Genomic DNA, 576,716 nt, shown 5'->3' on the forward strand with positions numbered 1-576,716 from the left:
TCCTCTTCCTGTTGCAGATATCCTGGTATCTTCTCCTTGCATCTTCACATGGCACAGAGGTTGAGCTGGCTCTCTGGATTCTTCTTCATAGAGCATTAATGCCATTCTTGAAGGCTCTGGCTTCTGACCTAAGTACCTCCCAGAGACCTCACCCACCCCCAAATGCCATCCCATTGGGGATTAGAATTCAACATATGAATCTTGGAGTGTAGCTCAGTGGCCAAGCATTTACCTAGTGTGTGTGAGGCCTTGGGTTCTATTTCCAACACTTTGAAAAAAATTAAAATTTAAATTTAAAAACGCAGAGGTGGGTTCATGTCAACACATGAATTTTAAGGGAACACATTCAGTGCCTAACACATATGTGCCCCTTTGTTCTCAGGTGTTTTTCTAGGCTATTTACTCAGCATTTTGCATTGTCCTGGTTACTAATAAAATTAAACATTTCTTCTTTGCAATTTTTATTCTTATGTGTTGCTTGCCAACATTCTTTATCCAATTTTCCACTGTTTTAGTATTTTTTTTCTTATATTTTATTTTTTTATAAAAATCTTGATATACCTGGCTATCAATTCTTTGGTTATTATATATGTCAACAATACCTTCTTTTAGACTGTTGCTTCTCTTTTAACCTATTTTAAGAATATTTTTCAATATTTAGGAAATCATTAAGTTTCATGGTCAAATTTATCAATTTTTTCTTTAAGACTTCTGAGTTTTTGTCTTACTTAAGAAGGGCCTATATCAATAATGTCTTTTTTTTTTTTTTGTACTGGGAATTGAACTCAGGGGCACTCAACCACTGAGCCGCATCCCCAGCCCTTTTTAATATTTATTTAGAGACAGGGTCTTGCTAAATTGCCTAGGGCCTTGCTAAGTTGCTGAGGCCGGCTTTGAACTCACAATCCTCCTGCCTCAGCCTCCCAAGCCACTGGGATTACAGGCGTGCGCTACCACACACCCAGTTGCTTTTTGCTTTTTAATAATCCAGAATATACCTTTGAGGATGATGAAAAGTGGGTATCTATTTTCTTTCTCTAATGAATAAATAATTTGTTGGATAAGCCATTCCTTTTCAACCATTTGAAATCTTATTTTTATTTATTGGGGGGGGGCAGGGAGCATGGGGGACTGAGCCCCATCCCCAGCCCTGTTTTGATTTTATTTAGAGACAGGGTCTCACTGAGTTGCTTAGTGCCTCATCATTGCTGAGGCTGGCTTTGAGCTCAAGATCCTCCTGCCTCAGCTTCCTGAGCTGCTGTGATGACAGTTGTGCAGCACAGCGCCCAGCAATATCTTGCTTTTATAATACACTAACTGTCCACACCTATCTGAGCATTTCCTTAATACATTTTGCTATCTTAACATGGGAGCCACATTTTGCCAAGTTTCAGCTTTTGAGGATGCTCTCCTGGAGCTTCGCAGGGGATGGAGAGGAATTTCTACACACATCACCAAGACGATGACTTATTTTGCCCACGTTGGCTCAGACGCCTCCTCGGGAACTCTGACTCCCAGCCTTCCTTGTTGAGTGAGGCCGTGGAGGGCTCGTGCTCACCTAGAGGAGCCGCGGGAGGCTTTCCCACTTGCTCTTTAAGAATAAACAGTAACACTTATCAACAATCGCAGAGAAAGAAAACTCCGAATTTGATCCCGGCCGGGGTCTACTTCTCCAACCCTCAAGATCCCTCCTAGGATCTGTCTCTCCCCAGGATAATGAGGACAGGAGGGTCCATTTGCCTCTGGGCTGACCCTGCATTGAGTGTGAAAACACGTGGCTTGTCCCCCACGAGGCCTCTGCAGGACAACCCCTCCACGGCCCTACAGGAGTCATTCCAGAGCCTCTGGGGATGTGGTGATAAAGGCTCACGGGCGCTGCTATGGCCTTGCTAGCTTTAGAAGGTGCCCAGTCAGTCTCGGAACCATCAAATTTTGTATCCTGAACGGAAACAAGAAATACAAAGTCCAGTCTCACCTGGATCACAGCGCTTTTAGATATATTTGGGCTGGATTTTGTTATATTTTTTTTGTTTGTTTCTGAGGCTGCTTCCAGCTCCAGACAGTGAGCTCCTTCAAGGCAGAGACAGTGTCTTCCACCTCTTTGATCTCCTCCTCCCACGCGGAGCCCAGTATGAAGCAGTGAGACCTTTACAGTGGCCTGCACCCAAGTGGCTGGTCCTGTCACCAGTGCCAACATCGCCCTAATTACATAAAGCTATTTTTTAAGCCCCTATCGCTCATCACCCCGCCATCTCCACTTGCTCCTTGGCCTCCCCGGGAGGCCGTTGTGTCATTTCTCTGTCTCCATATGGCTCCATTGTCGGTGTGACCCCCGCCCGGCTCCATTAGCGTCTTTTCCATGAAGTCAGATAACTGCACGGGGCGAGGGGCTCTTCTCCGCTTGATCAGCGAGCCCCCGAGCCGACAGCTGAACCATTGACTTAATTGGCATGAAATAACGAAGCCATCTGCTCCTCCGTGGAGTTGATCTTTTAAGTGTTACCCTCCTATCTGCTCTGAAATTTCTTGGCCACTTGGAAAGACCATGGATGTCAGATGGTAGGTCACATTAAAAAAAAAAAAAAAATAGTTGCTGTGAGGCAGAGAGCAAGGGTTTAAGGGAAGTTGAAGAATGGGATGGTGCTTTTGGTAAACTGCCTTTTCTTTCTTCTTAGCACTTATTGGTACCTGCTGTGTTGCCTGTTAATCTGCTCATCTGTGTCTCTCTCTCGAGAGGCTAAGCACCCATTGGGAAAAGACTTGGTTTCTTATGCTTCCTGTTGAGACCCAGCGCCTAGAATATGGGACCTACCTCCATGTGGCTGCCAATGAGGTCTGATTGTGCAGGGACTTCGATTTGGTGTTGCAAGTGGTCCTCTGGGCATGCCCGGTACATGGAAAGAGGAGGCGGAGGTTAACACAGGGAGGGATCTAAAGATCAATCTGAAAAGCTTCCCCCTGTAATAAATTTGATTTGAATGTAGGATGGACTTGATATTCAAAGGGCCTCATCCAGAGAAGCAGGGAGGGAGAGGTGGCCCCTCGGGGGGGATGCGCGGTGTCAGTTTGATGAGATGGACCTTGGGAACTTGTTTACTTTTTTTGAACCTAGGAGTCCTCATGATAGTACTTATCCCTTTCAACTTATAAAAATTAAAGAGACAATGCCTATTAAATAATAGCCAACACTTATAACACTGACCACATGGCAGATCATCTCTTAAGTATTCTGGAGATACTGATTCATGGCAACTCTTGGGATAGGGAACCATTATTATTCCCCGTCTGGATAAGCTGGAGATGATAAAGCTGCCCCACCAGGCTGTGGATGTCGGCAACAGCTCACCCCGGAAGCATGTCATGAGGGGCCCTGCTCCAGCCAGGGGGCTGCAACCAGTCTTGTTTTTAATGCAATGTCCTGGGAGCTGGTGAACCCCAAACCTCCCTCTCTATACCCTCCTTTCTCTCGGCTTCCGGTTCACCCAAATATTCTCAGATTTTCACTCTAATTTTCCCCTGCGGCTTTGTCCTGGAGCATTGAAGGACTTCTGATACCTTGGTAGTTCCCTTTAAACCCTGTCCCCATTGTGGAGACAGGCTGTCTGCCAACTGTCTGCCCAAACACAGGGCCTAGGCCTTCGTTCTTGCAACTTACTTACTACCCTGTCTGACCCTCCCCACCATCCCCATTGTCGAGAGGAGTGGAGCGAGGTCGGGCGGCCTGGATCGACACACTGGTTATCTACCCTTACACACCTGGCCTTTCATGCACTCCGGAGCCAGCCTTGGTTGGGATCCCAGCACCACGCTTCCCAGTTGGAAGGACTTGGCACCTTTCTCCTGATCACGGATGGGCCGGCGAGGCTGGAGGAGGCAGTATGCCCAACCTCTCTCTTACAGCTATACCTTACCCTTCCTGTCTGGGCCTTCCAAGTTCCAAACCCTTCTCCTCTATTGGGTCAGAACGGTGGGTAAAACCTTCTCTGGGGGACAAAGGACTCCAACAGCATCCATGATTTTGAGACTGTTTTCGTCAGGTTTTTTTTTTTTTCCTGCAAAGACCAAAAGACCTGACAAGAACAATTAGAGAAGGAAAAGTGTATTTGGGGGCTCTCAGTTTCAGGGGTCTCAGTCCATAGACAGCTGACTCCATTGGTCTGGATCTGAGAGGACAGGGTGGTGGGTGAGTGGGTCAGAGGAAAGCAGCTCAAGACCTGGCCCCCAGGAACCAGAGACAGAGAGAGCTCTGCTCAACAAGAACAAAATAGAAAACCCCAAACGTATGTCCCCAGGGGCCCACCTCCTCCAGCCGTGCCCTACCTGCCTACAGTTACCACCAAGTTAGTCCCTGTCGGGGATCAATGCACTGATCAGGTGAAACCTCTTACAGCCCCATCACTTCATCTGTACATTTTCTTGCATTTTGGGGGAACACCTCCTCTTGAAACCACAGCAGAGGGCAAAGGTGTTCCAGGAGCAAGGGAGAGTCTAGACTACGCAGAACAGAATATTTCATGCAGGGAAATGAAAAATAGAAAAAAAAAATATAAATTTTAAGAATTTCTGTGTAGGGGACATCTCTGCAGTGCTCTCTTTATGTGCAGTGGGCTAAGCACAGGACACATGTCATCATGTTATGACCTTTGGTCTCCTCACAAACCCTGCAAGGTAGGTTCTTTTAAACCCATTTACAGATGGAGAAACTGAGGCACAAGAGGATGAGTCGGGCCAGGGCGTCACAACACAGAAGGTGAGGTCAGTGTTGGGAACAGCTCGACACCCTGGGAACTTGCTTTCCTGGTCCTCAAGTCTTTGAAAAGTGTCCCAGGCTCAGCTTCTGGAAGCGGCAGCTCCTCCCTCCTTCTGTCCCCCTCCTCTTCTGTCTTTGCATTCCTCATTTTCAATGATGCCCCTTCCCTTTGGGACATCATTTTGGTTTTCTGACCATCTCCATCTGTCTCACGTTTTATTCCTTCATTCAAGTAGTTATTCAGATTCCACCTTGTGGCCAGGCACCGTGCTGGGCCCCCAAGACCCTGTCTTCCTGGAGGTCACGTTTTAATTGAGGTGGGGAGACAATGGACATATCAGCTTTTGCATGCTCTAATAAGCACCATCAAGGAGACAGGGCCGGCTGATGCAGGAGGTACCCGGGCCACCAGGGCAATGTCTTAGAGGAGGGACACAGGTGCTCAGATTCGAGCGATGAGAAGCAACAGGCGACTCAAAACAGAAGGGCAAAGAATTCCAAGTGGAGGGACTAGCAAGTGCGAGGCAATAGAGGTAGGAATGACCTTGCCATGCTCCAGACACGGAGAGTGGGGAGCACTGGGAGGGGGGCGGGAGTGGGGAGATGTGCAGAGCTTTCTATTACTTACCTACCAGAACATTCCAGAAGTTACAGGTCTGACTTTCCCTTTCCAGACTTGGTTTGTGCCATGTCTTTAACTCCTGGAGATCAATGACTGGAACCTGGTGGGAGGAACCACTGGACCCCAGGAGAACTCCAGGTTCAGCAACTTCCTCCAGTTGATCTCATTTCTCACAGAAGACTCCTTTGAAAAGGTGAGTTAACTCCTCTGCTCGGGAGTGAGAAGTGACTTCTGTTCAGGCCTCCCTCCAGGAAGGAAGCTACCTATGGTGGCTTCCGGAATCCTGGCCGGATTGGAGTTAGTCTGAACAGGTGGGCAGAGAACTGGACATTAGCTGGCTGATATTCCACATGGGAAACTTGTAATCAATAAACATCACTGGGCTGGGGATATAGCGCAGTTGGTAGAGTACTTGCCTCAAATGCACAAGGTCCTGGGTTCAATCCCCATCACCACCAAAATAAAAAAAACAAATGTCACCCACCCTGTGGCTTTTGATCTCTGGAGGCCTCTCTGACTCGAATCTGCTTGTCCTTTGTCTTTCCCGCATCCTTCTACTCAACCACCGAGAGTCAGACTCCTTGGGAGCCCAAATGGGTGGGTTTTAAAGAAGATGCTCTATGTAAGGAAATACATAGAGGGTACTAAAGAGATGTGGCCTTCAATCTGATCATGCTACAAACATGTACAGAGCATGCTAAGGAGATCCTAGATGCAACTCAACTGTTTTAGGAGGCAAATCTGTCCCTTGATTTAGGACCTAGGCTCTGATTCAAGGATATCCTCAGTGTGTACTTTCTACATATTTAGACACAAGAATGGTTGAATTGTGTCCAGTCTCTCTTCGGAGTGTTCTTTCTACAGATTTATCCACTAGAAGAGCTTTAGAATAACAGAATTTAATCAATCTACTTATCTGTGATGGTTTGGAGGTGAGGTGTTCCCCCCCCACAAAAGCACACATTTGAGACAGTGCAAGAAGGTTCAGAGGAGAAATGATTGAGTCGCAAGAGTCTGAACCCAGTCAGGGATTTAATCCCCTGATAGCCATTAACTGAGTGGTAACTGCAGGCAGGTGGGTGTGGCTGGAGGAGGCGGGGCCTTGGGGGCGTGGCTTTGAGGTATATATTTGTATTCAGCACGTGGAGTCTCTTTCTGCTTCCTGATCACCATGGGAGCTGCTTCCCTGGGCCCCACTCTTCCACCATGATGTCCTGCGTCACCTGGAGCCCCAAGGAATGGAGCAGGCTTTCTGTGGACTGAGACCTCTGAATCTGCGAGCCCTCCAATGAGCATTTCTTCCTTTAAAAATTGTTCTGGTCAGGTACTTTAGTCACAGCCATGAAATAGCTAAGACATTATCTATCTGGATATATGGATATGGATATGCAGATTATCTAAGATACATGGTGAGATCTATGTGACTTCGCATATGTATGTGTGTGTGACAGAGAGAGAGAGAGAGAGAGAGAGAGAGAGAGAGAGAGAGCCAAGTGGACCCAATTCAACCCTTCTAGCCATGCAAAGAGCTGCAGAGAGGCCACGCGAAGATGCTTGCTCCTAGTCAACCGTTCTAGTGAGCAACATGCATGAGAGCCCACCCCAGATCCTGAATCCCCTCCAGCTACCCTGCGGTAACGTGCGTTCAGGGCACACAGCTGTATATTTGCTCTGGCACTTTCTCCAATCTGACTTGGCACAGCAGCCTCCGAGGTCTTTGATGATGAGAATCTGACTGCACTAGGGATCCGAGGCTAAGAAACCTGAACTTGGATGCTCGCTTGGGGTGCTGACGGGCAATGGCAGCTTTCTTTGCCTGGGAAGCTGGAGGGCAGCTGGTCGGGGGAGCACTGGAGTTCAGGTAAAACTCCTCTTGTGCGGGCGGCAGAGACATCATCATTGTCTGACAGTCTGAAGATCCTGTCTAGCGCCACTCATCGGGTTTCCTGCTTGCTTAAAGCCTTTCACTCTTGGGTTCTTCCTCTTGCACAATTTAAATCTCTCTCCTTTCACACTTGGCTCCGCAAAACCTGGCTCCTTCTCTGTGCTCACTAAGTTCCAGCCACACCAGCCGCCCTTTTCTTGTTAACATCATGCTCCTTTCTGCCTCTGGGCCTTTGCACATGTTGTTTCCTTTGCTGGGAGTACATCCCAGCTGTTATTTAAATTTTATTCTCCCTTCAGACATCAACTCAAATGTCACTTCTTGCCGTCTTTTCCCTGAAAGAAGAGTTTCTTTAAGGAAAGATTCCTCATAGGCACCCGTTAGCCTTTCTGTGCTGGACTCTCGTGGATTTATTTATATCATTCTCCTGTTTGTTTGCTCATGATCTGCCTTCCCCACCGGCATGCAGTCTCCAGGAAGGCAGTAACCACGCAGTCTCTTTTCTTTCTTTATTATTGTATCCTCAGTGTTAAACGTAGGAGCCGGAATCCCTCAGGTACTCATTAGATATTTGCAGAATGTATGAATGAGCCCTTAGAATGTGGCCATTCAAGTTGGAACTATCCACCTGTGAAATTGGGGGGGGGTCTCAGTCCAACTCCATTCATTTCCCGGCCCCTAGTAGGGGCTCTGTAAATACTGCTGACCACCTGACAGATATGGAAAGAGGGAATGAGGGATGTTTCCAAGCAGGCTCGCTGCCCTTGGTCTCTCCTGTCCAGCGTATCAACTCAGCCATGGGCACCCCTCAAACGTCTGCACCCACCTGCACCCTGGGGTCATCTGAGATGCTCTCCAAATTCTGCCTCCAAAACCCACTTGCTCTGGGTCGCTTCCTCTCTGTGGCTGATGATCTGCATTTGTTCCTACCCCTTCTCTGTACGCGTGGTGGACTGAACAATTCCATGTCCTGTCCCGAAACACAGTCCAATTCTCCTCTGGGACTCTGATATTTTTTTTTGGGGGGGGGGTCTGTCCTGGAAGCCTTGGATTGGTCCCACTTTCTCCCAAGCTCAATTGCTCTTTAGAGACCACAGTCCTGACCACAGCCGTTGGGTCCCACTAAAGGTGGGGACATGGGATAGCCATTCACCACTCTGTTATTGCTCGTTAGGACAATTAACTGGTCACCCATTAACTTATAAAACCAGAAAACAGAGTGGCCTGCATTTTAACTACCCAGCCGTCCAGGCTCCAGAGCCAGACCTCTTTGCCTGACCAGATGGGCCATCTGTGGATCAGTTACATTGGCCACTGGCCACTCCATCCTCCTGTTTTATCATCCTGTGAGTGGCCAAGTGTGGTGCTGGCCTCGTTTCCTAGCAGGTCTTGGCTGTGGGAAGAATTGTGAAGGACCAGGGATAGCAGCGGTGTTGGCATCTTGGGCCCTGGGACAGGTCCCGCCACCCCAAAGAGCCGCTTGGCGATTTCCTCCTAGGACATGAGCTACTGGCCCGATAGGCTTTGGGTCTGTGCAAAATCATTCCGAGACTTTTGGGGAAATCACCTCTGCTTCTCAAAGACCATATCCTAGTTTTCCAGTTTGGGCAAAAATACACGGAAGAATCTGATATGAACTTCTTGAGACTTCTACCTTGGCTAAAGATGAGGACCAGCTGGGAAGTTTTAAAAATCCTAGTGCCTAGCTCCATCTTAGAACAATTAAGAGAGACTCCAGGTTTGTGTGTGTGTGTGTGTGTGTGTGTGTGTGTGTGTGTGAGTGTGTGTGTGTGTAACACACACCCACGATTGAACTCAGGGGCCTATTTTATTTAGAGACAGGGTCTCACTGAATTGCTAAGTGCCTTGCCATTGCTGAGACTGGCTTTGAACTCGCAATCCTCCTGCCTCAGCCTCCCAAGTCGCTGGGATGACAGGTGTGTGCCACCGCATTGCACCTGGCCCAGGCATCCGTATTTTTAAAAGCTCCTCAAGTGCTTTTAGAATCACTGATCTAGGACGGTGCTTCTTCAAAGCGAACGTGCATAAGAGTCACCCATAGGACACGTTTGACTGCAGAACCCCAAACCCCAGCTCCAGGAACTGCAACTCAGCCTTTCTTGAGTTGGGGCCTAAGAAAAGGCATTTCCAACAGGCTCCTGGCTGATGCTGTTGTTGCCTAGCAACAAACCACACAGCGAGAACCTCTGTTCTAGAGCTTCGGTACCAGGTGTGTAGACCACCATGCGGCAGCCTAGGTGCCATTCAGGAGCTTGCTAGAAATTAAAAAATCCCAAGTCCATCCCAAAAGGGTCAGAGGAGGACCCATATTTTAAAGGGGCCCTAAGTGATTTGTATGGACACTAAGAATTGAGGAGCATTAAACACACAGGAGGTACAAACTGCAGTACCAGAGCCAAATTAGCCTGCAGGTTGGTGTTTTCTGGCTTGCACTGCAGTGTATTGAAATCTAGAATTCATTGGCAATGCTAAAAAATGAGAACTTGGCTTATCTTCAAAAGTCGGCACCCCTAGCCACACTGGGTCTCCACTCGAACATGATAACAGTGTTCCAGAGACGGAGTAGACATGTTCCAAGCTGCAGCAGAAATGATCGCATTCCCCAATGAGGGCTTCAGAGCTCAGCGTGCAGCTCCCAGCCCCACCCTTGTTCCTGTCCCCCAGCAGAGCATCCCAGCTCCCAAGCATTCTACCTGGAGACCGTCCATTGTCTCTCTTTGTACCTCACTCTGTTCATCTATGAAATGGCTTGGTAGCACCTACCTAGGGTTTTGATAAAGATCAAATGGGGGTGGAGATCATGTAAGCCCTGTACCTCTCTTTCACACACGAAAAGTTCAGGGTTCTCAAAGTATGGTCCTTAGACCATCAGCATTAACATAACCTGAAAACCTGAAGATGCACATGTGGCTGAAATTTTGCAGGTGAGCGAGACCTAGAAGAGGGCTGAGTGTGTATAGGGTGGAGCTACCACGTCCCTTTTCTCTGTCGTGGCTACACCTGCTCCCGAGGACTCTTCTCTGTTCCCCTGCTGGGACAGAATCCCCGTAGTTCGTCTCAGTTCCAACACACTTGGTGTCTGAGCTGCGCCTTCTCAGGCTCAGACAGACTATGGTCACTTTCCTCAGATGGTCCCCATCCAGACCACGCCCACTCTGCCTCGGTTTACCCAGCAGGCCTTTAGAGTTCTGAAGGGGAAGATCCCCAGCCAAAGCTTTTGCCGTCGGCCTGTACTGACTCTGGGCTCCCCCTTCTTGCCTGGGATCCTCTCCAGCTTCATCACGGCCACTGAATTTGGGCATCTTCAGATGATGGTGTCTCTTAATTGATGCCCCAAATCGCTGGGGCCTTTGGGGCCGTGGGTACCGGGTGCAGCTCATCATCCTGCGATGGTCCAACTCTACATCGAGGTCATTTTCTTGACGTCTGTCCACACTGGCTGAATTTCCAGAGCCCAGGATACTTAAGACTGAGACCCCCCCCCTGAGTTATGCAGAAAAGAATTGGGGTCCCATGCCACTCAGGGGAGGACACTGAGGTGCCTGCGTGACATCCTTAAGGCCGGAGAAGTTACTGTAGGCAAAGTTTCACCCCAGAAATGTGCGGTATCTCGAGTGGGAACAGAGCATGCATTGAAACAGTGGTTAAGAGGAAAGTAGAAGACAAAATATTTTCCTAAAAGTGTGGACGGATCTGTACAGGGAGAGATTGCAGAGGGGTCCCCTAGGAACTCTTGCTCTGACGGTTTTTCAAGGGTGACTCAGCAAGAATGACTCACTCATCTGGGATCAATTAGGTGTTAACACCGTGGAAAACAAGGTCAGACTCTGTGATTTTTTTAGAACTGCTTCTAAGCCGAGGAATTAGCCCATAACAATGATAACAATGATAGCTGTTCTCCCTTGAATGACAGGCACTATTTCGGGTTGTGTCTATGCATTGTCTCAGGGTCAGCACATTTTCGCTGTAAAGGGCCAGATAGTAAATATTTTAGGTTTTTGTGGGCTGCAGCACCTCCAGCCGCAGCCCAAGAGCAGCCACAGATAAGACACAAACAAATGGACGCCTGCGTTCCAATAAAATGTTACTTGTAAAAAGAAAAAGGGCAGTCGGCTGGGTTTGGTACATAAGCAGTGTTTTCCGACTCCTCTTGCATTATCACATTGACCTTCGTGATACCGTGAAGTAGGTACTTTGATGATTCCCTGTGTTACAGAAAAGGCCACTGTATATTGGAGAGATGGAGCCATTGGCTTGAGATCCAGAGATTCCAGGTCAGGGTTTCCTACTATCAAGGGGAACCCCCTGTCCTAAGAGGAGTGTCCTCATTTTGGGGTCCCTGTGTCAGACTTAATTCTTCAGCTTTTTAATAATTATGGGGCAGCTGCAGGTACAAGGCATCTGCTTGATTTTTTCACAGGTATCATCTCATTTAACGGACAGGAGAGCTGTGGAGGTAGGTGCTGTGAACCCTGGTGAGGGCGAAGGTTCCCAGAGCATGAGGAGGGTGCTCAAGGTCCAGCTGAACTGAGAAGATGAGCAGGGGTCAGACTCAAGGACCTCTGGATCTACGTTTAGAAATTTGTGCTAATTTCTTCTCCAGACCATCTTGCCTTCAGATTTAAAAAGTCTTTGACAACTTGTCAAAGTGATACATGTTTATTGCAGAGGAATTGGAACAATCATAAAAATAAAGACAATAACATAATCCACCACCCCAAAATAGACTCCACTGCTAACCAGACACTTTTCTCCCATCTTGATACATGACTCTTTTCCATGTACAATTATATAACAAGTGAAATGTTTTATAAGTTTGTTATTTACACTTGAGCATGCATTTTCTTATGTGATAAGATTTTAATAAAAGCACAATTTTAATGAATGTGTATTTTCCATCACATGATGGGACATGATTTTAACAATTTAGATACTTTCCATTTTTTTTTACTATACAACTGCTTTAGTTACATTATATTCACAAAGAATTTAAGAAATAACAAACGTATTTTCAATTGTATATTCAACGTATACAATGTGAGGATTTGACAAATGTATGTATTGTTTAATCCTTCATACAATTAACACATTCATCACCACCCATAGTTACCATTGTGTGTGTGTGTGTGTGTGTGTGTGTGTGTCTAGGGAAGTAACACTCATTCATAAAAACAAAGAGTAGAACTAAAGTTGAGGACTGAGGGGTGGTGAAAATTTGAAAATGTTTCCAAAGGGTGCAAATAGTCAGGTATAATATAAAAAAGTTCTGGAATCTAATATATAGCATGGTAACTATTATTCATAAAATTGTGTTTTTTCCTTGAAAATTGGTTACATTCTTATATATATAAATCTTTAAATCTCCAGTCATTTTCCTATCACAAATTCCCAGAAGCAGTTTCAATGATTTTAATATTGATCCAAAGGGTTTTAGTTATTTTTAAAGTTTTTTTTAATGCACAATTCCAGATTGGATTTTTTAGAAATTTGTGCTCATCGTCATTTCTCTTGATAGGTCAGATTTGCCTTACTCCAAATCAACAATCAATATTTAAAAAATTTATTTACAATTTTATTAGTAACATATTACAATTTTACACTGTCTTTTATTGATAAGCAATAAGGTTTTATGGTTTTCTTGTTGATTTGTCAGAGCTCTTTATATTTTAAGGACATTAATGGTTCTTTTCCTGTTAAATATATAACTTACAAATTTTATTTGAATCAGCAGAAAGGTACTTACTTGAAATCTTATCTCTAACAATATGCATTCATCACATTCAATAAACTAAGCAGCAAGAGTGATAGAAATAAGTATTCTTTGTCCTTTATCACAACTTTTACTTCTATGAGTAGAATTTGCCAGGTGACTAAAATTCACAGAGTTTAGCAGCTTCCCCTAGATCTCTGGAGCAGACTACACACTTGAGTGTTTAACTTTGCATATGTGAAATTCAGGGTTAAAAATCGACCTACATAGGAGGCATCACATGACACAGAAAGGAGTTTATTTGGACTGATGATTAGCACCAAGAAAAGGGCTGCTTTTTCTCTGTGGACAAAGCCATTAGTTCACCCTTCTTTCAGGTAAATACAAGGAGACAAACAAAACAATCATATAAAAAAGACTTTACTGAGAAGGCAACTTAATTGAAGACTGGTAGAAACCCCATTTTCAATTTTTTCAGTAAATTTTAGAGAGAAGTGAAATATTACACGGCCTGACATCCCCCACCCCCAATCCTCAAGCCTCTTTTGTTGTGAGGAGAAATAATCCTTTGTATAAGGCAAGTCTCTTATTTGGGGATAATAAAATTTCTTTCTATGTGCTGGCATGGGCTAGGGTAATGAGGTTCAATCTTGGTACTATTGATATTCTGGATCAGATAATTATGTGTTTTGGGGACTAAAGAATGGATTATTGAATGAGTGACCCAATCATTGTATTTAAATATTGGAAGAATTATGATTGGAAAAAATTGCTCTTATTTCCCCCTTTTGTCCATGGGGATAAAGTAATTACAGAGAAAAATATATTGGAATCTGCGCAGGAAGTCTGCGTTACAATGTATCCTCTGCAAAGGTGGGATGCTCTCCCTGCAGATTGGTGAGCTCTCATCCATGGAGACGCAGCATTCAAGAGACTGGATGCCTCTAGGCAGGGTGCTAGGCATCCTGTACAAGACACTCATACCGAAGACGGAGGACTCAAAGTTGCAGAGTATCTTCTGCCTGGCAGGAGTCTGTATATCTGGGCTTTTGTTGTATTTCTTTTTACATATTTCATATTCAAATAGTATTTCCACATGAGGAACTTGTTTCTCTTACAACAGAAGGCAAACTTTTCTAGAGTGTTCAAAAAACCATCACATGTGTCTCAAAAACTAGCTTCTCGGAGCCTCTGGAGAGAGAGACAAAGATACATTGAAGAATTGAAGTTAGAGGGTCTCCTGTCGAACTGAGCTCCAGTTCCAAGGTCCTCAGATGGAAGAGTCTTTGTGCTCTCTCTACCATGTGGCTGAAAGCAAGTAATCCAGTCAATTCAGCAGGGAGGGTGCAGCAGAGGTTTGTGTGTCTGTGTGGGCGCATGCGCGCACACACACACACACACACACACACAACACACACACACTCACACGCTCAGATATCGCACTCTGGGGCAGATTCCAGTTTCCACAGTGGGCGGAGATTTCATACCAATCTGAACTGAGCTCTGGTTTTCTGAAGCCTTGAACCTGCAGCGGGGCTGGTCCCTTCTCTTCTTCTCACTAGAAGCTAGAGGTCAACAGAAGGCCAGGGCCAGCAGGAGCCTTTTCCACCAAAGGACATGGATCTGCAGAGGACAGAAGTCAGCAAGAGACGAGGCAGGGCCCGCAGGAGTCTTGGGCTGGCAGGAGCCAGGGTCAGCAGGAGCCATGAGTCAACAGACGTCAGGAGTCTGCAGGAGCTGAGTCAGCAGGAGCCGTGGGTCAGGAGGAAACCACGAGTGGGCAGAAACTGAGGGGCCTCAGAGGCCACAAGAGACCGTGTTCAGCAGGATCTTTTGTTCTGCAGGACCTTGGGTTAGCAGGCCTAAGAACCACTGTCCATAGGAAACATAGGAGACTCCCCCCCCACCGCCCAGCACGTGATGGGACCAGGGGACAAAGGACACACAAAAAAGATGGCAGTACCAGACTGGGAGGTGGCCGTGGCCATTGGGTTGTGGAAGCCACAATTGCGCAAAAGTGACAAAATAAACCAGAGGCTGGGAGAGAACACTTAGTAATAATGGCATCGGCCAAGCACGTAGGATAAGGAGGTCCCCATCCTGACAGGGCGGGGAGCGAGGTGCTCCTGAGATGGGGTGAAGTACCTGGTGTTTAGAAGAGTGCCGAATCACAGTGACCTTGTTCTTGAAGAACATTCTAGTCTCTGTGAGAGCTGGCCGTTTGGCACCTGAGAGTCTCATCTTTTCTAACTTCCCAGATATCCTCCTCATAAACCACTACTATGGTACCATCTTTTTCTTTAGCGGGGATGCCTACAGGAAAGTTTTCAGACATAGTATTCAAGCTTGATAGGTTCTGGACACTACATGACGTTATCCCTTCATTATTTTTTCAAAAATAATTTCTAATTTGTTCCCAGACACCTTCTAACTAAAATTCTCACAAAATATATTCTTAGAGGTACAGAGATTTCAGAGGGAACTGAGAACTACTAGGTTTTCTACCCATCAGGAGAGATGTCCATTACACAAAGTTCAGATAAGCAGATTAGGGCCAGGTCTGCCCCGCTGACCAGCAGACCCACCTGGAGCTCAGGCCCTGGCCTAGGACTGCCCCCGCCACCCCCCGCAGGAGCCCAGGTTCATGTTAGGCCCAGTCCCCCACCGGGCAGTAGACCCCTCCGGAGCTCAGGCCCAGCACCAGCCCCTGGGCCCACCTGGGAGCCCAGGCCTAGCCCACCTCCATCTCGGGACTCTGCAGCCATCAGCATAGCCCTCCCCACACAGTAGCCTCCACCTTGGGACAAGAGACAAGGCCTAGAAGCAGCTGCATCTCAGGAGAGGCATCCCCAGACCAGTGTCAGGTCCACCCTTGCAGCCCCATCTCTGAAAGTGATGGCATCCATCTTGGGACACCCCCACTGCTATCCCGAGTCACCTTAACTATGGCGCCCTCACCTTTAGTCACAGTAGCTTCCATCACAGGGACACCGGCAGGGTCAGGAAGCCTGACACCAAGGTGAGGTGCAGATAATCTGCCTGGATACTGGAAGATTATAGGGTAGAGATTGTAACACCTCAGTTCTGCACTGCAAGATAGGAGGACACACCGACAACATGAAAAGTGCCCCAAACCCACCAGGATACTACCATAATAGAACCCATGGACGAAATGTCAGAGAAGGAGTTCAGAAGGTTCATAATTAAAATGATCTGTGCATTAAAGACAGACCTACATGAGAAAATGCAGGCAAAAATTGATCACTCCAACAAAAAGATAAGAGAGCAAATATAGGTAACAAAAGATTACTTCAAGAAAGAGATAGAGACTCTGTAAAAAAAAAAACCCAATCAGAAATCCTCGAAATGAAGGAAACAATAAACTGAATAAAAAACTCAATAGAAAGCATCACCAACAGACTAGATGGCTTGGAAGACAGAATGTCAGATAATGAAGACAAAGTGTACCATCTTGAAAATAAAGTTGACCACACGGTGAAGATGGTAAGAAACCATGAGCAGAATATCCAAGAATTATGGGACAGCATCAAAAGACCAAATCTAAGAATCGTTGGGATAGAGGAAGGCACAGAGATTCAAACCCAAGGAATGCACAATCTCCTCAAGGAAGAATATCAGAAAATTTCCCAAACATGAAGAACTAATTGGAAAGTCAAATACAAGAGGCTTACAGGATACCAAGTGTACAAAATTACAGCAGATCCACACCAAGCCACATTGTAATGAAAAATGCCTAGCATACAGAATAAGGATAGAATCTTGAAGGCTGCAAGAGTCAGGCATCAGATCACATATAGGGGGAGACCCATGCATATCGCAGCAGATCTTTCAAGCCAGACCCTCAACGCCAGGAGATCCTGGAACAACCTATACCAAGCTCTGAAAGGAAATGGATGCCAACCAAGAATCTTCTATCCAGCAAAATTAAGCTTCAAATTTGATGACGAAATAAAAACCTTCCATGATAAACAAAAGTCAAAAGAATTTACAGTGAGAAAGCCCACACTACAGAGCATCCTCAGCAAAATATTCCAGGTGGAAGAAATGAAAAACAACAATGAAAATCAGCCAAGGGAGTACCTACACTAAAGGAAAATCCAATCAAAGGAGAAACCAAGTCAAGTTTAAAACCAAAAATGAAACCAAAATGACAGGAAACACAAATCATATTTCAATAATAACCCTGCATGTGAATGGCCTAAACTCATCAATTAAAAGACACAGACTGACAGATTGGATTTTTTTTTTTTTAAAAAAAGACCCAATAATATGCTACCTGCAAAAGACTCATCTCACAGGAAAAGACATCCACAGACTGAAGGTGAAAGGGTGGGAAAAATCATACCACTCACACGGGCCACGTAAACAAGCAGGGGTTTCCATCCTCCTATGAGATAAAGCCGACTTTGAACAGAACTAGAGAAAAGGGGTGAAGAAGGACGTTTCATTCTGCTTAAGGGGACAAAACATAACAATCAACAAAACATGACAATCATAAATATCTATACCCCAAACAATGGGGCATCGAGGTATGTCAAACAAACTCTTCTCAAATACAAGAACCAAATAGACCACAACACAAGAATACAGGGTGACTTCATCTCTCCCACCACACATTCCCAGACAGCATGAATATATGGCTGAACTAACATTAATGCACGTCACCATTTTATCAATTACATAATAAAACAAAATTATCAAGTATCCAAATATTAAGTTACACAGCTCACAAGGCATATAAAATAGATGTCTGCTCAATTCATCAGGAAAAACCTGCCTTTTTCTCTTTTCTTTGCAAGAGGTTGGGAATAAAAGAAAAAAAATCACATTTCAAACAAAAAATTGGTAAGCAACTTCTGGTAATTATGAAAAATTTTACAAGAATTTCAGGAATTTTATGATTAAGAATTGTTTTAACTACAATAAGAGCATCTCTATCTTTTAAAAAATAGTTACTAAATTAAAGAGCATATATTCCAGAGGTTCTGCATGAGACAAAAGCAACATTTTACTAAAAATATTTAATATCCCCCTCTATTTCTTTTATTCAGGTCCTCCCTGTTAAGTTGCATCTCAAATTGCAAACATTGAATTAACTGTTTTTTTTTTTTTTTTTGCTCTGGAGACTTAAAGACATGTGCTTCTATAAAAATTTAGGTTTTCAAAATGGAGGTTTCCCATAACAGCCAAAAATAAGACTTAAAAAAAGACATTAAATAATTGCCTTAAGACTTGGTAAAAGTTAAAGAAAAAACAAACAAACAACAAAACCAAACCTCAAACAAACAAAACCCCAAAACCCCAATAGGTAACAGCAAACCTGATGTGTACCGGTGTGACTGTGGGAGATGCAAACATAAAACTGAGCAGGCGAATAATCCTACAGGCCCTAGAATGTTTGAAATGACTGAAGGAATGAATCACATAAGGTCTAGAGGGTTCTTAGTTCCTGGAATTTTGGTTTTGTACGATTCTAAAAATATACAAGTATTGTGCTGGGTTATTTTGGCACCTAATCTTTCTAAATTTCTTATGTAAGATTCTGGCGTGGAGACAGGTTTAAAGACATTAACTCAATACGGCATGATTTCAGGAAAGGTCAACTGGTACAAATGATAAGCACATTTTAAATGGTGAACAGCAAGAATCTTTTGCTAAGTGTCCAAACAGGTTGATCATAACCCAGACACAGAGGTTGAAATTCTGTCAAGCTTGTGGCCTGGTAAAACGGCCAGACTTATTCACCCGGCCAACACGCTGTCTGACATGTACTACAAATTAGGTACCGTCTTAAGTTTCACTTCCAAGGCAATAGCATCAGGTTCCCCAGGTTTATTGAAGGCGACAGTTGTTCCTATGACCATTGGAGTCTTGGAAACACAGCTGCATGTTAGGACGGTACTTCTCCAAGTACAAAGGTTGCTTGCTATTAACACACTGCCTTTGTCTTATGAATTGCACTGCATCTCCATATTTCATTCCGCCTTCAGTCAATGTCAAGGCAACAAGCACTGGAGCTCTCCCAAGGCCTGCAACACAATGAGCAGCAATACAACCACCAGGTTCTTCACGAAACTTAATTTTTACAAGACTTAACCAGTCATCGACAATTTGGTTGGACGGTGGTGCACCATCATCAAAAGGCCAATCAAGAACACGGAGGCCTTCATTCTCCACAAGAGTCGTATCGTAAGTTGCTTCACATACTCTTCCTATTGTGCTAACACCATACTTCTTAAGTTCCTCTATACATTTGTAGAAGGTTGCATTGGTTGGATTGTGGGTAATAAGGAATCTCATGTTCTTGTCCATGACTTCCAACAGGAGCAGGGCGGTTCATTCGAGCCATGTTCATTTCGTTAAAAAAAAATATCATTAAGGTTATGAAAGAATTTAAAAATTGATTATAGAAATGATGCAAAGTAACGGAAGTCTACCTCATAGACTGCACTTGATATTCTCGGTGCTTTGAGTATGAAGTTGGGAGTAACGGGAAATGAAGTGAACCTCCTAACAAGAAGCAGCGATTCTTCAATCCAGTAGAAAAGAAGTGCCCTGAGGTTTACCCCATTCAGGTCAGAACGCTTGTAAAATGCTCGGTGGATTTTCAATTCTATTCGTCTGTGTCCAGGTTAACCACTCTTATGGGGGCTTCTTGGTGGAGTAGTAGTGAATTTCTACCGTTCACTTGTCTGCATAGAGATCGGGCTGCGCCTGGCAGTAATCTCCACTGCCCTTAGAGACTCCATAAATGTGTGACCAAGAACACCACAGAACTGAGGAATATGTTTCTTCATTGAAGATTGTGGCCTAGTCACACAGCCGGTCCCGACGTGGTGAAATGAGATGGACATCATCACCCTAGGTACATGTATGATTGCACATACGGAGGGATGCTACGTCATGTACAACCAAAGAAATGAGAAGTTGTGCTGCAAGTGTGTACAATGAATCAAAATGCATTCTGCTGTCATATATACCTAATTTAATTAATTAATTAATTTTTTAAAAATTCAGATAAATGCTTGATTATGTAGAGCAAGAGGCCACAGGAGATTAATACTTGCCATCCCAACTACACACCTCTATAATCTAAGTCAGAACTCTTTGAGGTTACAAGGGAAAGAAACCAATCCAAACTTACTTGTCGGTAGAAATAAGGGCATGCAAACAGAAAGTGTAGAAAGAAGTGTGGTTTCAGGTGTGGCTGGATCCAGGGGATTGATGATGTGATCAAGATGTACACACCTATTTTGTTTATGTTGTTGATTTCTTTTTAGATACACATGACAGTAGAGTATATTTTGACCTATCATACATACATGGAGTATAACTTCCCATTCTTGTGGTTGAACATGATGTGGAGTTACACTGGTTCTATATTTACATATGAATATAGAAAAGTAATATCTGATTCATTCCACTGTCTTTCCTATTCCCATGCTCCCTCCCTTCCTTTCATTCCCCTTTGTCTAATCCAATGAACTTTTTATACTTTCCTTTTTGTAGTTGTGTGTGCACATCCACATATTAGAATATTTGGCTTTGGGTTTTTTAAGACAGAGCATGATAATCTCCAGTTCCATCCATTTACTAGCAAATGCCATAAATTTATTCTTTTCTTTATGGCTAAGTAATATTCCATGGTGTACATATAAATACCACATTTGCTTTATCCACTCATCTGTTGAAGGACACCGAGGTTGGCTCCACAGTTTAGCTATTGTGAATGGAGCAGCTGTAAACATTGATGTGGCTGTGTCCCTGTGGTTTGCTGATTTCAAGTCCTTTGGGTATATGCCAAGGAGTGGGATAGCTGGGTCAAATGGTGATTCCATTCCAAGTTTTCTGAGGAATCTCCATCCTGCAGTGCCACCAGCAATGTACGAGGGAACATTTTCCCCCACATTTCACCAACAATTATTGTTGCTTGTGTTCCGATAATTGCCATTCTGACGGGAGTGAGTTCAGATCTCATGAACACACCTATCCTTTACCCTCACCTCTGCTCTGGTGATTGACAGCTCTGAAGTGGATGGTCAGGTCAGGCCCATGTCTCGTGTGCCCCCTGGATGCAGATAAAGCCGGAAATACCACCCCTCCACCTGCTCCAACTTGGGGAGAGTCGTGGTTTAGAATGGGGATGGAGTTGGCAGATCCAAACAGATGCTCACAAGACCCACTTTGTGGACCCGGGGGGCTTCAGGACCATGCCAAACACATATACGTTGCTTTTGAAAGTCTTTGGAACTGAGTGGACATCCTGATTTCTAACTTCCGTTTCCTGTATCTTCTGGAATCTGGACTGTAATTTCCAATGCTTCAAAGTTACAGGCTGGTCCCACACCTGGAGTCCACAGAGAGAGTCTCCTGGGACAGTCACAGGAGCAATGCTTGAGGGCTCCTTGTAAGTTCCATTCTTAATAACGGCCCAATAGCCGTCTCTTTTGTGGGGTCAGGTGGACAACTTGCCAGCCTAGGTGGACGTGTGTCCCGATCTGGAGGTTTCTGTGAGAGCAGCAGGGGTCTGCTCAGGTGCAGCACACAGCTGGCCCCTTGGGACAGCAGAGGAGGTGAGCCCGTGTGGATTTCCTCCAGGCTCCTGTCACATCTCCCTGAGCAGAAACAGCTGTGCCCAGATGCCCGGGGGATTTCAAGTCATCCCTGCCCAGACGTGTTCCTCTCCTGCATAAAAACCTGTTTCCAGAATCCCCTCTGCGCCTGGAGGCGCACTCCTTCCTCTGTGCGGGAAGCCAGCGAAGTGTTCCCCAGGGGAGTGTTGGAATGGGCCCTGAGTGCCCAGGCGCCTGGGGTCAGAGCTACGATGGAGAGGATTCTGTCCCCTGCACCAGCTTCCACCAGGCGCCCTGGGGAGCCGTCGGTGTGAACTCCAGACTGCGATGGTCAGGAAACCGCTTTCCACTGCAAACTCGATTCTCTTTTTCCTCGTGGCCTCTCTTTGGCAGTAAAAATCACTCGGGTCTTCCACAGGCTGCTCAGAATCTGCCTCCCTTTCCCTCCACAGAGCCGGTCTTTCAGGGGACTCAGTGTGTCCTCGTGGACCATGTGATCTGATGGGGGACACGGAGGTCCGAGGAAGCCACAATGAGGCTGTTTCCAAAAGTTCCAAAGCATTCAGAACGCTGGAGAGCCTCAGGGAAGGAGCATTTATCCAGGGAATCCAGGAAACGTAGCAAGAGAAGAAATAGTCAAACTAAGTCCTTAAAGAACAGGAGTGAGGCTGGGCTTGGTGGCTCATGCCTATAATCCCAGCGGCTCCGGAGGCTGAGGCAGGAGGATTGGAAATTCAAGGCCAACCTCAGCATGTTAATAAGGCCCTCAGCAACATAGTGAGACCCTATCTCCAAATAAAAAAAGTAAAAAATAAAAAGGGCTGGGGATGTGGCTCAGTAATTAAGTGTCCCTGGCTCAATACCTGGTACAAAAAAAAAAAAAAAAAAAAAAAAAAAAGAAAAGAAAAGAAAAGAAAAGAAAACAGGAGTTTGCCAAGTGGAGGTTAAAATGGGAAATTTTTTGTAGGAAGAGTGGTACCAGGGATTGAACTCAGGGTCACTCAACCACTGAGCCACATCCCCAGCCCTATTTTGTGTTTTATTTAGAGACAGGGTCTCACTGAGTTGCTTAGCGCCTTGCTTTTGCTGAGGCTGGCTTTGAACTTGTGATTCTCCTGCCTCAGCCTCCGAGCCACTGGGATGACAATCGTGAGCCACCATGCCCAGATAGTGGGAGATTTTTTAAAAGTAAGCATGTTGGACGTTCACTGTGCCCTAGGTGCTGTGCATATGTTCACATGTACCGTGTGCATGACTTGCACAATATCACATGTATTAAGTCATTTAACCCTCCCCAAAACCAAATGGAGTGCAATATCACCCCCATTTTATAGGCAAGAAGACTGAGGCCCAAAGAGCTGGTTATTTGCCAAGGTCACATTGCACACAAGCGTGTGACAGGCCTGGAGCTGCAACCTGGCCATTTTGACTCCAGAGCCTGTGTTCTTAAACCTCTTCGCAATCAGACCCTAGAACCAAAGGTGAGAAGGCACCCGGGGGCTTAAACCCACCTCCCAATGCTCCAACATTGCTTCCTGCTACAGGCTCATTTCCCTCTCCCAGACTATGGGATGGATATAGTGACTTGCTTCCAACGACTAGAATAAGGTAGAGGTGGCAGCGTTAGGCTTGGAAGACTGTATGGCTTCTGCTTCATCCTCCCTCTCTTGGATCACTTACCTTGAGCAGGGCCAGCCACCATGTTGCAAGGACACTCAGGGAGCCCTGTGCAGAGGTCCCATGGGTGGAATCTCCCAGCCAGCAAGGAGCTGAGGCCTCCCGCCCACAGCCACACAGTGCCTTTAGCAGCAGATGGACCCATCTCCGCCCAGCCTCATGGGGATGCAGCCTCACCAACCTTTCAACCGCATCCCTGCAGAACCTCTCAAATAAACCACTGCAGATTCTGACCCATGGGTACCATGAAAAACAAACGTGTGTCATTCAAAACCACTAAATTTGGAGGTGATTTGCTGCACAGCAACAGAGAGCTCACATAGGCCTGTGAAGGCTGGTGTCTCCTGTATGCACCTGCAGCTGGAGTTCTGAGGCTGAAGCTCAGACGTTATGGAGAATTAACAAAGTGAAGAGAGGCTCGCAAGAGAGATCAGACAGCGCGACTGCCACTCTGCCTGCTCAAGTTCACAGGGCCCCCTGACCCAGAGCACCTCTCTGGCTCTCCAATCCCCACCCCTCCCAGACCCAGCCTGAAAAGGCCGTCATTTCTATAACTTCTTCTTCCCACTACTCTATTGCTTTCCTGTCATTATTCCATGTTGTGCACCCATTGGTGGCTGTGCCTTTCTTCCTGACTACAGCAAGCTCGGGGAACGCTGGCCTCTCATTTTAATCATCTCGGTCCCGCACACAATCCTTTGGCCACCGCAGGAGTCCTGTAAATATTTGGGGGGATGAATGCTACCCGCTCGGAAACCTCGTGCCTGCTGGCCTGGCCTGATTCCATTTCAGCCCGCGTGCTGTTTTGTTGTTTTTGGTCTGCAGAATAATGTCCATGAGAAGGATGGTTTGAGACCCAAGAGGCAAATTAGATTAAAGTTCCAGTAGATGTGCTGGACACTTTTTAACAGAGTGGCGTGAGGTGATTAACTCCTACACAGTCTCAGGAGCGATGCGTAAGAGAACTCTCATGGTGGGCCGATGGAAACAGCTGGTGTGTGCCTATTCCTGGGTGTAAGGAAGGCTGGCCACCAAAGGGCACACACATCAAGCTCCAATTCCCCCATAGCCTTGGAATTGAGTCTCCTTTGCTGCCTTGTTTGCTACTATTTGCTCAGTTTCTATGCAGAGAATATGCTGGGTATGTGTTGGTTGAGAGAAAGGATGTGCTGGGGTAGGTCACAACTAATATTCATGACATTCAAGTTCTCTAGGCCCATCCTGCAGATAGGAGGATGTTTATGAATAGACAAGGACTCCATCCAGTCACAGGAGGCCAAGGCAGGTATGTCGTAGCACAAGCAAGAGGTCAAGTGTATCCAAGTCCTAGGAAACCCAAGGCAGGGGCTGAGGGAAATAAAGAACAAATAAGAGAAAAATCCAGCCATCGGTGGGTGGAGCGATTTTTCATTGCTGTAACCAAAAACATCCGAGAAGGGACAACTTAGTGGAAGAAAAGTGCATTTTGGCTCATGATTTCAGATGTCCTACTCCCTAGTTGGCCTGCTCCTTGATGCTGGGCTCGAGGTGAGGTGGATCACCATGGCAGAAGGACCTGGTAGAAGAAAACTGCTTAGTTCTCTCTGGAGGAAGCAGAGTGAAAGGGGATTGGGTCATAGAAAAGATAAACCCTTCCTGGGCCCTGCCCCACCTGCCTACAGTTACCACTCGGTCTATTTAAATGATCAATCCGGCAAATTGATTAACCCACTGATTAGGTTACGTCTCTCATAATGTAACCGTTGACCTCTGAACATTCTTGCATTAACACAGGAGCTTTTGGGGAGGCCCCTCATATCCAAACCCTAACATTGCACCCCTAGTTCCTAGAAGCTCATCTCACAATGCAAAATGCATTTATTCCATCTCCCTGTAGTCTCAATAGTTCCAGCAGTGCCCCAAAGTCCAGGTCCAAAGTCTCCTATGATATTCAAGACAAACTTGGCTGTGAGCCCCTGTAAAGATCAGGAGCAAGTTATATACATATCCAATAGACGATGGCTCAGAGTGAATATTTTATTATGGTTTAGGTGTAAGGGGTTCCCCAAAACTCATGTGTGAGACCATGCAAGAAGGTTTAGAAGTGAAATGATTGGTTTAGTGACCTCGTCACCCAATCCTTGAATTAATCCCTGATAGGCATTAACTGAGTGGTAACTGCAGGCAAGTAGGTATGGCTGCAGGGGGGTCTCTGGGCACGAGGCCTTTGGGGTACATATTTTGTGCTTGTGGAGTTGAGCTCTCTCTCTGCTTCTTGGTGTGATGTCTGGAGCTGCTTCCAGCCACCACATTCCTCTGCCATCATGTTCTGCTTCACCTTGATCCCTGAGGAAGGGAGTCGGCCATCTATGGACTGAGACTTCTGAGCCTCCCTCAATAAACTTTTCATTCCCCTAAAATTATTCTTGTCAAGTCTTTTGGTCACAGTAGCAGCAAAAACACATTTCTATTACCAAAGTAAGAAGTAAGGGCACAAAAGAAAGGATGGGAGAAAAACAAGAGTGAAATGAAACCCAGAGGAGCAAACTAGTCCTGTAGCTCCATGTCTGGCATCTGAGGCACGTAGTGGCAGATGTGATCTCCAAAGGACTGGGGCAGCCTTACCCCTGTGCATCCTAACCTGGGAGTTATGACTGTATGTCCCTGAAATTCATTGCAATGAGCACCTAAAATCCACATATATAAATATTTATTTACCTATAAATATGGACACACACACACACACACACACACACACATGCACACTAAGCACTCTATCAGAATGAAAAGCATTACGTGTCTTGGACATAAATCCCACAGATTCTCATGAATGCCGATGCGATCAATACCTTATAAGCTGTAATCTCTTTAACAACCATACCTTCCTCGGCCCCAATTTTATTCTATACCTTTCTGGCCAAACTGCAAGTTCTTCAAAAATTTCCTCTCTCTTTTTTTTTTTTCTCTCCTGATTCTCATAATAAATCCCGCTAAAAGCTGCTGTCAACATCTATGATACCACCTGAAATCTCAGCTCACTTGAAATTTCCTCCACCCGTTTAGTTCCATCAATTTCAAATTTCAGCCCCACAGTCTCAGGACATGGGAAAATTGTAGGTAAACTCTTTGCCAGATTGTAACACGAATGGCCTCCAGTCCAGTTTCCCACAGAGCCCTCCTTCCCGTCTGGAATCTTACCAACCCAGTCTTTACCGTCTACATGTCTGTTGGCGTTGCAATCTTCTGAGGTCCCACCAGAGTCACCCAAGAAGCCCCACTTACAACATTCGAAGGCTTCTCCCCCTCTGTGTTTCAAGAGTTTTTCAAACTTCTCCCACAAACAAGAAGTCCCCAAGTTCCTGAACCATGTAATCGAGTTAGACAGGATAATGATACCACTTCTTGGCTCCGGTGTCTGTGTTAGTCATCTTTTCTGTTTGTGTGACCAAAATATATGACAAAAAAAAACAACTTAAGAGGGGAAGAGTCCATTTCACCAAAATGAACTCTTTACAGTTTCAGAGATTTAAAGCCATGGTTGACCCACTTGATCACTCTGGGCCCAAGGCAAGGCAGAGCATCATGGCAGAAAGACATGGTAGGAGAAAGCTACTGGTTGGTTCATGGAGGTTTGCAAGTAAAGGAAAGGAGCAGGGGTCACAGAGAAGATTAACCACTCCTGGGCATGGTCCCACTGACCTACCTCCTCCAATCATGTCCCCCCTGCCTACTACTACCACATAGTTAATCCATTCAAATTATTAACCCATCAAATGGATGATGCACCCATTAGGTTACAGCTTCCATGATCTGATCATTTCACTTCTGAACATCCCTGCATTGACCCAGGAGTTTTTGGGGGGATACCTCATGTCCAAGACATAACAGGGGACATCTCTTATTTGGACTCGTAACTCTTTTCTCATTATTATTTTAATAATAGTTCCCTGAGTTTCATTGGAAAAACAAACTTTTGCTCATTATTATTTGTCTCTGTAGTTTGAATGGAGCTACTTTTCTCCTTCTAGATCCTGGCCCAGAACTTACTGATAGACCCACTGTATACTCCTGGCAATATGATTGGTTCTGAAATGGGCAAGTGACCCAGTCAGACCCAGGAAGAATCAATAACCAAGGGCTCACCCAGGGCACAGAAAATATCCGGCTCCAGGAAGCGAGACTGAGTTGGTTCCCAGGGGTTGCTAAAGATGAGGATTCGAATGTTCTTCTGAACACTGGACTGGACACCTGAAGGATTTTGGTATCCGTAACTGAGCATGTTAGGAGGCCAGGGAGTATTGTCATAAACCACTGTGATCGATGGATACCTTCAGTTCTATTAAAGGTGCCAATAAATGAAGAGTCCATATTGACAAAAATTGTGAGCCGAGATTTGAGCTCCAATCAGCTCAGAGTTCAAGTAGGTACATCCACAGATACGTGAAGCAGGAGAAGTCAGGCTCAGCATCTCATACACTGGGTCAGAATGTAGGATCAAAAACTTGGTCCAGGCAGTTGGAAGGATTTAACAGGGAACGCAGGCTGGTGATCCATGGCTCCAATATCCAAGACCACGGCCAACACAGATGCCACTCAGGCAATCTCCTTGAATTTTTTACTGAAAAACATGGTTCTGGGTGTCCAATCTGCTTATGCAGAAGACAAGTGGCCAGTCACAGGTGGGATGTAAGGAAAATACCCCGAATTCCTGATCCACCCACCATGATAACATGTAGCAATTGCAGGGAGAAAATGATAGATTCTCATCAGGCTGTGTGATACAGTAGGAGAAGGCAATATATAATTCACAAAACTCCAATAATTCACCCAATCGGTTGATGTGAGGATTAAATAATGCATTCAATGTGTTAACTGTCAGACTGTTATTTTTTTTATTACTAATGCATTTGTGTATCTTTTCATGTTTGATCATTTATGTATCTTCATAGGTAAATATTTTTCTGTTCATGTCTTGACACTTTGGGAGAGGCAATATCCTTTTATATTTATTTGTCAGATCACTGTACACATTAAAAGCGTTTGTATTTTGCAAATTTTTTGAAATATCTTTCATGCAGACTTTGGATCCTGTAACTTTTGTGACTTCATTAAAAAAAAAAAAAGGTTTTCCCCTTTACACACTCAACTATGTAAGTCAAACATTTTTCTAAATAATTGAGCAACAATCTCCAAATCATTATCCCTATAAATGTGAAAGGCCAATTTTGACATATTCTAAATTTGTTAGATTTTTATCTTTCTTTCTTCCTTTTTTTTTTTAGATACTGGGGATTGAACTCAGGGATGCTTAACCACTGAGTCACATCCCCAGCTCTTTTTATATTTTTATTTAGAGACATGGTTTTGTTAAGTTGCTTAGGACCTTGCTAATTTGCTGAGGCTGGCTTTGAACTTGTGATCCTCCTACCTCAGCCTCCTAGGCCACTGGAAGTACAAGCATTTACCACAATGCCAGCCATCTTTGATGTATTTCTGAACAGTCTAGTCTGTTCCACTGAAATATGTGTTCCTTGTATCATCATTTTTCTGTTTTAATCCTTATAGCTTTATGAGACATATTAATATTCATTGAATTCTCATGGTTCTTTTTACACCTCAAAATTATCTTCCCTATTTCTGGTACGATATTATTCTAGATGAGAATTAGACAGTTATTGTCAAGATCCAAAGAAATCCTTTTGGGACTAAGATTCTAGGTAATTGGAGATAACATACTGAAACATTTTATTCATGATTTTGGTAGTTTTTTCCCCCTCATTTATCTTACCCTTAGGATATGTCTTGGTAAAATCATATAACAACATTTATACAGAAATAGTATAATTCTTGTTCAGTTATTTGTCATTATATGTTATATTTCTTAAGAATGGAAGTTTTCAAACAACTCAGTTTCTCACCAGTCATTCCTGGTACTGCGAACCTCATTAAAGAATAATTGTTGATGATGAGAAAGCTCGGTGGACAGATAATTAGAGAGAGAGAGAGAGAGAAAAAAAAAAAAAACAACTGACTACCCGCAGTTCATTTGTGAAGTTGATCATCTTACCAAAAAAATGAAACAAAGAAAAACTATTACCACCGTTTTCCCCTTCAGCAACAATATATTAGCAACGTAAATATAGAAGCATAATTAATGAAATTTATATTTATTTATTGACCTGCTTTATAAATAACTATATCACTTTTAGAGTCTGTAGGTGTCGCTCAGTGGTACAGCATTTGCACCGGGCCCTGGGTTCATCCCCAGCAATGAAAGGGAGAAGAGAAGGAGAAGAGAAAGAGAAGGAGAAGGAGAGGGAGAAGGAGGAATCGCTTTTATTTTTCTGCTTTCTTGTTAGTTAGGGTGGCCATGCATCTCAGTACAGTTTACTACCTACCCCCATCACACCCCTGCAACCTCTGTAGCTTCTTTATTTCAAAAGCAGCTGTCCTGATTCCAGACGTGAGTCAGAAGGGAGAACAGGGGAGTACCACCCGCCCTCAGGTGCAGCTGCTTTGCTGTTCTGTTTGGCCCAGTGCAAGCTCAGGCACAGCCACGTTGACCTCCTGGTTGAATCAGAGCCCTGGGAACTCTAGACATGGACTCCAGGATCATCCGCATTCAGCTTGCATCTCGTTGCTGTTTTGAAAATATGAATTCCCATCGAAAGACGTAATGCTTTCACCAGGGACTGCCTCGGGTACTTCACCAGAAAATCAGTGATGAGAACCCAGAAATGTCAGAAGTGGAAGAACCTTCCAGATGCATCCTAACCTGTGAGTTATGACTACCTAGGTCCCTGAAATTCATTGCAATGAGCTCCTGGAATCCATATGTATAAACATTTATATATATATATATATATATAGCCACACACATACACACACACACACACACACACACACACACACGCACACACGCACACATGCACATACACCAAACACTCTATGCAAAATAAAAAGTTTGTGTGTCTGGGACATGAACTTCACAAATCCACATGAATTCCGATGTGATCAGTAACTTACAAGTGGATCTGAAAGTACCTCCCAAATTCACGGTAGCCTTCATTCATTCTGCATTTGTTCAACAAATACCCCTTTTTCCTTGACCCCTCAGGTCCCTGAGCACACCACATCCGTTGCAACTTCTCAGGGGAAACCAATTTATTTTCTTGAACTTCTGTACCTCAGGGGGTAGAAGGTATGGATGCTGTGGTCCTTGTGAACTCTCTCCGCACTTTGAGACCATTGCTTCACCACATTAGAAAGGACAAAGAGAGAAAACAAAACCAAAAGCTGTTACTGTGAATCTCAAGCTGTTCAACTCGATCATCTTATTTCATCTTGTCACTTTTATCTAAGGATATTCTGAAACTTTTTCTTTATATCACTCTTGTATACGTGGTCCCTTTCCACCCCCAGTGGATGCCATCATCTGGGCTGGCCTTGATGGCCAGCCAGTCATCCTCTATGATGTACCTCCAGTTGACAGTTTTCTTATCTCTAATAACTTTATCCTCCACTCCAGCTCAGCCACCTGCACCTGTCACCAGGCTCTGCCACTCCAAACCACTAGTTCAAGCCTGCACACCTGCTGTGCTTCCAATGTAATTGCTCAAATATTTTTGTTACTATTTGTTCTTTTCTTTCAGTATTGCCGGTTCAATGATTCTTGTCTCCCTCAGGACCCATTCAAAAGAAAGATACTTATTTGAACTAAGGAATTTCATATTAAAAAGTAACCCACCTGTCATCCCAATGACTGAGGAGGCTGAGGCAGGAGGATTGCAAGTTCAAGGCCAGCCTTACAACTTAGCAAGGTACTGTCTCAAGAAAAAAAAAAAAGTCTAGGGATATGGGTCAGTCATTAAGCAGTTAAGTGCCCTGGGTTCAGTTCTCCATTCTGTAATTTTGCTATCTTTCCATTTATGAGATCCTTATCTTAGATTTTCCATAAATTTTAATTTCATTCACTCTTTTTTGGAAAACTTTTACATTCTGAAAAACTGTTCAGCTATTTTAGATCCAAGTTTGGCAACTTATCTTTAAAGTTAAACATATACTGATCATAGGACGAGCAAACCCACTCCTGAGTATTTATTTACACAAGACCTAGGGAAAACTCTGGTTAAAAAAAAAAATTCTACAGGTGAATATGTACCATAGCTCTATTTATAACCACCAAAGCCTGGAAAAAAAATACAGATGCCTTTTATCTGGTAAATGGATAAAGAAACTGTGTCGAATCCATGGGATGGAACCATTGATACACATAACGATCCAGGTGAATCAAGAAGGCGTTATGCCAAGTGAAGTAAGAGAAGCTCAAAACGTGACATGCCACAGGGCTCAGTGTATGTGGCATGTTGGAAAAGCCACCAGTATAGAGGACAGATCAGTAGTTGACATCAAAAATCCTCTTTGAATTTAAGTGGATAAGCTTTTTCCATCTTAAAAGACAAAACAACCTCTCAAAAACAAAAGGTCCTTCTCTCCCCTGCAAAAGATCGCAGGTTTTGCTCTTGCATTTGCAGGCATTTTGTAAAAACAGTCATCTAGACGCATTTCCTCGACAACCTCTCCTGTTCACTCTGCGACTGACCTTGTCCCTTCTTTTGCATGATGCAATGCAACGGGCAGGTCTATGTGCTCCTCTTTCTCAGTCTTGCTCGGTTGCATGCCCAAAGAGTGCAATCTTCTCTCTTCTTGAGTTCAGAGCTAGTCTCCTAGATGCACAGTGCAGAGGCAAACACTGGCCGTGGGCTTGCCCTACAATTGCTCCAGATTCTAGCACCGAGCATGCCACACATGAGGAAAGAACATTTCTGGAAAGGAGCTTTGGAACAGGAAACTAGGAAAGGTGGTGCTATCCCAAGCCTTCAGAGAAAGTCAGTATTTCTCCGTAAAGACTGTACCGCCATGCATCCCCAACTGTTGGAAAAATAAGACAAAGACGAATTGCAATTGTACCAGAGCTTACCAGTGCCTCTTACTTATTTAATGTTTGCTTCTCTAAAGAATTCCCCGCTTTTACAGCACCTTGAGGGAGACACCTTCCCCTCCCTGGCGTGGGTTCGGATTCTGAATTGACTGCAGATTCCGAGTGCAGCCTGTTTGATTGATTGGTGCTGATCAGCAGGCAGCAGCATTACTAATTATCCTCAGGACGGAATACAGTTGAAGAGTCATTAAGGACTCTCTAAATTTGGAAAGCATCCACTGCCAAACAAAAGGACTCTTCTGGCTGCAGCCAGGAGGAGAATGCACAGTCAGGCCCCCGGGGCCCTCTTTGACTCAACTTGGGCTTCATTTAATGTCCTAGCAACTCTGCTAATGCAGGTCATACCCCTAATTTTGCCCAGTGACAGAGATGAAGCCCTATTCCGCTGAAATGCCAACACTTCATTTTTTTTTTTTTACTCTTTCTTTAATAAGAATTTGGTAAGCTTTCCTTTTGTGTAGAGCACAGGGATTGTATAGGAGAAGTAGATGGAATTGGCTTAATTGCAAGACACCATCTGATTTAAAGGACACAAGATAGTTCCCCCGTCAGCCTGTTTCTGATGGCTAACGTCCCACTGTTGAATACACAGAACGTTCATGGTGAAATTAAGGCATCGTCACCTAATAAAAAAAAAAAAACTGGGTGGGAGGGGGAAAGACATTGAACTTGACATCCTAACTCAGATCGTGTACACAAAGTCGTAAGTTCAGTGGCTGCAGCATACAGAGCCCTCGATAAACGAGAGCTATTATTTCTATTACTAATAATTGCTGGAGCATTCACTAAGCAAATCTTGGTTGAGCATCCAGTTGGTGTCAGGATACGGTTGTAGATGTCCAGTATATGGAGATGAATTGCTGTAATTCCTGCTCTCAAGAAGCTCAGGTGAACCGGGCAATAAAGCACTTAGCTAAATAATTAGAATCCCACATAATCCGTGCTAGCTGCAATAGAGATATCGATCTCTGTGTGAGACTGGAGAAGCACACAGGTAGCTTTGTGCAGGACAGGGAGCCCTGTACAAGAAAGGTGTGTCGGAAAGGACCTTTAGGGTTTTGCCAGGTGAGGAATGGGGCTGCGGGCACCTCTGGGCAGATGAGAGGCTTGGAAAAGTCAAGATAACCTCACAATGACAACAGAATAACAAGAGAACAATAATTAGTCCACTGGGCTCAGCTCATAAATTTCATGGTGAAGTGTAGAAGAAAAATGAGTTGAAGGCAGGTACAGTGGCACAGGCCTTCAACTAATCCCAGTGGCTCAGGAGGCTGAGTCAGGAGGATCTCAAGTTCAAAGCCAGCCTCAGCAACGGCAAGGTATTTATCAACTCAGCGAGACCCTGTCTCTAAATAAAGATACAAAATAGGGCTGGGGGTGTGGCTCAGGGGTTGAGTGCCCCTGAGTTAAAAAATCCCCAGGAATAAAAAAAAAATGTAAAATGAGTGGAAAAGCATTTTGAAGGATAGAAGGCCACGCCTAGGTAAAGGGACCTAATCCTACAAGAAATACAGTACCAAATACACAATGCAATTTATTGTTTAGAAAGACACACCCAGGGACAGTGAAGGCCATGAATTGGTAGGTATGGCCCCCGGTTTCCATCTGGTCTTCTATCTTTTTATTGTATTTCACCTGAACTATGAATCTTTTTTTTTTTTTTTTTTTTTGCAATTTGGAATAATTGAAATTTGATCACAAGAGGAAGAATATTTTTGTGGCACATGAAAAATCACATGAAATTCAGCTTTTATGCTTTCTGTATGCCCGTTTTGGTGCTACAAAGAGCAGAGCTAAGGGGCTACCATTTAGAGACCGTCTCAAACATTTAGTCTCTCTCTGCCCTTTAAAGAGAGAGTTTGCCAGTTGAAGGATATAGATTAGAGCAGAGAGAAAACAGTAGGTAAGAGGGTCACTCACCTGCGTTTCTCAAGCCCAGGTAACATGCGGATGCCTTTAGGAAACTTCCCCCAAGCTCTGAGATCACTTCAATTATTTTATGCAAATAGAAGTTAAATATTTACAAATAGATGATGTTGCCCCCAAATCCTGTATTCTCTTAGCTCTGGACTTTAAAAAATGCAGAAATTAAATACCAAATAAAACTTCAAGACCAATCAATTTTACATTAACATCCTGACTTCAGGGTAGGGGACAAGAATCTCTCTCTGTAGCAGCCACATCCCTGTTTCTGGTCCAGGGCTCGTCACTAGATCCATCTGAGTATGTGTGCTACCACCATATTTTGGGTGATGACTTAATTCTAGCACAGCCTTCTTGGGCATAAATGCTTTTATACCATCATTCTTGTAGAACACAGGTCAGCAAAATTATCTGTAAAGGGCCAGATAATAAATAGAATAGGTTTTGCGGGTTCTTGTAACTACGCTGCCATGGTAGCCCCAATACCCCCAGATAGTGTGTGTGTATGTATGTATGTATATATATATATATATACATACATATATATATGTATATATATGTGTGTGTGTGTGTGTGTATATATATATATATATATATATATATATATATAAATATATATGGGCATAGTTGTGTTCCAATAAAACTTTATTGGGAAAAGAAAAAACAGTGAGCCAGAGTTGCCCTGAAGGTTGGCATCTGCAAATGATTGTTCTGGATCATGAACTTGTCCACCAGGAAAATCAGGCAATTGACCTGATTTTCTGGTCAGTGGTGGCTATTTATTTAACAAAGTAAACATGGGGGATTGTGGAACTAGGAGGGGTTAACTATAAGCTTTATTTACAAAGTTTTATTTATAAGAACAGGCAATAGACAGGATTTGGTCCATAATCCAAAGTCTAGTGACCCTGGATATAAAACAGGGTGAGATTACCACTGAGCAACTGTTTCATACGGGCTCACACTAAGAACGATCATTTCACCAGTTTCCCCTGGCCCAAGATGGGGTTCCCACCCACAGTTCCTCAACTTTAAGAGACTAAGAGACACTGATGGATGAAATCCATTTGGTGGCTGATGGGATGTCTTGAAAGCCCGGGTAGCTATAATTTCTTGCCTTAGCCACCAGAGTCTAAAACGAACAAAACCCAAGCACCTCTGGCATTATATTTCCTAAACCCTAAAAATGCAGCGAGTAAGGAGATTTGGAAATAGGCCTTTGCCTTTGATCCCTAACTTTCTCTCCACACTGCAGAGCATTTGGGATCAGAGTTTTGATTCTTCTTTATGAGGCCCTTCTATATATAGAATCATATCCTCCCTTTCTCTTGCAGCCAAACACACAGGAGAATTAACTTTATTATTATATTTTAATTTTAGACAAAGAACACCTTTTGAAACAAAGGGCCAGAAAATAATTTGATGAGCAACAATTTCATTTAACAGAGCATTGCAAGGAAAGAGAACGATACCACACATTTTCTAGTACTTGGATCTCTCTCCCAAGTCTGCAAGTTCAGCAAAAGGGGAGGAAAGTCAGATTGTGGGGTGCGCGCTCGCGCGTGCGCGCGTGCGTGTGTGTGCATGTGCACACGTATGTGAACTCCTCATCCTCATGAATGGATGGGTGGCTACTTACTAGATAGTTGAGGAGAGTCATTTCTCCAGTGGGGTTTTGAATATATTTATTTTTTCCCAGTGTTCCTGGACAAATTGCCTTCCATTATCCATAACGCAACTTAGATGTGCAGGGCTCTAAAGCACTGGTAAGCCAGGATGGAAGAGAAGGGGGGGTCCTTCCCTTCCTCGCTTCCAAATAGATGGCACCAATGCAGGATCACCCAAAAGAGGTGCTTTAACTCAGTGCTTCCTGGGTACTGAATACTATGCTAAGTACCCTACATAGGATTTTAATAATAATGAGAAAATCCTATTTCATAGATATTGTTATCTTCACCTACTTCACAGATAAGAAAATTGAGGCTCACAGAGTGAAGTCACTTGCCCAAGGACCAGCAGTTGTTAAGGGGCAGAGTCAGCTTTGGATCTCCTGTGCGTTAGTCTCTGAGCTTCTACTGCCTCCTACAGATACCAGAACAGACCATTCGCTAAAGCTCTGTTTGGCCACAAAATGGCGAGAGCTCTGGCCAAGGCTCCGGGATCCTGGGGGAGGCAAGGGGAACCGTGTTAGGGAGCAAATAGATTAAGGCACATGGCTCACAGCTAAGACGGAAGCAAAGCTTCCAGATCCCCAATCTAGTGGTGGGTTTGGCTGAAGATCCCATTTTATACAGACCTGCACAATTTGGGAAGGAGAAGAAAATCAGTCATTCTTTTCTTCCAGAGATCTCCATGATTAATCCTTTCACCTCATCTTTCGTTCATACCTTATCTTCACCACGAAAGCAGGCACCATGTTTAAATTAAAAGAGAAGACTGGCCAGGCACGGTGGTGCACACCTGTCATCCCTGCAGCTTGGGAGGCTGAGGCAGGAGGATCTCGAGTTCAAAGCCAGCCTCAGCAACTTAGCGAGGCCCTAAGGAACTCAGTGAGACCCTGTCTCTAAATAAAATACCAAATAGGGCTGGGGATGGGGCTCAGTGGTTGAGTGCTCCTGAGTTCAATCCCCGCCCCTCAAAAAAAAAAAAAATGGACTGAACCATTTTGGCAGCCAATCCTGATCCTACCATTCTGCTTCTGTGCCCAGGGAGAGCATCCTTCTATTTAGGAATGCAGAGGCGTCTGATAGTAAGCTCTCACCTGTCTGGACACCTGACTGAGGTCTCCGTGGGACTGTGCACTTGAACCTGGATTAAGCCGACATGTTGAATAAACTTTCATCTTTGGGCTGCGGTGCTCATCTTCATTCCCGTCCTCTGCTCTCCTGACACGGGCAGCTCAAGAAAGAGAATTTAGTGCACCGAGCAAATATTCCCTACATCTCAACGGCAGGCAGAACAAACTCTGTGATCTGAGTTGGAAACGCTTTAAAAAAAAAAATTCATGGGAGTGTCTTTGGGTCTGAATTAACATAATTATAAAATTTACAGGCAACCGGTGTGCTTTTCATAAGGCTTCTATAACAGATGTGTCAAATGTCTGGTTTTGAAAGGACTTCATAATTCAGTGACAATTTCCTTTGGGTTAAATATCGGAGTCTGAGGGCTGGGGGAGCAAGAGCAACACATTTCTTGACGTGCCTTCTGAATGCAGGATGGAAGCCATCTGTAACCCAGTCTTTCTGGTTTTCTCTTCCTCATTATCCTGAGTTCTACCCTCCTATTAGGCTGAGGCTGAGGAACAGGCCTCTTCTTTAAAGGTTGCAACTGACTTTGGAATTCTGCCTTGAGCATGCTCAGGGGTCCTCATTTGCACTCTGGGGATGGAAAGGATGAGGTACCCACATTTTGGGGGGCAGGTACTGGAGACTGAACTCAGGGGCACTCAACCACCGAGCCCCACCCCCCAGCCCTACTTTGTAGTTTATTTAGAAACAGGGTCTCATTAAATTGCTTAGGGCCTTGCTCAGTTACTGAGGCTGGCTTTGAACTCGCGATCCTCCTGCCTCAGCCTCCCGAGCTGCTGGGATGACAGGCATGCACCTCCGCGCCCAGCCCGATTTTTTTTTTTTTCCCAAAAATCTGGAGCTCTGATTTGACAGTCAATGCCAAAGAACAAATTTGGTCATTTGTTGATGCATGTATTCCTTTCCTGTGCACATTACCACCCCACTGGTTTCCAAAGCCTGAAAATTCTAAGCTCATCCTTGATTATTCTTCCAGCCTCATCACTGGCCTTGGCTGTCAGGCATCATCTAGGTCTGTCCATCTACCCCTGAACATTTCTTTAATGCACCCATTTTTCTCCATCCTCTGCCTTTGCCCCTCTGAGGGGTCTTTTATAAGTCCTGTCAACAGGGTGACTGATCCACCAAGGTTTTCCTGGGACAGTTTTGGCTTTTAAAGTCCAAGCCCCACATCCCAGATCCACCTCCCCTCAGTCCTGATCAGACAGGAACTGTGGGTCACCCCACTTGCTGGCCTTTGAGGTCTCTGCTTCATTGTTTGCTCCAACCCTAACGCCCTCCTAGTTACTTGAACTTGACCGTCTTCTTTTCTGCCTCAAGACCTACACACAGGCTTTTTTTTTCCTACCTGAATCACTTTTCGGGGCACTCTTCACTTGGCAGATTCTTTCTACAGATTTTGAACTTAAATATCACATTTCCAAGCCAGGCTCTGTGGCGCACGCCTGTCAACCCAGCAGCTCTGGAGGCTGAGGCAGGAGGATCGCGAGTTCAAAGCCAGCCTCAGCAACCTAGTGAGGCCCTAAGCAACTGAGCAAGAGCCTGTCTCTAAATAAAATATAATCCCTTCTTCCTTCCATCCCTCTCTGGTTTTCCCTCCTCCCTGTTCTTTCTCTGAAGGAAGAAACTCTTGGAATTATTTGTCAATTCTACATATTTCTTTTTGTAATTTCTAAACCAACAATTTCTGCCTTTGTCAGTATCATTATTTCCATCATGTTGGGTTTTATTATTATTATTTTTGAGCTTTCAGGCTCTGATTGATTGATTGATTGATATTTCTGGGAATTGAACCCAGGGGCACTCTACCTCAGAGCAACATCCTCATCCCTTTTTATTTCTGTTTGACAGAGTGTTGTGCTAAGTTGCGCAGGCTGGCTCAGGCCCCCGAGTTGCTGGGTTTATAGGTGCATGTCACCGTATGGCTCTCGGGCTCATCTACCACCTCTCTTTCTTCCTACCTGGCTCAGCTGTATTGAATCTGTACTTTTTCTGAAGAGTCTGAGCTGTTTTAACTTCAACACTCTTAATGCACATGTTGTTTTCTCTATGTGATGCATCCTTCTTCCACTAATTGTTTTAGTTCACTTTCTCATTGCTGGGACCAGAAGTCCTGATCGGAACAATGCAGAGGAGAAGAAGTTTATTTCGACTCACAGTTTCTGAGGTCCACGGTGGGCCAACTCCATAGCTCTGGGCCTGAGTGAGGCAGAACCGCATGGCAGAAGGACATGGTGGAGGGACGGAGCTCAGGACATGACAACAGGAAGCAGAGAGAGAACTCGCTTACCGGGCACAACATATAAATCCCAAAGGCACACTCCGCAGTGTCCCACCTCCACCAGCCACCCGACACCTGTCTACAGTTATCACCCAGTTAGTCCTCTCAGTGGATTAATCCTCCGATTAGGTCACACCTCTCATAATCTCATCATTGCACCTCTGAAAATTCTTGCACTGCCTCACACATGAGCTCATAACTAAACCATAACACTTAATAAATATTAGTGATACCTTCCCACCTTGTCTGCTGAGCCGCTGATTCTCTGAGATCTGGCTCAGCCATACCTTTCTACAGTACTCTCCTGTCCCCACCCCTGGTGAATGAATCCATTCCTCCCGCCTGTGACTGACCTGGAGTAGAACTCCATTATAATAGCCCACGCCTCCTTCCCCGCTGAACTCCACACACAGTGTCTAACCCCTGATCTATTTCTCAGGAGGTTTCTAGGTTGGAGAGAAGGGGGACAGGTCATTAGTATGACCCTTAAAAGTGTTATCCCCCAATAAATAAGGAAACCCTCTATATAAAATAAGCAGAATAAATCAGAAACCAGACAAGGAGAGGAGTATATATATAAAAAAAATTCTGGGTCATGGACATGGTGCATTTCCAACCTTATTTGATAATGAAAGCCAATGGAAATTTCTCTTCTAGAAGCCGGAGGGAAAGAAGTTGAAGACAAATGCAAAAGCAAACTTGACATAGATACGAAGAGGTTTTGAGAAAACTCATATTAGATGGACTTGTTCCCCATAAAATACGATATTGAAGGTCTGGGATCGGGTCTCCTCCAAAGCTTATGTAGAAACTTAATTTGAAATTCCCATGTTAATGGTATTTGGAGGCTGGGCCTTTGGGAGGTAATTACAATTAGATGATGTTGTGAAGGTGGAAACCCTCATGATTGCATTCGTGGCTTTAAAAGAAGAACGATCTGCGTTAGTCAGCTTGCTTTTTCCTGCCGTGGGACAATCTGCATCACCTCAGGACTCTAGCAGCCAGAGGATGCTCACCAGACGTTGAACGGATGCCAAAACCAAGCTTTGGGACTTCCAAGTCTCCAGAACCATGATCCAAATGAACTTCTGTTCTTGATAAATCACCCAGTCTGTGGTGTTCAGTTATAGGAACAGAACACGGATGAAGAAAAATACGTTGATGATTGGGGGGTGGGTGGATATAGATCTTGATAAGAGTGGACCATGGGATATAAAAAAATACAACTAAAGGATTTCCAACCCCTTCCCTCTCTATCAAATTCAATGCCAGGGACTCTTCAAGTATTATAAGCTGCACTGAACAAATAAGGCTCGTCGACAGAGAAAATGCCCATTTATTGAGGAACAGCTCTGCATATTTATAGAGCTGGGGGTGGTTTGACAGTTATGACAGTTTAATGGTTGAAGGGTTTGACAGTTGACATGGGGTGCTTTCTGATTGGTGGGTAAGGATCATGTGAGCCAGCAGGGCTAGTCTGATTGGTGGGTAAGGATCATGTGAGCCAGCAGGGCTAGTCTGATTGGTGGGTAAGGATCATGTGAGCCAGCAGGGCTAGTCTGATTGGTGGGTAAGGATCATGTGAGTCAGCAGGGCTAGTCTGATTGGTGGGTAAGGATCATGTGAGCCAGCAGGGCTAGTCTGATTGGTGGGTAAGGATCATGTGAGCCAGCAGGGCTAGTCTGATTGGTGGGTAAGGATCATGTGAGCCAGCAGGGCTAGTCTGATTGGTGGGTAAGGATCATGTGAGCCAGCAGGGCTCACCATTGGAAGGCTCTTCTTGGGGGATGGGGAAGTTAGTCTTTGGAGCCGGGCAACTCCCAACAGGCCATGTGTAACTTCTCCACTAGTCAGGTTGGCCCTGACCTCTAGGGCTGTCATGGTTCATTTGTTGATGGAGCATGTCTCAGAGTGACTGTCACAGCCTGCGGACAACCTTTTGCAGAAGTGGCAGGGACACTTCCCTTGTCTTTTATTGGTGCTATTTAAACATGGGCTTCTATCCTCTTGTTTGGAATACCGAGGGATATAGAAATAGAATCCATCAATAGGAAAATGGACAAGGAAACGAATAGACAGGATCAAAATGCTGCCCGTGTACCATGTTCATTTTCAACTTGATTAGATAATGCCAGTGGAAATTTCTTTTCTTGAGAAGGAGGAAAAAATTCACAATTGTGAATTTGACGTAGATAAGAGAGGTTTTGAGCAAACACGCGCTGAACGCACTTGGTCCCCACAAAATATGATTTTGAAGGAATTTCACAGGACTCTACAAGGCAAATGAGAATGATTTCTAAACACGCGGGGCTTTAGGCTGCAGATTGCAGACACGTTTTCCCTTCCTGGTGGCATCTCTCTGTCCTTGCTGGGAGGAAACACAGATATCGGGGTGGCTGTCTTGAAAACAAGAGAAGAGTCAAAATCGTCCATCTCACGTGCTTCACATGATAAAGAAAAATCAGCACAAGCTGGTGGAGAGGGAGATGTGGGTCGCAGAGCCCAAGGAGAGGGTTTTCCTGAAGGGGGCTCAGTGCGATGCTCTTGGAGGAAGAGACGTTCAGAGGAACGCGAAGGTACAAGGTGTGGCCAGAGCTGTGAGTGACTCCAGTGACATGGGGGTAGTGGTCACGTCTGATGAGAAGGTCAAGGAGCCACAGCCAGAAGGTGGTGAGTGGTGGTGGCCCTGAGGAGGGTGGCAGGAGAAGAGGTAAGATGGGGGAAAGACCCAGGGACCAAAGCCCAAGGTTTCCAACTTCGGCAACTAAGATGATGATGTGGTGCTACAGAAAAGAAAGAGACCTAAGGAAAAGCAAACCCTCCCTGTGACTAAGGGATTGGGAGGAAGCAGCCTGCCTGAGACCGTGAAGAAATGACTTCTCAACATGCACATAGGGACCTTGGGAGAAAAAAAAAGGGGGAGGATGACCATTGTGGCCACCTTAAAATTTATTTATTTGAACACAAGTCCAAGCTCCAGCTTCTTCACTAAGACTATACCCTAGTGTCTCCTTTCCCTTAATTGTGTATTTGGAACATCAATTCCTAAGGCAGCCACCATGGTGCCAGAGCTTTGGTGTTAGGTACTGTCTTCATGTATTTTCTGTTACTATGATGGAATGCCTGAGGCTGGAACTTGATAAAGAAAAAAAAATGTTAACCTAGTCCACAGTTCTGCAGGTTCAGGGGCATGGTGCTGGCATCAGCGGGGCTCTGCTAAGGGCTTAGTGTTGGATGGCATCATGGCAGAGGGAGAGATGACGTAAATCCAGAGTCTGGGGAGAGGCCAGTCTTTTCTTATAAGCGCTTTCTAATGAGAACTTTCCCGTGTCCATGAGAACCACATTGGTTCCTTCCAAGGGCAGTACCCTCGGTGGCCTCCACCTCTGAACCTTACCACACTGGGAACCAAGCTCCCAACATGTGAATTTTTAAAGGACATGCCCACGCCATACCTGAGCTATAGCTGGTCCCTTCCATCCATCCCTGCCATTGCTTTCTTCCACCTCTGCACTTCCATGAGCAGAACCCACAGCTGGGGAGATGCTAAATGCCTCCATGTGAGCGGCTGTCCCCGTGGGCAGCTGCTGGACCCCGGTGCTGGTGGTCAGCTCCCTCAACGCGCGTGTTCCAACTTGAAAACATGCATGAGTTGAGTTCCTGCCTCCCTGTAATTTCACAAAGGTTTCATCTCAGAGTCACTTTCAAGTAGTCCAAATGGTAAATACCGAATGTGTAATGGAATAGAGAAGCGACAGGGACCGGTGTTTAAAAATATTTGCACAGGAGCTAATTTCTCAGCCACCCGGTGGGTCTCACGCCTTCACTTAGTGGCTCTCTAGAGGCTTCAAATACAAATTCATTCGATTTTATTTCTTTGTGCTCTAACTCTCCCCCACCCCAGGGGGCTAACTTTGGGGGAGAAGATACTAAATCATGGCTTTGAACTTTGAACCCTTTGGGAAACAAACTCTCTCCAGAATCCCACCCTTCACCAAATTAGTTTTACCACAGGGAAAGCACCTATCTGAGATTGATGTGTTGCTTCTCAGAGATTAGCACTGAGTAGTATTTCTATTGGATTTGAGATTAAATGATTTTATGAAAGCTTCTAAAAAAAAAATAATCCTTTTCTCAGGTCAGACAGAGAGCACCTCTTCAGAAATGCCAGCTCAGCCCCAGGGCGGAAGGCGCTTATTTCTCAAGTCTCTTATTTCCTTTCCCACATCCATCTCCCAAGGGAGCAGCTCTCCTGGGCTTTTAGACAGGGCTACGGTGTGGTCAGATCCCAGAGGCCTCCTCCACCTCCAACGTGCATCTCCACCACAGGGGCAGAGAGACCAGAGGCGGGTTTGGAGAGCAAAGTCGCTCTTCATTACAGGAATAAATAGAGGAAAGGAATCAGACATCGTCAGTGTCTCGGTCAGGGTGCCAGGGCCTGGGAGAGAGACCTGTTGGAGGAGGATTTGTTGGAGGAGCACTTACCTGGAGAGGGGAGGGGAGGGAACCCGGATGAGAGGAGAGACACACTCCGCCACGGTGTGGCCTTGGCTGGAGACTCACTTCACCCTGGTGCCCAGGGCCACTGACCCAGCTGAAGCGAGGCGGCCAGCCTGATGTACTTGTCTCTGACATTGTCACTGACCTCCCCTGTGGCTGGGAGGACCCTTCCAGGTATGGCAAGTCCAGTTATCAACAGCACTCACAGTGACTGAGGAATGACGTGCCTCCACCGTCAGGGGCTGGGCACCAGCAGCATCCACTCAGCCAGCGGAAGGAAGAGAGGGTTAGAGAAGCAGCCAGAGGCCTCTGAGCAAGCAGCCTAGAGGCGGAGACCACACGATGAACGTCAGGATTTATAAGATGCTCCGAGGAGAGACAGGGAGCACAGTGTCCCAGGCAAAGGGGACAGAACATCAGTGCGTCCCACCCTCCCAGGCCCAGGATTGAAGGCTGCGGGTGCCTCGGCACTACCCCAAAGCCACAGCCAGACAGGGGAAGGGTTTGGTGCTTCTGAGGTTCCACAAGGCTCGGACTGATTTGTGGGAGGAAATATCATGAGCGCGTAGTGGATCCTGGAAATTGCTAATATTGCTTTTAAGGGCTCCAGCCTCCGTCCAAAAGGATACTTCTCTGCTTTAGGGGGATGAGTGACGTGTCTTGTCCTGGAAATTTGATGGATTACCTTCTGCATTGGTCAGATTTTTATTGCTGGTACGAAAATACCTTTCAAGAACTTAGAGGAGAAAAGCTTTATTTTGAGTTCAAGGTGGAAGTGGTTGTGGTGTTCGTGAATGGCCGACTCCATTGCTCTGGGCTGGACAGCCTGGTGGGAAAACATGGCAAAGGGAAGATGCTCAGTTCATGGTAGCTGGGGTGAGAAAGAGTGAGGGTCAAGGAGTTGGGGACAGAATCCAATCCCCAGGGGCACATCCCCAGCGAGCTCCTTCCTCCAGTCAAGCCTCACCTGCCTGCATTTACCACCCAGGAATCCATTCAAATGATTAAGGCATCAAATAGATCAATCCACTGATTAGGTTACAGGTCTGTCACCCAATAATTTCACCTCTGGACATTCCTGCATCATGGAACGTGAGCTTTTCAGGGTCTACCTCACATTTACATCATAACCCCTACCCAGACCCCATCCTTACCCTGGAAGGTCAAAGATTGTCTATGATCACCAGGGTACCATGATCCATCCTGCCCAGGTATGACATCCTATCTGCCACCCCCATATTGACTTATGGCACCCCAAATCCCATGAAGATAGATGAGTATAGAGGTATAGAGGGAGACCTAGGTAGCAGATGTCGGTGAGCCTTTAGACAGAAAGAAAAATGAAAGAGTTAACTTTTTTTTTTTTTTGCATGATGACAAAATATTAAAAGCCACAAATAACGGGTTAACTCTCCTTTGAAATTTAAGGAACTGAGAAGAATGAACCCCTGTCCCTCCTCCGTGGTGTCCCAGAGTGGGGGAATTTCGACAAGACTTCCTCAATACCGTTGACACCCGCAAGGCAGGAGGTGGGGACATGGGCCTCTGTCCTGATTACAGATATAAAAAAAAACACTCCCTAAATATTTATTGGATAGTAAGTCAATATCCTATGGAGGCCTCAGCTCTTACCAGACACCATAAAGACAAGTTGTAAAAGGGAAGAAATGAAGAGAACACGGGGCAGGCTCACAGAAGGAAGAAAAATGATAAATCAAGATGAGCTTAGAGCCACCAATTTTGAAATGAGATAAAGAGAATTTCAATTAAAGATGGTGAATTGAGGACAGGCATAAACCAAGTTCTTTAAAAATGCAAAGAAAAAAAGTAGAGCCTGCTATATTTTTAAAAGAAAGAATCCATAAAAAATGCTAGGAAACTAGAAAGGCAGGCATCTGGAGAAGGACATTTTGAAGAAATCCTAGAATACAGAAACAGATGGGTTCTGATCGATGAAGAAAGTGGATCATGGAAAGCAGGAGCCCAACATGCTGGTGGGGAGAGGAATGCTTCTCAAGGAGTCCTTTAAAAAAAAAAAAAAAACTCTGAGCTCCCCACCCACAACTAGAAAGGACAGGAAAGATGGTACGGATCGGAGGTGGGATGCCTCTCAGAGGCTCATGTGTGGAAGGCTTGAAGACCTGGTCCCCAGTTCAGAGGGGGGCCCTTCAGGAAATGATCGGATCATGGCCGTGTTGGCCTTATGAATGGATTAACCCACTGATGGATTCGTAATCTGAAGGGACCATAGGAAGTGGTGGCAGCCAGAGGAGTGGGGATCTGGTTGAGGGAGTGCATCTTCAGGGACATGCCAATGGGGACTCCATCTTGTTCCTGTCCCTTCCCTCTCTCTCTCCTTCCCAGTGGCCATGAGCCAAGCTGCGCTCCTCCACCACACCCTACCCTTCCGCCATGATGTTCTGCCCTGACCTAGGTCCAAAGCAATGAAGCCAGGCAACCCTGGACTGAAGTCTCTGAAACCCTGAGTTCAGATATGTCTTTTCTCCTCTAAGTTGTTTTTCTTGGGTATTTTGTCACAGAGATGTAAAGCTGACGGACACAGACGAGATGTGGTATAAGCACAAAGGTAATTCATAAGTGAATCATAGTCTGAGTCCTTCCACATGGACTATGTGGCCCAAGTCCTTCTGTTTACTCTTTCCACACCCCTTCCTTCTGTCCCCTGGGTGCCTTTGCATTTGATGTTCTTTCTGTCTGGAACAATCTATCCCTAGATCCTTAGACACGGTTGGCTCTTCCTCGTCATCCAAACAGTAGCTCAAGCTAGACCTACTCAAAGAAGTCTGATCATAATATCTAAATTAGATCTCCACACTTGCCAGGGAAGCTGTCACCTGACCCTGCTCCTTTCCTTCACAGAATGTTATGAGTCTCTGAAACTATCTCACCTGTTGATTTCTTTTTAATCTAAGGACAAAGGCCTTATCTGCTTTATTCACTGTAGTAGCCACAATATCTGCAACATGAATGCAAGTTGGTGTTTGTATCAGTCAACTTTCGCCGTGTAACAAACAACCCCAAAACACAGTGGCCTCATAGAACTCTTTGGTTAGCACTGATTGTGTCTGCTCATTTGTATCTGCATGAGCTCCGCTGATCTCTGCTGGGCTCTTCCAAGCATCCACCACCAGCCTGTGTGTGGCCTGGCTGTTGAATAAGCGGCATAATGTTTTTTCCCACATTCTAAGTGTCCAGAACCCTGCTCATGAGAACAATAGAAAATTTCATCATCCAGTCATGAGAATTTCATCATCCAGCAGGGCTGGGCTTCTTTATGGGGTTTTGGAGTTCCCAGAGCATTGGGAGAAAGCAAACCCCTTTCTGTAAGTGACCTGGGGGACCGTGTTTCAAGTTACTTTTCTGCAGTCCCATTGAACAAAGCAAATCACATAGCCAAGCCCAAATTTTAGTAGATAGAGAAATAGACCCCAGCTCTCGCTCCAAGGAGCTCCAAAGTCACCTTACAAAGAGGTATGGATATAGAGATGGGCAAAATTTGTAGGCAGTTTGTGCTTTTATCTTACTCAATTTAACATGTTGAATATATTTGACTCAAGGACTGAGAGACGCATGACCTGGTTGGACTCCATCACTTTTCCTGCAAAAGTTATATAGCAGGTAACAGAGGGTTTTGGCCCCACATTAAAGATCCAAGCTGTACAGTCTAAACAAAATGACCTAGCTACATGAAGATACCTCCTCATTTGAGGGTAAGTCTATGAATGAGAAGGAAAACAGAGTTTGAGGAAACTGGGATACATAGGGACTTCTAATAAAACAGGAAGGGGAGGGCAGGTTTGCTGAAGAAGGGTCCATCCAGCACCGGGGATGTAGCTTTGAGTCAGAGCACTTGCCTCGCAGGGGTAAGGCTCTAGGTTTGACCACCAGCATCACCCAAAGTAAAGAAGAAATGGAAGACACGCAAGTCGCCAACTGTGAAGTTCTTCTGTCCTCACTCCAGCCACTAGCCCAGTGGTCCCAAGAGCTGTCTGGGTGATCCACACAAATGCAAGTGAAACTCGCATCATTTAAAGCCTAGACCTGTCTCCAGAAATGAACCCACCTCCAAGGATCAACAAACCCTAGGAAAAGAAATCAGATACACGAGAAGCATGAAGATTAACAAGATAATTGTGCTTCCAAGAAATGAAGATGGTTCAGAAAATAAAACAATGAAACAATTAATGAAGGACTTTGGTGAGATTGGAAAAGATAGAGCATACCTAATTCAAAGCAGGTTGCTGTGGCCCACATCGAGTGAAAGGAGGACCATAAGAGTACCTGGCAATTTAAAATATTTTGTGTGCTAAAGCAAAAATTCAGCCGACAGATTCGAAACTGCCATGCTGACGATCTGGGGATAAAGTCAACAGACTCACACAGAACCGAACCAAAGGCCAAGCAAACAGATAAACAAAAACCCCAAAGTTAGGCAGCAAAGGTGTTTGCCATTTCTCTTACTGGAGATTCTAGAGGCAGAGAAGACAGTCAATAAAAAGGAGGAAAATTTAATGATCTATTAGAAGATAATTTCCCTGAGGCAGAGGCAAAACTACTTAGTTTGAAAAGAACTCCAAAGAAAATCTGCTAACATTAAAAAAAAAAAAATCTCCTACCTAGAGAAACCGCAGAGCTTCAAGGAGAAAGAATCATCAAAAACTTCTATTTCAATGACACAAGAGTCAGTCTTAATTCTCGTTAGCAGTCCTGGATTCTAGAAGGTGGCAAAAATAATACCTTCAAACTCATGAGAGGATATAATTTTGAACTTAGAATTCAATACTCAAACTCCAAAAAAGCAATTAGAGACATATTCCAAAATTTACGATTCGGAAAGTTTATCATTTAAAGACCTCTCTCTCTCTCTCTCTCTCTCTCTCTCTCTCTCTCTCTCTCACCCACACACACACACACACACACACACACACACACCCCAAAACAAAACGGAACAAGAAACTTCAAGGAGATGCACCAGCAAAACAAAACAAAAACTACACACAAAAGCAAAAACCAACATTTAAAAGAGAAATAAAAGAAAATAGTGGTCGAATATCATCCAAAAGAAGCAAAGAAAGTTCAATAGACTTTAAAACAGGAAATATTTAAAACCTAGGGGTTTGAGAAATTCTCTTTGAAGCATAGTGCCTACAATGATACTAAATGAGATTCTTTCGATGGATCCATTCACAGCACTTGATACTTCATGAGCAATATTTAGGTAGCTACAATATTCAAATTATTATTTTTTCCCACTGGTTTTCAATTTTTACTATTAATGCATAGATAAACACAAAGCACATCAACAGAAAAGAATGTAAATTTAAGAACTTGTCAATATAAAAGTAGGAGAACTAAAAAAACCTCAACATGGAGAAGAAGCTGGTGGTCACAGAAAGGTGTTAAGTTTTTCTGGGATAGCAGAAAGTCAGTAGACGTTGTCCAAAGTAGAAAGTCCATTCTCCATCAGAGAGTTCTCCCACACTGGTTATCACCTGGTCAGTTTCTTACTTTGATCATCAGTGAGGTCATGTTTCCCTGGAAATTTTTGATGTTTGTGGGTGTGTGACATCATCTGGACATTGAAGGATTACTTACTTCTGTCTTTGTTTGAGCCTGTTTTTGCAGAAGTGCTAAGCAGGCTGATTATTTCCTCTGAAACTTCAGTCATTTCCACTCTTTCAGCACTAGAGAGTGCCCTCAATCCAGGTTTGCTGCAAGTCTGTTGTTGGTGTATTGTTACTGTTTCAGCACTAGAGGTTGATCCAAGCCCAGGTTTGACTCAAATCTGCAGATGTGTTCAGTTTGACTGGGTAAGACCTAAAGAAGTTAGTGTGCCCCACAAACTACTCCCTGGAGCCAAGGTAGGCCCAGATCCCTTGTCCACTGCACGATTCTGTCCTGCTGAGCAGGAGTACCACGAAAGGACTAGTTCCAGATACCTATGCCATGCTTGTGGCTACCAGATCTGCCAAGTCATGTCACACACTAAGTCTACAGCCTGCCTTGACCTGACAGCAGTCCTGGATTAGGAGCAAGAGCTACACTGCTACAGACTTCCTGGCCTAAGGGCACTGCAACTAGCCACAGGTGATGCCTGTCAGAATAGAGGTTGGATAGACTGGGGCTACAAATCTTTCTCTGGCATGAGGACTATTCTAATGGTTCCATCTTCAAGGAAGGAGGCAGTTCCTTGGCCACCAAGGCTGACCATAAATGGAGTTGCATCTGAGTCCCACAAATGCAAGTGGGGAGGGTGCCCCACAAGATACAGGGCAAAACTTGAGTCTGGGCCTCTGGTGCACAGGTGTCTGCCTTATGCCAAGGCAGATTGGTTGATAGGCCCTGTCTGCAAACTCTGGCCTGGGTAGAGAGGGTCTTCATTTTTTGCCTGATGCTGGGGGCTTTTCACCACAGGCTTAGGACTGAGCACCAAGGTAAATTCTAACGCTCACTTTTATGACTTTCATGCCCTGCTCTGCACTGGGTGGAGTCTTGCTCCCTGCTCTGCTGTTCAAGCTTGGGTGGGGGGTGGTAGAGGCAACCACCAGTCTGGCTCATGCAGTGGTGGATGTTCACCCTGTGGGTGCTGGCCTAGGAGTAGAGGTCCCGGGGTTCTTCCCAACACTGGGTTTCACTCTTCCCAGCACTTGGTACTTGATGATAAGTCCAAGGCATGGACTTAATTCCTTCTCCCTCCTCCCCCCCAGATGGATGAGGCCATATCTCTTTATACTATGCTGCTTGGGAGAGGCGTGACACCTTCTTCAATGCATTTTTTTATTATTATACTAAATCCAGGTACTACTGCCTCTCACCTGGCTCCCTTGGCTGTTGTGAAGATAGTTTGGTGCCTGAATAGCCTTTCAATTTGGGGTGCGTGGGGCGATGATCACCGAATCATCTTGTTCAATGCCATGTGCTCCATCTCCTCGAAAGTTGGTAAATTAAAAAAGAAAAGAAATATGAGAATATATTTAAAGTTATCATGGTAACCACCAAGAGAATGAAAAACGCAAACCGTTCAATTAGTTGTCGGCAGGAAGCCGGCCTGTTGGAGGAAGACGGAAGGTGGGGTAGTGAGATTTCCATTCTGCACCTTTCTTTATGAGTGATTTCTCCTTTTATTTTCCACTCTATGCAAGTATTACTTTGATCCAAAGTTATTTAAGGCGATAGAAACCAAACTGGATAAACAAAGCTTACAGATCGTAGAGTTGAATAAAAATTGAGTTGGGAAGAGTGTTGTAAGGCTTCAAATAACAGGTTCAAACCAAACTGATAAAAGTTTAAAACAAAATTAATGAGCAGCTCGAAGAAGCATGAAATTAATAACAAATACTTTTAAATGAGGAGTTAAAAATCTTGAAGGTGGAGAGTTTTAAAAAATATGTACACATAAGTCAGGGCTGGTGGCATGCGTGTTTATAATCCTAGTGACTTGGAACCTGAGGCAGGAAGATCACAAGTTCGGGACCACCCTCAGCAACATAGGGAGACCCTTTCTAGAAATGAAAGAAAAAAAAAAGTCTGGGGATATAACTCAGTGATAGGGCACCCTGGGTTGTGAAGATAGTTTGGTGCCTGAATAGCCTTTCAAACTGGGGTGTGTGAAGCCATGATCACCAAATCATCTTGTTCAATGCCATGTGCTCTATCTCCTCCAAAGTTGGTAAATAATAAAAAAGTACCAAATAAATAAAGTAATAAAGCAATTAAACAAATAAAGTGAAATAGACAGATAAATGAAATTTAAAATGAAAATCTGAAAGTGATTACGGTTTCAAAAGAAGTAAAAAAAACGTAAGGTAAAAATTAAATATGTAGAAGCGGAGTTAAATTAGGCAACCCAAAATTAAAAACTAGCTTGATTCAAGTGAAAAAGTAGGAAAACTAGCATTAAGGCTGTAAGGACAATTTATTTTTCTCCCCCCAGAGGGAAATATGAAGTAGAACAGTTAAATACATTGAGAAAAGGAAGAAATCTAAATGGTTGAAATATTTGAAATAAATATCCCCGATTCATTCATTTTCATCATTTCAAAGACGACTTTACTGAACGTGCTTAGTCCTGGTGTAGATATGAAGATGCATAAGACTTGCTAATTGTGCCAAATAAGTCAAGTGGAGTAGAAGAAAGAAACACAGACACCCAGAAGGAAAATATAGCAGGTTAGGTTATGATGAAGCTTTGCACCATGTTCTATGGGGCCACACAGAGAAGGGTGTAATTAATTTTGCTTGGGCATCTGGGAATACTGCAAAGAGGTGATACTTTTTCTCCTGGACTTCGAAATAGGTCATTCCCACTGAGTTAGGAGAGCCAGGGTTCTCAGGCAGAGAGAACAGGAGAAAGAGGTCTGAAATTACCTGGCAGGTTTAGAGAAAGAGATCACCAGTCTAGGTTGGTGGGAGTTTGATATTTGGCAAGAAGTGAACATGGAGTCAGAAAGATAGGTTAGTGCCCCGTTACAGAGAGTTCCTATGGCATTCTGAGAGGTTTTTAATCTTACATTATAAACAGTTGGAAACCCTTGAAGGATTTTATGGCCCGGAATGACATAATCAGAGCCTACTTCACTTTGAGTCACGATGACAGAAAGCTAGTGCCTGCTGATTAGGCATTCCCTACGTAAATATAAAAAAATCAAGGGACATGGAGAATTTTGACATCACTAGGAACTAGGAAGAACCTTCATGAGTTAATGCTTTGAAGTCTGAAGTTGTAATGGTGGTACCCTAAGTGGGAAAATTGTTTCAAAAATCTGACAAGCTGATCCTTTGTTCCCACTGAGAAAAGAATTTCAAATATTCTCCAGTATGGGGAACTTTTAACTAGGACAGTCAAACCCTTATACTGCCCTCACTGAGCATCAGTTGTGATCTTCAATCTCCATTTGGAAGGAAATGAACAGAAAAACCTGTAGGAGTGGTATACCATAGAGAAGGCAGAAATAGCCTGTCCAGGAATAACTTCTAAATAGTGTAGAAAGACAATCAGGTAGTGATAGTAAGATGTCCATCCCTCTTTAGAACAACAGATTATTCTTTTAAAATAAGTTGAATTTTTAAAGTAAAAATTTTAATGATAATTGGCTAAATGAGAAGGTTTAATAATATTCTTCGTTTCAGTAGTAGTCTCCCTGCAGAAACGTCAATGTGATCCATTAATCACCCGTGAAGGTGTCTTCGTAAGAACTAAGGAAGCCAGGTGACAGATTACACTACTTGATGGTGGAACAAAAAGGAGAAATGCATTAAACAAGAAGGACAGGTTTAGATTTCACGCATCACCCCTCTCTCCAGCCCCAAGCAGCACAGCGCAGAGAGAAATAATCTGCTTGGGCCAAAGAGAAGGAAGTGAGCCCAGAATTTTGCATAGGACCCCAACACTGAGACCAGCAAAGCAAAATCCAACACCCATAGACCTCAGAGCTCCATATTTCAGGTTTATCCCATGTAGTGAACCTTTAGACTTATCCTGGCACCAGCTGGGAGCACAGAGCCCTGGACTGAAACCTTGTGTGGTAGGTACAGTCTCTCCCCTGCACCATGACTGGGTGACTCCAGACCCTGGACAATGCTGAACAGAAAGCAGCCCTAGTAACTTGGGGCTTCTGACCTGGTCCAGCACTGTATTCATTATAGCAGGCCTTGGATTTCTAGTGTACTTAGGCTACCGCTGCTGGGTGTCTGGCATACCCAGCACTGTGTCCATCTCAGGGATTTCCTAGAAAAATCCAATCCAAGAAGATTATTTCTTGAATTGCATAGACACTTCTGCATGACCACAGAGATTAAGAACAATCGAGGAGTGCTAGGGATGTGGCTCAGGAGTGTAGCACTTGACAGGGATGTGTGAGGCTCTGACCTTGATAACTGGTACTGCAAAAGGAGGGAATGAAAGGAGGAAGGAAGGAAGGAAGGGAGGGAGGGAGGAAAGGAGGGAGGGAGAAAAGGAGGAAAGGAGGGAGGGAGGGAGAGAGGGAGAATGCATTAAGGAAACACGACATCACCAAATGAACAAAAGAGTTCCAATCACTGATGTCAAGGAAATGAAAATGTATGAACTTCATGATAAAGAACTCAAGATACATGTTTTAAGGAAGCTCTGTGAATTTCAAGAAAACCCATAAGAACGATTTTAAAAAGTAAGGAAAATGATAAGTGAGAAGAACGAGAACTTTGAGTTGCATGGTTTTTATTCTCCTCCTCTTCTTCCTCCTCCTCCTCTTCCTCCTTCAAACAGAAATCCCGAAGCTGAGAATTAGGCATATTGAATGTAAGACTAATGAATGAAATGAAAATCAGAAGAGAACGTATCAACCTCAGACTTGATCCAGCAGAAGAAAGAGCCTACGAATTTGAAGACGGGTTATCATTTCAAAACATATACTCAGAGGAGAAAAAAAAAAGAATGAAAACAAGTGAAGAGCTGGGCACAGTGGTGTGTGCCTACAGTCCCAGTGACTTGGGAGGCTGAGGCAGGACAGTCCTAAGTTAGGGCCAGTCTCAGCAACTTAGGGAGAGCCTGTCTCAAATCAAAAAAAAAAAAAAATTTAAAGGGGCTGAGAGAGGAGCTCAGGGGTAGAGTTCCCTGAGCTATTGAGCTATTTCCTCAGTAGCTCACGCCCAACACACACACACACACACACACACACACACACACAAAGTAAGGGCACAAGACAAACTGTAAAAACTCAACAACACAGGATCCTGAAAGCAGTAGGAGAAAGGAAACAAATAACATACAAGGGAGTCTCAACATGGCTGGAAACAGACTTCTCAGCAGGAACTCTGAAGAACAGAAGAGAAAGGAATGATGCATTCAAAATTCTGGAAGAAACCCCGCCCCCTAATACTGTATCCAGCAAAGCTGTTCTTCAAAATGATGAAAAGAGAAAGACTTTCCCAGACAGACAAAAGCTGAGGGAATTTATCAACATGAGAACTGTTTTATAAGAAATACTAGGAGGAATTCTTAGGATTAAAGAAAAGAGTAGGAAGCTGGGTGGGGTGGCCCATGCCTGTCATCCCAGTGGCTCTAGTGGCTGAGGTCAGAGGATCACAAGTTCAAAGCCAGCCTCAGCAACTCAGTGAGGACCTAAGCAACTCAGTGAGACCCTGTCTTTAAATAAAATACAAAACAAGGGCTGGGGATGTAGCTTAGTGGTTAAGCACCCTGCATTCCATCTCTGGTACCAATAAATAAATAAACACACAAACAAATAAATGAAATTAAAAAATAAAAGGATGCTAATGAATAATAAGACTACATCAAAAATATAAAACTGATAAAAGTAAGTATGCAGTTAAAGGTATGTGCAAAATAACAACATGTAAATAAGTACATCAAAATTCAAAATGTGGAAGAATAAATGGAGTCAAGCATGCAGTTTATTTGTACAATACAGGCTAAGTTGCCATTAGATCAAAATAGCTTGTTACGAGTGTAAGATTATCTTTGTAAGCCTCATGGGAATCACAAAGCAAATCCTATCATAGATACACAGAAAAGAAAAATCTAGAAATCAAAACATGTAACTAGAGAAAATCACCCACAAAGGAAGAAAGCAAGCAAGAAAGAAAAGAACAATGTATTTACAAAACAGCTAGTAAATAATTAAAAAAATTCAAGGTAGTAAGTCCTTATCTATCAAAAATTACATTTAATTGAATTGACTGAATTTCCCAACTGAAGACATATAGTGACTGAATGGAGAGAAAAAAAGGAAAGACCCAACTGTGTGCTGTCTAGAGGAAACTCACTTCACCAGCAGAGGCACAGAATGAAAGTGAAGGAACAAGATAATCTATGCAGCTGGGAAACCAAAAAAAAAAAAAAAAAAAAAAAAGCATAATTAGCTATATTTACATCAGATAAACAGACTTTAAGTCAAAAACTATAAAGACAGACAAAGAAAGTCATTATATGATAACATCAAGATATCAATTCACAAAAGATTTAATAATCATAAATATACATGCACACAACATTGAAGCACCTAAATAAATAAAGCAACTTTAGCAGATGTAAAAAGGGATAGATTCCAATATGATAGTAGTTTGGGACTTCAACACTGCACTCTGAGCACTGGGCAGATCATCCAGGCAGAAAAATATCAAAGAGATGTGGAAACGGCCCGCTAAAACAACTGAACGATAGGACATTCTTTCCAACAACTGCCAAATACCCCCTCTTTCCAACTGCACAAGGATCGTTCTCCAGGATAAATTATATATAAGGCCTCAAAACAAGTGCTATCAAGTAAGAAGATTGAAATCATATCAAACATCGTTTCTGGCTATAATGGTATAAAATTAAAATCAATGAAGAGGAGGAACTTTGGAAAATTCACAAATAACAAGGAGATCAAACAACATACTCCTGAACAGTCAGTACATCTACAAAGAAAAATAATTTTTTAAAATTTTGGTACCAAGGATTAAACCCAGGGACACTTAACCACTAAGCCACATCCTCAGCTCCCCACTCCTTTCTGTTAAGACAGGGTGTTGCTAAGTTACTTAAGGCCTCACTAAATTGCTGAGGCTGACTTTGAACTTGGGATCCTCCTCTCTTGGCCTCCCGAGTTGATTGGATCGCACAGGTATGCACCACCATGCTCAGCTTCTATAAAGAAAAATTTAAAAAATCATGAGATAAATAAACATGAAAATACAACACACCTATGCAATTCATAGTTATAAGAGTAAAGTTGATTTGCAGGCCAGTATCTAAAAAGAAGGTAGATCTCAAATAAACCGACTAACAATGTACCTTAAAGAATTAAGTAAACAAGAGCAAAGCTGACAGTTAACCAAAAGAAGAAATCATAAAGATCAGAGCCTCAAAACTGAAACAAAGCCAAGAAGAACCATAGAAAAGATAGATGAAATTAAGAGTTGGTGTTCTATTGCATTTGGTTTTATTTTAAGACCAAGTGCAATTCCTGCCTCAGCCTCCCAAGTAGCTGGAACTACAGGGGCATGCCACCATACCCAGCTCAGGAGCTGGTGTTTTACAAACATAAACAAAACAAAATTGACAATTGTTTAGCTAGACTTTAAAAAAAAAAGGCGAGTGAGAAGACTCAGGCAAAAAATACAAAGGAAAATAAGAATCTATTATGAAAAATTATATGCCTATGAATAAGCCTAGAAGAAATGGATAAGTTCCTTGATGCACACAACCTACCAAGACTGTGTTATTAAAAAAAATTAGAAAATCTTAACAGAATAATCATGAGTCAGGAGAATTAAATCAAAAATAAAAAGTCTAGGGACAAAGAAAAGCCCAGGACTGGAAGGTGTCCCTGCTGACTTTATCAAACACTTAAAAAAGAAATGACGCCAATTCTTCTCACACGCTGCCAAAAAAACGGAAGAGGAAAGAATTCTTCCAAACTAATTTGATCCAGTATTATCACCCTGACACCACAACTGGAGAAAGAGCCTACAGAGGAGAATCACAGGACGATATCTTTGATGAGCAGAGATACAAAAATTCTCTATCAAATACTAGCAAAGTGAATTTAACAGAATATTCAAACATCGTTCACGATGATCAAGAGGGAGTCCCGCAAGCCAGGTGTGGTGACTCAGGAGGCTGAGACAGGAGGACCACAAGTTTGAGGCCAGTAACTTAGTGTGAGCCTAAGCAACTTAGTGTGACCCTGTCCCCAAAATTTTAAAAAAATAAGTAAATAAAAAATAAAAAGGGGTAGGGATGTAGCTCAGTCATAAAGTGTGAGAAACACACTCACCTGTCCAAGTCCAAAGAATGAAGTAAGAGATACAAGGAACAGCAAAAAGCGAGGCTTTTCTTTAATGATGGTCTTGCAAGACCCAGGTGCCTGGGTTCAGGGACCCCTAGATTGGATACAACCAGGTGCTTGGTTTAGAGCACAACCCTTCCCTGGTTCCTCATTGGCTGAGTACTGTGGGGTGCACAGTCTTTCAGAACATCCCCTAGATTTTACTGCCTCGGATTGGGTTACTTAAAGAAATACACTTTTAGTTGTCCTCACCTCCCTTTATTCTCTTGTAGCAAGAAGGTCCCCTTGATTGAGTGCCTCTTGGCAAATACTCAGTTTATCTCTGTTGGTCAAGAGGGCCTCCTCCTCCTCACCTCCTGTTTATCAAGGAACTGTAGATTTTTACCTTCTTGTGTTAATTACTTACAACTTTTCATTCTGCCCTTCCCTCCAGCTTCCTTTCTTACATCCCAAGTCATTTTATTTTATTTTATTTATTTCCAGGTTTTTGATACCTGGAATTGAACTCAGGGGCACTCGACCACTGAGCTGCATTCTCAACCCTATTTTGCAACTCAGGGTCTCACTGAGTTGCTTAGCACCTCCCTTTTGCTGAGGCTGGCTTTGAATTCTCCATCCTCCTGCCTCAGCCTTCCAAGCCACTGGGATGACAGGCCTGCACCACCACTGTGGGCTTTCCATTTTATGTTTTAAAGCTAAAATACTGTATTCTGAAAATGGACCCCTAGACCTTTTATTTCTCACAAAAGCACCACTGGGTTCCATCCCCAGTACCAATAAAGAAGAAAATAAGAAAAGAGGGATTAATTCCAGCAATGCAAGGATGGTTCAACCCATGCAAATCAATAAACCAATAATCAGTGTACATTGCATTCACAGAATGAAGGACAAAAACCATAGGATCTCTTTCAACAGATGCAGGAAAAGCATTTGACAAAATTCAACATCCTTTTATGATAAAAGTGCTCAATGAATTAGATATAGAAGCAGCCTCCTTAGCCACACAATAGAGGCCAGGAAAAACCAACAACTCACATCATACTCAAGAGCCAAAAGTTGAAAGAGTCTCCTCCAAGGTCAGTAACAAGTCAGGATACTCACTGCCACCAAACCATCCAACACAGCACTTCAGGTCCTGGGTGGGGCTCTGATATATGGATAGATGGGTGAATGGATGCACAGATGAGAAGATAAAATAATGGAAAGAAAGACAGATAGATGAAAATAAAATGTTCTTCCTTCAAAAAAAAAAGGTACTTGTTAAATGTGGAGGGAATGGTGCAATCAGAAAATCAGTATTTTGAAATTATTAGTGCCTTGTTCAGACAATAATTGTCCATGGAAAAAATACCAGGAGATGGAAATGTGAAGAGGAAGAGGCTATTGGCATGTGTTTTAAGCGTCTACCTTCAGATAATTTATTGTCACAAGAGGATGATAGTAATTACACAGAGACCTCTTTATCAGATGAATAAAGTTAAAATCAGCAAGGAAGGGACAGATGGACAATCATCTGTAACTGTCTGAGAAGATCACAACCCCATTTTTATGATATTTCACCTAGGAATATGTAACACGAATCAAATCATGAGGAAATATTAGGCCACCCCAATCTCGGGATGATTTATGTATGTGCCATGTTTCACCAAAATGTCTGGCATAACAAAGAAAGGTTAAGGACTGCAGCTAGGCACAGGTGTGCATGCCTACAAATCCAGCGAGTCAGGAGGCTGAGGCTGGAGGATCACAAATTTGAGGCCAGCCTGGGCAACGGAGTGAGGCTGTGTCTCAAAATTTAAAAAAATAGAAAGGATGGATATTGTTTTAGTCGTTTTTTTCCCCTCCCCTATTGGTGTGATCAAAAGACCTGACAGGAACAATTTTAGAGACTGAGAAGTTTATTTGGTGCTCATGGTTTCTGAGGTCTTGGTCCACAGATGGCTGATTCCATCTGGGCCTGAGGGGAGGCAGAACATCATGTCAGTGGAAAGCAGCTCAGGACATCGCAATCAAGAAACAGAGCAAGAACTCCACTCACCAGGGACAAGATATAAACCCCAAAGGCTGCCCTTAGTGACCTACTTCCTCTGTGCACACCCTACCTGTCTACAGTTACCACCTAATTTATCTCTATCAGTGGATTAATGTACTGCTAAGATTAAGGCTCTCATAACCCAATCATTACAACTCTGAATTTTCTTTTATAATGTCATACATAAGTTTTTTGGGGACACCTCACATCTAAACCATAACATGGATGTAGCTCAGTAGTAGAGAGTCCCTGGATTCAATTCCCAGTCTCTGTCTCTGTCTCTCTGTCTCTCTATCTCTCTCTCTCTCACTTATACACACACGAAAGAAAGAAAGAAAGAAAGAAAGAAAGAAAGAAAGAAAGAAAGAAAGAAAATAGAAAGAACTGCTTCAGTATTTAAAAAGACTGTAAAGAGTTATAACAGTTGAATATAACACACGCTTCTGAACTAGTGGCAGATAATGGTGTAAAAGCCATCATGGGTTGGCAAAATCAGAACTAGGCAGTAGATAGAACTGTTCTATCCATGTGAAAGAAAATGCTTAAACGTAGTAACCCTACTGTAGTGAGATAAGAAAATACCCTTGTGTTTTGAAAATACTCCAGAAAGCATTAGAGGGCAAATGGGCATCATGTACGCAAACTGCTCCAATATCAGAAAGAGCGAGAAAAAAAAGCAGCCGTCAGGGAGAGAACGAGGTCGTGAATGTGGCATAACCCGGTGTTAAGAATTGGTGAAACCAATTTGAAGGTATTGGGGAGTTTTAGACATTTATCTTGCAAATGTTCTGCAAAATTTAATATTGGCCTAAAATAGGAAAATCGAAAATAACTGTGGGTGAAAGCATCAATTAGCACACACTTTGATTTTTTCAAATGATGAAATGCATGTGCCACTTGACATGACGATTCTAGCCCTTGTGTATATACAGATGGACACCCCATGCATATTCCTGTAAACACACACACACACACACACACACACACACACACAGACACACACAATGGGAAATAACCTACACATCCACCAGTAGAGGAATTGTTTTAATATCTTGTTGTAGATGTTTATGCAATACCCTGAGGCCACTAAAAGGAATTGAATAAATAGCCGGGACTCAGAAAATGATACCTCAGAGTTCATCACTTGGGCGCGCTGAGTACTTTGACCTGAAGCACACTGGAATGGACCTAAGAAGCAGCCTCCTGCTCAAGGTCTCTCTTCCCTTCTGCTCCCCCTGCCTGCTTCTCCCCAGTTTCTTCCCCTGAAGCACAGGGAAGGGTCTTCTCTGAGGTTTCCTTACCTGAGTTAGAGAAGGTCTTCCAGGAGGATGCAATTGTCCAGAGCAGCCAGGCCCCAGGATCTCATCAAAGGCAGAAGATTAACTCCCAGGAAAGCAGATTCCTCCACCCGCTATTACCACCTATTCTTCTGCCATCTGCTACCCAGGAGACTTTATCTACATAATAAAATGGCCTTCATTTCCTTCCTTGCACCAGCTCTCCCCAGAAACCCCAACCCTCCATTTCTTTCTCTGGCTGAAGAATCTGTTCTTTTCCCTAGTTTAGGATGCTATATAAAAAACTTCAGCCACCTGGCCCCTCTTAGAGTCTCAGGCTTTGTGTGGCTCCTGTGCTTTGCTCGTGCCTGTAATACATTGGAAGGTCTTTTCTTTGGCCATCAGTTTGTCTGTTGTTTTATTTACTTATTTGCTAATTTATCTTTTGGGGTGGTGGAGATGGACCCCAGGGCCTCCTTGCATGATAGGCAAGTACTCTAGCTCAGCCGTGCCCCAGCCTCTGCTAATGTACTCCACAAACTCAAATTATCGAAACTTCAAAGAGAGAAAATGAACGGATAGGAAAAGTCTCCTAAATCTTTGTGACAAAGTTGGTAACTAATATTCTTTATTATATAAAGTCGGTAACTAATATTATTTGTTATATAATTCAATTTTATTTATAACATGGGGGGGGGGGAAGAGGCTAATCCCTAGCGAATGGCTAACAATGGTTACTTAGGAGAAGTGGATATTTGGGGACAGATTAGCTTCTGAAAGAGTGTTTGTCAACCTATAAGTTTTTAGGTCCAAAGTAACAGAGACAGATTTAAACTCGGTCCCCATTGCATTTCTGCCTAACAGGAACGTGAATCAATTTCTCTTGAAGCTTGAAAAGCAAAAGCATATTCTCCTCCTCCTTACACATATATTTTGCAGTAGATTTATTTTCTCCAAATAGATAAATTTTGTGTTCCTCGGGAATCTGTTCAGGGAAGTATTTCTCTCTTCTTGCATAATCTCAGCTAGTGTCAGACATTATTCTTCAGCAGTTGGAAGTGTACCTGTTCTAGTTTGGCATCCTCATTGATGGGGGTGCTGATTCAGATGCCCCTTAAACCCTGGTGGGACCCATGTGGCGGACATCGGAGCCAACAGCAGGCTTCTACCACCTAATTCCTCTCTAAATCCTCTGTATCATTTAACACCAGGTGGATGGATGGGTGTCTGACTTTGACGTTGATCTTATTGCAGGAGACTTCAAAGTTATTTTTCCTACGTGGAGATACTTTTCCTCCCTTCTTGATGAATGCGTTTGATTCCCCGAGCATGATTCTCTTCTTATCCTGGCCCTGTTCATTCTTTCTTTAAAATCACTCACCAGTTCCCATGACTCAAGCCGTGTCAAATGTCGCGCTCCAGATTCTCTCACATTTCATGATTATAAATCTCATTTGTTTCCCTTTTACTCAGATGCCCTTTCTAAGTCCCTTTTTCAATATCCTCACTGCCTTGTCCCCATCAGATACCAGGGTGTCAATAATATTTGTGAAATATCTAAACACCAAGCACCAGCGTGGCGGATACTCTGTAGAAGGGGCTGTGGGAGGCAGATCTGGGCAGATCTGGGCCACGTTATTCGTCAGCCGCAGACTTCATATGCTTTCACTGTGAAAAGTAGCTTTCATTACATATATGAGGATTTGTAAATTCAATATTTGTTAATAGAGGAGCTTCCAATTATGTCTGTGCTCTTCGATTTATTTTTGGTTTAACTTATGAGTATGTATTCATATTTTATTTTGTAATTGCAAAAAAAACCCAGAAAACAATAAAAAAAGGAAGATGTCTTATAATTGTGGTATTTACTAGCAGAACAGAATTGCATTTCTGCCCGTGTTTATTTCTTTATGAAAAATGTTTTTCGTTTATTTGTTAGCTTGTTTTGATCTAATAATCATGGTTGTAGAGACCTTTGTGCCCAGAAAAAAAACAATAGACTCTGGTCTTTTGTGTAAAAGCATGATATTAAATTAGGGTCCCTGCCAAATTCAGGTCCCAGTTAGAAACCCTTACACTGTAGAAAAATATATTCCAGAAAAACAGAGTCAAATCAAAAAATACCTCAAGTATAGGGAATGTAAAAGAACTGGAAGAGAATGAGCAGCAGAACACATTTGATATAGCATGACTCAAGAATAAATGATTACATAAATTTAGGTGGAAAACACACACAAATACAAAAGACACTCTTCCCGATGAAGACAACATATGCTATTAAAATATGGATTCAGAACAATCAATCTAGAATTTCAAAGCGTATACCAAAGATGGGTGAGGGAACGTTTGAGAGGAGAGGAGAGTCAAAGATAGACAATTTAGTTAATAGGGGAGGCGTGATGGACAGGTTCATGTGTTAACTTGACTTGGCTATGAGGTGCCCAGATATTTGGTGAAACTTTGTTCTGGATGGTTTGGGAGGGTGTTAGCCGTCTCATGCATGAGATTAATGTTTGAGTTGGTGGATCAAGTAAAGCAGATTGTCCTTTCTAATGTGCATGTTTTTTGCCCAAACCGTTGGAATTCTGCATAGAGTGAAAAAGTCTGACCTTCCCTCCAAGGAGGGGGAATCTTGCCTGTCTTCAGACTGGAACGGAAACATTAGTTTCCTGTGTCCTCTGCCTTTGGAGTGGGACTGGAACTATGTCACCAGCTTTCATCAGCTTTCCCAGATCTGCAGCTTGCCCATCACAGATCGGGAGACTTGCCAGCTTCCATGATCACAAGATCCACTCCTCCCCCTTTTTTTTGTGGTGCTGGGGATTGAACCCAGAGCTTTGTGTATGCAAGGCAAGCACTCTACCAACTGAGCTATGTCCTCAGCCTGTCTGTGCATCTTCTTTCTCCTTGTGCAGGTTGGTTGCAGACAAAGACAACGACCTTGGAGATGGAAGGTTCTGAGAAGCTGATAGCCGTCTACCAACAGTAAAACCCACTATGGTCCAGAAGGTATCACAGAGTAACTTCTATTGTATGTCAATCATTTTTTTTTTTTTTTTGGCGGCGTAGGGGGGATCTGCTCATTATTTTCTTAACTTACATAGAAATATTTCAAACATAGGAGACATCTATAACATAACCTATATTTTGGGTTCCAATATCCAGAGTTACAGATGGGAGCTCTTCCCTGTTTGCTTCACATGTATTAGTTTGCTAAAGCTGCTGTAACAAAAGGCATCACTGGGTGGCTTAAACAACAGAAATGTGTTCCTCACAACCCTGGAGGGCAGAAGTCGGAGATCAGGTGTTGGCAGGATTGGTTTCTTTTTGAGGTCTCCTTCTTTGGATTGTGGGTGGTTATCTTTCCTGTGTCTCTGCATGGTCTCCCCTCTGTGTGTCTGTCCTGGTTTCCTTTTCTTATAAGGGCACCAACATATTGGATTAGGACCCACCCATATGATCTCCTTTTCCCTTAATTATCTCTTTAAAGATCCTGTCTCCAAATATGGTCATATTCTGAAGTACAGGGGATCAGTATATAAATTGGGGCATGGGCAGGTGATACAGTTCAACTGATTAAAGTTTTCTTGAACCAAACTGCTGCTGTAAAAACTCAAATTAGCTTTTCCATCCCATTCTCCCTCATCATAGGTCTCAATGTCCTACACTTACGATGACACATTCCAAGATTATATGTGTGCATATCATCATTATTCAAAGATTAAATTTTTACACTTTTTATTTTTGCTACTGGGGATTGAACCTGGGACGCTTTGCCACAGGGCTACACTCCTAGACCTTTTTATTTTTTATTTTAAGGCAGGGTCTCCTTAAGTTGCTTAGGGCCTCTCTACATGGCTGAGGCTGGCCTTGAACTTGTGATCCTCCTGTGTCAGCCTCCTGAGTTGCTGGTGTTATAGGTATGCATCACCAGGCTAGTTTTTTAAAAATGCATTTAAAAAGTTATATAAATGGCATGATACTGCATATATCCTTCTTAGATTGACTCTTACTAAACCACAGTAGCTCTTGAGTATCCACATTAACAGGTGTAGAGCTACTTTGTTCTCATTAATTGCAATATAATATCCCAGCATATGAATAATAATATCCATTGTTATTTCACAATAATTCATTCTCTTACTAATGGAACAGGTTGTTGCCTTCTTTAAAAGCTTTTTATTTTAATTTTTTTGGTGACCTTGGACATTGAACCCAGGGCCTTGTGCATGTTTGGCAAGCACCCTAACTACTGAGCTACATCCCCAGCCCAGATGGGCTATATCTTTTAAAATTTTTCTCTTAATGTTTGCAGTGCCTGGATCAAACCCAGGGGCTCACACATACTAGGCAAGTGCTCTACCACTGAGCTAAGTACCCCCCTCAGCCCTGCCCTCCCTCTTTATACTATGCCCTCCCCCCAAAAAAAAAGAAAAACAAAAAAACACTTTACACATCTCTTGTGTTTACAAGTGAGATTTTTTTAGTGCAGATACCAGGAAGTGGTATTTGGTCGCATGACCACACATTTTTACGTCTACCTATATCGTCATTTTTCACCAATGTAGTTGTAGCAATTTACATTCCCATCAGCAGTGTGTGCTAGCCCTTTTCCCTACATCTTTGCTAAAGTTTGGAGCATTTCAGATCTCAGATTTTCACATTCGAGGTGTTCAACTGGTAAAGTCTATGTAATCGTTGCAAAATGCAAAAAAAAAAAAAAATAGACAAAAACCTCTGAAAACCGAAACACTACTTGTCCCAAGCATTTTGGATAAGGTCTATGCAACCTGTGTAAGTTGTTCACTTTACACCGTAGGCATGACGGGGAACATCACTCGTGTATCTGTGTTTTAATTTCCACTGTTCCCATCAATAGTGAGACTGTATTCTCCTTTGTGGTGGACTCCCTCCTTTTCTTTCTTTTCCTAGTGACTTTTTCAAATTATTGATTGTCATTTCATATATATCTATAAATCTATATTCTGAATGGTAAGTTTTATCTTAGCCTACTTGGTCATTTCATGCTCTTTATGGTCATCTTGGTGTTTAAAAAAAAAAGATATAAATCATAGCCAAATGCAGTGGCACACATCTGTCATCCCAGGAGGCTGAGGAAGGAGGATCTCAAGTTTGAGGCCAGCCTGGGCAATTTAATGAGATGCTAAACAATTTAGGGAGACCCTGTCTCATATTAAAAACTAAGAAGGACTGGGGATGTAGCTCAGTGGAAGAGCACCCCTGGGTTTAATCCCCAGTACAAAAAAAAAAAAGAAAGAAAAAGAAATACAAACTGTAGACATGTTGGTCAATCTTTTCCTCTGTGCATTTAGTCAATGATATGTTTTTCTTCCCAGATGTTATAGAAATAATATCCTGTGTTTTCTTATGAAATACAGAAAAAATTTCTTTTCATTTTCAGGTCTGTAGTCTGTCTACACCTGTTCTGTGCATCGAGACAGGAGGGAACTGTTTTTTTCCTTTTTGCCTATGGATAACCCATGATTTATTAAACAGCCCTTCTTTCTATCACTTAAGATGGAGCTCAGAGCAGATAGTTATATTTATTTCTACTTGAAATATTTCTTCTTGGGAGCTTCATCTTCGTTTAATATCAACAAACCCGAGCTCCTTGATTAGTTCAGGAGGTTGTAAATTCAGCTTTCTTTATCAGAATATGAATTTACATTGTCACACCTGAATACATAAAATACCTTTTGGAGTCCATTTTCACATTTTCCTTTCCTTTCTTAAAGGGAGACTCATTTTTCCGATTGCACTTTTCTTTTCTCCTTCTCCAAGGAGGGGTTACTATCACTTTGCTTCCGTGTGAAATTTAGAATCAACTTTTCAAATTATCTACCCTCCATACCTACATACGACCCTGTTGGAAGTTTGCTTGAAATTACTTGGAATTCAGTGATTAATGATGACAATTTTATAATATTGAATCTTCAATCCATGGACTGATTCTGGATTTTCCCGAGAGTCTTACAAGGTGATTACCTCTATTGACATCTCCTTGACTTCAGACTTCTGGTCTCCATCACTAAGAGGGGACACGTTTATGTTGATGTGAGCAGGTTGTGGCACATTGTTATGGCCCTAGGAAATGAACACAGTACCCTCCCCAAAACTGTATAATGTTTTAAAAGACTTGCTTGGATTTATTAAGTTTATTCCTACGTAATTTTTGCAATACATTGTAGCTCTGAATAGGGTCTTCTTTAAAATCACATCATTGTTATCCTGACTGTAAACAGGAATACTATTACACTTTGTAATTTGAATGTTATTCAGTAACTTTGTCAAGCTCTTTAGTCGGTAGGTTTTTCTTTGCCAACAAATCTGCAGGTTGTAAATAGTAATAATATTTCCACCCCCCAACTCTGATGTCTTTTTTTTTTCTTTCTCTTTGCATTAACTGGGAATGCCATACAAGGCTGAATACAAACTGCAATGGAAAGCATTATGTATTATCTTGTTTTATATCGTTCCTGTACTTCTAGGAACTATGTGCCCCCCTTTGCCTCCAGGGGCTTGCTACTACTGAGCCACATCCCCAGCCCTTTTTATTTCCTATTATTTTGAAACAGGGTCTTGTTAATTTGCTTCAAGTCTTAATAAGATGCTGAGGCTGGCCTCAAATGTGTGATCCTCCTGCCCCTTGCCTCCCAAGAGGCTGGGATTACAGGTGTACATCACCATGCTAGGGGAGGACCCAGTTTTAATATTTATTCTTGTTTCATTATAATATTTTCTATATGTTTTTGGAAATTTTTCCCTTTTCTCTTTAGAAAGTTACTAGCATTTTGGGTTGCATGCTATATTATCTATGGATGGAGTAAGTGATATACCACACACACTAAAAAATCATCTTGCTTTACCTGGCTTAATCCAGTCTTTCCTTTGCATAAGGAAAAGAAATGTCCCTTCCTCTGTGAAGCATCCTGTCATGCCGGTTTGCAAGGTTGGGTGTGCCCACAATATGCTTCTAGGATACCCTGTATTCTTAGTGCCTTTCTCATTTTATACAACTTGGCTTGTTTAATTGTTTCTGCCTTTGTGAGAACAGGGACCCTGTTGTTGGTCTCACTAATTCATCCTCCAGGTGTAATTCAGGACAAGAAATACACTGGCTTAAAAATAACAGTTAAAAAATGAATAAATGGCCCGGTAAGGTGCCGCATGCCTATAGTCCCAGTGTCTTGGGGACTTGACAGGAGGATCACGAGTTCAAAGCCAGCCTCAGCAAAACCAAGGCACTACGCAACTCAGTGAGACTCTGTCTCTAAATAAAATACAAAATAGGGCTGGGGATATTGTTCAGTGGTTGAGTGCAACTGAGTTCAATCCGTGGTACCCCCCTCCCCCCAAAAAAAGAGTAAATAAATGAATGAAAATCAAAAGGAACAAGAAATTTTATAAGAGTAAACAAAGAAGAATTAGATATCAAAACACTAACCCAGAGGCAGGTTTGTGCAGGGCTGCTGTCAATGCAATTGCTGGAATCCAATAAGAGGTATAAAAGATTTGAATGAATGGAGGTTTGCTTTGTACACTTGTGGATGGGAAAATTCCAACATGACGGATTCAAAATATAATATTAGAGTTTCAAGATGTTGAGAAATAACTAGTGCTAGGGAAATAAAGAAAAAAAAAGTTAGAGCCTTGTGTAAAACTATGTACGCAAATGATTTTCAGATGCTTTAAACAGTTTTACCTAGAGAAATAAACCAAAAATGTACTAGAAGAAAATACAGATAGAACTTCAGGGGATGTCTTTTTTATTCCCCCCAAAGTAAAATCCATGAAGCATATAACTGAGAGATTGACTCAAAATAATGAAAAATACTGATAGTCCAACCCGATGAAACAGTTTAGAGGAAACGCAAATTGGTAACTCAGTAATTGGAAGATATATGAGAGAGGGAAAAAGACTGGTGATATTCCAAATCAATGAAAGGCTTTAAATGAATCAATAAGAAATGGCAACAAAGCAATTAAAAACTTATAAAAATTTGAATAAACAAGGGTTTTTGTAGCCAAATATAATAGGCTGGAAGTCTGATTTTGGGGTGCTAACAGGGTTAGGTTCTGGGGAAGACCATCTGCTTGGCTTGTAGACAGCTATGGTTTCCTTGTGTTTTTACAAGGAAAACAAGAGAAGGAGAGGAATAAGGAGAGAATAATATTAAGATCTTCCTCTTCCAATAAGGAAAAAATCCCACTGGATAAGATTTCAGCTGGAAAAACCACATTGACCCCTGTATACCTCCTAAAGCCCCACCCTCCAGATGCATTACATTAAAGATCAGAGTTTCCATATGTGAACTTGGTGGGAAGGGGAACACAGTGTGATCCACGGCAATAAATAAATACCAAATAAGTATAAACAAATGCTTTTATCCCTTTCATCCTCCGGAGTTGCTGACCCTTCCTTATTTTCTAGCTTGAGTTAAACCCACAGCTCATTTGCTTTACATTTTTATCCTTTCTAGATAAGCATGTTCACATCCATAATCTTTCTCATATGTATTGCTTAATTCTATCTTCCGCGTTTTGTGGTATGGTGCTTTTAGTCCAAGTAATTCCTGATTTTTCCGTATAAGCTCCTTTTCAAGGTGATACGTTCATGGTTATGATTACTATGTTAAGTATTTCACCCCTTTTGGAAGAACGCAATGTTCTTCTCTGTTGCTACGTTGGTTTTGTTTGGAAGTTTATCTAGTTTACCTCAGATTTGTTGAGGTTTACGTTTTTACATACAGGTAAAAGACAAGCTGGGAAAACTTTTTTTTTTTTAAATTAATGGGGTTTCTAATGTGTCATTTACTCACTTTCATGAAAGAAATTCTAGTATGGGAGGAGTGAAGTCATTTTGATGAATAGCAAAAGAAATTAACATGATTTTTTTCTTTCTTGTTTTTTTTTTTTTTTTTTTTCTTTTTGTACCAGGGATTGAACCCACGGGTGCTTAACCACTAAACAACCCAGCCCTTTTTATTTTTATATTTTAAGACGGGATCTTGCTAAGTTGCTCAGGACCTCGCTAAATTGCTGAGGCTGACTTTGAACTTGCAATCCTCCTGCCTCAGCCTCCTGAGCCACTGGGATTACAGGTATACATCACCGCACCTGGCAACATGGTATTATGTTTTAATGAGCTGGATAGTTTAGGTTGTGCTATGATAACAAAGCCCCATCCTTGGTGCTGAAAACAGCATAGGTTTATTTCTTTTCATCTGTACAGCGTTGAGGCCTGGATCTATAGTATCTTTCTTCAGTGAGGAGCTCTGAGCCCACGGAGGCTGAGGGAGATGGCACCGCTTTCTTCTACAATTGCCAGACTGGAAAAGAGACCAGGGCAAATCTCCTGCTATCTCCCAAAGACAAACTTCCCTTCTGCTCCTGTTTCATTAACCAAAGCATCCCTAACGGGAAGGGACCTGGAAAGTGTCTCCTTCCCAGGATCCTGCAGGAAGACTGGACCATTCTAGCCACCACACACTCTCCCTGTCTATCCCCAAACCTGTTTTTGTCTTTTGTTCATTGATTTTTTTAAATCCCTTTTTGTTATGTGAGTCATAAATCCTTCCTAGCCTTAAAAAAACACACACACACACACACAAAAAAAAAAAAAAAAAACAGGAAAAACAAGACTAAAGTTAGCCAGAGTTCGTTTCTACTGCATAACAAATACCCCAGAAGGCCTCGGACCTGGCTTTACATGCGCTGTGAACCGGACAGATTGGGAAAGTGAACTTCAGCATACACATCCTGATTTTGAAGCAAGGACACACGAATTTTTTTTTTTTTCTTTTTCAGGGACAACATTTTAATCGGAAGAGAAATAGGACATGCTCTGAGCCAATATCTAGACCCAAATCATTATTGGTAGCCACCACATGTCAGGCAGAGAGCCAGGTGGTTTTGCATATGTTGGCTAATTCAATTTAATTCTTTATAAACACAACGTCAGGTGAATCTTATTAGTCATAATTTATAGATGCAGAAACTGAGGCTCAGAGAGGCAAAATGACCTACCTCAAAAACCATTAGCTAACAAATGACAGCTCTGTTTGGACAGTATCATCTGATAATGCAGAAGGATACCAGAATAATGCAATGTGATGTTAGGCATGTTCTGTTTGGTTTGGCAAAACTCTGTGCTTCAAGAGAGGTGAAAGGGGACCTTGAGAACCAAGGTGACAGGTGGGAATTGATGAGGTAGGCAGTGAGTCAGCAAGGGGATATTTTCATTAAAAAAATAAATAAATAAAAAGAGCTGGGGATGGGTTGAGGCTGTAGCTTAGTGATGGGGCGCTTGTCTAGCATGCATGAGGCCCTGGGTTCCATCCTCAGCGCCACACAGACATTCCTCCCAAACGGTGATCTGCTATTGTTGCCAAGGCTGACTAGAAAGGAGGCCCACCGGAGGCCAGGAGCCCAGAAGAACACTGTGAAAATGAGGGGCTGAATGAGCATGCATACTGGCCGTGGAACCGTCAACAGTATTCTAGCATCTCTAGACCCACTGCGGATACAGCTGGAGATCACCCTACACGCACAGCTCCTACTTTAATTGTTGGTTTCTCAAAGACTTGCTCTTAGAAAGCACCTCCATTAGCTGTCATCCCAGCTTGGGAGGCTGCGGCAGGAGGATCGCAAGTTCAAAGCCAGCCTCAGCAATTTAGTGAGGCCCTAAGCAATTTAGCAAGACCCTGTCTCAAAGTAAAAAAGGGCTGGGGGTCTTGGGCTGTAGCTCAGTGATGGAGCGCTTGTCTAGCATGTGGGAGGCCCTGGATTCGATCCTCAGCACCACACAAAAATAAATAAACAAAGATATTGTGTCCAACCACAACTAAAAAAAAAAATATTAATAAAAGGAGGGAGGACTGGGAATGTGGCTCAGTGGTTAAGCACCCTTGGGTTCACAGTAGCAAACCAAACCAACCAAAAAAAAATTCCATTAAAAACAACAACAACAACAACAACAAGAAAACAACAACAAAATATAGCCAATTGTCTAAGTGTGCAATGGGCAAAACTCTTCAAAAAAACAAAAACAAAACCAAAAAACCCTGTCCTCTGCCTGATCACTTATGTGGCCCCCTTATCTTATCAACAGAACTGCATTCTTTCAAGACTGTGGCTATAGGGGATGACAGAGAGAAGGAAGGGAGAGATCTCCTTACTACCAGAGTTCAGGCAAGGGACATAAATGTGCAGGTCCATATGCTCCTGCTAAAGGCTCATCTGCATCTCACCTCTGGCTGAAGTTGGGAATAGGCTGATTTTCCAATAGAAACTTCAGATTTTTTTTTTTAAAGGGAAATCCTGCAATTTTAAACAATTGCAGCTTGTAGCTTGTTTACGTTTTTTAATATCACTCTCAGTTTGCCACCTCTGGGTTAGATTTTAACGCCATGTTATCGAAACCTTTCCAACCATTTCATCCAAACCTTTCCAAATTTGGGAATGCACTTATTTCTCAAAACTGAACTCAGAACAGGTTGGTTTCAGATGGTTGAAAGAGTGGACTCAGAAATGTGAACATGAGGGCCTGGGCCAGGGGGCTGGGCACCCTGGAGGCTGAGTCTTGAAAGGGAGATGGGCCAATGCAGCAGAAGCCTCAGCTTCCTGGCTGGCCACTCTGGGGCCGCTCTGGGAGTGGAAGGAGTGCCCGCCAAAGCCTGGGCTCCTTGCAACTTCAGTTGGCCCCTTCCCATTGACATTACAGTAATACAGTTGTGCCGTGTTTGAAAAAGCATCCCTAGTTACAAGGAATGATTTACAGGACACCAGACTCTGCATTTCAGAGGTCTCCTGTGTACCATAAAAAATATATTATAAAGGAATAATCTTTATCTAAACTAAAGCTGCAGTGAAGGAAACTCATGTCCAGCTGAGAGCAGCAGTGAGCTTTTGTTCACTCAGGGAAAAGTCCGTGTTCTTCATCTTATTTGATTAACATTTTTTTCCCCTCTTTGGCACTAGGTATTTTGTTAATATTTAGACATTATATACATTTTCTTTCAGCTGTTGTTCCTATTATGTGATCAAACAAAACAGGGGAAGTCAGCCACATCAGCAGAAGAGGGGAAAGCAGATCTGCCAGGCACCCAGCTGGGGCTAGCAGGGGAGAAGGGGCTGAATAGAGCCGGCCCCAGGAGGAGACTGGCCAGGCTGTTGTGCAGGGCCAGCCCTGTTCCCAGGAAGCAGAGGTGGCTACAGAGACTCGGTTGATTGCTTTGCCTCCTCCTTTCAATCCCACCCTGCCATTTCCCTCACTTTCCTGAGCAAAGGCCACAGCAGAGTCTACTTTGGACACTTCTAGAGCCTTCTGATGTTTATCATTCGGCCCTATCCAAGAGAGGGAAGTGAGGGATGGAAATCTCTTAAGAGACATTACATTTTTAAAAAAATGTAATTCGACCATACACAGACCCTCTGCAACCCACCTTGTCTCCGCTTATTAGACGTTTGGAGAGAGGGACTCTCATTTTATTTCAGTCCAGGCAAACCCGAACTTCTTTAGTGGCCAATGCCTTCCAAAGGGCACAGGTATGTGCACCTGTGGTTAAGGGTGTCCCAGAGGGGGTGGCCTCATCTTTTGTAAAAAAGCACGGTCACTTAGTGATGGGACAGAGGCAAGAGCTCTGAGGTTGGGAAACGTGGGGGTTTGTGTCAAAGCTCCACCCATCATAAGCTCCAAGAAAAGATGGGGAGACTGGACAGATGGAATTTGGGATGGGGAAACTGTTGGGGAGAAGGGATTCCTCCTGATCCAAGGCAGGTCGACCCCAGGGTGAGAGAAGGGAGGGTCAGGGATGGGCTGAGTTTACTTGGAGTCCCAGGGTACAAACGAAGGGAGAGCTCCCCACTCGCTGGCCCCCCGCTGGCTCCCCAGTGCGCGGCACCGGCTACTGGCTCTGAGCTCCAATTCCTTAAAAGTGTTGGGAGAGGGCTGAAGTGCAGCACGGCTTCTCAGACTCCCAAGGGAGGGGACGCACCCGCGGTGGGGCGGGGAACACCCAGGGCAGAGTGTCTGGCGGCGGCGGTGGGGGTACGATCCCGGCTCTCCCGGGTGCCCCAGCCCTAGCGCACGCCTCCGCTCCCGCGCCCCCCTTCGCAGGCGCGCGCCAGGCGCACCCCCCTTCCCTCGGCGGCGCCGGGCGCGCGCGCGGCCCCCTCCTCCTCCCCTCCGCGCCTCTCCTCTCTCCCGGCAGAAAGTTAGCAGCGGGGAAGGAACTCGGGGCTGCAACAGCGCGCGGCGGCGGCGGCAGGGACTGAAGCAGGAGCCGCGGCGGAGCGGGGGAAGCGGGGGCGCTGCAGACGGAGCAGGTGCAGCCGGCGGGTCCGCGCGCCCCCCTCGGTCCCCTTGCCAGAGGCTGAGGGGGGGTGGTGGGGGGCCACCCGGACTCCGCGGGCAGAGTGGGGAGGGGGGCCATGCGGCCGGGCTTCCCCCCGGCGCAGCGGGACAGCGGCCAGGGCCGGGGGCGCAGCGGCGTCGCTTCATGCAGCCGGGGCGGCTGGGCAGCGGCGGCGGCGGCGGCGGGGGCGGCGGCTGAAACCATGTCCGGGCAGCGCCGGGGGCTGCCGCCGCCGCCGCCGCCGCGAGCCGGGAGCCGCGATGGCCCCGTGGCCCGCACCTCCTCCGCCTCCGCCTCCGCCTCCACCTCTGGCCGCGCCGCCGCCGCCCGGCGCCTCTGCTAAGGGGCCGCCGGCGCGCAAGCTGCTTTTCATGTGCACCTTGTCCCTGTCTGTCACCTACCTGTGCTACAGTCTCCTGGGCGGCTCGGGCTCCCTGCAGTTCCCCCTGGCGCTGCAGGAGCCGCCGGGCGCCGCCGCCGAGCCCCCGCCGAGCCCGCCACCACCCTCTCTGCTGCCTCCCCCCGTGCGCCTCGGCGCCCCCTCGCAGCCGCCCGCGCCGCCGCCGCCGGACAACGCGAGCCGCGGGGAGCCGCCCGAACCCCCGGAGCAGCCCGCCGCCCCCGGGGCCGACGGCTGGGGGCTGGCGAGCGGCGGCGGAGGCGCCCGGGACGCCTGGCTCCGGACTCCGCTGGCCCCCAGCGAGATGATCACGGCGCAGAGCGCGCTGCTGGAAAGGGAAGCGCAGGAGTCCAGCACCACCGACGAGGAGCTGGCAGGCCGGAGAGCGGCCAACGGGAGCAGCGAGAGGGGCGGCGTCGTCAGCACCCCCGACTACGGGGAGAAGAAGCTGCCCCAGGCGCTGATCATCGGGGTCAAGAAAGGAGGGACCCGCGCGCTGCTAGAGGCGATCCGAGTACACCCGGACGTGCGGGCGGTGGGCGTAGAGCCGCACTTCTTCGACAGGAACTACGAAAAGGGGCTGGAGTGGTACAGGTAGGACCCCTCGGGATGGGAGGGAACCCTGGGGAGACCGGGAGGGGAAGCCGCCGCTTTCCATGCCCTTCCAGATCCAGGAACAGTCCCGGGAGTCCTCTGTCCCTGCGCTGGGGCTCTGGGAGTCGTGGCGGGGTTGCTCAGGGGGAGCTGCTGGACTCAGAGGGCTGGACTCCAGCTTCAGATCACTTTATTTTAGGGCTAGGGGACGTGTCATCCCGGCCTTGCCTGGGGCTTCCCATCTAAAGGGGCGCTTTCTCCATCTACCCAGCTCCAAGCCTGGGGATCCCCGGTCCTCCTGCCTGCGGGGTGTTTCCCAACCCAGGCTTTTGCAGGGCTCTGGGATTCTATGGGGGGGGGGGACGCTGGAGGAACGAGACAGGATAACTAAATTGACGAAGGGGCTTTGAGATCCCCCGGAATCAATCACAATCGCCCTCAAACGCATCTGCGTGGCTGGAATCCAACTTTAGTATTTTAAGGTCAGAGCAAAAATGCACAAGAAAGCCGGTTAAAAAGATGATGCTGGCGCTTTGGCTTTCTAGTAAAGACAGGGTGTTTCCCTCCTCCATAACTTTCTGCCCCCCTCGGCTGAATGAACATGGAGTTGCTTTTGCATCAGGAGCCTAAGTGCCTAAATGGTAGTTGGTTCCCTAAGAATGTTTATACCCTGCACTGATGCCCCTTCGAATCTGCAATTCCTTCAGCCAAAATTGGAGGTTGTGAGATGCTCTTGTGAGATGTTCATGGCCCTTCTTTCCCACCGTTTGCTGGTGGTGTGAGTAAGGCAGTATCGAAAGTTAAGTGCAGGTGAAATAAATTAATAATCCACCAATCTTGCCAGCAATAACATTTGCAACAACACTGTGCAAATACTCCAAATGCAATCCTCCCCCCCGACACACACACCCTTTCCCCTTTTCCTCTGTTTCATGTCTTTCTGGAGAACCCATCTGGATGGCCAGACCCACCGCAATTGCATTTCAATAAATAATTGCAATTGTCAAAACAGAAACATGGCCTTTGTCAGCTAAAGTGATGTTATCATCTTAACAGAGCCAATAGGTAAAATTGTTTCCTGACAGATCGCCTTCCTGTTGAAGAGATGTGCTCTCTAGGTTTAAATTACAGCCTGGGAAAGTTTTAGAAATAACTTAACTTTAAAAATACATAATCAATGTGTGTATTGTGATTGATTTCTTCCACTTTCAAAAATATGTCTGGTGTTGTAAAAGCTTCAGAGAAGAACACTTAGGCATAAGCATTCTAGCACATTATCCCGAAACAGCAAATGTGTCTGTTAATGTCTTGTCTGTTTCAACAGCGAGAACTAATTGCAATATTTTAGGAGGCTTCAAACAGCCCCTTCCTATCAAAACATAAAACAGCAAATGCTTAATTTAACTGGAAAATCAGTATTTATAACATCACAAGCCATGGCTTTCAGTTTGTGATTATAATTTAAAAGGTGTCGGGATGACTAATGCAACAACAGCAAAATAAAGACGGGGTACGACGTCTCCGGAGGGTTTGATTGCCTAACTGTTGGTCCTGGGGATGTTCTGGTTTCTTTCTGTGGGGTGGCTTTCCCCTGGTGAGGGTTACTGTGAGTTTTGATTTCTAGTTCTAATTTTAAAGCTGTGTGTCTTGTGAGAAGTGTCAGATGTCCTTTGAGGAAGGCATAAAGATCAAATCTTTCCAACATGTGTTTGGGTTGCTTTTTGACAGCTGGAAAGAGAGTACGGGGTGTTTCCTTCAGATGACTTCAAGTTGACCAGGGGTGCTGGGTGGGGTGCCATGGTGGGGTCTGGGTAATTTTTTGAATCAAGGGAAAGCAGATGCCAGACAGCCCTATATTCCTTTGGGTACATAGACTTGAAGGTACATAAACTATCTCGCTGTCACACTGCAGCTACCGAAGATATTCCAGCACTGTGGTGTGCCAAGCCTCCTGTTCCCTGCCAATGCTGGTGATCTTTGGGGTTCAGTGTCACTATTTGGTGGCCATGCATAGAATGGTTAACCTCAAGAGGTGCTGAGAGGAGTGAGGTACGCTTGGTCCTCACTTGAGGGGACCATGGGACATCTCTGTGCCTTGCATTGCTCACCCAGCATCTAGCCCATGACAGAGCCTCATCATGCTGGGTGGTCCTGATTGGGAGTGCGGGAGAAGATCCTCTCAAGAGCAACTTTCCTGCCCATACTTGTCTATCCGACATAGAGGGAACCATTCCTCACTCAAGCTGGCTGGTGTGCACGCTCCTGGGCTCGCTCCTAGAAGTAGCATGTGCTGGCCCCGGCCTGGAACAGGCAGATGACAGTGCTGTCAGGGAATTTGTAAGACTTCTCATTAGTTCCTGGTCTCCTGGCCTCTCTGATCCCTCTTTCCCCTGGAGGAGGAGCGGATGGACAAACAACCACACTATCTTGTAGAATCGGAAGTGGTAGCATGGATTCAGACCAATAACAAATACCTCACTGTTCCAGTCTTGAGTCTTTGAAAATGATGCCCTTCCATGGCAAAATCCCTTCCTGTACATACCAGGTGAGCTACCTGGACTCTATTTGTCCGATGAGAGATCCAGAGGTTAATTTATGCTTTTGATTTCCCCCGATTTATGTATTGACTTCTTATTATTTTTAATGGGTCTCTGGTAGCCGACTGATCCTGCACGCGGTTATGGTTTTTTTTTTTTTTTTTTTCTTGTTCGTAGCCAGAGCCAAGAAGAAACTGGGGCGGCTGTCACTTCTGCCGTCTTGGGGTTTCCTGATACTCCACTAATCAGCCTGAGCCGTTTTATTTCCTTCCCGTCACTCCAGTCATCTCTCAATCCGGGTTTTGCTTTGCTCCTAGGCTGTTGATCTAATGTGATGTAAAAACACATTTGAGATTAGAACATGTGCGTTCGGTTCTCAGGGCAACATTGACTAATGGATTAGGTGGTGTGTGGTGAGGCTTCGCAGAAGCCGGCCTCCCTCGGAATATGGACACGGACCAGTGATTAATAAGTTGGGGAAGATTCAGCCCACCACTCATCCCTTCCCGTCTTTCCGTGGGATCTGGTACAAGTTGTCTGGGCAGAGATCTTGAACTATTGCAAGGGACGGGACCTGGGGGAAGGTCCCTGGCTGCCACTGCATGACTCACCAAGGTGACAAAGCAACATGACTGGTGTCTTCTCCTGTGGTTTACATGATGAACTGTTCTCCAGGGGACCCCTTGGGAAGAGGTCCCCCATTTACTTTCACTCTCCCCAGTTCATATACAGGTCCATGGGCTGGGAGAACTCACTCAGGGCAATCTCTCCAAAGCCACACTCCTGCTGCCCCATCCTGGGGGAGGTGGACAGTGACAGCAGCGTTATTTGCACACGCTACCCAGAGAGAGAATGAAGGACAGAATCGCTCTGGCATTGACAGAAGTGCCAGCCAGTGTGGTGGCTTGCGCTTTGTACACGTGTTTTCACATTTAAGTGTCGCGGTGGTGCTGTGAGCTAAATAGCAGCATCTCTGTTTTATGGGCGAGATTTTCCATTATTCCAGGGGAGGGTGAATGACTGTTTCAGGGTCGCAGACTGGCCAACTCCTGGGCGGAGGTTTGAACCCACATCTGTCCATTTCACCGTGCTTTGTGTTTGTGGCTCCGTCACGCAGCAAGTGCTAGGCAGGTCATGTACGGTTTTCGTTCTTCCATTCAACAAATATTGAGTGGATGCTGACCGGGCACCCAGCACTGTCTTTGGAACCGAGGGTCAAGTGGAAAATAAGACAGATCAAGCTCCTGTTCTCCTGGAACTGGTCCCTAGAGTCAGAGAAACAACAAAGAAACAAGGCAAATGATTCGGAGAAAAAAAATCTGGTTGGGATAAAGGCTACGGAGACCAGCTAGAGTCAGCGGAGGCTCGGAGTGCCTTTGTCTGGTGGGGTAGCTACTGTCCACCTCTGGCCACTGACCACAAGAAATACCCAAATTGAAATAGACTGTAGGTGTAAAATACACAGAGTGCCAAATGGCTCATTAGGGATTTTATGCTGAGTACATGTGGAGATTGCAACATTCTTATTCACTTAAATATATTGTTAATTCCATGTCTTTACTTTGTAAATGTGGCTACTTGAAATTTTACAAGTAGACTCATGATTCGCATTGTATTTCTATTGGGCAGTGCTTGTGTAGGTAGTGCTTTTTAAATTTTAAGAATATATGAATCACCTGGGGAATCTTGCTAACATGCTGATCCTGATTCTGCCACTCTGAGCAGGGCCTGAGATTTTCTTTGCAATTCAGAAATGCTTCCAGAGGCTGTTGATAGCGGGGGCCTCACTTTGAGGTGCAAGGAGCCTAGAGAATAATTGACGGGTGAGGATGTGGGCATGTGTATGTGTGCTATTTTAACTAGTCCGATTGGGAAAATATCTCTCTGTGGAGGTGATGCAGATGAGCTGAAAGAGTAACACCCTCCCATGTAAAGAGGTTGGAGAGGTTTCCAAGTAAAGGAAACAGCAGATGCCAAGGTCCTGGGGTGGAAAAAGCTTTGTGGCCCTGCCGAGTGTTGATTCAATATTGGAAAAACACTGTAGGGGGATGAAATTGGGTTCAGAGCTGGCTATTTGGGTGATCTTGGTTGGATAACTTAGCTTCAGTGGTTTATCTGAGAGTAATTTCAGAACAAATGAAATAATAAAAGTGAATGTATTTAGAGACAAAAGAGTATCCTGGAGCCCAAATCCAAGTAGACCTGACCACGGGTGTTCCTGTTTCTCAGACGATTGCCTTGCATTTTATTACTGATATGTCGACTTATGGTTCGGGGAAAGCTCACCCATGACTGGCTTTGGGCCTGCATCTGCTTAATCTTTCCAACTCAGAGCCGCAGACTCAGACGCCTTTGGGGCCCCTGCAGATCAATGAATGAGGCAAGCAGACTCAAGTGGGTAGGAACTGGAGGTCTCCAGTGGTGACGAAGGGGCAGCTGCTGCCCTGTTCCAGCTGCCCTGTGCCACCAGCGAAGGAAGCATCCGGGTGATCGGATCTTCCACTGGGTAGGAGAAGGCTGGAAAGCTGGGTTGGGTGTGCGATCTTCTGACTCTCAGTGTTGGTCACAGATTTCTTCAAAGCTCTATGTGGGCCAATACCACGGGACAAACAAGACCCATCTGTGGGCTGGATGTGGCCAGCTGGCCACCAGTTGGTGACCTCTGGTTTAAACTCATTTCGGAGACTAACTGGCACGCTCACACCCTCTGCGGTGGCCAGAACTGTGGCTTATTTTGTGCTATTTTGGTTGAGGTTTTTTTTTTTTTTCCTCCTTTTGCAGATTTTTGCAACAGCATGTGGGAAATACCTCCCAGATCTATTACAATAACAACAAAAAGAAATTGACACAAACAGGAACACCAGGCAGAGGGAAAAAAAAAAAACTGCACACGTAAATCTGTAAATCTCCCTTTTGTTCCCAATTAGCATTTCCCCGAAGGGAGGAAACTTCTTGATTTTTCACTCATTCATCAGAAGCACCTATAATCGATCTGTATAGAGAACTTGGACTTGTAAGAGAGATTCTGGTCAGGCTGAAGAAGACCTGACAGGTGCAAACATTGGATTTGGGGCTTTGCTTTGTTCTGTTGGATGTCGGCTTATGTCAATCTCTGCTGCTGGGGTGGGGGGGGGAGGCCATATCTCCATAGGGTTCATTCATTCACTGAAATTCTTTGATTCTGACTTCTGTTAGACCCTTCTGAGAGCGGACTTTAGTAGAACAGAAGCAACATGATTGGAGCATGTTTTGCAGGTCGGAGTCAGAATCCACTGCAAGTGCAATGTGTGACCTCGGATAAGTGAATATTACCAAGCCTCAACTTCTCCGTCTGCAGGATGGGCTCCATAGCACCTGCTCCCAGAGGATTTTGTCAGGATGAGATGACACCATGTGTAGACTTTGTGACAGAGCACATTTCTCCTTCTTTCTCTCTCTCTTCTCCATTTTCCCCCTTATTTTTTCCCCCTTCTTTTATCCTGCCCATTAGTATGGAGGGCCCTAAAGAGAAAGCTGTAATGGATTTTTCATTTCAATATAGTCTTTTATTTCAAGATGGTCTCTGAAGGAGGGATTTTAAGTCCTGAAGCTGCTCTTAAATAGCTCTCCAGAGGATGATCAAAACCGGATTCCAGGTTTTAATCTATTGTCACTGGAACGAAAGCGGGAGAAGAGTCTGGCTTCCCCAGGTAACCGCAGCCCGAGTTCTCCACCCAGGGAGCATGGGGGTGGGGTGGAGCCAGGCTCCCTGCGCTGCAGGCTGCCACCGTCCTGAGCCTCCACTGGGAACAGATGCCACTTGCTCCAGATGGACCCAGAGGCACTTAGAACGACGCCAGGGACATGCTTCCTGCCTTCCGTTTTTTTCTGCAGAACTGAAAGCTTTGAAAGGATGCAGCCTGGCTCAGGAGGACCCTGTCACGTCCCCTGTCCTGAGATTTGGGGGTGGCTGGCCCTGGCCCACGCCTGTCATCCTAAAGTGTTTTATTTATTTTCTTGTTTTTGTGATTCAGGCCAGGCAATTTTTACTTTTAAATCGAGCCAGTGGAGAGGCGTCGAGACTTGAGGTGATTGCCCGACGCGTACATTCGAAAGTTTCAGAGGTTTGGGTTTTGCATAATGGATGATCTCTCTGGAAAGGATTGAACCACCACCCTGGCAATCTGGCAATCCACCATCTCTGGGTTCTGTTGGTTTCTGTGGTTGAACAAGCTACTCTATAACTGTCTTGGGAATTTCAGTGTGAAATTATAATTCACCGAGGGAGGTTTTCAGCTGATCTTGCCATTAATTAAAAGCAGGAGTTTTTTTTTTTTTTAAACACTCACTAGTTAGGATTGCCTTCCTTTAAAAAATTATTTTTAACCTTTACTTTAGAAGACACAGAGAGTATTTAGAGGGAAACAAAAACAACATGTGAATTGGGCAATATTTTCTTTGTTTGCAAATAATAGAAATCCAACTTAAGTGATTATAAAAAAAGAGACACTTTGTTGGCTTACATGATTGAGAAGTTTGGGGTAACAGCTTCAGGAAAAGCTGGATCTAGGGGCTCCAATGATGTCACTAGGCCTCTGTCTTTTTTCTTTCTTTGCCATGTCTGTCTTCTCAGATGGGCTGTCTTTAACATATTTTAGTCAAAATGTTAAGTAACAACCCTAGACAAACATATTTTATGTTGATCAATCCTTTTATAAATTATTTTTAGAGCTTCTGAATGAAATTCCTGGAGATGCCTTCAGTCTAGATTGGGATGTGTGTCCATTCCTGAAGCAATACCTGTGTAGTACTCTGATTAGTCCTGGATGATGGAGCCATCCTTTGACTTGGGGTAGGGGTGGAAGCAGAGAAGCAGGGTTGATCCCGTTGAAACCACAGGGAATGGTTGCCCCATAGTTTCAAAGATTCCATTGCTACAAAAAACAGAGAGAGGCCATTAAACATAAAGATCCACTGTTGGACAGAAGTTGGGTCTCTCTAATCTAGCATTTTAACTGGGAAGAGGTACAAAGGGTTCATTTGGGGAGTTCAGTGTACTTGTTATTCAGTTATCCATTCATGTATTCATTAAACATATATTGTCAACTGTGCTACATGCTGGGTTCAAACACAAGCCACATATGCCCAGTGACTGGAAAGAGCTCATAAAGTGGGGGGGAAACAGACATGTATGTGATTACCCTATGAAGTAACATAAATCTGGACAAAGTAGGATTTGTCCCCAGAATGGAAGGATGGTTCAATCTCGGGAAATTTAATAACGAATGTGATTCATTGCAAATTTCAACAAATGACAAATAGCCTGTGATGTATTTTAAGGACACTAAAAATATATTGGATAAGGATAAATAGCCATTCCTACTTTTTGGAGCAGACTACTAATAAAACAGGATCGTACCTAGAGCCAGCTCTGTCATATGTGGTACAATCCTGGAATGTTCCCATTCAATCCAGAACAAGATAAAAAAGGAGTGTTAACATCACTGTTATTTACATCATTCAGGAATTAATAGATAATTCAGTTAGAAAAAGAAGGGGGGGAAAGGAGGTAGAATTACCACTATTTGAAGGTGGTAATGCCACCACCTTTGGAAAATCTGAGACCCAATCTCTCCATGAATTGAATTCATTAAGGTGATTGATAAGGAAATGCCTGGGATTTCATATTTGCCCATGCCAACCATTTTGAAAATAGAATAGGAGAAAAAATTATTTTTACAGAACCAAAGAAAGAAACAAAATGAGTAGGAAGAAATTTAGCAACAAAATTATAAGGGACGTGGAACTACAAAGTTTTAATACTATCCTTAGAGGCACCAAAGAAGGCAGGATTAAATGGGAAGGCGGAGACCTTCTCCAGGACAGCATTTCTTTCTTTTCTTTCCTTTTCTCTGACCCTTCACTTCCTCATTTTTATTTGCTTACTTCTTTGCTGCCTACATTGAGGTTCAGGTGTATTTTTGAGAGTGATGGGAAAAATGAATACGACCAAAGTATTGTAGTCCACAAGTCGAATTTCCTTACCTTCTGCATCTTATTTGATGGAGGGAAGGATGGTAAGACAATTATAAACAGTGTTCTGATTCCCTGCTGGGGGTGGTGGTGACTGCCTTTGTGCTAACCCTGTCCAAGGTGCTGATTCATAGTTGAACTGGTGTGAGTTCCCATAAGCAGAGGCGCACATGTTGATCCAAAGTAAAACTCAGATCCGGGACAAATGGCTGTTATTTTAGGATGGACAGGAGTGAAGGCTTGGCTCTGAAGACCAGTCACTGATGTAAATCAGCGGTGGGGGACACATGCTGCACTCCCATGCATCAGGTTCTGCCAGATTTGTACAGTCTCTGCAAGACCCTTGCAAGGCAGGGATGGTTGCTTTGCAGATGAGGAAACCGAGGCTCTGGGAGGTGAAGCAACTTGCCCAGAGTGTGGTGAGTGCCCTTAGAGCTCTTTCCCACTGGGAGTGTCTTCCACCATCGTGGGAGTAAATAGCACACGTTAGCATTTTCTTGATTTGACCTCTCTGGGTGCAGCTGGACTGGCTACCTTCAGAGCAGGCTCACTCAGGGGTCTGGCCCTAACAACACACTGGAACTAGCTCTCATGCTGTTCTGGGAGGATGCCAGTCTTATTCCAAGCACCTGTTTCTTCCTTTTGGGATCCTCTGTCTCCTGATCCCCAAACTGCTGATGTCTCCTTGCCTGTAGATAATGGCTCAAATTTTAGCTCCTCAGAAAGACCCTTCCTGGGAGAATAGAGGAAAGGGACCAGGGAAAGGGGAAATACTGGGGAATGACGTTGGCTACATTATATTGTCATATTGTTTGCATGTGTGAATATGTAACGGCAAGTCCCACCATTAGGTCCAACTATAATACACTAATAAAAAAATAAACCCCTTCCTGCTGACCTAATTTCAATATCTGAAACTTGCTCTGCTTGTTCATTCTCTTCTGACCAAAGATTGCTCTCCAAAGTCATCCCAGTGACTTATCTCCTCCTCACCCAGAGGCACAAATGCAAGAAAGCAAAGATCTTATCCCTTTTGGCCCTTGCCAGTTCCCAAAACAGTACCTGGCACACAGTAGGCACTCAATACATGGTGATTTATTAATCACCAATTATGATTGAGTGAGTTAGTGAGTGAAAAGAAGGGCCATCCGTATGCAGTGCTCCAGGCTTCTAAGAACAGAGAACATACATGCATCTTGCAAACTTTAGCTAAGAATTTTCTAAGCTCTTTTGCATATTAATTTTGCAAGATTATTTCAAGTGCAAATAAGAGAAACCCATTCCATCAAACCACCTTAGACGGTGCCCAAGATACACATTACCCCATTGACTCCTCTCCTTCCCAGTGTGAAGTAGAGACTTTTATCCCAGGATTATAGATAGACTTCCGGAGGGCAAGTGACATTCCCGAGGTCACACAGCAGGTTGTATCTTTCCCCAGTGACACATGGTTTTTGGTTTCAGGCCTCTTTTGTAGCAGCTTTAGGAGAAGAACATGAATTGTTCTTGATAGATCATCATGCTCCAAGGTTGTTGGGATTATGTTTTGTCTAAGTGCATTCTCAAAAGTACATCGTTGCTGTTTAATAATGAGGCAGTGACATAGAGGCAACACAATGTTTTTATGTGACCTTCTTTAACATGGGTCCACCTTTTCCTCTGCCTATGAGTTAAAATTTCATGGCTAGAGCTTCGGAAGTCTCTGGAGCTCAGGAAATATTCAAGTCAAACCCCTATCATACACACTTTTCTGTCATAGGGAAATTGAACTACTTGGAACCATGTGACATCTGGAAAAAAGAAGCCCAACCTTAGCTGGGCACAGCAGTACACGCCTGTAATCCCAGCAGCTTGAGAGGCTGAGGCAGGGCTATTGCAAGTTCAAAGCCAGCCTTAGCAACTTAGTGAGATCCTGTCTTTAAAAACGAATATAAATAAGGGCTGGGATGTGGCTCAGTAGTTAAGAATTCCTGGTACCAAAACCAAAAAAAAAAAAAAAAAAAAAACAACTCCTGCAATCAGAAGTAAAGGATTTGAGTCTGAGTTCTGCATCTACCTTGATTTGCAGGCATAGACCAGTATTTAGCCTTTGAGCCTTTGTTGTCTCATCTCTAAAATGGGAATAACCACCTCTCCTCACTCCGCAGTGATTTTGCACAAGGGAATGATGATTCTGTGCTGGGAGCTACCTTGTCTCAATCCGTCAGTTGTTATTAATCCATGCACGTTTTCACGAATTCCTCCAGATAATTGGTTTTCTGGGATGCTGCACTCCAGGGAGTACCTGAAATACAGGACAAGCACTCTTATCATAAAGTTAGATTAAGAGGTTTAATTTACAGAAACTATTATATAGCACGGATATCAAATGTTCTTAGGGCAGACTGCATAAAGTTCTGGAGAATTCTTGGACAACTTCAATCTGCATAACTCTTTCTCCCAAATCATAGCCATCAGTGGGTCTTTCTTTTATACTGAAACAATGTAAAAATTAATGGGGCACAGCTTGCTTCCTGGGACTTCCCTGCAGTGGAGGAGCTTTGGAAGGGTCCGGAAGACTCTCTCACCTTTTCTCCATTGGCCCATCTTCTCTTTCTCCTGCATGTCCTGGTGGTATTCCTTGGTTGATGCATTAACTTCCCGCCTTCCTGTTGCCCAACTTGCTTTCTAACCCTCTGTGATAGGCAGAATAATCCCTGAAATGTCTACATCCTCATCTCTGGGACCTGTGAATATGTCGGATTATGTGCTGAAGGGGAATTAGATTGCAGATGGAATTAAAGTTGTTAAATGCTCAACGGTTGACTTTAAAATAAAAGGTTGCCCTAGATTATATGATTGAGCCCAACATAACCAAAAAGAACCTTCTAAATGAAACAGGAGGTGGAGAGAGAACCAGATGAATGGCAGCCTGAGAAGGACTCCATTGACTTGCTGGATTTGAACATAGAAGAAGAAGGGGCCATGAACCAAGGAATGTGGGGAATTCCTAGAAACTAAAGAAAAGGCAAGGCGATGTATTCCTGCCTTGTGCCCCCAGAAGGAATTCAAGCCTCATTTTTATCTACTGAGACCCATTTTAGGCTTCTACGATCCACAACTGTATGATGATAACCTTTATATGAAGCCACTAAACTTGTAGTCTTTTGTTATAGCAGCCAGGGGAAACTAATACACTCTAGTAGATGTAGTAGATGTCTCTAGTAGTCACCATCTTGATTCTTTTCTTTTATTTTTTTTCTGTTTTCTGGAAAGTATCACTTGCAAGGCTTCTAGGTGTCTTTCCAAACAGTGGAGCATTGTGTGAACATCTTCTGTTTGCAGATGGAAATGGTCCCAGTGACTCACATAACATGGAAGTTTATTTCTCTCCTACATAATGGAGAGTGGTGTTCAAAGTATGTAGCAATCAATCTTGCTTGGCCACCAGCCACGCGGAGGCACCACACGCTGGAAACAGAGGTTAGGTGTATGGTGTGTATGTTTGCATCCCAGCCCTGCAAGCTCAAGCCAGCCAATGCAGACTGAGGGTGCAGCTTTGCTCCATGAGATCATTCCAACCTCAAGCTTCTTGCTCCACTGCCCCCGAGACAGCTTGTTAGAAATGCAGGATCTCAGATTCATCCCAAACTTTCTGCAGCAGAATTTGCATTTTAGGGAGATTCACAGTTACTTATTATTCACAAAGCATGAGAAACACTGCCTTAGAGTGGGACTTTTCAACCTTAGCCCTATTGACATTTTGAATGGGCCAGAAAAGTGTGGTGAGGAACTGCCCTGCATATGGTAGGGTATTTACTGGCCTCTCTGGCTTCTACTTAGTATCTGCTAGTAGCACCTCCCTTCAGTTTTTATAGAAAAAAATTGTCTGGACATTGCCTCTTGACTCCTGGAGGGCCAGCATTGGCGCTAGTTGAGAATTCTTACCTTGTAGAGTTTTGATCTTTTGCATAATCAGAGCTGGGAGTTGGCTTCCTCTACAGTCCAGGGCTGAAGTCCCAGTTTCCTCTTCGGCAAGGGAGGCAGAAGTTAGGCCTAGAACTTCCACTCACACTCTGCGGGTGAGACGCAGTTGCTCAGACACTCCTGTCTGAAGAGGGGTCGGGGAAGGTGCTGAGTGGTTCTCCACCTAAGAAGCAGGGAAGACTGGGCCTGGGGACAGCTGGCTGTCTCTGCCACAGGAGCTAACACACGAATATGGTCATAGTACATATCTTTTTATTCTCTTCCATCAAGAAGTATATCCAGTGGAAGGAGGAAATCAATTGAACATAAATAAATTGAAATAAATAAGTATTTTTTTTTCATATGGAACACATAACTATTTCAGGAGATCACAGGAAATTTTAGAAGCGCACGTAAAATGTATCTGATTTGCCAATACTATATTTTGATATTAAGAGTTTGATGTTTTCTCAACTCTAGTCATGAGTATTAATCTTGTAGTTTTTATTTTCCATGAAGGTATACATATCCACCTGCTGCATATTATTATTATTATTATTAGTTTCTCTTTTGGATCTTTGCCTTCTCTGTGCCAGTAGCTTTTTATTGATTATATAAAAGCTCAAAAAAATTCTGTAGATTTGCCTATACTGATGTTTTAATGAAAAATGGTAATTTAAAAAAAATTTGTAAAGACTATATAATTACCGTGCATGTGTTTGATGAGGTGTATGTGTTTGTATATGTGTTTAAGTGTGCACATATGTGTGTGTATTAACGTGCATGTGTAGATATCCAGATACATCTATATATTTAATCGGTAAATCTGTCTACTATTTGGAATCTGGGTACCATCCCATCCCTTGTCCAGGCTACTGAGATAGACTGGCATTCCTCTCTGCTGTCTGCTATTCACATAGCAACCAGAGAGTGATCTTTTGAGAACCCACAGTAGAGCGCATCACTTTCTTGACTTTAACTTTCTACCAGTTCTAGAAAATTATTCTAGAAAAAAATTCTAAGTCCCATTCATACTCTGTAAGACCCTATGGGATCTAACCCATCTCAACCTCTGCAATTACATTCATTTGCCCTCTTCTCTGCTTGAGCTGCACTAGCCTCCTTATTATATCTGAGAAACTAAAGGTGGCCCTGCCTCAAGATATTTGCATTTGCTCCTCCCTCTACCAGGGACCTTTTTCTTTCCCAAATAGATAATTGCTTGGCTTCCATCTTTCCTTCACTTGCATCTGCTCCACCTTTTCTTGTACTACCTGGTCTCACCTTGTGCACCGCTAGTGATAGGAGCACCATTCACTGGGAAATATTGGTAAATACAGTGTTGCCATTGATACACACCCACATTCCATAGTTACCCAGCTCTACCCCGGTTTCCTGGTGCAACAATTTCCTGGTTCTTAGTTCCACCATTCTGGAGAGAGGGTCTGGTATTGATCTGATGCCATAAAATGACCTTAATGTTGCGGGGGTCAATTTAGAAGTCTCTTTGTTCTCCGCTATCCCTGCTATTTCAGTACACTGCCACCAGGTGGTGGTCGTGGGACACAGGTTGAGTCCAAAGCCAGACATTGCCTGAAATCCGGGGGTGGGGTGTGGGTGGGGTGTGGTTGTGAGTGGGATTAACTCTGGGTATTCTGTCCCCAAATCGTGAAATGAGCGACATTCTCAAAGGTTCACTTTCAGGAAACAGTAAATATCCAAACAGATCCATAGAGCCCTGTTTAAAGCAAACTTAAATACAGTGGGAATCTTGTTTATGTCTACTCCCCTCTGAGCCAATTTCTTTATTTGTGTCAGATACAGAAAGAATATTGCCAGGTAGCATTTTTATTCCATTTTAGTACTAAAGGAACATGGACAAACAATCAGCATATGATACAATAAATATGTGTTAAGGTACTTGATACAGAAAATATCCTAACCAGCACACCCCATGACCTTGCCCAGAACCATTCATTTCCTCACTGAGCCCACAGCAGTGAGTTGACTTTGCACTTGCTGCTTCTCATTCACTTATGCATCGTGGGATTGCGCTCCTGGGTTTTCTTGGGATGGTACCTACCCCTTTCCAGTTTTTCCCATCTCTCACCCACCAGGAGGAGGAACCTGGCTCCATATGTTAGAGCACCTTCCAAGAAAGTTGTTCCCACAGTTCAGCACATAGGTTCAGATTCAGAGTCTTTTTGTCGAGGATGCTTTAGGTTAAAACACGCAGAAACCCCAGGCAGAATCTGAATCAAGCATGGAAACCAAAAGGGAATTTCAAGGCTCATGTGAGAAGTCCCAGGTGGGGGGGTGGGGACTTTATTTATTTATTTATTTATTTTTAAAATTTGATTTCAATAGGGCTTCATGGCACCAGATTTCTGCTTTTGGGTTCTCCTGCTGAGAGTTCGGCTGCCATTCTCAACACTTCTCCCCGGTGGCTGTAATGCCGGGTGCCATACTGCTTCTCTTTTTCCCCAGGTGCAGTTGGAAGAGGCCGCCATCTTTGCCCCAGAAGCCTTTGCGGCTGAGGCCTCCTGTTAGCTGATTGGTTCTCAGGGGTCGTGCGTGTTAGCTGATTGGTTCTCAGGGGTCGTGAGTGTTAGCTGATTGGTTCTCAGGGGTCGTGCCCCGCTGTCCGTCAACTGTCCCTGTTGCCGGGGATACGGGAGGCTGAGGCACCGCCTATCTGGAGCCTAGGCAGGAGTTAGTTTTTTTCTGGAGGCACAGAGGATGGGATATGGTGCATTTTCCCCGGAGCAAAACCAGGATATGGTTATCAACGAAAAGAAACGGATGCTGATGCCAAAACAACAGATGTCTATTTCGAAACTTCTGCTTACATGCGATCTTGAAACTGAAAGGCAACCAGGAGTAAATCAGACCCTCAATTCCGCGGCTCTCAGGCGGACGCAGAGCCTGGGTTCCCTTCTGGGACCTTTTTTTTTTTTTTTTTTTTTTTTAACTAATGTGGGCACAAACAGAGCAGCTCCCAAATCTCTCTGTTTCTCCTAGCTCACCGCTTGAAGATCTTGCATCTCTCCTTTCACCCTGAAAGGAAGAAAGGAAGGAAGAGAGAGAGAGAGAGAGAGAGGGAAGAAGGCCCCCAGAACACAGACCTGCCCAGTCTCCGTACCTAAGATGTTAAATCCTGGGGGGAAAAAAAAAAAAAAAACAAAATCTAAGTAACTTGCCCCTCAGAAATCACTAATTATTTATTGAGAATATTTTCTATTTCTATCGCTTCCTTAGCAACCCTTAGCAGCTGCCTGGGAAAATTGAAAGGGATTGTATATCTTAACCAGAGAATTCTTCAAATAGCAAGTAAAAACCGTTTCATCACATTTAGTCTTCCTGCCCGGATTCACTTCAAGTAGAGAGGGAGAAATGATTTGGCATTTGATCAGTCTTAATATAACAACTAGATAGCCCGGAATTTCTAGAACAGCCTTGATTCTTTGCCATTTTATTCTTTTCACTTAAGGTAAGGCCTACAATATAAAATTAAATGTCAATTTTTTTTTTAATGCTTTGGTGAGACATTTTAATGAAAGCAAATTCCTAGGTTTTTTTTTTTTGGGGGGGGTGGTGGTGTGGGGGTTTGTCTTGTCAAATCAAGTGGCTTGAGATTTTGTAAAAAGATATACCTTGTGTGTGGGAGGGATTGTCATTAACATGCAAGAATGTTTTCTTCCTCAGATTGAGTGTATGTGTGTGTGTACATTTTTCAGTGTTTCCAAGGATTTCTAAACGTTTTTCAGTAGGGCTTTCTTGGGAAGCGTGTAGACCTTGTTCTTCTCAAGACCTGGGGCCCTGTATTAGGTCCAGGCCAACTTCCTCGATGACCCTTCAGCTTCCTGATGGCTCCTGGGTTTCCGCCTCCATTTTTCCCTCTGCCATTTTGACCATGATGACTTTTGTCTTAGCGTCCTTCCCATAGCCCTGGCTGTGGAGTGACAGCATGGCTCTGTCCTCCTTTCCCCCAGGTTGGAGGAACCAGGGATAGCCACAGAAATACTTACTATTGGTCATCTGGTGTCTGCTAGATCCACATACTGGAGTGCCTGTCTTCAGAAAGAGGTTTCCCTTCCCAATTTCTTGTGATTTTATTAAGAGTCTGCAGAAAAAGTTTCGTTTTATTTCAGAGCAAGGCAAAAGTTTGAAACGAATTAGAAAGAAAGTTTAACTTCTGTGATTTCTATTTTCCAGCAACGGTGCTTTTACATATACATTTTTTCTTTTCTTTTCTTTGGCACCTGGGATTGAACCCAGGGGTGCTTTCCCACTGAGTCATATCCCCAGCCCTTTTTAAAATATTTTATTTAGAGACAGGGCTTCACTAAGTTGCTTAGGGCCTTGCTAAGTTACTGAGGCTGGTTTTGAACTTGCCATCCTCCTGCCTCAGCCTCCTGAGCCACTGGGATTACAGGCGTGCACCTCCACACCTGGCTCATATCATGCATTTCTTAATAATGACAGTTGACTTCCGAGGAGAGCTTATGGGATGGACAGAAAACCCTGGGACATTCCTTCTTTATCTTAGTCGACCTTCCCAGCAACCCTTGTTGAGTTCGGGTATTGTATTTTATGAGAAAACTGAGACATGAGGAGGTAAGAATGGTACCCTAAGATACACCCACAGATGCCTGGTCCTGCAACCCAGATTTGAACATAGGCATTCAGGGTGCATTAGCTGAGGCTGCTTGCTTCTCCCAGAGAGAAGGTGCTAGAATGTTCTTCCATCCACAGATCCTACTTGAAAGTAGGACCATTTATTTTTTCAGAGTCTACCTATCTGCAGAGAGACCTGCGGTTCTGCGGAAACCACTTCCACAGCCAACTGCAACCTGTCTCCCTCTTGAGAGAGTAGTTTCCGGTACTGCCTTTCTGGGCCATTTGGGACATAGGCCTGCATCCTCTCTGCTTGAGTGATTGTTGGCCATGTCCACCTGCTGTAGTGTGGTTTAAAGGTCTCGACGCTTCCAGGAACTTCAGAGGGAGAGAGAGAGGTATTGATTTTCCTGACCCTGTTGTGAGTTGCTCGTTTCCGAGACCCGGGGACTTGGCCTTCCTCTTCCCTGTATGGGATAACTGAGGGGTGAGACTTGGCCCAGGTTGTACATTCTGTAAAAAGAGAGTTGGAGGGAGGGGAGGGGAGGAATACATCTCTTCCACCCAGGCTCTTTTAAGTCAGTGTGAGGGATGGAAACAGCTCTCCCCTGTCACCCTGTGTGGGAGCACTCTGACCCTGCTTGGTGAACGATGGCTTGTTAGGGAAAGGCTGGTGGCAGTGTCACCCAGTGTTCTGCATCGTGACATGCTGACATAATGGCCCGGTTCTTATTCCACAGTGAAGAGTATTTTGTAGCTCCCGAGATCCCTGTGGACAATTGCCCTTGGAAAAGTGTTTTCACAAGTTGGTATTTTGGCTGGAATTTTAGTGATACCTTCACTCCCCTGTCAATGAAGCTCTATGACATGAATGTGCCACAGACTGAATAGGACAGAGGCCAAGCTCCGAAACCTGGCTTCTTCCAGGGCCTGACTTTATCTCTTGCCCTGCTTGATGGTGACACCTGCAGGGCTTCTTCCTGTCTGCCCGGGGGGGGGGGGGGGGGGGGCGGGGGGGGGAGGTTGCGGCTCTCTTCCCCATGTCTCTACCTGCTGATCCTCCTGGGCCTTCTCCTTCCTTGCACAGGTAGAAAAGCTCTAGTGCTGTGGATGGAGGGCTTGTTCTGCCCACCAAGAATTTTTCTATACATTACCTCCCCAAACAGAGGTCCTTATGACATCTCCATGAAAGGGAGGCTATTCTTAATCTCTCCCATTACCCAGAAGGAATCCAGAGTAGAAAACAGTTACCTTGCCCAAGGTCAGCCTGCCCAGGGAGCAAGCCCCAGTCTGAATCTATGGAAGTCCCGCTGTGGAATTCTGTGTTATCACAGAAGTCACGTGTGGCTCTTCCTGCCTGCCTTGCACTTAGTAGATCGCTGAGATTTGGTAGATCTTACTGAGGTTATTATCATTTAAATAATATACAATTATTAAAGCCATGGTGGAGCATACCTGTCATCCCAGCGGCTCAGGAGGCTGAGGCAGGAGGATCTCGAGTTGAGGTCAAAGCCAGTCTCAGCCAAAGCAAGGCCCTAAGCAACTCAGTGAGGCCCTGTCTCTAAATAAAATACAAAATAGGGCTGGGGATGTGGCTCGGTGGTTGAGTGCCCCTGAGTTCAATCTCTAGTACCCTCCCTCCCAATAAATAAATAAATAAATAAATAAATAAATAAAACACAGTTAGTGAAGACCATAGGAAATAAAAATCCCAACAAAGATATCTATTCCTAATGATTTAGTGTGTATTCTTCCATGAATTTTTAGTACGTGTAAAATAGACATAAACGATTTCTTTCCCAATTGCATATTTTTTAAAATAAATATTTTTCCCACCTGAACGTATAGCATGAACATCTTCCTGTGTCAAAATATACTTCTCTCAAATAGCTTTAACACTTTTATGATTACAAAAAAAATAATGGATACATTTGTCGAGCCATCTCTTAACAAAGCTGAGAAAAATATATAAACAATGGACTAACATTTTGAGGAGAAAGAGCCCTCAAACTTAGAGCCTGACTGTAGACTACTTACAGACACAAATTGCAGGTGTAAACAAAACAAAACAAAACAAAACAAAAGAAACACCGAAATACCACAATAGGAAAAAACGACAACAACCAAAACCAACAATGGCAAGCGTATTCGAAGGCACTGTGGGTACACCTGAATAATACTGGGTTGGCAAAATCCTTTAAAATCAAGAGTAAAAAAAGAAATGAACCCAGCCTCCATAAAGGGAGAGATTGATGGATTTGCACATGAAAAAAATATATAATTCTTTTGTATGAGAAAAGAATCACCCCACAGAGTTTGTTAGTTTGCAGGGCTGTCATAACAAAATACCACAAACCGAGTAGCTTAAACCACGGAAAGGTTTTTCCCACGGTTCTGGAGGCTGGAAGTCCAGGATCAGGGTGTCAGGAGGGTGGTTTCTCCTGAGGCCTCCCTTCTGGACTTGAGATGGCCTCTTCTCCCCTTGCTTGTCTCTTTGTTCCTGATCTTAATCTCTCTCTCTCTCTCTCTCCAAAACTGGAATGATTGCTTATGAGTTGACAGTAAGAAGTGGAGCGGTCACCTAGACTGCACCAGTGTGTCCACTCTCAAATTCAAGCTGCGTGGGAAGCTCACGTGTCAGTGGCTACTGTGGGGTTGAGGCCCCTAACAGGAGCCTAAAGGCTGTCAGTGATCCACCCAGCCTGGGGGAGTCTGAGCTCCTGTTAGGACTTACCTGCCTGAGGCTCAAGATTCCCCTGCCCACCTGACGGAAGGATTTATTTGCATCTTATTCACCTTTTCTTTAAGCTTCTTTCTTGCTAATCCTCCTTCTGGTTGACATATGCATCCCCTGGTCATGTTCCTGTGTGACATTAAGTCTTACCCAGGTGTGTGAGTGGGGACCTCCGTACCTAATGTCCTCTTGTATGAGGATCCTGGTCAAGATTGGATTAGGGCTCCTTCATTTGTCCTCATTTTAACCATATTACTTCTTTAAAACTCCTGACTCCGAATGCAGCTGTATTCTCAGGTACTGGGTGAGGACTTTAATGGGTGATTTTTTTTGGGGGGGGGAGAGTGTGTGTACAGCTAACCCATAACATCCCCCAAAGCCAGGTGAGGAGTCTTGGAGGTCACATTTGCAGAGATGGATCTGAGGACTCCTTCCTTCTCCCTTGCCTTGCATGGGTGACCCTGCCACCTCTGCTGTCCCCCTTCCTCCTGAGCTGCTAGGGCTAGGTGATATCTCTTCTCACAAGCCATATTCGGTTGGTCTCTTGAGCTACGTGACTGTTTCCAGGCAAGCTACCAGCCAGCCCTCACCTCAGGTTTAGAATGTCCTTGTGGGAACCCAGGAGGAGTTGGAGTTCAAGTTTAATTCCTAGAGGCCAATCTGAACAGCAGCAACAAGCCCGTTGTTGTGAAAATAGCAGGAGCTCGTTGTAAAATGGGGAAAACCCACCCCAAAGCTTAACCGATGGATGCAATTAAGGAGAAACCCTTCTCTCTCTGCACGGCTCATAGCCTGCTTCCTGCACCGCTGACTTTGTTCCCCAGAGGGGGGCTGCTGCTCAGATCCTGCTGGGCCTCCTCCCCAGAGTGATTAACATGGCAGATTAAGACTTGGAGATGGATGGCATAAGAGAGCACTGATGAGCCCTTCTGAATGGCTGAGACCACTGGTCAGCACCTTCACACGCCGTCTCCCGGTCAACACCTCCAAGCTGGTGAGCAGAGTGCATCCTTTGAGGAACCTTGGAGAGGGTCCTGTTATTACCCCATTTTACAGATGAAGACATTCCATATGAGACCTGCTGTGTATCTTGCCCACGGTCACAGAGCTGGGATATAACTGGAATCAGATGCATCAACTTCATTTTGGGGGGAGGTAGGTAGTGGGAATTGAACTCAGGGGCACACGGCCACTGAGCCCCATCCCCAGCCCTATTTTGTATTTTATTTAGAGACAGGGTCTCACTGAGTTGCTCAGCACCTTGCTTTTGCTGAGGCTGGCTTTGAACCGGCCATCCTCCTGCCTCAGCCTCCAGAGCCGCTAGGATAGACCCATGCACGTCAGAGCCTACATTTCTTCTTTGCTTGAGTTGCTTTGGTGGTTTGTTTACTTGTTTGTTTTCCTGATCATTAGATTGTGAAATTTTGCTGCGATTCCCTATAGAGAGCGAGTTCATTATGTGATGAGGGCTACGTTATATTTTCCCAGAGGGATTTTGCAGGCTTGGACAGGACTGGTCTCTCCTGATGGCTACCTCTGTGGTGTCCATCTGTTGATTTTACAAACCAGGCTGCAGAGGGGGCCCTCATGCCCTGGGATGCATCTCTGTGCAGAAAACAGAAGGAATGTGTGCTTCTAAGTTTTTGATCCGTTTTGCCAAGTTCTCGGAGGGCAAGCTTATTTCTGAGTTCTTGGGAGAGACCTCCGTGTCATCCCCAAGTAATGATATAGATTTGGGAGAACTCATTTTTTTGCGCCCCAGGCACCTCCCGACCTCTGATAAAAGCTTTTAATAATCAGGATGGAGTCTCCATGTACAATTACCATGAGATGAAAGAACATACGTGGCTGCAGTGTGGGCCTTGCTCTCGACTGCTCCTGTTAGTTTCTATTATCAAAATAATACTGCTCCTTTCACTTCTGCATGAAAGGGGAGAAAAGTAAATACTTCCCTTCTCCCTTTGAACTGCCGCAGAATCATTTTTCTATGACTTGAGAATTCACAGGGAGGCCAAAGATTCCTTTTTTTAAGCTTTTCACAAGTGAATTTAAGCGGAGTGACAGGATGGCTGTAGTTCTGAAGCAAGAACAGATTCCTAAGGTGTGGCTTGTGACGGATGGGGAAGCCCTCCGTGCGTCGTCGAGGGGCACAGCCTTTGCATCCTCTGCCCTGGAGAGGGGTTGTGCAGGCAGAGCGCTGCTCCGGGGCTCCCTGGGAAACCCAGTGTGGCTCTGTCAGCACCAGCAGCAATCCTCCAGAGAGCAGATTCCAAGACAGGCATGTGTGTGTGTGTGACCATGGCAAGGGACCTCTGCAGGCTTCTCTGCCACCATTTCGAGGACCGAAGTCAAGGGGAACTTGAGCAAGACGGTAGCTGCACAACATCCTGGGGCCCTGGAGTATGCACGCTCATTTGGTGCAGAGGTGGTGGGACGCTTCACTTAGATTCAACAGATACACAGACGTGCCCGTCACTGTGACAACAGGAGATGCTGTAGCTGCTGTGTCTGCAGCCTCACGTGCCCAGAGAATCTGTTATGGAGACGCCCCTTGACATCAAATGCCCTGTGTGCACGTAAGCGTTCTCCTCCCCTGTCTTGCTGGGACAGACGCTGCCATGTGCCTCTCATCTTTTTTTTTTTTTTTTAATATTTGGTTGGGCACATGAGAATCTGGAGTAATGATGACATCTCCCAGTCTTCTGTCTGCTGGGTGTGGTGAATGAGGGTAAGTGTGGACCAGTGGGATTCGGGAACAGGTGCTGTGTGGATCTTCCTGGAAATGTCCTTATGAGGAAGCGCTTTCCTTGGCTGCCGCGGAGGATGGAGAGAGGATGTTGAAGCTTGAACGGTCTCCAGTCCCTCTGCAGAGGAAGCCACATGGTGGAAACCGAAACAGCGGGGCAGCAGGGTACCAAGAGCCCAAAGGGAACCCTCTGCGTCAGGCAGAAACACGTTTCCGTGTTACTTGAGCCATATGACTTTGGGGTTTCGTTTGCTCTAATTGTCCTGGACGCAACCACCTTGTATGCTCTAGGCATCGTGTGGATTGTAATCCGAGATCAACTCCGGGAACCCTCCTAAGGACCTTTCTTGTCATCCACATTGTACAGATGAGGAAACTGAGACGGAAAGAAAGGGAACTGCAGGTGACCTGTTCATCGTGACACAAAACAGCCCAAGAGAGGGGGCATTGCGTCTGACCTGGATTCGATCTGCTTGAGTCCAGAATCGGTGCTTTTGATTTCTGCACATCTGTATCTCAGTCCGGGTGGATGGCTTCTCAGGTGCCAGGTGCTGTGCACGCTGCGAGAAAGGCAGAGGGAAGCGAAATCAGTGGATCTATGCTCTTGACGGATTTGCCTTCCGGGGGGATGAAAGAAGTAATCAGTTGAGGAAAAGTGAAAATTACAGGCATAATGAGTAGTAGTCAGGAGGAATCCTAACCAGGTCTGTAGGAGAATACTAAAAGCATGCAATTTGAGCATCAGTAGTAAGAGATCTATCCTATTGGAAGGTCTGAGGAGACTCCTTTGAGTATGGGACCTTTTTCTGGGGGCGGGGAGACACCTAGGGATTGAACCCAGAGACACGTTACCACTGAGCCATATCCCCAGCTTTTCTCTTTTTATATTTTGAGACAGGGTCTTGCAAAGGTGCTTAGGGGCCCACTAAGTTGCTGAGGCTGGCCTTGAACTTGTGGATCCTCCTGCCTTGGCCTCCTAAGTCTCTGGGATTACAGGCGTGTGCCACTGCACCCATCTGAATGAATGGCATTTGAGATGGTGTCTGAAGGAGGAGTTGGAGGTGAAGGGCTCTGTTCGTGTGTGTGTGTGTGTGTGTGTGTGTGTGTGTGAGAGAGAGAGAGAGAGAGAGAGTGTGTGGCAGAGGAAGAATCCTGTGCAAAGACCTCTGGTGTGAAGATGAATTGTATGTTGGAAACACTCAAAGGTCAGGGTCCTGGAGCTCAGCGAGAGAGGAGGCGTTCCTCAGATGAAGCTAGAGAGACAGGCAGCCATTTGTGGGCCATGTCGCAAATTTGGGGATTTGTCCTAGGAGAGGTGAGAGCCGTCTAGCGGTTTTAGCAGATGGGTGACGTGGTCAGGTGTACACTTTGGAGGGATCAGCCTGGTTGCTGCCTAGGGTAGGGATTGGAGAGACAGGAGGAAGTGCTTGTTGGAGAATCTTCCCGTGGTCCAGGGAAAGTTTCTGGAAGCTGATACTAGAGAGAGGGCTGTGCAGAGGAAACGAAGAGGGTGACTTTGAATGACCTCTGAGATGTAAAATTGAAGGGTGTGGGGTTGGCTTGCCTTCAGGAGGGGTGAGCAGGAACTCCTGCTTTTCTGGCTAGAGCATCTGCATGGGAGAAAGATGATGTCATTCCCTAACACGGAGGACCTCACAAGCAGAGCTGGCCTGGGGTAGGCAGTGGACATTTGCTCTGCTAACCAGCACACCCTGCACCCTCTCCCTTTGTGGAAGAGTTCATCGAGTCCTATGGAGTTGGGCTGGATTGTCCTGCAGAGAACCCTGGGGACCTGCCAAAGCTCACTGTGTCACAGCATGAAGGGGGCAGGCATCCGCCCAGAGTGCCCATGACATTCCTGCACAGGACATTCCTTTTTAGGGACTTATGCAGAGAATTAGACAGGATAAGCAGAGAGGAGAGCTGGAGGGAGAGGGAGAGACCTCTTGCTGTTGGCCCTCCTGAATTCAGGCATGCCCACCCACGTCCAGCTCCGTTAAAGTTCTACTTCCTCAAGCCGGGGTATTGTCTCACATGCCTTAAACCAGTTTGAAGTGGGTTTCTGGTCTCTCTACCTAAGGGTTCCTCATTAGTCAAGCAGATTATAGGTTCCCTTCAAAGTTGCTGGGTTCCAGGTGGCTTCTGAGACCTTTGCCTCTGGTGTCTAACAGGCAGCTGGTTGTGTGGATCTGGGCATCCAGGGGAGGTCGGGGCAGGAGATGTAAACTTGTGAATGTTCAGCAGAAAGGCAACAAAGTCACGGTCAAGGTTATTTTCCCACAGGGAGCCAGTCTGAGATGGTAAGAGAAGAGGGTTTAGGATGGAGCTTTGAAATGGGAGCACATAGAAAGATGAAGCTGTAAAGGAAATAAAAACGTAGGAGGAAAATGAGGAAAAGTGCATTTTTTCACTCAACCACGTTTTAGAAGGAGAGAGTGGACAAGCCACCGTGCCGTGCTGTCACCAGACGATCATCTCAACTGAAGTCAAAAGAATGTCCGTTTGATGTAGATAGAGCTTGAGGAAGAGTTGACTTTTTAAATGTGCCTTAGCATCCTGAGACCTGGGAGATGCAGCCCCAACAGGAAAGACCCAGTAAAGGTTCAGAAAGACAGGAACAGGTCAGCGTGGAGGTTCCATTCTCCGGAAAGCGGGTCGTGACTGTAACTAAGATGGAGGGTGGCCCATGCTTCAGGGGGTGTTGTCGCTGATGCCCGGGAGATGGTCATGAGCTGCGTGACACTTGTCCCCCTGTGAAACTCACAGTCCAGGTGAGAAGACAGATAAACAGATGGCAAGCACAATTTGGGTTAATAAACGCAGAATATGTCATTATAGATACTTTTGGCTGTGAACAAGACAGAATCTAATGGACAGTGACTTGGGACATTTAGATTTCACTCAGCAAGAAATCAGATAGCTGGCCCTGACAAGGAACCAGCAGGTCACTAGCACGGGAAGGACCCAGGCTGTTACAGGCTTGCCTTCTGCTGCGGCCATTGGCTGGCTGTTGGACTGTGACTCACAGCGTGGTCTCCAGGTGGCAGCTGCGGCTCTGGGCACCGGATCCTCTCCTAAGAGTATGCACAGAGGGCCGGGGCTGTGGCTCAGTGGTTGAGCACTTGCCTCGCATGCGTGAGGCACTGGGTTCGATCCTCGGCACCACATACAAAAAACAAATAAATAAAATATATTGTGTCCATCTACAACTAAAAAAGTAGTTTTTTAAAAAAAATATGAGAAGAAAGAAAAGTAGCAATAAGGCTTTTTTCTTAGTTAGTTCTTGAATATATCGGAAAGAAAAATTCCTTCCAGAAGATCCCAGGGTATTTCCTTGACATCCCACCGGCCGCATCTTGGCCACATTCGTTTGTCACATTTGGCAAAGGAGAAGAGAATGTCTCACGCCACCACGAGTCCACGAGTCATCTTGTAGGGCTGAGCACACTGTCAGCCCAAACAAAAGGTGACTTCTGTTAGCAAGCACTGAAGGGGAATGCTGGTTTGGTAGGCGAGTAAGAGTGTCTGCCACAATGTCTCAAAGGAGGTGACGCTTACACTGAGTAGCAGGGAACCATATGGATTTTTTATTTAGACCAAAAGAGGGTCGTGAGGGAAGGGTATCAAGGAATAAGGAACCGCATGTGCAAAGGCTTGGAGGGGAAAGAGGATGGAGCGTACATCTCTGTGTTAGTCAGCTTTCCATAGCTATGACAAAATACCTGAGGAAATCAGCTTAAAGGAGAAAAGATTTGGCTCTATTCTTAGTATCACTTTCAAGGACACATCCTGAATGACCTAACATCCACTCCGAGACCCTGCATCTTAAAGGTCCCCCCACCTCCCAATAACATCACAGGCTGGGGACGAAGCCTTCACCATCTGGGTCAAGACCCAAATTACAGCAGGGGCGGTGACACCAGTCTAACCTGGGGGGTTCCCAGGCCCCACTCATCTATTCTGTCTTGAGGGTCGCCTTGGAGAACCTAGTCTTTCTTGTCTCCTAACTTTATTTTTTTTTCTTGACAGCACACGCCTGTGCAACAGTGAAATACCTTTCTTTAACCCACAGTGATGTTTTTCTCCAAGTGCATTCAAGCGGATCCACATGCCCAGCTTGCCCGACTCAGCAGGAACGCATTTGGGCACCCACACCTCGTGGGCTGGCCCCATGGACCACCGTGCTGCAAGCCCGAGCCCAACATTGCATTGAGGTACCCAGGACCCTTGAGAGGCCGCTGCTCTTCCCACTTTGCCATGACGTCTGTCAAATCACCCCTGACGTTCCGGGCAGCGCATCACCAGGACCTGCTGCTGCCCAGCTGCAGAGTGGACGGAGGAGGAGGAGGAGGGGACGGGATCCGGCGGAGGCCCGGGGCGAGGGCGTTTGTCCGGTGGCCTCTCTTTCTGAAGTGCATTCGGTGTGTTCTGTCTTACAATTCAGACGCGCTCTGAGGCTGGGAAGGTTCTCTCTTCTTGGACGGGACTCATCAGCTGGAAGGAGGCAGAGACAGGGCCAGGAGACATATAGGTGTGCATTTGCCACCAGGCTTCTTGAGTGCACCCAGTTTTATTCCATTCTAAAAAGAAGATGGTGGTTCTTTGTGGTCCGCGCCACGCTCTGGCCGTGTGTGACCTGTTCCGGAATCTCGGCTTGGTTAGATGTCTGCCTGGGGGACTCCGTGGGGAGGGAGTGATGTCAACCTGCTTTACTGGAGAAAAGCTCCCTGACTCCATCCTAAAATGAGCCCGCTCCTCCCTCCACCTTTCAATGCAGATTTTTCTCCTTACAACCAACAGGTCTCTGCCAGACCTCAGAGGGTGTGAAACCCACCCAGAGGGGTCCTTTTGCCCAGACTCCGCGGTGACAGGGTTGTCCTGTCTCACACAGGTGTCAGGTAGCCCTGCCCTCGCTTGCCCGTCCTGAATTAAAGCTGTTTTACTTGTGTATGTCCGATCCACCCAGGGCCCGGATAACCCTCGTGTTCTTTTTCTCTTGCTCTGTCTTTCAGCTCATGAGAAATGGAGCTGCCCGGTGGGAAATTACCTTGGTCTCTTAGACAATTCGAGGCAAGGGCATACAGGGAGCGAGCGACTTGGGGAAGGTCACAGTGTATTACAGGCTATCTCAAGTGGCTCTGGGGAGGAGGAATGGGCTTTAGGCTGCCTTAGAAATATGGGGTGATCAGGCTGGGGGGACCTGGGGGAGGACTGCATGGCTCTCGGTGTTGGATCCACAGCCGGCTGGCTGCATGGCCTCAGATTTTTACCCGCTGGGTGTGGGGCTCGGTTCCCTCCTCTTACGAGAGGGTGTCAATGTGCACGCTTTATAAGCAGCTGGGGAGACTAAATGAGATCCCACAAGCAATGGTTTGGAAAATAAATGCAAAGTCCAAGATGCAGACATTTAAAAAATGAGAAGCAGGTTATCTACAGACATATAGAATAATATAGAATACAGACAAATTGATTCAGGTGCCCTTGGTAGTTATTTTTTTTTTTTTTTTAAATTTAAACTAGCCATGTTCCTTAAGCATGTCTGTATCTTTTCTTCAATCCTCATTGGATTCCAAATAAGGAACCACAGTCATCTAATCGTGGATGGTTATTTGACAAACTGTCTGCCCTCTCCAGTCCTGTGTGAGGTGTAAGAATACATGAATAAATCACAAGTCCCGGAAAAGTGGAGTACATGTGACCTGTGACCAGTACCTCCTCTGACAGTCACATGCGATTCATGAAGACGTCTGAGTGTGGGCCTACCTTCTTTCTCTCTCTCCAGTTCTCTCTCTCTCTCTCTCTCTCTCTCTCTCTCTCTCTCTCTCTCTCTCTCTTCGTGCCAGGGATGGAAACTAAGGGGGCTTAGGTTCAACCACTGAGCTGCCTCCCCAGTGCCTGTTTTTAAATTTATTTATTTTTCCACTTCAAAATGGCCTCATTAGGTTGCTTACAGCCTTATTAAGTGGCTGAGGCTGGCCTTGAACCTGTGATCCTCCTGCCTCAGCCTCCTGAGCCGCTGGGATTATAGGCGTGTGCTACCATGTCTGGCTTGGCTCCACCTTTTCATAGCAGCATGCAAAAAGGTGGCTGTGTCCACCCGTCCAAGACCCCTTTTCATCTTCTCCTCCCCAACACACAACCACCGCGAAGCTCACATGCCTCTCCTCCTCGGCCCAGCGTGGTTCACTTCTGTGGAGCCCCATTTCCCTCTATTTCCTTCTGCAGGGCTCTCTGCGTGGCCCTGGGCAGGTGGGTGAACCCTTTCCACCCACCATTTCCCGGGGCAGGTGTTCCCTTCCACTCAGCCTTAATGAATCACCTGCGGAGCAGGAGTCTGGGCGCTCCCCCACACACACACACACGACTTCTCAACAGGGTACACACATTTTGAGGCCAGGGTCCGGTCGGCAGCAGAGGGAGATGTGGAAAGCAGAGCCGAGGACTGAAGCCAGCAGAACGCCAGCTCCTTGTTCACTGCAATCCCAGCAGCCACTGCCCCCCTCCCCGGACCCCCTGGAAAAGGAAACCCAACAGAGCCACTAACGGTTGTGTCTCCCTGTGACATTCAACCCAACTCTTTTTTAAAAAAAATAACTGTTCCCCTAACATTGACATCGTCCTCTGAGCCTCGAGTGGACGAGGCTCATCAAAAGGTCACTTGGTCACTTCAGGGGCCGATGAATGAAAGCACCGACTCAGGGAGGGGCATTGAAGAATCTGGTGACTTCTGAAGGCTCTTTGGTGGCTGAAACCCTAGTCAGTGGGCGGAAGCTTCTCAAGGCTTCTTTTTCCTCTCTCTGCTCTGTTTCCTGATCATTTATTCTGCTGCCCTTGATCATTCTTTGGAGCCCTCCACGGGCTTGAAAATAGCACCCCCCCCGCCCCCCGCTTATTTGAACAGGTTCACATCATAATCGACAATTATAGGAAATTTAGAAAACACCAAAAGTACCTAGAGAAGAATTGGATTCTCCTGTCATCCTCAGGATGCTTCTTTCTGGGCCCATAGAGGCAGACAGATATGTGATTATTGGAATTATACTGTATTTTTTTTAAAACTGAAATTATATTTCCTTCCTTCCTTCCCTTTCTTTTCCCTGCAGGGCTGGGACTTGAACCCAGGACCTCGCATCGGCTAGACAAGTGCTCTACCACTGAGGTGCACCCCAACTCCTCTTTTCTCTCCTTCATCACATGAATTTTATTGGCTGTAGAGTGTGGGGCGTGTGGTGTGGGTGGATTCCAGTGTATTTCACGGGTGCTTTCCCGGGGGGACATTAGGATCACCTTCAGCGTTTCCCTAGTGTGAAAGCATCACTGTGAAATGAACGGGTACAGAACACACTGACCCACACATGCGCGTGTGGGTGTGTGTATGCACACACACGACTCTCATAGGACAGATCCCTGGGCACTGGTCACAGGGTTCAAGGGTGAGCATTTGGAATGGCTCAAAGGCTTTTGCTCCACACCCCTACTTCTCTTCCAGGAGGGCTGATAGAAATATTTAGGGTTTTGCCGGCCGTGTCTCGGGATGCCTGGTTCTCCCCGCCCTCCCAGGGAAAAGCTGTGCTCTTGGAGTTCCACTCGGCTTCTCAGTTGCTGAGGACATTGGTGACATTCCTCAGGAACCAGAGGAGAGATGTTTCCGGCAGTGATTGGGGTGACCCGTGACTGGGACTGCCCTGGTGCCTAATTGTGTCGTGTTCCTATCCTGGGCCACCTGCTCTGCGGTGACGTCGAGCATCTGCATTTCTAATTCACCATGCTTTATAGACCCTCGGCATTTTCCGCTCTTGGTGGCCAGGATTCGCTGATGGTCTCAGAGGCAGGGTGGGTTCAGGAGGGAAGGAGGGCAGTTTCCAAGACAGAGCTCATTTCCAGCTCCTCTCGCCACAGGTCTGCCTGGATTTGTTATTTGATGTCTCTACCTGTGAACTTGAAGCACCGTCTCCACCAGAACAGGGGTGGATTTGCATTTAGAGCAACTGTCAATCTATGTTCAGTTTGCAAAACCTTAGCTGCTTAACACACACACACACAAAAAAAGGACATGCATGAGTTTCATTTTATTTTTAATGGCAAAAACGGGAGACCACAAGTGTTCGTCTCTGCTAACCGCTTAAATAAATTATGGCATGTCCACTGGAGGGGTGTGAGGCAGCATGGTGTGTACGGTAGACAGTCTTTAAGATCTATTGTTTATGAGAAAGACAGGAAGAAGAGTGGTGTGCAGGATAAATTCTTTATACCATGAACCTTTTTAAATAAAACCTTTGCTTGTATTATTGCAATTACAAATATTGGAAAAAATAAAGGTTAGTGAGTATCTATATATTTTGGAAAACTGTCAATCAAGAAAAAAATATTCACTTGTCTACTATTGACACTGTGTGGTTCCCAGTTAAGAATTTGGGTGCTGGGGGCTGGCTGCAGTGTTGCATGCCTTAATCCCAGTGGCCTGGGAGGCTGAGACAGAAGGATCTCAAGTTTGAGGCTAGCCTGAGCAACACAGTGAAACCCTGTCTCAAAACAAAAATAAGTAAGTGAATAAAAAGGGAGAACTTGGGTGCTGGGGGCGTAGCTCAGTGGTAGAGTGGGTGCTTTGCATACCCAAGGTCCTGGGTTTGATCCTTGGCACTAAAATGACAAAAGAAAATTTTGACCTGAGATCTCACAGGGTGGAAGGAACCGTGGGACTCAAATAGACACTTGGAAAAAGTTGACTGCACCTCCCTGCATGGGAGCCCCGCTTCCACCTGCTTCTGCCCCTGGACACCCAGAGAGAACTGGATCCTTCAGTGGGACTCAGTGCATTCTAGAGGGAGTCGGTGCGGTCCTGGGTGATGCCAGCCGGGCCCCCCCATGGTTGGAATTATGATCTGTTCCTTTGATGTAGTGGACCTGGTGGAAGTACTGGGGGACGGGGCGTGGAGGGAGTAGGTCTGGTTTAGCAGAGACTCGGCCAACTTACCACCTGGGGTTCATCCTTCTCTTCTGATGGTATTTTCAGTAGTTCAATGTTTAAATTTTTTTTACAAATTACTTTTTTGGTAATTTTAAAATGTTTTCATTAGTGCATTATAGTCATACATAACGTGGGGGGCATTTTGACATGATCATACCTGCACATTTGCTCCATTTCTTCCCTATTACTTCCTCGTTCTCTCCTTTCCTCCGCCGCCCCCCCCCCCCCCCGTTTTCCCTTCTCTACTGGTCTTCCTTAGATTTATTTATATTATTTTCAATTAGTGCTTTGGAGAGATACATAAGGGTGAAATTCACTGTGGTATATCCATATGTGTACATACATAGCATAATATGGTTGATTTCTTTCCTCTGTTCCTCCCTTTTCCCATCCCTCCTCCCTTCCCTTCAGTCCTCTTTCTCTACTCCATGGATCTCCCTTCTGTATTCAAGTTTTGAAGTCATTCTGACCTAGGTTCAAATCTCACATCTGCTAATTCCTAGCTGTGTGACCTTGGCCTAGTGGCTTGCCTTCTCTGTGATCTACTTTTTTGACCTTGCAAAATGGAAAGTATAATACTTCCATCCTAGGGCTGTTGATTGGATTAAATGGAATCAATCGAAGCGCCTGGCTCAAGGTCAGCTCCGTGGTAGGTACGGAATCACTAACGATGTTTGGGAAAGAGAAAACTTTGGTATGGAGAGTGTTCGTGGGAATTGAAGGAGGCGTGCGGGCCGAACAGGACCAGAAGGGGCAGAGCATGTGTAACCTCAGGAGGAAAGAATCAGGATCTCTGGTGTTGGTTCCCTGGGTCTTCTGTGTCTCAGGGAGGACATTTTAGTAACATCCTTCAAAACCCTCAGTCGTATGAAGTCGGAGTTTCAGTAACGAAGCGTCGGAGGACCTGGGGCCACACTCCCGAGCCGGGCTGGGAGCAGCAAACCCAGGAACCCAGAAAGTAGCCCCTGCTTGGGAATTGCCTGAAAAAAGAATGAAACACGGTGCTTAGAAGGTGACCCCTGACTGACACCGTGGGAAAATGCTTGGGCTTCCTGGTTTGGGCTACAACATGGAACCATTTGCACATGGAACCTTCTAGAACCTCAGCCTTGCTCTCCGTGCCACGGTGCACCCACAGCATCCAGGTTTGGGGGACACAGAAAGCCTGCCGTTGACCGGGCTTCCCTCCTGGTGGCACCTAGAGGCCCACCCTCTTTTGACCAAGTGCAGTTAGGTGCAGGCTCCCTCTGAGCAGCTGGGAAGCCGCGGAGAGGAAGCTACTTCCAGAATTTCCATCCCAAGGACTCACTTCCAAGTGCACATTAGCGATGGCTTCCTTGTCTGGCCGGAGACCCGGATCCTCTGATTTCCCACTCTTTTCCTCCTGCTTCTCGTTGCCATGGGGACTTCTTTTCCCTGACTTATTACCTCTTACACTTCAGCAAGAATCTTATTGCTCCGGGACCGTCGGTCTCCTGTGAGACATCGTTCACCGTTCGTGATGTCACCCACAGAGGTAATTTCTTTCAAATGATTTTTGCTCCAAGTGGTTTTCGATGAATCGAGCAGGAGGAGGCTGCGAAGGGAGCCCCGGGTTTCCTAGCATCGGGCCCAAGGATGACGGAGGAGCGTCCAATGTGGATGGTCACAACGGTGCCGGGGGCCCCCTGCGTAGACGGCAAACTGTTTTGTTCTCTTGTTGGACCACGACAAGGAAAATCTAAGAACGAGAATGAGGCATTATTTAATGCTACAATTTCCAGGTGACTTTTGGAAGTTTTATTGGGTTTCTGAAGCTGGACGTCTTCCTCATAAAGGAATCCTTGTGACTTGCTGGAGGTGAATGTCAGTTGTACCTGCGAGATGGTCACACCCAGCCATCTCAGTGACATTGGGACAGAGTGTTAAATTATGCCCCATCTGTTTCCTGGGCAGCCTCCAATTTTCTGTCTATTTTTTGTGGACTTCATGGTCTTGGATTCTTGGAGTCTTCTTCCCCGTTGCTGCATTGAGCCCCAACATGGAAAGGTTTGGTACTAGGACAGTTTCCTGGATTGTTTTCTTCTTGTTCATTTCCTTCTACTTTTGTTATTTTTTTGGAACTAGAGATTAAACCTACGGATGCTCTACCATGGAGCCATATCCCAGACTTTTTTATTTTTCATTTGGAGACATGGTTGTGCCAAGTTGCTGAGGCCAGCCTCCAACTTCGTGATCCTCCTGCCGCAGCCTCCTGAACCCACCTCGGATTACAGGTGTGCACCACCAAGCCCGGCCCTTCTTTCTTCCCTTTTTTTCCCCCTACCTTTCTCCCTTCTTGCCTGGATTCGGGGTCTTCAAGACCACCTTTGAAGTCTGTGATGTGATAGGACTCAGAAAAGCTCTCCCAATCACAGTTCAGGTTTATCACAGTGAAAGAAAACACATTAAACCCAGCAAAGGAAAAAACACGTAGGGAAGGGTCCTGGAGATTCCAGGTGCTCTATCGCAGTGGTGTCTAGGGGACGGGGTTGATTCCCTCCGACAGCATTTAGTAAATATTGCCAACCAGGGAAGCCCCAGCTGGGGCTTGTCCTGCAGGAATTGTATTGGGGATCAGTCACCTAGACATGGAGCGTCTACGTGACTGACCTTCGTCCCTGGGTCTCTAGCCTTTTGCCTTCTGAGGTCAAACTGATGTGATGTGGTCCAGGACCCAGATCAGCAAAACCAGATGTTCCCCGCAGGCCACATCGTTAGCAGGCACTGTCTGGTGTGGCTCAAGGTCTTAGGTCCACGGAGACACACTCTTACCCGGTGGGGTACTCCAGGGGCCCAGAGGTTATCCTTCTAGGGTGTGGCCAGGGTCAGTCCTTTCCTTGGAACGTGCAAGGTTCAGGCACCCCAAGCCTACCGGGGAGTCCATTGGTGCCCAGCGCCACAGGAACACAGACTCCGGGTTGGACGGGGGTGGGGGGGGGCAGGTGCTGGGAAACAAAAGCCATTCCTGTCGTATGTGCCACCGTGAAGACTCATCAGAGGCCAGGAGAGGATCTGCTGAATTTCGGTGGACTCCACCTTGGGAGGGTGTACCTTCTCATAACACAAGCGGTGGTTTAATCTCGGGCCGCAGCGCCACTGGGTCCCGCCTCATCCGAGATGGTGGGAGAAGCATGGCTAACCCTGTGGAGGGGTGGCGAGAGGTGGCCTGACGGTCAGTTCAGTCAAAGCCACCAGATGGGGCTTCCCATGCTGGAGACTCATGTCACATCCCTTTCTTAACTCCCTCCAGTACTGAGGATGACACCCAGGACCCTGGGCACGCCAGCCAAGGGCTCTACCAGGAGCTGCACCCGCAACCCTCCAACAGATATTCTAACAAACATTTCAAGGGTTTCTTCTTCCTTTCCTCTTTCTCTCACCCTCTTTGCTCCCACCCCCCAAAAACCTGGGCACCAGAAATGGCTACGTGGGTGGTCCTTTCACAGTGACTCTGGGTGACCTTCCGTGGGCATCCTGGGTGTCCCAAAGGATGGTCAAAGTCTGGGTGGCCCTGGGGAGATCTCCGTACCCCAAAGAAACCTTCAGGAGTGGCTTTTGGCTGTAATCGTCCTGTGCAGTGTCCACTGATGGGACAGCTGTATTTCAGCACTGGAAGGGGGGCCATGGAGCTTTGTGGGAGGAGGCAGATGGTGTTGAGATGGCCCCAAGGCCCACGCGCTGAAGGCTTGGTCCCCAATGCAGCAATGTTCAGCAATGTTGGGGGAGTGATTGGATCCTGATGGCTCTGATCGGTCCGTGGAAGGGGTCATGATTTGAGGAGCTATCGGCAGTGACGGGAACTCAGGAGGTGGGGTGTCACTGAAGAGGGGGTCCCGGGGAGGAGAGCCAGTGGGGGCTGATCTTGTCCCTGGACTCTTCCCTTCTCCAGGGAGGTGGGTGACTCTGGCTGCCATGCCCTCTTCCCCAGGGGACCTCACCCCAGGTCAGAGACAGCGACGCCAGCCCCCCGGGGGACCGGCACCTCTGAAACCATGAGCCCAAAGCGCGGGAGGCCCACGGCTCTGTGCCCAGCCAGGAGCAAGCAGGCGCCAGGGTTCTCGGCTGTAGTGATCATAGCAGGAACCCAGCCCGGTCCCGCAGAGCATCTTATGGCCACTCTGTAGACAGATGATTGAAAGGTGCTGGCCCGGGTGGACCACCTCTGAGCTCCATCCCATGCAGGGGATTTCTAGAGCCTTCTGCCTCAGCCTCCCCGTCCTTCAGGTGGGGGAAACAGAAACAGAGGAAGATGCCTTCTAGGGACCATCCGGATGCAAACCTGTGCATCTCGTCCTCTAAACAGGGGACCAGCAGAGTGACTATGCAAGATGGGCTTTTTGTACCTTTGGTCATTGTTTTCTTGAGTAATTTTTTGGGGGGTGTACCAGGGATTGAACCCAGGGGCACATGACCACTGAGCCACATCCCAGCCCTGTTTTGTATTTTATTTGGAGACAGGGTCTCACTGAGTTGCTTAGGGCCTTGCTTTTGCTGAGGCTGGCTTTGAACTCGCGATCCTCCTGCCTCAGCCTCCCGAGCCTCTGGGATGACCGGCGTGTGCGAAACCATGCCCATGTCCATGCCCAGCTTTCTGAGTCATCTTGACTCTTTTCCTTTCTTCTGGGTGAATTGGATTTGTTAGTCTCCTCTTGGTCAAAGGTGGCAGGAGCTCCCTGGGAGCCAACTGCTGGCCAGGAGACCCCTGTGCACAGGCTGACACTGGACAGCCATTAGGCTGGTCATGAGACACCCTGTTTTGGTGAGTGAGACGCTACAGAGGCCTCAGTTCTCTTGGTTCAGAGAGAAGGATCAAGGGCGCCTAAATCTAGGACATGTCCCAGGGTTAAAGATCGGGGTGTAGAAAACAGCAAATCCGAGTCTCTTGGAGGTTTGGATTGTGCTTCCCCCGCGCCCCCATGTCCTGTCCCAGGATGTGAAATCACTTCCTATTTCTGGATCTCAGTTTTCCCATTTGAAGTCGGGGATTCGGGCGTGTGGGGTTATCAGCCTGGGTGTGAGTGGGGTTGGGTTCTTCAGCTCCGTGGTGGTGAATACTGGCTGCGGGCAGGTCCCCGAGGTCCCACCCCAGCTTGGCTGCTGTGTGACCTTGGAGAAATCACTCCCCTCTTTGTGCCTCAGTTTCCTCTTTTAAAAAAGATACGGATTCCGAGTGTCTATCTACCGGAAGTCCTTGGAGGACTGAATGGACTACATTAACGTATCGTGTTAAAGCGCTCCCGGGCACCTGTGTTGAGTGCTACATAAATGATCCATCATCTTAGTAAACGGGGTGATTGAGTTCTTCTACCTAGAAATCTGCACTCTTTAAAGATTTTTTTTTAAGTAGATGGCTTTCTTGATCGCTCTCTATAGATATCCATGTTCTAAAGGAAAGACACAGGGTCCGTCTGGTCACCAAAGGTAGCTGACACCTGGCCTCAGAGTAGAGACCTCCTTGGGAAGGGGTGGCTGGAGGATGGGAGGCTTTGGGCCTCGTCCGGACGGACAGCCTTTCCTCTTTTGGGCCCAAGTACCGTGTGTGTTCCGTCTTGCTAGAGCATTTTTTGCAAGAAATGCCAGAAATCTGAACTTTCAGATGAAATCTGCCCATTTTTGTACATCGTCACCAACACATAGAAAGTCACAGAATGTGACAAGTGCACCCATCTGTGCAGGTGTCCCAGCTTTGCTCTCAGGGCTCAGAGGCCCCCTCCTCCTATGCTAGTAAGAGGCCCCAGAGGGCCCAGAATGAATGGAAGCAGGTACACGTGCAGCAGAACTAGGACCAGAAGACAGGCCTCCCGCTCCCACCTCCCGAGCCTCTACCATCAGCCATGTAGCTCATAAATATTTATGACCTGCTCCTGTCCCAGTGCTGTGAGGTGCGAGTGTTTCACAGGGCCCGGGAAAAAACTAATTTCTCCCTTTTAAAAAAGGACTTATGCCTGTATATGCCTGTAATCCCAGTGACTCGGGAGGCTGAGGTAGGAGGATCACAATTTTGAGGCCAGCCTCAGTAACTGAGCAAGGCCCTGAGCAACTTAGTGAGACCCCGTCTCCAAATAAATAAATTGAAAAAAAGGTGGGGAGAGGGCAGCTGGGGATGTGGCTTAGGGGATGTGGCTTAGGATAAAAATAGAGCTACAGATAAAAGGTTCAATTCTGGGCACGAAAAAAAAAAGTTGGGGGGACTTAAGGTCCAGTGGGACAAGACCATAGTTGAGCCAACAACACCAGGCCTCTTTGAGGTCCCCAGGAGGCTGCCTGCTGGTGTGATGAACTGTGTGACGTGGACAAGATGAGTGAGTGAATCAGGTGCCCAATCTACTGGGTCACCATTAGGTCTCAGTTTACTTTTAAATGACCCACCTATAGCAGATGTGTCCCAAGAGGAGTGTTGGGAGGCAAAGGGAGGGTCCCAGGCTTTGCTCTGGTGTGATGAGGGTCCAAAGACCGCTGTGGCTCAGGGATTTTCGTGCCTCTCACGTCACCTCCCAGGGGACACGGATGCTGGACCCTGGGACGGCTTGTACCATCCTGTAGCGCTCTCGACATGGAGTGTGTCTTGTGGATTCTGAAGCAGGCTTTGGCTTTGGCACGTAACCAACTCCCAAAACTATTTCAGAGCGAGTCACTTCCTGTGACCCTGCGTTGGAGAGCCTGCCCCCACCCCCGACCCCTGCTCACTCACAGAAGAACTGAGTTCAGGGCTGGGGTAGGAGGCCGACGTGGTCTTCCTACGTGTAGGCTGTCGACACTGCAGGGCAGAGTAGTTCATGGTGTGTGCATCAGTCGGGACTGTGCCTGTTTCAGGGGAAGTCACCCTTCCCCACCAAAGAATCAGATGGCTCCACTAACTGAAAAAAATCTAGCCTCATCCAGGGGATTCAGGCAATGCTGGATCCAGGGACTCAAAACCATCAGGGGTCGAAGTTTTTCCAGTTTGCCGCTCTGCTCTGTATCATCTTTGCCCTTAGGTGGTCCTTCCGTACACGGGGGCTCCCAGTAGGTCCCGGGTTACTTGTAAATGGCCCTTGGATAGCAAAAGAAAATGACTTGCTTTTCCAATAAGTTCAGAAAAGTTCTAAGGCGGATTGGTTTGGCCCAGATTTGGCTACCTGCCCGTTCCTGAGCCGATCACGGTGAGCCTGATGACTAGACCTGGGTCTCCTGCCATCGCTGGGGATAGCATGGGGCCACTCTGCCTTCTCCAAGCGAGAGGGTCTGGAGATGTCTCCCAAAGTAGAATTGGGGTACTAACTACTGAAGGGGAAAGAACGGCAGAGGTTGGACCCAGTGGGCCACGTCCTTTGTCTAAGGTCTCGTAACAGCTTAATTTATGAAATCCTGAAGTTCCACCTAACTTAGCACGGCTTCTCGTGAATCCCCCTCCACATACCCAAACTGGGTTTTCACCTCCTAACGCGAGTCTCCTCAAACGGCCTTCCCAGGTTGTCGGAGCAGAGGATAAAAGGCTATTTTCCGGGGCCATGCTGGGAGGAGAAGCTAATTGGCTTCATGACCCCAAACCAGGAACAAGTTTTGGAGGCTAGGACCACTCCATGTCATCCTGTCCCTGCATCACGGCCTTGAGCCTTCAAGATCAGACGTGGTTCATTGGAAGGGAGAAGACACTGTGTGCCCCACGAAGTCCCTTCTTCACATCTGCGAGGTGGAGTTCATAATTCGGATTTGGAGCGTGCGACTGTGAAGATCACGTGCCACGGAGCACACGGGACGTTCCTGGCCCTCGCGGGGTGCTCAGTGAGTGTTCTCGGGTTTCCTGGACTCTGTAAGATGCGCTCTGATTCAGGCGATGGCTAAGAATAGAACATTGCTGATGAAACCAGGACACCCCTCTTGCATTGAAAGAGCATCTGTATCCTTAGACATTTGTCTTCCGTCACTCTTGTATATTCATATGTCAGGAAAAAGGACTTGCTCCAAGCATATCTAAAATTTCTGAAGCCTGACCCTTTTGGACCCTTCCCGGGGGTCCCAGTGTCCCCGTCCACCCCATGGTATTGTCCCTTGTCCTGTGAAGGCTGCTGCTCTTGCAGAGTGATCCTGGATTGTCCCTGGACTTTGCTTTCCAAGCTTGCTGCTGGTTTGGACGCCCGTCTCCAAGTCCCCTGCAGGGTGGTAGCCCTTCATGGCGGCAGCCCAGCCCGTGTGACTGCGAGGCACATTCTGAGTGCAGCTGGATTCGAATAGGAAAACAGCATACATTTTAGGACGGATGAAATATGGCAGTTTGATCTCTGCCTTCGTCCTTCTTTTCTGATAGCGGCACCTGGGTAGCAAAACTGCCCTCACTGTGTCCCATGTCCCGACATGGTGAAGAAGCTGTGTGGGTGACTTGGTTCTGTCTCCTACATGGGGTCCCCCCGAGTGATGGCATGGAGACTCAGGGCACCACAGCCCGGTGTGGGGGCCAGTGAGCTCAGCTCTAGCCTCTTAGATATCAGGCAGGTAGGGTGAAGGGCTGCAAAAATGTCCTCTGGTTGGGCACAGTGGTGCGGACCTGTCATCCCAGGGGCTCAGGAGGCTGAGGCAGGAGGATCACGAGTTCAAAGCCAGCCTCAACAATAGTGAGGTGCTAAGCATCTCAGTGAGACCCTGTCTCTAAATGAAATGCAAAATAGGGCTGGGATAGGGCTCAGTGATTGAGTGCCCCTGAGTAAAATTCCCAGTACACCCCTCCCCCTACCCACAAAATATGTCCTTTGATTTCCCAGGACAGGTGCCCCCAGTGAAAACCACCCCACTCCAGGTGACGAGAAAACCTGCGCCTCAGAGGCTCTTCCCCTGGGCTTTCCAGCCTGTGTCTCCCTTGTCACTCATTCACGGTGTGCCCAGCATCCTGTGTGTGTGTCAGGAGGCTGCAGCTTGCTCCCTCTGGCCCAAGCCACTGTCACCCACTTAGTTAATGCTCCTTGTAGCCCGCGTCTCTGCCTGGTATCAGCATGCCGGCTTATCTGCTTGCTTCATTACTTTTGGGTCCTTTTACCAGTGTGGCTCCTGGAGAGCGAGGACCTGGATTGTCGGGTTCCCTTTTGTATCCTCAGCTGCCAGGATGGAGCTTTGCACTCAGTAAATGTGTGCTGCAGGAGGGAATGGATGCAGGCTTAGACTTGTCTGCTAATTATCAAGTGTCCACTTAGGTAGGTAGGTAGTATCGGGTACTTACTTTCCCTCTCCTTGTTTTTAAAATATATATGTCACTATTTAAAAAAACAATATATATATATATATATATATATATATATATATATATATATATATATGTATGTATACACACATACATATATATAACACTTAAAAGCAAAGCAAAGTTCCAAAGCCTGGCCCTTGGTCATCGGCTGTCATCGTGACTCTGTGCTCCTGTTGTCTGAAGAGTAGTGACACTGTTGGTCTGAGTCGAGGTGAATTGGGCGGGTGATGTCTTCAGCCGACTGTTCCTGAGGTGCTTTGCAGAGACACCCTGCAGGTCTTGGTCTATTTGCGATGGTGTGGCAGGGGGTGATGATGATAAGGGTGACTGCGAGATGCTCGTTCCGCTGAAGCTCTGTTTGAGATTCCGAGTTGGGTCCACAGGTCTTTTGGGCACAAGGAGGAAAATTCTGTTGCAGCCCGTTGCCATTTCTCTGTGGACCAAGGATTTAAAGACACAGCACCTGCTTCCTCCAGACAGGTAGAGCCGGGACCAGAAGAGCCTGCTTGGCCCGTGATCACCCTTGACGCCAGGGCCACCGTCCGGCCAGTTTCTTTCACCCACGTATTTGCCACCTCTGAAAGGCTTGGGTAGGCTGAACCCCAAAGACCTGCGGAGCTGCAGGTGTTTTACTGGCCCCATTGACAGGTGGTGAGTTAACTGGGTCAGGGTGAGACGGGTAGCAGCCGATCCAGGAGGAACAACCAGGAATTCTGGCCGGAGCCTCCTTCACGGAGAGGAGTCTCTCTGACTCTGTGGTGGCTGACTCACACCAGGCAAAGTTAAAAAATACCAAAACGAGGAGCACCCCGTCCACGCCTTGTTCCCTCTCGCTGATCCCAACAACTTACAAGGGCACAACTTTGAATACTCATGACTCAGGTGAGGGAACGGAGGCTCAGAGGGGCGGTCTGAGTGGCTCAAGGTAAGATGGGACTCATATTCCTCCTGCCCTCCAGAACCCATGCTCCTCTTCTTTTTTGGTACTGGGGATTGAACCCCAGGGTGCTTAACCACTGAGCCACATCCCCAGCTCTTTTTGTATTTTATTGAGAGTCAGGGTCTCACTGAGTTGCTTAGGGCCTCACCAAGTGGCTGAGGCTGGCTTTGAACTCCTGATCCTTCCATCTGAGCCTCCCGAGCTCCTGAGATTACAGATGTTGCACCGGGCTCAAAACTCACGTCCTTAATACATGGGACTCTCCCACCCCCTATTATTTCTTTTTCAATGTGTTTTAAGATCCTTGGGGGGAAAAGTATGTAAATAAACAGAGTCAAAAGATATACAAGAGTTTCTCATTCGGGGGCCTATTGTTTTCAGTTCCTGCCTAGAATCTATCACTATTACATTTTTGATTATACCACACTGTTGTGTGTGTGTGATGTGTGTGTGTGTGTGTATTTTTCTTTTGCAAAAAGTACTTGAGTTGAAGGGATTTCTATTTTCGAATCATTTGTCTTCTTTCTTTCCCGTGTAGGACTTTAGCAAATGTTGCAAAATTCATTATACACAGACACGTTTTTGCCCCATTTTGCATCTGAAAATCAGAGACGGATCATAAATTGTTTCTTTTTTTTATTGCTTTAAATGATGTACTCCTCAGTCTTTTTCCCTTTTTTTTTTTTTTAAAAAGGGAGTGCATTTACCTTGCCAAGATTTGATTTTAAATACCAGTGCCGCATTTCCGTAAAGGATGCTTTTGGGGTTAAAAAACAACAACAACAAAAAAACAACTTGGGGTGGGGAAAGGGAAGATCTGATTGGCAGGATGCTCTGTAGCAGAACAAAGTACTTGTAGGGTCATGTTTCCTCATTGAACTTGCTTGAACTTCAGATTTGGTCAATTTTAAGAACAGAGGGAGGCTGGGCATATAGCTCAGTTGGCAGAGTGCTTGCCTCCCATGCACAAGGCCCTGGATTCAATCCCCAGAACCCCTCTCCCCACCAAAAAAATAGAGGGAGGGTTTTATATCATCTCTGAAAGGCTAGTAGAGAATTCTCTGAAGTTTATCCACCCCATTGTCTCTGTCATTGTATTTAATTGATTCCAGTGAATTCAGTGAGGTTTGTTTGTGTCCTGAACATGCCTGACCTGGACCAAGCCCTCCACGTGGAGGACTCATGTCCCTTGTTCTCTGTGCTATAAAGAAGCAGCATGGCCATATGCTCTCAGAAGCACAGCCATGACCCAGGGACATTTGCTCTCAAATGCAAGTGACAAAGGCCAACTGAAAAGAGAATTTGCCTCCATAGCTGGAAACCCCCAGGAGTCCGTGTGGATATCCAGCAGCTGGATCCAGAAGTGCTAATGCCTCTCCCCCTTGGCCAAGCCAAAGCTTAGCTGGACTTCTGACCCTGTTGGCTTCGTTCTCCGACGAGCTTTCCCCTCTGTGTGGCCATCTCACTCACTCATGAACCCAAGTAGCAAAGAGAAACTCCGTCCTAATGATTTCACCAAAAGTCTCGGCGTGAGTTCTCATGGCACCCACCTGGGTCAGGTGCCCACCCCACACCAGCCGTGGTGATCGGGAGGATGGACTGTGGTTGTTGGCCAGGTCTGGGGCATGGACAGCCTGGGATTCAAGGCAGCATCCTCAAGGTGCCAGGACCACGTGACAGAGAGGCCTGTCCCCCGGGGAAGACAGGGACACGGGGGGAAGAAGAATGGCAACTGGGTTCTGAGCAAGCAAAAGCATCCGAGGTCTCTAAGACTCCCCCCCCTAAATTTGCACTAAACTTATTTTTTTTAGCACACATTAAAACATAAAAATTGTGCATCTGCTTGTCAATCTTTTGAGCGTTGTCTTCTGTAGCCTTGAGCTGTTTCTAGGCCGGCTGCTACCTGCTCATGATTTCACTCTCGGGGAGCCCTGTGGGGTTCATGGTTCAGGCCTGAGCGTCTCCCGAGCTCCTTCTCTTTCCTCCCTTGTCAAGTGTGAATGCCCTGTGACCTCAGATGTCACACACCCAAGGGTTGGATGCCAGGTCTTCATCTCCAGCCTCCACCATCCTGATAAACGTGTGTCTCTAGTTTCCCCTGAGCCCCTTGGACTCAGGGCTGGTCCACTCACACCTAAGAGGACAGGTCCCAGACCCATCCCATCAACGGCTCCACAAACAGAACCCCGCTGAGTTTCCCAAGAGCCTCAGAGCATGGATGGTGTCATGACAGCCAAGCCAAACTAGGACGTTAACTAGGACCGTGCTGCAGGAGCGGAGCATTTATGGGAGTCTGGCTGCTCCAGCAAGGATGAGTCTCCCTCGATCGTCACAACCCTTGGTGATGCACGGACACCCAGGGCCAGGATGCCTATCTTTGGCTTTATTTGGGTGACCTTGGGCAAGTTATTGAACCTTTTTTTTTCTCCCTTCAGTTTGCTCGTCCATAAAAACAGAGCTGATGAGCTGGGTGTGGTGGTCACGCTTATAATCCCGGAGTCTCAGGAGGCTGAGGCAGGAGGATCTTGAGCTCAAAGCAAAAAACGAGGTGCTGAGCAACTCAGTGAGACCCTGTCTCTAAATAAATATGAAAGAGGGCTGGGGATGTGGCTCAGTGGTCGAGTGCCCCTGAGTTCTATCCCCAGTACCAAAAAAAAAAAAAAAGAAAGAAAGAAAAGAAAAAAGAGATAATAATAGTACCTACTTCAGAGAGTTGTATGAATCAAACCAATTATACATACAAAGCACTCAGCACAGTGCTACCATATAATCACTTCAAAATATTAGGAATTAATTTTGGGAGTATGTCGAGGTGTAAATCGATGACTCAATCGGCGTATCTGGGAATTTAGTGTTTTGCAAGGTGCAATGTATTCTTCATGCACATGCTTTAACTGACCCCTCAATCCCCACATCCTGTCCCCTTTGCTCCTTCAGTCTTGTTGCTCTAGAAGGTGTTGGTTTCCAAATCCTTCCCATCCTCTCTGCCACCCACCTCTAGGTTTCCTTCTCCGGTTTAAATAGCCTCACGTCTTCAGATGCCCTTTCCTAAGAGCTCCACCATCCCATGTGCCACCACCTCAATTTCATTCTCATTCTTCTTCAAATGAGCATTTAGAAGTGAATTCAGTCTTCCAGCTGTTGTCTAAGACCTCTGTTCAAAAACTCATCCTCTCTGCTCTTTATACTCTACCTTTATTAATATCACCCTGTATTGAATTAGTTTTTAAAAATTAGTTACATCACAAGGTTGACTGACATGGAATTTTGGAGTCAATGGAGATGCTTGAGAGACAGAACTTTTAAGTTTGTAATAATTTTGAGTCAGATGTGTGTGTGTGTGTGTTCTGGTCATATATTGTAATGGGTCTAGTGATATGCCTGAAGTTTGACTCTGTCTTTAAACATACTGGATAACTAAACTAGTTTGGTGCAAATGCAAAATTAATAAATCACATGTATGATAATTAGAACAAGTTCAGCTTAGTGTGTAGCAGAAATATCCCAAGTGATAATAAGGGCTCTATCACTAACAATGAAAGAGAGATACCAGAGAGTTGGCCACCTGCAGTCTTGGCTACACATTTGTTGAGGCCAATATTTTGAACAGGATCAAGGATTGGTTCAGGTATCACCAGGAACCTTCTCAGGTATGACTTTGAGTCAATGCTCAACCCATCAACATTTCTGGAGGGGGTTGGTCTCAGACTATTCCTGTCCTATTTGTCAGAGATGTTTATCAAAGATGCAGAATCCTAGGCATGTCCTGTATTCCAGACACATTAAATCTTTTACTACTCCCCTTTAATTCAATTTCACTTCAATTTCTAATTTACATTCGATAATATTCACAATATTGTATGTTTAAGTTGGTAGGTTTTGATGAATATTTCCAGTTATGTCTCTATCATAACTACCAAGGTATAGAATATTTTAATCACCCTCCAAAGTACCATTTGTGTCCTTTTGGGGTCCTCTCCCCCTCTCTGGTCCTTAGAAATATACTTTGTATCAGTTTATTTTTATCTTATCCAGTGTTTTCCATAAAAGAATCATAGTATGTTATCTTCTGGATACCATTATAGCCTGAAATTCATATATATATATATATATATGAATATGAATATAGATATATTATTTTGCTACAAACATATGTATACATAGATATGTTTGTAGCAAAATAATCTCTGACTTGTTCTGACATTGTTTCACCTGTGTTTAATTTCTTCCTAGGGCCTCTATAGTATCATGGGGGTAATTTGTCAGCTATCATGTACTGCAAATACTGAAACTGCATACCCCATACACAGCCCTTCTCCTTCATTTCTACTTGATGAAGTCATCATCCAGTCCTGAGTAGAGGCTCTGCTTTCCTTGGAAATCCTTTCATCTTCCCCATTGTGTACCAGGTGCTGGTGCCATATGCCGCCATTGTTCCACGGGCTTCCCCATCGATTCCCAGCTTATTCTAAGTCTGCTCCATTACACCATGTGCCTCTTACAGTCCTACCTGTTTGGCTCATCATCAAATCTTCAGTGCTTAAATGATTGCCCTTGAAAAAATATTGTCAGGTGAATTCATTGAGTACAGAAATAGGGCTGAAGGGGTAGGATGTTATACAAGAGGCTACAGGTCAGCCAGGGAAAATCATTGAGTGGTGGGCAGAGGTTGTCAACTGGGTCTTGAAGGAATTTGCTGGACAAGGAGTGGGATCAGACCACCCTGGTGGAGCAACCAGTATGCACAAAGGCCGGGCCATGTGAGGGGGTCAGAGCTGTCTGGAGAAAAGTGTTGCAAGCCATCAGAACATAAGGTAAGTAGCAAGCAAGGAGGGATCAAGCTGTGAGCCCAAGTTGATGTTAATCATCACAGTTAATTAGAGAAAAATGAGAGAATTTTGATGGTTGGCATGGAGAAATAGCGTGTTCGTTATTCCTGGATGCTGGTGATTACTCTTCTTTCCATTTCTGGTCATCAGAGGATGTGGACAGGACAGCCGCATAGTCTTTTGAGCTGTTTTCGGAGGGCAGCAAGATGGCACGCATTCAGCACCACAGGGTGTGGACAGCGCCCAGGGCAAAGCTGAGCCTTTGCTATTTTCTATGGGGCCAGCTGTTTGGTTTGTCTCCATGCAGGGCAGGGCACAGGACTGCACAGGACTCCCACCCTGTGGTGGCAGAGCATTTGTATTTCGGAATCAAGAAGTAGGAGCCACCTCACTCCACGTGGCTGTGCCTAGCCTTGGCATTTCGTCCTTGTTCAATCCTCATGGCTCTTAGCAGGCACTGAAGCACAGGGAGAAGAGAGAAGGGGCAGTTCCAGGGACTCAAACTTGGGTCTTCCTGGCTCTGACATCTGTGCATTCAGCCACCGCCCTCGGCTTCCCGTGGAAGTCTCCAGCACCCCGCAGATAGGTGCCCAAGCACAGCTAATGCCTCAGCAGAGAGCTGGCACCGCAGACAGCTCAAGAGTTGGAAGAGTGTTTAGAGCCGTCTCAGCCATGCTGGGAGCTGGGGAGGGAGGGAGGGCTCTTCCTAGCTCGCCCCCTGCCGAGTTTGAACGGGTGCTCTCTGCTCTGCGGCTCAGCTGCTGAGCAGGTGTGCCCATTTGAAATTTGCAAGCATCTGCACCTGTGAAAGGGGAGCTAGTGGAATTGAGGCTGTAAGTTCCTGTCTCACACTGAGGAGCCTTTGAAGCTCCACATGTTGTTGACATTGGTGGTGTTGGGGTCATCAGACTCATATCCTTTATAATTACCCTTCTGCAGGGCTTGTCCGGCCCCCTGGGGCATCTCAGAGTCTGTGGGAGAGACAAGTCAGACTCTCCCCAGTTCTGCTAGCTCCTGGCTGCGCTTGGGTGGGCCTGGTCACAAGTGGCACCAGCATTTCTGTCTTAATGGTTGCATGCTGTTCCCTTCCCAATTTTAAAATGAGCCCATACTGTGCCCCATTAGTTGAAATTGACATGATGGTTGTTTTCAGTGCCATTTCCTTAAAGAACTCAGGCTCACCGTGCCGCCGCCGTCGCTAGCTTCCCCTCTCTGATAAGTGGAATGAAGAACCCCTGGAAAGAGGAGTGGGGGCTCTTCAGGAGCTGCAGAGCCCAGCACCTGCCTTCCCACGCCCGCCCCCTCGGCTCAGAGAGCATCATGCATTATACAAACATTAAGGATTCCTCTCTCCTTGCAGAATCTCCGGGAAATCTCCGCATCAGAAGGCTTCACGATAAAAATGCATGAAGCCAGATCCTTATTGGTAAACTTACAATCCAGCTGAGATACTGTACATGATAATGCAATTTTCTATGCAAAAAAGGGTTTCTCTCCATCCAAATATTATTCCACATCATTATTCATTCTGGAGAAGTGATTGCTGTCCTAGGTTAACTGATTGAACTTTGGGAACCAAAGCTTCAAGCTTATCTTATGGGCTATTCTCTGACTTCTTATAAATTGCCATTCGATTGGTAGGAATGAATAAATGTACACTCCATTAGGAAATATTAAAGTTTTTATACTGGTTTAGAATAAAAACAGGATTAAAGGAAGCATTTCTAAGATTCAGTACAGCGTGAAATTGAAATCTTTTTGGCATGTGAAATATACAATATGAATATTCTTCCTGTTTTCTGATAGCCGGGGGATTAAGAAGAGTGGACAGAACATTCCAGAATTCACCTGTAGATGCTAAAACCGGAGAGGCAGAAAAACTCATTTCGACATTTACTAATTCTATGCCTATTAATTATCAGTTTCTTAAACAGCAGTGATGAACATTTCTTAAGCTCAAATATGTGTCAGGCATGGTCTTATGTGCTTGTTCATTTATAGACTGATTTTTTTAAAACTGATTAGGAAGCTGGAACAACAATGACTTGGTTTCAAGTTCATGTTCTGGCCAGGCGTGGTGGCCTTCAGTTGTAATTGCTGCAGCTCAGGAGGCTGAGGCAGGAGGGTTGCAAGTTCGAGGCCATCTGTGGCAACTTAGCAACTAAAGCCTTAAGCAACTTAGCAAGACCCTGTCTCTTAAAAAAAGAAAAAAAACGAAATTCACATCTGGCTCTTACGATGTGCATTTAGGCAGATTACTTCTCTCTCTATGCCTCAGTTTCCCACTTGTGAAATTCATAATTTAATAATGGATTAGACTATGTATTGTGTGTCATGAGAATCTCTGCAGCATGAGAATCTCTAAGAAGATGTTGGTTGGTCGGTTGTTGCTATGATTATTTCATTTTGGTGTTTTGTCAAAGAGCTCTGTGAGGTAGATGTCAGTCTTAGCCCCAGCCTCCAGATGCTGCAACTAAGGGTCATTATGTAGAAATGGATGATTCACTAAAGAAGCAGTGTGTGGCCCGGTGCAGTGGGGCATGCCTGTCATCCCAGCGGCTCGGGAGGCTGAGGCAGGAGGATCTTCAGTTCAAAGCCAGCCTCAGCAAAAGTGAGGCACTAAGCAACTCAATGAGACCCTGTCTCCAAATAAAATACAAAATAGGGCTGAGGGTGTGGCTCAGTGGTCGAGTGACCCTGAGTTCAGTTCTCAATGCCTCCCCACCCCCATTCCCCCCCAAAAGAAGCAGTGTGTGTTTAGGACACATACAACTGGGTGGCTATTGTGTTGTACAGCTAGTGCTTCTACAAAGTGGCTTCTATTTTATTAGAGTCATACCTCCCATGGGGTGGGGGCTGTGCACAGCAAGGTGGGCTTCTCTCCACCCCATGGTTCTGTGGCCTCAGATTGAAGAACCCAAATGGCTGGGATGCCCGGGAATCCTCTGGAGGCTTCCTAATGCAGACGGCTTAGCCCTGCCTGGGCTGGTGGGTTGGACGCCTGCATGGAGTCCCCCAGGTGGCGAGGGTGGGTGTCCTCCCAGCCTGCTGCCCCCACAGCAGACGTCTCACACTGCACCTCTGAACCCCAAAGATGAGCGTCCCGGTGACCAAGATAGAAGCTGCACCCTTGCTGACGACCTCGCCTTGGCGATCACATTCTGTCATTTATATTCCAGGGGACAAAGCCGTCCCCAGCCCAGCTGGATTCAAGGGAAGGGGACACAGATCCATCTTCCATGGAAGAGAAGCCTTTGCCGCTATGATGTGTCACCACCCTGTGGACTGTTGAGCCTAGACGCGGTCTCTGGGACAGCTGTGACTCCCTCTAGCACCACAGGGTCTTGCAAAGCTCAGGGGCCACTTGTGATGCTTTCTCTGCATCCGGGAGCCCAACCCTGTCCAGTGTCGCCATCTTGGAAGCTGTTTCATTCTTCCCCCTCCTGGGAATGTTGGGGTTCCACTCAGCTGCCCGTGTGTGTGTGTGTGTGTGTGACCCTCCTCTGTCTCTCCATCACTCCATCATCTCCTTCCCCTTCTTCACCATGGATTCCATTAAGTTCCCTTTCGTGCCTTCGCCATAAAACACTTCCTCCTGCAGCATTCGAATGAGTGCCTCTCGTTGTTATTTCACTTAGGTTGTTGTTATGTTGGAAAACTTGAGGGCAGGGCAGGCAGGAGGAGAGGAAGGTTAATTTGCAGGGAGTCCCCGTCCTGTGTTTGCAGGGAGGAAGAGGAGCACTGCCCAAAGAGGAGCCTGGAAGTGGCCCCCGGATGGACTCGGGGATACACGAAGACTCGATGCAGGATGCTCCATAGGGCACCGCAGTGGGGTCTGTCGTGCTGAGACCCATGACATGGCAGGAAAGGGCAGCTGTATGGGTCCTGGTCAAAGCCGGATCTGCAAGGGCCAATGGCCACCATGGCTTTGTCCATTTTAAAAGAGAGATTTCCCCTGGAGGGATGCGGGTGGATGTACACGTGTGTGTGTGCTCATGTATGTGTGTGTGTGTGTGTGTGTCTTCATTTGCTTTTCTCCGTCCCCACCCCCCGTCCCCACCCCCCATTATGGAAATGCTCTTTCTCTGTGTCCATCACTGAGAGAATGCAGTAGGTGGCAGAGACGGCGCTCGGGATCCTTGTAATTTGAGTCACAGAATGTCAGAGGACGTTCTGCCAAGCAAGGAATTAAGGTCTGGGAGTGCCGGAGTGACACTGATTATGTAGGAATGACATATAAATAATTACAAAGCACTCGGGGGTTTTTGTTAGTAATCTGTGTTTAGAGTCCCCTTTCAGGAGTGGGAAATGTCATCAGGTAGCTGCACTGGATGCCGGCTTCCTGCTGTGCAGCCCCGGAATCCTATTTGCTGTGATGCTGGGGAGCCTTGTGGTGGGCGTGGGGGGTGGGGGGTGAGACTGGCGGGGCGTAAGCAGGACTGGATTTAAATCTAATGGCCTCTCATGTCTCCCTCTGCTATTTGGCTTGCACCCAGTGGTGGTAGTTGAGGGAAACGGGGATTAGGCTGTTGGCTGGAGGTAGGGGGAGAAGAGGCAGGTATCGCTGTAGTGGGTAGTGATCCCAGACCCTGATGGATGAAAGGAAGTCCCAAAGTCGTTAGGCATCAGATTGGTTAAAGGAAAAAAAAAATGGCCTTCCCACTGTGTTGCTGTGACTAGTCAGTTTTAAATCTGCCCTCCTGCTTCCGTTTTCTTTTCTAAGATTAAATCTGGCACTGTCTCAAAGCCGGCGAGGTGGGGGATGACTCAGACCAGCTTTGGAAATATAGGTGGAGGCTGGAAGGGAGCAGGAGCTTCCTGCTCATTGATTCTATGAATAAATATGTCACCGAAAGAGGAGTTTCCTGGAAGACGTTTGGGGTCACAGTCACTAATGACGCCCACTCATTATCCAATCAAGGTGCTGGGCTCTTCTGTAGCCTGGCTCAACCATCATTCTAGGTAGTGCTCAATTGCAAATGGCGGGCCAAATGGGCCAATGGAAAATCATGATTAATAACCCAGGCACATAAAATGGAAATGCTTTTTTTTTTTGGGTGGGGGTGGTGGCATGCAGATATGTGTAGTTGGACAAGAAAGGCCATTTGACTCATGAAAAATGAGATCTGAGAGTTGGGGAAGGTGGAGGGAAAAGTTTAGTCATTCATCACATTGGTCCTAATGAGAGGAGGTGAACGTGAGAGAAGGACTTGTCTGAATGGATTATAGGCAAATTTAAAAGAAGGAGGAGAAAAACCAACAAAGGGCATAGCCCGCTTGGGAATTGTGCTCCTTAAAAATCCTTCATCAATCCCTACAATCAATTGTGCATTTCCTCAACAGCCCCGTGAAACACGGCTCTCCCTCCACCGTCTCAGATGAACCACCAACTGCGAACCATACATTAAATGAAGTATTGAGTATTTGTCTTCCAAAAATACACTGGGCTGTTGTTGATTCCCCAGCAGGTCTGGTGGGACGCATCCCGGTGCCATCTTGCTAAATACATACTGTACCTTAATATCCTCGCCAGCCAGGCTCCAAGTGCCTGGCGTAGGAAGCAGCTGTGCGGAGGGGGCCCGCCATCACAGAGAGACTTTTTTCTCATAAACGGTTTAATTGTTTGTTTCTGGAAACAATTAGACCGACGGAATTATAGAGCGAGTGTCGTGTTGCAGCCGGCAATCCTCTTTATGTTCCTCTTAGTGAAATACCATGTTGACATATGTTGGGCCCACAGAGAATTCCGCTCACCCTGCAGGGACACGGCTCAACCGAGAAGTCCCCCTGGAGGAGGGCACTGCCCAGAGGAAGTCATCTGTGAACAGGAGCCGCCTGGGTGTGCTTGCCCCTGAGGAGACGGGTACTGGGTAGGTATGGCCAACCCCCTTCCCCTCGGCTACAGTGGGGGTCAACCTGAATATTTCTTCAAAGCTGATTGAGTAGCATCCTGCGCGGTGCAGCGGCGGCTCATGGCCCGTATCTGGACCAGGATGCGGAGGCTTATGCAGCCTCCATGGGGACAGTGACTTGGGAGGGAGTCAGGGGTGTCGATGCCCTGGCTGTCCAGATCAGGTCTCACAACATGGGTGGCGGATGGGCCCAGTGGCCTCTCCACTCCCCGGTGATGGCGCATTTCAGCTGGGCGTTTAGTGTGTGGGTGACCCTGGGCTACGTGGGTTGCATGCTTGGTGATCTCAGTTAATCCTCAAAAGCACTTTGTGGGTTTGCGTGGCTGTTATTATTTTCGTTTGGGATGAAGAAAGTGAGGCTTTAGCCAAGTTCAGTGGTTTTTTTTTTTTTCCAAGGTCACGTAGGGGTGACAAGTAATGAGTCCTGGTCTCAGTCTCAGGGCTGTCTGGTTCTCAATGCCAGGGGCTAGGCAGTGGTGGGCCATAGAGGGAATTCTGATAGGGAAAGGAGATTTCTCTTCCTTTTACACCACAAAGGGCTGTGAAGGTACCAAATAGCAGCTCCCTAGTGGAGACAGGTGGGAGAAGGAGAATAAACAGGTAGACAGAAATAGGCGAGGATCACCGGCAAGCACACGGCGGCATCCTGGTTGGCTGGTGGTGGTCCTTAGTTTGCAGGGGTTGAGATGGCTGAGACTGGCTTCCTGAGGAAGTCTCATCGGAGTTCAAGCCCGAATCCTGAGAAGGCGCCAGTCTTGGGAGGAGGGAGGGAAAGGACAAGTTTAAAGTCCCCAGGAAAGGACTTAGACCTGGAATGTCTGGGCTGGTTCTTGGAAGTTGTACTTCAGACCTTGGCAAGGAGTCTCCGGTCTCACCGTTGGTCATCTATTCATCTATGCATAGATCCATCCATCCATCCACCCATCCACCCACCCATCCACCTCCAAAGCCATCCATTCGTCTATCCATTCATCCATTTATTCATCCATCCACCCACCCACCCACTAGTCCATATATCCATTCATTCACTAACCCACCCACCAGCCAGTCCATCTACCCTCCAGTCTGTCTGTCCATTCATCCTTCCATTCCCTCCCACAGTTCATTCACCTATTCATTTATCCAACAACCCACTAATTTATCTGTCCAGCTATTTACCTACTCATCCATCAGCTAATATATCACCCACCTACCAGTCTGTCAATCTATCCATCCATCCATCTATCCATCCATCCATCCATCCATCCATCCATCCATCCATCCATCCATCCATCCATCCATTCATCCATTCATCCATCCATCTATCCATCCATTCATCCATCCATCCATCCATTTATTCATCCATCCACCCACCCACCCACTAGTCCATATATCCATTCATTCACTAACCCACCCACCAGCCAGTCCATCTACCCTCCAGTCTGTCCGTCCATTCATCCTTCTATTCCCTCCCACAGTTCATTCACCTATTCATTTATCCAACCATCCACTAATTTATCTGTCCATCTATTTACCTACTCACCCATCAGCTAATATATCACCCACCTACCGGTCTGTCAATCTATCCATCCATCCATCCATCCATCCATCCATCCATCCATCCATCCATCCATTTATTCATCCATCTACCCACCCACCCACTAATCCATATATCCATTCATTCACTAACCCACCCACCAGCCAGTCCACCCACCCACTAGTCTGTCTATCCATTCATTCTTTCATTCCCCTGACAATCCATTCATCTATTCATTTATCCATCCATTCACTAATTCATCTATTCATCTACGTATTCACCCACCAGCCAATACATCCATCCACCTACCAGTCTGTCCGTCCGTCCATCCATCCATCCATCCATCCATCCTTCCATCCTTCCACCCATGCATCCATCCATCCACAAGCTCACATGCAAACCCCATTGCTATCACGGGAGTCACAGAGATCAATGAAGCACAGCTATTGCTCTTAAGAAGCTTGAATCCTATTAAAAGAGAAATGGATAGAAACGGTTCACACAGTGTCGCACTCGGGGGAGTCAAGGAGCCTGAGAGGAAAGCAGGGCAGGCATCCTGGAGGAGGTGGCGTTTGAGGCACGCCTTGGAGGAAGAGAAAGAAGGGGACGCAGACGTCCAGGGACCTGGGTCTGAAGATGGTGGTGTGGGAAGGGCCGTGCTGGAGGGTGAGGATGGAGCCCCCCATAGACCTTCCCATCCTGGGTCCGAGTTCAAGGTCTTCACAGGGAAGTCAAAGCCTATGTCTGGCGGGAAGGTGCGCTTTGCTCAGCCTGGGCTGGGGTTTGAGAAGGAGGCATCCGTTTCCTAAATTCTTTTCCCCTTATTCACAAAATCCAGATTCCTGGCTTCTCTTAGAAAAGCCAGGAGGTTTGGCCCCCCTGAGCCCACGTTCCTGTGAGGTGGCGGTGGGCTGAGAGCTGCCAGGGGTGGCCTGTCCACTCTGGGCCAACTTCCCCAGCTGCCTCGCCGGCCGTGAAGCCCACTGGCTCTTCTCCTGTCACCATGCTTACGCAAAGCAGACAGGACAACACTTCCTTCCCTCGTCTCTCTATCAAAACCAGAGGGAGGTCTGTCTGCTGCAGGAAGAGGGAGGCAGAAAACATGCGTCTCTGTGGGCCTCTAGAACATTCCTGCCTCTTTACCACGCAAGCCCAGTGTGTGCACGTGGGGAGGGCGAAGCCCTGGGAGGTGGCTTTGCAGACACACACACCCGGCCGGCTCCATTCCTGTTTGGCCTCCAAAGACGTTTGGATCTCCGACCCCCAGAGCAGGAGTGAAGAATTCTGGGGGCATTTTTAAGCAGCCTGGTGACATAGGAGTGACACAGGGCTGGTGATTTGGTGAAACCAGTCAGGTGACCGAGGGCTGTGACGGATGATCACAGTTTGCAGGGGAGACCTGGGTGCTGGGCATGTCCAGAGGCAGAAACCCCAAGGGAGCTTGTCGGGGGTGGGGTGCCCCATCTGGATTGAGGCAAGATGGTGGCCCAAGGAGACGGGGGCGAGGGCAGGAGCAGAGCCACAGAGGGGACCGTTCTCCCCCTTGTCTGGATCTCGGTCTCGCTTCACCCCAGGAAGACCCCACGCTCTGAGGAAGTTTCCAGGTCTTCGAATCCAGTACCAGCCTCAAAAGCCTCCCAGTGGAGGCTGAGGCATCTGCAGCCTCCTGACACCTACAGTATACCCTCGCGGTGCGACGGCTTTGTGGGTAAAAATGAATCCTGTGTGAATTGGATGTCACCACGTGCTGGTGCAGAAAGATGAGTAAAGACAAAGCATTACGGTGGAGTGGAAGCCACTGTTAAAAACAAAAAGAAAAGAGAGAGCTAACAGCACAACAGCAAAGGAGCCAAACTGCTTTGAAGCTTCACCTCTTTCCGGCAGCGGATGGCGAACGCCCGAGAAACTTCCTGCTTCACTGAAGCAAACTGTGTTACAGTAGCTCCCTTCAGCTCTCCAGTTCTGAGAATATTTTCTCTCTTTAATAAGATCAAGAGAAAGCTGAAGGCAGGGACCTAGCCATCAGTTTCCTAGATTATTTTAATAATCCTTTGTTTGTAGCTTAATAAAATCAGTTTCCCATACCTGCTGGACTGCCTTGTGAGGTGGAGTCGGTTGTGCACTGCACAACTCTAAGAGACCACTGTTCAGGTGGATCCCAGTGTTCATAGTCCTCTCTAGGTTGTTGCCCCATTCAACCTACATAACTGTGCTTATTGTCTGCATCAGATTAAATGCCATCACCACACTCTTTTGATTACTGTAACTTTGTAGTGTATTTTGAAATTGGCAAATAGGAGTTTTCCGACATTGTTCTCGTATAACTTTTTCAAACAGGCGTTTCAGTCTTAGCTGTCATAGTCCTAGGCTATATGACCTTGGGCAAGTTATGTAACTACTTTGAGCCCTATGATTCTTATCCTTATTTTATATATATATATATATATATATATATATATATATATATATATATATATATCATGTAGCGGTGTGTACATCCACAGCAACTGATGTAGAACATAAATATTAATGTCAAAGTGGGTGCCGTGGTGCATACCTATAATCCCAGGGACTCAAGAGGCCAAGGCAGGAGGATTGCAAATTTGAGGTCAGCCTCTGCAACTTAGTGGGACTCTAAGCAACTTAGGGACACCTTGTTTCAAAATAAAAAAATAAAAAGGGCTGGGGATGGGGCTCAGTGGTTAAGCGCCCCTGGGTTCCATCCCCAGTACACCCCCCCACACACAAAAAAAGGATTAACTTAAAAGCAGGTTTTAGGTAACAATCAAAACTAGAAAAGACAGAAGGAAGAGATCCCGGAGGGCCACCTGGGGCCAAGTGAGAGTTTCATGCTAGTGGAGGTGGAAATGGACACCTGCTCACCCCTCCCTGGGTGACTGGTCATTGCACAGCGCGGATTTGTTTTTACCGAAATGTGAAAGGGCTTGGGCTGAAATCATCGCAGCCCTTCTCCAGAGCTCGCTGCCTCTGTGGACAGACGAATGGCACACACGTGGGTGAGATGACAGCGAAGCGGCCCTGATTCACACTTCCCTCTGGGTGGTGAGGCTGGAGAGCTGTCTGCAGACCCCTGTACTTTAAAGACGCCTCCTTGCCCTGGAGTCACACTTCCCTTCCTGGGTGGCTCACTCCCGGCTCAGGAGGTCCATCCTGCACCAGGACTTTTGGTGGGGACAGTCACAAGAAGCAACGGGACCTGTGCATGAGCTTTCGTCTTGGCCACAGGGAATCCCCAGTATGTTGATGGCTGCTGGGGTGACCTGAGCGGACAGAGGGGGAGTGGTATTTCCCTTTGTCCCCTGCTCTGTGTCTTTAAAACCTGGTTCGCTGATGAGACTCATCTGCAGCCGGGGCTCTGGGGCCGTTCCTCCTGAGTCCCAAAGCATCTTCGCACCTCCCACCCGAGTGACTTTGAGAAGACTCACCCTCTCGGTGCAATTCATTTCATCATCTGTGAAATGGAGGGATAATCACAGCACATCGCTCATGGAATCTTTTGCGCACGTTAAGTGAGTTAATGTGTGTGGTATCATCCTGGGAGGAGAGCATGGCACACAGGGGTGTTCCTCAAATGCAGTGTCAATCCCTTGGTGCCAAGGCTGGTGTGTAATAATGGCTCAGTGGATGCGTATTCTAACTCAAGGAGTGACATATTCCACTTCTGAGGGTTTTAGATACGATTCCTTCCACGGAGCTTTCTTCCCCCCTCTGTGGAGGACCCTGGAGGAGATCCCGGGGTCCGACACATAGTAGGTGTTCAATTAATCAATGCTACATAAGCATGGGCCAATGGAGTACTGAAAAGACTAGAATGTGGAACTGGAGATTGTGAGGTTTTGCTAGAGCAGATGGGCCCTGCTGGAAAGCAAATTCAGTTTTTAATAACTTTTCATTTTCTTTATTAATTTCATTACTTTATTCTATTGCCTTCTTGTACTTAATAATGTACTTTGATTCTCTGCCTAGCAATAACCATTGTGTGCTCTCATGACATCCTGTTCATATGATCTGGAATTCCCACTGCTCTGGGCAGGAGCCCCGTTCAGGGGAGTGTCCTGCCCTGCAGCTGTCCTCCCTGGGGGCTGCAGGGGACTGTCCAGTGCAGGTGTCTTTGGGGTGGGGGGGGCTGCTAGAGGACTCAGGTCTTTGGAGGTCAAGGACTGAGGCTCTCTGGCTCCTGTGGAATTCCCAGCCTTCATCATGCAACCTCAGAGAATCACAATAAAGGTCTCCTATGGATTCAACTCCTGAGTTGGGTCCCTGAATGGAAAGTCACTTTTATCCCGTAGGGAGACGTTACCTGCTAGGGGCACCCGATTCCTCCATGCTTCTTCCCCACCTCTCTCCCGAGCGACTGGAATAACTTGGAGCATCTCAGTGAGTCACAGGAAGATGCTTCTGCCCCCCCCCCCAGGGGATAAGTGGAGATGCGACCTCCGGGTTCAGTTTCCTCGGATTCTCTCCACCTTGGAAGGTGAGGCAGAAGACAGAAATTTGGACGAGGGCCAGCACTTCCTTGGTCTTTATTTCTCATTTCAGCACCGCCTTTGATCTCATCATTGTATCTTCTAGGTCAATACCACTGTGGATCGCACCATCGATCCTCTTCTTAGTTATTTCTAATTGGTTACAAGTGTTAATCAGGTCCTGCCTAACAGACTGCGTCTGTCATCAATACCTGTGCGCACATGGCCACTGCCCCGTGCATTTAACCCCTTCTGGAGGCTGGGGTGTGACGAAGCTGGGAGCTGGAGCGAGAGGAGGCAGGTGGGCCGGGAGGACGGGAAGCGGTTTCCCGGGCGTGTGGATGTGGACACTGTTGCTACCTGAGATGGAGAGATGGCTGAAGGTGGGGTGCGTGGCAGAGCGGGGACTTGAGCCCTCTGGGTGATGGCACGAGTCTGTAGGGCATCCTTGGCCAATTCCACACACGGGTGCCATGCTGTAGGCGTGATCTGAGCGTGTGCTCCAGGGCTCACGTGTTGGAGCTTGGTCTTCAAGTGGGCGATGTGTGAGGTGCGGGACCTTTAAAAGGCGGGGCCTGGTGAGAGTGGGGGGCGGTGCTCTGCTCCCCAGGAACTGAAGGCTGTTATAGAGGACAGAGCCCTGCTCCTTCCCTCTCCCTGGCTCCCTGCTCCACCACGTCGTCTCTCCCTCTCATACACTGACTCTCTTTCCTGCCATGATGCCATCCACCAGGATGTGATGCAGGCAGGAGGGCCCTCCCCAGAGCCAGCACCCGGCTCTTGAGCCTCCAGAATTGTGAGCTGAATAACCTTCTTTTGAATCAAGTATCTAGCCTCGGGTATTGTGTTACAGTAACAGTTCGTGGACAAAGACACTGGGTTACTTACACAGCAAGAAATTCATTTTCCACAGTTCAGGGGGCTACAAGACCAAAATCCGGGGACGTGGAAGACTAGCTCCTTCTGAGGTCTCAGTGGTCATCGGCTTCCAAATGACCACCTTCTTGTTGTGTGGTCATGCAGTTGGCCACTGGTCTTTTATGTATGTCTGACCTTCTCTTAGAAGGATGCCAACCAGTTTACAGAATCGGGGACTACCCTCATGACCCCACGTTACCAGAATCAACTCTTTAAATGTCCTCGCTCCAGATACTGAGGGTTGGGACTTCAATTTATGAATCATTTTTTTTTGGGGGGAGGGGTATAATTTGACCTGTAACACTGACCGTCCCAAAGAGAGCTTCAATAATCCAAGGAAGCAGGAGAGGGCTGTGGAGGGGGGGTGCCGAGCTGGGGACAAGGAATGAGGCTCTGGTCAGAACTCGGAGAGCTGTGTGGCAAATGACAAAGGCCAGGCCAGGCAGGGGAGCAGTGACTGCTGCCTGCCCAGGTGGATGAGTGCAGGCTGATCCCCACCTGGGACCCCAAGGTCAAAAAAGAGCCAGACTGGACCAGGTGCTGACCTGGGATGAGAGGCAGTTCCTGAGGACCCCAGGCCCAGTCAGGACCCACCTGATGGGGTCGCCTCAGCCATCGCCTGCTCTCCATTACCAGCCAGGTCCACGTCCACGGGCCAGTACCCAGCCACCGTCTAACTCAGTGGTGTGGACCCTGCTCTGCTCCACAGAACTGTGTAGGAAGATGGTCGTGTTTGCCACAAGTCCCGTGGTGGCTGCCACCTTGGGCTGGTTGTCCTGAACAGTGCCACCTTGACTGGTGTTGACGGGTAGATCCACCAGAGAGGAGCTGGCCTCTCCATCAACCAGGGCTGGGCCCTGAGCCTTTCCGGAAGTTAAACGTGTTGAATGGAGCAATTGGTCCACGCTGGTTGGACCTGGAGACCGAACTGAGCAACTGAAGGGAACCAGCTCTTGGGAATGGGCCTCCCACTTGCGCCCCCTTCTGGACAAGGGCCAGAGCGTGCACAGGCTCATGCATTCAGCAGTCGTGGTCCTGGGGGAGAGGGAGGGGGCTTGCCCCGCACCTCCATGGAGCATCAACCTGGTCCATGGTATTGTGTGACAGCCACCCAGACTAGGACACCCAGGCGCTTGGAAGAGGCAGGTTTAGAACTCAGGTCCGAGAGACTCTGGAGTCGAAGCTCATAAGCCCAGTGATCTTTGGAAGCTCTCCCTAGAGAGAGGGTGCATGTGAGGGGTGTGGGCTGGATAACTCCATGAAGAGCAAAGCAAGAATGAAGCCATCTTGCTTTGGAGACACTGTCACAAGAGAAACTCCTGGGAGGGGGGATGCTGGGGCAGAGGTCCCAGAGGCCAGCAGGGAAGGTGATTATGAGCAAGCTGAGCCCATCCAGCCAGTGATGGACCTGCTTGCTCAGCACCTGGACATGGAATGCATGTTGGAGAAGAGAGATGAAAGGCAAGGGCTCAGGAAGCAGGAGCTGGCCTCACCCGCCTGCCTGTGACCCCTCTCCATGCCCCTGTCCCCCCAGAAGTGGCAGCCTTTCCACCTGGGACCAGGCACACATTTCAGTAGCAAGCTGCCCACCCCAGGCCAGGCGGCGTGAGGTCCAGGAGATCCGGTGGAGACCCTCAGGTCTGTGGGAGAAGCTCACCTCGGGGGAAAGTTGCAGCAACTTTTCATTCCAAAGGCTGGATTTGCTTTCTGCTCTCCCGCTTCTGCAGGATGGAAGGCAGCCCAGGTGACAGAAAATGCCACCTGATGGCTGTCTCCCACCTCCTCCCGGCGGCTGCAACCTGATGATGAGAAGGAGCTTTGCAGAAGGAAACACAGGGAAGCCCTCGGGTGCCAGAGTGGACGCCTCTCCCACGTCTAGGCAGCGTGGGGTCATTCATGCATTTACCCCCAATACTCCGAGCATCAGGAATCGTGTTGGATGCTGAGATGTAAGCCCAGGCAGAGTAGTTGACGGTCAGTCACGCATGCGCGGGAGCGGGAGGCGCTTGGAGAACACTCATGCTCCTGTGCGCACACGGGACGCGGTGGTCCTGAGAGAGAGATGGAGAATTTCAGGCCGGGAAAGACACGTGTGTAGTGATCGTAAGGGCACCACGGGGAGGCAGAAGGGCCCGGAACCTAAAAGGGGAAGGAGCAAGACTTGGGGCCCAGGGAGGAGGGACATCCGAATGGAGACAGCCTGACAAGTCAGGGCACGTCTATGGATCACAGGGGGCGCTGAGCTCAGGCGTGAGACACTGACCATTTTTTAAGCCAGGGAAAGACTTGGTCTGATGCGGATTTCTAGAAAAATCGCTCTAGCTGTGGGATTGGACGTAGGGCAAGAAAGGATGCATAGAGAGCAGCTACCTTAGGTGAGTTAGGGAGACAAAAGCAAGAGTGGAGTGAAGGAGGCGAATTCCAGAGAACCAGCAGGGGCTAAGGGACGTGCGCATGCGTGCACAAGAGAAGACCGCATCTGGGCTGACCTGTGGCTTAGGCGACCTGGTAGAAGGTGGTCCCCATCAGGGATGCAGGGAACACAGAAGGAGGAGCAGGTGTGTCGGGGGAAGATGGTGGATTCTGCCTGGGATGGGTCACGATATCGCAAGGAGGTCTGCGGCCGTCAGTCGGTCTGCACCGGGGCAGGTTTGCAGAGCTGCAGAGGACAAGAAGGGAGGAAGGGCACATGGGAATCTCCAGGAGGCTGGCACTGTCACTCAGGTCTTCTGACTGGGCACTTATAATCCAACCCCACAGGATCACACTCAGCCAGGAAGTGTCCAAGCCGAGATTTGAACCGCACCATGCGTGCGTGTGTGCATGCGTGCGTGCGTGCGTGCATGCGTGCGTGCGTGCGTGTGTGCATGCATAAGTGCATGCGTGCTTGTGTGTGTGTCCATGAGCGTTTCCCCCATAGACAGTGCCATCGTCACTCTTCCCGTGCCAACAAGTGTTTGAAAATATCACAGTTGTCTTTGCCATCTTGGCACGTTTCACTGGCTTCGTTGTACAGGACATCCAGCCTCCACGGCCCCTAGAATAGGGACTGCGCATCGATACCAGACCTGGGGATTCAGATCGCCGCTGGCTTGTTGGAGAGGAAAACCAAGACAGGCCAGGGGACAGGGGCGAGGACGCTAGATGGAGAAGGTCCCTTTTGCAGCCTGCTAGATGGGCAGCCACCGTGGCCGTGAACATGGGTCTGGGTGAAATCACTTTTCTCCTGGAGGGCAAGAGATCAGAAAATCATTCCACTCGGGGCTGTGTGCCCATGAACGCGCTGCAGTATTGTCTGAGATAAGAGTAACCTTGTGAGGTTTTTTTTTCTTCTTTTTTCTCCTGATCTGGTCATCTGTCTCCTATTTGAGGGGAGGAGAAGCTTAGACCTAAGAGAAATTGCTTAAGGGGAGGAAAGAGAGGAAAAGGAAATAAATAAACAGCTGAGGCTGGCAGCGTAGCATGATTTGGAGTTCTCCTAGCCATCGAAGCGTGGGAGAGTGGAGTTTTTTTGGGGGGTGAAACATTTTGTAAAATAGCAGAGAGCGCATCACAGCCCCGGGGTTTCCAGAGGCCATAACCTTATTAAAAGTGATGTTTTGATCCTTGGAGGCAGACCCTTTTGTGTGTGTGTGTTTGTGGGTGAAAAGGAAACGAATCCTGGCGTAAAATTCCGTTCCACTGAGTTTGTTCTGAAAGCCGCTCCTGCTCCGTGGGTCAGGCCATTAGGAGAATCCAGAGACACTGGCCAGGAGCCAATTGTAGGGGCTTTGGATTGTCAAAACCCAGTCACGAGGAGCTGGTCGCAGCCTGTCTTTGTGGAAGCCGAGGCAGGGCTTGAGAATGTCGATTTCCTGAGTGTCCCTGAAAACTAACTAAATAAATAAAGGCCAGCTCAGACTGCTTTAGAGTGAGATAAGAGCCCAAGGGTACAGATTTGAAATGGGATCTGAACACAAGAGGGGCTGGGGACAAGACCTAGGGGTTGATGCCATCCTTCTTTGAGTAGGGATTCAGAACACAACCTCAGCTCTGGGCTGTGACGGTCTTCATGGCCCTTTTAGGCTCTCGGGGCTCCTGGTGGCATCTCTTAGTGAATTTGCTCCCAATTGGTCCAACGGGAACCTCCCCTTCTGCGGGACTGAGTGCAGCGCCCCCTGGTGGGCAGACCCCTTGCAACAGACCTCAAGGTCAAGGACGGCCAGGGATGGAGGTCTCTCCCCTGGGTAGGTACCACACCCGGGTCCAAGCAGAGGCCAACCCAGAGAGGTCACGTACCTTTGCCAAGCAGGGGCGGGGGGGCGCTGGGAGAGGGCTGGAGACAGCCGGACCTTGGCTGGAGCCCAAAGCGGGGTTAGCCGTCTGGTTACTGGTTGGCGAGTTCACCCACCAGGGTGCTTAGAGGGGGTTCCAGGAAGAGCACCGTGCGCTCAGTAGAGATTCAACAGTCCCAGCCTGATGTGAGACCCTGGGGAGCTCCCTGAGCCCTTGCTCTCAGGGATGTGGGAGCGGCTCTGAGCTTGACCCCCACCCAAGCAGGTCTGCGTGCTCTTGGAAAGACGCAGGCACCCACCAGAGGCTCCACCAGAGGCTCCATCTCTCCGGCTGTGCCTGGGCTTGCCACGATGTCCCCTCCCAGGGTAGTGAGGACCAAGTGAGATGAAGGGGCCACCCCTGCTCCCGGTCCCCTGCAGAACGGGGTCCCGGTCACCTTCCATTGAAACACAGGCCACCATTCAGGGAGAATAAATCAGAGAAGGCGCGCATCCCCCAGGGGCCAGGGTGGAGCATGAACCTTCTGCAGAGGGAGGCCGACAGACCTCGGCCAACCTCCCTAGGCTGAAATGCAGCTAAAAGATGGAGATGGTGTTAGCTGGTGACAGCTCTGTCCCTCTGCTTTGCCTATCCACTTCGTCCTGGGTCACTTTCTAACCTATCACTTGGCTTATCCATCAGTCATCGATGCACATACATTGTTTGTGGAATTAAAAAATGTTTATCAAATACCAAATATGTACCAGATACGGATAAAAAACACTGGAGATTTAGTGATTAAAAAAAAAACCAAACAAACAAAACCCAAACATCCTGATGTCACAAAGCTTATATTTTGGGGTCAGGGGACAAAAGACAATAAATGCAAAGTCGCTGTAGACGGTGGCGGTCGACGGAGCTTCCGCCAGGCACTGTCTCGTCTTCTCCTGGTGAGAAGTGAGTGGGTCTGGCTGTCCCCAGCTGAAAGGTACAGGAAGTCTCTGAGGAGGGGGTTGATTTCATGTCCCGCCCCTGTTCCACTTTCCCGTAGTGTGACTTCCCGGGAGGAGGAGGAAATGCCAAGAGGCAGAACCCAAAGGAGGAGTTTTAAGATCAACCTTAAGACGCTTGGCGAGCTGCAAGGTTGGACGAGGAGCTCCCTCAACTCCTCCTGTGTCCCTTGCTGGTTTTAAGTTCCCAGGGCGCACCTCCTCGGGCTGGTCCCGGTCCTACCTGGGCTCCTTGTGTTGCCAGGAGAATCTAAATATCCCGGGGAAGGCAAGGCCGGTGCCTCCCACTGGGTCCCATCCCGGAAAGTCTGGCCTCCCGCTGGGGGTTTTGCAAAACTAGCATTCTAGAAGCTTCTCCGTTCTGTTTAGATTTAGTGCTGGGGCTGCGGTACAGACACCAGGGGGCGAGCAGGGGTCCCAGTGGGTCAAGGGAGCCCAGGGGGAAGACTGGTGACCCTGGGTGAATATGTCCCCTTATGGGTATGGCAGAAACTCAGTTCCCTTGGGGAGCCAGGGCCTTGGATATTGTCAGAGCTTCTCATTTTTAAAAACAAACATAGACCCGGTATTTATGTAGAACCTCTTGATTTTAGATTTTAGCCCAGATTCAACAAAACGAAACATCTGGAGTGGGGACCAAGCCAACACAGCTGCAGGCGGGTTTAGAGGGAAGGCTGTTTCTGATCTCGGGGTTATGGTAATTGCTGGTTTGGGGACAGTGAAGGCTGTTCTCTTCTAAGCACCTACTGTGTGCACTGCCTGGAGCATTGTGGGGCTCCACTGCATACTTCCCAATGGGAAGGGAAATTCCGAGAGATTGAGTCATGCACCCAGGGACACCCAGCTAGTAAGTGATGAAGCTGCTCTCAGAGTCCCCGATGGGTTCTTCTCTGTCTCTGATGGCACCGAGCACTTTAGGGTGTTCACCTTGTGCAGATCCCTGGCACTGAGCTGCCGCGTGGAACCACGCAGAAACAGAGCCATAGCTTTTCCTGGTGGAACTCATGGTGGGGATTAGAAATTCAGCACTTGTGTTGGGTGTGGTGGCTCACACCTGTAATCCCAGCCATTCGGGAGGCTGATGCAGGAGGATTGCAAGTTTGAGGCCAGCCTCAGCAGTTTAGACAGACCCTGTCTCAAAATAAAAAAATAAAAGGGACTTGGGATCTGGGTCCATGGTAGAGCATCCCTGGGTCCAATCCCCGGTTCTGAAGCTCAGCCTCCCGTCATACGGGGGAAGCCCAGGCAGCTGCAGGGATGCGCTGGACGGATGTCACATATCTGGGGGGCAGCAAGACCCAGAACGAGGTCTTCAGGGACGGAGGCCATGCTCTCGGCGACCCCCACCGTCTGCCCTTCTTGTCTGGCTGTTTAGCCACATGTGCATGCCCGAGACTGCACAGGTGTGGTCACACTGTGTGCAGACACAGGCGCGTGCACACAGGTCCTCGGGGGCGTGCGTCCTGTTGGTGTCTTATTTATTTTCAAAATTGTCACAGTTTTGCTGTGTCCTTGAACGTGGTGCGTCTCATGGGGAAAATCAGATTGTCCAGAGGCCCTGGGAGGGCAGCTGCGTTCCATCTCCCGCTCTCCTCCCGACTGTCCGTCTGTGCCCCTCTGTGTGTGTCCGTCTGTCCCTCTCCCTCTCCCCTCTGTCTGTCTCTCTTCCTCCCTCTCTCCCCCTCCACTCTGACCCCCCCAGGGGACCCTCCTTATCTGCTGTGGAAAGAACTGGAGGCCTCTCCCTGGGGGACTGTCTTACCTGTGGGGTGGCGGGGTCCTTGAAGCAGGGCGCACAGGGTGGGCGTCTCCTGGAACGCGCAGCTGACCTGGCTGTCTGTCCCCTGGCTGCCGGCTCCCACCCCCGTGTGTAGTAGGTGCTCAGGAAATCGCTCTAGGGAGTGCATCTCTGGGTTGCTGGCCGGGCTCAGCTGGCACAAGAGGAGGCTCGTGTTTATGGATGGCTCCTCCTCTCCCTGTTGCTCATTCTCTTCTGCAGTCTGTGGAAGAAAGAAGCAGAATCATGTTCTGGTCAAAGGGTAAACACACGGGTAATAAGTTTTTTTTTGTTTTGTTTTTTGTTTTCCCCTTTAAGCTCTGCGGGCTCCGTGGTCTGTGTCACGGCTACTTATTTACAGAACAAGGCAGCAGGCTGGACTTGGCACACGGTCTATGGCTCACTGACCCTTATTGTACTCGAGGCAAGTACTAGAAGAAGGTTTTCGGGTTTCTCTTATCACATCAAGATCCGCTAAGTTGCCTCAGCCACCATCTTAAATTGGGTGTCGAAGGAAGTCCTACCTGTTTGATGTCATCTGTAGTGTCACCCTGAACTCATCATTGCTAGCCCATTTAGATGTCTTACTGGTAAATCGTGGCAGAAGGGACCTTAGTTTTGGAGTCAGTTGTATCTGGTTAGAATCTTGCAATGAGCTGTGTGATCTTGGGTAAGATACTGAGCTTCTCTGGTCTATTTTTTAAAAATACAGTTTATTTTTTTCCACAATTCTTGGGTTGCCTATTTACCTGAAAAAAAAATTTAATGGCCGGATCCAGTGTCTCAGGTCCACAAGCAGAACTGAACGAATATTCATTATTTTGCCTTCTCGCAGGCTTTTTCTTGGGCATCTCAACCTTTCCACGGAAACACGGGAATATCAACTGCAAAAGTCAGTGGGGCCCAGGGAGGGGGCCCCCGCGTCTGCAGGACTCCAGAAAGGGACTTTGGAAAGTGAGAGACATTTAGCGTCTGAGGAATCCGTGGCTTCCAAGTGTCTCACCATTCTTTTGGGGAGAGAGCGCGAGAAGAATCTGACATTTCCTTTTTCACACCTGTAATGTTACCCGTCTCACGCAGGCGCGGGCATCAAAGGTGGCTGTGACGCAAGGGGACAGGGAGATGGCAGTTGCAGGCGGGCGCTGCGCAGGCCGTGCGGGGAGGTGGCACGGGCCTCTGGGAGGCAGGCGGGTTCCAAACTGAGGTGCCCTCGGGGATCCCAGGCAGGGGCCTGAGGCCAGGTGTGGATGGAGATGCCGACCTGGGAGGAGCCGGCCTGGGGTCCCCCCAGCTCCCTGCATGACACTCTCGGCTTCTTGTGTGTGGCACAGGGCCACTAAATGTCCCCTGAGTCGCTGCTGTCAGATTCCTCATCTGCCCACCCTTCCCAGGTTTTGTTCCCAGACAAGATCTCTGCAGAGTGTTCCAGAACCCCTCTGTTCAGTGCAGGCTGCGTTCACAGTTCTGGGTTCCAGGAAATCCATGTTGGCACCCCTCAGCTCCGGTGACCTTTCCTTTTTTTTGGCGGGGGGGGGTGCTGGGGCTTGAATCCAGTGGTGCTTTACCACTGAGCCGCATCCTCAGTTCTTTTTATTTTATCTTATTTTTTATTTTGAGACAGGGTCTTATTCAGTGGCCGAGGCTTGGCCTCCATCTTTCGGTCCTCCTGCCTTAGCCTCCTGAGTGGCTGGGATTACTGGCGTGCACCTCGGCACCTGGCTCCTGTGATCTTTTCTATCCTAACCTCCCCCTGAGAGTGAGGTCTGCCCTGACCAGGCACCCCACCAGGTAGATGAAGTGCTCCCTCCTGTCTGTCCCCACAGCCCTTTGTTCTTGAACAAGGCATAAAATATCGTAAAACATAAGATTCCCCTTCCCTGGGCGTTTGCCTCCCTGGTGGATGAAGCGCTCCTTGAAGACGGTCATTTCACTGGATGGTCCTCTCGTCCGCTGTTTTTCATGGGCCTGTTTTGACTGGGACTCGGCACAGGAGGTCCGGGTGGGATTCTCCACTTGTGAGGTCCAATCAGCCCAAAGCTTTGGATTTGGGTCATTTGGGGTTTTGGGTTGGGGACGCTCAACCTGTAAAAGGAAAGCATCTCCCCGGTGTAGGGGGCCTCTCTTGGCCAGCACCTCGGACCCCCGGCCTCATCTCTGTGGGGGACTCTAGTCCACTGGCCTCTCCTGGGCTCTGGCTTCCCCACGTGGGAGAGCCACCGCCCCTGCCCGGCTGCCCTGAGCCCGTCACCCTTCCTGTCCTGGGTTCTCTGCCCCGATCTCCTTTCCCACTCAGGAAGGGGAAGGTCTCCTTCTGTTAAACCCTGTCGGACTGCCGGCCGGGGTGGAACCTTCTTGATTGCTACGCTGGTTGACCAATTATCATCCCATCCTACAGATGAGCTAGGCTCAGGGAGGTTAAGAGGCTTGGCCAAAGTCACACAGGAAGTTGGAGTTTGGGCAGGATCCCAGCCCCAGTGGCCCTCATCTGAAAGCCCACACTCACCCCTTTGTTCATTTAATTCGTTCGATCTCCCAGCCAACCAACCAACCCACCCTGATCCCCCGCCTGCACTAACTCTGCTGAACCCTGGGAATCCCCACCATCTAACCTCACAAGCGTCCCTGGAGAGAGAAGCTATGGCCTGCTGCAAACCACTCCTTGGCCATGGTGAAGCAGATCCTCTCTTTCTGGAGCTTCTGGGGCCATTCAGATCCTGATGGATCCTCAGAGATGAAGTCAAATTCCTTTTTTCCAGCAAGCCCACTTGTCTTCCATTCGCTCGACGGAGTCCGGCGGCAGGGGAAGCAGGAGGTAGGGCAGGAATAACAGCACCTGCTGTGGTTGCCAAGGGGCGATCTGTGCGCGGCGCCTGCTGGGCATCAGGGTGAGCTGTGGTTCACTGGCTTCGGGTGCTAAAGGAGGCGCGTTGCTTCGCTCTCCTTCCGAGGTCCCGGTTGGTCATTGCTCTGTGTCTTAACGTGAGCGTCGAGGGTGTCCTAGGAGGCGAGTGGGCGCAGGGTGAAGCCGTTGTTGCTCATTCACGACTTGATTCCCGTCCCCGTGGCCCATGCATGAGCTCTCCGGGGAGCAAGTCCTGGGCGTCCAGCTCCTGGGACATGCCCTCTGGTCCTGCTCTTTCTCTTCTTTCTTGGTACCAGGGATTGATTGAACTCAGGGGCACTTGACCCCTGAGCCCAATCCCCAGCCCTTTTTATATTTCATTTAGAGACAAGGTCTCACTTAGTTGCTTATTAAGACCTTGCTAAGTTGCTGAGGCTGGCCTCCCACTTGCAATCCTCTTGCCTCAGCCTCTGGGATCTCTCTCTCTCTCTACCTGTGTTTCTGCACCTGTAAAGTTGTGTCCAGCATCATTTGAGCCAATGCGTGTACATCACAGGGGTCGCCCTCCATAAATGACCATGGGGGATAGTTTCTCTTTTATCCTTTAACTCCATTCCCCAGAAGCAACAGAACTAAGAATTGGCACGGTAGCTTGAAATCCCAGTGTGTTCTCCAACTCGCTTGTTTCTCCACTCAGTTTCTCCCACCTACAAAGAGAGGACGATAACAGTGCCACTTCACAGGGTGCCTGTGACGTTGACATGCTGCTTGGCCAGTGTTGAGCACAGACCTCAGCCCTCAGTCCAGTCCAATGGATATACTTCCTCTTACCTGTGGCTACAAACCTTAAAACATTTCACCATCCTGTCAAATGACTATGATTTGTCTGATGTCATCCCAAAGTAACCTTTTTTTGCCGTCTGGGTGAGCCGATATTTTGTCAGGCATTTGGGAACAGTACCTAACCCCAGACAGCTGAGGGGAGGGAAGCCGATCTCCACTCCTGTTTCCAGAGGTTTAGTTCTTGGAAGATGAAGAAGCTTGCTCTGGGCCCAAGGTGCCATTTTCAATCCCCCCCCACCCCGGGTGTCTGGGGCTGGCTGCAGACAGGGCAGCGTGTCGTCATGAAAAGGAGACGGCTGTCTTCTCTCTGTCCCCTGGCTCATCTTCTTGGCCATAAGTTCTGGCCAAGAAGGAGAGCCCCAGGTTAACTTACCTGGAACCGTCCTGGGCAGGGGGGCTCATCCCTTTTTGGAACTGGCAGTTGTTGGGCGCAAGCTCTTTGCTGAGGGTGCCCCTGGAGATCCCCGTGCCCAGCAGCACCCTGAGTCCCTCGAGTCTCTCCGGCAGTCTCTTGGTGGCGGCGAATGACATTTTTCATTTCTCCATGGCCACCTCTGCTTCCTCCTCAGCCCTCAGGGAAGCAGGATCCCACACCCTCCTCTTTCTACCGAGGTCCTGTTTTCATTCCCCGTCTTCCTCTTGGACAGAACCTTGTGTCGCCGCATACCTGGTTGTCATCTCCGAGGACCTACAGGAGCTTCTCCACAAACTCATCTCATCTTTACCTGCTGCTGTGTGATGAGATGGGTCCTTGGCACTCAACAGAGGCACCGTCTGAATCCTGAGCCTCCATGTCCCTTATCCAAGACCCCACAGCCAGCAAGGGACGAAGGAAGAGGGGGGATCTTAATCCAGTGGCCTGACCCCAAATCCAAGGTCTTGACCATTCCCACTCCAGCGAACGTACAGTGTTATTGTTTTAGTGTTTGAGGAAAGATTGTTTAAAGATGATGTACAGGTCCTTCTCATCTCTTTTGGGTAGTTGTGTGAGGTTAACCGATTTCTACTCATTTTTTTTTTGGTACTGGGGATTGAACTCAGGGACACTCAACCACTGAGCCCCATCCCAGCCCTATTTTGTATTTTACTTAGAGACAGGGTCTCCCTGAGTTGCTTAGTGCCTCACTTTACTGAGGTTGGCTTTGAACTCATGATCCTCCTGCCTCAGCCTCCCCAGCCGCTGGGATGACAGGCGTGCACCACCGCGCCTGGCTCTGCTCATTCTTTCTACAGCATTTACCTCCTGTTTTATTTCTCGGCCCCACCCCCTGCAAAATTTAACTCTGCAGAAAAGCAAAAGCAAATTCAGCCACCAAACAACGCCCCCCACCCCACCCCAGTGGATTTTGCGGTGTCTGTCATTCAAGGCATGCAAGCCAGCCCCACGGGCTCTGGGGAGCACGCACGGGCCCTGGGGAGCATGCAGTCATCTCTGCCTTTTCTGTGCTAATTCTCTCCGGCTCATGCTTGGATTTTCTCCACCGTCCGATTTAAACTGCATGGTTTGGAATTCAATTTCTAAGAAAAACACATTGCGCTTGATCAGGTTACGCTGTCTACCCTCTGTCTCTGTTGAGCCACGTCTCCGCTTCTTTGGGGATTATTTTGGAGCCAACCTGAAGGAGGGCGTGCGTGATTAGTGAAAGTCAAGTGTCCCTTGCAGCGGCCAAGGGGGGCCCTCCTGCCTTCATGCAAACACAGGCCGAGCCGCAGCCAGATACTGAAACGCTGGGTTGTTTTTGCTAATTTTCTGACCTCATTTAAAATTAATGAAATTTTATTAAATTCAAAGATCCAAATAGATTAAAATAAAATGGATTCATCTTTTTGTTGTTGTTGTTGTTGTTGTTCCAAACGTGGGCCTAGGAAATCCCACTCCTGGTCTTTATTGGCTTAATAGTTTAAAAATAGTCTTCAGAGATTTGGTTTCTCTTGGTGATGGTTTGTCTATTTTGGTGGCTTTGGGGGTCTCTCCTCAAATGCTTTTGATTGCTATCAGTTTTTTTCTTTTTCCTCTGCTTAACACAAATAAAACTGAATCCACTCCTCAATTTGGATGCCTTCTTTGGGGAAAAAAAAAATAATAAAGCAAAGGATTGGGAGCTATCAAGGCAATCTGCCTTCTTATATTGGGGGAATCTCGTTCTTTTGTTTTCCTTCCCCCCTCTTTCTTTACATGCGTAGATTTACAGATATCTTCAGACGTCACTGCGTGTGAAAGGCTTCTTATCCATCTTCCGCCGTTTCTTTTCCACTCATCTCATAATCCCTCTAGCCCACCACTGCCTGTATTTATAGATCGCCGGCCGCCCCACCCTCCAGCCTCCTAATATTTCCCAGGATGGTTCTGTTTTTCCAAGCTGCTGCCAATTGCCCATATTTCTCGGATTTTTGCAATTAGCACCATGGGGGGTTGGCATCCCTGCCCTCTGTTTCAACATCGGCTCTTTCGATGTCACTTGTCACTGAAAATCACTTTTCCAGCTTCCCACCAGAGCTTTGATAATCAGGCCAATTCTAGATTTTTTTTTTTCCTGCTGGTGGTGTAATGACAATCTCCTGATTTCTAGTCCCCGGGTCCATTTCAAAGCTCCAACCACTTCCTGGGGAGAAATTTCTTATGTCAAAGCAGTGAGCAGGGAGACAGTAAAAAATATATATATATATATGATTAATAGAGAATTGGTGGTAATTCAGACATGGAGCTTAATTTTTTCCTATACTTGGAAAAAAAGATATTTATCAACTTTCTTTTTATTTTTGGCTAGGGTAAAGTATACATAATATGAAATTGACCATTTTAGTCGTTTCTAGGGGTGCTGTTCACAAGGTTAACTACATTCGCAAGGTGGTACCATGAGCACTCTCCAAGATCAGAATTGACGGAGAGATTTTGAAACACTTGGATGACCAGATTCGTTAAACACTGAGAGAGAGAGAGAGAGAGAGAGAGAGAGAGAAAATGAATATATCTTTATTTATTTATTTGGTACCAAGGATTAGGTCTAGGGGCACTTAACCACTGAGCCACATCCCCAGACCTTTTTTTTTTTTTTTTGTATTTTATTAGAGACAGGGTCTCACTGAGTTGCTTATGGCTTTGCTAAGTTGCAGAGGCTGGCTTTGAATTTGTGATACTCCTGCCTCAGCCTCCCCTGCCGCTGAAATTGCAGGCTTATGGCTTTCTAATTTGTTGCTTGAGACGCCTCCCTCATCCATTCATTTGTTCATTCATACAATGTATAGCTATTGAATAAAAAGGTTCGGGATAGTTTTAGGTAAAGAGGGTCCTAATGTTAATTTATAGTCTACTAAGTCGGCTGGAGTATGTCTTATTTGACATTTACTATTTGACTATGTAACATTTATTTATTGTACATATGTGCACGTGTTCTTCTTTTTTTGATCAAAATAAATCACCTCAAATAAAGCCAGTATCCTTCTCCCTTCACCTATTTCTGATCTCCATTCCAGCCTTCTTCTCAGACTCCATCCCAAGACTGTATTTGGGTCTGGAATGTTCCGGAAAGCCCAGGTGCTGGAGACTTGGTCCCCAATGCAGCAGTGCCCAGAGATGGCACTTCTGGGAAGTGATTGGATCATGAAGACACTGATCTCATCAGTGGATTGATCCATTTGATGGTTTAATAGCTTTTCTGCACTACTGGGAGGAGGTGGGGACTGTAAGCAGTTGGAACGTGGTTGGAGGAAGGAGGTCCCTGGGGGCATGACCTTAGATAGGGACAATATCTTGTCCCTAGCCCCTTCTTCTGTCTCCCTCTGCTTCCTGGCCACCATGAAGCTGACCAGTTGCCTCTGCCCGTCCGCCATGATGCTCTGCCCACCCTCAGGCCCAGAACAGAGAAATCGGCCAGCCCTGGACGCAGAGCTCTGAAATGTGAGCAAAAAATACGTCTTTCCTCCTTTTAGTTGTTTATGCCAGGAATCTGTGTCAGTTGTTTATGTTGCAGTGACAGAAAACTGACTCATACAGGGGACATCATCACAGTAGACTGTGACACAGGTTCAGGGCTGTTTAAATATTAATGGTATTATGTTGTACATAGCACTGCATAATCCGAGCAGTTTGCTTTAAAAAAAAAAAAAAACTCAATGGAATTTCCTGAAAATCAATCCATTTTGTTCGATTCAAGTCTCCCAACAAATGTTGGTTGGGTCTGCACCACGTGGCAGGAACCTTGAATTAGGTCCCTTGGCCTCTCTCTGCACCATTTAACCGTAAGGCATCGCTGGGAGGGGAAAGGATTCGGACACCAGGCTGGATTTGGGTGTCAGAAAACGGAGAGGGAGTTCCAGGGTCCCTGCAAGGCCACACACCGCTGAGTGGGTGGTATGTGGCGGGGAGCAGAGTCAAGATTCTCACTGAGCTCCCCGACTTGGAAGAAGGTGCCGCTTCCCTTCTGGGTGCTGTTGCATTCCGGAATTTCACGCAGAAAGTGTTTTGTTTCTATTTAGTCGAAATAAATGACCCATCATTCCTGTCGGGACCCTTGAAAGCTGTGCTGAGTGGTCAGAGGAGAGGCGGGTGGCACTAGGAGAGGAGTCGGGCCTGGTCTGACGTCCCTGGGGAGAGGGTCAGGGGCGAGGGGACAGGGAGCTGAGCAGGTGTATCAGGGAGGCCACAGCAGTTTTCCAGTGAGGTTCCAAATGCCCGAAGCACAGAGGAGGAGAGAGTGTGGGGTGGACAGGAGGCGGGAGGTGCCGGCCAGGGCGGGCAGGGGAGTGTCCACACCGGGGGTAAAGGCACTTGTGATCTTTGAATAAATGCTGGTGGCCTGCACCAGGCTGCTGATGGGGGGAAGCAGACATAGACACATGCTTTGATGTCATGGTTGGTAAAGAGAGAGGACCAACTGGTCTTAGAGATGGACTGACTGTGGGCATGCAGGGCAGGAGGGACAATGGGAGTGATTCCTGAAGAATGTCTCGTGGAGTTTTGGCTTGAGAAGCTGAGTGTGCAAGTTGGGGACATCCTGTCCTCCACTGAGCTGGGGGAGGATGGAAGAAATGACCAGGCTTGGGGGGAAAGGTCAGGAAATGGGGATGACCGTGCAGGGTGGGAAGCGGAATAGATGCTTTTCCAAGGATCTTTGACTTTGCAGGCTGTGAGTGCGGAAGCGCTTAGGAACATATCCGGCATGGCTGGAGCCCACACTCTGAAACGTAGGCATCTGGAAGTCACCCCTCGAGCCTCAGTGTCCCCCTGGGTGAAATGAATAGCATGAGTCCCTGCCTTAAGTGGTCCACAGGATGCAATTTTAAAAAACGTGCATGTAACCCTCATTCTGGAGTCGTGCACGTAGTAGGTACTTTATCTGTTCCCATTCTTATTCTAAAATGATTCAAAACTAAAATTCTGAAGTCCCTCTGTGCAACAAGGGAGACAACCCTACTTTTACGCTGTACCCCCAGTGAAATCTCCTTTTTGACTTCACAATGGATCCCTCTGAACAATGGGAATCTTACACCCCTTAAAGAACCGTTTATGACAAATACATCAGACAAACAGTAGCCTTTGAAAGCAGGTTGTCTGGAAATCTACAACCAAGAGTTGTAAAAGATCGCTGGTGTCTGTTTTTAAATTAATTGTCCCCCTTTCTTTAATAATTCAGATCGAAAATCTCCATCATATTATTTTTTAAAAAATCCACACACCCCTCTAATTTCAGAGGGTGGTGTCTGCCTTCCGAGTGACCAGCTGGGCTCTGTAAGGGGGCTGCTTTCAGCAGAGTGAATGGGAAAATTGACTTATATGAACACCAGATTCTCTTAGGAGGACCCCAAGCTTCTGACATGCATCAAGAAGTAGCTGCCAAATGATTCTATTCTCCGTACCTGCTAAATTAGAAGCAATTCAAATATTGCTGGTTGAAGTTGAGACTTCAAGGCTGTTAAAAATGTCACATTAAATGTGAGCGTTACCAGTAGGAAAGGGTAATTTTCCTTCTAAGAGATTGCATAGGCAAAGCCATCCGATTTCCCCGAGTATAATATAGTTTCACTAAATAAATATATGCCAGAGCTTCTGTGCCTTATCTCTGTTTGAAAGAAATATCTTTCCTAAGAAGAAAAACACTGAGTATTTGGAGAATGGATGTTCGCGTGGTATGTCCCTGTGTCTCAGATGGAAAATATGAGATTGTCATGTACAAAGTCAGGCCCCGAGGAAGTGGCTGTGTCCAGAACTTTATTTATCTTGTAGATGTATTTGGGATGCCTGGGGATTTAAAATATATATATATACACACAGTTAAATGGAGCTTAGTAGTAGCTGTCCCTAGATGGATGAGGCTTGAGTCCATTTGTACCCTTGTCTTAATGTGGGTCACTTCTCGGATCTCTCTGACTTCTGGGGAAATTTTGAACTTGTAACCCCTTCTCTAAATCTGCTATTTTTAAAACAAGAGATATGCTGTCCCTTAGGAGTCCCTGTGGGTGATCTTGGGTTATTGCAGAATAATAGGGTGCCTTTTCTTGGAGTATCGGTTTTATGTGACAGTTTGGAAGAATTTTTTTTTTCCTTTCCATCAAGACAAGCAAAATATTACGGAGTCGATCAGAAAATGTACCCGGTTTCCCATTTTTTAACCCAAGATAGGAAACTTAAAAAAACATCAAGTTTGCTGGTGCAGGGGCTGCCCCCCCCCCATGGATGCGGTTCTTTCTTCTTAGGCCACAGTGATGCTTAACTGGAGAAGTTTGGGATGTGGCGTCAAAGCCAGAAGTGGCCCTGGAAATGAGGAGTCAGAGCTCTTGGTTGGAGGGAGCTGTGATGGAAACCCAATTTACTGCCTCAAACCAAAAAGGGGATTTAGGGATCCCCAAAAATGGAAAAGTCCAAGATCAGATGGGTTCATGTTCAGGTTCTCTTGAGAACATCATCACAGCCTGGTACATCTCCATGAATGATCTGCCTATCACCTGGGTGTGTGTGCACCTGTATGCACCTGTCACCATCATTGCCATCTCTCCTTCCCTGTAATTTTGACTGATTCTCAGGCAGGGATGGCTCACTGGGACAAAAGCCAGGATGATAGTCACTACCTAGTTATCTAGTCTGTTAGTCTCCGCAGCAAAGGTTTGATATTCTTGTCAGATAGATTCCACCAAAGAGCTGTCCTAAAATGGTCTGTGTTTGCATCACCTGCTCATTTCTTAACCAATCACGGATGTGACCAGGAGTTGAAATACCCTGGCCAGGCCTGGGTCCTGTAGGGCTGGAGGCTGGGGTTAATTCTGCCTGGACTTCCTGGTCTCAGAGTGGGTGATGGGTGTTTTCAAACAAGAAGAAGGAGGAAACAGTAACTACAAAAGTCTTGATTTCTCATTCTACTGATTGAAGGACCCAGGTACGATGAGATTTCTCTTTGTTCTCTCTCTTTGGTCTCCTAAAAACATCATTATAAACAGAACTGAGCAGCAGCGTGTGGTGGTGCATGCCTGTAATCCCAGCTGCTCAGGGGGCTGAAACAGGAGGATCACATGTTCAAAGCCAGCCTCCGCAACTTAGGGAGGTCCTAAGCAACAAAGCGAGACACTGTCTCAAAAAATAAAAGCTGGGGATGTGGCTCAGTGGTTTAGCACCCTTGGGTCAATCCCTGGTACCAAAAAAAACAAACAAGAAAAAACAGAATGGAATTTTTGTAAGTTATTTTAGTTTAATGGAAATATATACAGGAATGTGCACAAATCCTAAGGGTGCAGCTTGATGAATTGACAAAGTGAACAGATCCATCTGATCCTACAGCCCGCTCCAAGAAATAGCACACTGTCCACGGTCCCCACCTGTGTCTCTCATGGTCATGGCCTTCCAATCATTAGGACTATCCTGACTTCTATTTGTTTCCCTAGTTTTTATTTTTGAGTGAGATGAGTGAATACAGGTTTTTAACTTTCCTTCTTTTCTAATAGGTGCATTTAAGGCTATACCTTTCCCTCCAAATGCGGCTTTAGGTTGAAGTCTAATCCAAAGGATAGCATGTTTTTGTATCCATTGGAGTAACTTGAAACTTTTGTGTATTTTATCATTGCCAAGTGCAGCATTCTGTATATTTTCAATTAAAAAAGTATTGTTTACCTTGTTAAGATTTAAAAAATCCTTTCTGATGTTCTGTTCTGCTTATTTTACCATTTACTGTGAGCTAATGGTGAGTTTATTAAAACTCTTTTATTATGTTGGTGCATTTATTTCTTTTTTTATTTATGTCATTTTTAGGTTTATGTATTTGATGGTATTAGTTGCTGATGAATTTAGAATATTTATATTTTTCAGGCGATTGATGGTTTTAACAGTATGGGATGATATTTTTCATCTTTAGTTTTGTTTCTTGCCTTAAAAGCTACCTTGCTCTTTGGTCATATAGCTCCGTCAACTTTCCTTTGGTTAGTTTTTGCATGATATAGCTCCCCAACCCCTTTCTATCAACTTTCATTTGTTCTTACATTTCAGTGGTGTCTTTCATAAAAGCAGCATATGATATTTAGTTTTAATTTAGTCAGATACTTTTATTTGGTGCATTTAGACTATATTTAATTTACTGTTGTTGGATTTTTTAAAAAGTATTTTTAGTTGTTCCATAATAATTCTACATGTTTATGGGGTACAGTGTAACATTTCAGTGCGTGGATATAATGTGCAATGATCACAACAGGATAATCCATGTGTCAATCATCTTAAACCTTTGCCATTTCTTAGAGTGGGGAATATTCAAAATCCTCTTCACCAGCTATTTTGAAACAGATAACTAATTGCTATCAACCATAATTACCCTACTGAGCTTTAGAAGCTATTTCTCTTGCTCAAGTGCACCCTATGTCCTTTAACCATCTTCTCCCAACCCGCCCACATCCTTCCCCATCCCTCTCAGCAACTATTCTGCTCTCTAATGACGTCAGCTCTGTCACCTTCCACATATAAATGAGAACACGAGGCATTTGTCTTTCTGGAATCATTATGATTAAACATCAATTTTTTTCAATATTGCCCCATAGTTTTTTATTCCTCTCCCATCTCTAATTTTGCTTCCTCTTTGGCAAATTAAATGTTTCATTTTTTTCCTCTTCAGGAAGTTGGTGGATTTTGTAGGTTCTTCCTGGGGAATCAACACTCAGGTCTTTGAATGACCGTAGCCCAATGTTAACCAATTCACCAACAAGACTAGGGGTATGGAACATTTTAGCCTCTATGACCCCTTCTAGATTTCTGTGTTGCTGTTGTTTTGCATTTTGATTCTACTTATATTTTGCATGCTACAAAACATTAGGCTTCTTTATAAAGTCAATATGTCATTATATTGATTCCCATCTTTAACCTTTTTTTTAAAAAAATACCTTTCTGCATTTTCTATTTCTTTCTGGGATCATTTTCTTTTTTCTAAGGAACTCTGTGGCATTCCTTTGTACTGGTCTTCTGGCAGTAGATTATCTCAGGTTTTAGCTGCTTAAAAATGTCTTTTTTTTTAAAAAAAAATCACACTTATTAGTGAAGAATGTTTTCTCTGAGGATATAATGGTGGGTTGGTGAGTCTTATTTTTTCTTTCACTTTAAAAATGTCATTCCATTGTGCTGAGCTCCCCTTTACTGTGGAAAGGTCGGCTGTCAGTCTAACTTTTGCTCCTACCCAGGGTTGTCTCTCCATCCTCGATGCTTTGAAACATTCCCCTGTTTCCTTCATTTCCCACAGCTTATCTCTGAGATCCTGAGGCGTCACCGTTTCCTGTGTACCTTCTTGAGGATTGGATCACTTCTTTAATATATGCCTTGATGCTCTTTTCCCTCAGTAGAAAATTCAGAGCTATTATTTATTCAAGTGTCGATCAATCTGGTTTTATTCTCTTTGTTTTTTTTCTCTTCTGAGGTTCAAATTCCATAGATGGCAAACCTTTATGTAGGGTCCTATATCTCTCTTTCACATTCTTTTTTGGAAAAATGTTTGTATTTGTGCATTATTAGTTATATACAACGTTGGGTGTCTTTGGACACTCATGCATGCATGGAATTTAATTTGCTCCAATTCGGTCCCCAGAACTGCCTCTTCTCCTCCCCTCCTCCCTCAACCATTCTCCTGCCTTTACTCTACAGGTCCACCTTCATTTATTCTATGTTTTGCTGACGTTGGTGCCTTATTATAGATGGACATGAAGATGGAGTTCACAGTGATGGAATCATATCTGCACAGAACCTGATTCTGTCCATTTCTCTGCCCTGCTCCCTCCTCCTCAGTACCCATCTCCTACTCCACTGACCTCCCCTGTATTTTTGTGGGACCTAGAAGAATTTCTATTTCATTCTTTGTTGGTTCCTTGGAATCATCCAGGTTTGCATCTGTGTTTTGTTTTGTTTTGGACTTTTGAATACAAGGGCTTCAAGTGTGGGTCTCGTAAGGCCACGGAGGGAGTCACTAGTGCTTGGGTTTTGGTTTTCATTTTGTTCTCTTTTCTGTTGAGACACACATTTGGCTATGCCTGGTCATTTCAGTTGGCTGTTGGATGTCATGCAGGTCATACCGTTGAGCCTCTGGGTGATGGTCTCACCCTCTGGTGTGAATCTGCCCTTCCCCATGGTGGGCAGCAGGGGCTCAGACCATCCCATGTCATCGTGGGTAGAGCAGATGCAGGACTGGCTGCATCCCTTCCTGTGGTTACCCCTGCCTGCCATTCATCTCTAGTCCTAGGACATCACCTCCCAGGTGGCTCAATTGACAGCCCACGCGATTTCCTACAACTCCTTCCCTTGGACAATCTTCAAATATAATTTTTCATCCTTCCATCCCTGTGAGACCACCCAACTCCTCCTTCCTTTGTATCCCTTTCCATTTGGTTTCTTAGCCTCCTGCTTTGTGACACTTCAAAGATGGATACCTCAAGAGGAAAACTGGCTTGAATCTTGGTTTGGCTTCCCTCTTCGTTTCTTCTGTCTCAAATATTTCCTCCTCAAGTTCTGGCTAACTTGGCAGCCCTGAACCCTGGTTTATTTGATCCCCAGCCTTGTGCAATTCATGGTCTATGTCTCTGATAGTTTATGTCCCTCATAGTCATTGCCCCCTGATTATCTTTTTAGCCTCTTAGCCTGTGCCAATCATTGACATATGTTGTGGAAAATATCAGTGGACCCAGAATTGGACGGATCTCAGAGAATGTCCCTTCTTTCTGGGGTCTGGCTTTTTAAATCCTGGCTGCCGCAGAAAGTACTGGCTGGTTTCGGAAAGATGCATTTTGGTATATTATGGGCTTGTGCCCTTTGTTTGGGTGGGAGTGTTGGTCCTCTGCAAGGTATTTAGGTTTGATGTCATATTCAGCTTTTCTGTCTTCAGGTCTAAAGTGCTTGTTGATTCCAGCTTACTGTTGTCCATTGAACAACTAATTATGGCACCACAAAAAAAAAATAAGTTGTTGCAAACGATGCTTATTTAACATTTTGGAGATTATACCTGTTGTTTCTATGGGTTACCATTTTCTGATCTCCCTGCAACCCTATATAATTAGAATCATCCTCCTGGTTGTATAAATGAGGGAAGAGATCTTTCAGGAGTGTGTAAATATGTTGTTCCAGATCAAACAAGCAAAAAGGGCCACAGTTTGGACTCTAGGAAAGGGAAATTTTCAACTTGATATTACTTTTATTCAAAAACGATTCTAAATGTGGAAGCAACCCTAAATACCTACATGTATTTGTATCCTTTATCTTAATCAGTTCAAGATGGTGATTATGTATTTGATCTCTAATGTTAAGAGAGCAGAATTCAAGCAAAATAGTCCATTGAATGATGATAAGGGCCTTGGCAAGTTACTCCCCCTTTTAATTTTAATTTTTTTTTTTTTGGTACTGGGAATTGAAGCCAGGGGCACTTAACCACTGAGCCACATCCCCAGCCCATTTTTATGTTTTATTTAGAGACAGGGACACATTAAGTTGCTTAGGGCCTCGAGAAATTACTGAGACTGGCCTTGAACTTTTGATCCTCCTGCCTCAGCCTCCCGAGCGACTGGGATTACAGGCGTGAGCCACCATGCCCGTAACTGGTGCAGGTTACCTTTTAAATCTGTTTTCTCATCTGTAAGATATGGAAAATAAATGATCAGGTTAGTAATGGCCAAATCATTAATGCATGTGAGGAGCTTAGAACATTGCATGCCACCATCAAGGGCTCATGTCAGTTACTATATTTAGCAATGATATTCTTGTTGTTATTGTTGTTCCTGATGCCTCTTGATGACTCCCAACACTCCTGGTCTTTCTTATTTTTTTTTTCCTAAGGTTTCCCCTCTAAGAATCATTTCTTAGGTTTTCAGAGATTGGAAAGTCCTGCTCATTAACCATTTAGGAAGCAGACACTTGCATTTTATTGGCAATGACAACTGTGCCTTGTTACCAGTGGCCAGAACTATGAATAGTAGCTAAAATCCTGGATTCTTGGAAAGCAGTGTTATTCACACTGTAAGTTTCTGTATGCAAGACTCCGGAAGTCAGGAGCCTGGGGGATACTGACTGGATTGAGAGATGTTCTATTTCATCATCTTTGGGCTGCTGTCTAAAGGTGTGCTTCACTTCCTGCTCCAAAGCAGCCTTTCTCTACCCTGTTATCACAGGAATTGCAGAGGCCGTGTGGTATGCTGGAAGAAAGGAGGCGGGGTTTTTGCAGGGGGTATCGGGAATTGAACTTAGAGGCACTGGATCACTAAGCCACATCCCTAGCCCTGTTTTGTATTTTATTTAGAGACAGGGTCTCACTGAGTTGCTTAGTGCCTCTCTTTTTGCTGAGGCTGGCTTTGAACTTGCAATCCTCCTGCCTCAGCCTTCCGAGCTACTGGGATGACTGGCGTGCCTCACCGTGCCAGGCAGAAAGGAGATTTTTGATAGAAATGCATGGTGAGCTTGGGAGGAAGGAAGGGTTGAGAAAATCAGCCTACCTCTTTATTCCAAGAAAGAGACCAATGATTCAAACCATCAAAAAAAAAAAAAAAAAAAAAAAAAAAGAAGTAAACAGTATTCTTAATTCCAAAGAGGAAGATGCACCCAGGCTAGCTTTGCTTTGTCTGATATGCAAAGAGTAGTCACATAGCTTCTAGGAGGAACTGGCCTTTGATGTTAGGTGGGTCTGCACATGTGAATGCTGGGATATCAGTCAGTTTATGCTAAGGTATGCTGCAGTAACAAATTACTCCAAAGCCTCTGGCTTGCAACTCTAAAGGTTCATTTGTCACCCACGTTTCATATCCATTTTAGGTCAACCATAATTATCCTACACAATTTATTTACTTGGACCCAGGCCAATAGAACTTTCTGTATCTGGAGCATTTAACAATTTTATGGCAGAGAAGAAAGAGAGCATAGCTGAATACAACAGATATCAATGTCTCTTAAAGCTTCCAATTAAAAGTGTTTATGCAGAACCTTCTTTTTATTATTTCACCGTTTAAAGAAAGTCACTTGGACAAACCTGGTGTTTGTTTGGTGGAGTACCGTCACCATCAGGAGCTGTAGTGACTGCTTTTGAGCAATGATATCAACCGCAAGGATAAATTCATTCTTAAAGAGATCGGATGCCCTGGGATGGTGTGACTGAGGAACATCGTGATTTTAGTCAGCTTTTGAGAAGCTGTGACTACAGTACCTAACAAGAACAACTTAGAGGAGGAGAAGCTCATTTGGGCTCAGAGGTTCATTCCATAGATGGCCAACTCCATTGCTCTGGGTCCAAGGTACAGCAGCACATCTTGGCAGAGGAGCACGGTGCAGGAAAGCTGTTCTGCTCCCTGTGGGGTCAGGAAGCAAGGTTGGGGCAGAAGGAGCTGCAGGGCAGATGCATCCTTCCAGGACACACCCCAGTGACCCACTTCCTCCAGCCACACCCCACCTGCCTGCAGTTACCACCCAGTCAGCCCATCTAAGCTACAGTGGACTGATTAGGTCAGCTCTCATAATCTGATCATCTCACCTCTGAGAAGTCCTGTATTAACAGGTGCTTTTGGGGGACCCCTCATATCCAGACCACAGCAAATGCTGTCCAGAAAGATTGTACCAAAATTATTTCTGCTCCCTGGATGTAACAGTTCCTGTCCCCTCACACCCTGGCTGAAGGCAAACTATTTTCTTAATTTTTATTTCTTTTTTTTAATATATTTGCGATGTTGGGATTATAAAGCCTGCACTGTTCTTTAATTTTAACTCCTTTGTTATCTTTGATGCTGTGCATTTAAATGTTTATTTATTTTTCCCTTCTGGGCCTGTTGGTTGTCTATTTTTCATTCTTTCTGGTTTTAGAAAGCCTCGATATTTAATCATAAATATTCAGCCTTTACAAGAGAGGTTATAAATATTTTTACAATCTACCATATAATTTTGTTTGCCTTTTTTTTGATGTAGGGAAAAATTTAATTCACTTTATATTTTATGTCTGTGTCTTTCTCACATGTTACTTTCCTCCTTTGATTTATTTTATTTTGTTTTGTTTTTTTTTTTGCTCTAGACAAGACTTTTTCTATCTGTTATCATTTATTCATTCATGTATTCAACAAATGTATTTTTTTTTTTGTTCTGTTACCACTTGCTAGACACATTTTCAGGCCCTGGGATCCACCATTCAAAAAATCCTGCCCCACGGAGCCTGCATGCTAGTGTTGAGAGACAGACAGTAAACATAATGATTAATAAAGAATTGATACCATATTTTAGCAGCTAATGAGTGCTCGAGAGAAAAACAAGGGACGATAGGAATGTTTACTTTCATGCTCCTCCTTCTCCTTTCCTGATTTCATTTTTCAATTTTGCATTCGTTGACAAAATATCTTGGCATCAGACCTGACGTGTGGTTGAAACCTTTCTTTCATCTAAATTTATTTATTTATTTTTTTGAATATGTTGTTCTCTTCCTGTGTCTCGGAAACACCCGTTTTAGGGCCCACTAAATACTTAATATATTTAGATCTGTTTTCCTTGTTTATATTCTAGTCATCACATTGATCTGCCTCTGTGAGGTCTCAGCATACGCAAGCCAATACGACAACAGTTTTTTTTAATTGTTCTTTTATATTATATTTTATTCTGTAATACTTTGGCTTCTCCCTCTTTATCCTTCTTTTTCAATATTTTCAAGCTATCCCGGTCTGCTTAGATATGCAGATGAATTTTAGAATCCTGTTGTGGAGTTCCACAGAAAATCACTTTGGAATTTTATTTAATAGTTTTAAATTTGTAGATTAATGCCTGAGGACTTAAAATCAATACCGTATTGAGTTGTCCCATCCAGGGACATGGCTTGTATAACAATGTGCTCTGTTGTATTTGTATTCCCCAACAAAATGCGGTGAAGATTTTTTTTTTTTTTCCATCTGGGGTGTGTGCATTACCTCCCAAGTTATCGCCAGATGTTTCTGCTGACACCTCTGGATGTGCATTCGACCCGTGCCCTGCAGGCTCAATAACATCAAGCAAGTTATGATTGACGCCTCCATTTTCCCCTCTGCAGAATTCACAGAAGATGATATCTGCTTTGTAGGTATAGAATGAGACTTAAATGTGATAATGCTACTTGTGGGCACATTAATATGAATATATTTTATATTCCATCGATTCTGAATTCTGGATGATTTCTTGTTTATTCTTTCCATGACCAACATCAACATAGAAGGTCTAAAACCCATTATAAAAGCCATTTATCTCTTTTTTTTTTCCTTCTTCTTTTTTCTTTTTCCCATGGTTGGAGATGAAACCCAGGGCCTTCTGCATCCTAGGCAAATGCTTTATCACCGAGCTAGCAATTTCTTTAATTAGTTTTATCTTTTTCCGTTCTTTTTCTTTGTGCATCCAGAAAGAGCTTCTTATATATTTGTTGTGCTCAAAAAAAAAAAAAAAAAAAAAGGTGATGAGATTTCTCGTATTGCCAGTTCCGTTCTTTACCCCCTTTTAATGTTTTAATCCTGTAAATCACTTTTTTTCCCTTGCCTCAAATTAATTTCTTAACTCTATCGACAATTCTCTTCTCTCCCTCGGTAAATTGCCTCTGTGTTTCCTCTGATTTTACAGAGTTGGTGTGTTCGATGATTTCCTTGAGAGTGGAAAGCAGATGGTGTCTGAAATTTCCCGAGCAATTTTTTTTTTCTCGAAAATATGATCCTCCTCGGCTTGTTGCGTGTCATGTCTAAAACCTTCCTCAAAGTTACCTTTGCTTTTCATAAGCCTCTCCGGTGGGTGGAGGTCATGTTCGTTCTCAATTTATCCTTGAACGTGAACAGGCACATGCCACCTTGCTGTTTACCCTCACTTGGCCTGTGCTGTTCCCCTGGGTGCCATTGGGGATCCTGATCTTTGATCTTGTGAAGACTGTGGTCTGATGGCGTGAGATAATGTCTTGGGCGACCTTGGCATTGGCGAAGGCTTGATATTGGCACTTACTAATGGTTGGTGACGATTACTACTAGAGCTGCATTCTGTGGAGCAGGGGAGGAGGGTGAGAAGGTTGGTATTGGCAGGCCAAGGACACTGTGACCTCAGGAGGGTGTGAGGGGGACCAGGACCAGGGTAGATCCATCGGCTCTTTCTCCAGGTTTGTTGAAGCTCTGCAGGATCTGCCTGTCGGGTGGTATATTTTTAACGTAAATGAGATGACTAAATCATGGCCCGTTTTTAAATGTTTTTATTAGCGCATTATAGTGATACATAATCGCGTATGGGAGGAGGGACGGGAAAGGGGGAAGAAATGGGGAAAGAATTTCACAAAACTACATTCTGTGTTTGTATAAATATATCACAGAGCCTTCCACCTTTATGCATATCTATAAAGCACCAATTAAGGAGACAATAAATACACAGAAGGGAGACCTGTGGAGTGGAGGAGAGGAAGAGGACCAGGCAGAGGGAGGAGGGGAGGGGAGGAGGCAGCTCTGGGGACTGGAATGGAGCAAATTACATTCCATGCATGTAGCTGGTGACAATCATGGCCCGCGTTGGGTGCGACTGGCTGCTAAACTGGGACTGCGCCTGACTCCAGCCTCTTATCTTTGCTCCCCCTAAGAAGGGATTTTTCGGGATTCTGTTGATGTGCCACAGATTGCCTCTTGATACCATTGCTTTCCAGATAAGGAAGCTGTCCACAGTCATTTACTCTCAGGTAGCTAATCGGCATCTGGCGACGGGTCGGTGGTACCCTCTGCTGGATTCAGCACCTGCGCAGAGTTCCCCTATTTCGATTTCGTCTGGTCAGTTTGTCTGTATGTGAGAGTGCTCATGTGTTCGTTTGTCCCCACGGAGGCAGGACACAAGGCAGCCCTCATATTTCCCCCGAGGGTCCCCTACCCATGAAATGCTGCTGCGGGGGAGGGGGGTAAAACTTGCATCCCAGAACTCCATGTCACCTGTACATAATTGCACCACCGAAGTTCTCATACTCCACTTTATATTTATTTAAATGTCGTCTAAATGAGCTTCTGTCCCCTTCTAAAGAAAGGAGGATGCTCTCACTTATTATTTTAATTTGAACTTTAATTTTTGTGGGGTACTAGGGATTGAACTCAGGGGCACTTGACTGCGGAGCCCCATCCCCAGCCCTATTTTGTATTTTATGCAGAGACAGGGTCTCACTGAGTTGCTGAGGGCCTCCCTGTTGCTGAGGCTGGCTCTGAATTCGAGATCTTCCTGCCTCAGCCTCCCGAGCTGCTAGGATTACACGTATGCACCACTCTGCCCAGTCTGACATGGGCTTTTTAAACTTGTCCTAACTACCAGAATTCACCCAAGTCATTGTATATATAAGTAAGTTATTTCTTTTTTATTGTGAAATAGTATTCTGTGGATAGATATAGCCCAATTCATTGAACTATTCACCTGTTGAACGACTCTTCGTGTTCACGAGCAGGTTTTGTGTGAACGGAAGTTTCCGCTGCTCTGGGTTCAATGTCCAAGAGCATAATTGCTGGGCCCAATAGAAATTGCCTATTGAGGTGTCTAAGAAATGGTAAATTGTTCTCCTGGATGGTGATACCATTGACCTTCTCAGTAATGTCTGAGCCATCTGGGTTCTCTGCAAACACACCAGTATTGGAATCATCTCTTTTTAATTTTAGCCATTGAGATTGCTGTGTGGGGCATCTTACTCTGACTTTGACTTGCATTTCCCTAGGGACTGAAGATGTGAATGTCTCTTCGGGAACCCATTTGCCATTTGTATACCTGGTTCAGAGTGTTCATGTCTTGTACACCTTTTCTATTTGGATTGCTTGAATTAGTGTTGAATTTTAAGTGTCTTCCATGTTAGAAGTTCATTCTTTATTTGAGATGTGATTTACAAATGCTTTCTTAAAAGTCCTTAGTTTGCAGCATGCCTTTTTATCCTCTTCAGAGCATTTACTGCAGAGCAAAAGATTTTGATTTCAGTGACATAAAGTTCATCCAAATTTTCTTTTAGGGAATCCTGCCATTGATGTGAAATCTAAGAATTCTTTGCCTAGTCTAGACCTCAAAGACGGTCTCCTATTTTTATCCTGAAAGTGTTATTATGTCATGTTATGTGTGCATGTTCATGATCCATTTTAAGTTTCCCCCGAGGTTTGAGATTTGTCTATAATCATTTTACTGCTTGTGCAATTTTTCCAGTTGTTCCAGCATCATTTGTTGAAAAGGGTACCGTACCTCCTTTGAATTATTTTTTTTTATGATTTTGTCAAAAACCAGATGGACATATTTATATGGGGCTATTCCTAGGTTCTGTTTTTCTGTTCTATTGATTTATGGGTCTCTGCTTTTGCTGATATTACACTCTCTTCTCTGCCGTAGATTTATAGGAAGCCTTACGTGAGTGATTCTCTCACTTAATTTTTCGTTTTTCAAGCTTGTTTTAAATATTATAGGAGCTGTGCCTCTTTTATGAATTTTATAATACGTTTGTCTGCTTCTACAAAAACCTTATGTGGATTTTGATAGGAATACATTACATCCATGGATCACTTTGTGGAGACTTGACATTTTTGCTGTATCAATCAGGTCTTTCAGTTCTTGAACACAGGATGTCCCTCCATTTATTTAGCTCTTCTTTGATTCCTTTTATTAACATTTTGTGATTTTTCTACATACAGATCTTGTACTTGTCTTTTTATGCTTGTGACTAAATATTTTATTTCTTTAAAGCAGTTGTAAATTCTTGGGTTATTAATGTTGGTTTCTTCATGTGCATTGTTAGTATGTAGACATGGATTTTTGTAAGTTGATATTGTATCCTGCACCTTGATGGACACACTTATTAGCTTTAGAAGTATTTTATGGGCTCGAAATCTGTCAACATGCATGTCATTTGTAAATAAGCATAGTTTTATTTTTCCTTTCCAGTTCATATAGTTTTTATTTATTTTCCCTGTCTTATTGCAATGGCTAGAATTTCTAGTACCATATTGAATCAGAACAGTGAAAGTGGAAGTCCCTGCCTTATTTTTGATATTCATGAGAAAGCAATCTTTAACCATTAAGTATGATGGTGGCTATAATTTTTTTTGTAGGTGATCTTTATCAGACTTGGTTGCCTTTCTTTCCTAACTTGTTTTAAGTTATTGTCATTAATTATGTTGGATTTTGTCACATGGTTTTGATAAATCATTTGTTTTCTTTGTTCACTTGTGGATATATGGTGGATTACATTGATTGTTTTTTTTTTTAAATCAGTCTTGCATACCTGGAATACAGCCCACTTCATTATGATGTAAAATTCTTACATTGTTAAATTTGCTGATGTTTTGTTAAAGAATTTTGCATCTATTATCTGAGATAGCACTCTGAATTTTATTTTTTATTATGTCTTCATTTTTTTTGCATCAGAATAATACTGGTCTCATACAATGATTTGAGAAATGGCTCCTCTTCTTATATTTTTTGATGTTCAGTTGATGCTTATTTTTGTTGAAATGTTTGGTAATATTGTCCAGTGAAACCATCTGGATCTAGAGATTTCTCTTTGGGAGAATGTTGAAAGTAGGAATTCAAGTTTTTTTGTTGTTTATAGGACTATTTGAATTTTCTTTTTTTTAATGTTTGAGTGTTAGTTTGCAGAATTTGAGGAATTGGGCCATCTCTTGTAAATTGTTGACTTTATCCATAGCATTTCTTTACTATCCTTTTAATGACCCTGGGATGTATAATGATAGTCTCTGTTTCATTCTTGAGACTGGTGACTTGTGTCTCTTTTATTTTTGTCAATTTTGCCAGAATTTTATCAAATTTATTGATTTTCCTCCCAAAGAATCAGCTTTCTGTTTCATTGATTTTCTCTATTTTTCCCTATTTCCAGTTTTATTGATTTCTGCTTTTTATTTTATCTTCTGCTTACTTTGTGTGCAATTCTCCTCTTCTTTTTCTAGTCTACTGGGGTGGAAACTTGCATTATTGATTTGAGATTGTTCCTCTATTTAAAAGTAGGAATTTAACGCTGTCAATTTCCCTGTGAGCACTGCTTTGGCTGCATCTGACATATTTTGAGATGTCATAACTTTCATTTTTATTTAGCGTTATATGTTTATAATTTCCTTTGAGACTTTCTGTTGGACCCATGAATTATTGAGAAGCGTGATGTTTAATTTTCAAGTGTTCAGAGGTTTTCCTTTTGCCTTTCTGCCATTGATTTTTGGTTTGGCTCCATTGTGGTTAAATGATTTGTACGATTTTAATTCTTTTAAATTTGTTGAAGTTTATTTTATCTCCCAGGGGATCATCTGTCTTGATGAATGAAAGAAAACAGATGCAGCTATTTGGGGTGAGGTGTTCTATACATTCCAGCCAGCTCCTGGGGCTGATTGGGTTGTCCATATCTTCTAGATCTTTGCTGGTTTTCTGCCTAGTAGTTCTGGTACTTTTCTCAGTGTAGGGTGTGGATACCCCAAGCCTACGTTGTGATCTTATTTCTCTCTTTTTAGCATTATCAGTTTTGCCTCAGTCTTTTCAGGCTCTGTTGTTTGGTGAGTACACATGTAGAATCATTCTTTTACTCATTTTTATATTTCTAATACAGTGCCTTGCATATAATATAGACTTTCAGCAAATATTCCCCGAATGACTTAGCAAGTTAAAATTAAATAAGTACATAAGCGAAAGATAGAAAATATTTCACTTTCCCAAGCTGTGCTTTTCCCCTGGTTGTATAAATTATGCATCATATAGTTTTCAATTAAATTTTCTTAGTTCCTCATTTATGGTACTTTTTTTTTTTTCTCCTGCATTGATTTGAATGTTTTTAAGTAAGAGAAAGAGCCAAACTTGGTAGGAAGTGGATGGATTTTCTAGAGAGATTTTTTTTTTAATTTTAAATATAAGCTCTGTGACCAAACAGATAATTTAGCCTCTTTAATTTCCAGTTTCTGAGTTTGGAAAATGAAAACCATGGTGTCCTATTAATTAAGAAACCGTCGGAGGCAAGGGACAGAGCGGCTGGCTTATGGAGCAATAAAAATTGGTGGATTTAACCGAAAGTTCTAGAAGTAACTGATTACAGGTGTGCCTTGGTCTAGTCCGGAGGTTCCTTTCACTGTCAGGGAATGCAGCTGTTTTTCTTTGTGTCTGAAGTTCTCCTGTCCCCTCAATGCCAGATTTGCTTTCAGAGTGGCTTTTCCCTTGGCACCAAAAGGACTTCCATCATTCCAGACCCCGTAGGTGGTCCCTTTTTTCCCCACCACAGTTTACAGCAGAGTGAACTTCTTTGCCAGGAGCACCCAGGCATGTTCTGGCTTGTCATTGGTTCTTCACGGAGTCACATGCTCTTTCCTGAACCAATCAATCACCATCAAGAAGAAGGCACAGCCATGAATGGTGTCACTTCCCCTGAAACCACTTGGCAGAGTGTGTGTGTGTGTGTGTGTGTGTGTGTGTGTGTGTGTGTTGGGGGAATGGATTCAGAGGAGGGCGACATCACACGGTCAGAAATACGGTACAGATGGCATCTTGGTGGCTACCTGTCAGATAACTCTTGATCTCATGATGATGGTGCTTCTTTGTGGAGTTCAGTGATATGGGTAACTCTGTCCAGGGGATTCTCGAGAGGGTTCTGCAACGCTGTGGGGATGCTTGCAAGGCAAATTGAGTTGTTAACGAGTTTTAATTAAACGTGACAGTAACTTAGGTCACCCAGGGACATCTCACTCCCCCGAACTCTCTGGCTGAATTCCAGCCTCCTCCGGACAGTTCTCTGAGTAGCCTCCAGTGGGAGATTCCTAACCCAGGAATCCGACCCCATCCTTCCCTCACTCAAGAGCCTCAGGTGGCTCCCATGGGCTACCTCAGAGCCCTTCAGGTTTTATATTCCATAGGAATCTCACATAGGGGCATTGTCAAGGGATAAATCTTGGTTCCCTCATTTCTGGCCAACTCCCAGGTGAGGCTGAAATTGCTGCTCTGAGGATCACACTCCTAGAAGCTGGGTCCTCAGGACAAGGAACAAATCCTCGAGGTGGCGAAGACCCTCCATAATGGGACTCTGCCTGCGCCCACAGCCTCATCTCCCGTGGTGTCTCCTCCCCGACCACACACCGCAGCCATGGCCCCCGACTGGTGCATCCCATTGAAGTCTTTGTGTATCTTTCTGTTGCCTAGAAATTCTGTCTCCTTTGCCATCATCCTTTCCAGGTTTCACTGTGGCCTAACATACTTGCCCAAGTTAAGAGTTTGAATTGTCAGTTCCCATAGCAAAAATTCTTTTTGCTTGTCCCCTCTTGTAGAGAGATTATTTCTGTGGTAACAGAAAGAGCTACCTTAACTATAAATAGAATATATTTATATAAATATTATTATGTACAATACATTATATATTAATAGGTTTTATATATATAAATAAGCAATATATATAAATATTATATATATATATATATATATATATATATATATGCAACAGAAACCTACCTTATCACTTGTTAGATATTGTTAAGGACTTCCCAGGCTTTGTTCCACTTGACTGCATTTAAGGCTCAGGTCTACCCTGTGAGATAGGTGTTTCTTAATGCATTAATTAAGATTCCAGTTTGCAAGGGGCTGAGCCCAGAGATTCAATCCAGCTGACCTTTTAAGAAGGGAGTTTTGTTCATTCATGTAACTGAAAACCTCTGGAATAGGGACGGTTCCAGGAGCCACAGACTAGATCAGTTTGTACTCATGGCACATTTATTTGACAAAGCGCTCATGTCTAGAATGCAGAAAAAAAAATGGCCTGCATCTCTACAATCCAGAGACACAAACATTAGCACGGGCAGAAGGCCCGAATGGACTTTTTATTAAAAGAGGTCTACATGGAGCTTGTAAGCGGATGAAAAGGATGTTTAATATCACTGGTCATGAAGGCAATGCAAATTAAACCCACCGTGAGATGCTATTCCCTCTGCGTTTTAAAATGGCAAAAACCAACCAACCAACAAAACAAAACAAAAATGTGTCGAGGAAAGGCCAGGGATACGGAGCAAGCGGCCGGAACGTGACATTATTGCTGGAGGGAAATGTCAAGTGGTACAACCACTTTGAAGAACTGTGGCTTCGCTTCTTACAAAGCTCTACATCCATTTATCCAATGGCCCAGAAATTCCACTCGTAAATATTTTGCCCAAGAAAAAAGTGTCACTGTGTGTCCATAAAAGGAATTACACACAAATGCTCACAGCAGCTTTGTTCGCAATAGTCAAACCTGGAAACAGCCCAGGACATCCACGCTCAGGTGAAGGGCTAATAAGTCTGGTGTTTGTCCAGACAAGGGGGTCTTACTCAACAAAATCAAACACAACAGTGAAAAGAGGAAGGATTTCCAACAACTGATAAACGCAACGTCATTCTGTGGCTCCGAACATCAGTCATCCACAAGAAGATTTTTTTTTTAATGTTGTAGTATTTATTTATGGCAATGGAAGTCAGAAGTAGCTGCTTTCAGTGGGCAGGGGGTTGATCTGGAAGGGACATAAAGGGAATTTCTGAGGTCACAGACCTGTTCTCTATTTTGGGTTCATTGAAGGTGACAGAAGGACATGGCTGTCAAAACTCAACAAACTCAACTCTGAAGAACTGTTTCTTTTATTGTATGAAAATTACACATCATTAAAAGTAATTAATGGAATACAGTGGGAAATTCAACCAGAAAGAGAAAGAAAGGCTTGTGGGACAGGTGGAAATGGATAATGATCACCTCTGTCTTCAGTCCAACTTTGCAGTAGAAAAGACACAGGTCTGATCGACTTGCACAAGATCCCCTAGCTGGATGGGACCTGGCAGGTACACAGTAACCAGGATGTTACCCCATCTTTTGGGCACCTGGCATGAGACCTGCCTATGGGGGGAAGACAGTGAATGGTTCTAGAGTGAATGCAAGAACTTTCGGTGAGTACTGATGTATCTTACCTTGCCCAGATAATGGAGCCACAGATACCCAACTTTGTGTTCCATCCGGGCTCCCAACCTCCTGAACTGTGTGCCTTTAGCCATTGGAGGGACTTACAGAGTCTGTTGTGGCTGTTCAACTCGGCTTGAAAAGCAGCCACTGACAATATGCACGTGAACGGGTGTGTCTGACTTCCAGCACAATCTTACCGGAAGGTTCAGGGTGAGGGTCGGTGGTAGAGCACTTGCCTAGCATGGGTGAGGCCCTGGGTTTCATCCTCAGCACTATAAAAAGTTATTTCTAGAAACAGGCAGCAGGCCAGAGTTGTCCCCTCCTGTACTCAAGGATTAGGTAACAGAATGGATGGCATCCAGAAGAGACCGCGTCTTCACAGAGCAGTTAAGAGCTTGAGCTATGTATATTTGCCTTTTTCTTTCAATAAAAATAGGGTCATATTTTACAATCTGTTCTGTACAGGATTTTCTTTTTATTTATCAGCATGTTGAGGACATATTTTAGGTAAATAGCTGTATTTATGTGGTTTCATTTTTTACTGCTCTCCCGGTTAATTCATTACATCCTGATGAACCATTGTTTTCTTAGCGGAAGCTTCTGTTGTCGGAGATACAGAGCCAGTTTTGCTTGTTGTGGTTCCCAGGGACATATCTGTGATGTCATTGACTGCAGGACCACGTGGCCTAGGAGTTACCAGGTACTCTTCAGCCCGTGCTTGGCTCTGGGTCCTAAAACTCTCTCCTTGATTCTTATGGTCATCTGGGGGGAAGTCAGAACAGACCAGAATTCTTCCATCACGTGAGGATATAGGCACCAGGCACCATGTATAAACCCTGGAGAGGTCCTCACCAGACTCTGAATCAACTGGCATTTGGGTCTTGGATTTCCCAGCCTCTAGAATCAGGAGAAATAAATTTCTGTTGTTCACAAGCTACTTTGTTTATATATATTTTTGCAGCCTGAAGAGATCAACAGGTTATGTCTGAAGTTTCACCAGGGTGGCAAAAGGTGGTGTGTGGTTTTTTTTTTTTTGAAATTAATAAGCCATTTATTTTCTGACTGTCCAAGGAGAAAACATCCTCACCTCCCACGAGAGATGCTGGTTTGGTATCATGAGACAGGAGCAAATGGTGTTGCTCTGAAGACCCTAGATAAAGAAGTGGGAAAGTCCAACCAGGGGTAGTGGCACACACCTGTAATCCCAGCGACTTGGGAGGCTGAGGCAGGAGGATTCACAAGTTCAAAGCCAGCCTCAGCAATGTCGCGAGGCCCTTAAGCAACTTGGCGAGACCCTGTCTCCAAATAAAAAAAAAAAATAAAAAAGGGCTGGGGATGTGGCTCAGTGGTTAAATACCCCTTCTGCATATCTGCATTTCATCCCCATGCAAAAAGGGCCTTCCTGTCATCTTTGATCGCCCACTTTAGTCTCAATTTCTCTCTTTTCTTTTCTGCTTTGTTCTTTCACATCCAGACAGTCACGGTGTTCCTGAGGACAGAAGGGACAGGTTCAGAGAGAGAGAGGGAATCTCTCTTTGAAGTGATTGAGCTTAAACTTCCTGTGAAACGTTAATTCCAAAGAATTTTCCCAGGGTGTGGACTTTCCAGGTATGAAGACTGACATCCCTCCACATTTTATAGAGCCTCTATGCAATTCAGAGAAACTGGGGCAGAAGAAAAGAACTCAGAAAAATTTGGCCAGAGATTCCCCGATTCCTTTGCTCTTGGCTGGATGGACCATCATCTCCTTCCCAGGACTGTTTGACTGGAAAACATGGTGGGGCTGATCCATTGGTAGGAACCTCAGAATCTGCAACCCTTGAAGGGTGGAAAAACCCCCAGGTGATGTCTGCAGCCACAGAGGGTTAATTGCACGCAGCCCTACGCGGGGTGCCTTGACGTGTTTTGGTCTGCAGAGACGATGCATGGATGTTCGAAGAGATCACAGATTTCCTCCCTGGAAGTCTTGTGTCCATTCTCTCCCAATTCAGTGAAACTGTCAGAGTCACCTCTGCAGAAATGCATGGCTCCTCCGTTCTGGGCTGGTGGTTCTGCGGTCATCAATCCCCAGAAGTCAGTGACCACTCACAGAACAGTGGTGCTGGATGCCATTTCAAATGAGACCCATGCTCCTGGGGATGCTCTGGAGGGAAGTGATTTGTCATTCGGAAGACAAAGACTCTTCAATAACAGGGAGGTGTTTTGCAGACACACCGTGGGTGTTTGCCTGGGAAACAGACAGAGCCCAGGGATTCGCTTCATTGCTGTGTCTGATGCTGGCCTGGAGTTCCGTGGAAGTGCCAGGGGTTTAAAATATTTTCCACGGAGCGTTCAGATCCTTAGGAATGAACAGCTCCTCCCATGACAGCAGCTTCTGACGATTTTCATGTCACATGTGGAGAGAGGGAAGGTCAAGGTTCTTGAGTTTGGCAGATTGGCTGCTGCTCACTGTCCCACTGTGTCCTGTGTCTTAGGAGTTGAACATGCACATACCTGGGCAAGGGCTCTGGATACATTTGGGATCAGATGCCTGTTCTGCTGCTTAGCAGCTGAAGGAACTTTGGCACATTCGGAAACGCCTTTGACCTTGTTCTTTTATTGTGTGACATCGATTTCTTTTTATAGCTAATATTTTATTCACTTGCTTGCCTGACAGTGGTCCTTAGAATCAATTCCAATGGCATGGAATTCCTGAATAAAGAATTTTTTCATGTTTTAGGGTTTGGATACATTGGTTCATTCCGCCAGGTCCTCCACCCCCAAAAGTTTCTACCACGGTATAGATGAACCAGGGGATGTTGAAAGAGATTCTAATTTCATTTTCTTCTATGAAAGTACAGGTTACAGTTGTTTTCGTATCTTCTTCAAAGATAAGTGGAAAATGTTTATTATTAACAGTTGCACCTTTGCAATTTTAGTGATGCCAAATCTGTTGTTACTTATCTGATTATGAAGTTTGTATTTTTAAGGCATCGGTAGCTCAATTCATTTCTTTTGCTCATTTTTCCCCTCAATGTATTTTCCTCTTATTGCTTTATAAGAACTCTTTACCTATTAACACTCCTGTCTCTATAGCTGTTTAATAAATTGCAGATTTTCCTCAACAAATCATTTTCACTTTAAAGTTATTAGTTAGGTGTTTCGATTTTCAGATGATCAAAAAATCTTGTCCATATGCTTTCTTTCTTTGTAATTGCTCTAGAAAGCTCTTCGTTTCTTGGCAGTCACAGGCGAGGAGCTTTGCATATTTGAGATTTCCTCTCTAGTTTTCTACTTTGATATATCGGATACCTCATAACCTGGATTTCTAGATCTACCTTTTTCTGTTTTTTTTTTTTTTCCTTCACCTGTGTTTCTGGTATGTCTAGGTTCAGTCTTTTTCTTGAACCTTCTGTAGGTCAGAAGAGACTATTCTAGGAAAGCCCCATATCTTAGTCTGTCCATGCTGCTATAACAAAATACCGTAGAATAGACGAGGAAATAAACAGCAGAAATTTACTTCTCACCGTCTGGAGGCTAGGAAGGACCAGATCAAGGCGTCCACAGACTTGGTGCCTGACAAAGTCTTCCTCCTCACAGAGAGCTACCTTCTCATCGTAACCTCACATAGTGGAAGGGGTCAGGGGTCTCTCTCTGTCCTCTTTGATTAAGACACTAATTCCATTCATGGGGGATCCACTCTGATGATATAAGTGCCTCCCAAGATCCCACCTCTTAACACCATCACCTTAGAGTGAGGGTTTCAACACAGGTGTGGGGGGTGGGTTTGCAAAACCCTTCAGGCAACATCGAGGACCCAGCTGTTCTTTGAATTTTTTTTCCTCGGAGTGGCCTTTTGCCCTTCTTATGATTAAAAAACCACCCTGGTTGTGATAACCCAGAACACAGACATTACCATGTGTCTTGGGATGGGGGATGGAGAGGACCCAATGTCACCCCCTGCTGAGACGCACTGGATCACAGAAAGCCCAGATCTTTCTAGATCCTGATTTTCAGCACTTGATCCTCCATATGGTGGGGTGTGGGCAGGTGCCCGCCGTTCCTCTAGGGTGGCTTTCACTAGCAGCATTCTGCTTTCCCAGGAAGGGACTTGCCTTCAGACCCCAGTTTCTTCTTTACAATTACTGACATCTTTCCTCACCTGGGGTTTTGCTTTCATTGGTTTTAGGCCCCCAAGATTTCAGTTCCAGTTATTCATAGTCATATGCATTCTGAAAATATTGAATCAAAAATCTCAGAAATAAACAAAATATGGGAAGTTGTAAGTGGTGGACCACGCTGAGCAGCATGATGAAATGTTTTGCCCCCTGGCTCCATCCCACCACTCTTTATCCAGAGTGTCCATGCTGTATATGCTACCTGCCCATTCATCACTAAGTAGCCCTCTTGGTTATTAGAGAGACTTCCTTATGACCACAGTGTTTGTCTTGTGGTAACCCATAAGGTTAAGAAGGTTAATAAGATCAACCTTAATATGACCCCAAAGAACAAAAGCCTCAGTGTTGGTGATTTTATTATACTCTGTTTATCATGATAGTTCTATTTTTATTATTGTTGTTGTTAATTTCTTACTAGGGCTAATTTATAAATCAAACTTTATGACAGGTATGCATGTTTGTATAGGAAATAAAACATAGGAGAAACAGCAGAAGCTTCAGATTTTGTGTTTTCTTTAGATTAGGGAATATTTGTGACACCTTGGAATCCAAGTCTAGACATGGAATTCATTTGTGTCTTACATAGACCTTAGACAACCACATAATCTGAAGGTAATTTTATGCACCATTTTTTAATAATTTCATGCATGAGGCAGTTCCATGGTGTGAAATTTTTCATTCATGGCATTGTGTTGGTACTAAAAAAAAAAAAAAAATCTCAGATTTTGGAGCATTTCAGATTTTGGATAGGGAGGCTTTGGATTTTTAGGTAGGGATGTTTATTCTATCTGTATAAGATTTGGTGCTGCCCATGGTGTGGGGCATCCACTTTGGGTCTTGGGATTATTCCCTTAGATGAAGGATGCAGTTCTGTCTCTGCCGCGTTTAGGAAGAGTTCCTAGAACTGTGGGCCAAAGGGCCATAATCCTGCCATTCCCAGGAAGGAATTTGTTTAGCTTTGGAGATGAGTTCTGTTCAGAGGGACTCTTACACTTGCCTGAAAAAAGAGAAGGACATAGGTTTTTCCCCGGCTGAGTACAGCAAAATGACGAAGGGGTGGGGTGGCAAGGAGATTGCCAGGGACCCGAGGTACCTGGGAGGGTAACGGACACCTGGGAATGGGGCGGGCACTAAGAGAAAGAGAAGGCAGCATAGGAGCCAGTGACCCCGTGTCTTGGCGAGGTCCAAGGAGGGAGCGGTTGAATCGGGACCGGAGCCTGTGGCTCAGGAACAAGGTGACCCCCTTAGTGATTCCACTTCCTCTCCGGCTGCCTAATTCCCGTGAGTGGGGTTTATCGCTTCATAAAACGGAGACATGCTTGCCCTTTTCAAGCCTTCCAGAAGGTGCTGTCTTTAAGACAGTGATGATCCCCAGCATTATCGCCAGCCCCGGTGGAAAGGCCCATTCCCTAGAGTGACTTTATTTGTGAGTAACGGAAGATCACTCAAGCTAGGTTGGGGGAGAAAAAAAGGAAACAGGACTCTGGGATAAGGATTCAGAGACGGACAGCGGAACTTCCTAAGAGAGAGAGGCGGATTCTCAGGGGGTCAGAAACCAGAAATCGAAAACCCAGCGGGAACAAGTTTACGGGGACCAAGAATCAGGAAGCCTCGGGGCTCCAGGGTAGTTAAGATCGACTCCCCATTTGACTTGGAGTCCATGGGTCCTCCTGGGTGTCACCCACTAGAGAGCCACGTACTTCTACAAAGTGGGTTTCTCCTGTCTCCAGCAAGTGGCGTGCAGCCCCACCTCCTGCAGGATCAGTCCCGGAGCTTGCATGACCTGCCCTGAAGCCATAAGCAGCGTGACCATCACTGGTACCTGGATTCCACCTGTCCGGGTGTCTGACAGATGCTGACGCCATTCAGGTGGGATCAGAGGTGGCTACGACACTCGCTGACAGATTGGGATGGACGTAGTGGCCCAGGTCCCTCTGAAGGTCTTTCCATCTTTTAAACTTACTAGTAATTATGAGTGTAATAAACTTAAAAATGTGGTCCTCACCAAGAGAGCAAGCTTCTGGTTTCTAATTTGGTGGCACTCAGGCATTCACCAAAGGAACTGGTTGGAGAAAAAAATACTGAAAAATCGGTTCTCAGAAGAATAATCATGGAGCAGAAGCCCGGGTTTAGAGCAGCTGTGTGACTAGTTGACCTTTAAACTTGGACAAACAATGAACCTCCCGGAGCATCGGTTTAATCCATCCTGAAAGTGGATCCTAGGAATCGTAGTGCAAGATTGATGTGAAAAACAAAACGCATTTGAAAGTACTGATTGGCGTTTTTAAGACAGACCATGGATTTTCTCACTCCTTTTTTGTGGGGGGTATTGAACTCAGGGGCACTTGACCACTGAGCCCCATCCCCAGCCCTATTTTATATTTTATTGAGAAACAGGGTCTCACTGAATTGCTTAGGGCCTCGCTTTGGCTGAGGCTGGCTTTGAACTCGCGATCCTCCTGCCTCAGCCTCCCAAGCCGCCATCACTCCCTTTTGCTGGAGTTCTGCATAAAGACCAAGGAGGGACAGACGGAGCGATCACGCCATCTCCATGACTGACCAGGGGCATGTGGGGAATATGTGGCTTGGAGTGAGACATGGGTCTCCTGGCTGAATCACCGTCCCAGGGACTTACCCCCCCCCTCCCCCAGACACAGGTGATGCTTCTCAGGGATAAGCCTTCTTTCTTGGGGACTTATGTGATAAGACATCACTGCAGGAAGGGACAGAGCTCTCCTGCACCCTGCGGGCAGCTTGCTTCTTGGAGGAGAAAGGACATTTTCCTTGAATGGGACAATCAGGAAAATCACTCCGTTTCCCTTAGGGCAGGTGAGCGAAGGGGCAGAGAGAGGCCAGGAGTATCCAGCGTACCCTCGGGGAGCCTTCTCCACCGTGGAGGGGAGACTGAGTTGAGATACTCTGTTAGCCCTGTGCGTTCCTAGAAGGTAGTCGACAAAACGTGTCGGTGCAAACCAGAACGGAAGGAGGCGTAGATCTGAGATGGGTGCACCCTCCCGACGCCACCGCAGCTCGGCTGTTCTTCCCCACCTCATCTTGGCTGGTGCACGTTTTGCCACCTCCGTGGAGATTCCTCGTTGGAAGTACCCCACGGTGTAAGTGTCAGATGTTTCTTTCGCGCCCATGTTTCCTGGAAGCAGTTCCTCCTCTCCCCTGCAAGTGGAGGGATCGCCTTGTCTTTGTTTTCTGATTTTTTTTTTTTTTTTTTTGCCATGGAAGAGCACAGTCTAAGTCGTTTTAGGAAGAAGAGAGTTTTATTCAGCTCACAGTCGTAGAAGGCTGGGAGGACTCAGGTGGAGGGGCTGCATCTGGTGGGAGCCCTCTTGCTGGTGGGACCCTCAGGACACTGCAGCGTCTCTTAGGGTTGAGGCAGGGGGAGCCTGATAACTCATGGGGTTAGAGAGGAGGTGCAACGATCCGCTCATAACAGCCTCAACCCACATCAGTGGATTAATCCACTGATATGAAACACCAGGTTTCTTTATAGAGCCACTAATACCATCACAGAGGTCCCACCCTGGTGACCTCGTTCAGTCCTAATTACTTCTCAGAAGCTGCACCTCCCAGGGGCGGGTGTAGTTGTTTTAAGTTTCCAACCTTTTGATTTTTTTTTTTTTAACAGCAGAGATTTAACTGGGAACCTGAGTTTTGGTGGGTGCCATTCAAACCATAGCTCGTCTGTCTTCTTAATACCCCAGATTGATGCCGCGGACCTCTCTGACCTCTGCAGAATCCATCCCTGAATATTCAGTGGCTACCTTGGCTGGGGCACTTGGACGTGTCCTGGGGACCTCACGGTGGAGTCCTGCCTTCCCCCAGTCTGTGTTCCCCAAAGAGCGGGGCCCATGTGTGGGTCTTGCTTCCTTCTTTGGGTTCCCTGTCTTCAGTCCCCCTGCTCCCCCCCCCTGCCCACAAGCTCTATCATTTTTAGGTTTCAAACCTTGTGAAATCATTGAAATTGTTTTTCAGTTTCAGATTGGTCCAACCTGCGTCTGTCTCTTACTTATCCCCAGGAGTGAGGGTCTTCCAGGGTGGGGTCTCCCCTGGCTATTCTTCAACTCATTCTCCACACAGTGACATTTCAGAATGCATCAACGCCTTGTGTAAGCAAAGTGTCTTCCCGTGTCCACCTGGGATTAACTCCGAAATCCATCCTGTGGCCTCTCGGTCTCCAGCCAACGTGGCTTCCTTTTCCGCCACGGTCACTGTCCCTGTCTGCTTCCGCCACCAGATCTTTCCTCTCTGCATTCCTCTTCCAGGATTTTTCCTTGGTTGCGCCCTGAGCACCACATCCCTGATCTCCACGTTTGTCCCCATTTCCTCTTTTAGGCTTTGCCTTAAATGTCACTTCTTCAGAGACGACTCCCTCACCTCTTGGTCCAGACTTCCTCTTCTTCAGGTGCTCCACACCAGGTCACCCAAGACGGGCACCCCACTCACCACTGTCCTAGATCACGGTGTCTGCTTATCCGAAACCTCACTAAGTCCCCTGTTGGCCCTGAAACTGTAAATCCCACAGGGACATGGGCCTTGTCTTTCCCCCTCCTTGATCCCTCTCCAGTGAGAGAATCCTAGCTGACACCGACTAGGTGCTTGGACGTATTTGTTGAATGAATAACTTGTGTGGACACGTGAATGCCCGTATGCAGAGGGCCTCCGTGGCTCTGTGAGCCCATCTGTCATTTTCCCCTTAGGTCTGCTTATTGACCCCTTAGAAAAAAAATAGTCTCCATCTATTCCTAAGGGCCCTGCTCCTTAGTAATCAGAGTTGATTCTCAGATCTTAAAAAAAAAAAAATGTTGGCTAGAAGCCCTCATTATTAATCCATGATAACGAACGTCTGTTTCAAGTGATCAAACAGCAAAGGCGAGACTTGGGCCCACGAACGCAGAGTCTGGGCTGACTCAGAGACCTGAGCCCCACCGGCAGCCATCGTCCCTGAGAGTGCCATCGGCGGGGGTGGGGGGGGTGTCAGCTCATGTTGATGTAATTGAAGAGCACACAATGGCTGGGACTTTATATTTCCCCCGTAATTTTGCTGACTCGGCCATTTTAGCAAAAAATAATTTATTCTAATGTGATTTGCATTGCATAAAATTATAATAAATGTTTTTAAGAACAAGGTGCTGTATATTTATGAAATCTTTGTGTTTATAGGAGGCAGAGGTTTAAAAATGTATTGGCATTTATTTTGCACAAACACTTAGATGCAAAACTATAGACGCTGCAGCCTTGACATTAACATATATTATTTGCATAAACCATAAACAGTGGGCAATTTCTTTGTCAAACAAAAAGTACTGATTACCTTAGAAATGATATTAATATCTTTCCTTTATCCATATTTTTAAATTTTGCTGACTGTTTTTTTGATGATCATTCATCTTGTCTGGTGGTACGATTTGCAGCAAAAACTCTCTCTGTCTCCATATTTCCCCAAACAAAAAAAAAAAAATTAAAAATAAATAAATAAGATACAGAAAAGACAACGGCTTCTGAATGCGGACGGTCTGTAGCGGAGAGAGCCTCTCTCCAGTTCAAGTTCACGGCGATTAGACGTGGGCACTCACCAAGTAGACATCTGATTGACAGAGGGGTGTCCGTAAATCTATTTTCAAATTAAATTTCCTGTTTGTTTTCAGCCCTCCTTAACAGCTTTCCAGTGGAAGATTTGCTCCACTGAACCTAGCTAGTTTCCTCTGGGGGGAAAAAAAATATGTTGTTGGAATAATTCTCTATGTGTTTCTGCTTTAAGAGCTTGGAATCCTTGGGACTCATTTAAGCTGAATTGATGGGAACGGCACTGAGGTCGCATCCCCTAAAGGGGAGGATTCTGGTTTATATGTGACCAAATGAAGAGACTCAGACGGACCAACTGGGGGAACCAAAAAAGACGCTGGAGTCAACCAGACCTGGTTTCATGAACTGGAGTAAGTCATGTAACCGTCCTAAACCTTTGCTTTGTCTATTAAGTGGTGAGAATCGTAGGACTCACACCGTGGATCATAGAGAAGATTAAAAAGTCAGTCTAGGCGAGGACCTTAGAACAATGCCTCCTGCACCCAGAGCACTCGTTAGATAGCTGTCATGGTCATCGTGATTAGTATCACCGTGGTGACGTGCTGGGGACATCACGGAGCCCGCAGGGTGTGTAGCAAGTACCGCGGGGGGCATGGTAGAAGTCTCCTTGGGGATTCTCTTCCACTCCCCTGACCACCGACCCTTGAGTGCCTGTGTCCCCTGAACCCCAAGGCACAGTGAGGACCCAGCCAGCTTGAGATCCATTTTGGAGATGCCCAGGGGATAACCAGAAGAGAAAGAAGAATTTTTGAAATGCAAAGAAATGAAGAAGTGCGGCCACCAAACCTGCTCTGTTCCCAGAAGGAGTTCTGGGCTGTGCCTTGGAGACCTGAACGTTTTCCTGCCCTAGAACAAGGATGTTGTGGGGGAACCCCCAGAGCGTGGCCACCCACCCTCCCATTTATAGCAGACTCCAGAGTGTGCCGTGCGCTAGTCCTGATGACACCAAGAAGCTAGGAAGGGCTTGCTTCCTAGTGCGGAAGGGGGCTGGACAGCTTTGATAAACGTGACCGGGATGGCTTTCCAGAGTGGGCGAGGATTCCAAGAATGGAAGCTGCGACCATTTCCAGTTCTCAAGTGTTTTAGAAAATGATTCGCTCAGATCTAGCAAAGCCGAAGGTGTTTATGTTTTATAGTCCACCACTCCCCCACTGAGGGATAGCCTGGAGCAGTGTGGCCCCTTGGCCAGCAAGGTCAGCATCACCTGGGTTTAGATGTCCGTGTTCTGTTTTTTTGTTACTGTAACAAAGTACCCGAAGCTGGATAATTTTACACAGAAAAGAGGTCTACTTTGGTTTATGGTCCTAGAGGGGCTGGGAGAACAGAAGGAAAAGTGTGTGTGTGTGTGTGGGGGGGGGTGGGTGTGTGTGTGTGTGGGTGTGTGTGTGCAATGTGTGGTGTGTGTACAACAGAAAAAACATGAAGAGCAGCTCGCATTATAAAAACTCATCCTCATGGTAACTAATTCAGTCTAGAAAGAGTGAGAACTTAATCCAGCCTCTCTGAAAGGCATTAATCTCTCTCAACAACCTAATGGCCTCTTAAAGTCTTCGTTACTTTTCAAAACTATTATATTGGGAGTTAAAATTCGACATGAGTTTTGGAGGGTCAAACCATATTGAAACCATAGCAGCCGGGGAGCCTGTTAAAAGGGCAGATTATTGGATCTTATCTCACTCAGACCCACTGCTTGGAAATGGGCCGGGGGAGTTTACCTTGATTTAGGGACTAATATTTATTTTGGGAGATCCTCCCAGTTTAAAAGAAAAACTTGTCTTGATAGAAGCTTTCCTTACCTATTTTTGTTTTTTTTTTCTTTTTTCTTTCTTTCTTTCTTTCTTTCTTTCTTTCTTTCTTTCTTTTCTTCTTTTGCTTCTCTATATTTGGGGGCTTTGTTTTTATTTGTTCTAATTGGTTATACATGGCAGTAGAATGCATTCTGCACATCCTATGTAAATGGAGTATAACTTCTCATTCTTCTGGTTGTACACAATGTGGAATTACACCAGTCATGCACTCATATATGGCCACAGGGTAATAATGTCCAATTCATCCTACTCTCCTTCTTACCCCATACCCCTAAACATCCTTCACTCCCCTTTGCCTAAAGTAACTCTGTTCTTCCCTAGGCTCCCCGCTTATTGTGAATTAGCACCCTCATATCAGAGAAAACAATCAGCCTTTTAGTTGTTTGGGATTGGCTTATTTCACTTGGCATGATATTCTCCAGCTCCGCCTATCTGCCTGCAAATGCCATAATTTCATTCTTCTTTAAGGCTGAGTAATATTCCATTGTGTACATATGCCACATTTTCTTTATCCATTCATCCATTGAAGGGCACCTAGGTTGGTTCCATAGCTTGGTTATTGTGAGTTGAGCTTCTATACATATCGATGTGGCTGCGTCACTATAGTATGCTGACTTTAAGTCCTTTGGGTATAAACCGAGGAGTGGGATAGCTGGGTCAAACGGTGGTTCCATTCCAAGGGTTCTGAGGAATCTCCATCCTGCTTTCTAGATTGGTTGCACCAGTTTGCAGTCCCACCAGCAATGTATGAGTGTGCCTTTCCCCCACATTCTTGCCAACATTTATTGTTGCTTGTATTCTTCATAACGGCCATTCTGACTCTTTCCCCATCTTGAGCGTCAACACCCCCAAGCTCAACATCCCCTACTGGAGGAAGCACTGAGCAAACATAGCTTTTTTTAAAATTATTTTTTAATTGTAGATGGACACAACGCCTTTAATTTATTTGTTTATTTTTATGTGGTGCCAGGGATCCAACCCAGTGCCTCATGCATGCTAGGCAAGCGCTCTACCACTGAGCCACAACCCTGGCCCCCAACATGGCTTTGCTCTATGAGACACTTCAGTTCTGTGCAGGAGCCACCGGGGAGTGGATCTGTTTTTTCCTAGTTTCAGATTTATTTGTGCTTGACGTTGTTCAAAGTAGGTCTGACACATTTCACCCTGAGATCCGCTCGGGGTGAGTGTGGATACCACTACATTATGAGTTGATAGATGATGAAAGAAATCAGGTACCATCAACAGGAGTGTGACACACGCACTTCACGGAGACCCTACACTTCACTGCCATCCCATTTGCCAGATGAGAAAACTGAGAAGCAGAGAGATGGAAGGACTGGCTCAAGCCCAACAGGGACAGGGGCAGGTGTCAAAAGCTGATGTGCGCGAAGACGAACACCTCCCTTGACCTGGCTTGTTTGTGTCTCCTCTTTTTACTAAAGAAACTGGACTTCTGTCATTTGCCTGAGTTCCCTTGAGATCGGAAACATCTCTACATCTACCTTAAACCAAAGGGTGGTGGCGTTGTTCATTTATCCTTTATCCCTCTCTCTGTCAAGTCAGATGTTTTGATCGCAAGTGACAGAAATTAATACTAGATCATTTAAGCGGAAGAGATTTTCGTGGAGAAATTGAAAGGGGATGGAAGAATGGAAAAGAAGATTGGAAGATCTCAGGTGGAAACGGGAAGAGACAGGAAGCCACGGGGTCTGGAATACTAGGCAGCAAGGATCATAGCCATGTCCCGACCAGAAGAGGAAGGAGCTGGTCTCTTCCTGGCTGGGAGAGAGTCCTTCTGAATCACTTTCCTATGGAGCCTGTGGGATGGTAGAAGATAATCCACCCTTGTTCCCCCAAGCTCCCTCAATCAAGATGTTTTCAGGAAGAGGTGAATGGATCACAGCAGGAATTTCTTCCTGGGCCCTGGGATGCCTGAATCCCATGGAAATGGACCCGTGGCCAGGCAGGCTGGGCGGGAGACACACAGCAAGCTCATTTCCCTAAGCAGGCAGCCCCATTTCACATGTGGAAAAAAAAAAGAAATAAATACATCCCCGCTGCCTGGCTCCCCCAATGGGTAATTAAGACGATGTCACTGCTGTTTTTACTCCATTCAAAAGTGTTTTAATTTGTATTTAGCCAGAGGCTTTCTAGCAACAGGAACATTTGTACAAATCTAACAAATAATTATAAATAAATAAAGTCTCCGCTTGTGCTGTTTGGAGGAGCGTTTCCTTCAGGTAACACATTTATAAATCCACCTGTTTGACAATATGGAGCTAAAATAATCGCAGGGCTTGAACTGGCTGCTCCGTGACAGTTGAAATGGTGTGTTTGTCAGCATCGAAATGAAAAACAATACCACGCAAGGAGGTGATCGAGTCCCAGGGGCGCCGTGGACCATAAACGCTAAATTACAACAGACCCAGAATAGAACCTTGCATGATTCTTGAATAAAGGATTCGGGGGACGGAAAACCCAAGGTAGCAAGAACTCCGATTAAAGGAAGTGTGTGCAATTTATAGTTAAGGTGACTTGGAGACCCAGGATGGGGTCTTCAGGCGCATCCCAGATGCAGTCAGCAGCTGCTCCTCATCTGTTCACACCGGAGGGAAATAACGAGGACTGCATTGACGGAGCGGATGCGTGGTCCTGGGCTCACTTCCTTTCTTGGGGCCCTCTCTGGTCTCGGGATCCTCTTCAGTGAGCACGGTTCAGGTCCGTTACAGCTGGTTTTCCAATCTGCTGTTCCTGGGTGGTTTCAGATGGCGCTGAGGTGACACCGGATTCCTTCTCCAGTGTAATCGTGGACTCTGTTCTGGGGATGAGGGCCAGCAAAGACATCTCCACTACAGAAAGTTGTTGGGTCCAGAAGAAGGGCCTCAGATGTCACCAAGCTCATTTGTGTTCAGACGAGATGCATGTGGACCCTGCATGTGACGTATGCTGGGTTCTGCTTCCCTCTCATCCCCAAGGACCAAGGTCCTAGGGAGGCAAAGCAGGGTCTCGTGAGGCCTCAGGAGGGAATGTGATTTTTTTTTTTTTTTTGCTGAATAAGGAATATGTGGGAAAAGAATTATGAGGTGCACTTTCCAGACCTTTCCCAGGAGTTCTCAAGAAATGATGGAATGTTCTTCTTAAAATGACCTGGGAATAGTTAGCATTACCATCTCCTATATTTATGTAAATATGTATATAAGTATATGACATATATATTTATAATATGTATGTGTAAGAAATATATTTTAATATATAAGAAATATTTTTATATAGAAATGTATGTCATGTATATTTTTATAAATATGTAATTTTTATTATTATGTCATCACTGTGCATATGTGTGAAGTTCGGTGTGATGTTACAATGCAGTTACAAAAAGTGCTCACCTTCCTGACTTGATCACTACACACTGCTTGCATGTATTACATTATCACCCTGTACCCCATAAATATGTATGATTAGAACAATAATTAATGCAATTTAAAATCGTTATATCAAGATTAAAAAAAAAAGATCCTGGAGCAGAGAAGTGGATGAGAGAGAGCTTTCTTATGTCAAACATACTGAAGTCATCAAAATCAAAATCTTTCGGGGAGGGCAGGGCCCAGCGCCTGGCCCTCCCTGTCTGGAGGGCACTGGACTTCCATATAGCAGCCTGTTCTATGCTGCAGGGAAGAGCTAAGAGCGGATCCGTCTGTGTAGGTCATATTTTCAGTGAATGCTTGGATCTCTCTGTTTAAACAAGTCCTGCTGTTAATTTAATACTTCCTTTTGCAAATCACCCACTTTTATGGGGGAGAGGCAGCGGGGCACACGGATAAGGAGCAGGAGGACCCCCAGAGTCGGGTTGCCTGGGTTAGAATCCCCTCTGCTGCTCCTCCCTGTGTCAGTGGGCTTTGGTTTCCCGGATGCTAGATGAGAATACTAACAGAGGGACGCGTTTGAACGGCAGATGGTAAGTACCCAGTGGATATCAGCTACTATTACTATTATTATTTAACTGCACCGAGTTGGCTGGAAGCTGCCTTGGCTCTGGGGGAAGGCTTCTTATCTCCTGTCGAGTTCCCAGAAGTACTTATCTGACCTGACTCATTCTCTTTATTGCTTTCATTCAACATTTACTGTGTACCTGCCATTTGTCAGACATATATGCAGCTGGTTCTAACAAAAGGGAGAGATAATAGTTTCCGCTCTCAAGGAACTCAGCAACCGGATGGCAGCACACCAAGCAGCCTGTGATGGCGATTTCTATTTGCAGTGCCTTCTTCCATGTCTCTGTGGCTGACAAGCTTTCCTCAGCACACCATTGGGTCCACAGTCTCTGGATCATCCCCCAGTGCCCTCCGTTGGCTGGTCCAGCACCCTGGTGCCCTCTTGGGCTTGTGCTCCATCTTGAGAACACCAGCACCTTCTTCTATGCCTGTCCATGATCCCTTCCAGCTTTGAGCATTCCAACTGAGTCTGAGTTTTTCCCAGAGAAGGTCCAAGCCCACTGAGATGTCCGTCAACCACGAAGCACTAGATACCTTTAAAATACATCCGGGGCTCAACCTAGAGAAGAGCTAAGCCCATTGGGGGTCATGGTGTCTACTAATCCCAATTGAGGGGTGGGAGGTGCCACCTGAGAATTCCCTTTTGTGATTTGCCTTCCCTGCCGCTAGGTGTCACTGTTCTACATAAATAAAATGGACCCAAATTGGCCTGGGCCGGTGTGAGATTTGGCCTTTGGTTCAGGGGATCTGGCAGGTGGAGGCACCCCCTCATTTTGAAGCTGTCAGGTCACCATCGCTGCCACCTAAAGACTGCTACAGTACGGGAACCAGCTTGCAAAAAAAGCCTTTGAAATTCAAGCTTCAGGCACGTATAAATCCAGTATGGCATATCTGTATCTCCTCTTGGGTATTGATCCTTTTAAATAGATCTTTAAAGATTAACCTCTTGGAACAAACATCATGTACTTATGGAACGTAGGGAGTGTATCACTTTATTATTTATGTGGCAGTTGGGGAAGAAAGATCTGGTTTTATCAGGTCATCATACAGATAACAAAGGAGAGCTCATGAAATTGGACCGTTGGTCCTTCCACCAGTGACCTGCTGCTCTTTGAATGACAAATGGGAAACTCATACTCATCCAGTACAGATAAAATTATCACCTGGTCCTTTCTTCCCTCAGTATATGTGGGTGTGTGGGTGGATGGGTGTGTGTGTGTGTGTGTGTGGGTGGGTGGGTGGGTGGGTTTAGAATTCTTCCAGAACTTTCTACCTTTGGGACAATCAGTCATGGTCTCTTAGCAGTTCCAAGGGTGTTATCAAGATCATGAGAACATCCTCTCCATCCTCTGCCCAATCTGTCATTGAATCAGTGACCTCTGATCTCGGATATGCCAGAGATGGCTTTTTGGACTGGTGTGTGTGTGTGTGTGTGTGTGTGTGTGCGCGCGCGTGTGTGTGTGTGTGTGTGTGTGTGTGTGTGTGTTTCTCTCACCACGGGGTATTATGTTATATGGAGGGTTTATGAAAATACAGGACCCTCGCCGAAGTGATCAGGGAACACTGCTCTTCACTTCGGAGTCTATTGAGTCTGTGACAGATTGTCAGAATGAGTCTTGTCAACCCAGAGTGGCTGGGACAGGATTTCCTCCCCTTGACATGCTCCTCTTGCAAAAAAAAAAAAAAAATCTCATTTTATTGATAAAAGAGTCGTAGCCGCAGAGGCCGATCAGAACTTTGAACTTCACGAGGCACTGCACTGGGATCCCCTTTGGGGCAGGTCCAGTCCCTCTGTTGGAAAGAGCCCAATGCCAGTGGTTGACAAGGAAAGGAGACCAAATGTGGATCTTTCCCTCTTGCAATATTTGCGTTATTTGACGACGGTGAAGTCCAGAGTGATGTGGTCCAGTTAGAGCACCCACGGGGTGTTGATCAGTGAAACCCCATGTGTTCGTTTTTTGGTTCATCTCTTGTTACATCAAGAGGCACCCTCCATAGTCTGCATGTCACTTTCCTCCGGATAATTCACTGGAGCATGGGAGAGTGTGAGGGAGACAGTCCAGATAAGGCTCCTGTCCATTGTTGCTTAAGTCCCTTGGAAATTTTTTTTTATTATTATTTTTTGCAAATAGCTGTCAGGAGAGCTCTGATGATTGCAGTTGAAATTTGAGATCAGTCTAGGATTCCTCAGACCCATTTTGAGAAGCCATCTCCTGTAATCCAGAAGTTCCACCACCTAGTGCAGACCCACGCAGTCGGTAGAGAATCTTGACTCTTCCAGAGTGTTTTCCTGGGTTCTAGTAAATAACTTGGATATCTTCTTTTATTCCCAATTCCAAATAGATGGTTGACCATCATGTATCTCCCGGACTAGTCAGTGTTTCTGTGTAAATAGTTCTTAGATGCTACCATGCTATAATGCTAAAGATAATGTAATGTCAGTTTCTTGGAATAGAAAAGTGATTTTTTTTTCTACAAAGGGCATTTTTAAATGGGTCATTAACTCATTTTATGAGTACCTCTATGCTTTGCGCACTGTGAGGTAATAATGTACCAACCGACGGGGACCAAAATTGATTCAGGAAAGAATATCATCACCCAGTGACCATCTTCTTTTAAAGCACTGCACATTCTTACAGCTTGGATCAGATAAGCAGGCCAGATTTTTGTGGCTGCAGGCCATACCCAGATATGACACATGGGTGAACCTGTGCTTCTGAATCCGATCCGGAAACCATCCCTGGTTGAGGAGGCTTTTCGTCAGAGACAGATGAGTCTCATAGTTGGGCAAATGCAACTTGTATGTAATTCTTCAAATATTCCTCCAGATCTAGTTACATTTCACCTAGCTCCTGGTGTCATTAGATGAACCTTCCTAGGTGGGGTTTTGTTGGTTGGTTTGCTGTGCTGGGATTTGAACCAAGCTCTCGTGCATGCCAGCCAAGCCCGTTATACCACTGAGCCACCTCCCTAGCCCTTCACACGCGGATTTGCGTGGTCTCAAATGAAAGGTGGCGTGATGCAGATGAAGACCTGCAGGGTGGGTGTCCTGGGGAATAGCCATGCGTTCTGGTAGCTGAAAGTGTAGCTTAGACTCAGAGCTGTAATGAAGGTTGTGGGAGGGAATTATCCATGGGTAAGCATCCTAAAGACATTCTGATAGAGGCTTATAATCAGTACAAATTGTAACGGCCGTAGAAGGAGTTGTTCTGCAGATGGCTTTATTCTTGAGTACTCAGTACCATCTGGCACTCTGGGGCTGAGCCCAGCTCTGCCACTATAAGAAACCATATTTGCAGTGCCTTGGCACAAACTCACGAGTCAATGGCTCCTTGACCTTTTGGGCTCTTCGTCAGATGGTGAGTCCAGCTGCAGAGCATGCCCTTGGCCAACGGGCAGGGAAGTGGTTCAGATGAGGTTGCCTTTTGTTGAAGAAAAGAGGCAGGGGGGAGGGGGGCGGCTCAAAGCTTTGGCTTCAATCTGGGAATCGTACATGGCACTTCTTTTAGGCAGAGGGAGTGACTTGGAGTACCAATGTAGAAATCTCGGAATTTCATGTGAGTTTGTGTTAAAATACATTGAGAGTGTCGATAGAGTCCAACCACGGAGGCTTTCGAAAACACTTCGTATAGATTTTAATTATTTGAAGTTTCACACTGTGCGGTGATTTTCCTGCTTCGCTCCCGCCGTGGACTCAGATTGTTCCTGAAGGCAGAAACGCTGTATTTTTTTTTTTTTTAATCTTTTTCTTCCTAGAATCTAGGGCCTGGGCAGAGATGTTTTGGATACTCAGTAAATTAGTTGAATTAAACTTGAAACCTTTCTTTGTGTTTGTGCTTTTTTAAAAAAAATCCAATTATGAGGCAGTCATTGAAAGATCATTCCATCATCAGAGTCCCCGAAATCAGGATCTTTAGGGACTAGCGGTTCTTTGGATCTCTAGGAGCTTGGTGCCTGTTAATGAGTATCTGATCCTATGAGTGCTCTATCAGTGTTCTCAAGGGAATGAGGATGTGCAAACGTGCCAGCTACACTGTTTTACTAGTGATGTGATCTTTTTTGGGGGGGATGGGTGGGTACCGGGGATTGAATTCAGGGACACTTAACCACTGAGCCCCATCCCCAGCCCTATTTGCTATTTTATTTAGAGACAGGGTCTCACTGAGTTGCTTAGCACCTTGCTTTGGCTGAGGCTGGCTTTGAACTCATGATCCTCCTGCCTCAGCCTCCCCAGCCCCTAGGATTACAGGCGTGCGCCACTGAGCCACCCCACCTAACTAGCGATGTGATCTTGAACTAATTATTTTATATCTCTAAAAAAACCCCTTAGTTTCTTTGCCTATAAAATTGGGCTAAATAAATCCTGCCTGCCTCTGAGATAGCAGATTCCATGAAATAAATCATTGAAAGAGATGAACCATATAAGCAATAAATATAAGCTATTCCTAGGTCTTGACAGGAAGCCTGGGTGCTTCCCCGCCCTTCCCCGGCATAACTTTCTGTTAATTCCTCTCTAGGACTGTTCCTTTTTTGGCAAATGAATGAGCTTTCTGCTTATCTCTTGCTACATATGAACCGTATTGGATTGAAAAGACAATTTATTATTATTTCTCATAGTTGTGTGGGTTAATTGAGCTGCGCTGGCCTGTTCTCGGTTGCGTTCTGAGCAGTTGGACCAACCAAGTTCATGGCTCTCCAAGACTTGTCTGGGCTCACTTCTTCTCACTCCTCCCTTGTCTGGGCAGTTGATACTGTCTGTGTAGCACGGTCCCCTGGAGATCACCCACGAGATGTCTCATATAACTTGGTGGTTTTCATGTCACGGTGGTCTCAGGAATGTACCCCTTTCATAGAGCTGCTGATTTCCAAGGAGAACTTGAAAAGCCCCAGTGGACCCTACGAGGCTCAGGACCAAACCTCACACTTAACATCAGTTACATGTATTGGTCAAAACCAAGGTCCAAGGCCAGTCTCAATTTGAGGGCAAGGAGGTATCAGGAGGTATTACTATAACTAGTGGATATGGACACGGGAGACATGGTGTGTTGGGGGAAGAAGGGTTAGAAGGCCATCCTTGGAGAAACAGCTACCAAAGTAAGCTCAGCTCCTTGGGCAAAGAGGCTTTGGAAATAAACATGGCAGGGGATCTGACTAATGATCGTCTGCATTTAACAACTCTAATCAGGTTCGGTCTTTCCATCATGGCTGTTAATGAGTCCTGTTACACACACATGGCAGCCGCTTGGGGCTTCGCATGCAGGATTCTGTGATTATCATGCAAGTCTTGGTTTGCATTATCATTCCAAGAACCGGGTCGGCTTGATGCAAGGTGATCCGGGCTGACAGGGCTTGAACTTAATTTTAATGGGTTTTGAATGGTCTCTCTCAAGTTGGCTCAGTCTCCTGAAGTTTGTGTCTTGGATTCTTAAAGCAGTTGGTGCTTTGCTCCGTGTAAGTTTTATGCTGGTATCCCTGGGCTCACCTGTTAAAATAGTGATTCCCACCTGCTGAACAGGCAAGGCATATTTTAAACAGATTTATTTTTTAAATCTCCCATATAAATATATATTTATTTTTTTAAGTGAAAGTATAAAAGCAGAGAGCCCCATCTACCATTCTCCCTAGATGCATCCTTTTTTTTTTTTTTTTTTTTTTGGTGGGGGGAGAGTGTCCTGGGGAATGAACTCAGGGGCGCTCAACCACTGAGCCACATCCCCAGCCCTATTTTGTGTTTTATTTAGAGACAGGGTCTCACTGAGTTGCTTAGCACCTTGCTTTTGCTGAGGCTGGATTTGAAACCTCGATCCTCCTGCCTCAGCCTCCCAATACATTCATTTTTAACACCTGAGTAGCCATCCTCCAAGACCATTGTCTCTGCTTTCAGATGAACGTGAAACAAACTTGGGATTATTCATTGATTTCAGCAGGGATTCAATTTTTATTCAAAAATTATTTAGAGTGTCAGGAGGTCTGAAATTTTTTTTTAATTTCAAAACAGTGTACTGAGCATTTTCTGAAGTCAGTGCGTACGGTGGCACTCAGACTTTTTAATTCTTGCGTGTGATTACTCACAGAGTCGTTCTTTTAATGACACTCCCCATAAAGCATTTCTGAAGTTTTGATACTGCAGACGACCCAACAGTGATCTTCTTTGAACATGTATCATTTGGGGGTACACACACATTTTTAAAAATGTAAGGAAGAGTCTATAAAGTGGAAACGCTGAGTCAAAAGAAAGACCCATTTAAATTTTTGATTAACTCTTGCTGAAAAGTTGACTTTGAGCATGACCGTGCGGAGGAGTAGTGTATGACAAAGAGAATGATTCGCCATGCTTTAACAGGAGGAGGAAGAGGAGTTGTTTTTCTCTCCTTCTTTATATTTTTTTGCCAATCTGAAGGCTAAAAAAATTTTTTAAAAAATAATTATTTTACTGTCTTAATTGGTCCTTTCTGACAATTTGTCCTTTCTGAAGTGTCCGTGGAAAGGAAGAAGGAACTGAATAACAGGGTCATCAACCAAGTGTCTGTTTCTCTTTATTCACCAGAAGCCGAGGGACACGAAGCCCTTGGTGTTGGGAGACCCCCCCCCCCCCCCGTTGGTAGTGTCCCCCCCACAAAGACTAACTTCCCCATCCCCCAAGAAGAGCTGTCCAATGGTGAGCCCTGCTAGCTCACATGATCCTTACCCACCAATCAGACTAGCCCTGCTGGCTCACATGATCCTTACCCACCAATCAGACTAGCCCTGCTGGCTCACATGATCCTTACCCACCAATCAGACTAGCCCTGCTGGCTCACATGATCCTTACCCACCAATCAGACTAGCCCTGCTGGTTCACATGATCCTTACCCACCAATCAGACTAGCCCTGCTGGCTCACCTGATCCTTACCCACCAATCAGACTAGCCCTGCTAGCTCACATGATCCTTACTCACCAATCAGACTAGCCCTGCTGGCTCACATGATCCTTACCCACCAATCAGAAAGCACCGCATGCCAACTGTCAAACCCTTCAACCATTAAACTGTCATAACTGTGAAACCACCCCCCAGCTCTATAAATGTGCAGAGCTGTTCCTCAATAAACGGGCGACGAGCCTTGTTCATTCTTTCACTTGGCACTGGCTACTGGGGCTCAGTCTCATCAGCACTGGGGGTCTCGAAGTCTCTTGATCCTAAACTATCAGACCTGGTGGCATCTGTCTTTTTTAGCAGAGAGATGAAGCTTTCCTGCTCATGGAGGTAATATTCGTATCCATGCATTATAGTTCTGTGGACCAGAGGGGGTTCATCTGGACACATCATCATACGAATAGAACAACGTGCTCCTCTCAGGCCCCACGACTTCCTGTCTCCCTCCTCTGTCCCTTACCCTGTCCCTTTGCCTTCATTCTGCTGGCCTGCCATTTATTTATCTATCTATCTATCTATTTATTTTAAATGGATTCTTCCGATTAGTGAGCTCCCTTACCCCCACCCCAAGCTACTTAGCAAGACCCTGTCTCAACATAAAGAATTTAAAAGGGCTGGAGATGTAGCTTGGTGGTAAGTGCCCCTGGGTTCCATCCCCAGTACCAAAAGAAAAAAAAAAAAAAGAAAAAGAAAAAAAATATTTGTGCTTTATAAATATAAATAAAGGTAGCATTTTAAAAAAATTTTTTTTGAAGTTGTAGATAGACAGAATACCTTTATTTTATTTGTTTATTTTTATGTGGTGCTGAGGATCGAACCTAATGCTTCACACGAGCTAGGCAAGCGCTCTACCACTGAGCCACAGCCCTGGCCCCAGAAAGGTAGCATTTTTGAGTTAAGTAACTGACAGTCCCTGCCACTTGGGTATTAACGCTTTGTGTTCTTTGTCACCAAAATTGTATTTTTCTCCCCAATTTGCCAACCATTTGCCACCAGTATCTTAAGTTTATAGTATTGTTTAGATTCCAGGTATTTACAATTTGAAAGCAGGGAATTCTGTCACTCCATTGGCTGGTGATTTTAGTGTTCATTCTTTCTATTATAAATATTTTTTGAAGTTCCAAATATATTCTAATTTTTGAGTTTTGTGGGGGATTTTTTTTGTTTGTTTTTCTAAGTCAATCTGGAATTTAATTTTATTCAACAGTCTACTATAGAAAAATACCTTCCCGCTCTCTCCCTCAAGTGTATAGTGAATTTTCTCCCTATCATAATCAAGCTTTTCACTTGTGCATGATCTGTTTTGGTATTGTCTGTTCTGTTCCCTTCATCCATCCTTTAATGGCTAAGCTGCTTCTGTCTTCCAATGCTAGTGTCCAGATCTGTGTCTTCCAATGCTAGTGTCCAGGTCTGTGTCTTCCAATGCTAGAGTCCAGGTGGCAAACACCCTTGCCCATTCTTCCCCCAGCAACACCCAGGTTTTTGGAGAGGTTGAAGATATATGCTTTTTTTTTCCTCCAGATTAATTTTACCTGCAGTTTATTAAATTTCTTTAAGACATCACATTGGATTCTTAGTGGGATTGTATTGGGACTGTAGTCTAAGGCATGATTTTCTGATCTGGGGATCTGGTGTATCATCTAGCTTATTTAAACATCTTTTAATACACCTCAATAGGCTGGGGGAGTTTTACTTACATCTGGTACAATTTTTTTTTATGTTTTTAATCAGGTATTTTATATTATCTGGAACCATAATTGGATTTTTCTTCCATTGTCAATTCTTTTTTGTGATTAAGAGAGCCATTGTTTTTTTTTTGTTGTTGTTGTTTGTTTGTTTGTTTGCAATTAGCCAGCTTGGTAACTTATTTATTAATGGTAAAGTTAAATTGATTTTAGCATGTTTTTAGGTTAAAAAAATCAGTGTTTATGTGAATAATGGCAATGGATGGCCTTCTTTGCCATTTTGATAACTTTAGGTTTCTTATAAGCGTGGTGCAGAGTCTAGAATATCCAGAACAATGCGAACATGAATAGTGATAATCCACTTTTGATTCCTTTATTTTAATGGGAATGCTTCTCATGGATGGCAACAAAGTCTGATGTTTGTAGTAGATTTCTGGGAAATACTGTGTATCAGAAGAAATAAAATCTTTTATTTCTAGTTTGCTGAGGTTTCTTTTGGAACTTAGGTGAATATTTATCAAGACTTTCAGCCTCCGCATGCAGGGTTTCTCTTCTATTTTATGAAAGTGGATCATTTCTAGAAATCCTTTTAACACAGCATAGGATCATGGGGCACTCCCTCTTGGTCCTGCTGTATTAACAGATTAAGTTTTTGCTAAAATAAAATCACTCGTGTATTATTTACGATTTCTGGCATTTATATGTAGGTATTAATTTTTCTGTTCCTTTTTATTGATTTTTTAAAATAAATGAGAGCGGAATGCATTGCAATTCTTATTACACATATAGAGCACAATTTTTCCTACCTCTGGTTGTATATAATGTATGTTGACACCAATTCATGTCTTCGTACATGTACTTTGGATAATGATGTCCATCACAGTCCACCAGCCTTAATTCATCTGTTCTTTAGAGGGTCTTTATTTCTGGTTAAAGGCAATTAGTATCAGTTTTATATTTATCTTCCAGCATGATTTGGAGAATTTTTAATCTTTTCTAGTATTCTATAACAGTCACAATAAAGTGCAGGTTATCGGTTGTAAGAACGTTGTTAAAACATCCATACACTGGGCGAGGTGGCATATGCCTGTAATCCCAGGGGCTTTGGAGGCTGAGGCAGGAGGATCGTGAGTTCCAGCAAAAGCAAGGCGCCGAGCAACTCAGTGAGACCCTGTCTCTAATTAAAATACAAAATTGGTCTGGGTATGTGGCTCAATGGTCAAGTGCCCCTGAATTCAATCCCCTATACAAAAAACAAACAAACAAACAAAACTTATCCATAAAACCATTTTGGTGACTTGGGAGGGCTAGAAATTTTACCAACTTTTTGTTTCTGCAACATGTTTACTTTGGTCATTTAAAAATTCTTAATTCTAATCTATGTAATCTAGATTTTCAGATTTATCGATATGAACATATATATAGGACAGAGTTCCCCCACATTTATGGGTACGTCCTTTTTATCATTCTTTTTTTTTAAATATATTTTTTATTTGTAGATGGACACAATACCTTTTATTTTACTTGTTTATTTTTTATGTGGTGCCAGGGATCAAACCCAGAGCCTCACACATGCTAGGCGAGCACTCTACCTCTGAGCCACAACCCCAGCCCTCCTTTTTATCATTCTTAATGTTATTATTTGTGTTCCCTTTATTTCTTGATTGTTCTTACCAGAAGTTTGTGTGTTTTATTGCTCTTTTTACAAAGCTAACTTTTAGTTTTATGGTGGCAGACTCCTATTTTTCTTTTGTTTTCTATTTCACTTAGTTCTGCTTTCATCTTTATTCCTACTTTCTTTCTGCTGTTCCCCGGCTTCCTGGGTAGGATGTCGAGTCCATTTTCAGTCTTCCTTGCTTTCTAATACAAGGGCTTCGAGTTATAAATTTCCCTGAGCCTACCGCTCACATTCCATAATTTAGATCTGTAGTATTCTCATTCTTCATTTCGGGTTTGAATTTTTATTGAACTCAAGAGTTATTTAGCAAGCTGTTTTGAATCTTCAAATGGGTAGTTTTGCAGTGTTCTTTGTGAATAATTTCTGAATGTATCATGTTAATTCCTTCCTGTACCTTTAAATTTTTTTAACCTTTTTTTTTGGATTTCGTTGAGATTTTGCCTATGGCCTCATAAACATATTAACATTTTTAATAACTTTATTTTTGAGGGCTGTCTGTATTCTGGGTACACAGCATACACACAGGCTGTGATTTCAGATGGTTTGAGCATCCCTAGGGTTTCCTTAATGGACGCTGTAAGGTAGTAAGGGGGTAGAAGATCAATGGGCGTGATGTTCAGGCTGGGGTCTCTGGAGCTGACAGGGTGTAGATAAGGCCATCAGGTGGCCCAGCCATTGAATTCTGGTGCCTGTGTAAGCACCGGAAGAGAGATCACTATTCACCGCCCCCCACACCTATTGCCACCTGATGCCTATGTCACCTAAGCACTCTGCCAGCAGGAAGAGCAGGCCCAGATGTGACCCCCTTGACCTTGCACCTCCAGAACCAGGACCCCAAATAACTGCCTTTTCCTTATAACACATCCAGTCTGTGGTTTTGTGTTATTGGCTGCAGAAAGCAGGCTAATACAATCTACATACAGAATCCACACACTAGCATAGTACACACATCAGCGTGTAGGCCTGAACACATCTGGTTAGATCATGCTTAATTGTCATCATGGAAATCCTACTTTCTATAATTTTTTTTTTAATCCGTGAATCTCTAAGTGAGAAAGTTGTCATTTTCTCCTTAAATTTCCAGATGCTTCTGCTGTATATAAATAGGTTGAAGTTCTGTTGTTTGGTGAACAACTTTGTAGACTTTTAGCGCTTCACAGGACACATGTTTTGCCAATGACATAAACCTCCTTTTCTCTTATGATATCTCTTGCTTTCATTTTATTTTTTTCTTATATTTTTGTTACTAATTCCATTTTCTTTTCTTTCCGTTGGTTTTCTACTTTGCAATTTTTATTTTTCATCTTGTGGGGGGGTCACTTATTTTATTTTATGTCTCATAATGAGCATCTAGAGCCATTAAAAAAAACCCACTACTCATTGGTGGCTTCAAAAATTTGAAAATTCTGTTGAAAAGGAAGAAAAAAAGAAACCCACATCTTGACTGCCTTGAAAAATTCTACTCTGTCTTGAAGCTGTATGTGGTTCAGATATCACCTCCTGTGGGAAGACTTTCTAGAAATTCCTACACCCCAATTGAGGATCCCTCCTCTATTTCTAAGACAGTTCATTACATCTAAAATCTGAGTCGTAGTACACTTGATTATAAGTATCTGTTCAACAAACTTTCTCCTGGATTCATGAGGAAGAAAACAAAATCCTATTCCCTTGTCTCTTATTCTCCCTTCCTCTGACCCCAGACCCACATCAGGACTACCGCCCTTTCTTGGTTTTGCAAAGTTCTGCCGAGAATCTGGGTTTCCTGTGTGTATTCTTTCTGCACCTGGAGGAAAGGCAAAGAGAGAAAGGAGAGCACTGTTTCACCGAAGCACATGGCAGGAAAGCACAGCCCCTGTTTGGGGCTGCCCCAGCCTCGCTTCCTGGCTCTGAACCATTCTGTGTGAAGGAGAACAGGGGCGTGGTTGGCAGAGTATAAAAAAGGAACAGTCTTTTTTTTTCCCTGTAGAAATATTCTTTTCATGTAAAAGGAGGTTGTGAGCCCAGGGAACCATTAGGGGACTCTCCTTGGACCTTTGGTTGATTAATTTTCCATTTTACTTGCAGGGCTTAGTGCCTGGCAGTCCTGGGTGGTTGGACTCCTAAAGAGTAGAGTTTGGAGCAAACACTCAAGGGAAAAAAAAAAATATTCCATTGGAACTGAGACCCAGCCAAGAACTGAAGCACTAATAAACAGTGCAATGTGTTCTCACTTTTCTGCTCTCTCCTGCAGCGACACTGGGTTCTATTGGGGGTTTGCACTGGGGCCGGCTTGGCTGGATAGACGAGTGGCAGCCTGGGCACCGGGCCCAGGTGGTTTTATTTTGTGTTGATTATTTATTCGTTCACCCTGGAGGAGGGCCTGTGGCAATGCCCGATGCTGTTGTTCCCATTGTCCCATCTCTGTGAGCATTTGCGTGGGCTGGCACGGCCTGTCGCCATCGCTGCCTCCTTCTGCCATCAGGTGACCTACTCTTTCCTCTTAAAGGGCTGCCATCCCGGTTCTCATTCTCTGGTTCCTTTTGAGACTCTCCTGTGGTCCTTCACCCTCCATCCCTGCACATTCTGGCAGCCAGAGATGGCTGAAGCCTGCATTCTCCTGGAAGGGAGTGTTGTCAGAGCCGGGGTGGACGATCTCTGTTGCCTATGTAGAGGGCAGTGGGGTCAGGCAGGAGAGCTGTGGGGCCCAAGGAGGCCTGTTGGTAGCCAGTGTGTTGGACAGACTCCTCCTGAACCTAGGGATCAGCCACGGATTCATCCTATATCGATGCTCCTTCCAAAAGTCACCATGAGGTTGATCTGGGTGGTGAACTCATAACTTATCAGGAGAAATGCCTATCGGACTAGAAACGTCTTAGGTCTCTCCATGATACAATAAGGACAGGGTGGATAGTGAGGGACACATGTTGCGAATCCTCCCTGTGCATTTATATCCTCACACAGTGACGGGGACATCTTTTGAGTTGGGTACTGATTTTATTGATGAAAAGGTGACATTTAGGGGAAGCTAAATGTGAGATTGGGTAAGTAGGTGGTCGAGTTGGGATTCGAATCAGGTCTGACTCCGATCTGCTGGGGCTGGGTGGCCCCATTGAGGAAAGCAGCAGGTCTGTTGTGACAAGGACTCCCTACCCCACTCCTCCCTCCCCACCGCCTTCGTTTGGCTTGCTTCTCTCTGGCTTCTCTTTGTCCATCTCCTCTCTGGCTTCTTTTCCTGCGAAACTCCTTAAATGCCCCTAAGATCCTCCCCTTTAGTTATTCTGGTGACTCTCTCCAAAGGACTACTTCTCGGCTCACCCGTATGTATTGGGTGTCCACGTCAACAGCCACAGTCTGGACGTCTCCCCTCATCACGGACCTCAGGTGTATACCAGGAGTTCCTGCTTAGACGATCCAGAGAGCCTCAAGTCTGCTCCAGTTCCTGTTTTGATTCCTGAAGACCCTGGAGATCCTGAAATTCATGCCGAATGTTCCTCCTTCACCACCCCAACCTATATAGACACCTCCCAAAAGACGGCGGACCTGGTCACTGTCAGGTATCCATGGAACCTCTTCGTCTCTGTATCCCACAGCACCACTAGAAATCGATTTTCTCTTTCACTTACAACAAAGAAGTCCCTCCTTATTTAGAATTCTTAAATCGTCTCAGTCACTTTCAAGATCATGGCAATGACTTATCTAGGCTGTTGTAATTTTCTGTGAAGTAGTTATCATTATTGTCCCCATCATGCACATGAGGAGACAGAGACACAAAGAATTTAAATTACTTTTCCAAGTTCATGGAGACAGGAACTGCTAAAGCAGAGATCCAAACCCAGACTGTGAGTCCAGAGGCCTTCTTAGCCTCGTAGCCACTCTCCTTGGTCTGACATATTCCAGGTAACCTTGCTTGAGATGCTTAGACTTGCGCCATTTTTCTTGGCCAAGGTGATTGGCAGATTGGGTTCTAGAAAGAGGAGACAGGGAGAGAAGAGACACACACAGAGAGAGGCCCTAGCCAGCTAGGGTGCCCATAAAGGAATTAAATTACGAGCAAAAATTATACCCCAGGTATTCGGGTTTTGCTTATTAATATTTTTATGTACATGCTAATATACTGGCACATTCTTAAGGCTTAGGGTATTTTGGTGAATGGAGTACTGAAATTGTTTAGATTCTAACATATTAGAACCAACAATAGTCCTGCATAAAAATGATGCATTGCCTACACACCTTCAAGGACTGAATCAACAAGAAATACACATTGCTTCTTACGTGTATTTTACAGTGTGAGCACCACAATAATGTGGTCATGGAACAGTACTGGAGACACCCATTCTTACAGGAAGGGAAGGATCAAGTCATTACAGATTTGTCAGTAACAGCAGAAATCACATCCGAGCTGTATTAATTATATCAAAATGGTTCAATCCCACCATTCCTCTTTCATTTTTTTTAAAAGAGAAATTCTGTGTTTTCGTAGGAATGACTCTATAATCATCAATTTGAGAGGTTTCTAATGAGTAAACAATACTATATGGCAGTTCTCAGTAGGGGAAAAACTATCAAATCAAGGGCTGTACATGTAAAGTGGGAATATGTCAGAATCATTTAGTTCTGCTTGGGGCTGATTTTTATGAGGCAGAAATAATACAGGATGTGATTTTAGTCTAAATACTTGGATGGACCTCACAACAGCCAAACTGTGAGTAGGTCCGAAGGTCCAAAACCACTCTGAATTTATGGCGTCTTTTAACTTAGTTTCTTGAATGATCAGACAGTGAAATTCAGTACAGGCTGAAATGCTTGGGATTTGAAGCGCTTCAGATTTTGGAGATTTTTCAGATTTTGAAATATCGACAGGGATCTAATGTGGCATCTGGGGAATGCAAGCCATGCGTCAACATGAAATTTATTTGTTTCATGGATCTCTTCTACACATACCCTGAGTATAATTTTATACAACCTTTTAACAATTTTGTACATGAAACAAAGTTGGTGTCCATTGAGTTACTAATCAGCTTACTGAAAACTAAGCTGTCACTCTCAGCCACCCATGGTGACAGTCGGAAATTTCTAATTGTGTCATATTGGCATTCAAAGAGTTTTGGATTCTGGAGCATTTTGGGCTTCAGAACTTTTGGATTAAGAATGCTCAACCTCTATATAATTCTAAGACTTTAACCATGTGCACAGATTTAAGTGACCACCACCACAGTGGGGCCACAGGACAATTCTGTCACCTCCCCCTCAAGATTCCCCTTTGTGTGGCCTCTTTGAATCTCACCATCCCCCTCCTTCTTCCCCTTGGCAAGTGTCCATCTCTTCCCCTGTGATTCAGTCTTTTTGGAAAATGTCACCTAAATGGAGTCATGTACCATAGGAACCTTAAGAGACCAGCTTCTGAGACTGACCTAATGTCTGAGATTCAGCCAAGTCTTTCTGCATATTGAGAGTTGACTTCTTGGGTCCTTCTCGAGTATTGATGGAAATCCTGTCTCCAATGCCCCAGGATATATGTTCTTATTTGTAAATAGGGACTTTGTAGTTGTAATGACCTTAAGGTCTTATGATGGATGTCTTTCTAAGAACAGAGAGAGACACAGAGCAGAGACTACCATATGAAGGCTCCGAAGCACACGAGAGGAAAACCGAGGTCCATCTGAAGAGGGGGACAGAGATGGAAATGCTGCTGCTGCCACAAGCCCAGAACTCCTGGGGCCACCAGAAGCTGGGACTAGGCCAAGAAGAATTCGTGGGAGTTCAGAGGGAGCCTGGCCCTGGAGACATCCTGATGTATACTTATAGCTTCTAGAACTGTGAGATAATAAACTGTCCCTTTAAATCACTCAGTTTGGGGTATTTTTTTAAGTGGTCCTGGAAATCCAACAGAAGCATGTTGTTTGATGGTTAAATAAATTCCTCAAAATTCACATCGGCTAGGGTAGGAACATCAAATGATCCTAGGAAACTCATGAAATTAAAGATAATGCAAAGTCAAAAGATAACACAAAGGAGCTCAGCCAATTCTGGGAATTGGGTAAAAGGATGAATGGCCAATCCCTTCTTGATATTGTTGAAATGACTCCACTTTCCTAATTATTAGTAAACTGGAACATCTCTTCAAATATTTGCCAGGTATTGATGTATTTTTTTTCAGGATTTTCAGTGCATATTTTCCCATTTTGAAAAAAATTAGCAATCTTTCTTTTTCTCTTTCAGAAAACTGTTGTAGGAGCCTTTGGAATATTCTGAATTTCAATCCTAATTTTGACTTGTAGTATGCAAACAATTCCTTCTCCAATGTTATTGTCTTGTACCGACCTGACCTTACAACTTTCTTTAAAGTATCATTTGTCAAATAGATGTTTCAAATTAATTGCAATGTCAAATCAATCAATACTTCCCTTGATCAATTCTTCATATTATTTCAGGCGTGGTATTTCCCCATTCCAATCTTTTAAAAATGTTATCCTGTATTGTTCTCTGATCACTTTGAGTTTTTAATGTCCAAGACTTTATTTTTTTTCCCTGTAGTGTAACTTGATGTGTGCATTGTGAAAGATGAATCTTGTATCATTTAGAATTTTCCAAATGCACCTTTCAGTTCTGCCAACTCTAGTCTTCAAAGTCAATTACACCCACCTTCTCTGATTCTCAGAGCTCCTTGATGCTCCACAGACTGTTCTTTAAGGTCCTGATTCTTTTTCTAGACAGTTCTGCTTTGACATGCTAAGCTATTTGCTCTGATCTCTACAATATGCTTGTTTCTTCCAGCTTTACTATCAATATACAGATATTTCAACCCTTGGTTAAATTTGTTCCTAGTCAGGTATTATGGTGCATACCTGTATCAGAGGCTTGGGAGGCTGAGGCAGGAGGATTGCAAGTTCAAAGCCAGTCTCATCGAAAGCAAGGCACTAAGCAACTCAGTGAGACCCTGTCTCTAAATAAAATACAAAATAGGGCTGGGATGTGGCTCAGTGGTTAAGTGCCCCTGAGTTCAATCCCCAGTACCAAAAAAAAAAAAAAAAGAAAGAAAGAAAAAAAATGAAAAAATTGTCCCTAAGTAGTTTATATTTTTAAATGCTTTTAAAAAGGAGATTATTTTTAAAATTTTATCTCAAGTAATTTGTTGCTAGTGTATAGAAATGAAACTGAGTTTCTCTTGTTTATTTTCTATCCTGCAACTTTACTGAAATTGTTTATTGGTTTAAAAATATTCTGGTAGAGAGTTTAGGATTTTCTATATGTTTAAAAAAAAGAATCCTATGCAAACACAGACAATGTAACTTATTTCCGAGTGTGGATGACTTTTACTAATTTTCTTTTGTTTCCTGGCTCCTATGGCTAGGATCTCTAATATTCTATTGAATAGAAGAGGAAAAAGTAGATGTCTTTGTTTTGTTCTTAATTTCAGAGGAAAAGCTTTTGTCTCTTCAGTGTTGAGTTTGATAGCTGTGTTGGTCTTTATTGTGTTGGTACATTCTTTCTGTAGCTAACCTGGTGGGAGTTTTTAGCATGAAAGAATGTTGAATTTTGTCAAGTGCTTTTTCTGCATCCATGGAGATGATCCCATGGCCCTTATCCTTCCTTCTGTTAATGTGATGGGCCATATTTATTGATTTACATATGTTGAGCCATCTGTTTTTATCAGCTTTTGCATCACTGTGACCAAAAGACCCGACAAGAACAACTAGAGGAGGAAAAGTTTATTTGGTGTTCATGGTTTCAGAGACTTCAGTCCATAGGCAGCTGGCTTCATACCACTGGGCCCAAGGTGAGGCCGAGCTTCAGGGCAGAAGGGTGTGGCAGAGGAGGGCAGCTCAGGACGTGGTGCTCAGCTCACCAGAGACAAAACATACACCCACAGGCACATTCCCAGTGACCTGCCTTCTCCAGCCACACCCTACTTGCCTACAGGTACCTCTCAGTTAGTCCCTATCGGTGGATAAATGGCACTGATAGGTTAAGACTCTTGTAACCCAATCACTTCACCCCTGAGCCTTCTTGCATTATCTTACACATGAGCTTGTGAGTGACACCTCACATCTAAACCACACCATCCTGGTATCCCAGAGTTAAAACCCACTTGATGGTGATGTGTGATCCTTTTAATGTGCTTTAGAGGTCAGTTGAGAAATTTTAGAGCTGTGTTCCTTGGGGATATGGGCCTGTAATTTTTTTTTGGTGAGCTTTGGTATCATGGTAATAGATCGCCTCATAAAATCAGTTTGGAAGTGTTCCCTCCTCCTTCTCTTCAAGATTTTGGAAGAGTCTGGGAAGGATCGGTATTCATTTTTCTTGAAATGTGTGGTAGAATTTACCACAGTGGCCATCTGGTCCTGGGCTTTTCATTGTTGAGAAGTTATCCATTACTGATTCAATCTCTTTATTCATTACTGATGTGCTCAGATTCTCTATTTCTTCATGAGTAAGTCTTGGTAGGTTGCAGATTGTATGAGTCTTATTTTTTCCCCAATCCATTCAACCACACCGCCTTTGGATAAGAGAATGTAATCCATTTATATTTAAAATAATTACTTATAGGTAAAGACTTGCCAATGTGCTTTGTTAATTGTCTTCTGACCCTTAGTTTTATAGTTGCTTTCTTCTCTTGATCCTCTCTTACTGACTTTATTGTGATTTGAGATTTATTTATATTAGTATGCTGTGTTTCTCTTCCCTTTGTTGTTTGTGTATATACTCCAGGTTTTATTTTTCTTCTGATTACCATCAGGCTTATACAAAACAGTCTTATTTTGAGTTGGTAACAACTTGACTTCAATTGCATACAAAAACTTTACCCTCCAAATTCTCTTCCTACGTTTTATGTTATTGATATATCCTTTAAATCTTTTTATATCATCCCTCCCTTAACAGATTTATGTTGTTAAGGTCATTTTAAATACTTTTGTCTTTTAACTTTGATGCTAGAATCAAAAGTTGTTTACATGCTACTATTATAGTAGTATTCTGTTTTTTATTTTAACAATACTGGGGATTGAACTTAAAGGTGCTTTTACCACTAAGCTTCATCCCCTGCCCCCATCTTTTTTTCTTGGTACCAAGGATTGAACCCGGGGTGCTTAACCCCTGAGTCACATCCCCAGACCTTTTTTAAAAAATTTTTTATTTTGAAGCAAAATCTCACTAAGTTATTTAGGGCCTTACTAAGTTGCTGAAGTTGGTCTTGAACTTGTGATCCTCCTATCTCAGTCTCTCAAGTTGCTGGGATTACAGGTATGGGCCACCATACATGACCTTTTTATTTTTTATTTTATTGTTTTAATTTTGGGACAGATCTTACTAAAGTTGCAGAGGCTGGCCTAGAACTTAACAAGGCTGGCTTTGAAATTGTAATCTTCTTGCCTCAGGGAGTAGCTGAGATGCTAGGCATGCACTACTGCACCCGATCTAGTATTAGAATATTCTGAATTTGACTGTATACTTAACTTTACAGTGAGTTTCATACTTTCACATGATTTCATGTTGTTAGTTAGCATGTTTTCATTTCAACTTTATTTTTTTTTTTTTTCCATTTCAGCATAAATTTATTTTTGTGTTTATACAAAAATCTTACAATGCAGACAACCACTACATGATGATTATAACCTTTTGCTTTTGTTTTTTTCTTCTTTAAATACAGATACTATCTTTAGCATTTCTTGTAAGGCAAGTCTGATGGTGATGAATTCCTTTAGTTCCTATTTGTTTGGAAAATTCTTTATCTTTCCTGCATTTCTGAATGCATTTCAGCTTTTCTAGGTATGCTATTCTTTTTTAATATTTATTTTTTAGTTATAGTTGGACACAATTCCTTTATTTTATTTATTTGTTTATCTTATGTGGTGTAGAGGATTGAACCCAGGGCCTCGCATGTGCTAGGCAAGTGCTCTATGGCTGAGCCACAGCCCCAGTCCTAAGTATACTATTCTTAACTGGCAGTTTCTTTTTTAAAAAATTCATTTTATTCTCTCTTGGTCTGCAAGATGTATACTGAGAAATTTGCTGGTCACTTCACAGAGGAAGAAATATGATCAGTCAACAAATGTACAATCAGTGGACAACTATGTGAAAAAAACGGTTCAGCATGTTTAGCAATTAGAGAAAAGCAAATCAAAACTACACTGAGATTTCATCTCACTCTAGTCAGAATGGCAATTATCAAGAATACAAGTAACAGTAAATGTTGGAGAGTATGTGGGGAAAAGGGTACACTCATACATTGCTTGTGAGATTGTGAATTGGTGCAACCTCTCTGGAAAGCAGTATGGAGATTCCTCTTAGAAAAACTGGAATGGAACTACCATTTGACCCAGTTATCACACTCCTCAGTCTCTTCCCAAAGGATTTTAAATCAGTATACCACAGTGGTGCAGCCACATCAATGTTTATAGCAGCTCAATTTACAATAGCTAAACTATGGAACCAAGCTAGGTGCCCTTCAACAGATGAATGGATGATGAAAATGTGGTATATATCCACCATGGAATATTACTCAGCCATAAATAAGAATGAAATTATGGCATTTGCTGGCAAATGGATGGAACTGGGACTATCATGCTAAATGAAATAAGCCAATCCCCCCAAAAACCAAAGGCTAAATATTCTCTCTGATATAAGAATGCTAATTCAAAATAAGGGAAGAAATAGAAGTACTCTGTATTAGACAAAGGGGAATGGAGGGAAGGGAGGGGCAACAGGCATAGGAAAGATAGCAGAATGAATTGGCATTACTTTCCTGTGTTCATATGTGAGTCCACCACCAGTGTAACTCCTTATCATATCCAGCCACAAGAATGAGAAATTACACTCCATGTATGTCTCATAGGTAAAAGGACATTCTACTGTCATGGATCACTTAAAAGAACATGCAGTTTTAAAAAGAGAGAAATCTGCTAGTCATCTTATGGATGTTACCTTGCCTGAGACAAGTCATTTTTCCTCTTGCTGCTGTCAAAATTCTCTTTGTGTTTGACTTCTGGGAATTTAACTACAGTGTGTTTCAGTGAAGGTATCTTTGTCTGGATCTGTTTGGAGCTCTTTGGGCTTTGTGAATTGGAATGATCAATTTTTTGCCTGGAGAGTGTGTGTTTTCTGTTGTCATTATCATTGTCTGTTATTGTCATTGTTGTCATCATTGTCATTGTCATCATCTGCTGTAGTCTGGCTGCAGCAAAATAACCGGGGGGGTGACGAGCAACTTGTTTAGATTGATACAGCAGGAGTGGGAGCCGTTTATTGTAGGACAGGAGGGGTATATATACATTCCACACAGCTTATCTTAATTAACATAAACTAGATACAGCAGTCAACCAATAAGGAATCTCCACACTTAATGGCTCACTGGCGCCACCTCACAAACCACACCCCCTGTCAAAATGCCAGGCGCCATCCTGACTTGTTTACAGACTCTAACATTTTCCCCTTTTGTTTAATTTAAATAACGACCATACCAAGCCAATTGATGGCTCCACGCAAGAAGCCCTTAGAAAAATTATACCAGCAATGACACCGTTTGCAAAGATACCGAGTTACAATTTGTTGTAGATTACAGTTTGTTGTCTCAGTCCAGGTAAAGCATTGTCTCAATAGATTAACTCACAGTCCAGATAAATCACAGTCTAGGTAAGTTCACAGGCAGCTAGCTTAAATCACAGTCCAGGTAAGTTCTGCAGGCAGCTAGCTTGATCCGAAGTCTCGTCTGGTTCTCAGCAACACTGGAAATTCTTCCACTTTCGTCTTCACTGGCACTGGGATGAAGGCAGGAACTTGGATGGCTAAAGAAAATTCTGTAGCATTCCACTAAGAAAACAACCTTCTGAACGATTTAGTAGTTATTGACATTGGAAATGACCAAACCTCAGGGACGCAGGGTGCGTCCTCTGCCGCCAGACCATAGCATCCCAGGCAGCCCCAGAAGGCCCCAGGGAGAATCCGGGGAGAGTTCCGGACTCAAACTGCCACTGGGCACAGGGAGCAAGAGCCTGCGAGACTGTACCTCCAGGTTAGGTCTAGATTTGGGCTCGCGACAGTGGAAGAGCCAGCTGCCGCGGCTTGGAAAGTTCTTGCTGTGCCATGACCGGCTCGCGCACGTGGCAGCCACCACACCAATTCACGCACCCTCCGGTAACAAAAAGTATTGAGTAATAGCCTTTTGCTGAAACTTTTTTCCTGATAATCCTTCTTCTTCTGAACTTTCTTTTTCTTTCTGACTAGAGTTCCTGGGCTTCCATCAACACATGCCCTAACTATTCTTGGTTCCACTGGGGTGCCTCCTTCCCTTATCAATTTACTTCTCACCCCTTCCATATTTTCATCACAAAGACAATACAATACACTGAGACAAAACAAGACACAAACATACTGTATCAATCTTCTCCATTTTCTCGAAATGGCCATTTTTCCTCTCGCCCTATCTGCCTAGGGACAAGCAGATTTGCTCCCATCCTATCTATGGTCGGGCAGCTTTTTTTTTCCGTCACTTACCCCCAAGTGTCCCAGGGCTCCCCGTAAGGGCCACCATCTGCTGCAGTCCGGCTGCAGCAAAATAACCAGGGGGGAGACGAGCAACTGGTGTAGATTGATACAGCTGGAGTGGGAGCCGTTTATTGTAGGACAGGAGGGGTATATATACATTCCACACAGCTTATCTTAATTAACATAAACTAGATACAGCAGTCAACCAATAAGAAATCTCCACACTTAATGGCTCACTGGCGCCACCTCACAAACCACTCCCTCTGCAAAATGCCAGGCGCCATCCTGACTTGTTTACAGACTCTAACAGTCATCATCATCATCATCATCATTTTTTGCAGAGGGAGGACCTCATGCATGATCGACAAGCCACATCCCCAACCCTTTATCCTTATTTTTTTTAAGTTACTTTTCTCTACTCCCTTTTCTTTCCCTGCATCTTCTGAATCTTTCTTAGTCGTTTCCACTTTGATTTTGCCTATCTGTACTGTAGGACCTTCTTAACTCTTGTCTGGTATGTATAGACTGGCTTCTTCAGAGGGAGCCTTATTCCAGTGTAGAGATTTGGGGAACATTGGTTGGTGGTATCAGTGGGTGGGCTTGTTGCTGGAGTCCTGGGGTCAGCAGGCCTAGTGTCTTTGTTTGCAGGGTCTTTTATAGGTCTGTGGTCAGCATGGTGCCTGGGACTGTGGGAGAGGCCTTGGAGCGTGAGTCTCGGGGAGAGGCCTGGAATATGGGTGTACTGGGATGGCCTGGTGTTAGAGAGGGCCGGGAATGTGAGAGGCCTGGGTCTTGGGTCTGAGCAGAGCCTGGCCCCTGGGTGTATGGGTGCTGGCCTGATGCTGGGCAAACCTGGGACATAAATCCATGGGAGAATTTGGGTCCCAGCTGACCTGGTGATCGGGTCCACATGGATAGCCCTGGGTCCATTAGGGCTTTGGGCCTGAATTCATTGATGCTGTCTTTGAGCAGCTGTGGAGGTTGGCCTGGGTCCTGGGACCTTAGTCGTTGGCCTGGAATCTTGGGGTGTGTGTGTGTGTGGGGGGTGTAGAACCCATCAGCCTTGTGCCTGAAGCCCAGGCTGGCCCAGGGCCTGGGGTAGCAGTGGCTATCCTGGTGCTGTGACGAGCTTAGAGCCTGGTTTCATAAGGGGGGCTTGGTTGGTGCCAGAGTTCACTGAGGTGGGCTTGTCGCTGGGGTCTGGGGCACCGTTGTGAGCTCACTCCACTCTCCTCTCCCAGCGTGAAGGGTGTCTCTCTCCACACTGCTTGGTTGTGGGGTCGTGCGAGACTGTCCTTCCTGTCCTCATCTGTCTGTGCATCTTTTCTGGGTTCCAAATGCTCTCCTCTCACCTGAATTACTTTGTCCTTGGGAAGCTGTGCTCGTCCACGGGTGGATTTTTCAAAGTGCAGTTTCTCGTGACGAGGTGAGTGCTGGAAGCTTCTATCCTGCAATCTTGCCAATGTCCCTCTGTTCTCGTAACCTATTTATGTAGCAGACAGAGCTGCCCAGGAGCACCATGGTGGAACTCTTCATTCCGATTACCTCCAGAGACTTTCACAAATTAATTTTCCCTCATGCAGCTAATTTGAGAAAGATGTGTCTTTTTCATGGATCCTCTTAAGCCATGTTGTATGACAGAATTTCCCCCTTTTTTACAGCTGAATGATAGTTGATGGTACGTGCACACCATGTTTTCCTTCATCTATTGATGGATGCTTGTTTTATTTCTGTGTTTTAGCTGTGGTGAATAATGCTATGAACATAGGTGTCTGTCTTAAATTCTTTGGGGGCTATATGCAGGGAATTGCTGGATCACGTGGTAGAATATTTCTTGACATTGACAGACATTCGTTTTAGCCTTTGGGTAGATATTCTTTCTGGGGATGAAATTGGTTTTCCAAGGGGGGGGGGTTTCCCAGTAAGGGCTGAAATTTATGAAGTGCTTTTCCTGCGTCTATTTGAATAATCGAATAATTTCTGGCTTTGTCTGTGATTTAGTCAATGATATCAATAGGATCCCTGGAGTTGGTTAGTTCTTACGGATTTTGCCTTTGAACGGGTCTTGTTTTCGTTGCAGTGCCTTGGACATGATGTATTAGGCAATAGGAACTGAGGTAAATAGGCCTTGGGTGTGAAGCTTTATGGGAACCTTACTATGTGGGTTGGGTAGTGATTGATCTGCTGTAGCTTTAGGTGCCCGAGGCTTCATAAGACTTCCCTGAATACTCCTCCTCAGAGAGCGCCTGCATCTGTAGCCCTTTCAGTTATAATTCACTGATATTATACCAGGGCCCCGTTGGTGTGGCAGCGAGGTGCCAGGATGTCGCCTCAAGGTTAAATCTCAGTGTTTTCATGATCCTGCTTCCAAGGGCTGGGACCTGCAGAGTGCCTCTGAACCTCCTCCCTCCTCTAGATGCACCAGGAAGGTCACTGGGAATGCTCCTCCCCAGGTGAGCCAGGGCTGTGCATTAGCACAGGAAGGTGTTATTCCTTGGAAGGTGAGCCTTTATTCTGGAGGACGCTGCAGGCACATTTGGGCATATCCCACAGTGGGTGGCCTTCCCCCTCTCATCTGGAGCCTGAGCCCCAAGGGAGCTTTCTCTGCTCTTCCCAGGGAGGTAAAACTGATTAAAAGTGCAATGTAATTAAAAAAAATTATTTTTTGGCCCCTGGTTCCTGGCATGGAGCTTGTAAAGAAGAATGAAATGATAGCCTTTACCAGTCCATGGATGGAAGTGGAGACCATCATGCTCAGAGAAAGACACCAGATCTAGAGAGTCAAAGATGGCAGGTTTTCTCTCATCTATGGAAGCTAGACCAAAATAAGAAAAAAAGAAAAGAAAGAGGAAAGAAAAAGAGGGGGAGGGACTCATGAAAATAGAATCACAGCAGTGGAGCCGAGGAAGGAGACTGAGGGGGAGGGAGGGAGGGAGGATGGTATGGAGCTGACCTCGCTTTCCTGGGCCCGGGCAGGAATACACCACAGGACATCTCATCTGCATGCATCTCCCCAAGGCACTGATTAAAAAACAGAACTGTAAATAAATAGGAGAGAGGTCCCTAGAGGGAAGGGAACAGGAGAAGGGTAAGAAGAAACCCTTGGAAGTCAGTGTCTTTTCCAGGCTAATGAGATGACGTCCATCAGGAGACCCAGGTGGCTTTAGGATGAGGACCCGTCACCAGAAAGACCAAGCCAGCCAGGGTTGGAGGTTGTCAAGTTCAGCCCAACCTCCAGGAAGGGGAGGAGACTGAACTCAGCTCTCCTTGGCAGAGTCTAATTGATTATGTCTGGGATGAAACTTCCATTAGAACCTCTGAAGGGCTCTGGGGTTTGGGGAGCTTCGGGGTCAATGAATATATTCATGGTCCAGGAAAGTGCTAGATTCAGAGGGGGTGTGGAAACCCTGCACCCCCTCCCAATCCTGAAGCTTCCCCTAGGCAAATCTTCCACTTGGATGCTCCTGAGATGCGGGTCCTGTATGATCAGCCACTTTAACCCAAGTAAAGGTTTCCTTGAGTACTGTGAGTCCTTCTGGTGAGTTCTCTAACCTGACGGGGGGGGTGCTGTGGGGACTCCTGAATTTATAGCTCTCTGGGCAGAGTGTAGGCAAGATGGTACCTTGTTGGACTGATACTTGTGGGTCAGTGCTCACTTGGATTAGTTGGTGTCACATGGAATTGAATTGTTGGACACCCAGTGGATACCAGAGAGTGAGACCTTCCAAGAGTTTCTGACTCACCCTCGTCCAACTCAGCCTTCAGCAATTTGTCTCAAGTCTGCATTCAGTTGTTTCTACCAGTGTACAGCCCCAGGGGCTCCCTCTTTGGGGTAAGCAGGTCTTGATTGGAACTCTGGGTTCACCTGTCTCTCTGGATGACAACATCGTGGTTTACCACCGAGACTTGAGTTCTCTGATGGACCCAAAAAGCATCACTAATTTTCAGTTTGTTCAATTATTTTTTTTTTCTTATTGGGAGGATGGGAATGAAGACTCTCAAACTCTTTATGTGGTATAACTGAACCTGGAAGATTCCTTTGAACAATGATCCATCTGTGGCCATGATTCTCTCAGATGCCTCTGGATATGATTGGATCATAGTTCTCTTCACGTCTGTGAGACTAAGTTATCCTTTTTCAGGGAGATATATATATATATATATATATATATATATATATATATATATATATATATATATATAAAACGTTTGTCCAGTTTTCCTGTTAAGATTCACAGACCACACTGGATTACTGTGTACCTTTTTAATTTTTGCACTCATGAAATAAAAAGAAGAATACACATACCTATATGCACACTCAGGCCTACACATGTAATTAGGCTAGAATGAATCATAGCATGAAAACATCTTATTAAGGAATTCTTAATTTACATGGATTTTTTTCTTCTCTTTTACTAAAATCCTTCCTTCACTTTCCCTACATTTTCCTTCCCAACTCTTTCCCATTTTTTTTCACTTGGAAACCAATGCTCACATCGTGGTATATAGCTTTCTGCAGCCTTCTCTATTCTCGTGAGATTATACAAAGTCACATGCATAGTCACTCACACAAAAGGATTTATTATTGTTTGCAGAAATCACAACACACATGTTTATTTAGCTGCATCTTGTTTTCTTTACTATCAGTACATTCGGAAAATTGCTCCAAATCATCTGATAAAGATCGAGCTCATTTTTGTGTGGCTATATTTTTCTGTAGGAGGACATTCTCTTTATCTCTTGCTTTTTCTTTTTCTGCAAATGATTCTGCATTGACAGCCTTAACTCCTCTCCTGTACCACTGGTGCTTGTATCTCTTTGATAAATTCTCAGGTGTGGGGTTTCTGAGTTTGAAAGGCATGTGTGTTTTTAATTTTAATAGCTATTTTCAAATTTCTCCCACTAGTACCTCATCCTGAGTAGTTTTTGGACAACATTTCCAGTTTCTGCAATAGTTCCTGCTCTTCTCAAGTTTTCTACCTCTTCGTGAGTCAATCTCTGGAAATTATATTTTCTCAAGAAGTACTTCATTTTGCATGGATTTTCAAACTTGCTGGTATAAATTTTACATAGTGTTATCATTTTAAAAATTCCTCCTTATATCTATAAAGCTTTGAACATTGTGTATGTGTCTGGTTTCTCTGAATGTCGCTCATTAATATTTTAACTTGAAACTGAGAACTGAAAATTTTTGTATTTACTTATTTGGAGTTTGGAACTTAAACCTGCTTATTCCTCTGTAGCTGTCATTTCCTGTGATGTGGGGGTTATGCAACATCCTACCCTTAATAGATCAGGCACATTTCCTTGGGCTTTTATAAATTTATTGGAATTTTGGAAGTAGAAAGAAGACACTTGTTCTAAAATCATGTATTAATTTAGTCTTCTCTGAGTGTATTTCTAATAGACGAGCAGTTTTAAGAAATGCATACTTGGCAAGACAGAAAGCACTGATAGAATAAACTTCTGGGGAAATAGCTAAACAGGATAGTGGTAAATAAAGATGAAATAGGAACATGTTATATGAGACTGTTTCACATCCATTATTTCCTTTAATTCTCATAGTTGTACTCTGAGGGAACTATAAAGTCATGCCCATTTTATAGTTAAGAAAACTGAGGTAAAGAATTATCCCAAGAAGTGTAGGACCAGGATCTAAAAATCAGATTTCAAATCAGTTTCTCTGACATGCTGAACCAAATGCTGGCAAAACGTGTTTTTAAGGGATAAGTGATAAAATGAACAAAAAACTAGAAATCAATTAGTATAGCTTTAGTTGTGTGTGTTTGTGTGAGAAAAGGAGGTGTGATCTTCATCAAGTTATTTGTAGCAAGATTTGGAGGTACTGTCTTTATTATTTCCCTGACCCGAGTAGCTGGTGTATGACTGTTGTGTCATAAACATGCATCTGAATTTTTTGTGAACTTTATGGTAATTGTCATAAATTGTCATTTAAAAAAAATTGAGAGCAAACAAAAAGTTTTCACATAGGCCAACAGAAACTTAAAAAGTCCCAAAACATTATAATAGAACTAGGCCTTTTCTATTGGCCTGAGTTTTTATTTGCATACCACAGGATCTGCTCTGGTGTGTGTAGGCACCGTGGCATTTACAATGGTGCAGAGCTCATAAGAGTCCCTGGAGTAACTGAGGACACAGAACATGCAGAAACACAGAACAGCAGGGGGCCACCAAGGGAGTGCATCCACAGGGGACTCCTGTGTCACAAGCCACCAGTGTAGCTGTGGGCACCAGGACCTCACTGCTCTTACACTGAAGAAGTGATCTGCACTAGCCAAACAGATGCCCTTGACTCAGTCCAAACCCACAGCTCACACAGGGTCAGCGGGTGCAAACTCTGTACCCAGACAGTAAGACAGACAGTAAGACAAGTGTTGAACTCAGGGGCACTCAACCATTGAGCCACATCCCCCAGCCCTATTTTCTATTTTACTTAGAGACAGGGTCTCACTGAGTTGCTTAGCACCTCCTGGTTTGCTGATGCTGGCTTTGAACTTGCAATCCTCCTGCCTCAGCCTCCAGAGCTGCTGGGATGACAGGCGTGCACCACAGCACGGGGCTGAATTGACAATCTGAATCACCTAAAGTCCAAGTTCACACAAAGTTTGGCTCATGGTGTCATGCATTCTCTGGGTTTGGACAAGGATATTGTCACATGGACCATCCTCATAGTATCATACAGAATGATGTCTTTGCCCTAAAAGTATTCTGTCCTTCATCTCTTCATCCCTCCCTGCCCCCTAGGCTTTGGCAACCACTGGTCTTTTTTTTTTCTTTTTTGTAATTTGTTATACATGACATTAGAAAATATTTTGACCACTGATCTTTTGGCTGACTTTTCTATCTTGCCCTTTACAGAATGTGATGTACTTGGAATCACATAGTATGAAGTCTTTTTCGATCGGCTTCTCTCACTTAGCGACGTGCACTTAAAGTTCTTCTTTTCCTGTCTCGGCCGCTTTTGTCTGGGTAGCACTGACCTGAATTCTGTTGTCTGGATGCACCATAGTGTGTTAATCCTTCCACTGACGGACATCCTGGTTGCTTCCAGGTTTGGGCCATTATGGATATAGCTGCTATGGACAGCCACGTATAGGTTTTTGTGTGGACGTAAGTTTTCAACTCTTTGCTAAGGAGCGTGGCTACTGGGCCATAGAGTAAGACTATTTTTACTATATTTTACTGTAAAATGGAGAAAAATATTTGATATAGAGACCATACATTTGAGAAGGGTTGATTCCCAACACACTTAAGGAACCCAACTGAATTACGTTTTTTAAGGCTCTGTCTCCAAATACAGTCACCTTCTGATGTACTGGGATTAGGGCTTCTGCTTTGGGGGGACCCATTCAGCCCATGACAGTGACATGACAGCCCATGACAGTGACAGCCCATCCAGATTTCACGTGTCTCATCCTTTAATGTAAATCCTGCACTTCTAAGCAATATATGGATCTTTCTGAAGTCTTAGAGACGCACTTGGTGCTAGATGCTTATTCTTCCATATTAAAAAAAATAGCATTTGTTACTGAGGAAGCAGTAAGGTTTATTTTTCTACATGCTGGAATCCTGCAGAACAGATTTAATGTCTACATCTCTGTTTCCTTGGTCCAAGTCTCATATTCATAATTCCACGTGAAGTCAGGGAATCTGGGAAGGTTTGTCCATCCATCACAGAGGGAGAGGTGGGGCTGAATTTTGTCAGGCCAAAGAAAACATCCCACCCAGTGGTTTTCCTTCAGTGGAATTAAAACAAACCTGAAAATAAGATCTATCCTGAAGATCCTACCATCCACTGAGTCTACAGAAGACCTGTCAAACCCCAAACCTTACACATTCACCCTGGCTCCTGGGCCTGGTTTGCACAGTGATGCTCTTGTCTTTAGGAAACTCCCCAAAGATTGTAGGGAGGATTCTCAGAGGATAGTCCCGGGAGAGAGGCTGGGAGGGGAGCTAATGAGGAGGTTAGCAGCTCCTCGAGAGGAGTGGAAAACAAAACCATTTCTTCCAGGTTGTCGGGCCAGAGGAGAGAAAGAAGGCCAATTCCTAGACTTAGAACTCTCTTGAAGGCAAGTATCTGCTGCTCCTAGAGTGACCCACACCTGGCTTTAGGATCTTGTGCTGGTGAGACCAACCGGTCTAGCCAAACACCTACTGCACTGTGGTCTATCTGCTGTAAATTTGCACATGCTCTGCCTTCAACTTCAGTAAACACACACACACACACACACACACACACACAGACACAGATACACACACACACACACACACACACACACACACACTAGCTCAATGCACACAGAATCACAAAGATATTTTCTGTGGGGATTTTAATCCCTGGGACTTGGCCATGACCTCCTCCACTCACCTGGCACATATTAGGTGCTTAATAAATGTAAGTTGAATACACATTGACGTTGTTTATCATCACAATGAAGGATTCCTCAACTCGTGGCATCCTCATGGGGATTATTGGGAATGAAGTCAGGGGTGAGTGAATCTCTACCTACTTAATCATACGCACGTCTCTTGGCTTCAACCTCTAACACATAGCAGGAGTTTAGTGGGTATTCATGGGATCTCGGTTCCCCCGTGGTAAATGACACAAATCCGTAGTTAGGTAGAGAGATAGAGGGATAATAGAGAGGTCTGTGGGTGGACAGGGAGATAGAGGGCCACACAGGCAGGAAAGTAGGCAGGTTGACAGGTCTGTGTCTCCCCAGAGTGTTCTTTTGAGATAGTGGGAGCATAAGTCAGTAAAGATGTGAGATGCACAGGTTTCTACTGGTGCAGAGGCCACACCAGCTCCTCTTCTTTTGCCTTTGCCCAACTCCCATCTGAAAGAGGAGGGAAGCTGTCAAGATGGGAAAAACCAGGAGCAAGCCACTTTCTTTGGAATCCTGTAAAGGGAATTAGAACTTCCGCAACAGCACCAGCTTCTATGCCAAAAATCTGATTTTTTTTTTTTTTTTTTTTTGGAGAAATTGAAGATTCATTGTACGATGCTAAATCTGGAAGGAACAGCAGGGCTCCACAACCTGCTTCTCTCTCTTCCTCCTTCCTCCCTCCCTTCGTAGGAGCCCAGGGCCCTGACAACAGATGTCCCTTCTCCCAGCCTGCAGCAGACGCCCGGGAGCACCTTGACATGGAGCAACAGCCTGCTAGATTTCGAGGTCGTCTGAGAAGAAAAAGAAATGCAACCACTGTTGAAGTTGGAGAAGAAAATATTGCATAAACAGAGACCATTTGGTGAGACCTCACTCTGAAAAAGGTCCATAATTCAAACAAACAGAAAAAAAAAAAAAAATCCTAGCATTTCCTCCGGAGGCTAGACTCCTTGTGAGTCATTTCTTTAAGGAGCAAAATGTTAGAATTCAGATTGTCAATTTTAAAAACTGGTTAGGCATTTAGAGAAACAGAGAGTGCCCTGGTTGATGGCAGCCTCCCCTGCCATGCCCCCTGGCAGGAAAGCAGGGAATGAGGTGGTGGATGAAAGGCCTCATCTGCCTGTAAGAGAAAACCAGATTAAAAGATGTCTGTGTCCGCAGGTCCATGGGTAGGATGGTGCTCTCAGGGTTTCTTCTTCGATGTCAAAAAGACTCCATGGCTTCTAAGTGCTTGTGGGTGAGGATCGGTGTGTTTGTGGGTCTGTGCGTCTCTGTGCGTTTACTTACCTTACCTTCAGAATCTTGGGTTTTATTCGCTCTTATTTAATGCAAGAATGATAGCAGTAATTACTGAAGGTTCCTGGGGTATCAGGAAGGAACTAAATGAAAGATGGCCCCAGAGCAGCCATCTGTTCCCGGGGAGCAAGAGGGGCTGGCAGACGAGTATCAGCCCCAAGGACCAGGCTGGTGATTTGCTCTCCGTGGAGAAACAGCCCTGGTTGTGTGGGTTCACAGCCTCCCCTTGAGCAAGAGAAAGTCTGGACTGTGAAGTCGCATCCCTCCCTGAACCAGTGAAGAAGGGGCAGGTGGCAGCAGCTTTTCCCACGCAGGGGCTGGGCGTCTGGAAGCCATAGGTGTTGGAGGCAGATGCCTCTCAGTCCAGATCCTAGTTTTCCCCCACGCCAACTCTGGGGCTTTGGGCAGATTTTATGACTTCTTTCTGGCTTTTTCTTTTGGATGCAAAGTGGGTGAAGCTACTTGTCACATAAGTAGTTTCAGAAAGGGCTCAGGAGTTTGACTGGAAACCCACTTGAGCTGTGGGGTCTTGGCCGCACATCAAATATCTGCGAAACCCATCATTCCATAATCGTAGGGAAGGCAGCTAACATTTATCCAATCATCTGTTCCAAGCCCAGTGTCCGCTCCTCATCTTCCCAGAAACCCTATCACAAGGTCATGTTACTAACCAGACAAAGGAAACCGAGATACAGAATAATTTATCCCAGGGAATAATTAGCATTTATTAAATTCCAGACTCTTCTGCCATTTACACGTGTTCTTTAATTAGGCCAACTTCTTATAAAATATGTTGCTTTCTTAATTTTAGAGAGAAAGAAAGCAAGACTCCCAGAGAGGTTAAGTAACCCGGCCAAGACTGTCCAGCTCTCTGCCTGTCTTCCTCTAAAGATTCAGAACTTTCTGGAATGCTCATCTCTGTCTTTGGGATTTTCACAAGCAAATGTCACAGGGCTCCTGACTTGACTTTATATTTTCCCATTCAACAGAGAACTGGGGATGACCTAGACTAAATTAAAGCATGAGGCGTCCAGGGTGTATCCAGGGGGTCTGTTCTGAAGGGTATCACTTAGGTCCTTGCTGAGTCGATGAGCTTCCCCATGTGGTAAGCTTCATAGAATTTCCAGAACCTGCCAAACCTTCCTCGATGATTCTTTCCTCCATCCCTCCATCCACCCAGTCCTCCCTCCGTGTCTCCCTCCCTCCCTTCTCCACCTTTCCATCCATCCCCTATGGGACAGATGACGTTATAAGTGCCGTGGATCCAACAGTGAATCAAACAGAGAAAATCTCCTGCTGCCTAGAGCTTAAGGATTTATCAGGAAACACACCTAAGACACAATAAGTCAAATATAAAGCTGTTATTTAGTCATGAGTGTCATGAAAAAAATAAAATAAAATGAAGGAGAAGCTTGAAATTTCAGGTGCAGTGGCCATTGAGGGCTTCTCTAAGGAGGTGACATTTAAGTAAAGATGTCAGAGGCCAGAGGATGAGTCCAGTGGATGGCCTCAGGAGGAGCTGAAGAGACAGAGGGGACAGAGTGGGAAGTCCCCAAGATGGAAACTTGGGAAAGGGAGTGAACTGGGGGAGACGTCCTGAAGTGACGGAGTGGCCGGGGGAAGCCAGTCTTAGACGTCGATGGCGAGAACTGTGGGCCTAGTCTGATGGAATGGAAACCTATGTGAAGACCTTAAGCAAAGGCGTCTCATAATCGCACTGAGTCTTAAAAGGATCCTTAGTTTCAATAGAGCAGTTTGAACCAGGGCTAAGGGCAGGAGCGAGGAGACCAGCAGGGAACAGTATTGTAATGGTCCCACAGGGGACAGTGGTGCTCCATTGCTTGGGTGCTGAGCCAAGCTGGTGGGTGGTCTGGGAAGAGGTGATGAGATCTCACTCCTGTTTTAAAGTAGAGGTGGAAAGACGTAGAACCTGGGAGAGGGAACGTGCTTCTTCTCATTCAGGCTCTCCTGGTGCGTAGAGAAGGGTGACAGGATATTGCCCCGGGTAGCAATCACCAGAGAAAATCGAGGAACACTGGACAAGGGTCCACTGGGTTTGAGAGGAAGTTCGTTTGGGTTCTTCAAAGAGAAGCAGGTGCCCTGGGGGCTAGACATGCAGGTTGGGAGGAATCTTTGGGAAGGGAAGTAGTGGGAGGATGGCGGCTATGGCAAGGAGAGTCTTGAGATGGCAGGGCAGGTCTGAATCGTGCAATAGAAAGGGCAGAGGAAGGAGGGTCAGGAGCAAGGGTTGCCGACTGAGCAACAGCAGAGCTGAGAGGCATGTGTTTTTTGTTGTTGTTTTTTTTTTGCGGTTGCCACAAAGAAGATGCCCAGGGTGTAAATCAGGGAAACCAAATTCATGTTGGTGCCTAAAGGTCAAAGGAGCATGTCAGGAGCTTGAGGGAGAGGGGCCTAGAGAAGGAGGGGATGATTGAAGTTAGAAAGAGGATACTGAAAAAGACCGGCATATACTCACAGAGTCCGGGCTGTGGTGTGCCAGGTGCATCTCGTCCAGCCCTTACAAGAACCCTATGAACAGCACCTATTACCTGTCTCACTTTTTCAAACAAGAAAACTGACGTACAGAGAAATTAATGAGCACCAGCAGTAAGTCCTGGCTGTGACTAGGACAGCGGAATACCAGAGTCTGTCCTCTCCTTGTGCTGGAGCTCAGATGGCTGTCCCTTCCTCCCTGCGTGCTGTCAAAGAGTGTGGGAGGGTATTTTGGAGGAAGATCCAGGCTCAGACCAGACAATTGTCATGATGCTGCTTCCTGCTCAGAACTTTCCTTTGGTGGCTTCGATACAACATGACAGCTCTCTGAACTTTGTGGAAATGAGGTTAGAAGGCTGTATTCACCGCTCTGTGGGAGTAGGGATATAAATCTGGGTTCCTATTTTTGAGGGGGGTCAAAGGGTATTGGTGACGGAGGGTAAGGTGGTGGTTGGCTGTAGGTCCAGTGTGATCTAGCCCCACTCCAGACTCTGATAGGGCCACTTAACGAGGTCGGGGAAGGACTGCAGCTAGCTTAGCTTCCTCTCCATCGGCAGGACTTCATCCATATTGGTGTTCCATCAATGTTTATGGAATAATTATTTTAAAAAGTGTTTTAACAAATACATGCATTTCAGAGAGTGATCAGCTCATGTGCTTGTACCGAGAAGGAGAGTTTTTGCTGAAATTCTCTCTCTCTCCATCTCAAGGACAGACAACAAGAGCAATGACGTCGTATTCTCTCATGCTCATCCAGTCTGCTGGAACCCACGGGCCTCGGGATTCCTTATTATTTTTCCAGTGAGCTTTCAGAACACAACACATCACCCTAAAATTTGTGGCTGAAAACCATAACCATCCCCTGATCTCACATGTCTCCGTGGCTGGTCAGAAGGGCTGAGGTCAGCTGGCAGCTTGCCAGGGGCTGCCTGGCATAGGAGGGTCCCATTCACATCTGACAGCTGGCTCAGTGTCAGCTGGACCTGACTCAGCCGTGTGACCCTCCTTATCTAACAGGCTTAGCGCCTCGGGAAGTTCATGTAAGCACGGCCACAGGGTCCCCACAGCAGCAGGCGCGCAGATCCTAACATGCCAGCCCTCTCTGCTGGCCTGGTACACCGGCTGATGCCCCACGGGCCACGCACGTCACATGAGCAAGGCCAGGCTTCACGATTAGAGGAATGAATTCCCTCCTTATGGGAAGAACTGCAAAGCCGTCCGGTAAAGAGAAGCCTCTCTAAGTGTGGGAGACATTTGCAGCCACACCACAGGGTCCCTGGATCTAGTCATCAGCAACAGCCCCTGCACGAGGGCACTCTTTCTTCTTTACGTCATTTTATTTGAAGTTTCTGACAAGTTCTGCGCTCATTTTTCCATTCTAGTCTGTTCTTGAATTTGGGGACATCCTCTCTGAATGGGCCAGACTGGGGATTCTTCTGGACATGGCTTTTGTAAAGTCTTAACTCTTTCCACCATGAGACCATTGCTTCAGCTTCTGTCCGTTTGTCCATGCATCCGTCCATGCATCTGTCCACCCATCCTGGATTCCATCCATCCATGTGGGAAATGTTGAATGAACTCTTTACTCCTGCTGTGCCTGGCCGAACCCCAACAATCAACAACTGTGACTGGTAGAGTCAATGAATTCTTGTTTAGTGATGCTCCGGGCAGTTGAAAGGTAGCACACCGCAGCCATAGAGCGTAACTCTGGAGCCACTTATTGTTGGGTTCAAACCCACTTCCGCCATACACCAGCCATGTGGCCTTGTGTGAGTTGTTCAGCTTCAACCTCAGCTTATCCACCTGCAGGGTTAGTGACAGTGCCTACATGGTGGGATCACTGAAAGGCTCAGACACACACACACACACACACACACACACACACACACACACAGTGAGAGAGGGAGAGAAGGGTTCCTGGCTCATCTTAATCTCCTTGTAATGTTCCCGCTTTATTACCATCACAAATTCTGCTGATCCAAAAAGACAAGGTCACTGCTCTCCTAGAACCTCCATTTTTGAGGATTGGACAGTTAACAGGCAAACAACCAGATAACTAGACCAGCTCGGATCAGCAGGCTTTCCACAGCTCAGCTGGGTCTGACAGTGATCTCTGGGGTGTGGGGGAGACGGGAGGCAGAACACCAGGTGTGAGTCCAGAGGCACAGGAGGCTTCCTGCTCTTCTGTGTGGTCCTACGGGGAGGCAGAGGGGCCAGTTCCCCTCCTGTGTGGCACGAGTCATTTGTGGTACCACTGAGACCCTCAGCCGTCTGCTTGTGTCCACGTGCCCAGCCCCGTCTGCCGGCTCCCCAGACCTCTTCTCCCAGGCACAGAGAGTGTGTCTCGACGCCTTCTGTGGCAGGGCAAGAATGGACTTCAGCGGTCCCTGGGGAATCTTGCCCCTCTGTGGGACAGCTGCTGAACCCTGTGTGGGACTCGGGCACTGTATGCACAGCAGGCTGTGACTCCAGGCTCCAATCCTGCGCTTACGAATGATCTGGAGTCGAGGCGGCAGTCTCAGGCAGCCCTTGGTATGACTGATTGGCAGGTACCTGGCCACGGGGAGACCTGGCGGGGTCACGTGGTGTGTGAAGGTTATGGCCAGGTGTGTGATCAGCACACCCAAGGACCACCGGCCTGAAACCCAGGGCAGTAATTTTTACTTCTGACCCCCTGCTTCCTAGAAGATTGATGGATACAGATAAAACGCCCAACAGCAGACACATTAGGATCCGAGGCCATAACTCAGGCAGGGCTGCTGCTCCTGGCTAGTGTTCCTTTCCTCCTGCAGAGATTTCAGCAACATAAATGCAGAAAATCAAGGAATTTCAGAATTGGAAGGTATATAACCTCCACAATGAAACCTAAACCCAAAGCGACCTAAAATTCCTTCCAGTGAGACCTGCACCAGTCTCTTTTCATTCCTCAGCCACATTACCTTCTAGATCATTCCTAGAAGAGGGCATCCTGATCTTTTTCTTGACTTTGGACATGTCATTTGTGCAAAATGGACTTACACAAGCATCACTTGGTTGGTGGTTCCAGGAAATCCAGTTCTACACTGGCTTAAGAAAAGTAAAATATAATTATTGACTCACCTAATGTAGGTTTGGCTTCAGGTACGGTTTGTTCAGGACATATATTCTGTTAACAGGATCCAGCCTTCGGTGCAGCTCTTATGAATGGCTCTGTTCCCAGGACCTACTGTCATTCTTGGCAGCTTCAAGGTTCTCCCCTTATGGTTACAAGATGGTTCCAACAGCTGCAAACCCCCCAATCTTACAGCACGAGGTACAGTGGGAATCCATACTCTCCTGCCTCCCCAGCAACTGTTCCTCAATCTATAATTAGTCAAAGAAACAGAACCTGCTGACTGGCCCAGCCCCGCTGGAGTGTGGGGTGAGGCCATCCCACTCAACCAACAGAGCCAAGAGTGAGGGGCTGGTCTCCCAAAGGACATTCTTTGTATTAGAGGAGGCAGCAGGGAACCTGGGCTGGAGACGGTGTGTCTTTCCCACAGTTTTTCTGCCTGGAGAATTCACTCATCTTTGACACTTTAGTTAATCTACCTCTTTTCCAGGTGGAGTTAGGTCATTTCAACTCTGGGCTTCCGTGGCTCTTCAGGGTGAACGTTCTTGTGTCACACTGGGTTGTTCCTTTGAAGGTCTGGTCTCCCCCGTGAGGATGAACCATGGGACCTTATTTACATTGGAAAACCCCAGCTGGATGACTTTGTGCTACCTATACAGTTGGCATTAGTAAATGTTTGTGGAATGAGAAGATACTATCCTAGGTCAGCCTTGGATTTTGTTTTCGAGATCTTCACTATTAAATTTTGAGCCTCTTGCCTATTGATCCGGGCCCTACCTTACAATGTGGCTCATCTTATTCAGGAGTTGTACCAGCTTACATAGAATCCCCCTCAAATTCATGAAAACTCAGAACCTATGAAGGTGACCCTATTTGGAAATAGGGTCTTTGTAGTTACAATGGATTTCATATGAGGTTCTGATGAGTCCAGGTGGCCTCTAAGCCCAATGACTGGTGTGTTTATGAGACAGGAGGTATTTGGTGACAAAGAGAGAGGCACCCGGGGAGGAAAGCCACGTGCCGATGGACGCAGCCATCTGGATGGTGCAGCCACAAGCCAAGCAATGCTGACGACCACCAACAGCTAGACCAGGGGCAGGAAGGACTCCCCCCACAGTCAGGGTCCTCAGACGAAGCATGGCCCAGCTGACACCTTGATTTCAGGCTTAGCCTCCAGATCTACAACAAAATAAATGTCTGTTGTCGTCAGCCACCAGTTTGTGGCTTTTTCTCACAGCAGCCTCAGGGCACGGGTGTCGTGATCATTCTTAACCGCAGGCCGTTCGTCCTGCGCAATCTTGCAGCTCGTCTTTGCTCATGAATCCACTCGGCCAAGGTTTACTGGGTATTTACTATGGGCAGGTTCTGAAGCGATGGTAGAGAGAGCAATATGCCTCTCAGCAGCTTCCAGTCAAGCAGGAAAGCAGACAGGCCAAGGGCACTTGTCTTGCTGGAACTTGTGTCTCTGTGGAAGGAATCTGTGTTCTGGAGAGCATGTCCAAAGGTCATGGTCAAAGTGCTGAATCTGGAGTCGAGTGCATCTAAGCTTTGATCTTAGACCTGTCACTCAGTCTCTGGCATATTGTCTTTTAACCCCTGTCAGCTTCAGTGCCATCATTTTAAATTGAGCGTAATGATGGAGTTGTGTTGAGGGATGAATGAGCTCATGGTCTGTCCCCATTACGCTGCTGTCTTCATAGCTTGTTAAGAATTGGAAAGAGCAATTGTCCCCCACCTCCCAAGTCCTCTCCTAGGTTAATTCATCCCAGTGTCTTCAATCACCAAACACCCATCACTTCTCTGGGTACATTTATTTCACGATCTATCAGAAGTGTACCGAAACTTACAAGGAAAGGCACAGAAGAACAGAAATGTCACCTCCCTTGCTCTAGAACTCTACCCCAAATAATGCCACCCAAAAGTGATCTGACTGTCTTTGAAAGCCGCATAACACCGTGGACCGGTACTGGACGGCAGGCTGTGAGATCCAGCCAGGTGCGTTCACACCTGCTTCCCCATTAAGGGTTTGTCCAGATGGCTGTTGGGCCCCAAGGGCAGGACCTTGTGTTTACCTCTGTTCAATTTCATGTTGTGTAATTCCGCCTTCCACACCAGCTGGTGCAAGTCTTCTGGGATCCTGATTGCATTTGGTAGCATACTGCCTGCAAGGTAAAGTCCAACTTGGTATCACACACGGTTTTGTGTCAGCCTTTATTTTAAGCCCTCAATGAAAATATTGAATATCAGGCCAAAGCTGAGACTCCCTTCCCTCCTGGCTAATGTAGTGAATCTATCTTAAGGTTTCTAGTAGCGGGTTCTGGAAAGACCCGTGGGAAGCCTTGTCCTCTGCCTGCTTCAGGAACACACCTGAAGCTCCCCGTCCCTCTGTCTTCTAGCTGGAATTTTTGGAAAAACCCCAGGCCTCAAGAGGAAACGAGGGTGTCCCTAACTCAAACATGTCAACCAGATTCTAGGCCCAGCTGCCCTGAGCAGAACCATTTAATTCTTAAAGAGTTCCATTTAGTTCTGGAAAATTCCAGAACTTTCTATAGGTTTATCAGATGTATCCTTGGGTGAGCATCGAACCCCACACTTTAGGAGGTCATTAGAAAATAATTGTCATAGCTGTCATTATTCACCTTTATTAGGCCTTTGCTTTGGGGCAGAGATAATACACTGCCTCACTTAATCCTTTCCACAGAATTGTGAGGGGTAGAGGAATCTGAGGCTAAGAAAGGTTCATAAAGCTGTCAAAGGGCAATCAGTGACAATAGGAATGCAGTGATACAGACTCATCTTTCTATCTTGAGGCTCAGGATGACACCAAGCTCCTTTGGGTACTGAGCAGATTTCTTTATATGACTCAGCAGGTTGTTTATGGGATTAACAAGGTCATGAAATATCTTCAACTAATGGCCCCTGTATCCCAGAAACTGTAGGTTGGGCATGGCTGTCCTGTGCCTCATCTGTGCTCCTCCAAGAACCTAGGTCTGAGCCTGGCCTGCGTCTTAACCCTCAGTAGCTGCTGGCTGAATGAAGGAGCAGGGCGAGGGGCAAGTACGCCCTCCACCTCTCCTATCAAGCAAAAGGCGAGCGTGATGTAGAGCATTTTAATTTTGACACGCCACCGTCTCTGTGCAGGGGTTCTTAGAATCCCAAATGGGAGTAAATACTTTCCTCCCAGTGTGCGGAGAATTAATTAAGGTTTCTGACACCCTTTCAAATTCCTTAGAATATATAGCAGCTTTCATCTGACTAAGTGCAAGGCAGCATTATGGAGCCATTACGGGGCCTGGTGCTAATGGGCATTTGTCACCCCCCTCCCCTTGCTACAGTGCGTTAGACCTGTGCGTCCCCCCTGGTAATTGCTAAATAACTCACAGAGTGCTTGGGTTGCTAAATTAAGAAATGAAATAATAGAGTGAAAATAGGAACAGGCGTGTGGGATGAATAGAGATGTCCTCACACAGAGGTTTTCCTGGCTTGTATGTCTTTTAAATAAAGAGCACGGCTCCAGTTCGCATGGCCATAATGGATTTTTATAGACTCTGGGACAGTCCAGTGGTTCTGCGGGAGGAGGTGGTGGCTGGGCTGGATGGGTGGTCTCCTCTAGTTCTGCCTGAAATCCTCTTCGATGGGGGGGTGAGTCTTCTGACACAGATTTGAGGACAGATGGCTGACCCATCAGAGAGGTAAGTGGGAAGGACCAGCTGGCTTTCAGAACAGCAGGAAATGCCTTTTCAACCACCATTTAGAAACAGGCGGGGAATTCACGGGAGGGACAGACCTGGTGGGAAAGATAAATAAGCAAGAATGGTTGACGTGGGGTGGAACAGAAGTGGGGACCCCTTGTAGGCCAATTGGGCAACATCAATTCACTTAATGATCAAGACCTTGTTAAAAGACAAAATTACAATAAATCTAGTTTTGCAGATCTTCATGGGCTTAACTTGTGATTCTAGAATTGGCCGGCAGTATACGCCAAGAAATGGTTCAGAATACTCCACCTCACCACCTGAGTGGGTTATATTTATGGCCAGAGAAAAGGAAGTGACGTAGATAAAACGGAAGTAAGCCTGATTGGTCACAGCTCCTGTCGATCTCATTTGACCGTGGTTTGACCATTTGGCTGCTTGGGATTGGCTGAGACTTGACTCCTTGTCACCAGTGTAGGTTGCTCTCAGTTTACACCTCAAGTTAGGTTACAGTTTAGGAGTTGTGGAGAAACTTTTAGGCCAAACTTTTTAGGTTTGGAGGCAGCATGAATCCCCAACTTAATTCAACAATATTCAACCCCATTTTTGAGTGTTTTCATATCTTTTTCATCTGACAATATAAATGAAAATGAATTCTGAAGAAAGGAACTTTATCCAGTCCATAGAGATATAAAGTTAAAATCAAAAAGGTCAGTAGAGAGGGCTGGAGTTGGGGCTCCGTGGTAGAGCACTTGCCTGGCATGTGTGAGGCCCTGGGTTCAATCCTCAGCACCGCATGTAAATAAATAAATAAATAAATAAATAAATAAATAAATAAATAAAAGATCATTTGTCAACTAAAAAATTATATTTTATATATATGCAAATAGAGAAGCAAATCCCAAGGAATATAGAACATTCCTGAGATGCACTTGAGATTTGTTTAGTGTTTATGAGATATGTAAAATTAAGATCAACTTATCCCTAGATATATTAGCTGATTTTTTTTCCCTTGAATCCTTAGACATCAGTGTGGCAACACAGAACACCTGGATGTCCAGACAGACACTCAAAAGGAAACTGAGTTATGAGGCATGAGCTCCTAGTGAAGTGTTTATTTAAGGGCAATGGCCGGGCAGCTGCTGATTGATGTCTGGATGTGTACCAGATCCCAAGATCCCAGGTTGCTGTGAGATTCTGGGCAGGTGGCCACCTTGGTGGAAGTCAGAGGAGTGAGAGTGGAGAGGACAGAATGGAGAGCCTGGTGATGTTCAGGGGAGGGCCTGTCAGCAAACTCAGTGACCCACAGGGATGGCTCCAATAAGGACCAGTCTCTGTGAGAATGCACGTTATTTTATCAAAAATATGAAAGGTTACAGATTCACAGTCTAGCCTCTTTTCTAGAGGCAATTTTTGTGTGTGTGTGTGTTTGGTATGGGAATTGAACTCCAGGCTACTTGGCCACTGAGCCCCATCCCCATCCCTATTTTGTATTTTATTTAGAGACAGGGTCTCACTGAGTTGCTGAGCACCTTGTTGTTGCTGAGTCTGGCTTTGAACTCAGGATCCTCCTGCCTCAGCCTCCTGAGCCGCTGGGATTACAGGCATGCACCACTGTTCCCGGCTTCTAGGAACAATCCTGATGGAAAGGTCTTCTATCTGAGCAGAGGCAGCCAGCCAACCTTCTTTGAAAGCTTTGCTTTGGGTGTATTCTGATACTTTTGCTTTCAGACCCCCAAATACCACAGTGTCTCCTTGGGGTAAAGGAGGCCGTTGCTTTCTGTTTTCTGTCTTTTGATCTAAATAAGAACAGAGCAGCTTCTTTTCCCCCTTCCGCAGCTCTGACAGCATCCCAGCACTCACTGAGCTGCATTCACCTCTGAGAATCTTTCTCATCCCCTTCTCATCCAGGGAGGATTTACTTCCTCCTGTGGAAGCTTCCTGGAGCACGGGGTCCAGAATGTGGAAGAGAAGAGCTCAGAAATCTGCAGGGCGATAGTCCCCCCAGTCTAGCACGAGCTTGTTACAAGTTGATGTTCCTAGAACGACATTGCAGATTTAGGGGAGAGGGTGAATTGGAGGGTTAGGGGAATTGACGGGGGTGCCAGCTTCATGTCGTGGAGTTTTGACTGCTTTTGCTGATGGTGGCTCGCCTCGCTAGGAAGTTTCTTTGCACGTGTGCAGTGAAGGCGACTCATCTTCCAGCTCCAGGGAGAACTCAAGCTGCTTCACTTTGGGTCCCATTGAAATGTCAGTGCTGAGACTCATGGGTTCACTGGGAGGCGCAGAACCACCGTCCACCCTGAGGGCTGGGGTCTTTCAGATAATGCAAAGCAAATCTTGGTTAACAGAACAGGCTGCTCTTGTTTGAACCATGCACAGGAGAAATACACGTTGGTAGCTGTACCTACCAGATCTCCTGGAGAAGGGAAATCAACGTGGAGATGCCCGTGTCTCATGGGATCCATGGAAAGCAGGCAGGGACACAGACACCCCCAGCCCCTTCCCCTCGTGGTGCCAAGCTGTCCTCCTGGGTGGAGGATGGACGACTTCTGGGCTTTGCCCACTTTCCCTTGTTCCTGCTTGAGAAGTGGGAAGGGTTTTTCTCTGTGCATTCATTTCTAGTATTATTCTGGACTCTTCTATTCCTCCAGACTTGGTGTCACTAGGGAGCCGGACAGATTCCAACCCTCATGCTTCTGTCTGCTTCTTCTCCTGGCCTGGGGGACATTTTTTAAAATTTTTTTTTAATTTTTTGTAATGGAGGAAAACCTCATTCTCACAGATCCACGAGCATATTCTTCTAGGCCTATGATTTAGCCCCAGATTTTGGGATTTTGAAACTCAAAAGATACAGGCTCTTAAACTAAAAAAAAAAAAAAAAAAATCCTTTTGCTCCAGACTGGAGTCCTGCCTTGAGTTTCAAAGGCCTGAAGTTCTGAACCTCAAAGGCCAAGTTCTGACTCTGTCTCTCTTTGGATTCCTACTGAAAAAAAAGTTCTACACTGAAGACCTTGGATGATAGGCATACTCCAGCTGTTGAAGGGGTAACAGGAAATATCTGGAAGAAAAACAAATTTAAAAAAAGAAAGATGACATCAGCTGTGGTTTCACAGTCACCCGTGGCACCCTCCCCCCGAGAAGGGAGGTGGGATGCAGGCTCGGCTCATCTGTTGCCCTTGCAGCGGGGATCAGATGGTTTCTACAGTGCCCAGGAACGTAAGAAAGAAATCGACAAACCCTTATTGACTGTTTACCCAGGAATCAGTGAGTGACTCCTATTGACTGTTTACCTGGGAATAAGCTGTGCTTTTGCATCCCACACCTTAGGTTCAGAGCAACCCTAGGAAGTAAGCATTATCATTCTTTTTATTTATTATTCATTTTTTTCAGATAGCAAAACTGAGACTCAGTGAGATTCGTCACTTGGTTAGTTTTCATTGGGATGGGACTAGGAGTCAAACCCAGCTGAGAGCCATATCTATAGTCCAAGTAAAAAAGAAGTGGAGGAGCCAGGCGGGAATCCCAGCGGCTTGGGAGGATTGCACGTAGGAGGATCGCAAGTTCGAGACCAGCCTCAGCAACTTAGCGAGGTCCTGAGTAAGTTCGTGAAAAGGGCTTGGAAGGGGGCTTAGTGGCTAAGCACCTCTGAGTTCCACCCCCTGGCACCAAAACAACACCAATAACAACAAAAGAAGTGGAAAATGTTTAAAAGAAAGCTCAACATCTCAGAAGGGTAGAGAAAGAGGCGGTGTATGGAGGTGTCCAATCTCCCAGCTGTTACACGTGCCGTTCCTGCAGACCTTAGAAGGCTTTTTCTTTCATTCTTCAAGTCTCAGATCAAAATATCTTAGAGATCATCGCCGATCACCCTTTCCTCAGATACATTTTGTCAAATCCTGTTTCATTTCTCAAATAACATCGCTTTTTCTGGAGTGATTCTTTGCACTGACTGGTGTTCTTCTGCACCTGCTGTCTTCTGTTTTCTAGAATCTTCAGAACGTGGCTCTTTGAAGGCGCTGGCCTCTTGTTTATCCCTGGTGTTGGGGACAATGGATCAGTTGTCCCTAAATTCGTTTACATGGTTTGGGTTGCAGGAGAAGGAGCCACAGGAAGGGTGTGTGGAGAAGAGTCGCCCTGTGGCCTGTCTCTCAGCCACATTCCAAAATAGAATGACATGCCAACCACTTGGGGAGTGTCGGAAACTGCTGAGGAAGGCCTGGCCGGTTGGCTTTAGGGCCGCTTCCCTAAAGGAAGATCAGAAGGCACTTTTCAAGTTTAGCTTCATTTGTTTATCAAAGAAATGAAGCTTTTTTTAAAAAAAGCCTTTGTCCTACCTCACAGCTGGGATTCAGCAAGAGGGGAACTTCCTCTGCCTTGAACTTCAGAGGAACCAAATGTGGCTAAAACAGTGGGTCTTTTTTTTTTTTTTTTCAACTCTGAAATCATCCAGAAATGTGAAAAATTCAGCTTATATTCCCCAGGCTGAGGGGAGCAGAGGGCAGCGTTGACATTTTTACCTGAAACCCTCTGTGGGGCCGGGAAGCTGGCCCCCACCCCCCTGAGTCTCCAGCGTTTGGAAGGATAACTCACAGGGGTGTCGCCCCCCACCCCAGAAGCTTCACATGCTGTCTGGGTATCAGGAGAGCAAGGAGTCTTCAAGCAGAGAACCCCAGCCCATGTTCCAGTCCTCCGAAATTCAGCTTGTGTATCACCATCACAAAGTTTTATCATATCTAAGCACAGTGTTTACTATATGCAATATACTGTGTCTGTGTGTGTGTGGGTACAATATCACAGTTATCACACAATACGTATGTGTGCACCTAAACACTTAATATCTTTTGACTCTTTGCACTTAAATACTTTATGCAGGGTGTGGTGGCCCATGCCTAGAATCCCAGCAGCTCAGGAGGCTGAGGCAGGAGGATTGGAAATTCAAAACCAGCCTCAGCAACTTAGTGAGGCTGTAAGCAAACTAGTGAGACCCTGTCTCAAAAAATAAAAATAAAAAAGGGTGGGTATGTAGTCCAGTAGTTAAGTGCCTTTGGGGTCAATCCCTGGAATCAAAAAACAAACAAGCAAAAAACCAAACAAAAACAAAACAAGAAAACCCTTTCTATTGTTAATATGAATGGAAAAGAAATGAAAAAATTCTGGGCGTGGTGGTGCACGCCTGACTTCCCAGTGGCTCAGGAGGCTGAGGCAGGAGGATTGAGAATTCAGAGCCAGCCTCAGCATTGGTGAGGCCCTAAGCAACTCAGTGAGACCCTGTCTCTAAATAAAATACAAAATAGGGCTGGGGATGGGGCTCAGTGGTTGAGTGTCCCTGAGTTCAATCCCCAGTACCAATAAAATAAAATAAAATAAGATAAAACCCAAATCCTCTCACTTTTGATAACTAGAAGGGAATTATAGGACAAGGAGAAGAAGAACCATGTCACGGTCACTATGGTTTCTGCCTGTTAAACATGAGAGGTTGTTAGCAGAGGTTGTTAGCCACGGAGGACGGGAGAGCCATAGGATTTAGGCTTTGTCATTTCCTTTTTGGTAAAGAATGGAAACCGGGGCGCCTTGTTTATTGTGCATTTGGGAAGGATCTTTGTACCCCCTGAAGACCTCTGGAAAAACGTCTTAAGTCGCTGTCTTGTTTGTCCAAAGCCGTGGGCGCTCCACCACTCACCAAATCTGGGATCCCATCTGTCACATCTGGCCACGTTGTCACCCAGCCTGGCTGAGCATCTGTGGTGAGGGTACGCAGCTCCGTCTTGTGAAGCCATCCACTCCAAGTCCTCTCTCGCTCTCTCTCGCTCTCTCTTTGGGTGAGAAAGTTCTGGAACACGAGTTTGGCTGGAGCGAGAAGGAGCGAGTTCCTGGAGAGCCTCTGAGCAGGCGAGACCTTGCAGCAGACGGGGAGCAGCATTTTAAAAGGCACAAGAAGAGCTGGCAGAGCCTATTTTGGGGGGAACCGCAAAGGTTCATTTGATGTGACTGGATCTGGACAAAATGCCAAAGCGACAGCCGGGGGGGGGGGGTGACAGGAGAGGTGGGAGATGAGGGGGGCGGCAGCCAGACCCCAGGAGGACCTGCGAGGTTGTGTTTCCGACTCTGATCTGCAGTTCTCACGCCGGCACGGAGCCTGCTGGCCTGTCCCTGGCTCTGGTATTTATAGGTAAATCCGATTTGGGTGGCAGTCGCACTGCGTTCTGGAGGAAGTCTATTTTTACTGCACGACTCTATTGATGAATTTTGGGGGTGGGTGGAAGGGGATGTGAGAGCTTCTAGGATTTTGTTTTGCCTCGTGAGATGCGCAGGCTGAGAGTGGAGTTTCTAAGGATGGTAAAAATGGATTTGGAGAAGGTCTCCTAAGGACGCTAAGGGGAATGACAGATGTGTCCAGGGAGCACCGTGGTGAGGTCGCTGTTCTCTAGACAATGGCAGAAGTGAGTGGAGACGGCAGCTGAGCCTGTGTGGTTTGTTCTGGGGGTGAGTCGAAGCCACTTGGGGCAGGCAGGACGGTGGATCTGGGGTGCAGTAGTAAGCCAGCTGTCGCAGGGAATGCCTGCAGCCATCCCCGTGGATATAAATATGGCTCAAGATCACCTTGGCTCTCAGGGCTGGCAAGCGGGCTCCTTCCTCTTAGCCAGTGGTCAAGGGCATTTTAATTCCCAGGCACCACTGACCTGTTCATGGCAAGGCAAAGTGGGATTCGACAACCCAGGGCAGCCTGCGTGGACACAGAAGGCCCTGAGTGTCAGGAGCCCGGATGGTGAGTGTGGAGGTGGAGGGTCTTGGGGTCTGCGTGGACCCCAGCGTTTGGTGTGGGTCGCATATCCGCTTTCCCACCAGCCACTCGACATCCACATGGATAGACCTCTATGTCATTCATAGGTTAGAAAGTTGAATCTGACCGTAAGATGTGACTGATTGCCATACGTCAGGTTCCGAGAAGAGCTGGCACTGTCCATGGAGGCCTGCTTCATCTAGGTCACTTGTGACACATGTCATACACTGGAATTGTAGTGCTGAATAACTCCATTGGCAAAAATTCAATTTGCATTGGCCTAAAACCCAGAAAAATGAAACTTAGTGGATCTAAGAGGCGAAAAGTCCAGGGGAGGTTCTTTAGGTAAAGCTTAATCTAGAAGTTGAAATGATCTAAATCAGATTTCGGATCGTGTCATTTATCTTTAAGTAGATTCCATTTTTTCTTTGTTGTGATAAAATGGTTGCCATTGCTCCTGCCTTCCCAGCCACCCCAGTAGAAAGGTGACTTCTTTTAACAAAACAATTGCAGGAAATTCAAAGACTGGAATGATGTGGACTCTGACTCCCCCAGTTTGAGTCATGCACATGTCCCTGACTCTCACTGATGTCAGAGTTCTAATTGGCTTTTATGGGGGAGGTTGAACCCCCAAGTACCTACCTTTAGAGCTGGCAGTGAGCTCAATTCCAAGGAACCCTCATGGAATGAGAAGTGGAAGAAGTGTTCTATCGATAGAAAAAAAGAAGAATGAATGAGTGGAGAGCAACTCTAACCTTAAAGATCCAAACAGTCAAACAGGAGCTACCCAAACCAGTCACACAATAGGCTCATAATCCTGGAAACTTGGTCCTATTTCAAAGGCCTGTGATAAAACCAGCCCCTCAGGCCATGGTGGCCCAAATCCCAATCTTGATAACATCCTCCTTCCTGAGCCAGATCCACTGGCTCCTTTCAGAGCTGCCAACACCAGGTGATGGATGAGGGTCTCCGGGTTTCCAAGGCACTGGGTTGCCATTGACTGCTGTAACCTTGAGCTACAGGCTCTATTGGCAGTATTTAACACAAATCTGTTTTCCAACCTTGTCAGATCCCACTTCAGCCTGCACCACGGGAGGAGAAGTCGAATGCTAAATTGATTTCTTTAATGGGGATGCTCTGCAGCAGATAGCAGCTCTTCTGGAGATGCATTAGTTGGATTACAATGGAATCTTTTCTCTCTTGCTCTTATGGACTCTTCTTTGCTAGAAGGATGGGACTCTGATCTTATCATTTCCCTATTTTTTTTTCTTTTCTGAGTCGAGATCAAAAAACCTAGGGACTCTCCTCTCCAGCCTCTAGGTTAGAAGCAAGGTCTTTCCAGCTACTAGAGTCCCCAGAGAAGATGGACATTTGCAGCGCGTCCTTCCTGAAAATGACTAGTATCTCGGTGCTTCTTAGAAACTTAGGCGCAGTCAGTGGCTGGAATCACGAGAATGGATACTTGCTTGGGAGTCTGAGGGCTGGCGGACACTTGAGACTCTTAATGGGATATATTCTGAGATACGTTGGTGATTTTTCTAGAACTAGGGAGATTGTTTGGTAAGGATCCTATTTCCATGGGTAAAGAAAATGACAATGAGATATATATTGTCCTTATTATGTTCTACATTATATGCATTATCTCACTGAGTCTTCACATCAGTCCCATGAGATGCAACTTGTTGTTACCCTTACTGCCCAGATAAGGACACAGAGGTTCACAGAAGCTCCACAATTTGGCCCAAGTCACACAACTAATAACATGAATAGCAGGGTCTGTATTCCCACCTGTGCCTAACTCCAAAGGATGTTCCCTTAGCCACCATTATGTATGTTTTCCCATGAGAAGATATCACAAACCAATTGAAGATGGATGTACTACCACCACGAAGAACCCAGTGTTAGATTTTGGAGTGTGACACAGAGAGAAATAAAAATGGGAAGGTTCTTTCCAAAGCATATCTTCTTAGCCCATGTATCATACCAACTTATGGGGATGGATCATCTTGATGTGTTAGATGTGTTCTTGACAGGTGTTGTGTTTTCATGGAGGATGAAGTCTGAACCAGCACTATTTTGGCTATTTTGGGTTTTCTGGGGATGTCAGGTAGATTTTCTTCCTGGAGAAAAACTCAGTATATTTTTTTTTCCTATCTTAGAATCTATGATCTGTTTTCTCTTCAGTCTTCCAAGATCTGACCTTTCTGGGAAGACAGAGGCGGCTTAACAGAACTTTTCAACCAGAAATGGTGTACTCTCTGAACCTCAGTGTCTTCATCTGTATAATGGAATGGTACACCTGTTTGACACACAGGATAACTTGTGAGGGTTACATGTAAGAATGTGCACGAAGGATTCAAGAGACGCCAGCAGCTACTGTTTTGTTCCCATTTGCTGGGTCTCCATGTTTTGCGTCTCTCAAATGAAGAAGATGGATCAGCTCCATTTTCTGAAGCATGAATAAATCAAATGGCTAGGGCTGGCTGGGAGAGAAAGGACTCAAGAAACTGAGCTCCATGGACATGAAGGGTCAGAAACAGATCCAGGGAGTGAGGCATGTTCAATCCGACTGTGGACAAGAAATGGCTATTGGCACTCAGAAAGTCCTGAAAGAAATGATGGTGTGACATATCAGCCTAGCAGATTCTGGTGAACCTGTCCCTGGACTTTAGGGGCTGAACCAGACCCAGTTCAGAGCTTGCACATACTGGGTATGTGCAAGGTGGTGGACAGGAGGTGAGGTTCTCCTTACTCTTGTTGTACAGGGAAACCACTACAGAAATTAGTGGCTGTGGATGGACGCTATAGTAGGCTCACACATTATATGGTTCAGGAATTTCAGAGTGTTTGCTTCTACTCCCCAAAGATTGGAAGTAACTCAGCAATGGAAGCAGGAACCACCTGGTGGCATCTCACCCTCATGTCTAGTGGCATTGTGGCCATCGCTGACCTCAGTGCTGAGATTGCAGGATGTACACTTAGCTGTGATGCCACTGTGTGCTCTTTCATGTGGGCACATTGGGCTTCCCCACAACATGGCTCTTTCTAGACTGAATGTCCCACGGGAACATGACAGAAATGAATGCCCATGGTGTTATGCTGCCTCATATTCACATAGCATTGCATTCTCTAGCTCCAAGAGGAGGGGATATATGCCTCGTCCCCAGTGAGAGGGAAATCCTAGTGACATTTGAGAAGAGCTTATGCAGTGGGACTGCCATCTTTGGGAAATCCATTTGGCCTCAGGTGTTCACATTCTTATTAAATTATTAGAGGGTGATTGTTAGCATCACAAGCTCTGGAGCCTGCTTCCCTGACTTCTCATCCTGATTCCACCACCTATTAGCTGTGTGATGTTGGGCCAGGCACTTAAACTCTCTGTGCCTCAGGCTCCTTGTCTATGAAATGAGATGATTTATGGTACCCACACTGTCAGACCATGTGAAGATTAAACAAAGTCATAACATGACAAGCTCTCAGGGCCTGGCATGTGATAACACCAGCTAAAGTCAAGTGTTTTCTACTCTCATCTCTGAGAGGGCTTTCAAGACTCAGGCTTCGGAAGCCAGCCAAGGACCTATCCACTCAAGCCAGGGAACAAAGGTGAGGCCAACCTGGTAGACAACCCAACCTGAGGCTCACAGGTAGAAGGTGAGCCCTTTGATGGGTACTCTTCCAGATCAGAACCGATTGCAGAGATGGGACCTCGATTTTAGGGGCAGCAGGGATATGTGGTTCCTACTAAAGTTGGGAAGGAGAGCCCCACGCACAGGAAGAATGGAGGCCTGGTCCTGCCTAGCACGTTCTGACCCCTGCCACTCTTCCTTCACTGTTCTCTGTGTAAGCCCCTCTGTGTCTCACTGAGCCTCCTCATGGGTCAGGCAAAAGGCCTGGCATCAAGCCATGTGAAGTCACAGGAGTGACAGAGGAGAGACCTACACCACTGTGACAAAGCCTTGTTTGAATATCTTTAGAGAAACTTTGGATTGGAGGGGAACAGTCACCTACCTGTCTGGGCTCCGCCATGTATGTATGTATCAGCCTGGTACAAGTGAGAGTTGGTCACCAAAAACCAGTTCAAACCAGCTTAGGTGGAAAAGGAATTTATTATTTACTTGTTCACTTAATTAAAAAGTCTGGGGAGGGGGAGAGAGAGCCCCAGCGAGGTCTGCAGGTTCAAATGATGCTGTTAGGAATTTTACTTTTCTCTTTCAGAGCCACTTTCTCTTTGGCTCTGTTCTCAAGATAAACAAATAAATAGATTCCTCTGCCATGTGTTGATCAGGGGCGTACCATGCACTAGGCATGGTTAGGCGCTGTGGTGACCGCAGCAAACATGGCGGCAAAGTCCCAGATCTCGTCTCATGGAACTTTTTTTTTCAGAGGGGGATGATAGAGACAATAAGTAGGAAAATGAAAATATTTGTATTATTTCTGTTCATAGTGAATGGAGGCAATAAAGATAGGTAGTGGAATATGGAGTGGAAGAGAATAATCGAAAAAGGTCCCTCTGAGCTGGTGACATGAAAGTATTGAGACGGAGCTTCTGCGTGCTGATGTGGGATGGGTATTCCAAACAGAGGGAAGAGTACCTGCAAAGACTTTGAGACAGGGATGGATTTTCTGTGTTTGAATCAATAAAAGGAAGCCAGGAGGGCTGGGCTCAGTGACCAAAGAGGAAAGTCATGTGAGATTCTGAGAGGGGCATGGGTGCAGTGTGGTCCTAGGGGATGTGACCACGATAAAGAGTTTTGACTTTATTGTAAGCAAACAAGGAAACCCTTAGAGATTCCTAAGCAGGGAACAATATGATTTTATTTGCCTATTTAAAAGGGCACTCAATTTTGTGGGGAATGTAGTAGCAAAGAGGGACACAACAGGTCAGGGTTGGCATTCTTCCCTAGCAGCAGCTCTTCCAGACAAAGTCCCAGGGAAGAATCTCATTGGTCAGCCTTGAGTCACATGTAGATTCATGGACCAATCACCGTGGCCTCAATGGTGTGTTAATTTGAATGGTCCAATGGCGGTAACATACCCACTTCTGCAGCCTGGACAGGCAGTCAGCCCACTCGCTCTGTTGAATGTGATAGGGTGACTCCTCCAAAGGAAATTGTGGGTACATTTGATGAATGAGGTAGTGGATGTTGCTCAGGTGGAAGTGATGGAACTCTTCTATGCCCCACAGTAAGTCCTTGAAGTGTGGACATCCTGTCTCTGCTTGGGATGAGACTTCATAGTGTTCCTCCTCCACACTGCCTCCCCTACCCTTACTCCTCAGCCCAGCCACTCAGGTTACAGAGTGTTCAGCTTTTAGTCTGGGGTGATTTCCATCCAGGTGGTCCTTGTTCTGGCCCCCAAAGACCTGTCGGGGGTCCTTAAATACAATCCCTGCACCCCTCTGGAGAAGAGGAACATTTCCTTCAAGTAGATTTTTTTTCTCCTTCTGTACATGACCCAGTTCACCCCTTTCTCCACCCAGGTGACAGTTCCATTGTGACTCTAGTTTCTTTCTTTGGGGTGGGCTGTGCTTCATCAGATTTCCAAATGCTCTGTTCTGTGAAAGTAGTTGGTGACTCCTTGTCTGACTGGGCAGTTTCTTAATGTAAACCTGATTTGGCTTAGATAAAACAGTATTGAACGCAAAGGAAATTGTTTCCAGATCCAGGCAAAGAAGTCACTGGTCAGTAACTCCCGGATGTTGGAGGAGGCCAGGAGACTAAAAGCAGCTGGAGAAGCAGAGGAGGATGTTGCTTGAAGGTCCCAGGGACTTCTGGGACTTCTGTACCATTGTGACATTGTATCATTTCCAGGCTTCTTTTTATTTATCTGAGTGACACTGGTAAAAATATTCCTTCCCACTTGGAATCCATCCTGGTTAGGAGTCATGTATTCATTCAACAAACTCTTATTGAGCACCTACTGCCTAGCAGGGATTGGACAATGGGGATGTAGAGATGAGCGAGCGAGCACTGAGGACGTAGTCTGGGATGGGAGACCATCAGAAAATCAGCAATGGAAAGAAAGTGGGAGGGGGTTATAATCTGAGTGGGAGCTGAAACGGAAGGCGGGCGGGTGGGCAGGGGGTGTGCATATGCACGTGTCATGTTGGGCTCCAGGTGACGGGGACCATGTGTACAAAGGCACTAGGTAAGAGGGAGCCGGGTGATGTGAGTTATTGTTTGACAGGGAGGAAGGACAAATGGGACACGGCCAGATATTAAGCTTGGTCAGTAGACAAGGATCAGACAGTGGTGGTCAGGGGAGGGTGGTGGGGAATGATGGAAAGTTTCCTTCCTGGACAGTGACATGACTGAGTCACACTGATTCACCTGCAAAGGGTGGGCTGAGCCTGGGGTGGTCAAAGGTCGTGTGGCAGAAGCTGAGAGGGCCACTGAGGACCAGGGAAGGAGTAAAACCTGGAGCTGAGACAGGGCTGTCTCTCCTAGGCTGCTGCCGTGGAGTACTGTGTAACAGTACTGTGTGGCTTAAATAGCAGGCAGTGGAGTACTGTGTCACAGTACTGTGTGGCTTAAACAGCAGGCAGTGGAGTACTGTGCCACAGTACTGTGTGGCTTAAACAGCAGGCAGTGGAGTACTGTGTCACAGTACTGTGTGGCTTAAACAGCAGGCAGTGGAGTACTGTGCCACAGTACTGTGTGCCTTAAACAGCAGGCAGTGGAGTACTGTGCCGCAGTACCTTGTGGCTTACGCAGCACGCATTTGCTTCCCGCTCTTCTGGTCCAGCACTGGCAGGCTGGGGGTCCTGGTTCCTGGATGGCTGTTTCTTGTTGGATCCTCATAGGGGATGGGGGAGGGTCAGCTCTCGTGTCCCTTCTTATAAGGAAGAAGAGGCTGTGCCCCATCACCTCGCCTCCCCAAGGGGACACCCACTCCTGTTGCCACCCTGTATTGGAGATTTGGCTTCAGCATATGAACTGGAGGAAGGCACAGATGTCAGTCCCTAGCAGGGGCCAAGGAGGTGGAGGGGCAGGACATTCTCCTGGGTGGGAACCTGTGTGGTCTGCCTCGGGCTCTCCTACCCCACATGAGGCTCTGGAAGGACTGCGGGGACGCTGTGTCTATGCTGCAGCTATGAAGTGACAGGAGCTGGGTGGAGAGCACAGTCCCATAAAGGAGGGAAGGATGGGGTCCTAGAAGCCCTCACACCTTTGTTTCCCCCAACCCTTAGGTTCCCGTAGATACTAACCATAGGAGCATCTGGGACAGCTCATGGGCAGGCCGGATGTGGCTCGGATCTTAGTGGCCCTTATTAGCTGGGGGCTATCATGTCCTCTAATTCCGCTGAGCTCTGGTCTCTTCCCAGAGCCCCAGTGGGGACGGGTTCTGATAGCAGCTGGGGTGCACCTGGTCCCACAGCCGTCCCGGAGGGAGTCTCTCTCCCTCTCCCTCTGCAGTCTTCCCCGCCCCCTGCCAAGGTCAAGTGCAAGGTCATGTTGCTTGAAGACTCTGCTGCTGCAGAGACTATCTTTAGACAGAGCTTCCCGATCTTTATTTTTAAAGTTTTTGTTCAGGTTTTTTCTTTCTTTCTTTCTTTTCTGGTCCCTTCTCCCTTTCTCATTGGAACAGATGAGGACTCTCGCTATGTAGTGACAGCTGATGTTTTGAAAATGACGAGAGGCTTTGTTCGGGACAGACTGTGCTCGGGGATTTTTATCTGTGTGTGCACAGTGTTCATTGGAGTGCGTCCGCATGTGGAGGCCTGGCGGTAGGTCACAGAGGGCCACCAGGGACTCGAACAGCTCCAAGCTCCAAGGGCAGGAGAGGAGTCATCCACCCAGGCCCCACCACCTGTCATCTGCGGGTCCTTCCTAAATGTCCCCAGGTTCTCTCGCCCTCCTGGCTGCTCCCAGATTTTGCTTAGCTGTGATCAAACTACCTACCACTTGACTCACCTCCTGCATCCCAACCACCTGCTCTCAAAGTCCCTTCGGCTCCACACAGATAATGACGTGAGAGGGACGAAAGCCCTCGGGTCGTTCACATGTTTTTCACACGGTTCTAAGCCCTGGGTCCATGGGACCTCATTTTCGCTTCACAAAAACAGAACCGATGTTTTTTCCCTTTCTGCCCCAATGTGAGTGACTCCCCGAACCCAGGAAGGAGACATCAGAGTCGCCCTGCCGCCCAGATGCCCACGGACGATCCGCACGGACCGTCCTGTGTCTCCCACCGAGGTCATGCGGACTCAAGCTTTTTCTGAAAATTAGTTTTGAAAACATTTGCATACATCAAAATAGAATAAATTATAGCTCTCATTCAAGTGCACAGTGTCATTTGCCATCACTGTAAGGTGGCCATGAGTATAAATGTAATGAAAAGAGAACAAAAAAACCAAACCGTGTTATTAAATCCTGGCTGGGGACCATTGACGAGGCTCTCTGCTGGAGGCCTGCATGTTTTGTGCTTAAAACAGATGTGACTCAGAGCCAGAGCCATGTTAAAAACGCAGCGACACCAAGCCAAGGTTTTCTCCTTGATGCAAAAATAAGGCTTAAATGAAAATTTACAACAAAATCTTTCCCCTTAACTCAATGCCTTTTTAAATTTTTTTGGCTTGTTTGCGTGTGAAAGCCCTCTTGCTGGACAAGATGAAGTATGTTTGGACCTTGACCTGCTTGGCCCACTCTCTCTCCCCTTCCCAGCTCAGCTCCTCTCTCTGCTCTGAGTCTCAGGCTTCTTCACTGATGCCTGGCTCTTTGCCCTCTCTCTGCCTCTCCTTGACTTCTTCTCTGGAAGGCTCTGGCCTCCCCACACCACATGGCACATCCCCATCCCTTTCTTTCAGATGTGGCTCCAATATTGTCTCCTCCATAAAGTCGTTTCCAAACCCCACTCCTCCTGTGTTCCCAGGCTGACGGTGCCTCCCCATTTCCGTCATCTGTATATCCTGGGGACTTTAGAGGGGCACCCTGTTGGTTGGTCGCCTAACAACCATGTCCATTCATCTTCTTTCTTAACTACCTTCCTTTGTCAAAGCTGAAAAACTCAAGATGTACTTCACCTACCTTCTCTGACCCTCGGGGACCCATTTGTTCAAGGCCATGTCCGGATAAGTCTGCAGAATGACTTGTAGAACATTTTGCTTTGAGGTGGTAGGGAGGAGCCTGGCACAAAGCCCTACTAGAATGGTCTCTTTCTCTGTCTTCCTGCCCCAAAGGCAAACATGATCCCTCCTTCAGGGACAATCTTGCTGTGCCATGGTAACAGTTAGTGCAGGAACGATGCGATGACCCAACAAGAATGGAGGAATGGGAAGATCCCCACTTCTTAAGAACAGGGAGCATGCCTGCAATCCCAGTGGCTCGGGAGGCTGAGGCAGGAGGATCATAAGTTCAAAGCCAGCCTCAGCAAAAGCGAGGCCCTAAGCAACTCAGTGCCACCCTGTCTCTAAATAAAGTACAAAATTAGGGATGGGGATGTGGCTGGGTGGTCAAGTGCTACCACTCCACCCCCCCAAAAAAAGAATTGTGGAGCTGCCAGACCAACTCTAGGCCAACTACTTCCAAACTTCTTATTAAATAAATGACAAATGTCCTCATGGTTTTCGCCACTGCTACCTAGAAGTTCTGATATACTCAGTCGCAAACATTGCTAACAGAGTCACTTTAGTGTTCTCCATTCCTTTCTGGAATTTGGGTAATCTGAGGTAGGAGAGAAATGTTTCTCTTGGTAATCCTCTTATTCACAGAGGGCTTTGAACGTGTCATATTTATTATCATTGTTATTCTTTTTAATATCAACAAAACAGCTTCTATTTATTCAAACTCCATGTCTGTCTGGCTCCAGAGCTTGGATCCTTAATCACTGTTGTATGATTCTTGTCATTGATGAAAGGGAATAAATGAATGAGTGGCCGACCAGCAGGAGGATTTGCAGAAATTGGTTTTCATGCCAATTTTATTTAGCAACTTTATGAGATTTATGTTGGGGTAAGGGGAATAAATGAAGCTCTGTTATTTGTTCTGCATTTTCTTTTCTTCTGCTTTTTTGTGTTATTATTATTATTATTATTATTTTACCTTTTGCTTGCTTTCTTCCAGCCCATGAAAACTGACATTCTCAAGCTTTCAGGGGGGCATTAAAATGAGAAAATTAGAGTGTATTCAGATCTTTTGTGCCAGGTGTGTTGGGCATGGGGACTGATGTAATGCACCAACACTGGTATGGAGCTGTTATTGTTTCCTTTTTATGAGAGGAAGGAGAGGCTTTGGTGGAACACAGTTGGTCCTCTATGTCCACGGACTCTGCATCCACAGATTCAGCCAACCGCAGATTAAAATATTTTGAAAAAAATTAAACTACATCTGTACTAGGCATGTACAAACAATATAGCAGAACAACTATTTGCATACCATTTTTGTTGTATTAGGAATGATAAGTAAGATAGGGACGACTTAAAGCATGTGGGATGATGTGGATTGATTATACGTAAATGCTGCGCCATTTTATATGTGGGATTGAGGACCTGCAGATGTCTTATCCTTAGGGGGTCCTGGAACCAATCGCCAGGGATACTGTGGGATCACTGTATAAACTGCAGTCCTACAAGAGGCAGGATCCCATGCTCTTCCTGCTCCATTACCTGAGTAGCACCTTCTAGAGACGTGGAGTGAGAAGTCAGGACATTTTTACCCCGTATACAGATTGGAGAATCACATCGGTTACACATCCACTTTTTTACATACTGCCATACTGGGTAAAAATGGGATTTCATAACCCACTTGAATCAAATGTATGAAATATGATATGTCAAGAACTATGTCATGTTTTGAACAACTAATAATAAAAATTAAAAAAAATAAAAATAAAAACAAAACAAAAACCAAAAAAAAAAAAAAAGAAGAAGTCAGGACAATGGGCCCCTTGGGTGCATCCTTGAAGTGAATGGAGAATGGACTTCCGTGGTGCTGGGGAGGAACTCTGGCTTCCTGAGTTCCTGTGTTCCTCCTTACCTCGTCCTTTCCTCCTCCTCTACAAGTCCCCAGTGCAGATTCCTGGAGCAAAATTCATCCCTGGGCTTAAATATCTTTTCATTTCTGCCCCAAGAAGTTTACTCAGTAGCTGTGGCTCTATGGGCTCCCAGGGCCATGTAAAAATGTGCAAGAGCAGCTCTGGGCACCTCAGCATCTGCAGAAACTTAACCAATCCCTTGGGAGCTGTGAATGCACTGGCCCTCCTCCAGCTCCAGGGAGGAATAGGAAATACACACTATTCAGTCCTAAAATCCTTGCTTTCTTTCCGTGTCCACTGCTTGTTCCCACATAGAAGAGCCGTTACAGCAGCTCTCTTTTTAAACTTCAGGCCGAGACCTTTCAACTCTTGCTTCTCTTTTGTCTTTGCTTGGCTTTTATACCCTCCATTACAAAATTCCCCCAAAGCTAGAGTTTGACCCTCCTTAGAGTTTTGAAAAGTGAGGGAAAAAATAATTTAGCCTGTAGGGAAAAGAAGAGGTTTGGCAGCATGTCTGCTAACATTGTTTTATCTTGTCATATGCTTATGGCCACCATCTACAAGGTCTGCTACTGTGTCTCTATAGCCACCTCCACACCTCATCTCTATCATAATGTGGTTAGTTTTTAAATCTGTGGTTTGGTTTCCTGTGTATCTCTCTTCCTTCTTCTCTCTCCCACTCCCACTGCAACCAAAGAGCTCTCCTCTGGGGAGGGATCTGGCAGGAGGCAGGCCAGTGTTGTCTCCCCACACTTCCTTTTTGATTTTGTGCTGAGTAAGAGCTAAAGCCCTAGAAAGGGCAAGGACTTTGGATATGAAGGAGCTTCGTGGGGAGAAACTGGGACCTCTCCTCACAAACTAGGAAGACGTTTTCTTTCATCTCTTGGGCAATGGGTGGATGAGTGAAGAGGGTGAGGGAGACATCTCTGGGTACAGAAGTGAGATAACCCCGTATGACTTCTGGACACATGTAGGGGAGACCATAAGACCACAAGAAAGTGTCAACATGGTGAGTCTAGGAAAATGGGGTCCCAGGCAGCATTTGAAGAAAATTGTCAGGTGGTAAGCATATGATTCTTCCCCGAGACTCTACACTGCATAGTAGAGACTTAGGGTAATAAATGAGTTGCTTTATGGGTAGATGAAGAATATTTGTGTGTGTGTCTATGTACACATGCATATACACACATGCATACATATACATGCACATACATGCATACACATATATAAATACTTATATGCATACACACACATGTGATTGCTATCATTCACACCTGACTTATCATGTCATGGTTGCCCATAAGGATATGGCTGTAGATAGGAATGTGGGTATATTAAGTCCACTCAACTTGTGAAACTCTTCCCTCTGAGCGTGCCCTGCAGATCCACATGGTTAATATCCCTTAACTACCAACTAGAAGCAAAAGGGCGGGTCCTACATTCTTGCCCACATCTTTCTCTTGCCTTTCTCCCCTATTCTGTTCTCTGATGTCTGCTCAGCCACCCTGAACTTCCCTCAGTGCCTCGAGAGGGTGGGCTCTCCATCACACCTGTGTCTAGAGTTCCCTCCGTGCCCTGCCTCCTGTTCTAGAATGTTTTTTTTTTTATATAACCTTCCGATAACCATGCCAAGGTAATTGATTATGTGTGATGAAATTCCTTTGACCACCTCTTCCCAATTTGCCTTATTTCCAGCAATTAAATAAACACTATCATGTTTTCAGCCTTAATCAGTATTTGGTGAATGACAGAACATTGGAATGAATAACTGAATGAACAAGTAAGTAAGTGGAAGGGTGAGTGGGTGGCTAGATGAGGGAATGACGTCTGGTGTTTCTGACCTCTCTCAGCTTGGTGGTGTCTATAAATAAAAAATATTCACTGCTCTTGGACTTCTTTGAGTCCGGCGTGTCCGTGAAGCATCTTCATGCCCTTCTATTCCGTGTCAAGGAGCTGAAATAACAGGTGGAGGCTGTGGCTTTTAAAAATCAAATCTTATTTTGAGCTGCCAGGGGTCAGAGCAGCAAACCAGCAGCATAAATCATTCTTTGGTTTTTATATATTAGCACTTGGTCATCTGAGTAGGGTATTTTCATTGACTTGTGGGGACAGATTGGCTGGCTTCACAGATCTCCAAGGACAACAGAAGTCATCCATCCAACCATCCATCCATCCATCCATTCATTCATTCACTCATTCATTCATTGCCATCTGCATTCTTCTCTTCAGTCAATCCTGGTAACTAAGAGAAAGAATTTTGGAATTTTAATGAAGTGGAGTTCTGATTCGATTCGCCACGTGGTGAGCTGAGCTTCTCTGGGACTGCTTTGCCTGTCTTCGGGCCTCATCTCACTCATGTAGAAAGCGGGGGCCCCTCGTCTTATCTCTCAGGGCTGTCCTGAGCATTAAAATGAGTTCATCAATGGAAGGCATTTTTGTTTAGCACCTGACACAGAGGCGGTGCTCAATAAATGTTAGCTCTGGTTATAAATTCCCCCATATATCAATCCCTGCTCTCGTCAAATATTTATTGAACTCCTATTCAGCAGCAGACCCCGAACTCGGTAAAATATGCTTCCTTCCTTTTAAGAGCTCACAGTCAGTTGAGTCTGACAGAGACATGGGTCAATAATTAGAAAACTCTCTGACAGATTGAAGGGTGGAGAACAGAAAGCGTCCAGACCTGGAGGGGAAGGACTCACCCTGTCTGTTGTGGGGGGTGTGGCTAGGGGGCCATGGATACAGGATTCAGGGTCCTTGTGGTGGGCAGATCCTGTGAGATTATCAACATGTTTTAAGCCAGGAAGGGATGATGGATGGATTTCTCCCTAATGCTTCCTGGGCAGCAGGGTGGAGAGGGAAGATAGGCAGATGGGATTGTGGAAAAGTAGGTTGGGCCGAGATCGGGGTAGGTGTTAAACAGGAAAGCCTGTGTTAAGGAGGATGGTGGATACAGGGGAGGGAATGTATTGGGGGGACGTTTTTTTTGAGGAGTACTAGGGATTGAACCCAGAGCTACATTCCCATCCCTTTTATTTTTTTGAGGCAGGGTTTCACAAAGTTTCTTAGGGCCTTGCAAAGTGATTGAGGCTGGCCTTGAACTTGCAATCCCCCTGCCTCAGCCTCCAGGGTCTCTGACATTATAGTTATGGGCCACCATGCCCCGCCAGGGGGACTTTTAATATTTTGCTTCTCAAAGTGTGATCCTTGGGCAGAGCAGTTTAGCTGCAAGCTGGAATTTTGTTAGAAATTCAGATTCTCGAGTTCCACCTGAGACTTTGCAGATCCATACGTGAGCTGAGCAAGACTCTCGGCGGGATTATAGGGGGCATTGAGACTTAATAAGAGCTGCAGGTAGACTCCATAGGATTAGGTGACCATTTAGATTCAGGGGCAAAAGGGGGAATAACCAATTAGGAATAAGGGTGTCCAACAAAGCCAAACACACATATTAGATTTTGTTTCTGGGGAGATGGGGGAGGATTGTTTTCCTCCACAATGATTTTTACTCCTTGATATTAATTTAGAATTAGCATCATAAAAGGAAGACGGGCTCGTGGTTTCTCCTTGAGCCCGTTGGGGCGGCAGTTCCAGAGGGTTCACGTATATATCTTCGCCCATCGGAGCAGGTTTCATTTCTTTATCACCCAAGCCATAGCTAAGTGTTTATGGCTGAGTTATAAATCCCCGCAACATGGATTTCTTACTGGAAGTGCTGACTCAAACTTAACTTTAGCGGCGCAAATGGTGCCACAATAAAATGTATATATCAAAGTTGTGGCGACCATAAAGGTCTTTTAAAATCGAGTTGACATTGCTGCATGTTTCCTTGAGATAAGGTGAGGATTTACGTTCATAAATAGAATTGTGAAGCCTGAGACGTATAATTGGCAATTTGGGGTGTTGAGATTTGGGGATCTTTTGTCCTTGATCCTGACCGAAGACTCTCCTCTCTTTCTGCGGAAGACAGTCTCACTTTTCAGCCTTCCGTCGGGCTTTGTGCATAGAGAAGGGGTCTCATTCTGAAGACCCCCTTGGAAGTGCTTTTCAAACCAATTTGACAAAACTTGTTTCTTTTTCTTCTGTGCTATCTCTGCCAGGCTCTTAGCTGTGTGCTTGGGATGAATCAGAAATTCTGATTTCAGCGAACTGACAATTTCACTGGGGGGGGGGAGGGTAGACTTGTCATTTATTCATTGATTGAACAAATATATTTGTGATGCTTACAATGTGCCAGCCAGGGTGCTGGGGTTAGAGCAGCAGACACAAGAAAGTTCTTGCCCTCAAAGAGTTGATATTTCACTGATGGGAGGCAGGCAATAAGAACAGGTAAATAGATAAATATGAAGTCTAATATTAGTACAATGGGATAAACACTGAGATGAATTTCCTATGGAAGCACATGAAAGGATCATGTTTCTGCCTAAGAAAATCAGGAAATGAAGATTATAGACAAGACACTGAACCTGCATGTTGATAATTACAGTAGTCTTTGCTTTCTGAGGTTTCATTCATTCACTGTCAACCACAGTGTGAAATATTACATAAAACATTCCAGAAATAACCGATCCAAAGTTTTAAATTGAATGCTGCTTTGAGCCGCTTAATGAAATCTTGTGACATCTCAACTCATCCTCCGTGAATGTGAAGCATTCCTTTGTCCAGCGTGTCTGTAGTGTAGATGCTACCCTCCTGTTAGTCACTTAGTAGGAGTAGGAAATAAACATAATAGAGACAGGGTTCAGTACTATTCACAGTTTCAGGCATCCCTTTGGGGTCTTGTAACATATCTCCCGTGGATAAAGGAGGACTATTGTAATTGTTACTGAGCACATAGATGGAGGTATAAAAATACAAGGTCCATTATGTATCAATGTGACTAGTGTCTAGGAAGCATGTTTGGATCAGATAGCTTCTGAGAAAGGTAAAATTAGGCAGACTCCCGATGAACTTCCAGAAATTTTATATTTCAAGACACAGAGAGGCAGGATGAGATGACTTTTTTTTTTTTTTTTTTTTTGGTGCTGGGGATTAGAACCCAGAGCCTCATGCACTCTACCAACTGAGCTATATCCCCAGCCCTGAGATGACTTTCTTAATTAAAGATCGTGGTGGTTGATGGGAGACACCTGCATCACCAAGCCCATAATGGAGGGAGGGAGAGACTGAGACTTGGGGGCTGATTCTGGGAAGGAGGTGTGGTGAGTGAATGGTGCTAAGGGAAGGAAGGTCAAAGATACTCAGATGTTGGATTAGAGGTCACAGTGACCTTGACCTTCTGGCCATTTCCTTTGGAAGTTGTCATTCTCTTCCTGACCTGTTTCTTGAAAGGTCAGGACCTGCAGATGGTACTAGGAGCTGAAGTTTCATCGGTGACCTGGAGATTTCTACACTTGCCATAGCTGGGGGTCCCATAGTACAGAGAGAGAGGTCAAAGGGGCAGAGCCGAGAAGGACCTGGGCATACCCTCATCCTGTCAATATTTACTCTCCTCCAAGTGCTTGATTAGGCTGCTCCATCCTCACGCCAGCCCCTCAAAACACACACCGCACACATTCTGCATTGCAAAGTGCGTCTTTTTAATATTGATCTCTCAAAAATCCAACGGGGCCACATCGATTTTCACAGGACCTGGAAGAATGACTGTGATAAACCAAAGACTCTTACAGCTTCATCAGCCTGAAGGACATAACTTATTTTTCCCCTCCTTCCTTGAACTTTTCTTGGCTTCCCGGGGAAGATAACTTATTTTTATTTCTCTCTTTCTTTCTTTATTTTGTATCAGCCAGTATTAAAGTCCTATAAATAACCTTAGAGACACACGAAACAGATTCATTTAATTTTCCTTTAGTTATCCTAAGTCGGAACAGATGTGTGTCTGTGATAGAAAAGGCGGGGAGGAGGGAGGATGAATCATAGGTGTGGAGGGCGAGATGAGAAGCCTCCTGGCATCTGGGCGCAGTATCTGATTTTCAGAGGTTGGCAAACAGTGCAAGCTCAGCCTGGCACAGTCTGCTTGGACCTAATGACATTTGCCCCAACTGAGACCCTGGGAAGTCAAGGTACCAAGTAACGGGCAGCCAAGGCAGAGAATGAGGTTTTTCTCCCACTCTCTGTCTATGGTGGTACCCACTTGCTCAGACCATTCTCTGACTTATTTTTTTTTTTTTACATTCTAGAAGATGTGGTGGTGAAGGTCGGCAGAAGACCTGAGCTCTCTAGATCAGCCTTGGGAATGATGGCTGGGCCTGGGCCATCTGTATGCCCAGCTCTGTGTGAAAGCCTGGGCATCTCTTCATGGGATGAGGGCGAATGTTCTTCCCATGGTCCTGCAGGGGAATTACATCTCAGGCACGAGGCTCCCTGGGGCCTCTGAAATGAGCCAGGGTGAGGACAAGGCTTCAAGTGCAGGAGTGTCCAGAGGGCCATATCTTGCCTGACGTGAAGCCGGATGCTCTCCAATGTCAAGACCTCATTGCCGTAAAGTTATAGAGAGAAAACCCTCAGGAGAAGGGGCCTGTAAAATCCAGGGAAGGCATCAGAGTCCAGGCGAATTCTCTGGGGGACAAAAGGGAGTTGGCTTTGTGGAAGGGATCAAGGTGAGAAAACCAGGACGGAAGCCCATTGGGCCCAAGTGAGATGGTTGTGGAGATGCTCCGGGTGCCCTGGGCTGCCCTGGGGCACAGGGCCTGATGTCACGCTCCCAGTCCCTCACCCGTGGCTGAGAAGGCTGCCATTGCCCTGCCCTGGCAGGGACTTCATCAGGGTGGACGTTAGAGCAGAGCATCTCCACCCCGGTGGGCACGGGAGCCACCTGGGGTTGCTGTGAGCAGGCACGTTCCGACTTCCCAGGCCTGGCAGGGGGCGGGGAAGGGGGACACTGCATGTCTCTCAAGCTCCCAAGTGGCCCACAGACTGACTTGGAGAATAAGGGATTCGCGGAGTCCTAGGAGAGGGGACGCTGCTGGGGAGGAGTCACAGGACCTAGCCTGCCATGGACAGATGAAAAGAATGTCATCTGGGAAATAAGTGGCCCCAAGACGCCCTCTTTGTAGGCACGCTCTCCTCCAAGGCTCTGAGCCACACCAGCATGAGTCCCTTTGAACAAAGATGCAAGATTAGGCAAAGGGGTGTGCTCTATTTATCAAGATCCCTTAGCTTGTGAAGGTCAATGCAGGCTCGGGCAGGAAGATTTCAGACCAAGGTGACTGTGGAGATGTCCATCCGTCACAGCTCCTGTGTCAGCAGCTAGACCCTCACCGTGCTGTGCACCGTGACGAAACTCTTGGTTATCACATTTGGGTACCTTGGACTTGATGATCTCATCTGTGAAATGGGATCTCCTGGGGGTCAAAGGGCACAGCCACGGAGAACACTCTGCACGGTTCTTGTGTTCCAGAAACACTGTTCCTGTTCTGTTGTTAGGTATGATTATGTTTCTTGCTAGAAGAAGGAACAACCCAGAGAGGTCAGGTGAGACACCCCAGAGGCGAATACAGACGAGCTCCACGCTAGAGATGGAGGTTTGCTGAACTTACCTGCAAATAGCAAATGGTGCTCAGAATGCCCCACCCGTTCTGAAAGGTTATCCCATCGAAATGGAGAGCAAAACATCATCCAAGGGAACTCAATGCCTGATAACGTCAGACTCTTTGGTAATGGAGCTGTTCAGGTCATGCAGCTAGTGACATCATCGCCCTGTGTTGTACTGAGCAATAAGAAGTCATTCCCGGGGAGGCTCAGCAAGGACAGGCTGCATCTCTCCCAGACACAGTCCCCCAGATAAGAGCCACCAGTCAAGGAAGGCCGCTCCATCCTGCATGATTCCCAGGCCCCAAGCACCTTCAGGAATCACAAAAAAAGCCCCCTAGAGAATGTCTGCTGACTCTATTCAGAGAGGCCTGAAGAAATGGGGGTTTCTGTGGCTTGCGTTGATGGAGGGAAGGGAGGTCTCCTTGGTGTTTAGCAGCTGGGCCATCTTAGGAGCTGGCTTAGGTATAAAGCTCAAGGCAGCCTGCGGGGCGAACCCTGGGAGCTCTCCCCACCTTCCACTCCCCAGCCCCTGGCAGAGTCTGGAGGAGGAGGCAGGTTTTCTTTTTGTTTATTTTCCTCCTGTCTATTTTGCTTACCTCTGTGTCCCCAGGACATGACATACAGGAGGATTCAGTAAGTGTATCAAATAGGTCAACGAGAGAGTGAGTGAGTGAATGATAGGAGACACCTGTCTCGATGCAGCAAGCCGTCATCCCAGCTGCTCCGGAGGCTGAAGGCAGGAGGATCCCGAGGTCAAAGCCAGCCTCATCCATTGAGTGAGGCCCTTAGCAACTCAAGGAGATTCTGTCTCTAAATAAAATACAAAAAAGGACAGGGGATTTGACTCAGTGATTGAGCGCCCCTGAGTTCAATCCCTGGTACAAAAAAAAAAAAAAAAAGATGGAAGATTGAGAAAGGTGAGACGTGACCTTTTAAAGAATCTGGAGAGGGTTTGGAGGCCTTGGCTGTCGATTTAGAAGGTCTCAAGTTCATTTGGGAAAGAGGGTACTAGTTGCACAGTGGAGATAAGGCCCATCCACTCTTGCTGGCTGGTTCAGAAGGGGGCAGAAGCTGGTTAGAAATGGCCATTCTCAGGAGATGTCCGTGCCCCCAGGAGACCCCGCTGGGTCTGCTGTATTGGCAGCCTCTCGTCCTGCCTCCTTGTCCCCGGGGCTTTCTCAAGCCTCAACTGGGAACCTCATATTCTTACCCTGAGCTTTGGATTTGACCTGGGCTGCTGAGCGCCCTCCTCCTGAAGGACCTGTCCCCCCACTTCTCCCACTAACAAACAGGCACTCGGCCAGCTCCTAAGCGAGAAAGCCACTCCTTCAGGGAGGAGGGACGCTGTTCCCACCCTGCACATCGCACTTGCTGCTGGAGCACCTCAGCCCACCCTGAGGGGACGTGTCCATGGATGGACTCCTTTCCCCCAGATGTCATCCCCAGGGAAAGGAGGGACAGGCCTGTTTTCTTCAGCACCTGGACCCCATTGCCAAGCCCGGTGCTCACAGAGTGAGCTCCCGGGGAATGTGCTGGAGGGCTCCCAGTCTCCTTAGCTCTGAGCAATATCAGCGGAAGGTGCTGAAGATGTCCCATAGCCCTGTGGCTGCCCTGGACAGACAGTGGGCTTAACTGTTTGCAGAACGAGTGTGAAGCCTGCAGAAGTAGGTGGTTCGTTTATTCAGCCATCATATACTGGGTACTTACTCTGTGCCAGTTCTGTTCGATGCCAGTGATACAAAGACAGGCCAGAATCACAAGTGGAGAGAAAGACAGACGATTGCTAGACAGTCGGTCTGTGAGTCGAGGGTCTATTTAGGATGCTCTGGGATTAGGGGATGCAGCAGCTCCTGCTGTTTTCTGACAGTACTGCTCAAACCTCAGCATGCAGACGGAACAGCTGGGGACTCTTGAAGGGCAGATCCTGATACAGGGAGGTCCAGAGTCGGGACCTGGGATATTGCTGTTCTAGAGGATCCCAGCTGATGCTGAGGCCATTGGTCCACGTTACAGCCTATTTGTGTTCACCTAAAATACACATGTTCAAAGCTAACCCCCAAGGGATGGCGTGGAGGGGGGTGCTGTGGGAGCTGATTAGGTTATAAATGGTATCGGTGCCCCTGTGATGGGATTGAGCCCTAATGAGCTTATGTGCTCCTTTCACCTCACGAGGACACAGTTGAGAAGGAGCCCTCTGTGAAGCAGGGCTAACAGTGCTGAATGCTCAGTCTGTCAGTGCCTCCATCTTGGACTTCCCAGCCTTCAGAACTGTGAGAAAGAAATACTTGCTTTGTTATAGCAGCCTGCATGGACTGAGACAGTCCACAAAGCCAACTTTGAATAGTTCAATATTTTCAGAAAGGGTTTAGAGAAGGTGACATGAGTAAACTTTGGAGTTCAAAGAGAGTTTTGCAAGGTGGAGCAGCAAGGAGGGGGTCACCAGGCTGAGAGAATATGGAATGCAGATGCATGTGTGTGGCAGGGTAGACTCACATGTGTGGCAGGGCAGTGCGTGCAGATGTGCAGGTGGTGTGTGGAGGTATTCGTGCATGTGTGGTATGTACGTTTGTGGGTGCAGGTATGTGTGTGCTGCTGGCTGGGTGTTTCATGAGTGGGATAGTTGGGGTGGGATGTACGTGCCTGGGCCTTGTGCGTGGAGGGGTCAGAGCTTCTCAGGCAACTGGAGAAGTCCAAGGCGCTGGGCTCTGGGAGGGCTGTGGGAGACCAGAGTTTTCTGCAACTGTGCCAAGCAAGAGATCCAGACCACTCTATATGGGACAGGGAGTCAGTGGAGGGTCATTAAGGACACAACCTAAAGAGAGTATAATTTAGAAAGGGGACTTGATTTATATACTGACAGCAATCTTTTTACAAAAGGTTCAATTTTTTTTTTTTTTTTTTTTTTTTTTTTTTTTTTTTTTTTAGGACAGTGAGCTTCTAGTAATTTCCTTTCCATCAGATCAGCCTGGCTGATTTTTTTTTTTTTTTAACACGGCCTTAGCTGATGTCTCCTGATCTTTCCACCCTTAAATTTTCCTTGTTGACTTTGCATAAGCATAGATTTCCAGGTGAGGGAATGTTACCATTAAAATATAAATTAACAACACCAGTTTATATTTTCTCAACACCAGTTGTCTTGGGATGTGGCGAAGGAGGCAGGGCTGCCTAGTGGTTAAACAGCCCGAGCATCTGCTTAAAACAAGCTTGGGTTGGAGCCCTGGCTCTGTTTGCAAGGCTGGGCAAGTTATTGAGCTTCTCCAAGGCACAGTTCTGTGATCTGTCGGAAAAAGAGGTTGTTGGAAGGATTTAGTGAAATATGGCACACTGAGGGCTTAGCTGGATTCTTGACATGTAGCCCGCGCTCAGAAAAGGAAAATTATCCGTATCATCCTGAGGGTACATTTCATAGTGATCTGGCCTTGCCTGAGATGGGAAGGAGGAAGCAAAACCTGTCACATGTCAGGTGACCACAGCATATGTGACCCACTGACCAGAGGTCCAGCCATGCCCGGGAACCTCCTGACATGCCGTCACATAGCTCCTCATAGGAGACGGAGAATTCAAATCTAGGCACGTCTGCCCTCCAAGGCTCTGTGTTCATTCCTCGAACTGGCCACCTCGACAGACCCGTTGTGTGCCTCCAGACCACTCCTCCGACACCTTAGCTTTCACCTTTGCTGTGCGTGTGAAGTCAATATTTGGAATTATTAGTCTTCTCTGGGAGATGACAGAGTTTCTATAATCTGCAACTGTTTCTTTGGCTGGCCAGACCTTCAAGCAATAAACTTCACCTTTATTGACAAACTTCGGATGCCTTTCAAAAAAAATAAAACAAACAGGTAAGAAACAAACTTGTTCAGGGTGAAAAAGCTTGGCTCTGGGCTGTGAATTGATTGATTCAGCCCAAACCAGGCTTACTCCAAACCTTCTGATCAGGCCGAGGCATCTGTTTGAGATCCGATGGGCGGGTGTGGGGGGTGTTGTGTGTGGACCAAGCTGCTGGCACCGACTTTTGTCTTTCTCTTCTGCAGACATCTAATAACAGCATTCCAATTCAACACACATGGGTTGGATTGTAACTTTATACCTGGAGCAAGTAAGGGAAGAATAGTTTTTCTCAGAGAAGACAGATGTAATCAGATTGTAGGCAACCTCATGGTTTTATCTGATCCCTCAAGTGGTAGACACACCAAGGGAACATGTCACTGTCACCATGTTACAGAGGGAGACGCTTGGGGTACGCCAAGGCAGATGATATCCGTTCATTCGTTCATTCATTTAACCAATGCTTACTAGATATTGAATGTATGCCAGGGCCTGGGTTCCCAGTGGCGACAAACACCGTGGATAATGGCTGTGTGAGTTCCCAGCCTAGGCGAGGGTGGATGGCGCTACATTTTTAAGCACACGTATTGTATTTGTCAGCTTTTTGTCACTGTGACCAATACCTGAGAAAAACAACTTAGAGGAGGAGAGATTTATTTTGGCTCATAGTTTCAGTGCATGGTCAGCTGATGCAAGGCAGAAACATCATGGGAGACAGGCGTGTGGGGAGTGGGGTTGGGGGAAGCAGTCAGCTCATGGCCGCTGAGAGGCAGAGAGAGGGGAGGGGAAAGGAGGGAAGAGCCAGGAACAAAAATATCATCCCCAAAGGCACGTCCCCAGTAGCCTACTCCCTCCAACCGTGCCCCACCTGCCCACCGTTTCCTCCCCCTCCCACTGGTCAATTCAGCATCAGTGACCACGGATGAGCTCAGAGCCCTCAGGATCCAGTCACCTCCCCCAAAGCCCCACCTCTGGTCATGAATGCATTGGGGACACCTTCAACACATGAGCTTTGGGGGCACGTTCCAGATCTCCACCAGAACACGTGGGGAGAGTTAAAAATGGCAAGAAGAGCTATTGGAGGTGCAGAGGGCAAGAGCTGTCGGGTGGGACTTGAAGAATAAAGCCCATGGAGGTGACATGAGGTGGGAATCTGAGGGATGAGTAAGGACAGCTTCCGCCACGATGTTCTGCCTCACCTTGGGCCCAGAGCGACAGTCTCCACTGACCATGGACCCCACCGCTGAAGCCATGCGTTGAAATAAACTTCCTCCTCTCATTTGTTCTAGTTGGATATTTTGGTCACAGCAAAGCAAGACTCACTAACACAGAGCTTAAATGGAGGAGAGCAATTGAAATCAGTACGCAAACAAGTCTTTTAAGAAGCTTGGATACACAGGGGACAGAGAAAAAGGACCAGTCCCTTTTTATTTCTAATAACTTTATTTTATTTTTTTAATGTGGTGCTGAGGACGGAACCCAGTGCCTCACACATGCTAGGCAAGCGCTCCACCACTGAGCCCCAGCCCCAGCCCCTGGCCCATGTTCGTAACATCACTGTTGAGGATATGGTTCTTCTCATCACTTGTGCTCCACCACAGTTCCAGCCCCCGTGGATCCTCACCTAGATTATTGTAGTAATGACCCCAAGATGTTCTCCCCACCTCTGCGCTTGCCTCATCATATGAGAATTTAATCACAAGCTATGTGGGTGCCTCGTAGCTCAGTTCTGTTGATCTGGGTTCCCTTTTGCTGCATGAAAGCCAGACTGTTACCACATCCGACAGAGCCCTCCCTGTGGGATCCACGATCCATCTTGGAAACCAAGCCCTCTGTGAGTTCAGCTCATACCACACTCACCTCTTTTGTTTTTCTCCCAAGATCCCTGGCTTCTTTGATGTGCTTCTCCAACCCCGTGCACAGGACCACAATGGGAATTCAAGACCCGAGATGCGGGGGAGTCCCCAGTCCTGGGCATGCGCAGTAGCCAGAGGGACTGACCGAAAGTCAACCTGTTGCTAGTGAGCAAACATTAGCATTGTGATTTACTCCTCTCCTGTGCATTTTCCAGGGGAAAAAAAAAGAAACTTAAACACATGCACAGTAGAAAAGAAATGATGTGAGGTTCAGGTGTCAATCAACCCCAGGTCCATCCAGGGGAGAACTAGCACAGCCTGATAAACGCAAGGTCCACTGCGCATGCGGGGCCTTGAAGCCAGCTCTCCTGCTCCACCCACTCTGCTTTATGGATTGTGCTTTCACTTCTAGAAAATTTGAGTTGCCAAGAGCCTGGAGCAGGGACCCCCTGGGGACCTCATGCCCATGTTCTGGGAATAGCACTACTTTGTGGGTGTGTCTTGGGTTCTCTCTTCTATCTGGTCCCTGCAGTCTGAATGCTACCATCCTTCCAAAATGATTTATGTTGAAATCTCATCACCACCCTGATGGTGTCAGGAAGCAGGATCATAAACATTGGGGATCTGTGTCTTTATTTAGGTGGTCCCCAAAGAGCTGCCTTGCTCTTGCTATTCCATGAGAATGCTTGATCTGCCGACACCTTGTTCTTGGCCTTCCCAGCTTCTAGAACCGTAAGAAATAATTTTCTGTCGATTATGAGCTACCTAGTCTTTGGTATTTTGTTACAGAATCCCAAACAGACCATCAAAACATATTGAGACCCCTCAAGAGAGAGGATTGCTGATTCAGCAAATATTTATGGAACGATTACTGTGGCCTGGCCCTATCCCAGGCGCCCTGGATACCTGAATGCCCGTGTCCTTGACGAGGTAACCGCTGTTAAACAGGATGCTCACACTCCCCTCGGCGTCAGCAGCATCAGCATTCCCTAGAGCCTGTTGGAAGTGCAGTCTTGGGAGACTGAATTCCAGTCTCTAAGCATGGGTCCCACAGAGCTAGGTTGTATCCAGGTTTTCAGATGCTCTTTCTGCCCATGGATACTTAAGAACCCTGGCTATATAAAATGATTCCCCCAGGCTGTGGGCATCACCCCGGGGGAAGGATGGGAACAGGGCAATGTTTTTCCTCTGAGGGGCCTGTTAGAGTGTCCGGCATCTAAACCATCATATAGATTTCTCTGATGTAAACACAAATCGCCCGATGACCACAGCAACCATCCCTCCGGAGGAAGAGCGGCTGCTCATTGGCAAATGCAATACTCAGGGCTCTGTTCTGCCTTTGTATTAGCCAAACTTATTAAATGCCCCCTTCTCAGCCAAGCTCGCCGGCTTCTTTCCTGTTTCCTTCTGTCCAAACTGGAAGGCTCGGGGCTTGGCTTGTCATGTCTTTCAGGGGCTGCTAAACAGAGACAGCCTCTGGGAGTTCTGTTGCCTGCAACTCAAAGCATCTATCAAAGCGGGAGACATTTTGGCAGAGCCGTAGTGAACAGATTTCTAAAACTAAATTAAGTTTTTTGTTTGTTTGTGTTTTTGGAATCAGGCTTCAATATGTTGTATTTACCTGCAAATTCTGGCTGTACATTTATTTTCCAAAATTTCAAAAAAGTGTGTGTGTGCGTGGGGTGGGGGGGGGTGGACAACAGAGTCCAGAATTCAGGAAATAAAGGTTGGTTGCAGCCTGTGGTTCTCTCTCAGTGTTTCTGCAGAAGGACCCAATGGGTTACTCTCGCTTTCAATCCCCTCCATGAATTGATGGATTGATTGGTTTGTTCAATAAGTAAATACTATCGAGCTGGGTTTGAGGCATAGGGGGGAGCGTTCTAGGTGGGCGGTAGCATCCATCATGCTGAAGTAGATGCCATTGGCTTTTGCTGGGAATGTGACCCTAGACACCCCTGCGGAGCGTCCCCTGGCTTCCACTTTGGAAAAGTGATAACTTGAAAGGTTTCCTTTTTATATTTTTCCCCATCTCAGCTTCAGACATCGATACCCAAATGCTGGCTTGGCCTCCTCAAGGGGATATTTTAAATTCATCTCACACTCATCGTCCCCAAAGGCTAACGTCATGACCTTCCGGGGACCACCTTGCTCTCTCTGCTCTTCCCTGTCTTCATGGAGGACTGGGCCAACCACCCAGTGATTCAGTAGAAAATCCCAAAGTCATCTTTGAGCTGCTGGCGTGGCGATTCCATAGAGCCAGACCGCCATGGAATCACGCCAGTGTCACCCTGGAGTGTCTGTCGAGTTGTTGGTACCCATTGAGACTCCTCTCCCCGTAGGGACTAGCTCCTCTTGTGTCGAAGACAGCAATAGACTTGCATCTGCCTCCTGTACCCAGGGAGGTTCCAGACCAATCTGTTCTCCACCCACAATCAAGGGGGCGGGGGCTCTTCAAAATCCCAAACCCATGTCACACCTCTGCTCACAAGCCTTTGGGTACGTCCCATTGTCCTTGAGATAATAATTAGAATTACTGACCAACACTAGGTGGTACTTATATATATGATTTTAAATGTTTTATGTATTTTAACCCATTTTCCTATGTTAACCCACTTAAGCAAAACCAAAATCCTTTCAGTGCCATCAGATCGTATAAGGATGACCCCTCTCCCGGGTTGTCTGTGTATTGGTGATTTCTGTACCACAGTCGTCTCCTCGTACACCTGCTTCTGAAAGAATCCTGTGAACTCAGTGCAGCTGTGTGGACTGAGGAGCCTCTCACCTCCTCCATGTTGGCCCATGAATGTCACGATCCCTGGTCCGGCAGGAGGGTAGGGTCTGGTGTTAATGTCCTATTGTGGTTCAAAGAAACCATTCTTGGACTCGGGATGCTTTGATCCCAAGTTATCCGTTTTCAACTTGCTTACATCAACGAGAGGCATTTCTCAGAAGCATCTAGGTAGTTTAATGAATCCCAGAGGTAGAATCAAGCAAACCCAGTCTCAGAGGAGAAGACACAGTTACCAGACAGTCCTCAGGATAGATGCTGGAGGTCAACTGTGACGCTCTCTGCAGGGCGATGTCAGAGTTTTAGCATACACACAGCTCCTGCCAGGCTCAGGGGCACATGCCTGTGGCTCTGGAGGCTGAGGCAGGAGGATCGCGAGTTCAAAAGCAGCCTCAGCAAAAGGGAGGCACTAAACAACTCAGTGAGACCCGGTCTCTAAATAAAATCCAAAATAGGGCTGGGGATGGGGCTCAGTGGTTGAGTTCCCTAGGCTCAATCTCTGGTACCAAAAAAATAAAAGAAATACACACAGCTGCTACTTCCACATGGGGTAATGGGGTATGGTCCAAGTGACCGTCCCAGAATAATTAACAGCTCCTAGCTCAGTTCTGAAGAGCCTATCGGATTGGCCCAGTGGGGCTGAGGGTCCGAGCACCATGAGCCAGCAGGACCGGGTTACTCAGTACAGCCCCGTCTGCAAGCAGAAGCTGAGACCGTGACCTCACTGGGAGCGCTGGCGGGTGCTGCTCTTGGCCTCATTTTGAAAGCTTTCTGAGCATCCCGAATCCTCCCAGCTCGCTCCCTGTGCTGAGAGCTCGGAGCTCAGTGTCACAGATTACTCTGTGATGCTCTTGAAACACAAACCGAAGGCAGCCCCAACTCTAAAGATCTGGGGATTAAGCAGAAAAACCTCTTGTGTCATTTCAGGAAAGAAGCGGCAAATCCCCTAAGTCTCAGTGAAGGGGGAGCTTGAAGGAGGAGACATCAGAGAAATCAAACACTCTGCTCTGCTCTCATGTCCTGGGAGGGGATTTGTGGCTTCAAACAGTCAGCTCTGATGTGTCTTTTGCAAAGCCCAAAGCCCTCCGTGAATGCAAGAGAGAGAAGACCAGAAGGCAGAGGCCGGGCATGGCCGAGGGTGAGGACATACGCGGAGGCTGTGTTGCTGGAGAGCTTCCGCCCCGTGGTTTAAAACCAGTGCGAGCCCTGACCCACCTTCTCACCCCCATCTTTCATGTCTCCTTCCAGCTGCCAGGTTGCTGATCCCTCGTGGAGGGAGCTCCATGGTCTTGCTTCTCTGCCAGACCTCTGTATGGAAGGGAGCCGAGTCCTTCCTGTCTCTAGAGAATACCACCCACCCAGAGGGCATCCATAGTACCGCCTCTGTACACCTTTAAAAAAAAAACAACATTTATTAGATCAGATCTACGTATAAAAAATTCCTTCATTGTAAGTGCCCTCATTCAAAGATGCTTATTTAGAGTGCTGCAGCCATCCCACAATCCAATTCAGAACACTTCTTCTCCCCCCAAAGATCGTTTATGCTTTATCCTAATCAACTCCCATCTCCACCCACCACCCCCAGCATCCACAAATCTCACGGTCGCTGTAGATTTGTCTTTGTGAGCTCACACTCCCTCTGGCAGAGTAATTCTGCCCTGAACCTCCTCTGTACTTACTTATCAAATGGTCTGTTGACTGCAGTTAATGTGCCTCTCTGACTAGAGTTTCGATACCCAGGTCACTTTCTTACCTTGGGGGCTCTGTGGAATCCCTGCACGTGGCAGGTAGGTGGAAACAGTCTGTGACTGGTCACGGGCATCTATCAAGTTTTTCACTTGGTCTCTGGGGTAGATTTCATGCTGTTTCTCTAAGAAAAGCATAGCTAACGTTTACTGAGCATTTGCTATGTGCTGGATGCTCTCCCAAGTGTTAAGACTGAAACCTCGTCCACCTGATGGAACCCCATGCCAGCCGAAGAGGTGATGACTCTGGTCATTGGCACGTACAGGTGAAGATAAGACTGAGGCTGGGGAAAGATGAGGATTTGCAGTCGTAAGCCATAGACCTCCAACCTGGCCCTGCTTGCCCTGAAATCCATCCTCTCTTCCTCAAATCCTGAGCACCTCCCATCTGCTGTCAGTCCTCATGGCCGCGAGAACCATGCCTAATGGTTCCCCCAGTTGCAATGGGTCTGTACCCTTTAGATTTCCGTTTGTGTTTTGGTCAGTGAGCACCTCCTTTGCATTCATCTTGGGGTCCCTCTGCAGGGGCGGGAGTATTTGGAATACGTTAAGATCTTTGACTAATCTAGTGTGAAGCCATTTGGTTTTCCTGATCAGCGAAATCGACTGTGCGTTTTCCTTCCCCCGTAGATTTCTTGCAGGCAATGGCCCAGTCGAATATGAAGTAATAACAACAAACTTCGCGTTTGCAAAGCATTTGGTGGGGGAAAAACTGCTGGAGAGACTCATAGAAAAACTGAACTGGATTCTTTTGACTTTTTTTTTTTTTTTTGGTAGGATTTAAGTTCAACGTTTTGGGAATGTTAGAAGCAAAGGAACGACAAGGTACAGGATGGGTTTGTGACATTGGGCTTTGCTGTAGCCCTCAGACACGAGAAATGAGGCCTTGGCTCTCAGAAGGATGTTGTATGGCTACCAATGCATGGGTAACCTTGACTCTCCTGAAGGACCCTCTTCAGGGACCAGGGTAGACTTAACCTGGAACGTTCTCACAGTATCTTAGATCATGGTCAAGAAATCTAACTGCCTGTGTGCTGGTAAGTGATGGATGGAGACGAAGTAGGCCCAGTAGAGGGTAATAGGGAGTAGTGAGGACTAGGGTAAAATAGAGCAAAACAATTCCTATCTTCAGGAGGTAGCTACTCCTTGAACCCAGCTCACTATTTTCTTATATTCCCCTCAATTTCTCTGATTTTTTTTTCAGAACAAACTAGATATGTAGATACTTATTGAAAAATCTTCTGATACCTTTATTTATTCCATCCATCAATTTAGTCAGTGGTAATCGAACACCTCTTGGGTGCCAGGTCCTGTTCTAGGTGCTGAGGATGTAGCTGTGGACTGTCTTCTGCTTAATCATTATGGAGCGAGCGGATTATATTTTTGGGTCAAACTCAGTCTTTGGTCTATGATGTTAACAACTCCTGGCTTGGGGTCTTGGTCCCCGTCCAGTGGAATCACCGAGTGCCACTTGGACTTCTCAATGACCCGACCGTGAAGCGTTGGTGGCCAGGTTTCTTCCACCCGCAGCCCTGAAGGTCAAGTGCAAAGTGGGTGCTGGGAAGTTTCGTGTTGTGCCTGAGCATGGTGACGCTCAGAGAAATAGGAAGCAGCGTTTAGAGGACAATAGGTTGTCCAGGGACGGCTTCAGCCCAGGGTACAAAAAAAAAGATAGTGAACGCCACCCTGTCTGGCAGGTGACGGGGAAGAAACTGAGTCTCGGGAAGGTTAAAGGTTATCTTCAAGGGCACGTAGAAGAAGCTGGACTCCCCTCCAGGCTCCCCATCTCTAATCTGCAACCCGAACCCACCCCTGTGGAGTCCCCCTTCTAGGACCCCTCGCCCCATCTGAAGAGACCCCAGGCAAGGTGGGCAGGAGTGTTGAGGAAGCCCTGCCTGCGACCCGTGAGACTCTCCAAGGCCACGCATCTCAGGTGACTTGGCTTGGCTTGATGACAGCACTTGCAGGCCCACTTTCCAGGGCTAACGTCACAAGTCCTTGGTAGAGTTGATCACCTGCCCCTCGGGCTGGCCCCAGGAAAGGAGAGAGAAGGAACAGAGGTCGTGAGCTATCCCATCCGGAGCAGGCCAGGGCCAGTCTGCTGGCTGACATGGGCAAAGCCAGGGGACATGGGCAAAGCCAGGGGACAGTGGCCTTTCCTAAAGAAGGTCAGTGCTTCTGAATGAAACCCCTGGGGGACGCTCCCTTCTCACAGTCCTCTCGGGGTCGGCCTCGTCTACTTTCCAGCTGAGGAAGGAGGATCCCAAGTTCCAGGCTGCCCTCAGCAACTTGGCAAGAACTTGACTCAAAATAAATAAATAAAATAAAATAAAATAAAATTAATGACTGGAGATGCAGCTTAATGGTAGAGCGCTCTTGGGTTCAATTCCCAGTACTGAAGACAGGAAGGAAGGGAGGAAGGAAGAGTATTAATCTACCATATATTTCAAAACACCTAAAGAGGGACTTTTAAATACACTCGCCACAAAAATATGGTGAATATCAAAATATCACATGATATGCATAAACATATGCGATTATTAAGTGTCAATGAAAAATAAAATAGTACTTTTAAAAAAAGCAAAGTGAAGACGACTTAAGAAGTTAACTTACTGGTATCGAGCCTTCAGGCAAGGGACTTGACGTCTTCCCATTTAATTTCTTGTCCTAGAAGGTAAAGAGAAAAAAAAAAAGAGAATCTCATAAGGGAAGAAAGAGGGTCCAAGGAAACGGTGGGCGGAGGATTTGGGAGACAGCAGCAGGGCGCTCTGGCCTTGCAGGGAGCCGTGAGTCCAGCTGGAGAGGCTGGTGGGCTGGGCCGTGGCCCCCAGACAGCCCCGAGCCCAGAGGCAGCCAGGGGGTTAGTTCTCTCTGTCCTTCATGTTGGGCTCCAGCTCCGCTCTGCTGGCCTCTCTGCAGGACCCAGGCCCACAGGACCTCTGTCTAGAAGGTTCTCACCGCTGAGAGAGCGTCATCCAGCAGTGCGCTCCGGCTCTTAAAGCTTCTGGTGGGAGTGATCGTCTTCCCTTTTGCCCCCAGTTCCTGGGCTCACGGAAGCCGCAGGCCACACCTAACTCCCAAGGACACAAGGGTCTCATGACTTTGAACCTGGGGGGAGAGAGAGCTGGAGACATGGTTTCCAGTCACCATCCAGGGTGGAGGGACCCTGGAAAGACCCTCTCCCCGGTGGCTCCCAGTGCCCTGCGTAAAACGTGGAGCTGATCACCAGAAACCCTGGCAGGACTCGTACCACGCGAGAACCCCAGGGCCCCAGACAGTGCCAGAAGGGGTGATTTTTCTTTTTTATTGCCTCCGTTTCTGCAGCGTGGCTTTTCTGCCAGCAACCAGGGCCTGGCTGGGTTGGCTCCTGTCCCCTGCAGGAGGCAGCTCACAAATGCTCCTTCCTCCCCTCCCTGCAGGCCCCTGGCTGCTCCTCACTCAGGTGATACATTTCCACTCCCCTGCAGGAATGAGGCCTAAAGATAGATAAAGCGCAGGGCACCCTCGATGACCACTCGATGTATTGACCCAGCCACGAGTTTATCTTGGTGAAATTCAGATCGCGCTCTTTGATTCCCGAAAGCAGAAGCACCGTTCCGCGGGGCCGTCTCTCGCAGGCATTCCCGGAGCCATTTGGCAATAAGGAGGGACGGACTTCGTTATGTAGGATGGGGACGGGAAAGAGCTGATCTGAAACCACTGGATGGCCGGCTGACCTGGATGCGTTTGGCATGGGCACATGCTGATCGCCTCTGGGTGGCGGAAGACAGGCCTCACAAAGGGAGTCCACTATTAAAATGCAGAATTATTTCAAGTCCTTTGGTTTTTGCTGGGTGCCAAAAGCTAATTTATGTGGAATGTGCAGCAGACCATATGGCTCCGATGGGGGGGGTTGCCAGCACCCCTGGCCGCTCTAGCTGTGCCTTGGATGCTTTCCGCCTGGGAGAGGTAACCAGGCGAGGGCTGCCTAGCTGCTCCCCCAGGGTGGACCCATGGGGAAGCAATTCCACTGGAAGGGACTTGGGCCCCTGAGGCTGCATTTCCTAGCAACAGAGGTTCCCCAATAGACAGAAGCCAAACCATGGGCTGAAAATCCACCCCTCCCCACCCTACCTGCCTTTCCACCCCTCACCCTGGCACCTCACACCACATGGACTCTGGAAAGCACTTTACTACATTTAAATTCTTTCCTGATGCCTTTCTGCAGATTTTATTTATTTATTTGTTTGTTTGTTTATTTATTTATTTATTTTTATTTATTTTGGTCGAGGGGAAGAGTGGCAGCTGCCATTTTGGGCATCAGATTCATGCCAAGTGTTCTCATCTCTCGCCCATTTGACAACACCATGATTACCTGGAGGTGACGTCTGAGATGTGAGGGACAGACACTCATCGCTGGGAGTACATGATGTGTCCAATGTTGGCTGGGAGCCAAGCGCTCTGCTTAGCTCTTTAAGTGCATCAGCCACTGATCCTTTGTGAGATCCTTCAGAGGTTCTTCAAGGTGTTATCCCACTTCACCGAAGAAGATCCTGAGGCTCCAGGAGGCCAAAGTACTTGTTCAAGGTAGAACAGCTTCTCAGCGGCAGGACTGGACTTTAGACTCCGGTCAGTCTGGTGTTCAAACCCAGGCTCTTCTCACTGTTTTAAAAGAGGGAGGGCGAGATGCAGGAGTTTTCTTCAGAAATGTGAAGAGGGAGCGGATCTCAGACACCGTAAGTCTCTATTTTCCCATTCCACCCTCCCTGGGCTGTCAGCTCTGACAGGGAACCGCAGTTACCTTTCTGTGGATTCAGGCTGCTGCTCCCCATCATTTGCCAGAGACACTCCGGGGTGACTCACCTCCAACGGTGCCAACTCGTCATCTATTGCTCCGAGATCTGCTTCCTCCTGCAGAGCCGCTCTCTGGATGCTGCCGTCTCTGTCTCCTGCAGACACCAGCTCTCGGCAATCTCATCAAACTGGCTTTAATTACTCACGTGCAGGCCAGGAGGGGGACTTCTCGCGTGTCTCTCCTCCACGGCCCTTATTGATTGGCTGCAGAGAGGTTTCCGTTAGACAGCGGATTAGGAAAGGTTAGTTTCCCTAATTCTCCAACACTCTTCCTGGTGATAATTGGTTCCCGGGTGAAGCCTCATCCCAAGCAGAGGTGTCTGACGTTGGCTGTCCACCCTCAGTTGCATTTGAAGTGAGGTTTGGTGCAGTTGAGAAAACAGTTCCCCTCATTTCCTTGGAGCAGAAAACAGAATTCGGATGCCACAGAGGACGTGGACCCTGCTTTATGAACTCTCTGCAGGAATCACATTAGGTTCTCTCTGCTTGGATCCTCTGTCCACCTCCAGGAAGTTCAATCACTCATAGCTGGTTTCCCCAGCACCCCCCGACTGTCTCCACATCACCCCTTAGAAAGGGTCATGCGATTTCTCAGGTTCTTTTTGACCTTGAGGTTCTTGGAGGAGGTGCTTGCATCTGACCTGTTTCTGCCTTCTCCCTGTTTGGGTCTTTACCCCCTGTGCCCTCCGAGTCCTGCCAAGCAATCTCCTGGCTAAGGGTAGGTGACCAGGTCACTAAGGAAGGACCAGAAACCATGACCCAGGAGAAGCGGTTGATGGACTTGGGAGGGAAAGAGACCCACTCTCACCTGGGGACAGACAGGGGGCAAAGCCTTCAGAGGAGAGAGGGGCCAGCGTGAGAAGAATGTTTCAGAGGACGCAATCAGGGCTCATGGACAGGAAAGAGAGGCAGATGGAGAAATTTTACTCCCCTAGAAAGAGCCCTCATAATGATCAGCTCTGTTAGCAAAGATAAGAGTCTGCCAAGGCATGACGGGTCTGGGGTGTTTGGCTGAGCTGTTTGCTTTTCTGCAAAGCACCTTGACTGAGGGACATGGGAGTCTGGACGCAGGATCTCCCACGCCCTTGACAGTGGGGTTAGCCTATCAGAGAGATGCAGTGAGCAGGGTTGATGGATTGCAACCTGCCGTGGGTCAGGTAAAGCTGCGACCTGCAGAACATTTTCCCTCAATAATGAGTCTCCTTTGGGATCTTCCATATCAATGTTGATTTTTTAGAGAAGTTTCAGGATCACCGCAAAATTGAATGGAAGATCCAGAAATTTCCATATACCCGCAGCCCCACACAGGTACAGCCTTCCCCAGGCACAGCATCCCCCACTGGAGTGGTACATCTGTTACAATTGATGGCCAGACACGGACTCGTCCTTATCTCCCTAGGTCCGTGGTGTGAGTTAAGGTTCACTCTCACAGTTGAATGTTTTGTGGATTTGGACAAATGGATAATGAAGTGGATTCATCATAGCCACTGTTCACTGTTACAGAATAGCTTCTCTGCCCTGAATATTCTCTGCTTCTTGATCCCTCCTTCTCTCCCCCCAAGCCCTGGAAACCACCAGAGGTTTGACTTTATCCAGTTTTCTCTTTTCCAGAATGTTACATAGTTGGAATCTGACAGTAGGTAGCCTGCTCAGATTGAGTTATTTTACTAAGTAACGTGTTTAAGGTTCCTTTGTGTCTTTTCATGACTTGATAGCTCATTTCTTCTTAGCAGGAAACAATCCCATCGTCTGGGTGTAGGACAGTGTGTCCATTCACCTGCTCTAGAGGGATCTTCGTTGCTTTCAAGCTCTGGCCACTCTGAGTAAAGCTGCTGTCGTGTAGACGTGTCTATAGAATGTCTACGGTTTTACAAAAGTCAGCAATGGAGACTTTTATGTGAAATCGCCCATACAAATACATCAACTTAATTATTATTTAAAAAACAAAAACTAGGGGACCAACAAACTACATTGTCATTCCAGAATCTCTGATGACAAACTGAGGGACAATCTCTGTGGCAGCTCCGTTGATCAGTTTTGGTTTATGATGATACCGTTACGAAAACTTCTAGCTGAGATGGATAGTTCTTTTTGCTTCTGGAGAGAGACTTCTGTGAGTGGTATCTGGGACTCTACATTCAATTCTGTCCCTACATGTTAATTAGTGATTGGATGAGGACCTAGAAGGTCTATTAATCAGATCTGCAGATGACGCCAGGCTGCGTGATGATATCAGGACTTAAAACCCAAACAAGTTGGAGAACTCGAAAGGTGCTAGTCAGTTGAAATTTAGTAGGGCCTTACGCGAAGTTTTGTTTTTAGGTCTAAAATATGAATCACAGTGTCACTGCTGATTTAGAATGTGTTTATGTAAAAAAAAAAGAGAGAAAAAATAGGATCTTGCAGATTTGTTGACCACAAGATAAATATAGATAGTAGCTGATAGAGATAATAAAAGTGTGGTAGCTGAATATATATGGATGATCACCCATTTATCAATTGTTACATGGCATTATCTCTGTGCCAGGAGACAGGCTTCATGCAGAGGAATAAGCAGATGACTGAGACTTGGAGGAACTTTTGGTTACAGATTAGGATCCGTCAGAGTTTAGTAGGATAAACTCTACAGGACAGTTGTTTTATTTATTTATTTATTTATTTATTTATTTATTTATTTTTTGCTTTTTTTTTTTTATTGTTGGTCGTTCAAAACATTACATAGTTTTGAACTATGGGGACCAGGGGGCATGGGGGAAGGGGCTGGATGAGGATGGTCCCTGGGGACTCGCTGGCCTAGATGGTTGTGTGGTTTCTGGTTGGCACCGTTATGCCCTTCTCAGATTTTCACTGGGGCTTCTGCCGCCAGCTGTTGTGTGATGAGGCTCCTCTGGCTAGTCTCAGAATACCTGGAGTGCTCTGTATTCAGGTACTCATCTGTCCTCCCAAGGACGCTGTGACGTTGGTAAGTAGATCTGCTTTCCTATTACAGTAGTCCCCTTTAACCTGCAGTTTTACACTCTGCAGTTTCAGGAACTTGGAACCCACCACCACGGTCGGTCTGAGAATATTAACATGGAAAATTTCAGAAGTAATTCATAAATAACTGTTATCGCTTCGTGTGGCTACAATTGTTCTACTTCACTACTAGTCGTGATTAACCTCTTACCCTGCCTCATTAATGAATTAAATTTGATCATAGTGTTACACAAAGGAAAAAAAAAAGCAGCATAGGGTTCCCTGCGATCTGTGGTTTGAGGCATCCATCAGAAGTCTTGGAATGTTTCCCCTGCAGATAAGGGTGGAGGCTACTGCACGGAGACAGGAGTGGACAGATGCGGCCATCAGCCCAACGTTACCTAGCGGAGCTTCCCAGCTGCGAGGTGTGGAGAGGTCCTTCTGCCCCGAAGGAGGCAGGAGGGGAGTTGGCGGGCAGGCTGCCATCTGACCCAGGTTTGCCGGGACAGCTGGCATTTATGAGAAGCCCTGCAGCTTTTCAACTCGGGAGTGCTTCTGGGCTCCTCCTCCCCTCGCCATGTCCAAACCCAACAGGAATGACCCAAACAACAGGCTCCTCCCCCCCAGAGCCAAGTACACCCGCAGCAGCAGTCACCCAAGAGGACAGCTGGGCCCAGCCTGACGAGAAGCCCAGAGTGTGATTCTGGACAATCCGGAGGCCCGGGGAAGCTCTCAGAAACAGCTGGGAGACAGTTGGAGGGCCTGGGGCCATGATCATTTGCATAGAAGAGAAGGGTATTATCTCATTTTGTTGTCACAGGCGGATGAGGTTGGGGGCTTAGGAGTGACATATATTTCATTGTCTTTTTAGAAAAAAAACAAAAACCAACAACAACGAAGTGTGCATCTTCTGCCAGAAATTCATGCATTTGTGTGTAAAACACTCAGGCAAGAGCCCAGACACCTACCCACAAGGCTGCGTCTATTGGAAAGATCGCTCCTGTGATAGGGAGCTCGGTACCTGCTCTTAGGAAAGAAACGGAAATAAAATCTTCCCCAGGTGTTATCTATGGTATTAAAAAAAAGGAAAGAGGGAGAGAGAGAGACAGAGAGAGAGAGAGAGAGACAGAGACAGAGAGAGAGAGAAAGGCCATCTTTTAATTCCCAGCTTGCTTCCTGTCTCCAGGTCTGTGCACCTGATATTTCCTTGTCCTTGTCTCTGACACTGTGACCCTTATGCTGAGCCAGAAGGACAAGGGAAAGTAAAACAGGGGACATGTCCTTCTGGCTCAGCATAAGGGCCACAGTGTCCGAGAAGGCTTCCCTGACCTTCTGGACCAGGACAGTGTGTCTCCTGTTGGTTCAGGAAGCTCTCTCGGCTTTTCCTTAGGAACCCGTCTTACCTTTGCAGCCCCTCAGGAAGACAGGGACCTCACAACCAGATCAGAAGTTCTGCAGGCATGATCTGTGTCTTGGTCAGGACTGTGTCCTTAGGGTCTGATAGGATGCGTCCTGCATCTCAGAAGCCATCCGTGATGACCCCTGAGGGCGGAGTGCATAGAGACGGCCACCCTGCTCCCTCCGCATCAGATGTGTTTGCCGCTGCTAATTGTTGGGCTCGGGATGCACAGATCAGAAACACACTGGGAAACAGATAGGGATGGCGGTGAACTGGAACTCATACCTAAAGAGAATCGATGCCTGCAAAAGTCGTATAATAAGATGCCCAGAGTGGACCAAGGTGAACAGGTGTGCAATTTTGTGAAGAAAATTTAAGATCTTGATTTTAGGGAGACCATTTCAATTTTTTTAAAAAACTCCCAACAATGGTTTGAAGGAGGAGACCCTCTATTGGTCAAAGGAGCCACATGGGGGAAGCGGGGTCTGGCCTGGGGACACTGGCTGGCCTTCAATCGTGAGCCCACCTTGCTCACCTCTTTGAATTGCTCTGCTCAGGCTACATTGGAAGGGGAGAATTCTGTCCTCAGTACCATTTTTTTTTTTTTTAAAAAAAAGCTTATTGAAAACCAGAGGCAAACATTGGGCATCCAGAAATCAAACCGTGAAATAAACGGCTGTCCAAAATGCAAATATTGAAAGCAGAGCTTTTGAGCTTTGCCACCCTGGCTCTCCCAGTTTGGTGTCTAATTTACCAAATAAGAATGCAGACCTCAAAATGCCACAAGAGTTATGAACACACACACACACACACACACACACACACACACACACGGGGTGGTAGGTGGGTAATGAGGCCGATTATTAACAAATATGCTGGTTTTTACGCGTTCACACGAATGTGGTCCTTCTTCTAACTAGACCCCTGAGGAGGTCAGCACTTTATTCCAATTACATGGCAATTTCCCAGCTATTCTGGGAACTGCTCTTTGGAAATTGCCATCAGAGCTTGGAACATAATTTTTAAATGTCCTCAATTGTGACAAATCTCCAGATTTGATTTTTTTTTTTTTTTTTTGGAAACTGCCAAGAGTTATTTGGGGCTAAGTCCCTGAATGAGTCGGATGATTAAGCTTAACAGGACTGGTTTTGGGGCCACTGTGATGTACTACGATTAAGCTCTAACAGGAGGAGGACAGGGACTAGCCAGGGGGTGGATTAGGCACAGGGTGAGGGGGAGAGGATGAGGCGATGAGGCAGATCCAGGTGGACCAGGGGAACCTCTAGTGGAGACAGGACGTGGGCTGGGGCTGTGCTATCTTGGCCCAAGATGTCAAGTCTAAGTGGCAAAGCAAAACAGAACCTGGTTCAGAAGGCCCGGGAGGAGCTGGAATTTGCAGAATGAAAGAGAATCCTGGACTCTTGTTCTGCTGTGCTGTAGGCTGCGAGAGCCTTTCTGCTTTGCCAAGTCCGTAAGCCCTGACCAGGGAAATGGAGGGCAGCGCTGAGCTCTTGGAGAGGAACCTTTGTAAGAGCTCTGCCCAGATGACACCGTTGAGACTTTACAAGGAAACTCTACCGGGGTTTAGACCATGAAGTGGGTTGACAGATGGACTGCAGTGCCATCCAGGACCGGGGTTTACACCTGCACCAATGGCTAACTCCTTCCCAGGGCTTTCAGTGCCCAAGCGACAGGCCTTCTGGCCTTATCTCCACCATCCTGTCCTATCCCTCTCTCCATCTTGCTCTCCAAGCTTCAAGCAGAAAACTCAACCAGCAGTTTTCTTAAACACTCCCGCTCATCTCGGCCGGCCCCGGGGCCTTTGCTCCTGCCACACTTGCAGGACCGCTGATGTATTGTGTCTTTTACTGTCAGAGATATAACTCTGCATGACACATGGTAGGTGCTCAATCAATGTTTGTGCAGTGAATCAGCAAATGAATGACAGCTTGGCCTGTAGGAGAGAATTAGCCCATTTTACTGCAGGGGTTGAAGGAATTTGAGGATGAATAGAATTGGCCTGTATCGATGGGGTCCAGGATGGCCTCAGAGTTCTGTCACACGTGGGGGCAGCAAGAAGGTGCTTGGTGGACCAATGGGTGGGGCCCTGGAGCTCGGGAGAACCGTAGGTCCCAGGGCTGTGCCCTTGGAGGCCAGGGGAGAGCAAGCAAAAGACCACAGAGCATCTCTGGCAGATTGGACACTATGGAGAGCTGGTTTTGAGGGGTCTGGCCAGTAGAACCTGTGGGGGATATGAGTGGCTAGTGAATGAGCTCCGCCTGTGTGTCAGACAGTTAGTCGCAAGCCTCTGCTGGTCTCCTCTCGACATCCCAGAGAGAACGGCCAGCGCCAGGGCACAGGAGCCCCCTGCCATTTCCCAAGGAGTGCTGAGAAGCAGGGTTTTGTCACCCAGGAGGAATGTCGCTTTGAAACAGGTTGTTCTAGCCGGTCCCCCCCACTGCTGTGACCAAAAGATCCAATGACAACAATTTTAGAGGAAAAGCTTATTTGGTGTTCAGGATGGCAGAGGTGTCAGTTCCTAGGTGGCCAACTCCATTGTTCTGCGCCCAAGGGGAGGCAGAGCATCATGGTGGACGAATGTTGGGGGGAAAGCAGACCTGGAATCAGGAAGGAGGGGGAGGGGGAGGGGGAGGGGAGGGGGAGGGAGAGGGGAGGGGGAAGGACAGGAGGAGGGGGGAGGGGGAAGGACAGGAGGAGGGGGGAGGGGGAAGGACAGGAGGAGGGGGGAGGGGGAAGGACAGGAGGAGGGGGGAGGGGGAGGGAGAGGAGGGAGAGAGAGAGAGAGCCCCCCCCAGAGGATCCACCCCCTCCAGCTGCACCCTATCTGCCCATAGTCACCGCCCACTTAATCTCACCAGGGGATTAATGCACTGATTAGGTTGAGGCTCTTTTTACCCAATTATTTTACCTCTGAATTTTCTTGCATTTTTTTTTTTTAATTTCACACTTGAGTTTGGGGAGAACACCTCAGATCTACACCCCACCACGGGTTGTCTCTCCATAGAATTCTTTCTAGGGGCCTTTAGTTTATATGACAATTTATCATCAGATGTGATCTCTGCCCTGTCATATTTTGTTTTAAACAACGTCTGCGGTACCTAGACGACATCTTATTCCCTTTTCTTAAAAATTAAGGAAATAAACTGAGCAGTTCAGAAAATAGCTCTCTACATTAAAGGAGAAGGGTAACCCTAACCATCACCTGTGAGCAGCCATGTATCTAAAATGGGACCCCCGCTAACTTCCCCACCAACATCCATGTTTTCATCTCTGGGACGTTGTCCAGTATCAGGGGTGTGGACATTTCTCTACCAAGACATCCCCTCGAAAAGCACACAGAGGATACGAAAGTTATTCTAACAAGAAGGACAAGTTGAGTACATCATAATCCATGGCTTCTAGGAAATGCTACAGAGATCTGAAGACTTCAGAGCAAGATGAAGAACCCTTTGTGATAGTGGTGGAAAGTGCAGATTTCAAAGCAGAGAGCACGGAGCGGCCCTGAACTCACTTGCTGATGAGGAATGACTGGCAGGCAGGGAGGGAGATGATGAAATGGCTTCCTTCCTTCCTTCCTTCCTTCCTTCCTTCCTTCCTTCCTTCTCGTAGCAAATACCGGCTGACCTCTGAGGACCACTGAAAAGTTTGATTGGCTTTCCTCTCTGTTCTATTCCCTAATTTTTAATAATTGGGGTATGATATTTGAGTTTAAAGCAACAAACAAAAAAATACCCTGAGGTTGATTCCTTGTGAAAGCAAGATCTTTCTTGTAGAAAGTGCTCACCGTCGGGACAGATGGCCGGATGGAGAACCAAACACCACTACAGGTTCCATCTGTCATCAGATTCTGATGTAAGACCCGCCAGGACCCGAGCGCATCATGAGCAACATTTGTGCACCATTTACACTTTTCCAGGGGCCTCCATGAGCCCCGTGACTGTTTTGAGGGTAGGTCTGACCTGTGCTCATTTCCGCCCAGTGGCTTGTTTATCTTATCGGTTGGCTTTTTCCTACCCCAGAGCTTAAGTGTACTTTGCACACACAGATGTTTAACTCCCCGTCCCTTCTAGGTGATTTATACGCCTTTAAACAAACTCCAGTGGCTCTTGGGATTCTTTCTTTAAAGAAACGTGGTCCATCTTCCAGGTCCTGCATGTCCTCCTGCCCGGCCCCTCAGCTGGTTTCATGAACATGGTCTTTTGTGAAACAACCTGGGTTCCCACAAGTCACAGGGTCCCCGATGGCCCCAGGTAGCACGGAGCTGGGAATACGCCCTGGCAGACCAGCCACCGGTGAAAGCCGTCAGAGCCTCATGGGGCATCGGGGAACCTGAGTGTCACACATTGGGCCATCTGCTGCTCAATTCCAACAGATAAATGGAGGCAGGAAACGCACCCTGTCAGTACTGTTATTTAGAGTGTCTATTTAAGAAGAGCAGAGCATGCTGGCTATGTCAGCTGACAACTTGCTTCTCCTCCCTCATCTCCACAATCTATCTTAGAATATGTGCATGGTGATGCATTTTTCAGGGCTGCATAGCATCCCATAGATGACTACACCACAGTTTGTTCAGCCAACCCTCTAACAGTGGCTGTGGTTCCTAGCTTTTTACCATGACGGATACTTCACAGTGAACTTATTGTGTGCCTTCTTTTGTACTCCGGTTGAGGGTTTCTTTTGGTCTATTCTGAGAAGAGTAATTACTGTCTCACAGTAAATGTATGTCTTAATTTTTTTTCTTTAAGAATTTTTTACTAGTGCATTATTATTATTATTACTATTATTATTATTATTATTATTTCTTTTTACCTAGAAGTCCCAAAAAAGCTCCACTGGAAAACTTCTAGAACTAGTAAATTAATTCAGCAAAGTAGCAGGATATAAAATCAACACCCATAAATCAAAGGCATTTCTGTGTATCAGTGACAAATCCTCTGAGAAGGAAATGAGGAAAACTACCTCATTTACAATAACCTTAAAAAAAAATAAGGTACTTGGGAATCAACTTAATGAAAGAGGTGAAAGACCTCTACAATGAAAACTACCAAACCCTAAAGAGAGAAATCAAAGAAGACCTTAGAAGATGGAAAGATCTACCTTGCTCTTGGATAGGCAGAATTAATATTATCAAAATGACCATACCACCAAAAGCACTATACAGATTTAATGCAATTCCTATCAAAATTCCAATGGTATTCCTCATAGAAATAGAAGAAGCTATCATGAAATTCATCTGGAAAAATAAGAGGCCCAGAATAGCTAAAGCCATCCTTAGCAGGAAGAGTGAAGCAGGTGGCATTGCTATACCAGACCTTAAACTATACTACAGAGCAACAGTAACAAATAGAGCATGGTATTGGCACCAAAACAGACTGGTAGACCAATGGTACAGAACTGAGGACACAGAGACTAACCTACTAGTGCATTACAATTGTGCCTAGTCTATGGGTTAATTCTGACATCATCATAGAAGCATGGAATGTAACCTGCTCCAATTCAATCCCTTTCCTCCCCTCTCCCACCCTCTGTTCCCTTTCTTTTACTCTTTTAAAAATTCATTTATAATATTTTAAATTATTGCAGTATAGATGTAAAGGTGAAAGTCACCGTGGTACATCGTTGCGTGCACACAGGACAGCTGGGTGAACTGCAATCCACGTTCCTCCTTCCTCACGTCCCTCCCCCTGTCCATCTTCTTCCACTTCTGTACACATGTCTCTTCTATTTTCCTGGGCTTCGGACCTCCCTTCCCCCTTACTTTGCTCTAGTTTCTGCACATAAGGAGAGAACACTGGACCTCGACTCTCCCAGTCTGGCTCACTTCACTTAGCATGATGATCTCCGGTCCCATCTATCCACCAGCAGACGCCATAATCCCATCCTTCTCTGTGGCTGAGTGAAACTCCCCTGTGTCTGCACACCACCTGAAGCGGATCCCCAGGGCCTCCCAACGCAGACAGGCTTCTTCCTCCTCCTGCCCGATTTTCACCAACGTTCGAGGTCATCAACTTGATTTTCCTGCCCTCCCTATTGGTTCTCTTGGGGGTACCGCTGCAGTTGATTGGGGATTGAAATGAGGCGACACCATTGTCCCAGCGTGTCATATCCCCACTCTGCGTTCCTGGGTGACTCTTCCTCTCTTTTCTTCTAATGCCTGGGGTTAACTACCCACCGCCTTGCCTTGAGATGCCCGATTCTCGCTTCCCACCAATGATCCTAGGGCACTGATTGGGCACTGAATTCACTAATTGATTTCACAGAATTCGTGCCTGTGACCTCTGTCCCTTATTTGATCCTCCTGGCACAAACGCATTCAAAACGAAGCCATCTTCCTGCCATACCCACCACTTCCCTCTTATGGCCAGATCCCAATTCCCAGGCATCCCCAATGGAAATCCAGACCAGCCCTGCCTGATGCCATAAAGGGGATCCAGCAGCGTGTTCTGCCGTGAGCCTCTCTTCCTGCTGCTGGGGAGACTCTCGTTCCTTGTGCATTGATTTTGCAGGGGACGGTATAGACAAGCTGTCGAGAGACTTTGCCACATCCCGATGGTTCATCCTCCTCCCCTTACGGGAGGCTTCTGGATTGCAGAGTCACGGGGTGGGTGTTCAGGGACGCAGGAGGAACCCCGGGCATCTAGACTGCACCGTGTTGGGGCCCTATTTCCCGGTCGGTGATAACAGATGGATGATGCATCCCACCACGCTGTTGTTTGGGGAGAGATCTGTCTGGGCAAAATCTTGAGAGAAATCAAGCAGGTGTTGGAGGGCTGATATAAGGAAGAGGGATTAGTCATGTCTGTGTGGCTTTAAGCAGCTAAATAATCCATTGCCCTCGATCCTCTCTGAGCCTCTGTTGTATAGCATTCCACCAATTCTATTGGTCTTCAGCAGAGCATCTGGGGCTGTTCCAATGCTGGAGATAGGAAGATAAAAGGGGGGGAAAAAGACCCTGAACTGTTCTCAAGAAGTAGACAATTTAGTGGCAAAGATGTACATCAATCAAATGTTACACCCTAATACCAAATTACAACTGTAATAACTGAAATGAAAAAAGAGGTGCAGGTGCTAAGAGTAGATATAACAGGCGCAATTAATTGACTCAAGAGGTCAGGAAAGGCTTCTAGAAGGAATTACAAATGAATTGAGGGGTAAGTAGGCAAAGGGTTGGCAAAATACCATTTCTAGCTGCAGGACAAGCATGTGCAAAGATCCTGTGGCAAAAAGGAATAGTGTACAGTCAAGGCCTGTGGGGTTGGGAGCATAGTGCAAAGGAGAAATGTGGTCTGGGATGGACTTGGGTAGCTGAGCAGGGTCCAGAAAGAAGATGATGTTGAGAATTTGAGGTTTTATCCTTAAAACAGTGGGAAGCCTTTGACAGGTATGAAGCAAGCACCCGTTGGGAGTGGGCTGGGAGACTAGAGAGTGACTCAGCTTGTATTTTGCAAAGACATCTCCGAGTGCAGCGTAGAAAATCAAAGTCGTACCATTTCCTGGTTCTGCAGAGAGGCATCGGAAGATTCTCCATTGCTGTTGGGATGAAATTAAAAATCTTCAACGTTGTTTTTAGGACACTTCCCAGCGTGGTTCATGTCAGCTCTAAATCCTGATCTCAGACGATGCTCATTATCCGCCTCACGCCCAGCAGTTCCCGTGGCTTGTGTCTGTCAGCTGGTGCTGGGCTCCTGCCATCCACAGCCACCGAAACCAGCCTTTCTTCTCGGTTCCGTGCCACTTGGGCTGGCTGAGGACAGGGTTCAATGCTGGTGGATGGGTCTCTGAGGTCCACGCAGCTACCTGGGTCCTGCTTTCCTCATGAAAATCCCAAGAATAATGCAGAACCCCACCAAGCCACCAAAGCATACTGATAGCCTGGGCTTGTGTCACCGCGGTTGACATCTCACTGATGAAAGCAAAGCCCAGTATCGGCGCAATGAGAAGATATTTGAAACTTGTCAGTTGGCTGAGTGTGGGCAAGTTAATAGCCTCCTTCTAAGGCAGTTTCTCATTTGTACAAAAAAAAAAAAAAGATAAAGATCATACTAATATCCCCTGATCTCCTGAGAACTAACTTAGTTAAGTACTTGGACAAGTACCTGGAATATAATAATTGCTCAATAAACTCCAAGTCTCATTTATACGGTTTCTTATCTCCTTATCCCAAACCAGACTTGGAAATTGAGAATGATTTCTATTTTAGAAAGATGACGCTGTCCGTACATCATAGACTGTCTAACACCCCACAGATTCTGGGATCATAGCCTCCTAACCAAACTCTTGAATATTCTGCCGTGAAACACGATCATTCACATGTAAAGTGGGAAAATGGAATTTGCAGACACGTGTCAATCGGACCAGCTCAGCTGCTGTCACAGAAATTAGTCCTTAGTTCTTCGCTTTGGTTTTCTGAGCCTTTGGGGTTTGTGGTTCGTGGATGAGGGGTGGTGGCCAGTTCTGGGACATGGTGTGGCAGGACCTATTTTTCATTATGCCTGCTGCCCTCTTGAAATGCCCTCCAGACCCCTCTTTATGCACAAATGCTAGTTGTGGCAGGATCCCAAATATCACCTCATTCTTTGGACGCCCATCACCCCGCAAGCTGGAAATCACGTCTCCCGTGGCTGCCATCTCGGGACATTGATCCATCTGCACCCTGGGTTCTAATTACTTGCATCGATTCCTGAGTTTAGGGATTGTGTAAAACTCCAGGGGCTCCATCGATGTTCTTGATGGACTCTGATGTTGGATGCCATCGACACCTGGTCCCCTCCCTCAAGCCGGATGCTAATGGATACATTGTAACCTCCATCGCCAGGAGCTGCTGAGCGCTGACGCCGCGCCCACCTGTGCCCTGCACGTATCAGCCGACTCAGACCCTTGCTCCGATGCAGGGACGTGGTTATTAGGTCTATTTTATAGATGAGAAAACGGAAGCAAAGACAGACTTACTACCTCGCCAGTCGACTTGAGTTGTCAATTACCTGGGGGACTTTCCTGGGTCCGGATGGCATTCAGTTACTGTCTGTGGCTCAGAGCTGCTGCGACGCTCTGCTCTGTGTATCAGAATCATATCAGACGGCAGCGACACTGTTCTGGAACGAGCCAGTGAAACCTTTTCCTATGAACCTCTTTTGATGGCATCTGTGGTTTCCGAGGAAATGAGGGACGAACAGGAGTTCACATGGCAAAGGCAGATTTGACCCAGAAGCTATTGCAATGGGAGAAGTGGGATCTCTCGGGACAGACCGGGGCTCTGTTATGAGTATGACAGGGACAAGCAGGAATTTGCGACCCAGGAGCAAGGGTAGGGGGTCGTTGATGGACAGAAGGTGACCAGGAAGAACCTCAGGGATGTGGAGGATGGCGGCTCTGCAGGCCGCAGGGGCCGGGTGGGAGGGCAGGGAGAGGGGCTGAGCTTACTCAGGTCTCAAAGGTGGAGGGGGCTTACTAAAGCAATCAGCAGGTTTAAAATGGGACTAAATGGGCCAGGCCAGGGCTCAGAGTCAGGCCTAATCAGAAAGAGTGCTCAGCCGGGTGCCGTGGTGCACACCTGTCATTCCAGCGGCTCAGGAGGCTGAGGCAGGAGGATGGCGAATTCAAGGCCAGCCTCAGCCAAAGTGAGGCGCTAAGCAACTCAGTGAGACTTTGTCTCTCAATAAAATACAAAATAGGGCTGGGGATGGGGCTCAGTGGGGCGAGCGCCCCTGAGTTCCATCTCAGGTACAAAACAGAAAAGATTGCTCAGAGGGGCCTGGCCCAAGTTTAGTCCAGGAAAGAATCTTATCATCAGGGTCACCTTGAACACTCCAAGAGCCAAACACCTCCGTCCCTCTGGGGGACCGTTCAGATGAAGAATTCGGCTTTGCAGCTTCACACGTGACCCGTGTTTTGCCGGCTTTTGACATGGAACCACTCACCCAGATTCTCTTGGAGATGACGGTGTTGACCTCAGTGGCCCAGCGGGGACAGTGAAGGCCATCCACCAGGGGCAGACGCACTAAGTCAAGTTCCACAGCCGGCCTGTCTGGCTGTCGAGTTCTTTCAGACATCTGGCTCCCTAGCGGCAGGGCCACCACCAGCTGAAGGGGACACAGGTCTGGCCTGCCTTCCTGAGCTCAGTAGCTGCAGGAGTAGGGGCTTCCCAGGCAAGGATTAGCTGGGCTCATCCCTCATCTGCACAGTAAAAGGATAAGCCCCACCTGCCCCAGTTGTCCTGGGGATTAAGTAAGATAACCTGAGAGGCCCCTGGAGGGAGGCCCAGCAGGGGGCCAGGCACTCCACATCCAGGCTTTGATCAGGTGCCCCATTATCACTGAAAACACAGCCCCTGGATCAGCTCCTGGGCCTCCGCCCCACTGGGCAAGCCTTGTCCTGGGCGGCAGGTGGACTCCCATCTGACTTCCCTCCCAGGATCTTCTCATTAAACCCTTCTGTAAGCATTGACCCCACCTGCTGCCAGGGCACAGCCTCCCAGTACCATTTGGTGCCGGGGAAGACTGGAAGCTGAGAGGGGATTCAGATCAGAGCCACCCGCATGAACTCATGAATATGCATCGGGCCAGCAGGGTGCCACGGACCATTTTTTTTCCCAGAGGAAAATTGAATTTGGTTTTGTGTCTGGATTCATCCACTGCAGGATACACAGGGCCCAGTGTAAATTCCTTCTACAAGCTGGATCATACCAGGCAAGGTGCTTAACCTCTCTGAGTTTTAATTTCCTTACCAATGAATTAGAGCGGATAATGCATTTCTAAGGGTGTCCTGATGGAACTACGAGGCGGTAAAACACCAGCTGCGGGACTGTCACATGGTACCATGGGCCCAAATGGCAAAGTAAAGAAAGTTCAGTCTCCTTAGCGTGGTTTATGGGGCCCTTGCTGTCTGAATCCCACTCTATTTTAGCCTTTGGGTTGCAGATATCAGTACTTTAAACCCTGGGGTTTAAAGGTGGCACCAGGCCCAAATGATATTCCAGTTCTCCAATCTTTACCACTGTAAACACACACACACACACACACACACACACACACACACACACAGTGCTTTGCTCTATCCTTTAACATCTCTGTAAATGGGAAAGAAAAACAGGCTCCTAAGCATCAGTCGGCCTAAATGCTTTTCTGTGTCCTAGACTGGGTTTTGATAAACTGTTGTCCATGAGTTAACCTTGACCTGCTGCCTGATTTTACGTAGTCCACGAGCCAAGAACGCTTTTTTACATTTCTAAATGATTGGGAAAGAATCAAAAGAATGATAGGATTTGGTGATTCGTGAAAATCGTAAAGTTCCGACTTCCACATCCATCAGTAAAGTTTTATGAGAACACACTCCTGCCCCCTCGGTCCAGGGGTGTCTGCGGCTGCTTTTGAGTTCCAAGGCAGAGGTGAGTCACTGAGACGGAGACGGCGTGGGGGGTAAGGCAGAAAGGCTCGCCATCTGACCCATCAGGAAAGGTTGCGGAGTTCTGTCCTAGGTCCGACTTGTGCATGGGCAATTCAGCCTGAGAAATGACCCCGACGGTGGGACACTCACCGTCCAGAGTCTCCGAAGCAGTGATTGTGCAGTTGGCTTCTTTCAGGAAGGAAATGGAGGGCTGTAGGAGGCTGGGCAGTTTTGACCCTCTCGTTTTTAGAGAATGTCCATGTGCTGATTGCTAGACAGCTCCATGAAGAAGACTCAAGCATCTGATTGACAGTTGGGAAAGAGAGTCTCTTAAGTCCCGGTGACGATCTTCCGTAGCTTTTCAACCTTCCTAACCCTCGGTTTCTCCATTTGTAAAGGGAAATTGATAACCGTGCTTACTCTGAGGCCCTGAGATTTAAGTCGCACGAACTTGGTGGATACCAGTGCCGTGCCCTTGCACGGAAAAAAAGCCTTCAATGAAATATACAGTATTGTTATTACCTTTACTAATATTAAAATATTATTATTACTTAATAATGATTCATATTATGTCCAGTCTGTTAACTGCCGTGGGACTGAGGGTTGGTTATTTCAGTTATCAAAGTCTTAGAAATGCCCGATGCGGTGGTGCCCACCTGTAATTCCAGCAGCTCTGGAGGCTGAGACAGGAGGATGGCAAGTTCAAAGCCAGCCTCAGCAATTTATCGAGGCCCTAAGCAACTCAGTGAGACCCTGTCTCTCAATAAAATATAAAATAGGACTGGGGATGGGGCTCAGTGGTTGAGCGCCCCTGGGTTCAATCCCTGGCACACACACAAAAAAAGTCTTGGCTATTTCATCTATAAAACTAATAATGCAACCGATTTCACAGAGCAGGGACTTTAAGTTTCATCCTGGATAGTGCATTTCTGCATACAGTAGGCATCCCATGGTTGTTTTCTGGACCCTCCCCTCTTCCTTGTAACCCTGAGGTTCTCTGAGTTTGCCATGTCCCGGAGGTTTTCACTGGATCACCCCAATGTGTCACCAGCCACGTACCATCCTACCTCTTTCCGGTGCCCCTGTGGCGCCTCTGTCTGAATCATCGGAGCCCCCTGAGGGCTAGGGTCCTGTGTGGCACTCCCTGTTCACCTAAAGTTAAGGTGAAGTGGAAACCAGCTTGAGTGACTTGAAGACACAGAGTAGATCTTGGCACCGCGGGAGGCAGAGCTGGCTTCTCTCCCAGGACTGGAGGGAGTGAGAAAGTCAGGCTCCGCCATGTTGGGAGCAGGTGGGAGGGAGGCACCAAGGTGGGATGGCTTCGGGGGCTGCCAGTGAGGATCTTGGGGAAGTGCTATTTATGGTTCAGCCCAAACCCAAACACCTGCTCCCAGGTCCCCCGCCTGCTTCCCGAAGCCTGGCCTTTTCCATCCCCTGGACACGGATAAGCTCACTCCTTACACCCTTTGCCTCCTTCCTCCCTAGAAATCCATGCCCGACCTCACCCTGGGTGTCGCTCCTTGGCATGCCGTCCCTCCCCAGTCTCCTCTGCTACACAGTGAGGCCATGGACATTCCTGCCCACGGGGTCTCGGTGCCAGTCTCCTGTGACAATGTCTTTACAGGGTGGAGACCCACCCCTTCCCCCTGGGCTTCTGTCCTGCTGGACAGGGTGGGTGGAGCATGGGCCAGGGACCCAGTTACCCCAGAGCAGTGGACTCTGAGTCTGAGATTTGAGAGCACATTATTTATTGGGTAAGTGATCCCAGAAAACACGGGTGGGAGCGTGGGGAAGTGAGCCAGGAAGGGAGGAAGCCAGGACCGGATGTGCTCATGGGCCAGTTATGGCGGATCCGTCCTGCTGGAGGATTCTGGGAAGTGGCAGAAGAGCTGTCCACCGGCCAGGAGAGGCAGCCGGGTGCTCAGCATCACTCTTCCCAGCTACTGTGGGGGCCTGCTCCCGGGCAGCTTCCCGTCTCCTACGTGTGGAATAGACCCCTCGCTGAGGCCAGAGACAGGGGAAGAGTGTGCCAGGCCTTGGGGAATGACGGATCCGCGGGGGACAAAAGGAAGCACTTCCGAAGCGGAGAGGTTGGGCATGACGGAGCACCATGAGGAAGGTGACTTGCTCCCTGGTGACCAGAGCCCCAAGCTCCGATGGGTTATCTGTGGAGCCGTTCTGTCAAAGAAAAAAAAAATTCTATCTTGTTAAAGCCATCGTTGGGGTTTCTTAGCCCATAGCCAAACCTAATCCCCAATGATGCATCAAATATAATAATGATGATGTTAATAAGATGATCCACATGTGTTCACCACGTGACATTTGAATCTGCTTCCATGGGTGGGTACTCTCCAACTCCTCTCCCATATGCAAGGGTAAACTTTATCACAGAAGGGACCTTTCTTGCCTTATCTCTGCCCAGTCCCTAGAAAAGATATCTCTCTTTTTTTTTTTTTTGGTTGTGGGGAATACCAGGGATTGAACTCAGGGGCACTCGACCACTGAGCCATATCCCCTGCTCCATTTGGTATTTTATTTAGAGACAGGGTCTCCCTGAGTGGCTCAGCACCTCGCTATGGCTGAGGCTGTCTTTGAACTAGCGATCCTCCTGCCTCAGCCTCCTGAGCCGCTGGGATGACAGGTGTCTGCCACCACACCTGGTTTGATATGTACCTTCTAAAGGTATTGTCCAGGGGAAGGAAGGACCGAGTTCACCCAAAACATTAAGAAAGCAACAATTCATCTTATGCTTCATTACCGCTAGGCTTTTCCCATGATTTTTCAAAGAACTCCATGCTTTGGAGAGTTATCAGCTATTCTGCTCAGACACTTCTTCTCCCCTCTTTTTGGTGAAACCTTCTTCATATTTCCAGGCCATGAAAGATCCTGTTGGAACCCCCCCCCCCCCATGAACATTTTTCTCCTTTTTTTCCCCACCCCTAAGTCTATAGGATACTGTTTAGGGAGAAATGGCAACGTCTCAGGGGAACCAGACCCTGGTGATAAAGCTTGGTTCACCCAAGCGGAACACAGCATCCGCTTTCCTGTGGCCAACTAAAAGTGGGGTTTCCAAAATGCGATCAGTAGTGAAGGTGATTCTTTGCAAGAACATATCACCCCTGGGGACCTGGGCTGCAAAGTCGGTTAGTTATCTTAACATGGCGAGGTCTGGAGGAACACGTTTCTTGACTTGGTAGCCGCTGAGAAATGTCACCAGGGGTCAGAGCTCCTCCTGGGTTTCCATTCTGCCTTCCTCTGGCTGGTGGGCTCTTGCCTCTTGGTCCTTGGATGATGGGCTCAGGTCCAGGTGTCACGCTGTCACACAACTGTGCTGCCAGCAGGCAGAAAAGGCAGCTCCTTCCTGCTTCTCTCTCTTTTTTTTTTTGGTGGTGGGGGTACTGGGGATTGAACTCGGGGCACTCGACCACTGAGCCCCATCCCAGCCCTATTGTGTATTTTATTTAGAGACAGGGTCTCATTGAGCTGCTTAGCATCTCACTTTTACTGAGGCTGGTTTTGAACTCTCGATCCTCCTGCCTCAGCCTCCCAAGCTGCTGGGATGCCCGGTTCCTGCTTCTCTTTTATTCAGAGTAAATCTTCCCAGAGACCCACTATGAAATCTCAGTGATCAAAACTAGATCCAGTGGTCACTCCTTAAACATGGGCTTGGGGTTAGATCTGGGTAGAACTGGAGACAAGGAGGTTCCAGCCATGTTCTGTTAAGAGAAAATCAGAATCCCGATGCAGGGGGGTGGCTAGGGAAGGCATAGGGGGTGTGAAGACACAGGACCCAAGTGCCCTGTGGTCCGAGCTGGTCAGGGTCCCCCACTGACATCCTTTCCAAAGATCCTCTGGTTTCTCCTTTGGAGAAAACCCCTCCCTTGTCCCAGCTACACAGCAGTAACTTGGGGCCTTTCCCCTTCCCCAGGAGAGGCCAGGGAAGGAGAATAATTGCACGCAATTCAGAGCAGTGGGTGCATCACTGCAGGGATCTGTTTAATTAAATTTTATCTGCAGAAATGTAGCCTATGAAAAACCAGCGAACCTTCACGGCTCTCTTCACACATTCACTTTAAATCACAGCACAGCCTTAGGAAGAACGGAGGCTTGTCATTTGGCTAAATTCGGTGCTTTCTGGGAGTTTGCTACCATTTCTTGAGATAGAGGTGGACATTGATCAGTGTGGGAACCAATAAGTAATGTGTTTCCTTAGACTCGGCTTATCAGGACGTCTCACAACTCTGGGCAGGGAGGCGATTTTCTTGTAAGCCATGTGCTCAGAGTCACGCAGAGCAAAGATGGGCTCATGCTGGAAAACATTCTTTGAATGGTTTGGAGTTTGAAGTCTGAGGTCTTGGTTGCACGTCCACTTTGTCTATTAACTTGTTCTATGATTTTTCTCCATGATTTTATGTATCAGAATCTGGGCCTCCATGTTTTTTAATGGAGACCCTCTGAGTAATTTAACACAAGGCACAGGTATTGAGAAGTTGAAAATAAAGTAATGCATCTTAAAACTAAGAGTGAGATGTTGCCTATTTGGCTTTCTCAGTCCCTCAGATTCCTCTTTATTCACTCTCTAAGGAAATATGAATAGAGGAACATCGATCCCAGGAAACCAAGATGGCAATTGGGATAAGTCCCCAAACTTGAACGTCAGAAAAGGAAGGTGGAGCATTGGATCCATTTTATTTTCCACCCCACTGCTGCCTCGTCTTATAGTTCAAAATGTTTTGACACATAGAAGGACAAGTGAGAGAGAAATGTTTTCTAAATAGTCCCTGAAAGAGTTTACTCTGTATTTCATCTTGTGCATGGTTGGAAGAAAGCAGAGAGCCAGATTCTTTCTCTTGAGCTAATCTGTTAGTATCTGTACAGTAAACACACCAACTAGAAAAGTGTCTTAATGACATCTCTCAAATGCATACGGATTCCTTCTGTTTGGGAGCCATGGTGCAAAGAAGAAAGTCAAAGTCGGAAAGTATCTGCTCCCCAAGGAGACCATGAGAAGAACATGCTGAAAATGTCCAGTAGCATCTTATTGTGTCTTGCGTGCTGTGACCGCCTGCTCATTACACTTTTCTACATACTATTCCTTCCATCTCTACTCATGCTGTTTCACACCCATTTACATATTCATTTTCCCTTTCCTAAAACATTCTACAAACACTTATTCACCTTACCTTTTGCGAGACAATGGGCCTATCAAAGGAATGGGCTGTGTTTTCTGTCTTTGAGAAATAATAAAAATTAAATAATAACTATACAAAGTGTGTTTCTTACCTAGGGGGAGCAAACAATGTACCTGTGCGTGTGTGTGTGTGTGTGTGTGTGTGTGTGTGTTTTGCATTCATCATTCTAGCTCAAACCTAGGGATTCAAGCATTATTTTATTGAAACATTAGCGCAACCTGGTGAGATGCATTTCCTACTTTTAAAAGGGAGTAAATAATGCATAGATAGATGATGTGACTTGTCTCAGGTCACACAGCAAGTAAATGAAAGAGGTGCACAGAAATCATTTCCCCTGACTTAAAAAGTCATGCCATTAACCTTTATGCTGTGTGAACGCCTCACCCCGATTGCGTGTGCCTATTTCCTCTGAAAATGTGACGAACCAGTATGTGAGGCAGGAGGGCACTGTTGGTATTTAGAAAATTAAACCCTGCAAGCTTGGAGACAATTTGCAAGCTTCTTGGTCACTGATTCTCCTTTTTTAGCCAGGTGTGATCGTAGTATGTAATAAAAGAGAAGGGAATGGGAGAAAAGTCATTCTCAAAATGCTCACTAGCATCTTAAACAGGAATGTGGTGTGGGCAGCTCTTAGGGAAACCCAGGGAGGAGACACAGTTCAAAGTCTTGGGGCTCATCCCCAATTATTCAGGGAGAATGAGGGAGTTCCTTCCTCCACTGGGGCTCACTTTAATGGTCTTGGAGTGGATACAGGAGGAAATCCATCAAAGAAAATGTGGAGATAGCTATGAAATCAGGAACCAAGGTGGGGTGAGGGAGGGAGAGCATAGATCCTAGAGGTAGAAAGAACTGGGTCTGTGTCCTGGCTTAGCCGCTCACTTGTTCTCTGACCTCGGTGTTCTCATCTATAAAGTGGGCATGACAGTGATGCCTCAGGGTAATGCATTTGTGCTAACCACCGCAAAAAAAAATAAATAAACTGGAAGAAATCAGTGCCACACCGTAGTAAAAATGTCATGTTCATACAAATGAGGATCCCTTGATGGGGATCTCTTTCCTGGGCCACTCTCCTCAGTGCAATAACACAGGGATCCCAGTATTTATCCTTTTAGCTCACTGGTTGGGAATCATCCAACCTTGAATAAGCAGAGGAGCCAAGGCATGGTGGTGCACACCTGTAATCCCAGCAGTTTAGGAGACTGAGGCAGGAGGATCACACGTTCAAAGCCAGCCTCAGCAACTTAGCGAGGCCCTAAAGAATTCAGCAAGACGTTGTCTCTAAATAAAAAAATAAAAAGGGTTGGGGATGTGGCTCAGTGGTTAAGTGCCCCTGAGTTCAACCCGGGTACCAAAAAAAAAAAAAAAAAAAAAAAACGAACAAAAAACATGAAGGAGGACCAGACGTGGTATCCCACACCCGTAAATCCCAGCAACTTGGGAGGCTGAGGCAGAAGGGTTGCAAGTTCGAGGCCAGCCTCAGCCATTTAGCAAGACCCTCAGCAACTTAGCCATACCCTGTCACAAAATAAAAACATTAAAAAGGACTGGGGATGTAACACAGCGGTAAAGTGTTCCTGAGTTCAATCCCCAGTACAAAAAGAAAACATGAGGACTGGAAGATGGATACTTAGCCACCTCAGCCTGCAGCGACATCCATTATTCCCCATGCAGAATAAGATGTATAGCCAACCACACTAAGGCAGGCTGGGAGACGTGGAAGTATCATTAGTGAACACTACGCATCTCTCAGACTCTCCTAGGTTCATTGTGATGACATGAGTTAGCACATGAGCCATCACCTAGAACAGTGCCCTGCACCTAGTAAGACCTCAGTAAATCCTGTTATCAGTTCTCTCACTCCTCCCACCCTTACTACCATCCAAGATGCAGAGGAAGGTATGGTTACATTAACCCAGAAAGAATGACATGGCTCTGTGGTCCACATTCCCAGCAACTCAGGAGGCTAAGGCCAGAGGACCAGAAGTTTGAGGTCAGCCTCAGCAACTTAGTGAGGCCTTGAGCAACTTAGTGAGACCCCGTCTGTAAATAAAAAATAAAGTCTGGGGATGTGGCTCAGTGGTGAAGCACCCTTGGTTCAATCCCTGGTGCCCTCCACCCCCCCCCAAACAAACAAACAACAAACAAAAAGTCAGAGTTGAATTCTGGGCTAGAAATATCAAAAGGAAAAAAAAATCAAATCCAATCTAGAAGTGATGGTGGATTTTTGAGCAAGAAAAAAAAAATTACTAACTTCATGTCACATTAACATCACCACTGACCCCCAGATTGTAAGCAGAGAAATGCAGCAGCTGGGATCTGGAACTTGCAATTTTTTCCCCTGAATCATTTGTTATTATTATTATTATATAACTAGAAGCCTTTCCCCATTATTATTATTATAAGCCTCAACCAGTCATTGGTACAGCTAGACCTCAAACTTGCCCTTCTGACTTCCTTTGTGGCCAAAGCTGGCCTCTATGAGCATCTCATTCCTAGACAGACCCAGAACCCTCAATGATTTGGACGCAGCAGCATGTACTTATTCCCAAGGGGCTTCCTCCGAGTTTTATCCTCAAAATCATCAAAGAATTTAACGTTGTAAGGCTGGAGGCAAATGTCCTTCCAATTTAAGCTCGACGTGCTTGTCCTTTGCAGACCCGAAGGTATTTTAGCTGAGTCAGGACAGCCTTGCTGGGGATCTGCCCATCTTACTGGTAGCGGGGGCAGAGGCAGAGAGCTACTGGGCGTTTTCAGTGGGCAGGATTTAAGGAGTGCTTTTGAAAATGGCCCCGCTGAATATGTATAACAAAATAAAAGAGCATTTGCAAAATTTAGTTCCAAATTCCCCTGTAAAATTGTATGCACGTGAGGGTGCTTTATTTCAACATATAGAATGCTCACAGCAGCCGTATGGTGTAGGTCCTGTTGTTATTCCCATTTTGCAGAAGAGAAAACTGAGGTATATTTAAATACCTGCCCAAAGTCCCACCCCTGGGAGAATGACGGCGCTTCCTAATCGTGTGCTCAGTGGCCTCAGTGATACTGATGGATAAAGGTCCATCTCGCGCTCCAGGTCGCGTTCAACTTCCTGTGCTCACGCAAGCAAGGCATTTGACATCACCCGCCATCATAATGAGCAAAAAGACTTACAAATGAACTTGAGTGGAATGTCATGTCCTTTTCCCACAGAGCTCTTCCCAAGGACCTCCCCTGGACTATTATTTGATTGACATGACATCTGTACTTTAGAAAAGTAAGGTACACGGGAGGCAGATACCATGACACTTTTAACACCCCCGGTGTGGGGTGTAGAGAATGTCACTTCATTTCCATAGCCATCCGTTAGGCTTTGTCCTTCGTGGGTAGCTTGAGCATCTCCAGGTGTTGGCCAGCAACCGGGCAGCTCAACTTTTGACAAGGAAGGTGAATAAGAAGATGAGCATCTGGAACTTGCACAATGGTGGAGATGCACATGACACTGCTGTCCTCCGTTTCTCCTCTGGGAAGCACAGTGGGCAGGAAGGGAATCTTGCAGTATGTGTTTTTGCATTTTTACCTGAATGTGAGATGATTGGGGTGGGCAGTGGAGATATGAGCATGCATAGAGTCCTGGGGACAAACCTTCTTGGGGGCTGCAGTTCAGAGATGCAGCACCTGGGCAGAGACTGGGGTCAGAAAATGATCCCCATCACTTTGGGGGATATATTCAGAATGCTCCAGAGCTGTGGTCCTCAAGACACGGCACCCGGACCTGCAGCATCTGCATCATCCAAGAAGACGTTAAAAGCCCATCTTTACGGGCTCGACCTCAAACTCTGTGGGTGGAGCCTAGACATCTGAGTTACAATAAGCCCTCCAGCGGATTGGGGGCAAGCTGAAGGGTGAGAACCACTGGTCCAGAGCAGGAGATGTTTTTTGTTTTATAGTTCTCAATTGAAATTCAGAATATTTTTCCTTTTACAAGTCATATGACATTCTTTTTGAAAAACTAGAAAAATGCAGAAAGTTCACAAATTTGCCCACGGATCCTGTCTCGCAGAGGTAGATCATGATTATTAGGTTTTGTGTGCCGGTGGGTTTAGATGCTTTCCTGTGCAGATCGTAAGACTCTCTCGGGTTTGCCTTCATTTCCATGAGTTGATCTGAGACTCACCTCCTGGACTCCAGGCACCTGAGCCTGGGTGGGTCTGGAACCTCCAGAGGGGAAGGGCGTGGTTTGTGATTCTCGGTTGGAATGGGGGAACCCTGGGGTTAGAGGCTGCTCCCAGAGCAGCCCTGGAGGCAGTGAGTGACCAGAGCAGCTGTAATCTGTGTGTGACTGTGTCACCCGCTCCGTCATTCTCATTAGATGGAATAAGATTCATGCCAGCTCAGAAATCATTTCAGTGATCAAAATATGTGAAAGGCTGTCGCGGGCAAGAGGGATTAATCTCTCCCTGATTACAGAAGTAGGAGGCTCTTTCAGGGAAGGGAGACAGACAGATGCTGGAGGGGGCAGATTGTAACTCAGGGTCAGAAAGAGCCCTTGCAATCAGAATGAAGCCGTGACGGAAAGACTGGCTAATGAAGTGCAGGACCCGTGGTGCCGTTCCCTGGCATAAGTGGCAGGTGGGCAGAGCGCAAGCCACGATGTTCTGCAGAAGAGTTCTGTGTGGCCAGCACCATGCGGACACTTTAAATCTGGAAATGTCATGTAAAACCTGGATGGCTGCACACAGGGGGGGTTGTACAGTGACTGCCCCCTTGGCTGGTGCCTGTGACTCCTTCCCTCGGTTTGTGGTTACTTCCCTGACACTGAGGTCGAGTGACAGGTGCCAATTATTCCGTGTGTGTTTTGATATTACTATACTCCACCTCCTTCCTGTATGCATATTAATAAGGAGCATAATCGAATATTTCAGAGTGTGGATTCTAGATCCAGGTTACCTGGGTTCAGGTCCTCCTGCCTCTGACCCTGACCGGCATTGGGACATTAGCCTGATTACTTAATATCTCTCTGCGTTTTATTTCCTCGGATTAAAAATTCATAAAACAGCCTTTTGCTATGAGAATTTAATAAGTTGATGAAGGTAAGGTGCCTAGAACAGTGTCTGAGAGTGAGTCACCATCAGTAAAGGCTATGATGATTATTACTAGTGATAATTATGACTACTGCCCTTCATTCTTTCCTGCCTATGTCTGCCACATGAGTCACTGAGTGACTGATGAGTGACTTAGCATCCTTTATGCGTTTGCTCATGCTCCCGTATGATAGGCCTCAAGTCTTTGGAGCAGAATTGAGGACAGCGTTCTGTCCGGAATAGACATTTTATTTCTTGATACAGGGAGATTTCTGAGATCACGACTGTGTAGGGAATTTGAACTTCTTTAATTCAAGAACTGTGGAGGTCCTGGCACTGCACCTGGTACAGTACCCACTGGAGTGGAAGGATGGTTTTGTGGTTTGGACAGGAGGTATCCCACCCCCGAGTTTTGCAGGAGACAATGCAGGAACCTCAGAGGTAAAATGATGGGGTTCATCAGTGGATTAATCCATTGGATGGGTTAACTACTTGAATGGGCTAATGGGTGGTCACTGTAGGCAGGTAGGGCGTGGCTGGAGGAAGGAGGTCACTAGGGGCGTGCCCTTGAGGACGATATCCCTGGTTCCTGGCCCCCAAGCTCTCTCTCTGCTTCCTTCCTGGCTGTGAGGAGAAGAGCAGCTTTCTTCCACCACACTCTTCCGCCATGATGTTCTGCCTCATCTCTGGCCCCGAGCAAGGCGGTCGGCCAACCATGGACTGACCCTCTGAAACCATAGCCACAATCAACTTTTCCTCCTCTAAATTGTTCTTGTCAGGTCTTTTGGTCACAGCAGCAAAGAGACTAACTCACGTGGTCTGAAGAGTGTGTGTGTGTGTGTGTGTGTGTGTGTGTGAAATCCTTTCAGTTTTTGCCCCTCTTCTTCCTCGACGTGATCTGGAACAAGCCCCTCAGCCTCTCTGAGGGTCCGTTTTCTCCTCTGTAAAATGAAGCCAAGGGTCCCTTACCCGCTCACGTCCCTGTTGAATGAGGCACATGGATATAGGGGACTGGCACACGACAGATGCAGTTTTGTGTCCCTTGCCATCTTTCCTAAGGGGGGGGAGGGGGGTTGCTTTCCATCTCCTGAACTTGAACTTGAGCTCGTCATGTACTGATCTGGAGCAGATGGTCCCCATTTCAGCTCATCCAGGAGCCTGGGAAGATGAGCCGATTATTCAGTGTGAGCTCCATTAGGGCCACCTGCTCTCATTTCAGGCACCTGTGTGGGGCTTCCCCAGGAGCAAAGCACTTTTCCCAACCCCAACCCCAACCCCAACCCCAAAGAAGCAGGCTGCTCCCGGTGCCCAGAGCCGTGCCTGGCTCAGTGGGACCCGCAGCCTAAGTTTATCAATGGACAGATCAGTGCTGTCCGGGCCCGTGGGCTTCACCCATAGGCTGCAATGAAATGTCATCTTAAGCCCGAATGCACCTCCCTCCCCAGGCCAGTCATTCGCCAGGTGTTAATGGTAGCATAGGCAACCGTGTGGCCTGTGGCCTGAAGCCACACAGATTCAGTCCTGTCTGAGCCTCAGTGTCCTGTTTGCAGATAGAACTAGGACCACCAAACTGTCATGGAAAATAAATGTGACTTCAAGACACAGCCTGATACCTAAAAGTTGCTCAATAGGCACTGATTTCCTTTCCCCCTTCCTCTTGCTGTTTTAAAGTGAAAGGAAGGATTTGGCCTCTAAATAATCATTTTTATATTCAAATTCTATATTGAAGAAGTTCATGGTTAAATACCACCTCCTGGTAATCATCATCAACCAATTCATTCATTCCTTCCTTCCTTTCAAAGGGATAATCTTGATATGGCTCCCTTGCTAGAAGCACCTTCAGTGACAAGCCTCTGATGAGGCACTGGGAATAGAAAAATGAATTATATCATCTTCTTTATTTGAGGGCTTTACGTTGGTCTGAGGGAGAAAGAAAACAGCTACCTACACCTTAACTGGACAAGATGACGTATCTGACGGAAGCCTGCTTGGAGCTTACGGCTGCTGCGTGATTGCATCGTTTCTCAACTCCTGCAGTCTGTTTCCCTCCCATGGTGTAGCCCCCTCCCACCCAAATATGGCCTTCAGCAAGACACAGATATTCTTGTTGAGGCTACCTTTTAGTAAAATGCTCCGTTGTGCTGATGCTACGATTTGGTGAGGTGGATAGTGAGCCCACTTGTTCCATAAGGGCTAAACAGCAGACCCCTTCAGTGAGGGAAGGGAGAAAACCATCCAGTTGCTTACTCATCTGAACATTTATCACACATGCAGGCATGCACACATCAAACACCCATCCATACATGCATACATTCATACATAGATCCATCTATCTACCCATACATGTTTGTATCCATGCATCCTTGCATCCGTCCATCCATCCATCCACATACCCACCCATCCATCTACCCCTCCACTCATTCCCTTGTTATAGTAGTATTCACTCAAGAGTAAAGATACTGGAGCCAGACCACCTGACTTCTATTCCCGCCTCTGCTGCCTGCTAGCTTCATGAGTTGCATGAAATTCATGCACCATTGAAGAAGTTCGTGGTTAAATACATCCTCCCTTGTCCCTGACATACAAGTGGGATACTAAAAGTGGTTATATTGGGTTTCTATGCTCTCTCCCAGGGGTTTGCATTCGTTATCTATTGCTGTGTATGCCATTACCTCAAAACTTGTGGCTTGAAACAGTGACATTTTCCTCTCATAGTTTCTGAGGGTCGGGAAGCCAGGCAGGGCTGCCTTCTGGGTCTATGCCTCTCTCAAGGCTGAAGAGGTGTTGACCTGTGCGATTGTGTTAAGGCTCGGTGGAGGTCAGTTTCCAAACCCGCTCAGGAGGGTGTTCTCCGCATCCAATCCCTTGCAGGTTGTTGGCCTGAGGGTCTCAGTTACTCCCAAGCTGTTGGCTGGAGACTTCTGTCCGTCCTTCCTGCAGACTCCTGCACAGGTCTACAACATGTCAGCTTGAGCCATCCAGGTGAGCAAGCCCGAGGACGAGAGAGAGCCCCAGCCAGACTGAATCTCCGTGTTTTGTAACCTGGCTTTTGCATTCATTTCATAAGTAAATCCTGAGGTGCAGCCCACGCTTGAAGATCCTACATGGCGTGAGGGTCAGGAAGAGGGTGGGGGAAACCTTGGGAGTCATCAGAAGCTGTAAGTGCACGCAAAACACTCAGACGAGTGTCAGGGAGATCGCTCACACTTGATAAATCTGAACTAATATCATTACTAATGTGACTCATGAATTGTTTCAGCCACTGTTCATGGAGTTTCCCACTAGCACAAACACAGCCTTCTCGCTAGCGTTGCCTGTTCTTAGAGGGTTAACTGGGAGCAGATGAGTTAAAAGAAGGTCCCTCTTCAACGTGCTTTTGGCACACTGGGCGATGGATGTTCATTTACAAAATAAAGAGCACGGAGTAGAAAATGATTGTCCTGCTACCAGGAGAGGGCAGAGAGACGGAGCTGGAAAGCCCCCGATGTGCACAGAGATTAGCAGTTGCTGCATTTGTCTGGAAGGCAAGGACACTTGAAGTTTGGAGAATTAGGTTCCTGCCTGATTTTGACAGGGGTTGGGAGTTCCTCTCTTCTGAAGTGAGAAGCCAGGAAGGAGTTTTGAGATGAGGATTGCTTTAGGCATAAAGGCATGGGCTGGAGGGACGGGGAGTTGGGCAGCTCTAAAGACACATCCTCAAGTTGTTCTTTGTAACAATCCAACCGAAGAAAATCCAGCGCAAGAAATGTGACTGTTTTTCCTTTGAGACCCTTCTCCAAGAAATGCTCATAAAAAGAAAGTATCATTTTTTGTTTTGTTTTGTTTTCACCCAGTAATGCAGCTTGACTACTGGAAAAATAATCTTGGGATTGAACCCAGGGGCACCGAGCCCCATCCCCAGCCCTATTTTGTATTTTATTTAGAGACAGGGTCTCACTGAGCTGCTTAGCACCTCACTTTTGCTGAGGCTGGCTTTGAACTTGTGATCCTCCTGCCTCAGCCTCCTGAGCTGCTGGGATGACAGGCGTGCGCCAGCGCACCCGGCTGGAAAAATAACCTTGAAGACCTCAGAGCTCAGGTTCATGAGTCTGATCCCGGTACCTTGTTCTGTGACCCTGGCCATTGTCATTTAATCTTCTGCATCTCAGCTTTTCCACGTGACAACCAGATGACGCTGCTGACCTTGGACACTTTGAAAATCACAAGCATCTGCAGACAAGTGCCACCCTTTATCCAGTACGTTCACCATTTTACAGGTGAGGAGACTGAGAGTGTGAAGAGTCAAATGTCTTTCCAATGGTTGGGAGAGCACAACCCCAAGTCCTGTGATTTCTTTCCTTCTGGGGGAATGCCAGGCACTAAATAGCTCCTCAGTTAACCCTTCCATCTCTGCAAATCAGCTTTCAGGAAAAAACGAAAGGTCTGTGTGTCTGCCTGAGAATCATGCATACAAGAGGGTCTGCTTAGGAGGACAGGGGCCAAGTCAGCCTTACCCATCTCCTTGCCCAGCTATGACCAGAGTTGAGCCTCCAACTTATGCCCACTGAACAAGTAAAAGAACTTCAAATATATCCTTCCTCCACCCATAATCTAGCAGCCGTTCTTTCTGCGAATTTGCCTGATAGCTCTGAGCTGTATTTATTTACATACATTTTTTATGAGTCATCAAAGCCATTGGTTCTGATATTTTATCCAACATTGGATTTTTGCAGTACATCAGAGGGCCCCGCAGGGTCTCTGGATTGGGTCACCTCCGGAGCTGTTTTGAACTCCCCGCTCTGTGATGTCTTGGACGCGTACTAGGGGACCTGGAGGCGCTCAGCTGCTTAGCCCCCTCCCACACCACAGCTATACCACGGAAATCCTGCTGAACTCGAGGGCTCAGAAGCTACTGATGCAAATTCCCCCAGAGATGCCCTTTATTCTGGATCTGAGGATGGAGAATATATCCTGGTTGAGAATCCACGGTGAACCCTTTTAAAAAGTCTGTGAAAACAAAAGACACTCTCCCCTTTGGGAGTGCTCAAGTGACTACAAGGGCCATGTTCCAAAAACAAAGCCTGCATCTTGTCATCCAAAGGCAGAAAATACCACTGGCTGCCTCTGACTGGTGGCAGGTCTTATCAGAAAAAATAAATAAATTTAAAAGATTATATATATATATATATATATTCTGCACATTTTTTCTTGATTCTCCAGATATTCTGTAGTGGATGCAATATTTTATAATTTTTTTTCTGGTACTGAGAATTGATCCCACTGCGACTTGATCATTATATCACCCATGCTATTTATTTTTTTAAATTTTTTAAAATTTTTAAATTTGTTCTAGTTAGTTATACATGACAGCAGAATGCATTTCGACACATGGTACACAAATGGAGCACAACTCTGGCTGTCCATGTAGTTTAGTCGTACGTGTATATGTACAGGATAATAATGTCCGTCTCATTCCACTGTCCTTCCCATCCCCGCAGCCCCACCCCTGCCTCACTCCCCTCTGCCCAATCCAGAGTTCCTCCATTCTTCCCTGTCTCCTCCACCCAACTATGGGTCAGCCTGCCCTTATCAAAGAAAACATTCGGCCTTTGGTTTTTTGGGGGATTGGCTTATTTTACTTAACATGATATTCTTTAGTTCCATCCATTTACTTTCAAATGCCATAATTTCCTTCTTCTTTAAGGTTGAGCAATATTCCATTGTGTATGTGTACCACATTTTCTTTATCCATTCATCCTCTGAAGGGCATCCAGTTGGTTCCATAGTTTATATTTTGAGACAGGACCTCATTACGTTGCTGAGGCTGGCCTCCAACTGGTGATCCTCCTGCTTCAGCCTCCAGAGTTGATGCAATTTCAGGCATGTGCCATCAACATCGTGCCTGGTTAATATTTTACAATTTCTGCAAGAAACAATAATAGAAAAATGTCTCATTTTTAGATTTGATATACTTCTGGTCCTTAATAACTTGTAATAGGAAATCACTGGCATGTTTCAAATTATAGAATCATACATTAAGTGCCATAATGATAAGTTTGAACTTAATGTATCAAAACTAGATACTTACTCTACTCCTTCCCTAATTTTCTCCCGATACCAGTCTCCCTATCTCAGCAAATAGCTGGTATATTCTTTCAATTGTTCAGGTCCAATTCCTTGGAGTCATCCTTGACTCTTGTTACCATAAGACATCAGCAAATTCCGTCGATTTTACTTTTGAAAGATATCCGAGTGACCTCTTCTTTCCACCGCGGTCCCTCTGGTCAGCATTTTATCTTCCTTAGAACTCTGCAGTGGCCTCTCGTTGGTAGTCTTGTCTCTCATCCAATTTATTCTTCACCTGGCAGCAAGAGAGAGATGCTTTTAAAATGTGAAATCACACATGTTTCTCCTCTGTGTGATCTCTTCAAGGGCCCCTGATCTCCCTAAAAATTAAATGTACACATTCCATGTTCTTTAAAAACACCATTTTCACAAATGGCTACGATGGCTACGTGGTGTGATATAGCATAACCTATCTGGTTATTTACCAATTGGTATCATCTTTCCCCATTTATGAATAGCATGCCAACTTACCGATTGGTGCCATCTTTCTCTCCCCATTTATTCATAAACATCCGTGGTCCTTTTTCCCCTTCTCCCCTGATTTATCTAAGACGGATTCTTACAGGTAGAGTTAACTTCCCTGGGCGAGGAGAGAACTTGAATCATGTTGCCAGTTTAATTTCTTCAAAGTTTGGCCCAGTTCCTATTTCCAACAAACATGTCTGAGGGTATTTGTAAAACTAGGTAGGACCCTCAACAGCGGTGCAGTTTACAAATGCATCCTATATTAATTGGATTAAAAATGTTCTATCTAATTTTTTAACTGCATTGATTTTGCTGCAAGCAGTTTTTTTTACATTCTCTATTTTCAAACCTTCTGTGTCGGTTGGTGTCCTGTTAGGGTCTCTGTATCTATTTCTCCAGGAGTGACAGTTATTTCTTCCTTGTCCCCAGCACTGAATCTCCAGTAGGTGTTCAGTGTTTCCTGCAAACCCGTGTTTGTGCGAGAAGCCGTTGGGGAGAGACAGTGTGGGCTTCTATTTACCCAAGTAGTTTCAGGAATCAGAGTATTAATTTCGATCTGAGCTTCACTGAATTATAACTGGGCAAACTCGGTCTGTTTCTACACTAGTAACAGCCCAGGAGCCGTGCTTACCAATCTCCTAGGGCCAGAGTTGGCAAATCCCGTAAAGGACCAGGAATGACGTGTATTTGGGGTTTTGCAGGCCATCCTGTCTGTTACCGCCGTAGCTACTCAACTCCACCCCGGGAGTGCAAAAACCAGCCTCAGCCGACATGAAAACGTGTGACTGTTTTCCAATAAACTTCACGCTGAAATGTGAATTTCATGTCATTTGTACACGCCACAGAATATTCTTTTGATTTCTCAAACTACTCAGCAATGAGAAGACCACACTGAGCTCCCTGGTAGGATCTGACCCAGAGGCAGCCCGGTGCTCACCCTTCTCCTAGGATTTGGGCAGATCAAATGAAAAGATAAGAGTTGGCTCTTTGAATTTCTGGGTTCTACCTCGGTGGCTTCAACCAACCACTGACTGAAAATATTTGGGAAAAAAATTTGCATCTGTATCGAACGTATGTGGATCTTTTAAAATGGTTGTTACTCCCCAGACAATGTAGCTGTAACAGTTGTTGACATAGCATTAGGTTTTATAAGCCATCTAGGGATGATTTAAAGTCGGCAGGCGAAGTACACAAGTTATATGCAGATACTATGCCACTGCCACGTCACGTAAGGCACATGGGCACCTGCAGGTTTTGGTATCTGTGGAGGGACCTGGAACCAAGTCTCGTGGAAGTCGGGGACTACAATTGCCAATCACTCAGCCATGCATACGTGGGTCTTCTGGGTATACTAACATAGTTTTGTAATACATTCTCAGAGTTGTCATTTTTTAAACGAGGGCTGATTTTCACCCTGTCTACATGCCGAAGCGTCTCTCAGACCAGCATTTGTGCTGACCTCCTTGGTATGTCCCAGAATTTCCCATTCTGCTTCTCTTGCCCTGCGGAAATGGGAATAGACATCTTGAGCCTTTATTCTTCCCTCTTCCACACCTGCATGGCGACTCTCACGTGCCTGCTAAATTCCCATAGTGGCCTAGATCTTAATTCTCTTAAACATGGCCTGACCTGTTTCCTTTCAATCCTGGAAGAACAAATAACACAGCTCTGACAATCTGAAAAAGCCTTTACATATCCATCCGTGCACGATGCAACCCAGTGCTTCTTTCTTTATAAATGCCCTCCCCCCACTAGTATCACATCCCAGTGTTTTGAACTTGCCCTTGAATGAATTTAAAATCCGACCCCCAAACAGGACGGTGTTAGCATCATTGCAAGCTGCTGGTTTCTTTGGAATTCAAATCCCCAGTCCCAAGAGAGTTGGTACATAAAAGAACTTGGAAAGACATTGTTTATTCTTTAATTAGAGCCGGAGCAACTGCAGCTGTTGACAGTCTGAGTTGAACTCCTCCATGGAGAAGCAGTGGAGCGCCAGGACTTTCCTGTGGGCCTCCTGCTGTGTCCTGTGGTGACAGATAGGTGGCTCCCAGCTCAGAGCCCTCTGCCAGAGGTCTTTCTTGGAGGTCAGCGGGTTGGCATGGGAAAAACAAGGCTTTGGGAGAGCCGCCAGCCCAGGTATGCAATTGGCCTTACCACATAGGGGCCATGTTACCTCCATGTTACCTCCTTAAGATTCGGTGGCTTCTGTATTCTCCTGTGCAAAACGGGGACCAAAAATGTCAATGCTGCGGGATCGTAGTGGAGGAATGAAGCTGCCTTTAGTGTGTCTGACACACAGTAGGTATTCACCTGGGGTGAAGGAGAGTAGTTCTCCCAGACTCAGAGATTCTGATTGCTAGGAAAAGGAACAGAGGAATTTTCTGGAACAAGGGTTAGTAACCATCCCATTTTTTTTTTAAAGGATTCAAAAGAAACCTCTTAGGCTAGGCAAGTCACTGTCATAACCATTCAGCTTTGGCACTGTAGAGCAAAACGAGTCACAAGCAATACAGAAGGTGCATGGCGATGTGACCATAAAAGTGTCTTACAGAATCAGATGACAGCGAGGTGTGGCCTGGGGCCACAGCCCAACCTCCTGTGGTCTAGCCCGTGTGGAGCGTGTGGTTTAATGATCAGAACTCACTGTGCACAGGAAAGCGTTCGCATCTTGCATCTTTGCTGGGTCAAGGGGATGGATGATCTCGCGTGATGCTCTGGACCCTGCTTCCCACCAGGTGTCTCCTGTTGGGTGTCCCTTAAGACTCTCCAACTGCCCCGGGCACTTCCTCTTCCCCTTGGCTTCCTCTCTTCCTGTGGATTCTTCTCATCCAATGCTTCACTGTTAATGCTGCTGCATCTGCTCCTCTTATCAGCTCTCCCTTGGACCGTCTCCCCTCGGTGGTCCTCCCTGGTCTTCCTGCCTCTCGGAACACCCTCCTTCTCCGTACAGCACACGAGAAAGGTTTAAAACAACAAAAAAAATAGGACCCGTTGCTGAAGGCTTTGGAGCTCCAGGCTGTCCCCAGGAGATGGTGTCCTGACTCTTAGGTGTGACTTCCCAGGCCCTGTGTCCTCTCCAGCTGGCTCCATATCATCCTTAGGGTGGTCTTGACCCGCAGTTCCCCTAACCTGGATTCTCAGAGCTCTCCCTAGGACGCACCTGTTAGCCAGGTAAGCCTCATCCGTGGAGGGTGCTGATCTGAAATCAGGGCCACTGTTTCCCCATCCAACCACGACTGGTCCTGGGACGTGACAAAAGAACCTGAGGGTTCTCTGTGCCCATGTCCTGGTCCGTAATAGGGGTATCTCATGCCACCTTGAAGGGTGCTGTGGGAACAGTGGGACCCCAGATGTGTGAAGATGCCTAGTTCAGTGCCGGGCATTTCGGGGGCTGCTCGATACAGATGACTTGGCCCAATTGGAAGGAGGAGCTTCCGAGATGCCAGGAGGTGGCCCGCAGCTGTGGAGGATGTGGAGGAAGGGAGATGCACCAAGTTGGCCTGGGCATTTAGATGGTCACCTGTAGCTCTTTCTGGAGAGTGATTTTGGCAAAAAGTGATTTGGATATAAAGAATATTCTGGAGGAATAAAGCCGTTGGCTTCGGATTTCCAGCTTGGCAGTGGTGGAAGATGGAGCTGGGTTGGGAAGCCCATCTTCTTTGGAGTTCTTCTCCTCCCGTAAGCCTCGACAGCCCCACAGGACTCGCTCTCCTGCTGCCTCTCATGCCGTCTGGCTGTGGTTTGGGTCTGTGTATTTCTGGTACAGGTACCTGGTACTGGTACAGGTACCTCTTCCTCAATCCCACCCACCATCTTGGTTTGAGTCTGTGCTTTGAGAGTGAGCCACAAATCCAAACTCTGCCCCTTAACCTCTTTCTGGAATCTCCGACTCGACTCACCCTCTCTTGGAAGCTCTTCTGTGGGAAGGAGGGAGGAAGGTGCTGTAGGGGTCAGGCACACACACACACACACACACACATATCCGTGGATCTTCAGCAAGCGCCCCAGTCCATGGAGGGCTTGCAGGTCCCTCCTGCAGAAATCCTGACGCATTGGGCTGAGAATTTGTCTTCCTACCAAGTCCGCAGGTAATGCAGACATTGCTGGTCAACTGTCACCTTTCCTTTATCGGTCTATCATTTTAGTGGACACATAACACTGGTACATACTCATGGGGTATGGTGTGGTCATTTGACACGTGTACCTAATGCGTGATGATCGCATCCGTGCATTTAGCATTTCCATTTCCTTGCAATTTTGTTATTTCGATGTGTTGAGACCATTCTAGTCGTTTTAAAGCATAGAATGTATTGTCATAGGCAATACTCATCCTCTTGCGCTAGATAACTCTAGAACTGCTTCCTCCTCTGTAACTGTGCTTTGGTGTCCTTTATTCCAGAGAACAATGTCTCCTTTTGAGAACCACAGTCCCAGAGTGAGACCACCAGAAACAGTGAGAAAAGAAAAGCTTTTATTTCAACTCTCTAACAGGAAAGTGAAAAAACTCACCCTGTTCTGGACTCGGGAAGTCACAAGAGATAGAATGCATATGTGCATGCGTGAATACCTGACAACAGATCCCACTCACATGCATAATTGTAGTGTGCCAAAAAAAAAAAAATTAAAGAGGTCAGTTGTTAAACAGGACCCTGAAGGTAGAGGGTTTGACATCCTTAGAACAGAGGCTACTACGTCACAGCAGCCACTGTTACACAGTAATGATGACAACAACCACTGAGATGATGTAGGATCTGATATTTATTGAGTACTTACTTAGTTTCCAGAACTGCAGTGCTCGTGGAAACAGAAGAAAAACTAGTAGAAGAAGAACTGGTAATGCCCTCCCCCACCCTTGCTGGGCCCTTAGTCCACCCACATCAGATGGGACACTCTGAAGGCAGTAAGAAGATGGCACTGTTGGTCACCTCCTGCTATGAATTACACTGAGACCAGGTCACTCCCAACCACCTACCAGGACTGCCTCTCAGGAATCAGGCAGGACTCCCTGAGTCTCTCTGTCTCAGAGTCTCTCATGGGCTGAATCCAGGGGTGACCTTGTGCGGCCGTGGTCTGCCATGGTAGGCTGGCCATGGGGAGGGTCCCCTTCCAAGGTGACCTACCAGGTGGCCAGGCTTGGATCCTTGCAGGGCTTTGAACCAGGGCTTCTGGGCTGGTTGTTGGCTGGGGGTTGCCCACAGGCAGAGAGGGTGTGAGCCCGGCGGAAGGGAGACTGGTACCCAGATGCTAGTCTCTCCTTTATTGATTTAAAATAAAGGAGGCCACGTGTTCTGACTCCCAACCTGTTCTCTCTGCTCCATGCAAGTTGGTGTGTGGAGTCTGCGTTGAAGAGATGAGCAGCACAGGGCCATGAACTCCAGGAGCTGGGGCCCGGGGCCATCTTAGAAGCCACTTATATCCCAGTTGGTAGAAATGAGGCTGGTCAGGAATCTCCCCGAGACCAGGAGGGACTGGGATTAAAGAGAGGAAACACCAGTGACCTCTCCTGGGAGATGCCCAAGGGTCTCTGGCCTTTCTTTCTCTGTAAACCTAGTTCTCATTAACCCCTTGAGCGGCTTCCTCTATCTGCTGATAGACGTCACCTCCATTGCCACCACCACTGGTCAAGGGCGATGAGCTCTGTCATGGCCCTGGGTCAATATTCAACTTCTGTCCACCTGGAGGAGGACCCTGCACCTGGAGTCCCTCGCCACGCAGTGCCACCTACTGGCCATGTGTGAGAAAAACATGAGCAGTGTCTGCCCACAGGGGAGCCAAGGGCAGGGGATCCCCGGGAGGACCCTCCCCTCTGGAGCTCCTCGGGGTTCCCTGATGTGCCTGGGCTGCAGCGACGGGACCCAGGTGGGAGCCCCGCATCCAAGGGCTTGGGGAAGCATGCACCTCCGTGCCTTTATCTATAAAGTAGGACAGTGATCCTTACCTCCTGGGGTTTTGGGGTGGTCCCCCAAACTGGCCCTAAGATAACCAGGGCAGACAGTGTACTTGGAAGGTGATTCCGGGAAACATCGGTAGGACAGTGGGAGAGGGACAACCGAAAGACAAGGTGGCCAATCACCAGGGAGGTAGAGTGACCCCTTGGGGTTCCCAATCCCACTGGGGAACTTTGGAAGCCAAGGTAAATTTTCTTTTTTTTTTTTTATTCTGGGGATTGAACCCTAGGGTGCTTAACCACTGAGCCACATCCCCAGCCCTTTTTTATTTTATTTTTTTATTTAGAGACAGGGTCTCGCTGAGTTGCTTAGGGCCTCGCTAAGTTGCTGAGCCTGGCTTTGAACTTGCGATCCTCCTGCCTCAGCCTCCTGAGCTGCTGGGATTTACAGGCCTGCTCCACTGCACCCAGCCCGAGGTAGAGTGTAAGGGTCAGGGAGGGAGCTGGGGTATTTATACACCAACTCGCTCCATCCCTGGTTCTATGGCTGGTGTCCCAGGGCCATGGGCAAATCCCAACAGGGTCTGCTGCAGGGACCCCTCCCTCTTTGGTGCCTTGATTTTCCCACCATTCTCCCTCTGTCCTTTGTGAGTCTTGGCTTCTTGGGGCTGTGTCTTTGATCTCACGCCCCCTGCAAGGAGCCCACAGCCAGGACCCAGCCCGAGCCTCGCGACTGAGTCGCGGTGACCAGAGACCTGTGTTAAATGTTTCATGTCCAACATCAGGAGGGGCTCCGCGGATCATTTTTTTAAATGTTCCTGCACTTTATGGGGCCATTGTAAGGAAGACTGCAGTCAGGGAAGTGTTTTGTCTTTGAGAAGGATTCCTAGCCCCTTGCTGACCTCCCAAAAGCATCTGCCCTTTGGTTTACCTGACTCTTCTCATTCCCACCTGCACCGTGACTCTCAGTTTGCAGATGATTTTCCCAGGGATCCTTGCATGTAGTCTAGCAGGACCCCTCAGGACTGGACGGGGCTGCACGCGCTCTTCCTGTCCTGGGGTACGAGCCAGTCCACCAGGCCCCCGGGTGTGGCCAAGCAGAATCGACATCTCTCTCTCTCTGGGTGGATCAATTCCCACTCATCCACTTGTCAGGGACAGAAGGTGCATTTGCCAGAGGGACCAAGGAAATGGGAAGGAACGAGAGGGGAGAGTGGCTCTCTCAAGAAATGAGTCCTCTCACCTCACTCTGATACCCAAAGTCCCAGATGTATTATTTTCTCCAATTTATACGAGGACTGAGGCTCAGGTGACAGAATTGCCACCTGATCCATTGGCCAACTGCAGACCAAGAAGACAACCCCATTCTCTGTCTCCTTATCTTTCCAACAGAGCGCAGGTGCTATGAGCATCAGGACCCAGTTCTGCTCAACAGGTTATTCTCATTAACTTGATTAAATACCCAATAACCTTGACTCTCTCATAAATTGTCATAGAATCTTGGGACTGTCGTGACGGTGCTATCGTGATGAGATCTATACAAATCTCTGAAGTAAGAGATTGCGTCCTTCATTGTAGAAAATCACAAAAGGACTAGGGTACTGGGATAAAATGGAAAAGTATATGCCTTTTAAGTATCTTTTAGAGACAGAACCCAATCCGTGGCTTCTGGAAAGAAGTAGATGTAATAGAATATTTAACTGATTCAGGTATGGCTGGATCAAGGAGTTCAAACAACACAACTGGATATCTGCCTTCTGTTTTTACTCTTGATCCTCTTCCAGGCTCTCCTCTGGAAGGGAAAAGATGGGCACCAGCATCTCCAGGGTTCATACCCTACCAGTCAGGCTACGCCAGCAGAAAAGTTGCCTATGTTTCCCAAGATAGTTGTAGCAAATGTCCTGAGGTATACTGGTTGACCCAGAGTTGGAGTTAAACTTCAGGTAAACTGCTTGGACTAGTATTGGATTGTGAAAGAAGACTGGGGGTTGCTCCCAGAGGAAGAGACAAATGACAACCAATCAGACCTACTGTCCCTACAGGTAGAATATGTGGAGTCTGAGATCAGCTCTGCTAAGGAAATAGAGTCCCCTGCTATTAGAAAACTTTTGGTTCAGAGGAAATATATTTAGATAGCTAAGGCAGGGTCACATTGTGTGGGTTCTGTTTTGTCTCTTTTCCTAGCTTCTGACGAAGCTGCCCTTTTACCAACCCCGCTCCGTGTGAGTGTGGGATTTGCAATCAGAGAGATCTAAATTTAGGTCCCACTTCTGCCCCTGTCCTGGCTTGGTGACTCATAGCAGTCCTGGGATCCACGTCTTCAGGTAAATGACACTTTTCAATACCACCCACCTGGGAAGTGTCAAGGCCCAGACTTGAACTTTGCCCTTTTGACTCTAGCAATAGAAAAAAAAAAAAAAATCACCATCTAGGATCTTCACATCTTTAAGACTCTCTAGCAATTCAAGTGCTCAAAGACAAGGAGCACAGTCCCCGGGTCCCCAAACACCCTCAAGAATTCAGGTTCATGTTGGAAAGCTGAGGTTCTTTCCTACTTTCCCAGAGTCCTCTTAAGCACCCAAGGGTGCTTAACCACTGAGCCACATTCCCAGCCCTTTCATATACATATTTATTTATTTCAGAGACAGGGTCTCCCTGAGTTGCTTAGGGCCTTGCTAAATTGCTGAGGCTGGCTTTGAACTTTCGATCCTCCTGCCTCAGCCTCCTGAGCAGCTGGGATTGCAGGCGTGCGCCACCACGCCTGGCTTTCTTGGCCTCTTCTAGTCACTGGGCAAGTATCTGAGTTCCCCATCATGTGCTATTAAAATGCAGGGGGGATCCTCTGCGTAACCCATGAATCCAGACGCCCTGGCCTCCAGTTTCCTGCCCACTGTATCCACGTTAGGATCACTCCTGGTTGTCCACAGCTACTTAGACATGCAGACACATTGAATCCATTAACCTGAGTTGCTTGAGTCTTTGTAGCATCAAAACCTCTCTCACGTACATGTCCTCCCATCATTGTTATAACAACAATAACTCAATAGCCGTCACCCAGTGAATACCCATGGATCGGGTCAATACAGTAACTCTGGCTCTGTGCCTGAGTCTTAGCTACATACTGTCACTTCCTCCAGGGTCATTTAAGTGCTACCTTCTCAGTAGGACCTGACCACCCTATTTAAAACCCCCCGCATCCTCCACGCCACAGCCTCCCTCCTCTTTGGGTTTATTCTTTTTTGAAGGGGGAGCACCAGGGATTGAACTCAGGGGCACTCGACCACTGAGCCCCATCCCCAGCCCTATTTTGTATTTCATTTAGAGACAGGGTCTCCCTGAGTTGCTTAGTGCCTCACTTTGGCTGAGGCTGGCTTTGAACTCACGATCCTCCTGCCTCAGCCTCCTGAGCTGCTGGGATGGCAGTTGTGCCTGCGCCACCGAGCCTGGCTGGGTTTATAATTCTCAGTGACAACCATCTCCATCTAGTGCGCAAACCGTGTCCTTATCCATTTCTTCCTGTCCGTCTTCGCCCCCTGGAGCGTAATCGCTACAGAGTCCTTGTTTCCGTTTTGATGACAGCTCTATCCCCAGAACCGGGGAGAGAAACACACATGATGGATGGGTGAATAAATGAGCTTCATGTTTCCAAGCCTTCCACGACGCTGGTTTTGTTGTTATAGCCCTGGAAGTTGGGGGTTGCTTTTAGTCAATGTGTCCCCTCACGTCACCACTCAGGAGCCTACAGAGGCGCGAGCCCAGCTCCCTGCTCTCCGGCTTGTGACCCTGCTGTCCAAACAGCACCTTGAAAGGAAACAAGTCCCCCCACTGTGGCCCCATTGACTCAGCCATTTACGCTCCCAGCATCCATAAACATGTGATTTTAGTCCTGACGCCGATGCTTAGGAACGAAATTTAGTCCTCATTCAAAAGCACATTAGCGCAGCCCATTTGGCGCCCCATTACAGCATTCATTTTTTTTGGAAGAGGCTCTACTGGCAAGGACACCTCTTCCCCCTGCAAATGGAATCAGCGCCTTTAAGGCGAGGGCTGGTGGCCCTGGACCCCATCATCAGATGCACCCGACCTGCCTGTGTGTCTCTGCAGCTTGACTGGCAGGATCCAGGGGTCATCTTCAGGTGGACTTTTGTTTGCTCTCGAGCTACATCTCCAGGCTCAGCCATGGCATTGCATTCACCGGGAAGCATAAGCCATCAATCCTGGATCAGAAGCAGGTTGTGGATAGGGCTGGCGGGGCAGGGAGGGGGCTTGCCCAGGTAGCCACTCAAGCACATTGTGAATAATCTTCACTGATATTTCTTGAGCTAGTTTGCTCACGGAAACTCTTAAAAAAGAAGATTCCCGTGTTACAGAGGAGGAGAAGGCATTGCAAACCGTTTCAAAAGCCAAAGCCGTGTCCAGACCCCGAGACTAAACGCATTCTCTCCTCCTGGATGTCACCCCTGGGGGTCAAAGGTGACAGTGCTTGGAACCACTGGTCCCATGTCCTACACAGCCACCGCCCTCCTATCCCCAGGTGGCAGTACCTTTTCTGCAAAGGAGTCCTAGCAGAAGCTCCAGGGGGCGCTGGCAGGGACCTGAGATTCTGCACCTCCCAACAGTGAGGCTGACCAGCAGGGCCAGGCTGCCGGCTCACTCATCTGACTCCGCCTGTCATAGAGAGTGGAGCGGTGGCAGCTGGGCCCGCTCACATCCTATTAACCTTGTCTGTTGGAATGACACCTGGTTGTGCTGAAGCTCGGGCTCCTGTAATTAGGAATGTAAACAACTCCGGCTTCCTCCCATCCGCGGGCACGGCCTCGGCTCCTCTTCCCCCTCCTGCACCTCCTGAAAGAGACATCGTCCCCCAAACCCGGGTCGGGGGGCCTGGGATGGCTTTGTGCCTTGGGTCGGACAGTGTCTTGAGGCTCCCCTGCTCTGCACCAGGGCGTTCCTGCTGATGCCATCTTATCGACCTTCCTGGTGATCGCACGTGGGTTGTTCATCCCCATCTTATGGATAAAGCCAAGGGCCTTTGGAGAGATGGAATGCAGGACCCAGGTGACATAGCTTTTTTTTTTTTTTTTTTTTTTTTTGGTACTGTGTGCATTGCCAGAGAGTAAATAGAGGCACAGCCCTGTTCTCCTTTTTTTTTTTTTTTTAAGAGTTTAATTGAAGAAGTGGAAATTCAGGAAGTAGCTGATTCAGGAAGTAGCTGATCCGTCCTAGTCTTGGAGGGGGCTGGTCTGGTCCGCTCTGCAGGGAAGTCCCTGGTTCCATAAGTTAGTTGGTGGCTCCCGATGGATTTGCCTGAAGTTTCCTCTTCCTCTGAGAGTGCATTTATCAAGAACAGCTCGCGTTGCATGGCTGGTGCTTGCAGATGGAGAAAGGCGGAGCTCACTGGGGAGGCCTGAAGGGCGCGCTGTGCTCAGGGAGCCCTCAAGCCTGGTCCCTAGTGTGCTTTATCAGTTTGTCTTAATCATGCTGCGGTTTGGTCATGAGGTGTCCCCCAAAAGCTCCTGTGTGAGACAGTGCAGGAAAGTTCAGGGGTGGCATGATTGGGCTAACCCACCCATGGGGGTTGACTGGGAGGGGCCTGGTCCCTGGGGCCTGTGAGGTGGATACATTTGGTCCCTCGTGAAGGAATCTCTCTCTCTGCTTCCCGACCGGCAGGTCCTGAGCTGCCTTCCTCCTCCACACTCCTCTTCCATGATGCGCCCCCTCACCTCAGGCCTAGAGGAATGATAATGAACTTGGCCGTCTCTGGACTGAGATCTCGGAAACCACAAGCTCCAAATAAACATTTCTTCCTCCAAAGTTGTTCTTGGCAGGTGTTTTGGTCACAGAGGCTAAGAATCTGACTAAAACACCATCCAAAGCTCATAGTCTACTTTAAGGTTCATTTTGGTGATTTACAGTGTTTGGGGTTTTTGACAGATATGTAATGACATGTGCCACCACGTAGCATCACACAGACAAGTTTCAGCTGGGTACGGTGGCCCATGCCTATATGCCAGCTACTCAGGAGGCTAAGACAGGAGGATCACTCAAGTCCAGAGATCTAGGCCAGCCTGGGCAACATAGTGAGACTGCTAAAAGAGTTAGGTAATTTAATCCTCACAATAACCTATTTAGTGGGTGCTATCATTACCCTTTTTGCAAATGAAGCAGCCTATCAAAGAGAGCTGTGCTGAGGGATAGATAGTAGCAGAGCCAGATTCAAATCTGTGCTCTTAACCCCCGTGTTACGCATTGCCTTATATATACTAGATGCTCAATGAAAATGTTATTCTTTTGCGCTAACCACACCGGAGGACCAATTTTCATTCATTTCAACAAAGACATCCACTACCATGTCTGGGTCTCTGTAAAGTGCTTTGACTTTTGTTCACCATATAGGGCTTTGTCTTAGTCCATTCTCTGTTGCTACAATAATGTGTTTCATAGCTTTTCATCACTGCAACAAAATACCTGAGAAAATTAATTTATAAAGAAAACAGGTTTATCTTGGCCCATAGCTTAAGAGGTCCTAATCCATGATCAAATGGTTCCCTTTGTGGGACCTCCCTCTGTGGCAAGATAGCACATCATAGCAGGACCCCAAGGTGAAACAGAACCACTCATTTCATGTACCAGGGAGCAAAGAGAGAATGACAGAGGCCCAGGGTCCCATGATCCCGTTCAAGGGTTTGCCCCCAATGAGCTGAGGAACATCCTCAAGGCCTTACCACCTCCCAACAGCAGCACCCTAGAGGTCAAGCCTCCAACACGTGTGCCTCTGTGGGGACATTCAACACCAAAACTATAGCAAATTGCCCAAGCCCGGGTGATTTACAAAGAAAAGAGGTTTCTTTTGATTCACAGTCCTGCAAGCTGGGAAGTCCAAACTCAGGGGGGCTCCCTGCTGCCTCAGCTCCTGGTAGAAAGTGAAAGAAGCAGCAGGCGCCTGCAGGGGAGAGTGAACAGGGGCTGGCTTGCTTTCTGGCCACTGGTTCTGGTGGTAACTGATCCAGTCCTACCCAAGCAAGAAGCTGCTCACAAGGGAAAGACGTGAATCCATTCAAGAGGGCTCCTCCCCAAGACTCAAGCACCTCCAACAAGACCACGCCTCCCAATCCTGCTAGTTGGAGAACAGAGGCCCACGTGGGTCTGGGGGATCCTCCCATTCACAGTAGCAGGTGGACTGTGCTCCTTCTTGTAGCTTTTATTGTAGCAAATTCCTGCAGCCGAGCTCACCCCACACCCGAGCAGAGCCCTGGCCTACACCGTGATTTTTTGGAGAAGAGGGAAACCCCAGAGCACCTTCCACCTCATTACTGACTCAGTACCTCTGTGGCTCCTGACATCATCAGTGACATTGATACCCACGAATTTAAACCCCCCGAACCAGTGAGCTCTGGCTGCAGCTGTGTTGATGAGCAGGATACTAAGTAGATATTTTAACTAAGTGGCACATTTCTTGCTTCAATTAATGCAAAAGTTAGCAACTCAAAGGAAATATTAGGGACATTGAGTTTTGATATTGGTGCCATTCATTATATATCATATTTAACAAGTTTCATTGCTTTATTTCTGTGTTGACAGTTACTGAGAGAGAGAGAGAAAAAAAATCTTACCTGGTGATGGTGACCCAGCTATTCTTGCCAAGCTAAGACAGATGATCCTCAATCCCTGAGTTGTCATGACTCCGGGGAAAATAGTAAGGATTTTATTAGCTTTGTTAACAGCAATTAGGGAGATCAAGTTAGGGAGTGATTAGCAAAGAACGACTTCATAAGAAACAAATTTCTTGGAAAGAGTTAGTGAAGTAGAAAGGAATTAGTGTTCATAGAGCACCCACTGGGTGCCAGGCAGGTGCTGGGCTCTCTACGCACTGATTTAATCTCCAGGAAGTCCCTGGAGGCTGGCTCTAATTATGTCCCTTATATAGATGAGAAAATAGAAAGGCTGTTAAAATACCCATCATGTGCTAAGTCCTGAGGATCTGATGGGGAATGCGTTGGTATATAATCCCTGCCGGTGGAGTTTCCTATTCAGTGGGAGAATGGAGAGTCATGGTTATCTTTTGGTGACGATAATTATAATAGTGATCTAAGTCCTGGAACAATGGAACAGGAGGGACCCCTTGATTTCTCACCCTTTGTTCTCAGTCAGTTTCATCTTTTCCAAGTTTTCGAATCATTTCTACTGGAAAAGGTGAAACTGACTGAGAACTTAGGGTGAGAAATCAAGGCGTCCTCCCTGGAGGTAGTGATGTCTAAGCTGAGACCTAGATGATGGCCGGCGATTAGCTGGTAAATGGGGAAGGTGGAAGAGAATTCCAGGTAGAGGGAACAGTATAAACTAAGGCACAGCGGTAGAGGAAATCCACTAACTTCCCCAGGATACGTGACCCAACTAATAATTGAGTCCAGTTTATCTGACTGGTGATATTGAAATCCAACACAAAAGGGGAATCTGTGATCTTCTTTAACACTGAGTTAAAATGCCCAACCATAAAGGGAAACTGTCGAGTATTTAAGATAAGCTGGAATCTCCCACTTAGGGTCTTTGAGGTCTGAGCATGACACTGGTGGCCCCCATGTTAGGGTCAGCGTCTTGCTGGAGCTTGGAGACTAGGGGGTGAAAAGTGTTCCAGGCTTCTTTCATATAAGGACTTCTTATTATGGGGACGCAAGGCTTCAGGTTGATGTCGCAGTTTGTAAATTTGAGGTTTTGAGGTTTGAGGGTAACATTACATCCCCAGGACCTGGTTACTCTCTCCCCTTTAAGCAGCTCTGTTTTGCAATGTGGTCCAGTCTCAGGCCAGTGCTTCTATTAGCGACGAGCGGAGGACTGCCACCTTAGTAGGATTCCCTCCTGCCAGTTTGGATCCTCCCAGCTTAGATCCAGCAGTCAGACGTGGGACTTGGACCAGATTTGAATTCTCAGGGAGCTCAGCCCCACCCACCAGGATGGCTGATTCTGATTGGTCCACCCAAGTTTCCCATGCACTCTGGAACCAATCAGTGTTGAGCAAGGAAATGAAGCAAGCTGATTGGCCGAGGACCTTGCTCTGTGTTCCACCTCAGAGATGAGTGGAGGCATCTTTCCAGCTTCGTGGCCCAAGAATCTCTTAGGGGAGGACTCTTAAGGGGGAAATGGAGCTATTACTAAAATAATGCAGGGTGAAGGCTCCATCCAGGGCTCACAGATACAGATAGGGACCAAACCCATTTTGAAATCCCATTGACGCTCCAAATAAGAGCAAGCCTTTTGGGATGTAGGATGGAGAGAGGGCCAGCTGAGGGGCAGCCCTGGCTATTTCAGAGGCACCATGGGGGGGGGGGCAGCGCACATGCCAGAATTTACATCTAAGCCCCACTTTCCCCTAAAGTGAGACCTGGAGCTCATCACTTAACCTCGCAGGGACTCAGCTTTCGTGTTGATAAAATGGAAATGTTAATACCGCGCTGCAGAGCTATTGTCAGGATCCAGTGACATCCCAGATGCCAACCCTCTAGTGCCTGGCCCACGCTGCGCACGCCCCCCGTGAATGTCAGGTGTCTCTGGGGGACTGGCAACCTGGAATTCCGCTCCTCTTAACTTGGTGCAGGCTGCAGGAACTAAATACCATGAACGGGGAGCCTGGTATTTAAGCGATATTTGTTTCTTTCTGTCTAGAGGCTGGAAGTTGAAGATCAAGGTGGTGGCAGATTTGCTAGTTGGCAAGAGACCATCCTACCGGCTTGCAGACTGTCTGCTCGGTGCTCACATGACGTGTGTGTGTGTGTGTGTGTGTGTGTGTGTGTGTGTGTATGCATGTGCATGCCTGTGTGCATGATTTCAGGCATGCACGTGGTGGGGAGATCTGTCCTCCTCTTATTAGGAGCACTAATTCCATCATGACCATCCCACCCTCATGCCCTCAGCTAAACCTCATTACCTCCTAAGGTCTTTTTCTAAACACCATTGCATTGTGGTTAGGGGCTTGCATATGATATTCCCTTCTTGTCCTTGGTTTCATTTTCTACAGTTTCACCATGATCAACTGTGATCCAGATGATTAAATGGGAAATCCCAGAAACAATAAATTGGCAATAAATTTCGGTTCCCTTCTGAACAACAAGATGAAATCTTGCACCATCCTATTCCATCCTGCTCAGTCTTCTCCTGTTCTGCCCAGGACAGTCAGTGTATCCACTCTGTATAGGCTATCCCCTTGTTATCAGATCAGCTGTTGCAAAACTTGGGTAACAGTGTTGTATATAACTGTTCTTATTTTTAGTTGTTAATGGCCACAAGGCACAAAAGTAGTGATGTTGGCAACTTTATTATTGTATATTATTATAATTATTTTAGTTTATTATTAGTTACAGCTGTTAATCTCTCAAAGATTGTCCATAGGTACCATGTGGATAGAAAAAAAATATGGGTAGGGTTTGGCACTATTCAAATTTTCAGGCATCCACCAGGGTCATATGAGACATCTCCCATAGATAAAGTGGGGGACTACTGTATTTGGATCAACATAAATATTCAGTGTAACTCACCTCAATTCTTCTTAGTACTCTATTTTACTTAAATATTATAGGTTTGCAATGTATTTACATTGTTCATTATTACCTTACCACATTTTAATTTCTGTTTCATTCTGTATAATCTTGCTTGGTATTCTTACTCATTTAAATTTATTTTTTTAATCTTGTTATCAATTGTTTATTATCTTTATTTTCCAATTTTATCTTACTTTTATTACCTACATATCTTTACCACTTCATGCCATACTGTAAAGAACATGTATACTGTTTTTTTATGATACGCCAATTTTAATCTCTCCGACACTGCCTCTTAGCTAATTTCTACAATCAGAAAATGCAAGTAACTGACCCCATTTAATTGTTTTTAGCCTGTATTTAGTTACTTAAATATTCCAGAGCATAGTAGTATGTCTGATAATATAACCAAGGATTGCTTCCTACTTTTGCTAACCACATGCTATTTCTAGGTAACACTGAATCAGTTGTTGAGTGACCATAATGACAGGTGTGACTACTTTCCTGGCCTGAGCTCAGTTTTGTATCATAATCCTGTATTTTTAGAATCAGCCCCACCCCCAAGTTATGAGTATTTTTAATTCCTGCCCCTGACAATCCTCTTTTCACTCTTCAAAAGCTTGTGCCCTTTGATGACTATTTTCTGTATGTATTGACACTTTCAAGACCTCCCACAAAAATTCCCATTGTGTGAAATGAACTTTCTTCTCTGGTCCATTTAGTGGAGCCACAGCCAGATTTTGAGCACAAGCTTAATTCTCCTGCTCAAGTGCCTGATGAGGTGGTGAAATTTCTTCCGGAGTGCTTATTATGCTTGCTTTTAAGAAATGCTCCATAAAGGGCTACATGGCTTACGCATTCTGTTCCTCGGTTTGATAGAATTAACTTCTGAAGCTTTGGGGTCATGTATTTTCCTTCCAAGTTTTCAGGGATTTTTGTGTATGTGTGTGTGTATGTGTGTTTATTCTTTAAGCATCTCCCTTTTTGCTTTCAACTTCCATAATTTATAATTTTACTAGACAATCCATTTCATCAAGATTTTGCCGTTAATTGACCTGGAATTGAACAGTGTTCTGGGAAATAGTCTTTTTCACAGGTTCACTTTGTACAGTTCAGTGGGTTGTCTACTGTGCAATTCTAGAGAGCTCCCTTTGCTGTAATTTTGTACATTGTAGTGATAATTTTCCAGTAGTAGTTTTTCCAGCATTTGACATTAAAAGAGCCTGAGGAAAGGAATGAGTTTTCTTATCTTCACAAAGTTTCTGTTGAAGTGACCCATGGAATTGCTTCTGCATTTGAGATTATTTCTATTCTTATTTCAAGGTTATGAATTTGACAGCTTGGGAGGCTGAGGCAGGAGGATCTCAAGTTCAAAGCCAGCCTCAGCAACTTAGTGAGGCCCTAAGCAACTCAGCGAGACCCTGTCTCTAAATAAAATATCAAAAGGGCTGGGGATGTGGCTCAGTGGTTAAGTGTCCCTAGGTTCAATTCCTGGTACCAAAAATAAATAAATAAATAAATAAATAAATACAAAGAAACTAAACACATGCACACGCGTGTGCACACACATACACACACACAAACAACAACGACAAAAAGATTGTGGATCTGACTTTTGCTCTTTTATTGATTAGGTGAACAGAATTTGGAGGGCAAGATCTTCCATGTTTGGGGGGTTGTACCAGTGATTTCAACTCTCCCCCCTCCTCTATTCTGTAATTTAGTAATTTCTGCTTTTATCCTTGTTAGTTATATGTATCATTTTCTTTTCCCCCGCCCCCATATCCTCATGTTAAAGATCCTTTGCTTATTTTCACTTGTATAATTTAAAATCCGTAACACCTGGGATTCTGAGTTTTCCTTTGGTAGCTTCTTTAGACATGTCTTAGGGATTCTCAAATTCCACCCTGTACTTTCTGTTTAAAATGTAATTTATAAATTGATGCCTATGTGTGTTTGACGGCTCAGGAGCAAAGTCGAGCAGTCTGCACAGCACCACGTGAAGACGAAACCTCAGCAGTGTTCATCTATTCTATAAATGGGCACGTGCTGAAAATTAAAAGGCTGTGTTAAATTAAAAGCCCCTCCCCTTTTTCCATGCTGGGACTTTTAACAACACAGAGCAGTGTGTAAAAGGTGACAGCTGGGCTCTGTGGCTGCTGAGGCATAGACACCCCATTTTAGCTAAATCACCTCTGGGATTTACCAGCTCATGCAACCCACAAGCCCTGGGGAGGGAAGGCTTCAGGCACGGCAGGAATCAGGTGCAGATGTTGAGATCACATCTCCCTTTCTCTCTTCTCTCCAACACATATATTGTGTTGTCCCTTATTCTCATGGGGACCTCTCCACTGTGATAAGATGCTCTCATCTCTTAAAGATCCAAAGGGAGGTGCTTCTCATAATTCCCAGAACTGAATCAAAATAGGTATAATTCTGATAGATCCTGAGAAAGCACAGGATGGACTTAATTTGGATATATGCCCATTCTCAATGCACTTCTGTGACAAAGGGGAAGAAGGACTTTACTGGCTGTCCCTGGTCCCAAGTGATGAGTGACCCTAGATATAGGATGTGCACTGTGCAAACTGAGGATTGAGCAGCATGAGAAAGAAATGGAGTTAGAGGTGTGGCTGGTCCTTGGGACACCCACCAGTCTAGGGCTGTAGAAATCCTGAGTCAATGTATAAAGACCTTGAGTGCACGTTGGAAAGATCTGGGCTTCTCAGACAGGATACCCTGAGAAGAACCGGGCGTTACTTACATACGTTCCATCAGGGAATGACTCATTTGAATCTAATCACCAGGAACCATCAGACAAACCCAAGGTGAGAAAAGTTCTATTTAAATGATGAAAAAAAAATACTGCACTTTTCAAAAAATGTCAGTGCCATAAAAGATAAAGAAAGGTCATGGGGGGATGATGTGAATGTTCCAGATTACAGGGGACTAGAGAGACAGAGCAGCTCAGTGCAATCTCTGATCCTCTCAATGGGGTCTTATACCAAAGAGGGGAGGCCACAGAAGACATTATTGGGTCCATCGACAATATTGGAATTCAGATGGTAGATGAGACAAAAGTATTGAATCGATGTTGAATTTAGCAGAGAGGATCCCTGGCCTGTGGTTAAATAAAAACACTTAGAAATAAGCACCGAAGTATCCCGGGGTAAAAGGTTTGGCTTCGTAGACAGGATGCCCTCAGAATAGGGTATTGCTGATGCATATCAATGAAATATGCAATGCATTCTCAAAGCGTTCTGAAAAACAACTGGGTCTCTCTGAATACATAGAATAAGAGCAAAGGATAAAGCCTTTTGCTTGAACAATATGTTAGCTAGAGGAGGATCTGGGTAAAACCTATGTACCTACTTTTGTACTTTTTTGCAACTTTTCTCTAAGTTTGAAATTCCTTTCATTAAAAATTAAAACAACAACAACAACTTGGGTTTATCTTTTTTAAGGCAAAAAGCAAGGCAATTGAAATTTTAAAATAAACTTGTGCATGCTTTTAAGTCTGTTTCCAAAGACACTGCAGTTCATATGGGCTTGTCTGAGATTCAGAATGCAACTGATTTTATCCTGTCTGCAGAGATCATTTGTGCCTTGGCTGTCTGAGGGCATTTTGAAGGGGGTTTGAGATAGGCTTCCTTTCCTGCACGTACCATGTTCTCCAAGGCTCTGAAGTTTTATTGTCTTTTTCGGGAAGGATCCTGAGAGTTCCCACGGGGAGGGCAGATAGGAAGGAGCTGACTTGGGGGTGGGAAAGATGTTGAAGGCCCTTTGGCAACAGTTCAGCCAAGAACGAATGAGAAGAGAAGAAGGGTTCTCCTTGAGAGATACGAGGGAGAGGGGTCAGGACTTGGTAAGTACTGACCGTGGCGCTAGGGCCCCAGAGAAGCAAGACAAGTTGCTTATCTGGAACCCGGAGGGAACGTAGTGTTGTTGATGACAATATTGGCAGAGGAGTTGTGGGGGGGGGCGCTGGAGCATCATGGACAAGTGGGAGGGGCTTTGGCATCCATGGCCTGTGGGACTTGTGGTCACACATAGTGGAAGGAAATTGGAACTGTAGCTACGTCATTCAGCAAGACAGCCCAAGCACCCTTGAGGGGTCTTTTGGGCAGAGGTGGTCTTGAAAGCTTTAGGATTATCCGGGATGACTCAAGAAATGTAGGAGCATCAACGGAGAGGAGGGCTAGCTTAGGACTTTGTGGATGTTAACAAAATAAAAATGGATCAAGCCTCTGGGACCATTCAATAGTAAGTGTAATTGATGTACGAGCAAGGAGGTGACCGTGTGGGAGACAGCGGGCCTAAGCTCCATTGGGGTGTTAGGAAATATAGCAGAGACAGCGGAAGAAGGTAACTAACGCCCCAGATCCTTGCCAGAGATCTGCCTGGGTGCGGGTCTGAGGAGCAGGGGGGTTGGGCGAGATCACAGACACCGAACATTGGACTAGAAAGAGGACCAGGTTGGGGCTACTCAGTGCTAGACGTTCTTCATCTTTCTCTACAGAAGTTTCAGGAGAAAAGACATTAGTTTCCCGGATGCATTTTTTCCTTACCTGCTGATGATTCTTGGAAGTTCTTATAAAGAAAGATCATGGTCAGACGATGCAAATGGTCCAGATTACAGGGGACTAGAGAGACGGAGCAGCTCAATGCAACCTCTGATCCTCTCAATGGGGTCTTGTACCAAAGAGCAGAGGCCACTGAAGACATTATTGGGTCCATCGACAATATTGGAATTCAGATGGTAGATGAGACAAAAGTATTGAATCGATGTTGAATTTAGCAGAGAGGATCCCTGGCCTGTGGTTAAATAAAAACACTTAGAAATAATCACCGACGTATCCTGGGGTAAAAGGTTTGGCTTCGTAGACAGGATGCCCTCAGAATAGGGTATTGCTTATGCATATCAATGAAATATGCAATGCATTCTCAAAGCATTCTGAAAAACAACTGGGTCTCTCTGACTATAAGAGCAAAAAGATAAAGCTTTTTGCTTGAATGAAATGTTCACCATAGGTGGATCGGAGTAAAACATGCAGATATTTCTGTACTTTTTTTTTTTTTACTAGCTTTATAGGGTTTACATGAGTAAAATCTGCTGTGCAGACAATACACTGGGTTAGACCTCTGTCAGATAGAAGGGCTAGAGAGGCTACTTCAGCTGACTTCTGTGGATTTAGTGGCTCACAGAACTTACAACCAGGAGTTGCAAAATATGATCTTGAAACTGGCATGCTCTGGGGTTGGACCTCCAGAGTTAGAATCTGGTTTCACGACTTGCTTAATTTATCCGCACAGTTTACTTTTCATCAGTAAACAGAGATAATTATAATGTTGACGTTATGGAGCTGTGGTCAGAGTCAATTGGTTTAATCTCTTAGGACAGGGTCTGGCCTGTAGCAAAGGCTCAGTAAATGTTAGTTCATTTTATCCAGGGATAATGGCTGTCAGCCTTGGTTGGCTTCTGGTGCTCAAGCCATGTCTGCCACGACTCTCTAATATTTTATTCCAGTTGACTTTATTCTCAGGTAATCTCTCTTCCCTGGGGAAAATTAAATTTAAAGCTTGGATTCAACTAGTTTGCTCTTCCAGCGGAATGACTGTGACTTTTGTCTAACATTTCCAGCAAAACTCCCAAAGGCAGCTGTATCTCCCTGTTTTCTTTTGCTGCAACAATATACCGGAGGCTGCATACTTTATAAAGAAAATAGGTTTGAGTTAGCTTGCAGTTTTAGAGATTCAAGAGTATGGGCCCAGCATCTGCTCAGCTCTGGTGAGGGCCTTCTCACCATGTCACAGTGTGGTAGATGACATCCTGGTGGGGACAACAGCAAGAGGGGAAAGGTCCATGGCAAGGCAGGTGGCCAGAGGGATTCAGGGGCCTGACTGGCTCTTGTGGTAGCAAGAGGGCAGTGCCCTACTAACCTTGTAGGCCCACCTCTCTCTCTCTCTCTCTCTCTCTCTCTCTCCATCCTCAGTTCTTTCTTATTTTTATTTTAAGACAGGCTCTCCCTACATTTCCCAGACTGGCCTCCAACTTGTGATCCTCCTACCTTGGCCTCCTGAGTTGCTGGGGTTCCAGATGGGCTCTACTGCCACTGGCTTGGACCCAACCTCTTAAATGATCTACCACTTTGGCATCACCATGCTGGGGACCCAGTCCTAACCGGGGACCAAGTTCCAGCGTGTGTACCTTGGGGGGACACCCTTACTCTACCTCCAAATTGTGGGAGGGACTTGCAGTGGAACCGGGAAAACATGAGATCACCCCTGAACTGGCCACTGTGGTCAGCAGAAGGAGCTCCATGATGGGACACCCTCCTTCTGGAGCCGGGGCCCGTGTGGCATTTGAGGGGGTAGGTTGCAGAGGGCGGGGCGTAAGTTCCTGGCAGTGCATGGTGGAGAAAGCCGCTCTCATCAGCAGGAGCGCGCTGGGCTCCATGTCCTGGACACACACCTCCTGCAGTGGCCCCTGGACTCTCCAAGACCTGGGCCTGCTGCGATTCTTGAGAACAGCTTTTCTTTGGCGCCTGAGGCTGCGGTTGGTCTGTCTCAGCCCTGGCCACCCTGCGGAGTCCGTTTCCTTCCCCACCCCTTTCCTCTCCGGGTCTTCTCTGCTCCACACCTGTTTACAGTGTTCAACGTGTATTTTCTGTTGTTTTAGTGTTTTTTCACTTTTTCTGGAGGGAAAGGAGAGATGCATAAATCCACTCTGCCTTGTGGTCCTCAGAGTCCCTGCAGAAGGTTTCATTCAGGCTGCCCCTGTACCCTGACGAATAGCATCCTGGGGTATATCAGAGCCCCCTCGAGAAGCTTTGTCAGGTAAACAGGAGACACTCTGGGTCCCACGCACTCCTGAGCCACTTCTTTCTCTACCATTGATCTGAAGCTGGCCAGGGCCGGGCTTTAAGAGCAGCCGATACACAGACTGGTTACTGAGTGCCCTGCAAAGATGCTGGTGGGGACCACCTTGGGTGGATTGATTCACAAGGGGCCCCAGTCATGTGTCCATCAAAGAGTTATCCTGTCACTCAGAAATCAAGGTGAAACAAGCCCTCCAAAGAGCTCTGCGGCTCAAAAGCAATGCAAGAGGCAGGCGCTTCTAGAAGCCCGGGTTTCATGGGACAACGAACTGCCCAGGTCTCTGTGTTGGACAGACCCAACAGTGTCCTTTGCTGTGAGCACTTGGAGTTCACTGACGGGGATGCGAAAGTCAATCAGCACCAGGCTTCACTGGGGCTCAGTTCCAGTAATGCCCTGGCCGGCCGCCATGACGGTTAGAATGGGCACCTTACCCAGAATGAATACTCATTGAGAGGGGTTTCCTGATGGCAGTTTTCTGAGTCCTCCCTCAGTTGTTTATACCTGAACTGGAAAGTATTTCTGTTTTTCTTTTTCTTTTCTTTTTGTCTCCATAAGCATCGGATCAATGCCTGTGGTTAATGTTCAGAGTTAACCCATTTTTATTATATCGCCTGTGGTCCTTGTATTTGTTGTTGTTTTTTAATATCCCAGTTCACCTTCCCGTTTAATAACCTTTCTTTCAAGCATAAAATTCCCTCTTCAATGCTAAAATTGTATTTTAAAGGCAAAGGATTCCCGCAGAATCTCGCCTTTCAAAAGCCAAGATCGTGTCAAGGTGAAGGCAAAACTCTCCTTGGTGGGACTGTCCTAGAGCTGGTAGTGGGGATCCTTCGTAGGAAGACGTCCCCAACCCAGTTTGGGACATGGACCCCAAAAATCACAGAAGTGGAATTTCTTAATAATACAGCCCATTCCGTAAACTAAGGTGACTCTGTTTTTTTTTTTTTTTACTCAATAATATAATGAGTTTTATTTTGAGTGATGCTGGATTTAATGGCTAAATCAATATGTGTATTTAGCGTTGGGCTTTATTTCCCCACTAAGTGACAGGAGATAAGCAGCCTTAGAGTGTGTTAATTGGTTTGTGTTTAGCATTTACGCTAATCAGCAGTAGCAGAGGTGCCCTGGGCCACTTCAGGCTTGGTAATGGGGTTTATCTAAACGGAGCTTTGTTTACATTATTGACTGGAGTTGAATCGCCGCCTGTTCCTTATACACTTGAACATTAAGCTGGATTTGCAAGTGTAACTCCAGACCTTCAGCATTAGTAAGAATTAGCCTGGCTCCGGAACAAGGCGGACGGACGGAAAAGCAAATAGATATCATCATGCCGCCCCTGGCAGAGGATAGCTAAGAGGGGGGAAGGCTTTGCACCAGAGATCAGAGTTGGAGGGACACAGAGCAGACCAGAGTTTCTCCACGTTGGCACCGTTGCTACTGGGCTTGGGTATTTCTCGGCATCAGGCGTTATCCAATGCAGGAAGGATGTTCAGGAGTCTCCCTGAGCAGAGCACCTCCTGCTCCCAGTTCTGACAACCCCAAACAGTCTCCGAGGGCACCAGGTGTCTGCGGTGTGACGTCACCAGATGTCAGCGGGTGGGAAATACCCCAACCCATTGAGAAGCACTGAGTTCAATGAGGCTTAAATACAGCTTGGTTTGGGGAGCATGGAGGGTTTTTTTGGTTTGCTTATATTTCGTTTCAGATGCTAGCATTTTAGTAGCTTGGGGATTTCACATCATTGTCTGAATCTCTGGATCCTCTTGAAGCTGGGTGGGGTAGGGATCTGGCAGATCTGGGTCCTGGGTGACACACGGCCATGACCCTGGAGGGCCCATTAGGAGCTGCCCCTTTGCAAACAGGTGCAGACTCCCCTGGTCCCTGGGGTCCCCACCCCTCTGCAGTGTGTCTCTTGTGGTCTGCTTCCCTCCTTTGCCCTGCAGAGATGCCCAGAGGGATTTGCTTTTATAACTCAGACTTTCGATTTTGCACCGTGTGTGTGTGTGGGGGGGGGGGGGGTGGCGGCTTGTCCCTGAGCCCCAGGAAGGCAAAAGAGGTTGGGATGTCAGATGGAACTGGATTCAGGCCTCAGCTTTGCCCTTTATTAGGTTTGAGACTTCTCTGGGTCCCAGCTTCCTGCTCCAGGGGTTAGTTAAACCTGCAAGGGAAATGTCAGCATGTACGTCTTAGGGGAAATTAGGAGGTTTCAAGGGCCAAAGTCTAAAAGTGCCCTGGGATTCGAGAAATACTGGTGCCCTGACCAGTTCCCTGCCCCCTCGCAGCCCCAATTCACCCTCATCCCTGGCTTCTGCCCAGGTACCTGCTCCCAGGTGTGCAAACACACAAGACGAGACCATCTTTCTCCCTTCCTCATTCGTCCTTGGGGGCAACAAAGGCAGAAGCCTCCGTCCACGAGATGACACTGTCATCCAGAGACCTTCTGCTTTGTCTTCATGAAGGACGGGTGGAAATGGGGTTGGTGAGGCAGTATCAAGGGAAGTGCGTCACTTTCTGTCCCCACCCAGGACATTAACCTCGGGGGCCAATGACATTTATATATATGGCTACTGTTGGGAAAAAGAAAAAAATCAGCAGGGATTTAGCACATGCCTGCAGCCGCCCATTCAGGCAGGATGGACGTTCCTTAAGCAACTGCGAGGTTCGAGTGGCCTTCAGGGTCCTGTGTGATTTTGCAAGGACCATCCTGGTAGGCAGCACTCAGGCACGGCAGGCCAAGGGCTTCCAGCCCAGACAAAAAGGGAAAGGCGTGAGTGAGTCTTGCTGGAGTTGCCTAGGCCTTCGTTTGGTTGCTTAAACCCACAGAGTCTCGTCAAGAACTCTTGGCTCTTCTCTCTCTCTGACATGCTCTTTCCTCTCCCCCAAACCCTTCCCCTGGTTCATCATTCTCTTCCTTCTACTCAGGCAGGAATGCCCCAGAGAAGTGTCTTCTGATTTCTGATCCCCTCATTCCATTATCTTTTCTCATGGTCTCAGGCTCCTCATGCCCAGTCGTTTGTCACTGTTGTAAATTCAAATGTGTGTCTTTTATCGATGAATATTTGGCCACCCCAGGAGACTGTGACTTCTAGGAAGTCAAGAATCAAATCTGATTTTTTTTTCATCATTGTATTCTTAGCTTCTAGCGTAACTTCTGGAACACGGAATGTTCAATAAATATTTGTGAAATGAGTACATGAATGAATGTAGGTTTTCGTAATTCAGTCAGGATAGGCTAGGTTTTGCTGCAGTAACAGTCTCCAAATACCACTGGATACAATGAAGGGGTGCTTCCTTCCTGTTCATGTTTTCTGTTCAGGCAGTAGACTGGAGTCCGTGTCCATGACATCCTTACTTAGGTAGATGGATGTAGGCCCTGACACTTGGACTGTTGCATGAACAAAAGAAAATGACAAAATGTTCATCAGCACTTAGAGCCTTCCCCCTGGAAGTGATATATTGCACTTCTACTCACATCATATTGGCTAAAGTCACATGCTCTTGCCTACCTCCATAGGGTCAGGAAGGGCAATTCTGCTGTGTTGAACTGCAAATGTAACTTAAAATGACGTCAACTAAGGTCTGTATGGATGGTGGGCCCTGACATGGGGGAAATCAGCCTGCAGAGGTAGCACTTTAGTTTTAGTGTAATTGATTCTAGCCACACGGGCTCCGCTGTTCTTAGGGGTTCGGTTTATCATTCATTCCTTCAACTAACATTTTTGGAATCTGGACCCAGCCTGAGGCGAAGCCACGAGGATCCGATTTTGAGTAGAACATTGCCTTTGCCTTCAAGAGGTCGACAGACTGGGAGGAACAGTTGTTTTCCGTATTTCTGAAGTCCAGGTGCAAGACAGTGTGAAAAATACGATTTTACCTATATTTCTGTTTGTTAGCCTATGGCTTTGAATTGAGGCTCCAGGAATCCTGGGGATCTGTGGAGATATCTTTGGGTATCATTTGCAAGGCAGAGAAATGCTGGTCCATGGGATATTTACATACCATCAAATAAATTCAGTGGTCTGATAACTTCTCCAAGACATGTTGGGTCGGATGCTTAGAGAATCGTCAAGAGAAAATAACTAATCCTCCCTGTGGGAACTCAAAGAAGGCTTCACAGAGGAGACAAATCTGAAATGTGTGTTGAAGAAGAAGGCAAAATTACTGAGATAATTTTGGGGGGAAGAAGGTATGCTCTAGAGCTAGTGGACTGATTTTCTGAGCTATTAAGCAGTTATCGTAATTTATCTAAACCTCAGTTTTCTCTTCTATAAAATGGGGGTGACAGTCTTTTCTCTCATAAGGGTAGCTTTTCAATATCAGAGGGTGCTTAGCACAGTGCCCCACGCAAAGGTACCTGCACAGCCACAGTTACTAACCTGGGAAGGAAAATAAGTTGGGCATAGAGAGCAGCCTGTGCCCTTGCATAATGCTGGGTACCACGGGGCATGGTCAGGAAGTTGGAAATACTTCAGTGTGATTAGAGACAAGGGTTGCAAACCCAAGTTCCTCTTAGGGCCAGGCAGAGAAGACAAACCAATGGAACCAGAGAATAAAGATGGGTGTAAGATTCAAGAGCCCAAGTATTACTTAAAACCATTCAGTTTTAGCTGTTTGAAACACATGAGCTGGGGCGCCTGTCGCGGTGGTGCACACCTGTCATCCCAGCAGCTCGGGAGGCTGAGGCAGGAGGATCGCGAGTTCAAAGCCAGCCTCAGCAACAGTGAGGCGTTAAGCAACTCAGTGAGACCCTGACTCTAAATAAAATACAGAATGGGGCTCGGTGGTCGAGTGTCCCTGAGTTCAATCCCTGGCACCTGCCCCCCAATTAAATAAATAAATAAAATACATGAACTGGGATAATATTCATAACCGCAGACAAGGGCTTCATCGAAGAGTGACAATCTCACAATGAGGATGTATGTGTGAACACCTGTGTGTGTTTGTGTGTGTGTAGAAAATGGAGTTGAACTGGAGATACCGAAGGGTCTAATAGAGAAGAGAAATCTGTGTTTTACTCATCTATTAGCAATGCTGTATGCCCTGAGGGCTGCCTGAGATGGAGATCTGGGGCACAGGGACCAGGCTATGCAGCACCCACTTTCTGGACTTCCCGTGTGTTGCCCAAACGGAGATGAATGAAATCCAGGCCAGCTCCAAGCAGCCCTTGCAGTTAGTAGGGAAGATGGAGAGGGCTATAAAATGGGGGAACAGAATGCATTCTACACCTGAATAATCAATTAATGCCTCTTTAATGATTGTGAAGGCAATATGTACAAATTCCAAATCAATCTTGAGAATTAATCAACCGCGGCCACGGGGCCTCGTGACTCTGTAGATCAGCCAGCAGGTGTGGTCTGCCGAGGATCCTATTTGACTGTGAAACCAGGCGCCAGGGATGCTCGGCGAGAGCCTGTGGGGAAAGGCGCCTGCAGCCTCCTGTCAAAGCATCTGAGATTGGCGTCCAGGGGAAGAGGAGATGGCAGGCAAAGACACCAAGAAGGAAGGGAAGGTGTGTTTCTCACCCCACCCGACAAATATTCTCCAGGAGGGCACAGCAAGGAAGAAAAATTAAGATCCAGGAAACTGAGGGAACCTTGCTTGTGGATTCTCTCCCAAGAGCAATCGGAGATTGCTTGAAATGTGGAATTCTGCTGCTATGGAATTTTTTATTTGTTTTCCGAGGCCACGTATATTTTCCCCATGTTGATGAATGTCCAGGTACGTTAGCCTTGAGTTCCAAAGATCCCAGCCTCTGCTGACATCTTCCTGTTGGAAGACAAGCCGAGGACACGTGAGATGGTTAAATGGTGCTCTGAGACTCAGTGTGATGCCTTAGCATGTTGTCGTGGTCTCCGCCCACATTCTAGAATGTGCACAGAAGTGGAGCCACGTGCATTATTTTCCCAGTGCCTGCTCAAGGGCCGGGGACTTTGGTAGGTGTGTGATAAGTGCTGGTTGAATACATAAATTTGTTAAATAAGAAATTCACAGTCCAAAACATTCCCATGTGTGCTGAGAGGCCAGAAAAGGCAGTGGATTTTGTGGATTGGTGCCACTGTTGTTGAAACAGGCAGTGTTGCTGAGTGGTTAGTAGCAAGGTGCTGAGGATGCCCAGTTCCCGGTGTTACTACTACACAACTATGTGAATGGGAGCACTGTAGTCAATGTTCTTGCTTAAATATCCTCATTGCTAAAAATGGTGATGACACAGCATTATCTACCTCAGGAGGCCGTTGTGAGGATCAAATGAAGCAATTAGAATAAAATACATGCTAAGCACTCAGAATTTTACCATTATTATTTCTGGAGATGTTTTCCAATGATATATAATATGCACTTACACTGATTCACCTCATAGATGCTTAAAGTTTCCTATAAGTGCCTGATACTATGCCCATCGCTTCCACCAGCTTCATTTCATTGAATCACTGATGCCTGTGTTTTCCTATATTTCAAACATACCACACATGTTTGTACCTCAGGGCCTTTGCACATGTGTCTCCTCTCCAAAGAAGTTCTCTACGCTGTTCTATAGGAAGGAACATCCACACCTCCTGTTTCTTTCTCTTCCCCAACCCTGCTTTATTTTTCTTCGTGGCACTTACCTTTACCCAAGATTATATGAAATAGTGGTTTGTTGGTAGTCTGTCCCTGCTGCTGGAATGTGACCTCGACAAGGGCTGCGACCTTATCTTGTTCACTGCTGAGTTTGTGCTTAGTGTTGTGCTGTGTTCAGTGTCGACGCTCCACGGATAATAAGCGAATGAGTGAGTGAAAGTTCTGTCGTCTCCATTTTATATGTGGGGTGAAAAAAATCTCAAAAAAGCGCTGGGATTTGGCCACCATATTTAAACAAAGGAAGGAGAACTGGATTTGAACTCCCTCTGGAGCTATGGTGGACTGTTGAAAAAAAAAAGACAGAATTAATGAAATTGATGGTTAAAAAGAAAACCAATGAGCCCGTAAATCTGCAGCTGGAGAGAGTGAAATCGAGGTTAAGGGTACAGACATCTAGATGCCCAAGTCCGCCCAGGCAAGTTCAAGGGTCTTCTGGCCCAACCTCTGTGTCTATAAATCCAGGGATCCTCCGCACCAACTTCATGCGCCATGGTTTGCTAAATGACTCACAGAACTCAGGAGAGCACTAGGATTCAATCACCTTTTTCTATGGTGAAAAAAAAAAAAAAAAAAAAAAAAAAACCATTGGACCAGCCAAAGGGAGAGAGATGCACGGTGTGGAATCTAAGGGGGTGCAAAGCCTCTGTGATTCCCAGGGGTGCGCCGTGATCCCTCGTTGACTCGTGGCGACATGTGTGTCATCGCGCCATGCAAGTGGCTCCTTCAGCCCCCATGTCCAGAGGTTTTAGGGGGGTTTTACTGGGGGCTCCATCACTCGGGGTGGAACAAAATGAACCCAAATACTATGCATACGTTCAGTCCTCTAATTAAAAAAAAAAAATCAATGAAATAAAAACCCGGCCCTCCAATCACAGGGTTGGTGTCTGTGACGTGGCCAGCTCTTGCCTGGAATCATCGGATGTGCACAAGCCATGGGGGTGGGGGCCTGAGGCCCCACCGTGAATAACAAAGATGTTTCTATCACTCGGGAAGTTCCAGGGCTCTGGAGGTTGCTGGCCAAGACCCAGGGCCTTGGCCATAACTCTCTTTTTCTTCTCCTGAGATTTAGGGATCAAGCCCAGAGGCACGCTACCACTGAGCTATACCCCCAGTTCTTTTTATTTTATTTTATTTTATTTTATTTTATTTATTTTTTTTTTTTTAGGGTCTTGCTACATTGCTGCGGCCAGCCTTGAACTTGCGATCCTCTGGCCTCCACGTGAGGGTCAGTGGGATTACAGGCCTGCCCCACTGCGCCCAGCTCACACCTCTCTTCCTTTGAGGGTGAATAGCTTCCTCCACAGCCCTTCCCTCCAATTTTGCAGAATCAGGTTAAACTAGTACTTTTCAATGAGGGGTGATGGTAGCCCCCTGTGCCAGGACATTTAGTGAAGCACAGAGACATTTTTGGTTGTCACAACAAGAGGGATGTGCTCTGAGAGACGGTGCGGATTGTTCCAGAATACACAGGACAAACTCATACCTCCATAGCAAAGATGTGCACCCCCCAGTATGAGCGGAGATGAGGTTGAAAACCCCTGTGTTAAGTTAAAGCCGTAAATGAGCCCAGACTGGTACCGTCGGGGTGGAACAGAATGTGTGCTGCCAAGTTTTCCTTCTCCCATGAATCACAAGACGAAGAAGTTGTTCACACTCAATTTCTCCATTGGTCTGGTGGGGGAAGTGTCTCCGTGTGGCTAATCAATCTTTAGCACCTGTCTGTCACTACCTTACCATCCTCTCTTTTATAACCAGAGAATGGGTCTCAGTCTTGAATCTTTCACCAATAACACCTACATACATTTCAAAAATGTATTAATTTTTTTTTCTGATATGACCTATCTGTTTCTGGCTGGTGGTACCAGTTATCTCTTTGTGGATGATAACAGAAAGTCTTCTTATACAAGTAATTGATCTTGAGGGACATCTATTCTAACTGGAGTTAGAACTTTCCATGGACCATTCATTCCATTTAAAGAAGACGGGAAGTCGAGGTGGAAGACACACCTTGTACTCCCTCCTATCTGGTTCTCTTTCTTTCCTCCCTCTTTGGACACCCGTGAGGATTATATTTCCTATTTTCCTTCGAGTTAGAGTCTTGACATTGTTCCTCTCTAAAAACTGCAAGCAGGCAATAGCCCAGATGACCTCCTGGCTACCTACTATTAAGGCACAGAAGACCCAAACCAGGTGTTGAGATACCTGTGTCGCTTACCATAGAAACACCCTGGGGGAATATGTAGACCAGAAACTTCTGGACACATGGCTTGAGCAGGAAATAAACATTGTGTGCATGTATTAATTACAAATATCATGACTTATGTCATAATAAATCTCTGACACTCCAGGACCAATATTTTATCACTGAGTAACATAGTCTTCTTCGTAGCACAGAAACTAGTTCCAGGAGTGGGGTGATTCCATAATAAAAACCTAAAGTAATTACTTAGCAGGTAGGAGATGAGGATCAAGAAAAACTGCTATTGGAGCCTTTTACCATGATAATGCCTGGTTGGTGGTGGCCAGTGCTGGGTAGAACTGTCTTTGTTGACAACTTGGGAGACAGACCATGTGCCTGACTAACTTGCAGCTCTAGGGGGGAAATTGGAAAGTAGGACATTCGTAGTGTGTGTCTGTTGATATTGTATATGTAGAAGTCAGGACCAGGGGGAAAACTGGACAGTTTGCAGTTAGAATTGAAAGCAAACAGAGAGATTCCAGAAATTGTTTGCAGAGTGGTAGAACGGGAGGTCTATAGATCTGGCAAAATTGAAAAGATGGTTGTTTTATCGTATCTTATTTTATTTTTTGCAGTGCTGGGGATCAAACTCCGGGTCTTCCACATTCTCTGCCCAGGGTTTCGGCTTAGCGGCAGCCCCAGCCCAGAGACCGTACTAGCCGTGCTGATACCAAGGCAGCTCTTTTTGTTGAGTTCCCAAGAAATGAAAATCCTCCTGCGCCAGGAAGACCCTTCTCCAGTATCAAGTCGTGAACTTCTTTATAGGTTCACCTAGAATCAGAATCATGGGACCTTCAAGTTAGGAAGAGGCCTCAAGGTGCCGCAGTCTGGCTGCAGCGAAATAACGGGGGGGGTGGGGTGGGGGGGGTGACGAGCAACTTGTGTACATTGATACAGCAGGAGTGGGAGCCCTTTACTGTAGGACAGGAGGGGTATTTATACATTCCACACAGCTTATCTAATTAACATAAACTAGGTACAGCAGTCAACCAATAAGGAATCTCCACACTTAATGGCTCGCTGGCACCACCTCACAAACCACTCCCTCTGGCAAAATGCCAGGCACCATCGTGACTTGTTTACAGAATCTAACATCAAGGGACTGGCTTCCCAGTCCCCTGACGAACATGGCGATGGTGTAAGATTGGGATATTTAGTCATCAAGAAGTGGAAGAAGCAAGAACTTCTAAACAAAGCAATTTGGAAGGCAAGGCAGACCCCGCAAAGGGTCCTAGTGGGAGATTGGGGGCGGGCAGCGTTCTGATAAGGACCCTCTTTACAGGGCAGGAAGGAAATTCTGATGTGAATTTTGAGATTTCAGGTCATAGCAACAGGATTGTAGCACCTCATTACTCAGGTAGGATCGCAGGTGGGCTGGACACCTGGCCAGACAGAGGAGCCACGCTGGCCCCGGGCACGCATCTGCATTGCAAAGCCTGTTACCACATCCCACTCACTTGTTATGTGGCCTCTCTAGTTTGAATGTGGCTTGGGAGAAGGGCTCATGCCATTTTGTCTACTTGTGCCCATTTCCCAGTACTGGACCTGCCCTGCAAAGTAAGACTATATATCAGAGTCTATATTCGTGCACACCTATAATCCCTGTGACCCAAGAGGCTGAGGCAGGAGGATTGTGAGTTCAAAGCCAGCCTCAGCAACTTAGCGAGGCCCTAAGCAACTTAGGGAGACCCTGTCTCTAAATATAAATAAATAAATAAATACGGGCTGGGGATATTGCTCAGTGGTTAAGCACCCCAGTACCAAAAAAAAAAAAAAAAAACCAAATCCCCACCAGAGTAACAGAAAAGAAAGGCTAAATGAATAAGTGAATGAGGCAAAGAGTAAATGGAGGAGTGGCAGGGTCAGGAAGCAGGGTGTATGTCTTGGTTAGCAGAAAGGGATGAGGAGGGCATGGAGCTGGTAAGAGTGCTAGAGGGTGGTTGTGAGAATCCAGAGGACTCTCATTCTCCTTCCCCCTCATTCAGTCACTCATCAAACATTTCCCCAGCACCGACCACATGATGTGCACACTGCTCCACTCTGGGGATGCCAGGTTGAGCCACAGGGACTCCCGGGTGGCCCTCTAAGTACTTACAGCCTAGACCACTTGACTTTGCCCCTGGGGAAACAGAGTCTCAGAGAGGTTATGGGATTTTTCTAGAATAATGCAGTCGGATATTGACAGAGTCAGGAAGGGACCAGAGACGCTGACTGCCGGACCTTTGAGTATAGATGCTGTACAAAGGATCACAGGTAGTAACCCCCGGAGGTGCGTCCAGCCCTCCCGAACATTGCGATGGGACCAAAGTGTGTTTCAAAAATTGGGGGAGCCTCACACACATATCCAATTTCCTGCCTTCTCTTAAAACTCTCTATTTTGTATTTTATTTAGAGACAGGGTCTCACTGAGTGGCTTAGCGCCTTGCTTTTTGCTGAGGCTGGCTTTGAACTCGCGATCCTCCTGCCTTGGCCTCCCAAGCCGCTGGGAGGACAGGCGTGCACCACTGCGCTTGGCATCTGTGCGCCTCCTCTAGCCCCTCAATCCCTGCTTCCAAACAGTGAATGTCCAGGGATCCTGCAGGGTTCAGAACATCTTTCTATCCCCAAACCCTAAACAGCAGCATTGGCGTAAGAGAAAGGGCACCATCATTTAGTGATTTTATATCCCAATCATTACGATCTCCGAGTTCATTCATTTGGTATGCAAAATGGTAATACGCTGGTATTTTAATGTTCTTAAGCATACAATATTCTTATTAATCCGAGTGCCTTTTTTTCCCATTCATAATTGAGTGGTTTGCTTTATTATTGCTTTATGGTAATGGCCCTGCATTTCCATTTTTCTATAGGGTGCCTAATTTTAACAGGAGAGCAATCAGTGTTGGGAGGGCTGGCTGTTCTAATTGCCTTCATTATAAAAGCCACCAGCCTTCCAGCAGCCAAGTGACCGATATCCACGGGCTTCCGCGGACACCCGCAAGCAGGGCCTGGGTCCCTTTGGCTTCCGGGGGTCCGCAATGCCACATCTCATCCAAACAGACCCCTGATCTGCACAAACGCACCCTCCTTCCCTCCTTCTGGACATGAACTTGGATCGAGGGCTATTTATAACAGTTGGTGCATTTAATCAGGTTTTTTGCCGTTTTCAGCGCGAGGCGAACTCTATCCCTGTCCAAGGCGTTTGGTTCAAATCAGCCGAGACAGAGAGTAATCAAGATTTATGAGGCTCATTCTGACTCCCGTCCACAGTCACTGACACCGCCACTTGCCAGCCGCCTCTCCCCGCCCCAGCCCGATGACACCCACTTCACTTTCTCTCCGGCGAGTGATTTAATGTCCATCTTGAAAGCTGTCAAAACACGTCTGGTGCTCCAGATACCCGCCGGGTGGTTTCTCTGCTCTCCCTCAATCCCTCCTGCTGAGTGCAGCCAGCTTCCATCGTCCTGACTTCCAAAGACTGAGCCTGTCGGGAGCCCAGGGCACCCGGAGCTCCCAGGGAGGAGCGTCCAGCCCAGAGGACACGTGGCAGATTCCAAGGGAAGACTTGCGTCAAGCCAGGATGGGCCACGTCCGTGCGCTTGATCTTGGAAAGTGAATTGTGCACAGGGTCTCTTGAAAGGGCTGTCCTTTATGGGGTGCCAGGGATAACAGATACACTAAGAGCCGTTGGCACGCTACTGTGTCACCCCTACCCAAGAAAGATCCCACGTCCTAAGACACGGGGAAAGCTTGCTCTGAGATGCTTAGAAAGGGCTGAGGCTTTGCACATCTCAGAACCTGAGCTTGCATGGCATCCTCCGGAGGGCTTGGTACACAGAGATGGCTGGAGTTGAGTTTCTAAGGAGCAGCCAGGTGCTGGCTGCTGGTGCTACTGCCCTGGGGACCACATTTTAAAAAGCCCCTGATGTAATGGATGAGCTCTGCTACTCAGAGTGTGGTCCATGGACCGGCAGCATCAGCCATAGCTGGCAGCTTGTTAGCAGTGAATCCCCAGCCCTATCCCAGACCGTCGAAGCCAGACTCTGCATTCAGTCTGGCGAGCTGTGTGCACATAGGAGTGTGATCAATGAACAGGGTTTGGGACCCACACCACCAAAGTTCAGACTCCATCTGTGCACTTAACCGTTTTGTCAACTCTGGGGACGGGCATAACCACCCACACGTCAGTTTCCACATCTTTGGGCAGTATGGTCGAGTGGCCCTTGCCTCTTACAGGAAGAGATGTGTCGCTCCACACAAGGCGTCTGGCAGTACCTATTATACTGCACCACTCTTCATTAGAGTTTTAGGCCTTTATAACATCCCAGTTTGCCTCGTGCAAGGGATTTGTCTATGTCCGCGGGATGTTCTTCCCCAGGGATCATGGCAAACCCTCACACTGTGAATTTGTTTTCAGCAGAGTTGGACGGCTGCCCGACCAGGGGCCAAATGCGTCTGTCAGGTTCTATGTGGTGATTTTAAAAAAATGGATGCAGTTGACATGGTTGCCCACATTGATACATGGGGACACACACACAGACGTCTGTACACATACAGACACATACATGTGCTACACGTCACATACATACTTACATACACGAGTGTGCCCACACACGTAGGTGTGTACATCTCATGTTATAATCAGCATTTTCAGCTACTTTAGAAAAGGTCCAGGTCTGTCCAGCAGTGTCTGCTGGGAGAGCTCACTGTCCCCGTCCATCATGGGGTGAATGGGAGGGGCACTCTGTTCTCTCTGGTCTCCTCTGTCCCCACCTCTCCCTCTGGTCTTCCACACAGGCCACCGTACTCACTTCCATTTCCTGTCCAGCCACTGTGGACTTTGCATTCACAATGCCTGTCCTGCGTGACGTGAGAGTCCGTGAAAAATGCCTCACCTGTGCGTTTCTGCGGCTGACACAGAGGACCACGGAGCCACAGGGCCACAGGGATGCTCAGCAGCGTCCCAGGCTCCCACATCTGACAGGCCACCTCCCTGATGCAGACGACGTCTGACCACATCCACGCTAGACATCCAGTGGGACTGACAACACCCCGCTCGTGGGTGGATCAAGAAATCTAAATCTGAAACGGTGGCCTTAGCTGATTTCCGCTGACTTGCTCTGTGTCTACTATTACTGGAGATGGGATCCTAGGTCTGCGAGGAGACACCCTTATCATCCCACCGTCTAAATCAGGGGTCAGCACCCTCTTCCCTAAAATATTTTAGGATTTGCTCGCCTAGAGGACACCTGCCGTTCTGCTGCAGCATGAAGACACTCACAGACCATGGACATGAAGGAGGGCGGCCACCTGGGCCGATCCCATAGGACAGCACAAGACGGATCCAGTCCACGGACTTCTGTGTGTCGATCCCGATCTGAGTCAATAAGGAGGTTCACTTTCACTCACTACTTCCTATTTTTCCTTATTTATTTTTGTGGGGGAGCAGGTACCAGGGATGGAACTCAGGGGCACTCACCCCTGAGCCCCTATCCCCAGCCCTATTTTGTATTTTATTTAGAGACAGGGTCTCACTGAGTTGCTTAGAGCCTCACTTTTGCTGAGGTTGGCTTTGAACTCGAGATCCTCCTGCCTCAGCCTCCCAAGCCGCTGGGATGACAGGCGTGTACTACTTTTTATTTTATGAAACGTTTTAAATAGTTGTGATCAGGTAAGTCTAGATTCCCTTAGATTTTCTTTTCTTTTCTTTATCTCTCAAGTTCCCTCTCCACCAGATCCCCATGTTTTTAAAAGCATCATAATGAAAGTCACGGGTAATGGCTGCTGATTATGTCACGCTGAAGTCTCATCCGTGTTACTTCATCGCCAGGGATCATGTGCATAGTGACACCACACACACACACACACACACACACACACACACACACTTTTCTCCCCCAAATATCCATGCATCTTGCCTGATAAGATGAAGGGTATTAAAATCGATAGAAAAACAGAATTAAAATAACAAAAAAAAACCAGCTGCCTTGAAACTCTTGAGTTGTATAAAGGAACGGTCTTTACGAGTTGTGACCTGTCACTTTCTAGTTGATAGTGGCATGATGGAACAGCATGATCTGTCTGTCCTGAGTCTCCGTGTCTTCGGCTGTCCCTGGTGAGGTCCTTCTTGGTCGCAGAGGCAATGCATATAAAGCACTTGGCTCAGTGCGTGGCATCTGGGCGGTGGCCACTAGTGGGACCCCTGCTCAGCACCAGGGATCATGAGATGGACCGTAGTGAGGCCCGTGGGGTGATCCACCTTCCCTTCAGAACTGCGACTTGGGTCCCAGGTAGGATGAGCCCCTGGGAATGATTTTCTTTGTGTTGAGCTTCAAAACAAGTCCCCTAGAGTGCTTCAGGATGTGTGAAACACGTCCCTTGGGTCGTTAGTGAAGCTTTGCGTCATTTCAGCCACGGCCAAGTCGACAAAGCAGATGTAGTACAGGTCGAGACTCGGGTACAGCACTCGGGTATTTGGTAAGTGAACCAAATGACCTGCTTCGGGTACTGCCAGGAGCCTTCCTGTACGAAATCTCTCCCAATCCATTAACGTACAACGAATAGGGAAAGTTCCAGATTGACCATGTTACGTCATCCACCCTAGCCCCTCCAGACCAGGGCAGTATATGCTGTTCTTTTATAGCTTAGCAGAGAATAAAGATGACACTCTTAGGCCACCTCTGTATAAGATAAGAGGTGCACTTCTTGAACAGAAAGAACAATAATTTTTTTTCCAAGAGGAAGGTTCTAGAACATTCTCTGATGTCAAGGCAGGTCCCGGTTGTAGGCCCATTTGGCTGGCTGCCAGTTTTTCCTGAGCCTCTCACTCCCCGTTACCGTTGGACTCTTCCTATGGGCCACCACCCAGCATCTCAAATGCTTCCCGGGACACTGGTGCCCTTCTCTTAAAGGTACCTAGTGTGGGATTTTTCACATCTGCAGACCATAAAACCAACCACCCCAGGAACTCCAATCGCTCTGTCTATTTGAGTAAGAGTTACAGCCCTGGCAGGGTGGCAGGCGAGGCTGTAGCTCAACGTGCCCTGTGATTGGCAGGTGAAGTGCCACAGCTCTTTATTAGCTAGCATGGAGGGGTGGTCGGATCAACTGTGGGGTAGGCATTAAAGGCACAGTCTTAGGCTGGGTTCTGGGACCTGCGGTCCACTGGGCATTGTCGTGGGTGATGATTCTCATCTGATACGGTGACTCACTGATTCTAAGAACACCAGCTAGTTCAGATCTCACAGCTGGAAGGTGGTCATGATTGTACTCAGTTCCCAGAACTGTCACAAACAAAGAATGAGCTCATGGATGTGACGCTGCCATAGCTCAGGAAGGCCGGGGGCTTGAGTGGCATCATGGGTACGTGGCCCGGACAGTTGCCCAGGGTCCTGCCATTCCCAGGGCCCCATGCTGGGTCTGCGGACCCACCGTGGCAGTTTTGACATTTTTAATAATTTTGCACAACGGTCCACATTTTCACGGTGAGCTGGGGTCTGCAAGACAGAGCTACTTCTGCCTGGGGGATCCAGGGCTGTCACTGCTATGGTCCCTGGGTAGGACATCAACTAAAGGAACTGGCCAGAGAAGGGTTGTTTTCGTGAGGTGACTACCATCCCCAGTATCCAAAGATGTCAGGTATCTCTGGTTCAGTTTTTGTGAATCCAGGATACTTCTTTTCTTACACCAAGAACACCTGTCCCCAGTCACTTATAAAACCAGATCCCTTGGCCTCCACCTCTGTGGGTCTTTAGGAGAGCAAGCTCTGTCAGAGATGTGAGCGGCCGGCTGAGCAGCAAGGCCCTGGGGCCATTGGAAGTCCCAGCTTCTGCCTGTGACAGGAGGTGGGTTCTGTCTATCTGCACACAGTCAGTGGGTCCCGTGGGGATGCACGGACCAACCAGCCCAGGGCTGCACCTGGGCTCTGCCCTCCCAGCTCCTGCTAAGCACCAAACCCCGAGTCTCCTCATCTGTAAAAAGAAGTCAATAATACCAACAGGGCCTAGGTTAGTTATAAGGAGCAAAGTAGTGGAGGCACAGAGAGGAGCGGGAGCCCCGTCTAGCACATAGTAGGTGGTCTCACTGTAAGCTAGAATTTTGGGCTGTTTCTCCCGTCCAGACCCAGTTACGTGGATTGAGTGAAAGATCTGTGGTGCCAAGTAGAACTAGTTTGCAGTTTTCCCTGGGAACTTGCTGGCTGTCCGGACCTCAGCACTTGAATCTCACCCCTTCCATCGCAAGGATTCTGGGGGTGAGACCTACTATGGGCTGCACGTGGCAGGACTGAATAAAGTGAATACGAGCTTTCCACCTTCTTCTTCTCCTTCTCCTTTCCCCTCTGTTTTTCTTCCCGTTTCGTGCTAGGGATTGAATCCAGGGGGTGATTCACCACTAAACTACATCACAGTACTTATTAATTATTTTATTTGTTTTGAGAAAGGGCTTCACTAAGTTGTTGAGGCTGGCCTCAAACCCTCAATCCTCCTGCCTTGGCCTTCCTCTTTGATTCTGGAAAACAATGCCCACTTTTACATTTTCTACCACGTGACTGTAATAGTCAGCTTTGTGTCGCTCTGACCAAAACACTGCACGTACACAACTTGGCAGAGGGAATCTTGATTCTGGCTTAATATTTCAGAGGTTTTAGTCCACAGTCTGCTCACTCCATTGCTCTGGGCCCAAGATGAGACCAAACATCCTCTTCCAGAACCTTCCTCCTTTACTGGATCCCACCTCCCAATAATCCATTAAATGATTAATCCATCAAGTGGATTAATCCACTGATGAGAGGTCAGAGCTGTCATGAACCAATGGCTCCCCCAAAGCCTCTCCTTTGGACCTGGCCTGAGCCTTTGGGGAATGTTCTAGATCCCAACCGTAACAGGAGTCGTGTGAGAGTCTAAGTTACGAAGGTTCTCCAAGCTTTATTTTTTTCCTCTTTAGAATTTGTATCCATTTAAAGAGACACTCCCTCCATTAAGGAGCAGGAGTTCCTCCAGGGCAGAGGGTTTCCTGCTTTTTTGCCTGGTTGCATTGGCTGTTACCTAACGCAGAGGAAAGGCAAAAGAAACATTTGCCGAGGCAGGATGGGTAGGAGCAGTAGAGAACAGGATCATGCCATGTCCAAGGGTGGATAGGGGCACCTACATGGCAGATGCTGGTTAAAGGGGTGGCTGAGGACCTTACTGAGATGCCAAGGGCCCCATTCTCAGCAGGTCCTGCCTTCCCAGGCACGCTGCTGGAGTTGAGAAGAGGGATCTGACCGGCCGGGAAAGCAGAAAGGCAGGCGCGTGGGCCACGCTGGGGGAACGGGCGGAATGACGCAGGTACCCATCCTTTGGCAGCTGCAGACCACCCAGCCCTGGGAACAACCTCAGACCCCGAGACTTCCGGCAGGGGTGAGGCGATCACCTCACTCATTTCTATCAGAATGAGATGAGGATTGTGGTGTGACTCAGCCTGTCCCAAGAGGACATTTGTACTCCAGCCAGGGAGTGGGGGCCGGGCAAGGCTTGTACATGCTAAAGCTCCCTCCGCCAAGACAAGCTCGAGGATCACTGCATTCATTTTGAGAGAGACCAGTGTTAGATCTTAACCAAGCAGAGAGGAGCAAATCGGCCCCAGATTAAAAAACCAAAAGGGGAAGAATGACCGTTTAGAAAGCCATCAATAGAAGCCTCTGGCCTGATTCACAGCCGCGAGATCCAGGCTCTCCAAGCCTCTCAGCTCCCTCATCTCTAGGCAAAGATGGTCAGCACGCGGGTGTGTAATGGGGATCAGGTGGACAAAGCAGAAAACAGGGCTGTAAGAGAACAGGGTGCATATGGCACCCTGCAGGAGCGTTCTAGCAGGTGCCCAGATTCCATGTTGGGCTTTGGACGATCCCAAGAAAGTCAACCTTGGTCTCCATAAGTGAGAGCTTCTCACCTCCAATTAATTACCTGTTCTCCAACGTCTTTCTCAGCCTGCTTTCTGGCTCTGGCTTCCGGACTCTTGGGAAGGCGGAGCTAGAGAGGGACTGGACTGGAGGCAGGCCCCGTGCACCTGGTGACATTAGGAACAAGCCGAATGCAGACGCCCAGTGGCCCAGGCATTATTTAAGGGTGGTGTGCACAGGGATGTCTGAATCCTCAGCACCTAGCGCCTGACCACAGCTCCCCGCATGTGCCAACACCTGGAGTCATTCAATGCAGCCATTGATTTCTGCTTTGCATCGGCCTGTGTGAGCGGGAGAATGCGGGTGCAGGTGGCGGGGTCTGCTCTTCTGGGGCCACGCCAAAAAGGTCTCACGGCTCTCCCCTCTCCTCCCCAGATACCTGGAGTTACCTTGGTTCCCCTCCTACGTGGCTTCCTGGTTTCTCTCTGGACTAGATCCTTGTCGACCAAATAATCTTAACCATCCATTTAGGTCCTAATGTGTGACCCCCAAACTGGAGGGGCTCCATGAAGTGGCAGGGGGGGTCTCGCCAACATAGAGCCTGGGGCTGCAGATTCCCCGTGCCTGCGGTTTCCATTATGAGGACCAATAAAATCCAAACCGAATCAATGTCAGCATCTGCCTATATTTTCTTTTTGACCATATCTGGGCAAAACTTTGATCTATCTGTACTACGAAAAATATGGAATGAACTCCAAGGACCGTCTTCAGAGGTCAGCAGTGGGGAAATTGGGGTTACGTGGGAATGATCGGGAACATTTTGAGAGGGTAGAAACCCAGCATTGTACCAGTAAAGTGGGGAGAGAGGTAAAGAGGACATAGGAGGTGGCAATTATTGGCTTGGTCTCTTTGTTCTTTTCTGACCAATGTTATGCACAGTTTTGGCTTCGGTGCCCATCTGTCAGGGGACTGGCACATTGATATCTCCAGCCCAATTACATCCTTGATGTCCCATAATTATACCTCCAACGGTGTAGCTCTCTCAACATCTCCTTCTATATGCTTTGAAATGTTCCAAACTTTGGCCACGTTCTTCATGGACCCCTTGGGCTAAGCTCTTTTGGAGAGACCTGTATTGCTCAAGGCCCGCTTCTCCATACACTTGCAAGAAGTACAAACCTAGTCGTCCCTTGTGATAGTTCTTTCTCCCTCCATCTCCCTGATCAAATTCATAACCAACCTGATGATTTTCATTTTAAAAGTCACTCGAGTCTCTCAGCGGCTTCTCTTTCCTGTCCTGCCAGTATCCCTTGTCTGACCTGGTAGTTCTTTCATTAAGGCCCTGACATCTCGCCATTCATCTGCTTGAATGCAATCTCTCCCTCACGTTATAGCCGAAGGGCTCCTTCCCCAGAGGCCCCACGGATCAGATCATCCTGCCATTGCTTCTGTCCCCAGGGGTACATATTTAAAGCTCTTCAGTGGTGTTTCCTTGCTTCTGTGCTAAACATAAAGCCTTGGAGCTACAAACCAAGTCAACCCCCCAAAAGAGAGCAGCAGGGGGCCTGTGAGTGGAGGAAGGCAAGATACGGAGAGGGTATCGGCACAAGAGGAAGAAGGGGATCCTGTCCACCCTGAGGGCAGCCTCTCTGGGGACACAGCCTCTCTGCAGGTGGACTGAGATCCTGATTTCAACCAGAGGCCATAAGACCAGGCAGCAGTTCCAGCAAAGTCCAAACTAAACGGAATCAAGGTCACCGCAGCCTCAACTGGAATGATGCTCCCTCTAGAGGCCACGCACCTCACATGCACCCTGCTGCCCGCGTATTTCAGTTCCGGCAGCTCATCAGGAAGGCTGTGGTCCACAGGAGCTTGGCAGCCCTTGGTCATATATCTGGAACCTCGGCTGGCTTCTCCCTTCTCAAAACCATCTTCTAGAACCGACCTGGGGTGGACGCTCTGCTGCCCGTCCTGTATTTTCTGGGATTCAGCCTTGACCTGATTCAGTCTTGCCTGAAAATGAGTTCATTTGCCCATAGTCTCCAGGTGTCTACCACCTGCCCAAGACTCTCCTTCTCTTTTTTTCTTGTTCAACTTGTTCTTCATACACGTGTTTGTGCCTGGAATGGCCTTCCTCTGATCATCCCTGTTCTGTCTCTTCAACTCTCCATCCACGCCCGTGTCTTCTCATGCTATCTTCTCTGATGTCCCCAATTATAGGAGGGGAACCCCATTTCCATGGGAGCATTTCCTCCTCCCTTACGTTATTCCCCAGAAATACATGTGAACACATGGTGCATTTTATTTATTTGAATATCGTCTGTCTAGATGGACTAGAATCACCTTGAAGGTTGGGATCTTTATCAGCATCTCCGTCTGCAGCCTCTGAGAACAGACCTGAGCTCAGAGTCGGACCCCCTCCCACACGTGTGGACTGAAGGGGGTGCCTCGGCCCCGGGTCCCTCTCCACGGACTGACACCATCCTCTTTTCTGCCAGCTCACCCCTCAAGGTCCAGCTCAGCGCTACCTTCTCTCTACGGCCTCCCTCCTATCTAGCAGAGTTCTGCCACTATGACTTACCCACAGCTCTCTGACAGTGCTCCCCATGTAAGATTATAATCCTGATCTTTTTTTTTTATCCTTTTAAAAACTGTACATCAGAGGTCCACGAACATATTCAGGTTGTTAAATATTCAAAGAAGACAGGGAAAGGGAAAGATCTCTATCTTCCTCTAAATCTATCTTTCCTTCCCAGAAGGCCTCTTGTCTGGGAATTTGCATACATACATGGGAAATTTAAAAAATGGTCCGTTTTGTTCGGAGCGTGTGTACGGCTTTTATAATACGTGTGTTATTACATTTCTGAACACTTGCAGTTTCTCCAGGAGATACTGAGAGTGACTGTCCATTTGGTACTTACCTGTATATCTTCCTTTAAAAAAAAAAACAACACTGTGGCAATGTATTGCATAGACTTGCAGGGTGATTGGGTTAGCCATTCCCCATCTTGTGGATATTTAGATGGTTTTCATCATTGCAACAAAGCTATAGTGAATGCTCCCATGCATCTATATTTCTGTAGACTAGTGCATCTATATTTCTGTAGACAGATACCTAGATGAGAAATAGAGGATTTGAAAAGTGTGTCGATTTTAAAGGAACCGCTCATCCTTTTTAAAAGCTTATAAAAATTACACACCCATGAAAACAGAATATTTTCAGTGGTTTTTAATGTCCGCCTATTTACTAGGAGAAAATGTCTTGTTGGAGTTTTATTCTCTGTTTCTCTGATCGTTGCTGAGGTTGGAGCATGTCCGCGTGTATTTACTGGAAATTAGATTCTCCTCTTCTTCGACTCGCCTTTGACTTCTCTGTCTATATATTTTTGGTCTGTTGTTTTTCTATTGCTGTGGATACCTTTTTATGTGCCTGGTTTTCTTATTCAACTGTGAGTTCCTCCAGGTTCTCACAGCTTATTTATCTCAGTTGTCCCTTCCAGAATACAGCTGGAGCTTAATAAATGTAGATTCAATTGCACTAGGAGAGCCAAAGGCATTGGCATCCATTAGAGCTGTCATGGTCCACCATGTGGATGTCCACCTCGCCATCATCATCCTCACCGTCATATTTATTTAGGCTTATTATATGCCAACCTGTCTCAGGAGATGTGCGCACACCACCTCTCATCTTCATGTTGCCTCTCCCCACGAGGTGTCTATTGATATCTCTGTTTCACCAATTTGCGCCCGAGACACAGATTACACAGGCTGCCCAAGAATGCCCTCGATGCGGAGGTTATCAAGCAGGTACTTTTCAACCTGGTTCCCCAAAGCAGGTGCCATCTCCTTCCAAGCAGTGGTCCTCACCCTGGCTGCACATCAGAGTCTACACAGCCTTTTAGAACACACTTCCATTCCAACCAGACAACAGGCCAGTTGATTTAGAACCCCTGGGGCTAGGTCTGAGAAAGTTGCGTGTACAAACAAAACAAAGCCAAACCAAATTCTGATGCCTAGAAATGACTGGGAACTATTGGTCTGTATCGGAGGAGGTGAGCAAACTTTTTCTTTTATAGGCAAAACAGTAAATATTTTTGATAGTGCAGGCCATGTGGTCTTATGGGGTTTGAATGTGGTTTTGTCCTTGCCAAAACTCGCAGGGAGTTTAATCCACCTTGTGAGGATTACCAGGGTAAAATTTTAATCCAACTCTGGGGTTTAGAGTGACACCCCATGGAGGGGATTGGCATTAGATAGAGTTATCAGGTGGCACCTCTGTGATTGAACTCTGGTGGCTTTATAGGAAGAGAGAGAGACTGGAACACACACACACACACACACACACACACACACACACAGGCTTTCTTACCACATGATGCTCTGTGTCACTTTGGGCTCTGCCACCAACAAGGTCATCGTTATTTGTAGTCCCACAACTGTGAGCCACTTTTCTTTACAACCTCCCCAGTCTGGGATACGGTGTGACTGGCCATAGAAAACGCACCCAGGCGCATCCTCTGTGGCAATTACTCAGCTCTGCTGTTGAGCTGTAGCCAAAAAAAAAAAAAAAAAAAAAATGAATGAGCACCGTGGTGTTCCAATAAAACTTTATTGATAAAAAAACAATGACAGCCAGATTTGATGCATGGGCCATAGCTTACTGACCCCTGAGCAAGGCTGTCCAAGAATCTCTCACCTAATACGTCTAAAGTCCTGCATTCTAAGGTGGTCCTTGTCAAATCATGATATCTGGTCATGGTAAGGGATCCTGGGAGGCCCCAGCTAGGAGCCCTGCAGGCTGAACCTGGGCAGAGGAGGAAGCCACGGTTCCCTATCCACTATGAACGTAGTCAAAGACCAGAGTCTTCATGTCTTTCAAAACATCGGAGACAGAGAGCGACTATTTAACCACCTCCATAATCAAACCAGTGCTGCTGCTCATCAGTCTCTGGGTGTGTTAATACTCCCTTCTTAGAACACGGAGCCTCCCTGCTCCATCCCCAGCTCTGCACCTCGTGGTGGGTGAATGCAATCATTTCTGTTTCCCGACCTCTTTAACATCCATTATTTCTCTGTTGTCTGCATCTAATAGTCTCAATCCTTTTAGTTGTTGATGGCTGGGCGATTACCCGGGCTACCGCTTTAGGATTACATCCAAATGCATGGGAACCGTTGAATTTACTGACTGCCACCCTCCTAAAAGCTTTTTAGCATGATCCAGCTGCGATGGTTTCACGGGGAGAAGCATTACCGGCAGCTCTCTCTCTTTTGGGGGTGGTAGAAATAAATTTCCCCAAAGATGAAAGCGAACTCCATTCAGGGCAGATCTGTGGGTTTTTTTTTTTACCTTTTTTTCTCTCTCTCCTTTTTACATTCCATTTCCACAGTTTTCCTCAGGAATGACTCTTCTCCCGGGAAATAGGAATGTTCTAAATGGCACAATTGAGTCAAATCAATATTTAGAATGGTTTGGACTTGCAGCCTTTGGGGGTGGATTTTGGCAGTATCATTTTATACCTTAAAACCCTCTTTTCCCCAGGTAACCCATAATATTAATATTGAACATTATTCACAGCTTTCTAAAAGCACCTCCCTCCTTCAGTTTCACTCCGCTATCGGCAAAGCAAATAGTGCCCAAGAGTTAAAAATGGGCTATTCTTCTCACGCACAAGAACTTTGATGACAGGCTAACGTGGCATTGCTGTGTGCTCCTAATGTCTATATGCATATCTGTCGGGGCCCGCAGTCTCTTTCCACATTGTAATTAGACACAGAAACCACACGGGGCAAATATAATACACAGGCACAGATTGGCAGGCTCTTGTGACAAATGCATAGTTTGATAAAAAAAAAAAAAACACCTTTCCACTAGCTAGGGAAACTTCTAGAGATTTCGAAGAAGGTTTCAAATAAAACGTATGGGAAAAGAATCTGAAGTCTTTTCCGCAAGAAGACTGCACAGATGTGAAATCTGGATTGCTTCTGTCTAACAGAGTGCTTTTTAGAGTGTTTTCCGGCGGGGTGGGTGGGGTGCAGGTGTGTAATCTTGTGTATAATATTGGAAGCATGGAGACGGCAATCCTCTTTGGGTTGAAATCCCAGCCAAAGTGCTGTGTGATCTCAAGCAAGTGGCTTTGCCTCTCTGAGGCTCAGTGACTTGTTACATTACGGGGGATAATAGTGCAGCATTATCCTCTTGGGAGGATTAAGTGAGGTAACAGATGTCAAGCCTCAGCCATTCCTTCCTTGTTCCAGAATCACAACCAGAATATAGTGCTAAGAATGAAAGGACATCAGTTCTTACTGCAGTAGATTCTTCCAACGTCCTTCCCCACCTGCCACACACACAGCACATTCGAGTCCCGCCTTTGGACTGCTTTTGAATCATATCATTTACATTTGCTTGGATAAACTGGTAAAAAAAAAAAAAATTAGAAGCTACACTTTAACTACTTCTCCCTCAACTCCCTCCCCCACCCCCTGTCCTTCCTCACTGGTAACTGGCTACCAAATTGTGCCATTTGACCTCCTAAATAATTATCTGCCTCTGCCCCTTCATCCTCTCTGCCTCCACCCCAAGCCGGGCCCTGACACATATCTGGAGCAGGGCCAGAGGCTCTCCAGCAATTCCACTGTGGTCTCGGGCGCTCCGAGATCCCCTCTCAGCTCTGAATCCCAGGTTAGGAAACGGAGGCCCAGAGAAGTTCACTAAATAGCCCCCAATCTCACACCTAGTCGGTGGTGTTGCTCAATTGCAGCCCTGGAAGTCTGGCCCCAGGGCCCGCGCTCTTTGCCACCTTGGCACGCCGGGTGCAGACCATCGTGTGGACGAGGAGACCCCGCAGGACCTTGTACCTCTTACATTTGCACCTGGATGGGTTCTGACTCACCCGATTCCTTTCCTCGATGCTGCACCCCTTCTCCCATTGGAGATCCAGGGAGCAGCCAGGCCACCCTCCCAAGGAAGACAGTGGGAGAGGGAGGGACACTTGGGAGGCCAGGGATGGGCTCTGGTGGGACACTCCGTGCTTGGTGGGCATGCTGACCAGGGGCACACCTGGGTCAGGGACTAAAAGGAGGAAATTGGAGGACAGATGGGCAAACAAGGGATTCTAGGTCGAATGCATTTTAACATTCTAGGTGTCTAGCCCAGGGCCCGGGGCCAGGCATGGTGGACTTCCAGGCCAGAGCGATGCTCCAACTCAGGTAGGTAGCAGAGGCTGTGTGTCCAGGTTAGAGGACCATCCCAGGTGGATGCCGTGTTGTAGGACCTCAGGGACAAGTCACTCATTTCCTCGTGAAGAGCACAGCCTGGTAGAATCGGGGACTCTGCTTTCCCTTGTCCTGTGGCCACCAGCACACTGGAGTGGCAGAAAAAGTAAACGGAGGCACGTAAGATCCAGGACAGATCGCGATGCCGACTGTTCACGGGGTCTCAGTGCCCATCTGAGAGGCTGATGGACGGTCTGCTCAGCCAAGATTTTGCCAAAGATGCTGAGAGCCCTCGTGAATGCGAAATCTGTTCATCGGCCTCCTCTGAAGGCTGAACACACCCAGGGAGTCCGACATGAGGATCCTGCCATTCATTTGCTCTGGTCTACCTTGGCATTTCTCTGAGAGATGTCAATTGTTGTTACAAGACATCAAAAGGAAGGTGGGGGGCCCGGCGTCATAAAAGCAAAGGGAAACATTGGCCTCTACACTTTCTGAATTGGAAAGTGCAACGTCTTATCCCTCTCCTGGAAATTCAGGCTGCGTCTGAGCAGTAAAGTTCTGTAATAAAGATTTCTTTTTTTTTTTTTCGGTTTAGCTTAACATATTCTTGCCCAAACTTACTGGACCAGAGAAGTGTTTTCTGGAAGAGCCAGTACCGACCGTAATGTCAACATTATCTTTAGTGATGCAAGTGTGGGAAAGGCTGATTTATTTGAACATAACACTAAAACTTGGAGGAGAAGAGGCAAATGAGCAGGTGAACTGTCTACATTGGTGCATTTCATCTGGTTTCTGGATTTTACCTTCTGCACCAATATGAACTAATGTTAACCAATATGAACTAACTCTGCTAACAAAGGTATCCTGCCTTTCCTTGGACAGTCTTCTTGAGTCTTTGATTCCTGATCTTCTTGTGTTCTGACCTCTATTTTTTTTTCTTTTTTTGGTACCAGGGATTGAACCCAGGGGTACTTAACCACTGAGCCACATCCCCATCTCTTTTAATATTTTATTTAGAGACAGGGTCTGGCTAAGTTGCTTAGGGCCTCACTAAGTTACTGAGGCTGGCTTTGAACTGCTGATCCTCCTGCCTCAGCCTCCCCAGTCGCTGGGATTACACTCGGCTGGTCTTTTGTTTAGAACTATCCTTTATGAGTTTTCCATTTCTTTTAACATTTTCATCTTTTTGCTATTTCTCTGCCTTATTATGTTTGTTTTTTCATTCATGACTATATTTCTGCCCATTAAAGATTACCTTTTTTCATGACAGTTTCTAATGGATATTTCGATTCTCTGATTTTTGTTTCCCATATGATGAGACTTGTGTCAAATGACCTCTCCTCGTTCCAGTTATTGGATCCTTTCCACCTTACTTCTTATTTCATTGAGTGGTTGTTTCGAAACTTGATTGAGACCATGAGATATACAGTTTCAAGAAGGGGCTTTTGTTCCTCCTGGTATATCTTTTATACAGGGGACCCCTTGTGTCTTGTTGTACGGTTTTGACTGCCATCGTAGGACGGCACAAAGAGGTCTGGGAAACTCTGCTCTTTGTCTCTATCGGCCATTGCCAATTCATGGGTATTTTCCACGTGGCTCTTCTGGATGTTGTCACATCGTGCCGTCCCTGACATTAGGGACATTCCCCCAATGAACCAGATTTCTCCCATCTTGGAAGACAGTTGCTACTGTGGTTCTTTTAAAATTCAGGAGGAATTTTCTATCTCTACTGCAGGCCAAGAAGAGAGTGTGTGTGTGTGTGTGTGTGTGTGTGTGTGTGTGCGTGCGCGCGCTCTGTAGTTAATTTATCAAACATTATATAATGCTTACTGGGGCGCTATTTCAAAGATCTTTTATCTCCATTTTATTTGCAGAATAACTGTTTACAGTTTAAAAATGAGGCACCCCCCCCCCTCACCACCAGCTCATGTGTGAGACCAGGCAAGAGTTTTCAGAGGTGGCATGATGGGGTTATGAGAGCCTTCACGTCATCAAGTGCATTAATCCACTCACAGGATTAACTGGGCAGGAACTCCAGGCTGGGCGGGTGTGTGCCTGCAGGAGGTGGCTCTCTGGGGTTGTACCTTGGGGCTTTATATTTTGTAACTAGTGAGCAGAGGGCTCCCTGCTCCCTGGCTGCCACCTCCTGGGCTGCGTTTCCTCCACCAACATTCTTCTGCCATGAACTTCTGCCTCCCCTTGGGCTCAGAGCCATGGGGTGAGCCGTCTGTGGACTGAGACCTCGGAAACCAGGAGCCCCCAAATAAAATCCCCCTCTTCTACATTGTTCTCGTCAGTGTTTTTGATCACAGCCACGGAAACCTGACGAACACAGTGAATCTACGAGATCGCTGATCTTTAGTGTCCTTATTTGACAAGTGAGGAAACCGGGTCACTGTAATCTACCCATCGTCACAGCTAGTATGGGACCAAGCCGGAATTCCAATGAAAGCAAACAGGCCCCGAAGGCTTGGCTCTTCCCTATTGAGATGTGCCTCCTTCTCCTTCCTTTCTGGCCAGAAACGACAATGTAAGACCCCCAGCTGCTTGGATTTCCCTCCTTCTGTTCTTTCCTACCTAAGAGAAGCCACCGGATGGTGTTTTCCATGACGGGACCTGGTAGTCCTGCATTGCTTGTTTACAGATGAGAGGAAGGGACAGGGGCTGCGGGCACTTCCTGAGAGAATTCTCCTGCGGGGCCAGGAGGCTTCCTGTCTGGCTGTACAGAGCCCTGTCTCTAAGCCCCCGTGAATGAGAAGCTCTAGCAGAAAGACCTGGCCTTGCTTTTCTGCATTAGTGACCATTCCCTTCTTTGATTCGTGAATTCATCAAAGGCCAGAAGATTTTGATCAATATTCCTGTTCCCAGGGGCTGCAGCAACTTTGCATTTATCAGCTTATACGCTCCCTTGAATATTTTTTCAAGGAAAGTGATGCAAGGTGAATCCGGTTATGTGCCAGCTGCTTGGTGTCTTGCACCAGGAGTCCCCATCCCCTGCTTTGATCCTGAAAGCAACCTTGCAGTGGGAGAAAGGGAAAGCTCAGAGCCTTTCAGAAATCACTCAAGGTCGCGTCACGAGCCAACAAGAGAGGCAAACTTGCAAGCCCAGTTTTATCCCCGGTGCCCATGTTCTCCCAGGGATGACCACTCCTTCCAATCTGCAGTCAGTCCACTGAAGTTTGTTTTACTCGATTTAGCATTATTAACAATGCCTTTGCTGATAGTTCTTTTGGTAGTTCTTGAAAGGAGGTCCTTATGAAAGTCTGAGCCTGCCCACACCCACAGCTTTTCCTGTTTTGAACTGTGATCTCTCCCTCTTGTATATACTCCTGCCATGATGCCTTGAGGTCCTCACTAGAGCTGAGCAGATGTTGGCACCTTTCCCTTGAATCTCCAGAAATCTGAGCTAGATAAACCTCTTTTCTTTATAAAGTTAGCCTGCCTCAGGCATTTTGTTATAGTAATGAAACACTGACAAATACAGGCTCAAGCAGCTCAAGATGAAAAGTGAAAGGTAAAATGTAGGAGCTTCATGATGGATGATGGTGGGCAGGGACAGAGGCAGCAGGATATGGACCAAACTGGGAATCCCATTTGGGTGGATGACGGTAATGTGTCTTGTGAAGAAGTAGGTGTTCAAGGTGGTATGTGAAGAAGTGCATGACTTTTGATTCAGCCAGATGTGAGGCAACCACTTGGGCAAAGACAAGGGGACAGGAGAATGCAGACCTGCAGAAAGTTTGAGGAGCACCATGTATTGGTTTTCTGGGGATGCCATGTCAGAGTACCACAGCCTGCTGAGAGCCACAGCCGAGTTGGAATGGCCCCTGGCATTTTGCCAATAGTATTGGTTGAGAGACAAGCCATTAAGATGATGCTGGATTGATTCAATTGTGTATTAGACCTTTACTGTCCGCCTCGGCCCACTACTTTGGAGTTCTCGCGGGAATTCCTGGAGAGTTCACATTGGTTGGGGAAGTGCCCGAGGAGGGATTTCTGGTTGGTGGTTCCTGGAGGAGCCGGGTGGGTGGTTCGGGAGAGTTCCCGGTGAGCGTGTGTGGAGTGTGCTGGTGGAGTTCAGAAATAAAGTTTGTTCCTGCTTGAGTGGCTCGTGATTTGTGCCCAGCCAGACTGTGGCAACAGCCTGGGTGTGTTAAATTACGGAAATGTATTTGTCTCAATTTTAGAGGCTGAAAGCCCTACATCACAGTGTGAGTAGGGTAGGATTCTTCTGAGGTCTCTCTTCTTGGCTTATAAATAGTTCTTTCTCCTGTGTCTCCCCATCATCTGTGTCTCTGTCTTGATTCCATCTTTTTTTAAGGATACCAGTCACATTGGATTGAGACCCACCCCAATAACCCCATTTTAACTTAATCACCTCTTTAAATCTCCATCTCCAAAGACAGGCACAGGTGAGACATTGGAGGTTAGGACTTTGACAAATTTGGAGTAGACACATTCCAGCTCATAACAGGTTGGAACAGACGCTGTGTCCGGGGACAACATGCAAAAGGCTGGGGACGGAGGCCAGAGCACTTGGAATGCCACTTGGAGGAGTTGGGATGTCATCTTTCCTCTGTACCACCTCTTCCCCACATGGACCACTTGCCCCTGAATACATGCTTGATGACCTGTGACAGTTTTAAGTGGCAGTAGACCCCAACATTAAAGAACTTGGAATCCTGCAGAAGAAAGACCTTCCTGGTTCCTTTTCTTTCATTTCTTCCTGGAGGATGTGTTAGTAGTTGATCAAAACATGTCTCCACACCTCCCTGCCATTCTCTAACATCCCCTATCACGCACAGAAGACGAGGGGCCTTGGAAAATAAGCTTGAATTGGAGACTGCCCTTATTTTCAACTTATTTAATGTTTTGTGTTTGCCTTTGGTTCATGGCAAGTGAACTGGGCTTTCATTTGGAATGATGACATGATGCTGTCTCCTTGATTATATTAATATATCCAAATATTATGTATGCAGTACATAGTGGTGTGCATTCTGGTAGGTTCTCCAGAAGCATGTAGTTATCAATGAATCAGTTCACACGTTCTGTGTGCCAGGAACTGTGCAATGTGTCATAGCTACAGCAGGGGTCAAGACAAACAGGATCCCAGTCAAGAGGTCACAGACTTGCATGTGGATCCCAGCCGTGCCATACACTAACCAGGCCCCCTGAGGCGGTGATCATCACACCTCTGATTGACATGCCTGGACAGGCCCAGGCAGACTCCATGTATGCTGCCCTGGTGATAAAGGAACTAAAGTGGATGAACCCACTCCACAAACTGTGCACAGCCATGCAACCAGTGTTATCATACACCTTACATTCAGCGTTTCAAAAGTGCCACTCAAGCTGGGTGCAGGAGTGCATGCCTGTAATCCCAGCCCCTTGGGAGGCTGAGGCAGGAGGATCACCACTGTGGGGCTAGCCTCAACAACTTAGCCAGGCTCTAACAACTAAACGAGACCCTGTCTCAAAATAAAAGGGGCTGAGGATGTGTCTCAGTGGTTAAGTGTCCCTGGGACAATCCCTGGTGCCTCCCTCCCCTCCCCCAAAAAGTGCCACTCAGAGAATCCTTGCCTTTATGGCCCTTGGAAGCATGCCAAAGATATAGCTTCTACTCAGAAGACCTCATTGCATGGCTTTAGCAATTTAACAAGAAATATTAAAAAAAAAAATAAAAACCCTCTGCAGCGGGGAGCCGGGATGGTGGAGAGGACCCCGCGATCAGGAGGTCAGGAATCTCCCGGGAGTGGTGAGGACTCCAGCCTCCATTGCATTCATCCAGGAAGGCATTATGGATTAATGAGACCCATCCCTGGATTTTCATAATGAGCCTCCCCAACGTGCAGGACTCGGTGCAGAATAATTGAAAGACAAACCTGGTTCCTCCAACCACATCTGCAAGCTCTTTTTGGGGTGGGGCTGGGGGTGGGGGGGGGGAGAGACTCCAGGTTAACGAGTTAATGACAGCTGCCTACTGCGCCCCTAATCACCTGCAAACCTCCAGCTGAGGCTGATCCCGCAGGAACCCACTTTGGCGTGGCTCCCTCTGCGCAGGCGCATTCCTGTCCTCCCCAGGCTGCCTGTGACAGCGCGGAGCCCGCCCTTCGCAGGCTCCTACCTGTGCCACCCTGCGCCCTGCAGGTACAGATGTGCTGCCTGATGTCCCCGAAGCCCCGAGGCTCTGCTTTCCTGAGTTAAACCTCCTAACTGGGGGAGGAGGGGTGAGAAATAAGCAAATATCCTGTCAAATAAACAGATGTGTCTGGGGAAGCTGGAGGGGATGGGAGCCAGGGCAGGCGAGGACAGGGCCCCCAAGACCTCCCTGCACAGGGGACATTTACTCTGAGGTCCCAGTGGGGTGAAGCAATGGGCTGGACAGGGACGTGGAGAAAGTGGTGGTGTGAAGGTCCTGTGGTCACCAATGGTGAGGTGGGAGGAGACGATTTTAGGGAGGAGATGGGAAACCAATCAGGAGGCGCTTTGTGGCCAAGGCAGAGGGGACTGGCCAGGAGCCCTCAGCGGGCAGGCTAGAGCCCTGGGCTGCTCAGATGTCCATCTTCCCTCCCTCCCTCCACCTTGAACTTGCTGTCCAGTCCTCCAATTTCCAGATGTGGTGCATGTTTTCTGCTTGACCTACATAACGCTCTTCCCCCTCCTCCCTTGCCTCTCCTTCCTTCCTCCACTCCTCCCTCTCTTCTTTCCGTCCCATTCCTTCCTTTTCTTTCCTTTCCCTCTCTCTTTCCCTCCCTCTCTCCCTTTCTGCCTTCCTTCCTCTCTTTCTTCCACTCCCCACCCCTTACCAACATTTAAAAGTCAGGAGACAATCTATTTTTTTTTTTTTTTTTAAAGACGTAAGACCTGGATTTCTGACGTCTTCTGCAAAACTCGGAAGCTCTGTTGAGGCAGGGATTCCATCCTTCCTGGAGACCACCGGCCGGAGCCGGCGGCTGCAGATCATTTCAAATGAGACATGAGCCTCCTTGGTTCCCACTGATCATGGTGCTTCTTGGACATCAAGCTAGAATAGATGTCTGAATCCTGCTGCTCTTCCTTCACCTGGGACCCTTGGTCTATGCAGGCCACTTGTAGTGGGAGCCCGGGACTTCTGATTTGCAAGTTATCAAGTATGGTTAGAAAGTATTCTCGCCTAGCTTCATTAACTCTTTACATCTTCTGTAGCAGGCTGCTAGCCTTCTTCAGAGGATGCCATGACATTCCTTGCAAAAATGAAGTAGACCTGAAGACAGGACACCTGGCTGTGTCTCTAGTTTGCTGTGTTACCTTGGCCAAGACTCTTTCCCTCTCTGGGCTTCAGTTTCCCCTCCCACAAGATACTCTCCAGGACACCCCTCAAGTTCCACCATCCTGGCAACACAAGACACTCCCATCAGAAATCCACAGCTCACCCAGCCTGATGACAGCGTCTGCCTTTCTGCCTGACTTGGTAGAAGTCTGAGGTCTCACATTTACCAAGAGGAAGTGAGATAAATCGTGGTTAGTGCCTATCACAGCCCAAGGGATTGATTTTAATACTTGTTGCTCCTGTTGTTCAGCATGAACCTCCAAAGCCATAGAGCTATTATGCAGAGGAGAAGAAACGTCTGCTTCCAGAGAGCTTCCGCATCACAGTCTGTGGAGATGCGATCTTTTGATGCAGATGCAGATCTATTCCACAAAGGAACGTGGATGGGCCTTTCCCAGGGGAAGTTCAGTGGGGCCCTTGGGAAGTGTGGTTCTGGTCACCCTGGAACAGGGACACGCTGGCTTTAGGTTGAGGACTACTGCATTTGGGCTGTGGGTAGCCCTGGACCAGTGTCTACCACTCGGGACCCAATTTTCTTGTGTGGAGAGTCAGAATCTCCTAGGCTCAAGCAACGTTTGGAGCAGCCTAAGCTTTCATTCATGTTCTTACTGATTATGTTCCTTATCCGTTTCCACGGACTTTTAGGGAAGTGGAGCAATGTGCATTGGGTCATGTCATAGTCAACCCCCACAGAAACCTCAGTCATATAAAATGACTCTCACCCATGAGGCCTGACTACCACACCTCGGGCAGTACTGGACCGAGGTGTCCTGGGTCCTTGGTGACGACCGATCTCTCATAACACAGACTCCCACCTCCTCAAAGGCACGGAAGGTGTGTAGGGAGTGCACCGGGTCTTAAAGTGACACAAGTCACTTCTAACCACATTCTTTTTGTCGAAGCAGATCATAAGGCCACGGTGTGTTTACTAGGTGCCCAGGGTAAAAGCAGGGAGGGCTTCCTTGGCTGGGAACCTGCCTTCCTGTTCAGCAAAGCCCCGCCTCTGATGTCACATGGTTGTCCCAGCCCTGAACTGGACCTCCTATGAGGACTCTCGGGGAAGATTGATGTGATTGCTCTATTTTCTTCCTAAGAGTTTGAATTCACAGTTCCTCAGACCTGCCACCCTCCCATACAATGAGTTGGTCTTTTTTGGTCATCCAGAATGGCTGTATTGCTGTACCAAAAGCGATATAGGTAGATGATAGGCAGACAGACAGACAGGAAACGTGGTCTATATACGCAATGGGGTTTTATTCAGCCATAAAGAAGAGTGAAATTATGTCATTTGCAGGAAAATGGATGGAACTTGAAACCATTGTGTGAAGCACCATAGGTCAGACTCAGAAGGTCAAGGGTTGTCCATCTCCTCTCACGTGGGGAAAGCTAAAAGGAAAAAGGAAAAGAAAGATGGCGAGACTGGAGGTCTCCTGAAATCACAGGGAGATCATTAGAATAGAGGGAAGTGATCAGGGGCAGGGAGGAGGGGAGAGAAATGGGAGATGTTGGGGAAGGATACCGGCCAAATGACATTGTCGTGTTGTGTGCATGGTTGGCGATGTAACAACAAATCCCGCAATTCTGTGCGACTATAGTGCACCAATAAGAAATATGGGAAAAGAAGATATATATGTGTGTATATAGATATGTATGTGTGCATGTCTGTAGCCTATGTATACGTGTATATATATATATTTACAGAGGAGAGAGACAGAGAGAGACAGAGAGAGACGGAGTGCATGCAGACTCCTTGGTTCTCAGAGGGATGCTCACTCTCTGTGCTAATTAACTTCCTCTGTCCATTGACCCATTACCTACTAGTGAGTGCCAGGGTTCAATGCCTGTCTCCCGTGAATCCTCATCCATTTCTATCAGGGGTCCGGAAAGCAAGGTGGGGGCTGCGTCTTTTGCTTCCAGTCTTCTCTCACTCCCCTTCCATCCCTTCGTCCTCAACATCTCCCCTCCCCTCCCTGCCTGATCTCCCTCTTCCCTTACTCCTCCCTCTCTCCTCCCTCCTCCCTCCTCCCTCTCCTCCTCCCTCCTCCTCCCTCCTCCCTCTCCTCCTCCCTCCTCCTCCCTCCTCCTCCCTCCTCCCTCTCTTCCTCCCTCCTCCCTCTTCTCCTCCCTCTCTCCTCCCTCCTCCCTCCCCCTCTCCTCCTCCCTCCTCCCTCTCCTCCTCCCTCCTCCCTCTCCTTCTCCCCTCCCCTCTCCTCCCTCCTCCCTCCATGCCCCCCCTCCCTCCTTCCCTCCCCTTCTCCCCTTCTCCTTGAATGCACTAGGGTGTGAGGTCCGGTTTGCCTACAGGCCAGAAGCAGCAGACTGTTTCATGATCGTTAATGAAATCGTTACCTTTTACCTAACAGTGAACTAAAGTCGAGAGGTGAGGGTCCCTTTGTTGCCCATTTTGGAAAAAACAGGCAGAGGACTGAAGCTTGGGTTAGAAAAGCCGCCATCAAGAGCCAGTTTATCGATTGATGCCCAACATGCCTGACCTTTACCAGGTGCCCAGCTCCGCTCTTCCCTGACGATGTGCAGCTGGCACAACCCAAAGTCACTTCTCAGGCTGACCCGTGAAGGTACTGGTGATGATCACAAATCACCTCCCCGGGGTTTTGATGGCATTAAGAAATCCAGAATGAGATGCATCCTAAACCCGGAAGGAGTCATGTTGATGCTACAACTGCACCCGCGACTGGGCCCATTGCTGTTGGAACCTTGGGTCTGTGCGTGAGGAACCCAACCCTGACCTCCCAAGAAAGATCGTACAGCTCACTCAAGCTCCCTGAGAGGAGAGAGAGCCAGGGACCAGGAAAGAAGGGGCCATCTCCTGAGCTCCACCTCTGTTCCCCTTTTATTGGAACCAGGGATGACAGTGGCACTGTTAGCTGCGAGAAGCACGAGGGGAACGTGGTGTGGGTCCTTTGAACCCAGAGGGGACCCCTCTTCAGCTCTCTCTGCACCAGCTTTTAGCTTTTTTTTTTAAACTGGCAAGTATGCAATTCAACTCCTACTGAAATGTTTGAAATATTAAAAAAAAAAACAAAACATTTTATTGGCTCTCCAACATGCAAGGAAGGTAGCAACATTGAAATCAACACGTGTTTTTTTGTTTTCTTTTCCATGTTCTTATTGGAGCACTGTAGTTGTGCACAATGGCAGGATTCTTGTCTCAAATTCATACAATGTAACAGTACAATTTGGCCAATATCATTCCCAGTATCTCCCCGTTCCCTCCCCTCCTCTCTCTCTCTCTCTCCCTGGTCTCTTTCTTCTACTCTACTTATCTCTCTTGGATTTTTCATGAGATTCCCCCAGATTCCTTTTCCTTTATTCTCTGTAGGTCATGAGAGAACTCACGTGACCCTGGACTTTCTAAGTTGATCTTATTTTGCTTAATGCAATGCTCTCAAGTTGCATCCATTTCCCTGCAAATGACGTAACTGCCTTCTTCTCTCTGGCTGAATTTCCTTTATCCACTCATCCACTGAAGGACACCTAGGCTGGTCCCACGGTTTGGCTCTGGTGAATTGCCAGCTCTTGCCTTCCTCTTGGGCTCTGAGGGTTTCCTGGTGGCCACTGAGGTAACCCAAGCTCCCTCTTTGCCGAGCCCCTTGATCCTGGCTCTCGCACAGCTCAACCGTCTTCAGATGCTCAACAGGACGTGCGCGCGGTTCTCTGCTGGTTTTCCCAGAGCACCCTGCGCTGCTTCATCTGAACACAGAAGCAGTTTTATTGCTCCTAACCCAAGTCTGGGGGTCACCTCAAAAAAGAGATGGCAGGGGAGTTCTCACAAGAGAGCACGCTAATGTTCAGCTGGGATCCCAAAGCAAGATGCCCTAAACCCTAAATGCAGAGGGACCCGTCCAGAGCATCTGCAGGGGATCTTCCCTACAGAGTGCTGCTGCCTGTCCTTGCAGCAGATGGGGGCAGAAAGGGATGCCCTACTGAGCCAGGCCTGCAGCAGGAGGGTGAGGGGTGGACTAGTTAGGAGGGTTTAAGGAATTTTGTCCCAGGGCCAGGGACATTGTCTTTAGGTATTTGGGAGAACAACGAAATCCCCCTCATCAGTGCCAATGTTCTAGGTCGCTGCTTGAGCTCTGCTGGGGAAAACCTGCAGCCACTGGGTCACAGAGTGGTCCAGGTACTCTGCGACCTTTGGTGAGGACCTAGCAAGGAAATAGGAGGAGATGGGAGACCCTATAGACATGTAGTCCTACCAGGGATCGGGACTCTCTTCCAGAGTGGTTCACCATTGTTCATCCAGCTGAGAGGCTGCCATAAGTGTCCCCCGGTCTCCGTCCACCAGACGCCGCGTTGAGGAATAAAGCCATACTTTCTAGTTCTCTTTGGTTTTGGAATGTCCGAACGCCACCTGCCATTGATCCGCTTGGATTTTTGTAATTAACTGATCAGTCGTTAATTACACCAACCGACTGGGGACTCCAGTCAGAGATGCTCTCCCTTTTCCTTTGGACTTCTCATTAACCAGAAGCCTTCCCTGCTACTCACTGGTGACACCAAGTCCTCGAGATCTGATGAAGATGCTTGGCAGGACCAGCGCTGCGCCGCGGATCACAGATCCCGTCCTCTGAGGGGCCTGTTTATTTCTGCTCTGTTCCTGGCTTCTGAGCGCCGTCTCTAATCACGGAGAGTCGCACACACATCCACAGTCCCCCGGCACGGCAGCGTCTGCACGGTTTTTGATACAGAAACTCGTCAAAGGGTTTCTTTCTTTCTTCTCCTTCTTTTTAAGTCTGATTAAATTATTTCCACAGTCGACTTTAGCTGGATGAGTATTTGCCAACACAGAAAGCCCTAGTAAATTACTTGTGCCTGGCCGCCGAAGCCACCCTGTCTTTCTCTAACAGCAGACGAGTTGACATCCAGCACCTACTTCTTGCTTAAAGGTGTGCGGCTGGCTTAACGTGCAGTGTCGGGTCATGGTACGTGACAGCCAGACTCACCTGCATCCAAGTCTCCTCCATCTCCACCGCCATCTTGGCTGGACACCTACATCTAGGAACCGCTAGAACCACAATTAGGGTAGGTTTAAGAGTCCTGAGCAGGCACATTGGTACATTGGTATATTTTGCCATTGCTTCTTGTCTGGAATTCGGATGAGACTCTCCCATGGGATGTAACAGAAAATTTGACCAAACGGGTCTACGCAGGTAGGAGTTGATTGGCTCTGGAGTAGGAAGAGGATGAGTCATTCAGCTTTAAGTGCAGCTCGACCCGGGGACGCAAATACTGTTGTCAGGAGCTGTCTCTCCGTTTCTCTTTCTTCTCTCATCTCAGGGCTCAGATCTCTGGGTTGGTTTCATTCTGTAACCAGTTCTGATCTCATGGTGGTGAGCCCTAGCCCCAGGGTCTCTCACTTTTGAATCCCATGGGGAAAAAGGAACACTTTTCCTCCTCCCTCCCTCTCTCCCTTCCTTCCTTCCTACAAAAGTCCTGAGATGACCCTGGTGGACTGGCTCAGCTCACATGCTCATTCATGAGCTAACCCTAGGTAGCCAGGCAGGGGGAATAGTCTTACCAAACCAGGTCATGCACTTGACCTTCTGGAATTGATGATGGAGTCCCATCTAAATATATGGACTAAACATAGGAGAAAGGCCAATGAGTACTTGGTGGCCATTATTATATTATTATTGTATTATATTATTATTTGTCTGTCTCAGAGCCAAGTTCCCCAAATTGGAATCCAACTAAAACAGATCCAACTCTGAGCATTTAGAGAAACAAATATGGGAGTCCAATAAGTCCAAGTCCTGGGTCCACTGCTCATCTGCTGCCCGCCCCCTGGTCTTTAGTCTTCTCATCTGTAAAGCAGGGGTGAGTAATAAGCTTTTGCATGGTGCTTGCCATAGTAATAGGTGCACATTAAACCTTCATGGTCTTCCCATTTATATATCTGCCGTGACATCCTCTTGGGTGGGCTTAGTCAAATGAAGATCTGCTTGATTTTTCCCTCTTTTTGTCCCCGGGGGATGGGACTGTCGTACTCTGACTAGGTGACTACAGGCAGCCCTGCTAGCGGACTTCACCAAGGCCCACGGGGTTTCATTCTGTAACCAGTTCTGAGGCTGGGGACAGAGAGGCGGGTCTGGAAGCGGGTTAGGAACCTTGAGAATCGCAGAGAACTCTGAGTAACTAAAGAAATGGCCAACTCCTATCAGTTAGAACCTGCTGCTGATGATTAACATCGGCTTTACCCTCAAGGAAACAATGACGCCACCATGGGGATATCCTTTCCAGGTAAAAATGGAGAGTAGGCTTTAGGGTACCTCTAGGTCCACTGTGGAAATCTATAAGAAGCTGGGAGGCTGGGGAACGGGTCGGGACTGCTTGTGTTGTCTGAGAGTTGGGGACTGAGGGAAGGGGACAATACAGACTTCTCCTAGGTCATGTCCCTCCAGCAGGAAGTGCTCAGAGCCAGATCTTGCACTCCCTCAAGAGATGATGGAAATGTGGACTTTAAACTCAACTTGGATTTTCAATGTGGGCTGTTTCCAATGACTAGCTTCACCCCCCACCCCTCCAAAAAAAAAATCTCCTAACGTTCAACAAGGTGTTTAGGGTTTGAAGCTCAGGAGGGCTAGGTGTCAGGGCAGGTGTGAACACCACGGGCAGGAGCCAAAGCGTGGGGTGCAGATGGCCCGAGGAGTTGGGGACCAGGGAGAGGAACACGGTTGCCTAGACCAAGGGGAATGACAGGAGCCAGCGGCAGCTGGGACTCGTCCTTATTTGGCTGTTTATACCACGTCCACCGGTCATGGGAACTGGAGGCTGAGTTAAAACCAGGGCGCGGGGTCGGAGAGTCAGCTTAGATCAACCCAGAAGGCAGGAGGGAAAGAAGGCGGGGAAGGAGGCAGCCCTTGCCCAGGGACAGAGGACCCGGGTCCTCCAAGCCCCAGCTCTGGTGCGCCAGCCCTAGTCACAGGCACCTCAATAAGGAAGGGCTCCTGCCTCGCTCTACCTAACGGTGGGAGGAGACCAGACACCCAGACCTTCCACAAGCCTCTGAGTCCTGCTGGGGAAAGAGCAAAGACAAGGAAACACAGACCACAGCTCCTAGGCATCTGTCCGGCAAATGTCCGCCCATTTAGATGGTGTAATCATGGGTTTTTCAACAAGTGAGGAATTTCATCCAGGGTATGTTTGAGATGATCTCCTTGACAATGTAGGAAAGATGAAACTAAAGTACAATGCGGTGAGGAACCCCCTCAGCTGTCCAAACCCAAAGGAGGGAGCAAGAGGCACAAGGTATAGCACAAGCATGGCATTGATGACAATATCTGTCTGTCTATCTATCTATCTATCTATCTATCTATCTATCTATCTATCTATTTATCTATTGATACAGGGGAATGGACTCAGAGGCACTTTGCCACTGAGCCACATCCCTAGCTGTTTGCATGTGTGTATGTGTTTATATTTTTTGAGACTGGATGTTGCTAAATCACTTAGGGCCTCATTAAGTTGCTGAGGCTGGCCTCAAACTGGTGATCCTCCTATCTCAGCCTCCTGCGTCCCTGGGATTACAGGTGTGCACCACCACGCCCAGCTTTACTGACCATCTTGCAAGATAGATATCAGGGGAAGTGGACACACCCCGGGCTGTTAAAATCAGCATCCATCCACACCAGGTCCCTTCCCTGGCTCTTCATGGGCTGAGTACAATGGGGTGCATCGCAGTCGTTTATTTGGGGAAATATACCCTTAGTGGTTCCCACCTCCCTCTGTTCTCTGGATCCAGGAGGTCTCTCTGGGATTGAGAGCATTTGCGGATGTATGAATTCAATCCTCCTTGGTCAGGCCTGGCCCTTCCCTGTCTCCTCCTGTTTGTCCAGAGGCTGTGAATCTGTCACACGAAGGTGTTAACTGCTGGTAACCATTTGTTCCATTTATTCTCTTTCCTCTTGGGCTGATTTTCCTATATCTTAAGTAATTTTACATTGAAGACTAAATTCCATATTCTAAAAATGAACCACCAGACTTTCTGCTTGTCACCATGGGAGATCCACGGGACCATTCACCGGGTGTGACACGCCATGTCGTTAAGGTCTTGTAGAGAAAACTGGTCTCCACGGTGGACGCTGAAGAGTCATGTCCATCGGAGACTTCGTTTTGCAAGACATCCACCTAGAGATATTTAAGGGTTCTTGGGGACAAAACCAAGGGGCACAAGCTCACCATTAGATACACACTATCACAGAGGACTCTCTTCTGATTCTGAACTCCAAAAGGTAATTTGTAGAGGAGGATTCGGAGAAAGGACTCTTTTTTTTTCTGCAAGAAATATGAAAACATTTTAATGACTCGTCCCTTGAAGAGGAAGAACACTGTCACGGCTCCATTTTCTATTATCTGCATTCGTTGAGGAAATGAAACATCATTCTACATGAGAAATGCACCAAGGGAGGGGGTTTTCATCTCTTCCTCTTAAGATCCTTCTCCTCCCTTTCCTTCTTGCTGCTTCTCACTCACTGAGCATCTTGAAAGAACCCCCGATGTCTCCCACCAGGCACCTGCGTGTCCCTCAGGTAAACGAGGCCCGTCGCCATCTGATGCCCTGTGGAAACATAGGAAGGTTAATTACAGAAGGCAGCGCACACCTGCAGGAGTGTGGCAGGAATGCCTGATTCCTCCTGCCTGAGCCGCAGCGCAAACTTCCAAATGATGTCTCTCATCTTATTTAGATGAGGATCTCGCTCTCGAGTCTTTCTGTGACCAGAGGAAGGACATCCCTTTGCAGAATGGAACTCTGGGAGCCGTTTGTTCCTTACACATCCAGACTATGCGTTTAATGAATTCCTGGGGGATGGTGTAGGCATCCAAACATTTTATGTAGCAAATACTCAGCAGCCAGGTCTGGCTACCCAGGGATGCAAACTCGGGTAAAGATGTGTGGAGGCTCCCCCGTGTTTGATCAGGTAGGAAGGTCCACAGAAGCAGAGAGGATGGACTGCATTTTACAGGGTGCACTGATTTCTCAGAAGGGGGGGGCTCACCCCTCATAATTTCCATTCAGCCTCCCCCAAGCAAACACACCATCTATATAAAAACCTCTTGCTTTCTGTGCAAACATGATTTCCAAGTCCCCATCCCTACTTTTAATCGAATGGGTATCTCAAGCACCTCCTCCAGAGAGGTTCTGAATCAGCATGGACTAGCTACCCCTTTTTCTACTGACCAAGTAATTCTAAGGTCTAGAATGATAAAGTCACTCATGTCCCCTCCTCTCTGTGGTTCATGCCCCCAGGAAGTTGGCCGGCAATGATGATTTGGAATCAGATATTTGGGTGCAAGTTCTCTAGGTCTCTAGTTGAGTTGATGACCCTCCTTGCAACTCCCCACCCCCTTCTCTGATTCTCAATTCTATAAAATGGGTGTCCTGAGTATTGATGCGACAGTTAAATTACAATCAAGGAACATTGCAGCTGGCACTGACCAGTAGTCTTTTCTGAAGACATCTCCCAGGTACATTTGTATGTCTTCAAACCAGGTACAGCTTGAAGTGCATACTTAGTGTATCTTCCTCTCTAAGACTGGCATGCATGTCCAGAGTGGATTTTTCTCCTTCTCGTAGTTCACATTTGATTAGCACTTCCCAGAGACACGGTTCTAATCTGTCCACTTGAATTAACTCCACTCTCTGAGAAAGGGGCCGCCATATTTACTGCATCTGGAGTGCCATCAGCCGCTGGACCTGTGACTCTTATGTGTGATTGTAACATGACCTCACTTGGGTCAGGTACCCCCAACCTCAGAGATATTGATAAGCAAAAAGTCTTAGTATCAATAAAGTAGATGAATATGCGATGTGGGTACCGAGGATCATGGAAGTCCAGGGTTCCATTCATTGCAATGGATGTGGAGAATGAGAGTCATTTTTTGCAAACGATTTATCAAGGTGCCAACTTTTACGAATAATATCTCCTGGCAATCCCACAAGAGAGTTAAACATGCAAAAGTCAAGCCAGTAAGTAGTTCATGTAACGAATCAGAGTTTGAGGGAAAACTGGACCCCAGGTCATGTGATTTCAGAATCCACCATTTTCATTGACCCCCTCCCTCAACTTTACGGCATCAGCTGATGAGTGAACATTTCAGGCCATCTCATCTTCAACCTCAATTATGTGCCCCTCGAGACTCAAGTGGTCACTTGACTGTTCAGTGTGAAAGGAAAGGAAGAAAATTAAAGAACAAGAACAAAATTCCGACAAATGCAGCGTCCAAATGGTATCTGAGGCACAGGTATAATTTGGCATTTTATGATATTGTTTTGCTCTCTGGGAGCCCAACGTCTTTTAATATTTACGTGGATGTGTTTGACTTTTGCCTGTTTAACTTCCTTGTGTGATTTCAAAGGGGATATTACATGTAAAAAGTCGGCATCTTGATAAATGGTTTGCAAAATGGGATGTTGAAGGTCTTTCTTCAAGAAATGGTTATCTCTTTCCCTATATACTGAGACTTTGTCTCACTTAACCAATAGAAGATAGTGGAGGAGAGACCTTGTCAGAGCTGAATGTCAGATCCAAGAGGTCTTCTGACATTTGGCTTTCTTCTGGAACCCTGCCCCACCATGAAAGCAAATCCAGAGTAGCCTGCTACAGAAGGAAGGGCTACATGCAACAAAGTCTACCGATCTCAGCTGAAGCCTCCCTAGACTAGCCTGTCCCCAGCTGCCCGCAGGCTCCTGAAAAAACCCAGGAACAATGAGATGATCATAACCAGATAATAAAATCTGAGCCCGGGGCAGATCAGCAAAACTCCCCCAACCAACACATAGACTCATAAGAAAAATAAGTGGCTCTTGTTCAAAGTCACTATGTGCTTGGACTGTTTGTTATACAGCAATAGCTAACTGATACAGCCTCTGTCTCAGAGCTCTGGTAACCAAACAACATAATGGAAACTCTCTTGGCTAATTAAAAATTTTCCTAGGTGATCATTTACCCAAGAAGCATTCTTTACATTTACTTTTGTACTGAAAACATCCCTATTGAAACGAATCCTTTTTTTTTTTTTTGTATATCCAGTTGCTATAGCAACCTGATACTTTTGTTCTCTTCTCTGGTCTTCCTGATCATATCACTTTGCAGTTAGTCAACATGATGTTGGAACCTTGGTTGTTATGGTAACCTGGGACCATTTTTTTTTAAATGTATTCCATTGACATTGTTTTTGAGGAGACCTGCGATTTAGTCTTGTACTCACTAGAGAAACTTGTGGAACAGAGCAAAAAAGCATTTCAGGAAGTGCTCCTCTGGGGAGAGATTCTTCATTAAAACCTCCTTCCAGAAACCTGAGACATTCTGCGCTTTTTATGGATTTTTTTCCCCCTATTTAAATGTCTCCCAGAATTTTGGTGAATGGCAAAGTATGTTTTTAAAAAAGTCCTAAAAGAGTCTGAACGGCTAATAGAATACATGTGTCACCAAGGGGTCATTCATTATGCATGAAGCCCCGTAGGTGCTCCTGCACAGGACTCCGAAAACGCAGACATGAAATTCTTCGTGGTGGGTAGAGGAACGTGCAAAACAGAGCCCCATGTTGGAAGCCATGGAGGGGGAGCAGGTGAGGGATGAGGGAGGATGGGGTCAGGTGGGGCAGGCATGGGGAGGAGCTGCAGGTGAGAGGACCCAAGCAGGGCTCAGGGTGGAAAGGGCTGGTCTAGGAGAGAAACAGGGAGGACAAGGACAAGGGATTGAGGAGTCTTAAGTTCAAAGCAGACTCCAGGGAGGAAAGGAAATATATTCGTTCTTAGAGACGTCTCAATCTGCAAGAAGCTCAGGGCACCTGCCTTGGTTGAGGGTGTTGTCACATTCGAAAAATCAAGGGATGCTAAAACAAGATTATCAAATGGAGGCACCTGTCAACTGTTTGCATTTTATGCTTTTCCTGATAAACCATTCCGTGCTCTTCCTCATGATGCAATAGACTTATGTTCTTCCTAAGATAATGAGAGGATTTATTTTAAAATAGATCCATTAGTCATACACCTAAGCTGGCAGCAGAACTCGGGTGTAATGCTGTAAGGGACCAGGGCAGGGACCAGGAGGAGGCAGATTTGAAGGAACACATCCCCCGTGGGATCAAGTGTCTTTAGATGGTGCACTGTGGGTCCTGAATTTCCTTCACCTGTTTTCCTGCCTGCGAAGGTACCTTTCCTTCTTTTAATCATGTTAATATATTCCTGAAGGCATAATCTCATTTGGGAGGTTCATCAGAAGTCTCAAGTTGGGGTCCATTGGAAATGCATGACTTGGTCACCCGGCTCTCACACCTTCTCTGAAGAGCCCCATCTTTGCTGTATTGGGGTTTTGAGGAAAAAAAGCAGGACCGTGAAGCAGGAAGACAGACTAGTTAGAGAAAGTTCAGATGGAGTAATGTACAAAGTTCAGCTCCAGAGGGCTGGGGCTTTGGATCCAGACGAGCTACTTACTTGCTGTGTGACCTTGTGCACATGCTTTTTCCTTTCTGGACCTTTGGTGACTTGGCAATCTGACAACATTTGGATGCACTATTTTAGGACCATTCTGACTCAGATGTCCCACAATTCCAAATGATGGGTAATAAGCTTTTAGAGGAGAAAAGCCACCTAGAAGCACCATGCTCCATCTTCTCCCCACCTTCTAGAAGTCTCATAAGCAGTGATACCTATAGTATGGAATATGGGGCATCAGGATTGGTACCCAGCACCAGACCAGTGGTCTCTAGAGCTCTGTGGCTGACTGGTAGGTCTATCTGCATGATGGTGGTCTCATCCTTAAAATTTCAAGATGGCACCCAAGAGGTTGTACCATCATCCTGTTGTGGTACACGAGAGGCATGGGATTCAGTGGTTAAGAACATATATATGAAGTGGTAAATACACGCAAAGATGTGGATCACGGCCCAGGACCGTAAACATCATGGTCATTCTTACAACTTCTTTTTCCATTTATTTGTGCAACAGACACTTACTGAGCACTCACTCTAGCTAGACACCGTGCTGCATATGACAGATGTGCTTTTTAATGTCCCTGTCCCAGGAGGCTTGAGAAAGCGCTCAGCCCCATCTAACAGGGAGGCTGGGTTCCAAGGTCAATGCTCTGGGTGAAATTTGTACAGTGTCCTCATTGCTCTTGAAACTCTTTTAAGATGATGCACATTTGGGAAATCCAAGGATGAGGGGGAATGACCCAATATCTTCCACTGGAATTTGTTCGTTCCGACTCGTCATCTAGCAGGAAACCTGCATGTCTCGTCTGAGGTGTGGTCTCATAAAGTGCTCTGCACTTACTCTGCAGACCTTTGGGGCCATGACCATGAACTGGGCTGAAGAACTTGGAAAATACTATTCTGTGAGCCTCGGCTCCTTTACGCAGCGGGATGGCGCGTAAATATGGTGGGGCTTGTCTCTCTTGACTGTGTTACCTAGTACCTTCCCCCAGGGCACCCCAGTTCCGCTCAGGCATCTCAGTTACCCATCCAGGCCAGCTTGGCTTTTCACTTACAGAAGAGAAGGGCATGATCATCTTCGCATTGGACATTTCTTCATGAACGTTTTAAATCATGACTGTTAATTGAAATTTCACAGTCGTCTATATTTCTGGGGTACACATCAATGTTAGGATTTATGACTACCTTGTGAAATAAATGAAGGAAGCTAATTCACAAATCCGTCACATCAAATACTTATTTTTTGTGTGTGGGGGGGTAAGAACATTTGGAATTTACTCTTAGAGATTTTGAAATGTACAGTCCGCCATGATCAACGGTACTCACCATGCGGCGTGATTTAAAGAAAAAAAAATCCTTATTTTCTCCTGAGATTTTTGTACGCTTTGGCCACCATCTCCCCATTTTCCCCATACCCCCAGCCTCTGTAACCACCCATAGACACTCTAATGTTATGGGTTTGATGGCTTTGGATTCCATGTGCTGGGAGAGTGAGAGCATGCCATATTTAGCTTTCTGTGCCTGGCCCCTCAGAACATCATCATAATGTTCTCCTGTTCTCTCCATGGGGACATTTCTTCTAGTGAAATCATTGAATATCTTAAACTTGGTGAGTCCTAACATTCCTCCCTGGGACATCCAGGATACCTCCCTACTGCCATCTACAAATGTAAGAGTTCATCCCTAGCCTTTGTTTGCTGAGTAGGATTCATTTCTCCAACAATGACCTAAAAAGAACCCCCACCTTCTTCCGTCAGTCCCAAACGTGTCCATTCTGTGGCTCTACTTTAAATTCGAGCACCTTCTTAGAACTCTGCAAGTTTGGTCAAAGTGCAAAAGCACTTTCAGGTTTATAGGGAATAAACTTAGGGCAGGGACCGGGGACAGGCATCCCATGCTGGTGGCCGCATGAGGGGTTAGACTGACAAGGAACCCCACCTCATCCATAGGAGGAGATACCTGAAGTGATGGCAGCAGGATTAGAAGGAACCACCCAGTCTTTGGGCACAGGAGGGAATGGAGGGTTGGAGCCAGGCAAGTCCAGGGATGACAACATGGGCTTTAGAGTTAGAACGGGTTTAGTTCCACACTCACTGGCTGGGTAAGAAACTCCTGTTGTCCAAGCACAGTTGCCTTGTTTCTGAACTGAGAACAGTAGTACGTTCCACACAGGACTTCCATGAGGATTAAATAAAGTAGCCAGAAAATACCTCATGCAATAGCAGCTCGTGGTGAATGAGGATGGCGAGAAACCGGAGTAGCCACTGCTTTTACTGAAATTATTCAGAATGGTCAAGGAGTCAGGGATACTCCATTCCATTCATACCAGCCACCTGGAGTTCTTTTAACTCCCTTCTCTGAAGTGCAGTTGCCTCAAGGCACTTCTCCTACTTTTTATCTTCTGGGGATACTCTTTCCCTGGTGTTGCAGCTACCTGTTGCCGCGTAACAAAACATCCCCAAACTTAATGCTTCGGAAGACCACTGGTTTGTTATTTCTTACATTCCTGTGGTGTAGCTCCTTTGCTCATTTCACCTGGGATCATTCACATGGCTACAGCCCTCCAGTGGTCCACAATGACCTTACTCACTGGACTGGTCACCATGCTGGATGTTTGAGGGAGCACATCAGCCTCCAGTGGGCTAGAACGGGCTTCAAGTCTGATGGACTCAGGATTCCAAGAGGATGAAAAGAAGCAGGATCTGAAAGGGCCCTTAAGACCTAGACACAAAAGCCTTTCTCCAGCGTCATATTGGCCACACTTGCTGGGTGCGGCATTGCTTTGAGCAATACCAAGGCCAGGTTCAAGGAGACAGGGTATTTCCCCCCTTTGAGGAGGAACAGCAATGTGAGTTTGCCAACGGGCATGGTCACAGGAAGTGCGACTGAGCAGGGGGCCATGCTCCTCATCTATGTCACTGGTACATCATTTCCTCCAACTCCTGGGCACCTCTGTGCAGCAGTCCCTACAGCTACCATGTGATGCCTCATTCTGCAATGCTGTTGTTCTGAGTACTTCTTTACTGCCACCTGACAGGTTACACGGTCATGGGCATTTTGTTGGCTCGTCTGTCCCCCAATGGAATATCAGTTCCAGGACAGCAAGGGAGACATAGGTGCTGCTCACTGCTGTATGACCAGCACTTGGTACCTCCCAGGGACTCCATGAATATTGGGTTGCATGCAGAGAGCGAACCTATTCAAGTGAACTCTGGGTAAATGTAACTGATGGAATGTTTATCCCAAGTTCTTCCAATAACCCCCAATAATGATCACCATTTGTATTACTGGGGGGGGGAACATGGGAACTCCCCCCCAGAAATAACAACTCACCAAGTCTTTTTTTTTTTTTTTTTGCAAAAGTTGTTTGTGCATTCATATTTGTTTTTCTAAACAGACCCATGCACATGGCCCCAATCCTAGAAATGTGCATTTATTAGTTGGCAGCAGCAGGGTTTTGTGTGTGTCTTATTAGAGAGGATTGGCGGCTCGGGTTGAGTAATGTGCAAAAGGATTGGGGCTTTAGAGGGATTAAAATTATTTTCAGCAATTCAACGCGATGTATCTGAGCTGATGCGCCGAGTCTTGAATATAGATTCCCCGACCAGAAAGATTATAAGACATTAAATCTATGTAAATTCAACTCTTCATTTATGTTTGAACAAATTCAACAAGAGATTTGACTTGGGGGCTTACAGGCAAATAGATTTGGTGGGGGGGGGAATTGCATATCTCGGTCTTTAACGACAATGCTGTATTCCCCTTGAAAATTCCACAGCTGAGCGAATATCTAACAGGTCACAGTTGAGAGCCCAAGCAATTACGCCGGAGTGTTAATAATAAAACAGGGAAATGACTATGTTTGTCTTGTATGAAGATGAAAGCAGCAATGCCAGGGGAGCAGGCAACCTCCACGGCTGGTGAGATGCAGCAGGATAGGAAAAGGAAGAGCCCCTCCCCAGGAATTTTCTCAGGTCCCTTTTTGCTGGGGGACAGGACAGCGGCTGTGACCATCAGCATTTCACTGGTGGCAGAGGCAGGCAGATCTAGTTGACAAAGGCTGCCCTGAGCAGGCGCCTGGGAGACCCCAGACATAATCAACGGGCTGCTGCCACATGATCAGTGACAACTGTGACGGAAGGAATAAACAGAATAATCCGGACTTATTCAAGCCACCGCGGGGTGTGTGGGGCGGGGGAGGCTTTGGGTAGCATGCAAATGCACAGACTTATCCAGTGTAGGCTTTGAAAACCAAGAGCTCTTTTGAAGCAGCATTCTGGAGACATTTAGGAGCCAGAGCTGCTAGAATTGAAAGCTCGGTGGTTTCCCGGGGTCCCCTGAAGCATAAAGTAGTAATAATAATGACGACCGTGAATGTTTATGGAACTTCTTGATATTTCTCCGGCACTTGATGGGCATAGTGCTGTTTACACCTCGAGAGAGCCCTGGTGCTAGGAGGGACTCTTCTTAACCCCATCATACAGATGAGGAGACTGAGGCTCGGGGAAGTGAAGGAATTGCCCAGAGTCATCAGATTCAGAGCTGGGATCAGAACCCAGGTCTGTCTGATTTCAGAATCTGCACCGCTATCTCATCCAGGAGGCAGGAAGGAGAGCTTCTCCTTGGGCTCCGTGCAGCCAGCTCGGCTGCCGGTCTCTGCCGCAGATGCCCTTTCATAACTAAAACGAGGCTGCGATGGCATGAGGTTTATTTCGGTTTTTTTTTTTGATCCCAGGAAACCCCAGTAGAGGCGGCAGGCGAGGCAGAGAGGGAAAAAAAACTCAAATAGCCATGTGCTTGCTGTCAGGCAAATTACCCACGTGGATGATGGAAGCACAATTCCACCCAGAAGCTCTGTGGACACTCTGGAGACGTCTCGGGGAGGCTCCGACCAAGGGACAGGAGTTTGCTCACGAGGCGCTCATCCGTCTTTGGTGGATGATGGCGAGACTTTCCCAAATATAGTCACTCGATCAACGAGACACCGATTGCGAATCCCAGAGGTGCCGGCCACTCCGTGAGGTGTCCATTATTACTGATGGACAAGTCCCAAGTGGGGACCTCTAGGAATTCATGGTGGAGGTATTGCAGGTCCTGTGACATAGGCCCATGGAGAAGATTCAGTGTCCTGGGGGGTGACACTGTGGGATGCCCAGGTCTACTGGGGCTCACAGAAGAGGTGCATCTAAACAGAGTCCCCAAGGACCAAGAGGGCTTAGCCAGGTCACAAAATCAGGAGAATGTCTGAGGCAGAAGCAAGTGTCTAGCCCTGGCCAGGAAGAGAGTCCCCAAGCTATTTGGGAACCGCGTGATTCAGGATGCATTCTTCTAAACGAAGATGGGTGGCGGCTCACGGCTTTGCCGTTCCAGGGGATCTTTCTAACACAGTCCTTAGGGAGATGTGCTCTGGGCCTCCGATGCCGTCAATCATTTTACAGTCTCTTAAAATTCTTGAAACCACGATGTGGCTACAGCTGATATTCCTAGAGTCACCCTGTGGGGTGGCAGCGGTGACCACCTGATTTTCCTGTGTCTTCAGTGGTGTCTCCATGTCTACCCTCTGTTTCTTTCGCCGTTTATGAAACACATCTTCCTTTTCGCTTCTGTCCCTGAGAAGGTCTTGTCCCTGATTTGGGGTCCTAAAACGGATTGAGGAACCAGCAGCAGTAGGATCAGACGGTTTCGAATCCAGACTCCACTCTTACTGGGAACTCGGGTGTGTTGCCTTAACTTTTCCGCACTGTGGTATTCTCACTTGTTAATTATTTTATGGTGGACATCACTGGTGTGGGCCATGATTTCTGGTTTTCTCCTGGCCAGCTCTAACCCCCCCCGCCCTTGAAGTTGAGCATAGTCATGTGACTAGTTTGAACCAAGAAAAAATGCTACATGCCACAGAACATAGGAGCTGTGTTCCACGATTCTCTATTCTCTCCTCCTCTGGGGCAGCAGACCTGGAGCTTCACGGGTCAGTGGTAACTTCTTTACTGGTAGAGCATCTACCGTCCTGGGACCCTGCATACCGACTTGGTAGCGCCATCCTTCCCTATTTCTTTTCTTGTTGACAATTGCATCATGCTCAATGCCTGGAAACCACTGAGAATGATTCTCAAGATGGACTATGGCAGACTCAAGTGGTGTCCTTCCTCCTCTGTGTCTGCTGCCCTCTGACAGCACAGCCCTTCTCCCCCCAGCGCTTGGGGACTTCAGAACTTTGAGTGGTGCCTTTTAGTCCTACCACTTCTTCCCCAGTTCCAGGCACCGTGGATGTTTGGAAGAACTGATCGTGTTAAATTGAGCGAGCTGCACTAATCTGAATACTTCCGTGGCCATTCCATCTACCCTGAGCGTTATCCCTGTTCACTGCGTATCCCTAATCTGAAAATCCCCAATTTGAAATGCTCCCAAATCCAACACTCTTTTGAGCCACAGCATGATGCTCAGAAAGGTTTGGACTGGGGACTTTTGAGATGAGGGATGCCCAATCAGCCCCCTCGATACACATATCCCCAAATCTGAAAATTCCTAAATCTGAAATAAGTCTTACCCCAAACACTTTGGGTAAGGAATATTTAAACAGCAACGTGCTTTCTGTTTCTTTCCTCCTCAAGTCTTTTTTATTTATCCATCCATTATTGCATCAAAACGATCTCACAGAAGATTCAGCGCTGCCCGGGATCATCATCAAGCTTTTTCTGAAAGGGGCCAGGGAGTACATACGTAGACTTCCCCGACCAAAAGGTTTCTGTCAGGATACTTGTAAAAAATAAAGCAGGATAAATGGATGAGCGTCGCTGCGTTCCAATAAAATTTCATTTACAAAAGCAGATAAAGGGCCAGATTTGACCCAGGGGCTGTTCCACGCATATCTGTTGATTGGATAAGTGAATGAACTCACTTCATTGAATGATGGGCCAGATTTGGCTGATCCCTGATCTAGACAGATAAGAACTGACATTCTTAAGTTTGGGTGCATACAAAATTTGGTTTGGGTACCAGGGATTGAACTCAGGGGCCCTTAACCACTGAGCCCCATCCCCAGCCCTATTCTGTATTTTATTTAGAGACAGGGTCTCATTGAGTTGCTTAGCACCTCACTTTTGCCAAGGCTGGCTTTGAACTCGCGATCCTCCTGCCTCAGCCTCCCAAGCCGCTGGGATTACACGCATGCACCACAGCGCCCCCTGTGTGCATAGAAATTGTTTTTTTTTTAAAAAATGATAATAACCAGGAAAGAGTCAAATAAAGACAATAGTTTCACATGTGATAAGTTTTCTGAATAAGAAAAGGCAGTCAGTGGATGATGAGGGGGGAGGTTGGGGGCTCCTTTATTTGGACTGGGAAGTCGCCCCAGCCTCTCTGAGGGAAATACTACATGAAATGCACCTGAAGCAAGCTCCTGGGATTTGTAGGAAAAGAAAATCATAGGGAATTCCAGAATTAGAGAGAAGGGGCAGGTGCAAAGGTCCTGAGGCAGGAATGAGCCTGTGTGTTCACACTGTCCCAGTTTGCTGAGGACAGAGAGAGGGCCAGTGGCTCCAGTTGCCATGGATGACTTCCTGCCAAATTTGGACTTTGCCTTACTGGGTTAATTCCCCTTGTTAGCTCGATTCCTTCCTGACCATGCCTTTGCTTCTAGTGTCTGCGAGTGGCTATTCTGCGTCTCTGAGGATCCTGCTTATTCAAGCTCCATGGATTTAAAGTGTTGAATCCTTCCCTGGTATTTCAAGGCCTCCAGCTCTGACCTTTCTAGGGAGACGTTAGGGACTTTCTCAGGGCCACCAGGGCCCCCCAACTTCTCCCCTGGAACTGAGTCTCCCAAGACCCTCTTCCCCCCACTTTTCTTTCCGAAGCCAACTCTCAAAGCTCACGCCCCTCTCATCTCCCGTTTAATTTTTTCCTGGAAGATTGCGGGGATTGGAATATTAAATGCTTCTCAGTCTGAAGAGTGACTGTGCTTCTGCCGTGTCGGTCTCCTGGGATCCTTCGCCTGCCGGTCAAAGGACTGGAACTTGTCATCATTTCCTTAGTTCCCTCTCAGTCCCAGGAGGGCCTGGTGGCGAAAGGCTTTGGGAGGCTCCCTGCAGACCCCCTGTCTGGACATCGCCCTCCTCCATCCAGCGGCTCTCACAGGTGAAACAAGGCTGGGCTTGGGTTCAGAAAAATTAGACTCAGTCCGGACACTTACTTCCCTGGCAACTTTGGTGATTTCGAATGAGTCAATTTATGCCTTTCTGGAAACCGCAGCCGTGTCGTCTCTAACACAGGAAGCGTATCTGTAACACCCATCTCAGGGGACTGTGAGGAGACTCCTAAAGAGAGCACCCGGGAAAGTGAGTTCACTCACTTATTCAATCAACAAACATGCATCAAGCTGCTATTATATACTAGGCCCTGTGCAGAGATCCAGAGACCCAGCAAATCATAGATTATCACTGAAAAAATTTCCACCCACTATTGTCTTTCCAAGGCAGAAAGAAAGATAAGCTCCATTTCTCAACTGTGATTTGAACTGCACATTGTACTAGTTCGTGTGTTAATCAGCCCTCCTAAAACTTTGCATATGAACTCGACTTTATACATCATAAAATCCAGGTTAAAAGAGGTTCTGGAACCTGCCTCCGGTCAATAGATAATAGGAGCAGAGTTCGGCTTTGAGTCTTGGTTGGTCTGTCTCTGAAACTGTTCTCCTTAACCCGTAAGACGTGCTGCCTCACTGGAGTAGGAAGTAGCACAGAATACAATCGGTGCTGTGGTTTTTGGGTTTTTTCCTGGGGTTAGCAAGAGTTATTCTAATGAAAAAGGTGAGAAACAGCTGGGTGTGGTGGTGCATGCCTGTAATCACAGCGGTTGGGGAGGCTGGGGCAGGAGGATCTCAAGTTCAAAACTAGCCTCCACAATTTAGCAAGGCCATAAGCAACTTATGAGAACTGGTCTCAAAATAAAAACGGGCTGGGGATGTGGCTCAGTGGTGGAGCACCCTGGGTTTAATCCCTAATACCAAAAAAAAAAAAGAAGAAGAAGAAAAAGAAAAAGAAAGAAAGAAAAAATTGGCAACTACGTACGTCTTCATCCGGTCTAGTCTTGGTTTTCTGGCGTGAGCTCTACTAATGGTTATTTAGAGCTTTTAGCTGATGTTCCAGATGCTGGTTGGTGGATTTTGTTTGGTTTTTAGAGACTCATGCAGACCATAGACCAAGGCTCCTGAAGGCACTTCAGACTGGATCGTGTATATTAACCATAAAGACATCCATTAAAATTCCTCAGAGAATCAAAGAAGTCCCAGAGCTGTGTACCAGTCCTTGGTCTCGTTACTGAAAAAAATCACAATTTAGAGATTTAAAGACAAACCCGTGCTTTATTAGTGATCTGTACAACCAAAAGGGAAGAAGGTCATTCCACATGGAGGGAACTAGCAAATCTCAGAAAGGCGTTGACATTTGGCTTGGATTTCAACAAGAGTTTCGCAGCCACTGTGGCAGCCATCGGTCACTGACACCTCCTTTAAGGCAATCGTGTACCTTGCCCTAGGAGGCAGGTAGGTTCTAGAGCAGGGAGAAGGAGTCTCACAGAAGTTCACATGTGACTCAGATTAGGAACGGGGCGGATCCTCCCACTGTGGCCTGTGTCTTGCCTAATTCTACTCTTCTCTCTCTCTCCCCTGTGTGGAGACCCAGTTCCTTTTCATTTTCTTTTTTTGGTGCTGGGGAATGAACTCAGGGCCACTCCACCACTGAGCCCCATCCCCAGCCCAATTTTGTATTTTATTTAGAGACTGGGTCTCACTGAGTTGCTTAAGGCCTCACTTTTGCCGAGGCTGGCTTTGAACTCGAGATCCTCCTGCCTCAGCCTCCCGAGCCACTGGGATGACAGGTGTGCGCCAACACGCCTGGCAAGACCCAGTTCTTTAAACAAGCCTCATCATTAACTGAACTCCTGTGTTGACTGATGTCAACCTTGATGCAATAGCAAACAAGAAGTTGGACCTGGTTGGAAGAGGGGCTGATTTAAAAGTCCAGCTGGACCAGGTTCAAACTTTGGCCTTGCCAGTTCTAAGCTGTAGAACCTCAGGCAGATCCATTCATCTCTCGAGAAACACCTTATCGAAGGAAGGGAGGACGTGCAGAGCGCCCTTTCACCTTGTCAGTTTCTTTCTTCACTTTTTCCCTGGGCCACTCAACCTCCGGTGGCACCTTTCATTGCTGCCATCCCTAAGCCTCCTCTCCATCTTCTGACAACCGACTCTGGTTTCCTCCCGTGGCCAGTGTCTGCGTTTCAGAGCCCCGATGGCAAGTGGGCGCTGCTGCCCCTGTGTCCCTTCTCCTGCGGCACATCCCGCCCCTCCTCCTTAGGTGGGAAAGTCCCCCCACCCCCTCAAGTGCCCAGGGGCTTCTTTCTCAAGCCTTTAGCGTGGAACGTGCTGATGGATCCTTGCGTAGACGCGTTGGGTTCCGGCGGCCTCCTGTGTGTGAGCTGCGACACCTGGAAGAGTCGGGGTCCTGAGGAATTGGGTGGCATCTCTTTCGCCAGGCCCAGACGGGGCTCGGGTGCGTGTGATCTGACCGTTAAATGAAGCGGCGGGCAGGTGGCTGGCTCTGCAGCGTGGGTGGCTCTGGGCGGCTCAGGTGTGTTTATTCACAGTGAAGAGCATCTCCATCTTCTGGACGTGGTCAGAGCAAGCCCCCAGCTGTCCTGGTAAGGACATAATGACTCACCTGCGCACCAGGGGCCTTTTTCTTCCCATTAAGGGACGATCTGGCTCTGAGAGTGAGATTCGGGGAACCCAGGCTTCCTAGTGGAACCACGGGGCACCTGCTCTTTGATTGAAGGAACCTCAAACCCAGGACGGACCTGCACACTCCTGGCTCCTTCTCTGGGCCAACGTCCAAGCCATGAGTGGGTCCTCTATCTTAAACCCTTAAATCGCTCTCCGATCTCTGCCTGGTTCCCTATCTCCACCCGAGCCGGCCAAGCAGATGGCAATGCTTGCTGGGGGTCATGGCTCTGGCTTCGATTCCTGACACCCCACTCCAAACCACTGTCCTCCATCCAGCCACGCCTCCCCACACCCACACCTGCGTGGTAGCTAGTGACCATTTAAAAACATGATTTTGATGATGCCTGTCGCTTACCCCATTGCTTAACCTTGCAAGACCGTCCCCATTTCTCTCCGAATAAAGAGAACATTCTCCAGTGAGCCTGATCCCGAAATCCTCGGGCCCCACCTCCACTTCCCTGTATGCTGAGCCTCGATGGTCCCCTCCAGGTGTACACCCCTCCTCTGTGCCCTGCGGCCACACAATCATGCAGATGTTGCATCTTCACTGGGACCCATGTTCCTCTCCTCCCAGGTGACACATCCATCCCTTGATCTGTGTTCCACTCAAACTCTTCCTTTGTGTGTGAGTGGGGGGTGGGGTAGGGGGGAGTACCGGGGATTGAATGCCTCATCCCCAGCCCTACTTTGTATTTTATTTAGAGACAGGGTCTCACTGAGTTGCTGAGGGCCTCCCTGTTGCTGAGGCTGGCTTTGAACTCGCGATCCTCCTGCCTCAGCCTCCTAAGCTACTGGGATGACAGGCGAGCGCCACTACGCCCAGCTGAAACCCTTCTTCATGGAATTTCCTGCACCTCCTTGGCTAGGTCAGATCCTTCATTTCTAAGCTTGGACAGTTCACTGGTAGGATTCTCTTTCTTTTCCTGACTATTGTGACCCATCCTTTACCTCTGTGTCCTACCATGAAGCCCAGTTCATGGAGGACAGCGGAGAGAAACTCTGGTGAATTGCCGTCAGTGTTGGGAGCACGCGGTAAGACTTACTGCACCAGAGCAGGACCGTCTGTCCATCACAGCACTGCAAACAGTAGGAGCATAAACAGAGAAGCGCTGGTTCCCCTGGCCCTCAAGTTCCGTAGACAGGGCATTGAGAGCAGACAGAGGCTGCCCTGCTGTTCCACCCCTGAGAAAAGCCGGGCCAAGGACAGCATCTTGGGACGGAAGCCGTCCGCAGGGCCTTCCCTCCGCTAGCAATGAGGAGCTGTATGCTGGCCCCGCTGGTGGCCTTGAGCTCCTCATGTGACTAGTCACAGAAGTGGCTCGGTATCCAGGCAGTACATCCAGCACCGACATGTGGGGACACGGTGGGCTCTCGCAGTGCCCAGGGAGAATTCAGCAGCTGTGATGCCAAAGGAGGGACTGTCCCACAAGTGGACAGATCTCCCTCGGGCACCGCTGTCTCCCGCAGTTTGCAGCCCCTGAGACGAACCTGCTGCTCTCCTAAACACACCAGGAGTGTGGCCCCAGGTTGGCCCCTGTAACCCGACGATCCCTCACCTCCTCCCCTTACCGATTGGGTCGTAGCATTTCTGTTTTAGACTTGATAAGGAATTAAGCAAGAATCATGCCCGAGGAGTACTTAGCATGACCCCTGGCGGTAGGTAGGCGCCCGCGCGATGGTCCCCGTCATTCCAAGTCATCTGGTTTGGTGGGAAAGTGTTCTCTGGTCTCAAGCTGGACTGCCTGGGTTCTGTTTCCAAATCTGCCTTCCACTGGGTCCTCTGTGGGACCTTGAGCTCGTGACCTAACCCCTGAGCCTTGCAGCTTCTGCAGCGGTTGAGATGATCCCTGTATCAGGGCCTAATGTCATATAAACCGTGGGATGTAAAATAAGCCAGAGGATAAATACAACGTCACGTAAAGTGCCCTGCTATAATAGGAGGCATCGATGACAGCGACAGCTTCCTCCACTGTGTTGGTGTAAGGGAACCTGCTGATCCACAGAAGGGACTCAGCCCAGGTCTTGCCACCAAATCCACGAGAAATGAAGGGGACCTAGCAGGGGCGTCCGTCGGTGGTGCTCGCTCTTGGTGGGGTTGTGCTGTGGGGGTGGTTTGGTGGGAGCAGGTGGAATGTAGAGACGGGCGGTGGGCTGTGTTACTGGCGGGTTGTGTTAGTGGTGGGTTTGGTGTTGTCTGATGGGTGGCATTGGCTAGTCAGCTGGGGAGGCAGCTGGTTGTTGGGGGCAATACTAGATAGTTTTGTGTTTCCTGTGGTTGATGGGCTGCTGTGAGGTCTGGTGAGTTGAGCTCGTGGTTGTGTCTGGTGTGGATGGCTTGGATCGGTGGGTTGGGATTGTGGTTACTGATGTTGTTCGGTCGATCAAGTGGGTGAAACATTGGTTGAAACAGCTGGTTTGTTGTGGTAATGGCTGATGGTTTTTGTTGGTTGGTTAGTTGGTTGGTTAGTGGTAGTGATGGGTTGGTTGCTGTGGTGATGGATGGTTGGTTGTGCTGGGTGGTTGGTTAGTTGGTTGTGACAGTGACTGCTGGTGCTGATGGGTTGGTTGTGATGTTGGTCTGTGGTGGTGACGGCTGACCCCCACCCCCGTGGATGAGCAGGAGGCTCTACTGAAGGTACCAATCCATGGACAGTTCCCCTCTCAGCTCCATGACAGAACAAGGGAGGAGCTCGCAGGGTGCGGCTGTGCATGAGAGAAGCTACTCATTGCAAACCAGCACCCGTGACTTGGAGCTTCAGCCCCAGAGTTAGATCCCAGCTCGTTTTATCTGCCTGTGCCATCTTAGCAAGTGTGCCCATGTCTTCTCCAACGAGCGGTCACCAGGGCATCTGATTTTCTCTCATTTTCAGGTGCAGCAGATAAAAATCACCTTTCTATTTGGGTTCCCCACGAGCATCCTTGACCTTAATTTTTCTACGGGCCATGCAGGTTATATTTTAAGTCAGACCATCCAAAATATACCTTGAAAATTCTGCAAAACCCACCGAGCCATTTTCTTTGAGTCTTGTTCAGACAAACGGCAGACACTTAGCTGCCTGTGAATGAAAGTCTCCCTAAAGGGCACGTCCGTCCCCTGCTGCTCTCCTAACTGCAGACTAGCCCCAGGGCTCCTTCAGGGACTCGGGTGCCTGCTCGGCACGTGCAGGCGGTGCTGAGTGGCAGTTCTGAGCCGGTGTCATGTCATGGTCCCAGCTCCGCTGTGCTCCAAGAAGACCTGTGGCCAGAACCTCTCAGTACCTCCCAGAGAAGGGGCCTACGTGGGGGCCACCCAAGGACCCTGGGAAACCCGAAGGGGGCCTTCCGCCTCTCCGGAGTGTGAAGGTTGACTTCTTCATGCTGGAAGGTGGCAGGGCAGCTCTCAGCCTGTGACAGCTGAGAGCAGAGCTGGTCAGGACCCTGACAGTGCCAATAGAGGCTGTATCCGGCCGGATTCACTCTGTCCTTTGTCAAGGCCGATGGAGGAGGAAGATTTGGTGCAGGAGCCAGAGAGGGTCGGGTGAGTTCAGGAAAAGAGACAGCCGGCAAAGTGCCACCCCGGTGAGAGTCTGACGAGTGGGCACAAAGACACTTGAAGGGAGACAAAAGGAGCCTCCTGAGTGCTGAGGGCTTCCTGCCTTCCAGCATCTGTCCTGCTGGTCCTCCCAAACTTGATCGCATCAAATCCCAGAGACAGCATGATTCAGGGCAGCCGGAGTTTCTAAGCTAAGCTTTAACACCTTTAGACTGTGCAACTTAGGGAAAGCCACTTAACCTCTCTGTGCTTCAGTCTTCTGTAGACAACTGGCACCACCGGCTCATCCCGGATGCATAGAAAATAGTGGCCCTGATAAAATACAAGACTCCCAGTGGTATATTTTCACTCTGATCACTAATTCTTACTTTATAGTTTTGTTAGCAGGAATCTATTTAAAGTATCACCTACATTATAGGCTCTTCATAAGTGTCCGCTCCTCTCTTTTCTCCCCCTTGATTTTCACAAGGATATTATAGTTTGAGAATGAGTTTGAGAATGTTTCCCAAGATGGCCCCACTGGAGAGGTTGGGAGCCGAGTCCCCATCCGTCCACGCTTCTCGCGGGAATCAGCTCTTCCAACAAGAACGGATCAGACCCAAAGAGCGGAGCCCATCAAAGCCGCTGGATGCATAAAGGTGACCTGCAAGTCCTCCACGGGTGCAGAGCCGCCCTCCCCCTGGAGACCCCGGGGGGCCATGTGGAAGATTTGTTCCACCCCCCAAAGGGCCTGTGAGCATAAACAGTCATAAGAAATCTTCATCTGGAGGTGCCGGGCCTCCCAGCAACCACCAAGAGAATCAGTAAAGCTGAGTTGTGGGAAAGGATGGCGGGAGGCCGGGGAAGGCTGGGAAAGTCTTCACCACACGGCTGCCTCTCATCCTGGCCCAGTAAGCACAGTGGAAGACCCTGAGGGGTCCCCAGGAGGAAAGAAGAGTGAGGCTTGACCCCTGGACCAGCGGTTGGATTCTCAGGGTCGGAAGTCAGAGCAGGAGGCTTACTCAGCACAGAGTCGACATTAACCTTCCGCATTCCTTACATGGCCCCCAAAATACAGTCAGAGGGTTTTACTGGGGATTGAATTCAGGGGCCCTCGACCACTGAGCCCCATCCCCAGCCCTATTTTGTATTTTATTGAGAGACAGGGTCTCACGGAGTTGCTTAGGGCCTCGCTTTTGCTGAGGCTGGCTTTGAACTCGAGATCCTCCTGTCTCAGCCTCCCAAGCTGCTGGGATGACAGGCGTGGGCCACCCCACCCACCGTACCCAGCAGTCTGTGCGGTTTGATGAATACAACACTGTCAGATTTTTCTTAGGCACACTCAAGTCTGAATACCACAAACTAAATTAGAGAAAGAGACCGAAGCAACGTTTATATGCAGATGTTTGGACATGTAAACTATTCCGCCGTCAGGATCATCAACTGATCCTTAATAAAGAAGAAGAATGGAAGGGGCTAACGGGGTGGCTTTCATGGCCCGTGATGTTTACCATGATCTGTGATCCTATTAAGCCTCTCTAACTCCAATCCATGGTACCAGGTGTGTTGTTGGATGGATTAATCAATAGATATATTGAAAACATCTAGCATCGGATCTGGCACATAATAGATACTCAATTGAACATCAATCTTGCCCAATCAGATCCACGTAGGCACTTTTATTAAAGCAGCAGAGAAATCTTGGCCACCTGCTCCCTGCCTGTCCAAGGTGGTGCTTGTGTGATGAAAGCTCATCTTTTCTACCCTTTGGGCACTGGTTTCATGACATCTTAAATACACCATCATGCCCAGTCCTCCAGGGACTTCTGAGAACAGGGCGAACGGAAGTAAGATGGTACCGAGCCTCAGATATAAACACAGACGGAAGGTACCATATCCCAGAGAGCCGTCCAAAGGAGGTTAACAATAGAACATTCAGGCTGAGATTCTAAGGGCTAGGAATTCCACACACCAACTCTGATGCATCATAAATGCCGAACCAAAGTCATTGCGTAGAGCCACCTGGGTCCCCCCAGAAGGGCAGAACGGGCTGCATGCAGGATACGATATTCTGGATCCTCTGGAGTCCTCCTCCTGGGGTATTGACTCATCCCTGATCCTACTATGGCTACACTTTCCTAGGCAGAACCAACGTGGCAAAGAGTCAGCCAAAAGAACTGTCCCCACAGAACAATCTCAGCCCACTTGGGCTTATAGAGGAAGATGATGACCAGACAGGAATCATGAGCCTGTCCCTAAGAGAGCTGCCCCAAGTGACTTCCCACTGCCCCATCAGACCCGGCAGGACAGAGGCTCCAGGCCCTGGCTGTAGATCCTGCAGGGTAATATCATATGTTTTCTGGTGTGCCTCTGAATCTCTAGGGCAGGACACGAGACTTGGCACACAGCAGGTGCTCAGTAAATGCTTATTGAATGAACAACTGGGCAAATGATGGGGACAGGCACATGAGAGTTCAGATACATGGATGATGGATGGATGGATGGATGGATGGATGGATGGATGGATGGAACGGATGGACGGATGTACAAATGGACAGGTGGATGGAATGGCGGATGGGCAGAGGGAAGAAGGGAGAGAGCTGATTCCACTGACTACTGAGAGGTGGCCACAGGGGTCAGTCCCGTCCCAGTGGCCGCTCTGGTTCAGGTGAATAAAAGATGAGCTTCGATCCCAAGGGCGAATGGGTGATTCCGAGAGAGAACCGAGTCTGGGAATGGCTACATGACTTGTCCCGGGTCAAATGCCTGCCCTTAGGGACTTCAGATCCTACCCAGACACAGATACGTGTGTCGCCGGGGTCAAGGGTCGGGAAGAAGACGGCGGAGGGTGAAGGATGTCGGGTGAGGGGACTAATCACTTCATTACAGAAGGACAGAGGGAGGAGACCTCAGGAGAGCCAGTTCTCACAGCTGTGTTGCTTAAAAAGTATAAAAATGCATGATTATAAACATGGGCTCCTCCCTTCAAGGTCTCGGAGCAGCGTGAGTTCCAGACAGTTTTGCACAGTCTCAGCGGCAAGCTCTCTGTGGGGTCCTCTCACCCTCATGAGCAGGTCCCAAAGCTTCCAGCAATGACCTACTTGGGTTGCCCTAGATTTGCTCATTATCAGTCCCATTGCACTATTATTATTATTATTATTATTATTATTATTGGCCTTGGAAATGTCCTCCAGCCAAACCCAGGGTCATGGGTATGGACCAACAGTAAATTTGCTGGCACAGCCACCTGGCCTCCTAAGAGCCTTCCTTCTTCCTTTAACTTTTCACCCTGTTTTCCTCATTGTCACGTCACGGTGACCCTCTGAGGGGTCCTCACTGTCTGATGAAGTCGTCAGGGAGCCGTCAGCGTCCCCCCTGGGCAGACGGGGCCATGGCGGCCGTCTGGTTTATCCGGCCTCACGAGATGGAGAGGAGGGGGGCCTGGCTCTGTGTCCCTCCCCAGCTCTGTAAATGACCCGTCACCTTCTCAGTTACCAAAGAGGGGAGCCTGGGAGTCCCCCCTGCTGTCCCAAGTCCCTCAGTGCCCACACCCAGGCGGTCGGGAGATCCGGTTTACCCTGCCGTGTCTGCAGCCACCCACTCCCTGTCCCCCCATCTCCTCTGCCCACACCACCCAGCCCCAGCGCCTCCCATTGCAGTGGTCAGCAGGCGTCCGTCCCAGCCCTCCTCCCGTCTCCAGCACACTCTCCCCGTAAATGTCAGTCACTTCAACAGGGAGGATCCTGACCAGCCCAGCCTCCTGGTCTCTCTGTCCTTTCCCTGGCTGAAGGCGGTGGCTTCCTCGTCCTCTTCCTGTAATGCATTTGCATGAGTTCAAGGTCTACACCACCACGCCCGTGACCAACTGGAGTGTAGCTTCCATGAGGGCAGAGAATCTGTCTATTGCCCAGTGTCCGAAACCCGGGAGGTGCTCAGTAAGCACCTGTGGAATAAATGAACTTCAGCAAATGGGCAAAATTAAACACGCCATTGGTTGCGTGTATGAACAAGCACAAGGTCCCTCTTCTTATTCAAAGGATTCCTGATACGTTTTCCTGATTCCTTTTATACTTACACGTGTGGTATCTGTGTAGAAAAAGTTCCTCAGTCCGTGGTTACGAAACGGATGGATAGGGATGGGATCTATGCTTTTCATTGTTTGGATTTCACAGATTTTTCTTTTTTAATTTCCTTACTTTTTGTTAAAAACCAAAATTAGAATCCCTTTTCAATCGCCTTTCCTTCCTATTCTCTTTCCTAATATTCTCTCTCCTTTGGAAGTTTGGTTCAGGTTCCATTCTAATTACAGACAAAAGTTCTTATGAGCCGGTGCGATGGCCCACGCCTGTAATCCCAGTGGCTTGGGAGGCGGAGGCAGGAGGATTGAGAGTTCAAAGCCAGCCTCAGCCATTTAGTGAGGCCCCAGAGCAACTTAGAAAGACCTTGTCTCAAAATAAATAAATAAGTCAGTCAATAAGAACAGGGCTGGGGTTCTCAGCAGAATTCTCAGCAGTTCCATAGGGAAGAGCCTCTGGGTTCACTGTCATTTTGAAATGAGTTTTGAAGGGTAGCCAGCCAATCAGAATTGAGCATTTTATGTAGTTCCCCACCATGGGGACAGGCGGGTGTTGTTAATATTATCACCTCTACAGATGAAGAAACTGAGGCCGCATCATAAAGCAAAGTGCAAGAGACATATCACTGTGACAGCTAGTAAGCAGCTGCTTCCGATTGACAGAGTTCCTAGCAACTCCAAGTCAAGGTTCACCCCGGGAGATGACGGTTGCTCTCTAAGGAAGGAAGAGATAGATGCAGGATACAAACCTGTGTGGAGTGAAGCCCTCATTAGCCTCAGAAGCTAGATGGGAGCCACTTCTTGGTTAAGAAGTATTTATTCACCTGCTCTATCTTCTGTATCCTCAAGTCATTTCTCCATAAGAAGATTTACTTTATTCCTTCCAAAGAATCTCTCTGGGCTACTTTATTTGATCCTAGTAAATGAAACTTTTGGTATATGGTTAATCAAAATCCCCCAAGCTTAATTAATCTAACACCACCTTACCCAGTGATAAATTCAATTAATGAGCATATCATTTAAGATTCAATACCCTGGAGTGTTCCACATCCATTGGTGTATTTAATTCTTTATATCCCGGAAAACCAAATTTTAAAGAATGGGGTTTCTATCAATGTCACCAAAGAGTACTTAAGGTAAGAGTGATTGAGTATTAAGCACCCACACCCATACAGAGAAAGGCCATCTTTCACCAAATGTGGAAGGGGGTTAAATCCGCAGATAGAGGCTAGAAATCCCAGGTGGCATTGTAATACTCTTAAACGTATTATTTAGATGCTTAAAAATGCCATACATCATTTCTTTTCAAAGAGCAACAGATGCAATTTCTATTTATTTTTACAAAAGAAGAGTGAGTTTCAATGATCTAACCCCTGCGTCGTCAGGTGCTCATTAAAGAGAAATGGGTCTGGGGGCACTAACTTCCGTTTCTCGTTTTCATGACCTCGTGGGAAGGTGGACTTCCTCTGGAACTGCTGGTCAGTCACGCCATCCTGTCTATCGGGGACCATGGTGTCCCACTGGAAGTTTGAGAATCCGGTTCCTGCTCCCACCAATCTGTCCAGATTCCCTGGTCATCCGTAATTCCCGAGGAGTCCTCTCATACATCATTGAAATCAATTCTCTTTTACGGTGTTTGGCCCACGACATGTCTCTTTGCTGGTTGAAAACCGATGTTCTAAGTCGAGGTCCAGAGTGCATGGGTCGAAACCGAGGGACAAGTTAAGAACTGAAGCTTCAAGGACAGTGTCAGGCAAGAGGTGCCGGGCACTCCGAGGGGCCCCCTTCACAGCCCCGCAGCTTGACCCAGTCCTTGGTGTGAATGGAGCGGCACACCCAGCCCCCTCCCTGCCGTCAGAGGGTTTGGGGAACATTTGGCAATGGGGATGCTCCAAGGCCTCAGGAGCTCAGGGACCTGCTCTGAAACTCGTGGTCAAATCGGGAGCAGGGTGAAAGCAAAACAGGTGCTGTTCCCTCCTGAGCGGATCCCTCAACCCAGATGGGGAGGAAGGATGGGGCTCCAGGGAGCTGGTCCCAAGCCCACTCCCCTTAACCCTGCGGGGTCACCTCCCTACCTTCTCCTGCTCTTCTGAGTGCAGGATGGATCGTCACCCCCTGATTGCAGAACTCGGTCAGGAAACAGCAGCCCCGGGAGCTTCCCATCTGCACTGGTTGTTCCCACTGTTCTGCCTTCTCATCTGCAAGTCCAGCCCTAGGTGTTTGGAACATTCCTCTTTTTTCTTCACAGCTTTGAGGAGCCAGCTGCCCTCCCCTCCATGCCCCCCAGCTCTCTCAGTGGGAACACACCTTGAACACACCCTGGGCTGCATCTCCCTGCAGCATTAAAAACAGCTTGGGGCTTGGGAGTCTCCTGATTCCGCCCCAGATCTCAGCCCAGTGGCCCAGGACTGGGGTATTTTGGATTGGGTTACTCTCTGAGCCTCACTTTACTTGGAAAATTGAGAATCAGAGAACTCCCTCCCGGGGATTAGGAATTAAAGAATGTGTTCCCCACAGAAATCAACTAATAGCAAAGCTACCTCGTAAAGCAGGTGTTATAGATGCTTCATCATCATTAAACACTTTGCTTCGCTTGCCTGCATATCAAAAGGTAGCCATAGAGGTTAAGGCAGCAAGAGAGGTCTTACTGCAATCCAGGTGGGCGATCTTGGGTAAGTCCCCCAAACTGCCCTGTGCCTCAGTTTTCTTATCTATAACCTAGGGAGGGAAGTGATTTTTGACGCCCCCCACACAGAATTATTGTAAAAGATAATGGGGTTTAACTCTTGTAAATCTCTGGACTATTACCTGACACTTAATAAGGTGTCAGTAAATATTAATAGCAAACATATGTAGATGTTAACTTTTAGGTTTTGTAAGAGATCTCCCCAATAAGCTGTGGACTCCCTGTTGTCTGGGTCTGTGGAATATTGGTCAGGATATCCTAGGGCTCAGAAAGAGTATCTGGCCTATAGTGATCCATCAGAAATTGCTTAGTAAGTGAACAAATAAATAGGTACCAGGTGATGGGCATTAATGCCCAGTGAGTCCTGGTCTTGACCATTAAGAGGAATTTTACCTCCTTGCCCTACCCTGGCACACTATCCCAGCCCATCCTGGAGACACAGAATAACCTAGACTACAGCTGGGTGCAGTGGCTCCCGCCTACAATCCCAGCTGCTCAGCAGGCTGAGGCAGGAGGATCGCAAGTTCAAAGCCAACCTCAGCAATGGCGAGGCGCTAAGCAACTCCGTGAGACCCTGTCTCTAAATAAAATACAAAATAGGGCTGGGGCTGGGGCTCAGAGGTCGAGTGCCCCCCAAGTTCAATCCCCCAGTACAACCCCCAACAACAACAACAACAACAAAAAGAATAACTTTGACTACAAAGATATAAGCGTGCTGAAGACTGAATTCAGTGCAGGGTGTAAGATGACATCACAAATAGCCCTTAGAAGGAAAAGAAACACACACACTCTTTCAGGGCACTCTCTGGCAAAATGAACAGTGATTTATTCCAGCAAATGACCAACTGTGAAATATTTACAGCAAATTCCCTCCACCTTCCGGGGTGGCAGCGGCTAAGGGAGCCTGGCAGTGTAGGCAGTGAATGCATGCAGGATGCAATTTCCATTCCAGCGGCCCCGTTTCCTGCAGCAACCTTGGGCGACAGCATCATTTATATCTTCCATGCACACAATCTTTTTCTGCATGTGCATGAGTCTCGGTTACAGGCAGTTGAGGTTTGTGTGGTAGGCATTATGCATTTATGAGCCAGAGCAAACGTTGACTAGTGTTAGTAATTCATCCAGGGGTGGAGGGAGAGAAGAGCGGAGGAGCAGCCAGGCACGTACTGGTTCCCCCACGAGATGGCACGGACCTAGGATGACATGAGGTTTTGGGAAACAGCTGGAGTAGAGATGTGCTGCCCATCTGGAAGCAACTGCTCTTCCAAGCACGTGCCTCCAATCCACGAGATCAGCACAGAAGTGGCGGCAGGCTCAGTCTGTAGACCTTTCCTATCCTGGTACCTACCCCAGGGTATACCATCTGTCCATGTGTCTATGCCCAAGTATTTCTCTAGCTCAGTTCTCTTCCTGACTCATCTGTTTACAGCTCACCTGACATTTGGATGCTAAGGGGCATCTCAAGAGTAGCATCACTGTGGCAGAGCTGTTGACCTCCACGCCCCACGATCGAGTCATCTCCCAATGTCTTCCGCCAACTCACTACGAACTTGATTCTTCTGGGGATCTCGCTAGTACCTTGGGGTGACCCTGACACGCCTCTTCTTCTTACAAGCACACAGAAATTCTATTGGCTCTTGCTTCCAAATATGTCTCTCATCTCTCTACTTCACGATCCTCATCCTCATCACTTACCTGCACGGCTGCAGATGTTTCCCTGAGGATTTCCCTGGGTAGCCATCTCTCAGGGCCTCCACTAAAGTGGCCTTTATTGTCATTCAGATCATAACACTTAGTTCTCTGCTCAAAAAAAAAATACTGAAGATGTTCCTCAGCACCATTGCACTCTGCATCTGAATGCAATGCAAGTTGCAGCATCTGGCTTTGCACAACCTCTCTGATCAAATCTCCAGTCACACTGGCCTAAGAGCACTGCCACCTCAGGACCTTTGCACTATTTCCGTCCCCTTAGCACTGTCTTCTCCTAAAGAACCACGTGGTTTGTTCTTTCACTTCTTTCAGTCTGTTCAAATGTGTCTGTGTGTGTGTGTGTGTGTGTGTGTGTGTGTGAGAGAGAGAGAGAGAGAGAGAGAGAGAGAGGGATCATCAGGCTTCTTGAATTCATATTACAGCAATAGTCCAAATTAATTCACAAGGATGAAGATGAAGGTGACTCGGGCACAGGTGAAGGGAATGTCACTTGCTGCAAGCGCTTTATAAAACAGACTGGCCTCATCTCCTGAAGATGAGCATGTCTGCTGTTTGCAATGGACCCGGTGAAATTCTAGCCCTTGTATCTCAGGAGGCATGTTCAGGAATCCACGTGGCAGCCTTGTTCAGAAAGCAAAACCACAGGAACAGCACCACTGCCCATCATCCAACCCGTGGCTAAATCACCTCCCAGTAACACAACGGATCATTTTGCAGAAGGGAAAGTGAGTGGACGCGAACCAAGTGCAACAACAACAAAATAGAGAATCTACAAAGATTATTATTTACTTTTAAAAAAAAAATGAACAGAAGATGGAAGACAGCATTGTGCCATTAAAAAAAAAAAAACAGCGGAACTAAACAATGTGTTGTTCAGAAACACAACATACGATCTCTCCACACACCAAAGAATGCTAAACGCAACGTTCAGAAGAGCAGGGAGTTTTCCTCTCTGGGAAATTCTCCAGCTGTTTCGGCTTTCAGCTTTTTTGGTCTCCTGTGGGTGGGTGGGTGACGTGACTGGTCCTGGTCAATCAATTAGAAATGATGCAGATCATTTCAGGCAGAGCATTTAATTGCTAGTGTGATGCTCTTGCAAAAGCTCACCCGCTCCCTGTCCCTCTCTCTCTCTCTCCTCCTCTTCCTTCTCTGCCCCCACATCCATGCCTCCGGCACAACATCTGTAACGTATGTGATAGACGCAATGGCGTTACTCAGTTTGGGTTTGGGTCATGATGTCACGTGTGCATGCACAGTAACCCCCCACCCCCCCATGCAGATTCTGCATCCACAGATTCGACCGACTGTGGCTCAAAAAGATGGGGAAAAACCACACCTATATGGAGCATAGACGGAATTTTATCTCCTGTCACTATTCGCTTAGCAGAACAGTATACCATCTATTTACATAGCATTTATATTGTATTGGGTCTTATAAGTAATCTAGAAATGATTTAATGTATGTGGGGAGATTGTGCAGTTTGTATGCAGCTCTAACACAGCTTCATGGAAGGGACTTCAGTCCCTGGTGGTCCTGGGCTGCACAGAGGGGTGACCGGATGCGGGTGCATGCGTGTCTACCTCTGTGTGTGGACACCCAGTAGACATATTTGCATGTGTGTATGTGCGTAGTCCAGGGAAGCCGGAAAGGACTGCAGATCAACTGTGCTGTGACCAAGGGTTGGCTCAGTCAGCGGGCAGGAGGGACAGGCAGTTGCAAGAAGTCAGAGCCTCACAGGCAAATGATGGGTTGTGGCAAAGTCTGTGGTGTCTGCAAAGTGTCAGGAAGTTCCAAGAGGTGCAAAGGCAGGGTGGGGGTGCATTTTAAAGGGTGTCAGGACGGTGGCCAGAACACAGGCTCCTCATGAAGGGACCTCAGAGGCTCAGATTGATTCTGGCCAGCAGACCCCACCTGAGAGTCCTGATCCTCTCCTACTTCTTCACAGTTCCACCAAACTTCATCAATTTCCCCCTATGATTATTTTCACATAGACATTTTTCAATGCCCAAGGCACACGTGAGGCTCCACCTATTCCGAGGGCTGCCAGGGGGCACAGGGGTTCCTGGCAAAGACACATCGGAGCATCTGGAAAAAGCAGGGGGTTCATGTGATACGTCCCCGCGGCCCGGGAGCCAGGGGTGATGGGTCAGCATCGGCAGCAGGGGACAGGGCGGGGAGGTGTCCTAGCAACCTGGGCCAGCAGGACTCCTGGCTGAGAACCAGCTGCTGGACTGTTAGAAATACAGAGGTTCAAACCCCTGAAGGGTTGGCGAAATGACCCAGGTGACACGGGAGCATGACTGAGCACAGCATTGCGACAGGGAGCTACCAGACTCGGTTAGACCTTGGATACACAGACCCGGTGACCCGGCAGCCCACCTCCTGTGACTCCCATCAGGAGCTGCTCCAACACGGGCATAAAGAGGCGTGGACAAGGCTGCTCAGTTTGGCCGTGATTGTCATAAGGGAAATTGGTTACAAGGGACGGATCCCTCCATAGAGGGGAGGGAAAGGGGAGGGACCCGGGCAAAACGCAGCAAATGATGTCACGGACCATAGCACGGACACATAGTGCCCCACTATCGTGTGTAATTATTATGCACCAATAAAAACATAAAAGGAGAGTCCAGTGGAGGAAAACATTCCATGGGGCACCATTCATTTAAAAATGGGGTGTGCACTGATAGGAGGGAGCTCAAGGAGTTCTATTGCACAGAAACCCAAATTTTCAAGGGCCAAAGAGATATGATGCTGTTTGTGCCAGTAGACTCCCCAATGTTTCCATGGATTACTCACAACTATATTATGTATTCTGTATGATTTCTATGGGATTATATGTATCTGTGTGTGTGTGTGTGTGTGTGTGTGTGTGTATGTGTGTGTGTATGGACTGAGCTAGGCACAGTGGTGCACACCTATAATCCCAGCAGCTCAGGAGGCCGAGGCAGGAGGATCGCAAGTTTGAGGCTAGCCACAGCAACTTAGCGAGGCCCTGTCTCAAACTAAAATGGGCTGGGGATGCAGCTCAGTGGTTAAGCATCCTTGGGTTCAATCCCCAATATCAAAAAAATATATATATTCAAAGGACTCCCTTGGGCAGTGTAGAGGTGGGGGAATTGGACTCCAACAGGACTCGGTGGAGGAGGGTTCAGCCACCAGTCCAGTGAGAAGACAGAGCTCTTCTGAAGATCCACGTGACGTCCAGATGGCGGGGTAGGAGACACCTCTCCAGAGAGGGAGCAGTGGGGTTTGTCGTCCTGGGCACTAAGCCAGCCTTTGGGACATAGAAGGGACACCTGGGTCACCCTGACTCAGAGCAGCCAGCGGACCCATCCTAACCAGGAAGCGCTGGCTAAAGGCTTATTTATGGAGGTGCTGCCCACAGTCCTTGACAGGGGACGGGCACAGGGGGGCCCTGCAGCAGCCTATGGAAGGTGTGTTGGGACAAAAGTCATCAGTGAGTCCAGACAGAGGTGAAAGGTCAGCTGAGGCCCCTGCCCTGCCTCCCTGTGATCTGTCAGCCAGACCCTACCCTGCCTGGGGCGAGTGTGGGAACACCCGGGCAGGAGTGTTTGCAGAAGAGAGCCGCAGAGGAAGGCTGCTCACCAGGAAAACAATCCTGGGCCAGTGGCGCTTTCTTCGTCGGTTGCTCTTGTGCTTGCGTGATCACCCCGCCAGCCAGGAGCACGGACCCCAGACCCAGGCCTGGATCTGCCCGAAGCCGTCTCTGTCTGAGGAGCCGGAAGCTGCCTAGGACTCTGAGTGCAGCCCTTGAGCCATCTGTCAAAACACTGAAGGGGGCTGGAAAAGGCTTTCACCATCGCCGACAGCTGGAGATACGCTGGGAACGCTGGAGATGGGGAAAGGCACCTTCTCCCAGGGGTGGGCCCTCCATGCTCAGGTGGAGGCCATCTATTATCTCTAAGGTCCCGTCTGCCGGGGGACTCAGAGTGCAGACGCCTTTCCATTCGGAAGGAGGTGAAGCTCTCCCTGAGAAGATCAATGGATAGGTGTGATCCGTCATGGAATTAAAGACCAGAATCAGGCAATTGGGTAAAGACAGGGAGAGAAAATTCCTGTTTTATTTTTTTGAAAAAAAAAATTACATCATGGTGCTAGTAGGTCTTTAATACCTAACACTGCTAATTTCCCCCATCAGAAAGAAAATATCAGGGTCAGATTCTGGGGCAGGCAACAGGATTAGCATTCCTTTTTCTTTCTTTTTTCTTTTATAATTTTTCTTATGGTCACGTCCTGTGATGGCGTTTGCCTGAGACATCTTTAGTGGCACAACAAATTGCCATAAACCAGGGCTAAAAACAACACATTTATGGTCTCACCGTCTTTGTGGTTCCCTGTTTCAGGGTCTCTTACGAGGCTCTGGTCAGGGTGTTGGCCAGGGTTGGGATCTGAAGTTCAACCGGGAAAAGTTCCACTGCCCAATGTTTGTGGATGTTTTCAGGATTCAGTTTCTCGTGGGCTATTTACAGAGGACCTCAGCTCCTCGCTGGCTTTGGTCCAGGGGGTATCTCCGTTTCTAGACAAATGGACTCCTCCATAGGGTGTCTTACTTCATCAGAGCCAACCAGGGAGAGAGCCACTGGAGAGAGTCAGTTAGCAAGATGGGAGTCACAGCAAGTCTCAGCCTTGCCCACCTTCAAGGGGGCAGATCACACCAGGACGTAAGTACCAAGAGGTTGGGATCATTGAGACTGTCTTAGGGTATGTCTGACGCAGCAACTGTAACTGTTTTTCCTTTCAATGTAGTGGTTCACAAGTTCTGCTTTAAATAGATACATGTAACTAAAGAAGAAAGAAATAGGATTTAAAATGTGGAGTCCAAGATACCGCGAGTATATATGGATATCCGGAAATGATGGAGTATGTGCAAGATCAAAGATCAAGAAGTTCCCCATGTTATCAGGATAGGTTAATCGTTCTTGTTTATTTATTCATCTGGGTCCAGCCATCTGTTTATCCATCCGTGGAATAACAAGACATTCTGGTCTTTCTGGGCATTTGATTTAGAGATGTGTGTCTAAATCATGGCTGCATCTTAGAATTCCCTGGAGCTTTTAGAAATACGGGGAGCCGGGCCCAGTAGCACGTGCCTGTCATCCCAGCGTCTCAGGAGGCTGAGGCAGGAGGATCACGAGTTCAAAGCCAGCCTCAGCTATGGTGAGGTGCTAAGCAGCTCAGGGAGACCCTGTCTCTAAATAAAATACAAAATAGGGCTGGGAATGGGGCTCAGTGGTCGAGGGCCCCTGAGTTCAATTCGAGAGATGACAACAGATCAATGTAGTCTGAATCCTTGGCTATGTGGACCAAGGAGTTCTAATGGGCATCAGAGTTGCGATCACTAGTGTGGTGACTTCAGGGCATGGATCCACTTGCAGGAGAATCAAAGATGCACAAATTGCAGGCTCAGCTTGATTCTTGTTCTCCAAAGAACAGGGTCTCTGAGGAGGTGGCAGGCTAAGCCCCAACACGGAGCTCCCGCCCTGGTCCCGGGTCATGGACCTTATCCTTGACCCGTAACTTGACCTCCAGCATCATCTCTAGCACCGAGACCTTCAGTTGAAATTCCAGGTCAGCCCTCCCTCCACTTGGCCTCCCAGGGGCAGGAGGCAGGAGATTCTGTGCTCCACGTGCATGGTTGAGGATGGAGGTCGCTCTTTATCTATGATTTAGGGATGGTCAGCTGAACTGACCAGGAGGAAGAGTGACCATCAGCCTCCTCGGCTGGCCAGTCTCCCTCAGGGTTTCCTACCCTCTCAACACGTGGGAACAGAGATGGGGTCTTAGGTACCACCAGCTCAGGCATGAAATGAGCAAGCATGTGTGTGTGTGTGTGTGTGTGTGTGAGAGAGAGAGAGAGAGAGAGAGAGAGAGAGAGAGAGGGAGAGAGGACTTTCAGCTGGTACGTAGATGTCTCAAAAGCTATAGTGGATGGTTCAATCCAGGCTCATGCGATAGAACTTTCCAGGATAATGAGAATCTCCTGTCTGTGGCTCCAGGGCAGCAGCAAAATAACGGGGGGGGGGGGGGTGACGAGCAACTTGTGTAGATTGATACAGCAGGAGTGGGAGCCCTTTATTGTAGGACAGGAGGGGTATATATACATTCCACACAGCTTATCTAATTAACATAAACTAGATACAGCAGTCAACCAATCAGGAATCTCCACACTTCATGGCTCGTTGGCCTTACTTCACAAACCACTCCCTCTGCAAAATGCCAGGCGCCATCCTGACTTGTTTACAGACCCTAATAGGTCTTATCGCAAAGAAGCTGACTCTCTAATTTCAGCTGATTTCAATGTTTGTAGTCACCTGTAGCTAAGTGGCGTCTGCATGGGGCGTCACGGATGGAGGTACGTAGTGGAGATCCGTTGTGGGAGGATCTGGGGGGTGCTGTATTCTGGAATAAGGGAAGAGCAATTGTCAGCTCCCTACGAAGGAGCTTCCCGGAACAGAGAGAATTTTGACAAAATGGAATTTGAGGTGGGTTGGCCTATCACAGGGGCCCAGTAGACCCCAAGTAGGGGTATGGAGATTCATTTTAATATGGCGAGAGACGGTTGGAAGGATTCAAGTCCCGGAGCGAGAGGATCCCAACCACCAACACTCAGGTCAATTTATCATATAGTCTTTGTGTACATCGGCTGACCCAGTCTTCACAGTAATAATTCCAATGGGGAAAAAAGTGCCATCGTGATTACCCATATTAAATTCAAGATAGAAAATAGAGGCGCCAAGAGGTTATCTGACATGCATCCCGGTCTACAAGTTGCAGAATTAGAGTGCGGAGCAGGGCACGCAAGACCAGAGCCCACGCTCTTGACCACTAGGCTACACTGCCTCGTTCTTGGCCAGTGTCTGCTTTTGGAAAAAAATCCCTCTTGCTCAGTGAGGAACGAAACTGGGAGAAACAGGCCCTAGGACGAGTGGTAGCCAGAGATGACAGTGCTGTGGACTAGGGATGTGGCAGAGGAAGGATGGGGTGATGGGGCGGAGGAGCTAGCCTTGAAGCGTGTCTTTCAAATAGAAGCGACAGACATTCTGGACGTGGCTTGCTGGGGGTGCTGCAGGGTGAGCGAGGAAAGGAAGAGCCAGCGATGGCTTCCAGTATGGGACCCAGCTGGTCAGCAGTGGAGGCCTTTACTGGGTGAGGATGACTGGGGTGGGTGTCCTGGGGCTGCGGTGGGGAGGTGGGTACCATCACGTGCCGCGTCGGGGAACCCACTGGGGATAATTCTGTGCTTCTCTTTGAGCACACATTTTCCTTCCTCCTTTCATTTTTTTTCCCTCCTCCCTCCTTCCTTCCTAACTGCTCTCCTTCCCTTCTCTATTTCCTGCCTTCGTTCAACAAATATTTATTGAGACCTACCCGGTGCCAGAGAGCAAATCCATCTACCAAAGAGCCCGCCCACCTCCCTTCTTTGGAGCTGCATGCTTTAGGACACACAGCGATACCCAGGAAAGAGAACTGGCAAACCGACGCTGCATGAGGAGATGGACCACGGACAAGATGAGCTCAGAGATCAGTGAGCCCTAGGCAGTGGACACAAGAGGCCGATGGGAAGCACAGTGCTTGGAGACAGGGTGCCCCGGGTGGGGGATGGTGCTCAGGGGAGGCAGCATCTGCTCTGAGAATAATATGGAGAAGGGACCAATTAAGGGAACAGCAGCATGTGTGAGAGAGAGACAGACTATAGGTGATTGATATGCATGTGTATCTGATAATATAAAAGTGTATGTGTGTGTGTGTGTGCGCGCGCGCGCCTCTCTAGGTGTGCACCCACCTCCTGTCCTATCTGTCATTTCTCCATCTGTTCTAGGATCCAATTGATTGGTTTGAAAATCTGTTGAGCATTTCACGCACCCCAAGCTGTGAAAGTCAGGTCTAAATACAGACACCGTAGGAAGCACTAATTAATTTATGATTGTATTTTACATCACTGAAACGAGAGCTCTTGATTCTGGGACGCAACTTTCTGAAGGAAATAGCTCAAGGGCAAGGTAGAAGGTTCTTTCCTGGGCATTTTGTAGAAGACACTGTCCTGCGAGCCAAGTCCAAGGTCCAGGGGAAGGGGACTCCCGGCTGCATTCCATCAGCCGAGGATGAATTCCCTTCCATGTCAGGTCTCGATTGCAACCAAACTCTAGAGCTGGCACGGAGCCCGATGGTGAAACACCCTTGTTCTTCACAGAACATTCACACCTGCCATTGCTATGGATGAGTGGAATAAGCCCTGGGACTTCATGTACAAGTGTCCATAGCCAGGCAAGGCGTTCTCGGAGGAAAAGGCTCTCACTAACGCATCATCCCGCCTTGCCGACCAGGTTCCTTGAACCATGAGGGAAAAACACACAACCGTGATTTACAGAAGAACAAAGATCTTTTTAAGGATGCACAAGAGGTAAAAATTAAATGACCTGCCATCTGCACGGGTCCTAACCCGACATTTTCTGAGAATGCACCACAAAGAGACAGGTTTCACAGGTACGAGCAACAATCAGGAGCCCCCTGCAAGGTGCACGTGAACCTCATAAAACATGCACCTTGGCTGGTCTCGGTGGGGATCCCGACGAGGCTAAGGTTAGAGGGGGCTGAGTAGATTCCCCAAAGTCATTTAGAACCAAGATGTCAGAAGGAGCGTGCTAGTCTGCAGCCAGGGCGCCATGGTCACTTGCCTCAGCGGGCAGAAGATGGTGCTCGGGGGCCATGACTGCTCATGGGCAAGCCACCGACAGCGTCTCATCCAAGAAAATGCTAAATGCTAATTATCCGGATTTGGCCATTCCACATTGTATCAATTTATCACCTGGGGCTCCGTATGTCTGGAAAGTTAATGATTCATTGAACAAGAGGATCTGGGCTGTTTCGAAGGGCAAGTGGACTCAAACCAAAGGTAGCCCAAGAAAAGGCAGAGAGTGAAAGGAAAGTTTGCCAAGTTTCCTTCATTCAGAGCAGGGTCTTCCTGACTCCGAGGCTGAGAGTTGGGGTGCCCCACGAGATTAGAGGCCGTCAGGCTTATCCGTGCATAAATGGCAGGGGCAGCTTCAGCAAGAACCAACGGAGCCTGGCTGTCAGCAGGATGCAGCTGAGAAGGAAGGAGGGCTGGCAGCCTCTCTGAGACCGTGATGGACTGACACCCAGCTGGAGGTGAAGGCCTGAGGTAGAGAGGCCCCAGAGCCCGGGCTTCCTGAGAGAAGCTCTCTCCTGTCACTGTCTGTTCAACTGTGAGCACAAAGTGCCTGGGCAGACACGCTGACACTTCTGTCATCGTTATTTAATTGTCATACCTGCCCTTGGAGACGCTGAGCCTGAGGAAAAGAAAATACAATCAACTAGCTCATAGAAGATGGTGCGCGAGGGACTGCACAGGGACACACTTGGAATGTGTTTGAATCAAGTGTCAGAGACGTGCACTCCAGATGGGCTCCCCGGTTGGAGGCAGGCCGGGTGTTCTCCATAATCTTGTTCATTCGAAATCGAGGAATATTGTGTCTTGGAACCTCTGGAGGGGGATGGTCCAATCACAAAAGATAAAGGTGGGGAAGAAGAGCCCGTGGCCTGAGGATACGGATTGGAAGCTGAGGGTCTGGGCCAGGCAAGTGATTTAGATTTTAGATCTGTGCTTTCCAATCTATCAGCTTCAGAATTCTTGGAAAGGATTTCTGCTTCCCTTAATGGAGACCAAGCATTGAACATAAAGAAAATCTATAAAGTAAATCTCATGAATACACACACACACACAGAGAGAGAGATAAAGAAACCTTTAGAAAATGCAGATTCAGTGATGACTCAATCACAAATGCATTTTAAAGGAGTCTTAAAATCCTCGTGGCTTTCTGCCCATAGGTGCTTTCTAACTCAAACGATATGGAAAAGTTAGCTTCTGTCACCTGGTGGTCTGTTAATGACCAGTGACCACACTCGGAGAGGTCGGGGATTACAAAAAACAACGCTCACAATTGGCACAGTGTGAAGTTGGAACCAAGCTCTTCCCTGCGACGAAGCTTCCAAATGCTTAGGCTCCTTGGGGTGGCAAGGAGAAAGACAGTTCTGGCATCCCACGGGCGTTCTGTGCCTAATTGAAGCAGGCTGTTCTTAGAGTGGGCTGGCTCGGTGCCATGTGCCATGTGCCATGTGAGAGGTGGGATTCTGTGAACTAGAGTCACCACGTACGGGGGATGCATGTCCAAGGCAAGCAGTAAGAAACCTTGAGAATCAATGCAACAGAGAGATTCATTTGTACCTACTGTGTGCTCCGTGATAGCAAGAGGCACCTTCACCGGTACGTGCTCTGTGCCAGGGTGCCCGATCTCTTTTCTTGTGAATGAACAGGAGATGGCCTCGTCTCCAATCTACAGACGAGAGAACCAGGAGTTGAAGCATGACGCGAGTTGCAAGCGTGATTCAGAGATGGCGCCCTGGAGCGCAACCCTCAACCCTGGACCTCTGTCAGGCTGCGGCTGCCCTGGGGGAGCTTTTACACGTGTTGAGTGTAGCTCTAGAATCAAGTGGACCCTGAGCCAGTGACGTCCAGCCTGAAACTCTGGACCAGTCTGTGTCTCCAGAGCCGCAGTGTCTCCTCGCACGCTGGTTTTCTATTTCAGAAAGTGACAACTTACTCAGAGAAAAGTCCTGCTCTGTGTTTCATCTTCTAATAAGCACGGCGCCAGGCACATGGTAGTTGCTAAATTAATGAATGAAATTATTTCACAAGCTTTGATCCGACGAAGACAAATATATATAGTACAGGAGATCAAGATGGATATCACAGTGTCAAAGTGAAGGTCTTGATTGTGGCACTGCTGTGCCATCTGGGGCTCATGATGACCACGTCTTCTTCTGAGCTCTGCAGAAGAAGACGTAGTCACCATGCCCTACCCCCGGCCAGTTTCTCTTTGGGGCTTGATCCAAGAATAGGGTTGTGGGCGCCCTTAACATTATGGCTGGTGTTGTGGTTTAGATCTGAGGTGCCCTCCCAGAGCACCTGTGTGGATTCAGGAATGTTGGGAGGTGAAAGGATCGGCTCCTGAGAGCGGTAACCTAACCAGCCCGTCCTGGTTTGGATGGACAGACTGAGTGGTGTAGGCAGGTGGGGCTTGGCTGGAGGAGGTGGTTCCCTGGGGCCATGCCCTGGAAGGATTCATCTTCCCTGTGGGCCCTTCTGTTGCTCTACTTACTGGCCTCCATGAACAGAGCAGTGCTCTTCGCCACCTCCTTCTGCCATGTTGTTCGGCCTCACCTTTGGCCTGCAGCCATGGAGCCGGCCCACCATGGACTGAACCTCTGGAAACATGAACCAAAATAGACTTTCCCTCCTCTAAGTTGTTCTTATCAGATATTTTGGTCCCGCAGCTGAGTAGCTCCTGCCCATTAAGGTGAAGGCACCATTGGGGCAGATGCAAACCTGTGACGCCCTCATTATTCCCATCGGAAAGAGCAAGACCCGCCTTGGAAAGCCGTGAGCCAGCCCGAGACAGAGATGGTGGAGCCATGAACAGGGGCTTTCTCTCTCTCTCTTTTTTTTTTCCATTATTATTCGTCATTTATAGTGTCTCTGGCCACAAAGAAGGAGTTGTCTCATGGGATAGGTAGGATGCTTGACTTCTGATCCCTGGAGGTAAGATCCATCCAAGAGTGGTTCAAGATACCTGGGTCCTCAAAAGGCCACACACATCATTTTTCCAAATAGTTCTCAGAGAGGAAAAGATTCTCACACTCCCTCTCCTCTCCTTGCTGGTTGCTGGTTCTACCGATAACCTACCCACTTCTCCAATCCGTTTAGGATGACGGCTTCGGAACTATACACGGACTGGTTTTGATTTAGCAGAATCATCAGGAAAAAAATATAAAGAAAATCCAGTTCTCTCTCCATATCATACCCAGAAAGGCAGCCGACTCTTGGATTCCTGTGTCTGCATCCAGACTGCCGGGCCCTCTGCGTCTCGCTGCCTCCTGGTGCATGGATTCCTCTTAACTTGCCCCCCGGCTGGAACAAAAATGGGGTCCAGGGCATCTTCTGTATCCTGGCCTCTTGGCCATTCTGCCAGGGCTCATTGGTGGCTCCCCCTTCTCCAGGCCACGTGGTCCTCACAGACTCCGCACCAGCACCCGTCCACACCCCACATTCCCCCATAGCCAGGGCATTGTGTCCGGGGATCTCAGACAGTCACCCTCCCGGGAGCCGGATGGAGCCTCTAGGAAGCAGCGGGTGATTGTCTCAGAGGTGAAGCATCACTCAGAGCCGTCGTGGTAGCCAAGGCATCGATAGGGCTTCCCGTGTAGCAGGCCACCAAGGCACCTGCTGGGGTCTGGATGCATTTTGAGTGCGTGCCCCCCAAAATTTATATGTTGAAACTGAAATTTAATATCCATTTTGAGGCACTCAGAGGTGGAAAGGTCCTCTGCTGATGGTGTTGAGAGTTGGGGGCCTGTGGGAGGTGATCAGGATTAGATAGTTACCAAGGTGCAACTCCCGTGATTAACGGGTGTCTTCATAAAGAGAGAGAGAGAGACCAAGCGACAGGGGAGCGTGTATGCTTCCCGTCTCTTCCTACGTGATCTGTCGCACCACATTGAGATTCTGAGAGCAAGAAGGCCACTGTCAGACCCAACTCCTCAACCTGTGCTTCCAGAACTGCAGGTCAGAATAAGCTGCTTTTCTTTGTAAGTTTCCTGGCCTCAGGTATTTTGTTATAGTGATGCAAATTAAACTAATGCAGTGCAATGCACACGGACTCCTTTTTAAACAACAGACAGCCACTGATCTGATTTAATTTTTAAAACAACCTTATGTGTATATATATATATATATATATATATATGAATGATAATTTTATATATATATAAAATCATATATTATATGATAATTGCATGTTGTCATCATCATCATCATCATCATTCCACTCTATCCATTAGGAAAGCGAGGCACAGAGAGGTTAGTTAACTTGCCCCGAGTCCCAGCTCTTAGTGCAGAACCCAGATTCAAGTCCAGGCAATTTGGTCAGAACAGTGGCTGTCGGTGAGGGGCAGTTTGCACTTCCTTGGGGACATTTGTGGTTGTCCTGACTCGAGGATGACACTGTCCTCTGAAGGGAGAAGCCAAAGATGCCACTCGGAACCCTGCAGTGCCCACTCTAAAGAACGATCCATCCCGAACGTTGACAGGGGTAACGTTGTGGAGTCCTGGGTGAGACCTAGGTCTTGATGACGTCAAGGTGACAAATGGTCTTGTTTGGGGGCGTTCTAGTACTTTTTTTTTAAGTTCATAAAACAGAGAAACTGTTCCCCTTCGGGAGAAAAAAGTTAGCGCCACCTGGGGAACGGAAGAGGGGCCGCCCTCCTGGGTGGAGAGGTTGTGTGACGGGGCCCAGGGGTAGACGTGGACCCCCTGGTCTTTTCTTCCAGATGGATCTCTGAAGGGGAGACCAAACCCAGGAGAGTTTCTCCCGTGGTCACCAGGATCTGTGAGTGGTCAGAATATCATCCACCCCGTTCCGTTCTCTCTGAGTCTTCTAACTCCCTTCCTCAGCCCTCAAGCTCAGCCCTACCCTTCCGCCATGGGGGATGCCCACGCCGTCAAGCCCAGTGCTCCCCAATACTGCTGATCCCAGCCGCCTCCCAGCCGCCAAATCTCACGACTCTAATTCATGTCTGCTGGGGCCAGGGATTCTCTCTGAGTAGGCATGCCGGACAGGCTGTGGCTCCTCCACCTGAGACCACTGCCCTGACCCTGACCTTTAGGCTCCAGCTGGTCTTGGAAGCTTCCTCTCCCTTTGTCACATTGAATGGTGGTCGATTTTCAGATCTCAACTCTGCCGCCTGCAAGCTGTGTGGGCTCAGCCAAGTTGCTTAACTTCTCTGTTGCTTGATACCAGGGAAAATATTAGCATCTACTCTCTTCACCTGTTTCCACAAGGACTCATGCCCTTGTCGCCTCAATGACATGTCTCCGATAAATTCCTGAGTCTAAAATATCTGTCCATGCCTGGCACAACTCTTTTATCTGTTCATTATAGATATAATCTTGGGGTTCCTTTTGACATAATCATATGAGCCTGGGATATAATGGGCTCCAATTCAGTCCCTAATAATTCCCCTTTCTCTTCCCCCTCCGTTTCCTTTCCCCGACTCTATGACTCCCTTTTCTATTTATTAATAGATTTGATTTATTAGTGCTTTATGCACAGACAGAAAGGTGAAATGCACTGAGGACTGGTCCTAGGCACATAGGAAATGACACACGTTTAAAACAAGGAACACCATGAGGCCCGAGTTTGCAGTTCTCTCCACAGTGTGACTCTGGGTCTGTCCCCCACGCCTGCCTTTCTACCCTCCGTAGGTGGCCCAGCCATGCAGAGGGGGCAGAGACGATTCTATTTGGAAAGACACTCCTGCCTGGAACAGAGACGTCCTGTCTGAAGCCCAGGCCACTCTGTGACATGGACTCTCCCAGCCTTCCTTCCTAAGAAGGCAGAGTCTGCTGAAGGGCAGGGACCATGGAAGCCTTATCATTAACATATGCCCAACACCTGGTGCATAATAAGCATCAATGAGTCTTTGGTGGAATTAATGAGGGAAAGACTATTAATGGAGCCTTTTTCACTGTGCAGGAATTGGAGGTCCAGGGAGAGCGAGAGTCCCTGTTCTAAATTCATCCAGCAACGCCGGTTGTTAAGTCAGAACAGTCGCTCGAGACTCTCAGCTCTACTTTGGCGGAGAGCCTGAACCCCTGTTCGGGCCTCTCTTCTTGGATCTCTCTATAAAATTGAGGCTTTTGAATGGCTGGACTTCTCTGCCTACGGAAGGTTCTGGATCCATGATTCGGGGGGTCGGAAGGCTTGCTGGAGTTCCCCACGTCGCCAGGCAGAGCCAAGTCCCGGCTGAGCTCGTGGGCAGGATTCCTTTTCTCTCTGATTTCACACTCCTCTCCAGCACCCAGGGAGTCGCAGTCAGGTTTCACCAGGATGGCGTGTGAAACTGTCCTGCTTGGCCATGTGGCAAGGAGCCGGTGGTGATGGGAGTGGATTTCCAAGTGCGATCCTTTCCCCCAGGCAGAGGGGCTGGCCCTGCTTCCTGGGCTTGCCCTAAGTGCCATTCTCGGGAGGGCTCGGAAAATACTGCTGATTTATGCATCATTTATCCCGCTGGATAGTGCCTTGGGGGAAAATGTCAGGTGCCCACGTACCTCAGATTCACGCAAGCCAAAGGCGAGCTCCGCCACTGACCCTTTCAGAGAGCACGGGACGTTTATATCTCATGCGGTTGACCGCTCTCTCCCTGGGCATTCACGATGGCCATTTGCTTCAGCGGAGGAGGCTCCAGAGACTTATTACAAATTGGATGGTGTAGCTCGATCCGGCAAGAATTCCTGGGGATCCTGGCCTGAGTTCTTGACGTCCCGGGGTGAGTCAGTGACAGCCTGAGACTTCACTTCATCAGTCTCTCTTTCAGTTTCCAGTTTGGTCCCTACTGGCAGAGTGACCTTGGGCCAGTCACACGGCACCGTTCTGTACTCTGGGTAAATACCGTCAGGTGGTGTCCACGAGCTCAGGCCCTCAGGATTGAATTTGGACTCTGTTTTTCTGGTTTGGGGCAAACAAATCAATCTCACTGGGCCTCAGCTTCCCAATCTCTAAAGTGGGGATAATAATGGTACTTTCATCAAAGAGTTGGTTTAAAACTTAACACCTGGGCTGGGGCTGGGGCTCAGGAGCAGAACACTTGTTTGGGGGTGTGTGAGGCCCTGGATTTGATTTTGATCCAGAAAGAAAGAAAGAAGGAAAGAAGGAAAGAAGGAAAGAAAGAAGGAAAGAAAGAAGGAAAGAAAGAAGGAAAGGAAAGGAAGAAAGAGAAAGACAGTTAACGTAACTGAAAGACAGTTAACTGAGAACCTCCTATATTTAAGACATTCTCTACATTTTAATTTAGTTCTCATGCATTCTAGATGAGAAGGATACTTGATTTCCAAATATTGAAACAGATACAAATTGCAGGTGTTCCTTGAATTAGGATGGGGTGGTGTTTCCATAACATTTATTGTAAATTGAATATCAGCGTCAAAAGTGCATTTGATTTGCCTAATCTGCTGAACATCAACAGATCAGCCACACAGAACCCTCTAGAATATTGGTTTGTTTCCCTGCCTGGTCCTATGGACAGCCTGGGAGCTGCTATAAACATCAAGAGAGAGTATCGTAGCCAGGTGCAGTGGGTGCGTCTGTAATTCCTGCTACTAAGGAGGCTGAGGCCGGAGTATCACTTGAACCCAGGAGTTCAGGATCAGCCTGGCCAACATCCCCAAAGAGAAAGTCCTGTGTTACACCTCATTAGCCCAGAAAAACGATCCACATTCCAATTTTGAAGCATGGTTTCAACTGAACATGGCTTTCATATTTTTATAAAGTTGAGACACGGTTAAGTCAGACCATTTTAAGTGGGTGACCCTCTGCGCGTGGAATGAGTAACCTGTGCCGGATCCTACAGCTAATCAGTAGATTCAAGCAGAGTCCGACAGGCGCTGAGTCTCTGCTCTTATCCACGGAGGCAGGGGAGTCCCACATCTGAAGGAGCTTAGGGAAGTCAGTCCGGACTTAGAACTTGAACTCTTCACGGGGAAACAGAGTGAGCACTCAGTTAATGGCAGCACCCAGTCCGGGTTGCATGCTAACTGGGTTGTTCTTGTTTCCCTCGAGTCTGCTGATACTGCTGACCTGTGTATGAATGGGGTTGTGCTTAGCCAGGGACCCGTGGCAGTGGGACTGGGGGGCGGGGCGGGGCGACACAGTTAGATCCTGTCTCATAAACATTTGGGCCGATGAGAGCATCTGTGCCATCTTGCAGAATGATTCTCGCTTCGGGGCTGTGTGTTGACGCTGATGTTGCGGCTGCTCTGAGCGCCCGAGATACTGTTAACGAGCTGTTCCAAGCCCAGATGCGGTGTTTTCTCACCATATGATCCATCCACGCTGCAGTGCATGGTCTCAGACAGGCTGAGCCCGGTGCTTGGAAAGCCTGGGTTGGGGGGAGCCGTGTCCTCCAATCTGCCTCCACCCTCCGGATTTCCAGGGACCGTGTCTTCATTCCCATGTCAATCATTTATTCAATCGAGAACCACAAAGCCTTATGGTACAGTATGGCAGATGTCCCATCGGGCGCCGGGAACGTCCAGGTGGACAAAACCCTACCTGTGGTCTCAAGAGCTGATACTGATCATGCCGGACCCAGGAACAAATCATAGGAGGGCATTATCTAAGCTCTAATGTGGGTAGATCTCAAGGACTTTGGGGAATTAAAAAGAGAAGCCAGCAGGGTCACTCGGTGGTGGAAACCCTGGGTCCCCTGGGTTGAATTCCTAGCACTGTAAAAATGGTGGTGGGGGAGTGAGTGAAAATCTTGGTAAAGGAATTAAAAAATAAAATCGTACAGCCAGCATCTAGACACCTTTCCTATTTGAGAGAAGTCCCCCAATAGGCAAATGTCAGTCCCCTCTAGAGACTCTGGTGTCCAGATAACTACTCAACGCCACCCCTGGCGGAGGGTGTAGCTGATACCTCCTGTTACGGTTCCAAAGTGAGGCTTGGTCCCCTCTGCCCAGAGCTGCCAGTTTCTCTGGTTTTCCACCCCTGGGTAAACCACTCCTCCACGTGGCCTTCCGCTCTGCCCAGTGACACCTCTCCTTCTCTGGAACCCACATCCCACCTATCATTAAGGTCTGTTGGCATTTTTTTTTAAAAAAGCATGTCCTCTGGCCATGTCTTCCTGGCCACCCTCACCCAGGGCCCCTCCACATCTCCCCTGCTTTTCCTGAGGTGGTCGCTGTGAGCAGGCTACTTCCTTCTGCCCTCACCACATTGCTCTCCTTTCTCAGCATCCAAAAAAAAAAAAACATTAAATGTAAATCACATCACAGGCTCCTGTTCCATATTCTTCAATGACTTCTCAGTACATAGAGGAAAACATATTCCAGTGTCTTCCTCATGGCCGGTCCATCCCTCCTGGTTTCTAGCTGCCTCGTTGTGGCTCACCCTCCCCCCCCACACACACACACTAGAATTCCTGGTCTGTTTCCTATTCCTTGAGAACCCCAAGATAGGACAACATGGACCTGTTGGAATGTCAGGTGCAGTTGAGAAGAACTTAATTCAAACCCAGGGGAGAGAAGAGAAATTGGGGTGTGGATCATTCTGGAGAAGATGGAGTGGGGACGAGATCTGAGGCCAGGTGGACAGGTTGGTCTTCTCCAGTAGGAGAGGCGTCTGCTCCCATCTAATAGGAAGAGGGAGACCAGGAGGTGTGGAAATCACTGCTGGATCCGAGGCCTTGATAAGGGGACGAGGCAGGAGAACAGGAAAATCGGAAACCTACACCAGTCACAGCTAAGACCCAGGAGAGGGCCGGGGCTGGGGCTCAGCGGTGGAGCGCTGAGTCCTGGGTTTGATTCTCAGCACCACATAAAAATAAATAAATAAAATAAAGGTATGGTGTCCAACTACAACTAAAAATAAATATTAAGAAAAAAAAAACACCCAGGAGACAGACAGATCAATGGCTGGTCATTCTTTCACCCATTCATTCAATAGATGCATATTTTTTTGAATTTCTGCTAATTGCCAGGAACTGATGTGAGGCACTAACGCTGGTATGGAGTCAGTTTTGCCTAGCCATGGAACGTCAAAAACAGAAGACCCACTGGGCCAGGCCTTGGGAAGTATCTTTCACTTCTGAGCCTGTTTCCTTCTCTGGAATAATAATAATGCCTGCTTTGTTGATTATAATAGTTAATTCCGTAGTACTACAAAGAGCATTGTACTTGGGCTGGGGATGAGTCTTAGCGGTAGAGCACTTGCCTGGCATGCCCAAGGCCATGGGTTCAATCCCCAGCATTACCAAAGAAGAGAAAGAAGTTCTGCTTTCATCCAAAGTGACAGCCAGGTTGGTAGGTCTGGGAAGGAAGGGACCGTGTCAATTTTGTTCACTGTTCCCCTAATGATAAGGGATTATTTATGGAATAAATGAGTTTTAGGAAGAGGGGACATTGCACCTTGGTAGACTTTAAACAGCTCCTAGAAATCTTATTGGCAAAGTAACCTGCGTAATTCATGCCCCTAACAGTTGGATCTTGGCGCCGTGACACCGTCTTACTACTACTAGTGCCCCGACTGTGGGAGCCCTCGCAAATTACATGCTTTGAGCACGTTGTCTGTAGCGTGATGGTCAAAGCCACTCAGGCCCCTGGGTTTCCTTCTGCTGTCTTCACTGGGCCTTCGGGGCCTGCCCTGAGCCAGACGCACGCTTACCCGCCAATACCCACTGACTTACAGGTCGGGTACCATTTCCTCTCAGATGCTGCACATACCAGACTCCAGATCCACGGAGATCTTGACAGGTTGTCAATTAGCTGAAGTAAAAAGGAGGTGCCTTTGAATGGAGCTCAGTGTAAAGCCAGCTCTGAGGTCGGGGAGACGAGTGGCAAAGAATGGATGTGACAGTAGCGAGCAGCCACTCCTGTGCTAAAGAAAAAGAAAGCCAAACTAACACGCAAAAATACCTCCTCCAGGGGACCCAAATCTGGAACGGGCTGTGTAAAAATAGTTCCTTTCAGTTCTGATTTTTTTTTTTGCATCAACTTCAAATTAATATGTTTATAATACGGTATAAATTCCATAATAAAATAAGGGATTGATTTTTGCAATTAAAGCAGAAATAAGACGTGGATGCATTCCTTATAGTTAGCCTGAACTAATGGTTGGTTACCAGCATCTAAATACAGAAGTCCAGCTAATGACATTGGCTTGAATCAGAATTTACATTTAAAAAAAAATTGTCCCTGAGTTTATCTTTTCTATTTGGTCAAATATTAAAAAAAAAAAAATTCTAGCCAGGCACAGTGGCATACCCCTGTAATCCTAATGGCTTGGGAGGCTGAGGCAGGAGGATCATGAGTTTAAGGCCAGCTTTAGCAACTTAGCCAGGAGGCACTAAGCAACTCAGTGAGACCCTGTCTCTAAATAGAATACCAAAAAAGGGCTGGGGATGTGGCTCAGTGGTTAAGTGGCCCTCGGTTCAATCCCTAGCACCAAAAGGGGAAAAGAAAATTATTTGCCCTCCTTCTAAGAATTGCTATGAAAATGATCTTGGATAGCTGGCTTAAGTTCAATAGAAATTCTGGCATGACTCGATGCCATCCTAAGTGCCTTGTCTGCTCCCACATTGAATCTTTATTCCAGTCCTGAGACTGGACCAGGATTAGCCTGTTTTTAGGTGAGGAATGGAAGCCCCAAAGTTGGGTAAGTAAATTCACCCAGGAGACAGGGATCATCAGAACTCTGAAGTCAGGCAAATCTGATTCCCAAGGCTGTGTTTCTTCACCCCATGTCTCCAAAGGAGACGATTCAATCTGATGAGGACCAAACCAGCACACAAACATGAAGACATTCCAAATACTTTGGAGAACATGTCATCCCACGGACAAGTCTGATTATTCATGATCAGGGCTACGGCTTTGGTTTGAAAACTCTGCACTGCCCCACCACTATACACTAACAAGGTCCGGCTCTATGTGAATTTCTCTAGCAGGCAAATTCCTCTGGCTTAATAACAGTGCTTGCTGCGAAAGCTCAAAAACCCAACAGCAATTAATTATTGACAGAGCATGTGAATTAGAGATAAAAGAAAAGGCCTTCTCCCTCCACACGTGAGATAGTAAATAAATTTAATTATGGTAGGAGAAGCTAAGGGATCTTCGTCTGTATTAAGTTTTATTAGCTGAGACATTTAAAAGCATGTCATCCTAACAAAGAGGTCTTGTGTAATCCTAAATGTACCACTTTGGTGCAAGGCTCAGAAGTGAATAGACTTAATGGAGCTCCTGGTGGCAGATGGCTCTCGGTACCAACAGGTATTGAACAGGTTCATCGTCAATTAACTCTGGTCTACATACGCCTACAGCAAATTGACTGCCTCATAGGATCCTGGGCCTCATTTTATCACAGACAGGCCTGCTACATTGGGATTTGGGGAGATGGCATTAAACCCCTTTAATATCTTGGAGCCAGATAAGATGACACCATTCTGAAGGTAAAGAGGTGAAGGGGTGGCCAATAGGGAGAAGCACCCTTGTCAAAGAAACCAAAAGACACAGGCGGTGGTGTGGAATCTGTATTAGTTAGTTTTCAGTTACTGTAGCAAAATGCCTCCGATAATCAACTCAACAAGAGGAAAGGTTTATTTCAGCTCATGGTTTCAGAGGGTTTCAGTCCACGGTTGATTGTTCTGGTTGCTTTTGGGCTTGTGGCAGCACAGTATATCATGGAAGGAACACATGGTGAAGGAACCCATTCATCTACTGGCCCCAGTACGCAAATAAGTAAAAGAGAGGAAGAAGCTGGGTTCCCAATAGCCCTTTCAAGGTCATGCCCCCAATGACCTAAATTCTCCCTCCAGGCCCCACCTCTTAAAGGCTCCACTCCCTTCCAATAGTTCCACCATCTAGTGACCAAACCTTTAGCATGAGGCGTAGGGGGACATTCCAGATGTAACTAGAGCAGGATCTGTCCGGAGCTCACTGGACAAACTTGGGAGCAAAGAAAGAAGAAAATCCTCCTTATTGAAGCAGACCCATATTAGATGCTTTCACCCTATATGTCATTTTATTGTCAACTGAACTTGAGGTAAGCTTTAGGATTGTTTGAATGAGGTTAATAAGAACCAGAGAAAAATTCCAATCGCTAGGGTCACAAAACCTTTGTGATTCCTGTGTCCATTCCCTGTTCCTGGCCTTCAGTTTCCTCATCTGTACAATAACGCCTTTGGACAATGTCAGGGATCAGCACACTTTTTATGTAAGGGCCATACAACCAATGTACTAGGTTTTATGGGCCACAAGGTCTCTGTTGCACCTGTCAGCTCAGGTGTCATGGCCCCAATGCAGCCATAGCACGTGGAATGAGAGTGAGTGTGTCCTAGTGAAGATCTATCGATGAACATCAAAATTTGAATCCTGTATAATTTTCATGGACCACACAGTATTATTATGTTATCGTCACCATCATTGTTGTCGTCATCATCATCATCACTATTATTATTATGTGTTTATTTCAACTATTTAAAGATTGCAAAATCATCATCATCACTATTATTATTATTAATTATTATTATGTGTTTATTTCAACTATTTAAAGACTACAAATCCTTCTTCGCTGTGAGTCACATAAAAAGAAAGAGGTGGAAAGTCGTTTTCCAAGCCTGGACTAGATAATCCCGGAGGTCTTGTTGAGCTCAAACATTTTCTGAAAGCCGATAGGACAATAAGATCCTTAATTTATTAAGCTCTTGTACATGACAGATTCTGTGCTAAATGCTTTTCCAACATTATCTCCCTTAATCCTTACACTACAGTGTGGAGCCAGTGCTATCATTATCTGCCTTTTGGAGATTATAAAACTAATATGGAGAGAAATTAAGGGCATATCTAGGTTAAACATAACTGGTAAGAGGTAGAAAAGCAATTTAAACCCAGGGGTATAAGGTTCCCAGAAAAGAATGTGGGAGTCTCCGCGGCCTCTTTGGATAATGACACCTTCTGATAATGACATAGTCAAGACTCTAGTTGGGACATGTAAATCCAAAGAACCCCCAAGTGCTTATCATTTTATTTGGTGGCGTCTCACGAGGTTCCTCTTATCATATATTTTTTTGATAAAAGAAAAAAATCAAAGTATTTCTAGATCGGAATAACCATTCTCTTTCCTTTTCCAGGAACGTGATGCCCAAGACGGTGGAGGGGCAGATAACCATGGAGAAGACCCCAAGTTACTTCGTGACCAACGAGGCTCCCAAGCGCATCCACTCCATGGCCAAGGACATCAAACTGATCGTGGTGGTGAGAAACCCCGTGACCAGGGCCATTTCCGACTACACCCAGACGCTGTCCAAGAAACCCGAGATCCCCACCTTCGAGGTGCTGGCCTTCAAAAACCGGACCCTGGGGCTCATCGACGCGTCCTGGAGCGCCATCCGCATCGGGATCTACGCGCTGCACCTGGAGAACTGGCTGCAGTACTTCCCGCTCTCCCAGATCCTCTTCGTGAGCGGGGAGCGGCTCATCGTGGACCCCGCGGGGGAGATGGCCAAGGTGCAGGACTTCCTGGGCCTCAAGCGCGTGGTGACCGAGAAACATTTCTATTTCAACAAAACCAAGGGGTTCCCTTGCCTCAAGAAGCCCGAGGACAGCAGCGCGCCCAGGTGCCTGGGCAAGAGCAAAGGTCGGACTCATCCCCGCATCGACCCGGACGTCATCCACAGACTGCGCAAATTCTACAAACCCTTCAACATGATGTTCTACCAAATGACTGGCCAGGATTTCCAATGGGAGCAGGAAGAGGGGGACAAATGAGGCCATAGCGCTGGGGAGGGAAGGCAGGTGAATGGCAAGGAGGCTCCTCCCCCCGGGGGGGGCCTAGATCCCCCAGGGTCTGCAGCCACCCAGTAGATCCCCTTCTTCCAGTTGGGAGTGTTACCCGGGGCTGCTGGCTTAGGTGGAGGGGTGGACCCCACAGCCACCCCCTGGAGGAACCAGGCCTATCTGAGCCCCGAAGTATCTGGTTGACCAGATGGCCACAGAAACCACCATTCATTCTTATCTCCTGCCAGCTGGTGGAGTCTGGTACCTCTCCGTATCAAAGACAGTGCCATGAATGTTTATTTGAACGACAAAAAAAGAAAGATCTATTTCATGGGGTGCTCTTAGTTGGGGGAAACCTGGGTTCTAGACCTGTACCTGGCATAGGCTCACCTCTGGATGGACTTCTTCCAGAATGTGGTGTGTGCCTGAGACCCTCCGGCCTCCTGGGGAGCCGAGTCCTCCCTCTAAGGCATGTCTAGTCTTCTCATCCTCCCAGGCCCTTGATTTTCTTCTTCCCCGCCTTGCCAAGACAGAGGCATGCACAGACATTCCTCACCCCGCCCTGCCCTCCCCTTCCAAAAAAATCAGCCCACATCCCTGGGAGCCTTCCTGCTAAGGATCCCTCTCATCGTGAGCATCCTGGATTGTGGGAAGCTTAGCACACGTCCCCACGTGAGAAAATCCAGCCCACGAGCCTTCTCTCAGAGCCCTGCGATCACAGCCAAGTCCAAAGCCCTGGCGTTGGCAAAAGACGAATGGCACATTTTAGGGAGAAAGAGGAAATCCGATCCTCTTTGGTGGGAGGTCTCCTTAAACTAAAGACCCTCTCCCCCCCCCCCAAGCACGGTGGTCCCCAGGCATGCTTTTGGGATGGACTCTGTCCCCTAGGGTCCCCCAGAGAGGCACAGACCAGAGAGTCAGCATGTCTTTTTGTTATGAATCACCCTTCAGGATGCCGTGGGCCAAGGGGTCACTGACTGTTCTGTTTTTTCCCGCCTCCACCCCCACAGGGTCATCTCATGATTCATTATCCTTCTCCAGAGATGGCACGTATGGGACCAGGGCACAAGGGCTGATTCCATTTATCAGCTCCAGTTTAAAGGGGGGTGGGGGAGGGCAAGGGCTGTCTGCAGACACCCCCATCAAGGGCTGCCAAACAAAGTGACCCTTCCCATGAGCCGGATTGGATTCAAATGCAGCATCTGACATCAAAGCACTTGTTCACAGATCACCCAAACCAGGAATCAATCATTCTAGTCAAATTTGAAATTTGTAAGAGCGTGGGGTGGGGGGAGTCGAACCTGCTCAGCTGTTACTAAACTTGTCATTTCTCCCACCCAATGAAAACTGTGTTGTTATAAAGCTTCATGCAATCGAACTCATGGGTTTCTGCCGCCTGTTTGTGTTGGTCCTGTCTATCCCCACCCTCACCCTGCAAGCCCACGAGTATCTTTCTCAGGTCAGAAGAAAGACCCAGGTTGGAGAGATTTTGGAGAATTCTATCTGTGGGGGGCAGGATGTTTTTTTTTTTTTTTTTTTGCAATAGAAGATGGTACCTAAGAGGGAGTACAGATGTCCCTGTCTTTAGCACTCCTGGCAAGGGATGGGCTGATTTTCCAGATTCCGAAAAACAGCTTTACAAATGTGTTTATTTTTTCTCCCTAGATAAGGGAAATTGAACAGATGGCAATAGATAGACTTTTCAATACCAAAGTAAAAGAAGATATAGATCAAAATGCACAGACACACGCACAGAAGGAAGAGAATGGATTTGGGCTGGTGCAGAAGGTGTGCGGTGTGTCCAGCGCCTGCGGGTGGGGTTTGTAATGAAAGGAGCCAAGGAGGACATGGGTGTTCACCAGCTCCACCTCACTGTCAGCCAGGGGGTTGTTCAAGGCACAGCTCCGTCCCCAACCCATTGGCTCAGAACAAGAGTAGGGCTCAGGCATGGATCCTTTCCAAAATATTCTTAAAGAAGGCAAGATCGAGAACATCTGGAGTCTCATCTGTACATCTCTTTGCCTTCTCGTCCTCCTCTCACCTGGCTTTTAGGCTTTGGCAAGAATCATTCCTAAGGGAAGTGCCTCCCTAGGGTTTTATGGTTTCCTTGTAAGAACACGTTCTCTCCAGAGTTCAATGGCAGCTAGGTAAGGAGCGGCTTTATAATTTAGACCTAGGAATACATATCTGGTTCTAAGAGAGCTTTAAAGATACCAATCTACTAAGAATGGCTGTTGCCGCATCCTCCCCTCCTCTCTTTAGAGAAGATGTAGAGAAGGGAAAGATGTCCGTGGATTCAGATGGTCAATCACACTCAACTCTCCATTTCCTGTCTCCTACCTGTCCTCATAAATCCAGCAAGTCAATAGCTTCAGTGCTTCTTCCAAAGAAAGCTAGTAAGCCTGCGTCCTCACATAAACATGACGAACAGATGCATTTTTTAATATGGTTAGCCAGTAGTAAATAAGCCATTTTCACCTGGGAAATAAACATAGGGAAATCCCTCTCTCTCTTAAACCATTTATATACCCTTCTTTATAACAGTAGAATGAAATTCTCTGAGTCAAAAGGGCAGAGGTCTCACCTTGGGATCATGAGGACTTTTAAGAGTCCGTTTCGCAAAATGGTTGAAAAGCTCCTGGTTCTGAAAAGAAAAGCAAATTTGATACATTTAAGGTCTGGGTTTTTTCCGATGCCTACTCTGGTATGATGCTTGTGACTGAGGGGGTGAGCCACTAAGCCATGTCCCCTTTGTCACTGGAGAGGCTTGACGAAGAAAGTTATCTTCTATCCAGAAAAACCAAGTCAACATACTCTGGTCACATTTAAGTGTGAACATGGCCATGCACGGGAGATTGAATTTTGTATTTGATTTCAATTAGAAACAAGCATAAGTCACGTTTAATTTTCTATTCTCCTCCCTTTCCTCCAATGGATGATTCATGGCTCTGGGATGGCCACTGCACATGGCTCACAGATGAGAAAAGATAATTTTTCCTTCCAAAGAGTGCAGCCAAAATCGCTCCCATATTTATCTCTTTTGCAAATACCATTGTGTACCTGAAAGAAAAAGAAACACCATTCTGTGCATGAAAGCTAAGGCCCTGCAGTTTAGAGCTACCAGCTTAGAATACAGCAACCACAATAGCAAAACCATCCAGCACCCCTATTTATTTTTAGTTTGTTTATGGGGAACTGCATGGACTCCTCGAAACTCCAGGAGCACCTCCAAGCAAATTTTAAGGCCAGGAGATACCAGACTCTGAGCTACAAAACCCAGAGTCCCCATCTGAGCCTCACTTCTCTACAGCCTCAACTCCTCTTCTTCTTGTTCCTTCTCTTTCCTGCCCCTCTCATTTGATCACTTCATTATTTCCCAAAGATCACATCTCCATTGTCTCACTTCTATCCAAAGAGAGGTAGCTGGGTTTTATCCTTGCCCGCGTCTGTCTTGGGCAAGGAAAATTAGCAATCTGGATTTTAGTTTTCATGTCATATAACATGAGCAGGTTTAATCCCTACCTGACCTCCCACCCAGGTTACAATGAGTTAATACATTGGAAGGCATTTGAAAGGAATAAAATGCTTCATTGACATCAAGGGTGGTGATGGGGATGATCATCATGGGGATACTCATGCTGCAGAGCTTCTAGAAATGAAGGTGATGGTGGTGATGATGATGATGATGATGGTGATGGTGAGGTGATGATGTTGATGATGATGTTGATGATGGTGATGGTGATGATGGTGATGGTGGTGGTGATGATGATGATGATGGTGATGGTGATGATGGTGATGGTGGTGGTGATGATAGTGGTGGTGATGATAGTGGTGGTGGTGATGGTGGGTGATGATGATGGTGGTGATGATGATGATGATGGTGGTGGTGGTGGTGATACTGACGCTACAGAACTGCTAGTGGTGAAGATGCTGATTGGTGGGGCCTCTAATCATGAAGAAAATTAAGGAGGAGGTGAAGGAAGCTCATGATACCACTTCTAGAGCAATACGTCTTCATAGAGTTTCTAGAGGGCGTCCTCTGTTGATTCCACTCTTCTATTCATGTGGAATCCTTGTGAGAGTGCTGAGAAGAAGTGGAATACCATTGATTTGTGCAGAACCCATGCCAGGAAGGAGTGTCACACACTCAAATAGATATTTTCCCCCTATCCAGGAGCAGGGTCCTTCTTTCACTGCATACATAGATTGGTGTTTTCCTGGATCCATATTCAAAGTGGTTTTTAGATATCACAAAGCTCCAAGATTCATTCACACAGGCCCAAACAGACCCTCTTAAGATGGACGTGAGGGTGATATTTTCAAGCTCCAAGCCATGAACTTAGTGGCTGAAATCCTGACTTCTGAAATTTTTACATGGAAGACAACGATAGTTGAAAACCAGGCCCATGCCTGGAAGCAGGTTTCACGTGTTTCCGGAAATAAGGTGAGGGTCCCCTCAGGTTCTTCCGGTAACAAATCAGGGTAGGGAGAGCTGAGCTCATGTTTTACAGTTTCTCATAGGAATGAGGAATTGTAATTTTCAGACACGGACGATCTCTCTTTTAAATTGTGAAATACCTTCCGTGACATAAAAGTACATCCAATGTCATCAAGGCAGGACATAAAGACCCCAAATGTGCATATCTACCATGGAACATAAGCAAGAGTCTCTAGCGCTCCCGAGGAATGAGGGTAAGGATGTGGATGTGGGACAATGAGGTTTCTGTAGGTTCAAACATGATTCTTTCAGTCCTTGATCCCACGCATATCTGTAGAGTGGCCCAGCGGAAACTGAAAGAGAGAGATGGGGAAGAGCAAAGATGACCTTTCTTGATAGGACTCCCAGCCCGATGGAAAAGATGGACATGGGGGCCCAGAGAGCAAAGGATTCACACTTTCACAAGACGGGGTGCACACAGCATGCATGGAATGGCACAGGTTAGAGGTGATGTAGGATAGAACCCATGAGAGGAAGGGAAAGACCACCTGGCACCGTAGCATGAAGGCTCACGCTCAGAGCATTTGCCCCATCCCAAGTCATAAGACGATCATTGCACTTCAGAAGGCGGCTATCGCACAATGAGATGTGAAAATACAGGAGATCCAGAAATTAGGAAGGTTGTTAGGCAGCTGGGGGTAAAAGCAGATAAGCATGCACAAAGGACACTAGTCTTGAGAAAAATCTTTCCCAGAGAATACTGGACCTTTTCTTCAAGTGACCACAGCCCAGTCATTAATAAGAAACCCACGTCCTTCCAGTGGCTCTTGACCTCTCATAGTTTCCTTGGCATTATCTGAGACCAAGGTCAAAAGGTGACCCTCTTCCCTCAGTGGTCAGCTATTTGCTTATTTATAAAGAAAGAAGGAAATATGAACACAATAGAAATCCACCTTTTCCCAAAATGGGCTAAAGGAAACTATGAGAGGTCAAGAGTCACTGGAAGGACGTGGGTTTCTTATTAATGACTGGGCTATGGTCACTTGAAGAAAAGGTCCAGTATTGTCTGGGAAAGATTTTTCTCATTATTAGTGTCCTTTGTGTACTGCTCTTATCAAACTAAAGCCCATTCTTTTCTAAGGATCTACCTTAAATCAGAGGGTACCCGTGGGACACTAACCATGATGGGAACCTACCTTTAAATAAAGCTAGACCTATGGTGTGTGTTTGACCAGTGCACACACCTTTGAACTGCCCTTTGCCAACCCTATATCCAATCTGTCAATCAGGGACTTGGAACCATCACTTCAGTAAGAAGGGGACAAAAGGAGACCATTGGCCATCATCTCTATACAGGATCAACCAAACTAGATCCAAGAAGGAAGTCTGGGGCACTGTGACATCAAATCAAGGAGCTGTGCAACTTCTATCATTTATTCTGTCCCTTCTCTGATCCGGCAAGCACTGATGTATCGTCATTGTCCTAGATGCTAGAGAAAGGCCATGAGCAAGGGACCCAGCAACTGTCCTCAATGAAGCTCTAACAGGAGAAAGGTGCTCTTCTGGACGTGAAGGTACAGAATCAGTCTAGCCAGTCAGCAGGAGTGGACAGGATGGTGGCCCAGGGGACACCGTGTTCTGAAAATCGATGATCTAAAAGGATTGTAGGCTCTAGGAGATATTGACCATCTCCTTCCTTTACATCTTGATCCGAGGGAAGAGTTGATGTAGGTTTTTGAAAATTTCTTGCTCACCATTCTTTTTAAATGCCCCTGTACCTGGAGGAAACACACACACACACACACACACACACACACACACACACACACATACACACAAAAAAAAAACCTGGAAACCAACGAGAATAAATGACAAACCGTGGTTCTTGGAAAGTCGAGAGTTTGTCACTCTGTGGCCTGATGGTCTCGGCAGCGGGTCCACAGAGGCCCCGATGGACTCGGTGATGGATGGAAGGACATGTTTCTCTTCTCTTCCCGGTTTCAAGAAGGCTCAGGGCCCCCAGCCATTCTCCCTCCGCCACATCCTGGCACAGAGCTCCAACACACCCACGTCCCTGTAAACTGGGCCTTTCCCACTTTGGTATCTCCAGGGGCTGAGTTTTTTTTTGTCACCCAGTTAACTTCAAAGATCCCAGGAAGAGACTTGGAGCCGTCAAAAAATCTCCAATAAATGGTAAAAAGAAAAAAAAAAAAAAGACCCAGCAGTGTGAGTGTGCTTTCTGATAACTCCTCAAAATAGTGATATTTAGCAACCACTTTGATTCCTTCGGTCCCAAGAGGAAAGAGCAGAAAACGTTCGAGCTGATGGCTGCAGACTCTGCTGTGATTTGCCCATCAAAGGCCACACTTTCTCATTGTGCAGGAGATGGTCTCTCTCCTGTCACTTAAGAAAGACATTTTTTTTCCCTTCGTTATTTTTTTTTTTTATCCCAACGGAAGTGCTTGTCGGGGCGCCAGGGGAGAGGCCCTGCTTTTTGGGGGGATGCTCGGGGAAAGGGCTTTGGAAGTCAGGGCTCTCACGACCCAGGGCTTTCCGTTGAGAGGAAAGGAATAATAATAAAAAAAAAGCAAGAAATAAAATGGGAACTGTTTGTGCCACCAGCTGCCGGCCAAGGGCTGAGTCTCAATCACCTTGCAGCCCCCATCTACCCTGGGGACACGCGATGGGGCCACCACCCGCCAGATGGCGTGAAGACCGGGAGATCCCATGCAGGGAGATTCATAAGAGGGTCCAGTGCGCTTGCTGCTATTATCGCTATTCCCGTTTCAGTCATCTTCCATGTTACTGTGACCAAAAGACCTGACAAGACCAATGTCCCGGGGGAAAAGTTGAGTCTGTCCCAAGAGGCCATGACTCTGGGCCCAGGGTGAGGCAGAACCTCAGGGCAGAGGGGCCTGGCCAAGGAGAGCAGCTCAGGACCTGATAATCAGGAAGCAGAAAGAGGGCCCCACTCCCCGCGGACAGAGTATGGATCCCCAAAGACGCCCCTCTAGGGACCCCCTTCCCTCGGCCGCGTTCCACCCGCTCACAGTCACCACCAGCTGATTCACGCCAGTGGATCCACGCACTGATTAGGGGAAGGGCCCCATGACCCCGTCATCTCACCTCGAAAAATTCACACCTGGTCCAACAAAGGAGCCTTGGGGGACACCTCCTATCCAAACCGTCCTACAGTCACAATGACAAACTACCCGTCGTGGCATGAGCCTTGATTCCTCCACCTGGGCCTCATCTTCTCCTGATGTCGCGTTGGCTTCCTCCTCTTCACCTCCAACACCGTGTGATCCATTCCCTCCCCCCCTCCCTCTCCACTCAGTCTTTATATTTAAAATCTGTCCACCATCATTCCCATCCCATCCTTCATTTAACCCATTTGTCCCATCATCCCAGATGGGGAAACCTCTTAAAAACTTATGTGTAACTAATGAAAACAAATCAAATAAAATGAATCGTATGATAAATACACCACTTCAGGTAACTAAGAAATGATTCCATTTGCAGAACTGAAATCCTGGACTTCATGGTTGAAGCCAATATAAAAACTTCCTATAGTGCTTTTTCCACAGACACACCACATCCCTCCTTCGTGGCTAGAGTTTGGAAAAGAAGAGCCCCACGACTCTTTAGTCACCTTTCCTCTACCCCTGCCTCCTGAGGTCGGCCTCCACAAGTCCTATGAAGGGATTGGAAGGTGGCTGAGAAGTACAGAGGCCATTTCCGACCCTCATGTACTTGATCTCTCATCAGCAACTGGCCCAGTGGGACACCCCTTGTTCTGTGTAGCACACCTGCTTCCTCCTCCACAAAGCTCCTCTCTCCAAGACCTCTTCCTCCTCTGCTCCCGTCTCTCCTTCAAGACTCCTCCCCTGTCCACCATTTCCCCCGCCACTCAATGGTGGAGATCACCATGTTGGTCCAACTCTCATGCGTGGGTGGTCTCATTCCCCACTCCCAAGTCTATTTGAGTAGCCCTCAGTCCTGTTAGAGAGGCCTGTCCAGGAGCTATCTACTCCCCTTTCCTTTGTTAGCAGAATCCTGGTTCTGTTTTGGTAAGAGAGTGGACCGCTTCCTGGACTCTCAGCAATGAAGCAGGACTCACCTAAGCAATTCCTCTCACTGAATTTCCCACTGCCATATGATTGGTTCACTAGTGGCCAGTGGAGCCCATATCATCTCTACCTAGAAATATGATCTGATGTATTCTGTAAGAAATAGAATCTTTAAGTATTCATATATCCTGAGAAATAAAATCTGTAAGTATTTGAAATATAATGCATTTCTGAGAAATATGATCTTTAAATATTAAAAAAAAAGTAACCAACAACAAGAAGAAAGAGAAGGACTTTTTCTACTTTTGAATCCAGTGGAGAGGAGAACAAATGTCGAGCTGTGGCAGCCATCTTGTGATCGTGAAGGCAAATGTAGCTAACAAGTAAGATGTCCAAGCAGGACTGCTGAACAGGGCCTGGGTCACTTTTGCGATTCTTGATCTACTGAATCGTGGAACCCTTCCACTCTCAACTTCTGAGCTGTCCATCAAGTGAGAAAAGAAACACCTCCCTTGCTTGAAACACTTGTCATCGTCAACATGTATTCTGCATATGGAAGCATGCTAAATTTTAAGTCCCTTGGGGGACCCAGAAAATACATTGACAGAAGACCTCAGAATGTGACAAATTCATAAGACCTGGGGATTCATGGGCATCAGGGATTGGGCAAGGGTATGGTATGTCAGATCTACATTAAAGGTACAGAACTGGCCTCAGATCTAGGCGGACACTACACTATTGTCCCTTCCCAATTCATTTCCTTGTCCCTCCGCTTCCCAATACTATCCCTCAATCATCATCAAAGGGCACATCTCATAACACATTTTCAGGTTCTGTATCTTTTCGGCACCACCACGGGTTCGAAAGTTACAGGTAGGTTTTCCGGTGACTTCTCCAAATTCGAGGATCTAACATCTCCCTCCAAACCTCCAGATGAGCTTCCCCCTGAGTAGAGGACCACCGCATCCAACACCCCACGTTAGACCCATCCTGTTAAATACGAGCCTATCCACAACCCCTGCTAAGGTACACACAACCCGCTGTCTCGCCTCGAGTCATGATCAATGCTGCGGTGAGTCATTTGGACTCTCTTGAGTGATCACGTGTTCCTGGCGCACAGCCCATCAGCGGCACCTGTGTTGACCTCTCCTTCGTCTCACGGCACCAACTCCCTGTGCCCCTGGTTACCCTCCAGTCCCACAGGTTGGTCACTACTCACCTTCTGAGTCCTTCATGCATCCAGGTGACCCGTGCATTTTATGCTTTTTAATGTCTTTGTGAGTGCGTCGAAGGGGTCATTTTGACATAATCCTCCTGCATGGGACATCATGGGCTCCATTTCAGTCCCCAGCACCATGTTCCCCGTCCCTCCCTCCTCTGTCCCCGCCTGTTCCCTTCCTCCTCTCTCCTGGTCTTTTAAACATGGTCTCTATGTGGGTGACTCCAAGTGTCACATTTTTCACCCAGAACTTGCCCTTGAACTTCAGGTTTTTATAACAAAATGTCCCTGAGGGACAGTAGCAGTCCTCTCGATCTTAACCCATCGGAATCAGAGTCTAACCCTTCTGCACCTCTTCCTTCCCGTGTTTCTCCATCGGAGTAGACGGCTTCCCCGTCTTTCAAGCCCCAAACGGATTCCCACTCTTGCCCCTCTCCTTCTCTCACGTGATTTAAAATCAGCTCCGTCCAGGATCCAGCTGCTGCTCCCCACTTTCACGTGGAGCCATCAGATCAGGCAGATCTCGTCCCTGGATCTGCTGAGACCCAATGGGCTTCCATTTCTCCTCTGTGGCCTGCGAGACTGTCCCCACGGTGGTGGTCTCCCTTCCACACCCGTGAGTCCCCCTCCTGCCCAGAGCACATTGTGCACCCAGGGCCCTGATGACGGACGAGGGAGACTGATCCGCTCCTCCTCTGGCCGAGGAAGTACGTGGGATTCCTGTGTGGGTCCGTCACTTCTTTAAGTGGAAGTGACAGGCGGCAAGACTTAACAGACTTCACCAAGATCAAGGGCCGGAGGGAATTTACCAGCTCATGTAGCCGCTTTCCAAAAGGTGGCTGGCTCGAGGTATGATCCATACCTAATCATTTCATCATGTCGTGAGTTTGCTCTGCCTCGGAGAGAAAAGTCCTCTCCACTTTTCTTCCTGTCTTTCAGGGTTTAGCTCGGCTGAGGTCCTGGTCTTCTTATTTCTTTTTTTTATCAACGTCTTTTCACACGATTTTGGTGCTTGGAGGCAAGGCTATACCACTCTAAAGATTCCACATGGAGACGAATTTCATTTCCTCAAGAGCTCCGTCATAAATGGGTCACATGGTAGGCACGGCAGTGCATGCCGGTCATCCCCGTGGCTTGGGAGGCTGTGGCAGGAGGATCGCAAGTTCAAAGCCAACCTCAGCCACTTAGTGAGGCCCTAAGCAACTTAGTGAGAACCTGTCTTAAAATTTTTTTCAAATTTTTTTTTTTTTAAAAAAAGGGCTGGGGATATAGTAAAGCACCTCTAAGTTCAATCCCCAGTACCAATCAACAGCAACAAATAATAATAATAATTAAAAATAAAATGGGTGGCATGCTGGGTATGGTGGTGCATGCCTATAATTCCACCTACTCAGGAGGCTGAGGCAGGAGGATCACTAGTTCAAGGCCACACTGGGCAATCCTAGCAAGACTCTGTCTCAAAATTTTAAAAAATGAGAAAAGACAGGGTATCATATAGCTCAGTGATAAAGTGCCCCCCGGTACCTCAATCCCCAGTACCTCCCTCCCACAATGGGACACATGGCCGAAGAGGAACTGATCGCTGTGGCTAAGGATCCAGAGGGCTCTCATAGTCTGCCTGAAGTCACACTTGGGGACCAGGCTGGGCCAGCACCTCCCCTGATGACTTAGGAAATATGACCATCGAATGGAGGGGCCTCATCCTAGAAGGAGATGCAGGAAAACCAAGGCGATGTGGTTTATGGTCCCCCAGGGCCTCCACAGTGGAGGCCAAGCTCCTCAGATGAGCACCTGAGGACTTCGCAATCTGTCCCCCAGCCCCGCTCCAGCAAGCCCTCTGCCGACCACCTCCCAGCCCACGCTCCCCGAGACGACATGCCATCCTGCCCTGCCCAGCCTCCGTTTCGCTTTCTCTCTGGAATGTGTCCCCCACCCGAGTCCTTCCTTTTCATGCCTAATGCTCAGAGACCTGACCCCCAGGCACCCTCTAGATTCCCCAGCTGAACGGGTCCATCCTCTGCACTTTCCATGCCCCCCACGATGCCCCCTTAAGATCCTTCAGGCCACTTCTGAGAGACTGCAAGCTCTTTGGAGCTGGGAATGTGGCATCCATCTCTGTTCCCATGAATCCCACTCAGGGGACATGGAACAGAGGATGAATGTGGGGCTTAGGAAGCAAGCAAAGGACAGAGAACCCGCCACCTTCGCCTGCCCCCTGGACGCACCCCTTCACGTCACTTTCCCGGACGCTGCCTCTTTGCTCTGTGGCCTTACTGATCTCCTGTGGAGCTCAGAAGAGAATAAACGGAAACACGGGAGCTTTGCCCATTTCCCAAGGAGGAGGGGATTCAGGGGTTCCTTGTCTGCTTGTCCAGGCCGTGATTGGCATCGGACTCTCCATCTGAAACCATCACAAAGGACCTCAACAGCAAAGATAGAGAATCCAGGAAAGACAGCTTTGGCCGCTTCCTGAAACTCTTTGGAGACTCTTTAATCAATATTCCTTTGAATATTCCACTTTAATCAATATTCCTTTGAGCATTTTATCATCATGGATAAGAATTTTCCTTTTAGTCAGGAGGAAGCAGCAGCTCAGCGGTAGTGCCCTTGCCCAGCATGCTTGAGGCCCTGGGCTTCAATCCCAGCATCAAAAATAACATAATAAGTCCCTTTATTTTAAAGTAGTGTTTATTGAGCATTTACTGTCAATTACTGTTCCCTGTACCAGAGGGCCCTTCTGCCAGGTGTCCCCATAGCTGGTTACCTCCCTCTATCAAGTTTCTCCTGAGACGTTGCTAGCACAACAAGCCTCCTCCCTTGAAGCTCTGTTCCTTTAATCAGGAATATTTTAAAATTTTCTTTCTTTCTTTTGGTACCAGGGGTTGAACCCAGGGGCGATTAACTACCGACCCACATACTCAGCCCTTTTTATTTTTTGTTTTGAGACAGGGTCTTGCTGAGTTGCTGAGAACCTCGCCAAGTTGTTGAGGCTGGCTTTGAACTGGTGATCCTCCTGCCTCAGCCTCCTGAGCCACTGGCCTAGCTGGCAGGATTTTGTTCCCATCCTTTCTGGTGTCCCTTGTCATCTTTATATGTCCTAGAACTTGCACTCGGTCTCCTTCACAAGAAAATAAGCCCTGGAGGCTGGAATTCTCTGACTCTTGTTGTGCACTTTGACCTGTTTCCTAGAACTGTACTTGACCAGCAGTGAGCACCCGACCCATATGTACCAAGAGGATGAGGAAACACCCAGCACCTTGCACACAGTACTCCAATTCACCCAACATCCCCACGACGTGGGTGCTAATGACATTGCATCTAATAGAGGAGGAAACTGTGCTACACAGCTGTGCGAGGTCACCTTAGTGTCACGTAACTAAAAAGTGGCAGAGTTGACTCCAACCCAAGCTCCGGGTGGGCAAGTCCACCTTGGGGCAGCTTTGGACTTTGCTGAGAAAGCTGAGTCCGGGTTTAAAATTCTTCTTGAGTACGTAGTGGGACATCTTCCCTCCCTGGCAGCCAGACGTTCTCTGTCACCATGGAGGCTCCAGGGGAAAGAGATTTACTAAGCTATTGCTCTGCTGTCAGGGATGAGCCATGGGATCGACTCTCAAGTTGGCCGCCCGCAGGTGACAAATCGTTTTCCTATCCGTGATGTCCCTTGTCTGTGATTTAGGTTACGAGTCCCATTCTGCGGATAAAGACACAAAAGGTGCTTCCGTCACTTGGCCCAGACGACAAGTTCTCCAACTCAGTCCAGGTTCCTTTGACCGGGTTTCTGACATGGAGAAGGCACGTGGGTCTGGCTGTTTTGTCCCATGGAACTTCTTGAAAAAAAACAACCAATTGTGCTGGATAAAGCTCATTTCTTGCTCAGAGTTTCTGTCTGTTTTAAAACAGTCACGGTGTTATTGTATTCCATCCAGACGATTCTTCATGAAGAACCAGCTGTGCCTGACATGGTCCTTACCCCAGATAACATTATTTCTAACTCTCCAGCTCCCTGGGTTCCTGATCCTACCAAAGTGCTTGGTGGCCAGAGATGGTAAACATCACCAAGAGGCAAGTGATTGTGTCCTACCGGAGGAGACTTTAGTGGACCATCGAGGAGTGGCCCCCCAATAACCAGTTACTTAGGGAAATGACCAGGCTCCACCAGACTGTGAGATCATTAACTTGCCGAATGTCAAAAATCAGAGTCAAGCCACAACCTATGATATGACCGAGGTGCGGGTTTTGTTGGGCAATCCCGTCCTTGGCAGGGTGCACATTTCTAAGTCTCCGAGCTCCTGGGGCTCACAGAGCTAGGTTATCTGGTTCTGCGGTTTGTACAGGGACTTGGGATGCTTATGGGCCAGCTGTGGGTCACCACTTCCTCCCAGTCTCCACGAGTCCTTAAGTCTCCCGCCAGCCTGCTCTCTGACATGGGTCTGTGCCCAGAGTCTTCAAGGGATAACCAGCCACACAGGGAATTTCGATGGAGCGACAGGATGCACTCTGGAGGTCTATCACTCCCTATTTTTGTGACACACCTCATTATCATGACAATAATACCCAGGATCTCAATAGCATCGTTGAACAGGGACAAGACATTTATTTTTCCTCCCAGGGCATATTCCCATTCACAACCTATCACAGTATCTCTAGAAGGCCATCTTGGTTCTCAAACTCTGGCCTGCATAAGAATTACCTAGAAACTGACTATAAATAAATATCTGTGCTCCACCTCTAGCGGTTCCCTTTCAGTAGTTTCAAGGCAGAACCTGAAATTCTATGTTTCTAACAAGCTCCGGAGAATGCTGAGACTGCCTGCCGGTCCGCGGACCACACTTTGAGTAGCAAGGGGCGGGGAGAGATGGCCACGCCCACTGTGTGGACCACTTTGAGTAGCAAGGGGCGGGGAGAGATGGCCACGCCCACTGTGTGGACCACTTAGAGTAGCAAGGGGCGGGGAGAGATGGCCACGCCCACTGTGTGGACCACTTTGAGTAGCAAGGGGCGGGGAGAAGGCCACGCCCACCTGACAGGTGCATACAGAGGTTTCATCTAAGGAAGGCTTCTAGCAGTCTCTCTCTCTACCTCTCTCTCCACTGAAAACATGACTCTAGGCACGAGTCATGTCTCCACAAAGAGACACATGAGGAAATTCTCTGCCAAACCTTCAGCAACATCTTTCGTGGATGTGTTTGTATCACCTCGTTTCTCCTGGTAGCTCTGGGCTAGCAGGGTGGAGAGAGGGCGAGGTGAGCTAATGCCTTGTAATGAATATTTTTACAAGCTCATTAAGGAGAGATGTATCAGGCCTAATGAGAAAACAGTTTTCATCTCAACTCCCACTGCTAAGGTTAAGAGCTCCCAAGGTCAAAGCTAAGGCACCCACAAGCTGCCTCCCTTCAACTTTCCCTAGATGTTGATTAATCAGAATTTATTACAGATTCAAAAGGGGAGATTGGGAGTGGGGTGGGAGATGGCGGTGAAGGGAAAGGTAGGCTTAGACTCTAACAGATGGAACCCGATAACGAACATTGTTTAAAAAAAAATACTTATCTGTGGGATCCCTGTTTAACCTTCTCTTTGGGCAGGAGATTTCCCAGCAGGCTGTATTGTGGTGCCTGATAAAACCATTGGAAATTTTTTTTTTTTTTATCCACAAAATTAGGAAGTAGTGAACTATAAAATTGCTAATTATTTTCTAGTGAATTTACTTTTAAATAACTTTAGACATCAATTACAGGCACCATTAGGCACCATGAAGCACTGGGTGTGTTTACCAAACAGGGACAGCGAGTTGCTGATGCAGGTGGCATCTCCAGGTTCAAGTTCACCCCCTCCGGCTCTCCTCCCCGGATAGCTCCTCACAGACTCTGCTTTAGTATCCAGAGCCGGAATGAAACTCCATAAATAATAGCAGAGTGTTTGTTTCCATTTCAAGTGCCACTGGCCACTTAAAGCCCAGGTATCTCAGATACAGGTTAGTTTAGGGGAAGACTTTAATTCTAATGGTCAGTGAGGGATGCATTTCCATCTATAGAACCACATGACAGGACCTCATTTTATTACTTTGAGACCTTTTCATTTTTTTTTAGAAAAAAATCATACTTAGTAATTATAATGTGAAGCTAAGGATGAGACCTAGATCCAACCACCCCTCGCTGCAGGCTCCCTGACTCCTTCCTGCCTCTTGTTCCTGGGCTGGAATTGGGCATTTATTTGGCCTGATCTAAGATGCCTTTGGCTGACCATAACTACGCAGCTCCTTGGGTGAATCTCTCCCTGTCCATCAGACACAAGGTATGGGCACCTTCATGACTATTTATTGGCCTCTTGTCTTTCCTGGTGTAATTGTGGTTCTGTAGACTACTTTCTAGAGTCAGCTGACTTTGGAACAACGGGCAAACCTCAGGATTTGTTGAACAGGGACAAGGAGCTAGGGTGAGGGTTGCACGTGTCAACTCTGATGCAGAAGTTGGGACTGTACACTCTGGCTCAAGGCCTCTGGATTTCTAACCTGATGCTGACACTTATGACCAGAGTGTCATTTGGCCTCACTGTGCCTCAGTTATCTCGTGAGATGGTCGGGAACATGAAATGAGTGAATATGAGAAAAAATGTCAGCAATGGACAAGCTCGATCAATGGTAACTTTTATATGAAGCACAGGATCTGATTCACAGGACATTCCTCCTGTGTGTGTGTGTGTGTCCACTAAAATACAAACTTTTGTCTGCACTTTTTTATACTGGGGGGGAGGCGGGTATTGGGGATTCAACCCAGAGGTGCTTAACCTCTGAGCCACATCCCAGCCCTTTCTATTTTTAATTTTGAGACAGGATCTCACCAAGTTGCTTAGGGCATCATTAAGTTGCTGAGGCTGGCTTTGAACTTACCATCACCTCCTTCGATGCTGGGAATACAGGTGTGTGCATCACTTCTAACCTTTCTAGATCAGGTGGAAGAGGAACTTCCACTCCTCTTTCTTGCTCTTCCTCAAGTGAGGTAGAGGAACCCATGCGACAGATGAGAACATGTCATCTATTGGGGATATTTGCCGGTAGGAGGTGTGGTCACTGTTCATGGAGGCCATGGCCTCTTGCTTTGTTGGACCAATTGTGCTTACAGAAAACTGGAGGAAGGGAGTGGTGACTGGTCCCCACCTTTGTTCCATTCAATGGCTGGTCCACTCTGGGTTGATCAGGACGACATTTGTTAAGAACATGGGGGGTAGAGTAGGGAATCTCGACTCCATTGGATTGGGTCCAGTCCGTGCTCTCCAGATGCCCTTCCTCGGGGAGAATAAGGGGTCCAGGAGGTGGTGGGAGCATGAATGAAGTTGATGGTCAGGTGTCCATTTGGCAATCAGTGTCTTTTATTCTAGAGCAGAGTTGAGGTGGGTCTGGAGGACCAGAACCCACCTCTGCAGGTTGGTTTCCTTCTCCTCCCCAGCATGTTGGTACCCTGTGCAGGGCAGAGTCAGGACTGACGGCTTCCCTTCCTGATGCACCAGTCCCATATTCTTGCATCGGAGCCCACAGAGGCCCCGCGCGTGAGGTGTCCACCTGCTGTGGTGCCGTTTACAAATACTGATGTCCCACCTCATTCTCCCCATGGATGAAATTCCGTGGAGTGTTAGACACAGGGAGGAGGGCAAGGATCCTGACTGTACACCTGGCCTCCACTGTCCTTTGGCTTCCCTGTGTGATATCTTGGCTGTACACACTCAGATGCAGGCCTAATAAGAACTTGGGACTTCTCTCTTGGACAGGATGCCTGGATCGCCTAGCCACTGGCTATCCCCAAGCCCGCCATGTCCCCTCCTCCCCCAGCCCTGGGTCTGTTCCTGTTGATATCCAGGGCCAATGCCCAGCCATTCCTTCACCATAACAATTGCTTAGAAGTTGCTGGAAATCCTGCTGAGAACTAGCTGACCTGGGCTGGACTGGCTCTTGGTCCGGGAGAGAGATTCGGTTTTAATAATTTGGTGAGAGCAGATGAATTCCCATAGGGTCCTAGAATACCGAATGACAGATGCCTTGGGTGTGATCTCAGCGGTGTGGGAAGTGCTGGGGGCCAGGCGTAGAGTCTTCTAGTGAATTTTCCATAGCAGGGTCCAGTATCCCAGGGCAAACCGCTATGAAAGGTGAGGCCAAGAAGATTAATTGATTTTTTTTTTATTATAACATTTTCTTCCATTAGAAATTATCAAATCGATATGACAACAGTATGGGGAGTTTGGAACACAGAAGGAAAATAACTTCCTTAAATACTAACCTCTAACACAACCCCGAATCTATATTTGTTCCTTTTCTTTCCCTTCCACCTCTAATAAGTATGCAGGCTATTCTTACACCATCCCCGTCATCACTTTATTCGATAAACAATTACTGGTCTCCTATTATGTGCGTAGCCTTGGGCTAGGGGTCAAAGCTGAGGAAGATTGGGTCCCTGGCCCCGGCTGACTTCACAATTTAGTAAGGGAAACAGACATGGATACAGATCACTACGACACCAAGAGGTGGTGACTGCACCAATAGAGGTGAAGTCCCAGTCTGAATATAGGTCATGAAGACAATGGCCTGACCCTTCTTTGTGTCCCCAAATCTGTCAATCAGAATGGGTGATAAGGCAAAGGCCTCTAACAGGTTTCATTTGTCACAATTCTATAATAGAAGGTCTTTGGGTGGCAGCATAGTGTTTGAAAGATGGAATTGATTATTTATACATATATGTATGTATGTATGTATAGATAGACATATAGATATATATGTATGTGTATATATATATATATATATATATATATATATATATATTTTAAATCGGACTTCATGTAAAATTCTGGCTTCAGTTGAAAAGTAAAACCATGTGCAGTGGACCACACCTGTTATCCCAGTGACTTGGGAGACTGAGGCAGGAGGATTGCAAGTTCAAAGGCAGCCTCAGAGACTTGGTGAGGCCTTAAGCCACTTAGTGAGACCCTGTCTCACAATGACCTAGCTATCCCACTCCTGGGTCTATACCCAAAAGGACTTAAAATCAGCATACTACAGGGACACAGCCACATCAATGTTGATAGCAGCTCAATTCACAATAGGTAAACTATGGAACCATTTTACCCTATGTCCATGTATGGTTTTTTAACCCCTGTGTCTCTGCGCCACGTACAGCCAGAGGGACGAGAGGTTGTGTTCCATTGTGCACACCGTGTCTCAATGCATTCTGCTGTCATGTATAACTAACTTGAACAACAACCCAAAAAATGTAAAAAGGGGCCGGGTGTGGCTTAATAGTTAAGCCTCCCTGAGTTCAATCTCTGGTTTCCCTCTCCACCAAAAGAAACAGAAAGAAAAAGATAAAAGGAAACTAGATCATGCGACATGGGGTCTGCCTTCTCTTTGGGGAACAGTGAAGGTGAGCGGGGGACAGGCACATCTGCTTGCCACAGCCTCATCTGAGCCACAGGCTCAGCACATCACCCGCCCGGCCCCAATGGGGCACAGAACCCTGACTGCCGGCTGCCCATGTCTCTTAGGATGAAAGCCGAAGCCGGATAACAGGGTCCCAGCCCGTCTGCCTGCCTGCCTGACGACTTTGCTATTCAGCTACTACTTTGCTTCTCTGACACTGAGCTCCTTGCCGTCACCAAGCATGCCTGAAGCTTCTGCCTCAGTGTCCCCACTCTCCGCCCTCTGTCTAGAAGTCGCCCCTCCCAGACATGCACAGCCTTCTCCCTCTCCTTCCTGCAAGTCTTCGCTCAAACATCAACTTCTCATGCATTTCAGATCCTGACTTTCCCCCAGCCTTCCCAGAGCTCCTCTCTTCTGTTCCGTGATTCCCGTTTGAGCACGTGGCTTACCTGCCACTCACTACATAGGTGCAGTTGGTTACGTTCATTGCAAAGCACCCACTTTCCCCCAGAAGGCTACTGGTCCACTGCATGAGCTCCATTCATTTTGTTATTGAATCAGCAAATGACCCCTGATTGGACTTAGAAAAACTACATTCTGATCGCAACTCACTGCCTGGGGAGCTGGCTAACCTTGGCGAGTCGCCAAACAACTCTAAGACTGTTTCTTTATTGGTAAAATTAATTGGAAGCTTTAAAACCTTATGTATAGATATATGAATGACAGCAATAGTCAGTCATTGCACACGAGGCCTGGGAGCCGGGAGAGGTGGCCAGAAGTCAGTGTGCCCTGGTTGGTCCCTTAGTAACTGATGGAGAGCTATTGGCAAGTCACTGAATGTCTTTATGCCTCAATTTTCCTCTTCCGGAAAGTCGGGGCCCATCTGATGGCCTCCACCTGTGCTGGTAAGGAACAATAAAAAAATTGAGTGTGCAAAGAGCTATTCGATACTTCCGTCTTCTCCGTCTGTTATGGTGTGAATGTGAGGTGTGCCCCAAAAGCTCACATGTGAGGCAATGCAAGAAGGTTTAGAGGAGAAATGATTGGCTTCTGAGATTCTTGACCTGATCAGTGAATTGATCTCATGATGGGATTAACTGATGGGGGGCTGAAGGAGGAGGTGGGCCTTGGGGGGCACGGCTTTGGGGTATACACCTTGTATTTGGCCAGTGGAGTCTCTCTCTGCTTCCTGATCATCCTGTGAGCTCCTTCTCTCCACCACCCGCTCTACTATGATGTTCAGCCTCATCCCCAGCCCCAAGGAATGGAGCCAGCTGTCTATGGACTGAGACCTCTGAAACTGGGAGCCCCCCAATAAACTTCTCTTCCTCTAAAATTGTGCTTGTCGGGTCTTTTAGTCACAGCAGGGAAAAATCTGACGAGAACACCTTCATACCGAAGATCCCTCTGGGGGTGTGGGGCAGATCTCCGGAGTGGAGTGGCAGGTCTGATCTTTTGGGAGTAAGCGTTGTTGCACCATGAAAATTTGGAGGAGGATTCCTGGTGGGGTGGAGGCTGAGGACCTGTGTTCTTGGGAGGAAACTTAATGTGACCCCTTGTCTCTGGAGATGTGAATTCACAGGGCCACCGACGGATGGGCAGCCTGGAGTTTTAGCTGGTTTGTGTGGGAGGAGTGGAGGGCAAGGCCGCCCCCTGGGAGTGGTGACTCAATCTGTTCACATGAGCCCACCTGAGTGGACACGGAAGCCTTGGACACCTTCCGTTTCATCTGGGCCTCCCGCAGCTTCCAGAGCAGCAAGGCCACCTCGCTCCACGTGGCGGATAATAATGATGCTTCCTTCCCGGGGCTGCTAATGTGTGTGAAAACATCCCCAGTCCTGTGCCCTGGCCCTGGCCGAGGTACCTAGAATCCGATAATAAAATCCCTAATTTGATGGCCTCTTTTTCATGCACTTAATGCTTTCAAGGTTCAAACAGCTTCCGGATGAGAAAAGGCCGTCCCCGTTCAGAGCATTTACCAAGACACACTTGGCCAGGTCCTCTGCTTGGGTTATCTCCGGCCACAGCGGGCCTAAGAGCTCAGGCCCATTAAGATCCCAATTCTAGCCAATTGGGTCAAAATTGGTTCATCAGGTTGAAAGCCGTAAATAGCTAACAAAGAGGCGGGTTAGGGAGCCCAGGACTACATTGTGAAAAAACTCAGATCCCATGGGCCCAACCCTTCCCACTTGGAGTTGGATCTCCAGGGCTCTGTTTTCCCACCTTGAAAGGTGTGACCTTGAGGTTGACCTCCTGGTGCATTGTCGAGATGAGATGCGACCTGCAGAGTCACCCACAGTACATGCTCCAGAGAAACCAGTGCCCTTCTCTCCCATTCTGTCTTTCTTAAGGTCTGTATTAGGGGGTGAATTATGTCCCCAAATTCACATGACCAAGTCCTAACTCCTAATACCCCCGAAGGTGACTGTGCTTAGAGACTGAGCTCTTAAAGGAGTGATTCAGTTACAGGGAGGTCCTATGAGTGGGAACTAATTCATTATGACTGGACTCTTGATAGAAACAGGAGTTTGGGATGGACACACACACACACACACACACACACACACACACACACACACCCCACAACCATGGGACCATCTATAAGCTAAGGAGAGGCCTCAGGGAAAAAAAAATCACACTTGCCACCAGCTTGATCTGGGATTTCCAGCTTCCAGAACGCCAAGACTAACATTTGTTTATTCTAAGCCACCCTGTCAATAGGACTCTGTTATGGAAACCTGTATGAGTTAGCTAGAGCCGCCATAACAAAATACCACAGACTGGGTGACTCACATAACAGAGATGCATTTTCTCACAGTCCTGGAAGCTGGAGGTGTAAGGTGTTTGCAAGGTTGGTTTCCTTGAGGCCTGTCCCCTGGGCTTGTCGACAGCTGTCCTCTTGTCCACGTTGTCACATTCTAGCTTCATTATGGGTCTGGGGACTTCAGTGCATCAAAGGAACCCAAGTCAGTCAATCACATACACATGCCTGGAAAACTCATGCAGTCTCTGGACCACCAGAGTTACTTTAGTTAAGACCTGGAGGGATGCAGGAACAAGATCAGCTGAGGGAAGAGGTCAGTAGGCTGCTCAGAGGGCATTCCTTAGTGGCAGAAATTCAAATACCCAGAGCCAACCTTCCCACGGATTCCCTAGCTAATCCTGAAGTTCTGTCATGTGTGGATCCGTCATTCTGGGATGAAGGATGAAGAATGCACAAGAGACAGGATAAGCCACCCTCTGGATATCAACTCTCGAACCCACGTCCTGTCTAACCCCCAGAACTGCACTGTAGAGCTAATTCAACGAGGCCAAGGAAATGTCTGACCATAAACATCTTGAAAATTCCTTGTAGTGCTTATTAACATCAGAGATTCACAGTTCTGCTCTCCATTGTTCATTCTCTGCATGAGACCTGGGGATTTTTTTTTTAATCAACATTCAGGTGGATTTTGCTATGTGGCCTAGATTTGGATGGGAAACCACTGGATCCAAGGTCCCAAAACCTACTGTAGAAGAAACAAGACCCTCTCCTACGGCTGTGCTTGTGGTGTATTGAAGAAGACGCTGCATACAGGGGCACAGAACAGAAATTTTCAGGTCTCTGAAACCCTGAGCCACAATAAACTTTTCCTCCCCTAAGTTGTTCTGAAATGTATTTTGGTTACAGCGATGAAAGGCTGACTAACCCAGGTGGGTCCTCTGGCTCTGGGTCTTTGGAGGATACAATATGGATTTTTAAATTAATAAAACAGTGCCAAATTGTATATGCTATTTGAAATACAGCCAACGAGTTAAACAGGTCACACATAGTGTAGATAGTTAGGTTTCTACTGCAGAGCTCCATGGGAGATTCCATGGGGCTGGATCACACACCACCTGCAGCCCACCCAATGGGTGGGAGAACCTGTGAAGCTCAAGGCCACGCTTCAGTCCATAATAATGTCTCTAGGTCCCAGCTGCCATTGGTAAACAAGTCAAAATTGCCTGAAGGGACATTGAGCCTGGTGGAGAAGAAGAGATCAGATTCAGTTGCAAAGAGTTTAGGAAAATATGGGTCTCAGAAATTTTCTGGTCAACTTCTCTTGAGGGTCCTAAGAGGAAAGTAGAAAGTGAACTCTTGAACTTTGTCTCCATGGCTTGGGGTTGTGAAATCTATATACTATCACAGCAGAGTCATTTCTGGGGGCCACAGGTCTCCTTCTACCCCAGGGTCTTTCCTGCTCTCACTACCTGGAAATCACTTCCCCAGATATTTGGGAGACTCAGTATCACTTATCTCATGTCCCTCTACAAATGTCACCCCAGTATCTCTCACGTCCCTGTTACAAAACAGTGTCTTCCTCTTCGTCTCCCGTTATACTGTTGTATAGATGTCTCATTTCCTGCCTCCCTGGTTTTATGTTATAGACAGATCAATTGTCTGTTCCACTGAAATGTAAGGCTCCTGAGGACAAGAATTTTATTGTGTTGACTTTGACTTATTGAATAAAAAGTAAGGGATGAATAAATCCAAGCTCTGTGGTCCCAAGTCTTGCTTGAGGCTTTCTCAGGTTTATAAAAAAAAGTCTTCTGAAAAGAGATAATGAAAAGTTCTGTGTGCTCTCTCGATAGGTTTTCATTCATATGGATTTTTAAATTAATAAAACAGTGCCAAATTGCATATGCTATTTGAAATATGCATATGCTATTTCAACTTAGCTACACAGGCCGTAATTCTTTTTCTTGTAGCAATAAATAATGTTCAAAGTACGATTTAACATATCTCATCATTTTATTTGCTCTCTTTCTAATGAAACTCCCACCCCAAATTAGCATCATTGTAAATAATGCCCATGCACAAGCTATCTATTGCTGTGTAACAAATTACCCCGAAATGTAGTTACCTAGAACAACATTTGCTTTCTTACTACTTCTTTGATCAAGAATCTGAATGTGCTTGGGTGGGATTGTGGTTTGGATCTGAGGTGTTCCCTGAAAGCTCAGGATTAGATCTTGAGAATTGTGACCACATCATTGGATTGATCCATTAGTTCTTTTGTTTTTAAAATTTTTTTTTAGTGGCTGATGGATCTTTATTTTGTTCATTTATTTACACACGGTGCTGAGAATCGAACCCAGTGCCTTGCACATGCTAGGCAAGCTCTGTACCACTGAGCCACAACCCCAGCCCTTAGATTAATGTTCTTTGGGAGCTAGAGACAGAGCGCCTCACTGATTGTTGGTTAAAAGCCCCCCACTTGCACCCCCTGGGTACTTACCTCCGCCACAGGGCATCTCACAGCCTGGGGGTGTGGTGCATCAGAGAGAGAGAGAGAAAGGGGGGGGGGAGGGAGGAGGTGACAGTCTTTGTATCCTAATCACAGAAGTGACACCTCATTCTTCTGCAGTATTCCACTGATTGTAGAAGTGAATCACTAAAGGCAGCCTTACACCAGGAGATGAGGGAGTGAGAGCTAAGACCGGCATCACCTCTCTATCTCCAGCCAGAGGTAACTACATCCACGTGCGTATCTGAGGACACATCTCCTTGCTTATTTGGAATACATTTTGTAGAAGGTGAATCATCGGGGGGTAGTGTGCGTCTGTTTATCACTGGGTGGAGTGATTGGTTTATCACCGCGTCAAGACATTTGACACACACATAGCTAGGGTGCCTTCAAAGACCAAGGACAGCAGTGTGTCCCCACCCGATTCCCACCTTGCAGAAGTGTCCTTTGCCTCCTGCTCCGTGCTCACCGATGATGGTTTTTTCTCATTTGCTTTCATGCCAATGGGTGGAACAAATTTCATGAGAATCCAAGAGAAAATTCAATTGTGAGGGATCTAACACAGCTCCTACTCACTGAGTACCTGGATTTATTTTTCTGTAAACAGTTCATACCCTTCTCTTGTTTTCCTATCAGAGGATACATGATTTTCCTTGAAGGTGAGAGCTCTGTATATTTCCAATATTCTATTTCTGGTACACAAAGAGAAACGGAATCAACAAACATTATTTAAAATTTTTTAAATATCTCATTTCTTTTAGATAGTTTACAAATATATATTTTTTTTCATAGTTGATAATTGGCCTCTCTATTTACCATGCTTTAATTTACTATCCCTCATTTATTTGATAGATTCAAGTCACCATTTAATGTCTCCCTTTTCCCACTTCTTCTTACTACTGTTATTTTTATAAATGCACAGTGGGTTTTCTTTAGACTACATGTTGACCGATACTTTCTTTGACTACTGATGTGGAATATCATATATATTTTTTAAAATATTTATTTTTTAGGTGAACACAATACCTTTATTTTGTTTATTTATTTTTATATGGTGCCGAGGCTTGAACCCAGGGCCTCACACGTGCTAGGCCAGCGCTCTACCGCTGAGCCCCAACCCCAGCCCCATACATTTTTATACATGTCTTGATCTCCTCCTGGGCTCCTTCTAGTTTTTCTTTGATCAAAATCTCCCTTCTTCAACCAGTGTCCACACTGTTCTAATGAGTACACTACTTTTAATGATATCATAATTCACCGGCATACTTTCATCAGCATATTACCTTATATTAATAAATGAACGCGTATTATGTGTTCATAGGTATTTTTCTTACGGATGATCCACATTTCTCCAGGTTGTTCCAGATTTTATTTTTAAATGTAAGAATCATTTCGTCGAGATGCAAAGATTATTAGGATGTTGATTGAGACCCTTTACACCTATCAGTTAGGGGTGTGGATATATTTTTTTTTTTTAAATAGTCTTCTTCCAAACAATAATAAAGTAAGTTTTTTCCCCTGCAAATCTGCCTTTATAAACATTCAGTAAATATATGCAACAATGTTCATAGGGCTTCAAAGTTTTGTGTCCATCTTGACAACCGTTAAAATCCACTGGTAAAATCCCTCCGCTTTGTACTGTTGGGGGATGAGCTTGTCTCCCTGAACCTCCCTTGATCATCTTTAAGCTGGACGTATTCACTCCTGTCTCTCTGTGCAGGTGAAATGAGGTGGTAAATGTAGTCCTCCCAGAGCCGTTCCCAGCACACCAGGTGTTCAACATGTGGTGGTAAGAGTCCTCGTTAATTCAAAAGAAATTGGAGAAGAGCATTAGATAATGGTGATCACACCAGACCATGAACAAAATTCCTCTTCCACGCGACAACTCTCTCTGCACCTGGTACAATTAGCCCATAAATCTTCTCAAGGCAGGCAGTGAGGCAGCAGAAGAGCAAACAGTGACCCGCGTTGGGACCGTGTGGCTTTGACTCTTTTTTTTTTTTTTTTAGCTCAGTCCTGCATCAGACTCCTTACCAGTACTTATGCAGTGAAAGCTGATGCTTCCTCAGGGAAGTGGAAATGGTTAGCAGGCTTCGCCATGGAGTGTGCTTTGTACAATAAGAGTGTTCCTTGAATATATAAATACAGAAGTCAGCCGACGGGGTCTGCTGCCCCACTGTCTCATACCACTCACTCCAACTCTGGGATTTTCTAAGTGCTCGTCCTATGCGTTGATTCCAGAGGGTGACTCGATATGAGAGTCCTAAAGAAGGATCTAGGAGCGTTCTCTTTCTGGGATCAACTTTAAGACTCGGATGAGATTTCCCCTGGGAACCCCCATGTTCCGTTCCAGAAGGTGGAAAGGTTCAGGCAGAAGAATGGAGGGTGACATGGAGTTTGGAGGAATAAAAGGGTGGATAAGAATGAGCCCTGGAGGAGACGGCAGATGGTGGGAAGAAATAGGGATTGGCAAGAGGGGTGAAGGACCATGAGGGAAGAAAGAAAGAGTTGGGGGGAAAGGGAATGGGAGGGAGAAGTCTTAGATCATCCAACTTCTGCAGAAATCGTAGTGGAAATGTCCCAAAACGCTGCCAACAATATATTCTGTGGACCAAGTCATTATGCAGAGAGATGAACTGGGGGCTGAAGGACAGAATTAATATAGTAAGTAATTCTACCCTTTGGCAATGTCTTTCTGCATGAAATAATGATTTTATGTCCCACTTCTCTGCAGCCTGCACATTCCTCATCACAAACAGTTCCACCGTGAGAGACTATTTATGTTTCAAGGCATCAGCCCCAGCCTAATGCACTGTCCTCTGAATCTTTCTCAGCAAAGGGAATTGCCAGAGCCACCCAGGAGACCCACAAGAGCTGTATCCTTTGGGGCTGCTGCTGCTGCTGCTGCCTGTGGCTGTAGGGGGCGGAGTTTGGAGTTTGGAATCATGGAGCTGTTCGCGGCAGCCTTACCTGGGCCACTCACCTGGTCCGCATCTCAGTTTTCTTGATGGAAGGATGCGGGCGTTCCCATCTAGATCACGGGTGGAAGGACGTGGCGTGGTGTCTCGACCATGGTTGGCAAGGTGCCTCCCTAACGGCTCATGGATTGATCCACTGATCTGGATTAATTGGGAGGTAGCTTTAGGCAGCTGGGATGTCATAAGAGGAGCTAGGTCACTGGAAGGAATCTAGGATTTATATGTTGTCCCTGTGAGGAGAGCTTTCTCTGCTTCCTGGTTGCCACATCGTGGGCTGTTTCCCTCTACCATGCCCTCCGCCATGATGTTCTGCCTCACCTCCGCCATGATGTTCTGCCTCACCTCCGCCATGATGCTCTGCCTCACCTCCGCATGATGCTCTGCCTCACCTCCGCCATGATGCTCACCTCCTCCATGATGCTCTGCCTCACCTCCACCTTGATGCTCTCTACCTCACCTCCGCCATGATGTTCTGCCTCACCTCCGCCATGATGTTCTGCCTCACCTCCGCCATGATGCTCTACCTCACCTCCGCCATGATGCTCTCTACCTCGCCTCCGCCATGATGTTCTGCCTCACCTCCGCCATGATGCTCACCTCCGCCATGATGCTCTGCCTCACCTCCACCATGATGCTCTACCTCATTTCCGCCATGATGCTCTGCCTCACCTCCGCCATGATGCTCTGCCTCACCTCCGCCATGATGCTCTCTACCTCACCTCCGCCATGATGTTCTGCCTCACCTCCGCCATGATGCTCTACCTCACCTCCGCCATGATGTTCTACCTCACCTCCGCCATGATGTTCTGCCTCACCTCCGCCATGATGCTCTGCCTCACCTCCGCCATGATGTTCTACCTCACCTCCGCCATGATGTTCTGCCTCACCTCCGCCATGATGCTCTGCCTCACCTCCGCCATGATGTTCTGCCTCACCTCCGCCATGATGTTCTGCCTCACCTCCGCCATGATGCTCTGCCTCACCTCCGCCATGATGCTCTGCCTCACCTCCGCCATGATGCTCTCTACCTCACCTCCGCCATGATGTTCTGCCTCACCTCCGCCATGATGTTCTGCCTCACCTCCGCCATGATGTTCTACCTCACCTCCGCCATGATGCTCTACCTCACCTCCGCCATGATGTTCTGCCTCACCTCTGCCATGATGTTCTGCCTCACCTCCGCCATGGTGCTCTACCACACCTCCACCATGATGCTCTCTACCTCACCTCCGCCATGATGTTCTGCCTCACCTCCGCCATGATGCTCTCTACCTCACCTCCGCCATGATGTTCTGCCTCACCTCCGCCATGATGTTCTGCCTCACCTCCGCCATGATGCTCTACCTCACCTCCGCCATGATGCTCTCTACCTCACCTCCGCCATGATGCTCTGCCTCACCTCCGCCATGATGTTCTGCCTCACCTCAGGCCCAGAGCAATGGCGCTGGCCGACTGTGGACTGAACCTCTGAAACTGTGAGCTCAAATATAGTTCTCCTCCTTGACATTGTTCTTGTCAGGTCTTTTGGTCACAGCCACAAAGAAGTTGACTAAAACCCTAGGGAAATGTCAAATCTCTTTCCAGCCTTGGTGGTTAAGGGGGTGGTATGGTAAGATCGTAGTCTGTGAGTACAGATGAAGAAGCGAGAGGACATCTCCTAGTCCCCACATTCCTATGAAGGTGTACTGCGTTCATTCAATAATGATTCACTCTTTTCCTACTACAAGTCCTGTATTGTATGATAAGAGGATCAATGGACATAAAACCTGTCTTCAATTGCCATTTTTATCTGGCTACCTTAGTATACTTCATCTATGCTAGATGCTAAATCAAGCAACGGCGTTACTAGGCAATCTATGTTGAATCGAATCCTAGAAAGAATGCTAATTGGTTGCTACTGTACCCATTTTCTAGATTAAAATATCTTCAGTGCAGAAAGTTAGACAATTCCACCCAGGTAACCTGGATTGAAACTGAGAGGTGAATGGCACCCTATCCTGGATTCTCCACCGCTGGGCTGTATGACCACGGAACCGCCTTAAGTTTCCTAAGTCTCGTGGGGGAGGCGGACATGCCGAGAGGTACATCAGTCTCAGTAGTAAGAACGGGGTGAGTGGTGCCTAAGATCCAGTGGGAACCTCGACAGGGAATTATTATCTCAATGTCAGTGGAATGCAACTGAATTGTCTAAGGGTTGGTGGAAACAACAAAGAGGATAAATATCCCATTTGGATCCTGAGAAATTAGCAGGAACGTGCCACACTGACCTGGCTGTCTAGGGAGGGAAATGGCAAGGTGAGGTGACCCGTCAGGGCCACTGATTAGGAGATACCAGGTATGTCATGGCTAAAGCCAGAGTGCTCCTTCAGAGAAATGGCGGGAGCTGGGGTGGGAGGATCTGGTGGACCTGGATGATGGGGACTTTATGGTCTAACTGGAGAGCTTCCCCTCCAACCTAAGGACAATGGAGAACCACCAAAGCATTTGATGAGAGGATTGACGTGCTGAGATTGGTGTCTTAGAAAGATGGCGGCTGCTGAATGGATGGTGGCAGGGCAGGGTGGCGGATGGCAGAGGGTAGAGCTGAAACGTGGGTGAGAAATAATGAGATCCTGAACTGAAGCGATGGGGAGTGGAGAAGAGAGGTCTAGGAGGAAGAATCCATAATTGTGAATTTGTGCATTCATGTGGAAGGAGGAAGAGGGAGGAGAAGAAGGGCCAGGGAGGATTTTAGAATGACCAAGGGGCTAATGTGGACACCCAGTGATGGAGTCCCTCCGCCTTCACCTGCCCACAGAGAGACAAGCAAGCCTGATTTGACATCTGTATATAGCCTGCCAAACACGCCAAAGGTCCTTCAGCGTACAAAGCAGAGCAGAAACCTCTGATTATGCCCTTTCAATGTCTTTTTGATCCAAAGGCAAATGTCATCAGCCAGGAGTCCCCAGCGGGGGACTGAAAGCACAGCCCGAGACCTAAGTGGCTGAGCCATCCCGGCTCCTGTCCATCCCCATGACTGACCGCTTCTCAGGGAGCTCATGTTCTGCTGACCCCAGCATGCCAGGGACACCAGGAGGGGGGCAGAGTTTGCACAGGAGCTAGCGCCCTGTCCCTGTGATCCTGGGGAGATGCTCCCCAAACGACTGGGGTTTCTGTCTATCATTCCACAAATGGCTGTTGGACACTAACATGTTCTGAAGGCTGTATCATGTGCTGGGAATACAACCGTGAGCAAAAGAATCCCCCGCCTCCCGACCTCATAAACCTACTCCTGTGTGTGTGAGTGGGTGTGTTTAATTTTATTTATCTACTTATTTTTAAATTGTTCATATTTATGGAGCACAATGTTACAATTTCCATACAAGTGCACCATCAAATGAGGGTAATTAACATTTTCATCTCCTTAAACATCGATCACTTCTTTGCGTTGGGAACCTTCAAATTCCCCTTTTCTAGTGCTTTATGAGGTCTTATAGTTTACAAAGGATCATAATACATTTTTGAAAGCTATAGTTGCCCTCCTCTGCTGTAGAGCATTTGTATTTATGTCTGCTGTCTAACTGCAGCTTGGGTATGGCAGGTGAGATCATCTGTTTACAGGTAATCTTCTAACGGCGACTGATAGGGTAGAGGTTACCCATTTCCATAAGCAACGATCTGCAACTTTCAAACTATGAAGTGCAGAGAAGCAGTGGACCAGAGAGCTATGAGTCTGTCCACTAATAAAATGGCCATGAGGTTACTACTCCTGAGATCAGGGAGGAAGTGATAGTAACACTGAAATCCAGTGGACGACATAGTATATTTATGTTAAAGTTCAAAAGAAAAAGAACTGCCCAGTATGAACTCATGCTTCCCACTTTGCTGAGAAACATGGCCATATCGCTTTCATAAGAAGAAACTCTCAATGACCTAAAGTAGCCTCATAGTTGAGGTTGACAAAAAAACTTGATCACTGATCCCCATCCCCAGCCCTATTTTGTATTTTATTTAGAGACAGGGTCTCCCTGAGTTGCTTAGCACCTCACTTTTGCGGAGGCTGGCCTTGAACTTGTGATCCTCCTGCCTCAGTCTCCCAAGATGCTGGGGTAACAGGCGTGTGTCACCGCGCCCAGCAAGTTGACACTTTCCTGTGCTCTAGAGGGAGCCAAGTGGAGGCTGGAAGTTTCCAGTCTGGCCCAGGTTTGAGGCAAGGCCAATCCAAGTTGGATCCAGGGTCCACCCCTTGCTAGCCGTGAGACCTCAGGCAAGTCACAGATACTTCCTGGGCCTCTGTCTTTTCAGCTGGTAAATGGAGGCCGAGACCATCCTCCCTCCTGGACCCATGGGGAGTTAGTGAGGTAACTACTCGCAATACCCACCAAGGTTCCTGACATACGATAAGGACTCAATAATTGATGGTTTTTATTGACATGAACTTCTGAGTTTGGCTCCAGGTCATCACGGAAAATCAGTTCCTTTAAAGCTAATTCACTGAAAACCAAATTGGAGGAAAAAATCAATTCACCGAATGATTGATATGCCATGGTGACTTGATATAAATTTTTTTTTTTTAAAAAAGCACTGTAACTGGTACAAAGTAGAAATGTAAAACAAAGGGTGTCCCGACTCTCACATCCCTCTCCTCCTTGCAGCCAAATGACTCAAAGAGAATCTTAGCAAACTCCCTTCCTCATTTCCAGTCCCAACTCATCCTTCCAAGAAAGCTCCCGGCTTCAGCAATTCACCAGAAGGTTTCTTTCTGAGGCCACTAATTTCTCCGATTGGCTAGATCCTTCCCATCCCTGACCTCACTGCTTAACTCATTTGGCATTATTATTATTATTATTATTATTATTATTATTATTATTATTTTTCTGGTACCCAGGATTGAACTCAGGGGCACTTGACCACTGAGCCCCATCCCCAGCCCTATTTAGTATTTTATTTAGAAACAGGCTCTCGCTGAATTGCTTCGTGCCTTGGTTTTGCTGAGGCTGGCTTTGAACTTTCCCTCCTCCTGTCTCAGCCTCCCGAGCCACTGGGATGACAGGAGTGCACCACCTCCCCTGGCTTCATTTGGCATTATTGACCCCTGCCCTTTCTTAGGCTATTTTTTTTTTTTTGGTTTGTTTGTTTGTTTGCCACCCTCTCCGCCATATTTTTCTGACTCTCCTTATTGGATTCTTTCATTGTGTTTGCTTAGAGCATGATCCGGGATCTTTTTTTTCTTCTCATTGTCCTCCTTCCTGAAAGAACTAACAAGGCTCGTAGTTGGAGAAAATGCCCGTTTATTGAGGAACAGCTCTGCATATTTATAGAGCTGGGGGTGGTTTGACAGTTATGACAGTTTAATGGTTGAAGGGTTTGACAGTTGGCATGGGGTGCTTTCTGATTGGTGGGTAAGGATCATGTGAGTCAGTAGGGCTAGTCTGATTGGTGGGTAAGCATCAGGTGAGCCAGCAGGGCTAGTCTGATTGGTGGGTAAGGATCATGTGAGCCAGCAGGGCTAGTCTGATTGGTGGGTAAGGATCATGTGAGCCAGCAGGGCTAGTCTGATTGGTGGGTAAGGATCAGGTGAGTCAGCAGGGATAGTCTGATTGGTGGGTAAGCATCAGGTGAGCCAGCAGGGCTCACCATTGGACAGCTCTTGGGAGATGGGGAAGTTAGTCTTTGGAGCCGAAGGGACTCCCAACACTCCCCCCATCCCAACATGGCAGTAGCATCCATGTTCATAGCTTTGATTGTCATCTCTTTGTTGGAAATCCCAAAAGTTGGTAATTCTAGCCCAAATCTTTCCTCTGAGGTCTGTTAATGTATTCTGTACCTAATCTTCTTGAGATCACCACTTAAGATCTCATGGTCTCCCAATAAAACCAAGAGTGAGCTCATGGAGACAGAGCTCTGGATTCCAGTTGCCTCTATTTCCCCAGCTGATCTTCACCTCGTGTTTGGAATCTCCCTATAGAGCATCTCACTCAATCAGACGTTTGTATCTAAAACCCAGGACTCACCTTTGACCTACCCCCCTGTCTCAGCACCCACCTCCAACAAGCAACCAATATTGCAGACTCTCCCTCCAAACTTGGTTTCAGAAAGATTTCTTCTTTACGGATTTCTTCTTTGCAAAATGCAAATTTGGTCATGCTGTGCCCCTACTTAGGATCCTTCATTCTCCCAGAATTTAGACCCAAATCCTTAGCAGGGTTGGTGTCATCACACCACGGCTTTTTTTTCCCTCCACGAATCCATCAAACCATTGGCATTTTGCTGCCTGATCTATAGCCAACGCTGCCCTTATGGGATCAATTCCCACCGGCCTCACTCTTCTTGGTACAGGGTCCTCTCTTATCCTGTGGTCTTCTGCGGTATCTCAATGGCTAATCTGTCATCCTTCAATTATCAGAGTGAATGCCACTTTCTCAGACTCGGTAGGAGCTCACACCCATTCAGCTTTCTGGGTAGTAATTAAATAGTTAAACCCACCTGTTCTGTGAGTCCAGGGACACAGACGCCTTGCTCAATGCGCATGCTGGGAGTGTCTGATCACCCCCCCCCCTCTGTAGCAGACACTTAATACTTTTTGAATAACTAGTTGAATAAATAAGTAAACCTGTATTCTTTTTTTTTTTAACAATATCATTTGTGAACATGATAAAAGACGAGAAGGTGGAAACGCTATGCCAACTGTAAAAACCCCATTTATTTTCATTATTAAACTTTCCAACAGACAATAGTCATCAGGCCAGCTATGAAGTCAGAGCTGACGGGAGCAGGCTCTCGAGGTGATCAGAAGTGACAAACTGAATCTGACACGCGTTTAACGGTGTGCGGAGCCTGCATTGTGCTGGGTGAAAATCAGGTCCCACTCTAATTTCATCAGGTGGCTCAGTGATAGTCCAGGTTCTCTGATCCCTGCCATCCAGCCCCCCACCTCCCGTACACCTCACTGCTGGCTTCGAAAGATGAAGCCAAGGAACATTTCTAGGACCAGCCTCCTCCAGTCTAGAAGCTGGCTTTCCTTTCTGCACCCAGTATATTCCTCTGTTGGGGCGTGTGTCAAACCACATCTTCATGGTGCAATTACATTTCAGCTTGTTCCCACTGATAATTATAATAACTCCATTACGGAGATTAATACATGTATTTGCCATGTACCTTGCTACATGCTTTACTCCATTAACAATTAATCTTAAAACAATCCTACAGGGGTAGGTAGGCTTGTTTGCGGATGGAAAAATTGATTGTGGCACTAAGTGACTTGCTCAGGAGTTCATATAACAGCAGCTATGGAAACCTAGAATTTCAATGCAGACAGCTGTGTCCGATTCAATAGCGTGTTGGTAAATGTAAACAGCGGGCCTCCAGGAAATAAAACCATCACTGATTCCAAGCAGCATGCCCTGGCAAGAAATCGTGTGCTTTCAATTCCTTACCTTTGCAAATTCTGGGGGCCCACATCCTCTCCTAGGTGTCCTGGATCTGGAAGTCTGAAATGGGGGCCCATCAAGCTGTGTTTTAACAACCCCTTCCCCCAAGTGATTCTGATGCTTGATCATCTTTGTTTGGCAGAGCACTAGCATGATTAGATATTTGTTGAGCTGAATGAAGGTGAATGGATGATTATTAGGAGGACATCAGCTCCGGGGCCAAGCTTAAACCTGGGAAGTCTTAATTCTACCTTCAGAGAACAAGATGAAGGTGGAAGGGACGTTGGGGTGGGTCCTCTGAAGATACCTCCATTTGTATCTCAGCCCTACAGGCTTTCTCAGATTTTTGGGAATCCCAATTGGAAAGTACTTCTCTTGAATCATTGAGATGAATAGGTCCATCTGCCCCTGGAGTTTAGATTTTGAGTTTGCGTCATTATTTAACTCAAGATCACAATGATTTTTTTTCTGTGTTTTAAAAGCTTAGTTTTATCTTTTTGCATTTTGGTCTCAGATCCATCTTGAGATATTTTTGTACATAGCATTAAATAAGGATTGATGTTCATATTTTCCCTGCACAGATATCCAGTAAGTACATCATCATTTCTTGAAAAGACAACCATTTCCTGATGGGATTGAATTTTCATCTTTTTCAAAAATTGGTTGATCACACATCTTGTAGGTCAATGTTTGCATTTTTCTTTTTGCTTTGTTCCATTGATCTATATGTCTGTTATTTTGTAAATATCACATGGTCTGGATTATCATCACTCTATGGTAAGTCATAAAATCAGGTAGTCTTCTGATTTTTTTTTCTTACAACAATGGCTTAGATATTCTAGTTCCCTCTCTTTTATACATGATTTTAGATTCAGCTTGCTAGCTTCTACAAAATGACTTTATTGAGATTTTATATTGGGATTTCATTAACTCTATTGTATTTGGGAAAAAATAGAATTTTGTCAATTTCGAGACAGCATCTATGAACATGGTATATCTTCTCATTTAGATTTTACCTCCTCTATTCCAGGAATATGATTAATTACATTAGTAGATTTTAGAATGTTAAACCAATCTTGTTTTCCTGGAATTAGTTCTACTTAGTTATGAAACACCATACTTTAGAAATTATATTGGATTTAATTTGTTAAAGTATTTTGCCACAAATTTTTGTGTCTATCTTCATGATAAACATTGGTCTGTAATTTTATTTACTATAAAGTTTCTGTCAGGCTTTGGTGCCAGAGTAACTCTGGTTTTGTATAATGTATTAGGAAGTTTTTTTTTCTTTTAACTCATATTTTAAGATGACAATGCTGATCTTTTTTATCCAAAATAGACTCTAAGAATCAATGATGTAAGCAGGAACTTACTAGAATAATCTAGAAAAGAAACAGTTTTACTTATTTCAGAATTATGAATTCTGGATATATTTACTGAACTAAAAAAAATAACATTTCCTGGCAGACATTATTGGGGTATAAATGAAAAAGTTGACTTCAAAATTTTTGGCCATTGAAACTAGATGGGTGGAGTTGCTTGTATGTGAGATGGAGGAGAGTTTTGGTTGGAATAGGATTTGGCAAGTGTAGAATTTAGGCTTTTTTTTTTCTTTTTGGCTGAGGGGGTGGGGTCTTGATTGAACTCAGGGGCACTCGACCACTGAGCCACATCCCCAGCCCTGTTTTGTATTTCATTTAGAGACAGGGTCTCACTGAGTTGCTTAGCACCTCACCATTGCTGAGGCTGGCTTTGAACTTGGGATCCTCCTGCCTCAGCTTCCCAAGAATTTAGTTTTGGTAAAGGTAAATCTGAGATGACTTTTAGACATATTAGTAGAAATGCTGAATAAGCAGGCTAATTTATAAGTCTGAAGATTATGAATGAATTTTCAGTGGGAGATACAAAATTGGGATAATAATGACATTAAATGCTACTAATAATTAAGACCAGATGTTATGGTTTGGATACAGATGGGGCAAGGTGGAGGAGGGGGGTGACTTGGAGCGTGCCCCGGAAGCCTGCATCTTCTCAGTGTCCCCTTCCCCTGGCTCTCTCTCCTTCAAGGCAGCCCTGAAGTGAGATTTCCTGTCTCCACATTTTAGCTTTGGCTTCACTGGACGCCTGCAGCAAGGGAGGCAGCCAACCATGGACTGAACCTCTGAAACCGTGAACCAAGATAATCTTTTCCTTCTCTAAGTTGTTCTCATTGAGTATTTTGGTCCCAAGAGTAAAAAAGTGGACTTAGACACCAGGAATTTATCACAGGGTCTGGCAACACAGAGGTCACACATGATTGGATAAGAGAGATTTTTGTGGACCCAGTTTAAAAGAGATGGAAAATGTAAAAAAAAAAAAACTAACAAAAAAATAACTATGTATTTTAAAACTAATAACAACAACAACAACAAAAAAAAAAACTAGGTATTTTATAGCCAAAAAACCCCAAAGAAACAAGACAGGAGCTGACAGAAGAATTGGCACTAGGACACATTTGTGTTTTATTTTGTTTTTAATTGGGAGACCCAGCAACACACACAGCGGAGGCGCCATGTTCCCACCCCTCTCTTTGAAGTACCGTCATGACCGTCTCATGCTGTTTCCTGTGACAGCTCCTTCCTCTTCCAACATTTCTGATATGAGGCATTTTTCCGATTCGCTGCACAGGGTGTATGGCTCCTGCATCTCTTTCTGGCTTCTGTTCCAGAAAATATCTGGCTGAGGTTTCCTTTTCTCTGTCCCCAGATCATAAGCTGACATAGGAGCAGAATGTTCAGTCCCCAGCTAGTGTCCCTGGCCCTGTCTCTTTCCCACGGGTGAGCACTGAGCACGTTCTGTTCCTTTGGGTTCATTAACTCCTGCTAGGCTTCAGCGTCAGCTGGTCCTCAGTTCCTTAGGAGAGGTCCCACCGACCTCCACATTCCCCACCAGCCTGCCAGAGGAGGGGTCTGCACCTGTCCCCTGGCACCTGTGTACCTGTTCTTCAGAGCACCATATCCATTGGCTGCTGCACCCTGTATCGTGATTTAATGAATTTCTTAACTGGACACTCTGGGTCCATTTCATTTCCTTTCCATAACTCCAGGACGCTGTGATTTCTTCAATAACCTCTTCTGTTGACTTACTCTGTGCCAGAGCTCCTTAGGGATGTCAGGGAAACTGAGAGAGAGAGCCTGCCCCTGAGTCATTCCTGTTTTAATGAAAGAGAGAAACATACAAAAACATAATTACCCTAATGACAATGTGTTATAACACCTCCAGAGCCCAGAGGCACCCAGGGCTGCCCACCCAGGGACATGAGAGAAGTAATTTAGTTTGACGGGTCTTATCAAAACTGTACATGAAGCCAGGTGTGGTGGTGCATGCCTGTCACCCCAGCGACTCGGGAGGCTAAGGCAGGAGGATCCCCAGTTCGAAGCCAGCCTCGGCAATTTAGCAAGATCCTATCTCAAAGTAAAATTAAAAGGGCTGGTCATGTTCCTAGGTGGTAGATCACCTGCCCTGCATGCGTGAATCCCTGAGTTCAAACCCTATTGCTGCAAAAAGAAACAAAATTTAAAAAATAGATGAATATAGATAAAAAGCATAACATAATCAAATAGTCCATAATAAAAAAAATCATTATTTTCCCCTCATTTGGCTTCTACTTTTAAACATCTATTCTCTTTGTTCTCTTGGGAGTCACCACTTTTAAAATAGTGCTCTCGCCCTAATTATTATCTTTGATTTATCAACTTTACCTGTCAATACTGACTTCCCACTGTGAGGGCTGCTGAGTTGGTGGGGGTCTGCCTCATCCCGACACAAGCTTTCCCTTCACATACTACGCTTTTTTGGGGGGCCAATGCTCTTGCCCGTTTCTCCCATGCGCTTATAAGTCCTTCCTCAGTTGATCAACCATGTTTGCAGTTGCTACTTAACCAGTAGCAGTTTTGCAGGAGGCTGGAGAAGAGTGGTCATCGGTCCTGGGAAATGACCCAGGGGGAGCTCACACTAACACACAGAAGCCCCGTGCAATGACGCCATCAGGAGGATTATCCAGGTGCCCTGTGCGGACAGAGGAGCCCCCAGGAAATGCTCAGGAGTGGCTTCAGTGCAAGTCAACCCTGGGCTCACCAGAGAAGCGGTCGCTGCCCCACACCCACAGCCTCATTTGGAAACACCGGGCGTCCCCAGCACCTTACACTGGAGAAAGACTTCCCCAGTCTGATGTGAGATGTTTAAAAAGATCACAGCCTTTTTAGCTACTTTCATATTTTAGAAACCAGATAGAAAGAGGTATTTTTCAATTAAGTCCTGTCTGATGTAAATTCATAAATGGAATGGCTACATGAAAAAAACATAGATATAACTTGTTAATCTTCAGTCTGAGAATTTAATTAGAAGGACATCACGTTGCTAAAAGTGAACCTTTCCTCTTGTACAGGTTGTTGCATATCAGATTAGATTTTCACCAACGTGTTGGAACACTTACTATGAATGCGTTGGTTTGCTCAGAACATAAGTATGTGATACTGCAAGGAATCCCAACAAAGCCTGATTATCAGTCACTGTAACAGACGTGAGGAGCAAAGCTCAAAGAGCCAAAGTGACTGGCCTAATGTCATTTATGCAAGAACAGTAACCATTTATGAATCTAGCATTTACACTGTGCTTCACTCACTGCCTGCCATTTTATCAACATTATCTCATTTAGTTAATCCTTTCATTACCCCCCAGAGCCAGGATTTCTCTCCCCACTTTCTAGATGAGGAAGTTGGTGCTCACTGAGTCAGACTATTATGAATTTCCCACATCTGTTAGCTGGTGACGTTAGGATTTCCATCTTTACCCAGCCCTGTATCTTAACCACTGGACACAGGATCCAAAGGACAACCCAACTTTTCCAACTCTCTTCCCTCTTTACCACCCTGGATCCTTCCTCCGTGTCAGCAGGCATCTAATTGTGCATTCTGGACTTGGAAAGAATAAATATCAGCAACTGAATTATTTCTGAATGCACTTGTTAATTCTTTAAATTTTTTATTTGTTTTAATTAGTTATATATGACAGTAGAATGCATTTATGCACTTTGCTATGTCATACATAGATGGGATATAATTTCTCATTTTTCCGATTGTAAATGTTGTAGAATCACATCTGTCATGCAGTCATATATATACCCAAGGTCATAATGTGTTTCATTCTACTATCCTTCCTATCCCCATATCCTCTCCCCTCCCCTCCCTTCACTCCCTCTACTTAATCTAAGGTAACTCTGTTCTTCACTAGTGCCACCTCCCATTGTGAATTTGCATTTGTATTTCAGAGAAAACATTCAGCCACTGGTTTGGAGGGAATGGCTTATTTCACTTAGCATAATACTCTCCAACTCCATGCATTTACCAGCAAATGCCTTTATTTTGTTCTTCTTTAAAGCTGAGTAATATTCCATCGAATATATATACCACATCTTCTTTATCCTTTCATCTGTTGAAGGACACCTTGGTTGGTTCCATAGCTTAGTAATTGTGAATTGAGCTGCTATAAACAATGACATGGCTGCATCACTGTAGTATGCTGATTTTTTAAGTCCTTTAGGTATAAGGGTGTGGGATAGCTGGGTCAAATGGTGGTTTCATTCCGAGTTTCCTAAGGAATCTCCGCACTGCTTTCCATAGTGGTTGCACCCATTTGTAGTCCCACCAGCAATTATGAATGCACCTTTCTCCCCACATTCTTGCCAACACTTATTGTTGCCTGTCTTCTTGATGACTGCCATTCAGACAGGAGTGAGATGAAATCTGAGAGTAGTTTTGATTTGCATTCTCTAATTGCCAAAGACGTTGAACATTTTTTCATGACAACCTGATGGGCAAATCCTCATTCTAAGTCATCATGCCAATCAGGAATCTCAGTGAAAATACTAGAAAATAGGGTTAGAAATTTCCAAACCTGCTAAGCTCTAGATGCACTAGGGATGTCTCTGTCCAAGCATATTTTATAGAAAAAGCAGAGTTATAGATTCTCAGAATAGGAAGAGACCTTAGAGATCTTCGTTCCATTCCTTCTACTCCCCATAAAATTCCTCTCTGTAACATCTCTGACAAAAAAAAACCCCAAACACCGGGCCTTGAATACTCACTCCCTGAAGATTCTGTTGCACAGAACAAAATCACTTGTGATTGCTACTCATGTATCCATTTATCTGTTCTCTGGGCCCATGTAGAAACTGTTTCCTTGATTGATTTAATCAACAACATTTGTGTTATTCCTACTATCTCTCAAGCAGACATATGGAAGGAAAAAATGGTGTAGATTGTTGGACAAGTATGACCCAGAGTCCTAAAGAGGAAAAACTTGCACTTCTCAAAGGAGGGGAAAAGTTCAGTAAGACTGGATAAGAAGTTGTTTTAGAAAGATGCATAATATGGTCTCACGAGAAGGATCTTGTGACTCACAGAAGTAACTTGTTTTCAATATGGAGCCTGTTCAAAGGAACCAGGAACCAGACAGAAGAAATCAGGGGCAATTTTTATCATCGTAGTAAGTATTTTTAGAAATGGATTCTAATTTACTAAATGAAATAAAAAACAGTGAATCAATTCTATTCTATTATAAATACCTATATAAGAGACAGAGGAATAGGTAACTCTACCTTGTCTTTATGAATATCCTTAAAAATACAGAAAGAGGGCTGGGGAGGTGGCTCAGTGGTAGAGCACTTGCCTGGCATGTGTGAGGCACTGGATTTGATTCTCAGCACCGCATATAAATAAATAAAATAAAGGCCTATTGACAACTAAAAAAAAAATTTTTAAATACAGAAAGAATGTCATTAAAAATACAGAAAGACATGATAAAGTTAGACAATTACCAATGAAAGGTAAAGTTAGTGGGTAAAAGTTTTCTGGGGAACAGGATATTTATGTATCTTGCCACAGGACACCTACTAGTAATGAAAGGAAAAAAATAGAAAATTCATAGGGAGGAAATCTAGTAAGACCGCTTTAATCAACTGATCAAAATCAGCATCACAAGTACTGGTGGTATCTGACATCAAGGGCTTCTTCATACTGGGATGCGTTGAGAAAAACACAAAATCATCTCCGTGGAGTCCCTGCCAGAATTATCTGCCAACTCTAGCCATGAAAGAACATCAGAAAAAAAACACAAAGTGAGGAATCTTCTACAGAATCACTGGCCTGTGTCCTTCAAAAAAATGTCAAGATCAAAAAAGGACAAAGGAAGACGTAGAAAAGTTCCTGATTAGAGACTAAAAAGAAAAAAATAAGGCAACTGAATTCCACGCGTGATTCTAAGTTGGATCCTGGGCTGGCGAATCAGCACAGCTTGAGAGGATATTAAAGAGAAATTGACAAATTTTGAACACAGCCTGTGGTTGACATGGTAGTATTGATAGTATTCTGGCTGTGGAAGAGAATGGTGTTATATCCATCTAGCCAGCCAGCCAGCATCTACCTGTCCATCATGAAAATGATAAATCAAATGGGGCAAAATGGAATGAATCGATGAATGCAAGTGAGGAGGAGACTTCAGTATATTTATTCGTATTATTGGTGTTTCTACAAATAAGAATCGTGTGAAAATGACCCAACATGTACAAGCTGTGAGTCCAGGTTAGCTGGAGAAGCAGGTGGGATAAAATGCAGAGATCATGCAGGTTGTCTGACACCGTCTTGTGGATTGGGAGTAGGAATAATTGGGAACTCTGGAAAGGTGTTCATCTTGAGGGCACCCCGAGAGGATGTGGGGGTAGCTGCTGAATCTGGGCAGGAGGTGACTGTGTTCTCTGGGGCAGTGGCATGGAAACCAAGAGGTGCGGAGGGACTTTGGAAGTTCAAGGGGGAGGTTAGAGCAGGCAGGACTTGGTGACTCATTGAAATTGGGAGGTGAAGAAAAAGAAAAAGTGCTTTGAGCGGTGGGCAGATGGCCCCTCTGAGCGGAGCAGAGGGCTAACAAACACCTCTGGACCTGTAGCAGTTTGGTTCTGCCTATCCCAGGGGGGGGAACCAGTTCTGAATGCACTGCTCGTGCTGTGTGTGAAGTCCATGTCTCAGAGACTGAACATCTTCATTTTGTTTCATTATGGAGCCCACTGCCCCCACATACCCAACTCAAACAAAAAGTTGGTTCTTTGAAAAAATAAATAAAATTGACAGACCCTTAGCTACGTACGACGCTAACGAAGAGAAGAGAGAAAACTCAAATTACCAGCATACGTGATGAAAAAGGTAATATCACTACAGACACTCCAGAAATACAGAGGATAACTAGAAATTATTTTTGAAAACTTATATTCCAATAAAATAGAAGACATTGAGGGCATCGACAAATTTCTTAAGTCATACGATTTGCCCAGATTGAATCAAGAAGATATACCCAAGTTAAACAGACCAATATCAAGTGATGAAATAGAAGACACCATCAGAAGCCTACCAACCAAGAAAAAGCCCAGGACCAGATGGATACAGAGTTGGATTCTACAAGACTTTTAAAGAAGAACTCATACCAATACTCTTCAATTTATTTCAGGAAACAGAAAAAAAGAGGCAGCACTTCCAAACTCATTCTATGAGGCCAATATCACCTTGATCCCCAAACCAGGCAAAGACACATCAAAGAAAGAAAGCTTCAGACCAATATCTCTAATGAACATAAAAGCAAAAATTCTCAAAAAAAAATTCTGGCAAATCGAATACAAAACGTAACTTCTAAGTCCTCTTGATGATTCTGAACACCCTCTGTGATGTCACATGAGGACATAACATCTTGTGTGTCTCTACTATCACTATTTTGGTCAACACTGTCATACTGTCTTCCAAACTTCTTAATTTCCTTATATCTTAAGATTATTATTCCCCCCACCCCACATTCACCTCACCCAGGAGAATGATGGGACTCTCTCTAAATGCAAATTAGTCACATTTCCCAGTTCTAACAGGGTTGGATCTCAACTTTCCTTGTCTTTCTGAAGGGTCTTCAGCCACATGTTTGAGGTTTTAGCCTCTAAAATTGTGAGCTGAATAAGCATCTTTTCTTTATAATGTTAGCCTGCCTCAGGTATTTCATTATATTACTAAAGAACAGACTAACACAGATTCCCAAGCTCTGGGTAAGTGTCCGGAGGAGTGCGAGCTTAATTATCTTACTTGTTGGGATCATGCTTGGCTGGTCCTGGATGACCAAAAAAAGGAGTTTATTGTCCCCACGGGGTACATATTCCAGTCTGGAGAGAGAAAAAAATAAGAAAGGAAAGAAACAGATGAATAATCCAGGTCGTTGGAGAGAGAATGTCAAGTTTCATACAGGGAATTGAACATAGTGATATGAAAGAGAATAGGGAATGGAGATTACAGAGGATGAGGCAATTGAGGAAGAATTCCTCGAATTCCTAAGTGAGCTGAGACCTGAATAAAGAGAAGAAACCACAGGAATAGCAAGAAGACGATTCCTGGCAGATACAAGAGTCTTGAAAATAAATTGAGCTGCTTTAACCCCTGGGAACCCAAAGCATATGGGGCCTAGTAAGCAATGGATGGAAGATAACAAGATGGCGTACAACCAGAAGAATGAGAAACTATACTCCACTTGTGTATGAAGTGTCCAAGTGCGTTCTACTGTCATGTGTAACTAATGAGAATAAAAAAAAAGCAAAAATAAATAGATGAATAAAAATCATTCGACAATTTTTTAAAAAAGAAGTCATCGAGGGGCCATGACCAAGTCCCACATATGCAAGAACAAAAGTCCTAAATGTTCCATTCTTTAAGAACCTCTATTCTGGAAAAACATGAAGGATTCTGGTCTAAGAGAGTGAAGCCAATGAGAGTTATTTTATAGATCCATTGTTATTATGGTAAATGCCAATGATGGAAATAGAATAATGAAAGAAAATCTCCATGAAAGTGTACCCAGAAGCGTATCTTTTTCAGTGCCCAAAGCATTGCCACTTGCTTTATCGACAAAGGCAAATATATAACTCAATTTCAAGATAATGCACTAGCAAAAGGTATGGTGGAACAAACCTCATTTTTTTTTGCACTAAAATATCTGAGTGTTACAGAATAGTGAAAGAAAAGATGGATTTGGGGGTTGTTTCTACATTTTGGATATTTTGAAGAATGCCACCATAAATATTAGGAACACGTTTCCTTATGAACCTATGTTTGCATTTCTCCTGATGCATAATTGAGAGTAGAAGTTCTGGGGTATGTAGTAAACCTGTTTCACTTGTTTGAGTATCTGCCCAACTGTTTTCTACAGGGGCTGCACCATTTCCCCACCAGCTATGTACGAATGTTCCTTTTCTCTACTTCCTCATAAACTTGTCCCTTTTGGTCATCTTTTTTTTCTTTTAATTAAAGCCATCAGAGTGGGTATGAAGTGGCACCTCACTGGGGTTTGATTTACATTTCCTTAATGGCCGACGACATCTTTTCTATGCTTCTTGGCTGTCAGTATGTCATCCTTGGAGGAGTGTGGATTCCTTTGCCCATTCTTAACATTGGGTTCTTTGTCTTTTTATTGTTGAGTTGTGGGAGTTCTTAATGCCAATCTCTTAGGCAAATTGACAGAGTAAGAAAGCAGATTAGAGGTTTCCCGGCGATGGGGGGTGGGGGAGGGCGTGGTGAATAGGGAAGGACCATTTAATGAGTATGAAGTGATTTATGGATTATGAAAAAGCTGGGGAACTATAAAGAGCAGATGTTTGCACAACATCGTGAACATGCTAAATACCACTGAATTGGGCACTCCAAGAAGCGAATGTATGTTTGGTGAATTGCACCTCAATAAAAGTTGCCCATAAAAATGAAAATAAAAACTTGTCAAAGATGAAAGGGTTAAATAAATGACTGTTAATACACATTGAGTCTTCTTACAAGATATCACCACTTCTTCTACTATTTTATGTATTTTTTTAATTTATCATGTAACTAGCCTCCAGATAGGAAAATTTGTTTCCTATTTACGAAACACTGAGACCCTACCTGTGTGGACCACAGATACCTGGACCTTCTTCCTTTTCCATGTGTACAATCTGTTCATTCTTTAAGATCTAGGTCAAATTAGGCTGAAAAAATGGTCTCCAATGAGGTGCTATTTGGTTATGTCCCTAAACTGCTCAGAATTGGATAAATGGACTTCAGTTGTGTATCACGTCTGATAGAAGAGTTGATATTAGCTGCAGAGAGAAGAACTTGAAGTTTCAGTGGTTTGACTCAATCAATATTTTTGACTCACTCTAAGTCTAATGCAATTTTTTAAGAAGATAGACAAATTAATAGACTGGGGATAGAAAGGTGTGTATATGGACTGATTTGTGATAAAGTCTAATGAGATGCTAGTTAGAGAGTCAAGGTGATAAGTTTAGAGGTCATGACTCAGGGCAGAGTGTGCACAGAGAAGATCATTCTCTCCATACCTCCACATAACTCCATGCTTCTAAAACTAGTTTGCTGTTTGCTTTTGAAAAAAAGAATGCATGAGTTTCAATTCTAGCCTTATGAGCTTGCACCAGTGACATCCCCTTGTTGACCTTTGATTTTTCAATCTGATATTTATGTAAATTACCTGGATGTCAAGATGTATGATATGGAAGTTTAACAAAAATTAATAGATTATAAAGAAATTCAGTGTAAGCCTGTAGCAACCCAACATGCCTGTAATCCCAGCGGCTCGGGAGGCTGAGGCAGGAAGATCACAAGTTCAAAGTCAGCCTCAGCATCTTAACCAGGAAGCTCTGAGCAACTTAGTGAGACCCTGTCTCTAAATCAAAAGGGCTGGGGATATGGCTCAGTGGCTAAACACCCCTGGGTTCAATCCTTGGTGAGAGAGAGAGAGAGAGAGAGAGAGAGAGAGAGAGAGAGAGAGAGAGAAAGAAAGAAAGAAAGAAAGAAAGAAAGAAAGAAAGAAAGAAAGAAAGAAAGAAAGAAAGAAAGAAACGAATTTAGCCTAATTGGATAGGATGAATTAGACCAGGGGATAATATCTGAAGATATGAAAATAAAGCCATTGAGCAGCAGATTGAGGAGTCTCTATTTGATCCAATTCACATTAAAGAGCCACTCAGTGCCAGTTCTTTAACTTCCCAGGATGAACTTATTCCTGTGTCTGAAATAGATTATGCTGGTAGCTGGAAGGATGGTGGGGGTTACCATATCAGACCAGCCCTGTGGTTCAGAGGGGTCTCTCATGACCACAGTAAGCACCCCTGACCTCTCTGTGCTCCTGAAAATCTACCCAGTCCTTTCACAAAAGTCACCTGAGAAAGGGTCTACCCGGCAGAGAGAGCTCTGCCCTAAGTTAATTAGGAGTTCCCCTGGAGCTTCCTACTGTGAGAGGAATCAGTTCTGCCCATGTTACCTCTTAGCCTGGACGTAGGGAAGGTGCATAGAGGGGTTACACTTCTTTACTCCATTGAGTAAGACGTAACTGTGCATCTGCTTTGACCAATGAAGTTCAGCACACAGTGTGGAATACAGCATAGAGCAAATATGGCACAGTATGGTGCGCCACTTCAGGCAGAACCTGTGGCCGTCAGTGTACGATATGCCACGCTCCCGTGAGATCTGCCCACACAGTGTTCACGCCGAGCCATGTAAGCCAAGGGAGGCTTTGCAGTTGGGGTCTTCATTTCACAGTCTCCTGTTTTTTTTTAGATTCCCATTCACAGATATGGCCCTTCCTTTATCTTTTTTTTTTTGACACAGTATCTTTATTTTATTATGTATTATTTTTTATGTGGTGCTGAGGATCGAATCCAGTGCCCCACAAGTGTGAGGCAAGTGCTCTACCACTGAGCCACAGCCCCAGGTCTTGCTCTCCCTTCTTACTGTGGCCCCAAATAAAGCCCATGACAATCCCCTGGGAGCCCTCCTCTGTTACCCCAGTTTAAAGTTTTGTAGTGAAAACTGGCTGGGTTAAGTGGAAATAGGGAGTCCTGACTCTGCATCCTGGCCCTCACTCACTAGCTCTGTGACCTCTGTTGTTCTAAAGATGAGGATGAGGCTTATTTCCGCTCTAAATATTCTTCTGTCTCTCTGTTCATTCATTCACTCATTTATTCATCAACTATTTACTGAAGACCTATACAAGCCAACTACGATTTGCAAGAGAGTAGCAAGCATGTTGCATACAGTGTATCAGGACAGATGAAAAATTCAAAAAGAAATTATAGTGGGATACATTAAAGACTGACAGAAGTAGGTGAAGGTATCCAACATGCTGTCCTTTCCTGAGAGAGGCTGGGCCAGGGGTGACCATTTGCACTGAGTAGAGAGTTGGTTTGATGAAGCCACAGGAGGAGAATATCCCAATAATCCTTGCAGAGGCTTGGAATTAAGAGACCATATGGCGACTTGTAGGGAGTGAAAGGATTTCAATGGGTTGGGAATAGTGATGGGAGACAGAAGGCGCACACTGGAGAAGGAAAGACGAGTTGGATCACCCGGGGTTCTGCATGCCATATTAGGATTCTGCAATATGCAGATCTCCCCATTGACCGTGAGGGTCACCCGTTTCGCTACTTCACTAGCCTCCTGAATTTTCTTACGCCCAAGAGAAACCACAGACGTAAGCCCATCCATTACTAGAACCCCGTGTCTTTTGTACCTTCTATTTCCTCCCCAAACGTCTCTGGCAATCGCCGTGTCTGGGCTCCGTCCAGCTCTCCTGGCAAAAAGACAGGAACACTCTTACATCCTTCCAGCCTGGGCTCCGATCATGCCTTCTCCCCTTCAGAAAGAACGGCTCGTTGAGACATCTCATTTTACAGAGCATGGTTTTAGAGGGAGGAAAAAAAATATGTCACCCCAGAAGCCGAGTGGGAAATCATTCACTTCTGGAGAGATGGAAATGTCAAGACAGATGGATCAGGACTCGCACGGGAGTCCTGGGCGGCTTCCTCAGAAAGCCAGGAAAGCCAGAACCTTCTCCCCAGCCTGCCTCACGGTCATGCGGGTTTGGAAGTTGGCAAACACTCGCCCCTGGGATTCTTCTCACCTCCAAGCTACTTCTCAAAGCTGCTTCCTCCGCCTCCCTCTCCTCATGCCCCTGGATAACTCTTATATATCCTCCAGCTTCAATGGCACTTCTCTGAACCCAAGGGTGGCCCCGATGAGGCTACTCTGTGCCTCCAGAGCACATCTGAATAGGACTTTACCAAAATAATGATAATGCAATTTGTAATTATATTTTTTCTATTTGTTTTATGTTCATGGCTACCAAACCTACATATTCATGATGGCAGGGTAAATATATATCTTTTTTTTTACCTCTTTTTTTGGTCAGTATCTGACTTAGCACTTGGCAAATAGATAATGCTTAGTAATCTGAAGGAATGGTGCATGAATAAATGAATGAATAGATTCTGGGGCCTGAAGACTCCCCTTGTGAAGCCCCCTACCCTCTATTAGCCTTGCTTCTTGAGGGGGAGGGTACAGGGGATTGAACTCAGGGGCACTCGACCACTGAGCCACATCCCCAGCCCTATTTTGTGTTTTATTTAGAGATAGGGTCTCATTGGGTTTTTTCGTGCCTCGCTGTTGCTGAGGCTGGCTTTGAACTTGTGATCCTCCTGCCTCATCTTCCAGAGCAGCTGGGATTATAGGTGTGTGCCACCATGCCTGGCCCAACCTTGGTTTTATGTGTGTGTGATTCTGGGGATTGAACCCAGGTCCTCATGCATTATCATCCTTGCTTTTAAAGGCTCCAATGCCTAGAATCATCACATGTCAGAAATAGAAGATACCGTATAATGAGAAGCCAGAGACTCCCAAGTTTGGTAGAAGGGATTGCTTCCTTCCTAAAGAAGAACTTATCTGACTCTATGGGTAAGTGAGGACAGAGGGAGAATGTATCATTTAAATGAGCCCAGGCCAAGCCAGGTGAAGTGGTGCACACCTGTAACCCTAACAACTTGGGAGGCTGAGGCAGGAGGATGTCAAGTTGGAGGCAAGCCTCCGCAATTTAGTGAGGCCCTCAGCAACTTAGCAAGAACCTATCTCAAAAGTAAAAAAAATAAAAAGGGTTGGGGATGTGGCTGAGTGGTTAAGCGCCCCTGGACTCCATCTCTGTCTAAAAAGCAAAACCAAAGAATCAAAAAACCATAGGCCCTGCTTTGTTGAATGGCAAAGAGAGGAGGCCAGGAATTTGAGGTGGTTCCACAGGAATTGTATATAAGCTGCCACCTATTGGAGTCTTGCATCTCTGTCCCTACAAAGAGGAACAAAAGAGATGAGAAATTCTGATGCAGTTTCACCTTCCAACCTTCCACCAGTGGCCAAATGACCTGCCACCCATCTCTGTGACCACCTTGCCTGATGGGTGTCTCCCTGCAGACGAGGCAACTCCTTGGTTAAACAAGGATCCTTCAGCCTCAGCACCAGCCACAGGCTGGAGGAGAGTTGGCTGCAGGAATGACACTGTGCCCTGCTGCCCACCTGACCTCCACTCCCTCCACCCCTCCCCCAAGTTCTAACCACCGAGATTGTCTGCAAACATCGTCCCATTCCCCTCGGGAGGAGCATGGTCTGTCGCTCTCAGTTAAGAATCACTGTCTCAGAACCATCCTATCAACAGAACGTGGGCATCATTGCAGCGTACCTCGATTGATTTTGCTCACCTCTGATCTAGTTTCTTTTCTTTAAGTAAAAAAAAAAAAAAGAAAAAGAAAAACACCATACCATCTTTATTTTTCGGGGTGGGGGTGGGGATCATTTCTCCCACATTCTTCCAGAATATTTCGTTTAGGTGTCGCGGACTTCACCAATGAGACCTGGTGAGAGCCATCTTTGAAACATTCAAGGACAGAATCCCTCTTTCTGCAAGAGGTTCAGAGACAGCCATACGTCTGGAGCGACTGGACCCATCTTGCCAAAGTTCCCCCATCATGGGTCCAAGGTAGAGGAAAACAGCACCAGCATCATCAGATGCCTGAAGATGCTGAGCCCTTTAAGCTGAACCCACATTTGAGTTATTCCTATCCCTTTGACAACCGTCCATTTGGGTTGAATCTCTCTCAGTTGCAACAGGGAAAAAGACATGATTTTTTATTTTCCATACGTATTTTCCAACTCCTAGTTTGTCCTCAAAGTAACAGGAGAATTTTCTTTTTCACCATTCACCTCCGCTGGTTTCTAACAGTATTGAAACAGGTGCATTTGCCAAACGTTCCCGCTCCCTGACCCCCGGGCTTCCATTCCGTGGGTCTCTGTTTTTCCATAATTCTCTCAGAAAGATCTCCGGGCAGCACAGAGTTGTCTGTGCCTCTTTTCTGTGTAATGGTTTTTGATAGCTTTGATTACCTACAAGATAGGTCCTCACTCTGCAGGCTGGAGCTCGGGAACTTCACAGTGTGGCCTCGGATGACACCAGGGCTTTGGTGTTGATTGTAAACCCTTTCCTGCGATCCCCCTCGGGCGTCTCTGAGACCCCGGCACACTGCACAAAGCAGGCAGAGTGGCAAACCTCCAGGGAGTGTTTGTGGAGAGGATGAATAGACCAGAAGGACTGGACACTCCCGCTCCGTGCGAGGAAGCTACTTCCCTCCAGACAGGTCACTAGATTCTTCTCTTGGCTGAATGCCGTTCCCCTGGTGTGATAATGAGCAGAAGCAGAACTAGCTGTATCCACACCAAATCCTGCGTCCATCAGGCTAAAAGGAGGACTCCAGCTGTTGTCCTCTCCCCCCATAAAGACCATCTGATGGCCAGCCTGGGATTCAAACAGCTAAAAAAGACCCCGAGGACCCATTACCCAGCCATCAGCTCTGGGCCCCAGCACATCCTGCGACGATCTCATTTAGGAATTTACCGCCCAGCACTCCGTTATTTGATTACTTGTTGTTTGATTCAGGCACCTAATTTGCCCTCCTCCGAGCAAAAGCACACACAGATTATTCCTCTCTCTTTGCTGCCTTTCAGGCTCTGGAACAATATAGTCCAACTGAACCCATCCGTAGGGCCGAAGAAAAGAATGAGCAAAGGATGAAAGAGTGCAATTTGGAAATCATCAAGAAGATGAGCTTCAGATGCAATCCAACTGCGATTCACACCCTGACTACGCCCCTTTCGGTCACATGACTGTAGATGAGTTTCTTATCTTCTCAGATTTCATTTCCCTACTTATGAAATGGTAATGGGTGTATACAGTTCTGTTATGAAGATGAATATCTGAGTAAATGTATGTCTATATACATATATGTGTATATAGACTCAAAATGTCTATAAATGTGTTTTATACAGAGTTCTGAGCACAGAACAACGTATAAGTATATATGTATATCTATTGCATATATATATATATATATATATATATATATATATATATATATATTATATAAATGCGCTTGATTTTTTAAAATCACAGACTGGGCATGACTTAAGCTATTTGCACAATGTTTCTCATTTAAATCTCGCCCTCCCGACCCGCTCTGACAGAGCTGAGACTCCAATTTCCATTTGACAGAAGGAAAAAGGTTAAAAGAGCTTCCAAATTCAAAGGTTAAGAGGAAGCTCAAATGTCCTCACCTAGCAGGTGGGAAAGTCAGAATCCAGGGTAGCAAGGCAGAGCGGAAGGCTCTGTTCCAGCCACCAGAACATCCCACAGTGGGACACTCCTCCTCTGCAGGAGGACAAGCAGATTTTAGGATAATCATTTACATTGTAATTGTTATGTATTTGCTTTAACGCATCTTGGAAAACATGTATGTATATGTAACCCGTCCATTGAAAGTGTGATGCGTGACTCTTGAGCTTACTATGAGACTAAAGCATCAAAGTAAGAGGAGGGGAAAGTTCATCCAGATTTAGGGGAAAATCTCCGTAGTTTAGTGATCTCGAGGCAGGCTCTACCACTTACCTACCCTGTGACCTTGGACCAGTGACTAAAAGGATTCATGCCACCAGTTTCCTTATTTGCAAATTGGGGACAGTGATATTGACCATACAGGATGGTAGTGCAGAAGAGCGAGTCCATACGTGATAACACTTAGTGCTCGAGGGACAGCAGTACCACTGTCATCGTTCCGTGGCTTAGACAACGTCAAATCACATGATGGTATGTAAGGAATCATGAAAGTTTGGGAAACACAGTGCTGTACCCTCCCACCAATCGTGATGATTTAAAAAAATACCATAGGAATTTGAGCAAGCGTGAAAGCAGCTTGTGCCCAGGACACCCAATGTCAGGCACCCGTTACTAAGGAAAGCTTGAGTTCTTTACACTCATATGTGTGTGAACTGGGGCAAATCATCATGCCTACATACATTGGGTCTAAAAAGTCCCTAAAAAGAACAAATATGTGTTAGTGTACTCTCCGAGAATCTTGTTTGTGATAGTTATTGTGGTTCTCATTGTCATTTGGATTGGGAGATAAATTCAAATGTGCCATATTTAAAAGAGGCTCATTCTCAATAGAATCCAGAGAAATCCAATAAGATGTGTGACTGACCTCATATATGCACGTATGTTTATGTATGTGTATATGCATACTGCATATATGTACGGAAATATATTTTATATATGTACTGTATGAACTTAATCTGTAGCTATACCAAACTATTGATATCCATGGAAATGGGCATTTTCCTTTTAGTAGTAAATATTTTTTAAATGAAGTAAACATATAGACATACATATGTGCTTATAAAGTATATATGGGGTATACTCACATCTGTCCATGTCCTTACCTGATTAATTCCAGTTCTCACACACACAAAAATTATAGTAATAATTCAAGAAAAGATAAAGCAATCTCTATGCTCATCAATGTTCACTATGATGGTATCTGTACTAGCTAAATGCCGATTCGCAAATTCCCCTCATCATTTAGGGGAATACTTAGAAATGATTGCCTATAAACAAGATGCCGTAACAAGAGTATTTTAAGTAATAAATATTTGAATCTCAGAGAAACATTTTAAATGTTTACGATAATTTTAAATATTAAAAATTACATAATTCTATTTATACTCATTTGCCGTGGTCAATCCCCTCTGCTCCCGGACAAGGCTCGGATACAAGTGCCCCAAAGTGGAAATGGCTGTGGTGGGAGGGTTGATAAGTGCCACCTATCAAGAGTCGTGTGACCTGGGTTGTGTGGTTTGATCCGTCAACAACAGAAAGAAGACCACAACAGAGCAAAGCAATGTAGGAGAAGATGAGGTTGAGATTTGCATTTTCATGTACAAAAGAACTTGGCCACTTTAACCAGGGAAGAGCACACGGAGGATCCGAGGTGCGTACAGAGGATCCGACTCTCCAGAGAACCAGGAAAAACATGTCCAAATTACCTTAGTTCTTACTCCCGTGACACCTTCCTGCACACCCTCTCCTGGTGACTTGCATCCCTGCAGCCTGTAGCCACGTGGGCAGAGAAAGCAACTCCCAGGGCAGGAGACAGCTCTGCCTTCTGGGATGGAAGGGCCCCCAAAGCTGGAGCCCAGTCCCCTTGGGGAGTGGCCAAACCGTAACAGCACCCTCAGATCATAGTCAGCTCTTCACCGCTGTAGCCAAAAGACCCGACAAGAACAACTTAGAGAAGCAAAAGTTCATTCTGACTCCTGGTTTCATGATTCAGCCCAGGGTCGGCTGAGGTGAGAAGCAACAACATGGCAGAAGGGCGTGGCAGAGGGAAGCGGCTCAGAATGTGGCCATCGGGAGGCAGAGAGAGGAGCAAAATATAATCAGGAACAGAACACAAACCCCAGAGTCACACCCGCAGTGACCTGCTTCTTCCGGCCACACCCTACCTGCCTCTAGTTACCACGGAGTTAATCCGTATCAGTGGATCGATCCACTGATCATGTTAACAACTCTTATCATCTGATCATTCTGCCTCACACCACACAGGAGCTCCCAGTGGGGACACCTGTCATCTGGACTGTAACCCCTCGGTGGCAGAAGCAGTAGTGTTAGCAGCAGCACTGTAGCAGCAGCGGGGAAATGCCTGCAACACGGAGACCAGAAGACAGGACGGGTCGTGGGGAACCCCCAGCCATCTGTGAACAAGAGGAGGCGTTGCCCAAATCTGGGACTTGGTGAGGTCCCCATTCAGGGTCCATTTACAGGGGCCAGGGTGAGAATCCAGGCATCAGGGCACTTCAAGCTGGTGCGGTCTGGGTCACCATCTCACCTGAACACAGAGATGGTACCGGGCCCCGCCCGGAGGTGTCACAGCAGAAGACTCTTCTCAGGAAACCTGGGTTCTGGTTCCAGTTCCACCACTTAAGGTTCCCAAATTTGGACCCAGTTGTGATGAGTATCTTAATCTGGATCTTGTCCCTTTTGTCTTGGTTTTTTTTCCTCTTGGGAATCATTCCCACTTTGTTTTCAAGACATGCTCCAGAAACCTCTGGATCGGGGTCTGGGCACGTGTTTTGGGTCCAGCTCGTCGCAGCCTCTCTCCAACCTGGTGGTCAATTCAGGAACGGGCCGGGGAGAGCCGGTCTTGAGAACTTTGATGCAGCTGGTCTCATTCTCCCAGGGCTACTAAGAAGACTAAAGCAAACTCCTGGTCACGAGGGTCTCTTGTGGCCACTACTGGGGAGAGCCCACCTGAGGACAAAGCAGAGCTGGGCATGAAGAGAGATTGCAGACAGACGGCATTATTGGGAGCTCCTGGATGCAGCCATGCCGAAAGCTCTCCGTCCTGAGATTGGCTTCAAATGAAAAATCCCTGCTTTGTCTTTTGCCAATAGGATTAAGAACCTGGGGTGAGAACAACCCCACAACATCCCAGTCCAGGTATCTTGCTTTTTCTTCTATGCTGTGGCTCTCAAATATCAAGGAGCTTTATAAATAAATAAATAAATAAGGATTTTCTTTAAAAGTTTAAATCAGGCTTGGATTTTGGCCTCCCTTCTACCATTTACAGACCCCAAATTTGGACCCAGATGTGGTAGCTCTTCGGTATTACAGCTATCCCCTCCACTCGCATCTTACCCCCTTTCTCAGCTAGCTTTGACTTTTCCTCTGGGAACCATTCAGGCTTTATTTTCCAGCAGACAAGAGGTCAGCCATCTTTCTGGGTTTCTAATAGGAAATCTTCCCAGGAGCTTTTTAACAGGCAAGTTCTATCTGGGAACCACAAATGACTGCCGGCTGCCTACCAGCGTGATTACGGCGGGGTGACTCAGGGAAATGGCGGACCCCTCTGGGTCACTTTGTCTTTGCCCATCATAGAAAAAGGAAGAGTCTGATGGATTTTTAAGGGGACTTCCTGCTCCAAGAGTCAGCCATCCTAGCAGTTCTTCTTTTATCATGGCCCCTCCCTCCCTGTTTGATGCATGAATGCTGGTGTGCCTACGTGCACACACATGCACACACACACACTGTGAAGAGGCACAGCCGTGAAGCACACCTTGGAGCACACCTGGCCCACTTTCCACAGCACCCTCTCGCCTCCCCTGCAAGCCCTGACAGGTGCGAGCTGAGAAAGATACAGGCCCTGTTTGAAGACTCGTGATAAGAGAAGCTGGGAGACAGCCCGAGGAGAAGAAACAGAAATATTGATCTCGGGAGCTGACAGGTTTCACTGAAGGATCCGACGGCAGGAGACGGGGAGCCCGGGCTAGAAAAGTTTACCCGTTGCCTGGGCAAAAATTCAACTGTGGCAGAAATCTTGATTAAAACATTCTCTGTGCTCGCTGCATCCCGGAATTCTAGACACCCCGTCTCATTTCTGACACTGGCAACCCTTGAAGTGGGAAGGGCTTGCTGTTCCTGGAGCCTGCAAGCCTTCTTTTATGTCTCCGTGCCCTCCTCCGGCTGGCTCTGCCTCCTGTACCCCCCCCCCCAGCCTCATGAACAAGGACCCCCCGTCTTTCAAGACCAGGGTCAAGCAGACTCTGTCTGTGGACTTTGCTGGATTGCTCCAGGCAGACTTGTCCGCCTGCTTCTCCTCTGGGCTTCAAAGGCCTGGTCTGGCTCTGGCGACTTCTGTTCTCTTTGTTGCGATTGTTTGTTCACACATCTCCCCCACGAAGGAAGGTCAGTCCTGCGGGCCCGGGAAGAAGTCGGTGCTCAGCCGTTTCTTACTAAATGAGCAGAAGAACAGAAGAGAGGTGAAGTAAACAGGAGGAACTCTGGATCAGAGCCCCTGGGTGGCAGACTTCAGAGGTGACCATGGAAACCTGTGAAAAAGGTATGGCGCGTAGACCTGGACCTCGCCAAAACAAGACTTAATTTTTCAAATAGCCATCGGGTGAAGTATTCTCTAGAATGATGATGCTTCTGTCCTGAGTATCCTGTCAGAGATATCTGGAGGCTCTTTGAAATCAATGACCATCTCCTACCCCAGAAAGTCTGATGTTTCATAGGTCTGGGGCCGGGCCTGAGAATCTGCATTTCTAGAAGGTTCTCCGGTGTGGCTGATGCTGCTTGGTCTTGAGAGTTTGGATGGAGCTGTTCTTATTCTGCCAGGGCTACTAAGAAGATGAAATGCAAGCTCCCAGTCATTAGTGTCTATTTTTTGCCACTCCAGGGGAGAGAGAACCCTCGAGAACTGTTGCCTTCAATTTTTATGACTCCAAGTTTAAAGTCTTTTAAATGAGTCGGGTTGGTGCCTCCACCAAAACCCACGGCACTGAATCTTTTGAATCCCTCCGTTGGCCCCACACCATGCTACCCTAAGTCATCCAGGGGCACTGGACCAAGCGGGCGGGAAAACCTGCAGTGAGAGAAGAGGCTAGCTCTTCTGCAGAATGGAGAACTGACTAGTTAGAAGGCCAAATCGAGGAGGAAGGGGTGTGAGTGGAACATTAGGAATTTCATTTGAATTACAACAAGAATCACTGAACCCTTAGGAGGTTCCTTGACCCAGCTGGGCATCCATTAGAATCACCCAGAGAAGCATTTCAAACTGACTTACTGGGCCCAGAGCTCCATATCAGGTTTACAAGTGCCCCAGGTCGTTCCTCCAGGAATCCAGGAATCCAGGAATGAAAAATATCGACTGGGACCCCTCTTTTCCCCAGAGCCTCCAAATTTTAACCCTTGACCTTGAACGTCAGCTCGCTGCATGCCTCAGCTGCACCCCTTGTACCTCGGCCATTCCGCTCTTCAGGCCCCTCAAGGGTGACCCCTTCCCAGTTTTTGACTTCTTGGTGGGCACGAGAAAAAAGCAATCCCTTCGCCCCCATCCAAGGCAGCCACGCCAGACCTTCCCTGTGCCACACGCTCCCATTCAGCCTGTTTGACTTCCAAATTAAAACTTGCTGCATTTTAAATCTATGTGCTTACTTACAAGAGCATCTGTTTCTCCCTCTACTAGAATGCAAACTCCATCAGGGCTGTCCTTCTCTGTTTTACTCACCACTGTCTTCATCTGCTTGGGCAAAGGACCACAGACTGGGGGGCTTAACCCACAGAGCTCTATTTTCTCCCAATTCTGGACACTGGACGGACATCGGGGATTAGGCTGCCAGCTTGGCCGCATTCTGGTGAGGCTGCCTTCTGGGCTCGTAGATGTCGGCAATCTTGCAATTATGCTTATCTGACATCTTTGTGTGTGTGTGTGTGTGTGTGTGTGTGTAGAAAGAGAGTACGCTGGTGTCCCTTCTTTGAAGGACCCTAAAACCCCACAGACCTGACTGGCAGCCCCCTAAACCCCCATCTCCAAATACCACCACATTGGGAGTCAGGGCTTCAACCCATGAATTTTGTGGAAACATAAACATCATTCCCTATTAACCACCCATCCCCAGCACACAGCACAGCTCCCAGAATATTGTGGGGCCCAGGACCTCTCCATCTCTTAAAGAAATTAACTCTGTAATCCCCCAAACGGATCTTTATCACACAGAGTTTTCTTGTGGGCAACCGGAGTCTCAATTCAGGCTGAGAAAAATCAAACCTTGGAGCCTCAAAGAAAATGCTATTTCTTTCCCCTTCGTGTCTCCGTCATCATGAATACAGCTCAGATTTCTCCATGCTGAACAGCAAGAAGAGTGGCCAGCAGTGAGTATTATCCTACCCTTACCTTCTGCAGCGTGTTTTCCACAATGTTTTTTTCTTGAGAGTGCTTCCTGGCCACCCACACAATGATTTTGGAGAAGAGGAGGAGGAGGAGGAGGAGGAGGTTTTGAAAGGTTTCTTTTATTTCAGATCCATTGGATAAGCATGAAAGAAAAAAAATATACATATATAAAGGAAGAGAATAAAACACTAGGGTGTGTGTGTGTGTGTGTGTGTGTTTATGAATGTTCATATTAAATGTATAAGGAAGAGGTTATAAGAAAGGGCAGTTTGTGGAAATGGAAGAATCGATTGTTTAAAGCCTCGTTCATTGGAGGTACTCAAAGGGTTATTGAAGGAATGAATGAACGAGGAAGGAAATGCAGACAAAGGGACAGAGCTTTACAATGGATGAAATAGCCAAGAGGAATCACAATGAAAGACCCCATCTGAAATCGAGGTGGAAGGAAGGCAGAGAGAGGGTCAGTTCTAGGTCCTTCAGCAGCACTAAGCTGGCCACTGCCCTGGACCCATTTGTTTCCGAGACAGCCTGCCCTGTGTCTGCTCATCCTCACCTAAAGATAAATAGTAGCCTCAAGCCACCAGCAAGTAGTACAGGAACACCTCTTTCTACTCAGAGTAGGGCAACAAACGACCACAAACCCCTCTCATCCCAGTGCCCTTTTGAATGTGGCTTTGCCTCTTTTCCCATTAAGATGTGGGGGTCTATTTCTCCATCCTTCAATCTAGATCAGTCTCATCCCCTGCTTTGGGCAAAGAGATATTAGCAAACGTGATATAGATAAAGAGTTACATATTCCTTGGGCACAGTGGTCTCTCTCTCTCTCTCTCTCTCTCTCTCTCTCTCTCTCTCTCGTGCTTAAGAGCACCAGGCGCCTAAGCTACCCTGCTGGGTGATTGCAGTCAGGTAGCCCAATTTCCTCCATTGCACAAACTAACAGCCTGCCAACCTGTGAGTGAGCCCACTCTAAATCATCCAGTTGACCTTGTCAGTTACCCTAAGATGCATGGGAGGACCCAGCAGAGATGTGTCCTACTTGCCTAGATCATGACAAGTGCACAGTCATTCCATAGATTTACAAAATGAATATGGTTGTCACTTAAACCACTAATGTCTTGGAGTTCTTTGTTACACAGCAAAAGCTGACTGATACATCCCATTAGACCTTCTTGTGATGAATCACACCATGGATTTTAGCCTGTTCAAATTAGCTTTCTATTTTTGAGTCACATTGTCATGAATTTAGAGGTTGAAGACTACACACATGTATGATCTTACAGTCCAGTGAGTCAGGTGTGGCTTAGCTGGGGCTCCTGCTGTGAGTCTTATAAGGTCACAGTCAAGGTCAGTTGGGGCTAAAGCCCCTGGAGCATCTGCCTTTGTTGAAATATTGTAATCCCTTGTGACTATAAAAACGAGTTTATTGCTGGAAGTTATCTGGTGGCTGTCCTCGGTTCCTAGACACCATTCTCAATTCCTGAACATGAGGACCTCTTCTCCCAGGAATCCCACAGTGTGTCAATTTGCTTATTCAGAAGCCACAGGGAATGAGAACAAGAAGAGTGCTGTTGCTGCAGGATGTAATCACGGATACATCTCATGCATCCTGCCATCATTATTATGTTCTCTTGGTTTGAGGCCAGTCGCTGGTGCTATTCACCCTTGACGGGAAGGGACCACCCAAAGACATGGTAGGGAGGGCAGGGAGACTGAGAGCTGTTTCAGAAACCTCCAAAACTACCCTAACTTTAACACACTCACCTGCACAGGACTCCTACCTCCTTCACGCTCCATTGAACAAACATTTACCAAGTCCTTTGTGTGCATCAGGCACTGGGATACAACAGTCAAGGGAGCTATAGAGAAGGGGTGGGTGGTGTGGATAATTAACAGCCCCGTATGTCACTGGGAGGACCTTGGCTTCTCTTCTGGGAGGGACGGGGAGACATTGGAGAATTGCAAGCAAAGGAGAAACAAGATCACACGAACATTTTAAAACTACCACCATGGCCGCCATATTGGTAAGACGGGGTGAAGGCTAGGAGTTAGCGAAAGACTGGGGAAGGATGGACCTGGGGCTTGCGGGAGAGACGAGGGGACTTCAGCTTCTCCTGGGTCACCAGGCTGCTTGCTGGAGAATGGACACTGTAATTAACTCCTTCCACCTCTTTCTTTCAGGGACACTGAATTCTTCAATGGGATCCTGCTTTGCCTCCCCCACTGTAGCCCTTGGATTGGCTGGTGACTTCTGCTTGGATTCCAGCATCCACACACTTCAATTATGGAGCAGTTAAAGTTCCCAGTCTTCGTGTCAAAAAGATCTGGGATGCAAACTACAGGTTACTGGCTAAAGGAGCCTTATTTCCCCCATCTACAAAGCGGGGGTAGTAATACCCCTAGGTTTGTTTGTGGATCAAGTAGAATAAGCCCATCAAAAAAAACATTGGAGTAGAATTGGTCCCCTCTCCCTTTCCCTACATACAGTGCCTGCCCGATCTTGCCCTAGCCTTGAACAATTTTGCATCCTTTTGACAGCTGGTCCTCAATTCAACTGTGATGATGGGAGCCTGGGCTAACATACGGAAAAACACTGGCACTGGAGATGTTTTTTGAAACGTGTTGGCAGCTTCTCCAGGCCGAGATGGCCGTTCCCCGCCCCCACGGCTTCCTTCCCTGGGGCACAGATTGCAAATCCAGCTGCAGCCTGACAGTGCCACTCAGCTCAAAGCCAGTAGGATCGGAGTGTCGCAGAGAGGTCGGGAGAGGACCAGAAAAAATGACACAAAGTAACAAAACAGAGGCAAGGCTTCCCCGTCGTGGAAATAAATACCTCGGCCGGCGACCATGTTGCTGACCAAAGTGCTGAGGAAGGAAAATCTCCACACAGTCGGGGACAATGTTGAATCTACATCAACGACAGGAGACCAGGCATCTCTACGTGCATCTGGCACTCGACTGGTTGCCTGACTTATTATTTTTTTTTTAAAGGCATAGAAGAATGAAGGAGAAAAAAAAAATTGAGATGTCCAGTTATCCATAAGCATCCACTGAGCTTCTCCTGGGGACTGTCACTTATGATAGGAAAATAAGGATGGGATAAGAACAGGTCTAATCACTATCATCACTGAGATTCGTTTTAAAAAAAAAAAGTCGGGGGGCAGTTAAAAGTGTCACATCGATGGCTTGGGGACAATTATTAGGAAGTAGATGGCTACTAAATTAAACTGTCAGAGGTTGGGGCTGTCAGTGAAAGACCAAAGGAGATAAAATATCAGGCAGGAAGGGGTTAATTAGAAAAGGTTTTTAGCTTTCCACCTAACTGCTGTTAGCGCCAGTCAAATCTGTATTTTCACTTTCGCTAATGAGGTTAATTGGGCTCATTTGGATTATAAAGGAAAGAGACACGGGATTTTATTGTAGAAATGACAGGAAGTACAGGGAGCCGTAAAGTCCCAGGTTTGGCTATCTCAAGATTACAAATGAGGGTGCATTCATACCCATATCCAGATTACCGATGTCGGATGCCAAGCACGTCTTCATGTTTGGAAACTCTTGCTGTCTCTGGTGACTTGCCCACAGAATCCAGGCATTGACTGGGTATCACTGAGGAACTTGGGAACAGAAGTGCCCATGCTCCGGTGCTCTGGCTGCCCACGTTACGTTGAAAACCCCCCCCCCCTTGGTCAATACCCGAGATGAAAACGTCAACTTTGCAAGATCTGTTTCCTCATCTTCCTAAAAGGGTCCATTCCCAAGTTAGCAAGGCAGTGTCCAGTCTCATTCCCTTTGGTCAAGAATTCTGCTCCTGCCTACATCCCAGGTTTCACAAAAGCTGTCAGCTTCCTGGCGCGTGAGGTCATGCTATGTCTTGTATTGTGTCCCCTACCAACAGAGACCTATTTCCCTGCCTTTACATGAAGCACCTTAGGCATACGGATTCATGGGAATGGATCCCGAGTATTGGAGAGTACAAGGAGGAATCATCTAAAGGTACTGATAGATCCACTGCATCTGAGTCCCAGCTCCATCTCAGGCAGAATTTCCATTAGACAATGATTAGCCTCCTCTAGAAGGGACAGGAACAACATTCAGAGTTCTTCAGCCTCTCTGGGGGTGCATCGATCTCTGCATTTAAATTCTCCTATCTCTTATTGTGCTGTGTCTAAGAGGAGTCTGTCTGACTCCACTCCAAGGCTCACCGCCTCTCAGTTTTTTGGTTTTTTTTTGTATTGGTAGACATTCCTCTGTGGACATCTAGACTTCTCTGTGATCTCCTGGGTCTTCATCATTATGTGAATTTCCCAGGAGATAAAATAGCCGAATTGAGTCCTTTGATGACTCTCCAATCCAGTCAGTCACCATGCAAGATAGCAGGTCCATACTGGGTAGGATGTCTGCATTGGGCCACATCATGGACGATCGGTCAAACCGATCCTAATCCTATCAGCTGCCATCGTGGTTCAAAGCATTGACAGAGGTGCATAAAAGTTTGCTTACGGTCAGGTGCTCAGCAGGAGCTTGTGTCTCTAAGAGGCATCTGAGATTCATAAACTCTTCCCCAGTTGAGCCAAGCTCCAGCCCAGGTATTCCACTTCCTCCTAAACACATCCACATGAGCCTCTCAAGCTCCCTGCATCCTAAAACAAACTCTTCATTGCCCTCAGAAGACCTGATTTGTCTCCTGCACGCCAACTCTGACTTAAGTCCCCCAGGCCAGAAATCTTGGATCTTACCCTCTGCTGTGTCAAATAAGCATATCTTGGAGGGAGTGAATACATTTGTCTCTCAGATTTCTCTGGGGTCTTGCTCTAGCCCAGGCCCTCGTATTTCCACATCTACTCTATTGCCATATTACTTCTATATGCACAAGAAACATTAAATTGTTCATCTATGCTTGATTTCTAGTTCTTTAAATATGGCACACATGTCACCTTTTCTATGGGGAACAGCCCATCTTTCCCTTGTCTCAGCCACTCAGACCCTCACACCGCTGTGCTGACCCCATATCCTTGTAGAAACCTCTATTACAGCTCTTGTGTGCTGAATGCTATCAATTCACTTTCTTATGTAACCTCCTCCAAGGAATCCTATCAGCAGGGTTAGATGAGTCTATAGCCTATTTACTAGTTCTATCTGATTGAGACTCAAATTAAGGAACTGTCAGGCACTAATCTAAAAGCTAGCTATAAAATTAGACTGAACTTGAGTCCACATTTCTTCAACAAATCCGCTCCTCTTTCCCCCATTATGATAATCCTTCCCCACGTGACAATGGTCTACCTCATGCTTTGAATACAGCCCTTGCTGCCCTGCTACTATATAAAAACAGGCATGTTTAGTTTGTTTGCATTTCTGTTCTCTCTCCCCCCCACTCCATAATCTGGGGGAGACAGGGTTACGTTTCTTCCCCATCTTAGGCAGAGTTATCAGTCCTTGAGCACACAGCCAAGTCATCCAGACTTCAAGATGGCCCCAGAAGATCTCAGAAATGACCACCTCCCAAGTTAACAAGTGAGTCACAACTCCTGACAGAGAACGCCTTCGAATCACCTCTTTGAAAACCTTCTCTTCCTGTCCCTGGGACAGGAGTCCCCTGTGTTTCTCCTTTGCTAGCAAAGCAATACAACTTCTTTTTTCCTTTTTCTTCAAACAGTGTTCTTGATATTGGGTTGACATCTGGGACAAGGAGTAAGCCTTGGGTAACACCAAGGTACAAGAGATAGTGGGAAGGTGACCATATCTGAACTCTCTCTCTCCTCTCTCTCTTCACTCACACACACACACACACACACACACACACACACACACACATACCCCTCTCTCAACAAGAAAAGAAGGAGGGAGATAAAGGAATTGTGGATTAAAGAGGAAGAAGAGTAAATATGGAGAGAGACCACTGAAATGGATTAGAAACAATGAACAACCCAGTAGCCATGAACCTAGTGCCTACATTATGATCTCTAATTTCCCACTCAAAGAGCCTGACTTGGCAAAGTGGCTGAATTCAGGATCAGGGTAGAAAATTCACAAGGTCGTTTTAGAAAGCAAGAAAACTGTAAAGGGACTCCTAGATTTGATTCAAAGACTCAGAAATCAACATGAGTAAGAGCCCCCGCATGCTAAAAATGGGACAATCACAGTATCAATCAGAATAAGAATACTAGGCCCAAAGGACTTAAAAAACAGCATACCACAGAGACACAGCCACATCAACGTTTATTGCAGCACAGTTCACAAGAGCTAAACTGTGGAGCCAACCTAGATGCCCTTCAGTAGATGAATGGATAAAGAAAATGTGGTCTACATACACAATGGAATATTACTCAGCAATAAAAGAGAATACAACCATCGCCTTTGCAGGTAAATGGATGGAGTTGGAAATATAATGCTAAGTGAAGTTAGCCAGTCTCCCAAAATCCAAATGCAAAATGCTTTCTCTGAAATAAGGAAGCTGATTCATAGTGGAGTTGGGAGGGGGAGAATGGGAGGATGAGATGAACTCTAGATAGGGCAAAGGGGAGGGAGAATATGGGAGGGAGCAAGCAGGAAAATCGATGGTAGGATGAGATGGACCTCATTACCCCAAGTACATGTATGAAGACACGAACGGTGTGAATATACTTTGTATACAACCAGAGATTTGAAAAAATTGTGCTCTATACGTGTAATATGAACTGTAATGCATTCTGCTGTCATATATAACAAATCAGAATAAAAAATTTTTTAACAGATAATATTAATATTTCCTATAATACAAAGTATACGAAACACAGATTAACAGAGGGATAACTGGTAAAATTCAGACTGTAGGGAACCCTCAGGGGGGAAAAAACAAAACTTAGTTGTTTTCTAGCCGTCTATATTCCCATCTCCTCTGTCTACGCCTGAGCCTATGTCTGTGTTTGAATCTCTCTATACTTATTTTCTGTGTCTACGCCTGTGTCAATCATTCTTGGTGCCTACACCTCTGTCTCTGTCTACACTGATGTCTGTGTCTTACTTCTCATCCCAGCCTTTTTAATCCATCTCTTGCAAGAAAAATGGGGGTGGGGTGGGGAACCTGCATTTTAAAAAAGACTGGAGGCATCCTTGCTTTCTCAATGCCTTGGTTAACTTCTTTTGTTGGGGAACAGACAGATGAGGAGGGTGGGAACACGAGGTTAAGGAAATCATTCTATAAAGTGGGCCCAAGGTGCTGACCCCCACATGGTTGGTTTTCCAAGATGCCATGCACCCGCAGCCCTGCCTGGCCCCAGTGGACAGGCTACGACGTCATATTCCTCAGCCAACTACCCGTTCACTGCAGGAGAAGTGCAGGCCCCACATCACGTTGATAAGAGGAACCCAAGTCACCCCGAAAGAGGAGACTTTGGTGACCAGATCCTGAAATTCCCGGAGATAAGGATAGTTCCTCTTGACCATAACATCTGTAAGAATGAACGGTTCAGAATCAAACTCGAGGCCTGGGGTTGTGGGCAGTGGTTGGGTGCTTGCTTTGCATATGTGAGGCACTGGGTTCGATCCTCAGCACCACATAAATAAAAATAAATAAAGCAAAGATATTATGTCTGTCTACAACTAAAAAAAATTTTTTTTAAATATCAAATTAGGACATGACCCATGTAATTCCACATCATGCACAAGCAGAAGAAGGGGAAGTCACACTCCTTATATGTGTGATATGTCAAAATATATTCTACTGTCGTGTAGGACTAATAAGAACAAAAATTAAAAATGGAAGGAAGGAAGAAAGATCAACCCAATTAGAACCAGTCAGCCTGGCCAAGGTGACCTAGAGTTGCCATGACAATGGGGACTTAGGAGTCTGATGTCCCCCTGCTGTCCGTCAAAAGTCAAGAGGTGGACCCAGGTGAGACTCTCTGGAAACTTCCCTGGGATCCCTAATAATGCTGGAATGCAGGAGGGGCATCATGCTGTCCTCTCTGAGGTCCACTCTCCCTTGAGAGTGTCCCCTTCACCTTTGTACCTATTCCTTTCATAAACTCATTCCCGTTCCTCTGAGTGACGTGTCAGAAATCTTTCTGATCCCAAGAATCCGAGTTTGAAGAGGGAGGTCTTCAGGCTGCCTTTCGTGCGTCCGGGGAGGAGACCACCACTCCAAACAAAGGCGCCTGCCCAGGATCTCAAACGGCAAGAGCCCAGAAGTGTGTGGATTCCCGTCTCTCCGCTCTCCAACGTCCTGGGATGAAATGCCTTGTCTGTCTAACTTGGCCAGAGGTGGATTCTGCTGGTGGTAATCAAAGGCTGTACTTAACACAAATGTTTTCCCCGATTCCAAGGTTGATTCACACTTCTGTGACAGGTTGTCATCAAGCCATAAAATCACCTTTCATGCAACCTGACACAGTTCAGATTTACTGGCGTGTGTATTCGATTAATACGTGTGCTCCTAATGATGCTGCTTCCGGAGGGAAGAGACTGAATGTGTTTTAGCTTCACCTCCATGTTCCCAACGTCCAGCCCGGGGGGGCCCTGGTATATTGCACAAACTCGGTAAATATCTACTAAGTGAATGAAGACGTGAACAAGAGGAAGAGGAGAGGGAGGGGGTTGCACAGTGCTTATCATAAGAGATGATCCTGTCCTCGCCGGCACATGGCAGACTGGACTTAATTGCATTCCGGATGGGAGGGGCCGCAGAATCTGTCACGTCAAGTCGTTTGTGAGCTACAGGGTCAGGCGCTCCTTTCAGTAGAAGGCAGGCATTTAATTGTTAGGAAGCTCACCGTTTCCATTCTGCAGTGACCACCATGGGCCTGTGTTCCAAAGATGCAGGACAGGAGGGCAGAGATCTGGCTGTGTCCCTGAATGGTGGTGTGGAGCACAACTCCAAACAGGATTGCATTAAATCTATAGGTTGAGCAAGAAATGGAAGAAAAAAATGGAAAAACAAAAACCTTTCTGTTTCATGATTCCCATGTGGTTTGAGGATACCGCACCTCAGCATCACCTACCCTACCCTATCCTGATGCATCAAGGTGGGAGAAGGGAAAGAAAAAGTATCAGAGAGGAAGTGGAAGAGTTCAGGGTTTGTGGATAAAGAAGAAAATATGACGATAGAAATCTAGTCTGCAGTAGACATATTCTTGGGTTTATTTACAGATGATTTTAGGGGTTGAATCTGGATTCAGCGACTATTAGCTGTGTGATATCGAGGGAGTTTCTTAACCTCTCTGAACCTCAGTTCCCTTATCTGAAAAATGGGAGAAAAAAAAATGATACCCACTTCCTGGGGTGGTGGCATAGGTGAAATTTAAGTAAAGTAAATTACCCGTAAGGTCCTCACCTGTGTGAATGTTCAGCGAATGGTGATTGAGGGTGAATGGTTACAGACGTAAAGCCAGACAGGGGCAGAGAGGAGGAGCGAGCCAGGTCTTCAGAGAAGGTTTCCGATTGCTAAGCAGCCCCTGCTCCGAATCTCCCAAGTGTGTCACTGTGCTTTGTAATTTAGTAAATCATTTCAAGCGGTGGGTTGTTTGCTTATTCAATCAAGAAGTGAATTTATGCCTAATTCTGGAGGCTTCTCTGCAAAGTGCTAGGAGCTCAGGAGACTCCCCGGCTCAGGAGCCAGGTTGCTGCAGGGTGATTTATGTGATCTGGGAGGTTGGTCCCCACAGCTTGGGGCGTAAATCTGACACTTGCTGGGAGCCCTGATTCAGCCTGGCAGTGCACCAGCCCTGAGAGCCCCCCTCCCCTAATTGCACACATGGTCTTGATGGTACTAAGGGCAAAGCAAGGCCCAGGCTCCAAGCCGATGTGTCTTATTGGTTCATTCATTTACCCAAACTAATAATAACTGAGCGTCCTCTCCACGCCAGGTACTTGGGTCCTAAGTGGCGGACATAAAAGACACATTGTCAGCTGTCCCAATTCTCAGGCTCCTCCGAGAGCCATGAACCAGAGAGCGGATGATTGTGTCAGAGTGCGGGGATGGCTGATGAGGGACCCGCGAGGCGCTGGGTGGCAGAGGGTAGCCTCCCAGCCAGACTTGGCCGGGAAGGAGGGCTCACTTTGCAGAGGAGGGGGCTCTCTAAGCAGAGACCGACCGTGGGGAGACTTCCAGGAAGGGGAGTGGCCATGACTAAGTCAAAGACACTAGCGAGAGAATGCAGAACAGAGAAATCAGAAAATTCTGGAGCACAGAGTCACGGGGAGAGCTGGGGAGCAGAATTGGAGAGGGTGCTGGCGAGGGAAGATGCTGGAGGGGTGGGGCGGATGGGGAAGACCTGGCCAAGCCAGGCTAAAGAGTCTGGGTTCTTCAAAGGGCCACAGGAAGCGGCTGGGGGGGGGGGATCAGATTTTCTCTTTCCATAGTTCCCGAAAGCTTTTCTGTACAGAATCGAGTGGAGGAGTCCAGAAGACCAGGTAAGAGGTAGAGAATTCGAGGTGAGAGATAATGGTGACCTATCCTAGCTTCGACCCTTCCAGCAAGCCCCTGGACCAGGATAGGACAGAGGAGTTTTCTGGATGAACATAAAGCAGATTAAAAATAATAATAATAATGATAGGTGAAATTTACTGAGCCAGACACCATCTAAAACAAACCTTCACTTCTTCAATTTTCACCCGTCTAGGCCACAGATGCTACTAGCAGACTCATCTTGCGGATGAGGAACGTGAATGAGGCCCAGAGACGTTAGGCAGCCTGCTTCAGATCACACAGCTTGGAAGTAAAGAGCTGGAATTCAAATGCTTCCAAGGTGCACGCTCTTGGAAGGCTGCCTGTGTGCTCTGCTGCCTTGTTAGCCCATGAATCTTGCAGAAAGTCAACATCTATGCCGGATGCCGTGGTGCTTGCCTGTGATCCCAGCGGCTTGGGAGGCCGGGGCAGAGGGTGATCACAAGTTCAAGGCCAGTCTCAGCAATTTAGTGAGACCCTGTCTCAAAATTAAAAAAAAAAGGGGGGGGGGGCTGGCTGGGGGATGTGGCTCAGTGGTAAAATGCCCCCCGAGTTCAATCCCTGGTACAGTCAATAAATAAAAACCATAAATAAATAAACCAAAGAAAGTCAGGACCTACCCAAGATCTGCTGTGCTCATCACAGCACCTGTCACCGAGCAGGGCACCTGGCAGGCTTGATTCCTAACCCCGGATGACATCAAGCACAGCCAATCACTGCTGGGTCATCTCCTCTCTAACGGAGGAGGTTTAACTAGGAGAGAGGTGACTGCCTTTTGGGGGTGGCTGGTACATCCCAGTTGACAGTGGACATGAAGGCAGTTGGTGGCTGGCGGGGTACTTGCAGCAGAGTCCTTACAACTGCTACTGTACACCCGAGACCCCACGATGGAATTCCAGGGGCCATTTTCCTTTTGGGGGAGCACCGCAGGTTTCCTGTCCCCGGAGGTCTCTCCAGGGCCAATGCATCGCTGCTCCTTGTGTCCAGGGACTGAGGCCACCTCCCCCTGCCCTCTCCCCCTGACAGCCTGGGACTGAAAACCTTTTGCCTCCTGCCGTGGGCTCCTTCCCCCCCCCCCCCATTTACTTCTCCTTTAATCTGCATATTATCATCAGCACAAAGCCCTCAGACTAACATCTGACAAATGACGCCTATTAAAAAAATAAAAAACGTGTGCACTTCTCCTTCCCCACCTCCTAATTTGGAATAGCATTCTCACTACGCATCGCTAGACAGACAATATTATGTTAAGAACATGATGAAATGCCAGCAGCTCTGTAATGGCACCCACCAAATGGTAATTTCTGCTTCAGAAATTGGTCATTTATTTTGCTGGTCTGTTCTTACGTTCAAATTAGATGAAGTTTAATATACTGTAAAATTGAATGTATTCTGTCCTTTTCAACAAATATGGCGTGGGTGAAAATGATTTATGGCTCGTGGGAACCTCTAAAATGTTAAATAATCTCTCTCTCTCTCTTTTTTTTTTTTTTTTTGGTGGGTATGTTTCTTAAGTAAGTATTGGCCGGAGAGTTTAAACACAGGAAAAGCAAAACTTTATGAAGCACCAGGCCCTCGTTTTCCTGCTATTGGGCCGTGGTCAGGAGAGGAGCTCTGGCCGCGTGCGTATTCGGTTGGGCTGGAAGAGCAGCCCCATTAATTGCTACATTAATTTTCTTCTATTAACTGTAATTGGGAGGAAAGCAAGCCTTCCCCAGTGGGTGTTATAATTTGCCGCTTAATTTTTAATAAAGCTTCGAGGAGACCCTGGGTGCTGAGCACAGGTCATTTCCTTCCATGGGCGGGTGGCACCCTGCGGCTCCAGGACTGTGGGAATAGCTGCTGGGATGTGAGGGTGGGGGGGAGGTAAAGGAAGACGGATGGGGGGAGCCTAGAACCTTCCCAGGGATCAGGGATCCGAGGCTCGAGTCTGGAAAAGGCTTGATTTTCCTTCCTCATCAGTTTTTTTTCAAGACCCAGAGAAAATTCTAGAAGCCCAGGTCAATGGCCAAGCCTATGGGACAATGCCCAAGGCAGCAGCCGGGCCCCGACTTGCTTGATGACTGCAGGTTAAGTCATTTCAGAGTTTTCTCATCTGCAAAATGGGGACAGTACACCAGGGACAGGGACAGACTCTCCTCTCACAAGTGTTAGGCACTGCTCTGAGCGCTTCATGCAATTCTCCTGGCCACCCTAGGGTGTTGGTATGTTGTTATAGATGAGGAAACTGAGTCATAGAGACGTGGCAGACCTTGCCCCCAAGTCACAGTGTTAAACTCCGGGCAGGGTTTAATCCTACCTCAGTCTCCATTTTTTAAATTGCTAGGGTGATGCTTCCAGCATTACAAGGAGACCCTGGGGAGACCCTGGGCTTGGTCTGTTGTTATCAGGAAGGTTTTCATGAGATGTTAGGTGACCCCTGCCGCTTGCCAGGCACAGCCCCTGGGCACAGCGGGAAAGGGCAGGAGGTGGGCACAAAGGGATGAGAGGAGGGTCCTGCCTGGAGGCTGTGTCTGGCTCATGGCAGGGACCAGACTAAACAGCCCTGTCTGGTCTGCAGATCAGACTCACCCATGAGCCCACAGCCCCCTAACTCACCTCCCACTCCCACCATTATTCCCATGTCATCCCAAAGCAGCATTAGTCTAGCGGATCTCCTGGGGGAGCTTGAGGGAAAAATCCGCTTGGAGCAAGAGAAGTTCCTGGGGAGGGAGAACTTGGAGACACGATGGAAGCATAGGGCCAGAGGGAGACTGAGCAAAGAGGCATAACATGGTGGATAAGAGATGTCGATAGTAAGCGTTCCTGAAGTTTCCAGCCAGTGGACCTGGACTGCAGTTCCAGCTGCCGTGGGTCCTGCCTGGCTGACCTGGACGGGCTCCCCAAACACTTGGAGGCTCCATTTCCTCATTTCTATGAAGGGACCCCCCAGGAGTCCACCCAGGGTCATCGTGAGAATCCATGAGACGTCCTAGCCCAGGCCCCGGCCGAGGGAGCCCCTCATTAATGATGATTATGATTGTAGTAGGGATTCTTGTTCTGGAGTCGTCTTTGAAGAAGAAAATCACAACCAGAGAATAGTGATGATTGGGAAAATCCCACCCCATAATCTGTTATTAACTTTCTTCCATTGGGGCTGTGGCAATGTATCCAAAAAAGAAAGAAAGAAACATTAACTACCAGTTGCTCCCTCTCCTTAAATAATCTGCTTGTCTTGGTTTGGGCTGGGACCCTGAACTACATGCTTAACAGGTATTTCAGGTGATTTCTTGTGATTAGGAAATTTTGGAAAACTCAGTACCAAGAGGTCATTCTTAAGTCATTCTGTGTTGTTGCCTGGGCAATTGTTTTTTTTTTGTTTTGTTTTGTTTTGTTTTGTTTTTTACATTATAGGTTTCTGATCTCCCTTGTCCCCAAGAAACTAAGACCTGATCTCTAGGACCCCCCCCCCTTTATCTACAACTTGATTTGGTTGTCCTCTGTCTTGTAATTCTAACCTCAGTTTCATCAAACTATTTTCTAATCGCTCACGCACACCCAATACCTCCCTCCGTCGCCTCTCCCGTGCTCAGCAGGCCTGCTCCCAAGTATGGGAGATTCATTCCTGCACCAGTGTGTTCGACAATTATGTCTTGAGCCCCCCAAAATGTTCTGAGTTATCGAACTGAGTGCCGAAGGACAGAAAGATGGCGAATGCCCCCAAAATACATGTCTAAAAGTTGCATCTTTCTTCATGATTGATTTATCATGGGTTCTGGGGAGACATTGATCTCATTTTACATATCATGGCATTTTTTTGGTTTGTTTTAAGTGCAGAGGCCAGTTGTTTTCCGGGCAGCTGGGACAAATTACTTGATGCCTTAGAACCTTGGCTTTCTGGTCAGGAAACACGATGCTGTTGTTCACGTGGTCACCTGAACAGAGAGTGAGTCCAGATTCTTGCAGAGAACCCAGGGCACAGCAGAGGCTCCGGAAATGGTCGATGTTAAGAATAGGTGCTTAATAGTGAGTCGGAAAGGTTGCCCAGCAGTTGGTGTTAACTGGGCGTGTTTTAATCTGGTTCCATTTGCTCTGTTCACTTTCTCTGATTTGAGACTCCCTTTGGTTCCCCTCTTTCTCAATATCCATCTCTTCTTCATATTCAGTTTCTTGGTGGCCATCTATATTTCTCCCCTTTTCTCTCCATTGCATTCCCTCTTTTTCTCTCCATTGCATTCCCTCTTTTTCTCTCCATTACATTCCCTCTTTTTCTCTCCATTACATTCCCTCTTTTTCTCTCCATTACATTCTCTCTTTTTCTCTTACCACTCTTCTCACCCTGACTTCATTTCCTCATTATTAAATCCTTCACATATAGTTGGGCTATTTCTCATCTTCTCCTTTTAGTCTCTCTCTGCCCCTCTCAAGGGGCCCTAAGAAGTTGTCATGAGCTTTGTTGATGAAAAAAAAAAAAAGCTGTTTTATTTTACGCATTCTTATTTCTCTTTCGCATCCACAACAAAAAAGATAACCCCTTTTCAATCAAATCTAACAACTTTTTTTTCCTGTCTCTTTTTGAACACGAGACCCCTCAAAGAATGTGAAATCCACTCATTGGGGTCGGACCCAAGAGCCGGGGGTCTATTTCCCACAAACTGAAAGAGAAAAAGGTATTTGGAAGATGCCCTGGTTCCACCACTTACCCTTGGACTAAACTCCTTTAAGAGTTTGAAAATGTCATTCGACTTCTCCGGGCTTGATTCACATTTATAAAGTACGTGGGTTGGGCCAAATATTTTCAAGTCATTTCCCAGGGCTAGAATTTCCATGGGTTTATCTCTGATTCATTTCCTATAGGAATGCTATCACGTGCCAGATTTCATTAGCTTGACAAGCCTCACTAAGCCAGAGCCGAAGGTCCTCTCCTGCAAACGGAAGACAATTGACATGATTTTTCCCCCCATCCTCCCCGGGCCTCATGCACATCACTAGACCTTGCTTTTCTTTTACCTTTTGTAAATGTGTTTCTACCGAGTCCCAAAGGGCCAGTACGGTATTACACAGGAACATGCTGTCATCTCCATATTCTATTTTTTAATGAAATTTTTAGTTATTGATGGACACAGTACCTTTGTGTTATTCATTTACCTGATCGAACCCAGTGCCCGACACGTGCGAGGCTCATGTTTTACCACTGAGCCACCACCCCAGCCCCACAGTCCATCTTTTTTTTTTTTAACCAGTGCTTCAGATCTCTTTCTAGTGCGAACATCTCTGTTTATAGAGCATGCCAGTCGCTCTCAAAATGCCCATCAAACTCTCCCCTGTTCCTCTCACCGACATTCTCCTTCCATTTCCAGTTTTTAGATAATTCTGTTTATCTCTTCGTCCACTTTTGGTTGCTGTGAGAGAGAGAGAGATCGAGGCGCCTGGAACGATATAAAAACCCCAAAGGCATGCCCCAGTGACCTCCCTCCTCCATCCAGCCCTACTACCTGCCTAAACTTACCACGCAGCACAGTCAGCCTTTCAAATCATTAACCCATCAAATGGACTGATCCACGGATCATCTAACCGCTTTCATAAGCTCATCTTGAGCTTTTGGGGGACACCCTCTCTCCAAACCATAACACTTAAGATCTACTGCGGTGGTCCACGTAGAAATATTCTGAACCATTTCTTCTGCTCCTCCTCTCCCCGAATCTTATCAATTTGACCTCAAGATTATTCCGCCATTCAGAATTCTCTGCCTCCCTTGCTAGAATTTCAGTTCAGGATCTAACGTTCCCCTGACATTTCTGAAGCCATCTCCTGAGTCATCTCCCTGTTCTTCTCTCTCCCTGTTCTCTTCCATTTCATCTTCAAGAGACGGAAAGGTATTTCCAACTTGAAACCTTTCAGGAGCTCTCCGCCGATTTTATGAAGAAGTCAAGGTTCCTGAAGCCTTTGGTATGATAATAAATGAGTCAGCAAATGAATAAGGCATGTCTGCCTTCCAAATAAATATTGACCACATCACCCCCTGCCACCAAGCCCTTCATGGGCGACTTCTCTGTTATTTTGATTTTTCAAACCCTGCTACTTGAGAGGCGGGTTGCACTGATGAGATTTCAGCCTCCAGTTACTGGTGGACACCTGTGTCATCTTATGAAGGAACACAATGTAACCACAACAACAACAAGCCCAAAGAGATGAAAATGGACCTAAGATTCAGGAAGGGGTGTCGAGAAGCAGCATCCTGAAGACGTGCATAATGAAGATAGAGATTCAATAGTGCCTCCCCCCGCCACCATCTTGCTCAGTTTTTTATTGAATTTCTGCTCAAAAGAAAACAAGCTGATTAGAATGGTATTTTCTTTCCTAATGTATGTCTAAACCTACTTAAAAGAGATTTGAGTCTGCCCATCACTTATTTAAGTAAGAACGATACAACCATGCTGAGACCCTCAAGTCAGACTGTTCTCCATCGTCCTTGAAGCGACACCTGCCCTGCAGAGGTAGATATGTTGAAGGGAACTCCCTATCAGCACTACCTGCCATTTTTTAATTTTCTACCAAATATCAGGCTCTTTAATCACATCTGTCTCATAATTACGTGAGAGTCAGTAAATCTTTAGTGACCTCTGTAAACATGAGGGTCTAAGAGGTTCTCAACACCACACAGCCAGGGGAGAGGGCTACATCATCCTGCAAATAGATGTTGACTACATCATCCTACAAATGTGGACCGTTCCATCCCACAAACTGCACACTGGGGCCGTGTTCCCGCGTTAAATAATACAATCATATCCATGGAGCACCTACGATGGGCCAGATCCTGGCAAATCCATAGACGTGAAATCATTAGATCATCTCATTTCTTATTCATGAAACTCTATGAAGCGGCCACCACCAACACCAACTTATAAGTCATTGCAGCAGGAAATTACAGAAATAAAATAATAATCATAATAAAGCAGCCAATATTGAAACCCAAATTCATGAATATTTTAAATCAAAGCTCATGTTTTATTTCCTGGTTATTCTTATCGATTCCTTAAAGAAAGTTCAAAGCCAATAATCAGAGATTAAGAGTACCATGAATTTCACGCCATTGGATTCAGATGTAAGAGTATTTAACATATCAAGGGGGAAATCATTAAAATAATTATTGATTCATCTTTAAAAGAACACTCCTCTACTTAAAGACTTAATTTCTTCATTTCTGAAATGTAGGCATAGGCTTCATGACCTGGAAGCTTCCTTCTGGCTTTCAATTTTTACAGTCTTTATAACAAATCCATTGACCCAACCAAAACCCTTGATCAGTTAGGATTAGATTTGGCAGCAATCGTTAGACATGGAAAAATGAAAACAGTGGTTTTGAGAAGATGAAAGTTTGTTTCCCTAATTAAAAAATTGACAGGAAAACCATCCAAGACAGGTATGATGTTTCTCCTCCACAAAATCTCAGGAACCTGAGGTCCTCCATCAAATGGCTTCTCCACCATGAACCAAGATGGCGGCTAACTCTCCCTCTATCATCTCCACATCCCAAATGCCAGGATGGATCCATCAATGAAGATAAAAAAGGAAAAGGTGAGGTATGACTGCCGGTTTCGATGAGTGCTCCTTGACATTTCCACGGCATGTCCCACTGGTTAGAGCTGGGTCACGTGACCACATCTAAGTGACAGGGAAGCTGGGAAACCCAATCCCACCCCCCAACCCTGAGGATGGTCCTGTTCCCTGTTAATTATACCATTACTAGGAAGGGAGAATAGATAATGGGGACATCAATCAGTCTCTATCAAACACACTTGTCTATACATAATAAATCACTGAATATGATAGAAATAGTTGCCAAGGACTAGATACAACATAAATCTTACAGCCCGAGACACAAAAACTAAATCTCAGTTTCATCAACAACTCTCCTGAGAAACCATCCAAAAACTGCTGATCACAAACCCCTCTCGGGTCTTTCAACAGCAAGGCAAATTTATTGACTTATCTTAGCAAACCATTCCACCTCATTAAGCTGCAGATTTTTTGTGTGTGCCTAAATTGAAGATAATAATACCTATCTTCCAAAATTTTTTTGTGAGGATAAGGATCAAAGGGTGATTCCCTGTGCCTACAGATTGGCTGTCTGTAGATTTCATTTTTAGAATAAGTATTTTAAAGATTTTTTCATACGGAGACATATAGAGCTATGAAGAGATGATGTAACCTAGGGCCTTTGGGTTGTTAGCAAGAGAACCCAGTTTAAACAAGCCTAAATAAGCTTTATAGAAGGGAAAGGAATTGATTATTGTGGTGATTTCAGGATTGGCTGAAATGCAGTTCAAATGATGTTACCAGAGTTCTCTCTTCCTTCTCATCTTTGATCCACTTCCCTCCCTATTACTACAAATTTTTATCCATGTTCTTCTCCTCTGGTGGCAAAAATAGCTCCACAGGCATTTGCCATTTTATCACTTCTAGCAAAGAGAACCTCTTTTCTCATTCACGCTGACAATGTCCTTCTTATTGTCATTGATTCTGCTTAGGAAATACACGGATGTCTACACAAATGTCCCAGGAGATATAGTCTGGTGCCTGATTCTGATTTACCAACAACCTCATGGTTTTGAGATGAGTTTCCCATTTCTGACTGTGTAACCAGGAGAGATGCTGGAACATAGAAATCACTAGGTGGTTTGAACATAGAAATCACTCTCTATACTCTTCTACCAAACAAAGACTTTTAGGAGTTTAGAGAAACGACAGCGATAATTAATTTCTACCCCTCATTTTATATATGAGCAAGACTAAAAGGTTAACTGGTTTTTTTCACATAATATAGAGCTGGGTAGTGTTAGTGCCAGAGTGAAAACCCATTTCTCTTTCCCCACCATAAAACTCTGACTCTTTTTAAAGGATAATTAACCACAATCTAATTTGTGATAAAACCGAGTCAGTTTTTCCCCCCCTTTTCTAAGCCATTGAAACATTTCTCTCAGATAATCTTTCATTGCTTCAACTGGGCTTATCCTTAGACTACAAAAGACATGGAATAGGAATTTAGCCTCATGGAAATCCGTGGTTCTACATGGAAACTCTCAGCAACAATATATTTGGGATTCACATTTCTTTGTTTCCTAGAGTTGGATCATTATAATGCTTCTAGAAAAAAATTATTATTTGCTCCTACGAGCATAAATTAAACAAAGATTTTCCCCCTCAAGAGTTGCCAGGTGGTGCATGCCTTAATCCCAGCAACTCAGGAGGCTGAGGCAGGAAGATCACGAGTTCAAAGCCAGCCTCAGCCATAGCGAGGCCCTAAGCAACTCAGTGAGACCCTGTCTCTAAATACAATACAAAATAGGGCTGGGGATGGGGCTCAGTGGTCCAGTGTCCCTGAGTTCAATCCCCAGTACCAAAAAAAAAAAAAAAAGTTGCCAATTTTATTGAGAAAATGCAGTGAAGCCCTATAACTTTGATGACCCCACTACCTGGGAGTGACCACTCTTACTGTTTTGAAGTACAATGGTATTATATAAAAGATCATTTTATACATCATGATATGAGGGCCACTTTTGTCCTTTCCAGCATGTAGCCAACGTTTGCAAAGTCAATCACTGTGAATCCACATTGCCCATTTGAGTGGCTCCTTGTTGGATGGAGCCTCTATTTATTTAAACTCTTCCCATGTGGTGGGACTATTCTATTTTGAGAATCCCTTCCTTGGAAAAACAGAAGTCAATCCTGGCTAGCTTGAAGGGGAGAATAAGGAATTTATTGAATAATTGACTAACTCACAAATTTGAGTCACAAAGCAAATAACCAGACATCGGAAAGGAGATGAACCTGGGCGCCTCCATGGAGGCGGTTACCATGGAGATGAATCAACTCCAAGCATCTTTTGACCTTGGACTGTCTCTCCTGAAGTCATAGAAGAGGATCCATAAGGTTTCTCTTGGATTCACGTCTACCATTTGGCCCAAAGACCACGTGGTCTTTATACTTATAATCCCACCAAAATCACAAAAAAGAAAGAATGGTTTCCCAAAGAAAAAAATCCAAGAGTGTACATTAGGAAAAAATAGGGATGGATGTTGGACCACTGAAAGCACTACCACTATATGCTTAAATTAAATTCCTAAAAGTAAAAATTATTAGTTAGACATACACTCTTTTTTTTTTTTAAAGTCGTCTAATTAGGGCAAAGAGATTGTTGATGGCTGAGAAACTCATAAGGAGAGAGTTATTCATAATCATAGATTTAGCAAAGGTGATTATAAGAAATCCCAAGAGATTTGTTTCATTCTGTCTTTCATATTATAATTGAGCATTGCCACCAAAATAAACCAGAGCGAACACAGAGAAGCTTCATGCCAAAATTCATCACTTTATGCTCCATGAGATATGTTGCTGACTCTCAAGGCAGGATGTCCAGGACAAGGATTGTAAATTCAGTTATTACATTATAAAACCAGAAATAGATGGCACATCTTGGGCTCGGATTCTTCTGTTTAAATGCAATTATGTGAAACTCAGAGAAAGTTTAACCCTGTGGATAAGAACAAAGACTTTGATTGTGAACATCCCTCATTGGAGTTCAAGGTTCACTGTTTTCTAACTTCTTTTAAAAAAAAAAAAAACTATTGATACATTTGAGTTTCCATTTCCTCCTCAATCAAATACATTGAAAATGAAGGGATGTTGTGAGGACTACATGGAATAATTCTTACAAGTACCCTTAGGAGAGCGGCCTTATTATAATAAGTGCTCAACTAATTTGATTTATCACTAGTGGGGTGAAATGGCTTTCATTCTTCCAAAAAGAGGAGGGGATTTGCTCCCATTGCTATACCCCATTTTAGAATTATTTGTTTGTTTGTTTATGGTGCTGGGGATTGAACCCAGTGCCCTATACATGCAAGGCAAGCACTCTACCAACAGAGCTATATCCCCAGCCCCCATTTTAGAATTCTTTGCACTTATTAAATAAATCTCATCACATAAGAGTATATAAAAAGACTTATGCACTCTGACAAACAAACATATTAGAAAAACCGGATATCCAAGAATAAAGGAATGAAATTGGATTCCGATTGAACACCACATGCAAAAATTAACTCAGAATGGATTTAAGGGCTAAATGTTAAGACCCCCAAACTATTAAACTCCTAAAGAAAATACAGAGGAAAATCTCCATGACATTGGATTTGGCAATGATTTAAATTTGACCTCAAAATCCCAGTGGATGAAAGGAAAGTAGATCAATGAGGGGACTGCAGATTTGAGAATTTTGTGTATCAAAGGTTACAAACAACAGAGCCAAAAGACAACCTGTCGACCAGAAAGCTCTGAGCAAGTCCTGGAGGATTAATATCCAGAACATACAAAGAAAGTCTGCAACTTAACAAGAAAATCAAGTAACCCAATGAACGGGCAAAGGATTCAGAGAGATGTTCCTCTAAAGATGACATACAAGTGACCAAAAGTGTAGTAAAAGATGCTGAATGTCACCAATCACCAGAGAAATACAAAGTGACTTTACAATGAGCTGTGACCTCGCACAACATTAAAATGAATACCCTTAAAAATGCTCAAATTAGAACTCTTTTTGCATTGTTGGTGAGATTATTAACATGGTGCTACTTCTACAAAAAAAAAAATGGTATAGTAGATCCTCAAGAAAGGAAGAATCATTCACAATCCCACCTCTGGGTCTACATCCAAAAGAATTGAAAGCAGCATCTCTTTAGAGATTTGTACACTTGTATGAATAACTGAGCTATTTATAATACAGGAAAGGTAAAATCACCCAGGCATGCCTGGGCAGAGAACGAATAAATAAAATGCATTTACATTCAATGGAATATTAGCCTTGGTGACAGGACTTCCTGTCACAAGCTTCAACATGGATTAATCTTGAGGTGGCCATGCTAAGTGAAATACACCTGTCATCCAAAGGCCAATAATATGATTCCTCTTAGATGAGATATCTAAAGTAGGCAAACCTTAGCAGAAATCAGACTGCTGGTAACAAGGGGCTGGGGGAGGTAGGGGAGAGGTGTCATTTAATGGGTGTAGTTTCAGTGTTGCTGGAGAAAAATCAGTTCTGGAGATCTGCTTCCCAACAGTGTGGATATAACTTGATACTACTGAACTACACAATCTAAAAAAAACAGTTAAGCTGGCATGGTGGTGCACACCTGCAATCCCAGGAGCTCAGGAGGCTGAGGCAGGAGGATCACAGATTCAAGACCAGCCTCAGCAACTTAATGAGGCTCTAAGCAACTTAGCCAGACTCTGTCTCTAAATTAAATATAAAAAAAGGGCTGGGGATGTGGCTCAGTGGTTAAGCACCCCTGGCTTCAATCCCCAATACCAAAAAAGAAAAAAATAAAAAAAACAAAGACATTGAGGATGGAAAATTTTGCTTTTTACCATTAAAAAAATAAATAAAAGAGGAGTGGAAAGAGAAAGGATATGTGCAGTTTAAAATACTACTTAAGCAACTACCTCATCTATAGCTTCACTTGAAAAATAGAACATTAAACGTAATCAGAACTTGTTATTCACTCCTACCTTGATTTAATTCATAAATTTGCCACGAAAGTCTGTGTTTCAGAACATTATTTGGCCTGTTTTAGAAAATATAAAGAGAATCATATAGAATGTGCTGTTGTAACTTATTTGTGTGCTTAAAATTGTAATTTGAGTTCTGTGCCTGCTGCCTAGTAGCATATTCATTCTTGTGAGCGTAAATTCCATTATATAAATGCCTAAGAGTATGTGTGTGTATGTGTGTGTATGTGTGTGTGTGTGTGTGTGTGTGTGTGTGTGTATGTGTGTTCCTTTGAAGGTGGACTTTTGGAATATTTGCTTTCATTGTTAAAAATATTACTTCTCTAAAAAGTTGTTGAATGGATCTCCCAGGACAGGTGTGCCTAGGTGTGGAATTAACAGACCTTTGACAATACCTTGTTTGACTCTGTCATGAAAGGAAACATTGTTGCCTACGTGAGTATTCACTTATCATGCCCACCTGCAATTCAGGAGAGTTCCTGTTATCCTCACCGTATTGAACCTTTTTATTTCTCATCTTGCCTGTCTAAAGAGGTAGAATGGCATATCAATTAATTTTCCTGATTAATAATAATCTTAAAATATGTCAATGTGTTTATGGGGTGTTTGTGTTTCTTTCTCTTCTATTGAAAGTCCTTTTTCTAACATAGTTGTTGTTATTTTAAATTTTTCTTCTTGATTTGTAGGCACTCATTACATATTCTGGACATGGATACTTCCTTGCTTCTTTAGGGGTCTCGTAGGTCCTCTCACTTTGTGGCTTTTCTTTTCACTTTCTTTATGTACGTGCAGAGCTGGTGTCTGCAGAGACGGAGAGCAATGGGTGTCTCCAAAGAGCTTCTGGAACAAGGTCTCCTGCTAGATCCCTTCCTTGATCTGACTCACTACCTTATCTCCCAATACTTGTCTCAAGTTCCTTCCCCCGACCCCATACAGAATGGATTGTAACCCCGAGTCCTCGCCTGCTTACTGGTAGCACCTGACCTGAGTGTGGTCTTTCTCCTCGCTGTGCCCTCGGATATTGACCTCGAGTCCTTGTAATTGCATCGATGACTCAGGCTTTGAGGATCACCAGCCCCAAGAGCCCTCCCCGCTGACTTGGAGCTGAAGATGTCTATGTCCAAGCACAGAGGTAAGGGTCACGTGGGACTTCTAAGGTGACCTTGAAAAACCTACAGCTTGGACTCAAGGCCATCTGGACTCCTTTGACTTGTTTGAAATTTGAGGGACGCCGCATCTGTTCCTATTGTCTAAATTGCTTCCAACTCGCTTCCAAAATAGGGTTGGATCTTCAGATACAAAATAGCTGAAAAGCTCAAGTGTTTTTTTTTTTTTTAAAAAACTATTAGCCCCAGATGAGCCTAGGTAGATGGGTGCAGATATGAGCGTGTGTGTGTGTGTGTGTGTGTGTGTGTGTGTGTTTCATCTCTGTCCAAGTTCCAGAATCCATTGGGGCAAGACTTGCAGAAAATAAAACCATTAAAGAATGAAAGGTGATGGGTCTCATGATTCAGTGCTATTTTGCTTCTGGAGAGGAGCATTCTACAAATAACCCATCCTTCCCCCTGTTACATGAGAGTCAATTTGTATAAAATGTCTCACGTCACAAGTGATCCCAGAGCAGCAGGTAGGAGTGAAACCCCGATCTGTGGATTCATGGAGGGACTCAAGGGCTTTAGTTGTTCAATTGCTTAGAGACATCAGATTTGTTTCAAAATTACCAATGACCAAGCTAGAAGCCACCTTAGAGCGATGGTCCATTCCCTGGATTGGAACTGTCACAAAGGAGCTCAGAGAAGAAAACGGAAAGCATTCTATGAAGAGGAGAATTCAACCTGCCCGACCGGGAAAGCCTTCAGGACTGTGATTCACTGCAACTGTCTTCGTGATGTGCATGTGAGGGGTCCCCCCCAGAGCTCATGTGTGGGACAAAAAAAGATGCAAGAATATCTGGAGGTGAAATGATTGGGTGGTGAGAGCCTGAGAGCTAACTGAAGTGGTAGGTGTGTGGCTGGAGGAGGTGGCTTTGGGGGAGTGGCCTTTGGGGTAGATATTTTATATCTGGAGGGTGGAGTCTCTCTGTTTTCTGACCATCAGGAGAACTGCTTCCTCTGCCACACTCTTCCGCCAGGATGTTCAGCTTCCCCACTGTGAGTCCCCAAAGAAACTTGGCCTCCTTTAAAATTGTTCTTGTCGGGTCTTCTGATCACAGCAGCAGAAAAAAAAAAAAATGATCAAAACTGTGCCTGTATCTGCAGTTGATAGTGAACTCTGTAATTTCCTGGCTCCTCCAGGCACCCACACCAGCCACTCACTGTGACTCCTAATTAATGACCAGCTCCGTCGTTAAGACAGAAACATAGAATCCCGGCCTGGGAACCCTGCCATTCTCTGGGCCTGGCCTGCATTCCCCTCATCTCCTCCTCTGGCCACCTCCTTCTCTCCTTGGAGCCCCAACCCCTTTTTTATATTTTCTTAGAGACAGGGTCTCCACTTCCTCATGGGGGCCTTTGCTGAACCCCTGGGACCAACAGGGAGATTCCCTTCCTTTTATGTTCTTCATTCTTTATTTGGTTGTTCACAGCCCACATCATGACCGAAGTCACTAGAATATTCTTTATCATTTTTTTTTTGGAAAAAATAAAGTAGAAAACAACTGTGCCTTGCGCACTGCTGTATCCCCAGGGCTTGGATCAGTGAACGGGACATAGTAGGTGCTAAATTAACATCTGTTGAATGAAAGAATGACTCACCCACTGCCTGAGAAGCAAGTGAAGCAAGTTAGCGACTGGACTAATTGCAGAATGCGAGTCTCCTGGTTTCTGGGTCAGCCCGCTCTGCCATCGGCGGGGCTTGAAGCATCAGGATTCTGGGGCCTTACGGGGTGCCCAGAGGGTGCTGAGCTCATCCTTTTCCATGCGAATGTTTGTCCATTTCACAGTGATTTTCTGGGTCATGTCCCCAAATATTTATCACTTACATGGAGCTATGCTTGGATTGAGGAACTAGGAGAATGCATGTCCCTCTCAAGTTCCTTATTATTTTATAGAATAAGAAAGACCATACATAGACTCCAGGGCCAGTCGGCTGGGTTCTAACCTCAACTCTCCTTTCTTAGAAGCAAGAAGTGTGGGCAAGATGAATAATCTCATTTTCCCTACCTGTAGAATACAGAGAGGAGCAGTGTGATAGTCAATATTCCTAAAGCACTTACAGTAATGCCTGGCTCATGGTAAACCCTATTTAAGTATTAAGTATTGTTGCTGCTATTATTTTACAAATAAGTCTTAGATAGAAAATTAATTCTGAGAAATTACTGTTTCTTTATTCCATTTTATTAACTTTTTATGAAGGTAGTTGGGGAAACAAGAGCTGTCTTTTCCCTTCTTAATGACTGGGTGACCTTGAGCAATTTTTTTTGGGGGGGGCGGTACCAGGAATTGAACCCAAGGGGTGTTTATTTACTCACTGAGCCACATCCCCAGCCCCTTTTTTATATTTTATTTTGAGACAGGGTCTTGCTAAGCTGTTGAGGGCCTCGCTGTTGCTGAGGCTGGTTTGGAACTCACGATCCTCCTGCCTCAGCCTCCAGAGCCACTGGGATGACAGGTGTGTGCCACCGCACTCCGCTTAGATTGAGCCATTCTGGCTTCTTCTTCCATGAAGTGGTCTTCTGTGGAAAACCAGGGAGATTTCTTGATGTCAAAAAGACCCACAACTTTAGCACTAAAACTTGCTGCTATAGCAATGAGATTAGATAGTTTTCTGTCGACTGAATTCCTCAATAGATTTTAAACTGTTTTCAGCATCTTATTGTTTTATAGAGCATCTCACTAGGTGACACAGAAGATAGAGATGAGTTTGAATTCTCTCCTTGAGGTCAATTAGAAGGGATAAGGGACTCACAAGTGGGTTAAAAGTCAAAAAAGGTAAAAATATAGGAAGTGTACTTTTTGTACATTTTATATAGTAAGTGGGAACATGTAATTCGATTGTGAATATTTGCAGGTGTGTTTTGTATTTTATTTAGAGACAGAGTCTCACTGAGTTGCTTAGCACCTTGCTTTTGCTGAGGCTGGCCTTGAACTCGTGATCCTCCTGCCTCAGCCTCCCAAGCTGATAGGATTACAGGTATGTGCCACCGCACCCAGCAGTAGTGTCCCCTTTTATACTGATTTGATGTGTGGCAATTCCATGGGCTTGGATTGGTGCTGGATATTAACTGTAACCAGGCATGAGGAACATTCCTGGGGGTGGGACCCTTTCTAAAACAGGCAGTAGTTGCACAACTCAGGAAATTTATTTAAAATCATTAAATGACACACTGTGAACAGATAATTCCTAGGGTGACTAAATTAGACCTCAATAAAATTGTTAATAAAAGATTCAGTGTAGATTGGAGGAGGAAGTTGTTTCCAGCTTTGGATATGAAGGTGGGCTTCCTGGAAGAGGTGTCATGCATGATGCTTGATCAATCAAATTGGCTCAAGTACCAAACACTGTCTATGAGTGCCTGACATCTCATTTCACTCCAAGAACATCTCCCTTTTATGGATCAGGTAGCCTGGACCCAGATGTTAAGTTTCACAACTAGTCATGGAAGAACAGAGCCCAGAGCCCATCTCTCTCCAGCATCTCTCTCCAGCATCAGTGCACCCACAACAGTAACCACTGTGGGGTCCCTTCTCTGGGTGCCGCTCTTCAATGTCTGGGGAGACAGGGATGCGGTAGGCTTGTGCACCATCTATCAAAATCTTGTTTGCTGAAAGACGAGCTCATTTGCCACAATCTAACTGAATTCAAACCTCATGGCGAGGCCGCATAATAAAAACACTCTCCTAATAGTGTGCCTGTTTAAAGCAAATGAATTGCTCAGATATGAAATTAGGAGAAGCCGGTCAGGGTGCAGGAGAGCTGGGAGATACACGGAGCCATAACATTGATTTCAATCACATCTTCCCCTTCAGCATGATGATGTGACACGAGGCTCCCCTGTCAGCGACTCTTACTTTGATTCCTCTGGTTAAATATGAGCTTTGTTGTGCTCCATCGATCTCGGCAAATATTCTGCTGTTTACAACTTGGATAATCTTTGTGTAATCTGCAGGAGTAATAGGATTCCTACGACCCCGGATGGCTGAATTTTCAACATGACTGTGATGGGGAAAAGAAAATTATGGACAATCTGAAGCCAGGCCCCTTCCCCCCCTCCAAAAAAAAATTATTCAGAAATTTCTTTTGCTCTCTAGCTAAGATGGACCTTTTTCTCTCGAGTTTGAAAGGTTATGTCCTAATAAGTTTGGATGGTGTAACAGAGAGGATGTGTTTCCTTTTAAATGGAACAAGACTGTAAAAGTCATAGCTCTGTGGTCCTTGATTTCATCACTGCTGTGGCTGATTTTTTAGCTCATTCAAGAAAATAAGGATGAAAGAGGTCTCATCTGTTTGAAAAAAAAAATCATTCTGCAAACACACACACACACACACACACACACACACACACAGACACACCATTAGAGTCCATAGTTTGTAACAACTTATAATTTGCCCTTATGGTGGTACTATTTTTTTCCCAGATAAAATCATTTTGTTTTACTTTCAACAGTAAAATATTATTGAAAATAATAACAATCAAATTAAATGCATCTAATAAAATTCATGAAGATAATCATGTAACCCTTCAGCCTGTGCCGTGGAAAAACGTAAATGATATTGTTATGAGTCCGTTTGGGAAAAAAAAATATATATATAGGTAGTGAAGAAAATGATTGGATGGACATATGACAAGCTAGAATTTTGCTGAAGTGGTAAAACAATTGGTAATTATTTTTTTTTCTTAATTTTCTCCATCTTTTCCCCATTTTCATATACAAGTCCCCGTCCCAGTTAAATTCTTGCGAACTGCTCTGCCATCCTGTCCATTTCAGCCCCATGCATCTGGCCTTCAGATGTTTCCTGTGATGGACGCCTAAGTCCTGGTCTTCAGCTTCTCCCCATTTGCTAACCTCATTCTGGGACTTCAATCTTACAAAGGAGGCGCCCAGCCGCCATGCTCCCCTGCAGACCTTGAGTTCCTCAGCCGAAGAGAAAGTCCGCCTCCCACCCCCTTAGCCAGCCACGCTGAGATGTCATGCTGCTTGCTCCCTGATGGCAGAAGGAAGGGGCTCCCTCGCCTGTGAGCCCTTGCGATGCCGAAGGAGGCCGCAAGGGCTCGCGGCTGTGTGTGGAATCCAGACGTGGATGGTTCTTTATGAGATCAGGGCATTTTATTAATTAACCTGGGAGATGCTCAGAATCCTCCATAGGTGCCTAGGATCAGGATCACTGCATGTTACCGTATCCACAGGCTCCAGGGTGAGGCACCGCTAGCTATTGTTGCAAAATCTTGTTACTCTCAAGCTTCAGGAGGTAAACTGTCAGATACTTGTATCTGGTGTCACTAGTTCAATGTCACAAACGCTGTTCCAGACCAAGGAGAGGCGAGAACATGAGGTACATTGGATGGAAATGAGAACTTGCTCCTTTAGGGTCCAGGATGCCTTAAGATTCAACTTGGGTCAGTCAACTTGGCCAAACCTACCCATCTGGGAGAGAGTGCCATCAAGGTTACTCTGGGAAAGGACACATACTGGTCATTGGTATCTCCTTGGCCATGGTTCTAGATCTGGGGCTGAGAAATGTCCACGAGAGGTGTCTGGTCGCTCTAATGAGTGGGTCTCTTTTAGAGAGAACTCTGTTTCTTCTACTTGATTTTCACATTATAGAAAAAAGTGTGTATTTCGATGGAAAGCTTTGCTTTGACCAGAGGAGATTCTTCTAGATGATCTGATTTAGGTATTGTATTGTGTTTGAACATTTTTTTTTTTTTTTGGCTGAAGGTTGAACCCAGGACTTTGTACCTGCTAAGCACCAGCGATACCACTGAGCTACACCTGCAGTCCCTGTCTTTGAACATTTTTACAACCTTCTTCTAAGCTTTGGTTTGCTGTTAGATGGGTAGAATATCCCCTTCAGTGTGGGTCTCCCCCTCGTGATGCAATAAAATCAATTTTGCCTCTATTTATGTATTCCTTTCAGTATTTTGGCGGGGAGAGGGATACCGGGGATTGAACTCAGGGGCACTTGATCACTGAGCCGCATCCCCAGCCCTATTTTTTTTTTGAATTTTATTTAGACACAGGGTCTCACTGAGCTGCTTAGTGCCTCACTTTTGCTGAGGCTGGATTTGAACTTGTGATCCTTCTGCCTCAGCCTCCAGAGCTGCTGGGAATAGTATTCTTGATTAATATTCCCATGTCTATTTTAAAAAATTTTTATTTTTGAACCAGTTATAATGTCTGGCCATGCCCTCATGAGTTGAAGAGAATATTTTAAAACATGCTCATTTCCTATCTCTATGCATGTCATGATTATTAACCTGCTTGAAAATATTCTTTCCCTATCGATGGATTCACCCCCGAGAGCCAGGTGAAGATCATGGACAGAGAGAGGTGACCCCCATACGAGGTGGCTCAAGTTGAGAAGTGTCACTTTTTCTTGCTTTTTGTTTTCTACCCTCCCGGAGTTAAATCCCAAGTGCCAACAGCATTCTGTTGACTTTCTGTTTTTCCTAAATTAAATTTCTCTGTCTGCTCATTTTGCATTCTGTTTTGTTTTAGGCATATTTGCAACTGATAAATGATTCCCGTTCGTGGGCAGCAGTGGTCAGGAATTTATGTCTATGGTCTGACCCTTGAAGATCTCTGCAAATGAATCAGCGGTTTATAGAGATCTCGTCTATATCGGGTGGGAGACAACAGAGACTCTCTTCACGCATTATTCTTCCTAATTTCTTTTAGCTCAAATCAATTAGGAATTCCAGGCCTAAACCAGGAGTTGAATAGCTCTTTGATATCAGAACTGGTGAGTTTTTCTGTTTCTGGGTTTATTTACTCTCAGTCTAGGGATAAAGTTGTGGAAGCAACATATAAGCTCTGCCTGTCCATGGGTCTGAAATTCAGAAATGCATTCCCTGTGAACGGGGTGAGTGAGGACAGTCTGGTATCTGTGGGGGGGGGTTGTTTTGAGGCCCCCTATGGATTCCAGAGCCCTCTAGTGCTCAAATTCCTTACCAAAAAAATGGCACAGTATTTGATGTAAATTCCCACTTAGATCAAATCTTCTTTAGATTCCTTATTTTATCTAATCCAATGTAAATGCTATGTAAATAGTAGTTAGAGTGTGTTGATTAGAGAATATAACAAGGGCAAGATCTGTACATTCAATATTTTTGATGCATATCTAGTTGGAATCCAAAGATACAGAGTGCCAACTCTAGCATTTTCCTATCTCTGAATGGCATAAATACATCCAAGCATAAAATCCCTTAAAAGGGTCTCTTTCTGATTGGTAATATATAAATAGACTGTGCTTCTATGAGCTGAATGTTCCTAAAATTCTAGGAAAATAAGGATATGGAATTATAGATTTTTTAAATGGCTTTATTGAGATTTAATATATATATATATATATATATATATATATATATATATATATATATATATATATATCATCCAGTGCACCCGTCTGATGGTTTTGCGCACGTTCAGAGTTGCGCAATCTGCAGTCAATTTCAGAACATTTTCAAAACCCCAAAGAGAAACTCCAGGATCATTAGGAGTCATTCCTATTTCTCTCCCCTCTCCTACCCCAAAGCCAATCCTCCCCCTCCTGCCCCCTGCCCCAGACAGTCACTGTCCACTGCCCATCTCTCTACATTTGCTATTCTCCTCCCCTGCTTGTCTCTAACGATCTATCTGCCAGGCAAGGTGGTGCACACCTGTAATCCCAGCGGCTTGGGAGGCTGAGGCAGGAGGATCTAGTTTCAACCAAATTAAATCATTGTTCTGATGAATTTATGCATCTATAGCTAATGAGGCTTTTTCTTTGTATGTTTGGGGACCTTATTGTTTGGTGCACGCATGTTGATAATTCTGATATATTCTGAATAGATTGATCTACCAAGATGGAATGCCATTCTCTGTCTCTTGAAACAATTTCCAGATTATTTTATTTGTCACAGTGCTGGGGATCCCACCCAGCACTTCATACATGTGCGGCAAGTGCTCTACAACGGAGGTACACCCCCTGTCCTCCGGGAACAATTCTTGACCTAGAGTCTCCTGTGGGTGATATCATCATAGCCATCTCAGGTGCCTTTTGGTTACAGTATCAGCGAAATGTATTTCCCACCCTTTCACTTTCAACCTATTTGTATCTTATTAACTTAGTCTATTATCTCGTCATTCTCTTTAGGGGAGTCAACACATAACTAAAAGATAACCAAAATTTAAAACTTCTGTTCTTCAGTAACACTGGGAAGCAAAGGAGAAGGCCGACCGCAGAGGAGAAGAACGTATCTGCAGAGGATGTATCTGATAAAGGATGTGTATCCAAAATACAGATAGCAACATCGTTCCACATGCGATCACCAAAGAAGATATAAAGTTGGCACAGAAGCACACAAAAGGATCCTCAAGGTCATAAGTCATCAAGATTTACAAGGAGATATCACAACAAACTGCTAGAATGTCATGAGTAAGTGGAGCCATGGCAGTACTTGGTGACCTGAGAAGCACACACGGGCTCTCAGGTACTGGTGGTGGATGTCAAATGTGAGAGACAAGGTCTTGTCAGCTTTCCTGCTGCTGTGACTACAGGATCTGACCAGAAGGACAGTGGTGGAGGAAGAGTTTTTTGGGGACTTACAGTTTCAGAGGTCTTGGTTCATGGCCAGTTCTGTTTCTTGGTGACCAAGAAGAGGCTGAACATCATGGCGGAGCACGTGACGAAGGAGGGCAGCTCCCATCATGATGGTCAAGAAGCAGAGAGAGAGACCCCAGCCCCAGATACTAAATATGTATCCCGTAGCCTCGCCCCCAGTGAACCGCCTCCTCCAGCCACTCCCCACCTGCCTCCAGTTACCACTCAGTCGATCCCATCAGGGATTAATGTGCTGATTGGGGTAAGACTCTCCCAACCCCATCATTTCTCCTCTGAACCTTCTTGCATTGTCTTACATGTGAGCTTTTGGGGGACACCTCATATCCAAACCCTAGCAGACACTTGGCACAAAAATGTTTGCAGGTTTCTTATGAAATTTATAAAACATTTATTGAGTAAGTCAACAGTCCCACACCCACGCATTTCTCAAAGTACAGTAGACTTAGGTCCTCTCTCTCTCTCTCTCTCTCTCTCTCTCTCTCTCTCACACACACACACACACACACACACACACACATCAAAAAAAACACCCCACAAAATTCTATGAGAGTATTGATAATACCTTTCTTTCTCATTGCTCCCAACTGGAAACAACCAACCCTCCTTAAGCAAATGAATTCATAAATAAACTATGTTCAGCTGACCCAATGGAGTACTACTCAGTAATAAAAAAGGATTACTAATCCTAATGTATGTAATAGCACAGATAAATCTTTGGGTTCATCATGCCAAGGGAAAGAAGCTGCATCCTACTTGATTCCATCTGCATAACATCTGGAAAAGTCAAACGGATAAAAAACAAAAGAAAAGCATCTGTGATTTAAGAAGCTGCCTAGGCAGACAGACACCAGAACTCTGGAAAATGACACACGTTTTTATGTCTTGGTTGTGGTATTGATTACACGGCCATATACATTTACCCATGGTCAACCACTGCAGAGGTTGAATTGTAGAGTATTTACACACTATTCAAAAAATAAAATAAAAATAAAAACAATATTGGACATAGTTCTACAAGTATAATTAATTAAATCTTCAACGTAATGAGTGCTGTGGTATAAGTACTATAACCATTCTCATCTTACAATTAAACTAAAGCAAAGAGATGTCAAATAACTTTTTCTAGATTATACAGTCGTTAAGTAGGATATGGGCTCCAGAGCCTTGCTTTTTAACCACTAGTCATCCAAAGCTTCATATGATTCTTTTCAGCCACAATCTTATAGAGAGGACAAATTCCCAAGGACCAGAAGACACAGCCCCTATCCAGTGGACCATCTCCAGATTATAAAGATACCCAAATAGTTATGATACCAAATGAGGGGGCAGATCTGAAGCCTTTCATTCTAAACTATAAAAGTTAATGATATCAATTCATCCTTCAAAGTAGAAAATCTTTTTTTAAATTATTGAATTGTTTTTGCCACTCGAATCTAATGTTAAACAGTGCTAAATTCAAATTCACACTGCTTTTTAGGTTTAACTCTTTTTCTTTTTCTCCTAAGTTGATCACAACTGCTCCACTGATACCTGTAAAGATGGGTTTCTGCTAGGTGTGGTGGTGCCTGCCTATAATCTCAGTAACTCAGGAGGCTGAGGCAGGAGGATCTCAAGCTCAAGGCCAGCCTTACAAATGTAGCAAGGCCCTAAGCAATTTAGGGAGACCCTGTCTCAAAATTAAAAAAAAAAATTAAAAAGGGCTGGGGACGGAGCTCAGTGCTCAAGTGCCCCTGAGTTCAATCTTTAGTACCAAAAAAAAAAAAAAAGAGAGAGAGAGAGAGATTGGATATGTGGATATAGAGACCTGTCTTCATCCCACTGTTTAAAATACAACCATGCTCTTCCTAAAGCCTGGGAGATGTGGACTCCCTCATCTGTATGTTGTAGCACACAGCCTTCTTAAGTACTCACAAACTCAAACCCACAAAAGGTCCGCCGGTCCTGAAGAGGGAGGGTTTTCACCCTCAAATTCTCTCTGACAAATCCTTTTCCATTAATTAGAGATCTGGTTCACCCATTGCCGATCACAGTTTAGACAGTTGGCAGGACTCTGAGGTTGGATTTCATACAGAGCGATTATTTCATTTTATCTTCCAGGAGACAGATTCAAAGGGGGGAAAAAAAAACTCTTTATTTATTTTTGCATCCATACAAAAATCATCCAAGGAGTGACTTCACAGAGCTTCTGTATCTGAGAGAGCGCTGCCATTTGGTCTCCAGATTCTGGAAAATTTTCCTCTTATTTGGGAGTTGAAGATAGCTACTAATTTAGGGAGAAATGATCCCTGTATGTGGCCAATAGGGGGCAAGTAACTCTGCCTGTCTTCATGAAATTTATATAGATAATAAAACATATCCATTGTGGAAAATACAGAAAAGTACAGAGAATATAAAAAAAAAATCTGTATGATCTTAACTTCACAGATAGAAGGGTGTTTTTTTTTTCCCTACAAAAATTAAGATTTAGGGTATATCATCTATCCTGGCTTACATTGAGATGATTCTGCTTAATAGAATTAGCATATGCATTATCTCATGTCTGTAAATAGTGTTCTGCAACATGGTTTTAATGGCTTCATAATATTTCATTGTACCGCCATACCATAATTTATTTCGCAGATCGTCGGTGGTGATTATTTATGTTGTTGTGATGTATCCCTACCACAGATCACGCACGATAATATCCGTGGGTGCATCTCTGAGTCTTTTCTCTGGAAAAATTCCAGAGGTGGAATTCCTAGAAGCAGCATTACCTCGGGAGGGATATTGGCACTTAAAAACCTTTTGCTACGTCTTGTCAAATTACTCTCCAGAAAGGATCCAACCACTTAGGCCCCTCCCATCGGTGCCACTGTTATCCACTTGACAGCAGGAGGTATTCCATGTGTAATTTCATTCTTTGTCAGTTGGATAGATGAATAATGACATTTCATTGTTGTTTAAATTTGCATCCATTGGATTGCAAAATAGGCTGATTCTTTTAGGTCTCTATTATCCATATGTATTTTTTTTTCCTTTTTGCATCTGTGAATGTCAGTTGATGTCACCCGATTCTTTCCCATTGGCTGCTCTTCTTTTTTTTAAACCTTATGGATCCACTGAAGTTATTTAAATATCAAATATATAGCTTTGGGGGGAAAAAAATACAGTGATGAGAACGTGCATAGAAAACACGTTCATAGCATCAACTCCCAACTATGGATGATGTCCCCGTCTCTGGGATCAGAGTGGAGCTAGGCATTCTCAGTTGGCAGCCCCATCCGGGGCCACCCCCCACCCCCAGCTGTTTCCTGTTCTACTCTGTGCCCTGGAGACTGTCCTCTGCGTATTTGATTGCTAGCACGACTTTGCTCTCTGTTTTCTAGCTGGTTTTGGTTAAAGGGCATCCCTGACAACAGATCAGAGGGTGACAGAAGTGTGGCGGGTATTTATGTCCTCACCCCTTCCCTGCGTGTCTTGCTGTGTGGCTCTCCATTCCTCGGTGGTCACAGCCTGTGTCAGATGGCCCTGCTCCCACAGATGCAGCTGCTGATCTAGAAAAGCAGAATTTCCCTTAAGGACACTTTAATCCAGTGGTGGCCACAGCTGCCCCCTGCTGCTGCTGGCCCTTAGGTCAGCATTCTGTGTCGATGCCCGACCCGACCCGGTGCCCACCTCTCCCTGTCCGAATATTGCACCTGTATTTACCCTCGGTGTTCAAACTCCCCACAGGGTCATCTGCTTCCACGCCAGGACCCTGTCTCACAGGGCACACCATGTGGTTTGCACTGTACATATTCCTGTAGTGTCGGTGGGTTTCATTTTAGTTTCGTAAGAACCCGATATTAATTTTGTGGTTAGCTTGGGAGAAATAAAAAGTTTTCATGCTCCCCCTGCCCGCCCAGCCCCTCCCCCCCATTGGATTTGCTCTTCTGTGATTCTAGAAGCATCCTTCATCCTTCCATGGAATCATTGGCTTCTTTATGTCAGTGTGTAAGAAGAGTTCCTTGTGTATCGCAGGTTTTTAGCCACTGCATATCATTTGTATAAAGATATTCGTCCAATCTGTCGTTTGTCTTCTGATTTTATTTATTGAGACCTTGGTTTGACATACAAAGTACAAAATTGCATTTAGTCAAATTACATAGACATTCAGGTAGACATGCAGCCTCCGGTGGTATGATGGTCCAACTGATAATGTTGCTGAAAGCGTGGTCCTCGTCCCCGATGCCAAGGCAGTAACAAGGACATGGTTTTGAGAAAAAGGAAAGAAGAAGGTTTATTATTAGCGAAGGAGAAACACAGGGGACCCCTGTCCCAAAGACTGTGGTTCTGCCCACCAGCAGGAATTGGGGGGAGGTGCTTTTAAAGAGGTGACTCCAAAGCTGTATTCCACAGGTTCTCGGTTGGGATGGTAATTCACCTGTTAATGTAGGAGACAGTCATTTCTGAGATCTTCAGGTGCCATCCCCTAAGTCTGGATGACTTGTTCCTATGGGGGGGGGGTGTGCTCAGGACAGATACTGTGTTTAGGATGGGGAAGAAAAATAATCCTGTCTCCCTTGAGATGAGGGAGAGGGAGGGATTAGGGAGGAGCAGGAAGAGAGGAAGAGGAAGAAACCTGTCTATTCTAGAAATAAAGTGGAGAGGCAGAGCCACAAGAGCTGTATTCAAAGCATAAAGTGGACCCTGTTACAATAAAACTTCATTATCCTGGCAATTGGTCTATGTAGGTGTCTCAACGGATTTTCAATATCTTAAGTTAACTTTATAGATCCATGCATTCTCCAGTTGGTGGACATTCAGGATATTTCCAATTGGGGGATATTTTAAATAACATGGCTATGAATATTCATGCCCGATTTGTTTTTGTATGCAATGTGAGGTAGGGGTTCAGACTCATTGAAAGTCAGGAAAATTAAAATTCACCGAAGAATCACTTGATTCTCAAGAGTTGGACCAAAAAAAAAAAATTCTATTTTTAAGAATTATAACTCTTTTTTTTTTTCCAGTGGACATAAGGAGAAATTTGTTTTCTCAAAACTTAACCAGAGGCCGTATAAATTTTTATCGTGCTTTTGGAAGATAAAACGGCAATATCTCTTAAAATTAAAACACACATGCTGTTCAGCTAGCAATGCCACTTCTGGGAATCCAACCCCTAGTAATAAAAGCGTCAATATATTAGGACACATACACAAGGATGTTTATACCAGCCAGTAACAAAATGAAATGCTGGTGACAAAGAAAGTGTGGCGGAATCTATGTAACACTATTTTGCAGCCCCTTAAAAGTATGAACGACGATGGCTGCAACAGAAAGGTTTCTTTGGAGTGTCGTTGAGTGGGAAGAATGCAGGAATGTTCCATAGCATAACATTTTTATTAAGCTAACAATGACAAGAAGAGGTGTGTGTGTGTGTGTGTGTGTGTGTGCAAATTTGCAAAAATAAAATTACATGTAAAGGTAGAAAGAGAAGAAATTGCCACTGATTTGTTAGCACAGGCTAATTGATTATGGGATTTGGATATAGGGCCAGAAAAATAGTAAAATATAAATTAAACCTGCTCGCGGTCTGATCCTTTTAGGTATCGTAGCAAAGGAAAGGGTTCCTCTCTTCACGGTGTTTCTGACACTGACTTTGAGGGCTTCTCACACCAGGCAGATAAGCTCTCTGAAAACGCTGACGGCATTTACAACTGAATTCAATTCTGACTCTATTTACCCAAGGAAGCACGGGCCACGCAGGATGAGGGTTCAGTTAAGGGTTCGGTCTCCACGGAGGTTGTGCCTATGTGAGATGCCAACTGCAAGTAGTGGGGTTCCCAGGGTGACCCATAACTTCTGACTGACCTGGCTACAAATGGGGGGGGGTCCCCCCCAGCCTCCTTAGGTTTAATGGTTTGCTGGAGCAGTTCAAAGAACTCAGGCAGACACTGCCCATGTTGCAGTTCAGAAAAGGAGGCCCAAAGTAAAGGCCTCAGAATCAGCCTCCGAAGCAGAGTCTCTTTCTCACCTTTTCTTGCAGCCGGCCATAGAAACTAGAATTCCTCTTCCCCCAAGGCAGATTGTTACCATCTGGGGAGGTGGCCTTTGTTGTCTCTGAGCAGCACAGAATGGAACAACAGGACAACAAGCAGCAAGGACGTTGATTGCAGATGTGACAGAGACAGTGACAGAGAAGGGGCCCCCGAGAGCTGGGAATCTGGTGGGGTGGGGGGAGTTTGGGCCGGTTCTTTTTATGGTCTCCCGAATTCCCCCCTTTCCTGATCTCCTCTCCCCTGTCCACAGGCTTCTCGCTATGATTGACTGGTGCCCACCCCCCATGTCCATGCGTCTGTCTGTTATAGCTTCTCTCCTGGGTCCCCCACTTAGGAGCAGGAGGAGTACAGAAGTGTCTGTCTGGTGGGGTCCCCGGCTTGTGTCCATGAGCACCTCCATCAAACAGGAAGTCGACCTCATCAGAAGACCCTCTCCGTGCCCCTTGGCTCTGGCCCTGCCCTTGACCTTCTCATTTGCCACCTTGCTCTGACTGCCTAAGCCTTGCTCCATCTCCTTTACGATGGCAGAAACAAGAACTCATTTCCCCAAAGCCAGCCATGAAGTTTCCTTTCTGGCCCCTTTCTGGGTAACAACCGGCCATCCTTGTCTCACTGTAGGTCATAAGACCCCCCACGGCAGAGAGCGTCCTGCCCCATACCCAGAAGGAAGGAATAGCAGCACAGGAGGACCCAGCAGGACCCCCCCCCCCAAATGGAGAGGCCCGGCTGTGTCCCCACTCCGTCTCTTTCCACCAGGTTCTACCTTCCCGTCCAATCCCATCTCTACACAGCCGTCCATGCTTTGTTGAGCCTACACATCAAAATGAGCACTTCACCCCCGGGGTCTTGGGGTCTCGTTCCCAAGGCTCTCATGCATGTAAAACTTTGATTGAATAATTTGTTATGTTTCTCCCTCATTAACCTGTCTTTTGTTATGGAGATGTTGGCCGTGACCCTTCTGATGGATGAGGGACCCTATCACCTCTCCCCTCCCTAACATTTACTATTATTATCCATTTATTATAAAGGGTATTACAAAAGATACAAATGAGGAGGTGAAAGGAGGAATCAGGTGCAAGGGCTTTGGTTCCCAAAGAGTGTGAAGATTTATCAAACCCAGAACTTCCTAAAGCACCGCTGTTGAGTTGTTTTTCGTTTTGTTTCGTTTTATTGTTTTTTTAATTTTTTTTAAATAGAGGTTCCATGATGAAGGCACAATGGATGAAATCATTGGCCATTGAACTCAATCTCCAACTCCTTTCTCTTCTCTGGAGATTAGAGTTTGGGGATGAAAGTGTCAATCATCCAACCACAGGGCTGTTCCTCTGGCAACCAATCCCATCCTCCTGGAATCTCCTCCTGGTTGAAAGGGGCTCATTAGGAATGACAAAAGAGGCACTCTTCAGCCCTAACACTCAGAAATCCCAAAGGGTTTAGGAGCTCTGTGCTGAGATCCTGGAGGAAACCAAAAAGGTATTTATTCTTAGAGCACAAGAGATCTCCGCATCCATGTGCATAAATAAATTAGAAAAAAATACTTGATTCATAGCTATTGACTATTAAAAATGTCCATGACAGATTGTGTTAAGTTTAGTCTAAAGCTTTATCTATCCATCTATCTCTTTTTTCTTTCTTTCTCTCTTCCTTTCTTTTTTCTTTTTCTTTTCTTTTCTTTCTTTCTTTCTTTCTTTCTTTCTTTCTTTCTTTCTTTCTTTCTTTCTTTCTTTCTGGACTGAGGATTGAATTCAGAGGTGTTTTGCAATGAAGCTACATCCTCAGTACTTCTATGTTTTATTTAGAGACAGGGTCTCACTAAGTTGCTTAGGGCCTCACTAAGTTGCTGAGGCTGGCTTTGAACTTGCAGTCCTCCTGCATCAGCCTCCCAAGTTGCTGGGATTACAGGCGTTGGGCCACGGCACCCAGATTCCATATTTTAAGACTGACTTAAAGGTTTCTCGGTGCACAGTGAAGTATGACCTAACTTGATATGTAAAGCACCTGTAACCTACTCTTGTAACAAGTAGTCAAGGCTCAACCAATCACAAACAGCCTACTATTCAAAACATGCTCACGTAAGACAGCATGAACTGTACCCAGGGACTGTCTCTGAACCTCACTTCCATTCTCTGTATGTCTCACTTCCTTTTCTCTAGCTATAAATATATCTTATCCCTGTGATGGAATGAGGCATTTTAATCCATTTTTTGGGTCCTAACTACTGTCTGATTCTAGAACCACACACACAAAAAAATAATTAATATCTGCAAAAAATTTTGTCTTTTAATAACTGTCAAGCACAAAGTTCAAATTGCATCGTAATGTGTAAATATAAAGCAAAGATGTATAATCTGTACACATATAAACGTACCGATGTGGAGCTATATAAGGTAGAGAAAAAGATGCTCTCCATCCCAAGTTCATTAAACATCTATTGCCTCGTCTCTACACCTGCTGCCACATCCTCATTCCAATCACCCTCCTGAATTCTCTTTGTGCCTCCTTTTCTTCCAGAATCTCTTCCAGCCTTCCAAACGTTCTCCATGCTGCTGCCAGAGTGAATGTTCTTAAAAGCGAACCGACATATCCTCGTGTCCAGCTACAGCACCTACCAATGGGCCCTGTTATTTGCAGGACCAGAAACAATCTCAGGGTGGAGATGAGACCCATCTTGGACCAGGCCCTGCCTACTTTCAATCTCTCAGTCCTATCTCAGGATAATATCCACGATGGGCTCCTTGCAATCTCTTGCATGTGGCGAACCTTCCTTAGGTACTTCCCATCAGCCTAGAATCCTTGATGTTTCTCCTTCTCTGTCAAGACTCACATCAAGCTTCTCTTCCTGCAGAATCTTCTCTGCTCTTTGCAGGGTAGCGTGGAGATACCCTTCATGGCTCCGGTGGCTCCAGTTCTTTGGTACTTAAAACACCACATTCGACACCCTAATCATCTATGACCCCCTCTTATTGCGAATCCTTAAAAGCAAAGATCGTGTTCAGGCTCATCTTTCAAATTCAGGGACTGGCATAGACTCGGCCCTCAAGTGTTTTCAGAGACAAAGGAAGGGAGGGAAGACAGGGTCTCAAAAGCAGAGACCAGCATCCGCAGAAACACAGCGAGGAACTGTGCAGGTGTGATTTCCAAGGGAAAACAGTGACGGGAAAGGTAGAATGTCTCAGTAGTGGGATCCACTGGTGCACTTGCTAGAACAAGAGGAAAGGGGATTGTTTGTGGGAGAAGGGGGGCTCTCGGCTCCTAGGGTGACTTCCTCCGGAAGTCACAAAACTGGCATCGGTTTGGGCTTCAAACATTTTGGCCAATTTTCTTTGGCCCCTCACTCAGCGCCGTATTTAATAGTAATTATAAACAACTACTAATTACAGAGTTTCAAATAATAATTTAAACAACTAAGATAAGATATCATAATGCTGATTTCTGACATGGATGACTGAACAAGAAACCAAGAGTTATGAGACAGGAGGATCGAGAGTTCAAAGCCAGCCTCAGCAACAGTGAGGCGCTGAGCAACTCCGCGAGACCCTGTCTCTAAATAAAATACAGAATAGGGCTGGGGACGGGGCTCAGTGGTGGAGTGCCCCTGAGTTCAATCCCTGGTACCAAAACAAACAAACAACAACAACCACCACGAGTTAACCAGGTCAGGTGAACTGGGTTGCTTCAGAGGCTTGAAGATGGCCAGTCCATGGGCAGGCAGGGTCAGACGCTTATGCACAGTCTAGCCACCCATGCAGGGTTTAGAAGATGCAGGTTTACCTGTGGGTGGACCTGGGAGTCCTGGGTCTTAGTGAGGTGGCTAAATCTGAAATTAACGGGAACTGGGGAAAGGCCAGGGTCTAATGCTCAAAGAAGACCTCCAAGAAGCTGGAGTCACCTCAGTGTTGTGTGACCTGCATGTCCATACCAGGGAAGTGACCTTTTCTAGAACTCTCTTTCATCGAGAACAGCTGGTAGGACCCTGTCATGAAGGAGCCCAGGTAAGGGTCTGTGCCAGCCACCGAACGGAAATTGTGCCCCAGGGTGGCGAGCATGTTTGCTTAGTGTCTCCCGCACAATGTTTTATAAATTAAGGAGAAGAGCGATATTGGCACTCTGCTCTCAATTCCTGACGAAAAGCAACCAATCCTGAAATTGATTTTTTTTTTCCTTTGCAAGTTCAATACTTACTTAATGTTACATGTTAAGCAACGGGATTTTACAATTCACTAGCCCTTCACTTACAGAGAATTAAGCAATAAAAATCCATTCTCCTTCCCAACGCCAAGAGCCACGACCATGCTCTGAGAAGTGAGGGAACGTATCGGGGTAATTCAGTCAGCACATTGATTTCTTGTTTGGCCAAATATCTATTTCTTTGCAATATATGGGAACTCCTTAATAGACTCCGAGAGCTCTTTCTTCTGACTTTCTGTAATTTCTTACCTTCTTTCCCTTCTCTCCAAGCCTGAGGCTCAGGAACTTATTTATGTCCGTGTTGCTAAAACCTTTGGCTAGAAGCAAGTGTGTCATGCCAGAGAGCAGTGTGTGAGGGAATTCTCAAATAGGAGTCCAAAAAAAAAAAAAAAATCAAACCCATGGATGCCCAAAGAAGCTTCATTTGATGTGCACAACATCCTTGTGAAATATAGGCTATTTATTGGGTGATGACAATACGCTCCTTGTTTATAGATGAGAAAAACAAGATGGTTGTCATCATCCTCAGATCACCCGGGCTGTGAGTGGTAGAGCTAGAAATGGAACCCAGTGCTCTGGCTAGAGATCTTGACCTGCACCTACATGTTACACTTCTCTCTGATATCTGCACACTCTTCTGTAGACAAATATACCACTTGGGCTAGTTTCCACCTATCCACCACTTATTTATTAAGACAGCGGACCCTGGTAGATGCTCAATGGATCGAAGCATGACTTCACTCCAGTGAGTTTTGCCAATCTGCTGTAGCCTGATCCTCAGTATGGCACACGGCATAGATAGGTTATGGTTAGGATCGGAGGTGTCCCCCGAAAGCTCCTGCGTTAACGCAGGAATCTTCGGAGATGAAAGAGATTAGCTGTAACCTCATCAGTGGGTTAATCCACTTGGTGGATGAATAATGTGAATGGACTAACTGGTAGGCAGTTGGGGCGTATCTGGAGGAGGGAGATCACTGGCCATGCGCTTGGGGGTTTATATGTCATCTGGATACTGCTCTTTCTTTCTAGGCCACCAAGAGCTGAATAGCTTTCCTGGGCCATGCCCTATCTGCCATGATGTTCAGCCTCACCTCAGGCCAAGAGCGATGGAGTCCGTAACCACCAACTGCAGCTCTGAAACCCAGGGCTCAAGATCAACTCCTCTAAGTCGTTCTAGGCGGGTGTTTTGGTCACATAAACACACAGGTGACCAACCCAGATATGGATGGAGCAGAGGTGGAGACAGGGAGAAGGTGACCCTCCAAGACCTCCCAGCTTACCAACTGCTAATGGTCTATACAACTGTGAAAAGGGCGGACGCACCCTCTAGGACCAGCGAGGGAAAGGCTTCCCGGGTGTTGAAGGACTGATGGAGAGGACCAGGCAGCTTCTACCCCTTCTGTCCAGTCCCTAGAAACTCCACCCACGGACCAAGCTGGAGGGCTGGAATGGAAGGACTTACCTTTAACGTAAGTGCCATCAAGAGGTCCCCAGTCAGATGACCCCATCCTCACAGGAGAGCCTAGGAGAAGGGGGCCACTGGTTTAAAAGGATTCAGAGCCTTCCTGAGCCAATCACGAAGGCTGCCTCTGGGTGCATCTCTGTGGTTTAGCTGTAGAGCCCCAGGGTGCTACAGAAGCACCCACCGTGACAGGTGAAGGGGCCAAGGAAGAACATACACACTGGGTATTCTCTTGCCGGATGAGGAACTCATCTTATGTTCACTACTTTGATCACACACACACACACACACACACACACAAACACACAAACACACTGCCGGGTTGCTGTTCTCTCGACTAAAAGGCTCAGGGGTCACTCTAGTTGAACTGGACTAACTGGGCTGCAGCAAATAACCACACAAGAGACACAAAGACCTTTTTCTTTGGGGTCGCTGTGACGGCTCCTCTGACCTTAAGGATCTGCAGAAAGAGCGAGAGAGAGAGAGAGCATGTGCTGACCCCTTTTATGGAGGAGAAGCTATTCAAATGAGGCAAGGGGTCAGGTTTCAGGGGGCTGAGTCTATCTTCATGATGTCCACTGTCAGCAGGTTGACGGACACCTGGGTAGGTCACACCCAAGGGCACAGTAAGAGGAGGGGACACACACAAGGCACTTCCATAGAAGATTCTATCCTAAACAGGGCAAGGGGTGATATTACAAAGGAACAGGTGAGCGTAGCTTCACCCATGGGGCTGTAGCAAGACACACCCATTTCTGTGACTGAGCGCCTCAGCACCCAGCTGGGGAGTGTAACTCAGTCACCTCCCACACACACAACACCAAACACACAAAAATACCCAGCAGTGCCATTATCAACCCCAAAGCCACCTCTACCAACGAGTACCATTTTTATTTTTAATGTGTGTTAGGAGGCCTGAGCCTCAATATTTACAAGCATTATGTCATGAAGTCTTCCCCAAGAATCTTTAGAAAAACACAATTTTGATCTATAGTGTACTGGGAAGGTCAAAGAGGCTAAATAAATTGCCCAAATCATGCAGCCCATAAGTAGCAGAATCAGCATCTGACCCCTGTCTCTCTGGGCCCCAGGCCCTGGGTCCTGATTATCTTGGTGAGTTAAGGCCTCTCCTGCTCCTCTGAGTCCACCCCATCTCCCACACGGCTCCTCCCTGCAGCCTGGACGGATGGAGAATCTGTTGGCCCAGGTCCCAGCCACGAAGGTAGCTTTGATCCCAGCCTCATTGTGTGTGTCCTGCGGGACAGTGGCACGCGTGAGGGACAGAGTGCCGTTTCCCCTTCCCCCAGGGCAGAAAGAGTTGAGGTCGGGAGTCTTCTGAGAGGAAGACTAACCTGTGCCTAGAATATCTTTCTTCTCCCTGTTCCTCTTCCATCTATTTGATTGATTGAGTCGTTTGCTATTAAATACTCTGCCTCCCCCAGAAGTCAATGTGACCCCAACACACACACACACACACACACACAAACACATACAGCACACTGTCCACACCCACCCCACACCCACACCCCACACGCCAACACACATCATGTACACATCACACACGCCATACACACACTCCAATACACACCGTACACACCACACTCACACCATCAGACACCACGCTCACCCCACACACACACACCCCACCCCTGCAACATACCTTTGCTATCGTGATGTCTTATTATTCCTCTATTTTAGTGTAAATCATCTGCGTTGTGACTCACAATTTATATATAGGGAGAGTTTCAAGACGGGGCGATTCCCTGGATGATCTGTGTGGGCCCAGTGTAGACACAAGTTCCTGCTAAGTCCCTTCTGCCGTAGCAGGTGACAGATTCACAGTGGGGTACATATGCATCTCACTAGGAGGCGGGGACAAGGACACACACACACACACACACACACACACACACAGTTGTGACAGAAGAGCAGCTGGGTTCACAGTGCACATGCACATGATTCTCGTTGATCTTTCCCCGATGAAGCACCAACTTCAGGTATTTTTTTTAAAAAAAGGGGTAAATTTACAGCAGATTAATTCTGAGCTAGCTTGTGAGTAAAGTTCTCCCTACTTTCTCCCTCCTGAGTCTGGGAAGGAAAAGGTTGACGGAGTAACCTTCCTTAAAGGCCCCCGGGGGAGGGGGGAGGACAGAGCCACGTGGGCTATAAATGGTGGAACCAGACTGAACGCAGTGGGAGGTGCATGGTGGCTCTGATGCACTGTTAGGCATCTGGATGACTGTCCTAGAACCTTCTGGAAGGTCCTTCAACTCTAGTCTAATTCAGTCTGAAAGGAGAATAGTCTAGAAAGGGACACGTTGGTCGTGGGCAAAGATGAATCCAGTGCATAGAAAGAGATTCTGGGAGGTTCTGCTGCTCCATGAATGCCACCAGTCCCCCCATGGCTCAGCCATCGTCCCTGAGCCCACTGCTTCCTCCTCACTGCGCAGATTCAGGGGAAACTGATTTTTGCTTGAATTCACCCACCCCGTGACCTTAACCCACTCAGGACTGTATCTGGATCGTCAATGACTGTTGAACAAGCAAACGGACAGTGAATCATTCACTCTTCATCATAGTCTCTTAGAGAGCTTGCCCGTTTAATGTTATCAATGTGCACTGTTATCAGTCTCCTATTGTTGCTGAAATAAATCACCATAAACTCGGCAGCTTACAACTGCAAACATTTGTTATCTTACACTTCTGGAGGTGGGAAGGCCAGTATGGTTGTCACTGAGCCTGGATCAAGGTGTTGGCAGAGCCATGTTCCCTCTGGGAGCCCCAGGAAAGAATCTGACTCCCATGTTTTCCAAATCCTCCTCCTTAGGTAAGGGACCCTTCCATCTTCAGTGCGGAGACCCCTCCTTCCAACCTGGGCTTCCATTCTCACACCTCTTTCTCTGACCTGCTTGCCTCCCACTTTAATTTATAAGGAACCTCGTGAGTGCATTATCCCCCACAGGACATCCAGGATAAGGCTTGATCTCGAACTCCCGAAATCAGTCACATCAGCAAAGTCCCTTCTGACATATCAGGTAACCAGGTACCGTCTTCACAGATTCAGGGATCACAATGGGGGAGGGGATTGGTTTTTTTCTGTTTATCATAAGAATCTGGGTCCCAATAGGTTGCCTTCCTTCAGTCAGTGTGAGTCTTTATAATGATTCAGGAATTTGAAATTATAGCTGAGCCTCGAATGATCTTAAAGAGATTCCATAAAGATACTGTGACATTGAGAGAAAAAAAAAACAGCATGCTTAAAACAAATGGGAAAAAAAATAATAGCAACTCTTAGCCAAGAATAAAAGATGCAAAGAAAAACTGAATGTAAAACCTCGGATTGAAAAACACAGTAACTGAAATAAAAATCTCAATGAATAGGTTGAATACCGGAATGGAGACAGCAGGAAGAATCAGTATCTGGAAAACAGAACAAGAGAAATGACCAAATCTGAGCAAGAGAGAGAGAGGACTGACTCAAGAAATGACTAGATCCTCAAGGATTTGTAAGACCATCATGAGAGAGCAAGGTGCATAGAACCCAGGTGGGGCTTGCACAAAGGATTCCAAGAAACAATGGCTGCCAATTTTCTAGATTTGGCCAAAGATACAAAATTATAAATTCAAAAAACTGAGTGAACTCCAAATAGAATAAGCTGGAAAGAATTTGTAACCAAAAAAAAAAAAAAAATCACAGTCCAACTTCTCAATTCTACGGACAAATAAAAAATCTTGAAAGTAGGTAGAGAGAAATGCCTCCTTATCTGTAGGAAACAATCATAATCACAGAGACTCTTTTACCAGCCACGGAGATCAGACAGAAGTGGCCCAAAATTTTCTTTCGAGTTAAAAGAAAAAAAAAAAACTGTCAACTTGGAATCCTGTCTAGTAAAAATGCTGCTCAGGAATGGAGAAATGAAGACATTCTCAGATAAAGGAAAACTAAGAGGATTTATCAACAGCAGTTGAACCTTTTAAAAAAAGGAAGTTATCTAATCAGGAAGGAAACTATAAAGAATGAGATTATAAGAAAAAAATAGTAAAGTTGTGATAAGTGAAATTATGAGTACATAACACAAATTTTCCTTCTTGAGTTTTCTGAATTATATTCAACAGAAGCAAAACTTATAACATACGTTAACATTTTAAATGTATAAAAGGGAAATATTTAAGATAATTATCTAATGAATGGGAGAGGTAAATGAGCCTATAGAGAGATAAGATTTCATTTGAATTGGCAGAATAATATCACCAGTAGACTGATAATTTATGTACATAGAGGATAATAAAAATATGGAGAACAATCCAGGTACAGTGGTGCACACCTGTATTCCCAGCTACTCGGGAGATTGAGGCAGGTGGACTGCAAGTTTGAGGTTAGGCTTTAAAATTTAGCAAGAACCACTTCAAGATAAAATAAGAAGGGCTGGGATGTAGCTTAGTGCTTGCCAAGTTCAATATCCAGTACCACGAAAAACAAATAGAAAAAAGAAAAGGCAAATTTAAGCCCTAAAATATCAATCATTATATTAGATATAAATGATTTAAATATGCCAAATAAAAGACAGAGAATGGTAGTATGGCTTAAACAAAATTCATGACCCAAATACGTACCATCTATGGGAAAATAGTTTTAAGCACAATGCAGTAAGCAAGATTAAAATAAAAAGACGGAAGAAAGAAATATCATACAAACATTAAACAATACCAAGCAGGGATAGCTAATTAATATCATATAAAGTAGACTTCAGCAGAGACAGAAAGGAATATTATACAGTATTAAATATCATAAAAATATTGTACAAGGATAAAATGATTAGTACACTGTTAGAGTCTATAAACAAGTCAGGATGGCGCCTGGCATTTTGCCAGGGGGAGTGGTTTGTGAGGTGGCGCCAGCAAGCCATTAAGTGTGGAGATTCCTTATTGGTTGACTGCTGTATCTAATTTATGTTAATTAAGATAAGCTGTGTGGAATGTATATATACCCCTCCGGTCCTACAATAAACGGCTCCCACTCCTGCTGTATCAATCTACACAAGTTGCTCGTCACCCCGGGGTTATTTTGCTGCAGCCGGACTTCGGCAGAACACTAATAAGTAACAACCCTAAATATGTATTCCTTAAATAGAGCTACAAAAATACATAGTGCAAAAGCTGACAGATGTGAAAAGTAGAAAGAGATAAGTGCACAATTATATCTGGAGGTTTCCACAACCAGGTCTCAACAATTCATAAAGAAATAGGGCAGAGAACAAGCAAGGTTATAGGTGGATTTGATAATACCATCCGCCAACAGGATCCATTCAACATTTGCCAACCATCCCACCAACCAACCACAGAATACACACTCATTTCAGTGTTTATGGAATGTTTACCAAGAGTGCATCTTGAATCATAAAATAAATCTCAAAAATTCAAAATAATCTAATTCTTATGGAGCATGTTTTCTCTGCACAAGGGAATTGACGCTAGAGATCAATAACAGAAACAACAGAAAAAGTTCACACAGGGCTGAGGATGTAGCTCCGTGGTAGAGTTCTTACCTAGCACGGGCGAGGCTCTGGTTTCCATCCCCAGCTCTGCAAAACAAACCAACAAACAACAACACAAAAGACTTCCTAGGCTTGGAAAATGCACAACATAATTCTGAGTCATAAAGTCACGAATGGAAGAGGGGCTCTCCAGGGAAATATAAATAAATATATTTAGTGGAATAAAAATACAACACATCAAAATTCATGGGACCCAGTTGAAGAAATGCTGAGAGGAAAAATGAGAGAACAAAGTACACAGAGCAGAAGAGAGGACAAGATTCAAGTCCCTAATCTGCCATCTGGAGAACAGGGAAAAAAAGAAAAGCAAAATAAGTCTAAGGCAATAAAAAAAAAAGGAAATAATCAAGAGAAGAGCAGAAACCCATGAAACTGAACCCAGAAAAATGAGAGAGAAAATCCATCAACAAAAGAACTACCTATTTGAAGAGATGGGTGGGATTCAAAACGCTAGCAAGACAGACCAAGGGGAAAAAAAAGAGAGTAGATATGATTTTTCAATATCAGGGATGAAACAGGGGTCCTCTCTGCAGACTGTACAGAGAGCAGAACAATACGGGGGACACGAGGAAGAAGTCCACAGAAACAGCAACGTGACCTCGTACACCAAAGGCAACAGTCCCTGGAAAGACACTAACTACAGAACTCACTCAATAGAAAAGAGATGATTTGAAAAGCCCTGAAATACGGGGAAAAGTGAATTTGTATAAGTACCCCCCAAAGAAGCCGATAGTGTGGTGGTAAAAAAAAAAAAAAAAAAACCATTCTATCCAAATTAATATGTGGGTTTAATATAATTCCTAGCAGAATTCTAGCAAGATATTTTTTACATACATTTTACCTTTAGATAGCATTACTCTGTAAGTTCTATGAAAAGGCAATTGAACTAAAAAAAATAAACTTTACATAAGTATCATATCTTCACAGTAATTTATTTAAATGGGATCATATATTTAAATGTAAAAGGTAAAGCTATTTTATTTACGTATGGATCGATCCCAGGGGCAGTTAACCACTGAGCCACATCCCCAGCCCTTTTTTGTTTTTTCTTTTGAGACAGGGTTTCACTAAGTTACTTAGGGGCTTCCTCAATTATTGAATCTGGCTTTGAACTTGGGATTCTCTTGACTCAGCCTCCCCAGCTGCTACAGGGATTATAGGTTTGTGTCATTACTCCTGGCTAAAGATATTTTTTAAAAAAAAAAATAGAAATTCAGGGGAAAATATTTGGGACATTGGTTTAGGCAAACAGATCTATCTGGGACTTGACATCAAAAGTACATCCTTAAAAGAAAAAGTGTACTTCATAAAAAATTAACAACCTTTGTTCTATGCAAAAGCCCTTTAAGAGGAAGTCAAACCCAAGATACAGAGGCAAGAAACTGTTTGTATACCACATCCAATGAAGGACTAGTATCTAAATATATAAAGAACTTGCAATACTGAAGAGTGGAAACAGAAAAGAAGTCCAACTACAAAATGGATCAAAGACATGGGGGTGGGTCTTGACATGTGGCAATTGAGCCCATGGAAAGATGTCCGCACTCTTGGCAATCAGAGAAGTGCAAATGAAAACAATCGGATATGATGAACATATTCTGTCACAATGACTAATTTAAAATTAAAAAAAAAATTCCAACACTAAATTCTGGTGAGGACCTGGAGAAAACTGGTGAAAATGTAAGATGGTTCATCCACCCTGAAAATAACTTTGGCACTTACTTAAAAAACTAAACACAGGCACCCTACCACATGACACAGCAGAACATTTATCCCAGAGAAATAAAAACTTATATTCACACAAAAAACCTGTGTGCATGCAGGTGTGCAGCAAATTTATTGATAATAGCCAAATTTGGAGTGACCCAGATGTCCTTCAGTGTTTAAATGCAAACAGACTTTCATGCATTTATGCCTTTGAATACTAAAATACCCCGTGATAAAAATGCATGAACTCTTGATGCACGTGATAATGTGGATGAATCTTGAAAGAAATACCCTGAGTGATGAAAACCTATCATAAAAAAAAAATGGTTCCATATTGTATGATTCCATTTAGAGAACATTCTCGAAATGCCGACTGGATAGAGATGGAGAGCAGATTGGTGGTTGCAGGGGTGAAGGAGGTGGTGGGGGAGGGTGGGTGCATATATGACTAGCAGCGAGGGAGGTCTTCCTGGTGAAGGACACACACTACATCTCGACTTTGCTGGGTCAATACTCTGCTTGGGCTATCCACCTACAGTTTCAGAAGAGGTGGTTATTGCAAGAAATTGCACGAAAGATGTTTCAGGATTCTGCTCCTAGGATTTTTAGAGCTGTCTATGAATCTCAAATTGTTTCCCAATAGTTCAAAGGTTGTAGGGATCTCTGCAGATTTAGGATTGATAAGAGAAACATTTTGAGATGTCTTCAATTTAATTACACATGGCCAGAGAAGGGAAAGAAGGAGAGATGAAAGGAGGTTAATCAGTTACAAGCTCCAGGCCACAAAGAACAGAAGAGAATTTTACATTCTGAGTGTGTGTTAAAACCTTAACCACCAGGGCCAGCCCCCTGTTCACATGTCAGCTTTCCAGAAGGTTCACCCCGATGGGTACAGAAGCCACAACGCTCTATCGTGATGGCCCTCCTATAGCAAAGGTTTTACCACCCCTCTTATCTTTTTTTTTTTTTGATTTTTTTTATTGATTGTTCCAAACATTACAGAGCTCTTGATAAATCATCTTTCATACATTTGACTCCATTGGGTTTTGAACTCCCATTTCTACCCCAAATACAGATAGCAGAATCACATCTGTAACATACTCACATTTTTACCTAATGGCATATTAGTGACTGTTGTTATCTTAACTATATCCAAGGTTCAATGGAACCAGTGCTTTACTCCCCCCAAGTATACAAAAACACTCTTAGCTCCAAGTCTGGCCAACATTCTCCACCTCTCGCTGGAAGTCATGGGAACTTTTGTCTGGCGGGGAATGACTCAATAAACCCTTCATTTCAGAGATTTCTGAGTCTCTGGAGTTTTGGTTTGACAACATCATTAGGCTCGGGGCAAAGGGTCTTAGGACCTCCAACCCCTTTTAGGACAAAAATCAGCATGGTTCAGAAGCAGGGTCTGACCTTGGATCAGACAGCTGGCTGTGGGTGCTGTCTGCTGGGAACTTGGCAATCGGGGGTCAGTGAGCCTGACTTGGAGGAGGTTCTGGGCAGCCCTGCAGGGCTTTGCGGACCAGGGCCTCCTGGAACCTGAGGGGTAGAGGGGCCACAGCTGGAGTGGACTGAGGACTGAGCCGAGCTCTGAGGGTCATGAAGTGGACTTGGGCTTAAGACTTGGGGGACTGCAGTCAGAGGTTCCCTGGTGAGCGGCCTCTTCCTGAGAAGTGATCCTTGCTCTCTGACTTATGGGACCAGGCAGCATCCCCCGGGGGCAGGGCTCTGAGAGATTGTGCATTTGCACGTTTTGCGTGCCCACAGTCTCTCTCCTGCTTGCTGCCTTCCTCTCTCCCTTCCTTCCTCACCTCCACCTTATTTTCTGGGGTGGGGGGTGTTAGTTGGCATCTCCACGAGGGATCGGCTGTTCCAGCCTCGCTCTTCCTCGGGTCTGAGGTGTCAGGAGCGTCGGACCCTGGACTGGGACCTGGATAGAGAGCGGTGTGAACTTGCACATGTCTTTTGACTTTTGTAATCTTCAGATTTCACCTTTGCTCCGAAAGGATGTACCTGCGTGTTTCTCCACGAGATGCTGAAATGAATGGACTTTGAGGTCAGACATGACTGCTTTCAGGACCTGGCTTTGGGTCCTTGGAAGGTTGCTGGGATTTAGACTCCAGGAAGGGAAAGAGGACATTGTCTTCCTTCTCCCCTTTTGACTCTTAGTACCTGGAATAGGATCTTCCACTGAGTAGGTGCTCAGTTAACTTAAGGGAAAGAATGAACACATCTCCACCCTTATTTACACCTGGATCTATCCTGCACTAACACTAGGAAGTCCCTCCACGGACTTTCCCAGCATGACGAAGCTGGGACGTGACGGTGTTAGCTGTGAGTCCCGGTCCTCGCTCTCCCCAGCTGGGCCAGGTTGTCGGGGCTTTGTGAACTGGTGGAAGAGAAGATGCACAGAGACCAGGACACACTCCTTGGACTCCTGTGCGGTAAAACACTGGACTGTCACCTCTGGCTCTTGTTCCAGGGTGTTTGTGATGCCAATGACCAGGGCTAAGCTGGAAGTGGAGAGCAAAACCAGGCATCGAGAATCAAAGAGAACAGAGTTCAAGTCCAGCTCTGGGTTCCAAAGACACATTTATTAACCCCTTCCTGGATGGAAGGCACTGTTTTAGGCAAGGCCTCCATTCTCCTGGATCCAACACTCTGGACAGATGGTAACAGTTGACATAAATGATTAGAACGCTTTCCAAAAATAATGGCTGTCATGAGGGAAGAGGTTCACTCAAGGAGTTCATGCAACCAGTATATATGAGCACCTGAGTGTCAGAAACTGTAATAGGCGCTAGAGACACAAAAGAAGAAGAAAAGAGACATTATCCCCATGGAATTTGGGGGAAGGACAGATAATAAAAAGTGGATGGCTCTCTAGGTGAAGTAGTGATAAAAACCGTCCAACAAAGCAAGTGAGGTGGAAATGTGTGTGTGTGTGTGTGTGTGCACGTGTGCACATGCATGTTATATTGAGTTCTCAGAAAAATTCTCTTTGATGAGGTGACAGGCATTTAAGCAGGGATGTAACTTCTAAAGCCATTTACCTGCTGATAATGTGGAACCCAGGATTTAGCCGTTGGGTTGTGGTGGAGATGAAATGAGGTGCTAACTTTGAACGCTCCTGAGCAGGTGCCCGGGACACAGAAGGCTGTCACTGTTACTGTTATTGGCCGTGGTCCATGGTCGCTGCCGTGGTCTGAGAACAGAGTGAGGACCCGTGTTCGTTTCCCCCAGAGTCCTGATGTGAAGAGAAAGAGGAGCTCCCGGGAAGGAGGAAAAGGGCTTTCTTTCTCAGGCCCCTGAGCATCTGCAGGAAGCTGAGATCTTAATTAACTCAGACGGTGGGATGTCCTCATTTCTAGGCCTCTGCCACTTGCGACGTGGGCTGAGCCAGCAGGGTTGCTGGCCGCTGGCCGTGTGCCTCGTGACGCGGGAGTTGAGGAACCAGCCACTGCCCAGGTCTGGTGCCCGTGGCTGCAGGAAGGACAGGCCAGGTGTCAGGCAGGGGTGATGAGGATGCTCTGTCTGTCTGGTTCTGCTCAAGGCAACGGTGAGAGGATGGCCTCCCTCATCCCGAGCACTGCACAGGTTCTCACCACCCGGATCTAGACCAGCTCGTTCAGCAATTGGCTCAGCCACCCAGAGAGACCACATCATCAAAGGCTATCAGTAAAGAGAATGTTCCCGAGACTCATGGTGGAAAAGTTCATCCAAGTCCTTGTGCAAAGTTCTAGAAGAGCCGATCTGCAGAGTAGCCGACCTTAGTGACCACCACTCGGAACGCTCTGGCTTTACAACTGAGAAAACAGGACTGTTGACCACCGTGGCCAAGACCCCCCAGTGAGCTCATGGTGAACCAGAAAGCACAAGTCAGACCTATGCTTTCCAAACTGAGGCCTGCAAACCTCTCAGCAGTGAGGATTATGTCGGGGTGTTTCTAAGCAGGAGAACAGATGTGACTTCGAGGATTTAACAGAGAAGGGGCTCTTAGGGAGAACCCCTTGCCTATGTGATTGAGGAGTGAAAATCCAACATGGATGAAGTGGTAGCCCAGAGAGAAGCAACTAGGGTTGCTGCCAACTCTTGTTCAGAGAGGTCAGGAATGCCCAAGGCACATCTCTCCCAGAAGAGCTAAAGCCACGGAGAATACAGTCCCTGCCCCAGAAGCCACCTGAACAGAGCAGAGTTACCCTGTCTCTCCTTCTCTTATTGGTGCACAGTCTCTGGTCATTGCCTGCCATTGGTCAGGGCCATCGGAAGCCAGGTGCCCTGGGAGCCTGGGAAACCCCAGGGTCATACAGAGCAGGGAGAAGAAGGGGGATGACTTTCGGCAGGGTGAGGATAAAGGTCTAATTTCCTTCTCCTCCATGTGGACAAGTGGTTTTCCCAGCACCATGTGTTAAAAAGGCCGTCTTTTCCCTAGTGTGCGTTTCTGGCACCTTTGTTAAGAATCAGACGGCCATGGCTCTGGGAGTTTGTCTCTGTGTCTTTTATTCTGCACCATTGGTCTGTGTGTCTGTTTGGGTGCCAAAACCATGCAGTTTGAAGTCAGGCATTGTGATGCTTCCAGAATTGTTCTTTTGGCTTAGAATGACTCTGGCTCTTCTGGGTCTTTTTATTCTTCCAAATGAATTTGGGGACTGTTTTTCTCTGGTGAAGAATGCCATTGATGTTTTGACGGGAGATTGCAGATGGTAGACTTTCGATCATGGATCGATGGTAGACATGCAATAACATGGCAATAGCTACTGATAACAAAATTCTTTCAGGCAAGTGCCCTACTATACAGGTACCACCAGCCCTGTCACTTTGCATCACTCTGACCAAAATACCTGACGAGAACAACCCAGAGGATGAGAAGTTTATTTTGGCTCATAGCTTCAGAGGCTTAGTCCATGATGGGTTGATTCCCTTGCTCTGGACCCAACACAGCAGAAAGACACGGTGGAGGGAAGCTTCTGGACACAGTGGCCAGGAAGCAGGAAGATGGAAGGGGTCACAGGAAGATGCACCCTATGTCTCACCTCCTCCAGCCATGCCCTACAGTCACCACCCACTCAGTCCAGTCAAACTAGGTCACAGTTCTCACAGTCTGGTCATTTTACCCCTGAATATTCCTACACTCACAAGGGAGCTTTGGGGGAACACCTCATATCCAAGCCACATCACCCACTTACTTTGTAGCTGAGGCTTAGCAAGATTAAGTGACTTGCCCACAGGTGGCACTCTTTGGTGACTATGCCAAACAGTTGACCTAAAGTCAGCAGGATTCCAAAGTCAATGGCTTTAATCCTTACATGAAGTTAGCAAGAATCCATGGGCATTTCCAACAGGGCTAATTTTATCTCTCGGTAAATATATTAAAATACTAGTTTTCTAGAAAAATGCACATGAATATAGAGAAGAATGATCAGTCTCTAATGCTTATTCTTTTCCGTTTTTTATTATGGTACAATTTGCATACATTAAATTCAACCTTTTAGTACACCGTTCTGTGAGTTTTGACAAACATATTCCATCGGGTCGCAAGCACTACAAATGAGATACAAAATTCCATTATTCTCCAAAGCCCCCTGTGCCCTTTGTCATCAATCTCTCTACCTCCGTTCCCCCCCCCCAACCCCTGGTGACAACAGATCTTTTTTCTGTCTCTTTATTTCTGCCAGTTTCAGAATATTATATAAATATCATTCCAGTTCAGCTGTTTTCATACTTAGCATAGTGTGTAGATTCATACACTTTTAAACATACAACAGGAGATATTACATATGTTTATTGCTGACTGGGCAAGTGTTTGAGTATTTGTTCCTCTCTGTTTTAGAAGTGGTTTTGTACACAAATTAAAAAAAAAATCTCCTTGACTTGGTTTCTTGATTTGGAAAATGGGCATCATAGTAGCACCAACCTAATCATCTTCCCGTGAAGATAAATATGTTTATCTAAGAGCTTAGACATACGCCCATCTGTCCATATTACTATGATGACTCTTGTTGCTCCTATTATAACTTGCTGTTATTAAATCAAGAATCAGGACACCATCAAGACTTGTGGGAAGGGCTGGGGATAGAACTCAGCTGGTAGAGTGCTTGCCTCACATGCACAAGGTCCTGGGTTTGAGCCCCAGCACCACACACACCCACCCACCCACTCACACACACACACACACACCCCTGTGGTGGGTGACAACAGGGGTTAGTGCATGACCTCCAAGTTGGAGTTTTGGACTATGTCACTTCATCTTAGAGAAACAGCTTCATGAATATGACCCTCTCTTCTTGGCTGTGGTGGCTATCTGTTATTCTTTCCTCACAGCACCCTTGACCTCTCCTGGTCCCCCTCCTTTGCTGAATGGATTTTCCTCTGTACAATCATTTCTCAGCGTTTCTGAAAGAGCCACCCCATCCCCTGCTCCAACCCCACCAGCATCAGGACCCAGCTCTGACCAATCAGAGGGCTGCGGGCCTTTGACAACTGTGATTGGTCCAGGCCTGGTCCCGTGACTCGGGCTAGTCCAATGAGGATCCTCCCTGGAATTTCACCAGTGCTACCAGAATCAGATGGTTCATTCCGTTGTTTTCCCTAAACTAGTGGCTTGCGCCCCAGGAGCAAGAGGTGGGAGATTTTTTTTTTTTTTTTTTAAAGCACCAGGGCACCATGGAGGCATGATGGCCCATGTTCTGTGTGAGCCACTAAATCGTTTTTATTGTTGTTTTCCTTGAACTGGTTTGAGTTAGATTTCTGCAGCCACAGGTGTCCTGGTTTACAGATCTCTGAATGGTGCAGAATAACCTCCAGTTGTGGAGATTAAATGGAAAGACTTGTGTGCAAAGCCCCAAACGTCTTACCAGTCGTAATGGGACCTGGCAACTGTGTGGACTAAGGGAGGAACTTCTTGGGAGTACTGAGATCAGGACAGGAGCATTCTGGCCATTCTGAAGCCACTCAGTGGGCGAGGAGTCCGGGATCACCCCCAGGCTTCCCCACAGGGAAGAGCCAAGAGGCCCGAGGATGTCCCATGAAGATGCTGTTAGGATGTCACAGGCCTTTAGGACCTAAAGGGCCCTCTACATCTTTCCCCCTGTCACCATGGCTTTCAAAGATCTTTCAGGCAACGTGAAGCAGTTGGAGTTATAACAGGAAGCTTGCTGGACTCAGATAATGGAAGGACCGTTAGTGTTTCAAGCTACTGTATGGCTTTGGCTTGTCCTTGGTGTTTTCTGAATCTCAAGTTTTCCAGATGTGACACAACAGATGGATAACTCTTCTGCTTTACTTGAGGATGCTCTTTGGTTAAAGAGAAAAGAGCTATGCAAGTCCTTGAACAGAGTAAGACAGCCTCAGAGGTGAGTCATTTCCATATATTTGTATGTGATGATTTATGTGATTGCTAGGTTTGGACAAATGTCCCCCATAAGACCCATGTGTTGAAGGAAGGCCTGTGTTTTAGTCAGCTTTTTTGTTTGTTTGCTGCTGTGACAAAAAAAGACCCAACCAGAACAACTATAGTGGGAGAAAAGCTTATAAGGGCTCTTGGTTTCAGAGGTGTCAGTCTATATACAGGCAGCTCCATTGTGGCAGAAGAGTGTGGCAGGGGGACCAGCTCACGTGACTGTCAGAAGGCAGAAAGGTCTCCCCTTGCCAGACACAAATAGGTACCCCGGAGCCACGCCCCAGGTCCCCCTCCTCCAGCCACACCCACCACTGCAGTCACCACTCAGTTAATCCATCAGCTGATTAATTCACTGATCAAGTAAAGACTCTCACAACCCAATCCTTTCACCTCTAAGTGTTCTTGCATTTTCTCATATGTGAGCTTTTGGGGGACACCTCATGTCCAAACCATAGCAGCTGGATCCCCAGGGTGGCACCACAGGGAGGGAGGTGGCAGAACCTTTTGGAGCTGAGGCCTAACTGGGGGGTGCTTAGGTCTTTGGAGGCAGGTCCTCAAAAGTGATTGGGGGGACCCCAATATTTTCTCTTCCTCTTTGCTCACTGGATGGTGTTATAGATGTTTGGCCATGTGTCTCCCCTGTGATGGGCTGCCTTGCCAGAGGCCCAAAGCAACAATGTGCCCTCATCTTAGACGAAAACCTCCAAAACGGTGAGTCAAAATAAAGTTTTCTCTTTATGAATTAATTATCTGGTATTTTTTAAATAGTAATGGGAAGCTCACCAACACATTAATATTTTTTTTTAAAGTAATACTCACTTGGGACTTATTCATTTAAATTTCCCCCCCATTTTTATTGATTCATATTAGCTATATATATATATAAGGATTAATTTTGATATAAGTGTAATACACAGAGAGTGATTTGCTCCAGTTTAGTGCCCAGTGCTTACCCTTACTGTCTGCCCCCTCCCTCCCCCTGTTCCCTTTCTTCTTCCTCAGATCTTTCTGCTATTTACTTACATTTTTATGAGTGTCTTTGGATATTCTTAATGGTGAGATTCACTGTAGAATTTCATATAGGTACATAGGAAAGGCCGGTCAGATCCATTCCACAGTCTTTCCCATCCTTACCCCCATCTCAGTCCCCTTCTTTTGCTCCCCTGAATCTTCTTTTATTTTGATGGAATACCCTTCCATTTCCTCTCTCTCTCTTTCTGTATCCCCATATTTGGTTTCTCTCTCTCTCTCTCTCTCTCTCTCTCTCTCCCTTATTTTAAACTAACTTCTGCATATCAGAGAAAACATTTGACCTTTGACTTCTGGGTCTGGCTTATTTCACTTAGCATGATAGTCTCCATTTCCACCCATTTACCGGCAAATACCATCATTTCATTCTTCTTTATGGCTGTGTAATACTCCATTGTGTGTGTGTGTGTGTGTGTGTGTGTGTGTGTGTATATATATCACATTTTCTTTATCCACTAATATTTATAATGTAAAAGTTATGAATGCAAGAATCATGTTTGATTTTTTTTACAAAATCTTTTCTTTTTTGTAAAATTCTGCAGTCAACTTTTTGGAAAAACGTTACAAATGTTTCCCCTCCTTGTTTCCACACTATTTAATAGAGGACTTTGTATTCCCTTCCAGTTAAGAGATGGAGTTGGTACCCTTTCTCCTTGAGTCTGGGCTGTCCTTGTGACTTGCTTTGGCAGATAGATGTTTGCAGAAACCATGGACTTCCTGTTCTGATCCTAAGCCTCAGAAGAATTTCCAGTGACCTTTCTATTTTGGACTCTGCCAGTCATCATTAGAAAGTCCAGGCTAGTTGACTGGAGGACGGACCATATCAGCCGAGCCCCTCCTGGGCTGGTCAGCTTCCCACAGACCTCAGCCAAGACCCCAAGGGCCATCTATGGGGCTCAGCCTAATTTGCTAATTCACAGTACAATGAGCCAAATAAAAGACGCCATGTTAAGCCACTAAGTTTTGAAAAGGTTCATTATAGAGTAAAAGCAAACGAATACACCCCAGGTAGAGTTGGCAGGTTGTAGCCATCCATCACATGGTGTCACTGTACAGGGACGGTGATTGGAGTGTCATCTCTGTCACTTATTCTCATGGGACCTTAGGTAAGTCATCTCTCCGTCTTTACATCAGAACTAATTCTTCAACTTGCCTCCCATGATGCTGAGGATTCAATAAGAGGAAATCGATACTGGGCATGGGCAGGCTGCGGGAGGCCCGTCCGCGTTGGTGACCTTGGCGCTTCCTTGCAGGCTCGAGGGTTTATATGGACTGTCTAAATGCAGGTGATTGGTATTATCATTAGGCACAGAGTCGACACTTAATCAATACTGATGACACTATTGGAATAAAACGTCCAGGACTTGAAAGGGAAAGGAGATGATCCTTCTGCAACCCCCTCACCGTGTCCAGGCCAGCAATTCCACGAGGCATTTAGAAAAGAGTCGTGATGAGGGGATAAAACCCACCAGCCCACGCTCGGACACGTCCCTCACGAGGTCTTTGAATTCTGTGGGGTTCCGAGACTATCCAGGAGGATCAAGGAGAAAGAAGGAAACACGGGGCAGTTCTGACTCTGCTCCCCCATGACTTCCGGGCATAAGGAGGTAGGACTGAGGATTTCCCAGGGCCTCGCTGACCACTTGGTCAATATCCAAGCCCCGGAGGACACAGTGCCCCACCACGGACAGTGCAGCATCTTGGCAGAAAGGTACCTGTCCGGTCCCAAGGCTGACTTGGCCCGATGGCTGAGCTCTGGAGGGACGTGATATTCCATCCTAGGATGGTAAAGGGACCCAAAGCCTGCAGTGTCCGAGCTTTGCCGGCCAGGTCTCTGTAATGGATTTTTTCTATCCCAAGTTAAAGTGCCCACTCTCCATGTTCTGGTGGCTCTGACAAAGTAGCCCAGACTGATCCAGCTTAGGAACGACAGATGTTCATTCCTCTCCATTCCCAAGGCCAGAAGTTCATGACCAGGCTGCCAGGGCGTCTGGGCTCTGGGGAGAACCCTCCTGTAGGTTGTAGAACGCCAACTTCCCGGGGTATCTTCACGAACCGGAAAGAGTGGAAGAATGCTCTGGGGTCCCTTTTATGGGGGCACTGATCCCATTTACGAGGGCTCCACCCTCTGACCGCATCCTCTTCCAAAGCCCCCACCTCTCAGTATCATCCCCTGAGGGGCCAGGATTCAGGTATTTGAATTGGAGAGGGACCAAGAAATTCAACCCATAAGAGCTTGGAACTTGGAAAAGACCATCTCTGTCCATTCACTCCCTCGTGCCTAAGGGGAAGAGGGTGGGGAATGCCAGTGTGGATGAGGGGTAGGAGCTCGGCATCTTGGACCAAAGTCGTGGGACTGGCATTTCAGCCAGGGCAGGATTGGACCTGTTTCCTCATCCGTCCAACAGGAATAATGGCCGTGGCCACAGCAATCATCATACGACTCCCCGGGCCATGGGGAGGGTTGACCGGATATACAGAAACCGTGCAGAATCACAAGGTGGGTAAGGACCCTATAAGAGCCCCTGTTAGGATTACTCTTGTCACCTAGTGAAATTCCATGACCTTCCGGGTTCCACAAGAGCCGATGGGAGGGCTGCGGTCAACGCCGTGCAATACGACTGTCTTCATGGAGTCCATGATCTAAAGAACAAGTATGTTCATGACCCAGTGGAGAATGGGAAAAGTAACTAGAAGCTTCTGGGTTTTCACTGAGGGAAACCGACGGGGCAGGCAGGATTGGCTGGGACTCGGAGGGGAGGGGTTCATCCAGAGACGTGGTCAGGGACAGTCCTCAGCTGAGACCTGATAAAGAGAAGGAAGGTTCAAGACAGAGGGAAGAGCAACTGTGGCTTCCCGGACTGTGCAGAAAACTTGAAAAAATTGTCCCAATTTGATGAGCCTCAGTTACTAATTTTGAAACAAAAATTGAAAATGATTTCTCAACATTGTAGCCACAGATACGCACATGGGCTCAGCACACACCAGGTGCTGTGCTATAGCAACTCTACGTACCCAAGGGGGCGGGTGCTGTCGCTCTTTCCATTTCAGAACTGGTGGTGTTAGCAGACATGCTGTCCCACACCTGTGATCGCGGCCACCCAAGGGGCTGAGGCAGGGGGATGGCAAGTTCAAGGCCAGCCTGGACAACTTAGCGATCACCTTTTTTTCAGATTAACATTAAAAGGGCTGGGCCTATGGCTCAGTGATAGAATGTTTGCCAAGCCTGGTGGTTCAATTCTCAGTGCTGCTAACAAACAAATAAACAAACACCAAGAGTAGTAGAGTCCAGTTCTCCTAAAAATTCACAAAGTTAGGAAGTGGAGAAAAACTAGGATCCCACCCCAGGTTTGCCCTCCCTTTGTAATACACAGGAATCGTGTTTGGCCTTAATAGGCCCTTAACTTATTCTAGAGCCTTCCTTCCTACTTACAAGAGGAATTTGAGTTGCTCCTTGTCTTAGTCTGTTTTCTGTTGCCATAAGAGAGTGCCCGAGGCTGGGTGATGTATAAAGAAAAGAAATTTATTTCTCACCGTTCTGAAGGTCAGGAAGACCCGGATCAAGGGGCCAAGATCTGCATGGTCCTGTCTCAGAGGGCAGAGGGGCAAGGGAGTAGGTCAGAAAGAGACAGAAATGGGACAAGCTCATTCTTCCGTCAGGATCCCACTTCCATCATAGCAGCATGATTCCATTCATGAGGACAGAGTCTTCGGGACCCCATCGCCTCGAATGTCCCCAGCTCTCCACACTGTTGTACTGGGTACTAAGTTCCCAATGCACGTGCTCTGGAGGGCACAGCCAAACCGCGGCACTTGTGCAGAAGGGCTTCTGTGGACCGACCACCATGATTGTGGCTCATGTTTCTTCCCTCTTGCCCACCATGGAGTTCACCCAGCCATCAAACATGGGGCATGTGCCCAAGAAAAGCAGGCTCACCAACAGCCTGGTGTGAGACTCGGTATGCCTCTCTTCAAAGAGTGCCTTGTGAGATGTTAGAGATTCCTCTAGATCATGACGAGGCTAACTGGGGAAAAAAATGTTCTTGCAACTCAAGACATCATCCACCGGGAGGTACTCAGCAGCAGCCTTAGCCTTTGCGGTCTTTTGTACTGAGGATTGAACCCAGGGGCACTTAACCACTGAGCCACTCCTCCAGCCCTTTATGATATCTTATTTAGAGACAGGGTCTCACTGACTGGCTTAGGGCCTCGCCAAGTTGCTGAGGCTGGCTTTGAACTCCTGATCCTCCTGCCTCAGCCTCCTGAGTCACTGGGATGACAGGCATGCACCACCACGCCCGATTCCGGTTGTTTTTGCCTTGGGAGACTGGTTTAAAAACTCACAACTTCCTTTGTCCCTGGATGAGTCCCTCCTCACCAGCACAAAGTCATTCTTTGATCCACCACATTGTTTGGGCTACAACAGACTTAGTGTCTAAACCCTCCCTCTTGCTAGGACCTCTGCTTCCTTCGATTCCAGAGAGAGGAAAACATTGGCAGAGCCAGAGCCTCAGGAACCGGGACGTCTCTCTCATCTCAAAGTGAGATGTCATCACCAGACGCAGTCCCAGAAATCGCCAACGATGTGTTCAGAGTTCTAATCAAAACCCAGGGCCTCTGCGTGCCTGGGCCATCCTTTCCTGGGCATTATCGGTATCCTTCCATGGCAATCAAGGGGACATAGCATTTCAAAGACACTGGAAACTAAGACATTCTTTATTTATGCCTCCGTCTTTTCCAGAAAGGATCCCCGATGGCTCTCGCAGTTCGTGCAACACCATAAAGTTTTTGCAGATTACGGTTGGAGTGAAAGTTAGTGGGGAAAAAAAAATATATCCGAGGGTTTGCCATAGAACTCAATATCATTACAGCAGCCCGGAAATGGCCAAGGCAAATATTTGTCTTTGGGCCTTGCTGGGGAAAGCTTGACTGTTTCCATTACTCACAAGGCTGTGAAATCAAAATGCAGGACAAATTTTTCAGAAGTAAAAATCCTCCTGATGTAGGGATCCAGTTGGAATCTATGCCTGAGATCCTTATAAAGAAGGTGTCTGTGGTCTCAAGAACAATGCCACAATAACACTTTAAATTCTTTTTTTTGTTGTTTGTTTACTGGTGCATAATAATTGTGCCGAATAATAGGTTCCGTTATTGCATACTTGAACACGTGAATATGGTCATTTGTTTTTAATGATTCTCAAACAAAGTCTAAAGTCAGACCATGAAAACATCATCTTGGAGGAAAGCCAGAGTTCTGCAGGAATCTGTACAGCATCATTCAGATTCCTGGCAATTGAGTGGTTGGCTTTGCCCACGTACATCTTTGGAAATTTTCTAAAAATCATAAGTGGTGTTTTTTGTAAAGTAACCTCTGCATAGGATTTTTCTTAATTGGCATTCTGATAAAAACTGAGTTGAGTATCACAGTATATCTGGTGGCATTTAAAAAATAATGTAGCTCCCTTTGTTACCTATTAAAATCATACTGCTGTGATTTCAAAGACTGACGTCCCCAGTGGCTGTATAGGGTGTGTTATCATCACACTTGTGCAGGGGAGGGATGCAGAGGTACCTAACGAGAATACATCCCTGCTGAGCAAAGAACTACCTAGAGAATAGGGCGGGATTATCTTCATCAGAGCTGAGAAATGAGTGATCAGGTCCCCAAAGTCTACTCTGTAGAGAGAGCATAAAGCAGTGGTGACCTCAAATATCATTCTAGCAGATATCATCGATGCCAGATTCAGTCAGAATAGAATTTAAAGCCTCCCCAACACAGCTGTCTCGGATGAGCTCTTAGTAAAAGATTCAAAAGAAGTAACCATCAGGTAACTAGTTTGTTATCCGTTATTGATAACCGAGAAAAGACACCAGTTGGATACAAAGATAAATTGAGATCATAAAAAGAATGGTGCAAAGAAAGATTTTAAGCTGCTGAAGAGAGGAGGTGTGGGAACACTACGAGGGTTTTCTTTGTCTTTTCTTTGAAGTTGGGGGTGAGGCTCTTCACCGAGCTGACTGCTGAATAGAGAGAGGATAAGATATCACAGAGGCTCGAAGGCGAGGGATGATTATTCTTCAGGAGATGAAACACGGAGAGTGGAATCACAGCGGTTGCCCTCCGCAAGATTTGGTGATGTTCATAATCAGAACAACTGAATCCTCAAGGGGATCCAAGGTTAAGGGCTGGTTGGAATGCAGGGGGATGCTCAAGGCATGATTAAACACCAGAGCTGCAGGAGAGAGGTGGGCCATGTCTCGCCACGCAGTGGAACTAGGAAGCAGGGCCCACAAAAACAGAGGAGATCGGAAGGACAACGGGAACTGACCATCCAGGGACAGCCGAGGCGGAAGATGTTAAAATTAGGTAGTCGCAGTTACAGGCTGAGAATTCAAACCTGATGAGTCTACTTGAGAAATTCAAGTGAGTTAATGCTAACGCTAATTCACGGTACCTTCAAGCTAGTATGCATTGTAAATTATTATTCCTTATGATGTCACTCAGTGTGAAAGTGATGAAGATGAAATGATAATAGTGATGTGATAATGATGATGTGATGGTGGTGGTGATGGTGATGGTGGTGGTGGTGGTGGTGATGATGATGATGATGGTGATGATGGTGGTGATAGTGGTGGTGATGGTGATGGTGATGGTGATGGTGGTGATAATGATGGTGGTGATGATGATGGTGGTGATGATGATGGTGGTGATAATGATGGTGGTGATGATGATGATGGTGATGATAGTGGTGGTGATGGTGATGGTGGTGGTGGTGATGGTGATGATGGTGGTGATGATGGTGGTGATGGTGATGGTGATGGTGGTGGTGATGGTGATGGTGGTGGTGGTGATGGTGGTGATGATGGTGGTGATGGTGATGGTGATGGTGGTGATGGTGATGGTGGTGATGGTGATGATGGTGATGGTGGTGGTGGTGGTGGTAGTGATGGTAATGATGGTGATGATGGTGATGGTGGTGATGATGGTGATGGTGGTGATGATGGTGATAATGGTGGTGATGATTATGGTGAAGGTGATGATGATGATGGTGCTGATGGTGGGGATGATGGTGATAGTGGTGATGGTGATGATAGTGATGTTAGTGATGATGCTGGTGATGTCAGTGATGTCAACGATGGAGATGGTGGTGGTGGTAGTGGTTGTGATATTTCTGGTGTAATTCTGCTTTTCCTGGTGACTTGGAAACAGGTAAGATAAGCCACATTCCCAACTCTTTTTAATTTTTTTAATTTTTATTTTTAAGCAGAGTCTCTCTAAGTTGCTTAAAGCCTCACTAAGTTGCTGAGGCTGGCCTCAAATTTACCATTCTCCTGCCTCAACCTCCCGAGCTGCTGGGATGTGTGACAGGCTTGGGCCACCACACCTGGCTCTTGGATTCCTCTATTTCCCCTCCTTCTATCCTGTGATTTCTCATCCTGCCCTAGGGCAGGTCTGGAGCATGGTTTCCCACTTCCTTCTTTCGTTCCCATCACTTCCTATACTAATGCACCATAACTTTTCACCTGAACTACTCCAACCACTTCCTGACTGAACTTTCTCCAATCTTGACTTGTCTCTAAACTTGAAGTCCCAACAATAAATTCATTCTCCACACACGGCAGCCAGGATGGCCATTCAAGAATATAAATTGTATGCTGTTATTTGTGGACCTATAACCTTCCACCTAGGAAAAAACAAAAACCAAAGAATAAAAAACCCATCTGCTTAGCGGGGAGTGGTGGTGCATGTTTGTAATCCCAGCTCTTGGGAGGCTGAGGCAGGAGGATCACAAGTTCAAAGCCAGCCTCAGCAATTCAGGGAGACCCTAAGCAACTTAGCGAGACCCTGTCTCTAAATAAAAAATATTTAAAAGGTGGGGGCCTGGGGATGTGGCTCAGTGATTAAGTGCCTCTGGATTTAGTCCTTGGGACAAAACAAACAAAAACCCCAAACGCCAACTCCTTGGTGCAGTCTGCCGAGCTCATCTGGATGTGCCCTCTGCTCTCTTCTGCAACCTCATTTTATGCCACGTGCCCTCCGTCTTCCGAGCTCCAGCCACACCGTATCTCCTTAGATCTCCGAACCATCCAAGTATCCGTAAGCCCAGGGATCTTTTCACGCCTCAAATTTGAATATTCTTTTCACTGTGGCCACCCCACAGCCCCACGGACCACGAGATTGCTGCTAATACCCAGGCGTTGAATGAGTGAACACAGAGACGCGGTGAATACGTGTATTTTCTCTATCCCAATATGTCTCATAGGCATCTTTATTACTGTGTCTCTGACAGTGGATAATAATTTTTATATTTTCATATGTGGGTTTTTCATTAAAATATGAGTTTCTTCTGGGATGGGACCTTGTCAGATTTATTTCCACATTCTCAGGGCTGAAGATGGTGTCGGGAGAGGAGCAGGTACCCTGCAAATACCTAGAAAATTGATTGAACGCCACCATAGCACGGGATCAACAGCCTGTGAGATCAGAGTGCTGCTCAGAGGACCAGGGATGTCCTTATTAAGGATGACAACAGGCGGCCAGATGACAGGGTAGTGCAGACAATGAAAGCGTGGGGAGGAACCGGTAAGACCCAGGGGACAGGTGTGCCTCTCTCTACCCTGGGATGGCCGGCCGGACCCTCTGCCTCCTTTGAAAACATCTTGTGTCGACTCTTTGGTTTGTTTGAAACTTTCTTCTCTCTGAAACCCAGGGACAGGCAGAGAAATGACATTTTCTTTGCCAAGATCAATTGGAAGTTCTCAGCAGGAGCTCCCATTAATCACTTCTTAGAGGGCCCCGTCTTTCCATTGTGAGAAAGACTATTGTTCAAGCTCAGGGGCCAGGAACGTCATTGATTCCCCTCTAAAGAGGTGTGTTGTCAAATAGCCTCCGTAGCCCTGCATTCAACCCCGATCCACTCTGAACTGCATGTGGCTCCTTTGACCCAGGACCACAAAGCATGCAGATCCTCTCTTCCAGCTCAGGGGACAGAGGAACCCAAGGTGGCACATTCATCCTCCCACATGGTCCAATTATCTTTTCTCTCCTCAATGAACCAAAGCAGCCTCTGTAACCGAGCATCTACTGTGGGGGGGAAAGCCTTTCAATCATCGGAAAATAAAGAGATGAACAGTCTGGGCTTTTCCTTGGAGAACGCAAAGGGGAGACGCAGAGATGAATTAATCATCATGGCAAAGAGCACCAGGGGCTCTGTAAGAAGTGGTACAAGGGAACTCGGAAATGATATCAGAGAGAGATTAGCAGTGCCGGGAAAGGTTTCCCAAGGAAAATGCCATCTGTATCAGGTTAAACTGAGTAGGGGGTTTTCCAAATAGCCAGAGGAGGAAGCATCTGAGAGAAATGGGGAAAAGAACTGACCTTCCAGAACTCAATCCTTCCAGCGTGAGATCAGCTAGAAGGGTTGATGTTCAAAGGTCGATGTTCAAAGGCCCTGGGGCAGCCCACTAAGCTGATAAGGAGCGCTGAGGGAAAACCCTGTCCATCAAACAACCTCCTGAGGACCTGTCCTTCAAAGAGGGATATAATCGTCCAGCATCCCTTATCTGAAATGCTTGGAATCGGAAGTATTTCTGGATTTCAGATTCTTGAGATTTTGGGAATATTTACATTGACATAATAAGATATCTTGGGAATAAAATCCAAATCTCAACATGAAATACATTTACGTTTCCTATATCACTTATTCACATAGCCTGAAGGTAATTTCATGCAGTATTTGAAGTCACTTGGGGCAAGAAGAAATGTTCCCTGGTGTGGAAATTGCCACTTGTTCTGTCCCATGGGGCTCAAAATGTTTTAGACTTTGAAGTATTTTTAGATTTTGAATTTTGGGATTAGGGGTGCTCAATCAGTGGGACCAGCAACAAAGAGTAAAAAAAAAAAGGAGAGAAATTTTATTGTTCACACCTGATCCACCACCTTCTACCCCAGGGATCTGTCCCCACGCAGTCTGTAGAGTCGGAACACAGTAGGAAGAGTTAAGGCAAATGATACAGTATCCTTCACTGAAAGTCAGCCAACAAGAGCTTCCTGTCTCCTGCCTCTTCCCTACCTGTAAACCTACCTCTGGTTGAGGAAGAGTGTGCTCCAAGGGAGAAGCAGGAAAAAATAGTCTTTAAAATTAAAAAAACAAATCTCTCTGAGAGGGGAGAATTTGGGATTTGATGGTGTATGTGATGTCCCACTATTATTTAGATTTTTGGAGGTTAAACCTGAATAACTTCAAACAAGTTGTCTAGCTACCCAATCTGATGGCCATTAACCCAATATCAGATGTTTTGTAACTGAAAAACATGAATTTTAGAAGATTGAGTGTAGAAAATGTGAAATATCTTGCTAACTGGTGATCACTAGACCCAGCCTTAGGCCCTTGCAGGTGAGGATGTAGACGACATAGTGCCGAGATGAACTGTCCACCACTGCTCTGCCTGAATCCCACCATCCCATTACAACCTTCCATATCAATGTGCATGGAAGGTGGCTTGTTGAATGTCCTGGGATAAGTGGAATATCATCACTGTGGCATTTTTTTTTAATATAGAGTTTTTTCCATAATTAAATGTCCAGAGAATTAAAATATTAGCTCCTCAGAATTGTGTCTCCTAGATCCATCACTTCATGTGTGCCCCCAAATCAATCGATCCATCAATACATCTTATTTTGTAGAATTTTACGTAAGTTGGATCATACTACATGATAGTTATTTCTTTCTGCTTTTCCTGGTTTTCCTTTAATAATCCTGGCTTCTCCCAAAGACTGACACACACATTTTCTCTCTTTCTCCATGCACACACACATACATATACATATACCTACCTATATAGGTACCACTGATTTCCTGGAAAGCTGTGTGTGTGTGTGTGTGTGTGTGTGTGTGTGTGTGTGTATGTGTGTGTGTGTGTGCGTGTGTGACGTCTCCCACTATCTTCAAGGCCGATCACCACACCCCACCAGTTCTTCTTTGGATAACCCTTCCCCCACTTCACTCCAGTTGTCAGAATAACTAGTTCAGACTCTCAATTAATTCTCCATTTAACCGTGACTATGTGGCTTGCATTATATTCCTGCTGGTTGGCATTATCTGTGAGAGACTAAAGGTGTGTTGCTTTGAGCTGCTAAATCTGTGCGAATTTGTACCGAAGCAATAGAAAATGACCATGATCTCACACGGTCCGTACTCTGAGTCATTCAGGTGTGGCTGCATCCAGGCACCCAAATGGCACCATGGGGAATTACTCAGATTGTCATCATCACGGATCACCCTCTCTGGACACCCCCAAATCCCTAGATATTGGAGTTTGCTACTTTCACAGAGAGTTGAGAACTGGGACGTGGTCCAGGGAACAGGAGTAAAAGACCAGGGAGGGGGAAAGGGAGAGAAATCGATGATGTGACTGCTGTAGGTGACTAGGGCTAGGTGCTGTGTCCTTCTGAGCACGTGATCAGAGTGCGACAGGAACGGGCCTCCAGGGGTGGAGGAGGAGGGGAGCCTCTGTCCTTGGGCTCCACACGTCTGGGCATCAGCTCCTGCATCTTCTAGGGGAGTCTTGCTTGAAAGCTGGGCTGGGTGCTCGGGGCTCCCCAGCTTTGGCCAGGTGAAAGGTGGCAGCGGGTGAGAGGGTGGCGGACCTGAGGGGGGGGGTGCTGTCCGGGAACACCCGGCCTGAAGTGGCTGCACAGCACAGCTCCAGGGAAAGGTGTCCTGAGAGATGATGTGGGTCGCAGGAAGCCCTCAGGGTGCCCCTCAGCTGCTCTCCTTGAACACATGCCTGCACTTCAAGGTCAAGTGATCAGATGAAATTAAGTCACCTTGGAAAGAAACCAGCAGGATTCTAGATTTATTCCACCGAGGGAGATTGATCTTCCATATTTTTATTCCAGCATGTTCTTCCACCCAGTTTCCATAATGATCTTAAAACCACCGACTCCGTTATTCTCCTGAATGAGAACTAGGGGACCATTCCTGGCCACTCTGTGACGGGCCACCACAGGCCACAGGACTTTTCCTGCCCTTTGTGCTCTCGAAGCAAAACTAATACGTGGTGACGTGGTGACCTACCACTACGTAGGCATGTGACTGCATAAATCCTGACATACAAATAGACTCAGGACTCCTTCAAGGTAATGAACGGATCTGTCGCCTCCAAGGCTTCCCTTTCTGCCTCTGTAATTCATCTTTCTATTCCTTCCTTCCCCGGGCAGGAAACCACTCTGACTGTGGATTGGTTCTCATTTTGTAAAATTGTGTATGAATGGGATTGTAGAGGAGACCATAATTATTTTCTTGCTGCTTTTCCTAGGTTTTCTTTAATAATCCCAGCTTTTCCCAAACTTGATCCATGTATTTGGGTGAGACCTTTTATGCTTCCTGGGTGCATGGCTAAGGACATGATGGGGGCTGGACCGTGAGTGTACCGTATTCCCTGAGCTACCTCTGAGTGGCCAAAGGAGGGGGTATGCGACCAAACCTGAGCTCCAGTAGAAGCTGATGAGCACATGGGTCTGAGATTTGGTTCAAGCAATGCGTACAATGCATTTTGTTTCCACCGTGCTTCCTCAAGTAGAAAGATAGATATAAGCATGGGGTTTCTGATACACACCCTTTTACCCCTGGCAGACAGCCTGTCTGAAAACGAGAAAAACTTGGGAGATGTTGAACCCTGATATACAGGAGGAAAGATTCCCAATGGTGCCCTTTGGGTACCTGGATGCAGCCATACCTGAATCAAGCACTTTCATGTGCCAGTACAATTAACTGTAGGCTTAAACTCATCTGAATTGTATTTTTCCACTTACAAATAAAAGAGCCTGACAAATCTACATCATTACCTGGCTCCCTCCTTCCTTTTCATACACCTCTCTCACCATCCCCCGCTCTGCATTTCAACATTTGATTTGTACCACATCTTCTGAAACACCCCAGGCCCCCCCCTTTTTTAACCTCCATTCCTCTGTGCATGTTTTCATTTCCTTACACATTTTTTTCTTATCAGAAGTCAAACTCTATGAGAAGAAAAATATGTCTTTCCAGCTATTTTAATCCACTTGTACATTATGTCATGTCATATTATTTATTTAGGATTTATTTATATCATACAGTCAACATCTCCTTTGCAGGTATCAATGCCGGTCGATCGACTTTCTCGGTCCTCCTGGGAAGAAATATTCAGACAAGGAAAACACTCCAATATCCCTGATTCCATTTTCTTTCCGTTGCAGATGGAGTTTCATTTTGGAAATCAATACTTGAACACATGCATAAACTTAAAAATCAAGTGACTAAATGAAATTAAGGTATTTTAGAAAGAAAAAACACCATGATCATTGATTTACTTTTACCTAGGGAGATTGATTTTCCATATACAGGGAAGCCCATGAGTCCCTCAACCCCTACACCATACCTGCTTCTTCTGCCTGTTTTCTGTGAAATCTGGCAAGATAGTACCATGATAAGTCATGCCAGTCTTCTATGACCTAAATCACCACTCCTTTACAAATACCGATAACAAAATCTTCCTCTTTTTTTTTTTTTTGTGTGTGTGCTTATTTTACTTATTTATTTGATGATCATTGTGGTCAATAGCTGAGAACAGAATCAACCATTGGAAAAGATTCTTGCGATTTTCCTAATGGCAACAATGTAACCATTCCTTGCTCGAGCTACGATCCTGATTGCCTTAGTTATTGATTGTCTGGCCCGGACCTTGGAACAGTTGATCCGACTGAAGACATTTTCCTAAGCCTCAGTGATTCTCTCCTGGTAGGTAGCTCCTGAATCCTGTACTCTTGAAAAGCCACACTCAGAAGGCTGACTCTATAAGCCCTCAGCTGAAAGACTAACATGGTATTTAAAAAGTAAAAGACTTTTGGTCTCCTTTGTCCAACAAAGTTCAAATTTCCCCTACAGCAATAAACACCTTATTCGAGAAGTAGACGGTCTGGGCTAAAGTCTTCAACCATGAAATTATATGACTCTCCCTTGACCTCTGGTTTTCTCCAGTGAATCGCTGCCGTAGAATACAAACAGCAGCTCTGGGCTGTTTTCTCTGATCCAACGGGTGAATTGTGTAAATCTCGAGGCATACAGACTCGGAGACAAAGGCATGCAGGTAACAGGGACATCTTTATCTGTCCTCTCTTAGCCTGAGCAAGACCGAACAGCCCCGGGGCGGGTGTGGGGGGGGGGTCCTGCTACAGGATGTATGTATCTGACCACCTCCTCCATCCTGCCTCTAGCAAAAGGAGATGGTCTCCCTCTCCACCCAGCAAGGGTGCTGGTAAAACGCAGTGTTGAGGCACAGCGGGGCCCTCGACCCCGGGCCTTGGTCTGACCACTGACTGTAAAACAGCAGCCAATCTCTGAAAGAGCTGGTGACGTGTCCTGGGACTCCAAGTATGGACCCAGGACCAAGAGGGTCAGAATCTCGAGGTGCCTGTTACAGATGCAGAGTCCCAGACCTAACCCAGACCTAACCCATCAGAGCCTTCATTTTAACCAGCCTCCAGGTGGCTCTTAAGCCCATTGATACCTGAAAAGTACTCCAGGAACAGATCTCTGTTATTCTTACCCCGAAATCTTTCACACTGTTCAGATAATTATGACCTGAATTCCTTCCCTTTGGGAAGCCAACTCCCTCTACCTTCAGGCCCCTGGGTGAAGAAATGAGTGTGTCCCATTCTCCGAGGACAGTGATTGGTTCAGAGGGATGCTGGTGACTCATGGGGATCAGAGGCAATGGTTAGGGGTGAGATATCATCTCTACTGTCAGACTGGACCTTGGAAAGCTGTTGCCGCCAAGGGCCACCTCATAGAAGCTGATCCACAGTCAGAAATTGAAGTCAAAAACCTGGAGCGGAGCGTGGTGGCCCATGCCCGTAATCCTGGTGACTTGGGAGGCTGAGAGAGGAGGACCACAAGTTCAAAGCCAGCCTCAGCAACTTAGCGAGACACTGTCTCAAAATAAAAATAAAATAAAATAAAAAGGGCTGGGGATGTGGCTCAGTGGTTTAGTGCTCCTGGGTTCAATCCCTGATACCTAAAGAAAAAAATGTAAAGAATGGAAATAAAAATCCTTAGGTAACTCTTCCTCTCAACTGAACATCCTGACTGTCTGCGTTATTGAGAAGGGTGGAATTTATTTTAGAAAATAAGTAAAGCAATTGGATTATCTTTTTTTTGTTCCATAGAATCTAGAAAGTGGGAAGGAACTGAAGACCCAGGCAGGGCTTTCTCAATGTCACGCATTTGCATACCATTCTTCTGGCGATTTCCCCCACGGCTATGCTCCATGGCACATTACACTCAGACCTATATTCATGGTGTTTTTAATTTAAGTCAACATGATTCTTTAATGACATCATTTATTTTTAAAGGTGATCATCATATTCCTGCCATAAATGCAAATTCCAAACACCTTAAATACACAAATGAACGCACAAACACGTGAAAGCCAAGTAGCATTTCCAAAGTCTGGCAAGGTACTCTCTCTTGCAAAGTCTCTTCAATTGAGGATTTATTTCCCCTTTTTTTAAAGGAGCTACAAAGCAAGTGTTAGTAAGTTGTTCAAGACAAATGAGATGTTAATCTTCTTCTCTATCTCTTCGTCCCTACCCAGTCCTCAGCAATCTGTATACGGGGTAAAAATGGGAGTTCATAACCCACTTGAATCAAACTGTGAAATATGATGTATTAAGAACTGTGTAATGTTTTGAACTACCAACAATAAAAAAAAGGACAAATGAGATGTTCTCCCGGCCCCCCCCAAAATGGAATAATTGAAAGAAAATGGAAAGGAATAACTCTTCCGTGGCTTGATGTGATGTTATCTAATGCTGGAACCCCCGTTATCAACTGCGGCGCATGCCCCACCCTCTGGGGAACACTAATTCTCATCTGGCATCAGTCGTGAGCTGTCCATCTGCAGTGACCTCAGGGCTGTACCCAGGCTGTACCCAGGCTGTTTCCTGTGACGGGATTCTCATCAATACCAAGGTGAGTCCTGTCATTGGCTATTGGTCCGAATTAGAAACTCTTGCCCTATGCTGAGCTGACTGACCCCCTGTGACTTCTGCCAGTTGAGATCATGAATGTGACCTTGTGGGGTCACACAAACCTGAACCTAACCCTACCGCAAATCTGCCCACCAGCCTTCCAGAGATCCAAAGGTGGCTTCTATGGGAACAAGGGTCCTCCTAGGACTGATCCTCAAGTCTAAACCCCCACGTCTTCCATGCATAGCAGTCACTCATCAACCTCCAAACTTGTCTTCAAGACCTGAAACATGACAGAGGTGGGGACACTTCAGGACAGTCACATAAATGTACCTGGTCCATATCAGCTCATGCCATGCACGATCCGGTCAACATCAACTTTTGTATTTTTTTTTAACTTGTTTGATGCTTGGGACTCTTTCTACTTTAGGTTCCTACTTACTAGGAAGATACTTCCCAGTTCTTTTGCGTGACTTTCTTCTAATTAGCTAAGTCTCATCTCAAATGTCATTTACCTAGAGAGACCTTCTTTGAATAACCAAGAAAAGACTTCTCGATCCTCCGGGGACTTTGTATCCTATCATCCATATCTATTTGCTTCACAACACATGAATCGCCCAAATTACCTTGTTCATTTACTTGGTTTTATTAAAATACAGGATACGAGATGGTAGGCAACTCATTGCTTCATTGCCGATACTTAAAAAGGTGCAAGAAATCCAGCGTTTTGTTAGCATTTGTTAAATGATTAGGTGAAAGCAAAATACAGAATTGTATTTGCAAATTTTAAAACCTATTCCCCTGGTCACTTATTTATGCATGTATGCACTCATTAACTCAAAAGTACAGTAGCCCCCTCTTTTCTGTGGTTTTGCTTTCTGTGAATTCAGACCGTGGTCAACCATGGTCTGAAAGTATTAAATGGTAAATGCCAGGAACAAAAAGTTTTAAGATTTTATTTTATCTTTTCTTTTATACTCTTTCTTTTTTAGTTCTTAAATATTAAATTGCATGATCTTCTAAGTATTGCCATGACCATCCTACTTCATTCTGCCCAAGATGTACATCATTCCTTTGTCCACTGTATCCACTCTGTATATGCTACCCTCCCTTAGTGACATAGTAGCCATCTCAATTTCCAAATTGAGTGCTGCAGTATCCCAGGTCTGTGTTTGAGTCATCCTTAATTTGGTTATTAATGATCCTAAAGCATAAAAATTGTGATGCTGGCAATTGAGATATGCCAAAGAGGCTCTGTAAAGTACTTCCTTTAAGTGAAAAGGTGAAAGTTCTTGACTTAGTAAGAAAAGAAATAAATCCTATGGTGATGTTGCTATGATCTAGGTAAATTATTACTAGTTTATTATTGTGCTTAATTTATGAGTTAAACTTATTCACAGGTATGATAGGAAAAAAAAACCATTACATACATAGGGTTTGATACTCTCTGATGTCTCAGACATCCACTGGATGTCTTACAAAAAATTTCCCAAGGATAAAAGGGGCCTTGAGGCTTTGCTTAATTGAAAATTACAGGTGTTATCCTGAGTTCTGCAAACTGCCTTGTCTCTTTCCCCTGCATCTACTCCAGCTTGTCTGTTTCAACTTTCCCAGTGCCTTTGCAGAATGGCATCTTCTCCTTTGAGTAAAGAATGGTCTGACCCCACTAGAGTAAGTGCATAGCTTGCTTTATCTGGGGGTGCCTTACTTTTCCTAATAGAGTCTAAACAACATCAGCTTTTTATGGCAGTCTCATTAGTCTCCCAATACTTATAAGCTTAATGTCACAAAGAAAGCACCACATTTTTTTAGAATGTGTGTTTCTCCTAAGACACATTGTCCTTGGGCAGCTGGATTTTTTAATACAAATTCAGAGCCTGGCATTCATCCTTGTTAAACTTCGTCAGATGCTTTGACAGGTATTTGTGTCATCTTTGTGTCTCTTAATCTGTGACTTGACTGCCTAAGAGGGGATTTGAGGAGACAACTGCAGACAGTGAGCTTCCATTTCATCCCTGAATCCAATGTGGGCCTAAGCCAAGGCTAGGAAAAATGAAACACCGTGGGAATATCTTTTTAAATACTAGAAATCACAATAATAATAACAAGAGCAACAACAATCACTCGTTGTTTTGGTTGTGTACGAAAGTACCGTCATAGATCCATAACACCAAAACAGAGTGGCGAAAGGCGACGATGTATTATTCCCAACGTTCTGCGATTTGACTAGATGTTTCCTCAGCTCCATGTGATATTGGTGGAGGAAACCAGGAAAGCGAGACTTTCTAACATGGCTTCACCCAGATGGTAAGCACCTGGTGTTAGATGCTCTCTGGGGGCTCAGGCAGAACTTCGGATGGAAAACTGCAGTCTTCCCCGTGAGAGACTTTCCACACAGCTCTTTGGGGTAGAAATTGAATGCCAAAGCCAATATTGCAAGAGCTATAGGTTGGTGCTTATGGCCCCTTAAGATCAATTAAGGAAGTTGCACCATATTCCATTGGTCATATAAGGTCTCAGAGTCAGCTCAGATTTTGCACATGTGGAAACCAGGCTCAATGACAGGAAGTGACACAACTACTAGCCTTTTGGACTTTTCACCAGAAAGGGACTGAGTTCTGTGATCCCAGAACCCAGTATGTACAATGTCAAGGGTTTTTCCTCCTCCCTGAGGAATTGAGAAGCCTACAGCCATCCCTCTTTCTTGATCTTGTCCCTGAGGCCAGGCTTTAGTGGTATTGACCTCAATTTGATCTTTTTTCCCCAAATTTTTATTTACTTTGAGACTTCTTTACTCAAAGGAGAAACTAGAAGTAGAAATTGTCTTCTAAACCCATGAGTCCTAGTTTGAAAGTGTATCTTCTCAATTTGGATATTGAACATTTCCTTCTGTAGACCATCTCCCCCCGCCCCACCGACCTCATACTTTATCATAGGCAACTTAAAGAAAATAACCAGTAATTTCATCATTCTTTTGGAAATCTCCTTAGAGATTCACAAATTTATTGAGTCCATTTTTCTCCATCTCTGGACCAAACTATATGTGAAGTGTTACCGCATGCTGGGTCATTATATAACCTTTTCTGAACCGTTTTGTAGCGATTTTCTCATTGCCTTTCAGGCTTCTGTTCATAGATCCCCTCTTACTGCCTGTTTCTCCAAAGTCAATGTCATATGGTGCCTCCTCAAGGTGGATAAGCTTCCTCACATCATGGAGGCTGGCTTCTGAAACACAGTATTCCAAGAGGCAAAGATGGACACTGAAGATACCCCAAGTCCCACTATTGAATTTACTCCGCTCTCTCGTACCACATTCTATTGGTCAGAATAGCTCAGAGGGCAAATCAAAACTTAAAGAAAGGAAGCACAGACTCCACTCCCTTATGAAGGTGTGGCAAGATCACCTTGCAAAAGAGTGTGTAGAATGGGAGACGTTGTGGTGGCCATGTTTGGAGACACTTATGCCACAGGTCCTGTGACTTAGGCCCTGTTCTAAACACAGTCCATGTAATAATAAGCCTTTTCACTCTCCAAACCCTGTGAGATAGATGGATGCTATTGTCATTTTACAGATGCAATAATTAATACAGGTTGACCATCTCTAATTCAAAATGCTCCAAAATCCAATTCTTTTTGAGCATTGACATGGTGCCTCAAATGGAAAATTCCACCCCTGACCTGGTTTGATGGGTCACAGTAAAAAATGCAGGGTGAAATAAAAATATTATATAAAACTACTTTCAGGCTACATGTAATAAGGTATATACAAAACATAAATAAATTTTGTATTTAGGTTTGGGTCTCATCCCCAAAATATCTTTATGAATATTGTTTTAGTCAGCTTTTTCACCACTATAACTAAAAGAAGGATCCAACCAGAACAACTGAAGAGAAAGAAAGGTTTATTTAGGGCTCTCAGTTTCAGAGGTCTCAGTCCATAAGTGGCTGGCTCCATTCCTCGGGGCTCTGAGGTGAGGCAGGACATCATGGCGGAAGAGTATAGCAGAGGCACAAGGCTCACATGGTGATCAGAAAGCAGAGAGAGACTCCACTCTCCAGATACAAATACATACCCCATAACCACGCCCGCAAAGAACTCCTTTCTCCAGCCATACTCCACCTGTGACCAGTTACCACGCAGTTAATCCCATCAGGGATCCATTATCTGATTAGGTTAAGGCTATAACCCAGTATGACCCAATCATTTCTCCTCCAAACCTTCTTGCATTGACTCACACATGAGATTTCGGAGGATACCACATCTAAACCATGACATATATACAGGTATTTCCAAATATAAAAGAATTGGAAATCTGAAATACTTCTGGTCCCAGGAATTTAGGATAAGGGATACTTAGTCCATATGGTAAAGTTTAGAGAACTACTAAGTTGCGGAGTTGGAGGTTATAATCAGGCAAATCCGTTTGTAAACCTGTCTGCTTAGCTTTTCACCTGATCTGATGAGACAACATTTCATCCTTAAGTGTGTGTGTGTTGGGGGGTGGGTTCCCAAAGGGTGAATAAACTAGCTTCAGGAGAAGACATCTCTTATCCTACTTTATTAATGTATTCGTTTACTCATTCAAATATTTACTGAAAGCCTGCTAAGTACCAGGTACCATTTTGGACATTGAAAATGATGAATAAGAGATATTGCGATGAATAAGAGATTATTTCAGCTTTTTAGCAGCTGATAATACCTAGTAGGAAAACAGCTATTATGCATTTGAAATAATTGCTGTTATGCTTTCTCTGTGTATTTCAAAGTGAGAATATGCACTACAGGAGAACTTTAAATAATAGGGTGGTTTGGAATTTGGCCCAGGGTCCAAGAAGTTCAAACATTTAACATTTAAAATAACGATTTAAAAGCTTGTACAAATGCCATGCCCTTTCTCCCTCGGCAATTCCTTCCTGTCCGCACCTCTGGGTGTCACTTCTCAGTCCTGGAAGGAATCTGGGTGCTTGTCCAGGTCTAGCTTTTTTGACAGCTGGCAGACAGAGCTGTGCCCACTCTCTTGTCCAAGGGCACAGTGTCCATTGGCCCTAATATCAAGTGGGGGGTCCCGTCTGCATCCACTACTTCATGACTTAATGCCCCATTCCTTGCTGGTGGTCCTTAGTACAAATTACTTGTGTCTCTGCTGAGCGCTGCATTGAATTACACGTGAAGATCATAGAATTCTTCCTGGTGTGGGTGATCTTTAAGAAAGGGACGAGAAGCCTCGTGAATATGTTGGGCATCCGTGCCAAAGTGCAGTGCCATACGCTTTGGTGCTGATTTTAGTACACGTGGGTGAGGTAGAGGTGATCATAGCCTCTCTCTGTTGTTGGGGTCCTGACTTAAATCTTGTCTGAATACACCTGCGGTACAGCATACAACAGATTACTCAACCTCTTTGGATTTGGTTTCCCGTTCTGTGAAATAAGGAACAGGTGATACCATGTGGAATTATGATAAAGGCCAAACAAGATGACGTTGAATACAGCACTTGACCCAAGGCAGGACTCAACGTCGACAGCTCATTCTTAGGTTACTAGCGATCGTGTTTGGGTCAAGAGAGAAGTTTACAGCAGAGAAACAACTTTATTCACCTACTCTAAATAGCATGGTGCTGAAATAGTGAACTCCGTAGACCTGAGTTGCCAGAACCCTACACATGCAGGGTGGCCCCTGACCTGCTTCTGGAGTACCCTGCCTGCATAAGTGAGTCTCTGCATACCTGAGATCTTGGGCCCTGTCTGCTAGTTTATACTGCTAACAATGTGATTTGCAGTGGTCACCTACATATGGCAGATTTGGAGACATACTGTACAAATTCCATATCATGTGTGTGCATATGGCAGGGGGCGTGGGACGAGATACTGAGCCCTTAAGACCAGTCGTGTAGGGTGGGTGCTTCATGTCGAGTTGACTAATACGTTGTCAACCCCTGGAAATGGAGTCTCAAGTGAATTTCCTTGGGTGGCAACAGGACTCAGGTGTTGTCACGGATCTTGGGGAGAATTCAGTGATCTTTGTGTTACTCCACTGGCAGAGGACAGGTTTGGATTTTTTTCTAGACTCTGATATATATTTATTTTTCTTTTGCTGATGCTAAGGTACATCCTTTCACTTCGATAAAGCATAACTGGGGGTAGAAGGGTTGGTTGGAGTCCTAGGGAATCCTCTCCCCTGGGGTTCAGCTTAACGCACGGGTACTGTGCCGAGTGCTTTATTCATGACGTCACATCTAATTGAATCTTCAATGCCATCAAGCCATCAAGACTCATACGGTCGGAGGCTATCACGAGACGAAGATGAGAGGCAGGTTTATCTGTCTAGTAAAGGTTCAGCTAAGGTTTGAACCCCGGGATGGCTGGGATTCAGAAACAGCCACGCTGCTCTGGCTGGTGATTTCTGAATTAACCAAGAGATGGGACAAGTGTGCGAGGTCCAGGTACCAAGAGACCATTTCTTATGGCCCAATTATTTCCTCTTCCTGTTAGAGGTAGAACCAAGTCCACAGAGTATCAGAAGGAAGGCAGCCTTCTCCCCCTCAGTCACCAGTGGCTGAATTACCAGCAGGTCTTTCAGGGAACCAAAGACAGAGCAAATCAGGCAGCAAGCGTCCCTCACAGAGCAGGTCAGCTCAAAATGAGAATGCAAAACAGACTGAGTCTCAACAATTTCTCGATTTTTTTCCTATATTTTATATTAAAAAAAATTTAAGATTAAAGCATATCTGCACAGAGTGGTGTGGAAAGGCCTCCATTATTAGGGGATTATTAGACTATTAGGAGGGGGGGATAGAAAGACGCATAGATTTGGTATTAGTACAAAACCAAGCAAATGCACATGCACTTACCTCCATAGATTTAGCATCCTTAACATTTTGTATGTAGGAACCTCCTCTTGCTGCTATAACAGATTAACACATTCAGTGGATGAAAACAAGTACGCGTCCGTCTTACGGTTCTGATGCCGGAAGTCCCACAGTGAGTCAGCAGGTTGGAGGGGAGAAGGCATCTTCTTGCCTGTCATTCCCACATCATTCCAGCCTCTATTTCCATCTTCACCTCTCCTCCCACTCTGGCCCCTCTTACCTGTCTTGGAAGGGACTGTGTGGTGACGCTGGGCCCACCTGGATGATCCTTTTCAAAGTCCTGGGGGGTAATCCCATCAGCAAAGTCCCTTTGACCATGTAAGGCTGTGTATTCACAGGTTGTGGGACATCTCTGGAGACTCCTACTCTGCCTACCCTAGAGCAGAATGGAAACGTCAATGTGACTGGGTAGAGTCGTGCTTTTAAAACAAGTCTTACCATGTGTGGTGTCACCTATTCAGCATTTAAAACTGTATCGATATGCAATGGGGGCAATTCCTATAAGTGATTATAAAAAAAAAAAAGTCAGGTGAGTTGGTGCACACCTGTCATTCCAGCGGCTCAGGAGGCTGAGGCAGGAGGATCGAAAGTTCAAAGCCAGCCTCAGCAACTTAGCAAGGCCCTAAGCAACTTAGCAAGACCTTGTCTCAAAATAAAATATGAAAAGGGCTGGGGATCTGGCTCCGTGGTGAAGCACCCCTGGGTTCAATCTCTAGTATGCCTCCCAAAATAAAAAGTATAAAATAGTAAAAGGTAATTTTTATAAGGGTCAAGTCATTTCCTTTTTACTCCTGCAAACCACCGCTTCCACAGAAACAGCTTTTATTTATTTTTTTTACTATTTCTTGTGTGTTGTTCTGTGACACTGTCAGATGGGGGAGGGCAGTGCTTGGGTGGGACAGCCGAATGTCTTTTGCCCAGATGGAGACCTCCTTGTGGTTCTCCTGGGGGGTCTCAATCTGTCCTGAATTCCCCAATCATCATCAATCAGACCCTGGGGTGCAAACCGCTGAGCCAGTCAGGAGCCTGTGTGGCCTTAGCAGGTCCAGTCCAGTTGTGTCTCTGCCTGAGCCCATCCCCTGGCCCCTCCCTGTGCAGCTGGACTCTGGAGGGGTGGAGTAGGGGAAGAGATGGTTCTGTGGCTAAGCCCCAAGGGAGGGTACCCCTCCTCCCTGTGCATTGACGCCTGGATTTCCCTGGGAACCAGGGGGGAGAGCCAGGGCCTGTCTGATGCAGGGACCTCCCTGGGCTGTTTTCTAAGCAGCTGGGGACCAGGAGGCAGGAACCCGGGAGACACTGCTCTCTGCTTCCTCTCCCTTCCTCTGGGGAACCGGTGGGTCCTGGCAGGTTCCTTTCTGTGCCTCCCATCAGGCCCAGGAAGGAGGGCAGATGCCCCAGGAGGGTGGAGGCTGGGTGGAGGCTGGCTGTCAGGGAGTCACCTGGGGCTGGCTCCCGGCACTGGGACTCTCAGAGGCTGATTTTCCCTCTCTTTTGTCTGTCTGTCCATTTTGGATCTTTAAAGGCCCCAACTATTTTAGGAATGGACACAGACCCCCTGCGGGGGCTGCATGTTGTCACGCATAGGAGGCCAAGAAAGGAGACCCAGCTCCCAGAGACTCAGGGACACCTCCGCCCGCAGGTGCTGGACAGGTGCTCAGGTCACCCTCCTGGGGCCCACTGCCACCGCTTCCCCTTCCAGTCTGCAGTCCCCCCTTCCTCCTCCCAGAGTCCACCTTCCTGAGCACAGAGACCCCCTCCACACACACCCCCGACCCCAGCAGGAAGGCCGCGGTCACTGCCCTCAGGAGCTCAGCCCCTGCACCGGGAAGATCCTGCACACACAGAGCCAGAGCTCAGGGGGACGTTTCCCTTCCCTGTCACTCAGCAGAGCTGTGACTCCACGGCTGTGACCCCTGAGTGGAGAGCCAGATCCTCATTCCATCAGACCTCTTTGTTTTATAGCTGAGCCAACAAAATATGCAAAGGTGCTAAGGTTTAGATGTGAGGTGTCCCTCAAAAGCTCATGTGAGAGCCCACGAAAGAAGGTGGACAGGGGAAAGGACTGGGTTGTGGTTTGTCCCCAAGAGTCACTCTCTCCCTTCCTCCCTCTCCCTCCCCCTCCCTCCCTCTCCCTCCCACCCACTCTCTCCCCCTCCCTCCCTCTCCCTCCCATCCACTCTCTCCCTCTCCCTCCCTCTCCCTCCCATCCACTCTCTCCCTCTCCCTCCCACCCACTCTCTCCCCCTCCCTCCCCTCCCTCCCTCTCCCTCCCATCCACTCTCTCCCCCTCCCTCCCTCTCCCTCCCACCCACTCTCTCCCCCTCCCTCCCCTCCCTCCCTCTCCCTCCCATCCACTCTCTCCCCCTCCCTCCCTCTCCCTCCCACCCACTCTCTCCCCCTCCCTCCCCTCCCTCCCTCTCCCTCCCATCCACTCTCTCCCCCTCCCTCCCTCTCCCTCCCATCCACTCTCTCCCCCTCCCTCCCCTCCCTCCCTCTCCCTCCCATCCACTCTCTCCCCCTCCCTCCCTCTCCCTCCCATCCACTCTCTCCCCCTCCCTCCCTCTCCCTCCCATCCACTCTCTCCCCCTCCCTCCCCTCCCTCCCTCTCCCTCCCCTCCCTCCCTCTCCCTCCCCCTCTCCCTCCCCTCTCGCTCCCTCCTTCTGGATTGCCACCTCCTGAGCTCCCCCCCCACTCCCTTCCACCAGGACTTTCTGCCTCACCTCTGGCCCTGAGCCAAGAGCCAGCCGTCTGTGGGCTGGGCCTCTGAGACCATGGGCCCCCAGATACACTTTTCTCCCTCTAACATTGTTCCTGTCAAGTGTTTTGGTCACAAGGATGAAAACGCTAACGAAAACAAAAGGCAAGGGACTCCCCGAGAAGGCTGGCTGGGTGGGGACGCCGTTCAGGGCCTCAGAGAGCGGGGTCCCCTCTGCATCGAGCTGGCCTCTGGGGGCACGAGGGGAATTTTTAAAAAGGCCTGAATCTGGAACTCAAGCATCCTCAGGAGAAGTATAAGTGTCACTTTTAAAGGTGATCCCAATTATTTTCCTCCCTCTGATGGAGCACGAAGGGGGGGTCCCCCATATGACACCCCCACAAGATCCTGGCACAAAAGGAACGAAGGTGGCAGAGCGGGGACTCCCCCCTGGTGCTGAGAAGCCCGCGTTTGGGAGAAGGATTTATTAAATATTGTAATCCGCTCAGTGTCGTCTGTTGAAACATTTGCTTTAATGGGCTTGTTAAATTTAGATTATGTTAAAAAGAGAGAGAGAGAGAGAGAGAGAGAGAGAGAGAGAGAGAGAGAGAGAGAGAGAGACATTCCCCTGTCTCTGAACTCTGGGCTGCCACGTCATGATTGGGTGGGCACTTTAGAAACAGCTCCCAGCCGCGATGATCACCGACCCAGGGAGGAAGAGGATGACATCTGGGATGATACAAGAGGACATTTTGTTTTGTCAACACACACTCCGGATCAAAGCCCGCCTTTGCTTTGGAAAGAGCAGCATCAAGCATTCTTCCTCCTGTCCTTTCCCTGAATGGTATTTTAAATGAATTTAAATAATATTAGTCAGACATGATGTTAAGATCTAACGTTTAGAGATGGCTTCCGGTGCACTAGGCACTGTGCTGAGCATTGTACATCCATCAGTGCTGGGAATATTCTACTGAGAAGGATGAGGGGGCTATTCCTGTTATCCTATTACACCTAAGAAAAGTAAGGCACAGAGAGGTTGAGAGAGATCGCCAAGGTCCCACAGCTTGTGAACGGCAAAGCCAGGGTTCAAATTCAGATACCCGACACTGGAAACTACTTTTTCATTCAAAAATCTTCCATTTGGTTAACTATGTAACATTTCATTCTTTTTTACTTATTATTTATTTTTAGCTATTTCCTACTTGACAGATATTTAGGTTGTTGGTGATTTTTCACTAAATTAAACAATGTTGCAGTTCACGTGCCAGTTTTCTCTTAGGCAAGTAGCAGAACTGAAGTCACTTAGGGTTCTTTTGGGGTTGTTGTTGGACAGATTTTTGCCAATTCACCTTCTTCCCAGCAGTACTTAAAACCAGCTTTTTTTTTTCCCCCCCCTAGGCTTTTCAACATTTTTAATAATTAAACTTAAAAAAGAAAAAAGAAAAAAAATATCCAGCAACCTTTTTTACCCATATAGGTAAAAAATATAGTTCTCTCCTTCAGGCTGCCCGGTGTAGCACCTGGGCCATGTCGCCGGCCCCTGCCATCTTTGGGTCCATGCGGCAGAGCCTGCTGAAGGCCATGTTTGGGTTTCCCTTGGTTCCCAGGCAAAAATAGAGTGTTCCTGTGTGTTTTTCCGCTTTGAGACCTGGGAACCAGGGTCCGTGATTCAGCTGTTGAGAATTCTAAACTGCAAGATTCTCCCCCCTAGATGAAAACCGGACCTGGTTAGAAGCAGATTCAAAACCTTCTGGTCTTTGGGTTATTTTTAAATTCCAGGAGCCAGTCCTGAGTTTAACAAAGATTGAATAAAACTTCGTGGAGCCGGGGTTGTGGCTCAGTGATAGAGAACTTGCCTAGCACGTGGGAGGCTCTGGGTTCCTTCCCCAGCACCACATAAAAAGATAAGTAGATAAAATAAAGTAAATAAGTAAATAATACATCTGCAACTATATGTATATATCTGTACACATGTATATATATATAAAAACATATTATATATTGTATAATATATGTTGTGTATATATATATATTAATTTATATATATTAAAATAGATTAAATATATATATATATATATATATATATATATATTTTAAAATAGCTGGGTACAGTGGCTCACCCCTGTAATCCCAGTGGCTAGGGAGGCTGAGGCAGGAGGATGGCGAGTTCAAAGCCAGCCTCAGCAAAAGTGAGACCCTAAGCAATTCAGTGAGACCCTGTCTCTAAATAAAATACAAAGTAGGGCTGGGGATGGGGCTCAGTGGTCGAGTGCCCCTGAGTTCAATCCGCAGTACCAATGATAATGGTAATTAATAATAATAATAATAATAATAATAATAATAATGTTTAAAACAAGAACTTTGTGTGCAGTGGCACAGGGCCAGGTGCTGGGGACTCAGTAAAGAGCCAGTGAAACGCTATCCCCTCCCCACAAAAGTCCACTTTGGTCTTCTCTATTTCTATCATCTGTTGCTCACCCCTCTCCCAAGAACTTGGTTGTGTGAACCACAGACCGTGCATCTGACAGTATCTCTGCATCTCTGAGGTTGGTTACTTCAAACTCCATCCCTACTGCAGCAACTCGACAGGAGATCGGTGAATATTTGGGAAATACTCAAAGTCTGGACTCACTATAATCGTTCCAGGGCTATTAAAGAAACTGACCAAATGGTGTGATGTGCACATAAGCCGCATCACAAAGAAGCCCATTCCTGTGTACTATTACAATACACTGATAAATTAAAAAAAAAAAAAGGAATAGAAATTGAAAAACAAAATAACATAATTCAGAACAGGTTGGTCCCAGGCTTTGAAAGGCAGCCCCTGCCCGGCTTCTGCTTGGAGCCCGTTAGCTCTTCCTGGGCCTTTCATTTCTGCGAGTCCTGGCTGGCTTTGTTCGGAACCTCTTTTCAAGGCCGTCTGTAGTGTCCTCAGCCTTGGAAGAGAGAAATAGCGTTTCTCTCTGTCGCACAGGGTGTCTTTGTTTATGGTATTGAAAAAAATAGAAATCCTGGGGTACCCTAAGGCCAATAGATATCTCTGGTCTTCTTTCTGCTCCTGACTCTGTGCTTCTGAACACCCTGGGAATTTCCTGAGCTGTAGGAACATCTTTGTGATTCCCAGGGAGCCCCTTTCCATACCTGGGATTAGGCTAATGAGATGATGTTTGGTGAGCACCAGGAAAGGGGGGGGGTTGCCATAGCAACTGACCAGGGACTAAAGAGTTGGGACTTTTAGCCCCAGTCCCCTGACCTCCTGGGGAGGAGGAGAGGGGCAGAGAGTGAGTTCCATCACCAAAGGCCAAGGGTTTGATCAATCATGCCCCCATAACAGAGGCTCCTTTGTTTAGGGGTTCAGGGAGCCCTCTGTTTGGTGAATGCATCAAAGGAATTGGCAGGGTGGTGCGCCCCGGAATGGGCCAAGGGGCTCTGACACGGGCCACCCTCTACCTTCTTCTCCACTGCCTTTCCACTGGAGTGAACTGTGTCCTTTGTAATAAACTCTAAAGTGAACAGAGCTGCTCTCCGGAGTCCTGGTGGGTCATTTCAGCCATGCATCAGGCTGGAGAGAGGGTGACAAGAGCCCTCAGATTTATGACCGGTCATTTCTGAAATCTGTGGCCATCATCTAAATGGAGGTCAGCTCTGTGGGATGGAACCTTTAACCTGGGGGGCGGAGGGCTTGTGCTAACACGGCTAGTGTCAGAGTGGAATTGGATCCTTGGATGGTCTCAGAGAATCAGAGAAATGGAGAATCGGCTGGTGTGAGAAGATCCCCCAGGAAGAACATGAGAGATAGGTTCCCCCTGGAGCCATGAGCAGGTATGTTTACTGCTTATTAAAAAAGATTCGGATTCCCTGAAATGGAGTCAGGGTTCCTCACTTGGAACGAGGCCCCCTTCCGCACGGGCAGACGTCTCTGCATCATCCTATACAAAGCCAGGCTCGGAGAACCCTTCCATATGTTGATGCTCCGATTATTACTATTCTCTGTGAGTAAGGTGCTTTTCCTGGGCCAGCCTTCTGTCTTCTATTAATATCCATAAAACTCCGACAGCGTAACTTGTTAGCTTGCAAATAGGGAAATATTTCAGAATCTCGCAGTCCTTGAAACATTTATTTTTTTACATTTAATAAAATATTGATTAAGTACCTACTAAGTGTCAGATCCTGGGGAGACAGAAATCAACCAAAGAGTCAGGTCCCTGGTCTCTTGGATCTTCCCCGTAGTGACGAAGGCATGTAAAACAGAGGTCTTTACAGACTGGGAAACGCAGTCAGGAGGGAAGAGATAACGTGCCAGAGACGAGATGAATTAGGATCCTAGTTTTACTAGGAGAGGGAGGTGAGATAGGAACTGTGCATACGGTGACCGCAGAGGTGAGAATGGAGAGATGAGACACTGCCCCATCAACTGTTTAAACATTGAAGAAAATAGAAGTCAAAGGCACTGGGGTGGGGCAGAGCCCAAGACTGTCCCTCCATGGGCAGGTGACCCAGGTGACCGCAGTGGAGGAAGGCCAGTGATAGTAGCAGATCATGGGGCCAGACAAGTAGTAGAAACACAGTCCTTGAGATAGTATGGAGGATGTATTTAATTCGAGGCAAAAAATGGAACTCAAAAGAGTTGGAGTCGCGGGCAGTGGGAAAGGCAGGGTCTGATTTACATGGGCCATCGAGTCCTCCCGCAGCCAGGGATCTCTCTGCGGCCCCATCCCATCCCTGCGCTGGGCCCGGGCTCCTGACCAGCCCTGGCTTCCTCTCCCAGTCTGCAGTCTCTCCATCCTGTGTTGCTGGGCAACCCACCAACAGCCCACACTTCAGCGGGAGGTTTGAGAAGGGTGAAGAGTAAATCCAACAGCAGAAATGTGGGCCGCCCTTCAACTGGGAACAGAAAAGGATTTTCAATAGACACAAAGAGGAGGTGTATCTTTTGCCAGAGGAGGGATCACAAACCCCCCAGGAGAATACTAACCCAGAGCATTAAGGCTGACATCACACAGGTCGGGAGAACAAAGAGTGGGACGTGTCCCAAACAGAATGTGACCAACTGTGTGACTATCAAGAAAAGAGTGATTGACCAAAAAAAAAAAAAAAAAATGGTGGCACACTCATATTATTATGGGATATTATGCTGGCAGATGAGCGGGATCTATGTAAAGCAGTAGATGATTTAAAAAAGCCCCTTTGTGTTTATTTGTTCATCCATATGCCTATAATTCCAAAAACCAGTTTAAAAAGTTAACTTCTTAAACCAGGTTGCGAAGGTGATTTTTTCAACGTTGACCAAATATTAGAATCAACTGGGAACCTACTGACTCCACAGCTACTACAAAGGCTAATACTGGGAAATTGTATTTGATTTTTTTTTTTAATCTTTCTGGTACCAGGGATTGAATCCAGGGGCTCTTGACCACTGAGCCATTTCCCCAGCCCTTTTTATATTTTGTTTATAGACAGGGTCTCGTTAAATTGCTTAGGGCCTTGATGAGGTGCTGAGGCTGGCTTTGAACTCCTGATTCTACTGCCTCAGCCTCCGGAGACTCTGGAATAGACACCACTGTACCTGGAGTGAAACTGCATATTTTTTATTTTGAAATGATTTTAGATTTTTGGAAAGATTTTTTTTTTTTTTGCCAAGAACATGAGTCGGCTTTTTTTTGCTGGAACCCAAATATCTGATAAAAAGAAATTAGAGAAATAAAAGTTTATTTTGGCTCATGGTTTCAGATGCCTCCGTCTGTGGTTGGCAGGTTTCAAGGCAAAAACATGGCAGAGGGAATGTGGCTTATACCCTCCAGCCAGGCCCATCTCCCTACAGTCACCATCCGTAGTCCATTCAGACCAGGATGGGCTAATGGGGTTACAGCTTTCATAATCTAATCCGTTGACCCCTGAACATTGCTGCACTGCCTAACCTATGAGTTTTTTGTAGGACATTTTTAGATCTGAAGCAAGACATCAAGACAGTACAGACCACCTTGTATGGGTTTCATAGGACCCCAGTTCCCCTATTGCTAGCATCTTGTGCAATTATGGTACCTTTGCCGGAACTAAGGAACCAACACTGGTACGTTACTGCTGTTATCCTGTGGCTATGAAGTGTGTCCCCAGAGCTCCCGTGTTCATATCTATAGAGAGGTGAGATGATTGGATTGTGAGAGCCATAACTGAATTAGTCCATTCTAGTTTGCAAGGGCGGACGGGGTGACGACTATAGGGGTAGGCAGGTGAGATATGGCTGGAGCAGCTGGGTCATGGGGGTGTGTGCTGGGACATTACATCTTCCTGCAGTACCTTCCCCTTTCCCTCCCTGTCTCTTGGACACCTGGAACAGGGCAGTGACCACTGTGCCTTCCACCATGATGTTCTGCCTCACCTTGGACTCCAAACAATGGAGTTGGCCCACCAGGGACTGACCCTCTAAAACCATGAGCTGAAATAAAATGTTCCTGCTCCAAGTGGTTTCTGTTGGGTATTTTCATTACAGAGAAAAAAAGTTGACTAATGCAGCTATTTACCGACTCTAGGCTTTATTTGTATTTTATTGATTTCTCACACTGGTGCTCCTCTTCTGGGTCTAATGAACAGTGCCACGTGGCTGTTCCAGTGCTCAGACGTGCTTAGTCTCTGGTCTGTGACAGTTTCTCTGTCTTCCCTTGTTTTCCGACCTTGGCAGTTTTGAAGGGCATGGCTCAGATGTTCAGTTAGATGTCTCTCAAATTGGCTTGTCGGATGCTTTTCTCACATATTGAGGTTATGGCTTTGGAAAGACTGGAAGAGGTGACGTGTCCTTCTCATCCCCTCTTATCAGAAGATAGGCATTAAACAGTGACTTTAAGTGGGTGACTTGGCTAAGGTGGCGTCTACCAACTCTTCCAACTGTACAGTTGATACTTTTCTTTCCCTTTTCAAAACTCTACTTAGTCGCTAAGTCCAGCCCATGTTCAGGGGGCGAGGGGCTCACTCGGCCTCCTGGATAGAAAAACATGTTCGTATAACATTTGGATTAATTAATTCATTATTAATCAATCAATCAATTAATTCGATCACCTATTTATATCAGCATGAAACTGGGTCTGTTTACTTTATGCTCTGGGTCATAATGCGATGCTACCTTATTTATTTTTTGGGCTCATATTGTTCTGCTCTGGGCCCTTGGGATTTCTTTCAGCTATGTCCCCAGTATCCCATTTCATTATTGTTATTATTTATCACTTCCTTAATTTCCACACTCTAAAACATTTCAACTTCAGTCATTTCACAGAGAATGATATTTAGAAGCCAAGGCCTTCAGAGATGTTCTCATTGCTATAAAGTTGTCTCCACTTCTGGGTTTGCTCAAGAGACAGAGCTTAGAATAAAGGCGTATGGACACATCATGCATGCTTTCATCTCTATAATCTGTCTGTCTATCTATCTATCTATCTATCTATCTATCTATCTATCTATCTATATGCATAGTGATGTCTCTGATGTTAGCTCAATATCCCAAGGTTTATTTGTAATTTTTTTCTCTGATGGTAAGAAATTCGTTTCTCGTTCTCCACTTATCCACACGATATGCATTGATCCCTCGTGTAGATGCCAAGTCCTTTGGGAGTGGCCCACCAATACCCTTGTGAAAAGCAAATTTACAAAACACTGTTCAGGGTTTCTATGAAGTCCTTTGGCCTTTAGACTTAATGTTTCAAGTCATGTACCATTTCTGAAGTTCCTAAGAACAATTTTTCTTAACATGTTTTTTTCTTCCTGGAGAACTTAAAAAAAAAAAAAAAACAACACTGATACCTGCATCCCAACCCGGGTCCCTCCCAGTTCCTTGAGGGTAAAGCCATAGCATTTATATTTTCAATGATTCCCCAGGGATCACTGAGAGTCAATGTTTCAGAAATTAGAAACAGAGAGAGAATTTCAAGTATTTCCTCATATGCTTTCATGGCTTCACTAGTTAGTAAGAACATAAACTCTTCTATAATCTAAAACAAAAGAAGACAGGAATTTTTTTTTTTCAATAGGATAAGAACAGAAGTAGATACCAGGCTCTCTTTCTGGTTCATTCTCCTAGTAGCCATGGGATATCAGAAAAGTGAAGTAGGCACCCTGAAACTTTGTCTCCTTATCGATAGGTTCCCTCAAATGATGCCTCTCCTGTTTACATGACCACATTTCAGCCCAACAGAAAAATGTATGTAAACACATTTTGGTGACTTTAAAGAAGTATTCAAATGGAAGAAACCATTCTTAGTGAGTTACATTAACTGATGAGTTCTTCAGGGACCCTCAAGACTAACACTTGGCTGTGTATGATGGGCGGGGCCATGACCCTCACCAACTGGCCCAACACACATGGAGGCCGTTGCCCAACCAGAAGCAGAGGAGGGAGAGTCGAGCAGATATGGAGAAGAGAGCAGTATCCTGAATAAGAGCCCAGAGAGGCCTGGGATTCAAAAAAACGAATCAGCCTTCTCATTTACTTTGCTCCCGGGTGGCTGCCTAAGTCTATTTTTACTTTCCGAATCTCCCTGTTACATGATAGAACGGTTGCATATTTTATATTACTTCCAGTCGTCTTTAACCGTGCACCAGGTTTTTCTAAATTGGCAGAGGATGAAAACAGATCTGAATGCTGAACCTCACCCGTACAGATTTCATTTTGGTGAAATGTTGCAAACGCAGTCAGACCCGGAGCTGAGGGTGTCTCTTCCTGGGAGTTTTTAAGAACTGGGGGTTCAGATGTACTTGGTTTGGAGGTGTTTGCGCACATCATGAGTTGTGTGGTAGTTTTCTTGGATGTTCTAATCCACTGGAGACCATCGCCCGGTGTGACAGCAGAAAACAAAAAGTCCCCAGGAATTGCTGAGTGTCCCCTGGGGATGCAAGAGCCCCTGGTTGAGAGGGACAGCTCTGATGAAAATGAAATTTTCTGTTCTTATAATACCTAATGAGATGTCAATGCTAGTCTCATGATTTAAAAAAATGATGACCAATCTTTCAAAAGTAGCAGAAATCCATAGTTCTAAGTGATCACCAAGTGGTTTGCTGATGACGAGCGATCAGAAGGTGCAGCTCTGGGGACACTCTTCAGGACTTCTCAAGGAGTTTGATGATGGACGTCTCCTGTCACTATGTAAGACATCCTCCACTGCAGGCCATACATGAATCTGCCTCCCAAAGCTTTATTAGATGGTGCAAAGTACTCACCAAGGGTAAGTTCTTCTCTAATGTACCAATTTTATGTATATTGGTTTAGGTTTTAAGTCAGTTTCCATATGCTTATGGGGGTGTATCTGTACATCATCTCTTCTGCACATCTTCAATGTATGATGTCAGAGAAATCATATTTAATTCTAAGCAAAAGGACATTCAACTCCACAAATGGGGCCTGTGGGAAATCCAAGTAGGTTCGCATCATAGGAGAACAAATGTCTTCAGGCATAGCTGAATCTGGGTGCTAAGCAGGGAAACCAGTTTGGTTTGTCTCCATCTTTTGGCTTCACTATGATGTTGATTTCTTTCTCAGGCTCAGTGATCCGGGCTACCCCTTGTAAGGCAAGGAACAGATAACGGCTTCTCTGCCGAAGGTATCAGGTTCAACACTAATAGGAAACTGCCTGCCTTCTAGCACCACTAGGCCCTTTATTTCTTTTTTCTTTCTTTCTTTTTTTTTTTTTCATTCTATTTGGGTCATGAGCCTACGTGCATGCCCATTCTTGAATTACCTCTAGTTTACACGTCAATTTCTGAAGCTGGGTAAGAGAATAGGAGAGGGAAAATTCCTCAAAAACAAAGAGGTAAACAATAGAAGTCTATTTTGCTAACCTTCTTCCTACAATGATTTACAGAAATTCCTTAGAGTCTTCAAGAAAGTCCTTAGAGTCTTCAGAGGGGCATAACCCCTGTCTTAGTCAGCTTTGGGTTACTGTAACAAAATACATGAGGCAATTAACTTATAAAGAGAAGAAAGGTTTATTTGGGCTCATGGTTCTGAAGGGTCCAGGCCAAGATCAGGTGACCATATTGCTTTTGGTCTCTTGTAAGGGTGGCACATCATGGCAAGCAGCTTGTTGTGGGGCAAACTGCTTATTTTTTTTTAATTTTTAAATTTGTTTTAATTAGTTATACATGAATTAATTAGTAAAATGCCTTTATGCACTTTGATATTCCATACGAAGATGGGATATAGTTTCTCATTTTTCTGAGTGTGCATGTTGCAGGATCATATTGCTTTTACCATGAGTCAAGAAACAAAATGAAACCAGGAAGAGGCTGGGATCTCACTGTCCCCTTCAAGAGCATGTCCCCAAGGATGTCCCAAGAGTGTCACTCCGGGAACTAAGTTTTAACCTTTGGGGGACAGTCAACCTCAAACCATATCTGCCTTTATTTTGTAAAAGAAGGAGACAGGTTCTAAGAATCCTTCAACCAACCACTCTAGTTAGTAGCAGGAACCAAACCCTGACCACGAGTATAGCTCAAGTTTTAAAAGATGGAATCTAAATTTCCAATCTTCAAGGAGACAAATGAAATTCATTCTGGACCTAAAGAAAAGTGAAAAATGATTTCTGGACACATTTTGTTCCACGCTCAGTGTTTTGAATTCGACATCTTGGTTTCAAATAAATAAATAAATAAAACAGCCTGTGATACTTGTAAAAACGGTAGATTCTCAGGTTCCTCTCTCGCTGATGAAAATTTACAGTGCCTGGGGTAATGGCAAGGGAACCTACTATTCTTATTCTTGGGCAAGTTTGTAAAAACTGCTTCTGGGGGTGATTCATAGACTTAGCTGAACGCTGGATCTCCTGGGGAGCTTTGAAAGCTCACAGTGATGGTTCTCTGGTTCAGTTAAGTCAAAACCTCCTGGGGGGTAAAACTCGGAATTTTAAAAATTTTCAGACAATTGCAATAGGCAGTCAAGTTTGAGAACCAACACATTAAACACTGGTGCAGTGCAGAAGCCCCGGCCCTACTCTACTCAAATCTGAGCGTATTCTCTGATTTTTTAAAATATTTTTAAAAAATTTGTTCTTTTTAGGTATACATGACAGTGGAGTGTTCCTTGACATATTATAGATGCATGGAGCATGACCTATTCTAAGTAGGATCCTATTCTTGTGGTTGAACATGATGTGGAGTTGTATTGGCTGGGTATTGATATATGAACAGAGGAAAGTTCTGTCTCATTCATTCTGCTTTCTTATTCCCACCCCACTTCTCTTTATTCTCTATCTGATTCTTATACATACCAAAGTTTGAGAACCACTGTTACAGAGCTTTGCTTCTCAAAGTGAGGTCCCCCACCTGCAGCATCAGCCCCCACTGTGAACTGTATAGAAATGCAGCATCCCGGCTCCCACCCTAGACCTACGGAGTCAGCATCTGCGGTTGAACACTCTTCCCCACTGATTTCCATGCACATTAGAGTTTGAGAATCTCCACACTCATCCCACTTTTCTCACTGCCCAAATCAATGTAAGCTCCATCTGGGGAAATGGTTGAAAATATACCTCTGCCCAATCCCCACTCATTCTGATCAGTTGGGTGGGGTTTGGGGTGGGATCTCTGCATTGGCGTTATAGAGAAGCTTATTTATCAAATGGGCTCAAGTTACATTTCATCCGTATCATTTACTCTATGACTTTTGATAATTGGCATAGCTCCATAGCTTTAGTCTCCTCATCTACAACCGAGATGCGTGCCTAAAATGCCTTTTATTTCTAGGCAAATCTTGCAAACGGAGCTCCTCATGTTTCCCTTGCCTCTTGTGTTAGTTGCTGGGACAGACTGCACTGCGTGTTGAACTTCAAAAACCACCAAACAGCCAGGCACGGTGGCACACACCTGTAACCCCAGGGGCTGGCTCTGGAGGCTGAGGCAGGAGGATCACGAGTTCAAAGCCAACCTCAGCCATGGTGAAGTGCTAAGCAGCTCAGGGAGACCCTGTCTCTAAATAAAATCCAAAACAGAGCTGGGGATGGGGCTCCGTGGTCGAGGGCCCCTGAGTTCCATCTCTGGTACCTAAAAAGAAAAAGAAAAAAAATCCACCAAACAGAGCTGAGAAATCAGGAGTTAAACTCATTTTATTTTTCTTACATAAAACACTGGCAGAGAGGATTACACGTTCTCTCCTGGATCTGGTTTGCTCCTTAGTCTAATAAGCCCGGGCTTCTACAGGAGAGCCTAGTTAGGCTGCTTCCTTTACTGGGTCCTGCAGCTGTTTCCACTCCACTTCTCTGCCCCTAAGTAAATCAGATGGTGCTATCTGCAAGAGGGAGGTGCTCCCCTTCCCTGAGCCCTTCCCGAGCCTCTCTCCTCATTAGGTGTGCACAGCAATGAGGCTGACTGGGGCAGCCTAATAGGCGAAGGAAGCTCTTGGCTTTCAAGGCGGATTGTCGATAGGCATGTTTGATACGGCTGCATTTCTGACCTAATCAGCTGCCAGCGGTCTCTTCCCCCGAGTTCCCTGGGGCATCAGAGCAAGCTGTGTTGCACAATCTCACAGCTTAAATCAGCTCCCATCTCAAGGAGCAGAAGCTGGAAAGAAATAAAGGATGTTGGATGAAGCCGGTCTATGCAAGAAGAACCCTTTTGATGAAGGCAAGTGTGTTTGCACAGTATCTGCTCTTGGCTTGAAACCAGACCAGAACCTCAGTTGGCAGGGCCACGGCAACGTTCCTGAAAACAGGTGCATCTAAATGCAAATTAAATCCTTGGGTCACTTAGCATCGGGCTGTTTTATTGGAGAACTCCCACTGGGGACTTTTTGCCAAAGCATTGAAAAAAAAAAAAAAACCCACAATATTAGCTTCTCTGTTTGATTTGGTCAGATTCAACTCTGGTTAAATCACATCTCCCATCTCTTTTCAGTTTTTTTTTAAACTTATTTGATTGACACATAATATTTGTACATATTTATGAAGTACAATGTGATGTTTTGATTCATGTTTACGTTGGAGAGTGATCAATTCCGGGTAATTAGCATATCCGTCACTTTACACGTTTTAAGGCGAGTTCATTCAAATTCCTCTCCTATTTGGAGAGACGTAATGCATCGCTGCTGATTATATTCGCCCTACTGTGTCATTGAGCATCAGAGAACTTATTCCTCCAGTAAAGCAACACCATTACCTCTGTGCCGTCTTGCTCACCTCTCCCTCCCCGGGAGTCTCGAAGATGCTGTGGTCCTGCCTGTATTTGACTGAGATACAGAAGGGAGCATGTCAAATGGTTTTCTTTTTTTTTTTCTTTTTTTTTCATTACTAAGGATGCTTTCTGGTGCAAGTTACTGACAACCTAAAAGAACTGGATTAAATACGGAGAGAATTTATGAGCTTATATAACAAAAAGATGTCTAGAGTCATTACATTTCAGGCAGGATTCTCGGTCAGGATTCTTTTTCAATTTCTGTCATTTTCTACGCCTGCCCTCCTGACTTTATCCTCATGGTGACCAAATTGTTGAAGCAGGTAGATGTCACATCTGCATATAAGTCTTATCAGAGCCTGTTAGGGTTTGGATGTGAGGTGTCCTCCAAAAGCTCATGTGTGAGACAATGCAAGAAGGTTCAGAGGTGACCGATTGGGTTGTGAGAGTCTTAACCTAAGCAGTGTGTTAATTCCCGAATGGGGCTTAGTTGGGTGGTGACTGTAGGCAGGTAGGGTGTGGCTGGAGGAGGTGGGTTCCTGGGGTGTGCCTCTGGGGTATATATTCTCTCTGTTCCCTTGGTGGCAAGTTCCCAAAGGCTTCCCTCTGCCAAACACGTCCACCATCATGTTCTGCCCCACCTAGAGCCTGAGAGAATGGAGCTGGCCATCTATGGACTGAGACCTTTGAAACTGTGAGCCCCCAATAAACTTTTCCTCCTCTAATTGCTCTTGTTGGGTCTTTAGGTCACAGCAGTAAAAAAGCTGACTAAAACAGAGCCCCAGAGAGCTTCTCTTTTCCTAATCATTAAAAAAAAAAGAAAAAGAAAAAACGTTCTGGGCTTTACTCTGAATGGTGTAATTGGTTTGCCTGTTGAACCCTTTTAGCCAATCAAGTCCAAGGGGAATGATGTTATGCTAATTAGCCTGAGAACAGAGTCAATTCCACCCAAACCACAAAGCCACTTTTCAAAGAGATAAATGGATACTGGAAAGGATACCTAAATTAATTTTCTGTGTCACTACTTCTTTCTCCCAAGGTCTTTTGATACAGGTACCTATACACACACAGATATGTAATAAAAATACCTTACATAGTTAATTTAGCCATATTTATATATATATATATAACTATTATATATGATATTACAAATATGTATAAATATTTATGATAGTTTTTTATTTTTTATAAATTGCATTTATATTTAATTATAGAATCATAACGTTTGATTATATATTCATAATATTTTATATTTAATTATTTAGCTGAATAAGTTATAGTATGTATTCAACTATGTAAGTATAATATTGCATATTCAATCTGTATTTAATTGCATGTAATTAAATATCATTCATAATAGATCATATTTAACTATCTTAAATATACTTCTCACTTAGTTACATGTTTTACATGGAAAAATATATGTTTCTTAGAAAGAACTTGAACATATACGAAGCTAGATTCTGTACCAGTTCTGTATTGGCTTTGCCAACACCTTAGAGTCTCTTGTCAAAGCAGAATGCATGCAAATCCAGAGCAATTCCTGAGAACTCTCCATGCTGGCCCAAAGCTGTTTTGGCGAGTAACAGACTTGCTCTGCTGGACACTGCAAGGCTTTGACAAGCCTAGAGCCTGTGTGTAAGAGAGCGAGTGTCCCCTGGTGTCTTTATGCAGAGCATTTTAGCTCTTGACTTAGACTCTTTCTTCCTCTCCCAAGTCTCCTCCTCATTCTTGGGTTTGTGCTATGGCTGGGCATTGTTCTGACCTCTTTTTCTTCATCGATGTTTTATGCCAGTCCACCTCAGTCACCTGCCCACTCCGGTATTCACACCCTGAACTTGGTATGATTCCAGATATTCTGAAAACATGAGCCATTGGTGCAAACCTCACCACAAACCTACCCAGCAGTGTTCCCTTCACTTTCCTCTGTTCAGACGGAAGATAGAGGGTCAGGCTACGTGGTGCACACCTGGGATCCCAGAGACTAGGGAGGCTGAGGCAGGAGGACCACAAGTTCAAGGCCAGCCTCAGCAACTTAGCAAGATCTTGTCTCAGAATTAAAAGATGAGGACAGCCTGCAGCGTGTTTGCTGTTCTCTGTCACATCTACCCGACGTCGACTGACGCTCGCTGAGTGCTGAGAGGCTGACCTCTCTACCATGCTTCCTTCAGATTCCCAATGACATGAACCACCGGAAGAGCACAGGGCGTGATTGGAGCCATCAGGGTATCTATGTTTCGTGCTCCACGGAGTATGCTCAGCGCTTCTCCCTAGACTCTGCCTGCGTCTCTCTTGTCTTCTTGGTCTTTCTCTCTGGCTCCATGGGAGCACTCACAACCTCATACCTTCGTTGGCCAATAATTTCTTTTAAACAACAACACCAACAATGTTTGAAAACTTCCCAGGACACGGTGGATGAACTGTCAACAGGTGCGATATTGCATTAAGTTTGAAACACAAAGATGCGTAAAACACCAAATAAACACCTCCTTTATTAGATGGAAGAATGGAGCCATCAAGGCAAAACAAGGTCTTAGAAAGAAGGGAACTCTCTTCAAGAGATCTGTTTCCTGTCCTCGGTTGTTTCTGGAGGCATTTGGAGTTTTATAGTAGTGCAAGGGATGTAGTCAAGGACTGGCGCAGGGGGTGACCGCTACATGGCCCTCTGGTAGTGTCCAGGAGCTAGATAAATGAAAAGGAGCACTCAGGACTGCAAAAATGATCAGGAGTCGAGGGACCCAAATGTCAGTAAGGAGGAAAGCTCATAGAAGTAAACTTAGAACTGAAGGCTAGTTGCCACCAGAGGCATTTGCCGATCCATAGCATCACAGGACAAGAATAAGATATGGATAATAGATTGTCAAAAGAGGCTGAAAACATAGGCAGAGATTTTGGCAGGCTCACAATACTGCAAAACAAACACTGGAATTCAGGGTCCTGAAGGCACCCAGATTCCAGTAGCAACTGCCAAAGGGCTGTGCCCTGCATTTAAAGGTAAGCTGGACATAGAACCTGAAATTATGTGAAACCCAGCCTTAATTAGCTCATTACCTGATTGAACTGAGGTGCTTTACCTCCACTTAATTGGCTTCTAGTCGCTAAAACAAATACTTTGGAGAAAAAGATCAGTCAGGGACTTAACCTCTTTTCATAGGCAATATCTAACATTCAATCGAAAATTACTAGGCACAGACAGACGTGGAACCAAGAAGAATCCTCATGGAAGAAGACTCATGGATGATTCAGTTATTAAAAGTGGAGCACAGACTTTCCAACAACTCTGAACTCCATGGCTCATAGATGAAAGGATGAAGAACTTTACTTGAGAACAGAATCTTTTTTTTTTTAAATAAATTAGTGCATCAAGAATTCAAAATTGAGAAATCGAGTAGGAGACTTAAGAACCCAGTGGATAAGTTTTTTAATAGATTAAAAGCAACTGACAGGAAAAATCACTGAACTTGAAAATAGGACTGTATAAGAAAGTAATACATATTGTATCAGGAAGAGAAAAAATGTTTAAAAATTAAAACAAAAAGCATATATAAGAGACATATGGGACAAAATGAAATGATTTAACATTTGTGCAACTGGAGTTTTGTAAGGAAAGAAAAGGTATATGTCTATAGCTATGCTGTATCTGCACATCCAGGAAAAGATGGGGAGACAGAGAAGACAGACCCAGGAAGGAGAATGGAATAAAATAATAGCTAATGAATTTTCTAGAATCAATAAAAGCAGTAGATTCAAGTATCACCACCAAATTGCAAGCAGAATAAAAACAACTCCTCCTAAAAGCACATTGTAGAAAACTGCTAAAAAACAAATAGGAAAACTAAACACAGCCAGAATAAAAGGTGTGGATGTGGTGGGAGGAGGACTAGATCCCATGCAAGGGAAAAACAATAAAATTGATGGTCCAATTCCCGGTTGAAATAATGGAACCCAGAACGTCATGTAACGATTGCTTCCAAGCGCTAAAAGAAAATAATTTCAACCCTTGTGAAAATATCCTTCAAAAAGGAAGGAGAAGTCTATTTGAGGGTGCACAGTTCACAGATGGCCAACTCCATTGCTCTG

At 46.2% G+C, this 576,716-nt stretch overlaps 1 protein-coding gene and 1 pseudogene across 1 annotated transcript; one reads left to right on the forward strand and one right to left on the reverse strand.

The window, feature by feature from the left end:
• Window positions 1–18,841: 18,841 nt before the first annotated feature.
• LOC113185154 (protein tyrosine phosphatase type IVA 1 pseudogene) lies at window positions 18,842–19,358 on the reverse strand (annotated as a pseudogene).
• A 55,133-nt stretch (window positions 19,359–74,491) lies between these two features.
• Hs3st4 (heparan sulfate-glucosamine 3-sulfotransferase 4) lies at window positions 74,492–415,055 on the forward strand. The gene is made up of 2 exons (XM_026392175.2): window positions 74,492–75,225; window positions 414,419–415,055. Exons 1-2 carry the CDS (start codon window positions 74,492–74,494, stop codon window positions 415,053–415,055), a joined length of 1,371 nt encoding a protein of 456 aa, XP_026247960.2.
• Window positions 415,056–576,716: the final 161,661 nt, after the last annotated feature.

The sequence above is a fragment of the Urocitellus parryii genome, chromosome 9 (genome assembly GCF_045843805.1).
Source record: "Urocitellus parryii isolate mUroPar1 chromosome 9, mUroPar1.hap1, whole genome shotgun sequence".
NCBI classification, from domain to species: Eukaryota; Metazoa; Chordata; class Mammalia; order Rodentia; family Sciuridae; genus Urocitellus; species Urocitellus parryii.

What these genes read in the sequence shown, in the direction of transcription:
- Hs3st4 (XM_026392175.2), top strand. Translation starts at nt 74,492, where the DNA reads ATGGCCCCGTGGCCCGCACCTCCTCCGCCTCCGCCTCCGCCTCCACCT. An exon ending in AAGGGGCTGGAGTGGTACAG is followed by an intron (nt 75,226 to 414,418) that starts GTAGGACCCCTC and finishes TTCCTTTTCCAG; the next exon opens with GAACGTGATGCCCAAGACGG.